Below are 576,716 nucleotides of genomic sequence, written 5' to 3'. Positions count from 1 at the left end.
TGTCAAAAACCCAAAAACATTCAGTTTACTGTCAAAGAGGAGTAAAGAAACTAGAAAATATTCACATTTAGGAGGCTGGAATCAAAGAATTAGGACTTTTTTTCTTTAAAAAATGAGTCAAACTAATTAATCAAAACAGTTTGAGATTAATGTCTCATCACAACAGCATTGGCTTTAACTTCCAGGTCACTCTAGTGTACTTGGTTTATTTTAACTTACTTATTACATTTTATAAAAAAAACAACTGATCGATTTAAATATAAAATGTAAATAAAAGTAAATCTCAGAATGAAAAAATTCCACAAACTTTACAGTCGGTTAAACACATACCAGATTTAGTAAATGAGCAATTAGCCGGGTTCATCATTAACTAATTGATTTTGAGCAGCCTGACCGCTGTGGCTGTGACCCTGTCGTACAAGGAGATTACATTTCCAGCCATGTGATAGAAGGCGGTTAATTATTCGCCGCTGCCTCGCCGACTTTACTCTCCTCTGTTTCAACAAAACCAAAGTCATCACCCCTTCGAGCCACAAAGGCCGCCTGGTGAAATTAAGCTACGCTGGGACTGGATAAAGTGGAGGTGCGGTGGTGTGGAGGGGGGGGTTGTGCACAGCGGGAGAGCTGGGGCTATCCGTTGCATGCCGCTGCTCAGTGTTGCCATGACAACAGCCGCTCGCCGCCAGTATTCATTTGGCATGCAGCCAGCCTCAAGGTGCTCGCCAACTTGCCGTATGAGATGTGCTAAGCGTTTCATTCAGTCCCTCCGCTGCACCCGCCCGACCGAGAGGAGCGACAGATCAGCGAGGAGGTCTGCCGCGGACGATTCGTCATCGATTTGCATAGTTTGAACGATGCGAGATGCAACAATCATGGTTCAAGCACCATGAAGCCAAACTCTGAGTCTAGACTGTATATGATGGCTGACTTCATGGCAAGAATCGCAACGAGAGAACAGCGGCTGGAGAACGTCACTGTAACTATTGATCGCTGCCTGGTGTGGCACTGAGCGCCAGCAGGCCTCAGCTGAACCACTGTGACATCATCGCCCCCAACAATTAGGTGACACGACAGAAAACTAATCAGCAGCTATTTTGACGATTGATTAGGCAGTCAGCCGTTTAATCGAGCAAAAACACCAAACATTCAGAAATGTGAGTTTTCCTGCTTTTACAGTCATTCCAGATGTATACATCTTTGTGTTTTAGACAAGAAGTATTTTGAAGACGTCACTTTGGACATTTTCTACTATTTTCAAACGAGAATTAAAGATTATAATCAACAAGAGTTCTTTAAGTGACTGTAGTCTTCTGATCGCGAGCTTTTTATTAGTAATTTCAACACAAATATGAGCAATCCCTCCACTGGAGCAGACAAATAAACCAAAGGCAACATAACCAGTAATGACTCCTGTGCCACCCGTTTGCCCCGAACAAACAAGTTTAGAGTTGAATCAAGTAACGGATCTACGCCAAAAAAAAAAAAAGACTTAAAAATGGCAACAATTTTAATAATGGACTCTTTTACTATTCTCAAAAAAAAAGTTTAGTTATGTTTTATAAGTCAGATAAAACTCCTTGCAACAGCACGGTGCATTTGAGTGGGCCAGGATGCATCACATTTACTCATAATGAAAAACTCTCAGTCTCTCCACTCTGTTCTCTATTTTTCCTGTCACTTCGACTTCAACAGCCCCACAAAAAACATAGTCACTGTGAAAAGTGTTTACAGTGAGGTCTGTGGATTATCCAGAGCAGTCTGGGCTTTGTTTCTAGAGGGACACATGGCCGCTGAGTTCAGTTTTCAGCGCTGTGAACACTAAACTTTAAAAAAACACTCAAGCTGCCTGCATGGTGACACAGGACTCTGACGGATTTTTAAGTAGCTTTAAAGTATCATTAACAGTATGGTGTGAACTTTAAAGACACACACCATCATATCTGTCCTATCTGTGGTGAACTTACTTGGAGATCCTGTCCATGTTTGCAATTTGTTTCTGGTTGCGGATGACCTCGATGGCCGCCCACACATACTGGACCACCTTGGGGTCCGCCTGCCTCTTCTTCACCACACGTGACATGATTTCCTTATTCATCACAACTGTGGGAAAACAAGATAAAAAAAAAAATATATAAATCAGCAGAAGTGCTTTCTTTTGTTCCGTGATTGAAAAGCAGGTTTAAGTGTACTTGAGTTGTCACAGAGGAGGCCGCGAAGAAGAAGAAGACGACAAAGAAGAAGGAGGAAGGAAGACAACACGATGGAAATGTGCAACACATTTTCTGCAAGTGCTCAGAGAGGACAGAAAAAGTGTACATGTGTTTACACTACACATCTTATTAGAGTTTTAATTAAATCTTCCATCTCTGCTCACTGCATCTGGGCCTTTCTCACCCTCAGGTGTAAAATATTATCGATTATCTCATCGGTATCGATCATGAGAAGTTGTCGATTATCGGCTTCAGCTGATTCATATCATGAATGTCTAGAATATATTTTAGAAAACAGAACAAGGGCACCTGTTCGGAAGCAAATCTCTGATCAATACTCATCTGGACCAGGAAATCAGTCAGATTATATGCTTATCCATCCTGCACAGGTTCCCTGAACTATCCGATGCAGCTCTGTTGTGTACGTGTTGGTCGGCAAACAACAGAATCCGTCCAGACGGAGGCCGGCTTCCTCGAAAGAAAGACTCCCACTTCCACAATCGTGTTATTTGAGCTCCAGGCTTCAGAGAAAAAACACCGAGGTGATGCGTGCCGAGGTTATTTCACGGCTTTCAACGTCTAATCCTCCTTGACCATATTTCTAAACTCATCACTGAATCATCCCCAACTCATCTGAATCAACGATATAAATATGACTGTGTTGATAACATCAGTGGAGAAGTATTTATATCACGACTGCCTTGTTGTCATTCTTAATACCTCATACGATTTCCCTCGATGCCACGAGGATATCAACACAAACATCGGAAAATGTCAGGAGAAATTTGACAAGGAAGCGTCGGAGAGACCTTCAAAGCTTCTGAATAACGCTGGTCTGCCTCTTTACTGCGGTGCACAGGCCCGGCTCTCCCCAAACATCTTGAGAAATTCAAATCCAATTTTATGCGGTCCTCCTCTAAACCATCCGTGAAACTTAAGATGTCACTTTCATAAATCACAGCCAGAAGCTAACCATAGTAATGCTCAGAATGACACAGAGGAAGACTCTTGGCTTTTAGTGCACTTTGTGGTAGAGGAGGCTGCGACAGATGTCGAGAGAGGACGTTCATCTTCACACATTTCTCACGAGAGCGTGCACCGCGGGGCGCAGCGTGAAATCATTTCCGGAAGAAAATTATCAACCTATTTGGTGCTGAAAGCAAATTAACCAAAAAATAATGCAAATGAACAACACAAAAAAAAATCAACACAAAGCATGTGGAGAGGCGCATCGAACAGGCAAAATGCAGTATGCAGTATATTGTCTAGAAATGTAGTGGTTCACATATCGGTGGCGTGTGATATAATCAGCCTTTTAAGAATTGTGTTTTATACTTCAGACTGACTCTGAGACATAAATATCAGCCAGATGCATCTGATACTAAGGCTGCAAGCCAGGATAACCTAAAGCAATCATTGTTTCCATCTGGACTTCTCTACATGTGACTGAATTGTCTCTATTAGATTTGTTTTTGGTTAAAAAAATAAAATGTTTCTTGCTTTTATTTCAGCATTTATAAAGAAGAAACAAAGTGCCGGGAAAAAGAAACTGACTACAAACACCCAGACGTTCAGACATCACCAAATCTGGATTTTCTAAATGAATGAGCAGCCGCGCTGAATGCAACAATGTGGTTTCCACAGGATTTCTACACTGATGTCACTTTTTTTGCAACTGTTTTTGCAGCGTCTGCCCAAAAAAAAAAAAGCAGAAGTGGTCTTGTCGATTGAAATGGTATGAATACTTGGACGCCAACCCGGAAACATTACATTCTTTTTTCCTACGCTGTGTATTTTGGGACGGCAGCAGTTACATTAATTGTTCATTCATCTGCTGATTCTTTTCATGTTTAATCAATAAGTCGATAAAATGTCCAAAAATAGTGCTTGAAATGTCTTCTTTTGTCCAAACCAACAGTCCAGAACACAAAGACTCTTCATTTACTGTGAGAAACAACAGCGAGAAAGCAGCAAACACTCACATTTAAGAAGCCGGAACCAGCAAATGTTTACATATATCCTGAAAAATGACTTAACCTTCAATTGACTGACCGCTGCAGCTCTAATTTAGGTGTTTAGCGTGCACAGCGCTTTGCAGAACTAAGTGACGAGGTGGAGCAACATCTTTCAGCCATCATGGCTTAAATCGTCCTCTCGGTTAAAGGATAAAGGTTAAAGGTCTTTATCTCCTCGCCAACATGCCAATGGAAAGCGGGGTGAAGTTTCGTAGTCCACAAAACATTTTTGGAGTTTCGCAGCAAATCAGCGTTCTCTGAAACAACTGGAGTAGATGAGGATTTGTGTTCAAAAGTCCCAAAAATCCCAAATCAATTCTGTAGCACACACTTCATCTGAGGTTGGTGTACAAGCTTGACCGTGTGTCGAAGTTGTAAATATTTTCTTTTCAAAACAATTTGGGATCTCAGGGCTTCTGGAGATTATTCTGGATGAGCTGTACGGAGCCGAAATATCTTTTTTTTTTTTTTACATTTTAAAACAAGTCCCCATCTACTTCAGTTGTTTAGGAAAACGCTGCAACACTGTTTCCCCCTGAAGCTCCAGAAATGTTTAGTGGATTTGCAACCTCACCCGACTTTCCATCAGCAGGGGGGGTGAACTTATCCTTTAAGAAAAGCCACAATGAGTGGGAAATCAACCTAGTGATTACAATCTGATACTGGTGCACAGACGTTTACAGGATACAGAGGGAGCAGGAGCAGTGAGGTGACAGAGAGACACCTGTGCCATGACGCCAGGGCAGCATGGCCACCAGCTCTCCCTCCTCCACATGTGTCTCCTGTGCTGGCATGTGTGCAGCCCAGACACCTCTGTCTGGCACCGGGCTGCGGGCCTTGCACCTCTCGTCTCCAGACAGCTCACGCCACACGATGACAGGACGGTGGTTCTGCAGGCCAACGTGCTCCCCCGGATCAATTAGACGAGGTGTGCGACACTTGAGCCCAATTAACAAGACAAGCCAGACTCAGGTTGAGAGGGTTTAGTGGCTCCCAGGGTAAACAAAGAGACACCACAGCGCTGCTGTCCCCCCCTGTGAGAAAACCTGACATTCCTCCAGACGTCACCCCAAATCGAGAAGCATCCCTGGTGGTTGTGTTATCAATGAATTCAACTACGAGAGTCGCACAGGTGTGAAGGATGCGGGGCTGTCAAAACATTTTAGCATCTGCCATTCACCGTTAGCCAGCTAATAGCAACCAGATTGACAACCGATACGAGGAGAGCAAATGGCCCGTTCTGTGAAATAAGATCTGGATTATCGTATTGTAATTAAAAACTCATCAACAAATGTCCTAACTGACTCGTAAACCAAGCACCACTGGTAGATTTGGTAACAAAGAAGGCAGCAGTGGAAGGCCACGGGCATTCAAGAAGCTGGTTTTAGCGTTAGCTGACGTTGCTAGCAGGCTAGCTAGCTAACTGACGCTTGTCAAGAGAAAAAGGCCGATTTAACTTGTTTTAAATAACTTAAACCAGGTAATTCACACCCCTCGTGAGTTGAATAATAACACAAACCCCTGAAATAACACGTAAAATCAACGGTTGGCTGGCAGGAAGGCTATCGTGAGGACTTCATTTTTTGTTAGCGCTGCTAGCAAACTGTTACGCAGCTAACTGGCTGCTCGGTAAACCAACGCTAGCCAACTTGTCAGCGAACCCAGACACGATTCACAACCAAAGCGATAAGATGGTAGTATTTCTAGAGCACACGCAGCTCTATCCATCGCCACAAAACAGCAACAACAAAAAAAAAAACACAGTTGGCTAACAGGCTACCTGCTCGTTTGTTTTGGAGGGCGCCATGTTCACAAACCCTCCATCACGGGATAGGAAAGGCAGCCCCGCTTGCTAGGCTAACGCTAGCTAGCTAGCGCCTGGCTAGCTAGCTAGCGTTAGCCGCAGTGTTGTCATTGAGCGTGTGTCGTTTTTTCATACGAGTGCGGATCAAAACTCACCTTTTGCTACGGTGTCGCTAACACACGGGCGCTGCAGGGGCAAAAAAAAAATCCGCGAAGGATTGAAAAGCGAGGGCAGCTTACATTAGTATTTTTTCGGGCTAAGTTGAGGCTGTTGGATGTGTGGTTCGTGTCCAGCTGGCCACGGTACGGCGGCGCTGGGTGCTGGGAGGTAAACACAAGACCCGGAGCCGAGCGGCGCTGCCGAGGCGGAGGGAGGACTCTAGCGTCGCATCCGGCTCACTGCACCCGGCGGCCGGCGGCGGGCGGCCGGGGAGAGGGGCCACAGGTCAACGCGTCAGGTGTCAGTTCAACACGTCAGGTGTCAAGTCCGAGAAAAACACACGAGCAGCCGTAAACATGGCTGAATGTTAATGATTAATCGATTAATCGGCCTCCGGAGTTTAACCGATGTCTGAAAATGTCTTAATCGACAACACGAGATGGATCCATCCAAAAGTATCTGACAGTGACAGATTACACGCTTCCAACGCTGTTTGAATTTAAAGTAATTTCCTTACTATCGATTACTGATTGATCGTTACTGGTATATGAAATATGTTTGTTTCCCCTTAGAAAACAAACAAAATCCAACTGAAATGACTTTTAATAATTCAATATGCTTTCTCATACCAGTATATTGTGTTTTATTTGGATGTATTTGAAACTCGAGCATCTGTGATCCGTTACTGTAAGATACTTCTGGATGTGCCCATCTGTTCATGTCGATTAAGACATTTTTAATCGGTTAAAGGGCGATTAATCGATGAATGATTAATCATGAATCGATTAATCGGCCTCCGGAGTTTAACCGATTGAAAATGTCTTAATCGACAACACGAGATGGATCCATCCAAAAGTATCTGACAGTAACAGATTACACGCTTGCTTTTTAAAAGTACTTCCAACGCTGTTTGAATTTAAAGTAATTTCTTTACTATCGATTACTGATTAATCGTTACTGGTATATGAAGTATGTTTGTTTCCCCTTAGAAAACAAACAAAATCCAACTGAAATGACTTTTAATAATTCAATATGCTTTCTCATACCAGTATATTGTGTTTTATTTGGATGTATTTGAAACTCGAGCATCTGTAATCCGTTACTGTAAGATACTTCTTCCACTTAATCGATGAATGATTAATCATGAATCGATTAATCGGCCTCAGGAGTTTAACCGATTGAAAATGTCTTAATCGACAACACGAGATGGATCCATCCAAAAGTATCTGACAGTAACAGATTACACGTTTCCAACGCTGTTTGAATTTAAAGTAACTCCTTTGATCGATAGGCGGCTGCCTTATCAATCGATTACTGATTAATTGTTACTGGTATATGAAATATGTTTTGTTTCCCCTTAGAAAACAAACAAAATCCGACTGAAATGACTTTTAATAATTCAATATGCTTTCTCATACCAGTGTATTGTGTTTTATTTGGATGTATTTGAAACTCGAGCATCTGTGATCCGTTACTGTAAGATACTTCTTCCACTTAATCGATGAATGATTAATCATGAATCGATTAATCGGCCTCCGGAGTTTAACCGATTGAAAATGTCTTAATCGACAACACGAGATGGATCCATCCAAAAGTATCTGACAGTAACAGATTACACGCTTCCAACGCTGTTTGAATTTAAAGTAATTTCTTTACTATCGATTACTGATTGATCGTTACTGGTATATGAAATATGTTTGTTTCCCCTTAGAAAACAAACAAAATCCAACTGAAATGACTTTTAATAATTCAATATGCTTTCTCATACCAGTATATTGTGTTTTATTTGGATGTATTTGAAACTCGAGCATCTGTAATCCGTTACTTCTGAATAATACTGGTCTGCCTCTTTACTGTGGTGCACAGGCCTGGCTCTCCCCAAACATCTTCTGCCTTTTGGACGTCAAGTCCCTCTGATGTTTATTCCCACTTCGGCAAATACAAAAAACATATAGCAGGTAACATTAAGACACCTTCTTCTGTAAATACTGCTGTAGTTTTACCTGTACTGGTACATTAAACTAATGAAGTTTGTAGGGGACCCAAACCATTTGCTGACCTGTTTCAGGGTTCCTGTACTGAACACATGATTTGAAACTTAATGTATTATTTTAGAAGTGAAGTCCAATAAACTTGAAAACGACATGTGATATTATAAAACAACTTTATTCAATGTGTAAATACAATCAGAGTCAGTCTCTCAAATGATTTCATGCACGTGACGTTTGTTTGACCAGAATCTCAGCTATGGACAAAGAAAAACAGAACAATGTCCTTTATTAATGAAGATCATAATAACACCCGCTGGTCCTGCCACCTTAAGAGACGCTAACATTTTTATTGGCATTTATTCAGATAGGACAGCAACAAGACTGAGACAGGAAATGTGGAGATGTCAAAGTCCCGCCCATCATGTTTGACTGACAGGTGAAGACACGACACAACAATCAGCCACAAACATGAAGACAGAATAAGTTTAAGAGTTAAAACTCAGAGTTTAACTCACTGTCCCTTAAATGACTTCTGTCTATTTGACTTTACTGAACTCAGCAGTGGATTCATAATAAACCAAAAGTCCAGCATAGAGAGGCTGAGTGAATGTGGTCTGGACTCTGTGGAGGAGAGTGATAGTTTCAGAGACGCTGTAGAAGGACAGAATACCTGCACTGTGATCCAGGTACACTCCAAGTCTGGAGGACCGAGGACCTGAGACGGGAGTTTCAACTTTGTTGTGATAAAAGTTATAACTGTTATTGACACAATGTAATGACCAAGATTTGTCATTTCGTCCAAACCCACTCACATCCCCTGTTCTGTTGATACTCTTGTATGCGACTGCTACATAAACTCCTCTTCTCCACTCCACCTCCCAGTAACAACGTCCAGTCAGACTCTCTCTACTCAGGACCTGATAATAGGAAGTGAATCTGTCTGGGTGACTAGAATAAGACTGTGGTTGACTGATGTATGTTACTTTTCTGTTCCCCTCAGATAATAACAGATGTTTGTATACTGTGTTTGGATCCAGTGTGATTTCACGTGAATATCTTAAGAGTCCAGCTCTGGTCTTGTTCTCTGGTTGTGGGTTTGACAGTAAAACATCCACTTCAGTCACTGTCAGTGAGATGTTTGTCCATGTCTCTCTCAGGACGTCCTGTAGTTTGTCTCTGACCTCTGACACAGCTGCTGTCACATCCTCAAAGTATCTCCGAGGACGGATATTGATGCTGGATGAGTGTGTAGACTCACTGAGTGCTGACAGTGAGGGGTAGTTGTGTAGAAACTGGTTGTGATCCTCTGTGTGTGAGAGCTTCTTCAGCTCAGCGTCTTTCCTCTTCAGCTCAGTGATCTCCTGCTCCAGCTTCTCCTGAAGCTCTTTGACTCGACTCACTTCAGTTTCCTGCTGGGATCTGACCTGCTGCTTCACATCAGAGCGTCTTTTCTCCATGAGACGGATCAGCTCGGTGAAGATCTTCTCACTGTGCTCCACTGCTTTATCAGCAGAGCCATTGATGGCCTCCACCTCCTGTTGAAGCACCTTCACATCTTCCTCTCTGTCCTGGATTCTCTGCTGGATGTTTTGTCGACTCACCTCCAGCTCTCTCTGCCTCTCAGTCCTCGCTGCTGCAGCTGACACTGTGTCGTGGCCTTTATGTTCGTCCACAGAGCAGAGATAACAGATACACTGCTGATCAGTACGGCAGAACATCTTCATCACCTCATCGTGACGAGAGCAGATGTTCTCCTTGAGCTTCTCTGACGGCTCCACCAGCTTGTGTTTCTTTAAAGGAGCTGCTTCATAGTGAGGCTGCAGGTGTTTATCACAGTAAGAGGCCAAACAGACCAGACAGGACTTAACTGCTCTCAGTTTCCTCCCAGTGCAGACATCACAGGCCACATCTTCAGCTCCAGCATAGCAGAGATCAGCAGGAGCAGCTTGGAGTCCAGTCTTCTTCAGCTCCTCCACTAAAACTGCTAACATGGTGTTTTTCACCAGGACAGGCCTCGGTGTGAAGCTCTGCCTACACTGAGGGCAGCTGTGGGTTTGATTCTCATCCTCATTATCCCAGTGATCTTTAATACAGTTCATGCAGTAGCTGTGTCCACAGGGAATTGTCACCGGATCCTTCAGTAGATCCAAACAGATGGAACAAGAGAAAGTTTCCTCATCCAGCTGAAGTCGTCTCTGCGCCATTTCACCTCCGAGTGTCAACGACTGTCTGAGATTCACTTCCTGATAACTGAAACTAGTCTGAGCTCTGATCTGAACAACATGAGCTTCCGCAGTGAATGAGGCTCGTCAGCTCCTTCACTTCCTGGTTACACCCTCATTCAAAGTGCAGATCTGAAGGGGAGGGAACAAGGAGATATAGTGACAGAGTGGAGCTGCTGTGTTTGAGAGCAGAAAGGAGTGGCAGTGGTTATCAAGTGTTCAAGATTCAACTTTATTGCCATTATATAATACATGATTGCCCAATAACACACAGTGGTTGCCCTCTCCACTCACACACACACAGCAACTGTTTAAACAGGTATTCAAATGGCTAAAGACTGGCTGGGGATGGGTAAAGCATTAGTTGTGTTTAGCGTCACTACCTATACAGTAGGAAAGGGGCAGAAAACCTCAAGATGGCAATGTGAGAAAACCCCAAATGCACTAAATCATTATCTATATATTACATGCATACAATCATCATCATTTGGAAATGATATGAATTAAATATGAATTAAACAAAGAGTAAACATTTCAGGATAATGTGTGATGTCATTCTTTTGACCCGTGGTTTGACACTGTGAGCGTTTACCTTCAGGGAGGTGTTTTAAACAAGTAAGAACCACCTAACAAGTCAACAGTAAGTCCTTTTTTACCAAATACAACTCGAATGCTGAGTGTGAAGCCTACTAAGAACTTCACAAACAATATCTCCCATTTTGTTTTATTTTTACTGTGTAATGTTTCTTAAATCATGTCAATTTTTAACACTATGAGGTGAAGCTGAGGACTTTTTTTAAAATTTTTTTTTACAACTTTCAGTAATTTGATGTATGACACAATGCACTTTTACTTTGAGGGTTTTTATCAGCCTAAAGACAAATTGAGAGGAGCTGCTTTAACCTCCACTACATCTCTGGTTAGCAGGATGACGGCGCCCTCTTGTGTCCTGCATCAGTTTTCACAGTTCACTTGTTGACCTGCTGTGATGTTCACTGCAGGAAGACATGCAGAAACTTCACTGAGCCTTTGGCAGCTTCAAACAACATCAGTAAAGACACATTTAAATATATGTGACATCACACTGTGTCAGTTTGTTCACAGGAGTCACAGCCTGTAACACTGATGATGCATTCAGGTCACACGGGAAAGACGGGAGAGAAGAGATTCACCTTTACAAATATTCTTCACATCAGCTCTCAGGTTGTAAATAGTATTTAGGAATGTGACATTTGAGGCTTTTTAAGTTCTCTGACTTCTAGAATTATGATTCAACAACATGGAAATACTTGAAACCAAACGTGAAGAATAATTTATCCATTTGATGATTTTCTGACGGCTTCAGCTCTGAACATGAACTGTGAACTTTGTGGTGTTTGAGGAGGAAAAGTGCCTCAGTTATACTCTCATATTAGTGTCACATGTTCTCCATCAGGTGACTGGTTACTTGACTGAGGCAGCAGACTTGTACTATAGACTCACTCCACGTGAGGTAGGCCTACTGAGCATTTGACAGGTGCAGATTAGTGTACCCTAAATAGGAATTAGTTGCATCAGTTCTTTATGTATATGTATTTAGGTACCATGGGGTACAACTAACTGACTAACTAGTTTTACTTTCTTTTAGGTCAGGAAGTTTTCATATCAACTTGTTTTGCCAGTGGCTTTGAATACAGTTCATGCAGTAGCTGTGTCCACAAGGAATAGTCACTGGATCCTTCAGTAGATCCAGACAGATCAAACAAGAGAAGGTTTCCTCGTCCAGCTGAACTCCTTTCTGCGCCATTTCACCTCTCAGTGTCTCAGAGTTTAAGTTCCTGGGAAAACGAATCAAGTTTGGGCTTTGATCTAAATAACTGGTGTTCCTGCAGTGGATGGCCCCTGTCAGCTCTTGCACTTCATGGTTACACCCATTTTCAAACAGTAGATCTGAAGGGGAGGGAACCTTTATGTTGTGCATTTATGTTTCCAGCGATGTTCAAACCAGAGAAATTCACACGTTTACTTAAGGTAACAACGTCTTACATTTGGTCGCCTGTTGCTACTTCTGTGATAGGGGAGCTGGTGAACGAGACTAAACTTTACATGTGCACATTTGACTGTGGGATCATTTGTGTTTCTTCGTCTTACTCGTGTTAGTGTTTATTCTCCCCAAACAGCCAGATTACCTTACTGTACGTTAGCCGTAAAATGTAACAAGAGTGAAAATAAATCCACTTTTTAATCCCCAAAATTAAAAAGTAGTCTCTGAGCTCTCCTTCTCCGGATCAGAGCAGAATCTGATTTGATCACGGGTGTTTATCCCAGCCCCAGGAGGTCTGAGCCTCAAATACAGCACATACCACAGTCATGGGGACAGCATAGCTTATGGATCGTTCATTCCTTGCTGACTATGATAAAGAAAGTGTCAGAACCGGCATTACAAGTTGTCAGGAACAGAGCGACCACTGGGAGGCGAAAGAGTTCCACTGAAACTTCACCAATGTGTTGACTTGACAAATGGGTTGTTTTTTTTTTCTCTCCTGTTTGACACACAGTGACAACTGAAGCTGAATATTAGCTGAGGTTTGTTTACATGTTGTATTGATTCAGCTGAAACTGACAATAGACAGTTGTTGTTTTTTTTTACCTTAACATATGAATTACATGTTGATTGCTCAAAGCAGTGGCTACAGAATAAGCATTAGGTTGGATTCTTTCTAAACTTTACATTAGCTCTCGGGACACTGAAGGCTGACTGGTCCAACCAAACTGCATCCATTTCTCCCCGATTTCACGTCTCCATTATAGGCTAAATGAATGAATAAACTTATGATTTGTCCTTGGGGAAACCGGAAATGATCCAGTTGTCTTTGTGACAGCAGCACCAATAGTTTTTGGAAATAGTGAAGTGGAAACAACAACTTTCCTCCTCTAAGTTAAATAAGTATTATCCACTTACCTGCCTCAACTCTTGGTGATTTCTGAAGTTTCCTGACAGACATAGCTGTACTCGTTGCTACAGTATCTGCTAACTGCTGCTTACTGTAGCTGCTGTTAGCTCAGTTAGCTGTGCAGCTAGCTTACTCTGCCCTGTCATTATCTCCTCCCCCCCATGCCGATGGAAGGTGAAGTTTCCACAAAACAGTTGTGGTTCATACAACAGGCTTGCAGCATGCTCCTAAACAACTGAAGTCGATGGGGACTTTAATTCTCCGGAAGCTCGAGATACCAAAACTGATTTGATTAGATGCTATTTATACCCTCGACATGCAGTTGAGCTCGTGCAGCCACCTCAGACGGGGGGCACACCGACACTAAAATGGTTTAAATAACATCTTTTCAGATTAATTTGGGATCTTAGGGTTTTTCCAGAGACTTGGATTACATTACATGATCTCTGTGGAGCTATTTTACTTTTACGTTGAAGCTCCAGAATTGTGAATTATGTAGTACCAAACTTCAGCTGACTTTCCATCAAAATAGTGGTGAATAGGCTAGATAATGACTAATAATGACTTTTTCATTTTTGGGTGAGCTGTTCTCAAAAAAAAATGTCAGTTTTCTCTATCTTAAACTATCTCGAAAATCCATATTAAAATGACTAAGAAGAACTTTGGACCGAAGCGGTACAACACCAGCGCCTGCTGATGTAAAGATCTGCATCACAGTGTGGATCGCGACGAGGCAACGTATTTATATGTGATGATATATGTGATCAGACATGAGCACAGGCATTAATAATAACAATATAAAAACAGCAGTCTTTACGCCGATGATGATCATATATATATATATATATATATATATATATATATATATATATATATATATATATATATATGTATATATATATATATATATAGATATCATCATCAGAGGAATCACTGTTTCATAAACACTTAAAAGTTCCTCGTAGTCACTTAATAAATAAGATGGAATAACGTACGCTTCTCAGCAGCATCAGACTCTCCTCCCGTTCTATACTAATGCAGCATGACGATCACATTGCTGCTGTGTTATCAGTCTCAAGCTGGTGCCCCAGCACGGAGAGGCATGTGGTTCATGTGTCAAATCAAAGTGGAGCTTCCGGAGCTTCTGGGCAGCAGCCTGTTCAGTGTTTCATGTTGCCCCTTCAGAGCCAAACAAGTGCACCAGGTTTCCTATTTTTAGTCAAGAATGTCATAACAGGAAGGTGGGACTGGAGTCTGCAGGAGATCCTGCTGTTTCTTTTTCTTTTTTTTTTTAAAGTGAGACTCATTAACCCGACTGTTGTCTGAGTACAACTCATATTCGTAAGAGACACATTAAATGTTGTGGTAACACAAAAATATGATATACTGGATAATGATGGGTTGCTGGAGAACAGACTGGGAAATATTCCACTAATAAGTCATTGGGTAACGATTGGTTCATAAATATCTGTGAATCAACATACTGAACACTTTCGTCATGAGTTGTTCCTGATTTATTATCAACCACCTGCTGATCGGCACAAACTAGTGTTGACTCATTAATTACTAATTACTTAATCATTAGTTACTCTTTTTTGATCGGCACAAACTAGTGATGACTCATTAATTACTAATTACTTAATCATTAGTTAATCTTTTTTGATCGGCACAAACTAGTGATGACTCATTAATTACTAATTACTTAATCATTAGTTACTCTTTTTTGATCCCACAAACTAGTGTTGACTCATTAATTACTAATTACTTTATCATTAGTTACTCTTTTTTGATCGACACAAACTAGTGATGACTCATTAATTACTAATTACTTAATCATTAGTTACTCTTTTTTGATCGGCACAAACTAGTGATGACTCATTAATTACTAATTACTTAATCATTAGTTACTCTTTTTTGATCAGCACAAACTAGTGATGACTCATTAATTACTAATTACTTAATCATTAGTTACTTTATTTTGACCCCACAAACTAGTGTTGACTCATTAATTACTAATTACTTAATCATTAGTTACTCTTTTTTGATCGGCACAAACTAGTGATGACTCATTAATTACTAATTACTTAATCATTAGTTACTCTTTTTTGATCGGCACAAACTAGTGATGACTCATTAATTACTAATTACTTAATCATTAGTTACTCTTTTTTGATCGGCAAACTAGTGATGACTCATTAATTACTAATTACTTAATACTTGAAGACCAAAGAGCACCAAGGAGTCATGGACCTTCCTCCATAGTCACGTGACCTTGTGTCATTAGATTTTACACTAACTTGTGGAGTCCATGCCAACTCGAATTCATGCTGTAATTAAAGCAAAAGGGGAACGTACCAAATACAGAGATATTCTTAAATTCAAGCACATTTTTCAAAGAAGCTGCTGGGCCTACTGTATAATTAATTAGACCAAAAAAAACACTGTATCCTTTGTCTGTCACTGAAACATTCTGATCCTCTACAGCGGCTCTCAGTTATTTCAGCCTTTAGTCTGAACGAGTGTTAATAAGACTTGAGGACAAAGTCACAACTAGTCTCTGACGGCTTCAACTTATTGCGTGTTCAGGAACGACAGCCAGATGGTGGTGTGTGTCCCTCTGGAGTCCTCTGCCTGAGCCGAAAGCTTGCAGGCTTTGCGTCATTAAAACTAAGCAGGCGCTGACACGTCTTCACTTACCGTGCATCCACTCTGCCCACTGATGGAGTCAACTCTCTTTTAATCGTAGCTGCAGGCGCTGACCCTTTCTTGTATCACACAAGCCCGATCTAAACCAACTGTGGCAGTAAATCAGCCTTTGTTTTAGAGAAATACCTCAGACTTGGTGCCGTTAACGAAGCAGCTGTCTGCAGAGCCAGTGTGATGATTAAGTCAGATCTGATAAAAATGTTTCTTTCACAACTCCAGCAGATACATTTCAACCGCTGGCAGAAATACAGTCTTTTCTTTTTCACTTCACTTTACTTTACTTTAATTCAGGCGACAATTATCGTGTGAACCATATGATATGTTCTATCTAGAGACACTGAGACGCAGTTATTTTATTTTCACCATTCATTTGACTGCTTTCATCTTCTTTGGACTTTATCAGATAACCTAGATTACAGACGACAAAAAAGAATAATGCTGGGGAAAACTGAGGAACGTGGACTCCTGTTATCAAACCGTTCATCTCTATTTCATCTAGTAGCAGCTTTACATGTAGAATCAGCTTTGTTTCGGTCATCCAACCTTGGAATATTAGTCTACCTGTAACATGGTATGTAATAAAGCTGATTAACAGCTCACCTGTGAAGTGCATGTCTCATTTAAACTCCTGAGGTTGAAGATCAGGGTTCAAATCTTCCCTGTAGTTTTTGCTGCAAGGAGTAAACTTTTGCTGCCATAAAAAACTTAAATTTTGAACCACAAGAAGTTGAAAAGTTGTCTAAAATAGCATTGAAAAAGCTTTAATTTTGAACCCTGTAAGGATGGCTTTCTCGTCTCGTCTGAAAAAGACAAAAAAAGATGTCCACTGTCTTTTCAACGTTGGCAAAGACTTCTTTAGGATATGTTTTTGTTCATTGATAAATGCTGTGATGTACGAAAGGATTTCACCTTCACACTGCTTTTGCAAAGAAGTTCGAACATCCTATAGATTCTGTTACAAGTTGAAAATATGGTTATTGAAATGCCATTGAAATGAAGGTTATAATCCGAACCCCTCAGTGCCAGTTCTTATCAAACTGTCGACCAGTTTCAGTCGACTTCACCTGCAAATCATAAAAACATTAATTGGTCTTTGCTGTTATCAGGTGAGATAAAATCCACAAGCCACTAATACATGAAGTGAATTGGACTTTTTTCACAGTACAGAGACAATCTGGCACTTCAGGTTCACGACCTTTCTCCATTGCAGTTAAACAGTATGCTACAGTATGTTTCTGAGAGATAGGCAGCATAGTAACAGAATATTGGTTAATAGTTTGTCAGCACTGCTGAGTTTAGACCGTTTGACTGGAGTTTGGTCAAAAAACCTGGATTAGAGCAGGGAATGGACTCACTCTTCAAAATTTTAATTTAGATAAATAGACATCATGGACCCATATAAAACTTTGTTGAAAAGTTGATTTTTTTAGTCTCTTTGGGATGGCCAGACGGGTCAGCCACCATCCCAAAGACACTCAAAAATCAGCTTTTCTTACAAATAGGTCCTTTAACCCTCATGCAACTGATAAAAGATAATAAAAAAGAATTTACTCAGACCACAAAAAATGTCCCATGTCAAAACCTGCCATAAAAATACGATATATTAATATTATTTTCAACTTTCACTGTGTTACATTTTTCACCCAACATCAGCCCTGATAATAATTACCAAATGTTTGTTCATTTTCAGGATTTTAACCCCTTTAAATATCAGTTTGTTTACATGATGCCACTGTATTTTTAAATAAAAAACGCAATTTTTATTTTTTATTTTCAGTATAATTAATAGTAGTAGTGATAGTCATAGTATTTTTATAGTAGGTTTTGACGTGGAACATTTTTAAAAAAAATGTTAATGTGGTCTGATTAGTTGAATGAGGGTTAAGTTTTATTATGAGGCAGCGTATATTTGGCCGATGGGCAAAAATTCAGGTAAATTGCCTTAACTAGTGAAAATAAATAAATAAAAATAAATAAATTAATAATAATAAATAAAACTCATCCAGGACCACAGAATGAAAGGCTGATAACATGGGACGCCTGATTTTTATGCTGTGTGACAGTTTTAGCTGTGTATTATAAACATATCGGGCTGGTATTGAAATTTAAAAGAAAAAACATCGACTCTCGACTTTTATTTAGACTTTTATTGACAGACAAAAACAAATATAAGTTTGTGTCTTCAGTCTTCACTGTCCCCTCTTAAAAACTTAACATGAGTGTCAGCAGTATGCATACAGAGGAAATAACATGTACAGTGAGTGTCATTCAAATATACATATTATTTGCTGCAAATGTGTTATATCAGCAAAGGTGACAGAGTTTTGCATTTCTGTAAATTCGAGAGACATCTCGCAACATTTTCTGACATCAGGATTAATCACCAAAATTTAGATTCAAACACCAAGGATCCTTTTCAATAAGAGGATGAAAACATTTTCTAATGTGTTAACAGATCTAATGTAGAGCGCATGCATGTCCTAAAATATGGAGTGAAACTACTGAGATAAACTGCTGCAGGGTAAGTGGTATCTGTTTTGTTGTGAGCTGTGTTTGAGCTTCAGGTGAGAGTGGAAATTCTCTCTGCTACGTTCCTGAACCCGTCACCTACGACACACGTCAGAGCCACTGGTCCGAATCAAAAGAAGGAGCTGAGAGAAACTAAAACTTCTGACAGATGAAATGAAACTCATCGTAGTCAGACTTGCTGAACCACTGATGGCCCTCAGCTCTGCTCATGACAGCACTCCTGTCACAATCCCCTGTTTTTTCCCCTGGAGCCCAGCGGTTGAACTCTAAGCAATAATCAGCGACCCAGAACCACACCTCCAGGATGCAGGTGTAGTGAAGGCCCAGCCACACGTAGGGAGTCCCGGCTCTCCTGGCCTCCAGCTCAGCCAGGGTCTGGTCATCTTCATCAAGGATGGTAGCCAGGTCCATGTCTCTCTCCCTGCAGTACTCCAGGGCATGTTCCCACATCTTCTTCTGCTTGATCAGCTGAAAGGGTGAATCTACAAATAAATGAAAACATTGGTGTGAAATGAATTGAAACTGAGTATCGAAGCACTGAACAGGGTTATTAACGGCGCATACACAACCAGGATTGTTGAACTGTGTGTTCTCATCTACTAGAGAGTAAAAGTCAAAGGGACAAAACGGAGAACAAGGATGTGAGATGAGAAAAATATCATCTGCACATAAAAATGTCTTTGAAGCACCACTCGGCTCTTCTGTTTCCTCATGGACTCACATGAAGCTTTCAAGTGATTTTGTTTCCTGTTTGTCATTATAATGTAAACGCTTTTTGTCAACATGTTACTGTAATGGAGACACTGAACTCATCCCTGTCTATCATCAGTTACTGTGTGTGTGTGTGTGTGGATCAGAACATTTCTGTACCTATTTTCTTGCCGTAGATCTCAACTTCACACAGAATCAAAGGCCTTTCTTCTGGAAAGACCACGGTGACGTAGCGCCCTGACACTTGTTTAGTACAAGTATAGTCATTCCACTGCCCTTTTTTGAAGTTTGTCATATTTGTACAGCTGAAAGAAAGAGAAAGAGGAACAGACAGTTGGAGGGAGATTAACAGAAAGGCCATAAACAGTGATGCTTCTGTGGGATGAAATCTCTGATTCGCTCTGAAGAAGCTGAAAAAAGGTAGAAAGTCCCACAGTCACCTCGGCGTCAAACACACAATGACACAGAAACAGTTTCCACCCATAATCCTGAACCTTTTGTTGGTTTCACCACATCTGTTATATTCAAGGTTCAATTCTGCAACATTCAATATATTTAGTCAGTTCTAATCCTCGAGGCCAATCATGGACACATCACATGCAGAGTAAAAACACTGGACATACAGAAGCTTGAAAATGTGAAGATATTTAAAGTAACATGAAGGTATTACATTGGGTTGTTGGTGCCGTTGTTCTCACGAGAGTTCCCGATGTGGATCTGAGCACCGCTCATATCAGTATTGTGTTGGTTAATGTTGTAGATACTGATACAAGAAATGTTGTAGACACCCAGCAGGTCAATTCTCCACCAGGGGTCCTTCAGCTTGGGGATGGTGTTTGCACAAACTTCCTCATCCCCATCAGTCGCTCTTACAGAAGAGTAGGGGACCTGTTTGTTAGCTGTGAAGTTTGATGACTGGGATGTGATGCTGTTTGTTGTGTCAATGAGATCTGTGTAAGAAAACAAAACAACGCAGAAACGATTCACTTTAAAATATTAAGAATCCATGAATGTCTTTCTAGAAAAGAAGATTTGAAGAGAAGATTTAGAAGTTGTTAATGATGTCGTCCGCCTGAAAACTGTATAAACAAACTGACCTTAAAGGGACAACACACTTTGTTTATATGTGGCGGACCCTGCCACCTTTCCAGCTACAAAACAATATTTAAATGTTTTTACATGACTCGAGAATAATTAAACCGCTCAGTGTAAAATAATGTATTCAGTCCTACCTCCTGTTTCAGGACACTTGATGCACTGTGCACCTCCTGTGAAGTGATAAACGACAGAATATTAAATATTAAAGGATGACAATAATAATAATCATAATAAATGTATTTATATAGCACTTTTCTAAACAAGGTTATAAAGTGCGTCACAGAAAAAAATGAATCAACCGCAAATGAAAAAATAACACAACTGGAGAATAAAACACAACAAAATAAAAAAGGTCGAGTTAGAGTAAGATGATGAAACCCAAAATGTATTAAGAGTTCATGAATTAGATTTAGAAGTTGTTAATGATGTTGTCCACCTGAAAACTGTTTAAACAAACTGACCTTAAAGGGACAACACACTTTGTTTATATGTGGCGGACCCTGCCACCTTTCCAGCTTCAAACAGAGTTCTGCGGACCTTATTTTCCTCTGAGAACAGCTTGTTTATTCACTTCAATTTGTATCATTACCTCATTTATATTATAAATATTAAAATTCTGAGCTTGAATTTCTTCTCCAAAAATTACGTAGTACTCCTTTAAGTTTCAAATGATAAAACACAGGACAAACCAGAGATGAAGAGGGTGAGATGAAAACATTTTCACTGTAATGGAAACATTTGAGTCGAGCGTCATCTCCTGCATGTGTGCAGGAGCAACTCACTGATGGAGACTGGATCAGAACATTTCTGTACCTATTTTCTTGCTGTAGATCTTCACTTCACACAGAATCAAAGGCTTTGTTCCTGGTAAGACCACGGTGACGTAGCGTCCTGACACTTGTTCAGTACAGGCAAAGTTATTCCACTTCCCTTTTTTGAATTTTGTCATCTCTGTACAGCTGAAAGAAAGAGAAAGAGGAACAGACAGTTGGAGGGAGATTAACAGAAAGGCCATAAACAGTGATGCTTCTGTGGGATGAAATCTCTGATTCGCTCTGAAGAAGCTGAAAAAAGGTAGAAAGTCCCACAGTCACCTCGGCATCAAACACACAATGACACAGAAACAGTTTCCACCCATAATCCTGAACCTTTTGTTGGTTTCACCACATCTGTTATATTCAAGGTTCAATTCTGCAACATTCAATATATTTAGTCAGTTCTAATCCTCGAGGCCAATCATGGACACATCACATGCAGAGTACAAACACTGGACATACAGAAGCTTGAAAACGTGAAGCTATTTAAAGTAACATGAAGGTATTACATTGTGTTGTTGGTGCCGTTGTTCTCACGAGAGTTCCCGATGTGGATCAGAGCACCTTCGATATTGTGTTTTTTTTTGTTGTTGATTCTGATACAAGAAATGTTGTAGACATCCAGCAGGTCAATTCTCCACCAGGGGTTCAGCTCGTCATTGGTCTTTGCACAAACTTTCTTATCCCCATCAGTAGCTCTTACAGAAGAGTAGGAGACCTGTTCTTTATCTGTGTAGTTTGATGACTGGGATGTGATGCTGTTTGTTGTGTTGATGAGATCTGTGTAAGAAAACAAAACAACGCAGAATGATTCACTTTAAAATATTAAGAATCCATGAATGTCTTTCTAGAAAAGAAGATTTGAAGAGAAGATTTAGAAGTTGTTAATGATGTCGTCCGCCTGAAAACTGTATAAACAAACTGACCTTAAAGGGACAACACACTTTGTTTATATGTGGCGGACCCCGCCACCTTTCCAGCTTCAAACTGAGTTCTGCGGACCTTATTTTCCTCTGAGAACAGCTTGTTTATTCACTTCAGTTTGTATCATTACCTCATTTATATTGTAAATATTAAAATTCTGAGTTTGAATTCCTTCTTTAAATCTAATCGTGCTCCTTTAAAGCTTTAAAAGTGATAAGTAGAGTTTTGAAATCAACATGAAATAAAACAGGGAGTCAGCGTCAGTTGGGTAGGATGAGAGTAACGTGCTCAAAAGTGCGGCAACACGGTGGAGAGAGGTCTGACTGATGCGGTATGAAGTTGCACTGCAGTAATCTAAAGCGTGGAAAACTTAATGCAAATCACAGAATCAAGAATGATCTGAAATTAGAACAAACGAGACTGGACGACACTCGAAGCAAAGATCTGCATCAAAGATCACACGGAGATGTCTCACGGTTTGTGTAACGTGACTGCTCTGAAATAAAAAAATGATCAATAAATAAATACGTTTTTTTTAAAGTGCATTTAATCCTACCTCTTGCTGAGCCACGGCACCCGTTGCTGTTCTTGCACTGTGCACCTCCTGTGAAGTGTGAATATTATTTAAGTTTTAAATTTCTGTTTCCATTCAGATGTTTTTATTTCAGTAATGTCAAAGTAACTGGCAGCTATGACATCATTGCTGGGTAATACAGCAGAATTACAATATCCAGTCCTTCAACACTTAGTGCAGAGCAGTTAACAGGAAGAAAATAAACAACTACTTTTTTACTCCTGATTCACATTTTTGTGGATCTGCTCTGCGTCTCATTCTGTGTACGAGTCATTTAAAAAGAGCTGCTCACCAATCAGAGAGATGAACAACAGACGCCACAGCATCTTGACTGTGGAGGAGAAAATACAGAAATATCTATCAGTTAAATGTTGGACACAGACGACCACACACAACTAAATGAAGAGCTTTAATTGCACTAATGAATCTATTTTTAGCTGTATAAGAAAGAGAAAGACTTTGTGAGGACTCTGTAACATTAATGAAAATAAAAGACAGTTTAAGTTGCTCTAACCTCACTCACCTTGTTCACCTCCTCTCTCCACAGTGACTGATGCCCTCTCCTGCAGCTGTATATGTGTTTATCACCCCTCCCCGCTGCTGCCATATGGAAATAGACTAATCTCACTTGACATCACCTCTCCTGGTCAGCTGTTGTTTTCAGCAGTCACAGCACCTCCAGACTAATTTACATCTGTCAAAATAATATGATTTGTACGCTCCCTCGGGTCAATCTACCGTAAGGGAGCGAGTCATTTACATGCATAATACGGTGTGTGTGTAAAAATACACTTTATTTTCATATACAAATCTTCTCTTCTCTTCTGTTCTCCTCTAGGTGAAGTATATTGTTCGTACATTTGCTGTGAAATACATTTGTTTATCAGTTGCACGCTACATTTAAACAAATGTGCCGAGCTGAGGCCGATGACCGACTGCCACGTGTTGCTGAGCTCTGGTTAGCTCGACTGGAAACCCTCTTACATAAGTCACCTGGCTGAGGTGAGCGGTGGCCTCGGCAGGGTCACTCATTCACCTGTTGCTTCGCTCACTCAGACCAAAATCAGGCGTTGTGGTCGTAAACCGGCAGCGGTCCCTTTCATTTGAGCGAGGGTCGTGTGTTCAGGCTGTAACTGTGACCCGAGTCTTGTTTTTAAATGATTTCTTTCATGGCTTTATTGACAGAGAGGAGACTAGACATACAGGTCGGATTTGAACCCTGGGCAGTTACTCCGGCACTCCTCACACGCTCTACCACTACTACAGACGGGGAGGCTTCTGTTCACATCTCGAATAAGTCAAATTTCCACAGTTTTTAAATACACAATGTCCAAAGATTTTGAGGTGTAGGATCCGAAAAAGAGAAGGCTGATTAGATTCATAATAACCAGCTTTATTTCTTATTCTAAGTGTTTTTGAGGTTTTTATATCATTCTGTTGCTTCCCAATAGTGCTCCTTATGTATTCAAATCCAAAAATATACATTTTTCATGTGTTTCAAACTTGTGGGACCCAAAAAGCAGGACACGGATAAAGCTGTCGGTTAAGGTTTGAGTTCATTGTAGGATGGTTCTGAAGCAGGGAGGCGTGGAGGCTGGTTGAAGGAGGCTGATGAGGACTGGACAGGAAAGGACAGGACAGCAAGTATTAATCAGACAATCAAGAGTTTTACTCCAAGAACACACTGAGCTGCACAGGCTGGTCTGAACGGCACCGCACAGGTGAACTGATGAAGACTGTGTTGAGTGTTGATCAGTGGATGAGCTGCAGGTGTGCAGGATGATTGGCAGCAGCAGGCGGGCGGAGCATCAGCCAGAGACACAAACACTGAGGGAGGAGACAAACGCAAAGACAGGGAGCCAATCAGGAACAAGAGGGAGGAGACAAAGACAGGGAGCCAATCAGGAACAAGAGGGAGGAGACAAACGCAAAGACAGGGAGCCAATCAGGAACAAGAGGGAGGAGACAAACACCGAGAAACACAAGGAAGAGGGATGGACAAAGTCTAATCATGACGGTTTTGGTTAAAGTTTGAATGTTTTAGAGTCAAAAAGTTGTTTTTCTCGAGCCCTTCTGAAAACTTCTCCCGCTGTGACGTGACATACAGTCAGCTGCTGCTGCTGATGATGACGCTGTGACGAATAAACACCTGAGCCCGTCTAATGCTCCTGCCTCTCCTCCGTGACTGAGAGCTACAGGCCTGCGTCTGTCTGAACATGGCCACACCCATACCCCCTGTATGGGTGTGGCTGAACACGCACACACACACACACACACACACACACACACACACACACACACACACACACACACACACACACACACACACAGGAGGATGTCATTCGCTGGCTTAGGTCAGGATGTCTTTCCCCACCACAGTCGTTCAGCCAATGTGATTCTGGTTACTCCGATTCACACGAACACTAACCCTCCCTTGATGGAAGGTTCACTCCCTCTCCACTCAGAACATGTGAACAATTCCCAGCTGACCCTAAGTCCCTGAAGTCAGTTCCTCAACCTCCACTGAGAGACAGAGATAACAGTAACGTGACTTCCCATCTTCCTGAAACAGACAGCGAGGTCACAGGTCGTTTATCCCCCAGAAGATATTCTACCCACTGTTCCCAGTCTCTGATGCATGACACCGTCATCAGTGCCCATCAGCACAGGCTGGTCTCAACGGTACCACACAGGTGAACTGATGAAGACTGGAGTGAGATAGTGGCTGTGTCCAAATTCAGGGGCTGCAGCCTTCAAGGACGCGGCCTTTGCGGCCCACGAAGGCCGTGTCCTTCGGAGAGACCTTGAAGGCCACGTCCACCGTTGTTAAATGGGACGGTCCAGCCTTCGGAGTATTTCCTGGTTCCTGGTCACACACGCCAGCACACACATACGCACAAGACACGCACCTACTCACTCACTTAGGCATGCACACACAGCCGCAAACATACACTCATTAAGACATGGTATGGCTGGGCACTGAGGATCCAGGTGAGGAAAGCATCGTTGGGGAGCCATCCACGGCGGGAGGTCATGTAAATATGTGGCCACAAGGGGGCACCGCCACAGGAACCGCCCAACCAGGACAGACAGAGGAGCCCACACCACGGCTGTGGAGATGGCCGTGGTGCAGTGCCACCCCCATCCCTCCAGGCCAGGACAGCCCCCGGGGCAGCACCCCCACAGGCGGATCAAACTACTCCCAACGTGGAGGGGCCCCGAGAGGAAAACACTGGAGCCAGAAGATAAAAAGAAAACAGGATAAAATCAACATTAAAATAAGTTAAAAGTAGTTAGGAATAATAAGAAAGAGACTAAAAGGAAAGAGCTAAGAATACCATTCTTAAAGCTGTATCCTAAAAGGTCCTTAAAAAATAAATAAATAAATAAATAGATAAATAATCTTTACATTTCTGTAGATGAATGTTGCAGTGAGGAAATTATTAATTAATATTTTTTGCCCTATTTGACAACAGAAATTTAAGATGAACTTCAAGATGCTTGTTACAATGTTAATAAAGCATTAACAGTGTTTAATGTAGTGTCAGTAGATGTGAGTGTGTTTTCACTCAGAGTTCATCAAAGGTCCCATTTATTAACCTTCGTATGAAACGCGTAACCAAATTTATTTTGCAGCGAACCGACAAATATCAATACCTTCCTGAAGGCAGCGGGGATAGATTTGTATATGAAGATAATCTATCATTTATACACTCACAACCTCCTCTGTTGAAGCTGATACCAAAGACATGCCAAGTCATTTGAATGTGAAACACAGTGTGTTCATTGGGGAAAAGTGAACCTCGAGAGACATGTAAATTGGTCTGCAGGTGTTGCTGAAAACAGCAGCTGTACTCTGAGTGGTGACCAGGAGAGGTGACGTTTAGTGAGATTAGTCTATTTCCATACAGGCAGCAGCGGGGAGGGGTGATAAACACATATACAGCTGTAGGAGAGGGCATCAGTCACTGTGGAGAGAGGAGGCGAACAAGGTGAGTGAGGTTAGAGCAACTTAAACTGTCTTTTATTTTCACTAATGTTACAGAGTCCTCACAAAGTCTTTCTCTTTCTTATACAGCTAAAAATAGGTTCATTAGTGCAATTAAAGCTCTTCATTTAGTTGTGTGTGGTCGTCTGTGTCCAACATTTAACTGATAGATATTTCTGTATTTTCTCCTCCACAGTCAAGATGCTGTGGCGTCTGTTGTTCATCTCTCTGATTGGTGAGCAGCTCTTTTTAAATGACTCGTACACAGAATGAGACGCAGAGCAGATCCACAAAAATGTGAATCAGGAGTAAAAAAGTAGTTATTTATTTTCTTCCTGTTAACTGCTCTGCACTAAGTGTTGAAGGACTGGATATTGTAATTCTGCTGTATTACCCAGCAATGATGTCATAGCTGCCAGTTACTTTGACATTACTGAAATAAAAACATCTGAATGGAAACAGAAATTTAAAACTTAAATAATATTCACACTTCACAGGAGGTGCACAGTGCATGAACAGCAACGGGTGCCGTGGCTCAACAAAAGGTTTGGGATTAAATGCACTTTAAAAAAAATGTATTTATTTATTGATCATTTTTTTATTTCAGAGCAGTCACGTTACACAAACCGTGAGACATCTCCGTGTGATCTTTGATGCAGATCTTTGCTTCGAGTGTCGTCCAGTCTCGTTTGTTCTAATTTCAGATCATTCTTGATTCTGTGATTTGCATTAAGTTTTCCACGCTTTAGATTACTGCAGTGCAACTTCATACCGCATCAGTCAGACCTCTCTCCACCGTGTTGCCGCACTTTTGAGCACGTTACTCTCATCCTACCCACCTGACGCTGACTCCCTGTTTTATTTCATGTTGATTTTAAAACTCTACTTATCACTTTTAAAGCTTTAAAGGAGCACGATTAGATTTGGAGAAGGAAACTCAGAATTTTAATATTTACAATATAAATGAGGTAATGATACAAATTGAAGTGAATAAACAAGCTGTTCTCAGAGGAAAATAAGGTCCGCAGAACTCTGTTTGAAGCTGGAAAGGTGGCGGGGTCCGCCACATATAAACAAAGTGTGTTGTCCCTTAAAGGTCAGTTTGTTTATACAGTTTTCAGGCGGACGACATCATTAACAACTTCTAAATCTAATTCATGAACTCTTAATACATTTTGGGTTTCATCATCTTACTCTAACTCGACCTTTTTTATTTTGTTGTGTTTTATTCTCCAGTTGTGTTTTTTTATCGGCTGTTGATTCATTTTTTTCTGTGACGCACTTTGTAACCTTGTTTAGAAAAGTGTTATATAAATGCAGTTATTATGATTATTATTATTGTCATCCTTTAATATTTAATATTCTGTCGTTTATCACTTCACAGGAGGTGCACAGTGCATCAAGTGTCCTGAAACAGGAGGTAGGACTGAATACATTATTTTACACTGATCGGTTTAATTATTCTCGAGTCATGTAAAAACATTTAAATATTGTTTTGTAGCTGGAAAGGTGGCAGGGTCCGCCACATATAAACAAAGTGTGTTGTCCTTTAAGGTCAGTTTGTTTATACAGTTTTCAGGCGGACGACATCATTAACAACTTCTAAATCTTCTCTTCAAATCTTCTTTTCTAGAAAGACATTCATGGATTCTTAATATTTTAAAGTGAATCATCCTGCGTTGTTTTGTTTTCTTACACAGATCTCATCAACACAACAAACAGCTTCACATCCCAGTCATCAAACTACACAGATGAAGAACATGTCTCCTACTCTTCTGTAAGAGCTACTGATGGGAATAAGACACTTTGTGCAAACACCAATGACGAGCTGAACCCCTGGTGGAGAATTGACCTGCTGGGTGTCTACAACATTTCTTGTATCAGTATCTACAACATTAACCAACACAATACTGATATGAGCGGTGCTCGGATCCACATCGGGAACTCTCGTGAGAACAACGGCACCAACAACACAATGTAATACCTTCATGTTACTTTAAATAGCTTCACATTTTCAAGCTTCTGTATGTCCAGTGTTTTTACTCTGCATGTGATGTGTCCATGATTGGCCTCGAGGATTAGAACTGACTAAATATATTGAATGTTGCAGAATTGAACCTTGAATATAACAGATGTGGTGAAACCAACAAAAGGTTCAGGATTATGGGTGGAAACTGTTTCTGTGTCATTGTGTGTTTGATGCCGAGGTGACTGTGGGACTTTCTACCTTTTTTCAGCTTCTTCAGAGCGAATCAGAGATTTCATCCCACAGAAGCATCACTGTTTATGGCCTTTCTGTTAATCTCCCTCCAACTGTCTGTTCCTCTTTCTCTTTCTTTCAGCTGTACAGAGATGACAAACTTCACAGTTGAACAGTGGAATAACTATACTTGTACTAAACAAGTGTCAGGACGCTACGTCACCGTGTTCTTACCAGGAACAAAGCCTTTGATTCTGTGTGAAGTGAAGATCTACGGCAAGGAAAAAGGTACAGAAATGTTCTGATCCAGTCTCCATCAGTGAGTTGCTCCTGCACACATGCAGGAGATGACGCTCGACTCAAACGTTTCCATGACAGTGAAAATGTTGACACGAAGCGTATTTACAGGTCGAATTTAAATGGAGCTCAAGGTTTGATGCAGGGACACAAAGACAAAACAAAATCACTTGAAATCTGTCATTTTTTTCAATCCACAAGGTTCATGTGATTCTGAGGAAACTGACAGATCGTACTGTTATTCATAGATTTTATCACAATTTTATGGACAGTTACATTTTGCTCTTTTATTGTTTTACAAACTTAAAGGAACAGTTCACCCAACAAATTCAGATTGAGTCATTATCTACTCACCCTCATGGGGTTTGAAGTTCTGAAGTCCACAAAACATTTCTGGAGCTTCACGGCAAAACAGTGTTACTAGATTTAAAACTTTTTAAAAAAAAAAGAGATCTGAAAGTTATTTGAAAAGAGACTTTTTACACTCTTCACCCTGTAACTTCAGCCGACTTAACATCGGCATGGGGGTGAATACTTAAAGGCTGACCTTCATTTTTGGGTGAACTGTTCCTTCACGAGGATAAAAAGTTGAAGGTTGTTTCTGTCATGAGGATGAGGCCGTGATGACTTACTTACTTATTTAGTTTTAAATTCACTGGAGACATTTCAAACCAATGTTTTCATTTATTTGTAGATTCACCCTTTCAGCTGATCGAGCAGAAGAAGACGTGGGAACATGCCATTGAGTACTGCAGGGAGAATTACATGGACCTGGCTACCATCCTTGATGAAGATGACCAGACCCTGGCTGAGCTGAAGGCCAGGAACGCCGGGACTCCCTACGTGTGGCTGGGCCTTCACTACACCTGCATCCTGGAGGTGTGGTTCTGGGTCGCTGATTATCGCTTAGAGTTCAACCGCTGGGCTCTAGGGGAAAAAACAGGGGATTGCGACAGGAGTGCTGTCATGAGCAAAGACGAGGACCATCGGTGGTTCAGCAAGTCTGACTACGATAAGTTTCATTTCATCTGTCAGAAGTTTTAGTTTCTCTCAGCTCCTTCTTTTGATTCGGACCAGTGGCTCTGACGTGTGTCGTAGGTGACGGGTTCAGGAACGTAGCAGAGAGAATTTCCACTCTCACCTGAAGCTCAAACACAGCTCACAACAAAACAGATATTACTTACCCTGCAGCAGTTTACCTCAGTAGTTTCACTCCATATTTTAGGACATGCATGCGCTCTAGCTTTGTAAAAATGTGTTTGACATGAATTCATAATACTGTGTTTATATTATAATGCGTGTGGTGACGATATAATGTTGTGCTGTTCTGAGGTACGTGTCCACAGGATCCGTCATTTTCACGCTTCTCACTCATTGTCTTTGCAGGAAGCCCCGCGATGCATTCTGGGAGCGGCGCATCATGTTTCATGAGACGTGGTGTCACGTCGCCCGCTCCTCGTTTGTATTAAGTTAAAATTCTGGTAACTTTATTCAAATCAGGTAAAAACCATAAAAAACCTAAAGATTGTTGAGTGAAAATGAAGACAGATTCTGCAGCTGCGGCGCTTTTTTATCCTAAAATGTCTTCAGAAACACATTTGCACACGGCTAATCGAGTGGCATTCGTCCAATCGGGTGCAGCCGGTGTTTACGTAGCCTGTTTTTCATCAGGCGTGACAAAATGACGCCCCTGCGGACACGTACCCTAAGATTTTTGTTTTCACTTTATCACTAATCAATTAATCAATCAAACTTTATTCATATAGCAGCTTTCAGACGAATCAAACAGGAATTCAATGTGCTTTACAAGTGACTGAAAAACAAACCATGGTATAAAAACAGGTTGACAGACTAATGCACACCTATTGCAAAAAGTTAAAATAACAAAAGATTCAGAATAAAAGATAAAAACAAGCAATACAAATGATGAATGATCAAATATTGCACGTAAAAGACTGAGACGATGAGGGAACGATTTGTAATCTGCTCTTGAAAAGGATCTGTGTCATCTGAATCTATATTTTGTTGGAAAACAACAAATAAATCTTATCTTGTAAAACCTTTGCTGATGTTAAACATTTGCAGCACAGTTTGTATTTTGAATGACGTTCTCTGTACGTGTTGTTTCTCTGAATGCAGCTGCTTATATTCACGTGTGGGTTGAGGGGTTTTTTTCCAAACTTTTTACAATATGTGTTATTTGTGTGCCAATAAAAAGTCTAAATGAGATAAAAGTTGAGACGTACTGTGAATGATTCGTTCTCTTCATTGTCTTTAATATTGAAATTGTTAACGAGCGAGTCCATCTGACGCTCCCACTCAGCCGTTAGCAGGTTACAGTTCACTGTCCCTGAAAGCATGAGGGTGACCAAAGTGTTAGCTTGGAAGATTTGAGCTTGGAGGTGTAGGAAGATGCTTTTTTTAATCAAATCAAATCAATTTTATTTATATAGCCCCAAAATCACAATCACTTTGCCTCTTTGGGCTTTACTACCTGTACAGTGAACGACATCCTCCTGTGTGTGTGTGTGTGTGTGTGTGTGTGTGTGTGTGTGTGTGGGTGTGGCCATGTTCAGACAGACGCAGGCCTGTAGCTCTCAGTCACGGAGGAGAGGCAGGAACATTAGACGGGCTCAGGTGTTTATTTGTCACAGCGTCATCATCATCATCATCAGCAGCAGCAGCAGCAGCAGCAGCAGCAGCAGCAGCAGCAGCAGCAGCAGCAGCAGCAGCAGCAGCAGCAGCTGACTGTACGTCACGTCACAGCGGGAGAAGTTTTCAGAAGGGCTCGAGAAAAACAACTTTTTGACTCTAAAACATTCAAACTTTAACCAAAACTGTCATGATTAGACTTTGTCCATCCCTCTTCCTTGTGTTTCTCGGTGTTTGTCTCCTCCCTCTTGTTCCTGATTGGCTCCCTGTCTTTGTGTTTGTCTCCTCCCTCTTGTTCCTGATTGGCTCCCTGTCTTTGTCTCCTCCCTCTTGTTCCTGATTGGCTCCTTGTCTTTGCGTTTGTCTCCTCCCTCTTGTTCCTGATTGGCTCCCTGTCTTTGCGTTTGTCTCCTCCCTCAGTGTTTGTGTCTCTGGCTGATGCTCCGCCCACCTGCTGCTGCCAATCATCCTGCACACCTGCACACCTGCAGCTCATCCACTGATCAACACTCAACACTACGGCTGTGTCCAAATTCAGGGGCTGCAGCCCTCGAAGGCCAATTACGTCACAATGCTGTGCGAAGGCTGTCCAAATTCAAAGGCTCCTTCAAATGCAGCCTTCCTTTCCCTCTTTCTGGAGGACGCACCGCTACTGTCCTTCGTGGCCTCACATATCCCAAGATCCTTTGCACACCGCTGCTCAGTCCCGAAACAGAAGAGGAAGAAAGAGAAAATGGCGACATCAAGTGGCGCAGACACGACATTCAAGTGTGAGTCTTGGGTTCATACTCGGTTTTTACTCATTTGAACATCCGACGCCAGATGTGTTAAACTTCAAGGGACTATAAAACCTCCAAATTTCAACTTTCAGTTAAAATACGTGACGCTGGTGATGCTGTGGTAAATATACTTGTTATTCACCAATGGGTTAATGTTTATTTTGTAATGTTGATAATTCAATTTAGATTTGACACATTGTACACACACAAATAAATGTACACGTTTGATAGAATTGAACCAAAACAGACTTTAATGCATGAACACCTGGTGACGCAACCAGGAAATACTCCGAAGGCTGGACCGTCCCATTTAACAACGGTGGACGTGGCCTTCAAGGTCTCTCCGAAGGACCCGGCCTTCGTGGGCCGCAAAGGCCGCGTCCTTGAAGGCTGCAGCCCCTGAATTTGGACACAGCCGTAGTGTTGAGTGTTGATGAGTGGATGAGCTGCAGGTGTGCAGGTGTGCAGGATGATTGGCAGCAGCAGGTGGGCGGAGCATCAGCCAGAGACACAAACACTGAGGGAGGAGACAAACGCAACGACAGGGAGCCAATCAGGAACAAGAGGGAGGAGACAAACACAAAGACAGGGAGCCAATCAGGAACAAGAGGGAGGAGACAAAGACAGGGAGCCAATCAGGAACAAGAGGGAGGAGACAAAGACAGGGAGCCAATCAGGAACAAGAGGGAGGAGACAAACACAACGACAGGGAGCCAATCAGGAACAAGAGGGAGGAGACAAAGACAGGGAGCCAATCAGGAACAAGAGGGCGGAGACAAACACCGAGAAACACAAGGAAGAGGGATGGACAAAGTCTAATCATGACAGTTTTGGTTAAAGTTTGAATGTTTTAGAGTCAAAAAGTTGTTTTTCTCGAGCCCTTCTGAAAACTTCTCCCGCTGTGACGTGACGTACAGTCTGCTGCTGCTGCTGCTGCTGCTGCTGCTGCTGCTGCTGCTGCTGCTGATGATGATGATGACGCTGTGACAAATAAACACCTGAGCCCGTCTAATGTTCCTGCCTCTCCTCCGTGACTGAGAGCTACAGGCCTGCGTCTGTCTGAACATGGCCACACCCACACACACACACACACACACACACACACACACACACACACACACACACAGGAGGATGTCGTTCACTGTACAGGTAGTAAAGCCCAAAGAGGCAAAGTGATTGTGATTTTGGGGCTATACAAATAAAATTGATTTGATTTGATTAAAAAAAGCATCTTCCTACACCTCCAAGCTCAAATCTTCCAAGCTAACACTTTGGTCACCCTCATGCTTTCAGGGACAGCGAACTGTAACCTGCTAACGGCTGAGTGGGAGCGTCAGATGGACTCGCTCGTTAACATTTTCAATGTAAAGACAATGAAGAGAACGAATCATTCACAGTACGTCTCAACTTTTATCTCATTTAGACTTTTTATTGGCACACAAATAACACATATTGTAAAAAGTTTGGAAAAAAAACCCTCAACCCACACGTGAATATAAGCAGCTGCATTCAGAGAAACAACACGTACAGAGAACGTCATTCAAAATACAAACTGTGCTGCAAATGTTTAACATCAGCAAAGGTTTTACAAGATAAGATTTATTTGTTGTTTTCCAACAAAATATAGATTCAGATGACACAGATCCTTTTCAAGAGCAGATTACAAATCGTTCCCTCATCGTCTCAGTCTTTTACGTGCAATATTTGATCATTCATCATTTGTATTGCTTGTTTTTATCTTTTATTCTGAATCTTTTGTTATTTTAACTTTTTGCAATAGGTGTGCATTAGTCTGTCAACCTGTTTTTATACCATGGTTTGTTTTTCAGTCACTTGTAAAGCACATTGAATTCCTGTTTGATTCGTCTGAAAGCTGCTATATGAATAAAGTTTGATTGATTAATTGATTAGTGATAAAGTGAAAACAAAAATCTTAGGGTACGTGTCCGCAGGGGCGTCATTTTGTCACGCCTGATGAAAAACAGGCTACGTAAACACCGGCTGCACCCGATTGGACGAATGCCACTCGATTAGCCGTGTGCAAATGTGTTTCTGAAGACATTTTAGGATAAAAAAGCACCGCAGCTGCAGAATCTGTCTTCATTTTCACTCAACAATCTTTAGTTTTTTTATGGTTTTTACCTGATTTGAATAAAGTTACCAGAATTTTAACTTAATACAAACGAGGAGCGGGCGACGTGACGCCACGTCTCATGAAACATGACGCGCCGCTCCCAGAATGCATCGCGGGGCTTCCTGCAAAGACAATGAGTGAGAAGCGTGAAAATGACGGATCCTGTGGACACGTACCTCAGAACAGCACAACATTATATCGTCACCACACGCATTATAATATAAACACAGTATTATGAATTCATGTCAAACACATTTTTACAAAGTTAGAGCGCATGCATGTCCTAAAATATGGAGTGAAACTACTGAGGTAAACTGCTGCAGGGTAAGTGATATCTGTTTTGTTGTGAGCTGTGTTTGAGCTTCAGGTGAGAGTGGAAATTCTCTCTGCTACATTCCTGAACCCGTCACCTACGACACACGTCAGAGCCACTGGTCCGAATCAAAAGAAGGAGCTGAGAGAAACTAAAACTTCTGACAGATGAAATGAAACTCATCGTAGTCAGACTTGCTGAACCACCGATGGCCCTCAGCTCTGCTCATGACAGCACTCCTGTCACAATCCCCTGTTTTTGCCCCTGGAGCCCAGCGGTTGAACTCTAAGCGATAATCAGCGACCCAGAACCACACCTCCAGGATGCAGGTGTAGTGAAGGCCCAGCCACACGTAGGGAGTCCCGGCTCTCCTGGCCTCCAGCTCAGCCAGGGTCTGGTCATCTTCATCAAGGATGGTAGCCAGGTCCATGTCTCTCTCCCTGCAGTACTCAATGGCATGTTCCCACATCTTCTTCTGCTTGATCAGCTGAAAGGGTGACGCTACAAATAAATGAAAACATTGGTGTGAAATGTCTCCAGTGAATTTAAAACTAAATAAGTAAGTAAGTCGTCACGGCCTCATCCTCATGACAGAAACAACCTTCAACTTTTTATCCTCGTGAAGGAACAGTTCACCCAAAAATGAAGGTCAGCCTTTAAGTATTCACCCCCATGCCGATGTTAAGTCGGCTGAAGTTACAGGGTGAAGAGTGTAAAAAGTCTCTTTTCAAATGACTTTCAGATCTCTTTTTTAAAAAAAAGCTTTAAATCTCCAGAAATGTTTTGTGGACTTCAGAACTTCAAACCCCATGAGGGTAAGTAGATAATGACTTTATCTGAATTTGTTGGGTGAACTGTTCCTTTAAGTTTGTAAAACGATAAAAGAGCAAAATGTAACTGTCCATAAAATTGTGATAAAATCTATGAATAACAGTACGATCTGTCAGTTTCCTCAGAATCACATGAAGCTTGTGGATTGAAAAAAATGACAGATTTCAAGTGATTTTGTTTTGTCTTTGTGTCCCTGCATCAAACCTTGAGCTCCATTTAAATTCGACCTGTAAATACGCTTCGTGTCAACATTTTCACTGTAATGGAAACGTTTGAGTCGAGGGTCATCTCCTGCATGTGTGCAGGAGCAACTCACTGATGGAGACTGGATCAGAACATTTCTGTACCTTTTTCCTTGCCGTAGATCTTCACTTCACACAGAATCAAAGGCTTTGTTCCTGGAAAGACCACGGTGACGTAGCGTCCTGACACTTGTTCAGTACAAGTATAGTTATTCCACTGTTCAAGTGTGAAGTTTGTCATATTTGTACAGCTGAAAGAAAGAGATAGAGGAACAGACAGTTGGAGGGAGATTAACAGAAAGGCCATAAACAGTGATGCTTCTGTGGGATGAAATCTCTGATTCGCTCTGAAGAAGCTGAAAAAAGGTAGAAAGTCCCACAGTCACCTCGGCATCAAACACACAATGACACAGAAACAGTTTCCACCCATAATCCTGAACCTTTTGTTGGTTTCACCACATCTGTTATATTCAAGGTTCAATTCTGCAACATTCAATATATTTAGTCAGTTCTAATCCTCGAGGCCAATCATGGACACATCACATGCAGAGTAAAAACACTGGACATACAGAAGCTTGAAAATGTGAAGCTATTTAAAGTAACATGAAGGTTTTACATTGTGTTGTTGGTGCCGTTGTTCTCACTAGAGTTCCCGATGTGGATCAGAGCACCGCTCATATCAGTATTGCCACCTTTAGTGTTGTAGATACTGATACAAGAAATGTTGTAGACACCCAGCAGGTCAATTCTCCACCAGGGGTTCTCCAGGGTGCGGCTGTCATTGGTGTGAGCACAAACTTCCTTATTCCCATCAATAGCTCTTATAGAAGAGTAGGGGACCTGTACTTCATCTGTGTAGTTTGATGACTGGGATGTGAAGCTGTTTGTTGTGTTGATGAGATCTGTGTAAGAAAACAAAACGACGCAGAATGATTCACTTTAAAATATCGGCCCCTGTAGCACAGAAAAACTATTTTCATGTTTTTACATGACTCGAGAATAATTAAACCGATCAGTGTAAAATAATGTATTCAGTCCTACCTCCTGTTTCAGGACACTTGTTGCACTGTGCAGCTCCTGTGAAGTGATAAACGACAGAATATTAAATATTAAAGGATGACAATAATAATAATCATAATAACTTTATTTATATAACACTTTTCTAAACAAGGTTACAAAGTGCGTCACAGAAAAAAATGAATCAACCGCAAATGAAAAAAAAAACACAACTGGAGAATAAAACACAACAAAATAAATAAGGTCAAGTTAGAGTAAGATGATAAAACCCAAAATGTATTAAGAGTTCATGAATTAGATTTAGAAGTTGTTAATGATGTTGTCCGCCTGAAAACTGTATCAACAAACTGACCTTAAAGGGACAACACACTTTGTTTATATGTGGCGGACCCTGCCACCTTTCCAGCTTCAAACAGAGTTCTGCGGACCTTATTTTCCTCTGAGAACAGCTTGTTTATTCACTTCAGTTTGTATCATTACCTCATTTATATTGTAAATATTAAAATTCTGAGCTTGAATTTCTTCTTCAAAAATTACGTAGTACTTCTTTAAGTTTCAAATGATAAAACACAGGACAAAGTAGAGATGAAGAGGGTGAGATAAAATGATGAAAATGACATTTTTATTGTAAATATTAAAATTCTGAGTTTGAATTTCTTCTTAAAATCTAATAGTGCTCTTTTAATGCTTTAAAAGTGATAAGTAGAGTTTTAAAATCAACATGAAAAAAACAGCAAACAGAGCAGTTAACAGGAAGAAAATACTCCTTTTTTACTCCTCATTCACATTTTTGTGGATCTGCTCTGCGTCTCATTCTGTGTACGAGTCATTTAAAAAGAGCTGCTCACCGATCAGAGAGATGAACAACAGACGCCACAGCATCTTGACTGTGGAGGAGAAAATGCAGAAATATCTATCAGTTAAATGTTGGACACAGACGACCACACACAACTAAATGAAGAGCTTTAATTGCACTAATGAATCTATTTTTAGCTGTATGAGAAAGAGAAAGACTTTGTGAGGACTCTGTAACATTAGTGAAAATAAAAGACAGTTGAAGTTGCTCCAACCTCACTCACCTTGTTCGCCTCCTCTCTCCACAGTGACTGATGCCCTCTCCTGCAGCTGTATATGTGTTTATCACCCCTCCCCGCTGCTGCTCGTATGGAAATAGACTAATCTCACTAAACGTCACCTCTCCTGGTCAGCTGTTGTTTTCAGCAGTCAAAGCACCTCCAGACTAATTTACATGTGTCTGTGACATCTGTGGCATTTTTGGTATCAGCTTCAAAAGAGGAGGTTGTGAATGTTCACAAGATATTTCATTTTCATATACAAATCTGTCCCCGCTGTCTTCAGGAAGGAACTGATATTTGTCGGTTCGCTGCAAAATAAATTTGGTTACGCGTTTCATACGAAGGTTAATAAGTGGGATCTTTGATGAATTCTGAGTGAAAACACACTCACATCTACTGACACTACATTAAACACTGTTAATGCTTTATTAACATTAAAACAAGCATCTTGAAGTTCATCTTAAATTTCTTTCATCAAATAGGACAAAAAATATTAATTAATTTCTCACTGCAACATTCATCTACAGAAATGTAAAGAGGGTTTTTAATAATTTTCACTTCTCACAAATTTAATTACAGCAAGAAAAAGAACAGCAAACTTGCAGATGTGAGTTTCGAGCCCACAGCTGTGATGATGTCGTGCGGAGGTGCGTACTGAGAGAGTGAGGATGACCTCATGAACAGCAACAAGGCCCTCGGCTGATTTAAAATCCGAGCACGAGTCTTCGGCTTTACTTTCTTTATCCATATTTATAGCAGCCTGCATTTTATTTCTTAGCACCCATCTACTTCATTTTCATGCTGTTACGCTGAAGAGCTGCGCAATGAAATCCCAGAGGACTAACCCTAACCTGCCAGGTTCACCAAAGTCAAGTTAAAACTTGCCGCAGTTTGTTTGGATTTCACTCTCTGCATTCCACAGACAGATAGGTGGATGAAGGAAAAGGAGGGGTCGAGGTAGGTGGATGGAGGAAAAGGGGGTCGATGTAGGTGGGTGGAGGAAAAGGAGGGGTCGAGGTAGATGGATGAAGGAAAAGGGGGGTCGAGGTAGGTGGATGAAGGAAAAGGGGGGTCGAGGTAGGTGGATGAAGGAAAGGAGGGGTCGAGGTAGGTGGATGAAGGAAAGGAGGGGTCGAGGTAGGTGGATGAAGGAAAGGAGGGGTCGAGGTAGGTGGATGGAGGAAAAGGGGGGTCGAGGTAGGTGGATGGAGGAAAAGGGGGGTCGAGGTAGGTGGATGAAGGAAAGGAGGGGTCGAGGTAGGTGGATGAAGGAAAGGAGTGGTCGAGGTAGGTGGATGGAGGAAAGGGGGGTCGAGGTAGGTGGATGGAGGAAAGGGGGGTCGAGGTAGGTGGATGAAGGAAAAGGGGGGTCGAGGTAGGTGGATGGAGGAAAGGAGGGGTCGAGGTAGGTGGATGAAGGAAAAGGGGGGTCGAGGTAGACGGATGAGGAAAAGGGGGGTCGAGGTAGGTGGATGAAGGAAAAGGGGGGTCGAGGTAGGTGGATGGAGGAAAGGGGGGTCGAGGTAGACGGATGAAGGAAAAGGGGGGTCGAGGTAGGTGGATGGAGGAAAGGAGGGGTCGAGGTTGGTGGATGAGGAAAAGGGGGGTCGAGGTAGGTGATTGAAGGAAAGGAGGGGTCGAGGTAGATGGATGAGGAAAAGGGGGGTCGAGGTAGGTGATTGAAGGAAAGGAGGGGTCGAGGTAGGTGGATGAAGGAAAAGGAGGGGTCGAGGTAGGTGGATGGAGGAAAGGGGGGTCGAGGTAGGTGGATGAAGGAAAGGAGGGGTCGAGGTAGGTGGATGAAGGAAAGGAGGGGTCGAGGTAGGTGGATGAAGGAAAGGAGGGGTCGAGGTAGGTGGATGAAGGAAAGGAGGGGTCGAGGTAGGAGGGGTCGAGGTAGGTGGATGAAGGAAAGGAGGGGTCGAGGTAGATGGATGAGGAAAAGGAGGGGTCGAGGTAGATGGATGAAGGAAAGGAGGGGTCGAGGTAGGAGGGGTCGAGGTAGGTGGATGAAGGAAAGGAGGGGTCGAGGTAGGTGGATGAAGGAAAGGAGGGGTCGAGGTAGGAGGGGTCGAGGTAGATGGATGAAGGGAAAGGAGGGGTCGAGGTAGATGGATGAAGGAAAAGGGGGGTCGAGGTAGGCGGATGAAGGAAAGGAGGGGTCGAGGTAGGCGGATGAAGGAAAAGGGGGGTCGAGGTAGGCGGGGTAGGCTGTGGAGATTTCCAGCCACATTTGTGGCAAAAAAACGGCATCTTTTTAGGGATACCTGGGGACATTTCTAGCTATATTGGTAGCGACAAAACCAGATGTTTTTAAGAATACCTGTCGAGATTTCCAGCCATGTTGTGGCGATCAAATCCAGGTGTTTTTAAGTATACCTGGGGACATTTCCAGCTGTGTTTGGGGCGACAGAACCGGGTGTTTTTAGGGATACATGGGGAGATTTTCTGTTATTTTTGTGGAAACAAAATCCAGATATTTTTCATGTCTCTGGCCATGTTTGGGGTGACAGAACAGGACATTTTCAAGGATACCTGGGGAAGTTTCCAGCCGTGTTGTGTGGAAACAAAAAAGCATTTTTCCAGGGGAAGACAAGACATTTCCAGCTGTGTTGGTGGCGACAGAACCGGATGTTTTTAGAGATACCTGGGGACATTTCTAGCCATGTTTGTGGCGACCAAAACCAGGTGTTTTTAGGGATATGGAGTATATGGATCCAAGAGGACGTTGAGCAGCCTCAGGTCTCCGGTCATAAAAAAGATAGAACCTGAACCACCTGACATCCTCTCCACCATGGTGACCTGTGAGAGGAGAGCCACACAAAGGCAACACAGTATTCACACAGACAGGACAGACAGACGCCTGTCCTAACATGCAAACTATCACATCTCTGCATAAACAAACACACACACACACACACACACACAGCAGAGACCGTTGTAAAAGGAGGTCCAACATATAAACATTTGCATTTGAGACCCTGCCTGCACAACTGACCCCTTCACAGCCTCCTGTCAGCTTCAGTTCAGTTAGTTCTGTTATAGATGTCAATCTTACCATAAACTTAATCACACTACTGTACTACTTCGCAGTGCTTCTCATCTCTTTGTGCTTGTGCCGTCCATAGCGACAGAAAAAGCGCCATCTTTACCAGCTAAGTACGCGCAGTCTTGTCATGATGAAGTGATGATTTGCTCAGACATTTGCCAGAAGCAAATCTGTGGGAAACAAAAGTGAAGCCTGGATGCTGATTCGGCCTCAGAGGAGCAACAGCAGGACTTCTCCACTCGTAGAGTAATTACTGTACTTCGATCTGTGAGTAAACTAATGTGACACACGCCTGTGCACCACAGATTCACGTTTGGCTTCGTGGCACCCCAGCATGGCCCTTTCATCAGCTCATCGGTGGACCACACAAAGCACCAAGCTGCCGTATTGTATCTGGTCCCAGTAATTGCATAATTACTGTCCATTTCCCAGAACGCGGTGGTGAATGTCAGTGACCTGTAAGTTCTATAAGCCGCTGTCATGTTAATCGGCTTGTTTACATCCCTTTGTACGCACACACAGTAAACATGGAGACAGGACACACAATGAACAATCACTTGTGAGGCACTACCCATCCCCCCCCCCCACACTCCTCCCATCATGTTTATCGTGCATGATATTCTGTGTTTGGACCCCTATAGGAAGGGAAACATCTTTATTATTTACGACAGGGTGCAGAATATTGAGAATCCTCAGTGGCACCAAACTGGATCTGCCACAGGAGGTATGGGATACACTCACATCCCGATGCAGAAGACACTATAAAGTTATAAAATATGAAAATAAAATCGTTGAAGCCTTTTCATACATAAAGTATGAGGAACGGCAATAAATTTCTATCCCAGGATCCCTGTTGTCGGGGTGACAGTGTGTAGCGTGTGCTTCAGGATCGGCCTGCAGACAGATGGACCTTCATTGGCAGTGATGGAGGAAGTATTCACACTCTTTACTTTAGTAAACGTTGGAAAACGGTCATTGTTTGCCAAAAAAGCGAGGATCCAAATGCAAACGCAACGACAGGCAGGGGAGGAAACAAAAGCGAGTGTGATACGGAGGGAAGTCAACCGGAAGTCCATCCATTCCTGTGGGAATCTGCGGGATATCCGATGTGCCTGCGAAACTCGTCCCCTCCTTGATATTTCTGGTCTGGAATTTGCTAGCTAGTTAGCAGCCTGTTAGCTAAGCTTGCTAGTGCTCTCTCTCCCTCAAACAGTGGGCGTCCCACATCCACTCCTGTACTTATTTGCTCCTCCACAGCTGAATAATTCACAGCAGAGGAAAAGAGAGAAGGTTGTTTCAGGCGGTCGGTGATCTCCTAATGGAGAGAGGTTGTAGCTGTCAAGACAACTACAAAGTAGACTTTTCTTTCATTTGTCAGCTCTCTGGGCTCAGCTGGGACCTGATTAACCAGGTACAGGTTTAAAGAAACTCTCCCTCCTTGTCTCTCCCCGGGGATTCTTACTTCCACTGAATATCTGATTCAGTCCTCCAGTACAGGTGGTTTCCTCTTTGGTAAAACAGATAAAGGAAAGCATACAGATGCAGGGGTAAAGTGTACTTTCTGAAATTGTATTTTGCTCACTACATCTTAGGGTGCACTCACATTTGGCCAAGTTGCTCCGTACCTCCCCAGTCCCCCGCTGGCCTGCACTCACGTTGCTTCGGCCTCAACCGGGCCTGAGCACGGTTACCTCTTGTACATACGCCGTCACGCAGAGAACATGGCTTTATTTTTTGTGGCTTATTTTGTGTTGGTTCTGGTCATGGACGCCCTCTCATATTCCTGGATTTCTCGATGATGCAAGGCAGCTTAATACAGCATGATTATACCTCATGTCCATGTTGCGCACTCGTGCATGAGCAACCGTACCGTGCCAAAGCACACGTCTTCCAACCGTGGCAAGAAATTGTGCTGTGCTTGAGCGCAGTACGGAGCGCTCACACAAATTGGACTTTGGGCGTCAAACGTGCTCGGGAACGGTACTGATTGCCATGTGTGAGCCCGTTCTGAGCCTTCCTTAGCCTCAGGTGTGCGTAAACTACAGGTGATGAACTTTTGTTTAAAATACAAAAATGTGAAATAATCGGTTATCGGTCCTCTGTTAAGTTTAGATTTAAGTGCTTTGTGTTCACATTCACACAACTGACTAAAAACACAGGGTAGACGTTTTTTCGAATGCACCATCCCAGAAGACTTGGGGGGTAAATTTATTTTAAAAGTCCCCGCTCTTTTTTTATCTTCCTTTCCTTCCTTTTGTTTAATTCATGAGCAGCAAGCTGAATGTGCGTACTGGAATATAATAGATACATATGAACTTTGTCTTGGGATTGTACCCATTTTAGATATTTGGAGAGATTACAGACTCAGTTTTTGATTATATTCAGGCAGAAAAGCCCAGAAAATCTAAATGCTACAGTAAAGCATCAGCCATGCTGACCGAGTTTTCCAACCCGGGAAACATTTATCTAAATATAGATCAGATTTGCAGAAGATACTGACAACTGGAGGTGGAAGGGCCTGTTTTTACTTTATGTTATTGAATCCTGCCTGATATATAGTCATGCCTGGAAGTGCTCCAGTAAATTCTGCTGCTGACTTTTCACCTGAAATTATTAGGAAACATTAATAATGGGGGTTTTCTTTAATCCAGCAGGTTACCACCATCCTGCTTCTGCATCTTAACTTTTAATAACTGTTGCAATGAAAATACAAATCAGATTAAGTTCATATAAAGCGCTGCCCGATTAAAGAGCAAATAAAAGGCAAACAAACCTCTGACCCAAACTAATACTATGATCTTATACAGATAGTATCAAATCACATCATGTTTGCGTAGTTACCTTAATCCAGGTCACAATATCTGATGAGGAGATTTATCGAGCACCATCTTAAACTAGAATAAAACCAGGAAAGAGACATTATTTTAATATTAAAAGCTGCATTTTCTGAATCCCATTAGTTGCAGCTGTTTGTTTTGTCTGGCGCACAGAATATATTAGATTGAAATCAGAGGGAAAAACAGCTCAGTTTTTGAAAGAGTATTTGATATTTTCTCTTACCATGGTGGTATCCAGCCAATCAAATAGTTCTGGTGTCATGCGTCAGGGTTTTTCAGATTTGACCTTTTGCATTTCACGTCTGGGGAGCAACACCGACGTTTTAGCCGACCAGGAACCTAAAACTGATTAAAGCAACATTATGTAGAAACTGGTCACAGGTCTGTAACAACTTGTCAGATGTAATGTAGGTGCTACAAACAAACAAAACTCATTACATCATAACAATGTTGTGTGTTGAAAACTTGTACGTTGAGGTAAACATGTATGTAACGCTGAAGTCACATGGTGCAGAAACATGTGATAGGGACACCATTCACTCTGTTACAAGACGCTGTGCCATCAACATGATTCTGACGCTGTTATTTTAAAAGGTCAAAAAGTCACATAATGTTGCTTTAAAAAGGACACAGGTTGGTCTCAGACGACAATCTGCCTGTTGTGCTACCCAGAGCTCATGTCGCCAACGTCGCACAGCCAAAAGTTTCCAAGCTTGCAGCTGCGAGCTCTGGACCATGACAGTGCAGCAACAAACACAGAAACCCTTTTCATCCCTATGCAAAGCACTCGTGTTTAGACGTCATCACTCCCGCATGGAAACGTCGAGCTTGGCACCGGTACCAGCAGCAAGAGTCGGAGCATACGGGTGGACGCCACGGGGGTGTAGAGGTGGAGCTTCTGAAACGCTGACAGCTGTGATGAAAGTGAGCAGGAGCAGACATGCAGCAGAAGTGCATCACGTGACGTTGTAATCACACAGTTTGACAACTACGAAACTTTTGGCATTACATTTTGCCGATAAAACTTGTGTAGTTGAACTTTTGCTGACTTGTGATGAAGCTGAGGCTCTGAATACTTCTTCCAGCACTGATGATGCTTCAGGAGGCATTCAGCCCGCAGCACGAGGAACATTTCAGTCACAATGTGTACAGTCGTGGCGTAGTTGGATGTTTGGTGATCTTCCTGTTGCTCCATCAGAAGCAAACCAAACATGAAAAAAACGAGGGAGACGGAGTAAATCCACGCACTTATACTCAACGTGAAGGATAAAGATTTCCCCGCCGTAATAATTATCACAGATTGTGTTTATCTGCCCACAACAAAAATGTGAGCCGGGCCCATTAGCGTCGCTGCTGTTTTTCTCACATCATGTTCCTGCTCGGATGTGGTTTTTCTGTGATGAAGCGGGCTGAATTTTAATGGATGACAGGGAACATTTAATGACCAATTTATCCTTCATTCATTCATGATGTTTGTGTTCTTGCTGGTTTTTATGTGCACTTATGTCACTTTTTATTAAATAGCCCCCCATTAATAAAATACTTCTGCAGGAAATGGAGCAAAAAAAATGCAGATTATATGTTTGCAGCTGAAAAATAAGAACTAAAAATTGTCCAATTATTCTGATGGAAATCTCGAGTACACGTAGGAAATGTTCTTTTACTTTTTAAGTTGCACCAGTTTGATTTTTCAGAAACAAAAACACAAGGGAACGTCTTTTCTCACAGTGAACGTCATTTATTGCAAGTAGTCCTGCCAGGAGATACTAATCTGCTGTCAGGCAGCTCTGAGGGAGCGTCCATAATCTGAGAAAAGAGAGATCTTTCATGTGTGACAGCGACAGTGAGTGGTGATGGTATCCTGGGTACGTCCGCCGGGCTTATGTGTGTCTCCAAGTGTGTGTATTTGTGTGTGTCATCTGAAGACATCCTGACTCTAACACAGACTGACACGAGCGTCCAGCAGGCCTCACTGCTGTTACAGGAATATTCACATGTCGCAGCCAAATCCATAGAGTCGATTTCTATTGAGCGTTCGAAGCATTTTCTTAACCCATCATCTGTCGTATCATTGCAGTCCTTTGAGCGGATCACTGCAGCGCTGGTTAAACAGATAAATTGAAATACAGCGCTCAAGTTGATTCACTTAGCTTAGCATAAAGACTGAAAGCAGGGTGCAACATTAGCCTGGAGCTGTGTCAGCAGCTGTTCTTTTATTCACTACTATATGCACCCTATAACAGATACTAACACGTTCATTATATCAATATTTAGTGAATAAATAGTGAAATTATTCTGACATTTTGCGTCTGCACTGACAGCTGCTGAGTTGCACAACAGTATGTTTTGCACAGTGATGGGTGGAGCACTGAAGATCTGGACTGAAGTAAAAGTACAAATACTGACTCAGACAAACTGGAAACCATTTGAGAAACCTCGTCGAGTTCAAGTAAAAACGTACCTGGTTACAATAGTGTTTCTTTCCATTTTAACATTGTTTGACTTTTAATTCATTGTGAAAGAAAGAAAGAAAGAAAGAAAAAAGAAAGAAAGAAAGAAAGAAAGAAAAGAAAATAACAGAGATCCATCCATCTTGTCACGTCACTCTTCAGTTTCAGCCGATGAAACATGTGTCGTGTTTCCATAAATGTCAAACTAGTCCTTTGGGTAATTCTCCAGCATGAGGATTTACATCAGCGCTTTGTCACACATTAGTGAGGATCACTCCATTAGTTAAATAAAGACACTGAGAAAAAACGCCTCAGGATGAGAAGATCTGCCATAATTATACTTCTGTCATGAAATATTGAACAGTTGATCGTATCTGTGAAAGATGATTCAGCAAAGAAACACAAGGCAACATAAGAAGACAAATAAGAATACGATTCGAAAGAGTTACTAGTCCCAAGTCATATCTTTATATTAATATATGACATATCATTGTTGTCGTTTCTTGAAAGTGCCACGAAACATAATCTACAGGATTCGTGTGCGTGGACACAAACTCTGAATAGTTTTTTGTGGCTCTCAGCACGACGTGTTTCTTGGACCTAATTTAAAGTCGACATCCTCCTTGACTGAGATCCTTGAAGAAAAAGGACACGACGTGCCCATTTGTTGACGGGGCAAAGGTCGACAAGAGCTCGAAAGCACGGGGAATAAATTTGACTTTCATTTGAATCGATTTTTGTTTTTTTAACGTCCTCCAAGGTGACGAGGTAGAGTCGGCTCGGATGATTGACGGCGGCTTGATGGTTTCAGGTTTGGCCGCCGTCTCAGACACACGTCTCGGCTGCGGCCGGCTGAGGCGGAGTGACAGCTCGCCCTCTCCCAACTCCCTCTGGTTGTTACCGTAACAACGCACCCCTGAACCCCGACGACGTCAAAGCCAACAACTTATCAACCGTTCCCCCATCAGTTAGACACACAAACACACAGATAAACACACACACACCGCCACGTCCCCTCAGAGCTCTCCGAGACATAATCACACCACATTCAAGTGACAGGTAGAGGACACATGGCGGAGAATAAATGAGGAGAAACACCACTTTTACTGGAGCAGTGTGTTCTCAGCCATCCAAAAAACCTCAGCTGAGATGTTGGTTTTCTGGACAGAAATTAAGATTCTTTAACACCTTGATTTATGGCTAAAGGAGCAAACATTACAGCACGGTTGCAAGAATAAAATATCGGCCAAGTGAGACCACTGTTCAAGGCCAAACTCTTCCCGTTTCATCTGGCAAAAACACGTCATTTTTTGTGACTGTCAAGACGTCATTCTGCCAACCAATCCAGATATTTTTTAACGAGACATCGGGACATATTTCGTCCGCGTTTGTGTCGATAAAACGAGATATATTAGGCTGAAACATTTTCTTTTTCTAACCCTAACAAAGAGTTTTTTGTGCCGATAGTTATTTCTTTATTGAGTTTAATCATTAAAAAAACAAGTGAGCTGTGAGGTTACACTGTGCAGATGAAACTGACAATGCTTCTTATGTTCGAAGTTGTGATGCTTGGTACACTTCATGAGCCGTCATCCAGCCTGGACATTTTCAATCGTTGCTGAGAGAAGGACACTTCCTGTCCACTTCCACCCCACCAACTGTGTTTCAAACTTTTTTAAAGTGCTTTGTCAGCAGGCTGGAGGGCACGTCTGGATAGGTCATCACATCAGTTGTATAAGGTCCAGATTGTAGACATGGTTTTCATGAGGATGTCATGAGGCCTTGGGTCATCTCTTGGCAGCTGCTCTGTAAACATCTGACTCCTCTCCAGGAACAGGTCACTGCTCATCCAGCCGTTATCAGAGACGCCAACGGCCACTTTTACTGGGCAACCATAAAGCCACTGACACCTGAGTCGCTTCCCTTTAAAGATGAGCATCGTGTGATTATGTTCCTGCATGTCAGGGTCAATCCTTTACCTCCACACAGGACTTACCCAGCCCCCCCCCCCCCCAAAAAAAACCCCACATGTGGAGCAGATGTGGTCTTGCAGGTCAGATTCATCGCAATTCAGTCCACATACGGTCCGAAACCACGTCACGGTTCAGCCCTGCTGCTGGACGAGCCTCTGGTTCCTTTCAACGCTGAGGTCTGGTTTTAAATGCAGCCGTGCCTTTTTACTTCAGAGAGGCCTTTGATGATATTGGCCATTGCATAATTAAATGCAGTTCCCTGGACATTTCCCTTTGGTAAGAAGGGGAGCTTGAAAAGACTGTCTGGTTCTTTCTCTCTGGCAGGTGCATATCCAGAGTCAGCAACTTTGCCACTGATATACTTTTTTTTGCAAAGTTGTCCACTGGCTGTAGTGACATTTTCCTTCCTTTCCTTGTTTGTTTCTCTTCTCTGCGTGTCCTCCCGCCGTACTGTCTGCAAAAGAGGCTTTACAGCATCAGAACAGCAGTGAAATGGATGACATGGATGTTAATCTCCTGCCTGTCAAGCGTGCAGCCAGCACGTTTCCATAAAGTCCACAAAGTTCAAAATTATTAAAAATAAATAATAATTTAAATGCAGTTACTTCTCCTGTAAGAAGAGGATTTGATTGAATGTGAATGAACGGAGGCTTCAGTCTTCACAGACTTACAGGATTTACATTAAAGATATTCACAACACATTTATATTAGACTCAAATTAAAGATATTTTCAGTGTAGTTTTAACCAGTCATAATTTCCATTCGGCCTTCCGGATGTCTCATACTAACTTATGTTCACTTTCAAGTTAACAGGAAATTGTATACATGAAGGTAAGTTGTGAACAGGTCTCAGCTCCTGAAGCTTCTGTTTATCCCTGGCACAGTGTTATAGTGGCGTGGCCGCGGGGGGAATCAAGCGCAGGCGGGATTTCACTGATTAATTGAAGAGGAAGGCTTGCAGGCTGGTCGAGACAGGAACGTTACAAGATCTGGCAGAAGGGTTTGTGGAAAAGGTTAAATCTCTGCAGGGATGATAAGGGAATAAGATGCAGGCGGGCGGGGAGGGCGGGGGCGACTGCAGAGCAGATGACGGAAATGGGAACAGGTGTGTAGATGGGTGGAGCTGCCAGGTGATGGGAAGGGGAGAGAGGGAGAGGTCCATCAGGTGGATGGATGGAAAATGGCAGTGCAGGGAAATGTTTGATCCTATCAAGCTTTGGGAGCTGCGTCCCATGTGCATTTTTAACTTTGTGCTCTGAAACGTAAATGTAAAAATAAAAAAATATACAGAGACAGATACAAAATAGTTGACTCCAGGTAATCAAACTCCTCTGTGCAGCATGTAACCTGCTCGTTGACTCAACCTGTAAACATGAAATTTCACTGCAGGGACCTAAAAGTGTCACAACAGCTGCCGAGAAAACACAGCAGAAGCACCGACCTTAACCACCAGGGACCAGTCGGTGAGGCCTGATCAGCCTGAGACAGAGCTGAAATTCAAAATGATGTCGCTTCTTGTCCGACCCGGTCTGCAGCTCAGGCGAGCAGCTCTTCACCAGAAGGTAAAATACAGGCTGCACATGTTCGAGCTGAAGTACTGAAATATCACATCTGGATTTTATCCACGTGTCAAACGCCCGACGCGACGAATGATGTGAACGTTGGGATGACGATGAGATTCCTCACTCCTCCTCACAAAGTGAGTTTCAGTGAGTTTCAGTGAATCAGCGACGATGACGCTCCTGAGATCAAAGCTGCTGGTGAGCAGATGTTTGTCGCCGACAGACGGAGCGACCAGATGGCTGAAGCCGTCCGACTCTTCACGCCTGCTGATCATTTTTCTCACTAGTTCACCAAGTGCTCATTAAGGGCACGCTGTGTGAGATGTGGCCATGTTCACTGAGGAAAGTGAGCGAGGAGACGATATCGAGAGTGAAGCTCACAGCGCTGACAACATTCACATCCATACAAACTCAAACTCATGGTTTGAGTTTGTGGTTTAGTTATTTCCTCTTTTATTTTGAAGTTCTCTTCTCATGTGTCTTGTTTTGCTTTTCATTTCCTCCCTTTGTCTGTTTTTCGCCCTTTATACTCCTCCTCTTCCTCTCTCTCTCTTTGTCAGTTTGTCTTGTGTTCAACCAGGAAGAGCGTCAGGCTTTGAAAGACAGTTTAATTACAACATCACGTGATGCACTGGGGCCAAAAAAGGACACCATGGAAACATTTGTTTTAGCACCACAACCCCATGAAATGACTCGTTTCACTGTCAGAATTTGAGCCATTCCCGTCCAACCTTCCCGTGGTGTGTTTCTGGCTTTTGCTTCCTGATCCTTCTGGTTTGTACTTGGCCGTTTCTTTGTTTTCTGCCTTCTGTTGCACATTTTTGGATTTTGGACTTCGGCTTTAATTACCTTCCTGTCTGTGCGTCTGTTTTTCAGGTCCCCTTCGTTTAACCGTGACAAATATTAGGTCTATTGGAGCCATTTTTATGCGAGATACATCTAATTTTAGGGCAACGCAGCAGAATAATGATCCTAAATCCACACACAAAGCATCCAAGGTGTTTTTAAATAGATAAACCAGAATGGTCTTTACTGTCAGTTACCAGGAGCCTCATTCATGAAAAATATTCTGAATAACAAAACCTGACACATGACCATCAGTGCACAGTTTCCTTTTATAAATCCCAAATCAACTCGGAAATGTGCACACGTGGATCGGCCTCTTGTCTCGAGCCCTTTTTTGTTTATCTGATGTGGAAATAAAAACCCTCTAATGTCTCAGTTTAACGTCAGCACTTTACCTGCCACGCTGACATAATGAGGTCCAGGAACAGTCTGTCAGTCTCTCTGTGAGAAACTTCTGGCAGTTAGAATCTTTTACTTCCAACTTTTTTTCTCCTGCGTCTATCACATCCATCACAGAGAGGATCTTGTCGTTCTGAGGCGAACGTTCGAAGAAGAAGAAGGAGAGACGTGAACTCTTCTCCTTGTCAAACTCTGTGGAAAGAAGCCCCGTCTGCCAGGTTGATGGTATACGAGTGTTACAAAACTTTTGTTAATGCTGGACGCCGTCTCCTGAAATTATAAAGCTAGAGCTTTTCACAACTTCCACTCGTGCAGCCTCTGTGCAGGTGTCCTGTGGAGACTCCAGGCTTTCTCAACAGCATTAAGAGTAATCTTAAGAGCAGGTCTCGTGTTCGTCTTTAGAGGCCAAAAGCTGTTTACTTTCTCTCTGGAAGGCTGATTCATCCAATATTAGCTTGCTAGCCCATCATATCTGCTGTAAATAGCTGTGGGCACTTTGCTAACTAAGATAAGATAAAAAATAAATGAGCCGTCATTGATTCCCGGAGGGGGAAGTCGGTTGTTGCAGCAGCACAAGGACAGAAATAAGTGCAGATACTGTAAATAGAAAACTGACAGTTGTAGTAAAAAAAAGCAATTAAAAAGAAAAATTACAAGGCAGACGTGAGAGTGGTGCAGTCTGTCATGTCATGCACGTTAAGGTCATGTTGTCTTGTGTTTTTTATTCTGTATTTTCTGTTTCCTTGTGGTGTCTCAGGATGGTTAGACACCACAAGGAAACAGGAAATACAGAATAAAAAACTTTCCCCGCCACTGTGATCGTCTGCTCCGGCCTGGTGTGTTGCCCATGTGCCTTGTTATCACCTCCGTCTTGTCTGTGCGCTCCTCTGTTTTGTCTCAGTACAGTTCGTCTTTGTCTCTTTGCAGCGAGCGTTTCCATCTTTCTCCTCGTGTTTGGGACCGCTCTGCCTCAGCCCGGCCCTTGTGAATGATTGCATGATCTGTTTGGATTCCCTGATCTGCACGTAAACGCTGATTTTAAAGACAAAATCCCGTGCTGTCCTTGAGTTGTGCTTTTGGGTTCAAACCTGTGTGCTGGTCACAGTTTAGCATACTGAATACAAAAAGCAAAGCCCAGAATCATAATATAATATAGGATTATATAGGATATATAATTTAGGATATGGCATATCGTCTATAATCTGGGTGCAGGCTTGAATCACATCACAGGGTGTAAGGAGTGATAATAGGTCTACTCATTTCTTCAGATGGTGTCAAATAAATAACCCAATGAAAGAGCTGTCGCTCCGATAAAAGGAAGTGATGATTATTATCATTACGGCCGACAAGACAAGACTGCTGTTCAAATCACCACACTGGATATTTTTTAAGGACACCAGGGGACATTTCCAGACGTTTTTGTGCACCGAAACTGGTGTTTAAAGTCAAACCATGATGTTTTCTAAACTCTTACCGAGTGGGTTTTGTGTCTAAACTTCACCGGAGCATAAGCAAAGCGTTGTGACGAGAGAGGAATAGAAAATTTAACCTAAACAAAATGTAAAGTTGCAGCGTCAAGAAACTTTGAACTTATCTGTGGTTTTGCAGGAACGTACTGAGCCAACATTTATCCTGGCGGTCTGGCATATTTCAGATAACACATATCATGATGTAGCACCTCTTCTGTAAATTCAGTAACTAGTTTATAAAAAATGACCACATGGAGAAGCATAAATAAAAGGCACCTTCTCGTATTTGTTTCTTTTCCTCCTTTTATTTAGAACCATTTTGCTAAATTTCAATGAGGGAGTCAACAAAATATGAAACTTTATTGTATAAAATAACTCTTTTCAACTACAGCGGCAAACAAAATTAAACACAGCACATTCTTTCTGTGCTGTTGGACATGATTTGTCACGAGTCAGAGCTGGACCCAGAAGCAGGCTGTGAGGTGCTGCAGCTGTTATTTTCCCAGGCAGCGTTGCAGGAGGGAAAAACCAGATGGCTGGCTGCCGTTTTGGTTGTGGGAGTTCGAGGCAGGCGGGATGTGGTTGGCTTTCCAGGTGGAGGCTGATAAAGACTGGCCGGTGACCCTGGACAGGAAAAACAGACGTTAGAGCTTGATGCAGCATGTCCAACTCAACACCAAACAATCCAGCAGAGACCGGGTCTTTATAGTGAGGACGCCGGGCCTCGATTAGCAGACAGGTGTGCTGGTTACTGATGATCGGCAGGTGTCCAGGACAGGAGAGAGCGTGAGACAGAGGGACGGGAGGGGGGGACGGTCTGTGGCTTCATTTTTACTGTAATGACTTTTCATACCCAAACCACGTCCATGCAACAGAGCCTGTAACTTAATCGTTGCAGAGCTTCTCCTGTATATTAGTTAACTTACAAAACTGACCAACTCAACTGCAGTTGTCAATATGAGCAGATTTATTGTGATTTTCATCTTTTTTTCTACCCTTTCTGAGCCCAGCTGGCTCCACGTTGGTGTCGGTGACGTGCGTTGAGGGAGACGATGTAGTTCACTGAGCGCTTTAACACAAAACTACATGAGATTTTGCTTTGATTACGACAAACTGAGAGTTTCTTGATTTGGAAAATTATCTTTTAGATTGACAAACATCACATGACACGATTCAAACAGGATAATTTCACTACCATACAACGTTTTTCTGAAAAAATGTCCCGTGGGGACTCCGCCGTGACTTTGACCCTCTGTTGCACTTTTCGATGGACGTTTTTCTACTGTCGCATGATACACTGTACATCAGACTGTCGCACAGCCCTGCGTGGCTCAGTTCAGCCTCACAGCTGCTGGATACAAAACTTAAAACTTTTTCAGCTGTTTGCATCCAAACTTTCCCCGTGGAGAAACGGCTCCGCAGTCAGAGATGAAGCGAAAGAAAAAATCCATCTGAACTCAGTCTGCTCGTCTTTTTGAAGCCGTCCTATAAATCTGCATGACAAATCATAGCGTGCTCATTACGACTCGTTGGTTTTGAGGACTCATTTCCTGTGACAATATTTCAGTGTTGATAAAATGTCTCTGCAGTGAATCTCCGTCACAGCCTGCCTGGGTTTATTATCAGCTTTATTTAGTCTGTTTCTTTGTTGTACTTGTAAAAAAGAATTGTCCTAGATATCAATATTCAGCATGTAAACTATCTTTTTTATTACAAATGCATTAATGGGGACATAAACATCTTGAAATTGATTACATGAAGCAGTTTTTGATTAATTAAAACCTACATCAGTGGGAAAAGTGAAGCTAAAACATAAAGTTTCGTCTACACGCTGCTGGTTTAAGTCCAAGTCGCCTACATCCAGAACTGTATTTACTTTGGTTTAAAACGAGGAGTTTGTCCGACACTAGAGCTGATATTATGTTGTTGCACAACTTGTAAGTATTAGTTGTCAGTCACAGTTTCAGTCAGATTATATAATCTTCTCTCCTCTATTATAATTTTTCGTCTCAGGCGAGAATCAACACCTCCCGCTCTCTCAGCCTTCTGTTTTTCTCTAATAAAAACTGCAGTTAAGATTCAGTTTCCCCCGCAGGATGACTCCACGCACAACAACCAGCGAAAATGAAGCCGAGTGCTCAGCCGTCGCCCTCACCCAGCCCGCCTTCTTGTTCCCAATTAGCAGCGTCTTTGCCTCAAGTCTCTCTGTCAGCTCTGATCAACGCTGCTCGTCTTCTCGGGGATGACTGAACATCCAGCTCTCCGCCTCGAGGCCGGGCAGCCCCAGAGTACGGAGCCGATATGTGGAAAGGACATGTGAGAGGAGGGAGAAGAAGGAAAATGAAGAAACTGTAAGCTTCGATATGATGGTTTTTTTTGTGCTGTGTGTCCCGTCTCTGTTGCTGAGTGTTTGTCACTCACGCTGTCTTTTTCTTTGGCTTTTCTGTTAAAGTTTGAGCTGAGAAACTGTAAGTGGAGCTCTCGTCTTCGTCTCTTTTGACATTAACTACCCGCCCCGTCCTTCTGTTCGCTTCACACGCTGCAGGAATGTAAATTGTAAAATGTTCTGTGCCACGAGCAGCCAGACTGAGTATTTAGATCGTCGAGATTACACGCAATAAGATCGAGCCAAAAAACAAAACAAAAAAACATTCGCCTGGAGACAAAAATACAAATGTGACACTTTTGTTTTTGTTCCCATTTTTCACGAATCAAATCAAATCAAATCAAATCAATCTTTATTTATATGGCACTTTTCATGCAGTTTTGCAGCACAAAGTGCCTCACAGAGGATAAAAACAAACAAACAGAGCAAGACAACATCATAAAAACCCCAAGCCTCCCACACCCATAAACATACACACAAATACACAGTTACATACACACTCACGTACATACATAGACATACTGACATACATACACCCCCACACACACAAACATACACACACCCTCAGACATACACTAGTTATTGCTAAGGAGACATGGCTCGGCACAAAGATCAGAGGTGAGGAACAGCTACCTTTGGGGGCCGTGCACACCGAGAGGAATCAAGGTCCATGACTGCAGGGGCGCCACCAAAAGGACCGCCCCAGCCCAGGTAGACAGGAGGCTCCACACCAAGGCGAAAAAGCTCTCCCGCCACTCCGGCCAGGGCCGTCCTCGGGACAGCACCCCCAACGGTGGACCAGAAGCAACTCCCGGTGTGGTAGGCCCCCAGGAGGAAACACTGGAGAATCGAGGGGCTAAAACAGTAAAATAAGATAAAAGGTATAGAAGCTAAAACTGAGGGAATAGAACAATATAATGTATAAAATAGACCATAAATAACGACTAAAACATTGAAATAAAACATTGAGATAAAACAAGTAAGTAATAAAACAGGATTGGCTTAACTAAGAATTAATATAAAATAGAATAATAATAATAAATAAATAAATAAATAAATAAATAAATAATAAAAAATGCCGGTAATTAGAAAGAGTTAAATGAGCTCAATTAAATGCCTGATTAAAAAGATGGGTCTTGAGCCTCTTTTTAAAAACATCAACATTCTCTGCGGCCCTGAGGTTCTCCGGGAGGCTGTTCCACAATCGGGGGCCATAATAACTGAATGCCGCCTCCCCGTGTGTTCTAGTTCTAACTTGTGGTATCGTTAAAAGGCCAGCACCGGAGGACCTCAGGGTCCGCGAGGGTTGATAGGGTAAAAGTAATGCAGATAGATAAGAAGACCCAAGACCGTTAAGACACTTAAAAACAAGTAAAAGAACCTTAAAATTAATCCTGAAGCGCACAGGGAGCCAATGCAGCGATTTTAAAACAGGCGTAATATGCTCCCGCCCTCTGGTCTTCGTCAGCACTCGTGCAGCTGAGTTTTGTAATAATTGTAAGTTATGCAAACTCTTTTTGGGAAGACCAGAGAGCAGGGCATTACAATAATCTAAACGACAAGAGATAAAAGCATGCATCAGCACCTCCGTGCTGGCCTGGGAGAGAAACGGGCGGACTCTGGCTATATTTTTAAGATGGTAAAAACCTATCTTTGTTATGTTTTTGATGTGTGGAATAAAAGTGAGGTCAGAGTCAAAAATCACACCCAGATTTTTTACTGATTTTGAGGGTTTAAAATCCTGTAGCTTTGGTAAAAGTTTCTCTCTCTGGCCTTCAGGACCAATGACTAAAACCTCTGTTTTGTCCTGGTTGAGCTGTAGGAAGTTTGCTGCCATCCATGACCTAATGTCTAAAATACAGTTAAAAAGGGCATCAATTGGCCCTGTGTCATCAGGAGACGCGGCAATGTACAGTTGTGTATCATCAGCATAACTATGGAAATTGATGCCATGCCTCCTGATGACGTCCCCAAGGGGAAGCATGTAAAGATTAAAAAGAGTTGGACCTAAAATTGACCCTTGGGGAACCCCACACTTTATCTTATGGGTTCTTGAGGAACATGTATCCATACTAACAAAGAAACTTCGATCAGTGAGGTAGGATGTGAACCAGTTAAAAACAGTACCAGAGAGGCCAACCAGGTTCCTCAGTCTATTTAATAAAATGTGATGGTCTACTGTATCGAAGGCGGCTGTTAGATCCAGTAGTACCAAGACTGTGAGTTTGTTGTTATCTAAATTACACCTGATGTCATTTAAAATCTTTAAAAGTGCTGTCTCTGTACTGTGGTTCATCCTAAAACCAGACTGATGAGACTCTAAAATATGTTTTGAGTTTAAAAATTCATTTACTTGATTAGAAACAAGTTTTTCTAAAATTTTACTTAAAAATGGTAAGTTGGATACAGGCCGGTAGTTGTTTAAAACATTGGGGTCTAAGTCACTCTTCTTCAGAAGGGGCTTCACCACCGCCGTTTTAAAGGAGGTGGGGAAGACACCCGTCTGAAGAGAGCAATTCACCAAATACAGCAGATGTTCCTCAAAGAATCCATAGAGTGTTTTAAAAAACGGTGTGGGAATGGGATCTAAAAGGCAGGTTGTGGGCTTTACCTGGGAGAAAACTCGACCAAGTGTCCTCGCATCAACCAGGGCAAAACTCTCAAGTGTTTCCTCAGGTAAAAGCAATGATCCAGATGTTAAAAGCTGTTGGGATAAAAGACTGGATCTGATGTCATTGATTTTTCTTCTGAAGTGGTCTGCAAAATCCTCGCAGAGGGCGTCATCTGGTATCCTGGAGGATCTTTTAAAAGTTTTGTTTGTTAAAAGATCGATTGTGGAGAATAAGAATTTGGGGTTATTTTTATGGTCATGGATTAAGTTTTGGAAGTGGGAGATTCTTGCTTGTTTGACTGTGTTATTGTAAATTTTGAGTCGTTGACGTAGTATGTCGTAGTGAACTGTCAACTTGGATTTCCTCCATCTCCTTTCAGCACTCCTGCATTCCCTTTTTAGTTTTTTGATATCCTCAGTTCTCCACGGGGGTGTAGATCTTGTTTTAACTGTTTTGATAAAAAGTGGAGCCACTGAGTCCAGTGTTGTCTTTATTTTGTTGTTGAAGTTGTCAGTAATAAAATCGCAGGGTGCTGGTAGAATTTCGGCAGGAGTGCTCTGTAAGATCTGGATAAAATTTGCAGCCACTTCAGAAGTTAGGTAGCGTTTCCTCACTGTTCCCACAGGGGCCTCTCGCTGGTTAAAACTGGTGATTGTAAAAAACACACAAAAATGGTCAGACACAGCCAGGTCCACAACAGAGGGCGCGCCAATGGACAGACCATAAGATATAACCAGGTCCAAGGTGCGCCCCCTGCTGTGGGTCGGCTGCGTGACATGTTGCTTAAAATCGAGGCAGTGTAAAAGGTTTAAAAATTCTCTAGACAGTAAGTCTGAGGAGATGTCGACGTGTAAATTAAAATCACCGGTTATTAAAATTCTGTTAAAAGAGGTATGAATAATTGATAAAAGCTCTGAAAATTCATTAATAAAAGAAGTGGAATACTGGGGTGGTCGGTAGATAGTTATACAGAGGATAGGCGGGCTGCTACAAACGAAGGCATGATATTCAAATGATGTGTAGCTGTTAAAATTGACTTTGTTTGTATGCATGTTGGTCTTTGCAATCGAAGCAGTACCGCCCCCTCTTCTGCACCCCCTAGTAGAAAATAAAAAGTTAAAATTTGGTGGGGAAGCCTCGGTGAGAACAACAGGTGCGTCAGTGCCCAGCCATGTCTCTGTAAGGAAAATGATGTCCAGGTTTTTATCTAAAATTATATCATTTATAATAAAAGATTTGTTTAAAAGAGAGCGCACGTTCAGCACAGCCATTTTAACATCTGTGCTGAACGTGCGTTCATCACTTTTTTCAAATGGAATGTTAAGAACACAGCTTGGTCTAAAAACAGTCCTGGGTTTCGTTTGTCTGTGGGATAATATGGTTTCTATTGTGTAGATATTGTCCTGTGCCACTGGGGTCACTGAGGGAGGGGCATGTATGATGTAGGTAGGGGGGGGTGGAGGTGAGTGTGAGTGAGGTGCAGAGGGCCTGTGTATGGGTGCAATGAGTCAGGAGGTGGTTGTGGTGCAGGACCGGACAGTCAGGTTAGTGTTGACTGATAAAAGCCTTGACCCCTCCTGATTCGGGTGTAGGCCGTCTGGTTTAAAAAGGTGGGGTCTGTTTAAAAAAGCGATAAAATTGTCCACATATGGAATACTTTTATCAAGGCAGTATCCCTTCAGCCACAGGTGCAGCTGGCGGAGGCGACTGGTGGTGACGTCACCATAGCGCGGCGGGGGGAGCGGGCCGGAAATAATTAGCCGCTTCCCCGTGTCCAGCAGGCGGTCCATCATGGACCTGAAATCCTGCTTGAGGATCTCGGACTGCTGGTCTCTGAGATCATTAATTCCGGCCTCCAGAACCAGCGTGGTGGCCGAGCTGTGCTGAGCACACAGCTGGAGGGCAGAGGACTCAACCTCCTTGACGCGGGCTCCAGGGTGGCAGAAGGTCCGGCCGCCATGCACCGTCACGTGCCTGACCATCGAGGTCCCGACGACCAGCACGGAGGGGGTGCGGTGCTCCGCGGGCCGCCTGGAGGTGCGCCGCTGGGGGGATGGGACCCGGAGTTGGTGGCGCCGACCCGCGGTTCCTCCTGGGCGAGATGGGGAGGAGGGGCCAGGCTGGACGCGCGGACCGCGGCTCCTGAGCTGGCGAGAACCAAGACCAGCTGGGTGGACAGGTCCCGGGGGCGAGCTGGGACATGCTCCCATGGGAGGGAAGTCCTGCAGGCTTAGGATGTCGTACCTGTTCTCCAGTGGGAGATCCGGAGGCGGAGCAGGTGGAGATGGACGAGCCCCCGCGCCTCTGGTCACCACTGACCAGGATTCCCTCGGCTTGAGTGGCGTTGAGCTCACCGGTGCTGGAGCCGCCGCTCCATCCTCCCTGACGGAGCACTGCCACTCCGCGGGGCGAAGGCAGGAGGTGGAGGGTGCCGATGACTTGGGCTTGGCTCCCTGGTGGTGCCAGCAGAGCTCGGCGCGTGCTGGTGCCGGAGATCCGGTGGTGATGGAGCCGGTCCATGGCAGGGTGGTGTTGTCCGCGGCCGTCATGCTCCGGTCACCAGCACCGGATGCCTTCAGGTGGGCGATGAGTTTCGACTGGGTCGTGGCGACAGTGGAGAAATCCATGAGGATCTTGTCCCTCTCCTTGAGGTCAGCCTTCAGACCACAGACGCTCTCCCTCAGTTTTGAGAGGGTGGGGAGACAAGACTCACAGACCGCCATCATGCTGTTAGCCTGTGCTGGGGATTCGTCACCCCGGGGCACAGTACCACCACAGGGAGGTGAGTTAGATCCCGGCCCAGGTGCCGAAATGTCCAAGGAGATCTTCCTCACTCCAGGACAGTCAGTCCACTTGTTGGTTACTGATCCCACTGAGTTAAAAGGTTTTTAAAAACTGGTTTTTATTTTTATTTTTTTAAAAACTGGCGCCTCGCTAATGCGATTTTCGGCGACACCACTTCCGTGTTCCGTGTTCCGTGTTCCGTCGTATGAATATGAGTGGAAGTAAAAGATCTAATACTTTTTCCGTGCATGCAAAAGTTCACAGGCAACAGCTCCTGCAGTCAGCACGCCAGTTTCACACTCTGCGGCACTGTGACCGGTCCGAGGAACACCTGTGCACCGTTCAATCAGCATCTACCTGGCCTCCAAACTCTTCAGATCCAAAACTGACCCAACAAGGACGTCCTCTCATGGAGGCCACACCTCACCTCGCAACCCACCGAACTGAGCACCCCCAGAGGTCCGGTGCCTCGACAGGTTGGAGCCAAGTCCACTCACAGATGCTCGATGGTTAGCTTGAGCATAATGAGGCCTCGACAGATGCAGCAGAGCGAGCAGAATAACAGCAAACACTCTCTACTAGCTCTACCAACACTTGATACCTTAAAAAATGTACAAATAACACACATGATAAACACGATAACTTACTGCATTATTTATGTATTTAATCAGATTTATCTTCTCTTTTTTCTTTATTTGATAAAGATTTTCTGAGACAAATTCAAGTCTCAAGCACATAAACTTAAAAATAAAAGAATGAACACACAGGATTTTGTTAACAAAACTAAATCCGCAGGCATTTAAACTGAAACTCATCAGCACAAGTTATTCATTAAAATTAAACTTGTCGTGTGTGTGTGTGTCTCTTTGTGTGTTTGTGTTTCCTGCTGCTGTGACAGTTTGTATGAGTCGACTAAAGATTGCAGTGTGTCGCTCCTCCTCCGCCCGGCGCTCTCATCTGATGAGTAACGGCAGTTTAATTAGAGGGAGGTTAAAAGCACCGGGGGACGTCTGACGGACAGCTCGCTTTAAGGAAGTGGAGCCACCGACACTCTGTGTGTCATTTTAATAAGCAGCTTGATATAAAACGTTTCCCCTCGACTCCTTCAGAAATCCATCTTTATTAATAAATATTCCATCATTCCAGCAGGATGAGAAAGAGAAAGCTGCGACAGGAAAACTACATCTGACTGACAGGAAGCAAAAACAAACACATCAAACTGGACACACACTGCGTGATGTACAAGTGTTTTTCCCTTCAGTCTACTGATGTTTTTCATGAGGATAAAAAGCCTCCGCACCCACACAGGTGTTTTCAGTGAGTCTGATCGAACCTCACGGAAATGTGAGTAAAAAGAAAATCTGTACAGTCACACACAACCCTGGGCGAAGATCCAATCAGGCTGTGTGAGTGACAACAACCCGTGTGGGTGATCTGTGACTGTGTGTGCTGCTGTATTCACATCACGATGGACTGAAATGTTGCTCACATCGATATCAAACTCGCAGGTACGACTGGGAGGCTTTAAAAGCTCCGACTTGGCCATAAAGCTGCGATCCATTGTTCTCACAACGGTCTTCCAAGTCAGAAACTTGTCCAAGATCCCAGAAAGTCAAAGTCCAAAGTCCGTCCTGATCGACATTAATACACACACATCACCACAGCAGCGTGGAGGCAGTGGTGAAGTCTTAGGGAGCGAGCTCCCACGGTAGATCCTCCCAACCTCTACACACCTTTTAATGAGGGAAAGAGTTACATTCACACAGTACAATGCTCACAAAGATGGCCTTTATCAATCATTTTTTTGCATGACATTCATGGTGTCTCTGTACAAATACATACGTTGAGTAAAAGACGTGATACTCAGCATCACGTCGGTCAACATTTAAATATCAAACCACTCAACGAAACCAACACCGGCTTCAGTGTCACGTACGCTCTCCGCCGCTGGTAGTCAGATGTCTTATGATACACTCATGGTGACATCGTGTTTGTGATATATTTGGTAACACTTCTCTTAAGGCATACAGCTGATGTATTATGATGTTTGATATGATTGTGTTTGTGTGATCGCCTCGACAGCTTTGACAGCCGCCAGACAACACTGAAAACTTAGAGCTGAAACGGTCGAGGTATTTGCGAACGGACAGAGAATTAATAGACGATTGCTTGAGTCTTTTTATACAATAAATATCTCATAATTCCAGCATCTTTAATGTAAATATTTGCTGATTTCTACTGTCTTCTATTAGAAAATAACAAATCTGAAGGCGACAGTTTAGTCGCCTTTTCATTTTTTGTCTTTACCTTCTAGAGACCAAACAATTAAATGAGAAACTAATCTGCAAATTAATTGTGATTAATGGAAATGATTGTAAGTTCAACATCACACACTTCTTCTGAAAAACCTCTAATATATATATATATGTGTATATATATGTATGTGTATGTAACATATTTCTCAGCACATCGCAGTGCTGCTTTCTTGTCCCACGTCTTATCTACAAACCTCCTGAAATTTAGATTTTCTGCATAATGTCCACAGAGCGTTTCTTTTCTGAGCACCAGCATCTTTTTTTGAATGGTTCCTAATGAGGAGCGTCTGCAGCAGTGTGCAGCTGCCGAGAGAAAAAAAGCGCAGTGCCCAGCGTCTTTCTTCAGAGTGCTTTGCCTTTTTATGTGCGGCTGCTCCGAGTGCCTCCAGTTGAAAATATCTCAACTTTTCAGAAAGGTGCTGGTGACGTCACTGTCGCGCTTTTTCTTGGAACAGGCGATGAAATTCACCGTATTTTCGTCATCCGTTCCGTGACAGCAGGAACGTACAAAGCATGAGGGCAAGCAAAACGAACAGATTATACGATGCCAAGACAAGATAGTGATGTCATAGAGACAAGACCCAAGTGTAGCTAGGTAGACACGGGCCCTTCAGCAACTGACAAGCAGCAAATCCAACAGTTCAGGTGTTGAAACAGAAACTTAAAGAGGTCATATTCTGCTTTTTTGGGGGGGTTTGTGCCTTTCTTTTATTGTGTTATGAAGCATTTTTGTGCATGTTAAAGGTCTGCAACGTGAAAAAGCCGAAGTCCATTACAAAGATTACTCTCTCCCACAGAAAACACGTAACAGGCGTAATATAAATATATATTTTTACATATTTATAATAACGTATATACACTCCAGTCAGTCAGCAGACATACAGCTGCTACTGCTGTAGCGGTGTTATTTTAGATCACACTACCTTGCTCCGCATTGACCCGCCCCACTCTGCCTCTGATTGGCTACATCCTGTCTGTCAACTAATGCGCATGTGCAACTCTCACCAAAGATTGAACAGAGGCGAGATGTCTCACTCTGTAGCTAAAAACGGAGTGTTCAAGATACAGTGTGAAAAGGGATGCTGCACCATATGAGAAAAATAATGTGTTTTTTGAAAATTAAATTATGTAAAGATATTCTACCTCCCAAATAAAAGTATGAACCTGAGAATTTGCATTAAATGACCTCTTTAAAGGTATATTTAAACCTTATTCTCTGTTATGCAAATGATGCTCAAGTGTATCTATAAGATTTCAGGACCCTTGATGTTGGCCTAATTTACCAAACTTGGTAAACCTGATTTGCTTTTTTTGCTAGGATTTGATTTGATTATTTATCTAAATGTGTATTTGGTGCAGACTTGTGTTTAGTATATCTTTTAAGGCACAGCGGGGTCTGGCTTTTGATAAATATACGTTAGAGTGCAAGTTTGATTTGGAGTGCTGCTTTTAAAAAGATCACTGTTTGGTCGTATGTTTCTTAAATAAGTTCATCTAAAATGTGTGACTTCCTCTTACAAATGACAAATTATTCACTCGTTCTCGGACGATCTAACAGTTGGGAGGGAATAATTCATAATCAGTGGTGTGAAAATGTGAAAAATAAACTCTTCTGTATGCCTCGAGTCAAGTGTCACCTGGATTTCTTTTTTTTGTCTTGTGGTGACAGTTAAATACAACATGTAAAAGACAAACATTGTACAAAAGCAAGCTTTTCTTTTTTTTTTCTTGTTATCTCACAAAATTTACATCTCACAAGTAAACTGACACGTCAACAGCCGTTTATCAGCAGCGATGAAAGAAAGGCGAAACACTGAGAGTATCATGCAACTGCTGCGAAACACCCGCTGTATGAACATCACAAATATTATTCCCATTAATAAGCAAAGTTATTTTCTTTTCCTGGATCCACCTGGAACTTCTGCTGTCACCGGTGACTGATGAGAGTGAAAATATGTTGAGGCGGACTGTCGACTCTCAACGTGTTTTTACTGAACAATGTGAGCCGGATTTTAAGACACTTCTGGCCACGGCAAACAAAACTGATGGGTCGAGCTGCAACGACTGATCGATTAGCTGTCGACTCCGATAGCGGTCCAGCTTGTGGACGCTGTTAGCTTAGCAGCTACTGTGAGGATTTCAACTTTAAAAAGGGTAAAAACAAATTGACGGATCTCGGAGCTTCCGGAGACTTGAATTATGAGCTGTATGGAGCCATTTTATGGGTCCCTGGTGATAATATTTCACTGGAAATCATAAAAAGATTAATTTTATAGAAACAGCTTATCTTCCTCGCTGCTGGTTGAATTTCCTTATGTAGGTCAGTATTAAACTGAGACTGTTTCAGCACCAGCAAAACCTCCTCGTAGCTGCGTTTAACGCTTCATCGACTTCAACACCTTTTCTATTTTTCCAGTTCAAGTCTTTTAAGATTTGGCTTACTGAACCAAATCTTGAGTATTTGCATTCCTTCGGATTAAAAACACTCCTCAATGGTTATATGGGTATTATTTTCCCCTGTGGGATGGGGCAGAAAGAAAACTGAATTTTGGGTGGGAGTGATCAAAATGGCTACACGAGCAGGTGGGAGTGGATGGAAATCCTGCAGCAGCAGCGAGGTGTGGGTTCGAATTAACAGCTCTGTGCAGACCTCCTCTTTAAGTCTTTGATTTGATGGTTTTTTGTTCCATTATTTTGTGTTTTCTGCACACATCTCTGTGGGATGTGATCCCTCACTGGCTTCCCACTGAAAACCTCAGTCCTGCCTCGAAATTGCACAAAAACAAGTCTGTGAAATGTGTCCTGTACTCTCTCCGGCTGAGTAACGACTGAAACTGTATGAATGAAGCTTGTCAAGAAATCAAGTGTCAGCGGTTTTTGTCACCGATCTCAGCAGAAGCTCCCGTCGGACGCACACTCTTTGATTACGCGACGTCTTCAGTCTGAACGTCCTGGCATTTCTTCATTACAACAGCAGCGGTGTCAAAACCGTCGAAGCACAGATGGGTGTGGAGCATGCACAGCACTTCTCGATGACAGCAGTTCATTAAATATCCATTAAAAATGATGCGGTTTGTCAGAACAGTTCAGGTTCTGGATCAATAAAAAAACCAAAAAAAAAACAACCCTGTTTACCAGAAGCCCAGATGAGCAGGGCTCATGTGCTGACCTGGGTCAAAATCCATTCATGAAGCAGTGATTTTAACAAGCTTCAAGTATCAGATGGGTGGGTGCGGCCACTTTAACCTCTTGATGGTGATCAGAACCACTTGAGGTCCACTTCAGGTACAATTTGAATGCTTGTAGTGGTTCCCACCCATGTGTTACTTCAACTTTGTGTTAAAATCACCTGTGAGACTGTTCGACCCAGGTCAACCTGCAGACTGTCTGATTGTGTTTTTTAAAGTGTCCGTCGGGTCCTCACAGCACCGTGGTCTCCGACTGCAGGATGGACTGCGTTCGAGAGTTGCGGTGAAACTGCGCCATGTGCTCTGAACCGTTCCTGGAGGCGAAGGTGCTGTTGAAGTGGCGATCTCTGCTCAGGCGGCAGTTCAGACACATACTCCGCCACTTCCTCTTCAGTTCGCCTTGAACCTGCAGAATTAGATGAACAAACAAGTTAATCAAACTTATGAAGGGACAAACCGACCTTAACGAAACATCTCATTTACCCGCAAAATGTTCTGATTCACAGTCAAAATGTGACGGCTGATGGCCAACTGTGATAACACCTCACGATGAAACAGTCCAAATATAAAGGGACTTTTTGTTTAGCACATGTTACACTATCCTGTAAACAGAGACCTTATTTAAGCAGAGTAAGAGCTATGTAGCCTTTAAACACCGAGACAGATTTACGACTCTTATTCAAGACATAACAAAGCTTCACTTCTAGTCAAATCATGTCACTTTGTGCAGCTTAAACTTGCAATGGACAACCTTTTGGACTTAACTTATCATTCTGAAGTAAATACTGTTGTTACAGTGTAATGTCTGGAGAAAGACGACACCATCCATGTATAGATTACTTCTTATAAACCTCACGTTCACAGTGCTGTTCGGTCTGTAACCAGGCTGGATTTTTCACGGAAAAATTAAGGAAAAGGACCATAGAGCAACCAAAATAGAAGGAGGCATCGGTTTCCCCCAGTTCACTATCCACAGGTAACATTTACATTAGTTTTATAATAAATCCATTATCATATCGCTAAATCTGTTCTTGTTTATGATGATGTAGTCTGTACTTTTTTTCCATCTGTGACTGAGTTTAAACTTTATCTGATCGGATCAGTTTTATTAACGGGAACTGGGTCAGTTTCAGCTCTTTGAGACGCAGATGTTCGGAGTGGGAGAACGATGATAAGCAGTCCATGTTTAAACAAAAAGCCCCGTTTGCTTTTTTTTTTTTTTTTTCCAGCACTTGCTGTTTGAATAGTATAAATCCAAAATATGTTTAATTAAAATAATGTTCTGGTGAAATGAGGACACGGCTCACATACGTTCGCTCCGACCAAAACAAATTGCCAAAATCATTTATCAAACGTTTTTTTCCACTTTCAGACCACAATGAAACGAAGCTGTGTGTTTCCCTAAATAAGCCCGTTATCAGCTGAGTGCAGAAGCATTAATGGGGATATTTATAATTATATATTTACAATTATATAATTAGATTTTTTATTTTTATATTTATTTATTCTTTTTGACTCTAAAATCAAATACTAAGAGGGGGAATTATGTTTCGTGCAAATGGATTTTGGTTGGAAGTCGTACGCTCGGTCCTGTTTGTGATTACTGTGTTTAATCAGTTTCACTTCTCACTAATATTTCTTAATATCACATACTTTACTTTGTCATTTCATACAGCGTAAGCTTACCTCACTGTTCAGGAAGCAGTACAGAATGGCCACCACCAGACCCTGAAAACAAACCCAACAAATATCAGAAGTAATTCAACATATTCTTAAACTTACATTACGATAAGATGCTGTAATAGACGTGGTGTTGTGGAGGGACTAAATAATACGGCACCTGAAAGGATCCGAGGGCCAAGTCGAAGATGACTTTATAATGTTCTGTGATGGATTCGCTGAGAGAGACAAAGACCACGTAGTGGATCCCAAACAGAGGGATCAGCAGGAGAGTGGATTTGGCCAACCTCCTGAGAGAAAAACAAGGAATGAACAGCTGTTTTCTAACACCACCCACCTCCAACATGAGGAGGACTTCAGTTGTTGGCTGTTTGCCAGCCTTGTTGGCTGTAAAAACAGAATCGCACCTCATCTTGTCAGGACCTCGGAGCAGCGGATACTCCAAAATGTTGGTATATAAAACTGCACAGCCATGCACTATCTGCATGGCTGTGGGAAAAAGGTTTAGCAAAACTTAATACATCAAAACCACAGATGTAGTGGTGTATTACCCCTACAACTCCCATGAAAGACGAACAAATCCTTCCCACCGTTATCACTCTCCAGCTGTCGCCTCTGCTCAGCCCTGCACTGGAATACAAGATCGCTGACACTGAATATTCACGTAAACAGACAAAAAGATTCAGCGGACCGAGCCGAGCACGTCCAGGCTTTCTCATCACCTCTTGCTTTTCCTCGCGGCTGCAGGACACGTGAGCACCTGACAACTAGGCAACAGCTCAGATTTTCCTGGAGGGTAAAAATGCCTGAAGATTAAAATACGCTGCCTGTGACCGGGCCAAGACTCAAACAGACGCTGAATCGTGGAAGAATGTGCCGCTCCCTAGAGGTTTCACCCCCCTCCCGTTTCTCAAAGGCCGCATCATGAAACGCTGTCTAGTTGCATCAGCGTTAGCACAACTCTTACCTCTGCAGGCAGCAAACCACCGAGGGGATAAAACATGTTGTGAGCATTTCAGATTATCAGGTTTCTTTGTTATATTTTTCAGCTGACTCGAGCAGGTGAAGCTTTTAGTGACACATAAACGTTAACATAATCTATCAACTTCTATCAAAAATTGAAACCGAAAAAAACAGGTTTGTAGCACAAGTGGGTAGATTAAAGGTCCCGTGTGAGATACCTGTATTGTGATTGGTCGTTGCCGCCGACGTCGGGACACCTCAGCTTCTGAACCAAGATCCGAATGATGCTCATGAACAGGATGAAGTTCACCTTGGAGACAGGGGAGGAAATAAATATATCGGAAGCCCGAAAACCCACAAGGGGGATTTTATTTTGCTGTGTTGGACATTTTTCCACCCCCAGAAGACGGTGAATGAAAAGTTCAGACAGAAACTCAATCCTGATTGGCTGCAGGCTGTCGAACATCTCAATTACAACAGTGAGTGTTGTCTTTTTAGTTCATCACTCTCTGAACACCACAGGATGGCGTCTGTAACGCACAAGAAGCAGGAAGAAGCCTACTACTACTTTTTTACCCCGACAAGCACGTGAAGCACCTGCAGATCAACAGGAGGGAACGAAGCTCCACCTACCGTAATGGAGAAAACGATTGGTCCATTGATCACCCAGTTCGGTACGGGGTTGTCATTTGTCTCCCAGCATCTGACGGTACAATAAATAACCATAATGAAATGGTTAAATAAACATAATGTACGTTTTTTCTGACAATGTTTTTAAGTCATTTGTGTCTTAAATAGTGCTTCACATCCTTCAGGGCAGGTCACAAATCCATCCATTAGTTTTTGGGCTGCAATACTTGAAGGCTAAGCAAGAAGTCCTTCTCCTCGGGGATTTCCTGCAGCTCTTCCTTGAAAATCCCAACGTATTACCACATCAGATATATATATAATCCCTCCTGAATGTTCCCTGGGTTTTTTTTCCCCCCATCTCTATATGTGCACCTTTTTCTGAAAGCTTAAAGGAAACTGATGCAGCACCACCTGAAATTGTGGAGGCGAGTGTCGCCGACGGACACAAAGAAGAAGTCGGGACAATGGCGGATTACAGTCCTGGAAATGATCTTCCTCGAAACATCACAATGTATTTAGAGGTTACAGAGACCACCGCTGTCTACAACAGTGCCATCGCTTTGTCCTCTACTGGATGTATTGCTTAACATCCTTGGCAACATAACGGACGCATGGAAGTATGTGGACAGGTATGATTACATTTTTTGAGAAAGACGGATACATTTTCATTTCTGTGGAGTTATATCCTCGCTGTCCTCTGTCATCAGACTGCGGCTCTGTAATTGTTGATGCAGAGTTGTTTCACAAAGTCTCGTTAACAACACGCCCACTCAGTTCGACTCGCTTAATAACGAGCCGCGGTGCCAGCTGTAATAATGTGCAACAGAAGCTGAGCGGATCCATGATACCAGGCTCATAATGATCGCTGCTCAATGCAAATCCCACCAGCTGACTTATTCAATAACGTGCTCTTTGACATGGGATCTTATAATCCCGGAAACTGAGCCCCGTAGGATTACCCGCTGACAGAATCTAATTGATAAAATATAATTTGTGGACTAATGAAACAACATGAAGTCCTGTTGAATATCGACGCATGCCGCTGTCTAATGCTGATGATGTCTCCTATCACATAATGAAGGAGGAAATAATGAAGAAGTAAGTGCACAACATGCGATCGTACGTTCCTCTGACACAAAACAAATAACAGATGATGAGTAATATTCTGAGGAGAGGTTGTTTGGCGGCGCTCACCCCGTGTCCTCCAGGTAAATCCTCGTCAGCACCCACGCAAAGACGAACACGGTGGGGATTCCTGCAAAATGCCACAAGAAAACATTGATATAACGTAGGTAAAACATTATGCATCAGTTTGAAAGAATAACATTTATTTCACTATTTATTGTGTTTATTTTAATCTTTATTTTACTACTATGTGATGTAATTACTTAAAACTATAAATTACCAGTTGTTAATTTATAGATTATATAAGTAAACACTACATCAAAATTAAAATGTATTCATTTAAATTACAATATTACACTTAGCACACGTATTCCAACACGTTAGATACGAGAATAAAGCATGATACTTCAGAACATACTGAATTATAATCGTGAGTTTACAGTAATAAATGCTAAGATGCCTATCGCACACACAGTAAAGGGTCTGGTAAAAGAAACTGACTGTATAATAATGTAGAAATCATTTTTTAAAGGCTGCTAAGGGTCTCAGTCAAAACCAAGAAAAGTTCGTAGCGTGGGATCATTGGAGTTGTTGTCTTCACCACCACTGCTGATGAAAATCTATCTGACGTGACTGAGACAGAAATGTTTAAGAACGAGGTGATATTAAAGTTTTATTAGTGTTACGTTACGTCTCCTTCACCAACTTCATCTGATGTTTCCCCCGTAAGATTTAGCAACAGGGGACCAACGGAAACACATCGTTACCTCGAACAGTCTTGGAAACATTCAGGATTATTTTACAACACAATGGCAAGTTGGAGAACACAACTGCAAGTCAGAAAACACAACAGCAAGTCGGAAAAAAAGCACTGCACCGAGATCTATCGTGTGTTGAAGGTTCAAAAAAAGAGCTCTTTTCAAATCAATTTGGGATCTTAGGGCTTCTGGAGAGCTTCCTGATTATGTTCGTTGAGCTGTATGGAGCCATTTTATGCTTTTCTGTCACGTCTCCAGCTACTTCAGTTGTTAAGGAGAATGCTGTAAAGCTGTTTTGGTGTGAAGCTCCAAAAAAATGTTCAAAACTTCACCCCGACTTTTTCCTTCAGCATGGGGGTAAGGAGATAACAACTGAGTTTTCAGTTTTGGGTGAACGAAAAGCTGCTAAACTTCCTATTAAATCACATCTGACTGAATGTAGTTTTTTTGGACTGCGAGCCAGCTCACCCCAACCGATGAACATGTAGACGACGAAGTGTCTGTTCTCGGAGAAGATGACGACGAGCAGGGTGTGGAGGTACAGACCCTCCACCAGCAGCCAGAAGAAGTTGGCCATGATGAAGTACTGGAAGAACACCAGACTGGCTTTACATCCCACCTGAAGAACACAAAGGTCAAACATCTTAACTCTGGACCTCGTGTTAAAACATTAAAAGGTTAAATGACACAAAACTATCAATAATTCTTCAACAGGGACTATTAACCTTTAAGTCATAGTGAGCCTCTAGAGCACACTATTTTTTTTCTATGGTACAGACTCCTACATCCACAGAGACACCGTGGGCCTAATGAGGCTTGTCTGTGGGTGTACGTTCCCCTTTTCCACCGGGGCGATCGATGAGCTCACCAGGAGGATAAGCTTTAATTTGCAGATCACAACGTTACAAGCAGCGAGCAGATGGGAGCGTAAAAGGTCAGACACTATTCCTTTAATGACAACACAGAGATTTTTTCACTCTTGAGAGGAAATGAATGCAAGTAGGAGGCATTTTTATGCCTCTTTCAGATAGTGACACAGGAAATGAAGGACAAAGAGATAAAACAACGTCTCACGGTGGATTTGATCTTTAACGCTTAGCCACAGGTGTGCTCCATTGTGTGCATATTTCCTGATTTAAATAATGATTAATTTTGATTTCATACTGTATTTTATTTAAGATAAAGTTCCTTCACAGCTGTGATTAACACTGAAGCTTCTCTTATCACTTCTGGCCGATAGTCACCGATGTGCTGGAAATAAAATATTTGATCTGTATTTGATGAACTTTGCAAATTAAAACCTCACAGTGTACAACTTTATTAGATACACCTAGCTAAAACTAATGCAATCTAATGCCATTAGGTAGCTAGTAAGGAGGGAGTACTTGGCTGAAATGAGTATCTGGTACGTATACTGAACTGTCATCTGCGTATAATGTGTCAGTATCCATACTCGTGATGAAGGAAAGTCCTCAAAAGTTTATTTATTCAAGTTTAGTAAAAACTTGATCCTTAAATCTTATGTTTTGATCTGAAGCTAAATCCTGAGGCTGTTGTGAAGTCCTGCGGTGCAGTTCAAATTAATTATTCATATTACATTTAAGTATTTCTTGTTTCTGCAAACTTGATCTTTTAAAAAAAAATCCGTCTGCAGCTTTGGGGAGGACAGCAGCAGCTCAGTAACAAGAGATTCTTTCACCAAAAAACTTTTATTTATTAAAATGTCCAGACAAACTCCTAAATCCACCTCATCCACATTAATCTGTGTGATTCGAACTCGTGCATGCTCCACAATGTAGCTACATACCGTCTGTGCCTCCTGACTGCCAGATGAAGCGTATTCACTGGTGTAGCAGTGATTATTTTGAACACACAGATAAAGTGTGGAGAAATGGATGATGCAGCCGGAGTAGTTTGTTTTTTTGCTGCGAGTCTGGATCCCCACTGGACTCTATTATAAGCGCTGAACCTCCAAATGAACGGGTGTTTTGTATCGAACACAGATGAATTTGAAAAGTTCGGCAAAGAAAACAAAATAAAATAAACATTTTGGTTTTGCTGCCAGAGGTATGGGACGTTATTTGCACTGTTATCAAAATATGCCAACCAGCATGCAGCATGTGGCCAGAGTTTCCGTCATCCCTGGTGTCAGTTAATGAACTCAATAATAAAAATTCAAATAAACAGAAAAATGTGAAGCCTCATTTCTGTAAAACCTAATTTACATTTCATTTTACAGACTGGTAGCTGGAAGCATCGAACTGAAACAGTTTTCCCCCCTGTGACAGTTGTGCTGTTAACACACGAGTGTGCAGCTTCCTGTTTTTCTGTCTTCCTCAGGCAAAGACTCGGCCTCGGTGAGGACGGAGGTGGAGGCGGTGACCTCACCAGTGACGGCTGGCTGGAGCACTGCGAGTTTCGGTTGAAGAGGATGTCGTCTTTCACCAACACGGCCACAGCTCTCAGGATGAAGGAGAAGAAGAGGTTGAGGTGGATGTAGTTCCTGGTGCAGTGGAGCTTCCTGTACAGAAAACAACGATGTTATGATGTGTACCACATGCTGTATGTATTGTCACACTGCTTGGTTCAGTATGAACGAGCAAAGGCGGCGGCGAGGCGAGCCTTCATTGCGGCTTTCTGACTCTCCTGGAAGCTACAGCGACAGAGGACCAAATGAAACGCACCATCACCCATATCTCTGGTGTGAAACTGTGAACTTGAAAATTTGGAATAATGTCAGTACACAGCTGACAACAACTGACATTTCAATGCAGGAATCTTACATCTTCTATTTGTATCTTTCATGCCTTGCTGATTCATGCATATTTTCCACGTTGCTACTCTGGTCAGATCTCCAGTGGCCTTTTTAAAAACTAATCCCAACAGCAGAGAAAAGAAGAGAGAGAGAGAGAGACAGCTCCAATCAACATAATTTAAATGAACAAACTGAATAAAAGTAAATCCAATTAACGCGTAAACTGAGAGGCTGCCACACACACACATCTGTTGACAATTAAAGATAAAGCTGTGAAATTAGCGCTCGTTCGTTTCGAACCAAATTAAAGTGACAGCCTCTCCTCAGATCGCTCGCACGTCACGCCAAGACCTGAAAACTGAGCTTGAAATGAAGACCACCCACTCTTCTTCTTTTCCCTGTATCTTTTTTATCTCGTGTATTAATGTTGCACAGTAACGTGCGGTCTTACCGGAACAGACAGAGGATGGCGCTCCCCGTGGTGAGGGCGATCAGAGACAGGCTGTGACCCAGAGTGTACAACGTCTGCACGACCATGTAGAAGACCAGCTGCAGACGAGAGACAAGAGGAGCAGTTACTCTTTTATTCTCAGTGTGTTTATCATGACAGGGGCGGCACACCTAAATTAAACTGGTGTGAAATTACCACAACAGTTATTGTGCTTTAATACTGTCCTCTGGTCAGATAAGCAGGATCATCCAGAGTGCCGGCAGCTGTTTTAAAATTTTTGTTGATCCATTATATTCTCATTCTCAGGCTCCAGATGGTTAAAACTGCCTGTATGTCATTTAATTGCTTAAATTAATAAACAGAAAGGACACAAAATGAGGGGTAAACGTGAAGAGCTCGAGGAAGATAGGAAAAGGAAGAAAAAAAGGAATCTTAAGATAGATCTCAGCGTTATGTCCTGACTAAAAGTATAATCTTCATTATTGTTGGTCACAGCTGAAGATCTGGCGATGTTTGCTGAGTTCTCTGCCAGAAAAGCTCACTGGTTTCGAGGTGAAGTGAGCTAAGAGGAGGAGGAGGCGGTGGTGGTGGCACAGGGGCGAGCGAGGACAGCACAATGGACGATTCAGCGGTGCCGTTCGTGACCCAAAACGAGCCAAACGAGCGGACGGGAGGAGGCTGCAGTTACAAAACAGCGAAGAGCCACAAAACAGGAACTCACAGGCTGAAGTTTAATGCCACAATATTCCACGTGAGGGGAAACAATCTCAAAATGAAGGCTCAGTGCAGTTTATATCAAGGACAACAGACTAATCAGTTTCCTCTCTAATATAATTCTTGCTGGTCTTGACATCTTTAATGTACATTTATCAAACAAAATCAGTTTGGATACTAAAATAAAACAACAGAAAAATCAGGAATAATGAGGACACGGAGACTAAAGTACCACGCAGAGTTTGTCTGTAAGTTTTTCTGGTCTTTTGTCCCACAATAAGACTCTCTGTGACCTTTTGTTCTGCTTCCAGTCTGTATTGTGAAATGTCATGTAATGTGTCGGCACCAATTAACCAGGTCACATTCAGGAAAAAGAAAACACACTGACATTATTTGACCTTAGTTTCCCGTGTTTTCTTTTTAGGGGACATATTTTGGGATCTAAATGTCTTCTAAGTAACTAAAGCAGCCATTGCAGCCACAAAACAGGCTGCAATGGCTGCAAAGTAATCGTCGGCGGCAACTTGGACCTTCAAAGTGCATCTTTTTAAATTTCTTGTTTTTGCCACTGACTCAGAACGAAACTCTAAGTGTCTGACAGCCTCATGGAAAGGATCCCTGCAGAGACAGACCTCTTTGTGTAAACAGCTGTTATACCACTCTCTTCAAAGCCACCAGACTCCATTCATAAAAACAGTAATTTTGCCGTGCAGAACATGGGAGTGCTTTTCTACCACGGCCTGACGGGTTGATTTGTTTGTCTTCTTCTGAGACTTTGGTGTTTTTGAAGGGTTACCTCGGATCCAAACATTGAACCAAGTCCAACACTGTTTGTACATGTTACTGATTTAGATTCAAATATGTAAAGATGTGGCCGAGGTTGTCAGGAATGAACCTTTAAAGATAGAAAGAAAAAAAAGCAAGAAGGAAGAAGGAAGGGAAACTGAATGGGGAAATAGACGCTTGTCAGTCTGAAGAGTTTTTCCCTTCAAATAATTTGTAATTTTTCATCTTACAAGAATTAAAAAATGCATTCTAGTGACTTTTCAGAAAAAATGAATCAACTTCCAGTAAAAAGCAGGTTTCATGAAGTTGTTTTGATTTTCATAGAAACAAAGAAAACAGAATAATTTCAGAAAGAAGTAAAAGACATTTACAGCAAAAGTACAGACAAAATATCTTACCAAAAAATACACTGATATATGCTGATTAATTATGGATTGAATCAGAAGCCCTTCAGTTGTTTTTTTGGTATTGTTTGTCTGAACGTGTCTCTGAAGTTTGACCAAACTGATGTAAAAATATTATCATAGTTGTTGCAGAAGTAAAAGAAATGAAACAGAATTCAGAGGATGAAAAACATTGTTCATTGTTCGCTCCTTTTCTGGAGCTTTTTCCTTTCAGAGGTTTCATCAGGACGTAAAGTCTGTGTCTCTTGTGTTTTTTAAAATAAATGTGATGCAATGAGGCTTTTGTGCTTTGAATGCAGCTTTGCATCAGATCTGAGGGTTATTACACTGTAAGTGTCGGAGGAGGAAAAAGACAGAAAATGTTGTTTGTTGATGATAAAACTTCCCGGCATGAAGCGCTGACGACCGTTTTCCTGTTGGAAAACAGAAACGGAGGTTGATTAAATTCTCTGAGTGCCTTTCTGTTTGTGTGTGTATGTGTGTGTGTGTGTCCTGTTATCTTACTTCCTCAGAAAAAGGTGTTATGTGTTTGAGTTCCTCTCCTGAGTTTGTTTTTATGGGAACATCAAGGCCGGTTTGTTTGATGAGAAGCTTAAACAGGTGTGACGTCGGATTTGCATTCTGTTTAAATGGACGAGTCCGATTGTGTGTGTGTGTGTGTGTGTGTGTGTGTGTGTGTGTGTGTAGCTGTGTGTGTGTGTGTAGGGGTGAGTGTGTGTGTGTGTGTGAGAGAGAGAGATATGCCTCATGCATAAATCACTGTCACAATCAAAATCTTGCTCCCGATGTCGTCTCAGCACACACCTCTCAAAATGTATATTTAGCCCCTTTTAGACACTCATTAAAGATTTCACTCTCTGCTCTCGAGTCTGCAGAAGTTTTACAGTCACTTTTTATTTTTTTATATAAAAGTTGTGGAAGAAAACTTTGAATGTGGCACAAGTCTGTGAGGCACTCCCTGTACAGCCTCCTATAATTACTGCAATAAACATATCAGTTAATTATCATAAATGTCGTGAATAGGAAGTGAACAAAGAGAACAACACTGCTTCTTCACATTGTGACATAAAGTCTGAATAAAGCTTTCAGCGAATAGAAGCCTATGAGTGAATGACAAAAAGCCAGTTTTATGCACTTCTGTCTTTACATGACAGGGAGGGAAGAATCTGCTTAGAGTTTGGGAAAACGTATTTTTTATCTTCTTCCTTCTTGATTAAATGTATTCTGTGATATAATTTACATGCAACAAGCAAAAAACACGATGGATGGATGATGGAGCGACGTAGGCTACACGGCTACGGAAGTAAACAGAGGCTACAGGTAAACAAAGCAGGGCACAAAATGGAGAGAGGTCTTCAGGAAGAAAGAAGAAATGTAGTGATTATAATAAACAGCTGATCAGTCACGTGGGCTGAATGTTCGCTACGTCAGAGTTTATCCTGCAAATCTGTTGCATTGACTCTGATTCTGAAAAGACTAAAAACCACCTCCAGTGAGCGTACGAACCTTTTACTGAAGTTCTTCAAAATGCTTAATGGAAACACAGCTTGTGTGAAAACATGGCAACAGATAAAAAGAACTTGTGGTTCTTCATACACCAGAATTGTGTTCACGCACAGGAACAAGCTGTCTCTAACAGTCCGCTGGAGTCCAGGTTAATTAGCAGAACACATTTGCAATTCTTGTAATTCTTCTGTCATTTGGTTTCTTCCAGATTATGTTTTTTCCCCCACGTGCTGTGATGTATCCTTTAAACAAATTACATTTTTTCAGTCTCGTGTTCAAGACGTCGCTACAGACAGTTCAAACACACGTCTGCTGCTCACAGATGACAGTCGGCGGAAAACAAAAAGTGCATTTATATTCCTTCAGAGCATGAAGCTCCTTTTGATTTTAAGGTTGAGTAATCCACTTTACAAAAGAAAAGCCTGGTGTGTGCACGGTTCTGACCCGCACCGCTAAATCTGTTTGTTTCAGGGAAGCTGTGAACTCTTTTTTTTTTGTCTGTATTATAAAAGTTCATTCATGTTCTGACAGAATTCAAGGATTCTTTCACCTTTGAATCCTTTCACGCAGATATTGAAGTATTGCGGTAAAACATGAAGAGTCTACAAGAAATATAAATGCATCTTTTTCTTCTTTTGTCCTGCAGCAGCTGAAGGTGAAGCACCTTTGATCCGACCGGCGTGAAATATTGTTCAAGATGTTTTGGGTGGGTTGTATTGTAGAGGGAGTTGTGCTCAGGCCGAGACATCAAAAAAGCAAAAAGCAAAAAAGGAAAAAAGGGTTAAAGAAACAGAAGTGGAAGAGTGACAAACGGGGAGACAGTTAATTGAACGAACACAATGGGCGATTCAGAATGAGATCGGTCGTGACCAGAGCTGAACCTCGGCAGTGAAAGAGGACGGGAGCTGCAATTATCACCGCCAAGGTCGGACGAGGCCAGACATTCTGCTTCTCTCAACTGTTTGGCTGGAGGGAGAATCACAGCACGATCAAAACAACAACAAAACACACTCACAAAGTTTGTCCTCGTAACACCTTCAGGTGTTTTATGGTAATGATTCACCCCAGTCAGCACCGTCAATGGTCTACGACTTCTGTTTCAGCAGCAAACACTAATGATTTGACTATTTTTCACTAGTCGAAGGAGAGTAGGGGTTTCTGACACCGACTTCTGAGGTGAGAGGACAAAAAGCTCCATCTCCCGGGCTGGCTCTACTCGGTTTTGACAATGACACCTGACCTGCTGCACATATACTCATTAAAAAGCTGTGAAGCAACAGCTCTGTGTCAGCTCATTTTAAAGTCCCCAGACTCCCTTGAGAAATAGTGATATTTTGTGAGTTGTTGAGTTCAGAGAAACTTTATAAACTTTGTGAAACTCTGTCTCTTAGAAATTCTTAATTATTTGGACCACCTTGTAAATTCGGCAAGTGTTACACACATTATATTCTTTCTTTGTGTAACAATAATTGTGCACGTTAGTCACAGTGATGTACGTGTAGCATAAAGAGCAGGAACGTTATGTATCCTTAAAAAAAAATTTAAGAGACGAGGTTCTCAACAAACATGTTACCAGGTTTTTATTAAACGTTTGATTGAAGGTTCAGATCTGAAAGTGTCCTGCAGGATGCTGTTTTCTAGGAAACACGGAATTAAAATACTTGTTCACAATGTAATCTGAAGGGTAATGGTGTTTCCACGGGTGTTTTTCTCACTCAGTGACGCAAAACACACACAGTTGCTCACATTTAAACGAGTATCACACTTCTGTCGGACATATTAACCTTTTAAAGATTCGGCCCCTTCGACACTAACCGGTGTTAATTAACATCTGACCCTGCAGGCTTCGTCAATTACAGGCTGCTAATGGTCCATGTAATGTTGCAGCAGCTTTTTCCTGCTGCAGTCAGAATTCATCAGTGTTCGGGGGAAACGCTGCTCTGACATTTACAGCAGCGACACGACGCAGAGGAGCACAGTGAGACACTGTTTACTGTACCTTGTCCTGGACGATGTCTGACCCACACACGCTGTTGATGTTTGGGAACACGTCCGACCATCCTGCTGACGTGCAGTTCCTGCTGATGTTACCTGTGAGGGAAGAAGAGAGACATTAAAATCATCTCCGCACCAACTGAGACTCTCTTTGTGAAGCAGTGACGTCAAGCATCAGTCAATACTGAATACAGTCTGCATTACCAACATGCATTTCAGTGAAACGGTCATTAACACCCAGATTTTCGACATATTTTCAATACAGTCACTGCAGAAATGCACAGAATCTGCCATCGTTCTGTCTTGACCGTGTTTTTAACTGTGTGTTAGCATTTGAAAAGTGTTTTGCAGGTGGTGGGAGAATGAATTATAAAAGAGATACTGAATGTTTTTTGGATGGAAGCAATGAAAAAGGATTCGCAGCTCGGCCCACAAAGTTATCACAAGCCGAGATGGCTGCCAAACAGCCGACAGCAGTTTTTTAAGGAGACATTTCCAGCCATTTTTCACGGGACATCAAACCATCTCCGTCTGTGATCTCGGCGACCAAACCGTGATGTTTTCTTAACCTCACCAAGTGGTTTCTGTGTCTAAACCTAACCAGAGCAGAAGCACAGCGTTGTGACGAGAGAGAAATAGAAATTGAAGCTGAAGAATGGGACGGACAACCTGAAAACATCACGTCTGTGGTCACGGGTAGCGCCGGCGCTGAGGCATAATAATATTTGAAGCCGATGACAGTGTTTTCTTTAGGAGACGACACCTGGAAAAGGACGTGAGTGTATTCTGACCCTTGTCTTGTTATGCGCTCCCTCCTTCTGTGTTTTCTCCTCCTCTGGCCTCCTTCCCGTCTCTCTGGTGCTGCTCATCAGCTCTATCTTTAAGGGAGGTTGGAGGAGAAGGAGCTCTCCTCTTCCACAGACCGAGCAGTCTCTGTCCTCAGTTAGTGTTTCGTTTCCTTTGGAGGATGGAGGTCTGGTAGTCCTGTTTTTCTGGAGTCTTTTCTCAGTCTGTGGAGTGAAGTTCTGGGTCCTGCGGCCCGCTGCGTGGCTGGCCCAGACTTCCTCCATCTTTTTATTCATTTTGGCCTCCAGTCTGGTATTTGTTAATAAACCTCTACATTATTTTGCAATCTTGTTCTGCGGGTCACAAGGTAGAGCCGACTGTAGTCTGAGATGAAGTACCACAGTAGTGTCGCTCCAAAACATGTCCCGTTAACGTGAAGCTCAGTTTAACTCGGCGTGTTTAAAATGAGCAACACGTCCAGGAGGCAGTGAAGCTCCCGAGGGACATTTTCTGGGTGTCCCGATGCCAGAATCGCTGCAATGCACTGCAAGTGCATCTTTCCCAGAATGCACTGTAAAAAAAAGCATGAGTGTCTCTTGCTCACTGACTGTAAGTAACGTCACCACACTTCTGCCTCACTACCCTCTTAACAAACCCTCTTCACAGTGTCCCAGCAGGGTAAACACGACAGAGGCTGAGCGAAACCTTTTAGTGGGTAACAGTGAGTCACATGTAGGTAGAGATATTAACACGATGAGATGTTGTTTTCACCGTCGTGATGTCTGTGGAAAATCCCACAGGGAGCGGTGCTGGAAGATGTCGGACCAAACTTCATTTACATTCCCATCACATTTACCTTTATTCACTGTTAATGAGGACACAAGTAGTGCTGAGTGCAGCTGAACAAAGTCTCAGTAAAGTAAAGTAAAGAGTCGGGGGAAACTTTAAAATGCTATTTATTGATTCGAGAAAAAATAAATTGGTGCCAGATGTTGATTTTCTCCCCTTGGTAATAATCCTAATTATTTTTTTGTTTTCTCTGCACTTTCAAACGAAACAAAGACATCCAATAACCTCCTGCGGATGATGTTCATCTTACATAAAGTTTTTACTATTTCTGTCAAATGTTGTGACTTTGGGGGGATTTGGATCGGTCCCAGACCAGGGAAGCCTCGGCCTGAGACTTTGGCTCTGAACATGCCGCTGGGTGCTTACGTAATGTTGAGTCATCAATCTAAATCAGAGCTTGTCTCAGAGTGGAAGTCCAAAAACTGCCATCTGGTCACTGGCTGGAAGTGGATTCAGCAGGGAACCAACCAGCACACGTCCACACGGACGAGATGACAGAGGGTGAGCCGAGGTAGAAACACAGATCCGACAGTCTTTCTATTGATCTATGACGCGGTGATTTGATCGTACAATATAATGTACGTCTCCTCTGATACACATCTACTGTGTATGTGTATATACTGTGTGTAAGACGAGGGATCATGAAGGATTCTTGAGACTCCAGAGGGAATCTTCCAGGAACTTTTGAGAGGCTCCAAGAAAAACGGGTCCGTTGGAGTATAAACCGAGATGACGCGACTCGCTCTACTCTATCCGAGGGGCTCCGGGTGCGTCCTCGGGTTCTCAGTCAGATCCGATCAGGATATCCTCCCCAGCTCGGCGGTCTCGTCTGAATCTGGTCACCTCTGGCTCCAGAAAAATCGAGATGGCGACGGCCGTAACGGCAAACTTTAACACAGCAGTCCAACCGAGTGACGCGTGACATAACGGTGGCTCTGTGCACGATTTATGATGCAGTCTGTGGGTGAGATTTCATTTCCAAGGTCAAGAGTGATTTGTGAACCTCATGTTTTCCTTCACAGCTGGAACTTTACACAGAAAAACACCTTTTTCTCTATGTGTTATATCCTCTTATTGGTCCTACTGGACACAACTCAGCTTATTTGATGAAGTTTGATGTATTCGTACACGGCCGAATGCACAAATTGGATATTTCCTAGATAATTCCCGACTGTCACTTATTCATTTTTCATCTTTGCTTCTAGGAAATCAATAGGTTGTTTTTTCTTTCTCATCTCCCCAGCTTTTAAATTAGTAACTCGTCATCAATTGTCAATGAACACATTTCCTACCATTTCTGCCGAACACGGTCCTGAGGACTCTCGGACAGGTGATGGTGACGACCTCTCCGACTTCAGCTCGCTCCCAGCATGCTATGCTGTCCCAGGCTCCTCTGCATCCGGACACTGTCAAAAACCAAAACGTGGCTTCATGAGAACATTTTCACACAGAAACATCAAATACAGAGTCGCAGGCACCGCCGCACGTCTTAAAATAAGACCTCGAGGACACTACATCCTCATGAAGCACTGTTGATTTTCTGAACGCAACCTTTTTAGACGCCATCAGAGTGGAATATAAAGAAAGAGCGGCCCACCCGGCCTCCAGACACAAAACAAACAAACTGCTCCTTAAAATAGCTCCCCCAGCTCTTCAGCATGAGCCTTAATGGGTGCAAAAAAGTGCTGACAGCAAACTGAACAGTCGACAGGCTTTTTTAGCGACGGATGAGCGGAGACAGTGTGTGGTAAAAAACGTAGCCTCGACATCTTCGCTAGAGAAACACAGGCAGCTATCGGAGCATCAGACTGTAACGGAGAACGAAAATACTGCGAGGAAAAGAAACCGATTAGCGTCAAGTCGTTAAAAAGAAAAATAACACAGCCGGAGGGATGAGAAGCTAAACAAACCAGTGATCATCTTCTTCTCCTGCCTGTTTCCATTTTATGTTTTCAGTGTTGTTTTCTACAGTGAGAACTGGGTGAGGACAGCACTCAATTAAAATCTCACAGTTCAGCCGACGATCAAAGTTGTGACTTTGAGGTGCGAGAACTGCAGAAGAAGACTCAGCATCAGCATCTCCTCTCGCATTTTAAATTCCGGTTTTGCAAAGAGTTTCATCCGCAGTGAGACGCCGAAACAATCTTCTTCCTCCTTCAGACAACAAAAGTGCATCAGTGTCACCAAAAAACCTCCGTTCAGTGTCTTCCTGCTCTCTGTGATCACCTAAAACCTATTCCTCAAGTGTGTGTTTCCGCTTGTTAAGACTTCCAGCTTCTCACTCGCTCTGGAATTACAAGTTACTTTCTTTGATTCACATTTTTCATTCAACGTGAGATCAGATCATAAAATCATCATCGTTACTTACTTCCTCCTTTTCCTCCTTGTCCCAGGAAGGAACAAGATAACGGATGAAAACTGTCCTTTATTCGTTATCTTGTTCCTTCCTTCTTACCTGCTTTTCCCTTCTTTCCTTTTTTATTATACTTTGTAATACTTTATTATTACTTTGCTATTATAATGTTTTCTTTCTCCCCTTCTTCTTCTTTCCTACAATGTTTAAAAGTAAGTAAGTGGAGTAAAAGTACCCTACAATATTTACCTCTAACCTGTAGTGGAGTAAAAGTACTCTACAGTATTTACCTCTAAGATGTAGTGGAGTAAAAGTACCCTACAGTATTTACCTCTAACATGTAGCGGAGTAAAAGTACCCTACAGTATTTACCTCTAAGATGTAGTGGGGTAAAAGTACCCTACAGTATTTACCTCTAAGATGTAGTGGAGTAAAAGTACCCTACAGTATTTACCTCTAAGATGTAGTGGAGTAAAAGTACCCTACAGTATTTACCTCTAAGATGTAGTGGAGTAAAAGTACCCTACAGTATTTACCTCTTAGATGTAGCGGAGTAAAAGTACCCTACAGTATTTACCTCTTAGATGTAGTGGAGTAAAAGTACCCTACAGTATTTACCTCTAAGATGTAGCGGAGTAAAAGTACCCTACAGTATTTACCTCTAGCGTGTAGCGGAGTAAAAGTACCCTACAGTATTTACCTCTAACATGTAGCAGAGTAAAAGTACCCTACAGTATTTACCTCTAAGATGTAGCGGAGTAAAAGTACCCTACAGTATTTACCTCTAACATGTAGTGGAGTAAAAGTACTCTGCAGTATTTACCTCTAACATGTAGTGGAGTAAAAGTACCCTACAGTATTTACCTTTGAATTTACTCTCTGCCTCTGCTACTCACTCTCCTGCCAGCCCTCCTTCTTTCTGTCTCCCCTGTGCCGTACCTCCGTGTCAGGTGTATAAGAACTGTTCTGATCTGCTGTCTGAATGAATTTGCGCTGACCGTCCTTCCTCCTAACAGCTGGTCGTTCTCATCTAAACCTCACTTGTGAAAATCAGTTCATCAGACCGCTGAAAAGAAAAAGAAGGTGGTCTGAAAAAAGAGTCGGTGAAAGAGAAGAAGTAACGGAGACACTGAGAGGGCACGAGAGGACGAGAGAGGAGGAAGAGCGGGAGAACAGATGTCTTTGGGGTAAAAACAGCTCCGACACAAATCCAAACTCATCAGTGCATGAGGAGAACTGCAGCTACCCGCTAAGTGATCCGTTCTTTTCTCCGTGCACTTTCACAGAAACACTCAGAAACACATCGGAGGGCCCGTCTTTAAGAAATGCACAGCAACACACATCTGCAGGGAAGTCCTCCCTCTCTGTGTGTCTCTCTCTCTCTGCTTCATGCTATTTTTATTCTTTATTCACCAGAAAGTGACGGCCGACTGAGCACCGTGCCCTTTTTTTTTTCTTCTTTTCAGCGTCGCACTAATTCAATTTCACGCAGTTAGTCAAACAAAGGGACTTCTTTATCCGACCTGTATGACGGGACTCCATCAACCTCCTCCCACCACAGACCCTTTAATCAAATGTTTGGATGCACGTTCTGAAGGCAAACTCCATTTTCATTTTGTGCGACATCCCAGATTTCATAGATGGAGCATTAGTTGTGACTAACTCTAACTCTAACTGGCTTTCGCTCAATGGTGGTGAATCCAGTGAGGTGTCACGACCTTGAGCACAGAAGTGTGTGAGATCTGGTGGCGACAGAGTGAATCTCCTGCACTTTAAACCTCGCGGCAGGCAAAAGGAAGCAGCAGGTGACTTCACGTCGTCACTCAGGGAATATTTTTAGGCACGCGGGCAGCGAAGGCACCAGGGATCAGATTTCAATATCGCCATGAAGTTTTGTAAAGACATCCGTGTTCTATAAAAAGCTGAATCCTGCAGACTTAAGTGATTTTCAGTAACGTCACTGTGTAGTTATAAACTCTGTTTTTTGTGTGAAATGTCTCAACAATTACTGGATCGACTGTCCAATGACTGGAATTTGGTCCCAACACAATGAAGTGAAGTCACTTTGATGATCAAATAACTTTTCTTTGAGCAACACCGTCTTATTTTTCCTCTATTTACTTCAGTTTATGACCAAACGTCACGATATTGTCCCACTCAAATATCGCGATAGACAATATTATCTTGTTCCAGTCCCTTGGCGCGCCATTTTCTGCAGCTTTCAACCGTAAATAATGCCAAACTGGTGAGCATCCGTCTTATCCCCACCTCTTCAAATATCGACGTGCATTGCCTCTGTTGGCTCAGCGTGCATGTTCTTTTCAGAATAAAAGCCCACAGATGCTGTAATAGCTGTTCAATATTCAATATTGTGAAAAAATGTTTTAAAACATATGACGGCATCTATAGCGATATTCAATAATATCTAATATCGGCTGAAGCCCATGCAACGATAAATTCAAGAGACGGCGTCCAGTGGGACTTCATTAGCTGTACATCCTAAACTGAGTTGAGTGCTTACATCATCCTAAATGTTACGGTACCGGTGTGTTTCATTTGGTCGCCTGTTGCTTTAACTTAGAGTCAGAAAGGGAATAAAACTTTTACTTCGTCAGTGAGCACTTCTGCCTGAGTCACATCAGGTATGGTGCTTGTTGAACAATGACAATAACTCCCATGATCCCACACTAATTACGTGAACCCTGAGCAGCAGAAATTACAAACTGTGCCTTTGAAAATCTGAGATAAAGTTTCGTTCCTGAGCTTCGAAAACAAACGTTATCAAACAATCTCACCTCCAGACGGACTCAGCAGCACTTCTGGAGTTTTAAAACTCAACTTGAGTCCTGACTTGAACTTTTAAAAACCAGCTGGCGGTAGGAGACTTCATTAATAAATAAACCTGAGGTTGAGGGTTTGATTCCCACTGGGGCTGAGCGGTCTGAATGTGAAGTCCGACAAATTGAATTGAAACGACTCCGTGAGCAAACTGCTCTCCGCCGCAGCAGACGTTTCACCCCGGAGAGAACGAGAGCCGTGTTATTATTTTTGCTCTACTTCGTGTCGCTGAGCTTTAATTAACGCGATGGCGGCGGGAGGATTCACATCACTGGAGAGGAAAGTCAGGCTCGTTAACAGCGCGGGAACACTCGGGCAAGTACAACTGTACCTTTAGTCTGTGGCAGATAAAAGAAAAGGCAGTATGACATTCACTTGATAGATAAGACCACCAACTGTGGCGGTCCAGGCCCTCCAAAACATGAGAACACAAAGAAACTTCATTACTGCTTCATTAACTTGAATTTGTTTCACCTGGTGTGTTATCACCCGGCTCATGTGAAAGCCTCCAACTGGCTGTGGCTTTTTTTTAATGAATGCCCTTTTAATGATTAAGTCACGACAATAAAGGAATTTTAAATATAAATATTTTTTGCAGTCCCCAGGTGGCCTCTGGAAATAACTTTTTCTCCGTTCTTCCAGAAGAACCGAACAGAGTTCTCGCTCACATTGCACGAAAACAGAGCCAGAACCAGTCCTCTTCTCTGTTTCGTGCTGAGGTAAAGAGAAAGTTTGGTTAGTTTTCTCATTTCCAAACTAACGAGATCATATAATAAGTATCTAATAATACGAGCGGTCTTGTTTTATAAATGTCGAGCCACTTCAGCGCCGTGATGATGATGATGTAAGGAGTAGGTTACATCAGACGCGAGCGTTTCCTCTGAGGGAAACAGCAGCAGCACATTTCATCTTCATCACAACGACTTTCCTTCCAAACTTTTTTAAACACTGTTCAGAAGTTTATTATAAGACTTCAGACAGCTGATAAGGTCAGTGATAGTCATTAATGGAGTAATCTGGAGCGGGTAAATTGAAGGTTTAGTGTCGCTTTACAATAAATAAAATACAGAACTTCCTTTTAATCTGTAACTGTTTGTTTTCTTTTGTTTTATTGTCGTTGAAAAGCGATTAAAACATTTTCTTAATGTCTTATTTCTCATGTATTTCTGTACTTTGAATGTCCTTGTGTCTGATCGGTGCTTTACAAATAAACTACAAAAACAATAATCACGTTCGGTCATATCAGACCATATCTGGCAACCTGCATGGAGAATCTGCACCGAAATACAGGAAATGATTGTTTATTATGTGCAAAGCTCCACGTTTGTTTTTCTGTCCTTGTAATCAATATGATGTGTTTGAGCAACAGAGGATGTGACTGAAATCAAAGAATATAAGTTGTGAGAAGGTTTAAAATATAGTAATATATCAGGTTATAAACTCTTTAACACACTATATTTACTGTTTTCTTCCCATACATTATTCAGGAGTTGATCCCTGATCCGAGGTTTGACCTTCAACTGAATGAAAATAAATGTGAAATAATTAAGATGATTTTTCTCAAAGATGGTCCAGATACAAGTCTGCACACTGAAAAATGAATTCGGGCTGAGAAAAGATGGAATATCACAGCAGATTTCGTATCGAACACAGACAGGCAGTGTGTGCATGTTTAGAGGTAATCTCACATTTCAGCTCTGAAGGTGTCAGATCAGGTGTGATTACATACATTCACAGCTACATCACACAGGATGTCACCTGCATGTATCCGCTCAATAGGAGAAAGGAATCTGAACTGGAATCTGCTGGGTTTTTTTTTCATTTTGAGAAGAAAAAACCGAATACAGAAATATTAGTTAATATTAAAGCTGCTCACGTCCTCACACATCAGAGGCTCGAATCAATGTACAGACTGCACGTATGAGAGCTCATTCAGTCCACGCACTCGACTTCTGCTCCAACTTTCTTGTTCTCAGATCCAGTTCAGCTCCACAAAGTTTTCAGTTTGAAGTTTCTCTCTGTGTTGCTCGAGTGAAATGAAAAGTTTCTAACTGCAGCTCGGTTGAGTGATTGTGACCTTTATTGCTGTTGGCATCCTCCTCCTCCCTCAGCCTCCTCAGACACTCCGCCTGGTCTCTCTCCACCTCCAACAGGAAGTTACAGGTTGGATGCCGCCCATCAACCTGCGGAGGAAGTGAAGTGAAAGATTCAGCCAGGTGTCATGCAATAAAAACTTTAAATATCGAGACATACCCTAGGGATGACTCTCTCCTTTCTCTTTAACAATGAAAAGAAGAATTATTAGCAATCTGGATTCGACCAAAAAACGTTTGCTGTTGATTTCAATCAGTAAATAACCTCAGAAATCCCTTAAAGACGAGAAAAACACAGACTGAATCGATTTAAAGACATTCACCCATCCTTCTCTCTGACGCTGGAGGCAGCAGGCTGAGCGAGGCCGTCCAGACGTCCCTCTACCCAGCGATATTTTTCAGCTGCTCCTGGAGAATCCCAAAGTGCTCCAGGCTAGATTGGATAAATAACCTCTCCAGTGTGTTATGTGTCTCCTCCAGGGTCTCCTAACACTCGGACGTGGCCAGAAAACCTCTAAAGGAAGATGCAGGAGGCGGCGTCCTGATCAGACGCCATACAGAGGAAACGTGTTTCAACCACATTCTCATTCTTTCACCCAAACCTCGGGATCATAGGTGAGGGTGGAAACTTAGATTGGAGTGGTAAATTGAAAGCTTTGCCCTCTGGCTCAGCTCCCTCTTCACCACAGTGGTCTGCTACAACACCTTCATTACTTCGTAAGCCGCACCGATCCACCTGTTGATCTCAGGCTCCATTTTACCCTCAGGAACAAGACTCGAGACATCCTTCACCTGAGGCAGCAACTCACTCCCAACCCAGAGGGCACAAACCACCATTTTACAGAAGAAAACCGTCAGACATGGAGGTGCTCACTGCTCACACTCGCTCCAGTGAAGGATATATATATATATTTTTTTTTAATTAAAATTAACAAATGCACTGAATAGCTAAGGTTGTGGATTAAATACCTGAGTCAACTCTCTATTTCCTTGTGGGGAATTTTAGCATGTGTCTCCTTTGATAACTATGTTTTTGTCATTGTTTAAGATGATTGCATATTCTGAAACAAAGACGCCTTTATTCATTAAAACTCTTTTTTATGCTACAATTTACAGTGATACATACAACCTTAAAATGTTTTCATTCAAGTAAAAACACTCACTTAAATACTTGCAACGTACATGGCAGCTTGAAAGACAAAATAAATAAGACAAAGATAAGCTGTAATAAAGAGTTTAAAATATACAGACTGGACAGTACAAGTGTCTTGATCACAGTGCAGAAAAAAACCCTAATGTTTAATATAAATGTCAAAGCACCAAGATAAAATGGCAAAATGGCTTCATATCAACAGTTCCTACCTAATATCTGCTTTTTAACCCTAGATAAAATCACTGATGTAATTATTTAGTCCTAATTTTACTTGTTCGTATTTTTCTTTGCGTTATTCTTGAAGGTAACTGGTGGAGGGAAGTACGCAGAGCTCATACACAGATAGAAAGTCATGGTTATGATTGACAGATTAATACAAGGTCAAGATAAGCTGCTTAAACTGACCGGCCAACATTCCCTCTTTATGAATATGTGTGTGTGTGTGTGTGTGTGTGTGTGTGTGTGTGTGTGTGTGTGTGTGTGTGTGTGTGTGCAGAGAGATATGGCAAACAAACCGTCCAACGTCGTCAGCGTACGTGTGTGTGTTTCCGTAACTTTGCAGCAGTTGCACAAGCAGAGCGTGTGCATCAGTCTGTGTTGAAGAAGAATAAGCCTGCATGTGGTCTTGGCAGAAACACAGGCGTCTGGTTACATCACTGTTGTTGATACAGGAGGAATATTCTGATGTCACTGGCACAGAGAGCAGAAACAACATGTCAACACCAGAGTGGCTTCAGCTGCTTCCATCTGGATTAGTACTTCTAAAAACTAAAGTCTGATTCATCTGATTCCCTGTAGCAAAACACCACCAGTCTGCAGGGACAGTGAGGAACTGCAAAATGTTACATTTAAAGGACAATTTGAGTGAATAAGTTATAACCTCATGGTTTTGTCCATCGTTCCCACATGTGGCAAAAGTCCACACATCCTCTGCTCCAGTAGAAGTTCAGATAAAGTAATAGAGTACAGGCTCTGAAATGAAAAGTAAAAAGTCTCCCACTGAAGGACATTTGTGCTCAAAGCTAACTGAAGCTCATGCAGGTAGAATCAGTAGGATTTGTCCCAGCTGCTCCTGAACGCACCACAAAGATAGTTGATTGTTGAGTCTCATTCCCAGGACGGGATACGAGACACTAACCCGACTTTTCTCCACTTTTTTCAACTAGACTTGGATCACATGTCCATAGCACCTGAATGTTATGTGAGATAGTAGTCATCCCGTATGTGCACTTCGTGGCACCAGACCTGTAAAAACATGCTTAATACACCGAGTGACACAGAGCTGCGATATCATAAAGTATCACACAGGTCACAAGTTTTAAAGAGAATTGTAAAATAATAACCAGCAACTGAAACTAATTCATCAAAGAAAAATGATGTGACAGCATTTGGTTGTTTGCTATGTGTCCAAAACAGAAATGTCTTAATGGAAGAGAGAGTTTCATTTAGACTCAGATTCAGATAGTTTTATTAATCCCACCAGGGGACAGCTTGCCTTGCACACATAGTAAAACATACTGTAACGTGTAGACACAAAGATAGATGAGCAATGAATAAAATATGAATAAAACACAATAAAATACGCCAAGGAGGTCAGTGGAATAAAGGAATCTGTAGTTAATCTGCTACCCGTGGTGGTATTTGTTCAGTGCATCAGGACATCAGCATGTGCCCTCAGGAGGAGCTTTCACACGTGTGTTGAGACTTAACATGTCTTTATGTTGAAACTACGTGTTTCAGTCTTATGTTGTGACAACACTGTGCTTCTGGTCTGGTTAGGTTTAGCCACTTGGTTATATTTTGGCTTAAAAGACATGCTTTGCCTGCAGAAGAGTGGCTGAAAAACATCCGTGGGGGCTCTTTCTGCTCGTACTTACTACTCCACTCTTCTTCTGCCGACTACCAGACGAACCAGAAGCTGTAAAATACTTCTGCCTCCTTTTCACCAGAGTGTTTCTCCTGACAGTGATTGTTTAGCTCATGGAAAAACTTTAACAAAGTGGATACACACCAGGGCTGAATCACTGGTGTAATACAGCAGCCAGCCGCTCTGACGTGTATTTACACGTGAACATGGAGGGGGAATTTATTTTACAGCTGGATGGAAACACAGCTTGGCTCGCTCTTTCTTTTCGCACATCAGTCTGTGTCAGACGCTGCTTTTAGTGGCTTCTACCAATTCTACTTCTTCATTTCACTCCTCTGTTGTCTTTCTGCTCCCTGCTTCTCTTCCTCTGTGGTGTCTGAAGACATTTCACAGGCCTAATTTCCCACATCTGTCTGAGAGCCAGTGTGTGTGTGTATGATGCAGAAGCGACGTATTTATCACAGTCCTCGATGGCTGCCCCGGCCAATTCCAGTATTTCATGCATGAGAAGTTTTGCCTCGGACTTTTGAATCCATCCACCACTTCGAGTTGACTGGTTTCGCATCGGGACATGAAACTGCGTCTGAAAAAGGTTGTCCACCAGTGTGTACGAACCAAGGAGGAGTAACAACAGCAAAATGGTGACTGCTACAGACGCTGTCTTCTCAGTATCACCCGACCCGTTTGTTTTTACTGTGCCTTGCATCAGCCTTGTTCGCCCTGCCCTGTTCCCAGTGTCCCCCCAGCCTATCAGCTCCTCTCGGTTCCCCTGTTTCTTCGCTTCATATACGCTTGCTTGGAAATCTAGAGGCACTAATCAACGCGCCTCATGAAGACAGCTTCAGTCAGTCCTGTGTGACCTGAAGCTAAAGTCGAGGAAAGATTTGAATTCCCCTCTTCATTACAGAATTTAAATGTGTGTCATACTCTAATAAATCTACTGTTGAAACGGCAGGTTGGAGCAAACAAACACTTCTTTTGAACGCTGTGAAAAATAAATAAATCCCCAACATGTTGTTGAATCACAGCCTCAGCGAACCGCCTCGAGAGTCAGTGTGGTATCAGACATGAACAAATGAGCAGCTGTAGTCGTGCATCTGATTCCCACAGCAAAGACTTGATACAAAGAGTGTTCACAGTCCTTATCAGAGACGTGTTTGTGGGCAGCGAAGCCTCTACAGTCGATCAGATTAGGAAAATGTGGTTTCCTGATTTCTTTTATCGCAGTAATCACACTGCAGGGGCGACTCAGAGCACCACTAGCTCATTTTCTTGCTCCACGTCTGATATGGTAACTTAAGATTTATCTCAATTTCAGCATCTTCAGTCTCAGAAAAATCATCTCTCCGTCCTGAGGAATTCACACAGGACCTGTTTAAGGTTCAGTGCCTTGCTCAAGGGCGCCGTGCAGAACCGGTTAGCAGGAGGGGAGGGAAGGCCGCTGCTCATTCATTTCTCCAGCTGGTCCTTTGGGTAACAAGCCTGCTATTGTGACCTGCAGGCGCCAGCTGCCCTAAATTTAAGTCATATGAATAAAACAAGCCTCGGTGAGGATCCACAGATATGACTGTTGACCTCAGAGTCCAGCCCTGAGGCACGACTCCCTGCCGGCTTCACCATCTGCTTCAGGGTTTCACTCAATGAGCTCAGACTCACCAAACCTTCTATCACTGTAGAAACACTACCACTGTATAAACAACACAAACCAGAATCAATGTTGGCTATTTCAGCAAGACCGCTGACATGTTGCAACGCTACGTTTCTTTAGGTCGAATTTTGTGACAGCGCCGTGCTCGTGGTCTGGTGAGGTTCACGCACGAGACAGCCTGTTCTCACTCCCAGATACAGCAGCAGGTCAGCGGCCCAACGCTTCAAAGTTTGATGCATGGGTAGCCTGAGATATCTTCTGCCTCTGTGCCTTAGAGCGCCACTGTTTTCCAAAATGTTATCAAAAAACTAGGAGACATGTTCCTTCACTACTGTAGTTTACATACACCGTCCTGCTGCAACACACACTCACTAAAGCAATAACTGGGTCTTAATCCGTCACTGAAATTAGTCCCCCAAAATACCACCATTTCTTCCCGTTTGAGTCATTTCTGCTGGAAAAGTAAAGTATCAGGATGTTTTGGGAAGTGAATGAGCAGTTTGTTTGTTTTTATCAAAAACTGAAATTAAATGTTCTGTTGAAAAGGATTTAACATAATCCGTAAGAATGATTAGTTTTTGATCTTTTCATGGGATTTCTTTGGACAAAGACAGAGTTTGGGACAATAAGCAGTGTCAGTCCCATTTTGTGTTATTTATCCGATGCTGTTATGCTCCAACATGATTTACAGCACAAAGAGCCATTCAGTGGAGTGGATTATGAGAACTAGAAGACACCAACACCGGAGAGAGCTGTTAATATTTTTAGTACCTCTATTATCTTCTGCTCTGTTGTGTGCTGGCTGCGTATGATGGAAGCGAGCGCTTCTTCTCATTGTGTTCATGTTCGTGCTCTCGGCACAAAAGCAACTGTTGGTAAGCGAGTCCACACGAGGAATCACAGCTCTGTGCTTAATCATAATGGGTTCTGCCTCGCTGCTTTCTGTGGCCTAAATACAAAGACAACAAACAGCTCTCCAAAATGAGAAACGATCACCAACACCCTCACAAAATACACGTAGTACAGTAATATTTCACATCATAACAGTGAATAATGATCACCGTATGATACAGGACATTTAATGGATTTATTTACACTCACACTTCTGTCGCTGTAGGTTTAAGGAGTGTAAATAAGTATATTTACTCAACAAAACATTCAGTGGTGGAAAGTATACAGAACATTTTAATGGATTTATTTACACTCACACTTCTGTCACTGTAGGTTTAAGGAATGTAACTAAGTACATTTACTCAAGTATGATTTTGATGTGCTTGTTCTTAACAATTTCTCTGTTCTACTTCTTTTACTCTTCTATATAGTTGAGGCAAATACTGTCATTTTTACTCCACTACATGTAATCAAAGCTTTAGTTACGCAGCAGATGTTAGATAATTTATATAAAATATAAATCCACTAATTATTTGCTACATTATTATAGATTTAGATACCCAGCAGTATATAAAGTAAAGTAATTAAAATGTGCTCCGGATAAACTTTATGTTAACATTAATGAATCAATAATGATATTTTAGATATTTTGATGCTAAGTAGGATTTTGAATGCAGGTCTTTTACTTTGAAAAGAATATATTTACACTTGTTGTATTGCTGCTTTAACTTCAGTAAAGGATCGTCCACCAAAAAGCTGATGTATTGATCCCCTGCCTGCATGTTAGAAAGCACTAATACATAACTCAGTAAATGAAAACATAAATAAATAAAATGTTTTCTGTGTCAGTGTGTCAGGTAATGGAGACAAAATGGAGGAGTGGATGCTACACAGTCAGAGAGGTGGTCTAAATTTGACAACAATCAATTATACATATGTGAAAAGGCCTTCTTTCATGTCTCTCCCTTTCAAAAAGCCTTCTTCTAACATATATCAGCTTAGTTTAACTACGAGCTCGATGGATGAACTCTGAATTATTGATGTAAAAGCTCACTCAGCCCTGCTGGACCTCAGTTGCTCCTCTTACCTCAGGTCCACATCAGCAGATTTCCTCACTCCAATATGAGACAAACTTTAAACTTTCTTTATGTTATGCTACACATGTTTTTCATTTTCCTTTTTTAACGTTATCTGAGTTTGATCTTTAGCCCTTCTGCCACCCCACTGCAAACAAGCTCCAATAAAAACCGGCTGACAGCCCGCTGCCCAGCGCCAAACAGCAGACACACAAACACACTAGCTGGTGAAAGAAAATACGACAACTATCAGCTAAAGAGACGCATGTTCCTCAGAGGAGACGGTGGAGACTAAAGCCCAAATTCACGCAGGACTGAGGACCATTTGTAATAATTGTGGAGGATGTCTGGGATCCTTATCCTGTACGAATCTGCCATGTAATGTAATTTGTAAAGTAAATATTCCCCTGCATGTGAGACCGTGCACAGCGTGGGCTCTCGATGGTTGTCAGGGTTTGATACCATCGAAATCTGTGCTCACAGTCTGTATCTGTGTCTGAAGTCCCGGTTAGACGGATAAACCCACAAATCCTCCGGACTAAATGACAAAATACTTCATGTTTACTGCTCGAAAAAACGTAATTTGTCTCTGCCTTCCCAAAAACTGCTACAAATCACTGTTGAAAAATAACCATGTTTTATTATGTGACAGCCCGGTTTTGGTCGGTGGCGCTACGCTACAGATTGATGCTGCAGTTTCCCCTCTAGTGTCTCGCTCTGTAATGCGGCACAGAGCGAGAAAAGTCTGATTGGGCGGCGGTCGGGGTGTTTGGATGGGTGATTAGTTTTTAACTTATATGACGTAAGTTAACATAAGTGTAACTTAAATTACTTAAGTGACATAAACTTTCATTACTTTGGACTAAAACCGTAAAATATATATCCATCACTGCATCCGGCAGATCTAAGCCCCTCATGTGTTTGATCCATCCAGCTTTGTTTATGCAGCTTTAAATGAATGTTCTCCGTCTGCACACTGCGGTCGTCTGTAGCAGGAAAAGACGTACGACTGCAATCTGAACATTTCGTTTGCTCGGGCAGGCGACTGCTGAGCATTTCTAAAAGCCTGTGGAACTTTTAATGAGTTGTTACGGTGATCAAACTTCAAAGTGATGCTTAAATCTTCGGAGAATTGATTGTCGGCTTAAAGCGGTCTCGCTTTGGAGCTCTTCCCCCTTCTGTTGTTCCCCCGTTACAGAAGGTGTGTGTGTCTTTGATCGCTGCTGAAGTGGGAGTAGAGATTTTGTACCGATTCCCTGATGCCTGGTTGTTTAAAGGCAACATTAAATTCACAGTGGGCCCCTTCGGTTCATAATTGGAAGAGACAATGCCTGACTGTGGTGTAGGTTTTTTGTGGATGCCGAAGCTTCCTGTTGATCCTTCTGGAGGTGGAAATACCTGCGCTAATCCCCCCCTGCTGTCCTCTATCAGCCCTGCTGTTCTTTATGTAGACGCTCTTAATCATTTAATACCACAGGAGATGCAAACAACACATCTGGTGCTTTGGAAAAAGGCACTAAATTCAACCCAATGACATGAACATCTAGAAAAACTTGAGGGATTTGGTCCTCACTCTAACATTCATTTAGTTTTTCTGTGTTTTATTGCTTCATTATCACGCGATCTTACATACAGTAAAATAAACATTATAAGAATGCTTTCTTAACTGGCAATTGGCATTTATTTTCTATAACATATCATTATGAAGGAAATGTTGATCACACAATGTAACAGCTTCAGAATGACGACACCATCGCCGTTTAGATTAGTTCACTATAAACTTTGCTTTCACTACACGATCAGTTCTGAGCTGAAGGAGCGTCTTGGATGAGAGGTGAAACGTCTTCAATAAACTGAAACACGTCCGGTCGTCTACGATACAGCACTTTTCATCAACACGCTTCCAGGTGTGTAGTCCAAGAAAAAGTCAGCCAGTCTACCGTGTCACTGTCATGTTTCGCCTACAACGCAACACAGTCTCATTCCCTAACAAGCAAAAATGCAACAATCAAGATAAAGGCACCAAAAGTACTTGGTGAGGTTTAGGAAAAGATCGTGGTTCAGCTCAAATAACTACCTCCTTAAAAAACGCAGTCACCACACAGCTTTACACAACACCAATGCTGGTCATCTACATGAAAGTCCTATGAATGAACCTCTCCACCAACCCCTAACCTCCACCTACCGTCCTTGGCTCCCATCAGTATATCGTAAATACTGCCCGGCCCTGATCTGGTCCACATGAACCAAACTACAGGTGGGAAACCGTCTTTAGCTGACTCATTAACCAGGTTTTCATTTCCAGCTCCAGTGAAACATCAAACAGTGGAAAATATGACATTCCTGCTTGGTTTGTGTGGAACGATGTCGAGACTGTTTTGATCTATTTTTCATCTCTTCTCTCAGAGTGGAAACATCTGATCAGTCGTGGGTCGGATGTTTGGGTCGTCAGAACTTACTCAGAAAAGGTGTTTCCATCTCCGACTACGTGCTTCAACTCTTGTTTACAAAAAAGGCAACAACCATCTCAAGCGAGCGTGAAAACTTCTGTGTCACATGAAGGAATTTCTCTTTGCAATTTCGCCATTTTCATCAACCTTTTCTCATTAAAAATACCTTTCATATGTCGTTACATGCTAATGGCAACACGGTATGAACCGTACGTCTCTCTCATCCAACTAGCAAGAAAAAAGCACTGCCTATTTTTACCTTTCTCTGATAAATGTCCTCTTGCGGTCGGGTAAATAATGACTGTGTAACTCCTGTTCTCAGAGGTAATGTGCTGTTGTCATAGCACCCCGCTGCATATCCCGGACCCGGCTGACCCGGAGACAGACTTGACAGGTGGTTATTGTCATCAGCCTTCTGCCGCTCTCGTACCAACAGTTCGACCTCTCCATCAGCGTTCAACCTCTGGTGAAGGAAACATCTCCAGCTGTTCCCCCTCATTACAGCGCTTGTGTGCCATTTTATCTCTCCTCTCTGGAAATCGACTGACTCTCAAATGCTTGTTTCAAGGCTTTAGCTTGGAAAACATCCAATTAGAATCGATCGAGCCGACGGCTGAATGTATGGCCGATCAGCAAAAGTAAAAGACGAGAGCAGCGGGCATTGTTTTGCCATTGATTTTTGGCGTCCGGATCTATTATTTTCCACAACAATGGAAGGCTTCTTTTCTAAAAGCAGGTATCACTCAGAAAGTCGGGCAAAAACTTTTATTTTCTTCCTGTTTTTGTTCTTTAAAACTGTTTCAAAGTCTGCCATGAATACGAATCGGGCACACGCTGATCATCACGGCTCAGGCGTCAGAGAGGACGTGAGAGAATGCAACGCCTCCGTATCGACATGTCGATTAAAGCAGCGGGGAGAATTTTGTCAAGAGGAGTCTTGTAGTTAATTTTACATTCTCTTTGATCAGTTTGTTTCATTTTAGTGAGGAGGAAACATGACGTCTTCATTCCTTCGGCTCCTCTTTGGTCACAGAGTGTGAAAATGTTTGCAGTGTGTCAAACTTCTCTGCAAATAAACATAAACCTATAACAGAATTAAACATGCTGCTGAGACGTTTTGTTAATTGGCATAAAGAGATTTTCCTAAAATGGAAACCTGGGAGATTCTCCTCCTCTCCTGGGTTTTTTTCAACACCAGTGTCTAACTTTAACACTAAGTTGCTTCATTGTCTTCTTGCAAGGATTACCTATAGTTTAATATGGGTGTAATAGAGCTGGATGGTACGACAGAACGACCTTCTATATATGAAGATGTCTTATTTCTTCTCCTGACAGGCTTCTGTGTTGTGCAGCTCATGAACGACATGCATCAGTTTGTCCCCCTTCATGGTTTGAAAGCTGATCATTTAAAGAGTTATATAAAGGTGTCATCCTCCTTTCAGGACACAAAACACATATTTTAAAACGCTATTGTTCAGCACATGTGTTGGTGATATAAAACTCAGGCATCCGCTAGCATTTTTTCTGCCAAATAATATCAGATAAAGTCCAGACGGATGACCTGCAGTCATACATTTTGCAGTTTTTTCGATGTGAGCCCTCCTCTGCTTCTCATTTCATCTAACTGAGATTCTGTTTAAAGTCCACTGTGCTGAGTCGGGTCTGGCTGCTCAGACAGATGAGCTGAATACACCACTGTGGCCGGGAGTCCGTTCACACCTCAGTCCCTGCTGGCCTCTGGTGCCAACGAGGCTGCAGATAATATGCACAAACTGGGACATACACAGGGGGAATTAACAAATACAGCACAGTACAGTACAGGAGCAAATATTAGCTCAACCCAGTGGTTCTCAGTCTGGGGCCGGGAGGATGAAGATGTCACTGATAGAGAAAATTAACTCAGATAGCATCCAAAATGTCTATCATGTCTCCTGCAAGAGTAGTGCTTTAGACTGACATGTTGATGTAATGATCCAGGCTCTTTTGCCGTGAATACAACATTCACACCAAGCTCCATTGACTTTATTTGAAATTTACTGGAAAAAGCAAAAAAAATGTCCCAGTTGAACCCAATCGGCATAATAAACGATGGCAATTTATGTTCCTGCACAGCCCGGTCACCAGGATATAATGTTACATTACTTTCGGTTCTATTTTCAATTTTATTTTTATTACGCTGTGCTTACGGCATCAAAAATGTTCTGGTTATGATGCCAGAAATTGTCCCAACGTCCTGTTAATACATCCAGTGGTTTTCACGCTTACACATTCAAAACACAGTCTCAAACAGTGATCTCTGGCTTAGCAGCTGTTTTGCCTCAGCTGCCACAACCAACACCATCCTCTCCACCTCCAGTACAGGAAAGTGAGCTAATATACAAGTAATTAATATGACACGTGGGATTTGGCTGCCAAGTTATAGGAAAACCGAGCAATCAGGTTTGACATCAGTATCCGTCCGTCCTTCTGGAGTGCCCTTGAGCAAGAGAGAGCAAGAAAAGCCCTGCCAGAACCTAAGAGGGCAACAGAAGACTCTGAGCTTATGTGAAAAGATTTCTGTGTACGTTGGGGTGGCAGTGTTCATCTGTTAGATAATTAGACCCTCACATTTGCTTTGGGTGACGACAACATTTTGACAGCCCGGTCTGCTTTTAGTCATAGGAGGCACGCACACACACACACACACACACACACACACACACACACACACACACACACACACACACACACACACAGCACTGTTTATCACGGTAAAAGGGCAGATAAAGTGTGAGAGACTGGAAACAGAAGTGGGACAATAGCTGCAGGACGTTTGGAGATTATGTCCACAAATTATCTTAATTAATGAAAAGAGAAATGCTTTCAGGCAACCTCAACCTCCCTGACACAAACAAATATTTTCATTATCTATTAATCTGCCTTTTTGTTGCTCTGTTGTGTTGTCAGAAGATAATGGAAAACAATTTTTCAAGGCTAAAGGAGACGTTTGCAATGTGCTTTAGAGAGCTGGTTGGACAAAACACAACTAAGTCTGCAGCTAGTGATTGTTTTCATTTGTGAGTCATCTTAGTAATTGATTAAAAATTTAAAAAGTAAATTGCATTTTTCCAAAGCCCAAGCTGATATATTCAAACTGGTTTCGTCTGCACCAGCGGTTGATCTAAACCTTTTCGATCTGCAATCCCTAAAAGACACTGCAATCCAGAAAGTGCTAAACTGAAAAAAATTGGGGTTTCTTATCAGAAGTCATGTACACACACTTTGACTCCCACAAACACACGTTTCTTTATGCTGCAACTTTACATCTGTTTAGGTTGAATTTTCTATTTCTCTCTCGTCACAGGTTAGGTTTAGGCACAAAAAACACTTGGTTTGTCTTAGTAAAACATGGTTTGATGGTCCAACTTTTTAGTCACCACGAAAACGACATATCCCCAGGTCTCCTTGAAAAACACCTGGTTTTATCACTACGGGCACGTCTGAAATTACCCCCAGGTCTCCTTGAAAAAAACACCCAGTTTTGTCACCACAAAAACGTCCTGGAAATGTCTGCAGGCATCCTTTAAAAATATCAGGTAGTGTGACTTGAACAGCACCAGCATCCCCTCCAACCCCCAACATAAAAGGTGGCTAGTACGCACATGATGTGAACATGATGTGAACATGATGTGCCACGCTTGGTGCAAATATCAACCTTGCGGTTTGCAGAAACGTTGACTGCTCACATCACATCCTGCAGACTGGCCTCATAAAAACTATTCCCCAGTCTAAAATATGTGATTTCATTTCTTCTCCACATCCATCTGCTGACTCGTGGGAATGATCTCATCCTCTGGTGAAGAACCAGTGCTCTCAACAAACAATCCCATTTAGTGAAATGTAATATAACACTGTGGAAAAACAGCAAATATGCAAATGGAAGCCAGGCTAACACAATTATTCAAACATCGTCAGTTTGTGCTCTTGGGAAACTGATCGCTCACCTTTACCTGACATTTTATAGACCAATCCATTAAGCGTTTAATGGAGAAGATAATGAGAGATAATTAGTAGCCGCCTCGTCACAATTACAGGTCTAAAAAAACAGATTCCAGAAATATTAACATAAAAATGGCAGGAAATGATGCCAATAATACCCCACAATCATCCATATAACTGGAATATTATCAGAAATATAAATGATGAAGATGTTTCACTGCTGGTCTTGACAATAACACTTTATAACCTTGTTGTTTCCCCCTTGAAAACTGTCAGTGTACATTATAATCTGAGCTTTAAATAAAACACCACTAGTATTCAGTAACATTAAAATCTTTGGCTGTAAATATTGTAGAAAAGAGACTCACCGTGAGCGTCCACGTGGAGAAACACAAGGTGACAAAGATCCAAACTTTCATCTTTCTTTACTCCTCAGGTAGAAGAAAAACCACTGATGTCCCAACAGGAGAAACTCAATCTATAACAGGACTCCACTCCAGGATTCATTTAAACTCCACGTGAGACTGTTTCATCCTGTGAACAGGCTCAGAGTGTTTCTTTAATTCCATTAAAAGTGAAAAAGAAAAAGAAAAAAAAAAGGAAGAAGAAGAAGAAGAAGAGGAGGAGGAAGAGGAGGAAGAAGAAGCCAGAGCCGGTGATGCCTTGTATCCACACTGGTCACCTCCACAGAGCTGAATGTGCAGACAGATCAGTTATCCGCAGCTGCTTTCAGCCGTAAAGTCAGCAGTGATGAGCACAGAGACTTCCGGTACTGCATTTCAAAATAAAACCATCTTACAGGCTTGCTTCTCTTCTTCCATTCATTAAAAAAATAAGCATCACTGCTTTAAATTTAGAAAGAACACAATTTCAGCTTTACAAAATAAAGCTACCACATTTAAAAAATAGTTACACAGCAGCTTTGCACTGACTTCCTGTATCATTTAGAAATGAATTTTAATGTTTATTACTAGTTTACAAAACTCTGAGTGGGTTGGCAGACCATTACATCACTGACTGTGCACCAGTGATGGAATGTAACCGAGTACATCTACTCAAGTACATTAGCACAGTTTTGAGATACTTCCAGTTTCTGCTACGTTATACTTCCAATTCACTACATTTGGGAGGCTCCACTACATCGATTTGATAACTTAGTTACTAGTTACTTTGTAGATTACATGCTGCATCACACTGATTTTGATGATCAGAAAAAATGCTGAATATCAGATCTGAGGTCGCCAAGTCACCGCTAAGTCTGCAGTCCACACATACATGTACATGTTTAAGTTACTTTTACTTGTACTTTTTATACATAAGTACATTTATCACCAGAAAAATTACTTTCAATACTAAAGTACATGTCAAATCAGATACTTTAAGACTTTAACACAATATGTTTACTTTTACTCAAGTATGACTCTTGGGTACTTTTAATAAGACCTCCACAAGGTGATCTACAAGACGGTAGCAGAGACCTTATTAAAAATGGGCAGCTGACCCACATTTCCTGAAAAATACTTTGTAAAAACCATAATTGCTTTTTGTTGACGTTGGTAGCTGCTGGCCCACGGTGCTCAACAGCAGTTCACAGTTTATCCACTTCTTTAATTACTACGATGGCTGCGATCCAGCCGTGTTTTAATGCCCCCGTTCTGTGCAGACAGTCGGAGCTAAACAGAGGCCCTGTGTGACATGTTTCCCCCACAACAGATGAAGGCTGAGCAGCACAACAGGGGCGCCGGGTCAAACCGGGGTTTGTTTGTGCGGCTCACACTGTGAAGTTTGAGTCCAAACACGCCGACACCCCTGAACGACCCGACAGCTGGGGCTTCTCATAACATGAACTTTTAAAGTGATTTCACAGAAAAATGTATTTGAAGCTTTGAATTCTTCTCTTCTTAAATGTTTCTCCTGTCACAACGTTGTGCTTTGGTTAGGTTTAGGTTTTGATTTAAAGCTGCTGTAAGTGATATATTCTTCTATATTTCCAACAGTAATCATTGGTATAGAGTGTTTGGTCAGTAACCCCTGTCCATCCTCTCCCTGCTCATGTAATTAAAGAGAAAAGACGTTTTCTGGTAACCCTGCCCACTTTATCCAATCAGGACAGAGAACTCGTGAACCCAAAGAGAGCAGGACCTTCTGGTCGCTGTTATGTCCGGCGGTCACCGCTCCACGCCCATGTGGTGACACAGAGAGCAGGGAGGGGATTGCTAACTGCTAACAGGACAGGAAGTCCTGACGACAGCAGCTTTAAAATACCTGTTTCTGTCGCCACAATCATGCATGGAGATAATCTGACTTCCTGTGTAAAATTGCTGGTTTTGGTCGTCACAAAAACAGCTGATATGCAACGTTTGGGTACAAATGCCAACCTCGGACGGATCTCTGGTTTGCAGGAACATTAAGTGCTAACATTTCATCCTGGTGACTGGACCAAAAAATTTCATTCTCGACCCAAAACCAAAATTTTAATACCTTCTTCTGTTCTGGTAAAGAGAGATAATTGGTAGGCAGACAGTAGTGCTAGAGTCTTCATCTGAGGTCACAACCAAGGTAGAAACTAGAACTAGATATGATGAACTTTTAGCTGAAATAGAAAACTAAACTAATAAATAAATACAGAACTATAATAACTCTGGATTATCCCTTTTGTATCTGCTTTCAGATTTTCAGCTACAGTTTGAAATCCTAGAAAGTGCGCCTCTGAATATCAAGTAAAGGTCAGTGAACTGCCTGATGGAAAAACATGTCGGCTTATCAGCAAAAAATGTCACTTCAAACCCCTGAGATGAAGCTGCTGGAGTCGGTGGAGAGCAGCGGAGCAGGAATGCACACACAGGAACGGCCCTGTCTCCATTATTAACGCACACACTCTGGGATGTGTACATGCTTTCTGTCTCTACAGTAAACTCAGGACGGCGGAGCGAGGATGAAGTGGCACGTATTTACACAAAGCCAGCGAGCGTCAGCTGCCCCGCAAAGCACCAGCGCAACATTAAAACATGCAGACAGAAAACGTAAAGCAGTCGCTCTCCAGTGCTTTATGGCTTGTGTATGAGCCCTGATTTAAACAGTGAGGTGGTGTGAGCTCACTGTTAAACAGAATAGACCAATCCTGATCCAGATGAGGGAAGAAAGTATCATGTGGTTTCTTATTTTTTACTCTAAATGAATTGTTTTTCACGTCACGTAGCCATTAAGTTGTTTTTTTTATCCTATCATCTTTACAGGAAGAACATCTGGGACCAAGCCTCAGTGGAAATGATAACCATTGAAGCTTTTTAATTGAGTCCATTAAAGTTTACCTTGTCTTTTAGGATCATGAAATGTTTAATTAAAACAGACTTGATCTGATCATTTCAGAGCTGAGCTACTGTTCGATAAAAACAGGCTTGATTCCGTTCATCTTTTATCCAAACTTTTCCTTAATCATCGTTCCAGTTTGCATCGATGTTTTCTGCGTGAGCTGACTCGAGGGTGAAAACTGTTCAATAAAGTAAAAATGAGTTTTCAATAAAAACACCAAGGCAGGTCAGTGTGCAGAACATGGTGTACAGGTCTGTGGCTCGGCTGAGGCCATTTGTAATTCAGATTTTTAAGAAAAAACATGTGAATTTTATTCTGCTCAATCTGGAAAATTCAAACAGAAATACATGAATGCAGCAGCGAATGAAGAAGTGTGTTCTGCTCACTGTTTCCAAGATCAAGAATCATCTCAATCTCAACTTCTTTAAGCCAAAATGGACCAGAAAGTTAAAAGCTCTGTGATGAAATGGAAACTTGATCTTTAATCAATATAATCTACAATTTAACGACTACTGGGTCAACTCCATCACCTGAGGAAAATCACGTCATGACCTTGCCATGAGATCGTTTTTGGATAAAAGAATTTTTAAAAAAGTACAACATAAATACTTACTGTAATACTACTACTACTATATTGATGATAGTTATTGAATTAATGTGAACCCTCACTTGACCGCAGCAGCTCATTTAATGCAAATGAAGTAAAAACTGCTCTGGATAGATGTGAGTCATTCTTTAGGTTAGTCAATCAGGGCCTGGCTGAGCTGTGGTGATCAATCACTGAGTGTGAGTAAAGACATGAGGGATGATTGAAAAAAAAAAAAAACACGACAAAACATTTCACTTCTGACTTTGTGAAACGCCTGCGATGCTAAAGAATAATGGCTCACTGCAGGAATTATATTTTAGTGGAGCTTAAATCAGGAGTGTAAATATATCAGCCCCTAAGTAATGAAGAAAATCTGCCCACTCTTTCTGCAGCGTCACGTCCACGGTGGAGGTCTGGCTCGTAGCCAAACTTCTTCAGGAGGAATTTTAAAGCCCGCGTCACACAGAAAGAAAAGGGTTTTCTTACAGGCTTTGACCAAACACAGTGATGAAGTATGTTTGTGAGGAGTTTGTCATGAAAAACACATTGTGATACTGTAAAGATGCTTTACAGACACTACCATGACATCTAGTGGGGAAAGGCTCTCTGTGCAAACTCTGCCGTCCACTGAGCACTGACGGTCTTTATGCTGCCCTCAGTCTCTTCTAAATGATCCAATTTCATGATGTTCTCTTTGGTTTTTACATACTAAAGGTTTTCTGTATTTCAGGGTGATTCTGACATCCTGTCCGCCATATTAACGTTGAGTTGTAGGAAGAATACAGGCCTATATAGAGGCACAGTAGGCTTTATAGATGTAGTAGTACAGCCTGTTGTATTGCTGATTCAAGTAGCTTGTTTTCAGACTTGATATATCTAAATTTAACAACTTTTAGAGCGATACAATAAATACAAGCTAATGTTAGGTAGTTCCTGGGCGTTTTAAGGCCTTTTCGACCATCCGGTAGATGAGGGCTGCCCAAAGTGAGGTCTGTGGGCTAAATCTGGACCACCGCAAGGTTAAATTTGGCCCGTTAGGTGTTTTGAATGAAAGAAAAAACATTTATAAATTATACTACTGTTCATGCTGTTTTATTTTTATGAGTTAAAATGCCCTCTGAATATGAAGGATCTGTATTTTTTTCCCCTGTAATCAATTCAGCCAGTTAAGGGAACTTTGGATCCTAGTACCAATTTGCATAATGCAATAGGTATTTGTATGGAAGCCCATTTGAGCCAGTTGAGATGTTAAAAACTAAGCCTGATGGAAATATATTGCTTAAATATCAAAATGTGCCCATGATAAGTCATAATTATTAGATAAAATTCATATTTATGAGATAAAAAGTTTTAATTATGACTTAGCATGAGAACTTTTTTCATCAGGTTTTCATCCATTTCTCTTCTTTAATTGGAAATGAGCTACCATATGTTTGCTCTGAGTTTAAACCATTAAAAACCATTAAGTTTCAGTTTTGGCAGCTCTGCAACTGACAAATCAAATAAACAATAAATAACTAGATATCACAGCTAAACCCCTGTGTGCAGTTTAAAAACCTAATATCCTTTATTAAGACGATTATTCCATAAATAAAACTGTCTCCATCACCGCTGTTCCCCGCCACAAGATGGCGCCTGGGTCCGCCGCCGTGTACGTGTTTCGAAGCTCCCTCCCCGTCGGAGGCTGACCTCGTTCCCGCGATGACGGCTTCCTGCGGGCTGAGCTGAGACGGACCTGCCGCCCCTCACAGCGAGATGCACCAGTGAAGGAGAACCAGGGTTATCAAAGTTTAGCTGGCCGTCATGCAGTGGACCGGGCCGGTACAGTAGTTAATTTCTCGGCCGGAGAGTGGATGTCGCAGGCGGATAGCGGGTGAGTGTGTCGAAGAAGAAGTTGGTTGTTTTTTTCCGCTGGTGTTTGGTTTTTACGCAGTCCCGAGCCCCTGATACGTGTCACTTTGTGGTGAGAACGTCACGACGGACTCCGTTCAGAAAATCCGGTAGTTGAGAATTGTCGTGCTTAGCGGTAAACTTGTACGTGTCGTAACGAATATCTGAAGTCACTGTTAGATTCAGTAGTCGGTGCTCTTTCGTTCGGCATATTTAAAACCAAACCAAACAACATATATTTCAGTAGAAGACGTAATCTCCTAACCGCCTCACGCTTGTCGTTGCCATCCGCGGCGGAGTGTTTTGATTGCGCCGACAGCGCTTGAGGCACTTTTCAAAGTTGATATATGACTAAAATATGCTGTGTACGCGTTTTTGATGCATGCCGAATTTAAGAGTACTTCTAAATGCTTTGTGGTATATCGTTAATTTCAATCCTTTAAGTTCGCACTGACTTCAATTTCGACGGGAGTTAAATTTAAAAAAAGTTGACATTTTTGCAAGGGAGTTTCGTATGACGTTCTCTACATACACGAAGGCAGACAGTGGAATGACAGCTCAGCCAGGAGCCTGTCTGGATAGGCAGTAAAGGCTGTAAAAATATTTTGTAGCCTCAGTGAACTGTATTTTTATGTAGTACACAGATAATAAAAGGCTAATAAACATTTGGTCTTATGTGGATCTGTGTGTGGGTGGAGTGGAGGCTGTTCAAGCTGTATTTGCATGCAAGACTACCAAGTTTTACTGCCAACTTGTTGAAGGAAAATGACTAACATGAAGCCTCTGTAGTAGGCCTGTGACTGCACATTCAATATTTTAAATTAATCAACATTTTAAGATTTCTATTGATGCATACTTGGGTTGCTTCCTCACCAATTAAATTATAATGTTATCAAACTTTTGCTTTTTTCAGAATATTTCAAAATACAGTTTGGATCATAGATGGTTTTTAGGGGAACTTGAGCTCAAAAGAAAGGAAATATTCCTTTATTTTTTCCCACATTTGTGTGCTGTCATTACATTTCCTTTAGTAGTGGAATTAATCATATAAACTAGTAGATTAAAGCATCCCAATTGTGCATTTGTGAGGCTCAATAGTTATCTTGTTGATGCCTAATCATGCCTAATGTAGTTGTATTCCCTATTACTGCATTTCTGTGATATAATTGTTTGAACTTTGACCAGTGGAGATAAAAAATCTTGCAACATGAGGCCTCTGCTTTCCAGTGATGACTCAGTTGCAACGTTATTAGCTGCTGTGTTTGACAAGACACTAACATCTGCTGTCAAAAATGTCTTTGCAGTGTGGAAATGAGTAACAGGATGGAGGGTTCGGAGGGTCCAGGGGTCAGGGCGAACGGACCCATCGCACCGCCCAGCAGCCCGGTGAGCTCCGGTATAGGCCCACCTCTGTCCCCAGAAGAGCTGGGCGAAGAACCGCAGTCGTCTCTGACAGATGTCAGCCAAATGTGGATTAACTTCGGCAAGACTTTCGCCATCATCTTCCCCATCTACATTTTGGGATACTTTGAGTTCAGCTTTAGCTGGGTTCTGATCGGACTCGCCATGTTGTTCTACTGGAGAAAGAACTACGGCGGTAGAGACTACAGGATAAACCGTGCTTTAGCGTTCCTGGAGCATGAGGAGAAAGTAGTGAGGCAAAGTGTGCCCACTGCTGAGCTCCCACCATGGGTGAGTCCTCCAGCACCGCCACATATTCCTGGTATCATCACTATCTTGTCATTCCTGCTTTGTATCGACTGTGCTCCAAGCGTCACACTTCCCATGGGTGTTTCCTCCGGCCAACGTTTAGTATAGGATGTCAACAATGAGGGTTTGCCTGCCAAACTGGCCGATAGAGACAACTTGATTCGCTGCCATGAACAAAATGTAGCAGTAGTTTGATTTTATTCAGTTAATTCACTCAAAAATATCTTTACTTTTCTTTCTCTCAGGGACACTGTGGATAAACACCACTCACACCCTTTTGAGTTACAGCCGATCAAATCAAAGGATCAGATTCCTGTAATAACCTCGTTTGGGGTTAGTGGTTAATCTTTCCAAACTCTTGACTGTGAGGTGTTGAAACTATGCTTGAAACTTTAGCCACACCCAGTATCTCTTCAGTAAGATCACTTATTGGTGGAAAAAGCTGTTTCTAGGCAACAAATAGAGACAATTATTGGCAGTTAGGTACCCAAAACTGGACAGCGATGTGAGACCATAGGTTGCCCCAGTAGTTTTCCAGTATTTAACTTCATTTCTTGTGTATTCTTGTATTATACTGTATTTACAACTGCAACTAACAACTATTTGCATTGATGGTGAATCTGGCGATCATTTTCTCCATTAATTGATTAATTGTTTGTCAGAAAATGATGAAAAATGTTCCCAAAGCTCAAGACACAAGAGCATATTCACATTTAATAACCAAGAATCTGATCATTTGTACAGTTTTTTCAGTCAGTTCTCAGAATAGTTGCCGATCAATCGAATAGTTGACAACTAATCCTTTAATCGATTAATCGTTGCAGCTCTAGCTCTTATCTCAGATGCTTCAGTGGTGTTTTATATACAGTAGAAGGATCAATGTGTTGACGTTCAGAGCGACCGGGCATCAACAGATTCATCATCTCTGACACTTGATACTCTGACACTTCCATTTTAAATCCACGGGACAAAACAAACTGTGCTGCTTGTCACGAATCGCCATCAGAAAGGTCACACATTCTGCACTTTTGTCGGAGGCACACAAGCTCCCCATCCCCATCCCCATCAGTTCCCGGACCCTGTTTTGATCGTTTCGATCCCGTCAGCCTCCCGAAGGAGCTGGAGTCCGAGATGAATAATTCACACATGGCCTCTGAGCCTGCGGGGCTCCCAGGGCTGGCACTGTCATAGCAGGAGAGTCATGAAACCTGTTCTGATTTTCACTCTCTGTAGTCATCTCTTTTGTGTGGTAGCCTGTCGATGTGCAGTCAGGTGCGCCAGGTGAACCATTGTGAAGGAGGAGGACGCCGACCGGCCACACGCCTTCACATAGCTGTCATTCTCTCTCTGTCTATTCATTCTCTGGTCTTGACATGTGGCAAGTTCATCCAGTCTGAATTACTAGTTGCCAGCATGCAAGGAATGGAGATTGCCATTGGGTGTGTACTCACACACACCAAACCAGTAACATTAGCTTGTCAGGGCTAACTCTGCTAATGAGATTCTTTGACCCCTTGTTGGCAGAGATCCATAAGAGCACTGTGCTACATCCCACCAGCAGGGGAATAGATGGAACGCTTTAGTTCAGTAATGCATAATTGTATTTATAATTTCCACAAACATGTCATATCAGGAGGGATACTCAAATATCTACCTTTAAAATAAAACCACTGGATGTAATATTACAGCTAGTGAAAGGTATGAAAAATGATTTAAAAAAAAACTTTAAACGATGAAGGAGTAATATAACATCTTTCAACACACTTTTAAATGAAATGAAAATAATCCATCTTGGGAAAATCTACAGTCAAAATAACCCCAAGAAGAAAACTAGTGGAGATACTGTATGAATTTTTGAAAATTGAAATGATTCTTTCAAGGGGGAAAAAAAAGACTTACTGTTTTTAATTTGATCACTGTAACCATTCAGCAATGACTATTTAAGTTAAAACTTGTGGCCAGGTGTCCTTTATAGAGGCTCTTGGATGTTTCGGACAAATTTCAACCCAATCCAGTGAAAAATAAGCGATTTCTGAGGCTTTGTACAAAGAATCACTTAAAATGCTGAAATTTAGCTCTGAGGGCCGAACCTTTAATATTCATAACTTTAAAAATATTTGGAGTACAGCTGAAGGATTTTGCAAGGTCCCGTGAATTTAATAGAAGTGTCAACATGAATATTTTTAGATAATTCATGACATAAATTCGTAAAAATTCTGGATTTTGAATGAGTTGACATGGATTGACCCATATATATATTGTGTTTAGTGATATATTGCCTTAAAAATATCTCCCGGCCCTAGTTTTTGATGACATTGTCAGAAATGTATAACTTTTATAATAGAGTACTTTTGTTATTACAGATACCATATTTAAAGATGGGGACTACATTATACTAAGAGGTGTTTCTAGTATTTTGTCCTCTCTATTTACATACATAAAAACAGTATAGGCACCATAAAGGAGGACTTCTCGGCCGAACAGTTGTGTTAGGTTGCATCAGATTGTGCAGGCGTCCTGCTGTGGGTGTATGTGTGTGGACTTTGTAAAGCCGGCACTTTAAAACACACTCCTGCTGAGTGTGGAGGAGCTCTTCACAATGTTTCAGCTCTTTCATTAGTCGGGGTAAGGCCTATTGACTTGGGATTGCAGAGTTCAGTTCAGGCCATAGCAATTAATTCAATAGCTTCAGATTATTATTCACAAAAACTGACATTTGATCCATAGCATGTGATATAATTGGGTCTTAACCATGTGTTTCAGGACCTTTTTATGTAATTATGAAGCATTTCTCCCCCTCGAAAACGCACAATTCATCACTCAGCCTTTGCCAGACTTGTGGGATTCGCTGCCTCTGTAATAAAGAGGCTTCGATTCCGCAATAACATTGTTTCTATTATCAGTGATGAAGCCAGAAAAACTGTGAGAAGCTGAGTGGATGGCAGCACGCCAGCTCAGACCCCGAACACAGCCTCCTCCCTTCACAGAGAGCATCCCATCAACACACCCATTATCACACAGACCTTGAGAAACACAGCGCTCAGCAACAACCTCGGGCTCGACGCACAAAGCTTTGCTGTAAGCAGAGACGGAGTGGTGTCGAGCAGCTGGCATGTTTGTTGTGTAGTGAGTCAGCAAGCTTATCTCTTGTCTTTTTGTTGCATGTTTGACCCGGTCTATGTCACAGATGTTTTTACCCACAACAGCGCGGCAAATGATGTTTGAATGTGTCAGTCGAACAGTGCTGATCGAGAGCTCATTGTCTGCTTGATTAAAGGGAAACTGAAAGACCAGTGAAAGGATATCAAAGGATTAACGTGTCCTGATGACAAACAATCAGCGGTGAACTTTGACCTGCTGTCAGTCTGTTCCCACTCTTCATACTTTTCTATCTGTTCGCCTCTGTCACACTAACCTCAATGATAAGACGCTCATAGTCCCCAAGTCATAACTAAATCAAGACTCTACAAGTAAATAGCCTTTATTAGAAGCTCTGTTGTATTCATGTGAGTTGCTTGTACAATAGTGAAGTTACAACCCAATCACAAGAATGAATGTGCTGTTTCTGCAAACCACAGATATGTAAAAAACGTTTCTTTATGTCGTAACTTTGATTATTTAGGTTCAGTTTTAAATGTTATATTGTGACAAAGCTGTGGTTATGGTGTGGTTAGGTTTAGGCACAAAGTCCACTTGATTAGGATTATGAAAATATCTTGTTTTGGCCTAAAATACCCGGTACTTCATCACAAACAAGGCTGGAAATTGTCCCGTCTCGTTAAAAATATCCAGTGGTGTCACGCTTACAAATGTTGAAATGCTGTCTCGAACAACAGCTGCCCAATCTTTCTAAGAAAGGAGCAAAAAAATCTCTTTCAGCGGCAGGTAAAAAGCAAAATTCACTCCTTCTTCAGAAAATAAGTCACATCTCTAAATGACAGAGCTGCAACCGATGATTATTGTTATATTTCTTGTTATGTTTTTGTGAAATCAACACTCCAAAACCCAAAGATATTCAGTTTATAATGATATAAAAACTGAAAAAAGCTCATTCTCACATTTGAGAAACATGAATGAGCGACATAATTATTTCCTTGACAAATTAGCATTCGGCTCCAGAATTGTCTTTCAACTGACTGATTAAAGTGACTATTCTCAGTTTTTCTTTAAGTCTCTAAAAGAAGCATCATGTCTGTTTTCCTGTCATTGAATTGGAGCCAATGCAAATGTCTCACTTTGCTAAATCATGAAGCAACAAGTGGATTTTTATCTGCTGGTTTTTGTCAATTTCATCATCCTAAAAGAAAACAAAGGCCTTATTTAATGAACTTTTCACCTTCGTCGCACACCCATACACTCAGTCTGTATGTACAAACAACACAATGAAGCACATCTGCAGTATATTGGCACTCAGTAAACCAACTGTGATCATCGCTGAAATATGGGTTTTGGTGGAGAGCCTGTCGTCTTGGCTCACTCGCTCAGAAAATATGCCTAGAATGAGGCTTGATAGGGAGTGTGGGCAGCAGCTCGTAGTTAACAGGCCAAGAATGCCTGAGGTAATGGTACAGTTTTATCTTAGTGGAGACGAACTGCTCTGTACAACTGCCTCAAAACACAAAACCACGCTTCTACAAAGGCTCGTTTTCATCCTACAAGTTCCCTTCCTCGTGGACATCAAATTTAAGTCATGAGGAAACCGGATTTGATTACACGGAGTCAAAATGAGAGTGTAACGAAGCGACTTCTGACTGGAAATATGTTCAAAATGCATTTATTTTGACAGATATTGCGATATGATTCACGATTGGTGGCTGAAAAATAAATATTACAAACGTGATGATGTGACATTTGTTTGGATCTTTACCAAACAAACATGTTTTCTTACATCTGGAGAACAAAATGTTCAGGCAACGTGGAAAATGCATTCAGGCCAGATAGTATTTCAATTCATTGTGCAGCCTTAGTAAAATAACTTCACTGCAAGAAAAAGGCTTTTACAAATCCTGTGTTTTGATTTTTAGTTCATTTATGTCCAATTCTTTCTAATTTCCTCCCTTTCTGACAATAACATCATGAAACACCAATCTTTAGTCTAATGGAACAGCTATCAAAGCCATACGCCGTCTCTCAGCCTCAGTTTTCATGCGGCCTGTAACTCAGTGCGTCCGGTCGTGATCACTCGATCGCCCTGTAATCCATTGATCCATATAAGCAGGACTGTTTATGACGAAGAGAGCGAAGATAAGATTCCTGTAAAGGTTAATGTGATTAGCAGCGCATGACATGAAATATAATTGACTTTTTTTCTTCCTGAGCTGCAGCCAGCAGCCACTGTTCAGTGTTTATACATTTGTTTTTCTCCATGAGCCTTTTTTCGCATCAGTGAGGGTGAGATTAAAATACTACAAATGACTTTTATTTGTCAAATTGTCACGTCTGCATGCTCAAACACAAGTCGTTTCAGTGTGTTTAATCATTCGTGTACATTTCGATCGTCTGAACTGGATCGTTGACAGAACTTTATGTGTAATTTGCTTCGGGCGACAAAATTCATCACAGCTGACTGCTGGTTGTCAGGACGTGATGAATGTGGGGTCGGAGGTATGATGAAATGTCTGCAACAACAACAGCAGCACAGAGAAGGAATGAGGTCGGTCGACTGATGGTCTGGAAGTTTTACACATGCAGGCCACAGGTTTGTGTAGTAAAACCATATACCTGTGATTACTGAACGTCAAAGTGTGTCATGCCTGCCTGCAGTACCTCTGTTACAGAAGCACAAAGGACTTACTTGTGTGGTCAGTGTGCAGTAATACTACACATTTGTTTCAGGGTTTAGAGGATTTTTCCTGGCTTACGACAGGGATACTTTTTTTTTCCCCCCTGCATTTGGCCTTTAATAGTTTTACATGGGAGGATAGGGATAGCGTCCTCAGACAGAAGTGAATCAGGGATGTTGTGTTTGGACCGCTGCATCTTTCTCTGTGTCTGTTATGTTTTCTAAAGTCGCCCAAAAACCGCAACTTTCTGATTTTTGTTTTTACTCGCGAATTTCCACAGCAGCAGATGAGCACACTGAACCAGGTGCACTTATAAGCTTTTACAAAGCAATGACTAAAGTAGGTCTGCATTAAACAGGAGGGGTCAGCACCGCAATCATTTTAGCTTTTTCTGAGCTTTCAACACTAGAATTAGTTTAATCCGCTCATGAAGTATTTGAGGTGCAATGGAAACTGCAAAACTGCAAACTAACGCTGAAACTACGAAACAGAGCAGTATCTGGGTTATTTCATTATTTGCATTTAGATGAATAATGTCAGTGTTTGAGTCAGAGGAGAGGAGCGCAGTTCTTACTGTAGGTGTGGATGTGTTGGGCGGTGCAGGAAAAGCTCAGGCTAACTCAGCTGAAACCTTTTCCTTCGGCAGTGAAATGTTAAAACAACGTGGCTCCAAACAGTCCGACTTTGTCGTCAGCCCGTCTAAGGACAGATGTGGAAAGTTGTTATGACCGCAGTGTTACTGTTTACCTCTGCGCCTGCTTCTGTTTCTCTCCACCTTCTCTTCGTCTCTGTGCGCTCGGATGACATGGCATGGGTGGGGATTCCCTGCTCTTTTTGATGTGCCAAAGGGCGGGGCTGAGCTCCACTGCACAGACTGGAAACAATGTGGAGAAACAGAGAGGCCTTGAGCTTTTCTGTCCTACTTTAACCTTCAGTCTGTTCGACTGTTTACCGATAACTCTGTTCTCCTAAGTTTGAAAAATCAACTTGTTAAAGTGACTTTTGTCTTTGTTAGAAAGTGTTTACATCCACATCTGTTGAGTTCTTGGCCACTGATATTCAGCTTTTGGTGAAATTAGGTCAACACCACAACACAGAGCGGACCGGGGTAGTGTGCTGTCCAATATTCAGTTTCCATTCAAATGTATTCAAACCATATTGTCCCTCGAGGGAAATTTTGCCTTTTACAGTTTGAATGTTCGCTATGTCAGAGTTTATTCTGCAAATCTGTTTCCATCAAACATTTTGTGCATTGACAAAAACCACCTCAAGCGAATGTACAGTACAAACGTTTTTGCGAATTAGAGGATGTTTTTTGATTTTTTGCGATTTCCATATAATTTCTAATGCGATATTCTTCAAAATGCTTTATGGAAACACTATTGAGTGTGATTTTTTTGTTTCTGTACACTTGTTTTTTAAAGTTTTGGTTACAGACTCTCCTACACTTGTATTTTAAGGGTAATTTATTTGCCATAAAAGAGCTAAAATACACAGTAAACAAAGTTAAAGATAGATTTGATTGCTAGCTTTTTTCCCTTAATTTGGATCCATATCAAGATCACATTGTTATCGTGAATTTGTTTGGCCACGATAATTGTGTTGTGAAAATCTGATCCTGACTGCCCTACTTGTAAAGAATCCTGCTCTTTTGTATAAAAAAGCACGACTAGCTTGTGCAGTTTTAATTATTTCTGAATGTTAAATGGGTTGTTGAGGAAGCCTGCAGAGCACAACGGTAGTTCTGAAGCAACACTGATTTTATTTGTTGCTATATTATGCATCCCAAATGAGGTTACCAATAACATATATAAGGCCACATTTAATAAAATGATGCAGGGAGCAGTTGTAGCTGGCTACAGACTCACTATTGCGGGTTGTGTAATCAAAATCTATTAAACATCAAAATCTAGTTCTGTCTTCCACCTCAGCAGCACAATAGAGCAGTCAGATCCCCTCGACTCATCTCTCTCCCGGCTGCAGTCTAACCTCCTCACATCCTCGACAGCTCGTCTCTCCCTCTCAGCCTAAATATAGACGTCAGAATGGAGCAACCGTCTCGTCATGTAGGTTTCCTGTTTCTGCACCTTTCAACGCCTTCTGCAGTTCGAGGAGAAGCTGATCGAGCAGCTTTCCTTGTTGTTTTTGTTGTCACCTTGGAGAGGTGAGTCACCGTGCTCCCATCAGAAACTGATGGTGGAGGCAGTGACAGGGTGTAAATTTAGAATGAAAACAGGAAATGCATTTTTTTTTTTATGTCAGTTGCAGTTTACACAAGTAGATTCTCGCAGTACTCTGCAGGATTATTCATCCTCTCCACACCTCTCTCTTTCATGCATTGTATGGGGGGGGTGTGGCTGCAAAAGGGAGGTTAGGATTTCCAAACAGCTGTTACATAGTTGGACTGCCAGTCTCACCCACTTGACTCTGTTTGACACAGAGAAACACTCACACATGCGTAACCAAAAGGGATGCTCCAACCCTATACTAGACATTTGCTTCTGGTTCTGATGGTTTATGATGGCTGCTTTGAGTATCTGCATCTCTGTGAGTGTCAGCTGTGCACGTCCTCAGAAACACTTTCAACTGACTGGCAGTATGCACAAGTATGAGGGTGTGGCAGGGTCAGGGGTCAGCTGTAGGGTTGCTAACTAATAAGCTTGTTTCAGGGCTGATAATACCCCAGTATACTAACTCTTTACAAGGAAAGACACTCACTATCTGTAGAGTGTCGTGTTGATTTATTGCTAATGCAAACTAAACCTTTCCTACACCTGCAGCTTCTAACTGGTGAAACAGAAGTTGATTTTTAATTTGAAGCAGGCTTGTCACAGTGAGTTTAGTACCATCGTTCATCAAAAATTTGTCTACAAAGCAAAACGATGGCATTTGTTTATTTGCCTTTTGCTTTGACAGTAAATCCTCAGCCTTTTTTTTGTCAGTCAACTTTCCTCGTCTTACAAGTGAAATATGAGTCCTGCTACCCTGCTACTGGCCCCGCTGTTGCATGAATAGATGCCTGTGGCAGTGTGTAGTTGTAGCTCCCATTGTCCGAGGAAGTATTGATTTTCAAAAAAAGTCAAATGACAGTGGGGGCGGTGGGCTAGTGATGTAATCGGTGTGTGAACACCATGTAACACCGGGAACACTGACTCCCGCTGCAAGCCTAGTAGTCTGTAGGCACGTCAGCCGTGAGAACAATGGCCTAAAGTTTTAAAGGCGAGCTTCAACAGACCAGATCAGCAATTAACGATGAGAGAAACATATTCACCATTGGAAAGATGTGCTTGATCTAGGGATCTTAGATACCATCTAAGATGGGGCAGCTGTCTCTTTTTTTGTTTATTGTTTACATCATTACAAATCTGTCAGTTTTCTACAGTCTGGGCTCTCTGGTGTCCCCTCCAGTAACAGACGTAGTGCTCTTCTGGATGACGTAACCAGTTTTAATTTTTTCAACTTTACTTTTAAAGGAATTATCATATTGTCCATTATATTGGCATGGCGGACACGTCAAGAACAGTTTCACAGAAAGCTCCCAGCCTCGCATAGAGAAGACTGCGTATTATGAAACGCGAGTGTTTGTGCTGGTGTGGACGTGTTACTACAGGCAGCTGAAATGTGATGATGTCGAGCGATGCATCCAGAAGTTTGCAGGCCTATTAGACACATGGCACAGACATTGCACAACAGTTTACACTCCAACTTTGGGACCTCTGAGTGCATAACTGAGAAGATTATCAGTGTCTAGAGACTTCCCCACTGTTTTTTTCTTGCTTTGGGTGGGTTTTGATAGTAAATCTGCTGGATAAGGGTGTTTTCTTCTGGTGTGAACAGAGCAGAAGGAAGGAAGGAATGACCTTAAAAAAACCTCTGTCCCACTTCAGTGTAAAAAAAACATCAAGTGCCATTGTTGCTCTAAAAGACAGGTGCTCCATTTTTGTTTGAGGAAATGAATCAGTTTCCTTGTTTTGTCACTTTGTAGGCTGTAGAGTATAATACATCATTTATTTTCTTTATCTTGCTTATCTCAGAGCCGTTATTAGACTTACTTTGTTGTCTCTTCTCTCTTTCATCTCTGTATCGGCTCTGTTTCCTCTTCTGCTCGTAGATTTTGAGTATTTATCATCAGTTTTGTTTCTAAAGCTGAGTCATATTGGCTGCTAGAGTACATCCGAAGTGTTATTTCCTGTTTACCTCATTAATGAACGAGGTGTAACTGCTGAACTTCTTTATGAGAGCTTTTTTTTTTAGATCCACATGTTGTTTCAGTCTCCGTTGTTCGCCCTTAAAGAGGAGTGAGTAGATTGTGTTACTGCCGCTGCCTGTTTTATTACACAGATGAGTCATTCTTTCCTCCTCTGGCTCCATGTGGCTCCAACTTCTTTGTGTTGTTTTTTTGTTTGGGATCTGTCAAGTTGCAAACTGGTGGGACTGCTGGGAAGCTGGGACAAATCCCAGCCACATCTGCCTCTGCTTCACCTTCAGTTCAACCTCAACCGAACTTGCTGAGTTCAGACTGTTAAGGTGAACGACCAACAATTTGTGCTCCAGTTAAATGCTTTGGCTACAGTCCAGTAACTCTGACTTCTCTGTGTTAAGTTGTACACAGTGACAATAAGTGACGTAACTTCATTCCTTTGTTATTTTGTTATTCGTGGTGCTTCACATATGAGTTCCCATGACATCATCACAGTATGGTGAGTGTTTCCCTGATGTTGCGGCACGGCAGCTGGTTGAATTGACTTCCTGTGATTCAGTAATATGAGACTGGTGGAACAAGGAATAAAAAATGCTCTCAGAGGACTCCTCGCTTAACCCAAAAAATTCCACGAGGAGTCCTGGGGCCTCATTTATAAATGGTCTCAAGATCGTTTCTGACAATATGTTTAAGTGTGATCCTTGCATAAAGTTCCCATGAAGTCAAAATGGCTGTTTAAGTGTTTTTTTTACACGTCTTGCTCCATGCCTCACCATTACGCTTGGATCGGGCCCAACAGTGGCAAAAAAAGCTGTTTTCTTGTAGATATTGTAACTTCCTGGAAACTCATTAAAAATGTTTGATGACTCATCCTGTCAGCCTTCTTCATTTTATGATGCTACAATGGATGTATAAAAAGCAGAGCGTCACCAGAGGAGTGTGTTGCTCAGGACCGGACTTCACGGATTATTGTACAAAAACTTTATTCAGTGATTCGGGTTAAACTGGGTCATGTTTTATGGAGAGAAGATGTTCTGGTTTTCCCTCTGCTGCCCTCAGGCTGCTCTGCCTTGAGAAACTCTGGACAGATCGCTTTACTCGATGCTAAAATAGCTGCTAGCAAAAACTGATAACCAGCAGCTTCTGAATAAATAGAGAGTACCGCGATGATTTGTTTGATGAGTTTCCTGGTAGACAGATACTGGCAGTCCAGAGAAAGACTTTGTTGTCAGCATTGTATAAATAGTAGTTGGAATTTTAACCCAAAGAAAAACACCATGTGAGCTTGTTTTGTTTATGTGTGCACGTGGACTGTGCAGTATGTATTTCCTGGATGGCTTCATGTGTCACTCAGTGCCACACGAGCTGTGTTTCTGTGACACTGAGTGACCTTGCATTCTGCATATTCTACATGCAGCAGGCTGTTGTAAGTCTGCAGTAAGTCTGCAGTAAGTCTGTGGGGCCGGGTGCTCTGCCAGTATGAACTGGCATGGATAGTGGCCAACAGAACAAGATAATACTGTATGAAAACAAAGAGGATGCAGTGTGTTTATCTGCTGTAATTAGGCTGTTAAAGGAAGCCTGTCATACATTCTTTGTTGTAATCACAGACCAGCAGTTTCCCCTTTAACTAAAGTTTCAGGCACTATCTCCCTGTTTGTTCTGCAATTGAGTTGTGTTGGGCTGACAGATATTTCGCACACTATGAGTCAACAGAGTAACACAAACTACAACCGGAAATTTACATGAAGGCAGGGTGATGTTTCACATGGATTTTGCCGTAATAGTTTCAGATAAACTGTTATGACTTCTCAATTTCTAATCATATTTTGTCTGCCAGCTTTGGCTCTGACTTTTGACCCACTTACAGATGTCTGTGCTTCTTTTGCCTTGATAAATCACCCTCAGTGACAGCTGAACATGTGAAACATTTGTCTGGGAATCTGATGACATTTCTGCCAAAGTTGGTCAGCTTGGGAACAATCCAACCTCCAGAATAAATGTTAGCTGAGTGTGCTTCTGCAAAACCACAGATAAGTTACAACTGTGCTTATGCTGTGGTTAGGTTTAGGCACGAAAACCATTTGGTGAAGGTTAACAAAACATCATGGTTTGGCTTAAAATACCTGTCTTGGTCGCTAAGATCACAGATGGAAATGTCTGCAGGTCTCCTTTAAAAACACCCAGATTTGTCGCCAGAGAAATGGCTTGAAATATTCCCAGGTGTCCTTATAAATATCCAGTGGTGTGACTCGAACTGTGGTCGGCTGTTTGTCTTATAATAACGGCACCACTGTCAACAAATGTCAACCTTGGATGCATCTGTGGTTTGCAGAAATGTTAACTGCTAATATTTATATCCTGGCAACTGGGCTGTTGGGACGCTCAACAAGAATACAACATTTATTTTCATTTCAAGTTGTTTGCAGCATTAGCTACACATAGATGAATCAAAGATAGTTTCTGGACACCAAACTGGTCACATTTAAATCGTGATTCTAACTGTTCCCTTTCTGTCTCTTGTTGTAGGTCCATTATCCAGATGTGGAGAGAGTGGAGTGGCTGAATAAGGTACACACAACCACACACACACACACACACACTAACACACACTCACACTCACACACACACTCATCAACTTCACATCTCTCTTCTCTCGCCCACTGCTTTGCTCTACATCAGGCGCTGTTATCCTGTTAGCTAACAGAGGCAGACAGGTAGGGTATATAAATAGGATCTGAATCTGGAGCTCTGCTAGACCCTGACCCAGTGCTACCAGCTCCCCAGAGACAGAGAGAGTGAGAGTGAGAGACAGAGGGAGGCGGAGAGAGTGATAGAAATATATCTAAAGCGAAGTACAGCGAGAGAGAGTGCGAGTGGGAGTGAAAGAGCATCACTTACTGTAAATGTTCAGGTGGATTTCCAGTAAGAAGTTAATGGATGCAGACGAGAGGGAAAACGAGCTTTTTAGTATCCACACCTGATGCAGTGGTTTTCATGTTTACAGTCGTGCTTGTATTTGTTTTTTACGGTTGTTTGCAGGTACAGAAAGACAGATGTATGTCCCTCCAAAAGCTAAGAACATCCATATAATCTGTTCAGATTGATCAATGACAGTCTCGATCATTTTCTCAATGTAACATTTAACATTTGAGGCGGCGGCAGGATGTTTTTGAAGGTTCACTTCACGATAAAATGGCTCCCTGACGTGACTGTTGGTCTGTAGGTGGATTTGCGAGTGCTGATGAAGTTGAAGATAAAATGATCAGTAATTCGACACCTCATATGCAAATGCACACAGTGGTAGCCATTTCCATTAGTTCAGTCTCTCTTTATGCATTTATGAACCGTTTACGGTATCTTCATTAGTGCTTTACTTAATGGGTTGTATTGCAGAAGTCGTCCAACGTGCCTTCATCCGTCTGTCTGTCTGCAGTGTTTCTCATTCGAACCCAATGAACATTTTGCAACATAAATCTCTGAGATACCAGATCTTTCCCACGAATACAAAGAGAGCATAAAAAATCCCTCAGTATGAAGGAGTGTATGACGGCTAGCTGAGTGCTGTTTGTTCGGGCATATTTAGGTATTTCCTGAAAAAACAAGCTAAGGAGGGACGTGTCACGGTTATTAACTGACACTAACAGCACTGAATGTAATGAGGGAACCCCGGGGCCGAGTCAGCTAATAGGCCTTGCATGGCTAACTGAACCAACAAGCTACATGTAGCAGCAGTTAGCAGTTACTTTGGCAACAAAGTATCTGTCTATACAGGAATGCCATAACTCACCTCGGCACTCAAACTGGTGTTCACTGGGAGGCTGCTGGTTATCAGCTGTTTAACAACAAGTTAAGTTGTCTGTCCAGAGTTGAGGCAGCCAGAGGACACACCAGAATATTTTCCTACATAAAATATGACACAGTTTCACCTTAATTAGTGAATTAAGTTGCGTTTTTGTACATTAATTCATGATGTCCGCCCCAGAAACACTCTTTTTATACATCCATGACATCATAAAAAGTAAGAAAACCTTTAAGCCTTTAAAACAAACTCAAATATACCTTTTAAGAATACCTACACAATGGCTTTTTGCCATTGTTGGGCAAGATATTGGCATATCAGTGAAATATAGAGCACAACACATTGATTCTGACTTGATGGGAACTTTAAAAGTCCACCAAGCATGCAGTAAAAAACAGATTGTCCATTGCACAACAACTAATAATGTCACCAAGATTGTGGCGAGTCATCTGACACAAGTCTTCACTCCAACCTGCTAGAAATCACATGCGATCTGGACATGATACACTTGTCTAATTCCTTCTGCCTCTCTGTCCTTCCCTCAGACGGTGAAGCAGATGTGGCCGTTCATCTGCCAGTTCGTGGACAAGCTGTTCAGGGAGACCATCGAGCCGGCGGTGAAGGGCGCCAACCCTCATCTCAGCTCCTTCTGCTTCACGAAGATCGACATGGGCGACAAGGTGATGAGATAATAACAGGAGACAGAGTCTGTGACGGCTACAGAGAAAGAGCGGTGCACATATCTTATCCTACTCCTGTTTTATAGAAAAACACATTCAGAATGAAATGCTGCTGGACTTTAAAGATGTAGTTACTTTAATATATAATAATAAGTGGGCCTTACCGTGCAGAATGGCTGTTCGTTAACACAGCTGCTCAAAGCCTCTATGAAAGTGCAGGTTTTTGGATCTTTCATTGGTGTGTTTCTATTTATGTCTTCTTTGTTGCTGTTGAACTTCCATGAACTGAATTTTCTACCCAGGCTCCATTATTGCACGATGTCTGCGGGAAGACAAAAGCAGCAAAGTGAAGTGTTTTCTCCTCCTCTGTCAGTACCGGACTGTCCTCACACTGAGCCAGACTGTGCTCACAGTTCAGAGTACAGCATCATATGTAGACGATAAACAGCAGATCTGAAAGGTTTTAATCGAGAGTCTGGTCGGATTTAAAGAAAGACTGGCTCATTTGTCCCCCTCTGTTTCTGTCATGTCTGCAGCCTCTGAGAGTGAACGGGGTGAAAGTTTACACAGAGAATGTGGACAAGAGGCAGGTGATCATGGACCTGCAGATCAGGTACGCAGCAAACCCTTCACTTTCACACACTTTTTTCGGATTTACCACTGATAGCTTTTGTTTTAAAGGGTAAGGCTTCGGACAGTCCATATTTGTCTTAATGTCAACAAACGTCAAATGTCAAAAGATACAGTTTCCTCCTTGTTCAAATGCTTCATATCCCTGAAATCTGTACAGCCTCAGCTAAAAGGTTATGCAAGTCAATAAACAATACTGTATTGTATTGAAATAAAAACACAGAACATATTGATCCAAAACAAAATAATGCTTAACACTCCTGCAAAGTGTTTCTGTGGTTGCTTGCTCTGATTCATGATGTAACATTAATCCTCTTGTTGCATTTTGTCTCGGTCGTCCTCACAGCTTTGTCGGGAACACAGAGATCGACGTGGACATCAAGAAATACTATTGCAGAGCTGGAATCAAAAGTATACAGGTACGACCGCAGTGTGTGATTTTAACAATACTGTTCTGATCAATAAATAAATGATTGCTGATGAAAATACTGTATATTAAGTAGAATATACAAAATACATCTATCAAACAAACTGACTTGATTGATTCGTCCAAACATTTTAACTCTTGAACCACATGAAAACTCAACAAACGTCGATGGAAAGAAGATTATTGATATTAACTAATATACAAAGAGACTTTGAGACAGATGTGGACATTTAAAGGTGGTAGCCCTCTTTCCTTCGACCATGACCGCTGTAATGACCCGCGACCTCTCCGGAGACGCTTTTACATAATGTGTTGACACAGGACTGATAAAGGAGATGTTATCCGCTCGGCTGTTAGCAGGAGGATCAGGCCATATTTGCTGTTCAGAGATCAGAGAAAGTGAGTGGAGGGAAGAGTTTGAAAGCTTTACAGGGAGAAACAGCCGCTTGTATAAGACAGAGTCAATATTGGCCTTTGTGTTTGGCTTAAATTTTTATAGCTGCCGTCAGTGGCGGGCTGTGTGTCAGCTTTTTCATCCGCTGCTGAAGAATTAAGTAGTTCAGAGACCGAAGATGTTAACTTAGAGCTCATCAGCGGTGATGAGTCACTCTGGAGGAAGGTTTTTCTGAGTTTTTCTTCCCTTTAAATGTCAGACTACATCAGTTTCTTCTTCTCCGTGATAAATGGATCCTGACACAGTGTTATCTGCTGCACATGATTTATAAAGCGTCCCCAATCAGGCGGGATTAAGCTGCAGGAGGGCGGTGGGGGATAAACAAAAGGCTATCTCCGATCTTTCCACTGCACCCATTTTGATGAGCAAAATGTTGGTATTTGATTACTCAGAGTGAGCTAAGACCAAATTTGGTGATGCAGCCGGGCAGACTGCATATCTGAGGTTTGAGTCACTGCAGCCGCTGAGAAAGCAGCGTCCCTAATAATGAAAAGCTCTGAGGGGAAACATTTTACTTTTCTTCAGAATTATCAGCCGCGTCTGTAACTTCAGCTTAACGTGAAAGAAGCTTTGCCTCGGCCGTAATCTCCGCTTTTTCTTTGGAGAGTTTGGTGACTGATTTAAGCCCAGATCGTCTCTCTTGAGTCCAACGTCTCCAGTTTTATAATGCCAGCATTTCACAGTCTGATAAACATGGAGACAGCCAAATGTCAGGAGAAGAGTTGGGCTTTGTTTCCTGAAAAGCAAGAGGCCAGAGGGCTCCGGATGTCGTCATAAAATGAGGGTGAAGTTACAGAGAAATGAGGATAGAGTGTAACGTTATGCCTCCTTAGTTGTAGATGTATGACTGTTTCTCAAGCTCTCCTAGCTTTTAGTGTAATAAATGGACTTATCAAACAGACAAATCCAAAGTTTCTGTCTTTCACCGTACTAAGACGAGCTCATCGTAAAATACACTTTATTCAAACTCAATATAAACGACACCACAGGGGTGTCAGAGGTCAGAGAGTAGGATGTGAAAATATTCCAGCTCTACACGCTGCTGCTGATGTCGACTCTCCCTCCTGACTCTCTGTAAATCGCCTCCGTACTGTTTCCCCTGTCTTCAGACTGATCTCTGTCGGTCTCGGAGGCTGTGTCCAGTCCCAGTCTGGTGTCCAGCCTTGCTCACTCTCAGGCTGCTAAGCCCGGTTAAGCCCCGTCGCCCCTGGTGACTCTCCTCATAATCTGAGCTCTCGTCCCGGCAAACTCTAGTGCAACTGGCTCCACGGCTAAACTGGCCCGTAAGCTAATTAGCTAACGGTAGCTAGCCACAGCCAAGGATAAGAGCAGCGGTTGCCGGTTACTCTAATGATGTGCTGCCCTCCTTACGTATAGTTACCTTCGAATTCTGGCCATATTTTACAGATTACACCTTTAAAAGAAAGACAAGTGACAGTAGAGGAGCGGTCCAACACAAGCAACAGGCTGTAGGTAGACTCACGCAGGAGGGTGATTAGGAGACAATTTCGTGTTTCTTTGTTCTTTCTCATTTCGTATCACCTCCCATCAAGACTTGCATCAACCAACCAAAGAAAATAATCATATGCTGAATGCTCAGGCTAATACAACTCTTTGTTGATCTGAAAAACACAAACCACAAGTGTTTGTGGTGGAGACTGCTCACTCAACACTTCTAAATATAACCAAGCGGCTGCTATTAAAACTGAGAATAGCACCGCGTTGCACTCAGCGCTTCATCGGGGCTCATCAACACTTTGCTGATATTCGGGAAGTGTGGGTGTTGCCGTTTCTTCATGCCTACCCATAAAACATCTCTGCAACATGTATCTTTGGGAGAGCGTAAATTCAGTCATAGTGAAAATGTCCAAATCGCCTCATCGAACAGGGTTAACTATCGAACCTCACTGCTGTTTGGTACCAACTCTTAGCACAGAGTTCAAAGTCTTCAAATCAAGGAAGTTCTGGCCAAATTTTGCCGTGTTGTTCACTTATTTTGCCTGATTTAAGTCCAATTCCAGACTATTTTGTTATAAAAAATATAAGCTATTACTGCTTGTGTTTCAACAATGTTTAAAATAAGAGAAACGTGTCTTGTTTTGATGAAATGAGTAAAGGGTTTTCGTCTCTTGACTTACTTATCTCTTGGGCCAACTCACCGCAAGAACAAAAGGCAACTCATGATCACCTTATCTGACACAGTGACCATCTGAAAAGACAAAACGTTTCATGAAGTCTAATTATAAAACACCTGAGAGATGAGACATACAGTGTACACATCACTGAGAGGTAACACACTGACTCGTAACGTTTCTCTCGTCCTCTGTCCAGCTTCATGGAACGATGAGAGTGGTGATGGAGCCTCTGCTGGGGGACATGCCTCTGGTCGGAGCCCTGTCCGTCTTCTTCCTCAAGAAACCAGTGAGTACCCCGACCTTTGACCTCAGCCTCTGACTCTGTCTTCTTCATGACATGCACAGGCAGAGCATGTCCTCTTGCTCTGTATATTTTAACAGAATCTGATCTTATAACTTGCTGATGGTGTGACATCCCTCTCTTGAGCGTTAACATGCTGCATATATTTACCTGATTATGCAGCTATGTGTTGTGTACACTTCTACCAAACCACAGCATTTTCCACTTCAGTCTTCCTGAACGTTTTCCCATCACTAGTCCTCATTTATCAGTGCATTCCTCCTCTCTGACTGCCGTCTTCCTTCCTGTGCCTCAGCACATTTTATCTTCCAGATTCAGGCTTTTGATACTGGTACCCACTGAAAAAAAAAGAAGACAGAAATGAGAAATTATCCCTTCTCCTCTAAAAAGAGTATTGTCATTCTGAAGTTAGAAGACAGAGGCGTCAGTAATGGTTTTTATGTGAAGCAGGTAGACGTTTCTGCATCTAAGACTGATTTGATCTTTTTCTTCTGTCATCAACTTGCAAGTGATTGTTTGAGATCTCAGGCTGAGAGTGAGCAAACATGATCAAGTAAAAATATAAGAAGAGAAGGGAACTATTTTAGGGATTTAGTCTGGATCAAGTTTTCTGCACTCAGAAAGATGTGTTTATTTATATCTTCTGCATCTGGGTGGAGTTGACTGATAAGCTGTTGTTTAGACGTTGTTTGATGCTGCATCTTTCCATCATACACCACAAAGGGAGCTGACATGACGACTGTCACATCAGACACAGGACCGTTTGTTTAGTGGCAGACTGTCATGGGGCTTTTCAAAAACCAGTTGTCTTTGTTCACATTATTGAACACACAGTCATGTTGTGACAGACATGTTTGCCTAGCTGCAGGCTAACAGCTGAGTTCAATATCCTCCTAGACCCATATTCTTTATACACGTTGTGTCTGAAATGTTGTCTTCCTGATTGTCCATACTGTAATTTATTATGTTGGTCCTTCCTGCAACATCTATCGTCTGTCTTTCCTGGAAGAGGGATCCCTCCTCTGTTGCTCTTCCTGACGGATTTTACCACCAAAGCTCAGTGACACTTTAAATGACACCCTCTTCTGCCCTCACTATGTGTGTTGGCGCTAAAACACACTTCCAGTAGTTGAAAACATTGTTTTGCCTTGAAGTAGCGCTGGGCGATACGGCCTTGAAATAATATCACAGTATTTCTTACCTCGATATCAATATTGTGGTGATGACTAAGTGTGTAAAGGCAAGTATTAGAGCAAGTACAAGAGTCTTCCATCACTTTACTGTAATGCAACTTTTAAAACCAGGAAAAGACAACCCATATCATAATATAACAATATCCAAAATCTCAGACAATATAAAGTGTAATTTCCCGATAACGATATACAGCTTATATTCTGCACGGCCCTACCATTAAGGTTTTAATGGAAGTGAGAGAGAAACTGCGACCACTTGATCCACAAAGTGATAGACTAGCTGCTAAATCAGTTAGATTGTGCTGCATGTTTGAGGAAGTGGAGCACTATAATTAATGCATAAAACAAACACATGATGTCCACCAGAGTAAAAAGTACAAGAGTAAATAAGACAACTGTAGTTTGACCGTTATTTAGACTATGGCATTAGGAACACATTCGCTCCAGACAGCTTGTATCGTGGGTTTCTTGGTTTCAGTCTGGAAAGGAGAGTAACACCCTCAGAAAAAGCAAGTGGCAAAACTCTTGGACCAGTTTTGGTGAAAATAAATCAAATATAGTCGCTTACAGACAATATGTGTTTATAATGTTTTATAAGACAATCAAAGAGCCTTCAGAGAGCATTTTAAGGGCAAATTAAGAGCATTATTGTATCTTAACTACCATTTTTTTCTGAGTGGCAGTCATCATTTTCTTACATGACTCATTCTGTGAATTCCCCACGCTACCTTTGCTTCTCTTCCTGTGCCAGCCTGGCAGAACGGCGTTGTGGTCTAGAGCGCTAACTAGGCCACAAAAAGCTATCCGCCCACCTCAGGGTGCTGCACACACACGCGAACACGTGCCAGCGGTCACATGCACTCATATTCTGTACATTTAATGTGTCACACATCGATGCAGATTAACACGTGGTCATGAGAAGAAGAAGTCTCGCATTGAGATTAAAGAGAAACCAGTTTCACACACCAAGATCAGTTTATTGGTTATAGTAAGCAGTACATACCACAGTAAACCGTGTCTTCAGCGGCTACATGGTTCAACATCACTTAACAGCTCAACTTGTATAACAGAAAGCCGCTGTTACAAACTAGATATGTGGAGAAGAACATGGATGTCTACCAGGGAAGAAGGATCTGATGAATTGCATTATGGGAAGAGTAGGATCCAGTGTTTTAGGAGCTTCACCTCAGCGAAGAACTAAAAGTCAAGATGTCATGACTGGTCTTTTTTTTATGCCCCAAAAGTCCCAGGATGGTGCAGGCCTGACCCACCCTACTCTCCCTCTGATTGGCTTACCCTGATATTCCTACCCAGAGCCCTTGATTAGAGAGAGTTGTGTCATTTCTGTTTGTTTTTTTTAAAGCAATGGCGGATAGTGGAGCGCCTCAGTAGCTCCTGGAAGTTAGCTGCAAATACTAGCAGCCCAGTACTGTAAATCCATTCATTAATAAATTATGTGTCAACTATGAACTATCTGAAGGCATTTTGAACTTTGAACAGTTGTCGCGACGCTCCCTACACAAGGGCTCTGAAGCCAACCAACAAAGTCAACGAGTCCCTACCAATCAGAGGTGGAGTCGGGCAGGTCAGTCCTTTGTCGTCCTATGAAGAAAAACATGGTTTTCTTGTACATGTGGCTGACGAAGGAAACTCTCTTGGTTTCTCTTGTTTTTTCTGCACATACAACAAAATTAAGTACTCAAAAACAAGAAGCAGCAACAAAATACGTGCATCCGACTCTGAAGCTGCCGGCTACGGCCGCCTTAATTTCCTTAATTTAACATAGGAACACCCGACCATGTTGCCTTCTGCCGTCTCTGTCTTACACACAGACATACACACACACTCACACACACACACAGATGAAAGGCAGCCGTCCCGCTGCTCTGAATATCTACACTGTAGATGGAAAATTAGAAGGAGTCTGTAAAAATACAGTCTGGGAGGCTAAATCACAGGGAGCGAGGAGCTACCACAACAACAAAACAGGGTCAGACTGTGCCTCGTCTTAAAAACAAAAGTAGCTCTCAACATTTAGTGCTGCTGAACTCAATAGCTCTCACACAGCATTTCCTTCACATTTCTTTAAGAGAGGGCAAGTACCTTGACAAGGAAACACAAATCATTAGCTGTTTTATGCCTGCTGCAGACAGACGTGACTGCTGATAATGTAACGGTGAGAGAGATTTAGAGGCTCTTAAATGCTGTAACCATTTCAATAATCTAACACCAGACTGCCTGAGGCTCTACTCTCTCCTACTGTCATCCATATCCTGTTTACAAAACCACTGAGAAGAAGTGCACTTGAATACAATTTTGAACGCAGGACTTTTATTTTTTATTCACTGGTGTAATTACTTGGGGTTGAGTACATAACTTATAATAAGCATAGTATTATTAAAAAAGGGGGAAAATGTGCATATATGCAGAGATATTTCAGCAATTTCACATGTCTGTTTTCCGCATTGCTCTTCATTTGCTCCAGTCGTAATAACGGCTTCCAGCATTTGACATTTTAATCCTCTTTCATAACCTTTTCAACTCAGCGGTCACTCTTAATCTCATACACACACACATGCACATATGCGCGCACACAATCCTTTCTCTGACATCCTCCAGTTCTACGTTTTTAAACACAAACGCACCGACATCAGGTCCACATGTACGTATGTTAACCTTGACAACTGGCACCGTGCTCACACTCCTTATATGGTCAGTGGGCTGGTGTTATTTTGAGCTGGGTGCCTTCCCAACATGAGTCTGGTGATTGTCTTGTGAGCTTGACGCTGGAGTTTGTGTAAAGATGATTGAACACTGACCGGCAGTCGGTCCAGATCTGCTGCAGGAACACTACAGCCTTGTTCACAGTATAAAACAGATAATTGCGTTTCTTGGGTCTGATTGATTTGTTTAGCCTTTGAAAATCAATTTGTCCTGATTATCAGGATACAGACCCGCCCTGTCTCAACCTGTCTCGCTCAGGCCTTGCAGTCGCTGCTTGCCCGCCACACCCCAGCTCCATCTAGACCCCACCATATTTTGGAAATTGGGATTTTTTTGCCTCCATGTTCTGACAAAAGATTGTAGTTAACCCAGACACAGACCCAGACAAAAAGCACAGTTAGATGTTATATATAATTAGGATCCTGTTCTCCAGGGTAAAAGAATTTCAAACAGAGCATGTGTTGCAGAATATAGTGTAAGCTAGGAGCTAAACTGCATTACTTGACCAATGGCTGGGAGCTAAACTGCATTGCTTGACTAATTACAGGGAACTAAACTGCGTTGCTTAACTACTGACAGGAAGCTAACCAACAGAGCATAGTGAGCAAAATTACATAGGGGTGCAATGTCTGGATGTCCAAATACTTTTGCCCTGTTGTGTACTAATACAGCCACAGCTACTATTCCTACTATTGTTATTGCTCCACAGCAGTGCTACTTAAAAGGACTACATGCAGATACAACAGTAGTAATACTACTCCTACTGCTACTACAACTCTCACTGCTATAATCTCTGCTGCCTGTACTGTCAGTACTATAATGCAGATTGTAGCACCAGTCTTAACCAGCGGTAATCATGATATTCAGTAGATATCAAGGTGTGTCAGGTGTGTGTGTCATGATTCAGCCTTGCTTAATACTGCGGTGACTGTTGGACTGTTGGAGATTCCTGTCTGACAAACATAATGACATAATATTCAATATGTGACCTAATAGTCGGGTTCCTCAGGTAACCCACTTTCATGCTGAAGTATATAAGTGTCATAACTGGGTTAGAAAAACATGTTAAGCCCCCTTTCTGAATAAATGAGAAAATGAGAACCTGGTTGACATGTGTAAAAGTTTCCTTTTAAAAAGTATGTTCCTGAGTGTGGTGAATGAACGTGTTCCTGCCTGCAGTGTTTTGTTTCTTCATTTCCGCAAACTCAGATTTGCACATAATTTAATGTAAGTTGTAGTGCCAACAAACACATTGTGGAGGGCAGCACGTCTTATACAGATTATCATTCCATCTCTTCAAACTGTTTTTTCCTGTCTCTACTTGAACACGCTGAAAGGCTCAGTCACAGGGGTTGAAAGGTTAATAGTAACAGCTTATCTTGATAAATGAAATGGTCAAAGCATTGTAGTGTCTGTCTTTTATAGGCTCCATCATAGTTCATTATTTTTATGGAATTGTGGTAATCTGTAATCTGGTAGTCTGCATTCTCTCTAAAAGCCTGTTGGATGGATAGCAAAGTAAAATCCTGGGAGCTAAACTGCATTGCTGTCTGTAAAACTTGAATAATACCAATTTTGTCGAAGCTGTGAAATATTTTAAGGTTTGTTGAAAAGCTGAAACTAAACTGCATTGCTGACTTTAAGAGTTGAATAATGCCCATAATGTATAAAAGATGTGGAACATTAGGTTTGAATATATATATATATATATTTCTTTTGTGAAAAGTATGAATAAGCAGATAAAAGTTAGGAAAAGGTGTAGGAAAGGAATATGAAAAGTTAGAAAATTGGGATTGGGCGTAAGGATACCCAATATTATGTAAACTAGGAGCTAAACTGCATTACTTTATCAATGGCTGGAAGCTAAACTGCATTGCCATCTTTAAAAGTTGAATAATGCCCATAATGTATAAAAGATGTGGAACATTAGGTTTTAATATATATATATTTCTTTTGCTAAAAGCATGAATAAGCAGATGAAAGTTTAAAAAAGTGGGATTGGGCGTAAAGGATACCTAATATAATGTAAGCTAGGAGCTAAACTGCATTGCTGGCTTAGGTTGGTAAGAAGAAGCAGCTGAAGGAGTATGAAAAATGCCTGTCCGGGACCCTCATTACTTCACTTATTACAGAGAACTGAACTACATTGCTTAACTAATGTCTGGAAGCTAAACTGCATTGCTTCATTATTGTCTGATAACTGAACTTTGTATAAAGAAGCAGCTGAAGGAGAAGTTAGAAAAGTTTCTGCAACCTTCCTGAAACTTATGTTTTTCACTTTACATCGGAGTTGATGTGACAGTTGCTTGGCACTGAAATTTGTATGGTGAAGTTTTGTGGGGATGAGATTTGTTTTTATACTATTTTAATTTCACATCTACTCTAAAGATTATTCATGAGCTCTAGCTCTGAACTTTCCACACCATAAATAATAATGTACAAATCTGAATTCATTAATTAATGTCAGAGTCACAAGTGTAGTAAACATCTGAAACTTGAAATGGAGTTTCGAGATGAAAGCATAAATGTTTATTTGTTAATGTAATGTCACACACTTCCTGTCTGTGTGAAGGCACTGGCTGCTCTCTGTATTGATTATTGGGTCGATTGAGTTAAAGTTTGGCTCCTCAGCTCCTGCTGTTGCTGCTCTGCTGACTCATGACGCTGTCAGTGAGGAGCTGATAATGTCTAGAAGAAGACCTCAGTGCTGGGACAAACTTTGGAGAGAATAAAGTTTTCTGGGTGAAAAACAGCTGATTGTCTCTTTAAAACAGGAACTGCTGCGGGAACAAAAAGGTGACTGAGCAGTTTTTCTCTTCATGAAAATCTAAAACATGTTTCTTCTTTATTTCAGTTGCTGGACATCAATTGGACAGGACTGACAAACATGCTGGACATTCCCGGTGTCAAGTAAGTAACTGCGTGTAATGATGGTGTGACTCATGACAGTGTGTGTGTGTGTGTGTGTGTTTGTGTGTGTGTTTGTGTGTGTGTGTGTGTTTGTATTTCTATTTTAAAATCTGCATTTGCATGTCTGTGTGTGTCATTTGTTGCTCCGTGCATCCATTGATTTTAATTAGAATAAATTACTTTACTTTAAGAGCTGAGCGGTCACACACACACACACACACACACACACACACACAAAGCTGCTCTCTCTAATAGCCAGCTAGCTGCCTGAGGAGCTGTGTGAGGAACTGTGTGAAGCACCTGGCCATGATTATCAAAGGAATCTGTGTGTGCGTGTGTGTGTGCTTGTGTGTGTGCTTGTGTGTGCTTGTGTGTGTGTGTGTGTGTGTGTGTGTGTGTGTGTGTGTGTGTGTGAAATAGAGACATGATGTCATAACTATTTTGTCGCTATGAGAACGCGCTCGCTCAACAGCCTATGTTTGGATCACTCTGCACACGCCCGAGTTAAATGCTGCATCAACTCTTGCTTCCTTACCTGTCATCTGGCAATGCATTATGGGAATGATTTGACCTCATATGACACAGGATAAAAATATTAGGTTCAGCTTCATGTCAGGCCACAGAAATGACCTGAGAGCCGCTCGTTTAAATGACATACAGTGACACCGAGTGCCGCTCAACCTCAAACATGCTTTATAGTTTCTTTTAGTGACTCATTCATTGATATAATAATCAGTCGTCAGAGGAATTACACCATCAAAGACACACCTTATTATATTATATTCTTATTAAACCACAGGAATCCATTCTAGTTTTCTTCCTTGTGTTTGAGTTGTTGAAAGTGCCGGTGTAGTTTTCTTGTAAACATTCAAAAGTCCTGTTTACATTCAGTTGACATTTTCTCAAACCAGCATTATTTACATGCTTGTTTACTGGCAGAAAGTCTCCTCTTCTGTCCACTCATAGCCGGTGCATTGCTGTGTTTCTTGGCACATTACCGCCTGCCTTTAGATCGGTGGATTAGTTTGACACCATTGGTGGGAAACACGACAGCAAACCCACTCCTGCTCCGAGGCTGCTGCTAGAGGTCAAAAACTCCACGGGTTACCTTTAATAGAGCGAGAGTTGGCACGGAGAGTGAGGCTTGCTGCCAATTTGCCCGGGCGGCCAGCTGCAACACAAATTCTCCTGCAGCCCGAAAACGCTGTTAAGAGTGAAACGAGAAACCTTGAATTATGTACTTACAAGGTCTTATGTGCCCCTTTGTTTAGTGAATCGTAAACCCATTAATATCAATTACTTTACAAAAACTTTCTCAGATCCTGGAAACTATTTTTTATCTTTGTGTGAGATAATCTCATTGTCAAAGTCTTTTTTCTCATGTGTAGTCTGCAACTTGGAAGCAACTCAAAAAGCATTTGTTTTTGAGAAAGCAGAAGATGAGTGAAAAGGCACCGGTTTAAAACACATTATCTAGTCCTCATTACACATTCATTGCGTTCATGGATCAGCTTTTTTGAACCACCTGATTCTTTCTCTGTTTACTCTGAAATATAAGCTGCAATCGTACCTGCCGACCTTAAAACCTCAAAATTAGGAAAGACTTTGAAACCAAAGCAGGTTTCTGGGCGTCCTTTATCCAAAGTTTGAGATCTAAGGACTGCGTTTCCTGCATCGACATTTAAAGAATGAAAATAACAAAATGTCAAATGAAGCTGCAATTTTTATGTCAAATCTTACACAGAATAATTCTCCCTCTAGCATAAACATACGTAAATCTGTGGCATAAAGTCATATTCATCACTTTTCATTCATTCATTCAGTTTTTGTTTGGCAGCCTCTCGATAGAGATTGACACGGTGCGACCCCTCCGTGACTGACAGAAAAGTCGACGTGGCACATCTCACAGCCCCTTTCCTTCAAAACGTATGCAAGAAACGGGATTTCTTCTCTCCAGGGCGGCTGAAATTTGTTTAAATATTCTCTCTCCTCTCTGTTTCTCTGTCCGAGGTGCAACAGTATAGCAGACTACATGCTGTATGGTGCAAGAAATGGGTTATGACAACTAAAAGGGGAAAAAAGCGTGAAAAATAATAATATAGTAATATAGGAGAATGTGACGCCGGGAGAAAACCTGGAGGGGGCAGTGAAAGACGTGAGTCTCCTGGGAAAATCAGGAGGGGTTGGCAAGTATGGCTGAAATATGAAATATAAAATGTAACAGTCTCTGAGGACACATTTTAAATGCATTTTTTTACTTCTGCATGAATATACCAGAGGAGTAGAAATGCCACAGATGCAATAAAAAGCTGAAATATTAAAAAAAAGAGTCACTGATGTCGTTGAAGTAGCTTCTTCCTCTCCTTCACTCCTGCTTCCACTCAGCGTCATCAGCCTCTCCTCCACCAGAGGCTGGAAATTAAAAACAAATCTAAATAATTGTGGCGTCAAACGTTTACTTAACTTTAACATCCTTGACTGTGTTACGTTAATTATGTAATTGTGTCGTTTCTACTAGAATATTTTTGCATGATGGTGCAGTGGCCGGTGGAAATGCACACTGATTTACTTGTTATTTGTCAGGAAAGACTCTGATTTTTCACTTAAATTCAGTCTTTTAATAGAAAACTGGAGGTTGAGTTGCTGCTGGGGTGATACAGAAAAGCAGTTCTTTTAGTCCTTGTCAGAAAAATATCACATGTGATGAAGTCTTCACTGTAGGAAAACTTAAAAAAAATCATGCCGAGCACTCAGCGCTCTCTGGAGCGTGCAGAAGCACATCCTTCCCACTCTGTATAATGACAAAATGAAGTCGGTGCTTTTGAAGGGACTTCTCCCAGTGGACACGCAGCCGGAGCAATCTATCTCAGGCTCCTCTGCTGAAACCATTACGTTAACCACCGGATCACAGAATGGATTATGACCCTTATTTTTCCCCCACTAAGTGATGGTATTTATAGTAACGTGATTATGAAAGGAGAGCGGCCGCAGACAGAGACGTGATGTCGGGTGGATTTAAAGCATTTCCAGGCTCCACTTCGAGGAAGACACAGCAGCAACAACACACTTTACAGTTAACACAAAAACACACTCTGACAAAGACAAAAGACACCAATTTTATGGTTTTTGAGGCCACTGTAGAGAGCTGAAGTTAACCCAGAACCCCGGGAGCTGTTCCAAAAGTTAGAAAAACCTCATTCAAACTCTCATAACTACACCAAACAGCCCTTGAAATGTAATCATACACATCATTTGCTCTTCAACAAACAGATGCTTCGAGCTAAATGCTAATGTCACCATTTTTAACATAGAGATTGCACAATATCACTGCAACGAAGACAGTTCATGACATTTTTTAACACTGAGCCAAATATTCTGCCCCAGTGTGTGAATTTAGAAAGCATACCGGCATTCAACAAGCGAAAGAGGCGTGACGTCGAACACCACAGCTTCAACACGTGTGTCGGACGCTTTCTAAACAACAAATCATTTATTGTTTCTGTTATATGGCTGCTGATCTCGTCCACTGTTTGGAGAGTTAAGGAGCTCCCAGACCTTGTGTCGTCTCCCCAATTCGCAGATGTTTTCAGTTTCACTCAAAACTACAAATGCGAACCTTGTTCTGACAAGAGGATAATGCATTAATTCCACATCGCTCTGCATGTGTTCATCCGTTTTTTTCTTTTTCAACCTCTGCGGTGGATTTCATACAGACCGTATCCGTTTCATACAATCCGTTCTCCTTGCCGTTGAACTCCAGGGGTCTGTAATTATTGACAAAGAACAAAATAATGTGAAAAAGAGGCAAAAATCAGGATCAGCAAAGTCATGAGGGTAAATTGTCCATCAATATCAGCTGTTATATCAATCCACTGAATAGCTGTGCAGATATTTCAGTCTGGACTGTTTCAGCCGACATTGCCTCGATAGTTAGACCTGATGTGGCTTCATGAATTATTAAGACAACCTCACCCAGATGTTTGTTAGTTTTTCTTTTTATTGCTCTTCCATCGATTGTTTTGAATCCCCCCAGTCCAGATTATAAATGCATGAAGAACAACACGGCCTGAAGCTGGTTTACTGTTTGTTTTCAGCTGAGAAACTCACTGCGGTTTCCAAAAGACTCCGCCCTGTGAAATGTAGCTTTCCTTGTTCGACGAGTTGGAGGAAAATACCACTGTGTGTGTGTGTGTGTGTGTGTGTGTGTGTCTGCTGTGAAGACCTGCCCTCGCCACACCCTCCTCACTCTCTTCCTGTGTGTTAGCATGAGGGCACTTTTTATTTTCTCAGTGATGAAAATGCAGGAAAACCTGAGGTGACCCTCAGCTGTGTGTGTGTGTGTCTGTTTGTGTGTGTGTGTGTGTGTGTGTGTGTGTGTGTGTGTGTGTGTGTGTGTGTGGTGCACCATCCAACATCTATCTGGATTTAATTATGTGTTTAGTGGGCGTGCAGACCAGGGATCAGCACGTCAACACTAAAATCAACTTTGCATTGCAAATTCTCCTCTGAGGCTGGCCCAGGATCAGCTGTTTCAGGTTTAATGCAGGTTGCTGCTGCCCTCTAGAGGAGACGAGGTGAAACATCACAGGAGTGTTTGTACTCACACGTTCATGTGTGAGCTGAGAACAAAATTAGAGACGCAGCTCAAATTATTTAAGTGCCTTCAGCTAATGAAATGAGCCATCCAACCTGTTTAACTTCATACTCGTCCTCCTGCTGCAGCCTCAGCTATTTGTGTGTGTTTTTAAAGGGTCAGTTCACCTAAATCACACTAAAACAAACTAGTTTCTCACGCAGCCTCCAGTGACATTATGTGACCATTAATAAAACATTTTGGGTTTTATTTTTTTTTTAGATTTCAGCTTGTTCGATTTCACACCGAAATATTAGAGATGAACGTGGATTTTATTTTCTAGTGCTCGTAAATTCAACAGTAACGTCTCTTTCCTGAGACTGTGTCCTGGATACTCTGAATAACACACAGACAAATCAGAATGGTCATCAGAACTCCATTCATTGACTTCCATGTTTTCTCTCCTCCTCCTCCTCCTCCTCCTCCTCCTCCTCCTCTTCCTCCTCTGTCCATCTTTCTCAGTGGTTTGTGTGACAACATCATCCAGGACATCATCTACAGCTTCCTGGTCCTGCCCAACCGTCTGACCATCCCTCTGGTGGGAGAAGCTCAGCTGGCCCAGCTCCGCTTCCCCATGCCCAAGGTAACACAACACACACACACACACACACACACACACACACACACACACACACACACACACACACACACGCACACTTGTAGTTTTGAAACAATAAGTAGTTCAATCAACAAACCCATTGTTATTTAGTTATTTGATAAGAACATCAAATCATTGTAAAGTGAATATGAAAAATGAAAATGAAACAAACTTCCCTTCTGTCTTCAGCTGTACAGTGACTGATATTCATTTTATTTCACATCCTGCCGAGGCACTGCAGATTCACATGAACTTAAACTCACTGAACTTTAACCGATGTGCAGTTGTGTTTGATCCTGTCTGATAAAATTAACTGCTCATATTTCCACTGAAGGCGTCGTCACACCAACGACTTCTTTTTTCAGAGTAAACTACTCATCATGTTCTTTTTGAGCAAGCTGTTGACTTCCCCAATCTATTTTTATGCTCAACTGTTTCCCCTTTTTATCTGACCGCAGGTTGTCTTTCAAGTAACTTTAGTGAACTGTTTTTTTTTTTTAGTGAAATCTTGGATTCTTCCTCGAGGCTTGAGGGTGCAAATTGTCCTTTTTTGTCACAGGTCGAACCGTGTTTGATTTCAGATGTGTCTGGTCCAACCTCTTCTAACTCTCTTTGTGACCCGCCTGTCTCCTCAGGGCATCCTGAGGATCCACTTCATCGAGGCCCAGGACCTGCTGGGTAAAGACAAGTTCCTCGGAGGGCTGATCAAAGGCAAGTCAGACCCGTACGGAGTCGTCCAGGTCGGGACTCAGCTCTTCCAGAGCAAAGTCGTCCACGAGACCGTCCACCCAAAGTGGAACGAAGTGTACGAGGTGAGCCGCTCGGAGGAAATTTGAAATCGTCTGTCTTAATTCGTGTTTTAATTTTCTCCAGGACCTGTTCTCTGAAACCTCCATGTGTTTCTGTCGGGTCTACATCAGTCCTGTGTTCAGTGTGTGAAGTTCATGTCTTTGTGTTTTTACAGGCCTTAGTATACGATCACTCAGGACAGAATCTGGAGATCGAGCTGTTTGATGAAGACACTGATAAAGACGACTTCCTGGGAAGGTACAACTTCTGATAAATCAACAAAACTGTTTCTAACTGCCTGAACTGAAGACACCTGTTATAACCTCACATACTCCTGACTGCTCTGTTTCCTGAGATACATTCAAGAGATACAGACACCATATTTACTTGTTATATCTTATGTCTATTGTATCTTATAACTGATGGTCGTCTTTCATCAGCGATGAGGAGTTTTCACAGCACTGTGTGTGTGTGTGTATGTGTCGTTTACTCACCACCACGTGAGAACTAGTCCGTCGTGATGAGTCGGCCTCGTTCACAAACCTCCAGTTAAAAGTTTTGTGTCATGTGCGACTTGTTTTTTTCAGCCTGCTGATTGACTTGGCCGAGCTCCAGAAGGAACAGAAGGTCGATGAGGTAATCTGCATCACTTCCTCTCTGGGTCACAGGTGTCAGATCTGCTTTTAGACCCAAAAACCACAACTTGTTCTGATGTAAATCGCAGCTGTGTTAAAACAATTCGTGATAAAGTTTTGAGGATGTAGAGAAAAGTTGTAGAGTATTTGTCTCTTTCACTTTTCTCACTGGGTTTGATTTCTGTTTCTCTTCCCCTTTCTTTGTTCGTTAGACAGACTTTTGCTCTATTGTTAAGAAATAGTCTACGTACATTGTTATAATACTGATATTAACAGTGACCATGTGTTTGTCTTCAGTGGTTTGTGTTGGAAGATGTGGCTACAGGGAAGCTGCACCTCAAACTGGAGTGGTTATCTCTGCTGCCCACACCTGAGAAGCTGGACCAGGTACAGAACCAAAAACAAGCGTTTGGAAGATTTAACTTCCATCCTGCCTGCCGTCTTCTTCTTCTTAACCTGAAGCTTCGCGGGATCAATCGAACCAGAAACTAACTCATCTTCTTTTCTTTTTCCGTCACAGGCGCTGATGAGCATCAAAGCCGACCGCAGTCAAGCCAACGACGGCCTGTCGTCTGCGCTACTCGTCGTCTTCCTGGATTCAGCCAGAAACCTGCCTGTAAGTCGCTCTGGTCCAAACCTCCCAGCATGCACCTGCAGCAGTCGTTTCATCTAAGAGTCAACAAATGTAACAAATGTAGATATTTATTAAGCCAAGATGAAGAAAATGGTGATGAAAGATGCTTTTTCTTTCAAGGAGAGCTTATTTTCAGCACCAAAACAAAGAAATATATAAAGTTTGACAACTTTTTACTGGTATTTTTTATTTTTCTTACATACTGTTGAGCTGTTGTTTACCTTCATGCCCTTTGTTAAAGGGTTTCTGTTTGGTTATCCGTGGCTGGAGGCGTTTTTTCTGTTCGTCCGTCCCATTCTTGTGAACTTGATATCTCAGTAACGCCTCGAGGAGGAGTTTCTTTAAATCTGGCACAAACGTCCAGTCGGACTCGAGGAAGAACTGACTGGATTTCGGTGGTCAAAGGTCAAAAGATGTACTCCAGAGTATTTCTTGATGTCACACCTGTGTGGTGCGCTAGATGGTTTAAAACAAACACTGGTCATTCATGAAGTGTTCTCGCCACAGTCTCCCTTTTATCTTCTTTTCTTAACTTCTTTTCTGTTCTTCACTCCGCCACGTCTTAAAGGTGCAGTAGAAAGTAAACACGAACAAATCAAATAGTAGTGAATCCTGTTGTTATAGAGCTAAATTCATAATGTGTTAGTGCAAAAACAGAACTTTTAACACTTTTAGTACATTTTCTACGTTGTCTATGCAGGACTTGGAGTATTTTTACGGTGTACTATTAGACTTTTTACTTCGATTTCCTCCAACGCTGCTAATAAGTGATCAGTGTTAACGAGATCGTCACAGCACCTTGACGATACAGAAATCTCTGGCATAAAGAACTTTATTTCTGCAGTGCAGGCCTCACCTTCCTCTTTTCAGCCTCCTCTTCTCCTCTGCTTCTTCTTCCTCTCCCTCCTCCCCCTCTGAAGAGCGTCTTCGAGGGGAACTTGGGCTCTGGCTACTTAAAAGAGAGGCGGGCGGCGGGCCTCGTGTTCTGCGAGAACACGGCCTCTCTCTATCGGACCTTATTTGTGAGTCCGCTGGCTGTTTTCTGCATCCTAGCGTAGTTTTAACCGAAGCCAAGGTGTGATTACTTCTGCTAGAGCTCATCTTCCTTTTGTCTTACTTTTTGCTCGTGTTTTTTTTAAAAAAAGGTTTGAACTGTTTTGCCTGACGAGCATGAATCCCCACTAGTGCATGAGCTGAATTCATTAATATTGTTATTTGTCGTGAATGTTATTTGTTGGAGTTTGACTGATTACAAAGCTGAGGAACGTGACAGGAGATGAGACCAGAAGATGAGGAAACAACAGCGAGGTGTTTCTGCTGTGAGACGGTCAAAAGCATCCTTCCTCCTCTCACCATTTATTGTTTATGTCAAGCAAACGGCTTCAATACATCGTATCTTTTTATAATCAGATATACGGAGAAAAAAAGTCCTTTTCATTCGTCAACGAAAACATCTCGTATTTGTCATGTTGAAAAAGTTTGTTGATGTGTATTTGTTACACAACCTTTCGTTAACAGTTTCCAAACAGATGAAGTCGATGCCGTAAACCTCCTCCACCTCCCAGGCAGCTTAAAGGATTGGTTGTTTAGTTTTCCGTGTGATTTATTTCGAGAGGAAGGAATGCATTTTGATCGTACAGATTATCTGAGAGCAGGCAGGATGAATTCTCTGTGGATTGCTTTCCCTCCATCCTTCCTGTATGAGCTCATTGTATGCGAGTAGAGTTTTTTCCCCCTTCAGCCTCCTTCTGTGGTGGTTTCTCCCTCAGTCCTGCCACCAGGGGGCAGCACACGGCTGACGCTTCATGAAAAACTGAAGCAAATGTGATGCATTTTATAGGAATACGCAGACTTTTTGACAGGAAGTGTTTTAACTGATGTTCTGGCTGTTTGCCAGCAGGTGTCACTGATGAGTTACTTAATCGTCAACAAAGTCTGTGTGTTGCTTTAAAAATGTGACTTTCTGCTTCCTCAGCTGATCTGACATGAAGTGCCCAAATTATTCATGTGAGATCAGGAAGAAAAGACGAAGTCGGTTTTATTGTGTCATTTTGAACCTTTAACGACCTAAAGTCACGCTTTTCTCTTCAGTTAGATGTTTATGATCGCATCCTGAGATACATCATCACCTGTGTGTCCTGGTGTGATCGGACGATAGATGAAAACAGGAGTGTGGCCTCGTTATCAGATACTTTCGTTGTTGCTCAGTTTTATTGTTCATTAAAAGATAACTCCACCAATGTTACACATCAAAGCGAGCAAAGTGCTACTGCATGGTATAAAGCCTTTTGTCGCTGCAGAGGAAGCTGCATGTAACCTGATAAATTGTCTTCAGTGCATTGTGGGTAATGTAGGCACCAGGTTCTGGAAAGGAAGAAGAATGCATGGAATAAAAAAGGTGACATCTCTGGTTCTGCAGTATCGGTTTGTCCATAATGAGTCCAATGATCATAGACCAGTGGACTGCTTTTCAGAACTTGCAGCCTACGTTACCCACAATGCAATGTACCCACCTCAGATTACATGCAGCTTCCTCTGGAGCCAAAAAAGGATTTATACTGCTTTTATTTTTACCTGTAAACACACTTTAATATGTAAAACTGATGGAGTTACCCTTTAAATATGTTGCATATGACCTTCTGCAAGAGGAGGAGCTTTAATATCAACAGATTCACACCAATATACAAATATAACTGTCACATAATTATCAGCACAACATGAAACCATCTGAGCTTCTTCTCAATCAGAATGATTCCTTCCCTTTAATCTTCATCCCCTCTCTCTCCATATCAATCATGATCAATGACTCCCATCTGATGCATTCTGACCAGAGTCCAACCAGTATGTTTTACTCAATATTATGATTCATTTAATGTACATGAAGTTTGAAAGATCATCAATGAAAATCTGTCATTTATGGTGTTTATTTGTATTTACTGGTCGGACTCTAGTTGTGACCTCATGTCCAGGTTTACCTGTGGACTGACATTAACCATGTGATCATCATCCATGTTGTCTCTCTTGTCTGTGTCCCAACGTCTGGTGATGGTGATGGTCCTGGTGTGTGTTCATCCTCCTCCCTGCATGCTCCTCTTCCCCCCTAATAACCTGCTGGTGTGTGTTTGTGTGTGTGTGTGTGTGTGTGTGTCGTATATGCTCTCTCCTGCCCTGTCCCCGGGGGAAAATCAAAGCGCAATCCGTTAGAGTTCAACCAAGCAGGGCTGAAGAAGTCCTCGATCAGTAAGGCCATCAAGGTAACGACACGGTAACGAAGCACAAACATACCGCTCAGACACAGAGGAGGAGCACAGAGGCAGATGTTCACACAGGCTGAGATACTCAGGTGACACTGTGTGGCCAAAAGTATGTGGACACACCCACACCTTATTGATCTTCTGGTTCCAGACATTTGCTGCAGGAATTTGCTCCCATTCACCAACAAGAGTACTTGTGATGTCCAACAAACTGTGGAAGCCCAATATCATCTAAAAAACATCATTATATGCTGTAGCAGGTTGCAGATTACAAACAATTAAATACCCCTCGTCTCACCCTCCCTACAGCTGCAGTTATAAAAATGAAAGGCCCTCTCTAGAGCCCGGAGTCCGTGGAAGAGGACCCGCTCCCTCTCTAGATACTAAAGGCTCTTCAGACCAAAGATTTGCAATGAGATTAAATGTTTTTAGAAAGTTGCAGCAGTGTGGACCGGTGAGTCTCAGCTCTGCTCAAGCCAGCTGATGGTGTCACGTTCGACTCAGATTGACTGTGACTGTCTGACACAACAAGCCATAAAGTTAACATTCGCTGATGAACACAATAATTCTTAGTTTCAGGTGGTTATAGCCTCCAGAACAATAGTACATGAAACTGTCTGCATACTTTTGGCCACAGTGAATATTGTAGTTTGAATGCGCACATAGAGAAGTCTTTTAAAAGAAGTTTAGTGTTTATTCATTTCTCAACTTCCTCCTGCTGCTTTTTGCTGTTGTTGCAAAAAGTAACACATACAATATGAAAGATAAATGCCATATTTGTAATCGGTTGGTGGTTTTATTAATAAAGGCATATGCAGTAAGACTCGAGGTCTTTTCACGTTAGAGACTTTAAGCTCAATAATGATCCACCGAACACATTTTCCTCACAGATCTGTTTATATTTTGAAACACGACTACGAGTTTAAGCTCTGTTGTTGATGGCGTCCATCAGGGGGCGCTGCTGCTACAGGAGCTGCACTTAGTGACTGACTGCTGTTGTGAAATCATTAACAAACTCCACTAATCATGTTTGTTGACTAAAAACTGTCCACCGTGTCTTAACAATGTGTGTTGTAAATAACAACATTGTTGTCCAAAAATACAATCTTTCAAACTGATCTGTTGTGTTTTACAGACTTCCTGTTTCGGTGCCATAGAGACCTTTAACTGATAAACTTTACTGCTTAATTCCTTTCACATATAAATGAACACATTTTAGCCATCGAGTGCTGAAATGTGTTAAGCAGCTGTGGGTAGTTTGGTATCACGGTAAAGTTCTGATATCTTACACCCAAAACACAGTATGAGCTCAAAATGTGAATTTTGAATGCTCAACACATGCAAAGCTACATTTCCTGTTTTTGTTAAAGCATTTCCAAGTGTAATAAACATTATAGAAGATTTTAATGACTAATTGCATGTTTTATTATTTTACATTACATGAAAAAGATGCTAAAGCTAAAGCTAAATCTTGATCAATGCATCTTTTTTTGTTTTAAAATACTTTTCTGTGATTTAAATTCTGAAATACTATCACAGTTTGCTCACGCCGAGCTGACCGTCTCTCTTTCTCGTTTTTAAAAACCTGTTTTTTCTTCTTCTGCAGTCCGGTAAAAAAGTGACCAGCGATCCCAGTCCGCTCGTCCAGTTCACAGTGGGACACAAGTCGTACGAGAGCAAGGTGAGACTCACCACCTTCAATTAATTTAGTATAATTATGAATTGTTGTGAATCTTGTGTATCATCTCATCTCAGAAAGGATGAGAAGCAGAGCACATGGAGCTTTGAAGTAACAAAATAACTGAAATTTGTTACTTGCTTTCTTTCCCAGGAATTTGCTTGATTTTGATGACACGGTGCCATTTTCACAAGATTTTATTCCTTAAAATATCTTCAGTTACATATAAATGTGCAGTTCTGTAGGTGTTTGTAGTCTCGGCCATGCCTCAACATGTCCCTCTGTGTCCCTCCCCACTCACTCCTCTCTGTTTGTGTCCTCTTCCAGACCAGATATAAGACCAATGAACCGGTGTGGGAGGAAGCCTTCACCTTCCTCATCCACAACCCCAGAAGCCAAGAGTTGGAGGTGGAGGTACGGATCATTTGATTGCTGCTCCACTCTCATGTTTATAGATCGTTAATTCTTGGATGTTTGAGCAGCTGATGTTTTTGTTCCCTGTCTTTTTTTTTTTTTTTTTAGGTGAAGGATGAGAAACACGAGTGCTCATTGGGGACGTTAACGCTGCCTCTGAGTCGCCTGCTGGAGGCCGAGGACATGACGCTGAACCAGCGCTTCACCATGAAGAACTCCGGACCGAGCTGCACCCTCAAGATGAAGATGGCTCTGCGGGTAGGAGGACGACCTGCAGATGATGTTTCTAAGTGACAGTGAAAAAAGTCCTTTGTCATGACATTTTTCCTCTTTGTATAATTCCAGGTGTTGTGTTTGGATAAGGACCCATCCTCGCCCTCAGACACCACCCCATCCAACGTGCAGGTCCGCAAATCCAGCTCCGGCGCCACCCCGCGGCCCTCCATCTCCTCTGACTCCCCCAAGCCTCCCTCTTCCACCACCGACATCCCCCGCTCTGCCTCCGTGTCCGCCCAGGACCTGCTGAACCGGCGGAAGGAGGCCGATGATCCCTTCAGGTCTCCAGGAAGCACAGACTTAGGGCAAGGAGGTGGAGGAGGAGGAGGAGGTCACAGTCTGGCGGAGACCGGGAGGAGCACCTCCAACCTGGCCATCTCTGGCTCCCAACAGTATCTGGCTGGAGGCAAAGAACCGACGCCCAGCATCGCATCGGACATCTCCAACCCTTTTGCTGCTCAGGAGCTGCAGTCGAGAATCCAGCAGCTGCAAAAGTAATTTCAGCTGCTCACTGTAGTTTATAATCAAACGTTACTCCAACAAAAAATAGTGCATTTGTTGGGGACTATTTTCAGCAGCGGATGAATCCACATTTCCACGTTCTCTGTCTCTGTAGTGGTTCAGGCCCCAGTCACTTCCCCCTGGGTGAGGTCCAGCTGACAGTCAGACACAGCTCCCAGAGGAACAAGCTCATCGTGGTCGTTCACGCCTGCAGGTACGGACCGATAAGAGTGAGGAGGAGAGCTCTTTAAAAGCCAGTGTTTTCTGCTCTGAAGTAACATCTGTTCGTTTTCCTCCGCAGAAACCTGATCGCGTTCACCGACCACGGCTCGGATCCTTACGTCCGCCTCTACCTGCTTCCTGACAAACGGAGGTCAGGCAGGAGGAAAACTCACACGTTCAAGAAAAACCTCAACCCAGTTTACGATCAGACGTGAGTCCTTCTCTTCTGCTGGTAACATCGACTCGATCTGAGCAGGGGCCGAGTCGTTAATATACTGTCTCCTCTTTCTCCCTCTGCCTGGTCAGGTTTGAGTTCACAGTTTCCCTCGTGGAGCTCCACAGGCGGACTCTGGATGTTGCGGTGAAGAACGGCGGAGGTCTGCTCTCCAAACACAAAGGCCTTCTGGGAAAGGTACAGACCTTCAGCAGGCTGGCAGATATCAGAACAAAAGAGTCGCTTCCTTCTAGATATTTGTTTAAATCTCAGTTTGTCCTGAAATAAAAGCATTTCATTCAGATTATGAATCTTTCACGGTTGATTTTTATGGACTTAAATTGTCTTTATAAAAGGCTTTAATTTACAAAAATATTCATATAAGTATAGTTGAATAGTGTCATTCTAAAGATGTATGCAGTTATTTAAATTTAGTCTTTATTTGCGTCATTAAAGTGAACTCTGTTGCCTTTTCTCTTCAGGTTCTGGTGGATTTGACCCACGATGACATCAGTAAGGGCTGGACACAATGGTAAGCTCACTTTTAAAATGTGATGTTAAGAGAGAAGAATGTCTTTTAAATGTATTTTTTGATGTAGAAAATGCTTGTTTTTTTGTAAAAGATGCCTTTTAAAGGTCTCATATTGCATAATGTGAGACTTCTCTGTCTGCTGTATTTAATATAAGGCAGCGTTAGGTGCTATATACTGTGAAAGTATCAAAATACTCAGCCCGTATTCAGAAACTGTGTCCTCAAACAAGCCGTCAGGACTTCTGTAAGGTTGTGATGTCACAACGATACAGTCGAGTGTTTTGATACTTTCACAGTATCCGTCTGGGAAAATTCAGGTGAACACCCTCTCAGGTAAGAATGACGACTCGGAAAGTCTGAGAAAATTGATTGATGTCACGTGACGCTGAAACACAGCAGACGAAAGGAAACGTTGGGTTGATGGTAGGAAACTTTGACCAAAGTCATTGTATCGTTTCCTTTCGTCTTTCTTGTCATACAAATACTGGAAACAGCTGTCAACCTGTTCTGAGCAAAGTCAGAAGAACGACTTCTCAACTCGGGGAAACGAGGCCATCCTAAGAGCACCTGAATGCAGCATTAATAGCTCCTAGACCTGCTTTATAATCATAACAGACATGAAAGTCTCACATTCTACAATATGAGACCTGATGAAACACATCAGGTCTCATATTATATAATAATATAATATTATATAAATATAAAATAATGAAACACTGATGTCAGAGCCAGCTGAAGGAAGAAGCTGCAAGTTGCCAAAATAAAAGCCTCTCTCCTCCTGCAGGTTTGAGCTGAGTGGAGACGGCCTGGCGAAGCCTCACCAACTATAGACGGCTACGACGGGAACCATCATCATCATCATGATCATCATCATCGTTACTATCGTTATCATCATCATCATCATATCACCACACTTCCACTTTATACACTTCCACTTCCAGTGTGGCTCTTTGTATTTGATTTTCATTACATGTAACTTGAACCAGAAAAAGCAGCTTTTGACATTTAATCACAATCAGTCGCAAGGCAAACCTCCCCTTTAAGAAGTGAAAGGCTGATAGACTAAAGGGAGTATACAACGTGTAGAATACTATATATCTCATAATGTTCTGCTGTGGAAGTCTATACGCCATATTTATATCAGCTCTAGAGGAAGACGATCTATTTTTTTCTTTTGCTTTTTGCAGAAGTTTCAGTAAAGAGCGACGATGTACAGGTTTGTAAATACATAAACGATGATGCTGGACTAAACAGACGGGGTATTTTTAGAGAGCAGAGCAGAGAAGAGAGAGGCGTGGTCTCTTTTTACTTGGCCAAATGATTGTTTGTAATTTTATTTGATTTAATTTTTTTTAATGAAAAACATTCTGGATGGAGTTTCTGAAGCTAATAGGCGAGCGGGCGGGCGGGCGGTCGCAGGGAAAGACGCCACCAAAGAGACGAGAAGTATTTAATTATTTCGTGGGTTTTGGTAACGCAGCTTTATTCCGCTGTATCAACGTGTATTAACCGAGTGGAAAGATCTTTAAAGCTACAAGTATTGTGTTAAATATCATGCGGTTCAGTTTGCCAACACATCTTCTCCACCTGTTGTTAACACCTGTTGTTACACTGAGATAAAGCCACGCTGCGTGTTACCAGTGTGTTTTTTTTAAAACTGAATATTTGCACATATGTGTGTTTTTTGTCTAGCGGGGATCATCTTTACTCTTTAGTTACAATTTTTTACATTACCTAAATTCATCAAGCAGAAAAAAAGTCTGTTTTAAAGTTGTTTTTTACGTCGTATTCATAAAAACAGTAAACTCACCTGCGCAAGTGTCGATGCTCAAATCACAAGAAGTTTCGACACATAGCGGCTTTAAAAAGTGAGAGAATTATCATTTTTGGCATTTCCTTTACTAAGAAATGGGACATTGTGTATAAATAGCTTTTTTTTTGTTTGTTTGTTAGTTTTATCGCGGCACACACAGCGGGCGTCTGTTGTCGTCGATGTCATGATAAACTCCACTACAATCATTCTGAGTCGTTCACGTTTTGTTTATGAATCAACGTTAGTCTTAACCGGAGTGTCGTGTTCAGCGAGACGCACGCAGGCGATGAGAGAGACGTTTACCTTTTCCTTCGTTCGGTGTACATACACTGTTTTTCACGCACATCGTATTAAACACTGCTTCGACTTTACAGCACTTCAGAAGGGATTTATATCAGAGACAAATACACAGAATACATACTTGTTAATATCTAACGAAATGAATAAATGCACATATTGTCTATGCGGTCATGCGAAGCCAAAGAGCAGCAGGTTGGTGATGAGGAGGAGGAGGATGGTGTGACCTTTGACCTTCAAAACACAAACACAGACTTTTGCCTTTCCGTGTTCATATCATACATCAAGAAAGTATTTTACATACGTGTACATGAACTGTGCCGTTCTGCATTTTATGTCTTTTAGTGTTTTTTACTTGTGTTCTCCAGCCGTCACCCTCTCTGTCCTGTTTCTGTGTTTTACTTTGTAAAGAATCACAACGATTGTCTGTAAGCCATTTACAAAACGAGAGCTATGCCTCTGGGGTTGTCCTCCGAAAGGCGGTCCGTCTCCTCCGTCTTCTTAATTTATCTTGTGCCTTAAAAATTCACACGACCCAGAGATATCTACATGTACGAAAAGAGTAACAGAACCAACGACATGCTCCAACAGTTTGTTTCCGAATGTCTCCTACATGTCTTTTAAAAACAAATAAAGAGCTTTAGCTGGCGATAGCAGCATGAAGCTGTACAGCAGTGTGTCTTCAGATGAGTCTTTTTACATCCATCGCTGCAGGTGTGTGTGTGTGTGTGTGTGTGTGTGTGTGTGTGTGTGTGTGTGTGTGTGTGTGTGTATACCAGGTGGTTTGTTACACAGGCTATGAGCATAATTAGCATTTAGCAGCTAAAGTGCCTTCTGCTTGAATTAACTGCTTGATGTGGAAATGGAGGAAGTATTCAGATCCTTTACATAAATAAAACACTCTTTAACAAGTTAAAGTCCCGCCTTGGAAAAAGTTACATAAAGAATTTCTGCGGCATCGACGTGATGATTCCTGATCCTCGTGGTGGAAATGTGGATCAGATTTTTACTCCAGTGAGATTGAAATTGATTTTAAATTGATTATTGTGTGGTGTAGGTCTGTATCGGGATTGTTCTGGTGCGTTTCTAACGACTTGACCTGCTGCCAGTTGGCTTCATGTGTGTTTAATCAAGCCCTGGATGATTGACTGGGTGCACCTGTGGAGTAACCCACACAGAATATACAACCCTCACCCATGTGGTCAATTTTCCATCAATTTTTACACATTTTCTTAAATATAATAGGTAGATATACTATAAATACACATTTAAGAGGCCTTTGGGGTCATTTTATTCCAAACTTGATCCCAGGTTCCTCCAGTTCAGCAGATGTTTCTGTTTCTCAGCCACCAGATGAGGACGACACTCCTTTCAGTTCACCTGCCTTCAACTCAGAACCTGGAGGATTTTCCGACAGCACCTGAAAGCAGCAGTAGTGCTGAATCAGAGTGGAGCTGCGTGAGTCCATCAAGTCAGACTGAACAGGATCAGTCCCGGATATCGGCTGATTTGAACTTCAAAATAAAGGTTTGAAGAGAAGTGGGCGTGGAGTAAAACAGGTTTCATGGGACAAAAAAACTTTCTGTCAGATTAATAACATTTTCAACGTGAATATTTATGGATAGACACATTTGATCATAAACTGTACTCGAGTAACTTCAGCCCTGACAAAATAAAAGCGTTGAATCATAATTTTAAGCAACAAAATTACGAAATTATTGACAATAAATGAATAAATAAATGTTTTTTCTTACTTTTCGTATTGTTTTGCCACAAGAACTCGCAACAAGCCACCAGCCATTTTAATTATTAAAAAAAATATTTAACACATTAATTGAATGAACTACAAATACAAATCTTCTCAAAAATGTTTTATTTAAGTGGTGCACTGGTTATACTGTATGATTGTCAATAATTTTATTTTGAAATGTACTACATGGCCTTTAAAATGACATTTTCTGGAAAAACATTAAAATTATTATAATAACATTAAATAATCTAACAAACAGTCAAACAGTTTGACTGATTTTTTTGCTGGTATTTCGTTGACTTAAACTCTGTTTTTAAAATTTACATTGTTATTATTGCCATTGATGAGTTTAATACAGCCTAAATAAACTTTATTTGCTTCTGGAACCCACTTATTTTTTTTTTTCTTCATAAAATTTGCAGCATACCGTATTATTCAGACCTTTATTTTGAAATTTACCACATATAAAAGGACATTTTCTGGAGAAAAAAAACAAACGACGAAAAACCATTTACGTTACACATATAAATTAAACACATCTACATTATTTGACATAAAAATGATATAAAAATAATCTTAAAACAGTCTGTGTTGTATGTTTTTATGCTTAAGCTCTACTTTTAAAATTCACCTTAAAAGCATTTAGTGTTAAATGATCTCGCAGCTATCTGATGGGATGTAGGCTGGTTTTTCTAGCTCTAATAGATTGATACTCTGTCTGATGTGTATATTTATATTAATTTAGTTTTAGTTTTTATCTTTATTTTGTCTTCTTTTCTTCTGGTTTTCCTTTTCTTTGTTAGGGCATTATTTCCTGTTATGGTCTAATTTTTATTATCTTTGATTTTTCAACTGGGTTGACAAATAATTTCAGCTGTATTTATATTTACTGCCATCACTAACTTGTCCACTGAAAAGCCAAATAAGCAAATACGCTTTATTTGCTGCTGGAATCCACTTAGATTTTTCTTCTGAGGTCTATGCATGTAATTTGCAGCTTCCTATAGGTTTCCGCCTTTTATTTTGAAAATCCCCGGCGGAAGCACCTTGTCTCTCTGCGCTCACCTTGACTCTGAGCCTCCAGCAGCGACAGCAGCAGCAGACCCGCCCTGCATCCTCTCGCTGCTCTCCTCCGACATCCATCCGCCCTCTCCGGCTCTCCTCTGCTCCTCCAGCCGCCGAGGAGCCGCTCCGAGCGGGAAGCAAGACGAGCCAGACCTCCCCGGAAGAAATGGCATTTTAACACTCGAGAGAATTTTTTTTAAAAACCCAGAAGAGGCATGGATCCGTTTTCCTTCCTGCGCCTCCTCCTCCTCCACCTCCTTCTCCTCGCTTCCCTCAGCTGCGTCCCCGCGGCTGCTGACAGGAGATTCGGTGAGTAAAACGTCCAGGATGGTGATTATTATCTCCATGATAACGCGATGTGTCTGCAGCGGAGACTCCTCAGAGCCATTTTGCAGACAAACCGGAGGAGACTGGTGTTTTTTTTCCTCTTTTCTCTGATCTGTGTCAATATTGTATCAGCCGAGCTGCTGGTCGCTTCACTGCAGCTTCACCTGAGCAGAGGAAAAACAAACACGATCATCCTGTAAAATAAACCCTGTCCATCATAAAGGCAGCAGGAAGGAGCTCATACTGACAAATGAGCCATTCCCTTATTAAAGAGGGCCTCCAGCTGGTAGTTATTGAAATAAAAACACAGTGAAGATGCATGTACGTAATGCACAACGTGTAAAATATCATTTAAACGTGGAAATTAATAGTAGAAAGTAGCAGGAAATAAAGAAAATGATTCCAGATTATTGGAAATATTATTGCATGCGATATAAGTAAATATATACATCTGATACAATAAAAAAAAAGTAGAAGATTTCTAGAAAAATGAAAGTAAATAAATAAAAGTTATATTTTCTACAATGATAATAATAAAAATCAACCGGTAAATAAAAATACGTCACAATAATTCAATAAAGTCAGAGCAAAATATATAAAAACTGAACAAAATAAACAGGATAAAATATTTAAAAAATAAACAAATAACATGCTGACAGAATAAATTATAAAATGACACAATATTAGGATGCACAACATGAGATGAAGTGAAGAGAGGCGGTGCTGGGTCACCGTACGCTCGCCTGTAAACAGGAACAGACAACAACCATCAGTGATAACATCAACGCAAAGTAACGAGAACCGGGCCTGTTCGTACGCTCTCCTGTTTCCAGCCACAGAGGCAGCTATTGATCGGAAACATGACGGTGTGTGTGTGTGTGTGTGTGTGTGTGTGTGTGTGTGTGTGTGTGTGTGTGTGTGTAGACGTTAATTCCTCCCATGCACAGACTCTATAAATAGCTGATGTCTAATATTCCTCCACTGATCTGAGATAGGGAGCCTGCAGGATGACTGATGCAGAGATGTGTCGGAGAAGATGGTGAGAGGAGGAGGAGGAGGAAGAGGAGGACGAGCAGGAAGAAGCTGGTGCTGAGAGGGAGGGAGGTGTGTGTGTGTGTGTGTGTGTGTCTCCAGACCGACCTCCTCCTCCTCCTCCTCCTCCTCCTCTCTCCTTCAGATTACATAACCAGCACACAGAGAGTATGGCAGCCACAGGACACAGTCAGCTGAGGAGACGAGCGGCAAAAACAACAGAGAGCATCACAAACCATCAGTGTTCCCTGTGTATCCTCTTTACATTAATATATATTTATACTATTATAACCTTATCTACCTGTGCTGTTATTGATATATATGATTCAATGATGCTAATAACCTCACAGGCTCTTTTAGTTTTCCATAAACATAACAGAAATACTGTCTTTACTTGTAATGTGCTACTTTTCCACCTAATGCTTGAACATCTACTGCTGTTCAGTGGTATTTACAGGACTGCAGATATGAAACAGTGCATGTTGTTTAGCCTGAAGATGCTACTGCTCAATGTAAACACGAAGAAGCTGTGTAAGGGTGGAGCTTAACCTACAAAAATTAGACCTAATTTAATCCTTTAGAGAAGCTAAAAGTTGACAGTAATACACACAGAGTCCAACACGTCCTCATGCATGTACGACCGGACAGGTTGGCTGCTAGTCGCTCCCAAAAACAGCACGATAGTTGCAGCGTAGCAGCAGCAGGCGTGCTGGACCGCTGTCGTTCAGTCGCAGCTTGGTTAGGTGTAGGAAAAGATTTTAAGGTGGGTTTTAAGTAGCTTAACAAGCACCTGGATTGCACCTCGCACTTCTCTGTAATCTCACGCCTGCAGCGCTGCTCAGCTGTTCAAACTTCATCCAACATCCAGAGCTAGTGGCTTCTTCAGGGTTCACCGATATCGATTATTAAGGATTATCAAGGACACTGAAAACCAATATTCAGGACCGATATTCATTTTGAGGTACTTAAATTGAGTGCTTGGATTTTCTGCTACTTCATTACTTCATTTCCACTTCGTTTGACACATTCAGTTACTGGTTACTTTGCAGATTCAGGTTATTCAGTGTTTTGAGGCTGTTTGTTGTGACCTACCGATCAGATATTGTTGTGGGCGGGACATTGTGTGAGAGGAAGCTGCAGCAGAGCCAAACGAGCACATTTTTATCTGCAATCTGACAGAAAGATAATAATATAATAAAGTCATCGGGCAGAACATTTCAGAAGTGGAGCGTCGTGCCTGTCAGACAGTGCTGACTTGCTCAGATTGAGTTTATTTCGTATATTTAAAATCGTCCGGATGCTCTGTGCTGTCCCGATGTCTGGCTTCCTGACACGGCTGCTGTTCACATCCCTCAAAAATGAACTTGGCGTGGATTCTCTGCAGGTCTATTTTTTACTGATGGACAGTTGGTGGCTGTAACATAATATGGAGACAGAGACGAGGAAGAAAACGCATCAACGGCGTATTTAATCCTGCAGTAACTGATTTTTTGGGTTCTCGAGAAACAACATGAGCGCAACATGAACATATTATCATCTCTTAAGTTGATATGGAGAGCTTGTTAGCAAACTGTTGCCTCCTTCCAGCAGTTAAGGAGCAACATTATTGTTCATTTGGAGTCGTTTCTGCGTTAACTAAACAATATTTACTCTCTTTTAGCTCTTTTTTTGGTCTTCACCAACTCCTGAAGGGAAAAATAGGTCACTGGAGGGCTGCTGCTTGAGAGTAAACATGAATATGAGTCTTAATAAGCTGTTCACACACTCGACCTATCTAGCTTATCCACTAATATCCACTTTGTGTCCGTCCCCATTTAACAAAATAATGTCGGACCTTGTGGACAGTGTTCCTCTCGGGTTCCTGCAGACTCAGGCCTGAGTGGTTTACAAACATGCAGAGCTGCAAACATCATGGTTGATGACTTTTTACAGAGTAACGTATTAACTTATAATGATTACTAGTGACAGGATGTAATGAAGCAGTTAGCTTAACTTCGGACCTGCCTTTTCTGATGGATGGTGAACTGGTGCACGACTGCAGCGCTGCAGAGAAAGTGATGTGTGACCATCCTGTATGTTTCTGACTATAGTAACAGCACACGCTTGTTTACCTGCTCACATCATCAGCACAGCAACAGATTGTCGATGAGATTTTTGTAAATGGTGTTTATCGGTTTTCTAGGGTTAGAAAAGTCATGTTTTCCACGGTCTACCTGTGGGTTTGACTAAAGAAAGTTCAGGGACTGAACGAGTGCAGTAACAGCAGCACCGTGCTGCAGAACCACCTTTCCTATCCGACCACACATCCTCCATTATCACTAATAGTTTCTCTTACACACTTTTAGCCTTTTTTTACTCTGGATTTTTTGTGCCGGATGATGAAGTGGGAGCTGCAGCCTGCAGGGGAACGCTGCCCAGTCCAGGCACTATCACAGTTTTTGTTCTGCTGTGTGTTTTGGCAGTGAGTCACAGCTCGGCTGAACAGGTGATACGAGCTGCGTTTCCACCTCAGGAGGTCACCTGGTGTGAGACTGAGGCTTTAGTTATTGACACATTAGTCATGATTATGAAGGCCATCTAATGGGATTTTGCCTAGTTGTGGTTGGTTTAGATTGAATATCAGATGTTGATGCACACTGGCAGGAAATACAGAACCGAGGTGTTTTTTCTTGCTGAGTTTGGCTCCTGGCATTTTGGGGCTGTGTGAGCGAATAGGAACACTTCCCGAGCTAACAGCAGCTAAAGTTACATTTAGCGGCAGTTAGCGCTTACTTTAGCAGCAAAGCTACTAGTATCTGTCAACCAGGAAACTGCATAAATCACAACAAAGCTGCTGGTTATCAAGTTTGTTAGCAGTTAATTTAGCAACAGATAAAGCTACGGTATCAGTCCAGAGCAAAACAGTTTCACCCAAATCACTAAAGTTAAAAAGTTGTGTTTTTGTACAGTAACCGTGAGGTCCGGTCCGTTGCAACACTCCGCTCTGGTGCTGTTCTTCTTCATATAAATCTATGAAATGAAGGAGGTGTTTATTGGATGAAACATGTGTATACGCCCCAGAGTGCAGGATGAGTCATCAACATTTTAATGATTTTCCAAGAAGTTACAAACCCAAACAAAGACATGGAGTTTGACTTCATGGGAACTTTCGTCAAATTTTTTATGAGATTTCAAATGTGCCCTTTTTTTTTTTGCTATTTTTGTTGATAAATGTCCAGTTTTTGGTTTTTAATGACATTAAAGTCTTTAAATTGTTGTTCATTGATGTGTTAATGCACCAGCTGTCTGTTAAAGCATCAACACTGTCAATGTTAAAGCAGCTGCTCTTCACTACGAGTGCTTTACTTGCTAATACTTGAATTCAGGAGTAGTTTTCTATCATATTTCACAGATGAGGCTCTGTTTATATTATTTCTGTTGTAATGACTGTGTTGTCATTCTGTTTCCACACGGCTGGAATCACCTATAATGTATAAAACGTCACTTTCTTATTGATGATCTGTCGTCTGTGTGTTTTCAGTGTAAAGCCTCAGTGAGACAGATTTCACCTCCTGAGATTTGTAGCCGCAGACTTTTCACTCAGCTCAGATCTCCTAATCATTAACCTGGGCCCGGAGAAGGTCAGCGCTGGTTTCGTCTGGTGTGACCGTAGCCACGGCGACGCTCATTAACATTTAATTCATGCTGATTGGTCGGTTGGGTCGGGGGGCTGGGCTTTCAGAGCTGGTTTACAGTAACTGTGCTGTGAAACGTGTGGACAGAAATCTGCAGTGAAACATCTGATCATCTTAGTTCAGCTTTTCTAACCAGAGACAGTGAGCTTTTGTGCTTTTTCTGGTCATTCTACTGAATAATAATATATATAATATGATATTGATCTAGATGATATATATATTGTGTGTATGCAGTAATTAGCCGTATTAACACATATATTTAAGCACATCTTGATTACTTTTGAAAAGTTGATGGAAACAGCATGATCTGAGAAATCTTTGTTTAGTTTTACATTAACCTCAGATGGATTTTTGCCCTTTTTTTAAATAATATGCTTAATGGGAGATGTAAAAAACAACACTTTTTGAGCCACATGATTGATCAGCTGTTCCTGTTGTCAGCGTCTTCCATGATATTCCCATAAGATTCCCAGATTAATTCCCACATTCCCTCAGTGTGTTTTTGTTTCTTCTCGTTCTCCTTCTTTGAGGTCTTATAGGCGACTAACAAACAACAGCTTTTTGTCCCTGCTGTTTCGTGACGAGGGTCGTTACATGATGAATAAGTGCATCCAGAAAATCAAAAAAACACCTTCAGAGAGTACTTTTGGATTACACACATATTTGCATGGATTTTGCTGTGATGATGAAACTCACACAAAGACCGGAGGCGATGTTTCCAGGTGCTCCTGCTGTGAGGATTCCTGCTTTAAAAGCTGAAGATTAGTGAGAACACGGTGATTATAAAGCTGACGTCATCCTGCGGTGACATCCATCTGTAAGCTGAACTGCTGTTATATTTGTTATACTTATTGCTGTTTGTTTTATCGATCATTTTGCTGCATTGATTTGACATCAGTCAGTCTGGAACAATGTTTATAGAGCACAGACACACAGTGTGATGGAAACCCTGTCAGTCTCTGTTCGTACCTGCTGCAGGCTGCTGTTCCTGGCTGTGCTGATTGATATCTCCTCCTGTTCTGGTTTCTCCTCCTCATACAGGTGAAAACACGTCTGCTCAGAGCTTCTGTCTCAGTGAAATGTGTCTGCTTGTGTCTGCGTGGCCCTGCAGGGTTTATTGTGCTCGGTTCTCTCAGAGATCCCGGTCAGCTCCAGGACACGGCGTGGCTTTAAACAGTCTGGACGTCTCGATAGGATTGAGTTGTGTTTTTAACTGAGAGCTGATCGATTGATTGTCGATCCACCTGATTCACTGTTAGTTGTGTTCAGTGTCTTTAGAGGCTTGAGTTTACGATTACCTCAGTTTGGAAACAAATTACCTCATCAAGTTTTATCTTTTTTATGTGCAATACTGCCTCATCTATCAGCATATATTCACATGATGGTAATGCACATTGACAGTATACTGTATATAGTGTTAAAAACAGAATATTTGTATCTTCCCCTCACTGAAAACTCTAAGATCTATACAGTATGAATGTAAATATATTGTGCAGTTTGAAGTCTTTGCTGGATACAAAGACTTAAAGGTCCAGTGTACAGGATGTAAGGAGGCTCTATTTGCAGAAATGAAACATAAACTTCATATTTATGTTTTCATTGGTCCGCCATGTTGCACCGCCATGTTTCTACAGGAACCCAGAGCGGACAAACTCAAATACAGAAGGGAAGGGTGAGACAAGAGGTCAGCGCTAGATAGTGAAGTTTTTTTGTTTGGTTATCTGGTTCAGTTTAGGCACAAAAACACTTGGTTAGGGTGAGGAAGAGATCACGTTCTGGGGTAAAATGATCACCATCACGGCACGACTGTGACAAAGGGGTGTTCAATCAGCAACCAGCCTGCTCGATACCTTCACACCGGACCTTTAAGCTGTCAACAACTGCCAAATACTTATAGTCAGATCAGAAATATTCAGTCTCGCCTCCTGAAACTTTCGATTTATTGCAACTTTGGTTCTTAAATGAGTTGCGTTCACTACAAAACGTATCAGCAGGTTCAATTTAGTTGCTTATAAACATAATGTATAGGAGACAGTGTCGTACGAGTGACATATCTATAAATCTTCACATTTAATTTGACCTTTCCCTGATTTAATTTGTATTTTTCAATGTAAATAATGCTTTAAAGCTGTTTGAAGGAGTTTGAACGCTGCAACTTTGAAACCAGAGCGTGCCATACTTGTGTGCCTACAGTTGTTGTTTGCAATGAGGGATAATTAGCAACGTCTCAAGTGCACTTTTACCTCCAATTAAAGAGTCTTTCCGAGCTCAAAGCATTAGGGAAAGTGCTAAGGTAGAGGAGTAATGTGTTCCTCAACCTAAACCTTTGTCTCTAATGCAGTTTTTTTTACATGCAAATAACAGCGACACAAAACTACAACTGATGCCCTGGAGCTCTTTAAAATCACAACTTGAATTCGTTGGAAAAATTAAAAAATCCACGGCCTCGACAGCTCATAACGAAGGCAGCCGGCATCAGAGAGCTACAGTTAAAAGAGCGCTCCGAGTACAAAGCAACGGCTCCTCCAGTCGAAACAGATGGATGGATCAATGCCGCGGCTTTGAACAATCAGGGGAAGAGGAGAGAAGAGAGGAGGATGAGAGCAGAGAGGATAAAAGGATGAGGGAGGAGGTTGATGGTGGCGGTGGTTTTGTCGCTGCAGGAGACAGAGGAAGTGGAAGACAAAGAGAGATTACCGCCAATTTAAGCAGGGCTGTGCGCACACACACACCTCCTAATTGAGAAATGGATTTCCCCGCTCGACTGCGACGAAATAAAAAAAAAGATGAAATGCTCCCTCCGCTTCCAAATCCTCACTTTTGTGCGCCTCTAAATTGTCAGGTGGCACGTTGTCGTGATTGATCGTCTCTCTCAGAGCTGAGGCCCAAAACAAATTGGATTATTGTCATCTTAAAAAAAGAGGAAACGTTGGAAGTCATGGTAGGCTACACCAGAGGAAACACGTCTCCTACACACACACACACACACACACACACATATAGATGGACGGGACATAGACAGCCAATTAGGAAAGTCCTTTTTGATCAGCCATGGGAAAAAAACTGAGAGTGAGCCAGACTTCAGCTCCTGAGAGATGACTAAAAATACAACTACAAAGAAAGGGAAAGTTTTTAGAAAGCCCGCCTGCTCCCCCCGACTTGTTATCAGCTGTCCCGACACGTAAACACACCCACACAGATAACATTGTGTGGGGGCAGAGAAGTTGGAGCTGAATGTTGAGGAAGTCATTTGTTGTAACTGAGGCAGAAGGCCACTCTGCTCCTCTGTGGTAACATATACAGTAATGAGCTGGAGACTGAGGCAGAGGCCAAGAATCAGGACAAAAACACAACTGAACTTAATATCTTGAACTTACTTCACAAACAGAATGTAAGATAGAAAAGTCAGGCTAATTTTCATCTGCAGACTCGACGTGTTCTCACTCATAACTCGTCTGGTTAGACTCTCAAAATGAAACTTTTCACATTGGTTATTTTGACATATTACCACTTTTGGACTGTTATTAATGTTCAGGCACCAAAACTACTTGGATAAGTTTAGGAAAAGATTGTTGTTTGCTTGGGCGATATTCAGAACTTAATATCACGATATTGCTCTACTCAAATATCGCGATAGATGATATTATTGTCATTATTTGTATTAGTAGTATTATTAGTAGGAATAAATAAGGTCTGACTTTCACTTCTCTACTTCTCCCAGATGATACAGTTAACCTGTCTTATTCTCACCTCCTCAAATATTGAAGTGTGTTGTCTCCGCTGCCACGACAGCTACGTGTGTATTTGCTTTTCAAAATAAAAGCGTAAGGATGCCATAACAGCTGTTTGGTATTTGTGAAAAATAAAGCATATGTCGGCAGATATCAGGGTATTCGATGACATCTAATTATGGCCCAAGCCTCCTATGTTCAGTCAGGTAACATAAAGTTATACACTACTCCAAATGAGTTGGGGATATTTGGATATTTTAGTGCATTATTGATTGTTTATTTGTGACATATTTGAATATTTGAATGTGACACATCTTATTTGACTTTTATTATATCCATGCATGTGACGAAGTTTGTCACTTACGTAGCTTACCTTACGTAAGTAAGTAAACGTACATAAATGATGTACCTTAGCTCCCTAAAAATACAACAAAAATATTTAAATACACACCACAGTAATCTGTATGTTCAAAATAGATTAAATTAAAATAAAAAAAATTTCAAAGCCAATCACACAAAAGCAAAAGTTCAGCACTGTGCAATCTGCTTTAATGTAAGCTGCTACGTTAGCTTGCCTAGCTTACTGCCTACCATAGCATTAGCAGCTAACCCAAGCTACATCCAGATCCACAGAAAAGCTTTGCTCAAGACACATCCTCAGTTTGAGAGCAGCTCAGGGAAGCTACATCAGAGTTAACACCTACTGTTTATTTTGATGGTATCTTTAACATTTTTAATGTATGTAAACAGATAAAGTTAAACTGTATTTTGAATATGACGACAGAATGGGTCGTTTGTCTTTTTCAGGTCAGTCTCCACATTGACGAACATACCCAAAAGTTTATATGGCCGATTAAATCATTGGCTGTATTTGTCAAGGTGACCGCTCTGTGTTTAATCAATAGCCCTCCCCTCTTAGGAACGGCAGGTGTTGGATGCAAACAGACAGATGGCATCCTGGGAAATGTAGTGCCTTTTGTGTCAGCGGGCGCAGCTTGTAATGGCCCTGCCAGGAGGCATTAAAGGCCACAGCCTGGACGCTGCTCTTTGCTCACAGGGTGAAGCTGATTGAAATTCCCTTCCTCCCGCGTCGCCGGGCTTGGCGCCGGTCCACAGTGCAATACTGCAACCTATTTCACACTCTGCTGGTGTGGAGTGATGAGAGCAGACAGCAAAAAACTCAGGGTGGCAGCAAAAGTCCAAAAGTAGCACGCTGAGGCCATCTTCCATATCGTCCTCCTCTAGCCGGCTCTTATCTGGGAGTGAAATGAAAAGGAGAGAAATCTTCTTACCTCTTCACTTATCTCTTATTTTTCCTTTAAATCCTCTTTATAACACGTCTCGAGATCACTTCAGTGTCACAGAAAAGTTTTATTAGAAACTTTGACTCCACTTTGGGACCTATAACTTCTTTATTCATGATATTAATCAGAGATTTTTCAGCTACTGACTTCTCCTCCCTACATCTGAACACAGATATCTGTTTTTCTCCTGCTCACATTTTCAAAACAGGCTCGTTACATTAGTTTGATGCATTTGAGGGGAATTATTATTGATTATCTATTATTTATGAATGTGGCTATTTGACGTCCTGGTAATGAGACTCAACAATCGACTATCTTTGTGGTGCGTTCAGGAACAGCTGGGACAAATTAATTATATTAATATGACGGGAGCTTCAGTTAGCTTTGACCACAAAAGTCCTTCAGAGGGAGACTTTTTACTTTGATACTCTGAGTACATGTCAGAGCCTGTACTCTATTACTTTTACTGGAGTAAAGAAGTTGAATCAGTACTTCTACTTTTACCAGTCTTTTACTTGACTAAAGTCATCATCTTTATGTGTAGGATACAGAATCAAGTACAAATATTAATGAAATTGAACATATTAAAGATATAAAATAAAATCTTGTGTTAAAAAATAGGATAATCACAATTTCAAATATGTAACTCCGCCCCCGCAGATATAATCTAACTGAATTCATCTGTTTTTTTGATCACTTCACTTAAATAACATTTGTATTTAATTATAAGCTTCCATATTGAATGTCAGGAAACATATTTTTTGCCAGAATGAGCACACAGCATTTTATTTTTAAATGTTATTATGATTCCCTCTCAGCTGTAAGCCTCTGTGTATGGCTTCTCTTGCTTGTATATTTTTGATCTTATTATGCTGTTTTGGAGAAAAATGGTCCAAACGCTGCATGAATGCCCCCCGAAGCTGCTCGCTGTAATGAAGCTCTGACTCTTTGTAAACAGCGTTTCTGTGTTACGTGTTTCTGCTTTTAACAAGACGGCGCCTGCTGGAAACTGCTGTGATCACTGGATCCTTTTCCACCGAGATGTAAACAAATACAGCCTCGGGTGATTCCCCCCCCTTTAATTACAGCAGAACAGAAACATAATGAATATCCAGCAAACATGACACAAGCTTATAGCGAATGACTTCACTCTGATACGTCTTCGTTAGAGGAAAAAAGAAATGAGGCTGCTCAAAAAGTGCAGATCAGGTAGCGGCTGTCGACTTAAGATGGAGGCAGGCGTCAACAAGAACGTCAGAGGTGATTTATGGAAACGTTTCAGCATTTCCTGCTTTATTTTTATATGTTCTGCGATTGGCACAATATAAAAGGAAGTTTGAAAATATAAAAAGTGAATTTCTGTAATAAATAAAGAGAATAAAGTGAATTGCGAAACACGAGATTCCTCAAGATTTCACCGCTAAAACAGGGTCGCGTTAAGACAAATCTCCTACAACTGTAATTACACTTTCATGATCAAGAACAGCGCTGCTTGTCTCTCACGTGAATCATCGACTGGTGAGGATACTGACGCTTTGCTCGGGACAGCACTGAAAAAATATGAAACCACGAAATGAGAACAGGAGCTCACAGAGTGTAAATGTGGAGAGAGATGAGGGAGGTAATGGCTGCCACTGTCTGATCCCTGGGAGGAAGAGAGGGCTTCAGCGGCAGGCAAGTGTTGCCATGGCTACAGCATCCCATGGATTTGCTGGTTTCAGCCGGTGCTGCTGTTACAGCCCCTGGAGTATGTCCCTAATCGTGTGTGTGTGTGTGTGTGTGTGTGTGTGTGTGTGTGTGTGTGTGTGTGTGTGTGTGTGTGTGTGTGTTAACACTCACCTGAGAGCAAACATTGTGACTGTTCATGTCATTAGCGCACGTTAAGCTAGACGGACCTTTCACACTGAGGATCATTCATGACACAAGTGTGAGAGGAAACACCAGGAGTGTGTATGTTGAGCGGCAGATTTAGTAGTAGTAGTCGTAGCTTGTAGTACTAGTATTAGTGGTTGTGGTAGTAATAGTAGCAGAGGAGATGTTACTACTTGTAGTAGTGGAAGTAGAAGTGCTTTAGTGGATGTAGTAGTAGTAGCAGTCTTAGTAGAAGTAGATGAGTAGATGTAACAGCAGCAATAGTAGTAGTTGCAGTAGTAGTAGTAAGTAGCAGTAGTAGTAGTAGTAAGTAGCAGTAGTAGTAGTAAGTAGCAGTAGTAGTAGTAGTAGTAGTAGTAAGTAGCAGTAGTAGTAGAAGCAATCTTGGTAATAGTAGTAGAAATTATGTAGATAGTAGTTATTGGTTAGTAATTGTAAGACTGCAGTAGCAGAAGTAAGTAGAAGTAGTTTAGTGGATGTAGTAGTTGCAGGAGTAGTACTAGAAGTAGTCTTAGTAGAAGTAGATAAGTGCATGTAACAGCACCAGTAGTAGTAGTAGAAGTAATCGTAGTAGAAATACTGTAGATATTAGTGGTAGTAGTAGGACCACAGCAGCAGAAGTAATATGAATAGTAGTCATAGTAGAAGTACGTCTGTAGATGTAGAAGTGAAGTAAATTACTGGTGGAACTGGTAGAGGTAGTAGTTTAGTAGTAGTGATACTACAAGTAGTCACTTAATAGCAGTTAAATCAGTGGTATCTGTTGCTTAGTAGATACTATACAAGTAGAAGTAATAGTAGTAGTAGAAGTAGTTTGGTACACCTAGTAGTGGCAGTAGTAGAAGTAGTAGTTTAGTAGATACAGTAGTAGTAGTAGTACTAATGTTAGTGGAAGTAGCAGTAGTACTGACAATGAAAGTACTAGTAGTAGTCACTTAATAGCAGTAATAGCAGTGGTACTTGTTGGGTATTAGATACTAGTAGCAGTAATAGTGGTCTTGTAGATTAGTAGATGTCACAGCAGTATCAGTAGGTAGTAGCAGTAGTAGTAGTAGTAGTAGCGGAAGTAGTCTTAGAAGTTGTAGAGGTACTGTAGATAGTAGTAGTAGTGGTAGTAGTGGTAGTAGTAGGACTACTAGCAGAAGTAATAGGAATAGTGATCATAGTAGAAGTAGGTTGGTAGATGTAGAAGTAGTGGTAGAGGTAGTAGTTGTGTAGATGCAGTAGTCGTGGTAATAGTAGTACTATTGTAGTAACTTTAAAGCAGTAAACTTGCATTCGAGAATATTTCCCTGAAAAGACCTGATGTCTCCAGAGTTTGAAGAATGGCTGCGTATCACCTGAACCACAGTCACAGACACGCTGATTAAAGAGCTGACAGTGAGGCAGTGCTTGGTGCTGATCCGGAGGAGCAGCTGCCGCCTGCTGTAACTAATCAAATAAATCCTGTTTGTGTTTGTGCATATGAGAGGAGAGAGAGCATTGTGTTGCACTGTTGGACCTGAGTGCCACACTGTTACCTGCTGTCTGCAAACAGGACAAACAAATAACCATCCCCTGTTCCCTGAATCTACAGCACGGCCACAGATGTCTGTTCAACTGTGTGTGTCGCAGACGGAGTGTGAGGAGGTTTTATACGCTGCCAGATCTCCTGTAAGAGGAACAGATAAAACATGGCTGCCTCCCCTCCTCCCTCAGAGGAGGACTGAGGGAGCCAGGGACAGATCTCCCTCACATGCAAGTGTTTACTGTCCACGGCTGACGCATATAGTAACATATATGTGATATAAAGCAATATACTGTTGTTGTTGTTATTGTGAAGCATGTGCAAAGAAACATACAGGCTCCTGTAGGAGTAGGTGCCTCATTTCAGGTATTAATCAGACAAAAGGAAGATCAGAAAAACAAACAACAAACCGAAAAATACCATTGAAAACACCATGGACAGCTGACACAAGTATAGATAGCAATACGCTGTGTAGTGTGCTTCAGTTACGTGTCAACCTGCTGACCTACGCTCTGTTTCTGTTTCCCAGGTTGCCTGTTCGAGAGCGAGCTGTGTTCACCGTATGAGATCTGTGTCAACGGTAAGATGTCAAACACCAACACACAGTGATCTTGATATCCTAAAGCATTTATGTATATTCACTCTATCAACACCACACAGAGCCAGACCACCAGCACACAGATCACTGATGTATGCAACCAAATCCTGTGTTCCTGCAGTGACGCTGAAATCAGCAGTTGGTTAGGAGCACATCATGGTTTGGTTTAAAGCAGCCTGTCTGTTCAGGTTTCCAGGTCTCCTTGTAATATCAGCACCACCGTCTCCTCCACCTCCACCACCAACAGCCCAGTCTCCACCTGGAGACTGGGCTGTTGGCAGGCAGATATCTGGACGTAGGTAAAAAAATAGCTTTTGTACTTTTGCGCTGAAAGAGTTAAAGGTAAAGTGTAGTCACCAGGGAGTTGTACAACAAAACTTTCCTGAACATTTTTCATTCTCTACCGCGATAATGATGTTATTTAATGCGAACACAAAAATCTGGATTTGCTTGCTTTGCCTCTGCACTCGTTCGAGCCTCGTTAGGAATCGACCGCTGGACCACATGAATCTGTCTGCTGCGCTCGTCCCTCGCGGCCTCTCTGGCATCAATAGCGAAGGAAACCCCCGCTGTGAATCAACCTAGAATCAAAAAAAGAGCTCAAAACTTGAAAGTCGTTCACAGAAAAATAATTTGCATGAATTTGGGGAGAGAGATGGAAAACAGTTTTATCTGTGACTCCGCTGGGTCGGCCGGATGATTAACTGGGTTACCCTACCAGAGGGTCACGCCACATCTGTTCCCCAGCTAACCTTTTGTTTTCTGTATCTGCCGATCAGCAGCGTTCAGCGGTTTACTGGGAAGCTCTCAGGCTTTCACTTTATCAACATCTCTGCAGGACTTAAGGGCAAAGACAGAGAGCCAGCAGAGATAACAGCATACTATCATCTGCTGTATAATCTCATTAAGCATGTGAATGGTTCTGTTAGGAGGTGCAGGTGGCCGTGCTGTCGGCTACACACAGACTGTGCCTCTGACCCGCTTCCTGACGTGTGTTTATTTCAGGCAGGGCGTGTTTGTTCTGAATTCATTAGCTCGGTCGTTTCCTGTCTGCGCGGCGTCCTTTTGAAATGTGTCCCCCGTAATCTGATCGTGACTCAGGAGGTGGGGGTGAAAAAAAACCCAAAACACACGTCAGTGAGAGAATCATTACGTCGTCGGTGAGTTTTTTTATTTTTAGCCCGGGCTCAGACTGGCTCGCCGTCTGTGTTGTGACTGCCTCAGGTGACCTTTTCTCGCTTCGATGAGGAAAAAAAACAAAAAGGTGTCAGCTGCTTTTTTTTTTGTTGGATAGTTGGTCTGTTGTGATTTCATTTCATTTCATTCTCTGCCGGTAACACTCGGACCTCATGCCTCAGTTATTCTCTTCTACATTAAAATATTATGTCTTTTGTGATTCTGATTGGAGGAACATTTCAACTGTAAATGATTAAGATAATTATGGATCATTTTCAATGAGCTGTCCTATTTTTTAAAGAAGGTTGAATTTGACCTCATTTTGAATTGAACCATTGTATCAAGGCACACATAATAATTTTATGGATTATCTCCATCGTCGACTGCCTGTGGGTCGTTTCTTGAGATGTAGACGGTCACGATGGTCTCATCAGTATGGACGACGTATCAATTGCCGATATACAGTGCTATTGTTTTATCGCTCAGGCCTAGTTTCCCAGTTATTTTCATGACTAATTGATTAAAATGCTTATCAAAATCTCTCTGAGCCCAACGTGTCTTCAGACTGCTTCATTTGTCCAACCAACAACAAAGAAAAGCAGTTAATCCTCCACAGAAACAGCTAATTTTTGACATTTTTGCTTGAAAAATAAGCAAAACGATTAATCGATTATCAGAATTATTCATTTTCTTTTTGTAAACTGTTGCTGTTCTTGCTGCCACTGAGGACACCGAGGTTGTGGCCTGAATATTTAAGATAAAGTCATTTTGTATTTGGTTTCTTATAACAGAATGATTTTCTTGGTCATGTGGAGCATTAAATCTTCATGTAAGGGGCAGCGGTTCACATGATGGACCACATGATGGAAGATGATAAAACATAATTATGTTCCACAAGAATGTTGTTTCTCTATTTTAGTTTAATCTCTATTTCATATTTCACAAAATACTGAGCCGAACATTTATTTGAAGTCTGATTAATTGTTTGCAGAACTGCAGCTGATGCAAAACAGAGCTGAAGTCTCTTTACTTAAAGAAGGAGAAATAATGCAAAGTCCAAACAGAAACGACTTTAATTTGTTGTCACGATGGCTCACGAGATGTTGTCAGACAGCAGCTAAATAGAAAGAGAGGACTTTCACCTATTTTGCAGTTCTGTCAGGTGTTTTTTTTTGCCTCACTGACTTCAGGTGCCGAATACAATTTACTGCTTTGTCTCTGTTCCTTCATAGGTGATTATAAACCCCTCAGCTGGATGGTTGTTCAGTAGTTGTGATGCCTTGTTTCCCCAGCTGTGAAGGAGGACTCTGTCCAGCCATCATTTCCCTCCACTACTGACCTCATGTTTCAGCAGCGAGGAACTGCTCCCACTCCGACTGTCGCCCTGTCTTTTACCTTCAGTAGGGATGTGTCACGTCGTGTAAGCTGAAGACATCTGCAGCTTGTGAGGTTTAGAAAATGAGAGATTGTTTTTTGACAGCGGTCTGACAAACATCCGCTGCTATTTATGTAGCAGTGCTAATTAGATTAGTCCTCCCACACAGCAGCTCTGATCATGTTACTGTTATAATAGTCATGGTGACGGTACAGATACTGTGCGCAGTCAACGTTTATATAAAGATATAGATAGATAGATGGATAGATGTAGACTGTATTTCAAACTATGACGGTTTAATTTTTCAATTAATCTCCGATTCTCAAGCATGCCGAACCAATGGCTGGTGAGGAGGAGTGTTCTCATCGAAAATATTGGGTTTGTTGCCTCAAACACAGCTGGAAATTGTCCTGACTTCTCATCCAAAATATCGTGTTTGTTGCCTCAAACACAGCCGTAACTGTCCTGACGTCTTGTTAAAAATATCAAGTGGTTTTGCGCCTCGAGCAGTGGTCTCTGTCTTGGCTGTTGTCTCTCGTAGCTGTAGCAAAACCACACGAAAGTCAGCTCATTTACGTGTAATGTGATGATGATATGGCATGTATTTCAGATTTTTAATATTTGAACATATCCGTGGTTTACTGTAATGTAAAATGCATTTCAACGTGCATTTTCTCCTGCCGAGTTGACTGCAGGTCATTGTCAGTAATGCTTTGAAGAGCCGTAAATGTATTGGAGACAGCGCCACAGATGGATGTCCTGAACAATGTGGATATTTGTTCCCAGCCTTCAGGATTTTAGAGCAGGTTATGTGAACCAATCAGGACGGAGACTTTTGGCGACAAGAAATGGAAGGAGGAAAGAAGGGCCGGCGGCAGAAGGTCAATACTCGTCTAACTTGATTAGACTGGAGTGGTGGGTGTTGCACATACAAATGTTGCTGCTCTCGACCACATTTATCCACGAAAGCTAATCCTTGTGATACGTTAGTATTAAAATGATTCAATCAGTCCTTGTCAGCTCGGCTACTCTTTCAATTTAAGTTTCAATGAGCTATGAAAAGCCCCCCGGGCGGAGTCAGGTGAGGTGAGGCTGCACTGACAGCTGGATCCCACGGTGGAAAAGCTACGGTGGCTGCACCTCCAGCCATTGTTCTCTCCTGCAGCGTGTCTGACCTGCTTCAATAGCTGCTGTCAAACTGGCCCTCGCAGGCAGTGCCAGGCTGTTGTGTTGGTGATTGGCAGCTCAGGCTCTATCAGGACACACAGCGGCTCTGATTGCCTCGGCTCGCTATAATCTCTTGGCAGGGAAATAAAAAACAATGAGCAGGGTTGGTATTGTTCGGCTGAGGACATTCTCTCTATTTCTGCCTTTTTTTTTCCAACAACAAGGGAAGAGAGCGACACCTGAAAAAATATCTCAATTCCCGGAGGAAACGAGTTGTTCTCTTACCTTGAAGTCATTCAAACAGCACTCCTGGATGAACACAGCAGCTGTGACAATATTTTTGAGTAAAGATCCATAACTTCCCTGCCTGAGGAATTAAACAGTCGCTCACAAAGTAAGTTAACGCTGAATAAAACAGAGCGTAGAGCCTGCAGAGCAACGCCTGCTGCTCTCTGTGGGTTAAAAAACTTCAACTGTGTTACCTTCAGGCTACGACAAAAATCAGTGTGTCACATCAGGACAACCACAAGCTGATGATGGCACAAGCTGTCTGTCACAGTTAATTACCTGAATACATAGAAAGACTATACTATAACTACACAATATAATAATATATATAAAAAGATATGAATAACTTTCAAAAGGAACAGAAATAATAAGCAGTAGAGGGCAGCAATATGTCCCCGCAGTGTCTAATCTGCCTGATCCAAAGAAGAAGAAGGAACACCAGCATTTTTGTTACGCTGTTGTTGTTGTCGTCGCTACAGCAGTGCTGCATACTGTAATGTTTCCCCTTAAATAATATGCAATTCATGTGCTATGGTTTCAGCATTACTACAGCATTGCACACTGTTTTAATGTACTAAACAGCATGTTGGGAAAGAATTTGGGATGCAGCCGTGGGGCAAAGGTTTGGAAAACACTCGTAAAGATACAAAGATAACGTCAATCAAGACAGTGAATGAAGCCCTGTTAACTCCAATTAAGCCAATTAATGACATAATGATGAATTTCCTCAGGTAAGACGTGTTGTCCTGACTCAGTGTGACTTGTTAGAGGGGTGACGTCTCTTGCTCTCTCTTCCTCTCTATAGTCTAAAGATGTGCTCTCAGCTACTTGGTCGGTATTCTTAAAAGTACTATGTTTGGTACCCAACCCTACAAGTCAAGTATGTTTGTAGTTAACTGTAGTACTCCAGAGTACCCCAACATTTAAATCCATCCCTGAAGCAGCCTGTGAGAAAACAGGAAACACTTTCTGCTACCTTCTCCTGCAAGTACAGTAAAACTATATCACATATCTGTAAACATGTAACTTGTTTATTCCCACACTCTTAAGCGTGCCTTTATTCTTCCAACGCCATTCCCACCATGGCGCCATTTCATTCCCACCACCCTCCCACCCTTTAGCCTCAAAATAAAAGTCATATTCCTTCACATCATTACGTAAGCAGCAGGAGAACTGTGGCAGTCAGGTCTAAATAAAAGCCATTACAGGCGTACCAAACGTGTTCACGTGACAAAAGCCATTATTTAAGCAGGTGGATGAAGACAGCAATATTACGTACTAGGCTGCCGGCAAACCTCCTTAAATAAATGTGATAACACAGTGATCCTCGCCCTCACACTATTTTACCTCCAGCGTAAAAACGACATGAAGTGACATCCCAGGATTGATGCAACCGTCCGGGATTCAGTGACGGGCGATAAGGCTGTCCACCCACCCCTGTGGACTTTTTGCTATTTTCAAACGTATCACCCCGACATGTCTGGGTACAAAAGGAGAAAGGGCAGGCCGGCTGCGTGGAGAGACGCGTGCTCGATCAGTGACTTGACATTTTCATTGTGACTGTCATATCAGCAGACAGAGCCACGCCACATTTACCGCCGATGCATGGAAGCGCTTCAAAGGGGTCGGCTTTAATACACTGCAAGAAGTGCTCCTGATGACAATACATTTATAAAGGCCGTGACCGAGCCTCCGAACAGCGAGATTCATGTCAGTCAGACGACAGAGTTTGTAGTATTCGCTTCAGTTCCAGTTAATGTTGTGATAGCAGGTCAACGTCATCAGCACAGTCCACTTAATTAAATCAGATTTAAGCATTTTATAAATAACTGTCTTTCCGTGTGGTGATTTCTTGCAGAGTTGGACTCTGCTGACTTTCATTTTTAGCCCCAGCGTGCAGCTCAGTCTGGTGAGACAGATAAGGATGGCTGCCTGTCAGTTAGACTTAACTCACTTAAAGGCTCCGATGTGTTTACACGTTTTTAACCACGACTGCAACCAGCGATTATTCTAACAGCCGGGTAATCTGCAGATCGTTCTCTCGATTAATTGGTTAATTATTTTGTAAAAATCAAAAAGTACTGAAACATGCCAGTTGTACTTTCCCACAGCCTGAGGTTTATTTTGTCTGAAAATCCACAACCCAATGACCAAAATAAATGTTGTTGTCAGATGTATTTAAACCTCATTTCTTGTTGCAACTACATTTCTTTACGTTCATTTTTCAATTTGATGTTGAGACAACACAAAAACCACCTGGTTAGGCTTAGAAAGATCATGTTTTGTCCTACATTTATCTGTTTTTTTCATCACCACAAGCACAGCTGGAAATTGTCCTGAGGTCCTCCTTATAAATACTCACTGGTGTCACACTTAATAAACGTTAAGATGCTGTAGTTCCTCGTCAAAAATATCCAGTGTTTTCACTGTGTTTGACTCATACGAATGTGAACATATCAGCAGTTTGCAGAAACATTAACTTTATCCTCGAAACTGGACTGAGAAAATCCATCAATATTCAGTAAGCGATTTGAGGTGAGACGCCATCCTCCTTGTTAACCTGCCATTCCACTTCATCACCTCTAACCGAGGTCACTAATAGGACCCAGACACCATCCTCTCCAGACTGCCACCTATAACTGATAAAATATTGAGAATTATTACATGTTGAGGGAGGCAGCTCTTCCAGCCTTTACAGCACAGGCGGCCCAGGAAACTCACAGACCGATGGTCCTGCGTTGTTAATCACTCAGGTGACCAATCAGCCAATCAGATCTGTGTATTGTCTCAAGCTTTGTGGTTCAGAAACACACACAGAGACGAGATTGGTGGCAACAGTTGCAGAAAGTAGACCGCAAAAACGGAGCTGTGCATCAAGAACAGACATGTTGCAGCTCTAATTATAAAATAATATGTAACATTTCTGCATAGAAATGTGTAAAAAGGACTAGACCTCTGTTATAATATATGTATATTTTCTGATATATATTTAGACACTAAGATATCTTAATATCCATATCATTAAGATAGATAGAATTATTCTTGTAGAGGCTTGAGATTGTCAGCACACCAAAGTTTACTTGGTGTCCATGTTATAATATAAGTGAGAAGCTCAGAAGTTGGTCACACGTTGAAAGTGCTGACATGACTCATTTCTTTGTTGAAAACTTTATTGGAGTGGTTTTGTGTTTGACGACGAGGGTGTTGAGAGTCAGCTGAAAATCACACATAAAGGTTATTTGTATTTGTTTAACCCAGATTTAAGTTCAAGGCGCGGTACTACGATGCGATAACATATCTTCACTATGTGTCAGTGACAAACGTATGTATTGTGTGAATCCACGAGTTGTTTGCTTTCTGATAGCCTAATTTTAATTCAATGCAATGTAGGTTATCGCACTGTTACATCACGTAGGTGGTTATCACAATATTACATAACGTAGGTGTGATCGAACCTGTCACCTTTGAGCTACTTTATTTTTGTCACAGCTGTTCAAAAATACGGAGTGATTCTTTCACAAACATCATCGGTTTTTACTTCAAACTGTTACGTTATCAGTCGTTTTCCTCAGTTATGTCTTCATACGTCGATGATGTTAAAGTAAATTTTACAAAATCTGTTATAAAAAGTCGTAAAACCTGTTATGATTACATGCATATTCAGCTGAGAACCATGACAAACAGATGTATGAGAACAAAACATTAACAGCAGCTGGATGAAACTTGTCACTTCCTCTCCCTTTTGATTTAAATGGACCAGATTTAGCACTCTTCAGTGCGACCTGTGTGTTTTCTGACGATTGCTCAGCCTCGCAACAAATTAATCAGAGTTTTACCCCCGATGACTGGATCTGCGCTGCGATGTGATGGATCATATTTACGCTGTGATGTTTGCTCAGCAGTGCTGCGTCGGGGAAGCTCCGAGCTTATCTGAGCTCTGCTAATATATTTTCAGACGGGGGAGACGACCAGCGAGGTGGAGGAGGCTCAATCAATCTTGCTTTCTGCTTTTGTTTGCATCGACAGTCTTTTGGGGGGTCTGGTGAATTTGTTCTCATCACGCTCTCTCTCTCTCTCTGACTTACTGCTTGCTGGAGGTTTTATGCACAAAGCTCTGAAACACTGAATTTATTCCTCTTTCTGTGGTCGTGAATTATTAGAAAAGAGCTACAAGGACAGACAAGGACACGAGGTTAAAAAAAAGGCTGTGAATATCTTCTTGTTTTGTGTTATAGGAACAGTCGAGTTGGGACATGTCCTCCATCTCCTGCTCTATCACCGAGCTGCTGTCCCCCCCCCCCCCAGGTGTTGATTGGTTTCCTGGGCTTTATTGTCAGAGCTGTAATGGAGCTCATCTTGAAGAAGCTTGCTCAGCATGGAAACGCTGATTTCCAGCAGAGAATACGGCCTCCAGTTATGCTTTAATTGGCATTAGTTAACTCAGCGAGAGGAGAGCTGAGCTGGGTTGTGTGCTGGAGATGAGTTTTAATGTTCCTGCGCTGTGCACAGACTGTTTAAAACATTATGACTCCCTGATTTTTAACATTAAATCAAAAATGCAGGCAGAGCAACATCACAAAATGGACGAGGGGAGATTTTTAATCGACCTCTCGAGTGAATCAAATGGTTGAATGTGAATATTAAGACCGTGAGGTGGACTTTGTTACACTGTTGGACTTCTGAGCTGGTTTGAATGTGTGAACACAAGGTACGAGACAAAAGAAGAATGACATCATCAATCAATTAAGCGCCCCACGACAGTGTATGTTGCCCTCTAGTGGCTTAAATGATAATGAAGGAAATGAAGGAGGAAGTCAGTGTTATAGATTGTCCAAGTCCAAGCAGGGAAGAGGTCAAGGGAGACGGTCTAAAGCATGACCACAGTCGTGAAATGGTGGTGTCCTGCTGACTGAGGTGTCAGGGCTTTCTTTTTTAAATTGGCCACAAAGTTTAATATATTGTTACATATATTTTATGCTGATACATATAAGCTGTTATAGTTTGGCCGTGATCACATACAGAGACTCCAGAGGAAACAGCGGCATCATCGGCCGCTATTACCAATCTATGCAAGTTGTACACAATGCTAGTACCATGCAGGCAAAAACATTATGGTTTTAAAGTGTCATTGTGGTGTTGTTGTATGTGTATAGAGGTAACACTGTCGAAGTGTTCACTTGTGAAGTAGAGCGATTTTATTAGCAAAATTAGAAATGTAGTTAAAGGTGCTATGAGCTAAATATGGCTCTGTGTGGGGACCGAACATCTTGTGTTGGCTGTGGGAACCAAACCTTCCACCACACGACCTCTAATGTTGAGTCTTGTCTAAAAAAGCATATATTAACCTGCAGCTAATGTTTAACATGCTGCATCACCAAAAACACGAGCTTATGAAGTTAATGATTGTTGCATCTTAAATTGTTTATCTGTTCAGGAAATGTGTTGCCAAGACTTCACTCGTATTGAATGAAGAAACCTCCCATCTGCGGTTTTCACATCACAACACGGAGCCTGAAAATAAGAGCAAAAACAGAGTCCGGTCCAACTTGTGAAACCGCACTCATAAAGCATTATCATTGTCGTTTTGCAGTACTTTGGCGCTGAATCTATAGAACCGCTCAAATTAATGTTAAGTGAAGTACATCACATCAAAAATCTCATTTTTTATGTGGTCAGAAGGCTTCACTGACAGCAGGTCCAGTAACTGCCTGTACTGTCTCCTGAACGCACCCCAACTGTTCTCTGCAAACCAAGCTGGAGGATTCACATGCCAATCCCTGACCACACACACGCACACACACACACACACAGTGACAAAGGAGGGTGCTCTGTTTCAGCCCCCCCTACGCTGCTTCCCCATGATTAGCTGCGAGGTACAGAAAGGCACTCGATGGAAATCGCCATGGCAACAGGAGCCAGAGGAGCAGGGCTAAACCGGCCCATTACCCATCTGCGCCCTGTTGCGTGTTGTCTCCCTCAACACGCAAACAGTGGACATGTCACCGTACACACCGTGGCAAAGGGCTGGAAATGGTTTTGGTTTGTCCATTTTTGCAGTCGTTGAGAGCTCGTGGATGACTGATGTCTGATCCTCACCTGACTCTCAGGTTGAAAATGTTGTTGAGTGACTCGATCTTTGATTGATTGTTGTGTTGAAGGATTTTCTTTGCCTTTCTGCGTGGTGCTCTGATAATGAAAATGTAGACAAAAGCAGTGTTTAGCATCTTTTGGCTACATTATGAGCAGGTAAACTATATATAAAGACTGGCTTTGGCATGTATATATATATATATACAAAATTATTTTTTAAAACCAGAGACCATCTCCATGCTGTCACGTTCTGATCCATTACTACTCAGTTGTCATTACTGCATTATTGCACTAGAGCTCAGTACTCGTGGATCGGACCGCACCCATTTTCAAACTCAACCTTCATTTTGATCCACAACTCCACAGTTTTGTGACTCCATCTTGCACAGTTGTGATGACAAAATCTGTCCACAGACAGACGGACAGACAGACAGACACTTAAATACCTGGCAAAGTATTCACAACTGCTTCTGTATTAGTTCCTGTTACAAAGGGCTTGTAACAGTTCAATATAAATGAGTTTTTATAGCTTTACCACCAACATACGAGGCCGAGCCTCAGTGACTCCGTCCGTTAAGAAACCTCTGAATGAGATGATATCATTTTACAAACTGGCGTAGATGAAATTAAAAACTGGAGGACAAGATAGTTTCTGCTCTGACGAAGTGCATCAGTAATGGGAGCTGTGGTCAGGATGGAGAGTGAACTCTGAACACTTCAGTGGAAGCCTGAGTGTATTTGTTTAACGATCTCACACTGCCTCCGCCATCATCATCACATTCGCTCTACGCCTGTCGGACCAGACTGATTGGCGTGTGTGGGTAGTTATTGATCAAAAAGTGTTTGGTTTGACAGCACTTTGAGAGTAAATCCCGTAACTATTACATTACATTATAATGAAACTAACTGAAACTACATTCAAAACACGAAGACAACAAGTAGCCGACATATATTTCTATGATGAGATGAAAGGCAGCAGCAGATCAGCAGAAGACGGAGCCAAGTCTGAATCAAAGTATAGACATCCCCGTATTTACAGTAGTCCGGCCTCAAGATTGTTCCAAATCACTAAAGGGAAACTGCCACATCTCGTTGAATTACCACACTGTATGTGCAGGGAGCTGACGGGTTATTGATCAGAACCACTGACTCAGTGTTAACCTGGCCAGGTGCTGAGTTTCTGCTTCAAAAGTCATTTTCTGGTTCGTTTTTAAGTTTCAGAACAAACTAGAGACGATCTTATGATGGGATCACACCCTGCGGCATGCTGACGTCCTGAACCATAAGCACTCAGCTGTCTACATCGTTACACAAGTACTCAGTGGTCACGGGTCAGACAATGCCCATCTTTGAGCTGGGCCTTGTGAGCATAATGTCCACAGCCTGTCCAGCTAATCATCGGTGAGCATTGCTAGCTCAATTAAAAACCACGAGAGCAGGAGCCAGTTTCCTGACAGGTATGAAGGAAATCCTGTACGTCCTAGCCGGTCAGAACAGTCCAGGCCCTGCAGAGCGATGGCAGATGTCATTGATCTTGTGGAGTGCAGGCGGTGAGGGATTGGACCGGTGCAGGTCCCCAGAGGCTACAGATCCATTAAGACATATTAAGCCAGTTCATTAGGCTGGACTGAACTTCAGCCAGCGTCTCCCGACAGTTCAGTCCAGAACAACGCACAATGTGTCGCAGAGGAATTTAACTTAAAGTAGTTAAAGTATAGTTTCATAGAAGTTCATTCATTTGATTTCATTAATTGATGGATATATTTAAGCTGCGACTGTGAGCAACATCTGCTTATCATTGCACTGGTCCATCTCCTCCATCTTAATACACACTGAGCTTCTGAGAAAAGGCCCTGTGAATCCTCATTTTGCTCTAATCTGGACCATAAATCACAAGAAGACATGTCTGGCTCTGAATTATGGCCCTCTGGTAGTGAACTGGGATAAATTGCAGAGCCTCGGATATGCATGAGTATAATTATGAGAGATAATTCAAGATGTTCCTTCTGGGAATCGCAGAAAATGCTGTTACGTGAGATCAGAGCTCTGTGCTGCTGTAGTTTACTCACCGTCTTGTTTTTGCACTTTGTTGTCATTACAGTATTATTGGTAAAATAATACTTTACGTGTTAATTGATACATTTGTCGATAAAAAACACTTCAGTGCGAGTTTTCTAGTCCAAGTCGAGGAAGTACAGATTAAAAGTTTTGACCTCAGACTTCAAAGTTCTGCTTCATCTTCACTCAGACATTATGGAACGACTCTGACCTGCAGCCTGGAGGCGAGGCCCCTCTAACCCTTCAGATCATTCGCTGGGAGAGGCTCTGGAGATTATCTCGTCCTGGGGCACAAGCAAGACTGTTGGCGGCCCTGCTTGGAGGAGCTTCAGCCTCTTGCTTAAGGGAACTTCAGCAGGGTGCAGCACGAGGCTTAAAACGCAAGAAGCCCTGTTGAGGAACGGCTACATTTATAATGTCTGTTCCACTCCGTTCCCCTGTGTCAAAATAATTAAATTTAAATCTTGGCCATGATGCTGAAGCTCTAGATGGGTTTAATTATGAGGGATAATTCAGATGTAAGTTCCTGGAAGATACAGAGATGTTAGTAAGCGAAGCGACGGAGGAGACTTGTGATGATGAGCTTTCTGTGAGGGTCGAGAGGACGAGGACACATTTGTTTCTTGGTCTCCGTCTGTCTCCTTCATGATATTTCCACCTGAAAAGATTTGTATGCAAACTTTAAATGAAACAAAAATGAAATGCAACGCGAATGTAAATATGGAAGCCCTGAGAGATGAGTGAGGGAAAGAAAAACATTTTTTAAATTTTAGAAAGAAATCTTTTATCAGAGGTTCATTTTTCTATGTTAATAGGTAACAGTAATGTTACATAGCTTCCTGCTAGCACACAATATATATATATATATATATATATATATATATATATATATATATATATATATATATATATATATATATATATATATGTACCTTGTGTGTAGAGTGCATGGAGGAATTAAAATCTACCTGGAAGAAAACTCGACTGTAACATATTCTAACATATAGAAAAATTGTAAGACTGTTTTTCTTTTCTTTGATTTCTGATCCTTATCTTGGATCTTTGATGCCTTCACTCCAGTATGTGTTGTTATTTTATGTGTCAAGTAAATACAAATACGAGGCTGATTTTTTTAATGTATTGTCTTATTTGTATATATCCTCCATAAGATATGGTAAGTTTTGTATGTTTCCAAATGTAAAAAAAAGGGAAAAAGGAGGGAGACACAAGGCAAAAAATATAAATAATAAAAAATAAAAAATACTATTGATAACATAGAGTAGAGGGGCACTTCAGTCTCTTGTGGCCGACATAAGTATTACAACAACAAATACAGAAAACAAACAACAAAGTTAAAATTAAAATGTCCTCACTTCCCTCTCAAGTCCTCCGTAAGTAACACGAGAAAGACATCCAGTGTCTCTGTTTGTGGAAGTCCAGCTCCACCTGTTATTGTTGTTTAATGAGGTGTTTCATCATATCATGACAAACCATTTGTCTTTATTTCACACATAATTTATTCAGCAACAGATCGTAGCTCCGAGCAGACATACAACTTTTTGAAGTTTGTGTAAATGTGACAATAAATTCCTGGATCTAACTTACAGGATTGCAAATCTGCAGAGATCCAGCTGTGTCCTGAGTCTCTCTTTCCTTCGTCCTCACTTACCTCAGTCTTCCTCGGGCCACGTCTTTTTTTCTTCCGTCTCATCTGTAAACGGCAGAATGCACTCAGTGAAAGTTAGTTAGGAGTGATTACGGCAGTGCAGGCCAGCCGCTGGTCATCCCTTAGCTGCTTGTTAAATGGAGCTTGCAGTTTGATTGAGATGGCCACGGTGAGGCAGAGGCTATTTATAGACAACAGGCCTGAATTACCATGTACCGGTGCTGTTATGCAACATGCACACGCGCCCACATACATGAACGCACACACGCATACATGCAGATATACAGTGAGAGGCAAACACATAAAGACCCGCAGACGCAAACACCAGACATTAATATACGAACAATGCTCCCATTAACATTTATTACCTCCATGCGTAAACTCTTCTTCAGATTACAGGAGCATCATCTAGTGTGCGTCCTCTATTTTTGTACTTTTATTATCTTTTGTTTGTGTCCAGCAGCTAGTGTTTAAAGTGCTTGGATGTGCACTATTTTGTCAACTTCTGGTTTGGCTAAATAAAATTAATACATTTAAAGTCCAGAGTGAGTTGAGGCATTGGACATGACGTCTTTATGAAATGAAATACGACTCTAGTCACACCTGGGGCACTTATATTATGAGTGTTTTCCCCAAAACGGCCCTCTGCTCATTATGACTGGAGTAAAATGACTATTATGAGTAAAGTGGTTTCATAAAGACAGGCGGTGTGTCTACTGAGCTGAAGGTAGATTTATATTTTCTTGTTTGTGTTCTGGAGAATAAGCATGCAGTCAAAATATACGTGGAAAACAAAGGATCGACCCTGGGACATGTAGAGACAAAGCTGAATTATCTCGAACACAGTTTGAAATGACACGCAGAAATGTGTTTGTTCGCCTGTGACGCAGCATGTTTTCACAGTCTTGTGGTGATTTCTCAGCGTTATACATCAATCAGAGTGCTGAGAGTTTCATTCTCTCCTCTGCTACTGTAGATCAATAACTGCTGCCACTACAACTAAAACAACTCCAGGTATTGATCGAGCTGTCCAACACTGCAGACAGATGTGATGTGAATTCTATATTTAGGTTCCCTTCAGGATGAAAGGTTGTAAAAAAGGGCTGGAGGATGTTTGGTCGCAGAGTGTGAGCAGGTTTACAGTTTCACCTTTAGGCTACAAATCAAGATGACAAGTAAGCAGATCCCACGAGTACTCATTACTACATTATTACATGAGTACACGTAGTCATTACTACATTATTGCACGAGTACTCGGTAGTCATTACTACATTATTGCACGAGTACTTGGTAGTCATTACTACATTATTGCACGAGTACTCGGTAGTCATTACTACATTTTTGCACGAGTACTCGGTATTCATTACTACATTTTTGCACGAGTACTCGGTAGCCATTACTACATTATTGCACGAGTACTCGGTAGCCATTACTACATTATTGCACGAGTACTCGGTAGTCATTACTACATTTTTGCACGAGTACTCGGTAGTCATTACTACATTATTGCACGAGTACTCGGTAGTCATTACTACATTATTGCACGAGTACTCGGTAGTCATTACTACATTTTTGCACGAGTACTCGGTAGTCATTACTACATTTTTGCACGAGTACTCGGTAGTCATTACTACATTATTGCACGAGTACTCGGTAGTCATTACTACATTATTGCACGAGTACTCGGTAGCCATTACTACATTTTTGCACGAGTACTCGGTAGTCATTACTACATTTTTGCACGAGTACTCGGTAGTCATTACTACATTTTTGCACGAGTACTCGGTAGTCATTACTACATTTTTGCACGAGTACTCGGTAGTCATTACTACATTATTACACGAGTACTCGGTAGTCATTACTACATTATTGCACGAGTACTCGGTAGTCATTACTACATTATTGAACGAGTACTCGGTAGTCATTACTACATTTTTGCACGAGTACTCGGTAGTCATTACTACATTATTACACGAGTACTCGGTAGTCATTACTACATTATTACACGAGTACTCGGTAGTCGTTACTACATTATTATTGGACACTTTACACACTCAGTCACCGGCCCACTGTGCCCTCCTCCTCCTGATGAGAAAGTCAGCTCATATTTGAAGTTAATTTGATAAATACTGTAGATACAAATTGAAAGTATCCTTAGCTTGCAGAAACGTACACTGCCATCATTTTATTCTGTCCAGTGGGTTAGTAAATCAAATGCAGAGTGACGTGTGCAGGAGACAAAAGTGTATGTAAGCTGTCACATTTGATCCTGTTCAGAGTTTATTACTTACAAAAGGCTCACAGGCTCACTCATCCTTCATGGTGTACAACAGGTAGTGTTGAGCGCTGCTTGAAAATATCTCTGTTTAAATCTGTTCTTTGACTCATCTTTCCAGACACTTTCACCACCCACAGCCTCGTTTTTTTGGAGACGGCTTCCCGACAACCTTTCCTACAGCTCACATTAACACTGCCCACATTGTGGCTTTTTCGAAGGAAGTATGACTGAGTGAGAAGTCACACTGTGTGTCATGAGGCCTATGTTCAGTAAGAAAGTGATGAAAGAGTCTGAGTGGGAGAGATGGATCTGAGTCTGCTGAAGCTGGAAAGTGTCCTGTTTGTTACGGCCTCTGTAAAGACCTTGTTTGTAGCTGACAGCCGATCATCAGCTGATCATCATTATGTTGTTGGTCGAATCGCAACACAACATGCAGCGGGGAACACATTGTCTCTGACACAAAGTCCTTACCGCTCTGTGTACTGTGTGCAGCTAGTTAAAGTAGAAAAAAGAAAGACAGGCTCGTGTCCCGTCTATGTGCAGGTGTGTGAGCGTTTGAATACAAATCCGAGATGGTTCCGAGTCTTCTTCAGATTGTCAATAGAGACTTACCGGGTTTGTCAAAGGATTTACTGGAGTTTGTACAAAGTGAAAATCTATTCGAGAATCTAATCTTTGCAAGTTGGAGGTGATTTAGGATCTCCTCGAGCCAACGATACTGTGAGGGAGGGTGTTGTGACGTCCAGAACATGCTGCGTTATCAATGGGAAATTGGGTCGCAGCAGGTGGTCAGACCCCAAATACAACCGTAGAGGTGCGAGGTCAAGGAAAAAGGCGGTGTTTATATTTTACCTGAACATTTACAGCTTCCTCCAACCTCAACAGGTGGTTTTATTTGCTTAAAGTGCTGCACATACAATACACACTATTTTAATTCAACGTGCACCTTGTATTCTTTCCTCATTGATGTAATTTCCCATCTGTGTGATTCGTAGTTGCATGAGCTTTAATCAGAAGTCAGTTGAGTCAGTTGGGAAAAAACTGAACACGGAAGATTGATCATATGTGGCCTTTTAACGTGCAGCATGCTAAATATAACTTGTCTGTGTGTGTGTGTGTGTGTGTGTGTGTGTGTGTGTGTGTGTCGACAGATGGTATGTTTGGGAGGTGTCACTCTGTTCCGGTGAAGGAGGTTTACACATATGATGTCTCCCCATCTGTGGTGCAACGCTTCAGGATGCTGCTGGAGAAGCTCTCCAACAGAGGTACGCACACACACACACACACCACACATACACACACACACACACACACACATCTTCACGCAAATATTGCGAACAGTGGACTACGTCTCTACACTACTAAGAGGGGACCTGCATCCTTGAACGATGTATACCTATCAAAGAGGGGGCTTCCATATACTGCAGTGGAGCTGTCCGTACCACACACACACACACACAGACACACACTGGTACAATTTGGACTTGTCATCAAGGTGTCAATGTTAATAAATATATTTAAATTTAGGACGTTATACTTGTTGCTGACGTAGGCTCACTGCTATCTGCTGCTAAATGTAGCTGGCTACCATTATCAAGTTAGCTGTGAGGCTAACGCTCCTACTTACTGACTCAGCCCTGAAGCAACAGTAGCTAACATGAGTTAGAAAACATCAGTAAATGGAGTCCGCTATCATACAACACTGACTAATGACCGGCACAGAGCCCCTTTGCGTGAAAGCAATATTTATATTCATTTCAGGAATCTGAAAACAAAGCCCAATGAGGTGCCCAAGTTTATATATTCATATTGCTCATTTTGGTGGAAATTTGTAGCTGTGCCTCGTCACCTGTGCTGCTTTAATGATGCAAATATATCACTGACACAACCCAGTTTCTCCAACAAAACCAACCCCGACAACAACTGACTTACTGATAAGAGAGGTGAGAGTAGTCCACATTTGTTCAGAATAACTTTCCACTGCTTTAACTAGAGTGTGATGTCGTAATTTATTTATGCAGCAACTTTTGCCTCCTTCTGTTCTGTTTACTTCTCTTCATTCCTCTTCTAACTTAAAAAAACATGTGAGCCTAACCCACAGTAGGCTGAAAAAGAGGGAATTAATACTAGAGAACAAGCAGAGTGAGCAGCAAGACTTAAATAAATGTGAAAAATTGTAGTTTTTCAAACCTGTGTGGAAATGTTGAACCGTGATCAGTAGCTGTTTGTCACTTTCTCATGCTGTTACTGTAGTTTACCACTAGAGGGAGGCAGAGCCCTGTGAAACAGCCCACTGGGCACCAGAGAGCGTTTCCTCCGCTTTCATCATGCAGCTTTACTTTAAACGGCAGGACCTCGACTACACTATTAAAAAACAGACTGTTGTTGTTAGTCTGTGTGTTTCTTTTAGTGTTTCTGTTTAGCTGTTCAAGCCTGCAACCACTGTAAAAAAAACACTTGTTTTGTCAGGAGATTACACTTTCTTGAAATCTTTCCTGTGAGTCTGATTCGGTGCCCTTCCTCCCTCCTCTCGTCAAAAAAAAAAAAACCTCCCAAAAAACCAAGAAACCGCTCCTCTGGTTTAATTTGCCGAATCGGCACTCTGCGGGAGAGCTGGAGAAATATTCTGATTTCACAGAGAGGCGACGAGTTTGGAGGCATTTGTCAGACGCTCTGAAGTGAAATGAATTATGCAAATGAGCTGTTTGGCCCCGGCTGTCTGCAGAAGCCATTAGGGAGGACAAAACTCTAAAGACACTGAAGCATCTGCATTTCAGGCACCACCAGTCCACTGGGAAGATAACACAGCTCCCCTCTTATCTGTTTCATAGTATAAGCACACACACAAGCCATCAACTCTTTCTTTCTTTCTTTCTTTCACTGAAGTTGCACTGACCTCTGTTACTTTTGTGGACAATTTAAGCAACAGTTTTTAGCTTCTTCTACTTCACTTCAGTAATTTGATTTTCTGTTACTCTGTACTTCTACATTTGTAGTTAGTTTATATACAGATTCAGATTATAAATACTAAAATCAACCAATAAAAAAATGATATGTAATTATTGATAAAGCAAATATGAGCCTCACCTTTACCAGCTCAAACATTTTACTGAAATGATGCTGATGCTTTACTTGAATGCAGGGCTTTAACTTGTAATAGAGTGTTTATACATGCTGGTGTTGCTTATTGTACTGAAATTGACATCATGTAAGTACTTCTTCTACCTGCAGTGTGAATATATAGCCTAGCGAGGCTAGCTGTTTCTTTGAGTAGCTGAGAACTTCACAGGTTCTTCCCAATTCTCTAGACATCGGTGTCAAAAGCACCGTTACATAGAAAGTCATGGTAAAAGTAGACAATCCTTAACTTCCTGCATTCAAACGCACGGATGTTGCACAGAGACACAGATGCTGTAATGGTGGTCTACTTCCAGTATGTTGCCTGTTTCACGTATACTACGTCGGGTGAAGTAGTTCCTCAGAGAGTTTACATTGGAGTCAGTTTAATGCCCGAGGCGTCTCACACAGATCCTAAAGGGTACCGTCTGTGCAACCCAATCACCAGAATGAATGTTGCCAATGAAAGTTAATGCAAACCACCGATATGTTGAAACTTTACATTTCTTTAGGTTCAGTTATTAATTTTATGTTCTCTAATAATAACATTATTATAATAATAATAACATTATTACTGATAGGATTTATATCCAAAACCAAAAAAAGTAAAACTACAGCCTGATAGTTGTAATAAACTGGTATTATCCTTTAACATATCCATTAGTTCTCTCTTTAATGGCTTTCCTTTTTCAGACAGCTGCTGCTGTGTTTGTGTTCACACTCCTCCATCCGCCCACACACACACAAACACACACACACACACAAACACACACTCACACTCACAAACACTCCCACTCTCACTGCAAACTAAAGGCCCTGCAGATGTGAAGCCATTTAAAAAGCCAAGGTCAGAGCTGCCGTCAGCCCACAGCGACGATGCTCCTCTTCAGTTTCGCACACAACACAGAAACACTACTTGACCTCCCCGTTCCACCTTTAAAGCAGCGATATGTTTTATTTTGATCTCATCAAGTGTCTGTCTGACTCCTCTGCTACGATGAGTGCTTTACTACAACTTTACTAGGCTCAGTTCACCAAAAGCCATGCAGAGTAGTTCATGTGTATATGGTAGTTGGTGGTGTTGGTGTGACGAAGAGCCGTAAAAGGGTTTCGTACGACTCAAAAACACAAAAAGACGTGACATACCATCGGGCAGTTTTAGAGGACTCTGACAAACAACTCATTTTGTTGTTCAGGTGTCAGGATTCGGACAAAACTTGCTGCTAGAAGCCTGAATCTGCTCTGACACTGAGTATGGTTTCGCTTCGGGATTAGGAAATTAGATATGCATAAATGATAAAAACTAGCACTGAACTGGTGAAATCTGCGCCCGTTGTGTTTTTGCCTATGGTTATAATTACTGCGACTCCGAAAATGGCCGTCGGTGGATGGTTAATTTAGTCAAAATGTGGAAAAGGTTAAAAAGAAAACTACTGTATCTGATGAAAGAAATGCAAAATGAGCTTTTTTATTGTTTATCATCTGACCTCTGACCTCCTCACTGCTGTCTGCTTGTATTTTTGGACATTTGTGGATAAAGATGCCCTGAAAACATCCTGCACCTTCGTCCCTTTTGCACCACAGAGTCTCCGTTAGTCAACAATTCAGATGTGGAAGCATCTCACTCCTACCTCGACCGGCCTGCAGCCTCCCGCCCACATTTCTGCGGTGGCTTCAGTCTGTGAGAAGCGTAGAGTCGCTCTGAATATCCTGGCAGGGGCTCCGACGTTTATTAACCTGTCGTGTCAGATGCCGTCTGTTCACCCGCCGCTAACGCCCGTTTTCTCAGCCACCGTGGCCGCCATTAAAAGCTCAGTTTTATGGCTCTTTGATGGCGAAAGCTGGCCTGACACGCTGCGCAGCTGTTAAAAAGAGGCTTGTGCCTGATTCGCGGCAGTTGGGGTCGTAATTCTTTTTGCGGGGGTTCGAAAGAGGGTGTCCGGGTGCTGAAATGTTCTGTAACGAGTAGGGCCCGTTTAATTAGATTCAATGCTCAACAAGGCAGAAGAGTAGAATTAGTTGTGTTAACCCTAACCCTGTTGTTGGCTGACCAATAAAAGTTCAATGGGATGTTGGCATTGTACCAATCAGTCCAACACGTCTCTGCACTGTCCTTTCAGTTTGTCTCTGTCCTCAGCTCAGACTTTCCTTCTGAAAACTTGATATTCAGAGTTCTTAGCTGACGGCAGTGGCGCTCTCCTTCTCGTTTGTAAGTGTGCGTCCTCTGTGCTGGACCCACATCTTGTGGCATCACATCTGGAGCTGCAGTCTGTATTACTCGAATCTTTCAGGAACGTCATCGTTCATCTGCCAAATGCCTCGGTTCATGTTGTGCTTTGCGCCGCGAAGCCATATTTCCGGTAACATTTCGTTCCGCCACCCCATCTGGTGTTGGCGCCTGCTGCTCTGTTCGGTTGCCAAAAAGCTGTGTTTGGATGCATGTTAAGCATAAGAAACAGACGTGAATGCCCAAGCAGCTCATCAAACTTGTCCTTTTGTACTCTTGCTGAAATGCAGAAGAGATTTTTCTTTTTCTTTTTTTCTTTTTTTGCCTTGTCACTGGCACTGATACTGTTCACTTGCCAAGTCCAGTGAATGCACAGGAATGTCTGGCTGACATTGGTACGGAGACACTTTAACAACAGGGTAATAAAAGTGTTACTCAGAAGGAATGAGATACAAATGATGAGACTACTCATCATTTTGTCCTCTGGTGCACTCGTTTCAACAGGTTTTTGCTTCGTCCCTGATATCAGTCGCATAATAACTGGTATCAAATAAGGACGATTGATGCACAAATGCAACCAATGAAGTTTGGGACATTGACTCTGATTTATCAGGTGACGTTAGGTGGAGGAGAAGTTGCTACATGAACAGAAATGGATGCAACACAGAATTAAATCTGTTAAATAGTTGTATATATTACAAATTATTCACTTGAGAGAGATTTTTATGCCTCCGCACTGATGATAGCATTACTTTGGAGGCATTATTTTTTCGGGTTCTTCCTCCCTTTTTCATATTTGGCACAAAAGCCCACTAGGACAGGATTTCGGTGGTCAAAGGTAGCGTGTTAGCATGCAATCTTTTACTTTTTAACCAAATACATCCACTTTTAAGCTAAACGCCTCCTGTGGCTGCCCTTACTCTCCCTTTTTTGTCATGTTGGTGATGCAGATATCCGAGCGCGCTCACTGTGAGCTGTACTGGTTAACGGTTTCAGATGTGTGAGTACACTGAATTTACAATTAGCTCATCAAGCTCGTACTACTGAACTGTGGCAGGAAGGAGGAGAGGAGAAATGGTTTCTGCTTAGTCACTGAAACAGCCAGCCGCTCACCAGAGTCTCCAAGGACGCCGCGCTGTTGCCTCGTCTCCTCTGCTAATGAGTGACCTAATGAGTTTAGGAAAACTACTGCGAGCTCAGCAAATTCTCGCCCTTCTCTCTGGACCGCTCTCGCTGCGGTTCAGCCCGACTTTTTTTCATGCATAAAGCTCACTTTTTGAGAAGTGTTACTCACAGGTCACTTCAGTTCTTCTCTGCTGGGACATGAACGGGTAGACTTAACTCAGAAATGAATTTAATGTGGTTCTTGATGTTCTCTGTGTGTTTCTGTCTGTAGGTCGGACCTGGGAGGATGACACCACTCAGCAGGTTCTGTCCAAGGAGTTATCCAAACTGAGGAGGATTCCCTACAGGCCGCAGCAGAACGGACCTGTCTACGCCGAAGACAGCAGGTCAGATGTTTACCCAGTGTCTCTGCAGCACTGTGATCCCTGGAGACGTCCCACTGTCCCACTGTTTGGTCCAAACATTTTAAGGGATTTCACCTGCGTTGGGTCGGATTTTAGAAGTTATTTCAGACTTGTCTGAAGTGTTGGATCACTGCAAGTTAGACTACCTGACAACAACAGACTGACTTATTTTAAATCAAAAAAGTTTGCCTCCCTACCCCCGGGCTAACACGAGCCATGTTTCCATGGTAACAACGTTCACCTGCAGACAAGTGTCGCCAAATGACAAAAAAACAGGAAAACGTGGCTCAAAGTTTTTGTGGGTTTTGACCAAATCACTTCTTCCTCTGAACTCGAGGTCTCATCATCGTCTGAGTGAGAGATGACGTAGCTCAGGAAGCTTTCGTAGCAGCTTTATTAACGAGGAGGTCGTGGTTTTTAATCATGTCTGGATGGTTAAATAATGTTAACATGTCTCTTAATCTAATCAAGACGTGACTAATGTATATTTTTTCTTTGCAACTCTGTAATTAAGAATGTTTATTCATGTTTTATGCACTCAGTCATTTATCTGTTTGTTTGAGCTAACCGTAAAGACGAAGGAGGAGTGAGAAATGAAGATTGAATCGATTAGCAACATGATGTAACTGATGCTGAATTATTAGCCTTGATGAGGTGGGGGTTATTGACAAACAGGGACGGTGACGTGCGATGTAAGTTAAAGTCGAGAGATGCAAAAGTGCATGTTAATGATTGGATTAATTGAGGGATAACAGCCTATTTCACACATAATACATCAAAATGTGAAATAGGAGTTATGTTGCGACACGTGCAGTAATACAGTGATGTGCATTCATCGTTTCTCTCTTCATCCCTGGCTCGTTCCTCCTCTCCCACAGGCCGGCAGCTGAAGCGATGGACCCAGCTGACCAGAGGGTGAAGCCGGTGGAGGTGGAGCTCGGCAGAAATCTGCAGGTGTACCTCCAACGTCTCGGCCTCCTTCCCAAGACGTCGCCTGCCTCCGGTCTGAGCACCCAGGGCAAGGTGAGGGGTTTCCTGGATGCTCCGTTTGGCCTTGTTTGGGGCCTCTGTGGGTCTCTGCGTAGCTGGATTATAATAGCATAATCAATCATCGACATTTTACAGGAATGGACATTTACTTAACAACCGGACTAGCCCTCCAAAAATGACATGGGACTTGCTTGAGACCAAATTACTTGTTTGTTTTTATTCATTTTGCTCCACAGTGCTGGTGAAACCTACAGAGGAGTACAAGGCCATCATGTCCTTCACTGTTACCAGATGCATGTTCAAGCTCTTTAGTACCTGCATCTTCTACTGTAATACATTTGTAATACAAAGTCTCAGAGAGTCCAAACAGTAAATGAGAGACGTACGATTAAATATCGTTGAGCTTCTGTGAACTTCAGCTTTGAAAGAGTGAGGAGCAGGTGGGACATTTGTTTTTACCCCAACGTCTGCGTGAAGCTCGTCCTCCGTTCACAGCCACCTGCCTCTTTTAACAAAAAAAAAAAAGACACGTGCACACTCGCACACACTCGAATAAAAACTCACACAAAGACACAAACACACACACACACCTTCACCACGGGGGGTCCGGTGTCATCCTTCGCTGTCACCGCGCTCTCGCTTCTCCGTCCTAACTGATGGCTTCTCCCAGCACGACCGTTACGAGCGAAATAATACCAGCAGAGAGTTCAGGAGTTCACCGCTCTAATTAATAACTCTCCACGTGACCGGTTCCCTCCGCTGCTCGGGCCGAGGGGAGCGGAGCGCGGATGAATGAGCGGAGGCCTTTCTCCTGCTGGGGGGATTGTGGAGCACGATGGCTCGGGGGCCTGCAGGCGTCGCTCGGGGGCTCTTGGCCTTTTGCTACTTAGGTTCATATGTTTGGTGGAAATGAAAAGGAGCACGAGGAGCGATGGGGTCCAACTGTGGCAGTGACAAATTTCAGAAGGGGCCCTCACACATACAAATCATAAAGAAGTATGATGACTGTTACGTGTGCATTGTTATGATAATTCTGCCGTTAGTCAGGCTTGTACCGTTTCTGTGCTCCTCGGTGGGCGTTAATGGAGCCGGGAGTGACTCTTAGCTTTTGTTGGAGCTGATGGATCTGTTAATATGATTATATAAATGGATGAATAACTTGTTTTTCAAAAAAAGGGCTCTATTTTCATGTCAATAATTATTTTGTTCAGATGAGGAGAGTCTTGAATAATAAAGCACAATTTGTCTCCTGCATTGTAACACCTCCTCTCACTGAATCACAGCACGGATTCTTACTTACTTTTGATTTTTAGCTTGTACCTACATATATGTGCACATCTGTTTACATTTTCTCTTAAAGTCTCAAAGTGTCAGTACTTTTCTGAGCTCACTGAAATCTGATTTGAAGAGGCGGGGCCCACGAGCATGATTTGTGACATCACAAATAGTTTTGAAGGACCTTACAGTGAAGTAGGAGACGCCTTGTGATGAGTATATAATAATAGATTCAGGAGTAGGAGCCATTTCAAGGATTTAAACACGATATTATAACCTTTTTTTGTGGAAAACATTATATCAGAACAGGATTTGACACACATCTTAAAACAGAGTGGAGCTTTGAATTCATTCATGTCATTTATTTCATGTGAAACACTTTGAAATTCTGTAATTCAAGTTTTTAAACTATTTGAAAGTGTATGTAAACACTGCTGCAGGGTATAAACGGCGCCGTAGTTGCCGTATAGTCTAACACACTGCATGATGGGTAGGACACTGCATTGGATTGGGAGTCCTGTGAATGAGGTGTAGAAAAACAGCAGTACTTTGAAGGTGCTCAGGCGGGATGACTTGGCATTTTACCTCTGCAACGTGCACTTATGTATTCAGATGCACAACCATATCCGTGCTCATTATTTCAGGACAGTGTGTTTCAGTTTTAGACGGACAAAGAGCAGGTGAAATGTTTTTGTCTGTCCCAGAATTAGCATAATAGCACACACTCACCTCGACACCTGCTTCTTCTCTTTGTTTTTTAAGTTTTTTGGCCTGTTTAGGCAGCTGACAGTGGAGAGATGACAGGAAACTAATTAAAGTCATTACAATTTAATTGAAAGGGTTTGAAATTAGCTTTGAACATTCTTGTTTTCACATCACATTCATTTGGCAGATGCTAAACAGTGTAATGAAATGGCCTTTTTTTCAGATTGACCGTTTCCAGTCAGGCATCCCTGCGGACATCTATCGCTCCAAGGCCCAGACCTCGCCTCAGAGGATGTCTTCCTCCAGCTCTCTTTCATCTTTCTTAGCTCTGCCGAAGCAGAGACCTCCATCCGGGCAGCAGCTCCTCGCCACACAGGCCGAGGGTGACCTTCTCCTGGCCGCCCTGAGGCGCTATCTCTCCGGGCATCTGGGGGTGAGCCCCGAGGAGGAGGAGGACCCCTCGTCCCGTCTGAGAACCTTCTACGGCAACGGAATAGAAAATTCTGGGCTCAAGAAAGAGTCCTCAAACCTCAGGCCTCTGAAGACGGGAAGAACTCAGGCGGCTTCAGTCAAGGACCCGCTGACGTCTGTGGATGGTACGTGTCAGAACATCATGAAGATGATTCAACTTGTTATCGATCACTAAAATACCTGTTTTTACAGGCTGTATTGTCAGAAGTTCTAATTCAGGATGAAAACAGTAAACATGAACAACATGAAGCGGTTTTTAATTGGTTGTGAAGGTTACCGTACAGCTGATTGAGAGCTGAATCACTGCTGTGTTGTATAATAGAGGAGCAAGCTGTGAATTTTCACGTGGTGACAAACACTGCATTGCTCCGATGTCCCAAGGAGTCATTATACATAAATGACAAAATAGAAACCGGCGCCTTCCAAAACAGCCAGTATGACTGTGCAAAAATATGCAACATTATCCGCCTCTGCTCGTTAAAATATTGTTTTATAGTCATTTTATGGATCTCTGAGCCATGTTGAGATTCAAAAAGACAGAAACTAAACTGGTGGTGAGATTGTTTTGTCAGCCGCTGTCGACTTTTCGATTTCAAGTTGACGTAGGTCATTTTAAGCATTTCTATATTCTGGTGAGGACTCTCTCCGTCTGACTCTTCGCTCTCTTACCTCCTCCAGAGAGGTTCATCGAGAAAGTCTTGAAGAACGTCGGCAGGCAACACGTGGACGTGGACACCCTGACGCCTCAGGACGTGGACCAACTGTCCCGCCTGATAGCCGATGCTCTGCAGGTGGTCGACCAGGACAAGGGACCAAACAGGGGCCCGACCCGGGTCAGACCTGGACCGAGAGACCTCGGCGAAGAGCCGAGGGATACGGAGGACGAAGAGGAGGAGGAGGCTGCCAGGGATGAAGAGGAGGAGAAGTTGCTGGAGAACGCTCCGACACTGAAGCCACAGGAGAGCACTCCTGTAATGCCGGCAGCACTTGAAGGTAATTTTACTGTGATTCATTTTGTGTTTTTACACGATTAAAGTATTGAGCAAAAAGCTGGAAAAACAAGCGTGTGATAAACTCAAAACTGCGTAGGAGGGATTAAACAAAAGAAGGAGCTCTGAAGCTGCTCGCCACAAGAGTGCAACATAAAAATCAATGAACATAAATCCTGTTCGGCTCAGTATAAACACAGTCAGTTTTAATGGGCTGCACTGAGACTACTCGGGCTCAAATACTTAAAAAGTGTTCAAGAAGTTGCTTAAATATGGCTGAAAATAATTAACCATATGGAAAAGCCCTGGCTCGGCTTGTTTAGGAACCTGCGAACATGATCCACGAGTGTTTTTTTCAGTGTTTAGTTACGAAAAATCAGTCTACAACTAATTTATCACAGCAGCAAATTCTGTTAAATATTAATCACGGATGAATTTGCGATTCAAAACCATCCTTGAAATGTGTGAAGCTGCCTTTCAGCCCGTTTGATTAAGACCAAAGTCGTCTCTCTTACTATCCTCCTCTCTGACGATCAGACACATGTATGAATGCTTTTCACTCTCTTTCTCCCGACAGAGCGACACGCGGACACCGAGGAGCAAAATGTGAAGGACGAGGTAAGCATTCAGTTGGTGGTGAGAAAGAAAAAAAAGGTTTAAATGTCAGAGTGAAGGCTGATTTTATAAGCACTTATGTAATCATCTGCATGAAGAAGGTAATGAACCCCACACAGCCTGCAGTTTTCTAAAGAAATTGTATTTGACATCAGGTCCTGTACAGAAGATGAAGTGACTTTGCCGAGAATTTAGCAAGAACTTGATATTCATGTGAGAGACGCTGAACAATAAGGTTGGACAGATAAGAACATGAAGTCAAGTTTTCACCAAGTTTTACAGAAGTTACTTTCCAGACTCAATCACATATTAAGATCATTACTTTGCAGGTTATTCTCACAAATATTATCGATGTCGAAGTCGTACTTTTTTGATAATACGAATGCATCTGCCACTAAAACCTGACAACAATGTTCAAATCAAAAACATCCACACAGCACACATCATGTGATCACCTGTTGATGTAAGAGTCGGAGAGTGAGGAAGGAAGTCGGCAAACAGGACTTAAACTGAATAAACCTTCATCTGTGAACACGATGTGGATTTTTTTCACAATAACTGATAATAACCTGCTTCTCATGTCCGATAGCGATAAGATAACCTGTAACTTCTCAGTTCCTTTCCTATGTTTTAAGCGAACCTGAGGGTATTCTGCAGCTGTAGGAAGATTTTTTTTTGTGTGGCAACTTGTAGACTTTCCACCTCATCATGTTTGGTTCTTCTTCTTCTATGTGTTTATTGTTGTATTGCAAACCAACGTTAAAGGTGCATACCACCACCTACTGTGTTGGAGTGTTTAGAAGATACTGTGCTCGTTAAGTCAATGACCTATTAGCATGTTAGTCTGTTTTCTGTAAGTGAAAGTTAAGTCTTGTTTATTTCTTGCATTTTTAATTTTCATGTCTTTTAAGCACCGTGAGAGTCTTGTTGTGCACAGTTAGCAGTCTCAGCTGTCTTTCTTGTCTGTAGCATCACCACCCGTTCTCTCCTCAGCAGGGCGGCAAAACCGAGCCACTCATGTAACATACAGCAGATAATGTAGTGATATTACTTCAGTGTTCAAACAGAGAGAGATTTAGATGGTTGACTGCCAACATTACGCTTTTAACTTACTCTGTCCACCTGATAGCAGCACGTTAGCTTAGCTTTTAATAAATGTCAGTGCGCTGCCTGCACGATTTCATGGTTTGTCTTTTTGTCCACTCATTTTCAGTGGATTGTTTGTTCCTTCCAAGAATCTGTAACGTCGGATAACATAACAGACGGAGGCAGAATATTGTTGAATGGGAGATGCTTCTTCTTAGGAAATGTTATTAATGAGGAGCTGTAGTCACGGCGTGTGGTTCTGGATGTTTTCTAGTATCATTTTTGACATAAAAAAGATAAATATTGTTCTCATGATTGTGTTTCAACAGGAAAAACAACATAAATCTTGAACATTTCATCCCACTCAGTGATTTTAAGCTTTATAGAGATGTTTCTGATTGATGCTTTTTTGATCTATTTGCTTGTGAGTGTGACCTTCTTTCTGGATTTTAGCGTTAAAGGTCTTGAAAGCCATTTCTGTCTCGCTTGTCCCTGAAAAACAATTTGACTCTCTAAAGATTTTTGTGCTTATAGACAGAACAGATTTAATCAGAGTAAGTTTTCTTGGCTCCAGCAGCGCCGTAGCTTTGCAGGCTTTTGGATCTTGACAAGACGGGCAATTACTAGCTAGCAGCAAAAGGGATAATAGCATATTATAAAGCTATTCAGTGTAAACTCTGACAGGTTGGCTGGTCTTTGAGTCAAGGCAATTATTTCCTCATGCCTGTAGCTGTGGATTGCCAACACACTGACATCACTGACAGGAAAAACTCCCACCAGTTCAGTCTGAGCTGTGAGACAAAAGATCCTGATTGAACAATATCTCATTACTCAAGTATAATCTATATGTCATTATAAAGGTTTATCAGTCAATAATTAGTCTCATAGATGTCTTCAAAGTTCACGAGATTTGAATAATTTGTCAGCTCTTAACTTCCGCTGCCAACGTAGACAATAAAACTTGTGTTCATTTAAAAAAAAAAAATCACACCAATTTATTTTTCAGCCTGAGAGCGGAAGCCTCTTCACCAAACTTCTCGCCTACCTGGACAAAACCTCCTCCAACGGCGCTCCTTCCGCAAGAAATCTGGACGACGCCTCCCTGGAGTCACCCAGAGGCCACCAGGTGGGGCTGGAGAACGTCCAGAGTCGGACCAGCGAGGCCGGGGTGAAGGTGCAGAAGAAGGACGCCACCCAGTCCGTGGAGGAGGTGTCGGAGGTGCAGGGCTGGATCAAGGAGGTGGCGCCGCCTCCGGCTTCGCTCGTGTACGAGGAACCGCACAAGAAGACGATGCACGTGCCCGAACTTCAGCTGGACGTCAAAGCCGGCAGGAAGAAGGCCGACGACGACGTCTTCGGCTACGTCATCACGGACACAGAGTGAGTAGGAGGAGTTAGAAAAATGATGTTTTAACAGATATTTTAACCAAAAACAAACAGACAAGCTGTATTATCTGTGTGTAGGTTGGTCATTTTATTTAAAGCATTTCTTTTGTCTTCTGTTTCGAACAAATCCATCCAGTAATATTTGTCCTCACAGTGATGGAGGCAGGAAATGTGTTTTCCCCTGAAAATACAAATCTGTTTCTTTGTCGTCTCAAGAAAAACATATCTAGTTTCTCATGCATCACAAAAGAGGTGAACCTGCCTTCACACTGAGCAAGTAGATGTCCAATATTACCCAGGATGCAACAGGAGGACACTGCCGGCCGTCTTTTTTTCCTTCGTTCTCATTCACACTGAGGGCAGAGTAATTTCCACACTGATTTCTCTGCTCCTCAGCTTGAGATTGAAGGCCTTTTACAAATTGTCGCTGTCGCGTTTGGTTTTGTGCTCGTCTGTTTTGCGGCGACAGGTGTAACTCTGACTCAAGGCTTTTGTGATACGACCCTTTCTTCTCCGTCCTTCAATCCTGCCGCTTGTCATTCAGACAAGAAAAACATAAATGTTATAGATAATATTTTTGTGAGATGTGGTTGTCGAGGTCACGCTCACGGCTTCAGTATGTTGAAAGCTGCTCAGTGTGCTCGGCATTTTTCCTCCAGAGTATTTTTCAAAAACCTCATTCTGTTGGGGAAGAAAGATACGACACATTTTTACCTCCGACGAGGGTGTTACGTTTCTACCCGTTTTGTTTGTTAAGAGGGGTTACACAAAAACTACCGAGTGGATGAATGAAGGATGGTTGTCGACCCTGAGTAGAACCCTTTCAGTACCAATCTGTAAAACCTGATGAAGGTCCAAGTACCGAAAAGTTGTTTGTCATTAAACATAATTGCCAGTGAAGTGGACATTGTGCTGGAGTATTTTTCCTGATTTTGTCGGCCTTCGGTCTTCTCCTACGCACCTGACGATCTTAAGGTGTGCACCATCTGCACTCTGTGGTGCCGGTCTGGATAAAAGAACGGATCTGGGAGTTATTTTTCACTTTCTTTTAACATTATGAGATATTTAGTATATTTAATTTCTCAGGGAATAATGCATGGATCCTGATGATGGAAAAAGTCAGGTGTATTTAGTGTGACAAGCGAAGCTGTTGTAGCAATGATGTTACACATCTAAGTGTGGCTGTAGAAGATTAATAATAAGGTAAACTTTGTTTTAGAAGCTTCTTTCCTCAGAGTTCAAAACTCCAACATAGAAAAAACAAATAAAAATGTGACTTCTCCAACCCAGATAAGTCTGAATCAAAAGCAAAAGTCGTATAGCGCCCTGAGTATTAAACCGAGACTTTTTTTACTTTGGCACCAAAGCAGCAATTACATTTGCACAGTTGGAAGAGGAGGGAAGCTGGATTAAAGCGCTGGCTCGTGAACATAAAGAAAGCTTTCTAAATACATATACTCTAGAGACACTGAGAGAAACCAAGTACCACTGGAGCTGGCGACAATGATCTGGAACCGTGCGGAGGGAAGGTCTGGGTATGAGAGCAGGTGCTGATTACAACCAATGTGCTGCGGGTGTAAGGACCGGCACAGCTCCGGCCAGCAGAAACGCCACACCCAGCCTCACCAAGCACGTCTGAAACATATGTATATGAGATGGCTTTCATGTCGGTATAGTGGTGGTGTTGCAGCCAAGGACCACTGTTCAAGACAGCGTTTCAACATTTGTACGTGTGAAACCACGGGTTATCGTTCACGAGTTGTCGGGACATTTTCTAGACGTGTTTGTGGCGACCAAACCGAGCATTTTAAGCCAGAACATGATATGTTCCTGCACCTGACCGGACCATCAGCACAGCGTTGTCACATCCTAAAGTTGAAAAATAAAGTTGCAACAAAAACAAATTTAACGCTTAAACACATCCGTGGACGCCTGGGTTAAAAACTCTTTCATTCAAAAGTGCAACAACAACATTTAATGGTTTAGACATTTTCCTCTCATGTACGAGCGTTTCGTTCAATGATCTCACCCTGGATGGCATTTTCTAACTTCTTTTACATCAAACACTTCAGTACGTTACACAGAGCATCAGGGGTCATGATAAAAAGTCTCGGCTTAAAAGGTGCAATTAAATGAAAACTTCAAATGAATCACAGTTTAAAGTTCTGTCTGCAGATTTCAGGGCTTTTTAAGATACTCGTAGCCGTCTCTCTCTGTGTGGGCAGGAGACACAAAAAAGAGACAAAAACTCTGAATGTGTCATTGGATTTTAGTTCACACCAAGGTCCAGTTGAACATACTTGTTTTTTTGGTACAGTTTAGTCATTTTTAAAAGGTTACTGAAGCAGTGAAAGGTGTGTATAAAAGTACATTTGTTAAAAAAAAACGAACACAGATTTTAACAAATTTGTGCTCAAGGTTTGAGCGTAATAAACCTTTTATGTGCACCGAAAACAACCTAATCCTTTGTGAGATTTGTTGAGTGTATGTGTGTTAGAAAGACAAGTTTTCCTGGAAATACGTCAGTCAGCAGAAGTTCTACTTACGAGCATAACTTCTGACATCTGTGCATTCAGGTTCAACTCCTGTAACTTCATGACTCGGAGGCTGCGTCGCTTTGATCACCGGTGAACAGATAGAAAAGTTCAAGATGTCCTCAGTCACTCAGCAGATTCCTCTCTAACCCTTTACCGTGACTCTTTAAAGCGTCTCTTGACATTTCCGTGAGATCACTGGAATTCAGAAAGAACACCGAAGTCGTCCTTGACACTTCGTAAATCTCTCCTCGAGACGGCGAAGCAGCAGCGTCAGCCACAACACGGAGAAAAAAAACTGCCTTCGAGACTTGGTGATGTGGCAAAAAAGCAGGAGGCTCATAACCTCATAGAAGAAATGAAACAAAGCTTCCTCCAGATTACTCTGAATGTCTTTCCATCAATATTTTGGCGTCGTCTGGAAATCTTTACTGCGTGAAAGACATGTGACAGATTAGAAGATGGAGAGCTTGGTTACCTGGTCGACCAGGTAAAAATGCCACACTGCACTGCTCTGAAAACCAAAGTTTTGGCAGCTTTCATCGAGAGCCTGAGTACAGGAGAGTCTCTGATTTGAGACGGACTGCTTTCCCTCTCTGTTTCCTGCTCTCCTCAACATCAGGCTGTGATGAGACAGGCAGGTCGACAAGCTTCTTCAAAAGTGTCCTCCTCATAAAAGCTGTACGACCCAATCATCAGAATAAATGTAAAAAAAACACAGATAATTTAAAACTGAACGTTTCTTTATGTTGCAGCTTCACATTTTTCTTAGGTTGGATTTGTTTCTCTCCTCACACCGCTGTGCTTATGCTCCCAAAAAAACACTTGTTTATGGTCAGGGAAACATGATGGTTTGGATTAGAAAAACCTGTTTTTTAAATTTTGTCGCCATAAAAACGTCTGGAAACGTCCCCAGGTGTCCTTGAAAATATCCAGCGGTGTGACTTGAACCACTGTCAGCTGTGTGGCGGCCTTTTTGGCAGTAATGACAATATTTTTCATGCCTAGTAGAGACTGAGGAGATGATCCATCCCCCATCCTTTATTCTAATCATTAGATTTTATTTTCTAGGCGGCTCAATGTCAGAACACAGACATGTTCAAATTTTAGATTTTCCTTAGATTTTAGGTTGTCTTGTCTCTTAGTTGCAGTGGCAAGAACTTAAAATAGGACTACAGTTGTAACAGAACGGTTTTAGATGCAGATTTCTGATATTTCTGGCGTCGTGGCGGCGGTGACGGCTGACGGCTGATAGCAGGAACCTCCTGGTCGTTTTAGCACATTACCTCCTCCTGTGTCCGTGGGTGAAGAGGAGGAGAATGAAGACAGGATGATTTATCACAGCTGGAGGAAAACACCTGAGGAAAACACCTGCTCCTAACACACACACACACACACACACACACACACACACACACACACACACACACACACACAGACGTGGGCATTGAGACACTTTCTCTTTGGCCACCTTTTAACCCTTCAACCTATAAATGCTTTTCCTTGACTGCCATCCCACACACACACACACACACACACACACACCGTATGAATCATAATGCACATCGCTGCTGTGATTTGCATCTTAAAACCCTGGAAACACTTGGAGTCTACCTTTAAAATCTCCTGAAAACTAAAGTATGGCTTCTTAACAAGCTTCAGAAGACAACACGTGTGTATCAGCACGTTTGATCTACGACGACTTTTAGGTTTTAATGGATTTCACTCACTAATTAACTTGATTAATAAAGAAGCAGTACAGAGGAAATGGCAGGAAATTGTTTATTTTCAGGTTTTGCTGGGATCAATGATAATAACCGTGTAAGAAACATTACATCAAAACAGCATTTATCCACACTTACCTTCCCGTGAGTCAGTCTTAAACTCTTTGCACTCTACCAGTAATTACTGTACTTGCACAGGTTTATAGACCTTCCTATGAAAAGTGCATGAGTCAGAGGAGGAAAGTAATAAAGTACAGATACTTCAGTACTGTACTGTACTTGACTTTTCAGGTATGTTTCAGACAACTTTTGACTTCTCCTCTCTACATCTGAACACACATATCTGAACTTTCTCCTCCTCACATTTTCAAAACAGGCTTGTTTTTATTTTTGCCTCATCGCACGCCGCCTTCCCAACATCACAAGACTGATGTCGACCTATCAGAGCACATCACGCACGGCAGACGCAGCGAGACAAAACAAAGACGTAAGAAGACGTAAACAGACAGAGAGGGAGGCTGGAATGGGGAGAAAAGGCGTGTTAGTGTCTCGTATCTGCAGAGATTTTCTTATGTTCTCACTTTGTTGCTGCTCGGGACGCTTTACCAACCCAACATGTGGCTGTTTGACGTCCTGGGAATGAGACTCAACAATCAACTATCTTTGTGGTGCGTTCAGGAACAGCTGGGACAAATCTTACTGACTCTACCTTTAACTTTAATAGTCTTTGAATTATATTAATATGACGTGAGCTTCACTTAGCTTTGACCACAAATGTCCTTCAGAGGGAGACTTTTTACTCTGATACTCTGAGTACATTTCAGAGCCTGTACTCTATTACTTTTACTGGAGTAAGTAGTATCTGTACTTCTACTGGAGTAAAGAATATGTGGACGTCGTCATTTAAAACTCTTTTGCGTGGACACCTGTGTACAAACGATGCATGTTACAATCACTGCACTCGATCAGGGTTCAGGGTGAAGTAGTTTTCTTTTAGTACGAGGCGCTGCACAAAACACAACAGAGGTCGCTCTCATTGTCGAACATTGTCAAAGTCATTTTCATTCGCTGAATGGCTGTTCAGAGTTCTCTGACCTCGTCTCTCTCCTGTCGGCACAAACTTTAAACGCTTAAAGCGAGGGAGGCGGCGGGAGCGGTGATTACGAGCTTTACGTCTGCATATTTCCCTGTTCCGTATTCACCTCGCCATCAAACGCCACTTCCCACCTCTTGACCTCGCTCCTACCTGACCTCACCTGGGAGCGTCTGTGTTTTTTTTCCCCTTGTTTTCTCTTTCGGACTGATTTATCATTCTTTTTCTTCTGTCGTTGTTCAGTTTGCATGTTTAATGTTACCCAGAGACGTTGAGAGATGTTCGCTACGTGCTTAGATTTCTGTTAGCGATGGACGGTCTCATGTAAAACTCTCAATATGTTCTTTTTCTTCTTGGTTGTCTGTTATCCACCTGTCAGGAGTGGATTCTGGAGAGAAATGCTCTCAGCTTTTGACTTTGCTTAATTAGAAAATGACAAAATTATAAAGAGAGTTCACCTCAACACACATTTGAATTTCAAAGAATTTGATTTGCCCTCATTAGTGTTTACCTGCCACGAGTCTAATCCACACAGATTCTGGATTTAAGTTGCACCACTGTGAAGAAAAACTATTTTGCCTAATCGGTTCAGTTCGCTGCGTGTACTTCAAAGTTCCACAACATTAACGAGCAGAGAAGTGTTGGCCTCCATTTACATATTTTTATGGATATTTAAATGTACTCAGAGGAACTTTTAGCTAGTTATGAACCCACCGATGTTTCTGTTTGACCTACATAAGCAAACAAGACCAGCAGCAACAAGACTGGTTATGTCTTTATAGTTAGTGAAGTCTGATGAAGGTGCACCTGGCGTCAGGATATTTCCTCCATACTCTTTTTCTTTATGCCTTTCTACGGGTCAGACTGCGAGGTAAAAAAAAACTATTTTTACGGCGTAGTGCTGAGGATGAGCCTCAGGAAAGAAGCTGCTCTGTAGCCTGGTGGCGCGGCACCGTTTACTCTGTTTCACCATCATCATATTGCAGTTATTGATCTTACATGTTATAAAATAGATGCATTCAATCATCCTGCAAACAGCTGTGTTTTAAAAAAACCAAAACAAATGCACACGCTTTCAGATCAAGATCTTTATGACGGGAGGTGGTGGTGCTCTCAGGGGCATTTTCCAGGTAGTTGGTGGTTTAAAACACAAATACAATATCATTTCTGACGAGGTGTGTTTTACTTTCTCTTCCTCCTCCTCATCATCAGTGGGCTCCAGACGGACGAAGGCCTCCACCTGATGGAGATCCTGGCTCGTATGTCTAGAATCCAGATGACGGACTTCTCCGAGCTCTCGTATGTATTTGCTGCTTTATATCGCTTCTTGTTTTTTTCTCATTCAAACTCCAGCAGAAAAAAAAACCCCACAGGGTTGTCGCTCCTCCCTGCTGTGTTAATGCTGTTTGTTCTCTGGACCGAAAATCACCATCCAACCTAAAGCTGGCGTTATTTTCTCCAGGTTTGAAACCATTCATTTGTCACGACTGTGTGCTGGAGTATTGTAAAAAAAAACAAAAAAACACAAACCTGTACTTTTGCTGCATTTGCTGCCATTTTTGAATAATCTATTGCTATTGAGACGGTTGATCGGTTTGCACCTGTTCTGGTTACAACATGCCAATAAATAGTGTGTTCGAACAAAGCCAACACTCTGGATGTGACACATTTCACACCAGTTGTTGTCACCAGCGTAAACCCAGCAGGTTCATACATCTGGCTTGAGAATTTTCCAAGTTTTGCGGCGGCTCATAAACAGCACATTTTTCACACAATCATCCGCGGACAATCAACGCTGCGACCTACAGGGATCAGCTTTGAAACACAGAGAGAGTTTATCAGTTTGATGCCAGTTTATTCGAGTTCTGATCACACATCCAGCAAAATAATTGGGATTATAAATTATGTATATCATTTTTTTATTGCTGTGAAGGTGTTGATCATGATGAGCGGTACATCTGTAGCTCATATACACTCGTCTTAAATGAGTTACAGGATGCGGTAGGATATAAGCACCAAGTATTCATCAATCATCCAATCCAATCCAATCAAGGGGAGATAATCTGATGATGAGAACACTTAATCACAGTACTTTTCCTGCTCAGCACCAACAAAAGCTGACAGACAAAGTTAGCAACTAGCTTGTGAAGAAACTGGATAGTTTGGAGTTGGTGGAGACCAAAAACAGCTGGAAGTGGAGCGAATACCGTACTCAGCTTCATGTTAATGCTGATGTTGCTCTGTGCATTACGGTATAAGGTGAAAAATGCGTCATGACATCATGTCTGTTTAAAATTAATCGGTTAATGTTGCTTTAAATGAGATTATAATGATGATTATTGCTGCTATACAGTCATTTAGTTTTTGCTGTCAAAACATTACAGTCACACAGAGCTGCTGTCCCGCGGCAGACTTTCCATTGATTAGATTTCACTTTTGTGCCCCGAAAGGCTCGAACTCGCTTCTCTGAGCTGCACGTAGAAAAAAAACGCTTGGGGGTCGTTCAAAGATATTCACATGGTTGTTTCTTTGATTCTTGCAAAACCAGATGAAAATTTGAACACAAAGCATTGTTAATATTTGGGAGTCATTGCAGCACTTGTATCATCAGAAACATTTCAGAGGAGACGGGAAAAGGCATTTTTTGAATAAAAAAGTCCGTAATGCTGGCGATGGTGGTTGTATGACACATATTGTAATAAACACGGTAGAGGATGATATCACACTAATGCACAAGATAAACAAGAAAGGTGATGTTGTTCATTATTAAGCCGTAATAGGAGTAAAAGTCACCAAACTTTCTTACACATCTTTTTTTTAAATCAGATCTGATTCTATAGATTTTTATGTCCTGGAGACCATTAAAAGATAAGTTCTGGCCCAGTCTTGTTAGCTCTAAATAACTGCCCGGAGCCGTTGCCAAGATGGCTGACGAGTGGCAGGACTTGCCTTACGAGGACTTTACATCACTTTTCTCTGCAGAGGTCTGCGTGGATCTTTACTGAAGATCCACACAAACATTACTCTTTTCTTAAACATTAAATGTGCACGACCAACCATGAAAAGAAAATACTGTTTAAACGTAAGATGTTAAATTGTGGATGTCACCTTTCAGGTCCCTGTAATGGAGCAGAGTCCTCTTATTGTGGGCGAGTGGTCAGGTTTTGGGTCTTTTTAGTAAACAGCATATACAAATACAAAGTTAGTGCTCCAGCAGCGTGTTCAGAAATACAATAAAAGCATTTCAATGCGTGTAACGTCCTTCTGAAGCTCTCTACGCCCTGTGATTTACCAGCGCCTCTGGAAATGTAGCCCTGCCAGCTGTCAGACGGCCAAGCAGCTGAATTAAATTTAGAATTACTTCTAGAAAAAAAACTTCAAATTCATCACTATAAGGTTTGAAAATCACAGAGGACTCTATACTCAGACGAGAGCTCCTGAAGGGGCGCCGAGGTCTGCAGATGACTCATCTCGTCTATAGTGTTGCTTTACGTTCCCGACATCAACCATCTTGCACCTGTGGGGCTCAAGTGGGCGGCAATTTTCTCAAAGGGGGCGAGCATCACGTTATGAAACTCTTCAGATGTTCCCTCCGTGGATGATGATGATGATGATGATAAGCAGCATCGCCCCCCCCCCCCCAAGCATGTCAGATCGGAGAGGGCAAACTGGTGGGATAAAAAAAAAAGATGTTTCCAGCGGCGCAGGGCATTAAAAATCAGAAGTGAAAAAGTAAAGAAAAACAGTGCCCTCGCTGAGTGAAATCCAAGGACGTCGCCTGATTTTCATTCTGTCAACAGTTTCTGCTCGGGGGGGGGGGCAATGAGAGAAGCTCGTCGGCGTTATTGACGTGTTGGAGTCGAGCTGCCGCTAACTGCAATCATTTATTAATGAGACTGAACTCTGCCTGAACCCTCCCTCTCTCTCTCTCTCTCTCTCTCTCTCTGTCTCTCTCACTCTCTCTCTCTCTCTCTCTCTCTCTGTCTCTCTCACTCACTCTGTCGTTATCTATTTTCTCTGTCTTTCCCTCCATCACTCTGTTTCTTTCTCGTCTCTCCTTCTCAATCTGCTTCTTTCTCAGTTTGTCTCAATCTATTTCCGTCTTCTCTCTCTTTTTTTTATCTTTCTGTCTCTTTCAATCTCTCTCTGTCTCTCTGTCCGTCCATCCCTCCCTCCCTCTCCAGCGTTGTCTCTGTATTTTGCCCCCACAGGTGACTTTGCGGTTGGTTTTTGAACATTTTTAATGCGGCGAGCTGCAAGAGCAAAACAACAGCTACTGCAGTGGTTTGCAGTTGAGCTGACTGCTGGGGATTATAGTCGGTATACAGACGATGTGTTCTGTGTTGCATGTGGACATAAAAGTGTGTTTGTGTGTTTGTGAACAGGCCTCTGTGGTCACAGTTAAAAAGCTTGAGGCAGCGAGGGACAGAAACGTGTAAATGTGGGAATAAAAGGTGTACTGCAGGTTTTATTTCAAAGTTTTGACCATCACTTTTTTTCCGCTGTGAGCCTGAGATTGAAAAACAATCTTGTTTGCACATTAAGGTTATAGCTTCTCGTGTCGGGTCACACTGTAAGCAGTCTCGCTTCGTTTTAAGGAGTCACGAGCCGTAAAGGTGATCAGACAGACGAGCCCGATGTAAGATATCAGTCGGACGATATTTGCCTATCACAGGTATCTCGCTGCATGTTTTCTGATGCAACAGTATGATTTGTTTTTGACATTATGATGCAGGAAAAGATGCTCGGGGTGTTGTGTAATTGTCAATTGTCATTTCCCAGTAAGCAAAGTCGTCGTGGCTAGCACCAGATACGTTCATCCGACCCACGTACCGATGGAATGATGACACTCCTGTTTGCCAGATCTGAGCCACAAGCGGGCCATACCATTGGCCACATGTCAGCCAAGAGCGGAGCGGATAAACCAGAACAGATCCAAACTCCACAGAATAGAAAAGGAACCCAAATCCAGGCCATATGGTTGGTTCGGATGAACGTGTCTGGCACGATTTTGCCGTCCGGGTTTGGACAATAAAGTTTATTTCTAAACTGTAACATATCTTGCCTCCATTACATTTATATTGTTTAATAACCATATTTTAGGAATAATGGCAAAAAAAAAGTGTGGTTATGTGCTGACCTCTCTCGGACGGATACAAAGATAAAAGTATAATATGCTAAAATGCGTCACTAAATACACTCAGGCAGCTGTTTGTGTAACTGGGTTGCATGCTGAAGTAAAGTCTGCATGTGAGAAACCTCAACTGAAGAGCTGAGAACTCAGAAACAATCAACAAATCATAAAAAAAACCTTGCATGACCTATTACTTGACATTATAAAGTGCATTATTTAATTTGACTCGCAGCGTCTGCGCCGCTCTTTAGTGTTTGACGGAGGGGAATTGGGACTTGATGAGTGATTTTTCAAGCAATTATGAAAATGTGATTACTGCAATCTGTGCAGAATCATTTTGGATTATTGTTCTGTTATCTTGCGAGAGCAGCATATTTACGGTATTATCAAGTATTGATTTTTTCAATGTCGGTCGCTCGGTCGTCGGCCAGCGTTGATTAGATAATGTGTTTGTCCTCAAAGAGGCTCTGCAGCGGCTGCCTGAAACTTTTTTTTTTGTAGTGTTATTAACACCGGCGACGTGGTGACTCTATACTTCAACACTAATGCTGTTAGGGTGTGTGTGTGTGTGTGTGTGTGTGTGTGTGTGTACCTGTGTGCACTGAGGTTTTCATGCAGTGAAGTCGCTCTGCAGCGTCGATAAAGCAGCTTTGAACTTGAATTGCAGTAAGACAGAGAAGGAAGAAATCATGTGAACGTTCATGTATTTGTGAGTGTGTGTGTGTGTGTGTGTGTGTGTGTGTGGACAGGTGGGGATTGGGCGGCTTGGGGTCGTGCGATTCACACACACACACACACACACACATGCACATACCTTCACACACACTCCCACCCGGCCCCCGTTGTTCCCGCGGCTCCTCGCCGTGCTGCTCGGCTGCTGTATTGAGTCCCTGGGTGGCCCGTACTGTTCTCCTGTTCTAATGCACCTTTTGTCTTTGTTCTCCTATTCTGGGAATGAAAGGAGGGGAGCTATACACTGGGGAGGGTGATGGATTGGAGGCAGAGAAAGCGACAGAGCGACAGAGTGAGAGAGATATAGATACAGAGAAAGAGAGAGGAGAGGGAGAGAGAGAGAGAGAGAGAGAGAAAGCCGGGGGTCTCTTTTGTTGCGAGCGCAGTGAAAGCCCAGCAGGGGGAGCCGCCTTGACAATTTGTCAGAGGCGCCACGCTTATTTTTCCAGGGCCGGCCCGGCTCCTCACCGCTGTGGCAACGGCAGTCACCTCCAGCAGAACAAGTAAGCCCAGAGACAAAGGCTTTACACTGACACTGAGCCCGCTGACACTCCTGATTTACCCAGCATGCCTCTGGCTTTTACCGCCCCTGCTTCTCAACACCAGCAACAACTGGTTTCCAGTGCTTTTTTTTTCTTAAAATCCAAGTTTCCCCGAATTATAAACTCTGTTATGTAGATTTAAGACAATGTTTACAATATTCATAACATGTTTTTTTGGTTTTTTTATGGCTGCATCATTCCAACAAATGGAAATGTTACACATACTATATTTGTATATTATGTTTATGTTCAGCTTTTGAAACTTTTGGGTCTCTTGACTAAAATTTATAAATTGATTTGTGTTTGATCAAAGCTCAGCTGCTCAAACTGGATTTAAGTTACTGTGTTTGTAGAAAGAAAATGACGAAACAGAACTTATTTCATCACTTCTTTTTATAAGATCACATTTCTGAATAACAGACAACATAACTTCTCAAGAGAAAAGCTTGTTTTGACTGCAGAGACAGATTTTTACAGATAATTTCAACTCTTACATCATCAGCAGCAAGAACCGAGGAGTTTCTGTCCCTGCTGACACTTGTGGGCACTTTATCGTTATTTGTGGCATTATATACAGCACAGAAGGCAGTTTTAAAGGTGCACTCTGTAGTTTAGGGGAAGACATTTTAATCAGAAGAGAAAGATCTTCGTTGACTGATTTTTTCTGATTAAACAAACTCTCTTTGTTTTCATGACTGAATAAACTGAGTAAACCAACACAAATTCATACTGTTTTACTTTGTTTATATGTGGCGGACCCTGCCACCTTTCTAGCTTCAAACCCTGAGAACAACTTGTTTATTAAAAAAAAATATTTGTATGTATTGTATTTGTTTGTATTATTACCTCATTAGTATTATAAATATTAAAATTCTGAGTTTGACTTTCCAAAACTACATACTGCCCCTTTAAGTTCTCAGTTACTTCCAGCTTCAATCAGGTAAAAATGTGACTGATGCAAATAAAAACGCCCAGAAACTGTTTTGAGGGTTAATATAATTACATTTAGGTGTTTTTAGAGTTTTGTCAGTTGTAGTAACTGTGTTGCATCAAACATGCAGTGGTCGTCAACGTGTGTCAGACAGTATTTTCTTTTTCCTTGACAGCAAAAACGTTTCCTTCAACTGACATAAGTCTACACAACTTCACTGTGTTGTTCCTGAGAGTAGTGTTCTGTGTTAGCATCCTCATTGATTAGCTCATGTGCTTTTATCAGTGTGAAGGACAGAGTCGAGCTCTGTGTGGTTCTTACAGCCGCACTTAAAAAAAAAACAACCTTCAGATCGCCTCAAGAAGAGTTTCATGAGTAGCTTCAGGGACAGATGACGAGTCAACCTGTTCCCATCAGGTCAGCACTCTGTTCACAACTCCCACACTAAAAACATTCATTTAAAGACAAAAAAAAAAAGCGTTTCAGACTTTTGAGAGAGCAGTGTTTCAAAAACTTTCAAAATGTCCTGTTTGAAAAAAGGAAAGATGCTAAAATGAAAGTTAAAATATTACTTTGGTAAAAGTGAAAGTCAACCGTACGAACAGAACGAGAGTAAAAGTACCTGATATTAAATGTGCTTTATAAAAGTTACAGAAAAAGTCAAATCTTACATATATTTAGATTTATGTATGCGTTCATAATCGACCCGGCTGATCAGATATTCAGCATTTTCTTTTTTATCTGATTGCCGGTAAAATAAATGAATCTTAAATTGCTCTGTTTTGGTGCTTTGGCCTCGCAGAGTAACTAGTAACTCACTAAAGTTATCAAATAATTGTGTTTGAGTAAAAAGGAACAATTTAGCAAGTAGCAGAAGTAGAAAATGAACAATGCTATAGCAAAATACATGTACTTGAGTAAATGTACTTAGTTACTATCCATTATTGGAGAAATGTGATTTTATAGCCTGTTGAGCCGGATCACTAATCTGTGCCTCCTTCTTAAATGCCTTTATTTTAAAGGGTCATTTCACCAAAAACCTCAAAGGTTTTGATTGATTGAAAGATTACGCTACATCTGTGGAAGAGAATATTTCCAGTTGTTAGACTGTTCACAGGGATGTATTTGTGGATCATTCAAAGTAAAACAGGACAGTAAATATATTATTTTAATGAAAATCACAAAAGAAAGTCCATCCACCTCTGTTATATTTGGGTAGAGGAAAATATCTCTCAGGTTTATGTCTCAAAAAAGTGGAAAAACGAAACAAATATCTTCTATCAGGATAGAAAAATGTTTGTCTTTGTACTTGGGTGAGCTGGTCTGTAAACTGTAAGAAGTTATATTGACTGTAACAGAACTGAAAGTACTGTATAAAGTCATAGCAGTATATATATTTTCCCTCCCATACATTCATCCTGCATCTCATCCATTTACCAGGCGGCAGCAGCAGCAGCAGCACCGCAGGCACCTCCACCTTCCACCTCGCACAATAGCACCAGATTAGCATATTATTAAAACAACAAAAATGTCTGTGAACAAAGTAGTTAGCGACCTGCGCAACCCCCAGCCGCTGAGAAAAAGACAACAAAACTTCCCTTTTTTCTGACAATTTCCTCTCGGGGGGGGCCTGAGCCAGAGAGCAGCAGCGGTTCATGGAGCCTGCAGCAAAAACTTCCACTCTGGCAACATCTGAATCATAAAAGTGAGCCTACACACTGTGCCAGGACACACAACAAACCTGGAGAGTGACTCACACCCTTTACGTTTTCATTTGGAACAATTCGATACTGATTAGATAATCCTGACGGTGAGCGCTTTCAGGCAGCGCGGCCTTGGAAATGTTTTTAGCTGCGGCGGTGGCCTGGTAGTGGTTGAGGGCGAAAGAAGAGGGCGGCGGGGAAGCGTTGATGTGGGTGGCTTTCGCAGAGCCTTTGACTGTAGCTGGCCCGCCGAATAATGATGGCTGTTGCGTAACCGTCACTGAGTGTAGAGTAGACTGGATGTTTTTTTTTAGTTTTTTTTTTTTTTTATTGGAAACAGGAGGGTCGAGGTGATGTAATGTCTGTGTCTGAGCTGAGGGGGTCATATCAAAGAGCCGCCACTAGGAGGAGAGAGTGGGCCTGCGTGGTGAGGATGATGGACTGGATGGAGACTGTTAAGGGGCAGAGGTGTGAACGCTGCAAGAAATCTGCATCTTTATCAGCCATTTTTTCCAGATTTTGAGTCTTGAATGTGTCTGTATTGTTCTGCAATCAGCTGATGTCAGTTAAAAGCTTCAGCTTAATTACAAAACAAATCTCCAAGCTTATGGAGATCGCTTTAGTCTGTTTTTTTTTTTTAGTACAAATCAATTGGTTTCAACAGTTTTTTGGATTAAAGTGAAGTGTCAGTATCTTGAAACAACAGCTGGTATCGGCAGAAGAAAAATAAAATCACTCGAGTGGGTTTTCAAGTAGAAACAACTGATGTTTTTCAACTCATTTATAGAAACTTTGAATTTAAGGACTCTATAATAACAAAATGACTCGATTAAAATGGAGGTTTTTGAAGTGAAGAAACAATTTACTGTATTTTTGAGGTTCTGTGCAGTTATTATAAAGGTTCATTTTCGCTTTGGGAGAACTTCCTCCTTCCCCCCCTAGAAATATTATATTTCTATTCCAGCACACTTACAGTATCTTATGACTGAAGTTAGCGGTTACTTTCTATATTCAGTTTTTTACAGTCAGCATGGGATAAGACCATTAAAATTACTGTTTTGGTGTTGTAACTTTCCAGTAACTCAGAGAGGCAGTCTAGAGGATTATTCTACTCAACTTTTCTTTTGTTGTTTTTTTTTTGTATCATGACCTCATCTTAAGCGGATTGTCAAACTTTTTGTGTCCACACACAACAAAATCTGAAGCCTCGTGCTATCTAATCACTCTGTACATTGTTTTTATCTACTAATACCAAATTTAAACAAAATAAGGAAGAAGGTTTTTAAGGGATTATATTTCCAGGTATAGGATTTACTTGAATAGCACTGATGAAGTCAGACTTGTTGAAGAAGTCTGAGGCTGATGGGTTAAAAAATCCTTCAATATCTCATGGCTGTTGAATCATAACAGCAGTAAAAAACATGCCTGATGAAGTAAATTAAAAACTCATTTATTGGTTGTTGTACAGCTGTATGTTGCAATAATAATGTGTGGTTGTAACAGATTCCCACGACACACCTGGACTCGCCACAGGGCACCATATGTGAAGCACTGCTGTGCAGTATGTGTTACACACAAACACACAGCTCTTAATTTCTGGCGCTAGCAGTCTCTCGATCGAAAAACAGTGACTGAAGACGTAGTTTGATGACATCATGAAGTAGTGTGGGATCATGGGAGTTGCTGTCTTCATCCACAAATAACTTAACTGATAAAAAAACTACCTGACATGAAATATTCAGGGTTGTATTCACGTGACGTTGAGCTTCCTTCCTTCTTTCCTTCCTCGCTCTCTGACATTTAATCAACATATATAACATAGGTGCAGTCGTTTTTAGACATTTTAATGTTGAATGTTTTATCATCAGTGCTGTCACTGAAATATTTTTACCTTTGTGGTATCACTATTGTTTCCTAACTAAAGGGTTTAATGACGTCTTCCACCGCTGACTAATTTAAAAATAATAACAACAAATACTGTTTCAGGCTATTTATTCCACTTTGTTTTGAAAAATTGTCTTCCACAACTATTTACAAAGTAAATAAATTGTTTTTTGAGATTCATTATTCAATATCTATAAAAAAAAGGAGCACCAGTGTTTTTCATTCTTTCAATAAAATACTGATGATTTATCTCTTTAACATGAGAGGATTTGTTTCTGTCGTCAATCAAACCGTCAGATTAGCTGTCACTGTTTCTGTCAGATGGAAAGGATTTATCGTTTCAGTCATCATCGACATTATCATCATCTGCAGATCTTTTACACACATCAATCATCATAATGCTGCTGTGAGATTAAAACATCTGAGTGACAAAGACATCAGATTTTTTTTTTTGCAGCTCAATGAAAATATTTCTTAACCACATTAATGGGTTTTAGAGGCTGTTTTGTCAGACGATGATGTTGAAAAATCTCCTAAAAATCTCAATCTTGATGCATCTATCGCTCATAAAAGATAAAAAAGTCATTTTTTATTATATTATTATGATGTTTCTGTTTACATACCAGTGTCCTCTAGATGATAAATACGAGTAATAGACGATGTTGTAATCACCTCGCCTGAGCTTCTGTGACCGGTGAGTGACGAGGTTATTTACAAGGTTTCGGAGTCGATGTGGTGTCTTTGTGCGGGAGGTGCTCTGGGTGGCAGAGGCCGACAGATGGATATGTGATCAACTCAACATGAGTGATTTTCCCCTCTTCATCACACACGTACACTTTTGCCTCGCACCGGCTGATGAATCACTTCACAGATGTGACAAATACATCGGCCTCATTGCTCGGAGGAGAAATAATGGTCAGAAAAATGAGCCGGAGCGTTGTGTGGAGCTCCTCAGATGGCTGAGACAGGCTCTTTTTTTCTTTTTTTTTTGTGTGTAATTTTTGCCTCTTTGGCTGCTCATATAGCAAAGTGTAGTTTACAGCAGGACAGCACATTGTGGAAGTCATTACAAAAGAGACAGGAAGTGAAGTTGTTTTCTTATTTTCGGTTCAATTCGAGCACTTAGCTTCTCCGAGTTTCCCCCTGGGGATTATTAATTTGACCCGGTATAATTGCACCATAAATGTTAGAATAGTATAACATCACTACTGTGAGTCTGGCACTGTTGTGTTTGTCTTTGATGCACTGACCTCGGGGACCGAGGAACCCAATTAAAAGCCACAATAATGACTGCATGGCTGGGAATGTCAAACGGAGGCTGTTAATACAAACGTTTGAGAGAGGAGACTTTGGAGTTTTTCACCTGATGTTTGGTGAAATAGGAGAAAACTTGTTGCAAAGTAAGTCAGAGGTGGAAGAAACATTCAGATCCTTTTACTTAAAATGACTACGAGGAACTTGTAAGTGTTTATGAAACCGTCTCGTGATTCCTCTGATCATTATAAATGTGATCATCATCAGCGAAAAGACTGATATTTTTATATAGTTATTATTAATGCCTGTGCTCGGGTCCGATCACATATATCACATATAAAATCACATTTAAATACATAACCTTATCGCAATCTTTCCTGCGGTCTCAAGCAAAGGTCTTTACAACAGATCGTACCGCTTTTGTCAAAAGGGGGCGCTAGAATCAACAAAAACTGAAAGTTCCTCGTAGCCACTTTAAGTACAATGGCATGACTACATGTGAAAGTATCATCAGCAAGATTAACTTAAGGTACGAAAAGTAAAAGTACTCGTGGTCCCTGTCATAGTTGTCCTATTTTTGTTTTATGTTTATGGATTAATATTACCGCTGCATTAATGTGTATGTTGCATTTTACTGCTGTAGACATTAAAGATTGAGCTCATTTGATCTACTTTATATATTGTTGGCTCGTTTAATCTTCAGCAGTGCATCATATCCTATAAGATCATGATATGGTTGTAGCGTGGCTGTCCTGTGAGACCCTTGTGTCTCTAAAAAGTCAACTTTTCATGTGTTTTTAGCTTTGTTACGATGCATTTTCAGGCTTATCCAAGAGGGCTTTTAAATACTTGATTTAGCCGTAGATGTAGGAGAATTTCTCAACACATAAAGGATTACTTCATCCTTTGGTTCGTCACAAACATTGTACCTTACTAAGTACCTTGAATTTGTATTTGGGCAGAGTACTTGAGTAAATGTACTTAGTTACAATCCATCACTGAAATTGGGAGCCTCCATAGATAACTGGTCGGCTGGACTGACGGTTAGAGAAGCGCACATCAGATACAATCAGTGAATTTTGTTTGAAGGTTCAGAAGAGAAAAGATCTTCTAAAGGAAAAGTTCACCCTGAAATGTAAATTCAGCCATCATCATCTCCTCAGGTCAGGTGAACATTTCTGAAGCTTCACAGCAAAACAGTGTTGCAGCATTCTCCTAAACAGCTGAAGTAGCTGGAGACTTGTTTTAAAAGAACAGCCAAAGAAATACATAAAATGGCTCCATACAGCTCGTCCGGTGTAATGCAAGTCTCCAGAAACCCAGAGATCCTAAATTAATTGAGAGTTTATTTACACACTCGCCGTGCAGTCAGGCTCATGCACTCATTTCAGACGGGGTGTGAGTTAATGCTTTTAGCTTAGCCGCTACTGTGGAGAATTTGGCTTTAAAACGTCTTTTCAAATCAATTTGGGATCCCAGGGGCTTCTCGAGACTTGGATTACGCCAGACGATTTGTTTTTTTAGTTTAGGTTTAAATCAAGTCCCCAGCTACTTCAGTCCTTTAGGAGAATGCTGCAATGCTTTTTTGCTGTGAAGCTCCGGAAATGTGTTGTGGACTATGAAAGTTGTCTTTCCATCAGTGAGGAGATATTGACTGAATTTTTATTTTTGGGTGAACTTTTCTTTAAAAGGTTTTGTTGTGTTTGTTTCACTTCCTGTCAGACATTTTGTGCCAACTGCCGAAATTCAGAAAGAAGATATATTTAGTTCACAAGACAGAACTGTTTCTGTATCCCTCCATGTTTTTTTTATCTATGTGTTTTAAATTGTACTTTATTTTTCTTTAAAAAAACAGTTACTTTGTTTTTTTTTTCACCTTTTTACTGAAACAGAAGAGGCGGACCGCACAGCCTGCACAAACACACTCAACAACCTCCTCATTGAAAGTGCAACAATTTAAATCCATCAACCTGAAACGAAAACCACTTTTCTGAATCCATGAAAACGTTTTCCATCAGCTCCTTCAGGATAGGACCTGCTCCAATAATGATGTCACCGTATGTTATAATAGTGCTACAGTAGCAGTCACTTCCTATAGCAGTGCACAATACTTCCTGGAGGGGAATCTGGTAATATATCTTCCTGCTGGGCCTTTAGTCTGAATTACAGCAGGAAAAACAAAAGGTTAATCACATTGGGAGACTCCGCTCTGCCTCCGACCACCCAGCTTCTCTCCATCGCTCCCTCGGTGTTTCAATTCAAGCTGCTTTATTGGCATGAATGTTGGATGAACGTGGGTGGGGGGGGGAGAAAAAGCTCCTTCTAAAGCAGCTAAAAAAAACAATACAGATGTCTTTCTGTCCCCCTTTTCTGTCCACGTTGTCCCTCTTCTCGTCTTCTCTCGCCGCCCCAGTTTTTCTGTCACCCTCAATTTAAATCCGTCACGACAATATGCGTCGCAATCACTATACGTCGAATCAAAATGTAAATGCATCATGAGATGGGCTGCTAGAAAATGCATTCGCTCGTCTGAGCATCACGTATCAGAGCGTCCTCTTGTTGATGACCAAAAATCCTCTCATCCCCGACCCCCTTCTCTTCATTTCCCAGCGTGCTTAAATGCCGCCGGGCGCATTACATTGAGATTCAAGAGGTTATCTCACAGTGGTGATGGGGATTGCAACAGCCTAAGGGATCGCCACAGGTTAAAGCTTTTTTTTTTTTTTTTTTTTTTTCTCTCCAGCGCCACGTATGGCTGAGCTTTAATGAGCACAACTCGTTTTCTCCCTCTCCGTCTGAAAAACAACATCTCGCCACCACTGGGAAATAGATTCTGAGGATGTCTTTTGTCTCACCGTGTGTGTGTGTGTGTGTTTGTGTGTGTTTTCCAGGGTGGTGGGCCCCGCTGTGACCTTCAAAGTGAGCCCGAACGCTCAGAACGTCAGCACCGCAGATGTGGCCAACGTGGCTGGTAGGTGTTCCTCGGCTGAGTAATGTCGTCTTTATACTGACAGAGAAAAAAGACAGGCCATTATCATTGGCGCGCTGCTGCACCTGAGGCCCCAGATGGACATTTTTCAAAAACTTCTGACTCCTCAGTAAAATGTTATTTTTTTTTTTTTTTGTCTCCCAGTGTGAATTCTGCCATACCCACACTGGCACGTCATGGCGAGTTTTTCTATTCCTTTGTGTTCAGTTTGGTTTAGTTTGGCTAAGTTTTTTGGTATTGGCCCATTTTGAAAGGAAGCCAGCAGGATTTTCTGTTGTGTCACAAATCTCTAAGCAGCCATGTTTGGCTCCATGGTGGCAATCCATTGGAGAGTTGGACGTGTGCCTAAAAAAACATTGTAGGAAAAAAAAAAAAAAAGAGAGAGACACCAGAAATGTGTTTTGTTTGGGTAATGAGTCAGTTCAATAATTCCTTTTGCAAATATAAAAAGTCTGAGACACACGAGGTGGCCTTCAGTCTCGTATCGCCAATCGATTTCAGTTGAACATGAAAGAACAAGAAGAGGAGAAAGTTTTCAGAAAACTTTAAAATCTGGAGAAGGAGACCTGAACAATCCAAGACACATCAAACTCTTGCGGACTGCCGTTTAAAAAACAAACTTGATTTTGGGATTATGTCCTTCACCATCTTGTTTTTGGATGAGAGGGTGGAGCCGAGCAGCATGCGCATTGCTACACCTCTATCCTGATTGGTGGTTGTTGTGGTTGTCAATCACAGGGTAGCCACGCCTTACAGCGTACCCTGCTTTACTGTCTATTCTACTCTAAATGGGACCACAATTTACAAAGTGAGCATCATGCTGTCTTGAAGAAGACCTGAAACAAATGATTGAGAACATAAACTCATTAGGAAACTGTTTACTGAGGTAATAAATCAAGTGAGAAGTGGGCTGATTTTCCCCTGCTGGTCATTAGAAAGAATGCAGGTTTTAGGCTCTTCAGCATTGGCTTCACTTTTCAGACTCGTAGGTCCTTATTTTATACAGTCAGTGGTCTTATAACCGTATCGGGCAGCCCTTAAACAAGAAATATGATGATAAACGCAAAGTGAGACCAGCACACTGTGAAGGAAAAGTTGTTCTGTTGCTCTTATTTTACAAATCTTTGGTGGTCTCTTGGAAGCTAAAAACCAGCAGAACGGTGAATTGATGTTTGTTGTAAATGTAAAAACCTCGCTCTTTTTGTCAGGTGATCTGTGATTTTGTCCGCCACCTTTTTTTTCTTTTTCTCGTCTGAAGAAAGTGAAGCTCTTCGCTCTTCAGTGATTCTGTTTCAAGATCCTCCAAATCAAAATGACTCAGTTCAGCCTCTTCTGTCACTCGAAGAGGGTCCCTGTAATAATATGTCTCAGAGTGCAATCCAGCAGCGGAGACATTGTGAAGGTGTGTGGGAGTGTGTGTGTGTGTGTGTGTGTGTGTGTGTGTGTGTGTGTGTGTGCATGCACCGGGCTACAGTGTGACTCACGATAATGAGGCGAGGGTGTTGATGAAGTGGGGAATAAAGAGAGGAGGAATGTTTGCCATTAGCCAAGCTGTCAGTCCGGAGAGAGAGAGAGGGAAGTTTCCTGATATTCCCCGGGCCCAATTCCAGATCCACGCACACACACACACGCACGCACGCACACACACACACACACACACACACACACACACACACACACTTACACGAGTAGCTCACTGTCTATTTCCCCCCCCGACATCTCAACCGTGCTTGATAATTGCAACCCCACCTCCTCACACATGCATACACACACGTTTACACACACACACACACACACACCTACACACACACACACACACACACACACACACACACACACACACACACACACACACACACACTTTGTGCTGATTATGCAACGGCTTCTCTCCTGTTTTTTTAAGTGCCATTGTTGGCGTTCTCATTTTCCCGCCCGGCGCTCCCGCCCGGCTCCGCGGGGTCACGGATGAGCCTCGATTGTTATTAATGCAAACATTTGACAGAACGTGCTCGAAATGAAATATGGCGTCCTCTCCACTAAAGTGCAATAGTGTGGGCGGGCCGTCTTTAAAGTGTCGTTTGTCATATTCAACTAGAATATCAATCCATCCCAAAGCGTGCATTATCCCCCCCCCCGGCCAGGGTTTATAGTGCTTTTCTGAAACATTAAGCTTTACACGGCCATCGTAATGACGTCGTTTTATCATCGTTTATAGCCGCTCCGCAGCGGATGGTAGAGACCGGACGTCCATCTCCTCTGTCACAAACTTTTGTGTTTTGGTAGAATGCTCTTGGCAGCTGTGTTAAAAAATAATTCAGTTTTATTTGATTTAATCTCTGCGAATACATCAGTAAGACATCAGTGAAATGTTTAAACATTGAGCTATGTACAGCGGCGGAGGAACAGTTTACATCCTTTTTACGGTCGTCATTTCAGAGGCTGCAGTTTTGTGATGCTGCTGATTTGAATTGCATTTTACTGAGAGGGGTGTCTAATAACCAGGGAATGAATGGTGAGGAAATAGAAATTGACAACCAAGGATACGCAAAGAAGAGTATCAGAATATTGGATAAAAGTTGAAAATATAAAACGGAAATCTGAGAATATTATATAATGTAATGACGAGACCCTGCTGACACCATCTCTTTCTCTCAGGGTTGTTTCTTTAGGTTGACTAAGTGCGTCTGATGGCCTCAATCTAAAGAAGTAATTATTTTATAAAGTACTTTCAGCTCAGAGTTATAGACCAAACTCAACAGACTTGTATGTTAGGCAGTGCTTAGATGACAAAATGGAAAGTGGTTTATTTTTATATGAATGCTTAATGCCATTAAAATACAAATATTCTTATATTCTGATACATTTCAAGGGTATGCACAAAATAAAAAAATCCATTAATTATTATATGTATTATATGTTTTTTATGTTTATTTTGTGTTTGTACCACAATTATTATTATTATTATTATTATTATTATTATGATTTCTTTTTCAACTTGTATTACAGAAAAATGAGATAAGATATTGTTATCGTTAAGTTATTGATCCCTCATCGGCATCAGAGTCAGTCAGAGGAAATAACAGTGATTGAGTGATTAAAAATGAAGTCAAAGCATAATAATAATATAAAAACGACACTCGTCTATTCACCTTTCACATACAGATATGAGCAAGAAGGACAAATGGACAGAATAATTGCACCCGTAGACACATTTGCCCTTTAAAAGCATTATATCATTAAATAATTAAAGTCTTCTTAGTGATGCATTAACACGTAAGTAACATTTTAATGTTGCAGGTGGTCAAGCTCATTTAACCCATTTATCAGTTATTGCATAGTTGTATCTGCACCAGTGGATCAGATTTTATAATAACGAGTCATTTATATGAAAAGTGTTTAGTTGTCAGGGAGTGAAGGTGCAATATTTCCTTATGAAATGTAAAAGTATAGAGAACTATACAATTGAAATACTAAGTATAGTGCTGTACTGGAGTAAATAGGCCGACCGTACTTATTAGTGCGACTACATTCTCTAATTATCTTATTTGGTCAAAAAAATTGAAGCCAGTTGTGGAAGCAGTCTCACAGGAGTCCAGTTTAAACCTCATCACTGCTCTCCTTCTTACACCGGATCGATTCTGACCCCCGGACTCCGAGTGCCAAAAGGTCCAATTAATGCAGCCAGGCCGACCAGACCTGGTGTTGCATTTTAAGAAGCCACGTAACCACTTCTGTCACGCGCGTCCGCCCATTGTGAGGAACTCCGGGGCCACCGGGGGCCATTGTCAAACGTGGGGGTGGATGTCAAGATGGTGGGCAGCGAGGTGGTGACCCTCATTGTCCGGGCCGAGGGTGGGCGGGGGACCCAGAGGCTACTTCCAGCGGTGCGTCACGGCCGTGAGAACGGGACCCCGTGAATAGGCCGGGGGGTCAGGGTCAGGACAGCGGGCAGCTCAATTAGCACTTAAAGCAGGAGGAGAGCAGCTGAGATATCCTGATCCCTGCGCCGTCTGTTCGTCTGACTTCTACTTTTTTTATCCCACCAGCACTTGTTTTTGCATACATGCTAATCATGCCTCTCAGTGTGAACATAGTTACTCACACATGCCCAAAAGCTGTCCACTCCTGGGACTGTGGACGGTTAGGACAGTTGGTCGGCCTTTTCCTTCCATCACACTCTCTTCTCGAGTTAAACTAACCAAGCCGGCTTTGTTCGAGGCAGACAATAGCTGGTTGCTCAGTGAGTCAATGTTGCATCTGAAGTTTGATTTGTGTGTTGACATGTAAATAATTTCCTGGCGGAGAGGTCACTATCAGTTTAATAAGTTAAAAAAGACATTGTCCCCCCCTGGAGAGGGGACACCAGTGAATGCTTAATTTACATGCTAATTAATGGAATAATCTCTGAAAAAAGTGGCGGGATGTGCTTATCATTCCCGTCCAGTTCACATATCAATCAAAAAGAGCTTCTTAAAGTTTTGTTGGTACTTTGTGTTTGTCTCAAAAATATCAACACATTTTATTTTGAAAGCAAACTACATGACTCGTTTGGGGCTTTTTTTCCCTCTCCTTTTCATTTGCAAATGATGAAGTTGACGTGTTTTGCCCTACTATGTCATTTCTTGCCCTTTCCTCTTCCCCCCTTGAGAATCCTTCAAGTCAGGGCGCAGACGAATGTAAAAGCATAAATATTGAGATGGCATAACTGTTGAATATACGATGCTTTATCTTCAGGATGTCCACACCAAAAACAAGCTCTACTACGAGCCAATCAAAATCCATCTACATTTATAGGAGGTCACGTTCACAACTAAATAAACGCTTGTATCGCGTAGAAACACGTCATTTAACTGAGACATACTGCCTAAAAAAACAGTCTTTTGCATTAACGGGGTCTCTGAAGTTTGTTTTGACTTCACCAGTGTCCTCTGGGAGCAGCCCCAGGATAACTGATGTCGACTTAAACATTAGTATGAATACAGGAAGATAACTCTTGCAACAGTGCTGGATTCTTCTGACTCCTCTCATCTTTGAAGAAATTAGTAAAAAAACACACTGACAATCAAAAAAATTGTTGAACATGTCAAAGTGTCCTAACTGTAGCCCACGAAGTCAGAGACGGAGGTGGAAGATTTTTTCTGTTTCTTTTTATCTCTACAGAACATGGAAACTGTACATCTGCTACATTTTGCCTTTACTCTTGCAGTTTCAGTTTTCTCTGTATGAAACTCTCTAAAGCCAAAAAAAACCCTATTCAGACGACTGCTGCAGCCTGACGTCTTACAAGGTCTTCGGCTTCTTTTGCCTTTTTAGAGCTGACTTTAAGATTTTTAATGAACTTCTTTCAGCCTCATGTGGTGCAAGCTCCTGGAAACCCTTTACCACATTTGAAACTAAAATCCTCCAGTGGGCTCTTGTTCGTGATTCCCAGGTTTGTGAAGAAGCAGCCAAGGAGATCCTGGATTGATATTTTTAAGTCTCCACGAGTTGTTTTAAGTTATCTTCTATTCAAAATGTATGAGACCTGAGTGAAGGCAATGAGGTCGAAGTGCTGCTGGGTCTTTGTGGTGATCTTATAGAGGTGCTCTTTGGATACTTCAGGTGTGCTGTGCTTATTTCATTTCATGGAGGGTAATTTGGTCTCAATCAAAATTAAATTAAAACACCTTTTTTACATTTTTGATATAGACAGGGTCTCTGTAGGTCCTTAAGAAAGAGTTAAAATGTCTTAAATTCAAATTATATGTCATTTAATAGTCTTAGGTTTGAATTTATGAGGGCTTAATCACCACAAACATTTTCTATGATTTCATTTTTCAATCTTTTGAATTTTCTTTTAATGAACTGTCTTTTTACTTCGCAACTTGCACTTATCTGTTGGCAAAATGTAGATTAACCGAACTAATAACCATCTAAAACCTTCCTCTGCTGTTGACCACATGTATTCTACTTACCTTTGAAGTAACCTGCAGTGTGTGAGTAAGAAAAAGATGGTTTGTCCCTAAAAAAAGTCTTAAAAAATTGTCTTGAAAAGATCTAAAGAAGCGTTAAATTAAAGCTCGACAGATATATTGGGTGGCCGATATTATCCTGTGATACTGGCCTATCAGCGATATATCAGGATGGTTGATATCACCCAAAACTCTTTGGTTTTGAAGACACTTTGCAGATTGCGGCATCGGCCCCAAAAACTTCATATCGGTCTGGCTCTCAATGTGTCCGATACCTGTGGACAGCCTTGCATTGATTCAGTAAGAAGTTTCAATTATCCACGATTGCATTTGTGGAGGAGGAGGTAACGTCAGACTTATTCCTGACAGTTGACATCTTTCTGTCACCGAGCTTCAAACCAGATCCTGACGACCGGGGGATGGAGGAAGGGGTTTATGTTACTTTCACAAAGGCATCAGTTGCGTCTGGGCCTTTTCTTTCCTTCCCTCGACTTCTCGTCTCCTCGTTTTCTTCCGTCTGAGTGGATTAGCATAGATCTCGTATGCTGACAGGACTGACCTTCACTGCAGCTAAACACTTGTCAAAATGCCAAATGTAATTACTGAGCTCTTTAGGTCAAAGTAATGTGTTTCATCTACCTCACTTCGCCCAGTTATTGATGTGCAGGCCCTCGGACCTCAGACTGCAGTCGAGTCCCTCTTCTTCCCCCCTCGCGGGCTCCGGCTCCCTGCGTGTGCTTGTGTGTCATAACAAGGCCAGGAAATGTATGCGTAATTATGCCTAAGTAATGCGGTCAAATTGTTATCTGTGCGGACGAGTTTGCACGTCGCTGCAATGCGAGATGTCTTTGCGTGACTTTGTCGGCCTATACGCTCTCAGATCCTGTGATTATGGACAATTTGAAGTTATCTCGCTGGGCTGCAGAGTGCTTCCCTAACGCTGCCTTTCAAAGGCCGCCATGATCGTCTTCATCATCGCCATTACAGTTCCTCTGTAAATTGCATGCCTGGAAATTGTCAACTCCGTTATGCTTTCTTGACATCAGCTGAGCCCTTTTACTTGACTTGTATTTACATCGACTGTTGACTGTAAAAAAAACAACACATAACAGCAATACCTGTAACTCCTGTGTCGGCGTCGAGTGAAGGAAATGACTCTCAAACCTTTGAATTTTACTTCCCCACTCTATCATTTCCTCCGGCGAAATGTGCGGTTGCAGAGAGAAATGTTTTATGGTCATATTTGACAACCTCTCCATACAGGCTGTCATTAGTAACACCGCTGACTGATTTTTTTGTCATCGCCGTCACTACGTGGAACTCCTTTAATTGTTCCCATTGATTGCCAGAGTGATTGCATTGGAAACAGCTCGGGCATTGGGATCCGTCCAGCAAGTCTCTCCGTGCCCTTCAGGAGCAGGCAAATCTATTTGAGTTAACTTCATTTCAACTCACCTGCTAATCAGTTTTCATCGCGCGCCGAAGGCTAATCGATCCTAGAAGTTTCTCTCACCTGTTGCTAAAGAAAAGAATCAAAACAACGAGAGTAAGGCAAAGATGAGGTGTGCTGGTGTTTAGTGATGCAATTTGCCGTGGCGCTGCGCCGCGTTTTCATGTCTTCGCCTGTCGTCAAACGGGAGCTGGAGGCGTTTTGTGAATTGCAAGATGCCTCATCCGAGCTTTAAAAAGCCTGCACAACCCCCCCGCCGATCCGGAGTCACCTGTGGTTATTTTGGTCTGACTTCAGAGAGCGGGGAGCTGCACGCTGTCCTCTGGAGCTTTGCAAGCATCTGTGAGTCCTGCCGTCGAGCGTAGGGGAGGGATGGAAGAGAGGGGGTGGGGGCACAGGTGTTGTGCTGAGCTCGAGTTTGCACAGCGGTGCAACGTGATCTCCGAGCCAACCGCGCAGTCACCCTGCCAGCCACTCAGCCAGGCAGCCAAGCAGCCGGCCTGATTTCCCCGGCGCTGGCAGCGGCCTGCTGGCACTGCCAACCCCTCTCTCCCTCTCCCGCAGCTGGCAGGATCTCTGCGCGTTGGCCTGAGCTCCTGACGTTTGCTGCGGGGTTGGCAGACCCCTCCCAGATGGCCACCTTGTAGCGAAGCTGGCTTCGCGCTTGCATCACTTTTGCATCATTCCCCCAGCTACAGAGCTGTAGTGGAGAAGGCTTCCGATGGTTGTGCTGCGACATTTCTGCTGTGGGAGTACTGTACGTGAGAGGCGGGGGTGCTAAACTCTGCTGCAGCTCTCACACTTTCCAGCCACGATTTGTCAGTTATGCTGTTTGTGAAGCTGCTTTTCAGGAACCGGTGACAGCTCTCGCACTGGAAACAGATGCAGATAAAATGAAATAAGGATCCGGTCTCACCGTGCTGAATTCACACACATACATTAGAACCAACACTCCTTTTAATTTATATGTGAATAGGCCCATAATAGTACTATCTTTTACATTCAGAATGACGGGACAGTGTCAAGGTGCCTCTTGGCTTCATATTTTATTTATAATCTAATTTAAATCCGACTGCATTACCTATAATTTATGTCCCACTAACTTTGTAATCCCAGCTGAACGGAAGAACAGACTTTGACCTCCCCAAAACTTGTTAGCACTAAGATTGAATAATTTAATATACATTTTTTAAACTGCAGCGGATGACAGTAAAATCATCTCACAGAATTTTCTTAATATCCTCACATTTAATGACCACGTCTGTCTGATGACTGCCCCTAATTATCACATTTTCACCCCACTGTTTTTTTCTAAGGATCCTCGGTGGCAGAACAATTTGACACATGATACCTGTAATATCATGAAAGTACAGTTATTGAAATATATGAAGACATTTTCATGGCATCGGAGATGATGGGGGAGGTTTTCTTTTGGTGTTGACAGGGAGGGTAGCCGTTCTACACTCTTATCTCCCCCCATTCTTATCTTCTTACATCACTATTGTAACGGAAAGAGCATTCCTAAAATGTGCCTTCACCTTGTCATACTAGACTCTGCAGAATGTTATATTGTGTAAAAATGAGAAACTTTTGAAAGTCCAGCTTCACTCTAGCAGTCACCCTGCACTTAATACTGTGATTTTAACACTAAATATCCATAAACGTATCTCTGCAGACTGATTTGTAAGCAGTGTCGTCCCAGTCCTTCTACTGCCAAGTTCATTAAAATTGCAGGGATTTGTCCTGGGAGCGCTGGTGTAAAAAACAGTTTGGAGTTGTAACAATAAAGTAATCAGTCTGCGTAAAATGTAACCGTAAAGATAACGAATATTATGTATACCAACTACTCGGTTAGGTTTAGGAAAACAGTTAAAACGACTCACCACAGACTTCTTTTTTCTCATGGTGCTCGAACAGAAGTTTCTTTGACCCGTCTGTCCTCTCATCCAGCTCCACTCCAGCGTATCTTTGATTTTTCATATTTTTCTGAGCCCTTTCTTCACAATGTTGAGGAGACCTTACGTTTGAGTGACAGCTATCACTATCCATGCTTATATCCATGCTATTGCTATACATGCTGATGAAGTTGATCTTGCTAAAACGGCAGGTTGTGATGGGTAATAGATTACATCTGAGTGTCAACCACACACCCGTTGTCTGCTTGAGAACATTAGACAGGAAGAAATACTGGCTGTGTGGGGCTTTAACTGGATTTAATAGCTCTTTATTCTACTTCACTTGGCTTCCTCCTTTGCTGCTGTAATAAATACTACAGCCAGTAGAGGTCGCTCCTTAACAAGGAAGGCAAATATGGGTCGTAATAAGCTGCTTTCACAGTCGATGTGTTTGGTTGTTTTCCTGGTGAGGACGGGCTCCTTTCTGGCATCCATCTTGTGGATCGTGCAGTGGCTTCTGTTGGTCATGGCTCATGTTTGTGTCAGTATTTATACAAAGAGGAAAAAGCTCTATGGAGGGTCAACAATCAGTCCATGGCACAAATGAACGTTGGTTCACCAAGGTTGGTTTATTAAAATAAATGGCTTTCTGTAGGTGTTTGGAGCTGCTGTTTGTCAACCTGAGTGTTTACCCTGACATCACTACCACTGAACAACACACCCTCCCTCTGCAGCGGTTAACACTCCCCTCTCGGCGGGAGGCGACTCATTTTTCCAGGTCGACTGCAGCTCAGACTTTCAGGACGGTCGTGACTCGCGTCCTCTGCTGCAGTTATTACCGACTCCTGACCGAAGCCGCCTGTTGCTCGCTCTCTCTCTCTCTCAGCAGCCCCGAGGAGGCCGCCTGGACCCGGCGACTCATTTTTAGCCGTCTTCAAGATGCCTGATGAGATGTAGAGGCAGACAGCTGGATTGATTGGCCCCTCTTGAGCGCACAGGCCTTGATTACAACTGCACTCAAGTGCACCCCCTCCCCTGATTTCTCTCCCCCAGTCTTGTTCTCGTAGTCTCCTCTCAGCCTCCTTTCTCATGATTTCTTTTTTTTTTCCCTGCAAAGAAAGAGGGTGGATAAGGAGAGACTGCTGAGGAGAGGGTAGAAAAGAGCAGAATGACTAACGAAGATTCGCCTTTGCATGGTTCTCTCCGTCTGCACTGGAAAGTAGAACGAGGCGAGGATGGAGCCGCCTATTAAGGACTGGTTTGAGATGAATATGAAATCACGCTTTGATGTGAGAGAATTAGATCAATATTTTAAGAATTGGGCCGGGATAGGGCTGGTAGTTTACAGAATCTGCGACAGGCTGCTTTTAAGTTTGAATTTGAGCATTTGCAACCTGCCTGTCCTGTAAATTAGAAACCTCTCCCTCCTCTCAGCAGCCTCGTGCACTATTGTCAGCACAGGGAGACTGTTAAACTGATTAACTCAGCCTCTGCACGTTGCTCCATTGCAAAAATTGTTTCTGGTGGGTGGAAGTATTTTAATATTTTGGCAGAAATCTAATCCTTTCCTTTAAATAGAAATCATAAGAGGGTCAGGTCAACCAAATCATAACCACAGTATCTTGCTCTCCCTTGAGTTCTTTGTAGGCATGAGGATGACTTACAGGATACCTGAAAGATTACATTAAAAGATGTACAGCCATGACGCCACAGTTTCATCATCATTACATCAGGGTTTGAAGATGACCCATGGCTCTGCACAGACACGACTGCAACAAGACAGAAGAATCTGTGACGACAAACTGAAATCCCAAGAGGTCTCCTCCTAAAACTGGGGTGTGTTGTGCTTGTTCCTGACCGACTGTTGTCGCCGGCTGTCTTAAAAAGTACTGCATGTCTGCACACTTGTGTTTCTTCTTCTTTAGTCTCCAGGGACTAAACTTATATTCTGTAATGCTCAGTATCCTATATACCTGTCTTGTGTGATGTCTTTAGATGGATAAAGAGCAAATACAGTGAGCTAATACCGTGACTTTCTTAAAGGATTATGCAAATAGATTTCTATATTGTCTCTCTCCCAGTCGCCAGAATGAATGTTGATAATGTACGTTACTGGAAATCACAGATATGTTCAAACTTCACTTGGTTAGGGTCAGGAAAAGATTAATGACTTTCCTGGTTCTCCTCTAAGTCTCCTGAAACATCATCTCGAACAGCGGTCTCTTGCTTGGCAGCCGTCTCAGACGTTGATATGATATGTATGAAATGTACAAATTCAGACTGTGGTTTGCAGAAATGTGAAACGTGACTCACATGAAAACCAGAACCAACAATGATCTGATCCCAGTACACTTGTCTCTGTATCCAAAGCCTGATATATGTATTAAAAACACACCTGTTACACCAGGTGACGTCTGTGACTCTGCCCCACATACAGTACCAGAGCACAAAATCTGTATCAATCCACAGCTGGAAATAGTCCCCAACAAATACACTGCTCCTCCTTAAAAACTACAGTGGCCAGCTCTTTTAAGAAAGTTACTAACCCTTCAAAATATTATATTTGTGAGCCATTTTAAAAATGCACCACTTCATTTGGATCCAGTGGTCTCGGAGCTGAAAGCCACGGAGTCAGAAACTATTGACAGACGCGCTAATACACAGTTTGTTTTGATATTTTGTGGGATGTGTTGATGATTACAAAATAAGAGTCTTGCAGACTATTGATAGCTCACTCAAGAAATCACAGAAATGTGAGCCTTAACACTGCATCTGGAATACATGCAATTAAATCCAATCAACCAACCTTAAGTCATTCTCATTTCTGAAGATAAATGGTAACCTTGGGCCAATTTGGTCCAAGCATGACATCTCACATATCTTAGTATTGGATGGTTTGCTGTTAAAATTCAGATATTCATGGTCACTAGAAGATGAATCTCATGATTTTTGTGCCCAGCAAGTCAAAGTTTTTACTTATGCACACTTCAGCTGATGACAGAACTCTACAACTAATGATTGAATGCAAAAGCTCCTCTCTGAACACTACTGATGCATCTATATTTATAGGAGGAATACTGAAATCACAGCGCTGTAAGAATTGCATTTGCATTCAGTAACTTCTGTCAGGGGACACGCTCACCATCAATTTTGGAGGGGGTAAAATGAAAATATTTGATTTGATTTGAATGGGATTAAAATCTTCAATAATATCTGTAAATATTTAAACCTCTGGACGTCCTCAGATAGCAAATTATCAATTGAATTATCAATATATTCCTGCAGCAGTGTGACCGAGGTAAATAGTTTGTGTTTGGACAGCGAGTCTGCTTCTGTAGATTTCATGTTTTAGATCAGAGATGAACGAAAATGAGTTATTTTTCCCGGGTTTGTCACCCTGATGGACTCGTGTCGATGTACAGCTCGAGTCGGTACCTTGTGCGAGTGCAGCACACCTTGCTTTAATATTGTATCTGTCTTCTTTTTAAGGGTGTGTACCCCCAAGTTGAAATGTCCCTCACCGCCGCTGCTGTCTCCGTCTACTGCACCGTGTTTCATGTCGAGGAGAAGTGAGAGACAAAGGCAGTCGAGAGCTTCAAAGGCTGCGGGTGACATTTAGCGCTCAGTATCTTCAAAGACCAGGCCCTCTTTTGTAGTTCTTCTTTTTGTGTATAATTAATGTAGCCTTCCTACGGATTTTTCTTTTCTTTTTTACCTCCTTTCTGGAGCTGGATTAGAACAGCAGATTAAGGAAGAGCACCTTAATTTTTCAATTTGCATTCGAAGAACTTCAAACCGAAAGCTCCGCTGACGAGATTTTTCTCCAGCTGAGTGTGTGGTGTCGTGTCGGGGCGGAGAGGTGAGAGAGGGTTGGAGTGTGCAGTCAGTGTGGCCATATGATCAAAGATTGTTTGGGAACTTGAAAGTCTTGAAGGTTTAATGCGAGAAGAAGCTGTGTGCTTTCTCAGGAGAACAATGAACTTCTTATTTGAGTACCAAAGAGCGCCTCATAGAAGTACATAAAAGAGGACTTCTCAGGTGCAGTTTGTAAGATTTATTACGTATCTTGTCAGTTATTATATAACTTGGATTTCTGTTCTCGGATTACGACAATCTAACACCAGTGACTTGTTTAGCTTAAAGGTCCACTTCGTAAGAAAGTCTCATTCTCAACTCGTCTAATACTGACGCTTCTGGATGCCGACCAACCCGACCTACGCTCCTAAAGTGGCAGGTAACATGGCCGATGCTAGCTGACATGCAAGAACAATTACAGCTTGCCCTATGGAAAGTAATTCCTGAAGACCTCTCTCCATTGTGTCTCCTGGTTTGTTTTCTTCCTCCGTTTACTTCCACATCCACGTGTGACGTAGCCTACACCGCTTCATCCTCTGACCAAATTACGCTTTACGTAGCCAAGTTCATTTTGCGAACTTTCAAAAGGTTTATGGAAACATGGCTTGTGTCTCGGCACTTGAACGCACCACAAAGATTACAGCTGATGGCCAGTTAGCTTGTATGTTCTGCGCCTGCGTGAGAGAAAATGCCTCTCCGTACCATCAGGTATCGGTAGTCCGTGTTTGTCTTTCAAAAATGGAAAGAGAAGACTCAGGACTGTAGATATAGAAACCATTTTTATGATAAAGCAGCGTTTTGTGACACCACTCTCGCTAATATAGCCGCTCCTGGCGAAACTTAACCTTGTCTGATTTGTCTGAAGTACATAAACAAATATGTTCACAAATACACAAACTTGGGTTTTCTGCCGCTTTAGTTCAGCGCTTAGCTAACGCCCTGTATTTCAGCTGAGTCACACTGAGTAAGAGCTTTTGCTATATCCAAATGAACTCTGGATAAATGCATCAGTTGAATGTCTGAAATGTAAAGTGACCTCCTCTCCTCTTCATGATAAACTATGAATATTAATCAAACACAGAATCAGCCAGATTGCCCTCTCAGTATTTTTTGGAGCGTCTATCTGTTGTGGACGTGGCTGTTTTTTTTTCAACACAGAGCTGCAGAATGAACCTCGGTGTACATTACCGCGCTCATTTCATGTTAATGTGCCGAGTATTTCCCTGCTGGAAAGGGCGAGCACGGATCTGTCTGTGAAATTGAGAGGGTTGCGTTTGGCTGTCAGAGTGATGGGGAGGAATGAATTATGTATCATACTGTTAAATTTGTCACAGTGTTGTAATTCTTGGCCAGAAACCGATAAAACACCTGAAGCTGAAATGATATTTGTTCTCCAATGAGACGTCCATCATTTGAAAGAAATGACGACCCAACAGAATCACTGTTGGAACAAAATTAAACCAAATATTGGCGCTGTTTGAAAGGGTAATGGTTCCTATCTTTCAAGCCTTTTTGATTTGTAAATGTTAATGGTTTTATAACCAGGAAGTTGAAAGGACACTACACCTGAAATCATCCAGAATCCCTCTGTTGTGACTCAGACAGAAATGTTCATGGACTAGGTAATGTTTTAAACTTTTATTCACGTTATGTTTGGACACGTCAGACTTCCTTTCTCACTCTCTGACATACAGTCATGTCGCTGTAAGTTACGTAGTTAGCTTAGATTCTCGTGGTTCTGTTCGTGCATTTCAAGACAAAACCACATCAGCGAGGTACGATCAAATGAGCTAACAAACTAGCACGTACGACGTTTTAACAGCTCATCAATAAAGCCTCGGGGCGTTTCAGTAGTGCATCAAACTCCAACAAAAACTGTCTTCTCTTATTCTCAAATATCCACTAGATCCATTTCAGTAAGTATTTCTTTATATTTGTATTAAATGGTGACAACATGTCAGATATGTAAAAAGTCTCCTCATTTCACAGCAGACGCCATTATACCTCTGAACCAGAGGACCTGCAACAGCCAGCGAGTGATCGTTGTTAAAAACCGAAAATGATTTTTTACCCCTGTTAATCTCAGGTGGGGGTATTTTGAGGTCACAAAATTGCATTTTTTTTGCCAGGCGCCTAAATAGTTCATTAGAAAAACATGTGTCAAGTGTTTATTTTCAGTGCTTTTGTTATCTTATTCGAACTTTGACCATGTAAGACTATATGATGTGGACCCATTGTGTTTTCCAGCTAATGGGGCAATTAAAAAAAAAATTCAATGAAAAAGTAGATAAATAATAAAAAGCTAATTCAGCTAATAAAAGCTTCAAAAACATTTCAAACGAGCCCAAAAAAAGGCCTGTACTTTCTCTGTGGTGACTGGAACAGGCGTTTAGGATATTTTTACATACATTTTCAGGATAAAGTCGAGATTAAATGAATATATTGTTGGAAGTTGGTTGTTTCATGTATTATACTGCCTTACACATATTTCAATCTTGTGCTCATCGCCACTATATACAGTATGAATGCACAGTATCATCTATCATTTAACTGATTCTTATTTCAGATGTAGAAAAAAGCTGCTTATTGTTAGAAAAAAACAGCGCTCCACTGAACACAGCAGACTGATTTGCATCTCTTAAATTACATTTTCTGACAAGCAGCTTCCTGCAGTAAAGTCAACAATGTAATAGACCGGCAAAGGTCAGGGTGCTAACTTGCCTAGAAAGTGGAGGGTGGAGGAGAGGGGTGGTGGTGGTGGTGGGGAGCTGGGGGAGGGTTTGATGTCGTGAATATTGCTGTCCAAACACTTTGTCTAATTCTACTTGTTGACACGCAGGTGAGAAAATCAGCGCGGCGGTAATAAGATTGAGGAAAGTGTTGCATTAGCACCTTGAAGTGTAAATAGCTTCTTATATTGCCTATTAGACCTAGATAACCTGGCAGGGTGGAGGGCGATGGTGCTGTTGTTTGTGTGTGTGTGGGTGGTGGTGGGGGCTTCACAGAAAAGCATATTAGCTGTGTCAAAACAGTCAAAAAGAAAAAAACACCAACTCCAGGGAATATAATTAGGGATCTTTTTTCAATCCCTCTCTGTGTTTCTGTTTTAATCTACGATTGATGAAAGACGGGTTATTTGTTTCTTCAGCTGCACACTCCGTGCAATATCCTGTCGCCCTGGCTGCCTGCTAAAAGAAATATCTGCCATCCCTCCCCTCCTCTCCCCTCCTCTCCTCTCCTCTCTCCTCTCTCCTCTCTTCTCCTCTGGGTTTTTGCATTATAAAGAGATTTCATCTCATCCACCTTTAGCCAGGTTTTGCCTTTGATATTATTTATTAGCGCCGGTATTGAACAGTTCACGGAGCTAGCATCTTGAATGGGCCCTCCTCGTCGTCTTCTCCCCACAATCAATACCGTTCCACATTACGTATACATCAGCTCGGAGTGCAATATCTCTCGCTCTCAACCTGCAGCCTAATTAAAAAGATAAGCGGCTTCGTTTGAAGCTCGCTTTAATAGGCCGCTGCCTTGTTTCTAGGCGTGAATATTGAATAGAATCATGACTTTGCTGGAGATTCAGTTCGTTTTGTATAGATTACTCTGACGCGATGGAGGGGCTGAATTTCTGGATGCTGTCAGTTCAGGTTGACATGGTCAGCCACTCCGGTTGGTTTCATATTGCTCCACTGTGGGCCGCCTGATATGTGATGCAAAAGCAGGGCGAGTACAAGACTCCTGTAACGTCTCAGACTGCAAGAAAACTTAGAGAATTTTCATTCCATGCTCCGCCATTTAGAAAATTACAAGAGTAGCCTTTGGAGGTAATATAATTATAGGTAAAAGGTTTTGCAGGAAATGCCACAGAGATAGCATCATGGAAAGATCACGGGTTTAAATATTTAATAAGTCAACACTGACTTGATTGATGAGACGTAGAGCCACAAACAGGTGAAATGTTCCACTTGTCCGAACAAGGTACCTCGAAAAGAAACATAAAGATGCTAAATGCTACGTGCTAAATGTAGGTTAGCACTTGTGTCTGTGCCACACCCTGTTAAAAGTGTATTAAAGGTCATTGCTCTGTGAAAACTTGCTTTATAATGCTATTTTATTATCATTATATCAGCACCATCCTATCTGGACCTGGATCTACGACCAATAAATGATTGAGAATTACATTTTGGCGCAGCTTTTCTAGCGTCTGACTATTGTTAAATGTGAGAATGTGACGCACCACTTGGACTTTAGAGAACATTTGCTCTAACTGGACGTCTTTGAATTGTAATTCTTTCACCTGAATCCCGTCCTCCTGCCAGTTTCATTTCGGATCTCTAATATTCTCATATAACTAATGCTAAGGTTAGCACAGTCGAGCATTACTACACCTGAGACCGACAAAGCAGACCTACAACAAAGGCCACACAAAACTAAAAAAAAAAAAAGAAAAGAAAGTATAATTTGTGGGCGAGATATTTACTTTTTTTACACTGCAGTCATTATATAAGGTAGCATTACTTGTTTAATGACAAACCGTTTCCAGGATTTTTATTCTAATAAAATCCATTAAAAGCGTGATGGACTGAAGGATTTGAATAGGTGGATATGTAGGTGGGTGACTCAGTGTGTCAGCCGGTTCAATCACTCTGGTTTGATAAAAGAGAAAACTATCACAGAAACACCGGCCTTGACGTTAGTGTTGGGAGTAAGATACGCAGACTACCTCGAGCGTTATCCAACATTTTCCTGGACTGTTTCTTCATGTGGCCTCCAAAGAGCAAAGGGAATTAATTAAATAGTAAAACTTGCAAAAGAATCTGAAAAAAATCCGCGTGTGCTTCGTCGACCTTGATGAAATGTTAGACGTGACGTTAAAGTCTGTGACTAAACGACCCGACGACACCGAAAACACAAAGTAACGACTCTTTTTAGAGCTCAGCGTGAGTCGGGGTGGGGCGGCGGTGGAGGAGGACGGAGGGAAGGTGAGGCAGAAAGTCAGTCAGGAGATGTTGTAGTTTCTGCACAGAGGGATTTGAACCAGCAGCCTCGATGGTTTAACTTCTCCTTCACACGTACTCTCACAGTGAGCTGATGGCACAGTACTCATCCTGAGCCTCAGCCTCCGTAAAGCATCAGCATCAGCTGGAGGAGTGTGTGTGTGTGTGTGTGTGTGTGTGTGTGTGTGTGTGTGTGTGTGTGTGTGTGACAGAAATTTGGATCCACCACCGAAGCCACATTCCTCCTGTAGTCTCAATCACACATCCTGTTGTCATGTATAAAGAAAGAGAGCGATCCGACAGCGCTGTGCTGTGTCTTCTCACCAACAACACTGTATTTGTCATTTATTTTCTTTCATACATTCAGACAATAACTTTTTACTCTTAACTAAGAAGTTTAATTGCCTAAAGTTAACCAGACTGTCACTGAGATGGCAGATAAGAATTTTTGGACGTGTCATCGTGGTCGTTGTGTCAAATAGCCATGTAGCTATAAGATCTTGTAGCAAAGTATGATTTCTGTGCAGCCTGAGAAGGCTCAACTTAGAGCAAACCCCCCCGGCAACACACACTTTTAAAGTTTTCTAAAGCTGTTAGTTGTGTCAGCTAACTGACCTGAATGTAAAGAACACATTTACAGTTGCAGTTATCAGGTTATCTTCCACATTGCAGACGGTGTGCTGCTGACACCTCTGACACTGCAGACACCTCCATAGCACCCTGATATAAATGTAAACTTGCATTGTTTGCAAGTTGCTGCAGAGGTCACATCGATATCATGTCCAGCAGACGTTTCAGAGGTCAGGAGATCAGGGAGGAACTGCCTACATGCTACATAAACTTCCCTCTAATACCCTGAGATCAAACCTGTTAAATGAGTTCAGCTGCCGGGTCACGTTTGCATTCCCGCCGTCGTCCGTCCACGACGGAGAGCCTCAGATTTTCCTAAAGTCTGTCCGAATGTGAATGCGATATTGGCGATTATCTCCGGGGCCACGGATCAGGAAGCATCAGCTCTGCTCCCCCTGCCACCACCACCACCACCACCGCGGGGATGGGTGGGTTACCGGCTGCGGCGGCTGCGTGGTGTTTGCCGGATCTTGACGGACACAGTGTGTGATTTGCAGCGACAAGCGGAACAAATGTTGGTAATGAGGTCACCTTGGGCTCCAGGTCTGCATCCGACTTTCAAGCCTGATCTCTCTCTCTCTATCTCCTACACATACACACACACACACACACATGCACACACACACACACACACACACGCATGCCACCACTCCAGAGGAAAATCACCAGGCATTCAGACCAATCTGAATGAAAATGAGGCGGTTGAGATGCAGTAAAAAACGACGAGTGAGAGTCAAAGTCAAACACATCTGTCTATCTGTGGGTGTTTTCTTTTTAAAAGCTTTCTTTTTGTCTTTTTAGAGAAATCATTTTGTCTTCATATAGAAACAAGGTCAAATACAAAAAGCTCACGTACAATTAATGTTTTTAAAAATAAATACAAGTACAGAAATCCAAATGCATGATGTCGAGCTGCAACTAACGACTGTTTTCTGTCAATTACTCTCTCGATTGATCGATCAGTTATTTGTTTTGTAAAATGACAGAAAATGGTGAAAAATGTCGCTCTTAAATGTCTTGTTTTGTCCACAACCCGAAGATATTCAGTTTACTGACATAGAGGAGGAAATAAATCTGCAAATATTCACATTAATGAAGCTGGAATCAGAGAATTTTCATTTTTCTTTCTTTAGGAAAAAGACTCCTGCACACTTCACTTGCAATTAAGTTTAATGACAACAATGTTTCGGTACTCAGACCTTCATCAGGTTTATCTGGTCTAGTACCAAAACATCGTTGTCAAACCAAAGTCGCAATGTGACATCACTACAAAGAAATCCAGTCAGCATGAGGCACCTTTAGACAGTCAGACAGCTTATAAACAAATCTACAGTACAACCAGATTATCTAACGCGCCGTATTTAGAGGTAAACATTTACATGAAAAGTGTATGAAAGTGAGAGAAAATGTCTCATCGTCCAAGAAAACTGTGTGTGGGCACAATTAAAGAAGGTACGGTAGGATTTCTACGCAGCCTCAGGCAGTGTGATCACATTGTGGTTTTTTTGTGTTTCATCCTTCGCTCGTGTTCACAAACAGTTTCCATCAAACTGCAACCTTCAAAACATTATAAACATGGAGGGAGAACTTGTGTTCACCTGATGGAACAGAACAGACGAGACTGGACGAAGATGAAATCAGATTTTAAAAAGAAGATACAGTGTTTAACTCAGAACATCGAAACATCACATCATTATAATGCTGTAATAGTTATCACACAAAGGATGTTATAGCCGTCAATAAAATCTTGATATAAGATCCTTAGTGTTATTTTTCTAGTGCGTGCGTCGGTTCATGAACAGATCTGTGCAAATGTTTGTTCCAGCATCTGAGTGTTTGTCTTCTAAGTCAGCTAATATCTGTGTCTTCTAAACACTGTATGTAAGTGTGCATGATGTGCGTTACTGTGTGTGTTTAGCTGTGATATGCTTGTGTGTGTGTGTGTGTGTGTGTGTGTGTGTGACAGAGCAGACCTCATGCACACAGCTCAGTGTCAGATCACATAAGAGGACTTGCTCGCCGAAGGGCAGATTGAAACCAGAAGCTTCTCCGGGGAATCAAACAACAGTCGGTTCTGAAAAAAAAAAGCAGAAGAAGAGCGAGAGAAACAACCGCAGATAATTCCCTCTAAAAAAAATAACATACACACATATTCAAGGCACGATTTCTTAACATAAGTTGTAGATCCTTTAGAACTGACTGGACTGAAGATGCTGACTGAAAGAGTCGACTAATGGCAGGCTGATACCAACAGTCTACATCCGATGAGTCAGACTAGTGCCGCCTCGGTCTCCGAACCCATCCGCTATCGCCTGATGATGATTGAGCCTCTGGGGCAACGGCCGATGAACGGGGCTTCCGGCAAAGCCAGTGGCTATCTGGGTATCAGTGGGTAATGGATATCCTTTCCAAGAGTTCCTCTTGTCTGCGTGGGGCTTTCTTTACAGTTAATCAGCAACTTGAGACGAGAAGACAACATTTCGGGTAATCGCTTCAAACAGATGACTGCAGATGAATGCAGGTACATTTAAAAGAGGTTTTGAAAAACCTGTGTGGTTGCTGTCCACACGGTATCTACATGCTACCAAAACTACAAACAGAAACCAGAACACTTTGATGCTAAAGTCTTGTCTCTTGTCTACAGCTCTGCATTCATATGCAGATGTCTGAACCTGAATCTGTTTGTTGCTATCAGCATCTTTGAACGACTTTGTTTCGATCACACCACCTCAAGAAATCACTCTGAAAGCACCGTTAAAAGGTTGTCTTCTCCCTTTAAAATCCACCTGTGCTCTGCTTCTACCTGCCTCTCTGTCTTCTTTCAACATAGAAAAAGGTATTAATGATGGTGAACTCCTTCATCCCCGTACCTGTTGTTGACAGTCGATACCTCAGAAATTGCTTGGCCCTGCAGGTAAAAAACGGGCCTTGGATATACTGTAGGCTCCGGGGAAGGAGGGATATCTCCCTCTTATCCTTTGAATCTGTCCCGCAGATGTAGCTTCTGAGTGGGCGCTGGCAGCTTAACGCCAGTTTACCCACCGGTCACTTCCCTGGCTTTTTCCTTTTTTTTTTTTAAAGTCTGCTAGCGTGGCAGAGAGCCCAGGCTTTGGCATCTTTTTTTAATGCCTGAGGCTGCCCTTTATTTACAATCTAGATTCTATCGCTCGGGCTCCTAAGGGGGACCGCCGGTGTTCAGTTCCCCTCCAAACACCTCCCTCCCTGTGCCGCCGCTTTCTGCTCAAAGTCATCTGGCATTTCTCCAAAGCTGAGCCCTCCTGAAAGAGTTTATTATTATTATTATGTTATCGTTGTTAATATTATCATTATTATAAGTAGAAGTAGTAAGCCTTATTTTCATCCTGCGCCCAGCCACCCAGATGTCCCTGCAACAGAGCCGCAGTCGCTCGTCAAATTTCAGGTGTCACTTCTTCGAATTTATCACTTTACCAGATATTTTTCCCGCCTGGATTGTAATGAGGAGCCGTGGGACAAGATGGCTTGTTCGGCAGGGATAACGTCTTGATGTGAAAGGCTCTCTTATCGTGGATTTACCCATCAGGCCGCTGTGCCCCCAGGCTGTGTTGATACCAGGATGTGTGCTCCGCTGCCGTCCTGCTCCGTGGTTTGTCTGATGCGGCCATCACTGTGGGAGGCAGGCCGCAGGCAGGAGATGGTGTTTGTAGACGTGAAAAGTGACCAAAGTCTTTTTCTTTTCTTCCAACTTCTTTTTTTTTTTTTCTTGCTTTTGCACATATTTACTCAGAAGGTCAAAGAAATATCTGACGCATGTTGTCAGGCTGATGTGCTGGTAAATATATGGATAAACTATGGCCCTTTGATTAGTAATGTTTGTGAGGCAACAATGGATGGATGGATCATTTTATCCTTTATTATTATTTTAATTTGGTTTTGAAGTGAGCGTACATGTTGAGCGTACATTTTGTGAAGCCTGGTGTTCGGTATCTGTGAGGTCAGGCTTTTTTCCCTCGCTGCTGTGAAGATGCCGACACGCTCGACCTGGCGGGCGTCACTTTAAATGAAAGAGCTTCCCAACTGATGTGAACACAGCAGACTCTTGATCTGCATCTGTTTTGTTTTCCTTTTCAGGATGTAACTTAGCACAAGTTTTTGTCGATTCAGTGTGAATTATTCATTCTTGTGTTCGGGGCTTGAAGATGGATGCATGTTAAAGCAAGTGAAAGGAAATCTGTCAATGTTGTGAGATATTTATGACCCCCATCAAGGAAGTTAAAGGTGCCCCGTGGAGTTTTCTTTTGAATAAACAAAAGTTGTGGCATCTTTCTGTCTTACTGACAAAAATGCATTGTGTGTATCCTTGAGCTGTGGCAAACAAGCTGAATTAATTTCCTTCCTCATTAAACATTTACAAAGCTGTTTTAAAAACAGAAAAAAAAGGGAGTGAGCAATTCAAATTCAAATGATTCAAATTCATGCGTAGTTTGATGTAGCTATGGATCCACACGCAAACTTCAGAGGATTGTGCATCCTTGGTGCAGGAATCTGAATGTTTTGTTTAAAAATTCTGTCGGTGATGACGTCTTGAAATACGGGCTCAAACAAGTAGCTGATTTTGAATTAAATCATCAATCAATACAGATTTGACAGCACTTCACATGATATATTCAAACGTTTGTTGCTCAGTGGGCATATCGGAACCCATGGCGTTCGTTTCACAACGTTTCAGGGCCGATTCAGCCGACGTCCACAACAAGACTTCCTCTTGTGTGCCGGTCACTGTTTACAGTCCAAGTAGCAACTTCAGACACGAGAATGGAGTTGGAGTTGAAAGGCAACGTCTATGACCAGATTGTTGCACAAGTACGTTTTTCAAAAATCAAAAGAAAGCTAATTCATTGTTGGTTTCAGAGATTTTTTTGCATTTCGGTTATTGCAACCAAAGCCCGCTTAAACACGATCGATCTGTCATACTTGGACTACAAGCGGGAAATCAGAACACTCCCGATCCCAGAATCTTGTCCCTCCCGGATTCTGCGTTCATTTGCAGAAGCTGTTCGTTGAATTTGCCCTTGTATTTGCCCTTTCCTCCTCAGAAAAACAATCATATAAGTTAACAGTTAAAGCTGCTTATCGTGAGCCACATTGACGCTTCTTTTTGGGTGCCTACATCTTGTAGGCATTTTTAAACTGGCAGTCGACTTATTCGGGCGTTTAGGTAAGAGGATGTGTTGGTAGTTCGACACGGATCCAGACGCAGACTGAAACAGATCTTCTTCCATTGAAATAGTCTCATAACTTTGGATTGTGCAGCCTTGGCAGGGGAATCTGAATGCTTTTAGTTTACAATACAGCTTGTGATGACATCTTGAAATACAGTATAAAATAGGATTCACGAAATACCTGAACGAGTTCTTTGCTTTCTCTGATATTGTCTGATACTTCCACACAGTGGTATTCATCCTGGAGTTGAATTCATTCTTTTCAGTAACTTTACGGGATATAAAAAAGTAGTACAACTCGTAAGTACTCCTCTATTTTTTTTTTTGTATTGACTGTCTTGTGCCAGGGTCACTTTTGCTGCATGTTTTACTAACGTTTCCAACACAACAGCGGTGCTTTTTTGTCATGGCTTCCAGTCGATATGGATCTTCGGAGAAACAGCCACGATGTGAACAAGACGAACAACCTCGAGCGTCTCACAGATAGATTGTTGTACAGGCGAAGTGAGGAGGCGGGGAGAAACGATTGAAAGCTCAAGGTTTTCTCCTCCAGCGTTTGGACTGTTTGTCCTCCCTCCAGTGATAATGGAGGATATTTCCTCTAAGTGGAATTTCAGCGGAGGAGAAGCTTGCGCGATTCCCCTGTGAGAGCCCCCGCTGCCTGACTGCCGAGCCGCCTGGCCTTGGCTGCAGTGCAAAAGCCAGCGGGCTGCATGGGGAGGAAAACACACACACACACACACACACACATACACACAGACACACAAACACACACACACACACACAGACACATGTATGTGAGCATTTAAAAGGTAGGATCGGAAGAGTGGAAAAGCCAGTCGGAGCATCAATCCTCCATCAATTAAAGGACAATAATGTCGTTCAGAGCTTTGATCACAGTCAGGTGTGGTGACACATTTTCTTAATCTGCTGTCACTAACAAGATTTTAAAATCTTAACAACAAGATTTTAAAATCTTGTTAGCGTTTTTATGATTTTGATAATGAATCTTTGACTTAAATTCATAAACAAATCTCATCACATACAGTACATGTGATAAAATCACATTTTAAGACCAACGAAGATGACACAGATTTATGATCATTTACACAGACACTAAGAAACTTCTGCTGTCAAACTTCTCAGGAGGTTTCTCTGATCACATTAGGGCATTAGCAGATGGAAAGGTAGGGTTCACCGCTGTATGGTATTGCTGCTTTTTAGCTGTTCAACACCCCCTCACACCTAAACCAAACAGCTCAATTGCCAAAAGTCAACCAATGTTTCAACCGACTCTGTACCATGAGTGACTCAAAAAGGCAGAGACAAGGACAGATCAACTTCCAGAGCAGCCAACAACCTCACACCTCCCCGGAAAAATCATGCTGTACTGAGGTCAATGACATTTTAATTTCCATCAACAACAACAACAACCTCTCTACTCTCGATGGCAGCACATCTCTTGTCGAAGCAGCAACAGCTCTGCGTAAGCCTCAGATTCAGTCAGGAGCAGCTCACCACAGAAAACACATCTCTCCAACAGACCGTCACATCGCTCACAACCCAGCTCGCATCTGTTACTAAAGAAAACAAGGACTTTTGGCTTCATACGGGACACGGACAGTGTTCGCCTGGCTGAAAGTCCTGTGCTCGTTTAACCCGACTGTCCACCTCGTCCTCCTCCCTGTGCAGACTTTATGGCTCTTTATTCTACTTCACCTGACTCCCTCCTTTGCTGCTGTTATAATCACTATGGCCACTAGAGGTTGCAGTCTAAATAAAAAAAAGTACATATGGGTCGGGATAAGTTGCTTTTACAGTCGACCAATGTGGCTGTTTTTCCGCTGTGGACAGGCTGAAGCTGCTGCTGTAAAGGACTGACACATTTTAATCTCTGTAAGAACTTTCATATGCTTCAGAAAAACTTGATCGTACGACTTGATCGCGCAAGATATGTTCAAATTTCAACAATTCACATCATATCATGGTTCACGTGACTTGTAACTGACTTTCATGTTGACTGTGGTGATGCGAGACCACTTGAGATGATGTTTCAGCATCAAGTGTGAAACCACTGGATATTTTTAAGAAGACATTTTCCAGACTACACCATGAAATTGAAAATTGAACCCAAAACAATGTCAACATCGCAACCTTAAGAAATGTAGTCTCTACATATCGGGGGTTTGCAGAAACACACAAGGCAAATATTTATTCTCGCCTGTGAAGTCACTGCTAATTCTATCATTTTTATTCTTTACCGTGTCAACGTGTCCCGTTCCTGCTGTACCGTCTGAGCCAACCCATGCTGCAGTACCTGGTACTCAGACAGAGAAGTAAAGCAAGTGGCTGTCTCTCTCTCTCACTCTCCAACATGCTCTCTCACCCAGTCAGCCGAGAAGATGAGTCATATGTACTGTAAAGGTCATCCATCAGAGGGAGAGAGAGAGAGGGAGATAGAGGGGGAGAGGAATGGAGGGAGAGTGATGGAGGAGGGAGGCGTTAAGTGTTGGCTTTCCATGTCAATTTTTCTGTCAGGAGCAGTAAGTGGGGCCTCTCTTCTTCTACTCCCGGTGCTTTTTCTTCTCGCTCTCACTCGGCGATATCACCTCTGACAGCAGGACGGCCACCGAGCCGACGCAAAATCATTTCTCTACAAAGGTATTAGCATTTAGTTTTTAATGCAATATGCAGAATAATTCTCTTGACATTTTTACAAGTTAGGCAGTCACATTTTCAACAGGCTGTAATGTATTTACTTGTAATGTGCTGAACAGTGGAGTATTACTTGGAAAAATTATAATTACTGATTCACTGGTAAGAAATAATTTAAGCTTCATACATTAAGCAATAAAAGACTGTGTGTAATTACAGTATGTTACAGCAACAAACATCTTGTTCTGATTAAAATACTGGAAACTAAAAAAACACTCTTTAATTAAAGGTGACAGACAGCGGGGAGGCCTTTTCTCTAAAGGTGCTTTGTTTTTGCCAACACAGATTATTTTTTCACAGCTTTATTAATGTGAACCGTCTCAATATATTCGACCTTTAATCAGTGCACAAACAATAATGAAATGAAAGGACACATTTTTGGTTTTAGAGGTAATTACATACGGTAACTTTTTATGAACCTGCAACTAAATGATTTTTAGTTTAACATATCATTCAAATCAGTGTTTCCACTTATCATCACTATACGTGCAAATGTTGCATCCGGTCTTAAAGGTATATACACAAACAATGCATCCGAGTTTGAAGGTATATACACGCTAATGTTGCATCCGGCCTTAATAGGTTAACAAAAATATTCATTCAACATTCATTTAGTTTTGCTTTTGGCCACCTGATGAATGAATTTACTCTCTTTCAGCTCTGGTTTTGGTCTCCACCAACTCCAGAAGGAAATACTGAACTCTTTAGCTGCTAAATGCTCCACTATGTTCACCAGCTAGTCTCTAACTGTGTCTGTCTGCTGATTTCTACAGAGCTTTTTTCTCTGAAAATGTCTGCCTGTTGCAGCCAAAAACAATCCGATGAGAGCAGTGAGAGTGAAACAATACAGTAAACTTACAGCCAGAAAGCTAAACAATAAAGTGAAAGACACTTAAACCTTCTGTGGAGCTGTGGAGAGCTACTGCCCACTGTTATATTTGATAAAAGTACCCAGCATATATATTAGCCATTATTCAGCCTGATATTTATGAGTATGTCACATGTATATAAGGACCTGTAATTATATGCTGGCACAATTCAGCTGTCACACACTTTGATGGAGAGTCACACACACACGCACACACATCACATGTTTCTTCCCACTCAGTGCGTGCACATGAGAGCTGGTCATGTCAAAGAGGAGTGTTAATGGTGTCTGAAGACTGTCTGTGTGATGAAGAGCTGTCTCACCATTCCCCGTGGCGGTCACTTCACACATTTCCCACTGACATTTTACATAGGAACATGCTATACGGACATCAGTACTTTGATTACTTCTCAAACCTGCTACTTAGTCTGCAGCTTCATGGGCGCAGCCAAAGGGATTGCTCATCCCCTGTGGACCGAAAGGGTGGCTGTTAAAAGTTTGTAGTCTCGTCCTTCAGAGAGAACAGCAGCCGCAGTCAGTTTGAATTCATGTTGATGGATTCCAAAGGTCACTTGTAAGAGTATGAAACACGCAGAAACCCTTCACACCCGGCACCATTATCCATTTTTTTTTGCACTGTCTATCTGCATGGTTAGCATGTTCCCAAAACCTTTCACATGGCTGTCAGTCACTTTAGGTGCGGGGATTCGGCCATAATTTGACAAAAAAACACAACTCTAGAGGAAAAAGTAAGAAGACTGAATGATGGACTGACAGTGAAGAAACTCCAGGGTGCATTAGAGAACTTTGGATAGTTTTTATTGTCACCTTTTCATTCTGTTTAGTTGGATGTGTCTTTGCCAGTGGACCCCTTTTTAATCAAAGTTGCTTCCATTTCCAGCTCATAGGGCGCTTTCTGCAACCAGGTTTTTGAATACAGCAACAATCGCCCTGCATTCCTCGTGGAAAAAGGCTTTTTCGAATTCTGAATATGATTGAATAAAAGTGGTAAGGGTGCCTCCTGAACTCAAATTAACTTTGTTGGACGTGCTCTCTGGGTAGGGATACATGTAGACTTGAAAATCACAATAAAACTCCAAGGCACTCTCTTTTAAACCATTAAAATGCCTTTATTGTCACAGCACGGTCATGTTAGATGCTGAAAACAAACTCTGACGCGTTTCAGCATCGAGCCTTTATCAGGGAGTCAAAAACATTGACTGAACGTGATTGATTCCAATGCCGACACAAACATCGATTTGAATTGAAGCTGGTTGTCATCTGGAGCTGTTCCTTGTTTGCAGGCTATCAGGTTTGACTTCCACAAGAGTCAGCCAGATGTCCAGTATGCACTCAAGGTACTACAATAGAGTTTTGGTAATTGTGCTCACTGATGTTGAACTGGACCGTCCATTTAACAGATCCAGAGATAATGGTTGCTGCAGTCCACCCACTCATAATGCATTAGTGAAAATAATCAGCAGATTAATCGATAATGAAAAAAATTACATACAGTGAAGCAAATAACATCACAGGTGCAGACACATGTCAGGTATAAATTCAGATTATATGAAAGTGAAGTTTCACATCATTTTGTCTTTTTTTCAGTCAAATAAAAATATATATTTCTGTATATTCCCCTCTGCAGTCATTGTCTTATCTGACCTGAATCGCCCTGATGCAGTAAATACCCGCCTGTCTGGCGCTAAAACAAACACTGAGCATTATTTACAGAAACTATCCAGTGCATGTCAGCCGGTCTGTCACTGAGTTCCCCTTATGTCTGCATGGAGATGGAGAGTCGTTACCTTTTTCCACGTCTTGCCTCCCTCGCTCCTCGCCTGGGTGATGCTTGGCTCGGCTGTGGGAGGTTTGATAGATGGCGTCCCCAGCTTTGGCAGCCTTATCTCCGGCCCCGCCAAGCGATCGTCATCTGCCACTTATCAGCCCTATAAACACCCCCCACAAACACTCTGCTTCGGAGGGACAGCGGGGAGTAGGTGGAAGGGGAGGGAAGGAGGGAAGAGGATAAGAAATGGAGGGGAAGAGGGTAGACGAGAGTGAAGAGGAGGAGAGGAAGGTGAGAGTAGAGGGAAGAAAGGAGGGAGAGGAGTGCAGAATAGAGCACAGGGCAGAAGAAGGTATCATTTGAATTTTATTATGCCAATTCACTACCTGAATTTTGGCATCAATACCAAAAAACTTACTTTGATAACTCTGCCTACACACAAAACAAGCTTCTGTGCTTGAACTTGAACAAGAACTTTACCTTAACAAAATGTAAAAATGTACCTTCACTAAAATTGGCAAAACTTTTATCTAAATCAGGAACTCTCTGCCCAAAAAACAAGTACGAAGATTGCCAACCTGATCAGGCATTCAGTGCCAGCTCTTTGGTTGTCGAACAGAGTATCGACAACCCAAAAGCTGGCTTTGAATCACTCAGACCAACGAGTCCACCAAACAAAACAATAAAATAGGTAATCTATGACCTATTTCTGATCTGGTGCTCCCATCGTCAGGACGACATGGTTTGATAGTGCCTTCAAAAGTTGTGACAAACGGTCATTATTATGTTTTCTCATACAGTATGCCACTTAACTCGGTGAAGGTTCAGGTCACATCAGGTCTGTTTACAGGTTGAAGTTGTATAAAGTCTTTTGTGGCTCCAGACGGAGCTGCACAAATTCTGATAAATTACCTCAGGTGATGTCACATGAGTCAGTGTCAGGTGGGTCTGAAGACTACAAGTTTGAAAATGAAAACAACTGACTTGTCGGTGGTTGAATTACGTTGTGGGTTATGTAAGTGCTCGATTGACATCTCTTGTTTTGTAGCATCAAATTTCATCCTTTTTTTAAAACACATCCTGATACCTGAGCACGTGAGTAGGCCGACTCCCAAAACGGCATATACATCTGACTGTCAGAGAGGAGCAGTGATGGTCACTGCACCGGACCTGTCTCGTCACATTGTTAACGTTGTGAAATAGTCGCAGTTTGTTTAGGTTTAGGCAGTAAAACTACTTCGTTAGGTTTAGGAAAAAGATCGCGACTTGGGTCAAAATAAATGCGTTAGTTGTGTTTACGTCATGTAAGTTAAACTAAGTCACCGTTGAGTTTTGGTTTCACACGGGACAGCGCTCTCCTGGGTGAAAGTCCTGTGTTTGTTTTGGCCGTCTGTCCACCCGGGCCTCCTCTATAGGTGAACTTTGTCACCCTTGATATAAGATCACCTGACTTCCTCCTTTTCTTAATTCATTATAACCATATTACTTTATTTCTTTGCAATACAGTAAATAGTGAGTAACAATTAAAATAGTCAAACAATGGAGTGCTGTTCTAAGGACAGATTGTGATCATGGTGTTGACAGTTGGTAGGAGGCGGGATATGAACAGCAGTCAAAATCTCAGGGTTTGTTGTTGGGACTAAAGTGTGGATACTCCACTGAGAGGAGGGATGGAACAAACCTTAACAAAACAAATGTCCTGGGATATTTGAATGTTATTAGTGACTTTAATATTTTGCAAAAGTCAAAGCCGTGTAACAAGGAACACTGATACTACTGAGAGAAGACAGGGACGAGTTGGATGGAAAGGAGACAAGAACGGGGAGGGGGGAGATGGATTGTTGAGGCGATTAAGAGAGGAGACCATAAGGAGAGAAGAGTATAGTGACTAGGAAGGAAGGTAGGAGGGAAAGGTGGAGTGGAGAGGAGGTACGGTGAAGCGACTAGAAGAAGAGTGGAGGTGGTGGTGCAGGAATCAGCCGAGACCGAAGGCAAAATTTGCACAAATCCAGTATGTCGTCACATTTTTGGAGCGGGAACAGAGTTTTATTTCATTTTTTTCCCCTCCACATATACTGGAGGTCAGTTCCATTTGTGGAGTATTGGGTTTTATGACTCAAGACTCAATTTCTCAAAGGTCACCTCCACTTGGGGAATATTAGTTTTTTATGACAATTCCCTCTCGGAAAAGAAAAACCTCTTTTACACACTTCCAAACTGCTCCAGTGGGAGAGTGGCAAAACGACGGGATACAAAAAAAAATCTCCTAGTAAAAAACAAAGATTAGAAAATCTGTTGTTTTATGTGGTTGTGTATATCATAGTGTGAGCGGCGATGTGCTAATGAACGCTTGTTATTGGAGTAAGGCTTCCTGTCTCCGTGCAGCGAGGCGTCGGCTGATGCAGGGTCATTAATTGTTGTGGGTGGTCGGGATATGTTTTCCTGCCGGGGTCCCCGGTGTCATATCAGCTTAATGAATTGTTTATGTAAACTAATAGAGGTGTTTTAATACCTGCCTTTTAAAATGTGAACGAATCAAACGGAGCAGAAGCGGAGAGCTAAATGTCATCAGTTAAAGCGCTGAACGGCGTTCAACACAACAAGGTAAACAAACACTTTATGGCTGTTGTGTAATTGAAGCTGAAAAATGTCCGAGTTCAACCAAACATCACATATGGGAGGTTTGGACTTGATGACTGTGATGTTAAGTTTATAGCAAGAGGTTACATGATGCCGTAGGAGGACGATTCACATCTCACTTTATGGATAAATGTCGGTTAAATCTCCTCAGAAGATATCTGTAATATTTCCACAGTCTTACCCTGATGATTAAAGGCAAAATCTCACAGAGAAAGTCAATCACTGGAGCAGATTGTTAAGAAATCTGGCAGTTACAATCTGATACTGACAGTTTATTTCAATCTAATCAATCTAATCAAGTCTTTTTCGACATTAGCAATGGATCAACTGGTACTAGTTCCAGGTAGGTACTCTGCAATTCCAGAGTTTCTTGGCATCTTTTTGCTCTTGTTCACCGATGGTTTCGTCTCAGCGCTTCACCAACAATGTGACTAACGGCAGCAGGCAGCTGTTTTTTTTTAAAGCTGCCTTGAAAAGCTCAAATAAACCCACTGCTCAATACCTGCCCAGCAACAAACAGCAAACAAAGTTAGAGACTAACTGGTGGAAAAAGCAGAAACATAAAGGGACAGATGTTTTTCTCAGGAGTTGGCAGAGATCAAATCAAATCATAAATATTTTAGTTGCATTCATCAGGTGGACACAAACATAACTGCAAAGGGATGTTAATGTTGATCTGCAGAAAAAGGTAAGCAATTATTTGGTGACACATTTGACCTCTAAGTGAATGTTTTTTAAAAAAAAGCTGCATCATTATGTATAAAGAAAAGTTTTAATTAAAGAAAATAAAAATGAACTTAATTTCACATTAACTAAAAAGTGTCTTCTTTGGAAGAAATAAACATAGTGTAGCAGCCTAAAGCTAAAACAGAAAAAGATGTTTATTAACGTAATTCCAAGAATAAACGTATAGAAGACCTCATGCTTATTGTAACTTCAAACAGAGAGCAGTGTTTTTGTCCCCTGTGAAACCAAAAGCCAATGCTGACTTATTATTTTAGCCCAAATCAGGATTTTTTCCTAAACCTAACCAAGTAGTTTTGTTGCCTAAATCTAACCAAACTGCAACTGAAGCTGTAGATAACAAAAATGCAATCAAAATAAGTGTAAAAATAAGTTTACAGGAGCCAAACCGGTGAAATATCAAGCTTTTACAGAGTTTCGATCAAATTGAGTGGGGCTAGTTGACCCAATTCTGCATTAACCAGGTCTGACATTATATTCATTGCATTTTATTATAGTTATTGCATGCAATGACTGTTAAGGTGTCAGCAGACGACACACACTCCAGCCACAGTCTGTTCACCCTGCTGCCATCTGGCAAAAAGATACAGAAGTATCCGCTGCCGTACCACCAGACTACCGAGCAGCTTCACTCCCCAGACTACCGAGCAGCTTCACTCCCCAGACTACCGAGCAGCTTCACTCCCCAGACTACCAAGCAGCTTCACTCCCCAGACTACCGAGCAGCTTCACTCCCCAGACTACCGAGCAGCTTCACTCCCCAGACTGTGAGACTCCTGAACTGCCATACACAGTACTGTGTCTCATGTTTTGTTGAATGTATGTACATTTAAGAGTGAGGTTTTAATGTTGTTACAAGTTTATGTTTTATTCCTTTTGCTCAAAATATGCGATCGGTCTGGAGGCCAGTATTACTTTTTGGGAAAAGTAAATTCCTTGCAAAGAAAACCTGAACTTTTATTGAACTGGCAAAGCAAAAGTGTCCCCTTATCTCAGGACCAGAGTGCTACAGTCCAGACTGAAAAATGAACCGAGCTAACTTCCTTTAGCTTTATCATTTGGCATGTTGATAGTGGATCAAAGCTGCAGCTTCTTTACTTCTTGTTAGAATTTTGTTTTGTGTTTGCTATCCTTTCCATCTTTTCCTTTTCCTTTCCTTCCTTTGTCTTCTTTCTTGTTGCCCAGTTCCCCTTGGTTTCTTTCCTGTCTTTCTATCTCCCCATTCCCCCTTTAGTTTCTCTCTTCCTTCGCTCTCTCTGAATCAGCTTTCTTTCCTCCTCCTCCTCCTCCTCCTCCTCCTCCACCGCCTCCTTCCTCACCCCCTTCTTTATCTGTCTCCTTCACACTTTCTCCCACCTCTCAATTTGTCTCCCCCATCTGTCTATCACCCTCTCTCCTCCTCTTTTCTCTCAGTCCTCACATCTCTCTCTCTCTCTCTCTCTCTCTCTGTCGCTTTCTCTCCTCCTTTAATGGTCTCTCGTCCCCCAGGTGGCCCTGGATGCCATTTCGGCCCCCTGCTTTTGAATTTAATTACACATGGCATTGTCTTCACATACCCCCCCCCTCCACCACCGACACACACACACACACACGCACACACACACACACACAACCCAAGCCACTGCTGCTGGTTCAGACTGCATCCTAGATTACTGCAGGCAATAACACCCAGGGTGTGGGGAGGGGGATCAACAAGGAACAGATTGAAGGCTGAAAAGTTGATATCAGAAATCAAATTAATGCAAGTGAGAGCGAAAGCATATCTAATTAAGACGCCGCTGAAAAAACGAAAGCCAAATCTGTTTTGACAGAAATACTCATGACTCTGTGGTGTCGATTATGAGATGAAGAGTTCATTTACAAAAATGTTGGAAATGTCCGTTTTTAAGGGGGAAAATCTGCTCCATGTGCGTCACACACTTTATGAATGAAAACTTCACTTTTAAGTTAATCACCAGGGATATTTGATTACTTGTTAACCCTTTGTGTGCTCATTGTGTTCATCATATCCATGTTTTACAGTGTTGATGCAGATTTTGTCACATCATTTCAACATTTTTCTTTCTTTTTTCTTTTTTTTTGCCCATACATTAATACGCTATGCTTGTTAGTTTGTTATTAATTATATTGTATGCTGTTTGACAGAGACATCATAACATCTAAAGTGTTTTTTTAGTTTTTTTTATCTATGTTTCTATAAAACTCACATTTCCAAGTGTTGATCACCTCTTTCATAGCGGAAAATACTCATTTGCACCCAACACGATTCACTTTGAAGAAGCAGGTGTGACAACTGTATGCTCTACTACAAGAGGTGTTCACATTATTTTGGCTACAGTAAACTCTAATGCACTTTTGTCTGGTACAGAGTGTAATTTTCTTCAGCCCCTCCCTTTAAAAGTAGCCCCTTTATGTTCTAATGGTGTGAACATTCAATACTTGAATTTTCCTGTGAATTTATATTTTGTTTGTTTGCGTAAAGATTAGTTTGACTCACTGTTTTATCAGCTGTACAAACTTATTTTTTAGTATCTCAAATAAGACAAATAGCAGAGACCATTCCACATGCATTGAAAAAGAAGTGTACAAGAAGGTTGTCAGAAGTATCAATACTTCATTACTTTTTCAATAAAAAAAAAAACTTTTCAATATTCGCATTTGATATTCTCAAAAGTACCAAACAAAACAAACTAAAGCAAAAAACAAAAACTGATCCAAAAATCTGATTTTCAAGCCAAGGCTGTACAGGTATTAACATTTTACAAATGTTTTGGTTTGTGCTCAGTGATGTTCGCTCTATAAGCAGCTGTGTGATTTTTAATTAGAAAACAAACATACACAAAGATCTGTTTTGTGGGCCAAGGACAATTTTCTTTTTTTCCATGGTATTGAAAGAGGAATCGAATATTGTTTTTCATCCTAGTAAGTTAAAAATTCTGGCAGCCTTACTCACTTTCAGCTGTCTTAAGAGAAAATAATGGTAATGACTGTATCACTAGAGTTTTTCTTAAAGGATATTTTAGCCTAATATCCTGTTGAATAGAGCCTGACCGACGCCAATACCCATATTAGGGAGTCAGCTATGTATACATATAATATACACAGATGTTTTTGCAATGATCCCTCAAATATGATCATTGTTCACTGTTGAATATTTTGTAAGTGTTCTGCATTTCACTTCCTTTTTACAGTAAGGACGAAACTCTTCAGGTTTTCTATTTGGAATAAGGTTACCCTCTGAAACAAAAAGGCCGAACCTCACTTCCCATAAATTGTCCTGCCTTTAAGAATTGCAACATTTTTTCCTGCTTGCTTTTTTATTATCTGCAAGACGTTCACTGATGGTTGGGAGCGTCGGACCAGATCTTGCTGGGGCACAGATACAAACAGCCAGCGATATATTTTAATTTGCCCAGGGATCGTCGCTCTTATGATCAACTAATGTGATTACATCCCTGTACTGTGTCACTGCAGTGACGCTGCTGCGCCGCTCTGCCTGCCTTTGGTTTTGAAGGATGGCTGTTGTTTTCTTCTCATTATACGGCTCCTGAAATGTACCCAGGAGGGTGAGTGAGAGGTATGGAGGTGGGGTGGGTGGGGGTTTGGTTAGTGGTTGAAATAACGACCCCTCGGTGCTGCGAAAGCATCTATTCTGTTGGTCCAGGCCTCGTGGAGCCAGCCTGGGCCTTTTCTCTTTTGTCAACAGTGAAAAATGAAGCATTTCTGAATCCCCGGCACTCGCTGTGTTTCCCTCTAGGCGCCTCAGATACATTGAGTTAACATAAAGCAAAATTCAGGACAGGGGCGGCCCGGGTGACAAATGAAGCGCCTCCGTGTGTTTTGGAGGGAAAATAAAGGGGCCCCTTTTGTAGAAATGAGATTTGGTTCTCGTTACTTCCTTCAGGCCCAATTTTTCCCCCGCAGTCCAAATGTATGTGAGAGCTACAGCGGAAGATGGAATATTCTGGAAATGGAATAATCTGAGTATAGATCATTTTCCTTCAACTCGATCTCAGTCTGTAGTCCATCGCTGCTTTATTCCCATTTTGTCACATTACAGCTTATTTTCACACCGCGCCGTCAGCCAGGCTAAAAGAAAAGTCGCCAGTCGGTCTGATCACGACACCGAGCCCATTGCAGCGTCTTAAAAATGGATCCAATTTGGGTTTTGGAGAGAAGGCTCGCTGGGGTACAAATGAGGCACCTCGGCTCGCCTGTTCACGAGCAGTGCTCTCATCCGACTTGGACTCATTTGTAGTCTGCAGGAGAGGAGAGCAATGGATGGTCCAGACGGCTCTTGGCTACATTTTGGAGAGGCCGCAGCACCGCGGTGTTGGGAGGTCCAAAGACGTGTTCGCTAATTAGAGGGAGCTCGGCGTCTGTGATGTAGTCACGCTCGCTGGCCGCGTGGCAATTCACTCTGGGGGAAGCAGACGGACGCCTGTGTGGCTGCGGAGTTTTCTGATTCCCACCCAACGAAAATCATGTCGAGAGCTTTCATGTTTGTTTGTGTTTGTGCATATCAGGCTTTTTACTCTGATTCTGTATCAGGAATTAAATGTGTGTGTCTGTGTGTGTGTGTGTGTGTGTAGGTGCTCCTGTGTGTGTGTGTGAGCCTGTCAATTAGGCTTTCCTGAAGATGCAAGTCAAATAGGTTTTGCCTCACCAATTACCAAAGGCACTTTAGGCAACAGAGTCTTTCCTTGTTCCACTGAGTTTAGTCCCGAAGTTGCCGGCTGTTTACCATCTCTGCCCGTTTCATTTGAACTTAATTAATCCTTTAAAACGTTTTCGGGAGAATCAATGCATTGGCAAAACTACAACTTTACTTTAAAGTAAGTGACAATATCTGCAGTTTGAAAAAGAAGTGGAACTAACAAAAAGACGAACAGGAACAAATAAAACAGATTCAATCTGTAAAATGAAAGCAAGCTAAAGCTGCAATAATATATTATTTACTGCTACAGGCCACAGCTTGTGGCTCCAGAGGCTGCAAAACAAACCACTCCTCAACCCTTTCTTCCCTATCGCTCCCAAAATGAAACTTATCAGATTGAGATGTCGTATCTCGGGAAAAAAACAGACAAGTCTACACTTTTTGGCCAGCAGCATGACATCATCTAAAAACTGTCTTCATCAGTTCTTTAAAAAAATGGTGGTTGCGGTCGTTTGCCTGGTGGATCAGATATAATGCCGGATGAAGTTTAATCCAGTCTTGTGTTTTTTTCTCCATTACATTATTTGCCGCCTTGCTAGAAAATCTGAAAGTCTTAGCAGCTGACTGACTGTAGTCTAGAGTCCAGGCTGACGTACTGCAAAAAAATAGCTTGGGAAACCCCCTTCAACACCTTTTACGACATCAGATTAGGAGGGTCCGTGTCTGACCATTTACTGTGAGATCCGAGATTCACACTCACTTCCCGACATGATTGGCTAGCTGTGCAGAGGTGAGAAAGGAGCCCGAGGGGTGTTGAACTTCTCTTACAAGCTCATTTTCTTAATTCTTGGCAAAACTATTTCTGTCACATTTCACGTGAACAACCCAGTGCAGCTCTATGAATGTCTTCCAGGAGAGACTGTCTGAAAATCAGCACTTTTATCTTCTTATTTAAACAAAAGTACCCCCACGTCTTCTTTTTAGAAGAAATAATGGACCGTTATTTTTGGCCAATTTTGACACCCCTATCCAAGACTGACGAAACAGAAGTAAGGGTAAGAGTAATTTAGCAAGGTAATATGAAATAACCAGGACAAGGTTCAGCTAACAGCAGTCTGCAGCTTTTAAAAACAAGTGAAGTCTTGTTGCTGTGAGTTAAAGTGAATTCATTAATACATCCTCCAAAAGCAAATCAGAAGTTGTACTTTTGACCACACCCGAAGAAACAACCGACGTCTCCATCAGAAACATGTTCCGCTGAACCAGAAGCCTCTTCAGATGCTCCTCAGTGAACGGAAGAAGAGGCGACGCTGACAAACCAATTCAGCCACTTCAGCTTCTCGCTCTCGCTGAAGGGAGCTGAGGCTGCAGTCGCTACCTGCTGACAGCATTATTAAGACATGTCGGCCCACTTGGCTATCGCAGACATGGTGTTCATACGTCTCCGTCTGGGGCCTGGACGCCGACCAGTCAGCCAAGTCTCTATAAGAAACAGTAACAGTTCACTGTGGCTTTAATACAGTATAGATTAGTCTAGTTTTTCACCTACCGTCATGGAACATACTTTAAGTTACCACACAGTAACCAAAACATGCACACACTTAATGTCTGTCAGCCCACCTGCAAGAGTGAATGTTGACAGTGTTTGTTTCTGCAAACCACAGATATGCAATTTTCAATTATGATGGTCTAGTTAGTTTTAGGCACAGAAACCACTTGGTTAGGGTTAGGAAAAGATGATGTTTAGGCTTAAAATACGGCTGGAAATGTCCCAAATCTCGTATCAAAATGAAGCTTGAAGAGTTTGTTCATCAGGAAGACTACCTTTCTTTTTATTTACCTCTTTCTCTCTCTGCTACCTTCTAATCAGCTGACTATGGGTGTTGTTTCTCTTTTTCCTTCTTCATCTATCTAACCAGATTTTTGCCACAATTTCTATCAGCCAGTTTGTTCTCCTCTCTGCTGCCGTCAGCTGTCATCTCAGTGCAAATCGTGCAACCCTCCTCCACCCTGTTCGCCTCCAGTACTTCATATCCAGTGCCCAGGTTGGCTCACCAGAATCGAGTTCCCATCTCATCAGATTATCGGCCATTTTCTTCATCCATCACCAGCACCACCGGTGTCAACACTCAATCTGGGTGTTTCCTTTACTACAGCTATACACAGCTTAACTCTTCAAATATGACGCCATCATGATGGAGTCTAACCGCCAATGACTTTTAGATGCTCTCATTATCGTTCACTCAGAATAAAGTCCCTCCTGGTTTGAAATATTCAGAGGTTTCAAACTTAAAAATGTTGTCACGAACAGTTGCCTCTGGCTTTGGCAGCCATCTCTGTAACACCACCACCATCCCCTCCATCTCCTGATATGAAAGTGATAACGTGAAACGTAAACTCCCAACATTTTACTCCGACCACTGGGCTTGTACATTGTAAAGAGCTACTCATTTAGACACAGGTGTTTAAGGTCAAGTAAGTCTGTGGTTACATAACGCTTGGCAACACGTGTGAATTATGTTCTGACAGATTGAAAGACTGATTATAAAAGCTGTGGGTGAATTTGGACGAGTCAAGGCTCGCAATTTGCATATCCTTCATCTGCCTGGTGTGTCAACAAAGGAGACTCGCTCTCATTCTCCACACAGGTGTATTCAGATGCAAAGTAAAGTGAATGTAATTATGTATCCTTTCTGTTTTTTTTCCAGAACATTTTGTTCTTGCTTTAATATGTGCTCCGCCGTGTATTTCAATTGCAGCCCTCCATTTGTTTCCGTTTAAGGTGATGATAAAAGAGAGCTCTGTGCAGCGTTTAATTCTATTTGTGTGGAAATTTGCCGTAATATTTGCCTGGCGGCAGGTCAGGTTTAAAATTCATATTTCATAAAGTGAAGATATGCTACAGTAATAGCTCATTTGCTTCTGGAACGGCAGAATTTATCGCGGAGCCCTGCGGAGGTGTTGTTGGCCTAATTCAGCGAGCTTTCATGTCTGGGAAGTGCTCACATGATAACCCCAGTGGCATCACCACCTTCACCACCTGTTTGCTTCAATCTAAAATTCATTGTAAGTTTTGGCACTGACCTCAGGTTAAAGGATAGTTGCAGTGTGGTGAATTTAGAAAAATGTGAGTGGGAAAGAGGAGCAGAAATAAAGGACAACGTGAGAGAGAAGATATTCTTCGTTAAACTTTCACCAGAGCCTCATGAATGTCTCACTCAAGTGCCAATATGACCATTCATGAATTTTACAGTATGATTTTAACCTGATCACAGCTTCATGACCGAAGATATGACATGTGATTGATAACTTGGCTCACATAATAACCTCAGCTGCTTGAGGAACAGCGGCAGTTCAGTGAATGGAGAGTAGGCTAATATTGTAGTGAACAGGGACAAAGAAGAAAGAGTAATTCAAACACCATTACGGTGCCGTTATTGCAGTTACTAGAGCAAAAATCCTTTCTACACATAAAGTCATAAATCAACAAGACTTAAGAGTTTACAGCCACACAAGCAGTTCTCTTAGGCTGAGCCGCTGGCGAGGCTGTGGACTCTTAAATAGTATTCTTCTTCTTACTGATTGTTAATGGCAACACGCCACAGTGACAATGCTAACATGCTGGTAGCTTGCTTTAGCAGGTAATGTTTTCCACGGTCACCTTGCGTGTCAACATGCTAACAATTAGCAATTAGAACTAAACACAAAGCTGAGGCGGATGAAAATGTTTTTGCAGGTGTTTGCTCAGACACATGTTCATCACAACACATCTTCATACCGACGACTGATACACAAACGACTATATATATATATACAGTCAAAGTTATAATAATTCATGTGGAGAATAATAAGTGTTTGTACCGGATTTCATAGCAATCAGTCCAGCAGTTGTCAAGACATTTCCACTGATAATTAAAAACTATGGTGAGCTGGGGGAGTTAACCTTCCGATCATTTGCCATGTCAGATATTAATGTAACCGACTCTCATACCTACCCGTCCTGAGTGATTATACCCACTGAGTGTTGTGTTGATCTTTTGTCAGTAGGATCTAGACACACCGGCAGTGGGTGCATCAGACTTTCATAACTTTAAACAGTTTTGTCTTGCGGCCTTTAGAGTATTAAGTTGGTTGTGTTCAGTGAAGACAGTAAAGCACTGTCGGATACATTTTTTTTATTTTCTGTTTGTGCTCTGCAGCTCTCGAATCAAAAAATATAATGAAATGTGATATGTGTCTCAATACAATGATGGCAGAACAATTCAGATTCAGGATGTCTACAGTCATCTGTTAGTTTCTCTGGTTCAACCAAACTGCATTTCTGAGGCGTTCGATCAATGGTGTTCTAGTTCTGCTGTATATACGTTGTGTGTGTTTAAAGCTCAGGGGGAAGGAGGAAGCATTGATTTTCTGTGAATCAGTCGAGTGCAGAGTTTAAAAGCTGGTTTGGTGGAATTCGTGCTATTGATTAATGGTAGCGTCTGTACACACATGGATGCATACTGCACATTATTGAGGACACTAGAGATTAATCAGATTTTAAGCTTTAACCGGTTTAAACTGTTTGGAGTACTGGAGAGTACTGTAATGTAGATTTTCTGTTGTTTTTATTAACTACTACTTATTTGTTTTTCTATTTTGGTTTGTGAAGATTATTTTCAGCCTTATTGATTAGTTTCAATACTAACTAATGGGGTGTTTTTCATGTTTCATGTTTCTACTGGGAAAATATTCTATATTATTGTCTGTAAGTCCTTTAAAAACCTCTTGATGCTTTTCAGTTCACTAATGATTGCTTTTTTTTGTCTCTGTCATTTTCTTACTGTAGTTAAGCAGAAAGCCGCTCTGGAGAAGGAAGCCAAGGTCAGCATCCTGGAGGCCGGAGTCGCTGATGTGAGTACATCAGTTCACTTTTCACTTTCACTTTAAATCAAAAGGTTGGATGATTAGAAACAAATCATGATATGAGTTCAATCAAGTAGGATCAAAACATCTGACACTAAAGGGCCAAAAGTATGTGGACTACCGCAACCATGGGCATCTACTGCCACTGTATCATCGCATAGGTCCAACATTTATGTTGGGTGATGAGGTCTGGCTCACATGTGGTGTTTCAGCTCATCCTGAAGTTGAGAACTGAATTCCGTTCACCTTCCCTTCCTCTCCTTCTGTCCTCACGTCTGTCACTCACTGCGCGGAGCACATTATAATTGTACTTCAAATCAATGACTAACAAGGTAACAAAACAGAAAAAGTACGCAGGATCTCAAGAAAAACATCTGAAAAACATTTCTGACGTTTGGTGTCCACTCCATCCCTGCCACCTCTCTCTTTCAATCTCAGCCTCTCTCCCTCTTGGTTTTCATCTGGTAGCATTGCTATTCTCCACCATCTCTGCGGGAAATAGACTGCTGAGCGTCTGCACTCGCCTATTGATTCAAGAGTTAGTCTGCACCGATGACGGCACGCCATTCACCATGCTTATCAAAGTGGCAGCAGCGAGGTCTGAGAGAGAATCGGCTGGAGGAAAGGGGGAGGAGGGAAGTAAGGAGAATGAGAGAGAGAGAGAGAAGTTGTGAGTCTGGAGGAGGAAGGGTGGAATGGAGGGTCTATCGAGGTGATCAATACCTCGCTGCAAACAGGAGCCAATTATGGCCAATCGAAGCTCTGTTGTAAGAACGAGAGAGGGAGAGAGGCAGAGAAAATCCCTCCATCACAGGCTGCCAGAGAGAGGGATAGCAAAAACAAGTCGGCGACTCACAACCTGCAACAAAACATTCATCATCAGCCCATGCGGTGTTTATTATAGTTTTATCATACACTGTGAAATAAGAATATTAGCATACTACATCACAGCTGACAGGTTAAAAATGCAAAAACAGAAAAGTTAGTTTCTCAAGAGTGCAGAGGAGACGATTTGTTTCCTCTCCGAGTCTGCGAGGAAATTTTGAAGTGGCCTGCAGGTTGGAGTGTGGGGTTTTCATTCTGCAGGCGGAGTTGTGAATTCTCATTTTCTCATTGATGCCTGCGCGTATTTGAAACGAAGATAACATGAAAGCTTATTGATCCCCGTGGGGAAATTAAGTTGTTGCAGCAGCAAAGGTAATGGGGAAAGATTGCGTGCAATAAAACCAATAAAGACAAAACAGTAAAACACAACATAAATTATTGTGAGTCTGTAGGAGTTTATGCACCTGACAGTCCCGCATGTGAAGTGCAGTGTCAACTTAAACACAGATAAGAGTAGTTTAAAATGATCCTTTTCGCAACTATAGAAAGGTTTATTAAGGACTTGTAGAAATAATTTGTCTAATGTGTTTTTGAATATATGATAGGTCTATTCAAACAGGTTTCAAGTGTCCACAAACCACATTTGATTGTATTTGTCTTGATTTAAACAAGTGGGCAATAATTGTCTTTGTCTATTGACTTTATTTCAGTCTCTTTATTAATCTGACATTTGCACTCATGTTGATTTACCTGCCTGAGAGTACATTGTAGAATAATGAGACAGAAAATGGACATCATGGCAGCCTTAGATGGCCACAACTGTTGAGACACAATTATGTCAATAATCTAATCGTTTATAAAAAATAGTTGTACATTTAAGATCTGCTGTTGTCAGATACAGTACAAGGCATTCCTCGGATTTAAACTCATGTTGCGTAGAAAGATGTCTCAGCGTGTTCCTGGTGTTTCCACCCTGACTTAAAATGATAATTTTACAGACGTTACAACTCGCACTGTTCTCATCGTCCTTTGGGAAATGAAGCCACGCCCTGGACCGGTCCATGACTCCTTCTCGTTGCAAGCTTTCAGGAGTTGAACGTCATTGTTTTGCAACGCGCAACTGTCAGAAAAATATGCCGACATTGATGTGGCAATTGCTCAGAGAAGCTCGGAGGCATACAAAATATATTTTTTCTCAATATGGCAAGTTTTTCCTCACTTGAATCGAGGATGTCGTTCACTGTACAGATTGTAAAGCCCACTGAGGCAACGTGATTGTGATTTTGGGGCTATATAAATAAAATTGATTTTATTTGATCGAGCAATTGGAACCAGTTCCAACGCTTCCGGCTTTTGATTCCCCTCGGTCAACAATAACAAAAGCTATACTGAGAAGTGTCAGGTTTATGAAGGCTGCTGAACATGTTATTAAAGAAAACTCAAAAATTGGCCCGTGCATGTCATCTCAACTAAATTTAGATTAAGTTGTAGGCTTTTGTTTTTCACCTTTGAGCATGAAGATATGAAAGTAAATGCCGTCGACAGGCATATTTCATCCTTCTGTATGATCTGGATAAGGTTGAGAAACCAAAAAGTCTCACAGGTTCAGTCAGTGCAGGAGCCCGAGTGTCGCCCTTCAGCAGCCGTCATGTCCTGCCCGATTGTCTCTGAGTGAATCAGCACATCTCCTGCTGTTCATTCTTCGTGGGTCAGTCATGATTCGTGACCGCACTCCCAAATTCCTCACGTATGGTGTTTCTGAGAAACTGAGGCAGTAATTCACCTTTTTTCTCCCTGCTGCTTTTCTGGTCTTTAGAGTGGCATGGAGGCAAATGCATTGAAGCGTCAGTTATCATATTGATGTGACGTGCTCAGTGGAAATATCTGCTTTTCTCACTCTGAGTGCAGGCAATTAACAAAATAAAGGAAACACTTGAATAAATCTGGAGAAAATACTAAATACTCACAGAGCGGGAGATGTCAGTTTGTTAACCAGAACATGTTGGAGAGACACTTATTAGTTTGAGAATCCATTAATTCAATTATGCTTTTGAAGTGTAGCAAAGCAGTTGATTTGACAACAGGAAACATGCGAAAGATCATCATTCCTTCTTCTCTGCTTTGACCCTAGAAGAAATGAATAAATGTTTCCTTCTGCTGAAGGAGAGGAGACATGAACTGTAGTCTCTGGTGTCAAGGCGTGCTTGCCACATGCTTGTAAGGGGCGTTTTGTCCATCCTGACCTCCTTTATAAGACCGTTTCGTTGTGCTTTAACAGTGTCACGCTGCTGCCGACGTGTTACGGCGAAAGTCAGTCACAAGCAGCAAAGGCAAGGACATTCTCATATTATACAGCGGACCGTTGGAAGTGTGGATGGGGTGAGGACGCTGTTAATTTCAGGAAATTCATTAAGTAAGTTGAGGAAATGAGCACCTAATCTGAGGGAACAATTTATCAAATACTCTCTCTCACACCCACCGGGACCCTGATCCACTTCTGATATGTTGGTAACGCTGAACGTATTAGCTGTGCTGCGCTGTGTTTAATGGTTTTCACCAATTATGAGCAGTTTGACACAATGTTGCAGTTTCCTATACAAAGCGATAAAGTGATAAACTGTTCAGTACAAGTACACATCGCCACTTTTACTATCTTTATACTCACTCGCCATCTTATTAGGTACACCTATGCAATCTAAAGCAATCCAAACAGCTCAGCCATGATTCCTTTGATGAAAATGTATGAATTATTAGTTTTTGTCGACACTGTTGGAAAGATGATATTCTACTTTATTTATTATAGGGGTCATATTGGGTGGTGACGTTATATTGGACTACAAAATGACATATACTGTATGACCATTTCCAAAACGACATTATTTAAGCAACGAATGTAAGTGATGTAACTTTAGTACGTTACGTAGTTGTCATTGTGAAATGTTGGGCAACAAAAGTACTTTGTTAGGTTTAGGAAAAGATAATGGTTTGGGTAAAAGTGAGTATGTTACGTTATATTTATTTATGTTACGTTACGTCACCTTACCTTATGATACCTTACGTTGCCTTACACAACATACCTTATATTACTTTGTGTCAAACCACCTTCATTACCTTATGTTACATCAATATTGGTTCACACGGTACATGAACACGACTCAAGCAACAGTCTTCTGGGTTCTCGTCCTGTGTTCAGCCATCCATCCCGTCCGATCTCCTCTCCGCATGGACTTTCGTCTTTCTCATGATTTATACTACTACACCTGACTTCATGTTTTGCTTCCATCATAATCACTACACCCACAAGAGGTCACCACCAACGTAAACATCGCTCGTCTTAACACCGTTAAACAATCGACCAGTGTAGTCGTTTTTCTGTCGAGGATGGGCTGAAGACCTTTCTGACAGACTCAACAAAAACTGAAAATACGCAAAATTAATTCATGTTTATTGCATTAGATTGTACTGTACCTAATAAAGTGAGCACTAAGTGTGTATCCCAAGAGCATTAAATGATACACAGTCCGTTTCTAGCCCAGCGGTGCTTCTGTTGAATCAGGAGATAAAGTTGTTTTTTTTAGTTTCATTGCTCACACAGTGACTCCTCGTGGCTTTGATAGATTACAAGCCTTCATTAAAATCTCAAACATCTTCATTTAAGTTCTTTATAAGGCTTCATGCGACCCGCTGCTGCTTGTTAAATGACTTTAGGCTGTCTATATTTTCCTCCAGTCTGAAAGTCGTTACCTCACGTGGCTTCACGATTGAACGCGGCCTCACCGAGGCCACGAAGAACGCCGCACTGTTGTTTCCACACTGAGACTTGCGTCCAATTAAGAGAAAGTGTGTGTGTGTTGGGAGGGAGGTGGGAGATAAGGTTGCCGTGGCAGCAACCAGATTATAATTGTCCTGGAGTGGCACTAATCCCCCTCCACCCCGGCCAGCTCGTTTTGTTCACCGCAAATCAAGGCGCTTCCAATCTGTCTGAAAGAGCGATTTCACAAATAGAGGGAGGCCGGGAGGAGGAGGGGGTGAGCTAATGAAACAAACAAACTGAAAAAAACAACAGTAGATGGTCCTTTCCATCACTACTTAACACACTCACTGTCCCAGAAAACAGGCACAAACACATATACTTAAACACAGACTGGTTTGTTGCTTCAGATTGATTCAAGATTCAGATGTGGCCCTGAATGCATCATGAATTTAGCCAGTTTGAAACCCTTGAAGGGGCAATTTAACCCAAAATCAAAAACACATATTTTTTCCTCCTATCTGTAGCGCTATTCATCCATCTAGATTGCTTTTGGTGTCAGGTGCTAAATTTTGGAGACATCTTCCTCCCCTCGAATAAATAATGCAACTAAATGGCACTCGGCTTTGGGTGCCAAATTTGAAAAGTGTCCCCTTCCAAAAATTCATGACCCGGTTACTCAAAATGAGCCACAGAGCTTATTGTGAACAGTTTCATGTAGGAAGTATTTTCTTTCAACCGAGCTCCACCCGCCAGCTGTATCCACAAGCATCTACTCATGGACGAGAGGCTAGCTAACTAAGCATATTAAGCTAATTAACCTTACAGCTCAGCTGAGAACATAATGTTCATGTCACAGGCAGTCGTCCATGAGTAGTTGCATACTTCCTTCTTCACGATGACACGTTTCCTTCTCTGTGGTCGATCACCCCCTGGTGGCTGGCTGCAGTATAGGTCATAAACCCCAGGATGGCAGCGCTTGTATCCGAGATAATTTGGCTTCATTTTTGTATATGAATATGAATATTTGCCTTCAAGTCACTTATCTTTGCTTTATACCAACAAACCTAAGTTCTTACTGATAACCGTCGGTGTCAAATAAGAATAACGTCTAAAATCCTAAGTTTTGTTCTCAAATAAATACATACACAAGTACAAAAACAAAATCTTGTTGTTTTTTTCTCATTTTATCTATCACTGCCGTCCAAGATTATATTACGAAGACCTGGATAAAAGAGAGGTCTGTAAAACTGCTGACAGGACACCTGGAACTGCAAACATGGTCAATTATGGCTCTTTCTATTATGATTGTTTTGATCCATGGAGGTTTCGCCAGCAGGAGAAACTTTACTGTGCATATTCAATGAAAACACAAAACCAAGAAGAAAACCTGGACACTAGACACTCTTTTGGCGTATGCACCAGGCGAACAATTCTCATTGGACTGAACTGGCGCCATCTTTGCATTCAGTTCCTAGTTCTAATTAAAATCTATGCTACTGCCTCTGTCTTTACCCCAGCTTCAGTTGCTGCTCTAGTTGCCTGTAATCTCATCCCTAACTTAAACTGTTTCACTTGTTTAAACATAACTGTACGCTAATCTTTTAACGCAGCAAACAGATAATAACAGTCCGTCCAATTTGTGCTTTTGTCACATTCTCCAGTGCGCTGCGGAGGAATGTAATCTCCACATAATCCGCATCCACAACAGATAATCTGGATTTTCAGAGTTCATCCTCATTTCACAATATTGCAGGAGACGTTGTTGAATAGAGCCTCCCAGCATGGAGGCATTGTTTGTTGTCCTGCTCTCTACCCACTGAGCCACAATGAACGGCTTTCATGATGATTTCACTGAGAATATATTCCTGTCTGTGGTTACTGTGGTTGGAGGGGGAGCAGAGTGATAGCATCGCCCGTAATGACACAGTATTATTGTTTGCTGCCTGCCCAGGTGCCTGAAAACAGAGCTGGATTTGAAAGAGAATATTCATGAGGCAGACACACACACACACAAGCACGCACACACACACGCGGGATCAAGGTTGTCTTTTCACCACCGTGCCCTGTTCTACCTTCAATTTTCATCACAAAGAGGAAAATAAATCAGAGAAGATCAGAACAAAGGCACGCGTGTGAGCTTGTGTACATACGTGCATACAGTGCTCACCTGCATGTGTATGTCTTCGTGTGTGTGTGTGTGTGTGTGTGTGTGCGCACACATGCATCCATCTGCATCTCCTGCGATAGATATTCAAATGGCTCCATGTGAAAAATTGAATCGAGAGGCTGTTGAAGTGCTGGCTCTTCTTTTTCTCTCTGGCCGAGACACGGAGCCCGAATGGCCTTTGATATGGTAATACCAGCTCACTGCGGGGGCCCTGAGGGCCAGATGCATGCTGGGATATGTCCCAGGTGTCAGTCATAGTGTGTGTGGTCTACCTGGTTGTAGAAGACAGTATACCTACTTTTTTATTTTTACATTTTTAAGCATTTTCCTGTATTTCTTCTACTTCTATCGTTAAATATGCACATGTAGAGGATTGAACAGCATTAGTGGTTTTATAAGCAGCGCTGCAGTCAGAGCTTTGTAACAGGTTTGCTGAGTCAGTATTGACCCTTCATCCGAAAATATTGAACATAAATCAGAATGAATTAATATTTATATTTAGATGATTAATTGTGTTTTTTATGTTTAGTTAAAATGAGTTTAGTTTGGTTATATTTGTGCATAAATACAACAGCAAATAACAGTGACAGAGGTGAAGAAGCCAAATGTTTATACAACAGACCTTCTCTCATCGATTATTAGCTTCACTGGAGAATCTCAGGACTAGAATGGTGTTTCGGTTTAGTGAAATCTTATTGATATCATCAATAGCTCACATAAGCACCAGTGGTCATCCGGCAGTCAGCACACTAACAAATGTGCTAGCAGTAGTGCTAGCTGAGATAACACCGTTGGTCTTTGGAGGTGGTAGCAGTCTGTTGAGAGTCTCCCATAGCAGGCAGAAGAGGCGTGACTTTGTTATAGCATGTAAAATCCTACAGAGGGGTTGTGGTGGATGTTTTTGCATACAAAGCACGTGATTTCTAAGAATGTGGTTTGCATCCTTTCTCCCACCATCCAGAAATGTTACTTTAAACAATAAAATCGATCTTTCCATAACTGTAACCAGTACCCCCGGAAACGCTCACTTACAACTGGCTTTTGTCCTCAATGGGAAAAAGGTACAATAGGCATTCATTCCCGCATCAAACGACTCTGCAGTAGTCTTGGATGTTTATCTGCTCCAGCTCCAATCGACTGTGATAGAAACATCAAAGCTAGGTGGACACGCTATTGTTTGCCCCTATGTTTGCTATGATGAGCGTTGAAATGAAGGACTTTGCTACATGAATATTTTTCCTTCGATCTCTGTTCAAACATCGCGTGGACATTGTGAAATCGGAGCTTTCAGAGTTTTACAGAGAGACTGAAGTAAAAGATATTATAAAGTAACCATGGTAACACTGTCACTGGCCTCCATCCTTCAGTACTGTGCATGTGCAACTCTCAACAGAGATGAGAAAGAAGCGAGATGTCTCACTCACAATGTCAAGACGTTTTAAAAAAGGTTTTAATGTCCTCTGGATGTAGTCTATGTGATATGATCTGCTGCTTTCTACTGTTTCATATTTTCTGGAGCATTCATGACGTCGAAGCAGAAAGGCAAACTCATCCACTGGTAACTGGAAAAGGAGTCAATCGCCTATTTTTAGTCTGTTTCCCCACGTTTAAAAACCCTCTTTTACTGAAAATAAACCAAACCTTAAACATGGAGGGTGCAGAACATAAAACATTAGTTGTTTTTCTTGAAAGGCCATCTTTGGACTGAAATGATAAATGACCTATTTTATTGTTGAGGCATGAACACTTGTTGCTTCAGCAGAGGACTGACGTCATGGTGTTTTTCCCACAGTATTTGATTTCCCCTCCTAAATCCATCTGGGTAGTTAAGATTTTAAACTGCAGAGAGGAGGCTGTTAGAGGCTGATGGTCTGCTCAACAACGGCCCCGTTCGGTTTATTAGAAATCAATAGCAAAATAAATGTTGATGTAACTTATTTGAAATGCTGCACATACTCCCTTTAAGCACAGCCGGGAAAAAAAAGGACAATGTGTTTTCCTGGTTATCAAAGTTTGTCACTTTATCTCGGCATATCTGTGTTTGTCTCGTACCTGGTGTGGATCCTCCTCTCTGCTGTACTTACAGCACACATTGTTCTCTAAGCTACACTTCAGCAGACCTCGCAGGCTGCTGCTGCTTACAGAGGCTCTGGACACCCGCTGGGCTTTCTGGCAAACAGCATGACACTACAGACAGCTGGCATACAAGGCTCACACCCTCTCTCCTACTTTCCCCAGGCGCTAAATGGGTTGTTAGGTACAGTTGAGGTCATCCAGAAAAAAGAAAAAAAGGATAGGAAAATGAAAGCCCAGAATTTCAATACACCTCGACAGTCTGGATCTCTTGTTCTCAGACAGAATACGCTCCCGAGAGGCTCCGCTGTGGCAAACAAGGTGCCGCGGTGTGTAATGACGACAGCATCGAGCCCGATATTATGCACCTGTAGGCTCAGTCTAACGTCCTGAATACTGAGCTGTAATCAAGACCGGACGACACACGGCAGCACTGTTGTCTGCACACATCATTGAGCAAATGGCCTGATACTCTGAAATGGCCTGTCTTATTAACTACGTCTCACGCCTGATTAGCCAGTGGCATCTTGGTATGATGGTAGGCGGCTATGTTGTCCAATCACGCGTTAACATAAACAATATTGGCAAATGAAGAGAAAGATCAGGACGTGCGTGCATGTTTACTGAGAGACAAAAACACAAACAAACAATAACAACAATCATACAGAAAGATGTTAAAGATGTCCTCCAACAACTCCAGAGTATCCGTACAGACACGTGGCATCTTCTCTATTCAGCACATGTAGGAACAGAAAATGAGACTACTCCGGTACTCTGAAAATATCCAGCTGATGCCTGAATGGAAGGTTTTACCTGTGGCTAACGTCAGCAAGTCAGGATTTGTAAGATCACGTGATCATGTGCGCTCGCAAATCCATCTTGTTGGCTTCAAGCTGTGTTCTTGTGGCTGAACACCAATCCGTGTCCGGTGGGAATCGCCTGGCAGCTTTGGGCGTGGTATAGGTGGGATGACCAGCTGAAAGAGCTGACTGTTCGGTTGAAGACAACAATGGCAGCGCCTCAAAAGGTTAGCGTAACTGCTATAGCATGCATTGTATCAGAACTAGAGAATTTATTTCATTAAAGAAGAGCAGAGAACGTTACTAAAGGCTTTGGAAGGCGATGGAAAAGATCTCGTTGTTCTTCTCCTGGCTTGCTTCGGTAAGGGTTTGATTTACCAACTAGCTCTGCGAGGGGTATAGCTATCCTACTGTCCTGATTGGTTGATGTTAACCTGTGATGAAGACAGATGGTTCGTCCAATCACCTGACAAGTTTTTTTTATTAAGTGCCTGCCCTCTTCCAAAGAGTTTCTCACGGCGCCTTTCCAGATGATTTTGTGAGACAAACCGTGTTGCACATCAGGTTAGGCATCGGATGCTAAAACTTCACACACTTCCAACAAGAACAACAGTGGCTAATAATAACCATGATGTTTGTGATAATATTCCAGAAAAAAGAGTTGTGGTATCTGCGAATATCTGAATTTAGGTATCAGAATTGGATCAGAACTGAAAGAAGTGGATCGGCGGTGCAATGTCTACTAAAAGTATGAAGAAACAAAATACTTTTAGTGGAGTCATGCTTGACTTTGTGAACAGTAGTTTGACGAGAGAAAATTCTCAACCTGAGGCTTGTTTTTGGAGGACATGGACATGAAGATAGGCTGGAAAAAAATTGTTACTCGAGCCTTAAAGCTACTTAACGGAGGATTCAAGAGGGTTAAACAGAAAACCTTTTCATGAACCCTTTTTTTCATGTGTTTGAAAGACAGAAACAGAGAGCAAGAGAAAACATTCACAATGTTCATGTTTGTACAAACCGGTTGCTTGTTATTTCTGTGTTGTTGCTATGTTCTTCATTCTCTGCACATCTGCCTTCCCCAAATCCCTTCTCCTCGCGGTGATCAGCACAGTAGCACCACACACTGCGTGGCATCTGCAGCTAAAGGTTTGTGTTAGCTGGGAGGCTGGCTGCCCGTCTGCCGAGCCTACCAGACGCTGACAGGCAGGCTCGGAGACACCGTTACCCAGGCACGGCACTCCCCAGGTGGGCACAGAGAGGACTGTCAGGGCCCGGAGGCTCCGCCGTAATTACCCCCTCCCACCACAGCAACCATTACAAGCTACCCAGAATGTCTCCCTCCCTCCATGGGGTTAGCAGAATGCATCAGGGGCCTGGCTGATGTACACTGCAGTCCTGCAGCTGATGGAGCTAATGTGTGATGGTGGGCTGATCTGTTTATACAGCTGTGGTGTGGGTGGGTGTGCAGGCGGCGTGCCTATGGGAATGCAAAATGCATGCATGTACATAATTGCATACTCTTCAATAACACCGCCTTCATGAGCGTTTACAGAAACACACACAAACCTAAAGAGAAATACACACACTCCATAAACACCACAGAAGCTGCAATTTGAAGACATCAGTCTGCTTTGGGAACTTATTACTGACATTTTTAATACCTTAAATTTAGTGATAATTCTAAAAAAATTAATCACCGCATTATTCAGTTATTAAATAATCAATACGTAATGAAACACATTTACAGAATAATGAATGGGATTTTCACTTCTGGAACCTCACTACTGACCTCTTGCACAAGCTAGTCAGTTATGTCATGTAACACAGCTAAACCTGGCAGCTAGACGTTGTACATATTTAGTGCTAACTCGTTTAAGATCCAGTTCGTTTAATGCAGCACATTTAATTTGGTGATAGGTGTTAGTGTTCATGGAGATTTACTTGTGTTACAATAGGCTGACTTCAAAATATCCAACAGCCTAAAGACCTAAAAACCTTGTAAGTGGTGTTAACTCGTTATTTTTACTGTGCAAAGGTAACTTATTTCAACTCCTGCCACCGCAGAACCTTAAGGAACAGGGTACTCACGTTGGTATTGAAACAGCAGTTGTCAGAAGTAGGCTCTCAGAAACTGACAAACTCATTGAAACACACACAAAGACAACGTGTTCTCACAGAGAGGTACGCTCTTTGTGCAGTGATAACAGGTGAAGGTGAGTGTCACACAGTGTGAGAGTGTTCCTCCCTCTCCTCGCTGATGGCCTTGAGTTGCATTGTACTTACGACACTCTGCCAACAAACACCACAGCTGAGCTACAAACCGTACTCGCTGCCGAATCGAAAATCCACTTTCTATGGAAAATAACACAACCCTGACATTACACTGGGTCTGTTTGCGTTCGTGTAGCCCTCACAAAACCATGACTATTGTATCTCTTCAGTTTTCTAGCATGTATCGGTGAAATCTCCAGCGGTAGGCCTCAGTACAGCTCTGAAAGGAACAAGATATCCCCCACTTTACAAAAAGATGACCATTCTTCGTACACAAAGGCAAAGCACACACTAACAAACACAACTAAAAACACACTTCAGAATGAATTTTCTGCATTTCAGAGCGCTGGAATATTTCTGTCACAAAATAGCATTTCTTACAGCAGCCTGTGGATTGTTTTTTTTCTCCCAGACACTCCTGGTGATTCACCGCTGTCAGCCGACATTTCAATTTTTGTTGCCGTTGCAGAGCAGACAGCAGGGCGAGTGATTACAAATATTTAAATGTACATTTGAGGCATTTAGCAGATGCTGTTTATCCGGAGAGAGACTGCCGCTGACCACAGTGGCAAAATGAAGCATCAAACTGATGATGAAGGACATAGAGTATCTCCTTTGCTACATGGCTGTACGGCAGGTAAAGCTCACGGAGTGGAATGAATTAAAAAAACAGCACTTTATTCCTCGAACACAACTGTTTGTGCAGAGGACGCAGCAGAGTGGGATGTGTGTGATATGATTCACTCCAACATTTACATTTTAATCATTCAGCTGATGCTCCGGTCTAAACTGAATGCAGCAGTGGAAAAACTGTCAGGTCCCATATGGCCAAGCATTACATGCCTGCAGTATTTGAAGCGATTTAAACTTTAGCACAGCTCTAAAAAATCCTGCTGGGAAGCACCGGGACTCAAAGGTCACGGCGATATCATACTGTTTGGCTTGTCTCCTTTGCCGTACGTCACCGCGTGTGTGCTGAGGCTCTGGTTGTCTGCAGCAGGTAAACAAGCACTTTAACTCTTCAAAACTTCTGCCACAGCAACTTCACTGTCTTTATTGGAAAGTTACGAGTCAGAGTGAGTCAGGAATGGGGAATAGTTTCAATTTCTGATACTTTAAAGATATACTATGTCACATTTCACAATGAACTGCTAGATCTTAGTCATTTATGCTGTCGCAAGGGCTATTGACCATATCACACAGTCTTCATCAGGGGGTGGATTGGTGGGAATTAGTCACAAAAATCTAATTAAATATTTGGAATTATGGTTTTATTGGCGTATAATTACCTGAAAAAAAAACGCCTTTTATATCTACACAGGGAGCAGGACCTCTTCCACAGAGTCTGCCTTGTTTCTACAGTGGGCCAGAACGGACAACCATACACCGGCTCTTAAAAGGGCCCTTTGACTTGTTAACGGAGGGCAAGACGAGGGGTGATCAGTTGGTTGCAATCTCCAACCTAACCGCTAGATGCGACTAAATCCTACAGGCTGGACCTTCAGCCATGAAAGTAATTTCATGACCTTGAGATCATTTTTTAACTCAACGTTCACTTTGGAGATGGATCTGGTTAAAAACAGATACATCATATTTCTAACATATTCCTTGTTCTATTATTAACACGTCAGCTGATACAGGACCAAACTTCATTATTAGAAATGACATCTTTCATCTTTGATTAGTGATCAACATGATCTCATTGGTTGCTGAGATAATTGTGCTGATTTAGAAATTAACTTCCCTCCGTTCCCTTTTTGTTGCCTAACATTTACAGTCGCAGCAGCAAACCTGACTTCTCGTTTGTTCAGTTGCTACTCACCATTTGGTTGCTCCGTGTGCATATAATGGGCTACTTACTGCATATTACTGCTGTTTGTCTTCTTCCTGTTGGCTAATGTAGCTGTTCTCAATCACAGCACGAGCCGTGTGGTGAGCAATTAGCACAAATTAATCCCCCCTTTATCATATCACTGTTAGCTCCTGTGTTTCTTTGCTGATCACAAACAGTAGGGAACGCATTTCTATGCTGATGATGACGGAGTCACTCACCAGGGTGGGTCTAATTTGATCCAACATTAGAGGCATTATACAATGAACCGGGTTAAACGAGGGCAGAGGGGGAAGGCACCGCTACCTTTAACTGTTCACTGGAGGTGCTTTGAGAAGTAAATCAGAGCATTAACATATGAAAGAAATCAAGTGGACTGACTTTAAAGGGACAGCTCACCCCCACAACAAAAACACATATTTGACCTCTTACCTGCTATTAAACCATCCAGATGGTTTTGGTGTGAGTTGTTGATTTTTTGGAGATATCAGCCGTAGAGATGTCTGCCTGCTCTCCAATATAATGGATACATTAATGTCTCTTTCCAGAAGTCCTGACCCGAATACTCAAGATAATCCCCAGACCTCATTGTGAGCAGTTTCATGTAGGACCGATTTTCTCAGGTACTCTGTAGAACTCAGACATTTTTACATTTTCTTTCTCCCCACACACTGGCAACTACCAAGACTATTGATCGCTGACAAAACACAGATACCGCATGATACCAAATGTGTTATACTAGTGGCTCACAAACCTTTTTACAAGCTGGAACCAACTGTCAGAATTGTTACATGGAGATAAACAAAACAATCACTTTGGACCCGACTACAAAAAGTTAAATTGGTTCGACAAATAAGCAGTAATAAAAATGAAAAGCATGTCACAAAGCATATTTCATTAACAAGCGCTGACATGCCCGAAAAGGAGAAGGAAGAAGGATACACTTATTTAATCCTACCTCTTCTCCACAACTCAGTTATTAATCATAATCAATTTACTTCCATTCCTGAACCTGTGTACCTTCGTACGCTCCCACCTAACTATATACAATTCCATATACTATGTGTACAATTAATATCTAACATTTTATACATAAATATATTTACATACACACACAAAATGGTTCAGGATAAGAGATACTTTTATGTTGTTGTTTTTTTTTTAGCATTGTCATCATCGTTTTAAAAGTAGGGGGTATAAATCATATCAAATCAAGCCTTGCTAGAAGCTAAGTAGCTTGTAAGCTAGCTAATTTCAGTCATCGAGGTTGTTTTTTAAGGTTGTTTGCCAATTTAATAACCTCAAGAAGTGTCTTTGTTGTGACAATATTTGCTCATTTAATAGATCAGGTGTCCCATCCATTTCACTTCACTTCCATGTAATAAGATTTCTTCAGACTAAAGCTGAAGCAACTTTTAGAGGCACCATTGCAAACAACTGTGGAAAGACATGAGTGTGTGTGGAGCAGATGTGACTTTGCTCTCAGCTGTGAAAATTGAGGCAGTAATGTTTCGCTGCGAGTTGAAAATGTTGCCGCTTAAACGAAAACTTGGCACTTAAGCCAAGGCTTTACTACTCCATTTGTAAGCTCGCAAACATACAGAGACAAGAGGGTTTTGAGATCAGTCGTAGATGTCACACAGACACACTCTGCACACACACACACGCTCTGTGCACCCATTAGCTCCAGCTGACACCTGCACAGTCAGTACATTGGGTGATTGTGGAAAAACCACTCCAGCGGGTAAATTAGTGCAAGGAAAGTGAGGTAAACATTTTCTTTCACTTTATCTGAACACACCTTTTAATCTTTGGTCTAATTTGGGTTAAAGTAAAGCTATTTATCTAACACTGTTTTGGTTTCTAGTTAACAAAACTAATGAAAGCATGAATGGTACAAACAAGATGATGTATAACGGTCTAATCAGAGAGTTCATTGACACACAAAAGACCAGGAGAAAGAAAGCAAAAAGAAATCTGTTTTCATGTTTTTTCAGCCTACTACACCATCAAAAACACCCCATAATGGTGCAAATTTTTAAAGAAAGTTTAATGTATCACACATTATTGCACATCAACCGCCTCTACCGCTGTCCCCAAGCAGTTTTGCTCCTTTAAAAGTGCTCTCCAGGCAAACAACCCTGTGCACAAATAATGTTTTCGATCGAGCAATCTCCCATAGGTCTGACCTTGGCAGCTTTTATCAGGTGATGAATACTTTGAAAAGATTGCATTGTTTTCCAGAGCAATGCCACTGCTTTTTAGTTGCCCACCAAACAACTGCAATCCTCTCTGCCTTAAAGCGAAAAAATAAAGAGATAATCCTCGATTGTAGATTTCAACAAATTGATCATTCCGTCTCGGTTTGGGGGAAAAAAAAAAAAGATATGAATGTTGATGAAACTGTTATCTGTTATCTCTGAAAGGACATCTGAGACAGGCCCCCCTTGAAATCACAGGTCCTGACAGAGTTCACCCTCACTCTGTAGATGCTGAGATGTTTCTGAGGGTGACTAATTAAAATGTCTGTGTTTTGATAATACTTATAAACAGCCAGTGTCTAACACGCACCCACCATGAAATGAGAGCGACGCTGACTGTAATGGATGAATACCTGTCTTCTAGGTGTCTGTCACGAGCGACTGATTGCCAATCAATTAGAAAACGCCGCGATGGAAAGTTGATTAGAGCGTTCACTGCAATGAGAATAGAATGTTGTGGAGATTCTTCTTGTTTATCTGAAACCAAGGTACCGTAAAAAATCAACTGACTGATTTTTAACTGCGTGCGCAGCTAGTCTCTGCTACTTTTAAATGAAGAACTATTCTAGTGAAGTGCTGACTCACTGATGTCAAAGAAAGTGGAGGAAATCTGCATATTCATAATGATGTAATCTTTTCATTTCACATTCTATTAATGCTTCTGCACATTGAGTGTCTTCTGCAGGATGAAAGTCAGTAATCGTCTGACTGAATCACAGTATAGCTTCGAGGATAACTCAAAGAACTATCAGCGTGAGTCCAAAGACAAGTCATTCATAACCAAGAAAAGCCTCCAGCATCAGTTCGTCCACATTCAGGGTCTAAGGATAGAGGGTGTTGTACTGTGTACGACTGTAAAGCCCCATGAGGAATTGTGATTTGTGATTTTGAGCTATATTAATAAACCTGACATGATTTTGAAGTTGTGTTCAGACTGATTGTAAAGTTGAGGTAAAGTTTAAAACTTGAGGGAAGAACTTTTTTCTGAGGGCTCTATTATTCATAGATATAACGTAATCATAAACACACAGAGTTAAGTAAAGAAATAGGATTGTTGTCTGGAGGGAAATAATTGAACTAAGGTTAATAAGTTTTGAGATCAGTCAGAGACGGGGGCTCTCGGCGTAGGCAAACACACATTTGCTGTGTATATTGCTGGCTAGCTCACAGCTAACCTCTGTGTAGCTGCTACCTTGGCTGTTCAGGCCTTATTCTCCATAGATACGAAATGTTTAAACAATCTAGTGGATGCCTACTTTTACACTAAGCATAAGAGTTCAAAACACAAAAAGATGCATTCGAGTAAAAGTTGCTAAACGTGATGATATCTGGTCCTGCTTCCAAAACCTCGGTCCTATGTCTGTGTATGCACTGTTTCAAAGATGGCCATAGTCACGGCCTTGTGACCAAAGATAGCCTGAGACAAAATGCACAGAATGACCGTCTCACAATGTGACTATTGCTACAACCCGCATCTGCTAACCAATCAAAAGCTTTTTACCTCTATAGCAGCACAGACGGATGACGCCTTTACGCTGATGACTATTTGTTCTTCACTTGTGTTGTAGCCTACAATTGATCATACAATCTCCACACAGCAGACTTGACAGCATGCTAAAGGTTATTAGATTCATGTGGCTTACAGTAAACTGAAGCTGAAATCTACACATACAGCTTTTACCATAAAGCAGCAGAAAAACAAACATGTTCTTATTCCCAACTCATCAAGTAGGGCAACTATGATCGATGGCTCTAAGCTTCAAACAATGACGCTAGGTATCCCTCAAGCATCAGTTTTGCGCATGCAAGGCTTCATTTAGACTTTTCAAATAAAGCTTGCTGACAGACATTTCACATGCTATGAGTTTTGGACAGTTAACGTTGTGAAATGGTCACAGGTTGGTTAAGTCTAGGAAAAGATCTTGGTTTTGGTTAAAATACCTTACAAACAAGTCAACCTTGACTTTTACTTACACAAGAGACTTAAAATCTGGTCTCCTGAGTCAACGTCCTGTGTTTGACCCTCCCTACCACCCTGTCCCCGACTGATTTAGATTTGTTTCTTTAAGCTACTACGCTAGATGGGTGCCACCAAAAATGGTGCTCGAGGAGTACCTACAGTGTCTTAGCAGCTGAATATACGGTTAAGGTTAAAGTCAAAGTTCTTGGAGAGGAAAGATGATGAATGATAGAAAGTCAATAAAAAATTATAATAAAAATAATTCAATCTTATTTAGCAAATGCGTTTTCAGTCAGGTCCTTTCTTCAAATTGCCAGAGCTGCCAAAAGCAAGTTATATCACAACGAGAGGTGTTTCCATTTTCACACTGATAGTTATTAGACAAAACTGAAAGGTACATTTTAGGGTCCAGTCCGATATTTCATCACTTAAATCGTCTGAACGTGATGTTCATGCCATGCTGAATTACCAGTTTATCTGCATTAACACCTGGACAGTAAACATCTCTGAAGATCATTCAATTTTTGTTGTAAATTCACAACTAATTTGCAGCTCCTCCCTCCATCATCTGCCCTTCCCAGGCGGGATCACATCACATACTCAGGTTGTAAATCCTCGGCACCTTGTCCAGACACTTTTCTCCCGGAGAGCGCTGGCCGCCAGCACACGCCGTCTCATTAGCATTGGCTCGGTTTCCTCAGATTAGCCATAATTAAACTGTGAAATTGGAGCCGTTACCTTAAGTCAGGACACGGCGAGGACACCATGAGCTCGGTGACAGCGCCGGGCGGGATGCTGAGGCTGGAGGGGTGTTGGGGGGATGTGTGGGGGGCATCCTGGCTCTCTGCCACCAGTCCTCCCCTCTGCTTTCAGAAACAGACGGCCAGTTCATGAAATAGGGATTCCCAGTGAGTGGCCTGGTCAAGATGAAGTTTCAGCATTGTTTGCTGCTAGTGTGCCTGTTTTCAATCCTTTTACTGCAGCCAGGGGAAATCACTTTAACCTGTCAGTCATGCAGCTCATACACAGTCACGCTGACCACTACAAACACTGTCTGCTGCTGGCAGCCACTGAGTTTTTTTGTCTGGTGTTCCTCTTCAATTTTGGAAGGTGTCAGAGGAGCCAAATCTCTTAAAATCGTCTGTAAACTCAGTTGCAATCATTGGCAGTTTCCAGATACGGTAGCTTTGTTATATAATCTGAAAACTTTCTTTCCTTTCTACCCTTTCTTAGACACTTGTAATGCTTTCTTTAAAAACAATGCTATAATATAAAGTTTACAAACTGACTGACCAAGGTGCAGAGGCCTTGCTTACAAGCTTCTCAATTACATTTCACAAGTCAAGACCTATTTAAAGATCTAATTCATAGACTAGTTGATGGTTGAGTCTCATTCCCAGTTTGTCAAATACTGATGCGTTGGTACTGTAGGTCGTGCTGGCCACCAACCCAACCCAAAGCGTCATTATTTGACGTAGCTAAATTCAGTGTAAATATAGAGTTCTGTTCGAGAATCAAACCGGCTTATTGTGATTTCTATTCATCACGATCAATTTTATTTGATGCAGTCACGTTGCTCAGGAGCACAAGATTCATCCTTAAACCTGTCAGCTAAAACACCTGAAGACATCCGAAACAAATTAAGCTTTCATGCATCAAGCAGTGCCGCTGAAGTGCAGCCAATTTTCTCCGGCTTCTCCGAATCAATGCTCTTTTCTTATCAGACAATGGACTGCTGCTTTAAAGAGAGATTCAGTGGCATTAATGTTGCATTAAATCAATTGATTGGCTGTTGTTGTTTTTTTAAATCTTATTTCATTGTCATGCTTCAGAGTCCTTCAGCACACACGGGCATACGAGTCACATCCTGCTTCATGGTGCAGTTTCTGTGGGTTTTCAACATCCAGTACATTTCTGTGTTACAGAAACTACCTCGCCTCCAATATGAAGTTGTTCGTAATCTTCCCCTGTGCATTGGCTTTGAACAAACATACTGTAAACTTCTGAGTTCATGTCCCTTACTTGGTTTTTGATGTATTGTGTTGTTTGTGCACCGCTCTCCTCCTGGCTGAGGTTTGATGTCCTGTTGTGTCACTGTTTGTCATTCTTTGTGTTTCTCTTTCCCCTCTCTCTGGATTTCGTTTGTCTCACGTATACAGGTTTTTTTCCTCTTTCTCTTTCTTCTTAGAGTTTTGTGAAAATAAAGGAAGTTTAAGTAAGATTGTCCACTTACTTAAGAGTACACAGAGGATGTGTGATTGGATGTCTTCGACTGTAAATACCAGGAGTATTTAAATACAAGCTGCAGAGGTCTCATATTTGTATTTTCAAATCCAGGACGGCTGAATTATGCAAGACATAATTAAGGTCTAAAAACTTTTAACGTGTTATTACCCTTTATTCAACCTGAGCACCAAGCTCTGAAAACAACCTTGATTAATGTGTCCATTAGCTTGAAAGGTGACAGGTGAGGTGACAAGGTAACAAGTAACTTCTTTGATAAGCAGCAAATCCTTTCAATAAACACTTAACCTATGATATTCACCAATTAACTGGATTATTAAAAATCCTCACAGCTGCTTTATCAATACTATGTAGACTGTTTTTTAACCTTCAGCATATTAAACATTCTGCTTCACATTTTTGTGATACCGTTGCGTCTGCTGATGGCTGTCGAGCAGCTTCACTGAGGCAGTTATGTGCATTAAAAGCAAGTACATGTTGCACATTCTTGAACAAATGAAGCAGTTATTTGAATTATTTACTTCAACTTCAACTTTATCAGTGTGTCTCTCAATTATTTGTTATCGGAAGTGTTACTAACTGACCTCTTTCCGACCAAGAGTGACCAATACCGGCTCCGACTTGTAACTTCTAGTTGATTAGTTAGTTGATTATCTTCATTGTCGATTAACCTGTCAATATGTCAGTTATTTTCTTGATTGATCCACAAGTTTTTTGGTCTATAGAATATCAGAAGTTGGTTAAAAAATGTTGGTCAGAGTTTCCCAAAGCCCAAGTGGCTTGTTTTGTCTAAATCAAACCCAATCGACAGAATAAATGTTCGCTAAGTACGTTTCTGCAGAACCACAGATAAAGTTAAATGTTCCTTTATGTTGTAACACATCGCTGTGACTATGCTCTGGTCAGGTTTAGGCACAAAAACCACTTGGTTAGGGTTCGGAAAACATCATGGTCTGGCTTGAAATACCTGTTTTAGTCACCACGATCACGGATGGAGCATTTCGTTGGTAACAAAAACAACTGGTAATGTCCTTAAAATATATCCACTGGTGTGATTCGACAGGGTTAGGTCAGCACTTTGGCAGCCTTTTTGGTCTGGGTATTTTTTTATGTAAAAGGCTGAAGCCTAATGTGGATTTAACTCTGATGTTTTTTATTGATTTGTCTCTGAACTGTGCTGCTTTTTTTCAACCAGGTTATTAATGTGTTCTTGGTCAAAATGCAGACATACTTGCAGCTGGTGTTCATCAGACATGTAGCCATTATTTGTTATCCTTCAGCTTCCACAGGGCTCATTACAGAGGTATTAATGAAAGAGAAGAAATTAGTGTCTGATCGTTTTAGACATTAACTTGTACGTACTTTGTTCCAAGTGTGTCCGCCTTGGCATGCAAATAGGAGCCTGTTTGACCTGTGAGGTGAGCGCTTCATTTCTACATAAGGACCCAGGCTGACCTGCTGATGGCAGAGTGTCTGAATACACAAACGCTTTGTGTTTCGCAGTATATTTTTGTTATTACCATGATAAAATGTTGGATTCAGATCAGTTCCATTTAGTTTATTCAGGTTGACTTGTTGGGTCTTTGTGAGTGTGTAAGGAACATGGCCGACAGCGGTGAGGCCAGATTTCCGAGTGTTGCTGTGCCAGGCGAGGAGGACGAGTGAGCATCAAGCAGCGCTCCTGCGCGCCAGAGAAATGCCTGGCGGCCATGTTTAGTGAGGAGGCCGTCCCGCTGGAGTTGTGCATTTGAGGGGCGGGCGGGATGCTGTGGGAGGTGATGGGGGGGGGGGGGAATAAGGGGATTCGGGCCCAGGGGGTCGTTGTCATGACGATGACATGGGTCTGGACCGATGGGGTGCAGCTAATGATGAATAATTATGCAAGGTTTTTTTTTTTAATATCGTTGTTCTTTTTCTCCCTCCTCCTGTTGTGAAAATTGTGACCTCGCCCCTGATTTCCTGGTGTTTGGAAAAACAAGAAATGACTTTGATGAATGGAGACTAAATGGTGTTGCAGTGAATCCTGTTCGCTGCGGAAACAACACTCCCCTCAGGCAGGGTCGCTGCCATTTTGTAATATGTGCTCCCCGGGTCATGTGTATTTAATATTCCACGGCTGGCTGTTTGCAGCCTTGCCAAGTGCAGCTAATGGCACCGTGCTAGCTTGTGCATGGTGCATTAATGAATTTTAGCACACGCTGTAGCAGGGTGGGTGTAGTTAACAAATATTAAGGGAGAAGGGGAGCCGACATTCAGTCATGAAGGTGATCTAAAACCTGAAGGCTCAACTGTTTGTTGTGCGTTCAAATTTAAATATGAGAACATAAGTACGACTGCAGGAGTGTCAGAAATAAAACAATGCACCTGTTGTATCCAACTTCTTACAGCTTTAAAGCATCTGCTGTCCATGTATGTTTGTTGGTTTGTGTGTGTTATGTTGTGTTTCTTCACTCGAGCACCCAGTGTCCTCACAAGATTAAAACTGGAGCTTTTTGATGCCAATAATTTCCTGATGGCTTCTTTGAATGGTTGGGATGTGGACGACTTCGCCAAAATCACAATTATTTTCCCTTTTGTGTCGTCTTTCCTTTGCAGATACTCTAGTTGAGTTTGCCCAGGTTTAAAGACACGTTCCAGAGATTTCTGAGTGCTGGAAACACACAGTGGTGAACAAAATGAAAAAGTCTTTTTCCAAAGCAATTTCCTCATCTCACACTGTGAACACTTTTTGGTACATTAAGTACTTTCTACTGAAGAACTCATCCTTTTATTTTTAAATTTGAGCGAACCAATCCTTTTATGGTGAAGGCTGGTGATTTTCTGTATTTCTTGTTCTTAACAAAGCCTCTCTGACTTACCTACCCTGTCTGTGGCACTCACCACAAGCCCAGTTGTCTCTCACACACAGCACATACATACGCCTCTTTAATTTCCTAAAACAGCTGAAACAAAACTATTTTCAGCAGCAAACTTGGTGATCTAGTGAGCATATGGGGCAGCAGGATGTTGTATGTGGGGCTTGAGTCAACGACTCAGCACCGTGGTTTATTGATGCATTTTTAACGGCCCAGTCTCCAGAATAAAATATTGTCGTTTTGCGTGTCTGCAAAACACCGATATGTTCAGGTATTTCAACATCTGTAAGCCTGAGACCACTGGACATTTTTAAGGAGACACTGGGACATTTCACAGCCGTGCTCAAGTTCCAAATCTAAGACAGTCTATAGTCTCATACCACAATTAACAATTTCATATTGATATATTGCCCAGCTCCAATAGAAACTGTATTTCTCAGGGGCACTTCTGCTGCAGCAGTTGGTGCTCAGTACATAACAACTGTAATCAAGACCACAATCACTGCTTTATATCTGCACTAAACTGTTTGCAGTGTGTTTTATTTGGTCTCCTTGTCCAACATTCTGCTCCAGAGTGATCGTAGTGAAAGTCATCGAACAAAAAATTCCTGTATGGTTTTCTTTTAAAATGAAAAATAAAAATAATGAGACCTAGTTATGTGTGACAGCAAAGCTTTGCACATCCAGCTCCCTCCCTCTATCACTCTATCTTCCACTCTCTCCGTCTCTCTCCAACCTAATGCTGGAGTGAAGCCGCGAGCAGCCGCCTCATTTGGTCGCTGCTCATTTAACCTTAAGGTTTTGCTTCCTTTCACTTCTTATGAACCCGAATCCCTGAAAACGCTCCCTGAAAGAACTTCCGACTGCTCCCCTTTGACTATCAGCCTGGCGTTTTTTTGAAAAATATTTCAGTGCTGCTGAGCTGAATGTTGAAAAGGAAAATGTGCAGGAAAACATGCACTGCAGTGACACACACACACACATGCACACACACACATGCACACAAGACATCTCTACGAACACAGAAAACACACACTCAAGCACACAGCCATGCACATATGTATTCACTTCTGACACACGCCTCCTAATCAACTCCTAACCCTTGCACATAACTTGCACTTGTTCAAGACATACTGCCTCATACATGCCATCACACACACACACACACACACACACACACACACACACACACACACACTGGCAGCCAGCAGGCGGACGTGTGGGTGATTGAATGTGAGGGAGAGGCGAGACGACAAGCGTAGCATTCACCTTGATCAACAGCCTTTTCTCGCCTTTGAAGCGCAGTGCATGCTAACGCTGCTGCTCTATTTTAACAAGCTAATCTGGGCAGAGAGTCAACGGCAACACACTGTAACTACACACACACACACACACACACAATGTTGCTGTGTTTGGAGGCCCTGTGCATGTATGTATGTGTAGGTTTGTCTGGTTTGTGGGGGAGGGTCACGCTGACACTTTTGGTTTGTGGTTGGATGTATAAGAGAGCTAATCAGATGTACATATGATCATAATTTAAATATTTCTTCAGGTTTATATGAATTCTACTGTATCGAAGACTAAGAGGCCTTCGTGATCAGTAATCTGGTTTAGAAGTGGTCATGTGTTTTTCAAATCTGGAGAGTTTTATTTTATGTTGTTTATTTGTGCATTATGTGTAATTATAGTCAAGTTTAGGAAGGTAATGTCCTTCTTACATGTAGCCTTCATGCCTCTTGGAGCGATCAGCTAACTCCCTAATAGCAAAATAGTTGTGGCTCCAGATTGGTCCACACCAGACATGTTCATCTGGCCCACATACCGCATGGAATGATGGCACTTGGGCGGTCCACTCTTGTTTGCCGGATCTGAGCCACAAGAAAGCCAAAAGTTAGGCCGTTGTCACAGTCACATATAAAGCAACAGGTACAAAGGTGCTCCAGTGATTCAACTGCACACAGTACAGCTAAATGTAAGCTGTACCAAGCTCTGTAGCATTTATCTGATCGCTGCAACCATTGAGTGATCTGTGTGAGCGGCAGCCAGTGAAGACAAGCAAAATGATTGTCTCAGTTGTAGACCATCCATTAGATTTAGCATGTGATTGTGTTCTTTTATTTTTATTTTATAGACAACTGAAAACTAGCTGTCTATTGTTTTCCTGCCATTTTTAGCCACCCAACACCCTCTGGACTGGAGAAAAGTCGACCGTAGTCCAGTAAAACCACAATGGATTTCAATCAGATTTGTGTGTGGCTACTTGGTTTAAGTCAGGAAAAGAAAAGAAAATAATTAAAATATATCAATGTTGGCTTGAGAAGATCCTAAAACCCTGACCCCTGACCCTAATGCCCTCAGTGCTTTCTTTTCGTTAAATGAAAACTCCTTTTTTACAGTAACCCTCCATGTTGGCTGCAGGCCTGCTGCCGCATGGCACCGCACATCTATTAGATATTTATTTGTCACACGGAGGGAGGAAAACAATCTACTGGGACCCACAAGCAGATGTAAAAACGTCTTTAATGACATGAGAAAAGTCATTGTTATCACCATCTCCCTCGGTCTGCAGCTCATAAGAAAATAACCCTCAATTTATTTTGCACTGCTCTGAGGCATCCTCCTCACAGCGCAGAAGATGGCTGATAAAGGTGATGGTTGAGGGGGATCCATCCATCCTTCCCTCCCTCCATTGCAGCAACCTGCCTGTGCTACAGAAAAGACTCCATTTGATGTGCGAGGAGGCAGAGAGACAGAAAAACGCTCCTCTGTGCTTCCAGACAAAAGCTGGCTCTTTTTCGAAATGTCATTGCTTTCTCAGCCAGGTGGAGGACACACTCTGACCCGAACTGGTCAGATCGAGTGTTGAAATAAGTCTGGAGCCTTGATGCTTTCATGACTGAAAAATAAATTGTGTCTGTGAGAAAGCTGGCTGTAGCAGCGATATCATTTGTGATGCCTGCAAAAAATGATGAAATATATATAATATACAGTATAATGTATGCAGAATAAATTATGTGAAAATATGAAATGTTTGTTTTCGCAGAATTGTAAATAGACAAATACTGGAATGTGGAGGTTTAATGCATCACTCCCACCAGTTTTGTCAGGAGCTGAACTGCAGTAGCAGCAGTTCATGTCAGGACAGGCAAACAAGCAAACAGTGGTTTAAAATGAACTCAGTGTAGTGCTGAGTTGCATCATATATAACAACTCGCCTGTAGCCACCTTTTCCCCTTCATACAAGTCCTCAAAATAGGTATTTTGCCAGTGACCACTCCAAAAGCAACTCCTATTTTCTGATCTGCCACCTCTACGTTTAAGGTACGGTTAGGTTCAGGAAAGTCAAACCTTGTGGTAAAAGGTTTTGGGAAATGTTGGTCATGGTTCAGGTTAGAGAAAGTTGACTGTTGACAGGAAAGGGGAAACAAATCATGGTCTCTGGCGTAGAACCAACCAACCAACAGCCCCACCTCATTAAATGATTATTTGTTGGAAACCCTGACCCCTTTTGCTGAGTGTTACTCATCCTCGACACCAAATAAGGACCCTGGAGGATCATTTGGGCTTGATCCCATTTCCAATTTTTACCCCTACTCTCACTATCAATTGCCCCCTTGCCCCTCAGAACAGCGTTACAAGATGGTGGTTGAAATCTCCCCCGATGAAATGGGACGACTCTTTAAGACCCTCATACTTGCATTACTGTAGCAACCCTGGTATTATCACAACGCCATTTTCCATTTATATGATGGAAATGGAAAATAGTGGACTGTCGATCAAGTCATCAAATAAAAAGACAGCTGCAATAGCAACCGGTGCTCCTGGGGTTAAATGCTGCAGTATAACAGTCTCCCAACCTTCCCCCTTGTCTACTAAACATAAACAAATGATGTTCCAGTAAATGACCAGTGCTGTTGTTTTTTACGAAGAGGACATTCATGATTATTTGCCTGATTGTGAGAGGTCAGTTGTCAGGCCAACATCAGCAGGAAAACATTTACATGCTTGAACAAACGACCGGCTGTCGTGTTTTCTGGTGAGGACAGTCTCCCATTACTCGATGGCAGGTAACAACAGTCAGCGCGGTGCCTTTAAGCTCTCAGGGTGTGATTGGACTGGTGAAATGGAGCTCACAGACTAAGATCGGCTGGCGGTGATGCAGCTCTGGTCGAGGCTGTCAGGAGAATTGTTTCATGCTCGTCTGTGCGACTGCAGGGGGAAGACAGTTACATCGGCCTCCACTGTCAAGCCATTTTCCAGCTCGCGGAGTGAGCTTAGCTTTAGGTACAAGACAGTGTGTGCGTGTGTGTGTGTGTGTCTGTGAAGCTGTGCGGTAAAAAGATAGATAGAAAATGAAGTTGAAAGGTAGAGGCATCAACCTGTGTGTGCATGCAAAATATTTGTGTTTATGTAACGGAGAGGGTTCTTTTTCGAGTATGAGAGCAAAAGCGTAGCAAAAATATAGACTTTATGTGTGTATACTCATAAATACAGTCTGTGGAGGACAAATAATAGCAGAGACTGAGAAAAACTGAGGAAATATGTGTGTCAGTAGTCTGGGTACCTCAAATGATCTCACTAATAGATGGAAACACAGGACATAAACATAAATACATACAGTACACACATGTGGTGATGGTACCCAGACTCCATACTGAAGAAAAGGAAAGGACAGAATACAGTAATACAAGAAAAAAGTCAAAGTAGTGACATTATCTCGTATTTCAGATGTTAAAATGTTAGTAAGTTAGTAAGTAGCCAGTGAACACAAACTACACCAGTCAGAAAAAGGTACATCACAAATGGTGGCGGTGGTAACAGATATTCTTAAGGAGACGTTGTCACTTCTATCAGCAGTTATTGAGTCAACAAAACAGGATTTTTTAAAAAGTGTTCTGGAGTATTTGCAACCATCTTTGACTCGATAAAACTGGATATTTAAAACATGATCTTTCCCAACCCTGACAGAGACCTTAATCACAGCATTGTCACGAGGTAAAATTGAAAACTTAAAATGAAATAACACATCTATCGTTTGCAAAAATGTACAATGCCAACATTTATTCTAGTGATTGAGTTGGTTCTGTATTGTTCATCCTGCAGTTACCAGCAACAACATGAAGCAGAAGGCTCCTTCTTACTTCTTTGTAAAACCTGCTGTGTACTGTGGTAGAAGCAGACTGTGTAGTACCTCTTGAATAAATGTAGTTGGTTACTTTTCACTTCTGCCCAGAATTTAAAAAAGGCACCATCGTTATCTTGCCTCATAGTCCAATTAGCTGTGCAGACTTTCCGTTGCAGAGTGTATCAAACCCTGTCACAGTCAGTTTGTCAGTCAGCCCAGATGTTATGCTTGCTTACTGTATGTTGAAGATTTATGTCCCAGGGGGCGTCAGGGCCGAGGGGCTACCATATCATGCGAATGATGGCTCTTTTGTCTTGGGTGCCATCCCAGAAGACAAGGCGAGCGGGGGCAGGACGGTGGGTCACAGGAATCCAAAATATGTTGCACCGCACAAAGGACATCAGTTTGGTGTTCCGGGGCTGAATGAGCTGTCGTTTTGGTGAAAAACAAGAGAGAGAGCCTTTCATTTTGTTTCCATCGGTGACCGTTTGAATATCACACAAGACCGTTTGCCGGGTATCCAGGCGATGGCCAATGATGGCCTCTGATGTCGTTTCCATCTGACAGAGCTGACGGCGGAGTTGATGTGCGTGTCGCGCTGAAGCCGTCAGACAAAGAGGCCGACGCGTCTGTTTTTAAGGTTTTGAGATGAGTGATGTTTTCCGAGCTCATTATGAGGAGACTGTTGGTCTAAAAAATCCCCCTGTTCGTCCAAAGTTAATGACAGCAGAGACTTTGTCACCCTGGGTGTCCTCTTCGAGTGATAGCAGAGAATGAAGTGGAGTGATGAGAACTTTATGATCACTATCAATCTCAACCTATTACACAACCACGCTGATTAACAGGGTAGTTGATCAGTAGAGCGTGGAAACTTACGTTGATGATGACAACAAAAAGTTATCTAAATGTTACTTATGATCAACTTAAAGGTTTTACAAGAGGCCTTTTAATTAAACAATTAAATGTTATGAGACTTGATTCAACAAATGTGAAAAAGATTTCATTATATTTTATGTTTTTAAGTAATTGGTTTAAATTGAAAGAAAATCTGCAAGATCGTTTGCTGCACAAAACAGGAAGAGGGTGTTGTTGTTCATATACAAATAAGCTGCAGCAATTAATTGATTTATCAGCTATTAAATAATCACCAACTATTTTGAGCTTCTTAATATCTTCTGGTTTCTTTCCTCCTCTATAACAGTATACTGAGTATTTTTGGGTTGTGGACAAAGCAAGACATTTGAAGACGTCATCTTGGGTTTTGGGAAACAAGGATCGACATTTTTAACTTTTTCTGACATTTTATAGGCCAAGCAGCTCATCTTTTAATCTAGAAAATAATCGAGAATTAAAATAGTTCTTAGTTGCAGCCCTAAAGGCAAACAGAATGACCATTTAGGACCTAAGGCAGTGATGTTTGGAGAGGTGAAGATAAAATAGCTTTATTTTTATTTTATTTTTTACTATAAAACCCAACCTTGACAGTGTTAGTGTGTTGCTCTGACAAGTTTTTTTGTGCGATTGCCCACAGCACCATTTAAAACCCATGTTGGTCTGCAGGTAGCAGTTTTGGATGAATTTTGATGTTTTCTCAAAAGACGGACAACATTTTTCCGAGCACAATAAATGTGTTTTATGTGCTATGGTGCACATGTTTCATTGATTGGTATCAGGTCGATGATTTGACAACTTGTCTGATGTTGATTTGATAGACTATTGGATGTAAAACAAATACCAAACTGTCTCCCTGCAAACAGACTGTGAGGTCATTTAGCTTCACTTATGATGGATAGCGATCTGTCGAGATGTACGCACATGATGCCATCAGAGATTCTTCATGAGCACATGTACATGTTGTATCCTGGTTGTATCCTTCAGGTCACTTTACAGATGTTACGCATTGATGTCAGGGAATTCATCCATTTCTTTAACTACTTGAACAGTTTATCTAGTACCTCTAGCTTTTTCACCATTTAAAACTTTTGGCTTACTACTTCTATATTTTGATTATGTTGACCACGTTGCTTTGAGATATCAAAACATACAGTATGCAGATGATTAGCTTCTGTTTAATGATAACTTTTTCAGCCATTGTCCCGTTAATTGTTATCTAGACTCCTCTGCATGCTTGCAAGCTATGTAGTGTTCAGGTGTGACAGCTGACTCAGTAAGCGGTTATATATATAGACACATTTGTTGCGCTTCCCTTCACCCCTTGGCGAGTGCAGAAGTACCCCCTGGGGTACAAGTACCCCTGGTTGGGAATCACTGGCATCAAGGGCATCACTTTGAATTAAAAACTGGTGGGAACATGAGGGCTCAGATGATGTTTTAAGAAGTCTTCAACATATGTGATTTACGCAATGTAATGGGGGGGATCGGTTGAGGTCAGAGAAGATAATTACAGCAGGATACATCTTGTATAATGGTGCATCAATAGGGCAAGGCCATGGAGTTGAAATTACAAAAATACCAGCACAAAATGCAGAAGAACGTTGAGTTCACAAGGATTTCACCAGGTTCAACCAATCATGACTGATTCTTAGCAAAAGGCCACAGGTTAGGCCATTCTATGAAGTGACAGGAAATGAAAATGACACCTTGACTGGTATAACGTATAGAAGAGTCGCCTGAAGTTCGGTACATTGACATTAATAGATTCAGAGATGCACCGGAGTCGAGGCGTTTCCACCGAGGCAGTGACAGAAACCAGTGAATAAGGCGGTTAAACCTGCTGCTTGTAAGCTGCTGTTACAACTGTGATGCAGACAGAGACACAAAGAGCGAGAGCAGGTAGAGGTGGCGACGGTCTGTGTATGTGTTTCGGGGGGCGTAGCTGTAGAGAATAGAATCCTAACGGGAAGCGATTTTCTTGCTGCTAAAAGGGAAAAAGGAAATGAAATATCGGCGCCCAAAGCTCCCTTAACTCTCTCTGACTCTCCCAGTTCGGTTAGCTTGCGTTCAGAGCTGTGAGAGTCGGGAAGGTGGGGGTCGAGAGAAGTATTAAGTGTGGATAAGGTGGGGTGGGGGGGGGGGGCTGCAAACTGAAAAGCACTGGTCACCCCCCTCCCAAATCTCCTCCAACCACCAACCACCAACCACCACCCCCCACACACACATACAGAGCAGAGCAGGGTCCTCACTGCCTGCCACCTCCAGCTGTCGCCAACGGGGACAAAAGGAGGTGTGGGGGTGTCTGTGAAGGAGTTGGAGGGAGTGGGGGGGGGGTTGAATAGAAAGATAAACTGAAGAGCCCACCCCCACCCCCCCACCCCCCCCCACCCCATACACACACACACATGCACACACACACAAACACACACACACTAACCAGGAAGGGCCTTGTCATCTGCATTAGGCAGCATCTCCTCTCTTTGCCCCCTCACTTTCTTTTCTAAGCCGAACAGCACACAGTGGTTGGATGGCACACAGACACACACACACACGCACACATACGTGCGCACGCTCACACACACACACACACACATGTACATACACGCATATACACATGTACTACATCTTCAACTCATTCTTACAAAAATGTATATCCAAGCATGAAAGTCAAAGGCTTTAACACCTTTGTCTCGTAGCTTTGCTCAAATTAACACAAAAATGAATGCACATGCACACACACACACGCACACACGCACACACCTTCCTGACTTAATTCTCTTACCCTCCTCCCATGTTTGCTGCAGCTGTTGGCCCTCCATTGGTCGCAGCGTCTCCTTCTCCACTCTCCACAGCTAATAACCCATTAGCCCTATTTGTTGATTAGACCTGAGCGTAGCCATGGTGTGTGTTTGTGTGTGTTTGTGCGTGTGTGTGTGTGTGTGTAAGAGTGGGTCAAGTAAGAGCACAAACTGTTACTGTCAACTGCACCTTCTGTTTGCTGAGAAGATTATGACAGATACCTAGATGAAGCTATAGATCCGTCCATGTTTGTTAACGTTTCACAAAAAGGGAAATTGGAATCATTTTTGCTTCTAGCATTGATTTAAGGGAGGAAATTTGCTCCCTGGAAACTGAAGGATTCTTATAAATTGACGGTGTTTTTTGTTTTTTGGTTTAATTTGGACTCCGCTTTCTCAGCAGGGTTACACTCAATATTTCAGGAAGTCTAAACCCTCTGAAAACTGTGTGATTGTCGTCCAATTAGACTGAAGTAAGACTGAATTAATTTTATTTGGTGCAATTGTTGTTCGACACAGGTGCCGGTAGACTTTTACTTGTGTTGTGTTTGGGAGCTGGTTGTTAGTTTATGTTACAGGACTCCGTTTTTAATGTTAGCGACTGTTGCTATCTGTTAGCGGAGCAGAGAGAGGCACTCGAGAAACGTGTATAAAGTTACATCCCTTGGACTGTCGTGGAAAATTGCAGAAAATCTTCGCATAGAAATCCAAAGTCCAGCAGCGATATTAAACAACTGAAAGCAACAAAATGTAACTTCCAGGAGAAGGTCATTGATTGCTGGGTCATACACTGATGCTTTCGGTGGCAGTTGGGGGTCTGACGCCAGCCAAAAACGTCAGTATTTGATGACCTGGGGATGAAACTACACAATCAAGAGTTTGCTCACTATCGAGGAAGAATGTTTTCATTTGGAAACACTTGTTTTTGAAGAGGATCCTTTAAATTAGGTTGTTGTGACCTTTGGTGACCTAGTTGCGAAACTAAAAGGAATATTTGTGTTCTCTCCGATGGACAAAATATGCAGTTTCTAAATCAACTCAAACATTTTTTTTTTTTGTCATTTCTGTCCTGCGGTCTCTTCTTACTCGTGGGCCGACGTGCTGTTTTTGTGATAAGCTAAAAATCCAGGCGAATCAGTGGGGGCTGCATTTGTAATCATCCTGAGTGGAATCCATCACATGAAGACAGAGCTCTCTGACAGCTCTTAGAGAATATGCAGTAGTAGTATTTTATTCATATATTCACATATAATACAATAAAGTATAATGTAGTAAAGCAAGTGACTGAAGAGGCTCGGGCAGAAGAAAAATGCTTATACTATACTCGTGTGTGCATTTTCTGAGTAGATGATTGAGTTTTTTTAATGTTGATTATCCCATGATGACTGGATTGACTGGATGTTTCCCTGATTGGACATTATAATCTGTTAGTAGCTGTTGATCGTGTCATTTCACATCTGAATGAGTCAACAAGGATTTTTTTGGGGGGGAGCACTTTCAGCATAATGTAACAAGTCTCGATGTATCAGCTTGAGTTTTTACTATAACGATGCAAAACATCATCTTAACACGTCGCGTTCACTAATAAAGTCTTAAAATCTTATTAAGGAAGTTGGCGAAGGAAAACACTGAGATGCCAGTGGAGATAATTCTGCTGCTGTTAAGATAAATGTTTGGTCGCAGGAGTTTCCCTGAATCGAGCTGCAGTTTTCTTGGCAGCGGACGGCTGAGCTGCCTCAAGATATTTCCACTTGTCTCCAGAAAACAAGTGAACGTCGCCACACCGACCGAATGAATTTAAATTTGTTTCGAAGTGAAAATAAGATTTAAGGGGCTTAAGCGTGACTGTCAATGAGTTGTAAAGAGGAACGCTCTCATTTCTCTGCTCTCCTTCCTCCTCCTTCCTCCTCCTTCCTCCTCCTCCTCCTCCTCCTTCCTCCTCCTCCTCCTCTTCCCGCTTCTTCTTCTCCTCTTCATTCTTTTTCCCGTTTCCTCATTTTTCCCCCTCCTCTTCTTCCCTTTGCCTCACCCCCCCCCCCCCCCCCCCACCCCACCCTCTTTCCTCTCTCCTTGCTCCGCACCTCCTCTTCCTCTCCTCTTCCTCCTCCTGTCGGCAACATGTGGAGCCGTCGCCATGGCAACGAGGGGAGGTGACATGTGCTGTAGACAGGCAGGGAAAACGGAGGGAGGGATGGGAGGAATATAAGGAGGAGCCCCACAGCGCACTTTGTAGTCTCTCTCTCTCTCTCTCTCTCTCTCTCTCTCTCTCTCTCTCTCTGGGATAAAAAATAGAAAAGAAAAGAAATAGCATCTCATTCCTCTCTGTGGAAGTGGTGGAAGCTGCCGGTCCTCCGACTCCTCTCCTTACTCCTCTCCTCTCCTCTCCTCTATACTCTCCTCTCCGAATTGCGTCAGAGAACAGAAAAATCTGTTGGTGCATTTTTCCTCTTTTTTTTTTTTGCAACGGATGAGAGCGAATGGCGGAAAAAAAAAAGAAGGAGGAGGAGGAGGAGGTGGAGAGGAAGCCGGGAACTTTCTTTTTTTATTTTTTTTTTCAAAGGAGAGAAAGGGGATGATGGGAGGTGATGAAACTCCCTCTCTTTCCCACTCACTCTCTCCACCTCCTCCTCCTCCTCCTCCTCCTCCTCCTCCTCTTCCTCTGCCGCCGCTGGTGTGGTGCTGTCTCTGAGTCGGTGGTGTCGGTGCAGCCGGACTGGAAATGGGAAATAGACGCGGGAGGAGAAGGAGGTGTCTGTTGCATTACCTCACCATGGATTTTTGGTAGGATTTAATTGTTGTTCTGCATGTTAATGTGATCTTGCTGCCGTTTTTTATTCCTAAAAAAACCTTTACGAAATGTGAACGATGATGAGTCTGTCCTGCTGTTGCTCTCCTCTTCATTCCTCTGTTGGATTGGGGAGTTGCGTTCTGCATATTTTACACTCTGTCCCTTATTTTATTTGTATTTTTTCAAATTGTGCACATCGTAATCTGCTGCCGCCTTATTCAGTTGGAGGGATTCTCGGTCACAGAAATGCTTCAGCACATTTTTAGAAAATTGATTAGTCTCAGCCACAAGTAAGATTTCTGAGGTGAACATGCGATGGGAGTATCCGTGGAGTTTAGACACTGATTGACGGCGCGCCCTGGTTGAGGGGGCTTCATGCAGCTGCATCTCACCGTAACATCGTAACAACATTTAATTTAATGGGATTTGCTGCTGTTTTAATGCTCTCCGGCTGCGGCTTCACACCGCTGGAGTGCAAACTTTAAACATTGCTGTGCATTTTTTTTTTTAGATGTTGCAAGTGATTTTTCAAGTTGGAGGAGTCTCCTCATTTGTATGCAATGTGTGATATCACTGAGAAATTGATTCACACTGTTTGTCTGGCAAAGATATGAAGGGAAGGGGAAAAGATTTAAAGCGATACTCTGCGTCCATGTTGATGAGGTGAATTCTGGTATTTCATTTTTACAAATTGTGCGTGGACTCTTTGGGTTCAGTGCAAGTGTGAGAGCATGTACAGTGTTTGAGTGTGCGTGGGTGTGTGCAAAATTACATGCAAGTGTGCACCTGCAGATGTGAGTGGATGAAATTTAAAATCACTTTGCAGATCAGCCTGCACGAATGCGATCGATAAGATCTACCTACTTACATGTGGAGCTTGTGTGCGTGCGTTTTATGTGCACGCATGTGTGTCGGCGGTGCGTTCCTGTTCGCTGAAAGCTTTTGGCTAAAAAACCCCGGCTGAACTTTTTTCAAAGGCCCGGGATGAATCGGAGGTGAGGGACGGATCTTTGTTTCCTACAGCAGTCGTCGTGGAGGAAAACAATAGCCGGCCGCCGCTCTCCCTCTGACCTTTTTTCACCCATCCTGAATAAGCCGGAGCCGTGCAAATCCATCTGCCTTTTGTCTATGGGAGCCTGGCTAATCCACACCCCCCCTTCACACACACACACACACACATGCACACGCACACACCAACCAGGAGACCTAACCCCTCCACCACCAAACCTCTCATCTCAAATCCTGATAACCAAAAGCCTCACACACATTTACTTACCACACTTTCTGAAACTGCTTTAATTATGATTTCCTAATTGATTTCAACAGCAGATTATTATGAGAAGCTGAATTCGAACGCTTCCTACACGTCACACTAGGCGTTGATAGAGAGGGGAGACGGTTTTCATGCAAAACTGAATCAAAAATTCACCAGAAGAGAAATAAAAAAAACCTCCAAATTTTTCTTTTCCCTCTCTTTTTGGGCATTTTTTTTATTCTCTTCCCCTCCTGTTCCAAGACGCCTGCCTGTCTGTAGGGAGTGTGTCTGATATTTGCTGAAAAGGGCTGAACCCAGCAGCGTATACAGCCAGTCAGCCAGTCAGTCAGTCAGTCAGCCAGCCAGCCAGCCAGCATCCTTGACGGGGCTATGTTAATGCCTTTCAGAAATACTCAGCGAGGAGGAGCTGCACACTGTATGTCAAATCACGTTTGCCTATGTGAAATGAAAAATTTGCAAGTACAATCGCTTTTTTTTTTTTGCCGGGGCAGATGGACAATAGAGGTGGAGGCATGAAAGGAACTCCCTTCTCCCCTTCTGCCTTTGGGGAGACAATATTTTTTCCTTTCATTTTCTGCCGCTCGCTGAAGCAGACTTGATCGAAACGTTTGATTTTCCTCCAGAAACAAACAGGATTTTCTGTCTTTTTTCGCCTCCTGCCTTATATGATTTTAAAAAAACTGACATATGAGCCAGGAGTGGTCCAGATTAAAGCCTGGACTGCCATTTCTTTCTGGCTGTGATCCTTTTTAACTACCGAATTAACACCAGAGTCACACTGATTATTGTCACATTATTCCTTTATCTTCTCTACAATCGCACCGGCGACGCAAATGTTGAATTTCCCTTATTTTCTGCTGCCGTTCACTCGTCTCTACATCGAGCCCTCAACATGTAATATGATTGAAAGTGTTAAGCCACAGGAGGGAGAGTCAAGAAAGGCCTCCGAGCTGCAGAGCGGAGCATACAACCCTCTTATTATTGGAAACGAGAGTGTAGGTGACACACTTATGACGAGAATACAAATACGTCTGTGCAGATATAGGCGTTGGACACTTTTCTAGACAGTGTTTCGTGCTGCGTTTGCCGGAAAAGGTTACACAGCCCCTCTGCACAGTAATGACTGCATGCTCATGTGTGAACGTTCCACCTCCCATCCTGAGCAAACATTTGATTTTCAATCATTGCAAATTTCTGCCACATCTGCCTCTGCAGCGCAGCCAGAGCGGCTGCTCGTTTTTCATAGCCGCGAACTAACAAGTCGTACGCCCCCCCCCCCCCTTCAAGTCTCTCTCTCTCACACACACACACTCAGACACACACTCCTCCACCCCTTTTTTACTGTTACTAACAACTGCAACCAAACTTGATTAAGCAGGTGGGGTCAGGCTACATTTGTTTGAATCAATAGACAGACATGCTAGGCAGCCATGATGAAGCGACCGGGTGAGGGGGGGGGGGGGGGAATCAGTGTGTGTGGGTGTGTGTGTGAGGAGGCGGCGGGTGGGTGGGTGGGTGTGTGTGTGTGTGGGGGGGGGGGTGCTTTGGAAACGCCGGCATCTGTCCCGTGAAAGATGACTGAGCTGTTACAGTTAGAGCCTTGAATTATGGGCCATTACTAGCCGAGCAAGATGCAATCCCTCTCCATGAAACTTAATTTGACAAAACAATGAGATGACTCGGGGACTAAAATGACAAATGAAGTTATTTGATCCGTGGTAGAAAAAAAAAAAAAAGAAAAGAAAAGAAGAAAAAAAAACACATTTTGCGAAAGATGATTGCAGGGGAAGCATGTGGAATCAGCAGTAATGCATTATTAATGGCCTCGCCAAGCCCCACGAACGCGTACAGGCTACTGCTCAGCTACTTTTTGTTTATAAAGCTTCCTCAACGGCTGATTTTTCTTCTTCTTTTCTGCTGCGATCTTTTACATTAAGATCGCGTTAATAGAAGAAGCATTAAAAATACAAACTCCAATCAATTGTAGCTGCTTTTCACGGACGTCTCGTGCAATATTAATATCCGCAGCCATACGAATCTTAACGTAAACAGAATCCATGTTTATTACTGATTCATGAACAGCCTCAGTAGTAGTTTGCTGTTCCTAGTAGGTAGATCTTCTCTCTGTGCTGTACTTTCTCACATTTTTTCATTCCATTTTATTATATTTTTTCTTTTTTCCCTGAGTTCTTTAGTGCAGCGCCCCCAGTCAGAGACGCCCACTGTTTCCTTTCAAGGCCGTCACATTACTATGCAACCAGCTTTTACAGTACGGCTTAGAGCTCCCCAAGCAAATTGGACACCCCACAAAGCATCGGACAACTGTTGTCCCCCATTGTGGGTCTTTTCTGCAGGCACTCTTTATCAGGTGCTGAATGCAGAAGCAGCAATGAATGAAATCATAGGGGGTGGGGTGGCAAAGAGTGGAGGGGAGGGGGGGGGCATCATCGAGTGGCGATGGTGGCGGCGGTGGGCGGGGGTCACTCCCTGAAACCTCACAAGAATTCCTGAACAATCCGTGTGCAGGCGAGAGCGCTCCTTTTCCCACCTCCCAGGGTTTCAGGGTTTCTCTGTGCTGACAGGCAGGCAGGAGGGATTCGACAAGGCTGCCCCCTTTTCTCCCTACCGCTTTCAAAGCCTCCTTTCCATTAACTCACCACGCCGCACCTCGCCTAATCTCTGTGACCTCTACCACCGAGGGACAGGGTTTTATTTATTTTTTTCTTTCACCCCCCTCCTCCTTTTTTTTTTTTTTACCCCTCGAGACAAGCCCGCTGCCTCTCTGTGAGGCTGAGATCACCTTTTTCCTCAAGAAAATGAGACTTAACAAGCTGAATATGTAGCACAGAATTACTGAGGGCAAGCTAATGGCGAGCTACAGCAAGCTTTTTAAATTTCTGTGCCAGTAAAAGGAGGGAAGTTTATCTTCAACTGTGCTGCAGAGATGTGAAAAACACTTATTTTTTCGCGATTGATTTCTTTTGATAATTCCCTGTCAGGAGGAATTGGAGGCCTCGTCATTGGCAGCGCAATTTGTAGCTCCTTCTCTTCAGCCTCGGCTCTTTGTTGTCAAGATCATTACGCCGTGTGTAATAATGGGGAATTATGTTGCCTATTGTGAACTCGTAGTCGTCAGGTAAAAAAAAAACGCAACAGGCCCCATTATCTTGAGCTCGCTTAGCGTCTGAAAATGAACAGCAAGCAGCGGTGGGAGCTGCAGCTCATAACGTTCAATAAGACTTACTTCCACTCGCTCAAATTATTGCCGCGGTGTTTTTTTTTTTTTTTTTTTACACACTCAAGGAGCAGTTCAAACAGAGACTTTTGCGCTGTACAGTATGTGTCCATTGTGTTATCTTAAGCAGCAGACAGTGTGAAAAGAAATCTTTCATCTCCAGTTGTTTGCTGAAGGATCTGGTTCTCACGTGCTGGTTTAAAGTGCTGCCGGGGTCGAAATTGGCGAGGCGCTTTTTTCCTCGAGACGGCAAGAATGTCTGTTGCCTCCGTTCACAGAGGTAGAATATTTTCTCCAGTGCAGGGAAACGGTGTGTCGGCTGTCGAGGCACATGCAGAATGCTTTGCTAAACAGGAGTTTTATGCATTCTGTGCACTCCTGGGCACAGATGGTGGAACAAACGCTTGTGATTATACTTTTCATCGAGCACAGTGATATGCATATTTATGTCTTTCCCCAAAAAAAGAGGAAAGAAAGGGACCCATGTGATGTACGCTTTCATCTGTACTGATGTACAATCAAACAGTTTTTTTGGGTTGAAATCATTGGAAGCAAAAAAATAATCAATGCTTTTTAAAAGGGGGTTCAAATAGATTACAAATGATTTCAGTGCGATTTGTTTTGTTGACCATTTGGCGGAAGCTTTTAATCCAGAGGTATCAAACCGTGTGCCAGGATGCGCTGCCGGTTCGGTCCAATCAAACACCAGACGATGTTGCGGATTAGATCCTCTTGTCTGATTGATCAGTGAAAACCACCTCTTGATCACTTTTTGGTGCATAGTCTTACACCCCTGCACTTTTATTCCAAAGCTAACCATCACGAGCTCGGACATTTTTAGCTTAGTGGATGAATCAAAACTCTTGTGTTCCCTGTGAGAGCACCACGCTCTACCTACTGAGCTGCACAGGAAACCACTCGCCTCACATAGAAAAAATAATAATAAAAACATATTATTAACCCTTTATTATCTGCTCTTCTGCGCCAATAGGGAAGCCAAATCAACCAGATCCCCACTAAGTACAGCCAGGCCGAGTCGACCAAGTTCCTCATCCTCACCGTGGTCTCCATCCTGTGCATCGTCGGCGTGCTGCTGGCCTCCACCGTGGTCTACTGCCTCCGCCACCGCTCCCACCACAAGCTCAAGGAGAAGCTCACCAATCTGGGAACAGATACTACCAGCGATGCTACCGCCACCTATCAGGTAGGAGGTGCTGCTGCGCCATTACATCATCATGATTTTAATGTGAAATTGACATTGGGATGTGTCCAATAATCATGAATCATATTGCAATCACATGATCCTTTAAAATAGTTGCAATATAATTTATTTTGCCATATTGAGGAGCCCTAAAACCAATATTTTTTTTTTTTTTACAGAAGTTAAAAGTGCTGTGGTTCCCTCTCTTTTTAATAATTAGATACCATAGGAAATATGTAACATTAGCCGCAGCTAACGTTAGCCGTTTGATAAGGTTGGTGTTACCCCCCGTTCACACGCAACTTCCATTTCACATATAGCAACGACGTTTGTGCAGAAGCTAATCAATAAATCGGTGCTGACCAATCAGGAACCAGCGCCTGGCTTTGATTACTGGGGCAGATATTCAGCATTCGTCAGTGTTTTTTGTGTCCAACTGACAAAATTAACTAATTTAAAGACGCTCTACCTCAGCTGTGACGCAGCGTCTCTATCTGTGTGTCGTCACCACTCAGTCCCGCCCACAGCACTCTCTGATTGGTTACACGTCATGAGTGAAAGCCTATCAGCACTGACTCATCTGAATCAGCGAAATAACTGGAAAGTTTTCAAATAAATGAAGTGGAAGTATAAAGAAGATGTTGGCCTCCTTGATTACTAATAAAAAGCAAGTAGAAGACGTATCGAGAGGAAAAGAAGGCAAAGAATTAAACATAATTTGTTAAAGCAGATCATGTTTTCCCGATACACTATCCTGTTTGTCATGTAGCAGATTTTCCTCGCGATCTCTGATTATAAAAAATAAAATCATTCCAACATTATTAAACATATTGAGTCTAATATTTAGCAGCTTTATATGAATGTTTTTAGATAAAGTGGTCTCGCTTTTTACCTGAAGCGGAGCACTTCTCATGCTGGTGGTGAAACTTTTTATTTTGGACCTGGCTCTGGAGACAAAGCGTGCACACTGAGCTCCACGCAGTCGACCTCAGCTGCAGTTTTTTTTTTCCTGTTATCTTGTGAGCAGATTGATGCTGTGTGCTGACTGCTGACTCTACTTAGTCCCCCTGCTATAATTTGTTGTTTGACACATGAAGCAATATCACCAATCCAACAGGTTTTTCCACCTCGAGTCATTTCCATTCCCCCCTTCTGCTTGCTGTAATTATCCTTTGGCCGGAATAGCGGGGTGTGAAATTTAATTTACAGAATCCAATATTAAGTGGCTTTTTGAGCAAAGAATTAGATTGAGATTTTTTCTCTCTCTCTCCCTGACCTTTTCCCCACCATGTTTTTAAATGAGAGTGGTCCTGTGAGCATTGATTTTATAATGAGCCCAGCCCGTCCCCTAAGTGCTTACATTTTATGCTCTTCTCCGGAGGATTTTTTTAACTCTTGAAATAGACTGTGCTGCTGCTGCTGCTGCTGCTGTTAGAGGTTTACCTCATCACCTGGGACCTGTAAAGAGTCATAATGTACATTTCTGCATAAAGACTTATTGTGGGGGAAGAAGATGGGAAATAATATATGAGCATCACTTCATAGGATTTACAGTTTCTTTTCAGTTGCACTGGTGAAAAAACTCTTCACAGAGTCAGTGAAACAGAAGTCTGTGTGGATCAAACTATTAAATCTTTTATCGTTCATACTTCATCATACTGCAACTTTTCATACATTTCTGCTGTAAATATATTGAAATACATACAATCTTAGCAGGATATTGTCTCCTGACCTCTGATATATAAGTAGTGTTTCATGATAATCAACTAGACCTGTTCTGATTGTGTGTAATCTGTGTATTTGTGAACCTTTTTATGTGATTTATGTTAGGTTTTTTTTATTCATATTTTATATTTATACTATATAAAAGTTCAAAAACATAAGCAAAACAGCAAGATGTCTGATTTGAATGCTTTTTTGCAGGACATATATTGAAAAGTCTGACGTCTTGGCAGAATATTTACAATAAATTTACATTTATTTCACCTGAAAGCCTCCCCAGGTGTCCTGTTTTTAAATGTTTAGAGAGGGAGAACTAAAAACCCTCGCAGGAGGCTACATGTAGTTTGATTTATTAATCAGTACATGTTGTTGATGGGTTTATGCAGGCCTGGATTTTCAGGAATTATCATTTTTAATTTCAACTTTTTACTTTTTACAAGTAAATTACTAAATTAAAAGAGATAGAAACATCTCAACATATATTTTACTAGTTTCTAGTCAAGAATATCTCATTATAGCCTCCTTAATTTAAGACACAATCACCTAGAAAGTAACATTTCAGTGAGACGCATCAGACTTCTACTTGTCCCTTTGGCAAAAAAACATCCAGTTTTTATTGTTTTACCACATATTTCTGCAGCGTTGAAGAAAAATTGCTGCATTTCTGATTCATTCTTGTTACATTTACTTTAATACAATCGATAGAAGTTGTTCATCTCATTTAATGAATACTAATATGGAAAATCATTCAAATTTCAAAGATAAAAGTGGATCATTTATGTAATACCCTCTGTTGTTGGTGGTTTGTAGATGTTGTGGTGGAATTAGCTTATTTTGAGACAAGTTTTGAATGTTTTGGTGGTTCGTTGAGTTTTTAAGTCGAGTCAAACTCTCCTCCAGAACACCTCTCAGCATCGAGAAAAGAAAATAGAAGAAAGGTCAGTAAGAGCTGCAGAGGAGGGATCACTCTCCCCGGGCAGAGTATACAGATCACAATGACAAAATATCTGATACAAGTAGATGAAATATATGTGGTAATATTGGAGCTGCATGCATGTTACTGACCAACGGGTAACAACTGAAACAACCTGTATGTGACGAGTAAAGGACGAGACTGTTTCTGAACGTCTGACGTGTCCAGTGACATTTCGGCTGCACACCTTCCTCCATCTACATAATATATTTGCTTTTCCTCAGTGAGAGAGAAACTTTTATCTTCACGCTCACTTGCCTCCGAGATTCTGCATTAAGCCTCTAATTGGAAAAATGCTAATTAAAAATTCACACGTAGAACTGTGTTTACGCATTATTTATCTGATTAATAGCTAAGACAGAAAAAAACACTCGTGTTGCTCATTCTTGGGAGGTTTACTCAGCTCCCGCGCTGCTCAGCAGACTCCCAGGAGCTCCTCCAGTTGATTCTCTTCCCTCTGTCGTCTTTATCGAGTCTCGACAAGCGAGCCGTCGTCATCCTCGGTGAAAGACCTCAGTGTTCAGCTCCCATCTTAGCCGTGTAAGCCTCGTCTCTTTGTCAGCGCTGCTGTGTAAGAGGGGTTCCCTGGGCCGGATTCTGTGTGTGTGTGTGTGTGTGTGTGTGTGTGTGTGTGTGTGTGTGTGTGTGTGTGTGTGCAGTCTCTAGGGCTACATGCAATTAAAGCAGACAGGCAGCGGCAGGCTGCCTGACGGCCTTACTACTGCAGCTTCTTCATACTGGGCTGTCAAACACACACACACACTCACACGGGCGTTCACACATAAACATGCACAAACACACACACACACATACATGCATGCATGCACACGCTCACCAGCTCCTGCATGTTAATGATTCTCGCCCCTTGGCGGCGTTCGTCTGAGGCCTCGCTTACACACTCACACTATTTTTGAGTCTTCCACCACCTCCCTCTGAATCGCCTCCGCCCTCGGCTCTCCCCGGGCTTGTCAATCAAACGCTCCCGGTGAAACGGCGACATGGGATTGGCCGACACCGACAAAAGGAGGCATTGATTGACAGGCGTCGACGGAGGAGCGCGTGGACCGTGTCTGAGCGCTGGGCGGGGAGATGGCGGATGATGCTCGTCAGTCAGTCAGCCAGTCAGTCGGTCCCTGGATTACTCTGCAGCCGACACGGGAGTTTACAACGTCGCATTCGGTTTATCTTCACATCTGATTCAAACTTTTATCTCCTCCTAAAAAGTCTCTTTTTTTCCCCTCGAAGTAGAAGAAACTATCCGGCAGCAGGCTGAGATCACTGCTCTTGATTGCAGTGGAACTTTTTTTTTTTTCCCCCAAATCAACAGATATTATCTTGAAGCGACATTATCTCATTCAAAGATATCATCACCCGCACCGTGAAATTTCTTAAAAACGTGAGAAATGCTTTGGAAGCTATAGACGAGAATATATTTGCATATTTTCTCAAGTCTTGAGATTTAATGACTCGCTAAAATATATTTTAAAGTACGATATTTCTTGCCCGTCACTGTTTTCTGTCTCAGTTCAATTTCAAGGACCTTCAGCAGGCGCGATAACATCGTCTTTAAGCTGTCAAAGAATAAGTGCAAGACACATTTTCCAGTACATCCCAATTTAGATTAAACAAGCAAACATAACTCGTGTTCACGCTGACCGTCCTACACCTCCTTTCTCTTATTTCCGGTCTCCTTCAGATTTCCTTCCTTCCTCCTGCTCCGGGTTAAAACATCAGTTTGCTGATAACAGCCTCACATTAAAATAGTTAGAATAGTGTGCTGCTCGTCTTGATTTGATTCCAAAGAGAATAATTATTATTATTTAGTACCAGGACTATTGAATTTGTAGCTTTAAACTGGATCTCAGTGTAAAGTTCTGGTGTCCTGTGCAGCCGGAGGTTAATCTGAAAGGGCTTCCATGTAACACAGACTCAAAGGTAACTTATTTAAATGTATTCAGCTCATTTTAAAACTCTTTCATTGGATTGTTTTGCACAAACCTCCATCGTTTTCAAAGTCCTTCACCGTCTATCTGCTGCAACAACAAGTGCTGGAGTGAACAAACTGTGCTGGACGATACAAAGATACTTAGATAACAAACTTTATCGTCCTCCGAGAGGCAACATAGAACGTAAAGACACATAAAAAGCACATGAGATGAACAGAAACAACAATAGATCATCTAAAGCAGTCCAGACAGGCTTTTAAAGTACACATCAATAAATGTACCTACAGTTATCATGAAAATAAAGGCATAGTGAGCAAACGTATTTCCCCAGATTCGCATGGCGACCACAGCTTGTTGAACGAAGTTATTACCGTTGGAATAAATTAGATTTCTTTTTCTACACCACGACCAATAATTTTCATTAACTCTTTATAACGAGGACAGCCTTCTTCCGTTGTCTTTAAAAGGTCCAATATGTAAGAAACTCGAGTGTTGCATTCGGTTGTCGCATCCCAAGTCTTGGGTCGACCTACAATCCCAAAGCGTCAGCGTTTGACGACTTGAGACTCAACAATCAACTTTCTTATGCTGTATATTGGACTTTAATCAAGTCTTAGACTCCAATCATAACTAGAAAGCATAGATACCATGCACCATAGATACTGTGGCATTAAACATGTCCGTCAAATAGCGCCTCAAAGACCTTTAACCCAGTCCAGGACTTTGCACCTGTACTTACACAAAAATCGGTGGTACTCAGGCAGTGTGAGTTTGAAATGAGCAAACCTTACGCTGTGAGGATTAGCATGTTAGCTTTGGTTTATTGGCTTTAGTATACAAGTATACATACTGAGTTTTCAAATCTAGCTATAAAGCTTTGACATTAATTTACTCTAGTAACTGCTGTTAAGGGAAAAATAAGTAATGAAGCACTCACTGTTTGGTGGTGATAATATATTTTCAAATTAGAAACAGTTTTAGTGCCAATAGGACAAAATATGTCAACTTTAATCCCTTTTTATTCTTTATAAATAGAAGCCTCATTCTTGTACTTTTTGTGGATTTATTTCCTGGCATGAAAACGGCCACATTACAATATGTTTATCACCGGTCGGAAAGCTTTTGGCAGCTGCAGTCCAGACATTATTGGTACCAGAACTGGATCATTATCAAACACTCTCCTACGTTCCTTCTCCTCTAGTTTCTCTTCAGTCCTTCAGCCCCCTCGTCCCCCCGTCCTCCCTCCCTCGACTCCACCATATTGTATCGAGTTTCCCCCTTTTATTTGTTTGTTTGTTCAGGCACTCGGGTGAAGGCCCCTACATTTGTTTTGGTCAGAGGGGCATGTAAACAGAGGCGCCCCTGTGGGCCCTGCTGACACACCCCGACCCCCCAAACACCCGGTCTTCTTCCCCATTAGCAGGGCTTTAATAAAGAGGGGGTTTGCTTTGGGGCGGCACACGCCTCCCGTCACCGACACGCCCGCCGTCGCCCCCGGGGTTGATGCATGATTCGAGACGGTCATGTGGCGCCAAGTGGATTCCCTGGCATGGCGCCCATGAGAGGGGGTTGTTGGGGGGTTTTTCTTTTTTAACATTTATTCATGCAGGGAGGGCTGATGAGGCACACAAGCCCTCACAAACTCAACATCTCCGACTTCACAACAGCAAATGTTGATATTTGTTAGTGCTCTCAAAGTGAGCGCTCCATTTTCTGGTACTTTAGATGACATTTGATTCCTTAAAAAAAGTGTTTGTGTCAAGGCTTTTATTTTGTTTCAGAGCGCGAAACCAAATTATCTTGTCGGTTGGAAACTTTAGTATTTTTTAGAGTTTTTCTTCAGTGACAAGTCTCTGTCTCTTTGAATCAACCGTCTCATCATTTAACAGCGATGGAGCCTCATACAAGATACTTAATTGTTAGTTGTACATTTCAGTTATTCAGATGACAACCTCATCTGAAGCATACCAATGGTTCACTTTCCTGAGAATCGCTTTAAAAAGTCACATCATTTCTGCCAAGTTTTCTTTTTTTTTCTTAAAAACGCTGCCGTCAATTTGAAGATTGATTTTCTCCCGTCCAGACGGACATTTGTTTTCATTAATTTCGTTTCTTTTTAAAAAAAATCAATTTGACAAGACTTAAAGCTCGGCGATCCATCACGGAGAACATTTATCCACCTTTATTTATGATTATTCAAAGTTAATGCAGTTGCGGAGAACGGATGGGGCGAACATGTTGGATTTAAGACCTGACAGAACGCATTTCATTCATGAGCTGTCAGAAAAAGATGAATCCAGAAGACAGAAATGTAAGCTAATGTGGACGTCCAGCGCAGGATCTTTTTCTCATTTGTTGCGTTCAGATGTCGGCTGCAGGACTGAGCTGTTGGATGACTTCAGAACAGTCTCTGCATGCTGCTGTGTCTCCTGCAATAATAATGTAACATTGGAGAAATTTAAAAGTTTAGTCGTTATATTAAAAGTCTCTAAAGTTTCTTTGTCCACAAAACATCTTTTGAAGCGTTTGTGCTAAGCTGTGTTGCAGCAATCTCAACTTAAGCGACTGGGGACTTGTTTTAAACATAAGAAAGACAACCAGAAAAGCTCATCCAGCATAAACCAAGTCTCTGGAAGCCCACCAGACGAGGTGTTTCCAATTGTCTTCTTTGACATTTAAAACACGTCTCCATCTACTTCAGTTGTTTAGGAGAATATGCTGCAACGCTGTGTTTGCTGCGAAGCTCCAGAAATGTTTCATCTGACTGAATTTGCCATTTTTTGGGGGGTGAATTGTTCCTTTAATACGAGGTCCAAGACTCTGCAAGTAGGTTTTAATAACATAGTGGGGCTGCATACTGACATGAACTGAAAACCAACAATTTACAGGAAGGAAGGAAATCACATAAATAAGCATGGAAACCAAAATAAAGTAGAGGCAATTTATAAAAATCTGTGGCATAATAAACTAAAATCAGTGGTTCGGTATCTTTAAAGAGGTCCCCTGCTACCACAGAGACTGACTGTGCTTGTTGTTAGTCTCACCTACTCTGTCATTAACTCTATAAGTCCACAAATAACAGGCAGAGCTGGAGGACGCACACCAGGCTCTCGTCCTGATTATAAACCGGAGTGATTAACGTGACGCCTCTCGCCACCTGATGGAGTGCGTCTCGTCTAGAAATCAATACACTGTAAATAAAGACACTTGTGTTTGTATGGACGCGGCTCCAGGAGGAGACAGTAAATTCGTGCTGTTTAGACTCTAAACCTGTCCGAGGTTATATTGTTCCTTCATTTTTTTTTTTTTTTTGGCTTTTTGTCCTCTAATTGGCTCTCGAGGGGAAGCCATTTTGAATCAGTTTTAATTACATCATAAAAGAATTTGCTGCTGCGGCAAAGTTCACCGTGTGGGCTCGTTGAAATATGAATGCTGTTGATCATGTGTCCCCCCCCACACACACACACAATGCAGCGTTCTTGTGCTGATTGGGCGCCGGGTCGTGTTGCTGAGGATAAGAAACACTTGAGGCGCAGACAGGAAACCAGACAAACTGGGGTATTTAACAGCCAGGAGGGTTAGAACAGTTTACGGGCCCAATATTTGGCTTTTATTAGACACGACGAAATTGGCCAGTTAGTGCGTCCTTAGAAAACTGCTGTCTGTGAAACATGCAGCGGCATTTATTCATCTTCACCAGGACAAAAGGCAAAGTTCTCACGTTCAGCGATGCTCCAAATGATGCTTTTCTCTCCAGATCAGATTTCAAAAGAGTAAAACACCTTGAAAGTTTTGGCACGAAAAAGATCAAACACAAAGGAGAACAATGGGAGGAAGATATCAGATACAGATACAGAAGATGGTTTTCCAAACTGGACATTTGAAAACAATAATAGTAATGACAATAATGATATTAAAAATAAAATTTATATACACACATATATATATATATACAGTCGTCCTCAAAATTATTCATACCCTTGCTAATTTTTGTGATTTTCTATTTTTGTGATGAAATGACTGCATTTTTTCAAGTTTGTTTATGAGTTATACGTGACCAACAAGTGAAAGAATGACAACAATACACAATTCAAGAAATTCTTCATTTCAGGGGTATTTTATTCAAGGATTCCCAAAAAATGCCATGTTCAAAATTATTCATACCCTAGTCCAATGTCTTTCTTTAATAGTCAATAGCATAGCCTTTGTTTTTTATGACTGCTTTGAGACGATTCTTGTATGTGTCCACAAGCTTCCTGCATGTCTCCTGTGGGATGTTTGCCCATTCCTCCTTTGCGAAAGCCTCAAGCAGGGTCAGGTTGGTCGGTTTCCTAGCCACCACTCTGGTCTTCAAGTGATGCCACAAGTTCTCGATGGGATTCAGGTCAGGACTCTGACTTGGCCATTCTAGGACGTTGACATCATTGTCCTTGAACCATTTCTTCACTACCCTGGCAGTGTGTTTGGGATCATTGTCTTGCTGGTACGTCCAGTTGTGGCCAAGCTGTAGTTTCTCAGCAGATTCCTTCACGTTTTCATCAAGGATCCTGATGTAATCTTCCTTTTTCATTATTCCTTGGACCTTGACTAGGTTCCCTGTGCCACTGGAAGAGAAGCATCCCCATAGCATTATGCTTCCACCACCGTACTTGACTGTGGGCACAGTGTTCTTTGGTTTATATGCTTCGCCTTTCTTCCTCCAGACATATTGAGCATCCATATGGCCAAATAACTCCAACTTGGTCTCATCAGACCACAGGATGGTTGACCAAAAGCTGGGATCTTGCTTCAAATGACCTCTAGCAAAGGCCAGGTGAGCCTGCACATGTTTCCTCCTGAGCAGCGGCGTCTTCCGAGGCCTATGTCCATGGAGACCTCCTCTGTGCAAGACTCGCTCAATGGTGGACCGTGAGACCTTTGTCCCTGCCTGGTCAAGCGTTTCAATTAGGGCCTTGGTTGTGGTCTGGGGGTTGTTGTTGACCTCTCGGCATATTTTCCTGGCAAGTTTAGGGGACACCTTACGCTTCCTGCCACGCCCGCTGAGGTTTTTAACAGTATTGAATTTCTTGTACTTGTTAATTATGCTCTGGACGGTTGCCACAGGGACATCATACTGCTTTGAAATGGCCTTGTAACCCTTTCCTTCACTGTGGGCACGCACAAGACGTCGACGTAGGTCTTCACTGAGCTCCTTCTTCTTGACCATGATGACCAGAAATTGAGAATGACCAGAACACTTTTCCTCTATTTATACTCTTCTGGAAAGATGCTATTTTTTTAAATCAGTGTTTAACATTTGTTTAACAATGTTAATGGTATTTATTCCATTGTAACATTTTGAAATAACCATAGGACAAAGATTTTTGTTGAGGTATTGTCAGGGGTATGAATAATTTTGAACATGGCATTTTTTGGGAATCCATGAATAAAATACCCCTGAAATGAAGAATTTCTTGAATTGTGTATTGTTGTCATTCTTTCACTTGTTGGTCACGTATACCTCATAAACAAACTTGAAAAAATGCAGTCATTTCATCACAAAAATAGAAAATCACAAAAATTAGCAAGGGTATGAATAATTTTGAGGACAACTGTATATGGTACTATATATATATATATACATATATATATATATATATATATATATATATATATATATATATAGTACCTTTCTTGTAGCTCAAAGTGCGTTACGAGTGTGTGTGTTAAGTTTGTGCAAGTGTAAATACTGCGTGATAAGACCAAGCAATCAAATGAGTCACAAGCTAAGAACAATAAGATATGTAAACCAGAATAACACTCAATAGAGAGCATACCTCCACCAAGGACAAACACTCCCCGTTTGTACTCACTCATGGACACCTGCCACCCAAATCCACCTGATTTTTTCTCCTGAGAAATTAACAAATGTTAAAAACAAACAAAATTCCTGGATTCGTCCCCTTCATCCACATCCTCATCTAAAGCTGATGGGGTCTATTCTTGGCTCTATAAGTTTTGTGCAAATCCCTCCAGTGGTTTTTGTGTAATCCTGCTGACAATCCAACCAGCAAACAAACAGACACGGGTGAGAGCATAACCTCCTCCGCCGAGGTGATAAACTCTACTTATAAAGAGGCTTTCATACAGGAGCTGTAGCTCAAAGTGCTTTACGCTAAAAGTGAGGAAGCAAGAAAGAAAGAAAGTTTGCAAAAACTGCACTATGAAACCAAACAATCGAATGAGTAACAGGCCAGAGAGGCAGCAGGTGGCAAGAACAGATCTGCTGAGAACAAACAGATACGTAAAAGACAGAAATTAAAGCGGAAGAATGCCAGTTAGTTGAAAGCCAGTTTTCAATTTTGTTTTGAGTTTGATAGTTGCATCTCTTGTAGCCTTCAGTAGAGAGTTTCATAGTTTTAGTACGTACGGGTGGGTAAAAATGGCTGAGTTATTTTGGCGACAGTTTGTATTTTTCAAAAAAATAGCAGCAGAGGATCGACGAGGCTGTGAAGGATTATTAAAGGACAAATAGTTGGTAATGTAGGCCGGTGCCAAGCCATTGAGAGGCTTGAAAGACACTTTAAAATCAATCCTAAAAGATTCTGGATGGTCTCTTTCTTGTTCTGGTTAAAAGCCTGGCAGCAGATTTTTGAGTTAACTGTAGTTTATCAATAGACAGACGCCTGATATCCACTAAAAACAACTGGATATTTTATATTACTCGACATATTTCAAGTTTCATTACACTAAAAAACAGCACGGTGGTGAACTCGGTCCATCAAAGTCCTGATGCAAAGCCTCATTATACATTCATCCAGTTATTATGCATGTAACCATTAAAGAAATTAATCATTCGATGCAGAATATTGATTAAAAATGGTTGTATCGTGAGATATAAGATGATTTACAACAGCTCTGCAGATCTGTAACCACAGACGCACAATTAAAAATGATAAATCATTTTAACCCTCCAACTATCAATCAAACATCTGAATAAATTAAAGTGATGTTGTAGAAAAATGTCCAACATCAGGTGTTTCTCTGCAGTGAACCGTGGATACGTACCAACTTTACATTTCTTTTTGTTCAATTTTTGAATGTTGTGTTGTGACCACGGTGTGTTTATGGTTTGGTTAGGTGAAGGGCACAAAAACCACTCGGTTAGGGTCAGGAACCAAACGTCTCTGTGGCTTAAAATACCTGGTTTTGTCTGCACAAAGATGTCTGGAAAAAGTCCCCAAATTTCATTAAAAGCATCCAGTGGTTTCACGTTTACGAAACTCGATTATTGATTTTGGATCCACCTTATTGGCCAATCAGAGAGAGTCTAACAAAGCCATGTAGTGACTTCATAAATGACATTAACAATGATCAGAATAAACTGACATTTTAGAAGTACAAGTACTAAAGCATCCATTAAAACTACGTCTATAAATACAGAATATATATATATAACTCAGTGCGTCCTCCTGTATAGTGTCTGTCTGCGTTCTCATGCCGGCATGTTTGTGTGTTTGCCTCCCACCAGCAGTGCCGCTGTCAGTATCTCTCCCAGGCCCAAAGGTATCGAAGCACTTTAATAACCTGCACACATTTATGAGTCGGTGTCCGAGCTCATAGATCAGTGTCAGCGCGCCGACCTACGAGAATATCAGCCCGGATCAGATACAGACTAATGAAGGCCTGCTCGCATTACCTCCACCGTCAATCAAACATGCCCGTTAGTTAATCACCAGCATCGCTCTCATTAAGAAACACAGATACCCAGAGAGATTAAGCCGGGGGGGGGGGGGGTCTTCTGCTGCAGTCGGTGCCCCCTCGTAGGGCCGATGTCTGTGATTTATGGTTGCACATATAGAGGATGTGACAGGTGGCTGATTTTAACTTCACTGTTACATTACATGCAGGGATGTGTGATGAACTGAGCGGTTGGAGTTTATTGTCTCACACATCGATCTGACACATTGATTACTGATGTGTTGATTGTCACATCGGGACTGAACGTGTATTTTACTGGTTTTCAACCCTCGCAAGCTTTTACACTCGGCCCTTTATTTAGATGAGATGGTGTCGGTCAGTCAGCGAAATGTCTCAACAACTACTGGATGGATTGCCGTTAAATTTGGTACACTCATTAACGTCGCCCTAATGATGGATTGTAACCACTTTAACGATCTTATTTTTTATCTAGCGCCATTATCACGTCAAACTTTCCCACTACTTTTTGACTAAATACCTGTAAAACTAACTGACTAAGAAGTGAGGCTCCCATCAGCCTCATCTGAGATTTATGTTTAGTGCTGATTACCAAACGTTAGCTCGCTAAAACATTAAGATGGTGAACATGGTAAACATTATACCTGCTCGATCATTGTGAGTATGTTAGCATGCAAACATTATGATTTAGCTCAAAGCCCCTCTGTGCCTCACAGAGCTGCTAGCATGGCTGTAGTCTTGTTAACAAAGACTTTATTATATTAAAGCGCTGCAAGCTTTTTATTGACAGGTAGTCAATGAAAACAAATGTAGTAATGTCTAGTTTATTAGACTTTCTTTTCTTTTCAAACATAACATTTCCTTGATTTGTGGATGAATTAGTTATTTGGTCGATAAGTTCATCTCTGAGAGAAAACACCCGACAGTTTATGTTTTCAATTTTAAGTTTCTGGTTTTACAGGAGTGTGTGTTTTAGCTTTACTGCCAGTGCTTTTGAGTCATGCATCAGTTGTGTTGTACTTAGTATGCCACTGTTGCTTAGCATTTAATCTTTCCATGAAGTTTCATGGTAAGTGGGTGGTGATTTCTTTAAACTTCCCCCCACATTACAACAATATTTACCTCAAAATGTATTGAAAATGACCCCGACATTGTTTGATAATAATATCCTGTTATGTTCCAATAAGCATTACATAAATACCTGGTAATTAAATACATTTCCACGATACTTTCAAGTTTGTGTTGTTGCAGCTTAATTTCCAAGTATTTTCTGACTAACTGCTAATTGGAAAATTGACTCATTTTATTAAATAATGTTGGGGTTATTTTTGGGGGGTAATTTCTTAGAAATTTCAAATATGTGACTTGGTAATTACCACCTGCTCACTGTGACATTTGCAGACCTGTAAAACGATGTCACTCTGTTCCTTCAGAAGTTCAGATTGATCCATCAGCAACAGCATAATATGTTTTTTTCATTTGCATTTTCATTTGCTGCATCATTGCGCAGACACCAGAGATTCAGACTCTCATCGGAGGTTTATGGGTAGCGCAGTCTCACCTTTGTCATCTCTCTGTAACATAAAACAAGTAAAATCTATACGTGGAACAACAGTGTCTTTGTACTCGTCTCCTCTCTGAAGTGCGACAGTCACATTCACTGGTGGCTCATTGAAGTTCCTGCAGGGAGTTGTGTTGGAGAAGGAGGCGTGGAGGAAACAATGATTGTCAACATTTCATTGTGGTCACGTAATCCCGACAGAAAATGACAGTTAGCTCCTCAGCTATGAATGGAGAAGTTGTGTTTTTTTCTGCTGAGACACTGACTGGCATCCTCGGCCAAAAACTTTCTTGTAAAGTTGTTATTTGTCCAGGGAAGGCTTGCTGAGCATGCACCGCTGTTTTTCACTGACATCCTGGAAGCCGGCCAGCACAACAGCAGTTTGAGGTTAACTGCCGTGTGGTAGAAAAGTTTTTCTCATTTGGCATTCTTGCACAGATGTTTTGCAAACAGTCTGCAGGATTTCTCTCCTACCTTTTACTCTGGTGGTTTTGCTTTTGAGCACAACACAGAAAGTCTTTACTGAAAGTTTCTTCCATGAAGGTCAGAACACATTAATCCCATTTTCTGTTGCCTGGATCCACCCATTGTGCTCACATTTGCTCATTAAGCAAACAGTGGCCATTTTTTACTTTTGTGTTTTTCAGCTTTTGAACTTTCAAGCACAGAAAGAGAGGCCGAAATAATGAGGATAATCATGAATAAGCTTAATAAAGAGGACAATTTCTTGGTGAGACACGATTCACCAGCCTTTGATGACAAACTTGATTATTGTGGCTCTGCATTGACTCAGAAATGGTTAAACTAATTTGCAGTTGCAGACGTTTATCCACTTATCGAAGAAGATTTATCGGTTCTCTTGACAGAGTTTGGACGGCGCCTTCCTGCTGTCCAATCACAGGTGGTTTTAAAACAAATCACACTTTTAACAAAACAAGTCTGAACGTCTGAACAATCCAACCCTGACTACGTCTATTCATCTGTGAAAGTCGCACTGAGGTTTAAAACCCTGAGACTTCCTATTAGTCGGTCGAACTAATGAAACTTGTTGCATGAGAAGTTATTCATCGTCAACACTACTCAATACTAGTGGCTAAAAACTGTTTGGAAAAGGGCGGACACTTTCAAAAAAAATACTTGACAGGTGATTGGATGAACCATCTGACACTCATCGTCTATCTCGTGCTTTGTTCACCCAATCTGATCAGCAGTAGGAGAGCGTTTACCGGGAGTGAAATCAAATCAAGCGCACAACTCCAAGCCTGGCAAGATGGATCTCCGAGATCACATGATCACGTGATCTGAGTAATCCAGCTGCCTTGCAAGGTGAATTTTAGTCACTGGCAATACTGACGCAGTGTAGTAACATACAACATAAAAAGTGAGAAAGTCAAATCTATCAATAGTCACAAGTTTCAGTGTTTCATTCCCTTTGAAAGTTGCAGGATGAGCCATGCAAAAGAGTCTCAAATTAAGTATTTGGTTGGTTATGCCCATTATGTTGAAACTGTCCACTAAATATCTTGACTTATGACGCTGGTAGTTCCCAACAGCCTGACAACAGTGACTGATGTGTCCCCCTCTTCCCTCCTGCAGGAGCTCTGTCGGCAGCGCATGGCGGTCAAACCCCCGACCGAGCGGACGGAGCCGATCTCCTCCAGGATCAACAGCGTGTCGTCTCAGTTCAGCGACGGCGGTCAAGCCGTCAGCCCGTCGGCACGGAGCAGCATCTCGTCCTGGAGCGAAGAGCCCGCCCACTCCAACATGGACATCTCCACCGGCCACATGATCCTGGTGAGTTTGTCAGAGTGAGTCCTACTCCTGTGAACTGAATCAAAATATCATAAAATCAGTGCTAAATCACCAAGGACATCAGTTTAAATGTGCATGCTGTTTTTGTTGGCGACATTAGCTGATGAAACTGATTTGAATGATGCATTCAAAGACTCGGAGGAGGATTGAGGGCTGTCTTTCAGTGTTGCACAGAATCCTTGGATGACTAATGACTTCATTTGTCGCTCTGACTGAATCATTCAGACTGATGTTAGCATGTTAATCTAATCCACCCACTTCTCATATTGTACATCCAGAGCTGGTGAAAGGAGCAGACTAAAATTCACATCCAAACTTTATTGAATACAAGAGAAGGAAAAGGATATTTTGAGAGGAAGGAAGGGATTCATCGGTGAACGCCTGTGGGAACAAACTGTTCACACATCCTCGCCTGATTCCAGACCTCTGAACTGCAGTCCACATCCAGGGACGCACATAGGGGGGGGGGAACAAGGGGAAAACTTTCAGTGGGCCCATAATCATGTTCAACGTAAATATACTTTTTTACGCCGGCTCTTCAGAAAATGGTATGAGTCATTTTGTGTTGTATGTCAGAAGTGCAACTACGGTCGGCCACATGACCCTAGAAATGTACAGATTAAAACTGACAACTAGCTCATGTTGGCGTAAATTCCCGGACCTGCACGTAAATCTGAACGCCATAAAAGAAAAGAGAAGGAAAAAGCGAGCTGGCAAGCTTAGAGAGCTGCTCCCTGCCAGGCTGAGGAGGCAACCTCCAGCGTTAAAGCTAATATTACTAACCAAGAGAGAGCTAGCACCAGCAAAGGAGCCACCAGCACCATCGATAATGACGTTCTGCATGTGTTTGTGCAGGACAGAGAGCACGAGCATGTAATAATATGAGTCATGCAGCTTTGGGAGAGCCCATATATCCTGAACCTTTTTTAGAAGTTCAAAAACGACTGAGCCAACCGGAGCTGTGTGGGCAGGATTTACAAACTGTGATGGCTGCGTGGTCGAGGCAGAGAAATCACTACACATAAGTGGACACAAAATGGTGATTAGCATGCATGAGATGGATGCAGCAGCTCTTAAATCAACACAGTCTTTATATATATTTGATGATTTACATGCATGCATCAGAAATGTTGTCATGTAATGTGTTTTCGGGGATTTTGGATTTTCCTGTACACCACCATCTATCATCCTGGGAGAGGAGGAAAGGATGTCGTATGTTTCACAGTTTTTAATTGCGATTTATTGGTCAAAATCTACTTGACTTGACATTTTTCATGAAAAACACTAAGATAACTGCTCCCAGGAGCCATGACCTTCAGTGCTGATTTTAAATTACATTCCCAGGATGAATACGTCTCTCACTACTAAATAGTCGGGGCAAAGAAAAAACAGAAGTGGCTCACATGAGGTCAGATGAATAATTAAGTTAATCAAAATGGTGATCCAGTCTGGTTATCAGGGTTAATCCTGCAGAGTTTACAAAGTGCTTTGACAGACAAGCAGCATAAGAAAATATGACAACAGGAAGGCAAACAGAAGCATGTCTAGAAGTTAAGTTAAGATAGTTAAAGTTAAGATAAAGTAAAATTAAGAAGACAATTTATGCAAAAACGCAAAATCTTCCAAATATTAGAAGATAACGTGGATTTCCTCTACATGAGTGTGATATTCCTGCCCTGACAATCTCAGTATTTTCCACCTTTGTGGTCGCTGGTCTGTCTTTAAAACCAGCTTCCACAGATTTTTCTACGCTTCCTTCATTTCCCCTTTTATCCAAAACATCCCATCACCTCCTTCTCTCACCCCTTAAAACCATTTATCTCTTTCAAAACCAGTGGAGCTGTTTTTTCTTCCTCTGTCTCGTCTGCATTTCTACATGTATCACTCTTTTCTCTCTCTCATGCACACATTTCTCTTTTTCCTTCTCATCTCTCTCTCTCTCTCTCTCTCATCTTTTTGTCCCAGTGTCTTTCTTTTTGTTTTTTGTTTCTGTACATCTCATTACACCCACAGTTTCTATAAGCAGGCTTCTTACCCTCCTCTATCCTGCAGATGAAAATCTCTATTGAACCTCGGTCGCATTCTGTCGAGCGGGTGTCGTAATTGCGATATTCACTTCAACCACCCTCGGCACCGCCGACTCATCCCAACCCCCTCGCCCCCACGCCCCCGCCTATCTATCTCCCTCTCTCTCTCTCTCTCTCTCTCTCTCTCTCTTCCCATGCATTATGAAGCTGCCGGCGAGATGTGACAGAGCGGGCTTTTTGATGTGTTCAATAGGCACAAAGATACTAATTACCCCAGAGATTTGCACCAGCGTTGTGTTCAGGAGAAGCGACTCCCTTTGCATCCCTGCGCCTGCTGCAGAGAGAAGCAGCTCTGTTGCTCGACACAAACGCGCAAATCCCCGCTAAAGTGTTTCTTTGGCACCCCGCGACACGATGGGATGCGAGCGTTTGATGCGCCTCGGTCACATGCGGATGAAAATAGATTTGAGACAGCGAGGTCTGAACTTCTTCAGGTGCATTTGCTTTGTCTTTGCCAGACAAAAACACATCTCAGCAGAGGCGGCATCACTCGAGAGAGATGAAATGAAGTGTTGCTCATTTTCTGTTACGTATTTGTTCGGTGTGTGGGCCACAGTCTGGTCAGGAGAATACTGAATTTGTTCTGATATAGACACTCATATGTAAATGGTGTGAGGGACGGAGAAGTGCGTCTGATCCAGCCGTGATGATTAATAACGCTCTGTGTAGGTGATGGAGATGAATGTCCTCTTCAATGTTAATATTCCTTTTAAAGCCTCTTCAAAGTTATAAGAGACAAAAAAAAGGCCTCATGCAAGAAACTTAACTGTTCCAGAGCCTCGTAACGGCACAAACCTGTTGTAAATTTGACTGTTTCAGCTTCATAAATGCCTCCAGGTCCAGAGACAAAGCGCCGGGCTTTGAAGCCAGTTTTCATTAGTGGCCAGACCGTGTAATTACATCTTCATGTGACACACTGTGGCTCAAAAAGACTTTTTTGAGCGTCACAACCTCCATGAAATGACTCGTTTCACTATCATAACTTGAGCCATTCGGTCCGATAACATTTGGAAAGTCTAGAAGAGCAAGAGATGCAACACGGAAGATCACGGAGGTTGAGGTTTTCTGGGTTCAGAGCACCAATGAATTGAGCTCTGCCTCCAACGCTGTGTCCAGATTTTAATGTAACCTCCTTGGTTTCATCACTAGCATGAACAATGCCTCGTGAAGCGATGCGTCCCATCTCGTTGGCTCCATCACTCTATTGGTTCATTCATGTAGCGCCGATGTGCTTCTCAATGAGCTTACGTGAAGTAAGTAAGAGGACGTTAAGCACCACAATCTCTACAGTAGATTGTTGACGGCTTTGGAATTATTCTAGATTTAAAATCATCAGATTGCACAACCCTAATTAAATTCCAGTTTAATTCAGATAAAGGCATTATAATCCTTTGGTCTGTACACGAGTCGTCATTTATAGATACCAAACAAACTCGTACATGCCATGTAAGAATGAATCAGTCTGCATGAGTGGCCTTTACTCGACTCCTCATCATAAAAAATGGTGTTTTCAGTCATTCAGATGTTCAAAATCTTTAATCAGTATACAAAACAACGCCTCCCTCTTCTCACAGGAGTAGTATGATGCTGTTACAGTCCTGCAAAGCAAGAACATTTATAAAAGCACATCCAAGCATGTTAAACAGAGCGTGCTGGACAGAAGTAGAGGTGAATAATGGAAATAACAGAGTTCATACATTAGATAGTGCTCCCATGAATATTTATTTCCTCCACGTGTGACGTTTCAAGTCCGTCTTCGGCCATTAAACTACTGTGCTTGTGCAGAGGTTACACAAAAATACAAGAGACACATGAAATACTCGACCCTACAATATAATCTAAACCACCTAAAAATGACTTGAACACCGAGGACCACAGTTCAGATTCCTCTCTCCTATGCACTGTCAGTGTTTGTTTCTTGAAACCCAACCTCATTATCAAACAAAACTGTTGATATTGGACGATTAAACAGTTTTTAAATCATCTCTTTCTACCGTATCTGCACGTGGCAGTACTGTAAATTTAAGGGGGAGATTATGGCCGAACCGATTAAGTTGTACTGTTCTCAAGACTTGCTGGACTGATCCAAGTCAGGACCTGATATGCTGTATTTTCACAGAGTATCAGCGTACAGATCTACAGTCTAGATTGATGTAAGCGTATGAGAGAGGGAGACAGGAAGCGGGAGGCATTAGAAGCCCGAGTGGGAGCAATGATACATTAGCTACACCGGTGATTAAGATCAATATGAGAAAGAGAGAGATACACATTCAGCATTAGTTACATTAAAGGGCAGCTGGACATCTGCCTTCGTCTTCTTCTGCGTGACTCAGCAGTGAGGGAGTTTCCTATTCCATCCACCACAGCTTCCATCTAATGTATGGATTATATACATGAACACAAATGGGCTTCATACCTCCGAAACGAGTCCAAATGCACGCGGTGTCATGAGCCGCCGACCGCGCTGATGAGAAGTTGATGTGCACATTTAGCTCCGCGTTTTTTTTACTCCAGCGAGTAAATAAAAAGAGGAGCGAGCGGCGAGGAAGCTCGAGGAAGTTTGTCTTTCATGGGATGCTCATCGTCACAAGTGTAAGTGATAATGTGTGACTACTCAATGAGAGAGAGCTGAGAACTTTTAGCCGCCTTTTTTTACTGTAATCTCGCTGTGAAGGGAAGAGAGGGAGAAAACACACCGAGCTGCAAGTGTGTTTCAGCACCTTGGACAGCTCCACACACACACACACACACACACACACACACACACACACACACACACTGGAGCCAAACGGCAGCTCTGATTGGTCCAGCCCGTCTCAATCCTCCCACAGCAGAAACATTAGACAGCAGGGGGAAAAGTTACATAATACCATTGTCATATGAAAACCATGTATCTCCTTAAAAAAATGTCAGCCTTCATCCTCTTCATCTTCACTGGACTTCCATGTGTTTCCACTTTCGTCAGCCACAAAGGTCACATTGTTTTCTCTGCCTGCAGAACGACACATAAACCTTTTACTGAAGTTAAAAACTCGGAGTTGTGAGGTTTTTTCACATAATGGTGACAATCTGGGGAAATTGCTATTTGATGTCTTTCACCGCCCACCAGCCTTCGTCTTCAGTAAAGATTTTATGGATCTGCAGCCACTTTCCCTCTTTTCATCCACCCTCCATCTTCCATTCATTAGCTTTCCTGCATTTTGATGCTAATTTTATGTTTTTTAAATCTGTTTTCTGTTTTGATCTTCTTTTTTCTGTAGTGCATTATTTTTCACTCTATTGCTTCTGGAGCCACAAATGTTTCTCTTCCTCTGTCCTTTCATTTTTCAGTTTTTTTCTTTGAAGTCTCACCATTTTTCTTTCAACTTCTCCTTTTCTTCCCGTCTGTCATTTCTCTTCCCATAATTTGGAACAATGCCTCTTGTTGCTGCTCATATCTTTCCTTTTTTTTATATAGCTCTATCTGTCAGCTTTACAAAAAATATTCACACTTACAAAAGAGCTCATTTCAGATTCACATCATGATGTCAACTGGAGAGCGGTAGCAAGGTTTCCATTCCAACAAAACCACGACCCAGTCGACGCGTTTTTTTTAAAGGAGGGGGAAACTTAGAGCCGAGGGATTTTTCTTGTGTTTTTTCCTTCGGTGGAGGCATCACAGCGAGAGACCGAATCCATCACAAAGCGAGACGAGCGCAGCCCCGCCGCGGCAAAGCAAATATTTCATCTGACGCCCTGTCGTGCGCTCGAGTGAGGCAACTGTTGAACGATTAATAAAAATCACGGGCGTCGAAGAAAAAGGCATAACGCGTTAGCTGATGAGCCGCGGTGCCCTACCTCTCCCACCGACCCTCCCACCTCCCCCAAAAAATTAATTGCCTCCCGTAAACCCTGAGCAAATTCCATGTCATCATCCACCCACTGGTTTTAATTTGAGGAGAAACAGCTTTCACCATCTTATCTAAGTTAATGTATTACTCGGTCCCATGTGACTGGGACCCGCTACACCACCACCGCCGCCTCCCCCCTACATCCTCTTTGCTTGTGTCTTAAGAGGATTAGTCGACTCTATATATAAAGCACATTATCTTGTCTTTTGTTGCTGGCCAAGTAAGTGTTATAGATTATACAGCAGTGAGCGCCTCCACCCTAGATTAACCGTGCTGGGAATTTATTGTGGCCGTGGTTTTTTCGTAGCTCAACCAGCGGGGCCAGCTGGGAGGTGATCTGTAGAGTCGGGGAGGTCGCGGGGCAACGACAGGCCCTCAGGAAATGGATGTTAAATCACTCTGATGTTGGTCAGCTGAGGAGGAGGAAGCGTTCAGCTGCAGAGGACTCATGTATCAGGATGATGTCAGCGTTTAACTAAAGAAATAAGACAGCAGCTGATATGATGGATGGATGCAGAGTGATTGATCGCATGTTTGTTGAAGATATTCGTAAAGGGGAAGACCTCAGCCTGATGGGATGATTTGATCAGACAAAAAATAGCACAAATTTGTTGAAGAAGAGTGAGATTCTTCTGGAAATACGTGATACTTTTTAGGGATATTAGCTTGAAATGTAGTTATTGTGTTAAATATCAGCAGAGTTGGTGATTAGAGGCTTGAATTTAAACGAATTCAGTTATTTGTCATCAAAAATAAATGTAGTCCAAACGCCGTGGAGTTCAATTGGAAAAATGTTTCTCCTGTCTCTCAGGAAATGTATAATAGAATAAGAAAATTGAGCTGTTTTCATTTAAAATGGTGGAACTAGATACAAAAAGGTAATTTGTTGGAGCCTTTGCAGTCAGGACTCCTAGACTCGACCTGCCTGATGAGATCACGGCTGCAAATTATCATCTTTTGAAAACACTCAATTATCTTTTTGGTGTTTTTATTTGCGTCATGACATTCTGATTTACTTTCACTGCGTTTTATTAACTTTGAGCTTGTTTTGTTCGAGTTTTTATTGAAAGGTGGCTTAAAACTTTATTTTCAGTCGCTATCGCACAATGGTGCTCCACTCTTACTTTGACTTCGCAGCGAATAAAAGAAAGCACGCGACCGTCGATTTTAAACGAACACAACCTTCAGACTCGACTGTGATGAGGTGTGAACACCAAAGATCAACCAAAAGTTATAAAGACACAGATTAGCGTTTCAGATATTCGGCTCGGCTATGAAACGCTATGAAAACACAGTTAAAACCTTTTGTATCATCTGTAAGACATCGTGACCTCCTCAGTGGTGAAAGAAACATTCAGATCCTGAAGTAAAAGTTTCAGTGTCACGGTGTAGAAATACTCCATTATAACTTTCTCATTCATGGTTGTAATTAAAAGGCAGTAGACAAGTAAGTAAGTAAGTAAAAATTCAGAGTATCGTGTGTTCAATTATGCGATTTCATAGCTGGTTTGAAGCTGGCCGGGTCTTGAACCTATAATAATTGCTCATATTGATCACAAAAAAAGGACTAATCTTTACTCTTAATTTCATCAGCTGTGTAATAAATGTAGTGGATGAACCAGTACAGTTCTTCTCTCTGACGTGTAGTTGAGCAAATACTCCAGTATTACAAGTACGAGTCCCTCAAAGTACTTGATAAAAACACCTGCTTCCACCTCTCCCTGCTGAGTAACAGTATCTCAGAGCGATGCCTCTCACTCTCTTCCTTTCCCCTTTAGTCGCTGCCGATTCCAAAATGGCCGCCGCATTTGGGAGGTGATGTAATGCGGCTTTCATGCTGCCGTTTTCCTACAGGTGCTCAGATGGTGCGTCAGAGCCACAATGGCGGCATCGGGCTGGAGTCTTATTGCGTAGCGGTTTTTATTGAGCACCTTTGGCAGCTGTAAGCCCCCCCGCAGTAAGGGGATTATTCAGTGTTTGGCCGACACATGGTGATCTCAGCACCTCCTGATTGGATTGCAGTAATCCCTTTACACAGCCACAAAACCCTATTACTCTGGCATTAGAGAGGCAGGGAGAGGGTAGGGGGTGGAGGGTGGTGGTGGGGGGGGGGGCATCAGATGTAGGACTTGGTGTGTGTGTGTGTGTGTGTGTGTGAGTTTCTGTTTGCATTTTTTGAATTGATGTTGAATATTTGCAGGTCACGTGTTTCGTGTGTAAATGTTCATACTTGTGTGTGTGTTTGAGTTTCAGTAGGTGTCTGTACTCTGAATATACGTGGATTTTGTGTGTGTGTGTCCTTCTCGTTGCGTTTCTTGTGTTTCCCCGTGTGTATTTTGTGCAACTTATACAGAGCTGTGTGAGCGTTTGCTTTGTGTGTGTGTGTGTGTGTGTCTGCAGCGTATATGTGTGAGCGTGTGTGGGTGGACTGTGTTTTTGTGTATGTGACCTTATAAAAGCCTTTATGTGCGGATTGTGCTTTAGAAGTGTGTGTGTGTGAGTGTGTGCATTTTTCTTTATCTTTGTGTGTGTGTGTGTGTGTGTCGTCTGAAGGATACGGACCCCCTGCTGCTGTGTGCAGGTGGAGGGTCTCAGCTCGCGGCTTCTTGTTACATCATTATATAACGATATAACAGAGGGAGCTGATGCAACGAGGAAAGGCTAGTGTTGCACTATGTAAGTGTTGTGTCTATGGGTGTGTGTGTGTGTGTGTGCCTTCAGCGATACACAACGCAGCTGTGAGCTGGTGACGTCATCGCTGAGCCTGTTAAGCTCGCTGACAGATAACAAACCTGAACACCTGCATGTTTCGAGACACACGTATGATAAAAAAACGCACATCTGCATTCGATCCCGACCCTTTTTTTCCATTATCCTCCAGCAGCTGGACGTCTGGCCACGCCGCCTTTTTCCATTTTTTACAAAATCCTCTCATTTTTAGCAGAAAAGCCATTAGGGCCCTTTTTTGGAAGCTAATTCTGATTAAGATCAGAGCCCCATTTGTAACTGCCACCATAAATCATCGCCGGAGCCATTTAAAGAACCACGCCGGCTCATTTCGTTCCCTCATCCATTACGAACGATCGTACCGGCCATATTTTGTGTGCACGGGGTCGCTGATCCTAAAAGGCTGCTAAAAAAAAAAACAAAGCAGCGCTGACCACCATCAGATTGTGGCTAACATGTGAACAGACACACGGTTCCTGCTGTGGTCTTACGTGCCAACATCATTTACCAAAGTCACATTGTCTTCCTTAATTATGAATATTGTACGGTAGGTAATGGCCGCCTGATACTGGTTGTCATTTAAACAGAGCTGGAGTAGATTAGACTCTGATTAAGATTGGCTTTGGTACAACTAATAAAATGAGGAAAACCTTCATGTGTGATAAAGTTTAGAAAGATATCCGACTCTTAAACTCCAGCAGGTTAAAACAGCACTATCATTGTTTCATTTTTCACATCCATGGAGCGCCAGATGGGTGGATTTGCCAAGTAGGACAACACAGTGAGTGGCAATCACAGGAAAGAGCTTTAGGATATTTTTGGTTGACTTTTCTGTGATTGACAAAATAAGTGTTACCTGCTCTTCCATCTGCTGCTCCTCTCAGACTCAAACAGCCGGCCTGCCACTTTAGGAAAGCTTGTTATTTTAAAGTTAAGATGACAGGCTTTTCTTCCTCGTTCATCAGGAGGACAGAGACGGCCCTCACCAAACATTAATAATCCTAAAAATCAACATGCACCAGTAGATGTTGGTTATGAAATCTATCTAACCCTTTGTTGTATCTCCAGCTCTGTTTTTTCTCACCTCCTCTTCTCTCTCTTCTCCTTCAGTCTTACATGGAGGATCACCTGAAGAACAAGGACCGCCTGGAGAAGGAGTGGGAGGCGCTGTGCGCCTATCAGGCAGAACCCAACGCCTGCACCGTCGGCATGAAGGACGGCAACGCCAAGAAGAACCGCTCCACTGCTGTTGTAGCATGTAAGCCATACATTGTTTTGTCTTTTCTTAGCACGCTGTGTTTCTTGGTTGGATTGTATCAGCCTTGATAGTGATCAGTGGGCGAGCTTTACAATGAGCCTTGATATTCAGTAATTCTCATCATGAAAAATCAGCATGTGGCCTCAGCATGTGCAGCTCCAAATCAAAAATAGAGCTGAACGTTGAGCAAAAAAATAAACGTATTGCAATTATTTTGACAGATATTGCGTTTGCAATGTGAGTTTTGTCATTTTTGCATTTGATTATCACTTAAAAAAATATGAAAATTATGATAATGTGAATTTTGTACCAATAAGCAGCTACTGTGATTTGCATATCATACGTGGCCATATTTACTTTTGGCTATATGGTGTGACAACATCCAAGAAGGATATGATCCTACTGTAGTTCTGTGCTGAAGCTATAGATTTAGATCGCTTTAGATAGCTATAGATCAGATTTGCCATATGTGCAAATATATTAATTATAACATGTTTACACTTGGCTGGAGTGGAAGAAGTTTGTGTCTTGATAAAGAACAACAAAAAAGGCTTCCCCATATTTAAACATATGGCCTTTAAAAGCCTCCATCATCATTTTATCTTTGAATTCAAAGATAGATAACTTAATGATCTGCCTTTCAGTTGTTGCCCAAGTTACATATCTTGTAAAAGCTTCCATTGCGTAATGTGCCTTTAATGGTGTTACGAGCACCAAAATAATGTCCTTGTTTACAGACTGTAGCTGTGAGGCTCAGTGTGTAATATGCAGGACTTTATTTAACCACCAACTCTGTGATCTACTTTATAATTTTCTCTGTCGTTAAACCGTTTGCATGATCAAAGCTGATAAAATGACCACTTTTAGCAGGATAACAGACGGACAGCATTATCTCCTCCTGGTTAATGGAGCACAGAAAAACTTTCATTTCTGAGTGGAAACCGAAATTCATCCGTTACACCCCCTGATGTCAGTCCTCCAAACACAGCGACATTACACCTCACCACCTCTCGACTACACTCCCCGTTATACTCTGAGCCCGGGTCTCCTATTATCAGGAACCAGGAGCAGATGCAGTGAGCAGAAGGGTTGTAAATTAGTTTTCTATTAAAGCTCTCCTGCACCGACCTCATCAATGATTAAAATTTCTAAGCTTCTGTGGAAATAGCCCATCTAAAAAAGTGCTGTCCCATTCTCTCTCCACCAGGCACCGGGCTTAATGAAATCCAGGTTGTCAGCAGGGAAAGCAGTTTGTCAGGAATAAATTGTGCTTCCTATTTGAAGCACCACTGGCTTTCTGCGAGAAAAAATTTCAAAACTGGTGTGCCACTATCACTGGAGACTTCTGCTGGCGAGAGCGAAATGAACAAACTGAAAAATTTTGTCCCTCTCGATGGCTGAGGACCAGAGACGACGGAGGGCTGATTCTCCTAAAGCCTAACGAAATTTGTCCTCCTCAAACGTTCAGTCCTCCTCAACTCTTGAATTTATTTTAAATGTACCCACATTTATTTTTCTGCAAACCACAGATGTGTTGAAACTTTCTGTTACTCTCTGTTTTTACAATTTCATGTTGTGACCATGCTGTGCTTGTGGTCTGGTTAGGTTGAGGATAAATAAACAGTTGATTAGGGTTAGGAAAGATGTCTTGGCTTAAAGTTACTGAGCTGAAAATGTCCTGACATCTTGTTAAAAAACCTGTAGTTTTGTCACCACGAACACAGCTGGAAATGTCCCGATGTCTTGTCAAAAATATCCATGTTTGTCGCCACAAGCAAGTCCAGAAAATGTCCCGATGTCTCATTAAAAGTATCCAGTTTCATACTTCAACGAGCGGCGTTCGTTCAACAAATGTTGAACGAGCGTCGCTTGCTTGGCAGCCTCGGTATGATGCCACCACCATCTCCTCCTCCCCCCCCAACAGCTCATATATACAGTATGTAATGTAAAACGTAGAAATGTAAACTGCCAACATTGTATTCTGGTGAATGGACTGCATTTGCTCCAACTCTTGGATTTGCTATCAACCTTATTAATGTTTAAACTGAGTGACAGATGGATTGTGCATCCTTTAGTATACAAATATTTTGTATAGTTTGAAAGATGTGGTATTTTTTGTAAAACTTTTGGATCTCCTGTAAGCTTTAAATTCAGTCCAGTTTCAGATCTTAACCTTTGGCTGCAAGATTATCTAGTTTTTGCCCTTTGGTGAACTGCTTACTCCTGGATGACTGCCTTTCTGGAGTGGTGCTGAATAGTAAGAGGTGCCTTCTAGACAGCAAAAGTCAGGGAGTAATATATATTCCAGCTGGAGTCTCATAGTCGACACTCGACTACATGACACACCCTAACCCTGACCAAGTAGTGTCGGTGCCTGAACCTAACCTTGTCGAGGGTGTGTCATGTAGTAGGCGTGTTTTGCAGCTACTGTGAGTCCGCAGATAGACTTAAAAATGAACCTAGATCTATTCTGAGCTGAAAGTCTTGACACACCGAAGGTTAATAAACTCTTTCGGTCATGGAAACGTACTTGCGGAAATGTACGTCAAGGCTACACTGAGCGAGGTCTTGTATACTCGACAGATATGCAGAGAAATACCTAATTACAATGCATGTGACATACCGACTGAGCTCCTGTATTCCTGAGACAAAACGTGCTGAATTCCTCCATTTGTGTTCCAGATGATCACTCCCGAATCACCTTGAAGGTGGAGAACAGCCAAGGCAACTCTGATTACATCAACGCCAGCCCAATCGTGAGTACATCCTCTGCATTCTAACTCTGTGCTCCACGCCGCCGATACTCTGGGCTCCCGCGGTCCCCACGGGGCGTCGCAGGAACAAAGGCAGCCTACCGTCGTACAATATACATTTTGATGCAACGCTTGCTTAGCTTCAGCGGCAGCCGCACGCTAGTGTGTATGTTCTGCGCCATGAATATTAATGATTGTTTTACAGCAAACACCCCAGGCGAGTATTCGCTCGGGGGGAAAGCGTGGGAAAGGACGTGCGTGCGCACGCCATCTCGCCTCGCTTCTCGTTTGTGAAAACAGAATTGATCTGTGGGGTCTTGGGAAATGATTGTTTCTGACCTTGGGTTATGCTAATTTGACGCTAGTTTGTGTTTACTGTTATGGTGCGCCACCGACTCGCCGAGGCCTTTCCTCGGCACAGTACGGCTTTAAGCAGCAAAAAAACAGCCCGTAGAAAGGAGAGGGGAGGAAGAAAAGAGCCATGTGCATTCAGTAAGTGAGTGTATCAATTTGGAAACCAGTGTTGGAATAGTACGTTTATGTTTCCCCCAAGGCAGATACAGTGGTATTCCATTAAAAGCAACAGAAACGCTATGCATTTCAAATCTGGGCGTCACACCAAGATGTAGCTGAGTGTGTGCGTTCGTGTGTGTGTGTGTGTGAGAGAGAGAGAGAGAGAGAGTGTGTGAGAAGGAATCAAAACTATACAGGAACAAAGGAGAAACCTCAAACGCCACGAACACGCAAAAATGCAAAAACAGCTGCAACATGCGCACGATCACACGCACTGGGAAACACACTATGATGCCAAAGCATGCACGCTCACCCACACATACACACTCAGATGACATCGTGCAGACGCCCACACAGACATGCAGAAGCACACACAGAAAACATAGATCCTGTCGTGCATACATTACCCCCTCTCCTCCCACACAAACTCGGGTATTAAAGAATGAATGTGTACGAATGTACGGCGACACGTTGAGATTATCCAAGGAACAGTTTGTTTTCTCAGCCGAGCTTTGAAGGAAAGACGACGAGCAAAACACGAGATGTTTCAGGATCTCTTCCCCAGCAGGACTGTCAATAACTGTAAAACCTATTAATAAATGTTTTGGTCCTCTGTCCAAAAACAAGGACGCAAGGAACGATACGCATCAAAACGAGCGAGCTGCTGTCCCCTTTTCCTGGTTTTAGCCATTTTTTTTAGCTCGCTTCCCCAATGTGCAAAAACAAGTTTCCCCCAACGCTATTTTGCAGGGGCACCACTGCTACCTTCAGGGTTTAGTGAAGCCCAAGATGATTGTGATTGGATTAAAGGTATACATACAAGTCAAAGTGTCCCCCTATACTAGATTGATAATTGGTGCAGCCAGACCTTTCTCCAGCACTGACTCAGGTATGCGTGACTAGAGACTAGAGACTAGGATCAACCAGGTAGTTGGGCAAAATCCAACATTTTCAGACCAACTATAATCTTTTTGCAAGTTTGAAACCCCAAAGAAACATCCAATGACAGCCCAGCAAGTAATATATTCACCCTTTTAGCTGCAGGTCTGGTGCTTTTTTTCTTGTTTGCTTAAAACCACAACCCGTGTTAAGTGTCCGACATACACACGTAATACCACAGTTGCACAAACTTACTCACAAACACAATCAATCACTCACTCTTTCTCCTTTAACACACACAGTTAGTCTAAAACAGACTCAATAGTTTCCTCACACACACACTTCCTGAGACGTAATCAATCACTCAGGTACCACTCAATCATGCGTACACACAGTCACACACACACACACACACTCATTCAGATGCATGTGGTGTGCTGATAGCACTGACTTTTAAATCAGCCTCACACCTTTTATTGACGCTTAAATTGACTTTTTTTGATTGAGAATTTAAAAGAGCCACACTGAAGAAAAATGGAAAAGGCTGCAAGTGATATTGTCACCTCTCTTCACTGACTAGCGCCATATTACAGAAAAAAAAGGAGTTATCAGGACTTCTTAATGAAACTTCAGTGGTAGATAATGTTGCAAAAATTACGGTTTTCATGGCCGGATGACTTCAGTTTTGAAATAAGCCGGAGAACAAGAGATTCAACTGTAAAACAAGTGCCTTTAAAGGACTTTTAGCAGGTGTTCCTTCCAGTATCACCCCGCTGAAATATAGTTATAAATAAATTATGCAGGTTATGGCTGCTGACAGGGGTGAAATAAGTCCAAGGGCCAGTGTTTCCACTCAGAGTGTCTGACACGTCGAGGGAGGCAGTCGGAAAATCTGGCAGGAATGTGGTGCACCTGTTGAATCAGTCTTGCAGTGATTGTCCTCTTGTGCCTGAGCAGCGTCGAAGATGACACATAACTTGGACAGCGTCCATGTTTCTGACACTTTAGGCTTAAACTTTACCAGACGTTTGACCAGCAGATCAGAAGAAAAAACGTACGAGCATCACTTAAATTTTGAAGCCGGTAAAGGTGAATCTTAATCCATGATAATAACACAATAGTATCATATTTAATTTGTTGATAATATTATAATTTAAGACTTTCATGATCTGTTTCTGCACAGTAATCGACAATTTACTCAGTTAATGCCGCGGAGAGCTAGGATTAAAAGTGTGAAGGATTTATTTTCCTTCTTTAGGCGAAAGGTAAAATGTCCCAGTCTCTTTTAGAGCTAGTTAACCTCGGTGTCTCTTAAGGACGATTGGTTAGAGCAGCTGTCCTGATAACGCTGCCTTTGTCTCCAGGGCAACCAAGGCCAATAGATATGAGGCGCCAAACATCGATGTTATAAACACAGAGTCCACCTCTCCTGGTCCGGCTGTAGTCCTGCATTCTGTCAGCCCGTCAAGTTCAACAGCTGGATCTGAGATGTTGTGGTGGAGACGGGTCTCTGTGGACCCTTTTCCCTGTGACCAGATTAGCCAGGAGCAGGATTAGCATGGCTCTTAGTCCGACTCTCTTCGGTCCAGCCGGTCAGGTTGGATGGTCTCAAAATCTGCTGCTCTTGATCCAAAACACCCGTTTTCTTCCATCCAATGATGATGACAGTATTTCTGCCATGAGCAGTACGATGATGGTTAAAAAACAAAAATGTAGCATCATTTGGAACTAAAAGTTAACAAGTACAAGTACATCAAATGTGTATAACACAGTACTTGCTTGTGTTTGTTGATTATTTTTTCTTTCTATAGCAAATAAATATTGTTGACATCATATTGAGACAAAGGCAAGAGGAGAGAAAAATCAAACCTCACATCTCAAACAAGATCGTTATTTTCATAAATATGTAAAAAAAATTACAGCAAATTCCTGTTTGGCAGCGAGCAGTTTACTGGAGGCGCACACACACACACACATACACACACACACACACACACACACACACACACACACACACACTGTCACCGTCCACCCCCACTGAGGTGTCAGACGGTAGTAACAGTCGGCTCCATCATAAAACTTCATCAGACAGAGTTATGGTGATCACACACACACACACACACACACACACACACACACACACACACACACACACACACACACACAATTTGACTCCTTCTAAAGGAAAAGACAAAAAAACAATAACGTGGATAATTACACTTGTCACATCCTCACTTTTGTTCCCCATTAGTGTGTGTGTGTGTGTGTGTGTGTGTGTGTGTGTGTGTGTGTGTGTGTGTGTGTGTCACAGAGGACAACTGTCTCTCTCACACACACACACACACACACACACTCGTGGTGTCGTTAATGGCGGGGTTTAGACACTTTGAGATGTCAGGAAGCATTTTGTGTCCACAGAGTTTGAAAAGGAGCGAAGGAGATCTTCTTTCTTTCTTTCTTTCTTTCTTTCTTTCTTTCTTTCTTTCTTTCTTTCTTTCTTTCTTCACTTTTAACTCCACCATCCTTTTTTTCCCTCTCTCGTTCATGTCTGTCTTAATTCCTCAAAGCCAATTTGTTTCTCCGTCTCCGTCCTTTCTGGTCTTTCTCTTTTAATTTCCTGGACACCAGCACCGTGGATCAGATGGGACATTGTGTTATTTCTCTCAGCTTCCTTCCAGATTATTATTATTATCATTTTTCAAACATGACGCTGTCATTTGCAAGTTAAATTTTGATTAGTCCCAATATGACCTTTTGGATTTAGACCAATTTTTGAGCTGTTGAAGCTCCGGAGAGCTGATGATATTTTGTAACATTCAGTACTATCTTCACATGTGACCTTTGCAAAAGTAAAAAAAAAAAAAAAGAAGTGCAAGGTGGCAGGATGGAAAAAGGTGTGAAAAGGCCTGGATTTTCTGTAATATATGCACTACACGGCCAAAAGTATGTGGACAGCCAAATGAAATACATGGACAGCAGGATTTCACACCAAATGGGGTTGATTCCTGACAGATTTTGAAACCTGGCTGCTGTGATTTGCTCCTGCTGAGGTCAAACGCAGATGTCGGGTGAAAGGTGTGGCTCTCAGATGGCATTCAAGTTTATCCTATTCTCTAAAATATAATTTTCAATACAATTTATTCACTGGAAAACATGAAAAGCAGGAGCAGACAGTCGTGTCCACATACTTCCGGCCATGCACTACACTGTAAGTTGGTCCAACCCTCTGCAAAAACACCTTAAAAGTCTTTAGTGCACTCTCCTGCCTCCAGCTATTTTTTTCTCCATGACGCAGCTCCGGCTGTGGATGTTTTAATGAGCCCAGCCTCCCCGCTACCATGTCCCCTCCTCTCCCTCTGAGTTCCTACACTTTAAGTTCATTAGAAGTGCATTATTGTTTGGCATTCATAAAGGGAACAGAGGAACATTAAAGACAATTTTGTGTGCAGAAAAGCCCCAGAAATTATCTGTCTTCCCTCTGTAATTGCTTCCAGCTAAATTGGTCTTGCCAATTATTACATTTACCGTACAATTTGCATGGTAATAGGCAGGGGTGTCACTCACTTTCCCCGCAAATTCACCTCACGTTCCGTCTCCTGTCTTTCTTGCTCCCGACGCCTACGCCATCCCTCTGTAATTTCCATTAAGTTGAGGAGGATGTGGGGAAGGAAGTTGCTGAAAAACTCTCACCTCCCTCACACAGAAGCTTCCAGCTGTGACGATGAAAAACGGTGAAAGATGGAAAAAATCTGAGCAAACTGGAACTTTCTGGGGGGTTGTTTGGATTTTTGCAAAAACTGACAGGAACAAATGCAGCGAGGTGCTGCAGTGATGCATGTTGCACTTGTTGGGTGTTGTATATCATGACGCGCTGAGGTTTATTACAGGCTGCAGAGCACTAAATCATCTGTACTGCTGTACGCTGAGGTGAAGTGGCCCTCCTTGACCACTCACAGACTGTTTCATTGGTATATTTTTATTTATGAGGCAATTTTTTGTTTAGTTTTTTTGCCCCCTCTCATTTATTCTCATTGTATTATAAGTTTTCATAAAAAACTCATCGTGCAACCTTCTTTCCCAGGACAGATGGTTGATTAATGCCCTCATAAGTAGCACAGACTTTAAGAAAGAAGGCTTTAGTTGAAAAGTTAAAGGGTTGAGACAACTATTACGACTGAGCAAATAGTTTTGATTAAAAATTTAAGGACGAGGACTTAACCTGATTTTAAAGTTTTGCCTTTGAGGTCGTCCAACTTATACTTTTACTTCTCCTAACTCTCTGGAAGTCGTCAAACTAACTATGTTGGGATTTCCACTTGAATTAATTTGCTTAACAAGGTTGAAATAAATTAAAATGGAGCACTGAAAAGTTTGAAGGTAATATTTGAAAAGTTTTTCTTCGTCCTTGGGATGAACGTAGGAACGCAGGACTGCAGGTTATTAAAGCTTATTATTTAAAGAATAAGCTCACCCAAAAATGAAAACGCAGTCGTCTCATCCACACGCCAACGGAGCTTCACAGCTATAGAGTTTTCTCCTGAAGCCTGAAGACGGAAAAAAACATCTCGTCAGGGGGAATCCAAGTTTCCAGAAGCACCTGAGATCCCAGATTGATTTGGTACACATGTGCAAACCCGTCAGACAGAGTGCATGCTAACGCTTTTAGCCTAACAGCGACAGTGAAGACGTTGGCTTTAAAAGGGGTGTAAGTAACGTCTTTTGAAATAAGTTTGGGATCTCAGGGCACCAGGACACTTTGATCCCGTCAGAAATGTTTCACGGAGTAGGAAACTTCACCTGACAACTTCTATCGACAAAAATTAAAATTCAGTCATTATCTACTCACCCCCGGTGAGAAGATAATGAGTGAATTTTAATATTTGAGTGAACTGCTCCTTTAATACGCAGGGTACAGACAGTTTTTGAGTTAATAACTTGCAGCACCATCTTCTTTTCTTTTCACCATCTGCTGTTAATCGTTTTTTCTGAGTGTGCTGCTGTTTTTTGGGGCCGAGATCCTCCAAAAAAAAGACACATCCTATTTGCCGTCCTGGTAAATTAAACGTGAGACAGAGTTAGCACAAGTTGAATAATTGAGACAAAACAAACATGAGTTTAACTTCAGTATCAACCTGACATCAACTCTTCTTCCTCTCCCCTCAGATGGATCACGATCCCAGGAACCCCGCCTACATCGCCACTCAAGGCCCCCTGCCCTCCACCGTGGCAGATTTCTGGCAGGTAAGACCAAACACACACACACACAGCACATGCACACACACACACACACAACCACACAGTACATGCACACACACTACAAAAATCAATACGTTCCCCTCTCTTAAACAAGAGTTAGCTGATTTTTATTAGCGCAGCGAGCCGCGCGGGAGACCGGCTTGTTCTGTGGATGTCCTTATTAATCTCTCCTTCACCATCACGCTCGCTGCCCAGCAACACCTCTGCCACCGCACACGACACACACACAACACACACACACACACACACACACACACACACATTGTTAATGCTGGGGACGGCAAACACTTTTCCCCACTGTCCCAAATGTTGGATTGGGTTTGAATCTGAGACCACGGGATCGATAAGTTATTCTGGCCAGTCGGAGCGTATATATATATCTATATGTGTGTGTCGAGGATGTGTGTGTGTGTGTGTGTGTGTGTGTGTGTGTGTGTGTGTGTGTGTTGTAGGGGTGTGTTGGAAGGTCGTCCCCTTGTCAAACAAGATGTGTCCCTGCTGCACTCCCGGTGGTGGCTGGTTACCTTCAGGCTGGAGAGACAGAAATCTCAGGCTCTTGATTCAATGCTCAGCTGCTGTTACCGCTCATCAACCTGAGTAGAATAGAAACATTTAAAATATACATTTTTCTGATTTTTTATTGTTGTTGAGTCAACGACAAAAATGCCACCACAAAATCCATAAATAACATTTATTCTGCATTAAGTGAACGTCATATTGCAAGTAATTCAGTTTTCTTATCACATTTAGTTATATTGATATTGTTAAATTGTTGTTTTCTCTGTCGACTGATCGTTCACAGCTAATTGTTCCACAAATGTGCCAGTTATGATCCGATCCAGTGTCACAGAGAGCCGGTGAAATGTGTTGTGATTAAATCAGAAACTCAAAGTTATACTGTAATTTTAGTTTTCACCTGTTACTCATCACTTTTCTCTCTTCTACGCTCAGCCGACCTGTCCTGTATAAATAAAGGCTAAAGAAGCTAAATTAAAGCCTGATTTTTCCTTCAAGTAGAAGTTTCAAAACCTCCGAGATGACTGAAAGATACGACTGTATTTGTTTTAGTAAAACTTTATGGTACAGTTAGTTCACTAATCGAATACGCAGAGTAAACAAAGCGCTTTAATTGTGGTGATTACAGAAAGTGATTTTGCGACTTCAAACCGAGGAACTGAAGGAAACAGAGATGTGGGTTGTGGAGGAGGGTCGGTGATGGTGCAGTAGACTGCACAGTGCCATGTCTGATACCTAAAATGGGAAAAAGGACTAAAAATTAGCCGTAAATCAGGAGACATAGAGGCAATTATCAACCAGGGAGGAGACCGGGACAGTCAGGAACATGTATGGAACAACTGCTCCTTGTGGATTCGTCTCAGGTTCGTTAAGTGACCTCTCTGTGCTTTACGGGCTTCTGTACTCAGGTTTTTATCCGGGCTTCCTTGTTGTGTTGTGGCCCGGTTAACTATCAACAGCTGCCAGAGTTATTAAACCACATTCATCACATTACAGAACATCTTCCCCAACAGGACATACTTCGCAGTTAACGCACAGCTCTAGTAGAAGAGCAACGGTGTGCAGTTAACTTTTTTCAACGATAAATAAGAGTTTCAATTAAATTTGCATTTTAACAAACCAAACAGGTTTAAAAGAGGGAACTCGTCCTGCCAGCGCCAGCCGAGTTCTCACCCTGTCAGCTAAAGCAAATTAACACCATTTCTCAAAGAAGTGCACCGTCACTTCTTCAGATCCGCGAGACCAATCAAGGGAAGCAGTGGGGGCTGGGAAGGAGGGCGCGTGGAGGTGCCGTAACTCAAAACCCGCCGCAATTAACTTCGGTTAAATCTCCGGCAAGGTGTGGCTGCGCTCCAGACTGAGCGGCAGGTGCGGCCATCTTGATTATCTAAGACGATGATGTGGGAGCGGTATTGTTTTATGGCTTCCATTAACGGCTGACTGTTACCTCTGATCAGAGTCGAAAATGGATCTCCAGAGCCAGCCCACCCTCCGGCTGTGAGAATATGACTGCCAGCGAGGAAAAAATACGACCGCGTGCCGGGTCTCAGTGTGGAATGACCCAGCTGGGGGAGGGAACCGCCTCGACAGCAATTACTTCTCCTGCCATGACTTCCTTGTAGTTTTTCTATCCCAAAGTTTGAAACACAGCAAACATGTCGAGAAGTGTTTCGGTCTCTAGCTGAGATTTCATTTTCACCCCACCCCCAAAAACAGACCCTTCCAACACGATAGATTTTAAACTGATTATGGACCAAAATCCAAAAATGAGTGGGCGAGTGAGGACACATGTCAGTGTTCCTGTTAGCAGATTTTGTGAGGTGTTGACAGCTTCGTATAAGATCTCGTTCCAAATTAAGCTCCCTGCAACTTTAAGAACATGACTCCGGCTCTCTGGAAATGGAAAAGTGTTTGACATTTTAAACAAACTTTTTTGAAGGACATTAAGTAACATAAGGCTCCGGTTAAAAAAAAAAAGATCTATACTTCTTCTCAGAAACTGCGTGCCTACAAGTATGCTTTCAATTCATCTGTCCTTGATTAAAGTCAGTAGATGTCCGAGGTACAAGATGGTGACGTCGCTCCTGTTTTCCTGCCACGGTCTTACTGAGGGTGTTGGTTCTGGTTGCAGATGGTTTGGGAGAACGGCTGCGTGGTTATCGTCATGCTGACGCCTCTCGTGGAGAGCGGGGTGAAGCAGTGCTACCACTACTGGCCCGACGAGGGATCCAACCTGTATCACATCTACGAGGTAAAATGACTCAGGTGTTTAAGGAGGGTTAAGCTGTAACTTCATGACATTAACATTATTTCTCTTATTATCCCCAAAAGGTTATAATTGCGTAATTAATTATCTGATGTGTGTCTGGAAACATCAGTTTTAGTGTGACACATGCAACACATGCATGTGTCACACTTGTAGATAGTGACAAGTTGATTTTTAAAGGGACAGTTCACCTCAAAATCAAATAAACACATTTGTCTTTTTACCAGCAATGCTATTTATCCATCTCCATTAAATATTTTTGGTGCGAGTTACTGAGTTCTGGAGATATCGGCTGACAGATGTCTGCCTTCTCTCAATATGATGGACCATGGACCAATGGATCATGACCCGGTTACTCAAGATAATCCACAGACATTGTTGTGAGCAGTTTTTATGTATGGACTGTTTTTTCTTTTCGTATCACCGTGGCCGAAAGAAGCTTGCGTCTACTCATGGACGAGAGGCTAGCTAACTGAGCTAACTAAGCTAGCAGGAGATGACATGGTTTACATCGCACGCTGTCACGAGTGCGATCCTCTTGTTCGTGAGTGGATGCTCACTTCCTTCAGCGCGATGACAGGAAATGATTCCTATGAAACACTGTCCGTGGATTATCTTGAGTAACTGAGTGATGATTTCTGGAAAGAGACATTGCAGTTAAGTTTCTCAAACGTATATTTTTTTGCCACGTCAAGCACCACCAGCGAAGTGGCATTATATTTGAGAGAAGGCAGACATCTCTACGGCTGATATCTCCAAAACTCACACTAAAACAATCTAGATAGATATGCAGTATAGCACAACAAGTATTTATGATTTTGGTGTAAGACTTACATGGTCAATGAGTCTTGTACTCTTTGTGTACAATGTGTGCTCATCGTACGTTTGCGCGTCCTCGCAGGTGAACCTGGTGTCCGAGCACATCTGGTGTGACGACTTCCTGGTTCGCAGCTTCTACCTGAAGAACATGCAGACCAACGAGACGCGAACCGTCACTCAGTTCCACTTCCTCACCTGGCTCAACCAGAACGTCCCGGAGACCAGCCGGACGCTGCTCGACTTCCGCAGGTAGGGGAGCCGCTTTAAAATAAAAACCTGTACAAAAAACATTTCAAACTAAACGAAGACTTCTTGTTTTTCTTGCAGTTGCTTTAAAATCAGTGAGCTGTTTTAGTCTAACGGCTCTGTGCTGTAGTTGTTGTCAGTGCTGTTGGCATGGTAAGGTAGCAGATACGTGTCTTCAGAGAAAAATCAACCTGCAACAAGACTGCGACCTCCTTCACTGCAAACACAGCCAACTGTATTCTGAGTTCACATCAGCAGCTATTTAACCGAGACCGCTCTTTCACCCACGCAGAGTTTTTAACAGATTTTTCTGTAGCATCCAGGTAATAAAGACTTTTTTAGTGTTTCACTTAAAGACCTCACTGGAACTCCTTTTTTTCAAATACATAAAGCACTAAAGCCTGCTTTTAATGTTGATAGTGAAGGCAGTGAGGTTTTAGAAAGGCCTTAAAGAAACTTTTGAAAGTCTTTTTGAAAGAGGCCTTTGATAACAGGATTCATTTCCAAAAGCAGAACTTAAAAAGAGCACTTTGTAGGATGTGTTAAAAAAAAAAAAAGTCACTACAGTCGGTTTCTCAAAGGAGCTGGTTACCTCACTGTCTTTGCTTTGGTCCAAAGAGGTCCACTCATAGAGAGACATAAGAAAGACTTCAGAACTGTGTGATAGTAGCTTCATCGTTCCATCTACAAGCTAGAAATTCTTGATGAACTCGTTCATGAACCCAACAGCCATTTTTTTTTTGTAGGTACCGGTAGCTTCCGTACATTTTCTTCTGTGTATTCACTCCTCTTGTAGCAAGAATGTCCTTACAATTTCTCTGTAAGGACTGTCCAAAAAGACATTCTGGTAGGAGAGCACAAACTGAAACAGAAGAACAAAAAGCAGAAAAGTGGGCACCAGATAGTAGAAATTCCAACCTAAAAAACATGTCCTTAAATGCACCGAAGTCATGCACCGAAGAAGTTTTCAAGGGTGCCATTTCTTTAGCTTCTCTTGCTTTTCTAAAGACCTGCGAGGCTGCAGAGAGGAATGTGCGAGGGATGGTGTTCGTGTGGACTTTTGGACATTTTAGTTTTTTCTTTAAAAACACAAACAAAGTGAAGGTCCTGGAGTCGTTTCGTCCCCTCCTCCTCTAAAACCACAGCGGCTTCGAATGCTTTGGTGTCTCGCTCACAGCATAATAACTTCAAACCTTTCACTCCTCCAGGAGTTTTGACTCGTGACCCTGAGATGCGGGCAGAGAAAATATCTATATATCCTCAAACATCCTGGGTATTTTTTCCAGTCGATAACGGTGTAATTCAGGATGCATTGAGGGAACTCTGCCGGAGTGATCCTTTATCTCCTGCGCCTTTATAGCCGCTCCCCTCCTTCGACCTCTTTTAAACTGATATACTGTATTGCCTATTAGGTGGGAGCCGCCCCGGCCCCCCCTTTTCCTCTGATTCACTGTGGATTTTCTCCAGCGATAGACCCCGACTCGGTTTTATATATAGGCCCGGTGTCGCCGCGCTGCTGGCGCGCATCAATTAGGTGAGATATCAAGAGTGAGAGTTTGTGGTCACAGCTATTATAAAAGAGGTCTGGTGGGCGTCACCACCCACCATCAGTTAGGAAATATTGCCTTTACTCACAGGGCGGCGGGGTCAGAACACAATGAAGAAAGCGCAGAGGAGATATTTTTCACTTTTATTAGCGGGGATGTGCTTTCACAATAACAACCTGCCCCGTCTTTTTTCTTTTTGTGTTTCCTTTTTTTTCACCTCGACGGTCGGAGGATGTCGGCTCACCTCTCCTTCTTTTATGCTCATATCGGCATGTTTTTTATTTTTTATTTTTAACCTCACTCACAACTGACTGACTGACTGAGCCGAAGCATTGCTTACAAGTCCTCTCTGTCCTTCTTCCCCCTGTTTTACCAGCTAACTAGCGGTTGCCAGTGTCATTTTTGTGATGTTGCAGCTAGTAATATAAGCCCAGTTGCATAGTCACAAAAGTGATCATTGGAGACTGTGACTCTGCAACCAAAGGGGCCTCACGGACCCCTTCCCTCCCTTCCCCTTCTACCCATCCTAACCTCCCCTTCCTCTCTCTCCTCTTCCTCTCTCTCGCTGTGCCCGGTGACCTGAGATGACCTCTCGCCTTTTTTGCTTGCTCATGGTTTGCTTGACTGCCTCCGGTCTCCTCCCACCTCCTCCGCCCTTCTCTCACCACGCCTCCCTTTCCTCCCTCGGTCGCTTTTGTCTTTCTCTTTTCTTTCTGTCCCTCGATGATTGTTGACTTCTGCTCTTTCAATACATTCACACTCTCTGTTTTGTCCGGGCCGTCCACACTACACTGATTTTCTAGAAAGGTTTTCCAGTACGGATAAATCTGGAGATGGTCGTCGTGTTCAGGAGAAACAGGAGCCCCAGTAGCTACAGCTGGAGGTTTTTGTGGCAGTGAGGTTGAGATGAATCGTTTTGAATACTTCACAGTCACAAAATCAGGATTTGGTCGGTGTCTCAGTGCAATCACACGTCATCAGTGATTCGTGTCATATCAGTGATTACAGCAGAGAAAGACGTGAACAGATGAACAGATGCGAGCGAGGAGACACCTGCGCTTCCTCCTCTCTTCTCTCACCTCGTCCCCTCGAGGTGCATTTTAAGGAACTCAAAGATTTCCGGGTCATGGGAGGAGAGAGGACGCAAGGAAGCATAAGTTAGAGTCATGAAAAGCACCTAAGCTACCATATCTCACCCAGTGTTGTATAAGGTCCCTAAAGTCACACTTGAGTAGAAGTAAAGATAACGTGTTCGCTCATGCAAATAGTACTTGAGTGAAAGTCTTAAAGTATCTGATAATAAAGTTGGTAAAATTAAAAAGTATTATGTATATACTGTATACTCTGAGTCCACCAATTATTAGTGGGTTTTTTTTATATATACTGTATATCTGACTGCTGATAAAATGGATTTATATACAGTATATTAATATATTCATCTAAAAATCCACTACTTTGGCTCTGATGGCGCATGTTGAATAAATGTGGTGGGCTAGAAAGTGCAATATTTACCTCCAAAATCGAGTGGAGGGGACATATAAAGTACTCGAAAATGGAAATACTCATGTAAAGTACAAGTACCCTTGAAAGTACAGTACTTGAATAAATGTTTGACCGCGTCTTGTGTCTGTACGATGGGTCGTCAACTGATTCGGCTCTCAGTGAACTGTTCGAAAGCTAAACAGAGAACATTTATGACCCAAAGTAACGGCTTCTCACCTGTCAACGCATCGTCTGAGTGAAAACACGTCAAGAAGTTGACCTCAGTGTGCCGGTCTGCAGGTTCAGACCTCGCAGTGTGGATCTTTGTACGAGAACAGAAGTGTGAAGCCACAATGTTTTTACTGTAAACAGCCTTTTTGGAAGTGAGCCGGCTCAGTGTGGATAAAGTCTGAGCCTCTCATCTCTTCTCTCCATCGGCGTGTCTCTCCGTCTCTGTCTGTCTTTCCATCTATTACCTCCTTTTCATCCTCTCTCTGTCTGACTCTTGATCTGTCTCTCTCTCTCTCTCAGTCAAGCTTGAATCTCTCTTACGGGCCGTTTCCCTTCAATCCCACATCCCCTCCTCCTCCCTCCTTCCCTCAACCCCGCCTGTTGGTGATTCTCTGCCGGCTGTTTCCATGGTAACATCACTTTTAATTGTCTGCAGTGAGCTCTGACTTTTCAATTTCGGTGGGGTGGAGGATGAAAATGAGTGGAGTCTTTTCTTTTTTTTGTTTTTGGAGGTGGAAAGACTTCCCTTTCTTCAGTTTTTGTGATGTGATTCCTGCTGTGTGTGTTCGTCTCTCTGCAGGAGGAAATCATCCTCAAACCTGCTGCCAAACATGCACGTTTTGGTCTTTAAGTTCCTGATACTTAGTGTGTAACAGTAGCAGGTTTTCTTCTCAGCGAGGCCCACTGACTGACGGTTATTGTAACTCTGTTTCATGCCGTTTATATATCAGAGCATTTTCATAGTGGAACATTTTCTTTAAATTAAATTTAGTCTCCCTCAGCTTCATGATTCTCTAAATTTGTGATTTTGATAACAGAAAATGTTTCATCTCCATCTGGATATGAATATTTTATGGTTATATTTTATGACTGCGAGTGCAGCAGCTCATTAGAAAGAAGTAGTCTTATCTCAAGTGTTAATAAATCCCAGAGATGTGGACTCGAGTCGACTCGAGTCACCGTTTTGATGACTTGCAACTTGAATTTGACGGACGATAAACGACTCGAGACTGGACGCGGACTTGTTAAAGACTCGAGACTTGGCCTGACCAGAGACATGATGAGTTGAATGACTTGTTTGTGTTCAGTTGATGTTTTCAGTTTAGTTTGGTGTTGTTTTAGCCTGGCTGTCAGTATTTTATTGTTTAAAAATGATAAGAAATTAAGAGATAAAGAAGCTTTTATGAGGTTATTTGTTTTTTTTATTATTTTTTTTATTTTTTTCTTCTTTTTTATTTCTTTCTCTGAATATCAATAATTGCAATACAGTTCAATTTAGCGTCGACAGGTACTTACACCTTGTCTTTCCTCTTTATAAAGACCGGACACATGCGTGAAAGACAGCTGTATCTAAGGGGGGGAAACAGTGACTTGAGTAAGGACTCGTCTCGACTTGACACAACCTGTGGAAAAAAAAAAATGACTGTTTGAATGCTACACAAACATAGAACATATATACAAGAATTTATATACATATGTACATAAACATGCGCGGGGTGAGCGTAATAGCGGCAAAAAGACGGTGATGATTATATGGTCAGCATCTTTATATCAAAACCTGGACATCAGGTAGACACTGTCCATCCACCTTGACTGTGTTTGAGCACCAAGCATCAATGACGTAAACACAGAGTCCACCTCCACTCATCCCATTGCAGTCTTGCACTTTCCCACAGCTTGATCCAGGACGTTGTGATGGAGACAGCTCCCTGTAAAGACGAGGGGCACGACAATCTCTGATGTCCTGTTTCTTGGCCAGCCTCCACATTTGTCCACTTTAGTTTCTGGCAACGGGACACATCAGCCAGGAGCAGCCCTTAAATCCAAGTTGGATTAGCATCCTGGATCTCTCCCTTCTCCTCCCCAGGGCAGTCCTGCTGGTCGGGTTATATGAGTCGAAAAGATGCTGTGGGCAGTGATCGTCTCAGAGTCTGCTGCTCTAAATCCAAAACCCTCGCTTTCTTCTCAAATGAGGATGAATGTATTCTGCCACAGGCGATTTAAACAATAAAGCCAGAATTACAAATTACAGTCAAAGAACAAAACTTGCATGTAAAGGAGCTACCAGTCGTTGCAACAACTTTCTTGAGACTTGAATCGATCACAGAAACACAAAGTCCTAAGACAAGGTCCTCTTCCTTGTCGTGGAGATAGCTCAGTCGTCATGTGACCTACGGCCGACCGAATCTTTCCGTGCTGCTTCGCCTTTTTTGTGAAATTCTGAAGACCAACAAAAGAAGGTCCAAGAGGTTGAAAGACCCACCTGAGCAGAATTTCAATAAAATAAGCTTCTGGTTTTTGAAAAGTTTCAAAATATTTGAAGAAAACACGTGAAAGCTGTTTACGAAGAGGACATCAGGAGGTTTCAAACACCCCAAAGGTCACGAAATTCACTGCAAACAGAAACGACCATGGAAACTTCCAGAACAAAGAAAGGAAAGAGTGAAGCAGGTCTGAAGTTTCTTTCCTTGACTGAGTGATGCATTATGGATTACACACACACACACACACACCGTACCTTAATATAAGATGTTCCTGCTGAATATTGTTATTTAGAGTTATCACCATGAAATAGAATCAGAGATGATCTCCAGCTGGGATCAAACTCACGGCTCTCTGCTTCTCGCTCAGATAGAAGCTTTATGTTTGTGATTCAGCGGCTGCCGTGCATTTTGATGAACGAGGTGTGAATTTTTTAAAAAAGAAGGACGTGCCATTTTCAGCACACGCTTTGAGGCAGCGCTCAACTTTTTTTTTTACACATGTATGAAAGCAGCAACAAACATGAACGCGTATATAACTCGTCTGTTGTGGAGACTTTATGACACAGAGATGGGATGGATGGAAACTTACCAGAGCTGTCAATAACTAAAAAAAATAGATTTTTAAAAAATCCATGAGCACTCGCAAAAGAAATGCTCTGTTTTTCTTCATTTTGAGGATTGTTTGGAAGAAAGTTTCCATCAAAGCAGGAACTGTTCTTAAAAAATTGCTACTTTTGGCAACTTGATAAGTAATTGTGAGCCGCTGGGAGCAATTCTGCTGTTTCTTTACAGCGTTAAACAAGAGAAGGAGGTCGTCTTCTGCAGAAAATGAAGCCAAATCTTCAGAAAGTCAGATGACTGTAGATTTAGGAACTGCACTCCTGATTCTTGATCGTAAAACCGTTTTTATCTCATCAAGATAATTACAATCGTTGGCACGTAGTTGTAGATTTCTGCAAACCACAAATATGTTAAATGTTTACATTTCTTTAGGTCCAAATTTAAATTTTATGTTGTGACAGCACTGGAGTTGCAGTCTGGTTAGGTTCAGGCGCACAAACCACTTGGTCGGTGTTACAAAAAGATGATGTTTCGGTTTGAAACACCCGGTTCTGTCACCACAAACATGGCTGAAAATTGTCCCAGTGTCTCGTCAAAAGAAATATCCAGTAGTTTCACGCTTACAAATGTTAAAACGCAACATGAAAACTTGACCAAACGTAAAAAATGCCAACGTTTAACTGCGACTGGACTGAGATAACAGCTGTTTCCTCACCTTTAACATGTTGTCTGCTGTGTACCAGTGTCGAGAACAATTTTTAAAGTTTCAGAGCATCCCCGTCATCTTGTTGAGAGACTCCTCTAAGACATTTGTAGCTCCACAGCGCTGAGGGATGGCCATGGACATGATGATGATTGGAACTGAAACTGGGATTTGTTGTCTCAGACTCTTGACTCCTCTTGAATCCAGAAATAGATTCATTGGATCAATCCTGTCTCCTAGACGTTGTGTTCCCATATTGCTAAATTGATCTTGTAATTATGTGGTGCTGAACGATGTAACTGTGGACCGTCACACCGGAGTCAAAGGGTTCCAGTCCGGACTCCTGACTGTGGTGACATTTAGGCAACAACACCTCGTCGTCGATCTTTTTCTCACCAAGTGCTGTCAGTGTCTCAATGTAACCCTAAAACCATTGAAAAAAAGGAAAAATGCTTTAGTTTGCTTATTTTGTGTATGTCTGGTAAGTGTTAAGGGCAGAAGTTCAAGTGTAGAAAAGACTTTTTGATCATTTCAAAGTTGTGCAACTATAACCAACCTAATAAGAAATCCTGGCAGTCCTGCGGAGCATTTCTGTCCATTCTTACCCAATAGAAATGATAATTAACAGTCCTGTGCATGCTGTTCTTTGTGGTTATTATCTTTAAAAACCCAGAAATATGATGTCTTGACTCTGTGTGTGTGTCTGTACCTGTGATGTTTAACACTGAGATCGTTTTTCTGTTCTGTTTTTTCACAGGAAAGTTAACAAGTGCTACCGGGGACGCTCGTGTCCTATCATAGTCCACTGCAGGCAAGTATATTAATAACTAAAGCAGTCTGTATTCATTTGTTTTTAAAGGGTTCTGACTGAGGTGTGATTTTTTTTTTTGTTAATGAGCAAAAAAGAGCAGATAAACAGACCTTTCACTGAAACGTAGTCGGCTCTGATGATCTGAAGCCGAACTTGGCCGGAGTCCTCGTGGTTTTCTCTCATCCGGCCCACGCTACCGTTTAATTTTCTGACAAGTTCTCGTCATTTCTCGGCATGGAGGAGGAAGACAAGCATTTCAAACAAGAAATTAGCTGAAAAAGTTGTAATTTAGTTTGACAAACTGTCCACAGAGGAGGGTAACTTTTAATTGGAGGCGCTTCAAAGTTTGCAGCGCGTCGGTCGGAGCCAGTGGGTGAGCGGGAATGAGGGGTAAACAGGAGTAGGCAGGGTTGCAGCTGTTGTGTTTGTGTGTGTGTGTGTGTGTGATATCACATCTGCATCCCCCCACCACCTGAGGATATAAGTCCGACCAGTGAGACATAATTAAATCTGTATTTAACAGAAAAATCTGCCACAGTTTCTTTTTTTTTTTGTGGAAACACACTGCAGTGTTGGATTAGAGAAGAAGCTTTCATATCAGATAGCTATTATGTCTGTCTGCCCGCTCCACCACTAAGTGATCTATTATTTAATATGGTGTAATGGCTCTTCCAGGGTGATGAAACTGTACATTTTCTCCACTAAATTGCCAGACTGCAGTATGAAACCTGTCTTTATGGAGCAGCAGCAACAGCAGCTGGATCATCCTCAAGTTCCTCCGTTAGCTTTTAACGACTCTACAAGTGAAATATAATGTTTGGAAACATAGTGAAAGCTCCTGGTTTACATACTTTACTTCAATACGACCAACACAGACGTGAACTTATAATAACGTATGTAAGGTCAACACATTCTCATGCATAAATGACTGAATAGGGTTGATTGCCACTGTCTCCCAAAGTATATATAATAGCATATATAACCAAAACAAAATGAGCGTCGCAGCGTACCAGCGACCTTCATCATACAGTCACAGGTCGGTTAGGTTAAGGCAACAACAGTTAAGTTAAGTTTAGGAAGAGATCTTGGTATGGTCTCTGAAAGTTTGTTTGACCCACGTGTCCCATTGCGAACTTCTGTCAGCTGACTTCCTCCTTTGCGGCACAAATAATTACCACAGCCACTAGAGGTCACTCCTAACGCTTAATGTAAATAGTAATCATAATAAGCTGCTTCCACACACATATGTGGTCGTTTTTTTCGGTTGAGGACGGGCCGAATTTGTGTAAGATGCTTTAATGCCGTCTGTATTATTGACCACAAGCAGCACTAACTGTGAAGCTAATATACTGATGCTAGTTAGAAATCGCTTTCCGCCCAACACCCTTTCATTTATACGTTTAGATTTTCCAGATCTGCAATTAAAAACCATACATCTATTGTATCGTGTCACTGTGGGTCTAAATTTAGCTGCTGATTTTAGTCTTTCTGGTTTGGTGACTACAGTTTCCAAACAGAGAGAACGACTGTAAGAGCAACTGTAGGATTCATTTCCGTGTATCTAGTGTGACTACAAGGCTTGCAAAGGGGATAAACATCTTAAATGCCAGTTGCTATTAATGCATGAACACTCCCAAGCTGAAAAGTTTTTCCATACTTCCCATTGTGCCGGTGCAGCAAGAAATTGGGGCGAGGCTATGATGGGAATATGCCGGGTCACTTCATTCTAGGTGTAAGTCATCCAAACGGAGGGTTCTTCAAGACCTTTGCAGCTCTTTTACCCGCAGGCGTTACTGTCAGGCACCAGAACGATATCCTCGCTTGTAACCTCAGATTCGGACCGAATGGGAGCTCGTTCCTAAACCCCAACCAGCCGTTGATGTTTCTAACTGTAGTAAATGAAAGGATGGAGACACATTCATCCTGCAGATTTTTACTTTCAAACGAGTTTGTCAAACCCACCTGTGCGCCGCCATTTATCACCCTAATGTATACAGAGAGCAGAGTGAAGCAATCATGGGGAGAAGTGAGCAAACAGAAGAGAGTGCAGATGCAGAAATTCAATAATCACGCAGCATTCAGACGACTCGACTCCTCTGTCTCTCTTTATTTCTGCCTCTTTTTATCATTTCTTCTCTCTCTCTACCTTCTACATCTCCTTCTACCTCGTCTCTTCTCTTTTCCTTCCCTCTCTCTCTCTCCAACCGTCTCTCATTTTAAATAGAGTGAGAGGAGGCAGCAGACATCTTGACGTGTTTACTCACAGCCCTCGGGCTTGTGCTGACACACACACACGCACACACATCACATATCTTTGATCGCCTTGTAATGATCCTGGCAAGGTGCAGCGATACGACAGATCTAATCACGCCGTAATAACCTGTATGAGACGCTCACACACACACACACACACACAAACTGTCTGAGATCAGAGTGATAGTAGTATCTGTGAAGACGACACACACACACACACACACACACACACACACACACACACACACACACACAAAGACTGATGCTGTGGTGGTACTGCTCAATTACTGTCACCGGGCGTATGTGTGTGTGTGCTTGCAGAAAATAACCAAGGCCCTGGTGAAAATGAAATATTCAGAGAGTATGGACGCATGCCAGCACACACACACACACACACACTTGAGTTCGCTGGATTACACACCAGCCCATGAAATAGACTGGTAGGGGTGCAGACATCAATTTTCAACACTTGAAAATAAATCGAGGGTACAAAATATTCCCTCCACATACATTACAGAGTCTAATTCTTTCTTTCTGCGCGCCGTGTTCAGTTTGCGTCGTCGCTTATTTGATGCACACTAGAATAGAAGAACACGCGTTCACGTCCGCGTCAGACAAACAGGTTTATATTTCGACGCTTTTTAATTCCTGACCAAAAATAAAACGCCTTCTTCAGCCTTTCTGTTCCATAATTATACGCCTTTGAAGTTGTTTATCCCCTTGAAATAGCATTAGAGGACTCATAAACCTCGACATATTAAATCTCTCTGACTGCTCACCTGCTTAACGCCGCAGCGGTGTTACATCTGCCTTCACTCCGGGAAAAACAATAACACCAATATGATAGAGGATAGGACATAAGTTGTGTTTCCAGGGTAAACCTGTGGGTGTGTGTTGTTCTGATGATATAACTTCACTGTGAGACGTGCCGACTTGCCAGCAAGCAGTGCTGCTGCCAAGCATTTCTAAACGCTCGTTAACGTTTCAAATTTAATACAATCTTATATAAATTTGCATCAGACAGAACGTTAATTCGTCCTTGTCTGGAGAAAAAAAGCACGCAGCTGCCAGCCAGACTAAACTTGTTAAAGTCATCATGATGGAAGATCTGGGCAAGAAAACAACAACTGGGAAGTTTAGGTAGGTTCGGTTCGGCTGACGGTGTCAGAATCGACTCAGAAACAAGGCTGAGCAGGTTTAGCTGTCTCCGCTCGGACACATCAGGCTGTAACGGCGTGAGAAGCTGCAGGGATAAAAGAGTGTTTCCATGTGAAGGGGAGGGGATGACTTTGTGGATCATGCAGTTTTGTGTAACTCCGGACTGTGGCTTGACGGAAACGACCTTCAGATGGATCCGATATATTATCACATTTAAAACTTCTGAGCTGTTCAAATGCACCCCAGTCGGCAAAAAAAATACGTTTCTGCAAAACTTTCTTTCGGTTGAATTCTCAATTTTATCCTGTGACAAGGCTTAAAAACCACTTGGTTAGGAAAAAAAACATGTTGTGGCTTAAAATACCTGTTTGCTCGCGACAAACATGTGTGGACATCAAAAATATCATTTTATTTGTCGCCACAAATGAAGCGTGACTCTTACAAATGTTGAAACACCGCGGAAACACCGCAAATGTTGAAATGCAGTCTCGAACTGCCGTCACTGTCCAGCAGCCTCCTCTCCACCTCCAGACAGTACAGTTAGATCACAAACATGTAATGTGAGCCTGATATGTCACGTACTAATGTGCCTGGGCTGCCAAATTCCCCCCGAATGCTTTATGAGAAATGAGAGAACTTAAAGAACGTGAAAATGAACTTCCAAAGTCATATTTTATAGATTTTACAAAGAAAAGATTTTCCTGCAGATTATATATGACAGTTTAAAAGCAAAGTCCACTGTGAGACTAGAACAGTCTTGAAAAGCAGCTGCAGCAGATTCATTTAGCTCCTTCAGGTTTTACAGCCTCGTGTTATTAGCAGGTAAATATTTTATGCAATAAAAACTTTGGAGACGAAGGAGAGAACATACTTATGTCAGTTCATCTTGACAATTACATTTCTTTCATGTCAGTAATTTCCCCAATAATAGCAATATAATGAAACAATGGATATGAAATCAGAATGATACAATGTTTAATTAAATTAATTATTGTCTCTCTCTCTCTCTCCTCTCACCCTCATTCTGTGTCTTGCTCTCTCGCCCGCCGCTGCAGCGATGGAGCAGGAAGAAGTGGGACCTACGTCCTGGTGGACATGGTCCTCAACAAGATGGCTAAAGGTGGGTGTTGTCTTTTTTTCCTTTCCCGCCGCTTCTGTCCATCCTCGTTGATTATGTGGACTTGCGTTACCATGGCAACACCCTCCTCCCTCCCTTTTACTCCACAGTTTATAAGCTGCACGGGGATGAAAAACACTGCTGTCAAAATATTGTCACTATTATCAACCTTTATTTGAATAAAATGGGATGATTGCCTTGAAAAATAATGATATTTAATTAGATAATTACATGATGGGTGATCCAGAGAAAACAAGCTGGGTTTTTTTTTAGCACTTATATCTATTAGTTTTTTGCTTAATTACTCCTAATTAATATCTGTTTCATTATCACAGTTGACGCCATCCTGTTTTGGCACCATACTGCAGGTTTTTAGCTCTCCTGTCATGCCGATTAAACACATTTCAACTCTGGGATAAAAAAAAAAAAAACATGTGGCATCCACGGTATGATGAGAGAAAGAGAGAAAATGACAGGAAAGTAAAAAGAGATGGAGTATCGTCTTACTTTTAAAGTCTAACTGTTTAAAATCACCCTGAACGCTTTATTTGAAGCGTCATCAGGACTCGTGGTCAGTGAGTTTGAAGCACGTTATGAGTGTATGATAATTACGATCATTAGAGCGTGATATAATAAACACAGTGCAGTAATTAAGTTGATGACACGACGGTAAATAAAATGTCATTCCATCAAGTTCTGACGATATATTTAATTTTAAAGCAGTATAGAGTATTTAAGACTCCTTTTTTGAGAATAAGTGACTTTATATATTATAATTTATTTAATTAAAGGAGTATTATTATGCTTTTTCATTATTTTCCTTTCCTTAAAGGTTCTTTTGTATGTAAAATATCTTGAAAGGTAAAAAGTCCACATCAACAGACGCTCCTCTTTCCCACAGAAAACACTGCTCCTGAAACGCCTCGTCAGTAGTCCCGCCTTTAATTGCGTGACTTTGTGACATCACACTACGTCACCGGCTCACACATTTGCATACATTTGCACATAAGCACAGTTGCTCTGCTGTTGTGAGCAGTGCTGGCTCAGGCTTGTGTGAGCTGACCAATCAGAGGAAGGCTGGGTATTCAGGAGGGGGGGGTCTTAAAGAGACAGGAGCTTAAATTTTCAGACAGAAGGGGAATACAGAAAACTGATGTGTTTTTGAGCATTAAAACAGGTAAAGCTATTCTAGTAGTAAGCCAAAATACAATTATGAACCTGAGAATGAGCAAAATATGTGTCCTTTGATTAACGCTTTGTCCCTTTGTGCTACTGGTAAATATCAAAATTCTTCAAGTCTCATCGCCTGAAGAAAAATCTTTCCAACCACCACACAGAGGGCTGCGTCTGCAGATTAAAAGTGTATAAGTTGTTTGAATCAGTAGCTAATAGGAGACTAAAGTGTAACTCTGTGGAAAAGGCTTTTATTTAGCTTTTGTCAATAAAGAGAGTGAAATAAAATGTTCCCGATGAGGATTTCACCGTCAGATGCTGATGTCCACTCTCACAGCAGTTTCAGATTTAACATGTGTGAATGTGTGTGTCTGTGTGTCTTTTTGTTTCTTTGTAAGTGTGTGTGTGTGTGTGTGTGTCTCAGTGTGTGTGTGAAGTGTCCCACGGTGGTGCTGCTGCTGTAGCAGAACGAGCTCCTGGGTCTTTAATTCCAGATCAAAGGGTCAGTCGGGCGTCAGGGCCCTTTTCCCCAGGCTGTCACACTGTGATCGGGAGGCCTCGGGGCCCCTCCTCAGCACCCAGGGGCCGGGGCGAGGAAAAGGCGGGGTTGGGTGGATGAGACGGGTCGGTGTCCTCGGTACCCTTTTATCTCTGTCCTGTAGAAGTAAAAGTTCTCAACATCCATTTTGCCATCCAGGCCCAGCTCCACTGTGAAGCAGCTGGAAAAATAATTGCTCATTAACACATTAAAATGTGTCACCGACAACAACTTCATTGCGTCTTTGGCGATGCTAAAACAAAGCATATTGAAATTCATGATGAACCCTAAACTTTGATTTGATTTTATTGCCTCTTCGTAGTTTTTTATACGAGCCAGCTTCACAAGATGGCAGCCCCAAAAAAAAAAGAAAAAAAAAAAAGGCAGGATGATGTGATTTCATCACCCGGCATCATTAACAGAATGTCTGTAAATTATTCCTAATTTTTAAAGTTTAATTACTTCACTCTCTGTCTGAGGAGTTCAAGCTGATAAAACCAAAAGGGATGAATAAAGCATCATCGAAAAAACCGATGCCAGACCTTCATGATGTACTCTGAGATAGAAATAAACAGAATATTAGATGAAATATCTCTTTGGCTATGAGAGAGCAGGCCATTTGTTTGAGGTGGAAAACACACGATGGGATCAGAACAGGACGTGTCTGAGGTGTTAGAGAGGTTTTACTGTGATGGGATCAAAGTGGATTTCACCACCTAGAACACAATGTGCAATCTCGGTGTGAAGGAAACGGAGCTTTGTTTTCAGTGTTTTAGTTTATCTAGCCGCCTCTGAAGAGGTTTCATAAACCCCGAGGCCTCGTGGAAACTCGTAAACAGGAAAACAGGAACGTGTAATCCTTCAGGTTAACGCCTGAACAATCCCCCAAAAGTGGATAAGCTCACCTGACAAGTGATGACATGAGATCTGTCTCATGTGTTGGATTTAGCTGCTTTCTGTCTCTTTGCTATATTATTTTTTTTAGATTTGCACTTTTATAACTCATTTTACCTGCAAAACCGTACGATCGTCTCCAAAAAGGATGAATATTTGTCAAAAAATACCCGCTAGTAAAGGAGTAAAAATTAGCTCCAGCTTAACCTGATACAGTTATAAGGCTGATTACTTCCATAATGATAATCCGACGCTATATAAAGACGGAAATATCAAAGATTTGTGACAAATTTGAATCAGTGCTTCCATTATATAGCGTGTATGTTTTAAATCCAGTGTCAGCTGGTTTCTAACAGCCCATATTTAATACTGTAACGCTCTACTTACGTACATCATGCTGATAGTACTTCTTTACTGTTACTAAAAACACTGCTCATAATGCAACTTCATTAGATTCCCCCCAAAAAAGGTCTCTCAAACTCCACAACCCAAATTTTTTGTCTCCAAGTCCAGACCGAAATAACTCTCATGACATCATCAGGGTTATTTTTCCTCGTCGCCTACGTGTCAAAGCTCCTCAAGAGCCACGAGACATTTTCATTTCATCCCAATACCCTGAATACTTCTGCTGATGCGCTGTTAAAAGTGCAGGTTGGCTAACATCTGATCAAGGTCGTAGCCATGGAGTCAACATGTAAGTCAAATCTGAAAACTCACTTACTGCCACTGTAAAATATCTGTAAAAAAACACATTTACACAGGGGCTGAACTCTTTATTTAATGGCTAGCTAATGCACGTAATGTATGCTAACCGATTACACTTGCAAATTATTATTTCAGACGATGTGAGTCAGGTAATTAAGAACTTTATTTTTAATTTTGGCAGTTTCAGTCCTCCATACATGGTTTGGTTGAATGTTGAAGCGGATGTGTCGCCCCCCAAATGTACGTTATAATCTCGGCCCTGCATCTGATGAATCTAATTTCAGTGGATAAAATCTCTTCCTCAGAAAACCTGTCTGGTTTTCCCTCCACTACGTCGCTGCTCTCAGCTCTCCACCCCCCTTATTTTGGAGGTTTTTTTGTCTGTCCTGAGAAGCTAGAGGCCCCCAGGTTTGCAGGCTCCCCCCATCATGATCAAAGACACTTCTTCCCTCCTCCTCCTCCTCTTCTTCCTCCCTCTCAGACACAAAATCACTCCAGTTTCCCTCACCCTCCCTCCCTCCCTCCCCCGTCTCTCTCCATTCCCACTCCTTTTCTCCCAAGGAATGAATTGTAAATTCGTGCGAGTATTATGGCGGTGTTGCAGGGTTGAGGAGGTATTGCTGTGGTTCTCACGTTTTTGTTTTCCCCTTCTTCTTTTCCAAAAGGCTCCCTCATTTCCCTCCACCACCACCTCCTCCAACCACCCGCCACCCTTCTCTTCATCTTAAGAATCGAATGAAACCCATCGAGAGCCGGAGAGCTTTTCAGCATCGCTCCGTTTTCTTTTCGCTTTTTTTTTTTTATTTTCCCAGGTCCAGCTGGTGAGCCCGGCCCTCGGCTTCGGCTTTCTGGGGTCTTTTGCGGCCTCCTCAAGGGTCCTGTCTTTCTTTTTTTTCCCTCTCCTCCTTCTCCTCTTCTATACTCCCCCTTCGCACACTCCTTAGTCCTACTCCCCGACCTCCACCCCAAAGCGAGGGTCTTGCTGAGGAGGGAAGTTCAAAATGAGGCCGGGTTTTTATACCATTCCTCCTTTTTTTTTTTTCCAAGCCTCCACCGTCTCCTTCAAGGGAGAGTTTTGCAAAGAGAGAAAGCTCAAATAAGGAGATTTTTTTTTTTTTTAATACCGTCCATTTTAAGGTTTATCAGAACCTGCACAATAGCCCTCGGCTTGTTAAGTCCTCCTTCTCCCCCCGCCAAAAAAAAAGAAAAACTAAAGCAGTGAGTTGTGTGTTGCAGCTTTTCCTGGCTAGAAGGGGGTCTATTGTGTTGTAGAAAGAGAAAAAAAAAAAAAAAAGCTCACAAAACCTGTGAAACAGAATAAGAAAATGGTGTGAATGAGCAGTTCTCCCACCATTCGTTTCCCTCTTCATGCAGGGAAAGAGAAAGAAGTGTTATTATGTGTCACAACAAGAAAAAAAGTAAAGAGAATTCTTGCGCTTTTTGTTTCCTCTGAATTTGGATGGAGGAGGAGGAGGAGGAGGAGGAGGAAGAGAGAAACGTGTGGACGGAAAACAAATTAATTTCTTCTCTTTCTCTTGTTCTCGGTGAATTTAATTGTTGCTCCCGCCTCTCTCGTCTCTTTTCTCTTCGACTGTTTCTCGTTTTTGTTCGAGACATCTTTCTTCCCCCATTAGCATCTATTTTTCTCTCTTTATGCTCCTTTTTTCACGCTAATGGTTTTGGTACCTGTAGCCATTAGTTATGCTGCTATGACATTATAAGGCGACATGAGGTCATTATGAGCTTAATGGGACTTTTTAGAAGAAGGATAAACTTTATTTGCCTGCCAGGAGATATTTGTCTTCGACAGAAATGTTGTTCACTAAAGGAAAAGTCACGTTAATGCATATTAAAAATGATGTAATTTATTATTCTGACAGAAATATCTCTTTAACACCTTTATTTTTTTTATGCAAACGCATTAAGAGCATTAATGAACTCTGCATCTGCATGAATACTTTACATTTTCAGCATTTTCAACGGGCTTTTGAATGTGTTTTTCATTCCTTCTTATTACCTCGCACTTTCCTTTCTCTCCGTAAAAACAGACCAAATAACAATTTATCAGCCAGTGTTTCCTTTTCTGCACAAAAACCCGATAATACAAGAAAACTTAATCTCTTAAGTTACCTTAAGAGATGAAAATAACCTTGATGACCTTGAAATTACATCCCAAACAGTAAAATTCACTGATGATTGTATCGTTAAAAACATTACGTATCAATGAAAACAGCATAAATGTGTTAAAATAGAATTAAATGGTCAAACAAGGCTCACCTTATAAAACCATAAGACATATTGATGCATTTGTTATTGTATTGATGCAGAAAACACATTAATTAGTCAAATCTGAGCAGAAATTGTCTCCTACTGTCAGTAGAAAGGCGACTTGAGACTTCATTTGGATTTGAGTAGTGGAAAGTAACTAAGTACATTTACTCTAGTGCTGAACTTAAAGGGTAACTCCACCAATTTTACCGTTCAAGCGTGTTAACGGGTTTTGGGGAGAACTACTAAAATAAGTAGGAAGGAAGCTGTATGTAATCTGATAAATCGCCTCCAGTGATGTCACTCAGTGGCTAAGTTGCATCATGGGTAATGTAGGCAGAAGTTTTGAAAAGCAGTCCACTGGTCTGGCATTACACTCTTATAACTGTTGGGACCCATATTGAACAGTTTATAGACTGTGTTTCGAAACCTGGTGCCTACATTACCCACAATGCAGCTGAGACACTGAGTGACATCACTGGAGGTGATTTACCAGATTACATGTACTTCACTACATTTAGAGGCAAATGTGCTTATAACTCTACAACATTTGTTTGACAACTTTAGTCGCTAATTACTGTGCAGATTTAGTTTAATAATACAAAATGTAATTTAGAAAAATCAATTATTATGTAATATTAGAGATTAAGATAAAACTTTATTGATGCCTGAGGGGGAATTCACAAGCTACCCAGCAGATGAACTTGTGTAGTTATTAAGTAGTTCAACCACCTTAGTCAGCTGTGATAAACACATTAATGCATCATTTATCATAATGTAATAATGTACTATATTCTGAAATCTGTCATTCTGCTTTATGTTTGGTGCTTTAAGTACATCAAAAAAGTCACTTAAAAATAATGAGGCATGCTTATTAAAACCTGGAGAGATCTTTATTAACCTGAAAGTAATATAATACATCGGTCACATGATGATACAGATGTAGATACATTTCTCTGTGTTTATCTCCAGAAGGATTATACTCCGGTTGTAATGTATCACAATGTCTGCTAATCTGACCAGTGTTTGGCCACTCAGCTGACTGCCGGCAGCCACACTGCCGTCAGCTGTGGGGCGTCGTGCCAGTCTGGCACAACGACAGGCCGACTGGCAGATACACTGGGACCCCAACACACACACACACACACACACACAGGCATGTGAGATGTTGGCAGGGCCTGACAGAGCTCTGGTGGGCAACGTTCATGAGCTCAAAGGCTACAGGACGACTATCAAAGCCCGACAAGGGGCTTTAAGATCGGCTCAGTTTCTTTCAGAAAAAGGCCAAGAACATGTGGGCCTGTGATTTCCTCTCCAACCGTTCCTTTTTCCCTCTTCATCTTTTTTCATCCCGGCAACAAAACACCACCACCTAGCTGTTTGTAGAGTCAGCGTGTGTGTGTGTGTGTTTGTGCAAAGAGGACGAATGTAATCGCCTTGTGCCGTTCTGAAAGGAGTCGCTATAAAACACCAGACTGACAGATGTTAGCTGGATTATCTTGCCGTGCTTTGAACACGATATGACACCATTTCATACGTGTGTGTGTGTTGTGGTTTGTTTGTGACAGGTGCCAAGGAGATTGATATCGCAGCGACTCTGGAGCACCTGCGGGACCAGAGGCCGGGAATGGTTCAGACTAAGGTAACACGCACAAACACAGACACACACACAGAGATGAATCTGTCTGTTCATGTGGAAAACTTTCTGAATTGTGAAGGTGACAGACTGCAAAAACACAACATATTTTAATAGTCTGACATTAACATTTCAAAAAAGCCTTCTGAGCGTGATGAGGTCATTTCTTTGTCACAAAAGCACACGCATCCCTGAGCCTGGAGCGTTTAACACGGCATGTACCACAGAGGAAAAGGTGCCGGTCACTGCAGGATGAATGGATCGTATGTGCATTAACTTCTGAACGACGGCCCAGTCGCCAGAATAAAATGCTGGAATACATTTCTGAAAACCGCGGCTGTGTTAATGTGGTTTCACAAATGTCATATCAACATTTCTACAATATTTACCGTATGGTGGTAGCAGGACAGCCGTTAAAGCTGAACAGGAGACCAGTGTCCTTTTCCAACCAACAAGACTGCTTAATTTTTATACCGTTTTTTCATCATGTACATGCATAATTTTTAAATGCCGTGCTGCTAAAAAATAAGCTACAGTATTGACTATTTCCTAAGTTTACCTTTCTGTTTTTTTAAATTTTCTTGTGTTTCACCACGAAAGAACTGGAAAAACAAGGAACACAGATCACATACCTCATCGGACTACATCCAGAAGATCTTTATCCATAATATTAAAGACAAAAGCCAGATATCAGTGGATGTTAATGCTTTTTTTGCCCAGTCTGAAAGGGCTACTGTACCAGACAATACGCACAGTGTTCTCTCAACTGGAAAATTTAAAAGTGAAATGGGTTTCAGAGAAGTTTTTAACACGTCTGTGGTTTGCAGAAATTTAATCTGTCGATTGGGTTGTGAAGGAGCCAAGCTAGCTGCTTGCCATTGCTTCCAGTGTCATGCTAAGCTAACCTAATCAATACCCAACTCTAGCTCCATCCACTACATCTAACTCAAATGGTGCATCACCCTGTTATGAACAATACTACACTCTCTAAGTTCAGTGCGATACAAAGTATTTTTTGTTTAATATATGGGCTAGATGCAATGCCCTAAACTCTAATGTGGCTGTACCTTACTGTTTGATAAGCTGTAATTGCATTATAGTTACTGGCCTGCTGAACAGCATAATATTCACAAAGTTCACCAACTTTTTCTTTAAGTGTAAGCAAAGGTCATTTTAAGGCCCTCCAACAGCTACCGAGATCCAATTCTGAGAAAAAGGGAAAACCAACCTGTCGAACAGACGAAAGTTAATCTCCACAAAGTCACAAGCATCATCTTCTCATTCTTAACTCTGATATTTAGTCGTTGACAGTTGCGGGGATCAAACCTGTGACCTTCTCGCCGCAGTCTTTCTCTTAACGATCGATCATCGCTCCATTTAAACTTCATTTTTCTCAAAGGTTCAGGTTGGCGAGTAGTCTTAGGGCCCCGCTGTGAGATAAGCTGGATTTGCAGTTTTTTGGCACCCAGTCCTCCACATCAGGAAAGATCAATCGATTTCTAAAAAAAACAGTGAACTGAACAGGTATTAAAAGTCGGGTCTGCCCAGATCACAGAGGAATATGTTCTGCATTCAAATGGGTCCGCTCCCGGGGCTTCAGTATCAGAGGTTCTACTTCTGCCTTAGTTTTTATGAACCGAATAAAAAGCCAACAAGTGTTTGAAATGGAAATGGAGGTTTTCCATTTTTAATATTTGTTTTAATTATTCAAACAGTGAACGATCGCGACCACAAAAGTTAAGCCCCTTGAATTGTAAAAAGATTTAAACTTTTAGGTCATCTTTTTCTAATATAATATTCCAGATTATGAACCCTTTTAAACAACGTGACCATAAATACATGAATTATTACATGAATCACCCTCCTGCACCGCCTCAGACACCTCGCAGCTTTTACCTGAAACAACGTTGCACACGGACCGACGGCATCAGGCCGGTCTGGAAACTTCAATTACCGTCTGTGAACATAATTAGAGAGAAAAGCCAGGATGTGTGTGAAACATCGGCGGTATCGATCCAGGTTTTATTAAACCATGTATCCTGAGCAAGCGGCTGTCACGGCGCGCTCTCTCGCTCTCACATTGATTCCCCTCGTGGTCAGGAGTCCCGGCCTCAGCACTCAGATTTCATTTCTGATTTTGATGAGGGGGGGAAATGTTGTTGGGGCCATTAATCTTCCACTTCCTGTAATGATACAATAAACTAAAGGTTAAGCATGTGTAGGTCTTTAAAACATGACTAAACATAGATATTTTGAAATAAAGTTCATATTTGCCAAGGTGTTACATTTGAATCCTACTTAAAATCAAGTTCATGATAGATTATTCAGTTTTTTTGGAAGAGAGGGTCGAGCTGGGGTCATTCACAAGATCCACTTCCTGAAGAATACTTTGCTTTATCATCTATTTTACTGTAAATGGGACCAAAATTTACAAAATGAACATCATGCTATGTTGAGGAAGACTTGAAACTAGCGATTGGGACCATAAACTTATGAGGAAACTGTTTGCTGAGGTAATGAAGTGAGAAGTAGGGTCATTTTTTTCATAAGCTTATATACAAAGGGACCATTGGAGTCGCCCCCTGCTGGCCTTTAAGGCACTTCCACATTGGCTTCACTTTTCAGATTAGGAAGCTCCATTTTGGCCCGACCTACAGACCCAAAGCGTCAGTATTTCTTATAACTTACGACTTACAAATTGGACCTTTAAGTCTCCAGAGTCCGGCAACAGTTTGTAGCTGCCCATTTCCTGTTTCAACATGACAGTGCCCCCCATGCACAAAGCAGCTCCAAAAAGAAATGGTTTTCCCAGTCTGGTGTGAAGAACATGACGGGCCTGCACAGAACCCTGACCTGAGCTGGTACACCGGCTGCGAGCCTGATCACCTAACATCAGTGTTGGAGCTCTCTGATGCTCTTTTGGCTTAATGGAAGCAAATCCCTCAGAATCTGGTGGAAAGTGTAAAAACCAGGAGGGTTCAGGCTGTTACAGCAGCAGATTACTGCTCATGGCTTTGGACTGAAGTTTGAAAAGTCACACAGCTCCTCTCAGCCGGGCCGTGATAAACTGACACTGTTCGGAGAGATTTCAGATCGTAAAATCGAACTAAAGTGGGATTTTTTTAGGACTTTGTTCACCAGCCAAAGCTGATCTTCAAAGTTGTTGTTTTCTGCAGGCACACCGGGTTCATCGTCTTGCCAAAGGGCTCTTTGGCAGCGCTGAAATCTAACCGGTGACTAATCCATTCTGCTTCTCCAGAGTTTGGCTCCTTCGTGTCTGTTTTTAACTTTCTTCCTCTCTTTTGTTCCTGTTCTTTGTCTCCCTGCAGGACCAGTTTGAGTTTGCGCTGACGGCCGTTGCGGAGGAGGTGAACGCCATTCTGAAAGCTCTTCCACAGTAGGAAGGAGCACCTCCTTCAGATGGACCTCCTCCTCCTCCTCTCCTTCCACCGCTGACCCCTTCTGTCATTATCCCAGTTCTCCTCTTCGTCCAACTGTTCTTCATTTTGTCTTGTCTTTCCTGTCTTCCCTTCTTCTTTTCACATTTTCACGATGCTGCCTATTTTCTCCCCTCGCCCTGTCCTGTCCTACCTTATCTCTTTAACGTCCTCTTGTTTCCTCGTCCTCCATTCTGTCTTCTTTTTCCAAACGTCTCCTCGTTTGGCCCAACCTCTACTTCTTCTCATCTCGTCCTCTCCTTCCATCTTGAGTCAACATTGCGCCAGTAAACCGTTAAAACCAATCCTGTACATAGATAGACCTTCCTTCTATTGTAATGATCCATGCAGCCTGTTTTCCAAAGTGACATCTAAACATGTTTTGATAGATTGATAAAAAAGAAATGTTTCTCTATGTTCTGTTAAAGAGTATATTTATCCTAGTTTCTGTTTCTAGATGAGGGTTGACCTCATGGGCGTCAGTTGGGTGTGGCACTGGATTCGGCACTCGAAGCTTCGAAATGACTTCAGTCAAAATCAAATTAATGTTTGTTTTTCTGTTTGCATCATTGCAAATTTAACACGTTTGATTTGCAATTTGACGACATCCCCTCGGGGATCTGGGAAGTTGCAATTTTCACGATATTCTGAAACTTAATTGGCTTAAAAAATGACTCGATTAACAGAAAGAAAACAAAAGATATGATTTTAAGTACCCAGATTATATTCAGCGTCGATGCTTTGCCACTCTGCCGTGAATTGACGCCCTCGATCGGTCTGTTTTGAGTGTGTGTGTGTGTGTGTGTGTGTGTGATGTTGATCATCATGTCTGTATCACAAGCTCGTATTTGTGTCTGATTTTTAGTGCCATGCTTTCTGATATGTTTTCATGCAGTACGCTAGAGAGTCACGGTGTAAACGAGCGCCCCGTGTTGGTCAGTAAAGTAGATGTGAAACTAAAATGAATTATTTATTTTTCTTAGCAGTAAGTGATGAACACATCTGCAGATGTCCACTTATTTTAAGAAGGAAAAAAAAAAAGGGTCTGGTGCTGGATGAGAGATGAAAAACACGGATTTATTATTTTCTCAATGTGTAAATTTCCATCATCCTAGTAGAAGCAATATCGTATTTCTTCGACCCGAATCGTTATCTCTTGTGGACAACCAATATTGTGGCTTGTCAGTGAAGTTACACTCATGTCTGCCTTAATAAACACACAGTAGATGGACCGGTAAATGTGTCCAGCCACGTGGAAACGAGGCTAGTGTGCAAACACTTCATTTTAAAATGGCCTTTCTCCGGCGGATTAACCTGTGGATTAAAGGTTTGCTGCGCTGCTACTTAATGAAAACCCTCTCTGATAAACACTGACGAACGTTCATAATAATCTGAGGGCAGGAAGTTACCTTCTGTCCAGAAGCTTGTGAGAGTCTTTGATTTACTTTCAACAGCAGAACTTTTGTTCTTTAAATAATTAAAATAATTTGATCCACAGCACACTGGGATGAGGCCATTATAAGAAAAAGTGTTTCTGACTAGAAGAAGATAGTCTTGCCTCTGAATAGCAGTTCTTCTATGTAGCATTAATGGATGGTTTGTACATGTACAGTAGCCAAACTTGTATTGCATTGAGAAGTAGTTTGCAGTGACACTCGTCAGCTGGTTTTTCCCAAAAGCAACTTTAGACTAACTGGGTTCCATATATTCAAATAGACAACCCCTCCATCTTTGCTACTAGTTAATGGAGAGGGTGGATGGCAGGTTTAAGGTGCAATATGTAAGAATTTTATCTGAAAACCTTTCAAAAAATAAAAAACTATCAAGAGTTTGGACATTATGACGTGTTTGTATTATGTTGCAGAGATATCAACTGAAGTTAGCATGCTAGCCATCAAGCCCTTCTCGGTCCATAGCTCCATGGCCTACTGAGCTAACTGGCTAACGGTAGCTACAGTGAGCAGTAGGACCAATTCTTACATGTTGCACCGTTAAATATTTGGATGCATTTGGATGACACCACCCCTCGAATCGACCTACTTTAAATAGCTACTAACCAAATCATGCTCCCGTGTTTGGCATTTTTGAACACACAGTATTCGATCCATATTCAATGCAGCCATTGACTTCCACTCATTTCTGTCTCAGATAAAAAGCCTATTAGTGAACTACTTATTGTTACAAGATGATGCAGAGCAGACTTTCCCCCAAAAATAAGAACTTGAACCAAAACTGTAGAACGTTGCTGCTAAATTATTTTTGTTATATTGTTCGGAAATAAATGGAAATCAATGGATGCCGTGCTTTAAGATCACTCCTACAGTGTGTATCCATGGGTGCATCTTTGTACTCGGATTTTTAAGATTGACAAAAGTCATATTATTCGTAAGTTGGCTGTTAATTGGACAATTTAGATACATGTCGAATACGAGCATCAGCCCAGAGATCGAACTCTCTGGGTTTGTCAGCAAATACATAAATCACTCTCGTGTTTGTGGACGGAGAGAAATGACACTACTCTCTTAATCTCTTGCAGCGAACACATCCATTATCTAAAGATGACTTTTGGGAAACCAGCTCATGTTTTGTGTAAAAATCTTAATTTCACTGCTTTCAATTGGCTGACAGATTCTATCCATCAAATTCTAGTTAAGTCAGTCCAATCTTATTTGAATCACTCAATCAATGATATGACTTGCGTACACTGTGCTACTAGTGCATGGCTATTTATTCAGCAAATTAGTGTGCTGTACTTTTTTTTTTACCTGTGGCCTCGAGACGATCTTTAAGAAAAACTCTCCACTTTTTTTTTTCCGACTATGTATTGCACAAGAAGCTCCTCAAAAGGACCTTAAAAGTGCAAAAGCCAAGGATTATCATCTCTAAACAGTGCAGATCATGGTTAAAGCGAGTTTAAAAAAAAGGTGGTGCGGTGTCGATGTGATGTAACGCTGCAGCAAGACGGTGTCATGAAGTTGTAAATCGACTCCATTTTTCATCACAAAATCGAAACACGCTGCAAGAAATGCTCCTTATAACAGTTTGTTTCATGTGGAGTGAGATCTCAATTACCCTGCCTTGTTGAGATTCTGTAAAAAATGTGGAAAAACTGTATTGAAAGAACTGAAATGATCCGATTCTACCGGCCAAAACTGAACTTGTTATAATGGGTGTTTATTTTGCAGTGAGGATGCTCAGTAGGTCATTTTCCCCCCAATGCTTTTCTTTCTTTCACACACTCCATCAAGTATCAATAGATGGCTGGTCTGTTGCATTAAAACTGTACATAAACAAAAAAAAAATACACAAAATAACAGAAGATATTTTGTTCTATCGGTGTAAACAACTTGTGAATAAAGTCTCATTGTCGATGCAGTATTGTAATGCAATCCTGACTTGTGAGTTTGGTCTCTTTTTTTTACCCTTGGTGAACATAAAACTTATGCTCGGGATGCAATTGTACGAAATCATTTTTACCAGCCGGGTGGGCGGCGAAACATCTGTTTTATAGAGCGCCAGACAAACGGCTGCATTTTAAACGAGACGCGGTGTCGTCGGGTCGGGTGTGACACAAAGCTCCATCCTGCAGTGAACGCCGTTTGCAGCTCGTCATTCACCGAATAACTTTTTATTCGACACTCACCCAGTGAAAGTTTTACAAGAACACCTACTCGTCTCCTTCAGCATCACTTTGCTTCTCATTCACAATTTCATACTTTAAAGTTGTTCTCAGGGAAGAGCCGACGCTTCCACCGGTGCAGCTACAACCTTTTTACTGAGGTAGCAAACACAAAAGTCAAGGTTCAGTATAATTCAACCTCTCTGGGTCACAGTTCAGTTTGAGGAGTGCACAGTGGCCATTACTCCTGCTGTAAAAAGGCATATGGTCAAGAAGTAAGGGAAAAAGCAATGATTCCTTATTGCTCCATAAAACTATACCTCACTCTCTTCATCTCAAATCCAAGCTACCGGAGAAAAAAAAGTCATATTTGAGCAGTGATGATTATTTTTCCAGCCCGCCTGTTCTCACTTCCAGCTAAACAAAAAGGGCAGCTTGGTCATTGGATCTGCGCTTCAACTTTGATGCTGTAGGTAACCCTCTAGCGTCATTTTCTGGAGGTGCCCCTCTAACGTCATGGATATAAAGACCGAGAGGAGTCCATGTCAGGGTGGTGCGATGTGTCACATACAGAACTTCCAACCAGGAAACCAGGGTTTGTGTCCCGTGTCTATACTATAAGTCAATGTTGAACTATTTTAAGAGGAAGAAGAAGAAGAATCTTTACTTATGTCACATATCATACATTGTACAACATGGTGAATGTAAAGGAAACTGGTACTGTGCATTTAACCCATCCTGAGGGATCAGTGGGCATCATACATGCCTGGGGACCGACTCCAGATCTTAGTCGGTGCCTCGGTCAAGGTCACTGAGCAGAGAATCAACCTAATGCGTTAGTGACATGACGCTGTTACTTACCAAGTAGTTTCCGTAGTTTGTCATTTTTAAAAAAGGGATTAAAAATCGAAATAATGTTCTGTAGAGTCCTTGAATCCTGCTACATCCTGAAGCTTGAGGCCACCGACCAAGGTGCTGTATTTGTTGAGTTCAGAGTGAATCACAACAGGATGTGTCTTGCGCTCGAGCAAGGGTGGCTGTCGCTAAAATGCATTGTCAATCTGATGCTCTGTTGCATCCAGTAAAGTCGGCTACTCCTGCTCTCTCTGCTAACACAGAATGCAAAGAGCTAGCATACCATGCTAAATGGACAATCATGACACCATGACATGGTGAAATAATCAGAGGATTTTGGATTCAATGCCATGGGTGGAAAAGGTAAGACTTTTGCTGACATCTGAACAGGTGCTGCTAAAAACAGGAAAAGGATTGTAGTGATGAAAAGTGATTGGACGAACCATCCGTCCAGCAGTTTATCACGGGCTAACATCCAACAATCATATAATGGGAGAGCGCTACCACCAATGGAGCCAGTTGGTATATCAAACTCTTACCGAAGCCAGTCGAGACGAGTGAAAACGTCTCTTCCATCGAGAAAACCCTTCAGCGCCGTCCGTTGCTCTTCTTTCCATGAAATACACTCTCAAGTTCTGATATAACCTCTCGAGGAGCCGCCATTGTTGTTTTAAGTCGCTTCTTTTGCTGGTCGTCACACCTGAACCACACCTGTAGCTGCTAGAAGTTCCTCAAAGGACTCAGACGAGTGGTTTGGACACAAGTGCATAGCATAACATAGCAAACCTGACAGGACTCTGGAGATCACATGAATCCAGCTGCCTCTCAAGGTAATAAATGTTCCACTTAGTTTCCTGACTCCGTCTGGACACGAGGTTGTTGAGACTGAGACTGAACCAAACAGTAAATGTGCTGTAAAGCTAAAATAGTCCCATAAAGCTGCAGAATGTATGCTAATGCTACATGATGTGAGCTGCTTTAAAGCCACTAATGAGAATCAGCTCTGCAGCTTAAAGCCTTTCTGTGGCCACAGTGACATGTCTTTAATTGTCTGTACATGAGGGCATGACAGCAGCACGTCATTATTATTCAACCGGTGTCTTTTTTTCGATGAAGTGGAGTGGATGAAAAGCTTTTTTAAGAGTGCTTATTCAGGTGAAACAGCAGCTTGGTTATCGATTGCGGAGAAAACGCTCCCGGTACATAAGCTAGTGTTGCCGGCCAGCAGTGTTGACTTAGAGAGGAGGAAGCAGGGAAATCGATTTTTTAGCGAGATGCTGCTTTCTTCAATGATGAGTCATATGAGTAGATTTAGAGCGTCTAAGTGTTGTGTTTTCACACCGAGCTGCACACAGACGTCACCTTTTGAGAAAGACGGCTCGAAGTAGGAGCCTGTGAAAGTGCACACGTTGGTGCCCTTATATGAAGTTCACATGATGACAGCTGCAAAGTCAGAGTTGCTTTGTGTCTCGTCTTTTTCTGTGCCGTTGAAAAGATGATGTACAAATTAACTTCACGTGCCTTAACCATCGCTTCAAGTAATTTACACCACAGCTGCGATGGTTAATCCTTGAGTTGTAAACAATTAACTTAATTGCCAACTATTTTGATGATCTAATATCACTTTTTAAAGGAAATAAGTCTAAATTTTCTGATTCCAGCTTCCTAAATGTGAATATTTTCTGCTCTCTTTCCTCGTCTATGACAGTAAACTTAATATCTTTGGGTTGTGGATAAAAAACGAGACATTTGAGGACGTCATCTTGGGCATTTGGGAAACACGGCTGCACATTTTCTGACATTTTATGGACGAAACAACTAATCAATTAATCGATAATGAAAATAATCATTAGGCGCAGCCCTAATTTGCACCGAGGCTCAACTTTTGACATTCAATCTGGTGATTTTAAAAGATGCTGGAGGCTATTTTCATCAGAACCCATGATAGAAGATGTGCTGGAGGTACAACAGGAACGACACAGGGCTTAAGATGTGAAATTTGTCCTGAGGTGAGGCTAAAGAACAAGTTTGACAAAATCAGTGTCAGGTTTTCCCTAAAAATCTCCATCATACACCCCAAATCCATCCTATGTTCAGTTAAATAACATCTCTCACAGCTGATACTCAACGTGTCATGGCCAAATCCACTTTATGACAGTTTGCATCAGGTGTCCAGGTGTTGTCCCCACTGTGTGTCTCCGCCTCTCTACATCACCTGACCTCCACGCCCATCTGCACCTGCTCCCAATCCCCTAATTACCTCCCGAGCATATATACCTGCCTTTAAGTCGCTGTTCTCTGCCATGTTATCTGTCGTGCCATGTAAGTGACCCTGTGTTTCACCTGTTCAACCTTTCTTTACCTCACTTGTTTTATCTACAAGTTGTGCATTTGATTTCACAGCCAGTTTTTCCCCCCAGACAGCAGAATAATGCACCGAGCCTCTCTGTCGTCCACTTTATTTTACATCTAAACAAGATGTCCGAACATGCAGATGTAACATCATCGTGGCTATCAGTCCTCTCGCCGCTCCAACTGAAATATTGTCAGTCATTCTCCCGCTAGCTAATGAGGTTGCCTGAAAGTCCTGTAGTCGTGTCTGTGTGCAGATCAGAATCATCTGCGGCTGTTTGTAAAAAAAAAACTGTATCTGTTTGCTGTGTCGCTGCCAGGGGCTGCTAATGGGCCATTGTTATTCTTGCGGCGAGAAGAAATCACAAATGCTTATTGCAGTTCACAGGCGGATGCAAGAGTTTTGTTTCCGAAATGAGACGTCTGCAGTTTCACAACGGCAGCTTGAATATTTTGTCCCCGGTCGTACATTAGTCTGTGAGGAGCGTTCGCACGCCGATGGATATTCTGCGACTGTTCGGTGATCAATAGAAGGCGGCGTGACTCATCGTCTCTGAAATGTCAGAGCGAATGGCAATCACACACACACACACACACACACACACACACACACACACACACACACACACACACGCTCACAGTCACAACACAGTCAGATTATTTATCTGACTGTTTACTGAGAGCGCATAAAATAAAACTCACTCATAAAAACACATTTGCAAAATGTCTCACCTGAGAGTTTCTCAGCACCGACAGACTCCTGTCGCCGAGCTGTTGTGCTGAGTGCTCGTCTGGAGGGCAGAGAGGGGCTTAAAGGAACAGTTCACCCAAAAATGAAAAATTCAGTCATTATCTACTCGCTCCCATGCTGATGTGAGGAGAAGTTTCATAGTCCACAAAACATTTCTGGAGCTTCACAACAAAACAGCAGAGCAGCATTCTCCTAAACAACTGACGTAGCTGGAGACTTGTTATAAAACATTTAAAAAACAACAATAAAGCTCTGAGATCCCAAATTTGTTGGATACTGCGAGTCAAGTGTGTAGGATTTAGTGACATCTCACAGTGAGCATGTAGGAGAATCTTCTGTGTTTACTGTAGCTTGTCCCTTTTGAGCTCCCGTAGAAACATGCCGGTCTAACATGGCAGACTGTTGAAGAGCTCCCTCTGGCAACACCGCTGGTTTCAAAAGTCTGCTTGTATGTAAGCTTATGAGAAAATTACACTACTTCTTACTTAATTTATTTCCTCCAGTAAACAGTTTCAAGTCTTCTACAATTAAACATGATGTCTTATCAGAGCATTACTGTCTGTTACTCCATTAAAACGACTGGTTTACGCTACCTGTCAATCCAACAGTGTGTTAAGTGGTGCGTTCAGTGTTAGTCCCCCCTTTTTCACCCATCCAGCGCTCCGGCACTGTAGTGGGCGCTACAGCATCTAGAACGCTGAAAGAAACCTGTTAAGTGATGAAAAAAATGAATCATCCTTAAACAAAACAGCGGTCATGATCTTGTTTGTTTAAGTCTTTGATTTTTTTCCCAGGATGTCCCTGGAATTCAAGACCATGTTGAAGTAAATGTTCCTAACCTGCCTGCTCTCGTGTTTAATCCACTGACTGACACAATCACAAGGCAGCTTCACTGGTGTTAAATCGTCTCAATGAGGGTGAACGAGGGCAGTTTAAATGATTTGAGCCCAATCTGTGTCGATATTTACAACCTAATTACGATCGTAGGACATCCAGGTGTGTTTGTGTGGCGCTCTGCAGGATTTGAAAGCTTATCACTTCAACCTGCATCTCAAAGAGACTTGAAGGAAATTATTAAAATGAAAAAAATAAATAAATTCTTTAATTTAAATCACCCCTCAGATCTTTTCTCATTACTGCCTCGTCCAATTGGATCACTAATGGCCACGGTGACTCTCAGCGGCCACTCGCCGTACCGTCTTCCCCCCCCCTGCCCAGTTCACCCGTTGTGAGGACACTTCTGGCATTTAGTTGATAATTTTCATCGGTGTCACACGTGCGATGGCCCCAATATCGCCCGCCGTCGCTCATCATTAGCACGTTTATAAGCACGCATCCAATGGTGGCCCTCACGGGGAATTTAACCATTTGCATAGAAAAATTGCTTTCCTCCGTGCGATGAGAAAGGACTGTTTTGCATAATTACAAATGATGTGCGGCTGCCGGACCAGACTGACATGTGCACGTGGGAGAATTAGGAGGAGAATGGGAACGGTGATGGATATGATGTGTGTCGGTGGACATGAAGGACGATCGCGGGTGAAAAATGCTTTGGTTTCAAGGTGAAGACTTTTATTTTATTTCCTGTTTGAGTGCAGGTTTTACAGATGGGGATTGAAATTGTGAAATGCTGGTAAATGATTGTTAAAGGCCATTTTTCTTTTCAGTTCCTCATTTTCTTTTATAAATGTGATAATAATTCATACTATGATGTATTTGTGTGTATGTGTGTTTGTTTAGTTTAGTTACATTGTGAGAAAATAACCAGTTCATCATGAGTCAAGAATATGTTTTAAGGAGACATATTATGCACATTTTCCAGTTCATACTTTTTTGCTTTGGGAGTCGCAGGCTTTAAACCCTGTGTGGGAGTGTCCTTACAGAGTCGAGAGGAGGATGAGAGGTGTCAGGTCCAGTTGCCTACGATACAGCACTTAGAAGGGAAAGTGTAATACCCATTATGTGACACTATTTCTTTTAAATCTTCACATAAATTACTTTAATTCAACAGTATTTCATTAATCCGTTTCTAACCACTTGCCCCCAAATTCCACCAGGTCCGTGTTCGGCCCGTCTCTGATCCGCCTCGGCAGCGTTGTGTATCTACTCTACGTTGTAGCTCCGGCAGTCCGGACCCGTCCGTAGCAGATGCACAAGGCTAATATTTCTGCCGGATGCCGGAGCACGACGCATCAATTATTAAGCACATAGCGGACAGGAAGTCACACACTGAAACAACAACTTAACATCTGGTTAATTTTCATAATAAAACAGTCCAGTTGACGCCAGCACAAAAATCTCAAAGAAGAGTCAAATCCAAGCTCTTCTTCTAATCCTTCGGTTGGAAACACTAACCTTTGTCTGTTTGTTGAAGTGTTTATAACACATACGTATAACTGCGGTCGCGACTCCAGCTGTCCAGCAGTGCTGCACTCAAAACACAACCGGTGGAGGTTGATGGACGACGGAGCAAAACCGTAGTGGAGCCGAGCCACAACGTACATGCAACCAGAGCAGTTCCCGGGTTAGGGTCAGAAAAACACTTAAAGCTGGTATGTCTAACATGTTAGTAAGATGCCTATTGCAGACGCCATCAAGCGGTCATGACTCCAACTGAATGCTAATTTTGCTCGATAAGTAAAGTTCAGTCTGACTCACGTTCCAGATTTTATCGTCACTCGTCTGACCTGACATTTGTGGCTTGGCAGGGTCCCCTGGGGCACATTTGAATTTAGGAACTATCTGACTTCAAGATTCGTAGCTAATTTCTAGTTCTGATGTTCTGATTAATAATCAAGCGCAGGGAGGTAAAACCAGCAGCTCTCCGAGTAAAAAAACATCCACACGGCCTCAGTGTCCGGTGGCTGCGGCATCAACAGAAAACCGACGTCTTTACTCACATTTAAGACGAGCCAGGACTCTTCGCTTCCATGAAAATTTGATGCCCGGTTTGGATTCTGTTTGGAGTTATGAAGCGGCTGCACAGCGATGCGGTCTAAAGCTCCAGTCAGCCCTCCCGCAGGCTGCGACATATATTATGGAACAGCTGAGTGAAACGAGTTCAGTAGCACTAATCAGTCCCCGTGAGAGGAGTCAGTAGGACTCTGTCCGTCTGAGCTCAGCATTCACAGGTTTAATGTTGAGCTTTATTAACATGGCCAACTGCTGCCACAGCAAGTCGTCCTGGGATACAGGATACAAAGGAAAGGACACTGAAAGACACCACAGATCAAAATATGGGGCCGGTAAACTGAGAAACCCCCAATAAACCGAGAAATGATTGTTAAGATAAGAGACTTTGTTTAAAAACAGTTTTTAAACTCAGTTTAACATTATGTCAAAGACGTTATTGTGTCGCAGTGATATCTACTGATATTAACATGCTAACCAGCTAGCCCTTAGCCACTTTGTTGGGTGATAGTCAGACAGTAAACGACAACAACAACACTCCCACCGAGCTCCGAGCTCCGAGTCCAGGCAGAGTCAGCTGATACAGCCGCGAGCTGCACAGTTAACTGAGCTTAAAACTGCTAACTGCAGCTACAGATGTAACTACATTTTGATTTTTAGGGAATATCTTCATGTAAATCATAATAAGAGGCCACAAAACAACAAACCAAAGTCCAACCTGAGGAAATGAAAGAAAGCAAATTACAATAACTAACCTGTCTGACTCAGATGAACAGGAGAAAACAAGGTTAACAAAGCGAGCAGCTCACCGTCTGAGCGGTTTTCCTTTTCAATAACTACATAGGAAATGAAAAAGCTAATGTACTTGGATGTTCACTAATAGAAATACGATGTGATGGAAAAGTCATTTAAAGGTAGATGGCAGAGTCGGATACAACAAACACACGTCTTTGTCCCATGTTCCAGGTTGAGGCTGAGCAAAATAATTGAATACGGGAGGAAGGTTTTAGTCTCGTTAAATGAGAAAGTCAGCACAAGAATGACACGATGTTTAAGAGACGGGGATGTAAGTCTGTGATTGGCAGTGGCTGATTCAAATCCTCATCCTGTCGCTCACTTTTAGCCGTTTTTTCCCTTCAGATGATATCTGGGGCGGCTTTAAGGATGTGTAGGCTGATGTCAGCGGCCTCCTCAATCCATCGACCGGCTCAGATCTACTGTCACACGGTAACATGGCTACGTCGTGTTTGCTAAAGGTCTGAGCGCAGAGTTTCAACCAGTGAGCAGAACTTTCCATCGATGCCATTTCTCGGCCAACTTCCTCCTCTATCTGTCTCGCTCCGGTGGCGTTGGCAGCGGAGGAGAGAGCTGGGAACCGAGAAGAAGACTTGAGGTGATAACAGAGCCGGAGATAAAACAGACAGAGGAAACGCACACACAACGAGCAGCGGCGTGTTCAGACGGATGTGTTCGAGAGCTATTAGAGCCTGTCACAGTTGGCTTGTCACAGATCTGGCACACACACACACACACACACACAGACACACACACACACACACACAGACACACACACACGTCCCAGTACCTTGCACAATCCTAATTCTCACAAGTGTACACACACTGGCTGACATACTCCCGACTGTGGCAATCATGCACAGACACACACTCGCATCCTTCCTACGTGTCTCTCTACAACACTGTCACTCACACACAGACGCACACAGACACACAGACACACACACACAGACACACACAGACACGTGTCTGCCAGCCTTCTCAGGGAATCAAAGACTGCAGCAGCAGGTATTTTCGACGTGCAGACTTGAGCAGTTTTCAAAGATAAGAGCTGCGACTGAGTGGCTCCTCCGCCATCTGGGTGGTGTGTGTGTGTGTGTGTGTGTGTGTGTGTGTGTGTGTGTGTGTGTGTGTGTGCGAGCGAGAGAGAGAATGAAAGACCACAGTCCAGACACTGCAAATATCATCCAGCATCACGGAGGAGGGACACCTGTGGCCAGGTGCGCTGGATAAAGAGTGTCTGCATGTAAAAAGTAGACCGCAAAACTTTTTCATGCAGTTTCAGTTTTGGAGGACGACTTCTCCTGAAGGTGTATGCAGATGTTGATGGAGAAACTTAAATGACAAAAACTATGGTTGAAGTGTAATTAGTCCTATCTTCACATGTTCTGGTGTGTAAATGATTCTTTCTTACCAAACGTTTTGGTGTCAGTCCAGTCGATCGCCTCATCTGGCAGCTGCGACGTGGCTGCTGTGTAAATCCTTCGGGGGAAACTGCGACCGCCAAAGTTGCGCCGAATAAGAGTGCTTGTTTTTGCCAGCGACAGGCTGAGGTCGTTCTTCTAAGTGTCTGACAACATCTTTATTTTAATTAATAAGATGCTTTTTGTAACCGTAAATATAAGTTTCATTCGAGGAGACGACTCACTCTGAAAACTCGTGACAAAATAACAAAATGAATCGCCAGGTATTTTGATAATCGATTAAGCAAAATTGTCCAACGTTTGCTGGAGGATTTGCTGTTTTTCTTTGTCGTTTAGGATAGTAAATGAAGAGCTTTGGGGTTTTGGACAAAAGAAGCACTTTCAAGACGTCACTTTTGGGAAGTTTCATAGACTGAATGATTAATCATGAGTATAATTGGCAGATGAATCAATAATGAAGATAACCATTAGCTGACAGGTTTGTTTACTTTGAATCAATTAAATGAACTGGAAAGTCTTGTGTGTCATCAGGCCTTGAGAAATCTGCATCAGTGCTGCATTCATCTGTATTTTTCACATCATCTTTGGGAATTTGTGCTCCAGGCCAGCAGGGGTCAACGCCACAGTTTTAATGATGGTTCTCATTGTTATGTGATATAATGCGGGTCAAACTTGAGGAAGTCTTTTGATGCATCTTACAAAGATAATCGCCTCAGGTTTGTGTAAAGAACCATCTCTGGCGGTACGTTCACTGGAGCACCAGTTGTCTAGCTTAGCCGCTAAACATTTGTTTGTTTCCAATTTGGCACCACAACAACATGACTTTATAAATGAAACCTCGGGGCTCAGTGTTTATCCACACGAGGCTACCAAGCAGACGCTTCTGTCAGTTCACATGACAGGAAACGGAGATGTATACCGAGCATCTGATCTAACTCTCAGCGCATCTACAAGAAACTCTGTCAGAGGAAAGTGGAGGTGGTGTGAGTGCAGCTTTGCCATCAAGCCAATAGAAAAGACTTTGATCAGACAGGGAGGCAGCTCTTTGATGCAGAATGACCCAGCATGTCTTCTGAGTAGTGAAGGAAAGATTGCATGCAGCACGTCAGCGCTCGTACCGACATGAAGGTAATGATGTTCAATTTATACATTTGAAATCTGGTGTTGTTATCCTGCAGCGATGAAGGTAACTTCATGAGGTTACCGTTCATACGAGCAGTGAGGAGGTCAAAGGTCGGCCGCCACTATGTCCTGTCAACTTAAGTTACTTGTGTAACGTAGGTACATTTGTAACTAATCCACTGACTACATTAGTTTTGACCTCTTGGTTTCATGCTGGACATGAGCGGCTGTCTCCTGGGAGAAAATCCTTTTACCCAGCCATTTGTCTCTGACCCCTCCGCGGTTACATCACCTGACTTTCTCCTCACTGTTGTATTAATTGCGACGGCGATTAGAGGTCAGCACCTAACAACAAATGGGTCCGCAAAATGGGTCGCAATGAGCTGCTTTCACAGACGACCTGTGTGGCCATTTGTCTTTTGTTCCTCTATCCCAGCAATAGTACAGCCCTGATTATCTCCTTCCTTTAGGTCCTCCCTCCAAACAAAATGACAAAATACATTATTTGTCTTTATGTGGCTCGCACATAGAAGAGCCTTGAATTAGATGAGCAGCCATGAGGTCTGAGGATTGTGGAGAAGTTGAGGTTTTCCAACAGCTGGGAGGTGTGAAGGAGCATGTTCAAGGGCTGTTCATGAGCTGATCGCAAGCTGCAGCGGGGGGACTGTATAGCGACGGGAGAAGAGGGGTGGTGGTGTGGGAAAACTTCGGGAGGTCGAACACCAGACCGGCAGCAGCACTTCGGATTAGTTACAGATGTCTGGTGGCATCAGAAGGAGGAACTCGCAGTGGTCCAAGTGGGAGATGAGAATCTCGACCACCTGGGCCAGGAGAAATCTTCAGGAGGTGGCTGCTGCTTCAACATTTGCAGAGAATGCATATCTCTGTATACAGAAGCAGCTCCTGTAATTGGCCAAAGCTTAAAATGCTGTCCGGAAAAAAACGAGTTTAATTACAGAAGGACAGGGCAAATATTTAAAAAAAAACACCTCTCCCTGTTATATTAATCCCAGCTGAATATGACTTTACATTGTACACCTTGTACAACCTGCTTCGGCCATTAAAGCAAATTTAAATTGGTGATTAAAAAAGAAAAAAACAGAGCGTCTGAGTGATGGAGAGAGAGAGAGAGAGAGAGAGAGAGAGAGAGAATAATGAAAACAGAGCGTGAGAAAGCGTGATAGAGACTGACAGAGACAGACCGATGAGTGAGAGTCCAGTCATCAGCATTTCAGATTCGCTCCTCCACGAGAAATCCAACCATCCATAATGCATCACATGTCTCCTAGCAACAGCCGGGAACCTAGCAACAGGATCTTAGCAACAGCAACAAACTGCCGCCTCCTCGTTCACCGGCCAATGGCGGAGCGGCCCGTACGACCGCGCGGCGGCCAATCGGGGAGGAGCAGGGGCCAGGTAAGAGAGTGAAGTGGGTGTGTTTCCTCACACAGCTGATTGGGCACACACACACACACACACACTCACACACACACACACACACTCACTCACACAGGGAACACATGCATGTACAAACAGGACACACACACATTGTCAAACACACTCACTGTCACTCAGTGAGCAGACAGAGAACACACACACACATACGAGCAGGTGCAGGACACACACACACACACACACATCATAATCAACTCGTGTTGCACTAATGCAATAATATCAATCAATCAACCTTTATTTATACTCCACAGATCATTGAGGATGATCCTCGTTTACAATGACACTGGGTAGCCACCTGATGAATTCATACTCAAAACAAATGAGGGAGCATCGTATCACTAGAGTCACCGCAAACTGCTGCTAACTGTAGCTGCCATTAGTGAATTAGCTCAGTTAGCTGTGCAGCTAGCAATCTGGATTGGGGTTTGGTATTAACGCTGCTAGCACAAGAGCTTTGGACCGGGATGTGCCTGGATTTGCTTCGTAGCTACTTTTGCAACACAATACACAGACAACGTAACATCAAAACTGTTGTTTCTTCACATTCTGTTGATAATTTTATCTTAAACTAAAATTCTTATTGAACCTTTTAATCTTTCTACTTTGAATTGCTCTTTACCCCAATGACACACATATGTCTTGCAGACATTGGCGCAAGTTACGTTGGAAAGACGTAGTATGAGGGGACATTTGCCAATGTGTACAATCAGCAATCACTCCTGGGTCAAATGTCTCAGCAGTAGTCCCAGGTGTGTATCGGCTTCAGCTTCCATCGGCTGTGATGGAAACACAACACCTGGGTGGACACGCTTATTTTTATTATCCGTCTCCGTCAAGCAACGTTGGAACATCGATCAGCCAGCACTCAGTTCGAACTGCACAGGTGCGACTCTCAACAGAGATGAGAGAGAAGTGAGACGTCTCACTCCTCAGCAACTTCCATCATCAGCTCCTGAGAAAACACGGTGTCTGCTTCAGAATGTCTGTCAGAAAGACTTTTAAAAACAAGTCTGACGTCTGCTGGTTGTAGTCTGATCAGGTATATGTTCTGGCGAGTTCACGATGGTGAACGTGACAAGCAAGAGAAAATAAAAGTCAGTTCCCTGTTTTTATCTGTTTTCACCGCGTTTAAAAAACTCTGCGTATATATATATACATATATATATATATATATATATATATGCATATTTTGGTGCTCAAGTGGTGTTAAACTCTGAGACATCGTTACGTCGTTTATTACAAATCACATTACATTTGCATCATAACCATTTTGCAAACCATGCTGGTGCTGATTCCAACTTTCAAACATGAAACTCAATTATCGAGTTTCTCTCCAGAGTCTGACCGCATCATACTGATGGTGTCTGGAATTCTTGATACAAACTGTGGTCGTAAATAAAACATACAGAAGTAGACGTTAAGTTTATTTTACTGCTCTCATCTCACTAAAGGAGCTGAATATTATTGAACAGCTACTTTGTTCAGACTTTTGTTTTCAAACTGGCTTTTTGGGTCATCTTTAATGTTGTTTTCTGAGCTTTATCACAGCGTGACATAAAGTGTTTGCAAACTAAGTAGGCTACAAACTAAGTCAGTCCTTTTTTCCCCGAGTTTAAACTATAAAGTGAGCAGCGCTCCTCTGTCTCTCTCACAGAAAGTCCTGCATGGTTTTTAAAAGCCTTCCCTCCTATCTCTTCTCTCCTCTCTGTGTTGTTCTGCCGGCTATAGCTAATATCAGCCCTTCACTCAGAAGAGACTCTATACACCCCAGGGCGAAAAAAAAAAAAGAAAGCTCCATCTTTAACTTTAAATGAGCTGTAATGGCGTCTAGGGCCCTTTTTCCTAGATCCAATATGGCCTCGTATCCTGCAGCCACACGGGGGCTTTTCAATTCCCGGGGCCAAAGGTGTGAGTATTATCTGGAGATTCATTCCCTGGGCTTAAATGGAAGAATGAAAAGTGAGGCTTAACTCACCTGCCTTTTTTGTGAGCTCGACGCAGCTCATTCTTCATTCAGTGCGAGGCAATCTTCAAACCAAGAGAGGAGGACGAGGAGGAGGACGAGGAGGAGGAGGAGGAAGGGTGCTTTTCAGTCAAAATGGCTCCCCCATTGTCGGGATAAGCAGACGTTGTTTGTAATGTGATTTTACCAATTCGATGTGTTTGGTCATTAAAACGCACGCTGTCTTATTTCCAACATGTTCTTTTTATTATTCATGTTTTTATCTTATATTATAGTTGGATTGTTTTTAATTTTCAGATATTTGCCTCATATCAGTCCTGGAATGTTTTACTCCTGGTTTCCAACCGTGTAAAGCACTTTGTTTCTGCTGAATAGGTTTAGTTTATTAATATCATTTCCTCTCAGATTAGGAAATGAGTCTGAGTTAGAATTACTACCAACACAATCATGTTCGAGCGGGTTTTGGTGTCATGCAGGTAAACGGCGTGGAGAGCAAAACGGGAAATCTTAGAACTCATCGGCTATCATCCCAATGATGATTTATGGTAAAATGGTAAATGGACCTGCATCTCTATAGGGCTTTTCCAGTCTGCAAAGTGCTTTACAACACTTTTTTGAATTTATCTAAATTCATATCCAGATACATTAATAATCATTTGAGCCTCAGGAAGAATAGCTTCAACCTCGGCAGTGGCTAATGGGGCTCTGAATAAATATATTAAATTGAGTTGTCCTTTGCCTCCCGTTCCTCTCTCGTCTTACAAGTTTCTAATCGGACTGTAAACATGACCCACGCACAGGAGGAAGTCATGGCCTTGACATCCATTATCCAGAGCTGAACTGGTTAAACTGGAAGTCTCAAAGCAGTGGGTCTGAGATGGTCCTGGTAATGATTTATGGACTCCTGCTGCAGGAGGAGAGCGAGGTGGTCGCGGAGCATCAATATTGTTGAATGAACTTTGTACTTCGTAAAAACTGTCCATGGAAATGTCATGAACAGCTGCTACAGCATCATCCACCTCTCTATAATTGATTGGTAGTGTGTGTTCAGGATGTTTATAGCATTGCGGAGAAGCGGTGTGTGTTAAGGACACGTTGAACATATGAATCACAAGTGTAGAGATGGATTACGGGCAGTTTAAACAATTGGTTCATCATTTCCATCAGTTACTGACGATAAATGTCAAACGTTCAGTGATCCAGCTCCTCAGATGTGAGGATCCAGAGTGTTGGATTTGGTGGCCACTAAGAACGCAAACAAATCCAAAAGGCCCGCTCTAGAGCCGGTGTTTGATTTGTCCGCTTTGAGCTTCTGTAGAAACAAACATATTCCACTGTGTGGAAGAAGATCCGCTCCCTCTGTAGATATAAAAGACTCACACTAATGAGAACATAATTATGAATATTATATTCAATTTCTGCCCTAATTCCCTCCTAATCCTGCAAACAAGACCTTAAAATGAAACAAATTCTCATAATTATGATGCAATAATAGTAAAAATCAACAACTTAGTGGCGAATATGTCATCTATTCGCTGTTTCAAAGCAGTTTTTCGGAGGAAGAATCTTGCATGAGTTGAGCTGAACGCCTCGAAAGTTTGTGTTTTTGCATGTAATCATATAGACTTGTATCTGTGTGTGTGTGTGTGTGTGTGTGTGTGTGGGCAGACATGCACGGTGCTCGTTTAGATCCAGATCAGACAGCAGTGAGCCCCTCGACAGGTGATCTCCCGCTGTGCATCTGTGGAAAAAGAAGATTTGCAACATGAAGGTGAGCGACTCGCCCACGACACTTTAAATAAGTAATTAAAGGGGAACTCACAGTTGACATGACACGCAGTCATCCAGGATCAGGATTTTGACTTTTGGATATTTAATATTTGAACCTTTTTCTCTCGCCAAGGTGGTTTTGAATCTGAATTACAAATCTCCGCGGGTCACCGATTGGCTGCCGTGGCATTTTAAGAGGGAGAGAGGAGAAACAAATGACAGTGTAATGAAAGCCTGTCTGGGTCAGATGATGACCGCTGAAGGAAGGAAAAGGATTTTTTGCATTTCAGTCGGCTGAGGTCAAAGGTATTGACATTTGAAGCGTAGCGAAGAGTTTTACTTTTACTTTTACTGTAAATACTTCTTGTGAACTTTAAAGCAGCCTGTTGTTCTGACCTCTGACCTCCCTGTGGACAGAAGATAAACTCTCAACAGGGAAGAATTATTACACAAGGTTTCATTATTTATTAACAGCATGTGAAGTAATCGTTACAAGTCAAGACAAAAGAAAGAAAGAAAGAAAGAAAGAAAGAAAGAAAGAAAGGATGGAAAAAAGAAAGGAAGGAAGAAAGAAAGAAAGGATGGAAAAAAGAAAGGAAGGAAGAGGAAGAAGAAGAAGAAGCTGAAGGCAGCCAAAAGAAGTGCTTTAAACATGCATTCCTTCCTGTGGCCACCAGGTGGTGACGCCACTGGTTGCAAAAAGAAGTCCAATCATATGTAAGCTTATGATAAATTGACCCTACTTCTCACTTCATTTATTTCCTCAGTAAACAGTTTCCTGATGAGTTTACGGTCTCAATCTCTAGTTTCAGGTCCTCTTCAACACAACATGATGTTAATTTAGTCAATTATGCTCCCATTTAGAGTAAAATAGACGATTATCAAGTCGCTACCACGGCATCAGATCCAAGCTGTCACAAGCCAACAAGGCTGCCAAACGGGCGACCAGAGCTCGAGTATTTTAAGCCAAACCGTGATGTTTTCTTAACCCTAACAAAATGTTTTTTGTGCATAAACCTAAGCAGAGCATAAGCACAGCGTCACGACAAAAGAGAAATAGAAAACTCAACGTAAACAGACGAAGTTCAGTTATAACTTACCTGTGGTTTTGCAGAAATGTACTCGGCTCACGTGTATTCTGGCGACTGGGTTGGCCTTCACGCTCGTCAGACAGTGTTTGATTTAATTAGTCCTGTGCACTGTGGTTCTGCTTAAATAAAAACAAGTCGGCGTTGAGTTCTGGTTTCACGGCGACATGAGCACCAGGTGAAACCAGAGTGATTGCTGACCTGTCCATCAACCCTAAGTGGACTTCCTCTGTCTTTACACCACCTCACCTGACATGTTTATGTGCAGTATTTGGACACAGTCTCTCTCTACGGATGTTAATGAGAAGGATTGGTGTACATTTTGACTCTGCTGCAGACAAGTTGAAAGCTTAAAAGACTCGTCTGCCTGTGGAGGTTTTTGCCGGCAGGCATGACACAGACACAGAATACACTGCAGTGTTTATGTCCCATCTGGCCTGAGAAGGGCCACAAAATCAACCCTGAAGGGGCAGAAGGGACATGGACTACTTGACATTGTTACTTGAATAGTCAGTGGAAACTGAATGGACGGCTGACACTCGATTCACCGTTAGAAATGCTAGAAAATGTTGCAACAGCCACACGGTCCACATGATTTCACTGTCTGCAGCTCGTCCGCCTGTCACTCCTCCTTGTTTTCCACCCAAATCCAGTGTGGGCGTCTGGGGGCGAGGAGAGCAAATCAATTTTATTTTATTTTTTTCAGTTGACGTGTTGTCAAAATAAGTGTTGCTTGGTGGCTGGATGTATGCCGAAATTAATAGTAGACCTGTTAGTGAGTAAAACGCCACACTTCCTGTCTCCCTGTCTCTCTTTCCTCTCCCACTCGTCCTTCCTCTAAACAACCTATCTTCCTCTTTCTCGGCATCAATTTTTTTCCCTTTTCCCTTCGAATATTCTCCTGCATTGACGTCTTCCTCGTTTCCTTACACTCTCTCTCCCATTCGCTCTCTCTCCTTAATTTCCCCCCTTTCACTCCTGTTCTCGCCGCTCTCTTTATTCAGTTCAATTTCGATTCAATTTGCTTTATTGGCGTGAGTGTTGGCTGAGCAGTGCTGCCGAATCAGTTGAATAAAAATAATAGAGAATGTCTACAACATGACAATAAACGGCTCTCCCTCTCCCTTTTTCTGCCTTTTGTCACACCTTGTTGAATTTTTGCTGCCTTCCTCTCTCACTCACGCACGCACACACACACACACACACACACACACACACACACACACACACTCCCAGCTCTCCAAGGATTTTTTTCTCCATCACTGCTCAGATTAATCAGCAGCTTCCTGCCAGTGTCTGACAGTTTTCCCCTAGTTGGCCGGCCTCCAAATCAGACCGTGTTAGACACCAGCTCACTGTCCTGTCTCTCTGCCTGTCTGACTCTCTGTCTGTCTGTCTGTCTGTCTGTCTGCTTTATCCCAAATGGCCGTAAGATGTCACTGCAAATCTTATGTATTTATTTTGCATTCTAAGTCCGAGTGAGGCTGAGTGGATGGAGACAGGATGCTTGTCTCCTTTTTTCAGTTTGTGCAGAGCAACATAACCGACGCTGTAAATCTGAATCTACAAGGTCGTGACGATGTTTGACATTTTATTGCAAAGCTAAGTGTTTCATCTTGGTGTGAGGGGCTGGGTTTGATAGTAAGTACAGTCAGGCTGGGGGAGTAACGGGATACAAGACAAAGGTAACTGTATTCTGGTAAAGTAGAAAAGAGGATTACTGACAGGATTACAATTTTGAAATGAGGAATGATAAACTAACACTCGTCATTAGGATTAAATAAAAGTCATCGTATTGATCCTTCTCTCTTGTCTTTATTTGTATATGTTTGGTATCAAAGTAATCCAAAAGTAACGGAAAGTAATCAAGTGTTTTATCAGGTACCAGTAACTCTATAAGCTTACATGTTCAAAGCAACCCTCCAACCCTGCATACAGTCTGTTTAGTCTGAAGCGTTGTGGAGAAAAATCCTTTTAAGAAAAATAATTTGTAGTTTGATTCAAACTGACTTTGTTACGAGATCTCATGACTCACAAGCAGCTTTTTATCTTTAAAGATATGATATGTAACATTTCATAAACCAGAGAAAATCTGTAATTATATTGGTCACCTGTTGCTGTAGCTTCTGGGGGAAACACCCGATGATACATCAGAGAGTGAGGAAGGACGTAAACATAACGTGAATTAAACTTTGTTAACATTGAGTCGTCTGTGAGTATTTCTGGTTGTTTAACAGTGAAGACAACAACTCCCATGATGCCACGCTACTTCACGAGGTCATCAAACTGCATCTTTTTGTTTTCATTGTTTTGAAAACAAAGAGAGAGAGAGACCCCTAGTGGCAGAAATGACATTTGTATTTATGTTTATGTCAACAAATCAACAAATATAGTTTCGTATTTGAAAAACATCTGGGCAGTTCGTTTAGGCAAAACTTACTCAAACAGAAAGACGTGCACGTGTTGGGGACTATTTTCAGCAGCGGATTAATCCACATTTGGTGCTCCAGTTGGACGGTGTGTGTCAAAATAAAGTACAGTGTGTGTGTGTGTGTGTGTGTGTTCGTAGTAATGAAGGAGCATGAGTGCGGCTCACTGATGTGAATAGTTTTTGGACACTAATGGAGCTCTATTGCACAGAGGAAGAAGATGTATCAGGCACACAAGACTAACTTACGGTTTTGTTTTTTTACTCGGGAGTTGTTGACAGTGAGACAAACACTGAATATCACCGGCATTATTCTTTAAGACTTGTGGCTTTTCTGTCCATGTATGTTCAGCCGTGTTGGTGGTTTTTACATCCTAGTTTCAAGCCAGCGACTTCTGGGTAACACGTCCATGACTGCAGCTGTGATGAAGGTTTGCATTCTGCACATAAGTACAATTAAAAGGCTAACGGGCTAGTTTAGGAGCTGTAATGTGTGCTCTCCTTCTCATCAGTGCCTCTGCTGTCTGTCTGTCTGTCTGTCTGTTTGCAGTGAGTCAGCATGTCGGAGGGAGAGTCACCTTAATTTGGTCCGGAGGGAACCTGCGTCTGCTGCTGAATAACCGTCTCTCATTTGGAGCTACACACAAACCATTATTGTGCCACTAGAGGTAAATATGCAAGCGCACGCAAACACACACTTACAGGTCCTACTAAATGTTCACCCAGGGCCACGTTGCACCTGCTCAGAGACACACACACACTCATATATTCAAACAGACACACTCACACGTATGCACTAAACCTTAAGTGGCTATTTACCAATACGCTAGAGGTGTTCAGTGCGTGTAAGAACACAATCTTCACAGCTTATTAGTTTTCTTGCTGTTGGTTACATCAGAAGATGCACACCATCACCAGCAGCCGGCTAGCTTAGCTTAGCATAAACATGGAAATAGGAACGCAGCCAGGATCCGTCCAGAAGTAACAAAATCCACCTGCCAGCACCTCCAAAGCTCCCCAGTGAATGTATTATATCTCACTTGTTAAACACGAAGTGTAAAAAATGACAATTTGCAGTTACAAGTGCGTACATGCCAGACTGTTTCTTGGCCGGGAGCAGCTGCCAGACGACCAGTGGAGATTTCCAGGAAGTAACTCCTCCCAGCCAAGAAATAATCAACCCAAAAAAAAAGTGGCTGCTGAGCCGTCAGCCTCGTGCACAGTGACCAGTTTCCTATGGAAGCAGCAAGTGAATGAAGTGAATCAGCACAGAACGTCATGACTCGATTTGCATTTTGGACGTCAACGTGTTTGTTTTGCTTGTTAATAAAGCGAACCAGCTGCATTATCAGTGTCTCATCTTTGAGCTCAACATAACAAAATGATTCAGATCAGCATAACGATTAATAATTTACACGTGAGCGAGTGCGTGTCTAATCATCCACTCCAAAAAAGAAAGAGTTGAGGAAACTGAATATTTCAAGTCAGCAAACTTAATTTCTCAAGTTGTGGGCTTCATTACATAATGTTTGCTCTAAGTTAGAGTGACATATTAAAGCTCAAGTTGCTCAGATGTGTTTGCTTTAGCCATATTTCATTTTACACTTTAACCCCCATGAGCAGCTGTTTCTACAGCATCTTCATCACTCATTCAAACTTGAAACTAATAACAGATAATTGAGATTTTACAGTGTAAAGGAGTCTGGATTGAATTAAACACTGACCAAACAAAAAAAAAAAGGGATTTTTGTCAACAGATCTTTCTCATGTCCTTATGAATTACAGATTTATATCTGAAGATATTACATTTTCTTTCACTTTTGTTGAAGAAAGAGACGCATCCCAGCGATCGGGTTGGTTTTACAGTGTGACAGCGTCTGAAACCCTCTCCTGTCACATCTTACTGTGTGATGAGCATGCCCACTTCACACAGGGATTGACTTGCTGTGAACACTTTGTACAAAAAAATCTTTCAGAGCCTTAAATGCTTTGTCAACTACAGTAACATCAAAATCAAAACCCTCTCTTAACCTCTCCTCCTCACAGTCTACTAGTACTTTCAAATCTGCCTCTCTCTCTCTCTCTCTCTCTCTCTCTCTCTCTCTCTCTCTGTCTCTCTCTCTCTTCACTTATTTAATTTGGTATCACATTAACGCTCGGGAGCAGAAAGTTAATTACGCAGGATTTTGAATTATGGATTGTGAAACAGTTTAGTAACATATTGCCTCATTTCTCTCGCTGCGGACCGAAGCTGCGATGAGATTTTTCACAGTTACTTTGCAGGTATCAAAGGTGCCATGTTCACTGGGATCTTTTTTATATGAGTTGAATATTATATTAACTTGATATCATCTTCTGTGAAAGCCCACATGACAGATGACGGCCTTCATTCCAAAATGCAATATTATATGCATTAATTATGGGGTGGGAAAAAAAAAAATCGCTATCTGAAATTCCTCAATATCTCTCACTTAGCAGTAAGCCATAATATGGCCGTCCTTAATGGCAGTTGTTATAAGATTAGAGAGTTTTTCGTTATATTACAGTCCATATGACACGCATAAAAAAGTTGACTAAATTTCATTTGAGATAAGAGCCAAGTTATGGTTTTATCAGCTTTATAATCTTAAATTTGGATGTTAAAATAAAAAACAGAAATGTATTTGTCAGTGTGATGTAATGCTGAAAGAAGAAATGTGCAATGACGTCGTGCTATCAATCATTTTTGGATAAATACTTAAATTACACATAAAATTAATAATTTCCTCTACTTCAAATTAAAAGTGCAATAAATCTTGATCTTTCAAATCAAAATCCTCCCTCACATCTTCATACTCTGTCAGGTTGATGTTCCTTTCTTTCTCTTCAACGGTCAGTTCACTAAAAATAACAAACTTTATCCCCCTCTGCATTTTACGTTCCTGCAAATCAGGGATGCGTCCAAATCTGATAGATTGATGAGGTCAGCTGAGCGAGAAAAGACTGCCAAGCCAAAGACCGCTGTTCAAGTCTGAGTTTCAACATTTGTAAGCGTTAAACTTCTGGATATTTTTAAGTAGACATGTCCAGTCATGTTTGTGGCGTCCAAAAACGGGTAGGTGATCTTTCCTGACCCGAAACCTGACCAGACTATAAGCACACTGGTGTCACAACGTACAGTTAAACATTTTAAATTAAAGAAATGTAAAGTTTCAACATCTTGTTTGCAGAAATGTACGATGCCGACATTTATTCTGCCAATTTGGATGAAAGTTAAGTTTTGCTCTACATGGCAGAGTAAGCAGGGTATGCTTTAGTGACCTTATGAGTAACAAGTCAGGCTCTCACGCAGGTCCAACCAGGATAAACTCCCCAACAGGTCACTGGTCACCTCTTGCTCCAAAAAAACCCCAAAATGGCGGCTACAGTAATGCCAAACTTGAGGCTTCAGTGCAGTAGTGCAGAAACCACTTGGTTTGAACTTGCAGCTGATGCTTTTTCTGGGAAGGACTCCTCCATTAACCCTCGATAAACCCAGGACACAATGTCAACAACTTTGAATAGTGTCTTTAACCAGACACAGATCTAATGAAAGCTGGTTCATTGCTGCTAAATTCCCCATTTACATCACCTGTGTTCTGGTGTAGATGAAAACTTCAGAGACAGATATCTTCAGACTCGACTATGTGTACAAACAAAAAAGTGAGAAAATGTGGCTGAACTCTTTAAGGTTCAGTTGAGAATCCAATCAAGTTTTGCTCGTCACGCTTCAAATCTGACATTAATGACAGCTCAGACCACGGCAACAGTCTGAGGTCCTCGGTCCACATTCAATTTGTACACATTATTATAAAGACGAACGGGACTCCCAGTAAATATAAGTACAGATTTGTGTGGAGATCAGACTTCGCATTTACACACCATACTGTCCCTGACCTCCTCTCCCTCCCTCTCTCTCTCTCTCCCCCAGTCATTTACATTTATATTGAATTAGAAGCCGTGGTGGAGAGCGAGTGGAGGCAGCCGAGACTGATTATAATGGGAGATTACGGGCCGACTGCACCACCATTATGTCGTGTAATTACAAAGAGAGAGGAAAGAGAGAGAGAGGAGGATGGGGGCCCTCGGACGCCCAGATGTCAGGATCTATTTCATTTAGGGAAATAATGTCTCTCTGCTTTTTTTCCACCCTCAATCCATTCTACCTGTAAATATTACAGAGAGCTGACTTCTCCCACCCGTTTTTTATGGGTCACAATTTATTGGAGACAAATATCAAACAAGGCGTTAAAGAGGATGTGTGGCTCGCAATCAGGCGATTTACCGCCGCGTCTCGATCTCACTTTATGGCTTCATTTGACCAAATCGATCTGGTGTCGTAATGCGCGTAGGATTACCGGCCATGCACCCGAGAAAATAACTAATGGCTTTAAAGTAATGTAAAGCCTGTTGGAAGACATCATCTGTTGTGTTTTCCTTTTTAAAGTCTGCTGGAGCTGATGGATTTTAGAAGAAGTTTAGCCCGACACCCTCGACATGTGGCCTTAGCAGCTGCAAAAATGGTGCAAATAACGTCTTTTCAAATCAATTTGGGATCTTGGGGCTTCCGTAGATTTTGATTACACCAGGTTTATTTCCAGTTGTTTTTTACGTTTTAAAACAAGTCTACTTCAGTTGTTTAGGAGAACGCTGCAACCCTGTTTTGTTGTGAAGCTCCAGAAATGTTTTGTAGACTACGAAACTTTTTCTGACTTTCAAACGAGTTGGGAACTTTTAATTAGATTAATGAATCCTTTCGGACACCTCGCTCATCATTTTAAAATAAACTAAACTCTTTATTTATTTGTGTATCTGTAGAACTTCAAGCACAATGAAGTTGATCCAAAGTGCTTTACAACGGAGACAAATAAAACATTTTTAAGGGAACATTATCCTGATGGATCGGGACAGACAAGAGTCTATGGTGAGATAATTTCAGGTCTTAACGTGTATTATGGGGACATGAAAATTAAAATGTAATCATAGTCAAAATCATTTACTGCCTTGTAGACAAAGAGCAGTAATTTTAAAACACAATAGAGGAGCTAGTGTGTGCGGGGAGCTGAGGAGAGGAATAATGTGTCCAGCTTTTTGTGACCTTGTTAAAAGCCTTGCTTCAGCATTTTGATCTAGTTGGAGACATGATAAAAAAGTCTGAGTGATGCTAAAATACAAAGAGCTGCAGTAATCAAAGCAGGAGGAGATAAAGGCACGGATGACTTTGTCCAGGTCAGAGACGAGGAGAATTGTTGTGAAATATCACACAATGAAGAGGTGATTGAAACTTGATTTAACCGGGTGATTTACTGGTCCGTTTAAAGCAGCATCAAATATGACTCAGAGGGTTTTTGTTGTGCTGTGAGAGACAGGAACAAAACATCATACTGCCCTCTGCTCCCACGCTGACATCTCACTGCTTTTTTACTTAAATGATCCCTTATTATGTTCTGTTCGGACCAAAGACCCTGTTTCAAAAGGAAAAACGTCACCAGAGACAAACAAAATGTGTCTGTGACGATGTTTTTGCAGGACAAAAAGTAGATCTAGTATATATATATTTTTCATTTCACAAATGTAACTGCTGGACACTCCGACCTCACTGTAAAGTCCATTCTCAGTGTATGTGCACTGGAGGATTCAAGTTTTCACATCACCCTTGTGCACTGTAAAAAAAGAAAATCTGGATAATTTACGGTAAAATACCATCAGCTGTGGTTGCCAGAATTTCACCGTAAAAAAATACAGTGACAATAGATAAGATATCATGGTATTCTTTGTTTACGACTGTATATTTCACAGTTGAAAAATGTTTTTTTTTTACAGTTAATTACTAAAAACAGCTATAACATAAACCTGTTTACAATAAACCATTTTAAAATCAATATATATTCTATAAATCTAATTACAGTCGATCGCAGTGATAAACACAGTACAGTTGTATGATGTATTACAGTCATTTATTGCAGTTTACAGTCGGTTGGCGTACATTTTACAGTCAACAACAGCTTGAGGTAAATTACAAAAGAAACAACCAATAAAGCTGATTATAAACCAGGGCACGGACTGTCACTGATAAACTTCAAGGAACTGTTTTTGCATTTGTGCTGAATACTGAATACTGAACTTGAATGTGAAAACAGCCTCCTAGTGTCAAACTGTGCATCATTCTACACAGTGAAGCACAAATATTGAACTGTAAGAACAAGAAAGAAAACATGTTTTTGACTGGAGGGGGACTTTAAAGATACAGCCAGGACCAATGTGTCCAAACGCTCCATTTGTTTTGTCCTTGTCGATATTTATCCTTCGTCAGTCGGCCCCCGTGTTCGTTGCCGTTTATGTTCACAAGTAAAGAAGATGTGAAAGTGCAGAAACTGTCTGAGCGGAGTTGTGTTTTAGCAGTGAAATTACACTGAAAAGGTGAAAAGGCAGGAGTAACATGAATAGTATAATAATGTATCATGAAGGTGTGTAAACTGAAGGCAAAGGACTGAATGGATAGACTTCAGTCAGACATCTTACAATACTTCAAGGAATATTCAGTATACCATCTGTTGCACTTCCTGCTCCATTAAGAGAAACTGTCTGACTCCACGTAGCTATTTTCTTTACATTCATGTTTTAAGACGTAGTTGATCCACACATTCTGCCCACAGGATGGCAGCACTGTCCACATATAGTCCTTCAGATATTTATACAGGAAGCCAGTTTCCTGGACGTCTACATTGATTGATCTGTCACTGTCCACAAATCTTAGACAGAGGTGTAGTGGATTAAATGAGGGAAAATGAATGAAAGTGGGACAATATATGTGACTAATAGATGTTTTTAATTTCAGTGTTAGCATTTTGGCATTGATGAGCAGAAAGAGGGAATAGTAGCTGAATGATTCAGAGGGCCAAATCACATTGAGCACTACTGAAGTGTAGATGTCTGACTGAGAGTATGAGAAAAAAAATCATTCAAATTCAAATTCAAAATACTTTATTTGTCCTGGGGGGCCAATTAAAGGCACGTGGAGTAGTTGTGCACAGACACATTTTGGGAAAACAACCTTTACTGTAAAATCACAAAGATTTTTAGACCAAAAAAGGTGAAAAGGGTCAAATTTGACTAGTGGCAGACACCATGAACTTCCTTTGTTCTGTATTTAATGTTTAAATTAGCAAAAGCAGACATCAAACTACAACTACAAATATAAAAATACAAAACTACAATAAGCATCTAAATGTGTATTCTCTTCACTGGTCTGAAATGAAACATGTTATAAAAGCAATATAGCCCGAACCTTTAGCAGAGTAGACATTTATGGCACAACTTCACCTCTGAGGTTGATGTAGAAAGTAAAACCAAAACCATCAGACACTTTGAAATTAACTTACAGACAAAATAAATGAGCCACTGCGCCAGTGAAGCTGTAAGAGGAGCTGATTGGCTCCTAAAATGCTTGTACTGTCCAATAAACTTAACGGGGCGCCTGAATCCTGTGTAAACTGCAGGACGTGGATGGTGGCATTACTCTTAATTAAATAAATATTATTGTCTTTTCTTCATTTTGTTGGTATGTTCACCAGGCCTGTGGCCAGCGAGTTGGTAAAGCTCCCTCACGACGTCCCTTAAACCTTCCTTAAATCAGTTCTCAAGTGAATACGTCCCCATAATGATGTTGATATTTCATTAACCTCCATATGAAGAGCTTAAAGGTCAGGATCAGATACAGAGCAGCAGCCATTCAACTGGTTAAACAGCTTTTAATGCCTCTGATTTCCTTCTGTGTGAGCAGTAATAAAAACAGCCATTTAAAAGGTTCAGGATTAATGAGGACAATAACAACAGTCGTTAAGTCAGATAGCTTTTATATTTGAGAATGAACTGTTAAGAGTTGGCAAGCATCATTATCATTACCAAGTAATAAAACGCTCACTCTGTGAAATGCTGATAATCCAGGACCTTGAAATATCTTTCCAGTGGCCCCGTGTAGCTCCACAGGCGACTCAATGGCCCCACCTAGTGTTTGGTGTCTGCTAATGACATTTATTTTGGTGGTCAGATGACATTAACTGTGACAGATATTCAGTAAATATCCACTAATGGCCCTATTCAGTTGTTGGCAGCCTGGCTGGAGCTGCTTTTGCTTTTGTATGAGCGCTCACTGAATGCATTTATTAGTTTAATTGTGAGAAAGCATTCGCACAGACAGCTTATATGGCATTAATGTGATAGTAACGTATGCAAGAGAGTAGCCAATGTAGACAGATGAATCAGGAGAGGTTTACACAGTGAACCTTTTTATAAATTAAGACAAGAAAAACAACACTACACATACTAAAAGGTGCACTATAGTTTTGGGGAAGACAGTTTATTCTGACGGATATTTTTATGCCTGAATAAACTAAATAATCAAAGTATCTTCTTTTTCACGACTGAATAAACAAACTGACCTTAAAGGACAACAAAATGTCATACTGTGTTACTTTGTCTATATGTGGCGGACCCTGTCACCTTTCAAGCTTCAAACAGTGTTCTTGGGACCTTATTTTCCTCTGTGAACAGCTCATTTATTCACTTATTTCTGAGTTTGTATTATTACCCCATTAATATTGTAAATATCAAAATTCTGAGTTTGATTTTCTTCTCCATAACTACATTCTGCCCCTTTTTTAAATGGAGAAATACAGAAAGGCAAACAGACAAACAAAATATTCAGGGCACCGCACCACAAAAATGTACAAAATGAATTAAAAGGAATAGATGCATGGATGGTAGAACATTAATGGTTATTGCAGCCATGAAAACAAGATAATGTTATTAATGATAAAACCACAATATATTAAATGTTCAGGTGATAATAAATAAATCATATTAATTAATAATAAAGCAACTAAGTAAGCAATTGTGAGTCTTTAAGTCATGTGTAAATACAGTATGTACAAGATATTATCACTACTGCTGCTGAACGACTTTTACTTTTACACGACTTTTATTTTGAAGGCTCTATTGACGTACAGGTGTTGTATCGAGCTCTGTTTCCTCGTGGAGATGTGTCTCCCCTGGCCCCGCCCCCGAAGGGCGAAGGAAGCGCGCGTTCACAAAAAGCTCGCCCCCGAGCTGTTGTGCTCGTACCACAGAGGCGCTGTGGAGAGAGCTGAGGTTCAAAACTGACTTTTTGTAGTGAGTTTTATCTGAAGATGTTGTGTTGTAGAAGCACATGTGTTTGTGTTTTTATGTCTTTATTAACCAACTACTGTTATTTACCAATCGCTATTTTATCATGTTTGTCTTAAATCCAGCTCCATTATAGCAGGTAAAGCACATCCTGACAGCTTGAGTATTACTGTCAGATACTGTTCCCCCTCTGTTCAATATGGGGGAACAGCATCTGACAGTAATTTAAGACAAATAAAAATATTAATTTTCAATTTAATTTAATTTTTTTAATTTAATTTTAATTTAAGACAAATATGATAAAATAGCGATTTATATTTAGCCTATAAATGAATGAGCACACTTTCTTCCAAAAGTCCATAATATTCAAAATGAAAAGTCTCTCACAAATATAATATTTTTTATTGATATAAACAACAGTAGTTGGTTGTGTTAATAAAGTTTTGAACCTCAGCTCTCTCCACAGCGCCTCTGTGGTACTCGGGGGCGAGCTTTTCGTGAACGCGCGCTCCCTTCGCCCTTCGGGGGCGTGGCCAGGGGAGACACATGTCGACGAGGAAACAGAGCTCGACGCAACCCCGGAAGTAAACAGTGTTGACATGCAGATTCCTCTACACATCCTGTTTGACGCGGCTTTCTTCTTGGACTTTTACCTCCGTACGCGTTGTTACTTTACCTTAAAGCTAAAGTTACATCGGCTCCAGCTATGAGCGCCATTATTCCTCGGATAGAGCAGCTGTCCGCGAGAGTAATTCGGGTTCTGGGCTGTAACCCGGGACCGATGACCCTGCAGGGAACCAACACTTACCTGGTCGGCACCGGGGAAAGGTGACCTGTCATGCTAACCCTAGCGGTTATTTTGTTGGGGAAATGAAGTTTATGTTCCAGAATATTCCTAATTACAAACGAACACTGGTCCAGAGTCGTTACAGTGAGGTTTTACGTCTACGTACCCCTCAGTATGCCCCTGTTAGCGCATGGAAAAGGACGTCACGCCGAACTCCGTTCATTTTTTTCTAAATTCTGTGCTTCTTGGCTTGTAGACTAAAATATATCAAGTCCAGACCAAGACTGATGATGTACACTAATTCGCGAGGATCAACTGATTATTTCGGCGTATAGTCAATGAAGGAAATATTCATAATTTGGAGTTTATTTTAAAATCATTAGATTAAGTTTAAAAAAAAAATCTTATATTGGCAGCTTAACTTGGAAAAATATATTCAGCTATAAAAAATATTGAACCCAAAACTAAAAAACAGTTTGTCTTGCTTGTGTATGTGCAGAATCAAAAATAAACTAAAGTATATAGTTAGTAAATTAGCAGAATTGTTGTATATGAATATAAATTGCTGCATTTAAAGCCTTGAATATGTATATTGTTTGTAATGTGTGATCATATTGCAGGCGAGTGCTGATAGACACCGGTGAACCTGCCGTGCCAGAATACGTCAGCAATCTGAAAAATGTACTGAAGCAGTTCAACACCAGCATCCAGGAGATCATCGTCACACACTGGCATCATGACCACACGGGTGGAGTGGAGGACATCTGCAGGGACATCACTGGTGAGGACAGCACGTGTGAGACAGGTTTAATGACGCTGCAACATCATTTGAATTGGAAGTAATTGAAAAAATACACTTATAGAAACTTTTTGAAGATTAATAAACTAATCAAAATGTATTACTAGTTGGTATTTAATCAGTTTGTTTAGCAGTCCAATATCCTTCTGCTTGCCCTGCTGCAGGTTCTGAGATCCAAGTCAGCAAACTGCCTCGCGCCAGCCGAGTCAGTGAAACAGCCGGAAACAAAAGCTTTACTTACCTCAAAGATGGAGATGTTGTGCAGACGGAAGGCGCCACACTCAGGTCAGTTCAGTTCACGTATATACAAGTTTAATAAGTGTGGAAAGCATTTTAAAGTGGCGGGACTTTCCCTGGCTTTACAGGAAAGACATACTGTAAATAATATGCACTCGAGAAACACACTTCATAATGTCAGATAGGCGTCCTGATGATAAAAATGTGTTAGTGGTTGACGAGTATATCATACCACACGCACTGTTATGGCTCATCTTGTTACAGAGCCATGTTTAATATTTATTTTTCCCAGAGTGCTGTTCACCCCGGGCCACACTGACGACCATATGGCCTTGCTGCTGGAGGAGGAGCGGGCGCTCTTCTCTGGAGATTGCATCCTGGGCGAAGGCACAGCCGTGTTCGAGGATCTGTACGACTACATGAAATCTCTGAAGATCCTGCTGGACTCTCAGGCTGACCTCATCTACCCTGGTGAGTGAGCACACATTTCTGATATACAACATGTGTCCATTACTATATTAGTCTTATGCTTCGTTGTAAAATCACTCAGATGTTTGGCCTAAAGCTCTGTTGCTGCTCTCTGTGCAGGTCACGGCCCTGTGGTTCAGGATGCTGGCTCGAAGATCAGACACTACATCAGCCACCGGGACCAAAGAGAGCAGCAGATCCTGGCAGCCGTTCAGGATGGAGCAGGAAAACCTTTCTCCTCAATGGAGCTTGTCAAGCTCGTCTACAAGGTCGGGACAAAACAGCAAGTTTCTTTGAAGCTTTATCCAGCCTGTAGTCAAGGGCTTACCGCTGTGAGCGGTGAAGCTAAGACCAGCAGTGTAGTACACCTTAACTAAACTTGCTGCTTCTCCTCCAGGACACACCTGAACACCTGCATCCGGCAGCTAATGTGAACCTGGGCCATCACCTAAAGAAACTAGAGAAAGAAGGCAAGATCATCGTGGGTATGTCATCTCTTACTACCACTGCTAAAAATACTGGCAGAATTTTTAGAGCATCAGTAACAATTTTAACTTGTCAAAGAACCAATTCAACCAAAATAGATGTTATTTGTGGTATTAAGGTTAAATAAAGGTCCACGAAAATCGATTGCATGTGCTGTTGGTGATTCATAAATTAAGGCTTTGCACGCACTGACTGTACAAATGTCAACTTTCTTCTTTCCTCAGTGAACGAGTCTTCACAGAACATCAAATGGAAGAGTAACCTGTGATGTCCACAGAGATGAAGAAGAAATGGACTCTTAATTGGCCGGGATGATAAAAAAAAAAAAAAAATCGTTGCCTTTCTGGTCGAATGCTTCAGAAATGCTGACTGACTGATCTGTAAATGGAGAATCAGGGATGATGGCCACGCTTGTTGCCTTGGATGTTTCCTGCCTCAGAGTGTACAAAGCAAGACCAAGAATTAAACTCACCAGGACTGAGCTGCAGCTTGTGTCAAAGTCTAACAAGGCCAAAATTTGCCTGAAGGTCAGATGAATTTTGCACATGGCAGAGAGGAAAATCAGCCCCATCCTACAATGTGCCACAGTGCCCTGGTCTGTCTAAGTTGTTGTTTCCTTTTTTCTTCTTTCCCCTCGAAGGTTATTTTCTCTAAGTTTAGCCTCTCAGGTGGCACTTTTGCATACTTCAAATAAATCCTGCTGCCTTTGCTGAAATTTACAGCAAACTTCAGCCATGTTCCTAAATCAAACCAAGTGAAACAGAGTCCTAAAAAGCTATTGTATTAGTTAAATAATTGCTTTATCAGTGGAGTTTGGTGTACAATCCTGTTTTTGACCTTCTTTTTACTCTTCCTTTCCTCCTCACTCTTCTCGCCCTCCTTCTCCCGATCCTTTTGACATCTGTAGCTATTGCAGGACTTTGTCAACAGTTTACCTCGGTATAAGATGGACTTGTGGTAGTTTCTCACCTGCAGTCTGCCATATGTGATGTACTATAAAGGATGATGCACATTTATATAATGATTTTCAGCATACACTGAACTGTGTGGCACTGAGTTTGCTTATGCGTAAAGGAAGTCGTTGGATAAAGAAATAAGACTGAGTAGAGTCTGAAAATAAAATCCGATTTGAAGTCTTCTCAGAGACACAGAATGAAATATTACATGAAGAGATTAATATTTCTATTCAGACCACTTATTAGAGCTACTTTTCATCTGCTGTCATTCAGTGTAGTCTTTTTGTCTTCAGTTCTGATAATTCAGCACTTGTTTGTGTAAGGAAGTGCACGTTCTCAGTCAGACACTAGGTGGCAGTGACTGCTAAACAATTTGTTTGGGAGATACACAGTAAATTATATTTCACACTGATATCGATCTTCGATCTTTTTAGATTGTTTAAAACAATAAAGTGAAGAATGTGAATGTGTGTTTGCTTAACTACATTATCAGATAATATTGTCTGTCCATGAATGAGAATTATTGTGTGTTTGTGAAGGATTGCTCGTGGTAATGTTATTAATTTATTGTGATGATCTAATATTCCAATGACTAATATTCAGATCTTTTGCATAAACGTTTGACCCCATGTTCGACCTTCAGTGAGTCTCATCTGTTTTCATTGTGACTAACAGCTCTGATGCAATTTGACTGTTTGGGGATTTTTTTTTGTTGTTGTCTCAGATGCAGGAAAACTTTCTTCTGTTGTCTCTGTGAGTTTTTCTACATAAACTACATATTTTGGAAGTGACAGGTGACTTTAGTGAAAGTAGCGTCAACACTTTTAATAAAGAACTACGGTGCCAGAAATCGTGCAGCACTTCAGCAGGACGCTACGGGCCTACGTGTTTGAAGCAAACTTAGCCAAAGTGCCACAGAAACGCTGCGAGGTCGCTGTCAGACTACAGAGAAAGGTTTCAGTCGAGGAATACACCATTCAAACATACACCGCTATCAGAATATCTGAATGTTACAGTCATATGAGAATATAGGTAGTAGAATATGAGATGGAGTGATACTGATGGTGCACATCAAACAGTGTTGTAAGGTTATTATTCACCTGTGAAATAATATGGTATTTGATTTTTAGGGTACCATTTAACATATGGCCAGGAACCATAAATACAGTAATTCTGGTGGTAATTTATAGTATTTCTGTGGATCAACAACAATAAACTACTCAGTTAAAATGAATTGTAAGACTTAAAGTAGGTATATTAGGGCTATGTTGAGAGAAATAGCATTAGAAATATAATTTCCTCTCCAAAGGGGTGTTTTCATAGACAACAGGGCCAGATACACATTTGTAAATCTCAAAGGGTCATCACAACGCATAACAACATCTCAGGAATAAAAAGTACCTTCAAATCCCTCACTGACGAGGTCTCACATGAATTCCTGCAAATTTCACAGTAATTTTAATAGCTCTGAGGTGAAAACATTAGAAAGAAGCATATGGTCAGCTTTCAATTAGTGAGAACAACAGTCATTACAGGATTCTTAGTAGATAAGAGATGAGACTTTATTGATCCCACACTGGGGAAAGCCCCTTATTACAACAACATAAGCGTCATAAGCAGGGGGGGACTGATTGAATTATTCATAAAAATGAAACAAGACAAAGCAAAATAAAACAGAATAATAGAAAAATAACATAAAAATAACAGACTTTAGACACATATGTGTTCATCCTTCACACATAAGATATAGAAATGACCAGGATGGGTTATTGCACCTATAACTACAAAACATATATCAATGTAATTGCACAGGATAGTTACAAAGTGTAACTATGAAGGATACACTGTATACATATACAGTATATTATGTATATATTAATATTGTGTTTTTTGTTAGGCTACTATTTAGATCTTTAAACCTTTCAGCTCAATAAAAAACAAATGGCAGACATAATAATGTGGCCTTTAATTGATTTTACCTATTGTCACATATATAAAAAATACATTATTTAAGGTTTTAGTTCACCTTAAAGGGGCAATATGTAAGATTTTAAGTTGAAAATGAACAAAATTGTGACTAAATGGCAGTTTTGACATTGTCACGTCTATGCATTGTGTTGCAGGGATATATACTGAAGTAAGCATGCTAACAGGTCTAACACTATTACCCCTTTTCCTCTGGTCAAAAATCCCACTTAAACCCGCTAAGATTGGGTTTTTGTGTGCAATGGGAATGTGTAAACTCGGCATTAGACCCGGGTGAACATGCTAAGTTCTGGTGGTGGCGCGTAAATAAAGAAGGAATTTGGGATGTGGTCTATTAGGGACGTTTTCAGTGTTGGAGGTGGAGCCCCGTTCTTTCATATCAAAGCTGCTCAGTGCTGTTTTGAAGCCAATAAAACCTCGACTTCCCGGCTGCGAAAATACCTGAATCGATCCGGCTAATTTTGGGTTTAGCACCTGGCTAACTTGAATGGGGATCGTGCGGCTCTTCGAGACTTTCCAAATGTTATTGTGACAGTGAAACGAGTCATTTTTGGGGGGTTTGTGACAAATTTATCCACCGTCTTTCACAATGGGGTGACTGTTTCCGACGCATCCGTGACGTGAAACGTGGCGCCAGCGACGCATCAGATAAAAATCACAGGCGGGAAGCGGGAATGGGGTCAACGGGCGATTTTTACTCGGGTGTACCTGCGTTTAAAAAAACCCGCGCAAGATTCACTACACTAATTTGAGGCTATCCCGTATTTACCCTAATGTAATTGACTTATGTAATAGGTGCAAACAATCTCCAGCTGACCATTCCCATATGTTCTGGTTATGTCCCACGCTTGCCACATTCTGGTCCGAAATTTTCAAAACCATTAGTATAGCTTACAATATTACTATCACTCCTGAACCTTTATTGGCCTTATTTGGTACCCCCTTGCACCCTATCACCACTAAAGTCATGCAGACTGTTATGGCCTTTACCACCCTGTTGGCTAGGCGACTCATACTTCTTAAGTGGAAACATGTTCAACCTCCTTCTCACAACAGGTGGGTGAAAGAGCTGTTATTGTCCATTAGACTTGAAAAGCTTAGATTTTCTCTCAATGGCTCCTTAAACTCATTTGAAAAGACTTGGAGACCTCTTTTAACCCATATTGAATCCTTGACATCTCTGCCTGATTGTGATGACTGAGCCGCCCCCCCCCCCCCTCTTTTTTTTTTTTTTTTTTCTCTTTTGCTTTGTGTATGTATTTATTGTAAGTATTCTGGGGAGGGAGGGATAAAATTCTGGGGAGGGAGGGATAAAAAGGGATAAAAAGGTAAAGGAAAATGGTCAGAATGGAAGTCAGCTATGCCACATTGCGTTGTCATGTTTTTGTCTGTGAAATTGCTTCCAATAAAAGAAAGTTAATATAAAAAAAACCCGCGCAGACCCGCTAATGCTGGTGGAAAAGCGGCGTAGCTGAGCTAACTAGCCGAGGGCAGCTAAAGTTAGCAGCAGTGGCCAATTCTTACATATTGCACCTTTAAAAAGCTGTCAGTACTGTGTGTGTGTGTGTGTGTGTGCGTGTGAGCTGGAGGGAGAGAGGATGGTAGAGAGACACCCAGCTCTGCAGTGTGGTAATGAGATGAGTGGAGGTGGTGGAGAGGGAGGAGGAGGAGGAGGAGGAGGAGGGGGGTCTACTGGTAAAGATAAACAGCCGAGGAGCCTCTGAGCCAGAGGAACATGGCGGCCCCGGCCCTGGACGCCACTGCCGCTCCGTCCCGCTGCTGACCGACACCTTAACACCGACTGTCCCGCACGGCACGCACCTTCTTCTTCTTCTTCTCCTTCTTCTCAACTCTCAGGTAAGTTTCCTGTCATGCCCCCCCCCACCCTAATCCACCTCCTCCTCACTCCTTCCTCTCCGTTATACTCCTTCAATCCCAATAAACGCCGGTTCTGCTGCAGGCTCGGGTAAAGTGACGGTCGGTACCGAGCTCACCGCACTTTCACGCGGCGTGTCGTTTCCTCTAAACAGCGCCGCGACATTACCGTTAGGACACTTTGCGTGCTGTCAGGAAAATATAATGTCGGGTTGAGGAGTTGAGTCCGGTATTTATCGTGCAGGTTGTTTTTTTTATATTTATTTTACCGGCTGAGACTGACAGCTATTAGCTTAACAACAACAACAACAACAACAACAACAAATCTCGCTAGCTTAACGGATAAAAATGCTACTTTCTGTCGGGTTATCTGTCAAAAGTCTGTGGTGAGAGTGAGAAAAGACAAAAAAGAAAAAAAAGGCTGGTATGCTGGTTGTTTGTTTAACGTGTTCAAACATCGTGTGATAACAAAGTGCAGGACTTTGCTGTTTAACTTTAACAGTGAGACGTTCAAAGACCCCCTTCCTGATCAACACGGACACGGAGAGAGAGGCGACAACCGCGGGGCTCGTGAGAGCCGCGAACCCCCCCTTACTACTAGCTAACTTCAGGTTTTCGCCTCTTTCTGTCGACAAAGACCCCCTGAATTAAAGCCTCTGTTGATTTTTAGACGTGTGTGTGTGATTAAGGGCGAACACCGAGTTGTTTCACGGTGAAATATTTGACTTATTCGCGGTTGATATTTGCTCGGACTTCCTCAATCAACTCGAGCGTCAAGTGGGGGTTAGCATAGCCGCGCGTTTCCGGTTTTGTTGGTTTGTCTCAAATTAAAACTAAAACTAATACATTTTTTGAGCTTTTTCTCCTTTTAGATTTACTTGTATTTCTTGTTACATTTTGATTTATTATTCGGGGATAAGATGTGTACTTTTTCCCAGCTTACTGCCATCTAGCATGCTATTATTGTGTCAACGCTGCTAAAGAGGAACCTTCAAAATAAATGTCACAGGTCAGGTGCTGTATCGTAAACAGCTGGACTTGTTTCAGTTTCTTGAAGACGTTTCGCTTCTCATCCAAGAGACTTCTTCTTCTGGGACTGAAGAAGCCTCTTGGATGAGAATGACTGCTGGTTTTACTCATAACGGTGTGGCACAAGTGGTTTTGGTATATATTTTTTGCGGTTTTTTTTTTTATATGCTTATATTTTGAAGAGTGAATCAGCCAGCTTCCGCCCCTCTTCCTGTTAATCCTCTTGAGCTTGACAGTGTCTTTGCCCTGGCCAGTGATGAGAAGTGATGCATAATATATACATTTTTTCAGGTCAGAAGTAGTAAACAATGTCAAACAATGATAAAAATGGATCCTGGAAAAAGTGGAAATAATTTTTACTCTGAAATGTATCCCACTTCCTGTTGACCACTTGGTGCTCGTCTATGTAAGTCTCTTTTTGGACTTGAAAGCAGCATGGCATGGGTGGAGCTGCAGGGCTGTGACTTAACTCAAGTTTAAAAGAATAGGGTAGGAATACAATGCACCTCAAACTTTATTGTCTAACAGCCAGGTAGTCCTTTGCCAGTGCAGGTTCAGGAATTTGTCTTTATTTGCAGTGGTGCTGGTTTGTCTCTGTTTGCCGTTGTGCTGGTATGTTTCTGCAGAGAACCTGTAAGTTTGCCTACGTGACTGGTGCCATCTGGCTCCTCTGGATGTGTTATCTTTGAGGGCTGGACTCACGATTTTTTTGGCCATTTAAAGCTTATTTGCTCTTTCCCGCACCCCAAAGTGAACTTTGAAAAGGATTGCAACATGTGCGCCGGGTTGTCTGGTTCATCTCTGAGAGATGATTTCTGTAGTCTGTGTTGCTTTTTTGTTTTCCAGTTCAGCAGCATTTTTTTCTATGATTCAACTTCGCTTTAATGCACCAGGGTAGTGTTAAATGCCAGTATGCTTCAACACCATTTCAATGCCAAAACTACCTTATAGAGCTGCGGCAAGAGTACAGGAATGTATTTAAGACCAAGATCTTAACATGAGATTGGCAGCCTGCCCAGTGAGGGATTCTTAGTGGCTTGAATTCACTGAACCACGTGAGGGCTCAAATAATGCCCTGACCAATGACAACAGCAGCAGAGAGAGGAGGAGGAGGAGGAGGAAGGGCAGAGGCTTGACTGTGCAGTTCTCCACAGCAGGTTTTCCAGCAGGTCTTATCCTCAGCAAGCAAATCCATGCTAAAGAAACACATGTGCACATGATGTTTAAACCATCAAATTCTTGCTCTGATGTGCTATTTTCTGTTCCTGTTTAAAAATAACCAATGCTTTCATGAGGGATTTGAATCCTGTTCGTAGTAATCACGGGAATCAGACAGATAGACTGTCCTTTCACACAAAGGTAGTGGCACAATGGCTATGGTTACACGGACAAGACGTAACTGTTTACATGGACGCTACATAAAGTGATCAGATGAGATGTGTGTTTACGTGGGCCTTTATTGACACGTACAAAGTGGTTCTGCCTGATGTGAAGCGTCTAATTGGCTGCAAATATAACAGAAGATGAAGAGTACGAAGATTTTTTCCCAGCTTTACATCGTCTCTCTGGATCTGATTGAAAATTAATTGACATTGGTGTGTGTGTGTGTGTGTGTGTGTGCTTCTCTACTGTGTTTGTTTACGTCTGGCTCTTCTCACTGCCACCAACTTATCACACACACACTCACACACACACACACACACACACACACTCTGCCACCTGGCTTTCTGTCACGTAGCAGAGACAGTCGTCTTCCAGGTCTGATCCCCCTGGGACCAAGTGCTCTAATTAACCAGCAGCACACAGACAACACACACATGCACAGCCATGTCATGACTCCTCCGACAGCCTCCTGTAGCGCCTGAAGTCTATAATTACTGTAATATTCACTCAGCAAAATGTATCTTGAGGATGTGCTTACAAAATATATGAAGTGCAGTACGGATATTCTATGTGCAGCACATTTATTTTGGTAATTTGATCACCGTTTTTTACATTTTTGAAAATAGCTACCACATATTCTAGTGGTTTGTGAAGTTTGTTATGATTTGCCTGGAGGCTTCACTTCCTTTCATATAAAGCTATTTGTTGATCTCCAGTCATAATTTAAAGCACACAAGAGGCAGCGAACAAAGCACAGAGGTTTTATCTCATCTTACCGGAGTCTTTTGGTTCTTCAAAGCCAGTCAGACGAGGAGAAGAGCGCTCACACTTCAAAAGCAGCAGTAGCACTGTAGTAGACAAGGTGATGCAGCTGAGATGTAGCTGCACCTTGAAAGGTGTGTGCACTCGCTTTAGATATATCAGAAACACTTTTTAAAAAATGTGATGGGAAAGTGAGAGTTTCCGTTTGCAAAGTGTAAGAGATGCAGGCACATGCCACGTACAGGGTGATGGCAAGATATATAGTATGTGTAGGTGTTGCAAAAAGCTGTTTCACCCAGTTGAGTTTTAGTTCTGGAAATAATAAGCAGAGCAGAGCTGACGGACCTCTGAGGTCTTGTAGGTTGATCCTGTTCATCCTGGTCAGTTCCTTAAATAATAGATTGTACCTACAGTGACAGGGTACATATACACACATGTACCATCTGCTGTGTGACACATTATGTCAGTTTTCATAAATAATGTGTTTTAGTCAGTGAACGTACGTTATAGAAATCTGAAGACTAAGAATTAAGTTCAAGTAATCGATTAATCGTTTCAGTCATTTACAGATTTGCTGCTTTCCTTTGTCATTTATGATCATAAATGAAGAGTCTTGGAGCTTTGGCATGCAAGCAGAGAGATGTAACCTCGGGCTCTGGGAAACATTTTTTGATATTTTATAGACTCGATACAATGATTCATCTTGAAAATAATCGTCAGACTAATTGTCAGTGGAAATAATTGTTAGTTGCAGCCCTAGTTTCCAGTCTGGTCAACAGGGTGTAGCTGTTCCCTTGGAAAAACAACATTGATCCTATTAGAAAAACACCTGTCCACAACACTATGTCAAATAGGCCTCAAAGCCTGCCGCTGTTCCTGGGCGCTTCAGTATCATGGACTAGTCATAGATCAGATACGATCAACTCCAAGCGATGCTGCAGTGCAGACTAGTAGTGTAGTATTATAGAAAATAGGTTGCACTGCTAAAATCAATGGCTCGTCAAATGATTTACATTTACAGCTTCCTTTCACAGAAACTTGACTTCACTCTCTTGCTTTGAATAGTAACTGTCAGGGCTGTTGTGTTGTAGTTCTCCTTGCAGAAAGTTTGAATATCTGACCATGACTAACTCTCTGAAAAGCAGAAGCTTATTAAGCTTCTGTTGCATGTCTTCTCATGACTTAAACCTTACATGACATACAGTCAGCTTTGCAGCAGTCAGCAGGTCCTTCATATGTACAAACTGTAATGAAAGCTGTGCAGGGTTGAAGCAGCAGACCTAGGAGCCAAGTCTGGCAGGTTGCATAACAAGTGCTAATTTGGTTAGCTGGACTTGACGGTGGCTGTAATTCTCCAGCACTGTGACAGCAGAGCTGAGTTAGAGAGAGAGGGAGTCCACAGGCCTTTAGCCAGATAATACAAGCTAATAGCATAACAAGCTTTTGCAAACAAACGTAGGCCGTGGCCAGAGCTAATTGTGTTTTTCGTCGCTGCATTTTGGCTGCGGGACGTTGTTTCTAAGAAGACAGGGAGGGAAGTGAGCAAGTCAGAGAGGCATTGTTGTGGTTATTGCAGCCAAAATTCATGGTAATGCTTAATTTTGACAGTAGTCAGAATCACCTAAAACTCAGTAGACAAACTTTGTTCGATTCATTAAGTTATTCCATTTTTTGCATCAGGAAATGCTCAGAAGAATGTAAACTTCAGTCTGCAGACAACTTCTCTTTTTTCACAGATGCAATCAGAGCAGCTTTGAGACCGAAACAAGCGTGTTTGTTGTGTTTTGATTTCAGCATCACACATCTGGAGGGCGCATGCTGTGAGGTGTTTGAGGATAAAGTACGATTGTGAAAATAAAAGCCAGGCTAATCTTTGAATCACTCTTATTGTCATTTTTGAGGAGTCAATCGACAGACATGTTTCACTAGAAGTCTAAGAAGAAGGGTGTTAAGTCACAGAGGCTCGCAGATGAGTGAACACACACACCTTCCAAAGGTTTGAGCATATCTTCCAGCACAGCGTAGAGAAATTAATTCTTGTCATCATCCCGTCCACTTACATTGATCAATCCAGTTTTTTCATGTTTGTTTCATGGACGTAGTGGTTTGTTTACACCTGAGTGAAACTGATTTCTGTTTCCTCATTTCTTCTACGATTTCTTCCTAGTTTTTCTTGAGTGGTTTTCTAAATGTGTCACTGCTTCCTATTGCAAATGCTCCTTCGTTGTACCTCCGATTGGTAAACATAAAAGAAGCACACAGGCAAACGTGTCCAAACACCACCAATGCAGAGCTCATTCCTTGGCGTGATGACCGCTCATAATGGCATAAGAGACTTACTCAGCTTAGCTAATCGAACACTGTCATGAAAAATTAGATGACCGATGAGTTGTTTTTCAGACGGAGCGTGTATGCTGTTTTACTTCTTGATTTTGGTCGGGATTATGACACAGTGGTCAGCGTCTGTTATGTGGTCGTACAGTAAACCAGCTCTGAGCTTCAGTCTAGCTGTGGATCTCTTGTGTTACCATTGAGCTGCTTAGTAATACAAATTAATCACAGTCAGGAAGTAGGCCGTCTCTCTGTGTGTCTCTCATTGACTTTCTGTGGCTGTCTTACTCTTCTCTCTCTTTGTGTCTTACAAAGACTGTGCATGTTTGTGTGTGTGTATATACATATATGTGTATATGTATATGTAGTGTGACTTACCAAGGTCCACCAAAGTTCCTCATATGCAAATAATTTATAGTGAAACTCTCCGTCACCCACAACACAATTAGTTTTCTAACATGAATCATTACTATGACTGTGTCTGTGTGAATTTGTGTGCGTTTTTGTTCCCTCTTTGTAACAACAAAGCTGGGTGGAAGTCCACTATATACTGTAGAACGCCTTGAGGAAATGTTATCATATTCAGAACAAACATCCACTTGGACTCAAAGATGGACTGATTAGATTTTGATGGTGAAAGGTAAAAGGTGACTGTGACCTCACAAAACACATTTTAGCTCATTACTCAGTGTGACAATTTTTTTTACACAGATGTCTAAAAGGATAAAATGATGAAGTGAAGACATTTCATATCCGAGAGGTCAAAGGGCAACCACGGTGCAGTAATTGTAGCAGAATAGATCATTCGATCTCATGATCTCCTGATCTAGGAACGCAAAGAACTTCTCTGTATGTAGGTGATAAAATACTATTAATATGGCAGCTTTAGTCAGTAACCGTAAGCTTCAAACTTTTGTTAAACACAGGATTTGAACTCAAGTCTACCGGATGAAAGTCTTGATTTGAGTGGATCCACCCAACCATCCCCCCATGCAGTCTTGTCTCTTACTTTATATTGCTAACCAAGAGGGGCACCTCCAGAAATGTTGCTAGAAGGTACCTATAGTGCCACTGTTTGAAGCTTTGGGCTGCTGACCAAGCTGCCGTATTTTGACACGTTGGGAGTGAGAACAGGCTGAGACAGCAGCTTGCCATGCACAACAACAACAACAACAACAACAACAACAACCCACATTAGCTTTCTAGCTAACATCTCATTTTCAACTAACAATACACAACAAACATACATGTCTAGTCCTGCTCCTCTACTTGCTGAAAGTGCAGGAAACTGCACTGCTAGATAGCTAATTTAGCTAAGCAGCTGTATAGCACTTTGTATTGTTCAAAAAGTTCCTCCATGTTGGCTAGTTTAGATGCTGGTGTGGTCCTTAGCTGTCAGTATCGCTGCTAACAAGACAGGTTTGTTTACCTCTTCTCTCCATTCCTCTTTAATGGCTCAGCCTGCCGTCAATCAATCATGGACTCTGGCATGATGACGCAAAGGGTTGGAGAGAAAAGGAGCTCCTCTGAAACAAAGATCTACAAAACCCCAATTAATTAAAAAAAGAATTTCCCTGATATTGTTTGTGACTGCAAGAGCGGATGGCTAATTGTTTTCGGTTTGACTCGATCAGACAACAAACTCCCTTGAGGGACAGTAATTAAGTTATTTGCATTTCCCTCCCCCACTTTTAGCTTTAACTGTCAGTCACAAGAAGCCTTTTCTGAGCTGTCCTCAGTGAAAGGTTCTGTGATTGAGCACAACCCTGTTTCACTCGAGAATATCTGAGTCCGGAAAAAAATAGAAGATCCCAAAGAAGAACGTCTCTTTCTTGGGAATTATTGCTGAAAAAGTTACAAGTCTTTGTCCTTTGCCACAACTTTCAAGTGCACAAATTGAGCTGAATTACAGCCTCTTTCTCTCATTGTGTGTGCAGGAAAAAACATTTGTAGTTGCATCTGTGCTTGTGCAATTCACAAAGCAGTTGGGTAGAGATCAGCTGTCCATCCCTCCCACACACACACACACACACACACACACACACACTCTGACACATGTACACATATGCAGCTATCTCTCATTGGTGGCAGGTGCATGGTGAAGTGTTGTGTAGTTTGAGTCCGCTGTGTCCAACTGACTGAGAGGGCGGCTGTCTCACCCCTACGCCACGCGCACACACACACACACACACACACACACACTGAGTAACAACACGCACAGCAGGGGGAAGAGCCAGCAGATGTTTCGGATTTGGCAGCTGACCAAAAAAACTCACTTCTTCTTTTACTACTTTTCATTTGGTGCTCTTGATTACAGTCATGCCTCCCGTCACACTGGCACTGACACACACTGTGCTAACTATCACATTAAAGATGGCACCTTTTTAACTCATATAATTTGGCAGGTCTGCTGTAGTTCATGGTAAAGATTCACCGCTTCACTGCACAAATAAATCAGATTAATAAACTTCAAGTTTTGACATCTTGCATTTTAACATCAGTGTAGCATTATCAAACTCATTGTAGCTACGTTTCCAACCAAACACTGTGCAAATTTCAACAGAATTTCAAGAAAATCTGCAGAAGAAAATGCTCAGATGGAGATACAACATATCGTATTTATTCACAAATTTAAAATGAACAGTTAGATGGAAACTAGAGTGACGCTCAGGTAGTATTTTTCTGTCAGAACCCGACCCAGCCCGACGCAGTTAATGTAAGCTGAAGCAACCTCATTACAGACATTTAAAGTGTAGATGACCGTGAAAAGGCAGAACTGGAGTTACATCCAGGTAGTAACTACTGCTGTCAATTCACATTACAACCCGGAAATAATCTCTAAATTTCTGTTGGAACTCAGCCCGGCGTGTCAGGTTCTGATGGGTCCCGTCAGGTTCAGCCAGTTATCCATGCTCTCCTGGAAACCCACATTGTGATATCCCTCCCTGTCAAAGAACAAGCTTGTGGTAGAAACAAAGATGTTAACCTGACGCACCAGATGTTACACAGAAACTTCTGGTGTGTTACACAGAACCATCCGGGCACTTGAAAAAATAGCTTGCAGGTGATTGGACGGGCCTTCTGGATATCACCATCTTTCACGGGCTAGCTTCAACCAATCAGATTAATGGTAGGAGAGACCGTTCTTTGCTTTGTTTTTCAATGAAATATTCTCTTCAGTTCTGATATAACTGATGCTGTAGCAACTATGCTAACCTCTTGAGGAGAACATTATCGACAGTAAGAGCCTAAAGATAAATGTGGTACCCATTTCTAGTTCACTGGACTGAATGGGACGGATAACCCTTGATATTTTAAATGTCACTTAACAGACTTCAGGATAAGGCATTTATCTGAAGACCTGACTCAGAATAACTTACAAAAAGTGTAACAAGCGTCACTTTAAGAATATTACAAACCAGAAATAACGATAAGTAGGGTCAAAGTCATAGTAACCTTTCTTACAAGACATTTGTATTGCATGAAGAGGGAAGTGGTGGGAGAGAGGATGTGATTCACTGACAAGAACATGTGATGTGTAATAATTCCTGAAAAGATGAGTTTTCGCTCAGTTACATAAAACAAGGTGGGACTACAGATTGACTGACACCCAGTGAGCAGGTAGACTCTTACTGTCCTTGCTCGAGGGCACAGCAACAAGAAATGTGATCCCGGTTTGTCAGCAACATGAAAATAAAAGTTGAACATACTGTAAAATGCTTTTCCGCACCAGCTCAGGCACTCAAGACAAATGGTTTTGTAAAATAGGATGTTTGCGAAAGTGAACCCGAAGCCAGTGGGAACTCGATGAACCTGGACCAGCACCACACTGGCCCAGGTCAACCTCACAGCGTGTAAAAGGCCTCAAAACTCTCTGAATCGTCCTCCCAGGAAGGGTCAGTGTCTCGGAAAAGCAGCGGGTTTTCTTGTTATTGTGGGCAAGAGTGAGACTTCCAGCATTACCATTGGGTGATGTTTGAGGTGAAATTCTGCTGAATGGTTTTAACCTGTAAAAACTCTTCAGCGCACTTATGAAACTCACACTTCCATACATTTGATCCCGGGTGTGGCCCAGAGTTGTACTTGATGACGGATCGACTCCCGCGGTGAGGCACTCACTCAGGAGCGCCTCGATACTGGAAACTGAACATGATTCATCCACTTGAGCATTTTATCATTATGTGTGAATATATACGGTAAAAACATTCGGCATGAAAGGGAAAGTCCACCAAATTTTTACATATCGACGTTAGTTAATTATTCATGGAAAGTATTGCTCAGCCTGTGAGACGGTTTGTGAGAATGTTCCTGAGAAAATGACACCAGTGATGTCACCAGGGTTATATCAGCTGGGGGCTGCAGAGTAAACAATAAGCCTGAGTTACAAACTTAGGAAGTACAATCATCTTTACATTGACATGATGAAACTCCTCTATTGAACTGTATCACAGGAAGTTTAGGATGCAGCATTTAAAGAGGCCTGAAAAGTTTGGATATCTCAGCCTCTGCTGCATCGATTTTGTTTGTTCCTTTCAAAATCTGTCTTTCACAAGTGAAAAACCAAATTTCTGTATTATTCGTTTTAACATTTTAATCATTTTTCTTGTTTTGTGTCTTAAAGAGAGGACTGAATGATGTCTACCCAAGATGTTTTGCATATAAGGTGAGTCAGCACATTTAATATATATTATGATATATTGATATATTATTTATCTTTATGGATCGTGATCACAAAGTGGATTAGCAGCTCCGTAAAACCACAGAAAATCTCAAATACATTGGTCTTAAAGTTAAGTTAAGCCTTTTATTTCACACGCCTAAGATGTAGTGAATGTGTTAATGATGTAAGTTGCGTGTCCCAACCTTGAGGTCATGACCCCCAATTAATTTTATGGAAAGGTTCATAGGTAATTTCCAGGTCGATGATGAGGATTTTTGAAATGTATCAATGATAAAACAACTCAAATTTAAATGGGTTTGACATATATCGTTATCATCATGACAACATGGAAAGTGAAAGAAAAGGAAGATGTTTTTGTGTGTGTGTGTGTGTGTGTGTGTGTGTGTGTGCGCGGCTTTAAGTGAGTCAGCTAACAGCGACAAATTTTGTGTGTTTGTGTGAATATACGTGCTAGCTGTGTGTGTGTTGTGTGCGTGTGTGTGTGTGTGTGTGCGACCTGTGAAGCACAGCTGCTCCCACCAGCGCTCACAGCTTTTGTCATTTTTGAAATTACCCTTCTCTTTCTCCTTCTCTGTCTCTCTCACTTTCACTTGTGTTTCTGCCTTCTCACTTAGTGTGAAGTTTATTTTCAAAAACGGGGATTGATATGTTGAAACTGTACATTTCCTCATGTTGCAACTTTATTGTTTCTTTAGGTCCAATTCTGCATTTTATTTTATTTTATGCTGCGCTTACAGTCTTGTTAGGTTTAGCCACAATAAAACACTTGATTAGGGTTAGAGAAAGATCATGTTTTAGCTTGAAATACCTGCTTTTGTTGCCACAAACACTGCAAGAAAATGTCCCGACGTCTTGTATAAATATGCAGTGGTTCCATGCTTACAAATGTTGAAACCCAGTCTTGAACAGTGGTCAAAGTCAGCACGTATACAAGAAATGTAAATGTTATTTGACACGTATATGATACGTTCAAATTTGTATTCGTCCGTGGTTTTTAGAAACGTAAAATGCCAACATTTTATTCGGGCCACTGGGCTGGGAACTGGTAATAAATATATATATTTTTCAAAATATTCAGCTTATTTCTTTACCTTCAGTATCTTTGTGTACATGCAAACACAAGTTCGAATACAGCCATCAATATCTGTGTGAAAAAAAAGAAAGGAAATGATACTTGGGAAACGGCACTGCCACAGAATGTAATGTGAGACCAAAATGTAAGAACAACAGGTCATGTAAATCATTCAGTATCTAGAAAGGCTGTGTGTGAGAGAGAGGGAGGGTTTTTCAGCACATTGGCTAATAGGAGGGAGGAGTGTGTGTATGTGTGTGTGTGTTGTGGGAGGAGACAGGGAGGAGTGTGTGTCTGTGTGTGTGTGTCTACATGATGGGGGAGGGGACAGAGAGAGAGAGAGAGAGAGAGAGAGAGAGGATTTGTGGCATGTAGTTTGTCAGCTGTCATTAGGCACAGATGACACACATACACACACACAAACGGAGGTAATCGCACAGAGAAAAGAGGGGAAATACAAAAAGAGTGTGTGTCTGTGTGGTGTGTGATTGTGTGTATGGTGTGGTAACCGGTGTGTCTGCCCGCCCACCCGGCATGGGATGGTCAGCCGGCTCTGGACTGGTTATGGACTGGTTTAGCCAAAGCAGAGGTAAGTGGCTATCAGCACTCTGACTCTATTCTACAGATTTAAAGGCACAGTCCTTTTTTTTTTTTTTTGTTGCCGTTTTGCCATTTTAAATTTGAGCCACATTTACTTTAATGATTGAGGTGTTTAAGCAAGTTTGAGTTGTGGATGAATATTTCTCAACACATGTGAAATACAGCCCCATTTGAAGCAAACCTTTATTACTAAACATAATAACTTAGATTGAGTTGTTGTTCCCTGTGTTGAAGTACCTGTCAGTCAATTTGGTGATATGACTTATAAGAGTGCACTTCTGTTTTGAATGAAAATAGTTGAGCTGCTGTTCTGATAACTTTTGGCCTTTAATTATAAATTCTAGTGAACATTTTTTATTTCAAAAACAATCTTATTTCTCCTCTCTGGGTAATTATACTATCAGGATAACTTTTTTTAATCATATGAAGCTATATGACACATCTTAAGTTGTACAATAATAATTAGAATATCACGGTTTAGTAAGAAATAGACAAAATGAGCACGAGTTTGATGCTCACAGTGTCTTAGTCAGGCTTGGACTTTGAGCTATCATGTATTATTGTGGGTTTGACACTGTGTGTGTGTGTGCGTGTGTGTTTGTGTATGTGTTGGGGGGGAGTGGTTATGAATGACTGGTCTCACTCTGACACACACACGCACCGACAGAGTGCACAGTCAGCAGGCCTGTAGCTGCTCTGTCACCTGAGGTGTAACCAGCCCACTGTTTACACAGTTTGCTCCGCTTCAATAACAACTGTTGTGAACAGTCATTCAGAAAGCAGCAGGTTCACTTCGTGCACGGCGACTAATTCAGGGGGAATCGTCAGTGAACCGGCAACATCCTCACAGCTTTCCGAAGCGAGTTGGCGAACGCAGTTTCGTGGTGACGGTTCACAAGTTAGAAAAATACGAAAAGGTGTTAGTTTTGTGTTAGTAATGGTTCCCTTACACAGGATGGTAAATTTCCAGAAGTTAATACTAATGAGCCTTTTGTCATAAGAAAGTTTGACTGAATGTTTTGTTTCCAAATAAAAAGAATGACTCTTATTCTTAGAAAGGAACACAAAGTGCAACAACAAACCAATGTTTTGGTTCCTTTTAATGATAAGTGGCCGGTGTAGTTGACTGAATGATAACTTATTTAGAGACCGGATCTGCTCTGTTTTTGGAGGTACTGAGCAACATTGTTTGAGGTATTTTCCATTATGAAATCTTTCATATGCACACTGCACAAACAGGAGAGTTTTATGAAGTCACTCAGCTGTGACTGTAGGTTAATTTTCACACTCACACTCGCTTCAACAGCAGATAAGTCAATCAGTGAGTGGACTGTGGAGTTTGACCTCCAGGCCAGTAGAACAATGCAAAACTCCAGCAGCAGTACGCCAAAGTGTTTTTGCTTTCGTTTTGTGTTGCACATTTATTAAAGATGCGTAACTCGTCCTGTCAGTTGATTTACCAGGGTTTGTACGGGTGTGGGAAATCCGTGAAAACCCTATAATGTGGTATTTTTCAAAAGTGCTTGAATTAAATCTTCTTGTAAAGACAGGTGACACATTTTGAAACATGGAACTTTTTTGTGGCTTTATTTTGGCTTTATCTTGTCACCCTTCATTAGAGTCCTAAATATAAAATTCACAAAACCTAATTTGGTTGTTTACAGCACAATAACATCTGGTTTAATATGACATCATGAACAATGGAATAGTGGAAATTATTATTTTGATATAAACGTATATAAATATATAATTTACCACAGATGTTGCTTGCTGGAGGAGCTTCAAAATGCACCTTGAAAGTGCTTAAAAAGTGCTTGAATTTGACAGTGAAAAAGATGTAGGAACTCTGATTTATCTCCAATCAGTTAAGCCGTCATATCAGACGAAGCTGTGTTGTATCCAATTTGTTAGTGCCTTAAAGGATTTGATATCATTTATTATCACAAGTGAAATTTAATTTGCAATATTGGCCTGGACAATGTAGCACAGAGCAGTGTTATCATGGCTTCTGGTCTTCAGCGGGAATTTAAACCTGAACATTAATTTAGTTTTCCGGCTACATCTGTAATATGTGACGAATCTATCATGAATGTATCAACCCTTTCTGTGTATTGACCTGATTAACAGCTTACCATACTGTCACACCCCGACTAAAAATAAGGTTAAACCCTTCATTCTAATTTCTTGGGAATTCTCTTGTTAATTTGTAATGATTATCTGAGAAATGAAACTTGATTTGGCCACTGTCGAATGTTGTATGTAGCACAGCACTTCAGCTGCCACACAGGGCATGATGGGAGAGCAAGTGTCACTGACAGTAAACAAAGCCTCTCGCTCTCTGTCTGTACAGGCTTCACTCTGACAGCCTGACTGCCTCATGCATGCATATTGGAAAACTTTGCACGATCAAGGGTCCAGAGTTCAACCTCTGCACCAAATTTGGACACAAATGTTTTTCTCTACTATTGTCAACTTTCAGTTCCATCAGATTCACATGGTTCTTGGTGTTTTTAAGTAGTATACCTATAATTACCTGCTTTGGTTATCTTATTCTCTACCAATAAGATAACTGATAATTTCACATTTTCATAAATTGTAGTTTATGCACTGAGATGTAGTCTGCAAAGATTTAATATTCTGTGCCTGTGATAAGATTTGATGTGTTAAAACTCGTAGACTTTCCCCCTCTCTGAACTCTTGTCTAACATGTATTGCAAATTGCAATTGTGCTTTTTTTCTTTGACTGTAAAAAACGTCCACATCGACAACGGCACGGCTCTCTAGTCTACACTGCGTGGCTCTGCTCAGATGCAGCGTGCTGCACTTCTTCTCCTTTATCTTTTTCTTTAGCTGCATCCAAATGTCTGGAACTCACAGCTCTTGCAGACTTGCGGACTTTGCTGGCATCTTCCTGGGAAGGCTGTCCAAACCCACAATTCATTTAATTCAAGGGCTCTTAAGCGGACTTTCTGCAGACTTCCAGAGAGTCCACTTGGGATGCAGACTTCACTGGACTTTACTGATTCAATTACCCACAATTTATTGCAATACGGATATGACTTTGTAGTTTTTCCCATTGCTGACTAAAAAAACTTAAAAAACGTATTATAAATGTGTATTAGGCCGGATCTAATATTCTCCCACATCAGCCGTGCACTCTCACGCCCTTCAAGACTTGACGTGATGACATTGAACATATCATAGTATGTACGACTGAAGTCCAAGAGGGCTCCGTTCGCATCTTCTTCTTTTGTGTTGATGCTGCATTAGTAGTCAATGAAAGCAATTTTGCTTCATATTATTGGCTCCATTTATCAGCAATAATGTCATAGATACTGATAAAAAGCCGATTTAAAAAAAAAAAAAAATCCCATTATCAGGCTGATAATCTATCAGCACATATATTGTGCATACCAATTTTTAAGTGTTTGACTTAATTTCACCCTTTCAGATTTTGCTCCAAGGCAGCACATTCATTTTGTGTGTCTGTGTGTTTGTATGTGTGTGTCTCTGTGACAGTGAGAATGACTGCTAGTCTCGCATACGTGCCAATTGGTGCACATGGGAAATTGCATTTGGTGTGTGTGTGTGTGTGTGTGTGTGTGTGTGTGTGTGTGTGTGTGTGTTCACAATTGAGTTAGCAACTGGGCAAGCATGTTCAATGTTATTGATTCCGCTCTATAATCGATCGCGCTCTCACATTACATGAAGCTGCACATGCAGAGTAATGAGCAGCTGCTGGCTGAGCAGCCTGTAAACAAGCTGTCCAGAAACAGTTTATTTGAACTCTTAAAATCTTTTGTCTCTTTTAAATCTGATGCTTGTTGCATGTGTTTCTGCACAGAACTTGCATGAGATCAGCCTTAAATCAAGCAACTGAGTTTCTATCGTATTAAACTTAAAAAGAAAAAAGTAAAATTGTAAAAATTGAACAGCGATCAGGTAACTCTGAATCTTTATGACACATCACTTTGACTTGTCCTATTATTCAAATACCAATTAGTCTATATTTGTTGAGACAGGAAAGGGTGTGGTGGGGAGGCTGGTTAGCCAGTATAAAGGGCATCAGTAGAAGTGGGTTAATGTGTACAGCTTGAACTTTACAGCCACTCATTTCATTGAGCATACAGAAAGGCGTTTGCTTTCCATTTCAGCACACCAGTGTCAGTAGTCTTCGGAAAATTTGACGACAATTCAACAAAAAAAACAAAAAAAACACTGGGCTGCCAGGTGGCTTTACTAGCTTTGGCTTGACGTAAATTGGTTGACCACCTGACAAAATCCCCATTTTAAAAACATGAAAGTGGAATTTGAAGTGTCTCTGGCTTTTAGGGAGTTACCAACAAATCATTACTCTCAAAATTCAGCTATCAATATAGACTATACTGCATTGTTTACTTTGGGCATAAATGTCACAGACCGCTATTAAGTTGAGGAGATTTTAAACATTCCTTAAATATTTGATATACAGATAATAAAAGAATACATGGCGAAATATGTCCCAAGAAAAAAGTCAGAAATTAGTTATTAAACAATATTCACTATATTCATTGAGTTGGTTGTGAATAACGGGCCAATACCTGAATTATTAGTTAGTATAGTTGTGATAACAGACAACTGGTGAAGGAGAAAGATGCTGCTGGATAAAATGATTTGGTCTTCAGACTGGGCGTTCATTGGTTGTTGGATGGCCGAGTGACGTCTGTAGGACATAATCAGGGACCTACATTGTTACCCCATATCCAGTGTATTAATGTCAGCCACATTAATTCCAATTAAGCTCCAAATAAGGGCCTGATATAAGCAGGCAATGAAATTGCTAATCTTTAATGATCTATTTTTGGTTGTAACAGTTTTTTTTTGTTTTTTTTTCAGGCTTAGTGCAGCATATCAGTTTAGGCCTTATCTAACTTGCAGAGGACTGAACACACACACACATACATCCAGTTGCAACACTGGAGTTGAGAAGTAAAGTAAGAATAGATGAGGTACGTTTAGGTCACAGCATGGAGGTTTTGTCACTTTTTAGGTAAAAGGTTACAGAATCTGCAGCCACAAATAGGAGAATTTAGTTTAGAAACCTACCGACTCACAACCATAAAATCATCTTTGAATCCACTGGATGAATTTATACTTCCATTGTTTGGTTGAATGTGAAAGGCAGTTTATCTTGGCTTCTAAAAAGCTGACATTTTGGACGTTCAAGGCTGTCACAGGATTCATTTAGACATCAAAAGGAACATCCCTATATGTTTGTAACATTGTCTTGAAACATATCGTGTTTATTTTAAGAACCTCCAGTCTGTCTACAGAAATGTACTTATTTTAAATGTTGATGAAGGTTCTCAGTCATCCAGGTCATGGTAAATCTAGGTGCTGTATCGTAGGCAACTGGACTTGATTCAGTTTCTTGAAGACGTTTCACCTCTCATCCAAGAGGCTTCTTCAGTTCTTACTAACTGGAGAGGAGTTGGCTGGCTTTTTAAACTCTGTGTGGGAGTGTCCTCACAGAGTCGTTAAGGACACGTGTGGGTTGCTGAGGCTAGGTGAGCGCAGGTGTGTGAATGGTTGTTAAGCTGTCTGGGGAGAGAGCTCAGTACTGCATTGTAGGTGGGTGTTAAGTAACGTCTTAGGCCACCTCCGCTGTTTGAAGACGGTCGTTTCAGTTTGACATAGATGGATTATTTTACTCCTCTTTCAAACCATCTGTCCTCTCTGGCCAAGATGTTTACAGTGTTGTCCTCAAAGGACTGATTTTTCTCCTTCAGATGTAAGTGGTCAGCAGAGTCTTGACCTGAGGAGTTGGCCCTCCTCTGTTGTGCCATTCGTTTCTGGAGCGGTTGTTTTGTCTCGCTAATGTACAAATCTGTGCAGTCCTGACTGCATTGAACAACTTATTTTAGATGTGTTTAGTATTTACGAAGGACTGATGAGCAGTGTGTTTTTGTTTGTAACTCACCTGTCTGTCTATCAGCATGATTAATAAATTCTGATAAAAGTAGGTGGACACACTTTGATTAGCTGTAATTACAAACTTAATGGAGATGCAGTCTTGATTCCAAATCAGTCAGACCGTCTCAAGATTAAGTCATCAATTTTAATAATGTGTTCAGCCCTAACACCGAGTTGGAGAATTGTTCCTTGTTGGCAGAAGTTTGTAGAGGAGTGCCTTGTACTTTGTACAACTCATATTTAGTTAAAAAATTAATCAGAAGTCAAATATGGTTTCTGTATTTTTGCTGATTCAGCTCTAATGAGCCTCAGGGTGTCAATAGAAGCACCTGTACAAGTTTCCCTCCACTGTTGTACTTTGATATATGTGTTGTGTGACAGTAGTCCTTGTAAAATTAAAAGCTATGAAGTAATGTATTTTCAAGTGCAAGTTACTGTGATGTGTAGATGTTGTTGTTTCTGATTCAGCCCAGAGATATGAAGCCAGCTAGATCAACAAAATGCTTGTTGTCCCCAGCAACATGCGGTAGACCACAGACCATAAAGCAGCATCACCGCGGCACTAAACAGCAGAGATGCACATAAAGAGATTGGACGTATTGACGTGGACACGCCGACGCACAGTGATGCACTCACACACAAACAAGCACACCCACCGTGCATATGATGCAGGCCCTTCAGTGTGGGAGAAGCCACCGTGCTTAATCCAGCCTCAGCAGGGTATTAAATCTACTTTATGTGCGTGTGTGATGGGAGGGTTTGCTGGCTTAGACCGAGGCTTAGACATCAACGTGGGGAGCGTCCCACCTCTCATTTCACCGCCGTCAAACAAGTCATGTTTACATCCTCCCAGTGCTAAACATGATCCTCGTTTTATTATCTTGTTCCACTGTTTTCCATCAAAGGACTTTTTCTTCACGAAAACAGAGAAAGCTCTGGGTATCAGCCTTGCATCGCAGTCGTATATTGTCTCAGGACTTGTACTTTGTTCCCAAATATTTAGGCTTGTGACCACTTAAAAAGAAGCTGTGTCCACTTCTGACCACTCCCCGAAGAATGTATACTTATATACTATTGTAAACTGTTCAATCAAATTGTTTTGTACTTAGTACCTTTTCTCATCCTCATGCCCAAATGACTGTATACGTCAGTTGCCATAGTGACTTCCAAAACAAGAACGAGACCAAAACGAGACCGTTGCAGCGTACCAGCGACAAGCTAATCGAGCTTCATTGTGTGCTTGCAGTTTGGTTTGGTTATGCAGGAAAATTGCCTGGTTTGTTTTAGAAAAACATTGTGGTTTGTTTAAGAAAAACATTGTGGTTTGGGTAAAAATAATTACGTTATTTACCTGTGTAATTTCTGTCGCTAGGGGACTCCTCATCTTAAAAAACAAAAGACTTTTACAGAGTGTTGTGTGGATTTATCTTCACTCCCGTTTATCAACCTGACTGCAGCAGTGATCTGTGGCGGTGACCTCCATTGTAGGGTGATTACGTTCTGTCATGTTGACTGCTGACTTGAGCTGAAGGGGAAATGTATTTTACTTCACAAGCTTAATGTTACAGAGAGGAGAGGGGAAGAAGAAGAGGGAGAACCAGGATCTCCGGTGAGAGCTGAGTTTACTGAGAACTGACCTGAATTCAAACACACACACATGCAAACCCTCAGTGTGTGGCGTTGGTCACTAGCTTACGGCTAATGTACAGTAAAGTAATCTGGTTGTTCGGGGTAGATTAACAATCCCTCGGTTAACATGAATAAACACAAATAATCCTGCAGTCAAACTAGCTTGACACACCATTGAGCAACCATTGCTTCCTTTACTTCAGTAATAAGTACTAAAGTCAATAGAGTTTGCTACCTAACAAGAAATGTAAATATGGTTTGTAATTAGCTGCTTTCACAGTCAACCTATGTGGTTGATTACCGAGGAGGACTGAGGAGGTAAATCATCCCCAGTAATTCACAAGAAAAAAAATAAATACGAAAGATTAAAATAAAGTATGAAGCTAATTTTATGTTGTAAGACATGCAACCTTTTGGCAGGCTGTATGGTAAATAGCTGATCCTTGGAACAACAGTTGTATCCCAGCAGCAACAGGTACAATGCTGCTGGATGTTATTTTGCTGACAACATCAGTGATGACTTCAAAGATCCCTCAATAAAATGTTACTCTGCCTCAAAGCTGCACAGACCTGAAGGGGTTAATAATTCAGGACCATATGTTTCTAGCTGGATTGTCCTAACATGCAGTGAAAACGGTAACTGATGGACAATTCTGGGGATAATAACTCTGACATTATACATTTAATGCCTCTAAAGTAAAGGTGCAAAGCTGTTATTACAGTAAAGACAGAAGTCTTCCACTATCCCTGCAAAAACACATTAGGTTTAATTTTGTGCTGTCAGTCATTACATAAGACTGCGTGGTCAGTTGTTTTTTTTGTTACATGCTCAAAACCTCAATTATTCTTCAGGCTAATGCCTGACGATGACTCATTACTTTAATAACAACCCATAGTGTGCTTTACTTCCATGACAACTATCATTTTGTCAGGGTAGGCCTCTCATGCAAATGGTGATTGTCACATCCTGCCAACCATTTATTCAGCTTCACAGCCCGTCAGTATTGTACAGTATTGTTGTTATTATCTCGACCGTATTAAAAATCTCTCCTGCACTTTGTGTGCTATTTCATTATTATTTTTTTATTTTAGCAGACAATCATAATTACTCTTAAATAGGTTGCACCACTGTGTTTCCATCTCTTTCTCCCCACCTGACCTCCATCTGGCTGTAATCTGACACCTACCTGCTCCCTGTCACCTGTAACACACCAGGAAGTGTATTTCAAGGGATGTTCCTTGAAAGCTGAACAGACCAGAAAGACCGTTTGTATTTAAATAAATGATAACACTCCTGAACCAGTATAGGAAACACAGTCCCATATACCGACTGCAGGTTTTCACAGTAAGCAAAATAATATCCTGGTTCATCAGTTATTATTTGGTGTTATGGTAGCAATGTTTCATTTCAATATTTAAAGGTTCAGTGTGTCGTTGTCAAATTAAGAATTACACCTTAGCATGACTGTAAACAAATGAGCAGATGGTCTTGGATGATAGATTGTATATTTGTGGTAGTGTTTCTGATAATTAACACCTAGTTTAGACCTTTTCCCTCCTTTTAAAATTAAACAGTTAAACAGAACACAAACACACCTGTGAAAGCCTCACCCTGTCACCAGAGTTTTTTTCAGAAACTCAAAACAAAGAAACTGCGGAGCGATGGTTTCTATTGGAGACAGAGTCCCCTTAAGCAGCCTGTGATCGATCTCCAGCTTTAATTCCTTAATGGCTGCTTTGACCCTCTGGCCTCGTCTCTTCTCTCCGGCTCAAATTGTTTTTAAATGGCTTCACTTTGTGAAGCTCTCGGCTCCTCTGATTGCATTAGTATCGGGCTGAACGGGGCCAAAGGCTTTTGTCGCAGGCTACATTAGTGTTAATTCATTGTGTGCCTTTGTGTGTGCGTGTGTTTGTGAGTTCACAAAGCCATATGCCTCTCTTTGTATGCATGTGTTTGTGAAAGTGGGCACATGTGGATCTTCAGACAGTGATTGAAATGTTTAAATTAGTCCAGTGGCTTTAAGTGTGTGTGTGTGTGAGAGAGAGAGAGAGAGAGTGTGTGTACACCTTCAGTCAGGCTTTCATCATCTTCTGAGGTCACCCAGTCATGCTCGTGATGATGATGATGATGTTAGACTGAGTCAACATGAGGTCCACATCACCTACTTCGTATAACCAATAATAACCTGCCCACTTTATCTTGTTTTTGCAACCACACTCATGCTGTGTTCTTGACATCACAACCTTACGGAAGTCTTGACAGCCTGTTTGAAGACACATTTTCTGAATATGGTCCGCGTACATTTTTTTTGAGGATTGATCATTTTGATGCTTTCACAGTATTAGCACCTAGATCTGCTTGATAATCAAAGAAGACATGGATATTCTTTCTATACACCGAGAAAGGATTAATACAATCTCACTGATGCATTTTCAATGTGCAGCTCCTCTCCTCTCATGGTGTAATTAGGCCATATTCCCCTCCCTCCTCAGGCCACATTATTTAGAGCAACAGATGCCCCTCTACCCATTTTCTTCCTCTTTTCACCCCCATCCACACCCATTTGTCTTACTTCACATTTGCACTCAGTACATATGCACCACTAGATATCGTTCACCCGTTAGATCCTTTGCCTCCCCTTCGTTCTGCTGTGCTTTCCTCTTCTACTTCTTTTACATTTCCCTTCCTCTATCCATCATTTTTTTCCTCTCTTCCTCGCTTCTCTCTCATCTCCTTTGTTTTCTCTCTCCCTATCCCTCCCTCTTGTTTTCTCTCTCCCTTATCCCTCTTTCCTGCCTTCATCTGCTCTGTATCAGCCCCACAGACCGGCTGTTATGCAACAGTCAGGTGATGTGTTGGCCTGTTGAAGGGCCTTAAAGGCCCACCGTCCTGACGAGCACTGCTTCTCCCTGCTTTATCTGCTGCACTATGCTTCATCTATGTGTATGATTGTATATGTACTGTAAGTAACAAAATGTCACATTCAACAGCACGACATGCCGTTTGTCATCTTGTTAGAAAATAATCTTTCCAATTTGCTTTTTTTTTTTTTTTTTTTACTTTTTCTCATCCTCTATATGTTAATCAGCTTGGTTGAGGAAATCATCGTGTTTAAGCCTCATCAGAAGACAAGATAATGGCTACAAAATATTTTTTTAAGCTGTATTTGGGCTGCACAATTAATCTAAAATATTTTCCAAATTGCCGTATTTCAATTTTAGTTGTAAATGTGCAATATCCAAATTGCAGACGCTGCAACAGTCCCCATTTGTACTCACTCATAGACACCGGCCACCTAACTACGCCTGATTTTTTTTCATCAAGATCCATGCATAAGTCCCACAGACATTAACAAAATGTTACAGAAAGTGAGAAAGATTCCTGGATCCATCCCTTTTATCCAGATCCGTACAAAAAGTTAATTGGGTCTATTCTGGGCAGAGATCCATCGTCCATCCAAATTTCGTGGAAATCCGCTCAGTAGTTTCTGTGTAACCCCGCTGACAAACCAACCAACAAACAAACGGACGCGGGTGAAAACATAACCTTCTTGGGCGGAGGTGATGTACTGTAGTTCTGCAGAGATGCCTACAAATCGTGATTTTAACAGTTTTTGCAGTCTCAATATGATTTTTCTTGACGATATTAAGCAGCCCTGAACTGTATGTTTAAAAACTAACCATAACTCACTGCCACAGATATTGATCTGACCGACAGCATTATTGACTTACTTGGAGTGCAAATAACTGCTAGTGTCGATTTCAAGCTTGTTGGACTACTGACATTGAATCTCCTGCTGTTATTAGTGGAAACATTTAATGCTGTTCGTATTTCTTGCAGCTCTGGCGCAAAACCATAACACCACCAGTCAAAAATGCCATAAAAAATCACGTTGAATATAGAGAAAGCAAAAAAAAGTGTTAGAAATCGAAAAAGCATCAGAAAAGTAGACAATAGAAAATTGAGAAATTCATCCGATAGTGTCAGAACTGGCTGTGAACACAAACACCCAGTAGTTCACGTGACGTTGAGACACTTCTGTCTATAAGAATGATGCAGACATGCTGAAAGTGGGCTGTTAAAACCCACAAAGACAAACGCAGTGTTGGGCCAACAAGATGAGTTTGGTCATCAGTGTCTTGTTGGAAGGTCTAGCAGCATGAGGTGACCATATGGTGCAACTTTCCCTGCCAAAGGGTGTTTCATTTTCTTTCCACCTACCCTATACTTCACTTCTTTTCAGTCTCACACAGTACTTATGGGATCAAGAAAATACTATCATGACAATCTATCGCTAACCATTATGACTTTTATTAACATATTTGCCCCAAATGTCCATGTATAACAGTGTGAATGCCTACATGAATTAGCTGTTTCTAACTAAAGTAATTATTGACACCTACTGTATTCCCACTGTGCCTCCCACATATTGCCTGCAGGCACATTACACAGATACATTGTCTACATGAGTCACAAGCACACCCCCTGTTTGATTAAGCACCATCAAACAGGTCGTGTACATCTGAAGCACATTAACTCTTGTGTGTTTATAACCGCGGTTAATAATGCTGTGAGTTGAGATAAGGGCACTTTCCAACGTCAAAGGTGAGGTTTTTAATTTCCACGGTGCTCATGGAGCCAGTGCGTCCAGCTTAAAAGCATCCTCATGTGCTTTTTTTTGCATTTCAATAAAGAGGCTGATCAGGTACATCATTAGTTTAACAGCAAGCCATCAGGATTTGAGCTGCAACGATAAGTCGATTATTAAATTTTGATCACTTTTGGGCTCTTGGGTTTTTCAGACATTTTATAGACTAATCGGTTAATCGCGAATATAATCGGCAGAATAATCGATAATGAAAATAATCGTCAGTTGCAGTCATAATTAGGATGTCTTTGAAATAATGAAATGTAAATTCCCAAAGAATATCACTTCTTTGGAAGCTGAGCTCCTTGTATTCAGGCCTCGTACTGTGACAGTAACTAAATATTATGACAGGCAGCTCCAGGAACTGATCTGCATTTGCATGTTGCTTTGTAATAACGTAAACTTTGCTGTTTCACTACCGCTATATATGTTATGTGTGAGGAGAATTACTAGTAGCATGAATCATAATATCCTTACATCTATTTTAATTAGATCTGACCAAACTTCTGACTAAAAAAAGTGTGTCTTTTTATATTCTCTCCTCTCTCCAGGTGCTGATATTTGCTGAAGATGAGTAGTGGGGGGGGAAACACCCCAGAGCCCCCCAGAGGGGGGGAGTCTGTGAAGAGGAAGGAGTGTCAGTCGGACGTCCTGGGCCCCAGGTAAAGACCTTCAAACTGAGTCCCCAGTCTCAGTACATGTTCACAATAACACCCCTGTAACATAAACATGTCTCTTCTCAATAACCACACATAGTTCTTATTCTAATTTATAATAAATTTAGGATGCTTCATAACCTCTGTAGTACAGAACAGTGCAATATTCAATTAATTACTATTTAAATTCTATTCAAAATACTTTATTTGTCCCCGGGGGGCAATTTAAGTGCTTTTATTCTAAAGAAATAATCATTAATTTGTCGTAAACGATTCATATTGCCCATTGGTGTGAACAGGTAAATTAAATACAGCACTTTTATTCAGGGAGCGAGAGACAAAGCGGGGCTGGGCGGGGTGGGGTGAGGCAGGGGAGCGGTTAGTGAGATGAGACAAGGCTCTCGCAGGTCGATGAAGAAAAATGCTGCTGCAGCACTTTTACAGACGACAGTTTATATAAAGGCTAACAAGTCATTGTGCTTCAGTGTCCGAGAGGATGTATGAAGGTTGTAGTGACGATGTACTGAGTTGTACTGCACGGAGGTTATAACGAGGACACGTGGATGTTGTAGCTCAGGTTGTTAGGAAGCTGACTGGCTGTCTGCGCTTCACAAAGACAAAATAATCACCACACAAAGTCATAAAAGAAGAGAAGCCCATTAAACATAATGAAGCCTCTTATATGATTTACGAGTACAGCGTTGGTGATGTCCCCAGTTGTAGTCATAATACGATACAATTTGCTAATGCTAGCACATCAGGCTCAGGTGAATGTTCAACTTGTGCACGGCATAAAAAATGGTCTTGTTTTCTTTATTTAACCTTTGAGAGATTTTACCTCGTAGACGGTATTTTAGCACTTTCTCTCCTGAGTTTTGACCATGTCTTTGTTTCCCTCTGTGTCCTCCAGCCCTAAGAGGAGTACTGAGAGGAGGAACCGGGAGCAGGAGAACAAGTACATCGAGGAGCTGGCTGAGCTGATCTTTGCCAACATCAACGACATGGACGACCTCAACGTCAAGCCGGACAAATGTGCCATCCTCAAAGAGACGGTGAAGCAGATCAGGCAGATCAAGGAGCAGGGTGAGAGTCCACTCTGGTTCACACTGTGTCCTCTCTGTAATGTTTAATAGAAGTTTATTTGTCCTGAAGGCACAGACAATAAAGGCTGTTTTCAAAGAAGCAGTCAGCCAGGAATCTATTTTAACAGAGCAGAACCGAGTTGAGGAAAGTAGATTTTCTAATGAATGTGGTTGTCGGAGGTGAAGAGTCTTAGATAATTTTATAATAATACTTTTATGGGCTCCTCACAGGTAATGCTTCTGAACACAGCCTCATTTTTACTCTGTGAACCACATTTTTAACCAAATCTGCCATGTCAACAAACTGAACTATATGCGACTGTTAATACAGACTCTGTAATAATAATGTGTGTGATGGTGAGACAGACCGAGGCAGAGCTGTTATGTAACTCTGACCAACATGATGTAAGTCAGGCAGAGCTGCCCTCAGCTCAGTCTCCCAACCTCCCTAACCCCTCCATTCATCTCTGTTTTCTCCTTTCCTTCACCTTCCCTTCTTTTAACCGTCCTTTTCACCTTCTTTATCTGCTCTCCACTTTTCCCTTTACTTCTCAGATCCCTCTCTCACCCTTCCACAAACTATCCTTCTCATTTAATGTCCTTTAATTTCTTACACTTTTTCCTCCCCATATATATTTATTTCCTTCCTTCTTTTCCCGTTCTGTCCATCTTTCGTCATTCCTCAAATACTTTGTCCTTTCCTTTTCCTTTGCAGTCCCTTTCTCTTTCTTTCGTCTTTCCTTTCCTTTCCTTTCTGTCCTGTCTCTTTCATCATACCTCAAACAGCTTTGTCCTTTCCTCCCTCCCCTCCCTGTCCTTTTTTTTTATCTTTTCTTTCCTATCCAGCTTCCATCCATCCTCTACCACCATTTTCATTTCCTTTTCATTTTCTATCTTTTCCTTTCCTTTCCTTTCTCTTTCATCTTTCCTCAACCATCTTTGTCCTTTCCTTTCCTCTCCTCCTTGTCCCTTTTTTATTTTCTATTTTCTATTCTTTCTCTTCCTTTTTTCTTTTTCCTTACTCTTCACCCTTACTGTATATCCTCTCGCCTCCTTCCACCCCCTTCTCTTCCTCTCCTTTCTTCCCTCTTTCCATCACTAGTTTTCTCATCCTTTTTTGTTCCTGCGGTCAGCCAGTCGGCGTCCACTTGTTTTAGCACTGTTTGTGTCTGAAAACAACAGCTGAATAAGCACAAGCACACACGCATACACACACACAGATGATACACAAGTCACACAGCTGTCTGGTCGACTTCAGCTGGTCGACTTAGTATTAAACCAATGATGTGGATTTTGACACACAATGAGCTGATATGAAGGAAAAGTTTTGGAATAAGTACACAAACCTGGACCATTAGAAACGTGTGAATCACTACAGCTTAGCTTTTAGCGCAGTCACCTGGTGGACAGACAGAACATTTACACAGACGAAAAGCAAATAGAACGGTGCTTTCTTCTGTGTGAGTGTGTGAGTTAGTGTGTGTGTGTCAAACGACTTAGCAGGGTGTGTGTTTGTCCCACAAGTCCCATTTAATTGCAGGGTCGTATTATAGATGGAAGATGAGTGTGTGTGTGTGCTTCCACTTCTGTCAACTCAGCAGTTGTCCCTGTGCTCAGACCGTTGGAAAAACAGCAGTACCTAATAATAAATGGCGTGTATATACTGTATATATATGTGTGTGTGTGTGTGTGTGTGTGTGTGTGTGTGTGTGTGTGTGTGTGTGTGTGTGTGTGTGTGTCGCCGAAAAGCTTACTTGAGAATGCGGCCATATGTAAGGGGTGTGTGTGTGTGTGTGTGTGTATTATATATAACATATGGCAAAGTGTTACACAGGAAAACTGAATAAGAAGTTTACAAGCTAAAGCACAAAACTCCTGAAGGTCATACAACTAAAACAATGGATTGATGGAAACTTGAGTATTAATGCATTTAGTTTGATTGCAGTATTTAATAAGGGTTTGTTTTTATTTTTTTTAACTTGTTATGAAGTCGTTGCAGCTGTGAGCAAAGAGTTTTTAAGCTGCCACAGAAAGAAAATAATATTGTTTGCTCGGCCAAAACTCGCCACATTCACGATCCAGTATGATGTCGACTGTGTAACTTCTTGACCTCCTTTGTTCTCGGTGAATTATGCACACAAGTTTATAAAAGAAATTCAGAATTGTGATGGCATCAACCTGATATCAGTCGTTGACGTTTACTGCACTGATTTCTTTAAGATTTGTGAAGGATGCTTAAAGCTGTAAATATAAAATACGTGGAAAAAATAGGAATTATCTCGTTTGGTATTGGCGTTTCGTTGTGAGTTGGTAGTTATTGAGAGCTAATGAGCTGTGCATCTGTCAATACTGCAAGCTGGAGGATATACTAAGCTGTTAACGAGCCGTTCACATGCACCGGAGATGTCAGATAAACAACACAGCATGTGTATATTATCACGTTAAGATGATACTTAGCACAGAACGAGCAGGACTGGCAGAAAAAATGCACCAGCTTGTCTCTGGGGTCGCACTGCAGCACTGACCGTCTCGCTGATAGGGAGAGAGAGGTCGCCTTCACTGGGTTCATCTTAGCTGCCTGTCTGTCAGTTCAGATGTATTAATACATTTAAACAACAAAGTTATACATTTACTAACCGATCATGGCAGCGGTAGATTAGTAAGTCCCTTGTTCTGCAAGAGTAAAATTACTGTTTTTATCAAAGTAGTCTGGTGGATTTGAAGAGATCACAGATGGATATAACAGCTTCAGTGCAGGGAGCAATTAAGGTTACTCATCCCAAGTCACCTTTATCACATTGTCTTTATAATTTTGTGTCCTGTCTTATATAATACAGTTTGATGACATGAAACGTAAACGATCGATAGGTCTGCCATTTTCATGAGGTGTGACGTGACATCTGTTCAATGATTTCATTTGCAGTGCGAATCATCGTCTGATGATGTTTTTGCTGTAATTGTCATCTTTGTGTCAGCTCTCCCTAACTTGATAGCTGGTCACACTACTGAGGCACGTCTACAGGAAGTGTTACACAAAATTAAGGAATTTAGGCTCATGTCTATTACATTTATTGATTAAAAAAAAAAAGTGTACTGTGACTTTAATACCCTCCAACCTACATGACTGCCACTCCGGGCTCTACAGTGACAGGGTTTAAGGGCTGATGACTCTGTACAGCTCTGGTCCCACATCAGGAATGTCAGCTATGTGGCCTAATGGGGCCATGGGAGGCTTAACAGTCCAGTGGTACAGCCAGTGAGGAGAGTGGAGACTGGCCTCTAGTATGACTAAATGTGTGTAATGTACCGCACATTAGCCCGGTGATACCTGCTCTCCACGACATTCCAGGAACTCAAACCTGCAGACTTGATAGTGTTTCATCACATGGGTGGCAGAGTTGGTTTAAAGTAGCAGAAAGTATAAATTGAAGTACTAGCCATTAATGTGATCAGCGAAAGTGTGAGAGGGGGCGTGTGATGGCCCGAGGGCGACATCATGACAAAAACAACACTGTCAGTGTTTTCCGTGAAAGGAAAATATCCGCAAAGAGGCAGCGCTGAAGAAAAAGCTTCCCTCTTACAAACACGCCGTGTGGTAAACAGTCAGTTACTTCATTCGATAACAACCTTCCTTTTGATGTTGGCCTGAACTTTTCACATGCAATTTCCCCACATCATTAGTGAGTCATGCATTCACTAAATTCCTTTAAAATACATTGTAACGTTTTTTTCTTCAGTTCTCAGAAATTGGATGGATGATTTTTCTTTCTTTCTTTTTTTTTACTTTCAGAACAACTCAATAGCCAGAATACATGTTGACGCTGTATGTTTCTGCAAACCGCAGGGTTGAAACTTTGTGTCTCTATGTTGCAACTTTATATTTCTTTAGGTGCAGTTTTCATTTTTTATGTTCTGACAACGTTCTCAAGAAACCACTTGGTTAGGGTTAGGAAGAGATAACGCTTTCACAAACAGGGCAGGAAAATGTCCCGATGTCTCGTCAAAAATATCCAGTGGTTTCACGCTTACACATGTTAAAACGTTCCAGCTTTGCAGCCTTCTCACCCAGCCTTAACTGCACTGCCAGCCCCGTCACCTTCTGACATGAGAGTCAGCTCATATACATATAATGTATTGTAGAAATGTTGACATTGTACGTATGATACCTACAAATTTGAACATATACAGTACGTGGTTTGCAGAGGCATAAAAGGTTTGTAACAACATTTTATTCTGGCAACTGGGCTGTTCAGGATTTATTTTTTATTTGCTGTTTGATGTTAGTTCTCCTCATAAAAAGAAATTCATTTTAAAAGCGGCCAGAGACAGTTTGCAAACACTGAAACTGGAGACATCTCCAGTGTTTTAACCCCCTCTTTTTCATGTCTCTCATTTCTTTTTACAGAAAAAGCTCCAGTGGCCGATGCTGAGGAGGTGCAGAAGGCCGACGTCTCCTCCACCGGACAGGGTGTCATTGATAAAGACGCCCTTGGGCCCATGATGCTGGAGGTATGTCGAGCTAAACTTTGGTCCTCCTCTGTTTTTATGCTCTGAGGAAAAGAGTCTAAAGGTCAAAGCGATAGTGTCTCAACACAGAAGAATGATTATTCAGACAAGTTTTTCTCTTCACAACAGAAAGGGAGAACTGGTTGAATTAAATCATTTTACGATCCAAAATGGGGCAGCAGTATTTTCTTTAATGTGAGAATTATTGTAAGAGCTCTTGTGTTGCTCCAAATGCCCCCATTATAGTAGTGCAATTGTTGTAAAAGTACTTTGAAAAAGAAATATGTCTTCAGTGAGGCTGCAGGGTTTAATGTATGCTGCCGTCTGCAACTCGTTTAGAGCTGGTGGAGCGTCTGTCTGACTTTAAACAGAGTTGCACTTTACAGTGACGCAGAGAGATAAGTGGTCCTCTGGCTAGCGACAATGCCGTCATCAAGCCTACTCTAGTGTGTGTGTGTGTGTGTGTGTGTGTGTGTGTGGTGACGTATAACATGGGACCCAATGAGGTATAAATACCTTTTCTGAAAAGCCAGATTAGAAGAGGAGGGGAGGAGCTTGTCCACACACACACACACACACACACACACACACACAGCTTTATACAGCTTTCACCAGCCACAGCGTTGACTGAGATGTTGTTATAGACCATTTCTATTCTATTTTGTTCTATTCAATTCTTTTCTACACCAACACTGGTTGCTTACTATGATAAGCAGGCAGACGTACAGTAGGAGGCTTGTGTAGCCATGTGACAAAAGGACAAATCACTGTCTGTACATATAGGTGCAAAATGCTGAGTAGGGAGGAATGAAAGAAAGGGAAGAGTGCTAGAGAGGCCACTGTAGACTCGCTGTTATACCTTGAATTATTGCAGCACACTGCAACTTTGACATTTTTAACATAATTAAGGAGCTGCTTTAATTTGTGTCACTTCTCACAACACCATACCAAACGCATGCCAAGATTTATTTTAGAAGGAACAGACACATTTTATGTCCACACAGAACCAAAATGCATAAAGACACTGTTCAATGTAGTTTACTAGGAATAGACTGGTAACTGATTATGATCTGCATTTTTCTAAATATCTGAAATCTGTGTATTTTTTGCTATATTTGTACTCCTTTAGCTCTGATGCCAAAGATTACCAAAGTATTAATTATCTTGATCTGCAAAGTAACTTAAGTTGTCAAATAACTGTAGTAGAGTAGAAAGCACAATATCTAATAAGTGGAAGTGTAAAGAGGAGTACAAATACCTTAAAGTTAGAGTACATTTGTACTTAATTACATTTCATCCCTGGTAATTCCAAATTTTGACACTACGATTCAGTTACAGTATTTTTGTATCGATCTCCCTGATTACCAATTATCTGTATCAGTATCAGCCTTATTAAAACAAATATGAGTCAATCACTATAGTGTGCAGTGAAGACAAAAATAAAAAAATATCCAGAGCCAACTTTTCTCATGCAAAATGGCAACAAATGGTTAAACTTTAATGGTATTTTTAGCAGGCAGCAGAACCCAAACTGGAGGAGTAAAACCTCAAGTTTCACATTCACTTCTGTTAATTGAGTCTAATCAGCTTTGGGTGGAAAGTTCAAATGAACTTTAATTAACATCCAATCTCCTCTCTTTATCCCTCTTACCTTTTTCTGTCTTAATTTTCTTCTATCCCTTCTTTTCCCTCTGGCTAAATGCTTCTTTCTCTAATCTCCCTCCACTTTCTCCTCTTCCTTTTCCCTCCTTACAAACTTACCCAACATCCCACCTTCTTTTTTATATTTCCATTTTCTCCTCACGGCTCTTATCTCTGTCTTTCCTGCTTTTTCTTCTCCTTATGCCCTCCCGTCTTCTCCTTTCCTCTGTCTCCTCTGCCCTCTCACTTTTTCCTCACCCCTCAGGCCCTGGATGGCTTCTTTTTCGTGGTCAACATGGAGGGCAACATAGTGTTTGTCTCGGAGAACGTCAGCCAGTATTTGCGCTACCAGCAGGAAGAGCTGATGAACACCAGCGTCTACAGCGTGCTGCACGTTGGAGATCACACCGAGTTCGTCAAGAACCTCCTGCCCAAGAGTCTGGGTAAGAAACAGCGGAATATTTTCTGATGGAGGAGGGATTAAGATAATGTGGCCACCATATTGGAGGTCCTTAACTGGTGGCAGCAGTGAATGAGAATTTCTTCACGTGGCTTTGTCATCATGACAGACCCAGATCACTCTTTCCTTCATTTGGTAGTTCACTACTAGTTGCATGCGCAGGAGATACAATTCATTCTGATGTTTTGGTTAATTCATGTGCACGAGATAAATGTAGATAAATGGAGCCAGCACAAGGGGATACTTCTATCGTTTTTACAACCTACTTTACATGTAACCACGCCAATTTCCCGTGTGATGAAAGCCTTGATGCTTAATTTTTTTTCCCAGACCTCAGTACTCTGCCTCTGATTGGCTCGTGTTTTGGTAAGTTTGGTTAGATTAAGAGGGTTAGAGGGTTAGTTAACCCAATCAGAGGCAGAACAGAAGTGAGTCTTCCAGGAATACATGTGGGAAAAACAATGACGCAAGTTAGCGGTTACTTTAGCAACAGGTAAAGCTTCCTGTCCTTTCAGAAAATCTGTAAATCAAGAGTTGAGGCAGAGCAGAGCTGGCAGTGAGACCAACAGAAAATATTTTCTCCCCAATATGTGATCCAGTTTTACCAAAATCAGTCAATAAAGTTATAAAGTTGTGTTTTCTATTGTTTTTCCAACCTAATTCTTGTCCCATTTGTGGTCTGATAAGAGTAAAATCCTCAAACTCAGTTCATCATTTTGTTGGCAGGTGAGATACCACACCAGGGCTCCTCAATCAAAAGCCTCATAAACACTTCTGTCTTATCATGATGAAACACCAGACCACATTAGGTTAATCTTCTGTCATCAGCTGGGTGGTTTTGGCGTTGCAATGTTTATGCAGGCACTCTGGGTGCCAACATGCTAACATGTGTTGTTGTCTGTCTTGATCTCCCAGTCAATCATCGCAGCAGTGATTCGTCCAACAGGAACAGCCACACCTTCAACTGTCGTATGTTGATCAACCCTCATGCCGACGGCGAAGCCAGGCCGGCGTCTGACCAGCAGGACGCGTCGCAGCAGAAGTACGAGACCATGCAGTGTTTCGCTGTCTCCGAACCCAAGTCTATCAAGGAAGAAGGAGAAGGTATTGTCCTACTTTGTCTTTTTTGTCTAACAGGTTTTATTCCATCTCCGTTGCTTGTTTGTCTTACATCTTATTCGTTCCTCGTTTTCTCTGTCTGTATATTACCCTCTTGCTCTTTCACTTGGATTAAATTTTAGATTTTCTCTCTGTCTTCTTTGTCGCTTTCCTTTTGCGCTCACTTGCTCTGCCTCTCTTGAGTTGGTCCCTCTTTTGTTATTCCATGTTTCCCTTGTCCTTCCTTTCATACATGTTGTCTCTTGCTGCTACTTTCTTTTTTCTCCATCTTTCAATCTCTGTCATGACTTTCTGTCCTTTCCCTATCACTTTTTCAATCCCAACTTTCCCAGTCTCTTGTGTACTGTCCTCCTTTCATCACCACTCCTCTCTACTTGTCCTCCCATTTACCGAGAGAGACTAATTAGTGCATGGCACTTTGTCATCTTCCCATCTTATCTTATCACACACACATACACACTAGGGAAAAGAATCTGTCTGGCACTCTAATTTTAGATGTCTGACAACCAGATATTGTGCCAATCTCTCCCCCGACAGGAGGAGGATGTCTGGTGGACAGACGGAGAGGCTGAAGGTTGACACTAAGGTTGAGCTGATGTTAAAACGCAGGCTTAGTCTCATATTAGGAGGTCTTGACATTGTTGTTAACGCAGTGGTTGGTTTTCATGCTGAAGTTGATTTTGATGCGACAGTATAGTTGTGGTTGAAAAATGAGGATGAGAATGAAGCGTAGTTCAAGATTTAGGAGATTGCTAGACGTGTTACTGAAAAGACAGAGATAGCGTAACCATTTTATTTCAACTTACCTAATGCCATCTTGACTCTCATCAAGAAACTTCAGTCCCTGCTGACCGATCACAGTTCTTACAGTTCACATGTATCTCTGTCGCCACCTTAGCCTCAACATATAGTTTCATTTTTGAAGAGGTGCACATCAGCTTTCAGTGCTACGTGCAGATGCTCCATACCGTTTGAAGCATATATCTTCATCAAGGTACAGACAGAAAGTCAGACAGCATGATTAATAAGGCAGACCTAATTGCCTTGTGTTTTTAATGAGGAAAACTCTGAAGCTATAACAGGTGGAGAGCCTGCACAAGACCGCCCAAGAGAGGGAGAGCAAGCTCACACTGACACAAACACACACTCTCTCCACTCACAACTAAAATCATGCTGTTGTTGTAACAGCCACACTCTCACCTTTATTCTTACATACATGATAAATCCTGTTGTGCTAGTTAGTGACGGGTTATTTTGATTTTTCCAATCATGCAGATTTCCAGTCGTGTCTCATCTGTGTGGCAAGAAGAGTCCCCGTCAAAGAGAGACCTGTGATGCCCACGTACGAGAGCTTCACCACGCGACAGGACCTTCAAGGTAGGACAGAAAGAGGACGTTCTACTGTTAATGCGTCGTGTGATTAATGTTGCTTGCTGACATACGGGCTGGAAGTCTTTACCCCACTTCATATACAGACAAACATCTAAAACGTGACAGTAATCTATTAACATAAGGTTTTCTACCCGTCCAGGTAAGATCACGTCCCTTGACACCAGTCTGCTCCGTGCGTCCATGAAGCCGGGCTGGGAGGACCTGGTCCGGCGGTGCATTCAGAGGTTTCACCTGCAGAATGAAGGGGAGATCTCCTTCGCCAAGAAACACATGCAAGATGGTGAGTACGATCAGCTCACTTTGCAGCCTGTAACTGATCAGCAAAACTTACTGGAAATTTTTACAGCTTCTTTGGAGTCTTTGTGCTTCTTTCTTAATTTCTTTTTGGGGAATCAGTTTGTAGGAACCATCATATTCTGTCTCGTTCACAGTCCTGTTATGATGTTGAAGGGATGTGTTTTGTAATAAATGTGATTTTATGTCTTTGTCTCTGTGCAGTGTTGAGGAACGGCCATGCGCTCAGCCCTCTGTACAGATTCTCCCTGGCAGACGGCACCATCGTCTCCGCTCACACCAAGAGCAAGCTGGTTCGATCTCCAGCCACCAACGAACCACAGCTCTACATGTCCCTGCACATCCTGCACAGGTACCACCCACCCACACCCCACTCTGTCTCTGAAGTCTTTCTCTGAAGTCTTTTTGGATGTGACTCTGATCACGTCCGTGATGTCTGACAATATTTGCCTCTCTAGAAATGGACTGAATCTCTTATATCAGTTCAGTTAAGGTTTAGCTTCATGGTTTAAGTTTATGTTCTGCTGAATCCAGTGAAAGACACATGATTTAAGCCCCCTGAAAACTATTCTTAACCTATTTAACATTTGTGGCTATTAAACAAACTTGATGTGCAGTGTGTACATGTAGTAAATGAACCAATATACGTTTTTAATACGTCTATATTCATTTATTTTTGTTACACTTATAGGTTAGCTTAGTATAAGTTATAATAAACTTTATTTGTAGTATCTTTCATGTAAGAAATGCAGATTTCACATAAATCATCTTGAGCTACAAGAACTAAAACGTGACAGTAAGCAACTCTCTTATAGCTGCAGGGAGTCAATCCAGAAGACGCTTCATACCACTCTCAAAATCAGTAGATGCAATGATAACGTTAAGGTTTGAGGAGTTAAATTAAATGCTCCCCGGAGTTTACCTAAACTAACCTTCCATAAAACTGACTTGTTACTCATTTTGATAAAACTATAATATTAAAAGATAATTGATATTATTTGCAGCGTTTTCCCTCCTTTTCTTTCCCCTTGTCAGTCTGTGTGTGTATCACATGTTTCTCTCAGTGTTTGCAGTTTTCCTTTGATTTAGACAAACTGGAGGGACACAGTAATGTGGTTTAAGAACAAAGAGCCTGTTATTCAGAACCGCCACCACATGTATTGACAAAACTGACACAAGCACTACCAGTCAGTCCAGTCTACAGTATCTCCGTCCCTCCCTCCCACCACCGGGAGCGACTGCGACTCAACCAGCATCCAGCCTTTTGGTATGACCATTCAGAGTCAGCAATTGGACAGCGGTCAGAAAACAATGCCAGGACTGTTACCCGGAGCGTTCGGAGATCAATGGCGAGAACTTGGCCTTTTTACTTCCACAAGTTTCACATTCAAAATTATCGCTGCAGCATTCAGCACAATCGGAGCTTTGTGTGTTTGGTGTGTGGCTGAAGCCAACCCATGTTTAAAGCTCTCTCTCTGTTACGGCTTTAGACCTCGTTACAACTTTGTTTTCTCAGTTGTGTGCACTGTTCCAGAGCCGCTCTCTGTTTCATGTAATGACACAACTGAAGCTGAAAGAAAGGGAGTTGTTTAACCTCTCCATAGTTTATTATTACTGAATCCAAAATGCTATTGAATGACATTTACCAAAAAAAAGACCAGTTAGAATATCACTGATTATTTTAAAATGGGTCATGCTTGTTTAAGAACCGGTGCCAGATTTTGAAATTCAATGGCTTAAATTACTTATTAGACCTAGTCAAGAATTATGTAGAAGTGGTTGGGAGTGTACACAAACAAAATATTATATGGATGCCAACTTAGGTCTGGTTTACTTATCTAAAGTGTTGTTGTCTGATTTCAGTCACTGTGGGTGTTAATGTCTCAGCCAAACTGTATTTTAGTAACGTACAAGCGCCAATATGGTACAAGATGGCAGTCGCTACATTTTAAGTGCCTTATTGGTTCCTTGCTCGTCAGGGAACATTAACGGACCGCCTGTGCTGTTTACTAACAACATCATTTTCAAAATGTCTGATTCATGCGTCTGTGTTCTTTTCCTTCAGGGAGAACATGGGTGGCATGGCCGCAGAGCAGGGCATGGCCAAGCCAATGACGCCAACCAGTGTGAGTGGTCCCTCCCCTTCCCCTGATGCCAGTGTCACCAGCAACACACACCACTCCACCACAGTCTCAAGTGCCCCTGGACGTGGTTTTGGGGCAGCATCAGGTCGGGCGTCCACGCCTCAGGGAAGCAGCCACGCACTCAAACTGGGCAGCCCTTCAGCCCACGGAAGCCCCAGCGTCACCTCAGGGGCCCAGGGTGCCATGTTGTCTCCTCGTCATCGCCAGAGCCCCAGCATGGCAGCTAGCAGCAGTAGCTGCGGTAGCCCTCACCTCCCCCAACATCCACCAGGTTCTTTCTCTCCTGCAGCCGGCCTCCACTCGCCAGCGTCTGTGTGCAGCAGCACAGGAAATAGCCAAGGGTTCAATTCCCTTAGTGCACTGCAGGCCCTCACCCAGGGCCACAGGATTTCCCAGGGCCTCACTGAGGGCCAGCATCCAGAGTCACCTGACAGAAAGCCAGTTGGCCGTCAGAGCCCTCTTGACAGTAGCAGCGCTGGTAGCCAGCCAGCCAAGAACAATCCCAGCTTAGAGGCTGACTTATTTGGAACTTTTGAGGAGCAGCACGACTTGTTGTCATCACAAAGCCAAGAGGGTGAGCAGGAGGAGGGGAGAGACGATGACCCTGACAGCTTTGGAGGTGATGGAAGCTTAGGGGAGCTCGGCGACGCCCAAAATCGCCTTCTGAACACAAAAGGGCACACTAAGCTGCTCCAGCTCCTCACCACCAAATTAGAACCCTCTGATCCCTGCTCACCAACGCGAGCCCTGGGGGATGACCAGGACTGTAAGGATGGTGGGATTGGGGGTATGGGTGGGGCTGGGCATAACAACCACTCCACCTCGTTAAAGGAGAAACACAAAATTCTCCACAGGTTGCTGCAGACCAGCACCTCGCCTGTGGAGCTGGCCAAGCTAACGGCTGAGGCTACTGGAAAAGACGCCATGGGTCCAGAGTCCGCATCGGGGGACAGCATGGCCGCCCTCGGCGAACTGAAACAGGAGCCAGGAAGCCCCAAAAAGAAGGACAACGCGTTGCTTCGCTATCTGTTGGATAGGGATGATAATGGCATACTGGATAAAGCCATCAAGATGGAACCTGGCGATGGACCGAAGCTGTCCAATGTTAAGACAGAGAAACAGGAAGCGGGTTTCAACATGCCGGACCAGGTCAGTGTTGTTGACAGTGATACTCGTGCTTAGTGTTGTAATGGTTAACCTGTCAGTGGATTGGCAGAAAATAATTCGCTGGATAATCTTGATCTTGATCATGATTTAAGTAATGATCCACCAGAGGATAGCGTGTAGCGGTTTGCAACGCCGAAGCGTTAAAAGTACACACGTGTATGAAGGTGCAGTACCAGCAGGGGGCGATAATGACGAGAACAAAGGACAAACGTAGTATAAAGAGCTAGATAAGCCATGTAGGGAGGACGTAGGGATGGATGGGCTGTTTTATTTCAGATCCCGTTGAAACCAATAGTTGTGGTGATTGTTTTAAGGAAGTTGTCATTTTGAGCTGATGGTTTTGCTTTTATTTGTCCAGGTTTTGAGGATTAAAAGGTGGTAGATAAAATAGTCCCTGTGGGCACCTAAAGAGAATATGTTCAAGAGTCTGTGTGCTTGATTAACACGTTTCTCATATTTGATTCAGACGGACACTGACGCAGGCTCACAGCTCTCCTCCCTAGTTGATTTGAATATGGGTCGGACGATTCACAGCTTTGGTGAACGTGTCTCTGCTCAGGATGGAAATCATAGTTTGATGATAATGACATATAAAAATAATTTAACCTAATTCATGATTTAGCAGTGAGATTGATGAAACTGTACAGCGGGCTGGAGTCTCGGTTAAAAATAGACGGGTCCAGTGTGAGTTGCACTTGCGTTTAGTAGACCTTTGTTGTACTTGTGTCTCTTGTTTAAAAGGAGTTTACGAGTGGTAATCCCAAACAAACTAATGGTTTCAGCAGCGCCGATATTTTAGAGTGTAGCACTCCCTCTTTTACTGTGTTGGCTTAGTTTAAACACAACAAAGTGTAGCCACTTCAGAGTGATGTCTGGCTTGTTTAAACTGCAGGTGTTGAAGTTAGCTCCAGGAAGGGGCTGAAGGCAGACGACTGAGGTTCAAAAGTCTGACAGTAGTTGTGCCTCCGGATGGCGGAGGCTGCTGCCGGACGGACGGGAGGTTGCCATTCAGAGGCTCCCGTCCTGGATGGTTTGGTTTGAAGTTTTCGGATTAAAGTGCTGCTTTGTTGAGTTTGTTTTGGTGATGCCAGAAACTTGCTTTTTCATCCTCTCCATGCCATTTCACTTCCATCCTCTCTGTTATTTTCTGACATGCTTTACTAAGAGAGGTACAAACTTCTCCTCCATTCTTCTCTCCAGTGCAAAGAGGAATTTAGTTGATCTTTGACCTCTAAACCTGCCAGAAAAAAACAAGGCAATGCACGTCCCTGTGGCGGTTACTTAGGAGAGGACGGCAGCAATCTCCATTGAAAGTAATGGCCTGTGTCTGTACAATGTTGTTTGTATGTTTGGTATGAAGGAGTAAATTAAAAGTGAAACCAGTAAGATTTGACTTGTTACTAACATCTTCTGGAAGCTGTGGGAAACTTTAGTCATCCACTAAAATCCCCAATGTTTTTCAAAGCAAATTTGCATCCTTATTCACTGTCAAAGCTGGCAACCTGTTAGCTAACTGATACTATATCAGGCATGATACCTGAGCCTGCATATCATCACAATGTTTAGTATGCACCCACTGTAACTGTTTACACTGACAGGTAGTACAAGCAAGACTCAGCCGAGGTGGCACCACTCTGCCTGGGCTAGCAGTCAAAGCTAAAGTAATTGTGCTAATATTCAAGGTTACAGTTATTTATTTGATTATTTTTATGTATAAACCAACAGATTATTTGAGGATCAATGCGAGAACAGTTCGATGTTTGTAAAATAGCGACCAACAGTAGTGCTTCGGTTGACGACATACTACCCTTGATGCGTGTCCATGCTATGTTCACTGTGTGTGTTTGTGTGTGTGTGTGTGTACGCTGTGGCTAAACAGAGCTGTGACTGTGTGTCTTACTGTACATCACACATGACCTCATTAGTGCCGGCGGTTTATTTTTAGCTCCTCTTCTATTCATCAGCCAAACGGCCGGAGGAAACCATTCCTGTCAGTGCTCTGCGTGTGTGTGTGTGTGTGTTTTGCAGGTTAAACTACAGTGTAATACTGAAGGGGGTTTTATCAGATTTTGATATCTTGCTCTCAATACATGACATTTTCTTTTCTTTTGGTTATTGTTGTCTCGCTACTTATCCACGATACCATTCAGTTATTTCATTAATTAAACAACAAAACGGATGAAGAATACTGTTTTCTAAATGCATATTTTATATTATATTCGTATAAGGATGGATTTTTTTCGGTGTGTGTGTGAAGCAAATTGTTTGAAGAATCTGGGCTGAAAGTTTCTCTGGTTCTTTATTGTCAAAACCAGATGAATCTCCTGCATTTCAGAGAGCCTGCATGTGATCCCGCCTACAACATTTCTTCAGAAGCAAGATCATGTTTTAGGAATAAAACGTGATCATGAACATGCATAATCAAATTCAGTGGTATGCCTGGATTAACAAATTTACATGAGAAAAGACCCAGCTGGGGAAACACTGAGGGAAATGTTCAAAAATCAAATCAAAAGCATTTCTAACCATCGCTTAGTCAGGAGTCCAAAATGCAGCTAAAGTCACTTCTTTCCCTGAAGACTGAGATGTTTAGCCTTTGAATTTCAGCAGAAGTATTTCCAGAAGTATTTGTTGAGACCCAGAAATGAAAAACTGTCCCAAAATAATGTCTTTAAAATGTTTTGGTTATAGGAATGTGTCACACTGGTGCTAATGCCAGGTGATGTTAAGTTGTGTTATTTATGGAGCAAAACTACTTTTCTTCTAATCCTGTCTTTTCCTGTGGCTGATCTCAGTCCAGTGAGCTGGAGGACCTGCTGGAGGACCTGCAGAGTGGCGGCCAGCAGCAGCTGTTTGGGAGCCAGCCGCCAGTCAGAAGACCAGCCTCTGCTTCATCTGCATCCTCCTCTGTGCCGCCCACTTCATCTGTGGACAAACAGACCATCATCAGCAACATCCTGCAGATGACAGACAGCAGCAACAGCAGCAGCCCCCCCAACCAGCACAGAGCCTTCCCTCCCATCGGCCCTGCGAGTACGTCTGGCAGTTTTTGGATCTTTAAGATGTTTAATTGAACAAATCTTTATAATCTCTATGAGAGAATACCTTCATCTTATCTTTGTCTCAGGATATATAAAAGAAAGTCTTATCTTTTTGCCCAGCAGGCTTTAACAGTGCCAGGCCGGGCCAACCAGGTCGAGGTGCTCCTCCTGTCAGGAGCGCGTCTCTGGACGGCGGTATGGGCCCCAACCCCAACGCTGCCAGGCCATTTCCTCCTCAGCACAGGAACAACAGCCCCTACTCCTTACTGCAGCAGCAACAGCAGCAAGGCATGATGGGAACCCACCCAGGCATGGCCAACCAGGCTGCGATGGCCAATGCAGGTCGGAAAAGAAATAGTATCCCGTCGCTTCTGCCTAAAAAATACTGTTGTCATTGTGGTGCAGCTTGTAGCAACAAATACACACTCACACAAACAAGCTGACGTCATATCTTCAAACAAAATGATACAAAAAATGACTCCAATTATCTCAAAGTCTGATTATTTCTGTTTTCCTCAAACCAGGCATGCTGAATAACGGGTCGATGCGGGGCCCCATGCAGCAGGGCTGGGGTCCACAGGTGCCCATGGGGGGCACTGCGGGGCCGATGATGAGCCAGGGGGTCGGACCCGGTCGCATGGTCCCCAACATGAACACTGCGATGCAGACGAGAGGCCTGCCTGGATCCAGAGCCATGGTCAACATGCAGATGATGGGCAACGGTGAGAAGAGAAGTCGCACTGACATCAAACTCATCACAACCTGAAATGATTCTGATATTTCATGAGCTGTTTTCTTCCCTTCAGAGATGGAGATGGCGACGCCCCCGTACCCTCAGCAACACGTTCCACCCAATCAGACTGCACCATGGCCAGACAGAATGATGGCTATGGATCACTATGGAAACCAAAGCAGGTGCGGCATTCATTTCATCCTAAATCACAAAATAAGAGTCAACCAACAAAACTTAGACATGAGCTTCACTTTTAAGGTTTAGATATCTTGGCCCTTTGACTCTGATGTGACAATAACATGGAGTTACTTTCCAGGCCGCCGTACGGTGTCCCCCAGGGGGACGGGATGGATTGCTGCGGGACAGGGCCCCAGGGCCAGCCGGATGAAGGAGCCCTGCTGAGCCAGCTGTGCTCGATGCTGAAGGACTACGAAGGTCTGGAGGAGATCGACAAGATGCTGGGAATCCCGACGCTGGCTGGACAGGTGAGCCCCTTTGACCTGACCTCAAGAGTCATCCGGCAGGAGAACAATAAGAAGACACTTGGAAAGCATTTGGTTTGACTTTTTTACCAGTTTGAAGCTTCCTTTTAACAGTCATTCATCTACGGCTCAATCTAAGAAATACAAATTTAATCTAAGACTGCAGCTAATACTGAAAATTTAAACAGCAACAACTGAGAAAACAAGTGGAAATGTTGTGGAAATGTTCCTCTTATGCAGAGTAACAACACTAAACTTCTGTCTTCCCGCCCTGCAGGCGCCTATGTCAGACCAGGACCAGTACCTCGGCTCCTCGGACCCAGCGGCCAGCATGAAGCCTCTCATGTACAGTCAACACTACGGTGGCCAGCCGGGTTACGGCGGCATGCCTCCCGATGGCGGGTTCCACGGACCCTCTATGAGCGGCCACATGGTGCCGCAGAGGATGACACCCGCCGGTTACCCCCCAATGATGAGGATGCCTGGGAGCGTGGGGCCCAGACCGGTCGGGATGAGGCCAGGGGGGCCGAATCCAGGAGTGCCACCTCAGCCCAACAACATGAGGCTCCAGCTGCAGCACCGACTCCAGGCCCAGCTGGTGGGTGGAACCAAATACTTTAATCATTATTCTGACAAAGTGACTACTGGCAGGTCAGGCAGAGGCTACTATTAGTTGTAGCTCGACTGTTTGATCGTTTTGATTGTCAGTACTGTCGAGGCTGCTCGCAACTTTTCATGCAAACTCAGCATAAATTTACTTCAGCTCAGTGAGCAAAATAACAGATTGTGGCAATTTCATTACAGTAACAAGATTTTCTGCTGCTTTTTAGGCAAATGTAAGTTTTTTTGTTTTCTGTCGCCATTTTTTCTCGGGCAAGTCAAGTCGAGTCCTTAATTAAGGCAAGTCAAGTCTCAAGTCAAGTAAAATGAAAGAGACTTCAGGTAGAGCCACAGAGGAGGGATCCCGATTCTTGTTTGTTGAGGCCGATACTGATATTAGGGAGCAAAACATTCTGATATCGGCTGTTATAAACATGTTTTTTGGCAATGATGCCTTAAGTGTGATTATCAAACACTTGATGTGACAAAGATATGTAAATACATCTTTTGCATTACGATCTCTAATGCAGAATATCGACCAACATATACGCAGATACCGATAAATCAGCGAGAGGCCGATATTGTCCTTTAATATCAGCCGACAGATATATCGGTCGGGCTCTACTTATCGATACCTGAGTACAATAACAAAACACATCTTTCTCTTGCTCCCTGTAAATACAAACACTCTTAGGAAGTGTTGACACACGTTTAAATCCGTCTTTCATCCGTAGTCGACTGCCAAACCTCATTAACATGAAAGCGACACGGTTGTCTCAACAGGCGCAGCCTCCGTCTGCTTTCTGCTCTTTTTTTTCTGTATTATATTTGATGCAGCAGAGCAGGCCGTGATGCCGACAGGGTTCACCGAGTCCAAACAGCAGCAGCCAGAAAGGAACAAATGTGTTTCAGCTTTCTGCCTTCATCAGCAGTTCCCTGCTGCTGAGACACTTAACAGTGAACACACATGACATGTACACACACACACAAATTAATACACTCTCATAAAGATAATTGCGCACACAGAATGTACCCCGTGTGACTGTTGTTAACACACTTGACCCTTTCGAGGGCCTGTGTGTACAGTTTTATGGTCTAATACTTTATTTGTTTTAAGACATTTTGTTTTTATTTAGCATTTATACTTATATGTATTTTGTGTTTAGTCCCTAAATTTTGAAGGGGGCTTCCTTCTTATTCTGAACATCCATCTTTACAGGTTTCATTCCAACATATTCAAGTCCAGACTGCCACCTGGTGGACAGTTGAGGGAAAACAGCTTGTGTATATTAAACTAAAATAGCTCTGACAAGTTAGCAGCTTGTTCAGATGTGAGACACGACTTTTGCACTTCAGTTGGCGCCAGTGGGGAGAAAGTGAAGTTAAAGTTTGAAAGAAAAGCTCCAAATAAACCATCTGCCATCTGCAGATACTTGAAGGAGTCATTTCAGGCGGAGGTTTTAACACTTTGGAATATGCTGTAAGACGGCAATGATACACGCAGTGGATTTATTCAGTATCATTCTGAATATTTGAGCTTACAGGAGTCTGACGAGACTAAAACCACAACAGTCTTAGTGCTTCGGGAGTGGAATATGCAGAGCCTGGGCTTTGAGAAGCACTGACACACAAGATTTCTATACTTTTGAGACTGTTGATGAGCAGTTAAAAGACTGAAAACTACATGTGTGTTTGTGGTTTGTTGCTGTCTCCTATAATTTTCAATGAATCAGTGAAGCGCTCTGTCTGTCCCCCACGTAGAACCGTCAGCCGATGGTGAACCAGATGAGCGGAGTGTCCAACATGAATCTACCTCTACGGTCTAATGTACCAAACCAGGTCAGTCTATGCGTCATTCTCACTCTCTCCTACTCCACCTCGCTTGCAAACACTAGTGACACTAAGACATATTCTCGGTTAGAAGTGGCTATAACAGCGAGAGGGGTGTGAAAATGAGGCAGACGCTGCCTTTTTATAACAATTTGTATATCCCAGTGCAGTCTTCTGAGCTAGTTGTCCGTGGTCTGTAGTCTTTGTGATGTGTTCAAGTGTAGGTTTTTGACAGAGGCGACGTGAGATGACGTAACTGTTGGCCTAAGTCGCCTCTAGTTCTTAGTTTTGCGTTCCTGACATGTGTAAGATGTGCCTTAAACAGACTGAATTATATATCAGTAAATACCCATGTATAGTCCTGTTTGCAGCCTGTGAACATCCTGTTTCATTTCATTAATGTGTCACCTCCCTGTGTTTCTTTCCACAGGGAACCCTCAACGCCCAGATGCTGGCCCAACGTCAGCGCGAGTACCTCAACAACCAAATACGCCAACGCCAACAGCAGCAGCACGTGCACCAGCAGCGTGCCATGATGATGCGGACCCAGGGCATCAACATGCCGCCTAACATGCCCAGCGGGGGCGCCGCTCCTACACCGATGCCCATGGGCGGCACCAACCCGCGGCTCCCGCAGGGCAACCCGCAGCAGTTCCCCTACCCGGCCTCCAGCTACGGTACCGGCCTGCCCTCTCCTCCTCCACCTCCTCCTCCTCATCCCGGCTCCTCCAGTCCCTTCTCCTCCCCTCTCTCCCCAAGCCATCACCTGGCTAGCCAGGGCATGATGGGAAATGTAGGCGGGCAGTACAGCGGGGTAATGAGTCCGCCATCACAGCACAGTGCCTTCCAGTTCAGCAGTTCAGGTATATTATTAGAGAACAGCAGCGGCATCACAGTAGTCTGTGTGTGCTTCATGGGCCGTTTAGTTGTTTTTTCTGTTGTGGTGGCGGTAATCAAACATAATTACCTTTGTTCAGACTGTTGGAGTCATTTGAAATCCTTTCTTTAAATTTGTTGGGTGTGGTTGAAGGTTGCATGATGAAGGTATTTTCTTCATTAGATTTGATTTTGTGTGCAAATCAACAATGTAGAATTTTCTCTCTCTACACTCAGATTTACACTTTTTCATGATTCTACCTCATCAACCAATCAGGAGACAGCATTCAGTCATTTTTTTTAGGAAAATAGCTCTTGTGGGGGCACAAAAATCTTCTCTTTCCTCCTCTTTCTTTTGTTTGGTGACTATTTTTGTCAAGTAAACACTACAAGTTAGTTTCAGACACTATTGTCTGGTTCTCCCACACTGCTTATCATTCCTGTCCATGCAGCTTATGACCCTTTTATCTGCTCCACTGTAGGAATGAGCCAGCAGCAGCAGCAACACCAGGACCCAGTATCAGGCTTTCCATGTGGGGCCACGACCCCGCAGAGCCCGCTGCTGTCCCCCAGGATGGGGCAGGGTCAAAGCCCCATGCTGCAGCAGAACCAGGGCCAAGCCCAACCCCAGGGGCCGAACCAGGGAGGACCTCCGGGCTACCAGGCGAGCACCGACCACAACGGATGGCCCCAAGCTGCCAACATCTCCACCAGCAACAGGTAAGAACAGATGAACAAATCACCAGATCTCACGTGAACATGATTTGAGTCTTTTTGTGAATATCATTGACTCAGTTTGCCTCTTTGCAGCGTGTACCCACAACAGTCCCAGTCACAATACTCCACACAACCCAACGGAGGAATGTACAGCAGCAACAACAACATGAACCTGGGAGTCATGGCGAGCAACGGTGGCAACATGAACCAGATGTCGGGACAGATGAGCTCCATGAATACTGAGCAGGTGAGCGATGCACTGTTTCGTGTCGATGCTTAAAGTTATCGGAGGCCATCAATAATGTTCATTTTATCATTTAATTTATACTCATTGTGTTATTTCTCATCATTACAGGTGAGTGACAGCAGCCTGATCCTGGAGCAGCTGGTGGAAATTGATATGTTGACGCAAGAGAGTGAAGCCAATTCTGTAAGTGAAGATATATAAGATACGTAGATCACTGAACATTTTCTCACAAAAATAAATATTATTTCACTATTTTTACGACAAACTGCGACTTTCGAGGGTCGCATCACATCTTGAATTTAAAAGCATGAGTAACTTCTCTATTGCTGTTGTATGTGAGGGCCTGGGTAGCTGAGACGACCAAAAAGTGTCAAGTAAAAGTTTCTTTTTACTGCACACGGAAACACTTTTAGGACAACGAGTGTAGAAAATCTCTTGAAACAGTTTAAAATAACATAAGTCAAAAAAGGCAGACAGTTCAGCCATGGAAGCTGTCATCTTTTAGTAATGTGATTCTGATTTTCTGTCTTTAACAGAATTTCTGCTGACCCCGGCTGTGGCTGAGACAAGGTAACACAGGAGCCAATGCAAAAAAAAACACTGACGCCTACTCAGCTCAGCTCTTGGCGAACCATCCAGGAGAACACGCGATGGAAACACTGCTCACTCGTCACACCAGCCGGCTCAGAGGCACTAAAGAGAGAGAGGACACGTAAAACCTTCTGAACTGCATTCACTTCGGTGTGGCTCGCTACACACTGATTTAACATTTTATGCAAAAAAGTCAGAATTCACAGGGAGGCTGCCGTCTGAACCACTGAATAGGAGCATCCAAAAAATCATGAAAAAGGAGACTGTTTCACTGCGGACTCAGGGTGTTTGTGGGGAAACCCTGTATTTTAGCTATTTACTGTGGGTTATGGTTTGATCCTTAGTTATTAAACAATTTATCTGTGTACTCTGTAAATTCTCACAAATTAAGGCAAAATCTGTTTAACAATACAGGTCATTCAAGAAAGGGAGGTGTCTTTTCAAGAAAGGCTCCCTTCACTGATTGGAAGGTTTTAGATATTAAAAAAAAAACACATTAAAAGCAAACAGCAGCAAACTAATGTGGCGAATAGGAGCACAACAGAAAACAGGGAGGTAAATAAAGGCCCTGGCCACTATTTGAGAATTTACAGTAGTTTTAGCAGTATTAGCATCAGTCCCAGGTTGCGGTACGTGGACCCACACATGCAGTGTTAGCTAACAGTCTGTGCTCTGGTCAGATGAATGTATTCCTGACTGTAGTCCTCTCAAGTCTCTGAAGCAGTGTGTTGGTGCTGTGTGACGTCACAGTTTGACACTGGAGGAAGCGAGCGATCGACGAGTGTGAACGGCACCTCTGGATTTTTATTTTTTACGGTTCTGTTTTAGAGCCTGACTGAAAAATGTCAAACGAGAAGGTTTATGAAAAATATTTTACAGGTATTTATAGTTTTGAAGAAGTTTTAGAGATTATTTGTATGACACACAAAAAAAATCAAGGATATCTTTCTTTAAGGAAATCTCTCAAAATGGTACATTTTGATGTCGATTTTAAAATTAATATATTTCAACTGCTGTAGTTACAGGGGAGCTGTATCCCTATTTAATGACTTTTTGAATGAAGGTGAATGTGTATAGATCGTGTACATACTTAGATTTATAATAAAAAAACCTTTTACTCTAAGTGATATTGCAAAACAGCAGTTTGGAGTTTTAGTCCAAAACATTTCTCAGAGAGCAAAAATATTTCATTGGTTAAATTAAACCTCAGCGTGTCGAGCTAAACACCCACAAGACTACAAGTCAAGTAACTGACTTACTTCAATGGCAACGATCGTAAACAAAATGTTGAGATACACGTAGTATCGTAGAGCATTGGTTAGCTAACGTGCTAGCTAACTGGCTCTCCTAGCTTAAAATCTGTATTTTATTGGCGAGTATCACCAGCGCGAAGATTTTTGGTGTGTAGAAAAAGGGTTCGCGCTCTAAGATATTTCTTTCTCTAGCATGTAGCTCTTGCATTTTAGCGGCAATGTCAATGTCGATCAGTTCACCATTTTCTGTCAGGGTCAAATATCTTGACAACTATTGGAAGAATTGGCCTGAAATTTGGTACAAACATTCACAATTCCACTACATGAAATATAAAAACTTTGATTTTATCCAAAACTTTGGTTTATGAGCAAATACCGGCTAAACTAACGACATTCCCGTCAGTCTCAGCTGTTCTGTTTCGTGCTCTTGAGCAAATCTTAACATGCTAACATGCTAAAGTAGAAGGTTAGCATTATACCTGGACGTGGCATAATGTCTGTAGTCAGTCCAAACTCACAAGGTTGTTTTCTCCGCCCACTGAGATTTGACCAATGAAACGATTTCTGCCTCTAAAGCAGCTTTGCCTCTAAAAACAGTACGTGTACATCAGCTAATTAATCTCCATGCTACTGCGGTTCATTTTGAAATGACACTTGATGGTTGCGATGTACTGGCCTGCAGGAGTCACTCTCACATTACGAGCTCTCTGTCGCGCTGAAGGACGATTCAAAAGTGTCGTTTGTTGTGTCGGGTCAGACATAATAATATGTGATGATTTATAAATTCAAACTAGTCTCAGAAGAATGTCAAGTTTGACCTGGTCCGTATAAAAACAGATTAATAATGCTGAATTAAACTTACAGGAGAGCAGGTGACCCTGAGATTTAAACAACCCAAAGTTATACGGGCTAAAAACTGTAGCATTTTACGAAAAATCTATTTGAAAGGTGCTCCGTCTATTCATCAGGTGCTGTCTCATATGAGCCTATAATTGTGTAACTGAATCCCTCTTTCTTTTCTTCAGATGGTCCAGAAATCTGTTAAGCACAAACTGTAAGAGTACTTTGCTTTAAAAAAAAAAAAAAGAAAAAAACAAGAATGTGAAAATGCAAACTGACTGCAAAATGAAACACTGAAAAGTCTTTTTTTTTGTTCCCCCTCGCGTCCTTCCAGCTCTCGGTACAGTGAATTAAACTCCGGTGTGCGAGCAGATTGTAAAGAGAAACTGTAAAGCCATGCGCCTGTCCTGAATGTCAAGCTCTCTGCGAAGATTTAAGGCAATCAAAGAGCGGGACGTGAACGCTCGTGTACAGTAACTCCTGATGTTTTTAGATGAATTATTTTCTCTTGATTTTGACTGATACAGTAAACGTATATGTTGAAGAGTTTTTCTTAATTCATAGATGGATATTTTATCAACGGCAAAATACTGTAATTCATGTTAAGTACCTTAAGATGCTAAAAAGACAAAGCATAATGCCTTAGATCTGTGATTCTCTGTCTGGTGTGTAACTGTAACGGTTTACAGGTGTATTTTATGTGTCACATACTGCTGAGTGAGTCTTCATACTGTAGTTTTAACAATTAGACAACCAGGGTTTTTATATTTTTCTCCCAAGAAGTGACACTGAACAAGCTGCGTGTCAGCTCATCAATTAACAGATTAATAATACTGTGTTAGCATTTTTAATCAAGATGCAAATATTGTGTTTGTTTTTAAAAAGGGGCATTAAGTCATCTTCGAGCTTCGCTTATCTTTGTTGGAGCAACGTCAGTGGATCTCTACATGGAGTTTGAGCGCTTACTGACTTTATTAACGGCAGAAATGGAGCGACCCCCCTCGCCCTAATGCAGGACTTTACTATTTCTGACATTTAATACTTACAAAGTTCAAAATACCGAAACATTTTTCAATAATGTTTTTCTCTAACAGAAGAAGCTCTCAATTGTTAAACTTTGTAGCCGTAGAAAGATTAAAATAAAATGCTAAAACAGTCCAAACTAAAATAAAAACAAACCTTACACAGATTGAATGTACATGAAAAAAGATATAATACTAAATAGAAGGAATGTCAAAATGAAGCAGGCAAATATTTTTTTTCTTTGTTCACCAACTGGAGTGGCATCACTGCGCTGTCAAGGAATATCTCACTGAGATCTTTGTCAATATTGTTAAAAAATTAGCTTTTTTTTTCTTTTCATGTTTTCCTATTTAAAGCCACCATGTGTAGAACTTTTGTGATGCGGTGAAATCTTAAATTAGTCTGATGGCAGAAGTGAAACAATCCTTACATGGTGCCGTCTGTGTTTTTGGGTCAGGTGGGTGTCTTTTGTGATTCTCCCACAGGGTGGCGCCTACACATAGTGGCTTTAAAGAAACAGTTCACCCAAAAAATTAAAAAACGTAGTCATTATCTACTCGCCTCCAATGCTGATGGAAAGTCAGGTGAAGATTCGTTGTCCACAAAACATTTCTGGAGCTTCACAGCAAAACAGCGTCGCAGCATTCTGCTAAACAGCTGAAGTAGATGGAGACTTGTTCAAAACGTAAAACAAATCTGAACTTTTCTGAGTCTTTTCAAATCAATTTTGGATCTCTGGGCCTCCGTAGACTTGAATTACAGCATTCAGGAGAATTTTGCAACGCTCTTTTGCTGTGAAACTCAACAAAACTACGAAACTTCACCTGACTTTCCGTCGGTATGAGGCTGAGAAGAGAATGACTGAAGAGATTTTTTTTACATGTCTGCAAAAAACAACAATACAGGCAGAAAATTAAAAAAAGGTTTTCCATTAATACTGAACAGAAAAAGTCAGCGCTAAGCGACAGTTATTATTTTAAACTGTATCTCACAGAGACACAGATTCTCCGATGTGGTAGAAAATCGAGTGTCGCAGTTCAAAGCTCACCGTCGGCGGGTTCAACAGATTTCTGCCCTGATGTTCATATTAAATATCTCAGCAGTGACACAAAGTCCAGTACGTACAGTTTATCCAGTGTGAGAGTGTTATTATGCAAAAGTCCAGACGTTCACACCACTTTATGCAAGCTGTCGACTCTAATGTTGCTTTTGCCAATGCTGCTCGTTAATTTATGATTCATGCCACTGTAAATAAATTATTTTTATTGAGCCGGACTGCCTCTTGTCTTTTTATTTCATCGCCTCTCGTTCTTTATTCATTATTTACACGCGCAGTGATGTGCTGCGGGCCTGACACCGACTGCCTATAAGTGGATGAATGATCGACCATTATGCTCCAATAAAGTAACGATTGTTCGTCACTGTGGATGAGTTCTCAGCCTGTGTGCAGCGCTCTCGTTACACCAGCAGGAGGCGGCATTTTCCAGGAAGTTAATATGAACACTGTGATCATCAGTGACGGGATGTAACTAAGTACATTTACTCAAGCGCTGTACTTAAGTATAATTTTGAGATACTTTTATATTACTTGAGTATTTACACTTTCTGCGCTGACTTTAAATTAATTTAAAACAAAGACAATCAGAAAAAAGCTGAATATTGAATCTGATAATCCACAAGGCCGATATTCTCTTGTAAAAGATTTATCGCCAAAAGTTACTTTTGATACTTAAGTATATTTAATATCTAATACTTTTACTCTAATGGGTGACTTTCACTGTTACCATGGTAATATTTTAGCATGACTTTTTGGGTTTTACACCACTCTACTATTCATTTAGCGTCACGTCATTAATCCTACAGACAATTTCAGCAGCAAAAGTCTAAAAATGACGTTGTAATTATAAATTATACGAACATATATATTATAATATGTGTATTTGTAGATAATATGCTGAGCTATAAACATGCAGCGACCTCTCCCAGGCTTCTGTGAATGAATGTCATTAGAGTTACTCGGCTCGTCCCTTGAGACTAAACGTTTCTTAACAAAGCTTCTCATGGACATGAAGTTTTAGAGATTCACCAGGCAGTTAGGCTGCATGACATCTCATTATTGTATTCATGTCCGATCCAGCAGTTTTGGAGCTTAACTCACATTAGGGGCTAACAAACGTCAGGTCGTCTCGACCTCTGCTGCTTCAATTTTTAGCCCCTTTCTCTACTTACAAACCTCCAAAGTTTTAGGACAAAGTTACAACGTACATCCACATCTAACAGGCCGAAGTTGTACCGTTAAATTTAAAAAATGCATCTTTTTAAAAATAATAATATACATATTTCCCTGTTATCTATCCTCATATACCGATATGAAAGAAATCACTGCCTGGACATGAAACTGCTGCAGTGACACACCCGGATTCATGTGGCGTTCAAGAAGTTCCTTATTTCAAACGTTAAGCCTGCATTTAGGGAAGCGAGGACGCGAGAGGCAGCCAAATGTCTTTAAGTCAAGAGGGTTTATTAATAATGTCACGTTCACACGACACAAACGTACACACAGACTGTTTCTCTGCAGAAAGGAACTTGAAACCGGTCCAGGACCTGATGTCCTCTGCGTGCCCCCTCCAATCTAATCACACAACAATGCCGCTGTCCGTTCCAACTTGCTCTCAAATAAAAACCTTGCGCATTATTATGAAATATAACAACCATTCACTGCGACACACACGAGATGCCGTACTGTTCTCGGACAGATAGAGGCACTGAGATAAAGCTTGCAGCATGCAGCTGATTGCTGAAGGTCATGAACTTCGTGAGAGGTCGTGAATTGTGTCTATTATAGCGTTAAAACAATCATGTAATAACTGTTGGGAATGGCTGCATACAAATATCGTGACTTTATTGTAAAATATGTGAAATACACACTAAAAAACACACAGATATGCTGCAAGACTTCATATAAATATTGTACAAGTATCTGAGGTTTTTGTATCTGTAGGTTATTGAATTCTTTGTTTCATCCGTCACATAATAAATCTAATAATCTAATAATCTAATCTCTTTGTGCTGCATTAAGTCAACTGCTCATGTTACAACACCCACTTTCTTACTGTTTGTATTTCAAAGGAACTTGTGGATTGTTACTGCAAGTGTTTAATTTCCTGACTTAAAAATGATGTTCTGGACGGTGATTGGTTGGACTATATTTCCGCTGTACGTGATGTGGACGCCCATTGGTGGATTCAGCTGTCAGTCAGGAGAACGCGTCGGTCATTGGCTCTCAGGCTCAGGCTCTGGCCTAGAAGTCAAGACTCGTGAGAGGCAAAGAGGGGTAGAAAAAGTGAAGACGTCTCACTCTGACGCTACTTTGTAAAACTGGGAATAAGTGAGCAAAAAAACCAAAAAATTACTCATTAAACTCATTAAACTCATTAAACTCATTAAACTCAAATTAAATTAGTGTATTTTAATTATTATCTGTGAAATTGTGACAATCATTATTATTATTTTTTGCTGTTACAAAAATATTGTAGTTTTCTATGAATGTTAGTTCTTAAATCATAACATCCTATCTTTAATATAACGAATATATTGAAAATATACCTTTTGTCTCAAATCAAATCATTGCTATTACAAGTTTCATTTATAATATATTGCTGATTGAAATGAAACATTTTGGGTTACGTGGAAAAAAAGTAGCTGCGACGTCATGTGTTCTCTTAACATCACCATTAGCTTCCTTAGCCTCCAGCTAACGCTAGCTAATGTGAAAACCAAAACATACATACAAAAAATTTAAAATGCACAATTGGGGAGATAAGTATGCTATTAATTTATAATAGATTATTATAAAACTACAGAAGTTGGAAGTAGGTCAAAGGTGGCATGGTGTGGTTATATATATGTGTGTATATATATATATATATATATTGAAATGCTAATTAAATTGTGACATAATCAAAATGAAGTGTAACAGTAGCACAGGCTCATTGATTCAGGTATGAGGCAGTATAGCCTAGCTAAAGTTTGCGTTAGCCAGCATTAGCTCGCAGTAAAGTGTATCGAGTTGAGCAGAAGACTTGTGTTTTATGATTTCAAATCTTAAATTTTTATACAATGATTGTGTTATTTCTCTTTTTTAAAAACGTATTTAGTGAATGTCAAATATTCATGTAGGCGACTGTTCGCACACTTAAGCTAGGTAGCGCAGCACAAGCTAACTGCCATTACTGAATCAGTTAGCTTGTAGCTACTCTATACTAAGAATGTTATATTACATTGCTCTATACTTACAGATATTTTTTTAAAGGTAATTAAACTGGACTTTTGTGCTCTAGAAGCTTGAACTACAATTATATTATATCACACACCTTTCTGCTGACTTGTTGACTTTACAGCGTGTAAGTGAGTGCTAGCATCGCTAACCCGCTGTCCTTGTGAGCCACGGAGTGAGTCATCTCGCTCTGTGTAGGATCTTCGGTCAGGGGGGGGGCGTGTCCTGAGGGCGGTGACCACTGCGGTCCTACTCCGGCGTCTCCTCAGCCTCTCACACCGACAGTGTCGCTCGGCTCCCCGCAGGCTTCTCGCGTCGCACTCGGCTTCACTTCTCTCGGCAGGTGACAGGCACCGGGGCAGGGGACAGGCAATGGCTGTCGCGGCGGCACCGAAGCGGCAGGACACCCGGAAATTCTTCGAGAATCTGTCCGGCGCCGGGAAATCCATCGCGGTGCTGACCAGCGGAGGAGATGCCCAAGGTAAAGGCTGCGTGACGCGAGTTCCGTTATCGGACAGTTTTGCGTTTTGAGTCTCAGCTTGCTTCACCGCCGTGACCCGCAAAAAGTGCTTCTGATAACCGCAGGGAGACTGACCGAGCTCCCGACTCACGTTTTCTGCCGCTATTTTAAAAAACATTACGCTAATTTTGTAACGTTAAACCGGGAGCGTTAAGCTAGCTTAGCTGGGTTAAAATAAAAAACACGCATTTTCCTCCAGTGCAGCTGTTGGCAGAATATGTGTAGCATATCCCGCGTTTACAAGGGTCTACCTGGTGCAGGTGTGTCGCAGGTAATCACCTTTATTTAAGTGGAGAAATGACGGAAGCGCGTTAGCCGAAGACCTGTCCGATAATGGATGCGTAGCCGCGAGCCTGTCCGATAAAGGACTCATGAGTGACAGCGCTCTGCTGCTGTGAAACAAATGAACCAAGGTGCGGTTTAAAACACGCAACGTGTCCGTGCGTGACAGAGGGGAAAGTTGCGTTTATTGCAGTCGTGCAGCTTTATGTGTTTTCTCATGTTGCTTCTACCTTTTATTATTGTTTTTATTTATTTATGGGATGTTTAATGAAGCTGAATGAAGCGGTTATGCAACAGCTCCTGGCACATTTCTGCAAAGATGCTGCAATATTAATCAAGCAAATGGCTGTTTGGTATCATATTAAGCCTTATTGATACTCCAGGCCTTAGCACAGGTAGGAACATGTGCTTCTGGATCAATAAGGTAGCACTAACATCAACAAGTGATCGTGATGAGGCCTGTGTGTGTGGTGTTTCTTCCTTCACCGTGCATCCTGCAGCTCTGTCTGACATCTGCTTGTATGTGTGCTGTGTTAATGCAGATGGTGCATGTGTGTGTTTGTGTGTGTGTGCATGCATCTGCGTCCACTGTGCTGCCAGGACGTGTAATTTAATCATCAAATATATCGTTAGGAGTCCAGAGAGTAGTCAGTGACCTTTGCTGAAGGTCTAAATAATCAGATTTACTCATTTCAGACTGTCTATGTTCGCCCCATGTATTAATAACTGCATTAAAGCCCTGTCATGCTCTCCTGCGAACATGGCAGCTATTAAAAGTTGCCAAAGTTATAATAAAATATAAGGAAAAGTTAAATGAAGTAGCAGTGATTCAGTCAGAAGCTTCAGTGTCACAGTAGATGTGTAGAAACACGTGTCTTGCATCACGGAGGATGAGTCGTGAGAGGACCACAGTCAAGCCAGCCACACTCAGACATCCCACTTCCGAGTGAACCTTTCACAATAAATGTAACCTGCTCTAGTATAAGGTGCAAGTGCTTTAATTTTGAAGGATTCGTCTCTTGACTTCCGGCCTGTTTGAAAAGCTTCACACATCCTGTTGAGGAGGGATGTGCAGCCTACGTGAGGAGCAGCAAGTATGCAGTCATGTCTCATGTGGTGGTGAATGGATTGGAAAAAGGGAATTAATGCAAATAAAAACAACATTTTGTTCTTAAAAGTCAGGTTTCTGTGATATAAATCATCATTACTGTATTATAATAATGATTAATATTCATGCAATATATCCAGAAATGTACTGCCTCATGTATTATTCCCTAAATTATCACCCGTACATGTATTTTCGCCCTGACACGTATCCAACAGTATATGTCCTTCTATGGTTTGTGCTTTATCTCTTCACACAGTGCTGTAGGTGAACCACAGCTATTGTTGGCCGTTACATAACACCGTGCGCCTATAGGCTGCTACTGATGTGGTATCTGACTGCAGTGAATCACAGCTGTTTGCTCTCGTGCCGGGTATTAAGAGTCAGCCTCTGTGGTACTAATGTGCAACGGTGTGTTTTTCTTCCCAGCGGTGCCGTAGTGTTCGAGTGATGCACGGTGTCAGACGTGTGTTGACTGGTCCAGATTCCCTCTTATTCATGAAAAACAAACAAACTGGCAGCTGGTTTGGGTTCGGGACTGTACAGGAGCTGGTGGGATGTTGTGCCAGCTTGCCTTTCCTTGTTTAATTACCGTGTAGTGTGCAAACGTCCACACAGATTCAAATCAAACAAATCAAAAAGGGAAAACTTCTTTATCTGAGTTGAGTCGTTAGTCGCTAAAGACCTCTGTAACAGTTACAAAATATAATGTAATAATAATTAAATTGGGAACGGTCGTCGTTAACTACTCCAGGGAGGTTTCACCCATGCCTGTGTGTGTGTTTGTTGGTTTGTCAGCACGATTACACAAAAACTACCAAACCGATTTTCACGAAACTTGGATGGAGGACGGGTCTCGGCCCAGAATAGACCCCATGAACTTCTGGTGCTGATCTGGATAAAGGGACAGAAAGTTTTTCTCACTTACTTTACTATTGTGAGATGGGGCGTTTTTTGATAGGCCTTGGTCAAAGTATGTGCTCTACTGAGGGCCATTTTTATCAATAAACTAATATAAAAGAACATACACGGGTTCACACGGCTGACACTGATCAGATCACAGATAACTTCACATTTTTGTATTTTAAACAGAGGTTCATACTGTAGTTTATGCACACGTAAGGGTAAGAAAGGCTCACATGTTGCCATCAAATACGAATGATTTAATATTTCTTCGTCTTCTTCTTCTCTGTTGCTACGGTTACTGCTGGATCGGAGACCATTTATAAACATCATGCGTCCCTGTTACGAGCATGTGGTATGGATTATTTTAAAGAAATACATTCAGACATTAGAATAAAATAAATTAAATCAAATTTCTGAAAACATCCAACAAAGAAAAACAAAAGCTAAGAGTCCGTTAGTTTGACACAAATTGTCCTCTCAGTTTGCCACAGCTGCTGAAATATCTTGTAAAGTCAAGGAAGACAAAACTGACATTTCTGGTTTGTTAATTACTTTTCAAAAACTTAAGCAACCTTCTTTAATTGTAACAAACTTGTTGACATGATGTTAAAGTCCCCCTCCAGTCAGTAATGTGTTTTTGCAGAGTGTAAAGTGTAATTTTTCTCTGTGCTCATTAAAAATCTGATTTTAAGAGGCCGACCTTCGTGCAGTTGTTTGTAAGTCAGTCCAATATTCAGCAAACACGAGTGTGACGTGGAAACTTGAAGCCTCCAGTGAACAAACACTGAGACTGGACTTTACTTATTCATATATTCTGGATTTTTTAATGTGGTGAACCATGTCGGACACACATTAGAGGGTTATGTCTGCCTTTTGTACTTGTGTGGAGGGGATCTTTAACCTCGCCCAGAATTTTCCTCCCATCCTGGGGAGGAAACATGCGCACACACACACACGACTGGAGATGTTTAGTCACTGCGGCAGCTGGAGGGAAACTCTCACAGCGTGTCATGTGAACTGTGAGTGTAAATATATTCATGTAGCTCGCGACCGTTAAACATTATTCAGTGATATCACAGAATTAATTCGCTGTAGTCTGTTTTTATTAATCTCATTAAACACGTTGTCCAATTCAAACCGGGTTCACATGTTTTTCCGCAGATCCCCTCCGGCCAATCAGCATCGCCCTGGTCTCATAGCAACACTACCTCATCCCGTCGGCGCTCGTTAGCGTACAGCACGGCCCTGCGAGCACATCCCGGCTGGCACACTGTGTATCTTTCTGTGAGGGAACCCCCCTCTGGTGTGCGTTTATGCATGTAACCCACATTTAAATGTTATAACTACATCCTCGAGTGCAGCAGTGGTTATAGAAAATGGTATTTAATTCTTTGAGGTCACAGGTTAGGATATAAATATTATCAGAAACGTGTCCAAAAAAAAATCTAAGATTAAAAATGTAATTTAAAACACAACTGAAACAAAATAACATCTTAAATTAATTAAAATTACAGACAAAACTCCAGTTTTATGACACAATCCAGTTTTCTTAGCTGAAACAATTAATTGCTTAATTGATTAGTTGATCACCAGTAAACATAACAACTTTTTCAGTATTTATCCACAACTAAGAAATGTGTTCACTGCATGTTTGTTCATGAAGACAATATGCAGCGCTGCTGTCTGTGTGAGCTCGACATTGTCGTCCAGTAGTTAAATCACATGCAAATTCTGCGGACGAGGGCCCGTGAATGGGACGTGTTGATGAAAGCATGAAGTGTGGGAGGAGATTTGACTGCGAGGGCCATACGTGCCTGCTGTGCTCAGGACTGGGCTGCTGCCACACAGACTGGGCCCAGAAATATATAACATGCCTCCAGTCATCATCTTTGTTTTCGTGTAAAAGAAGAGAAAGGACGGTCGAATTGAAGGTTTTAAAGACCTGTTAAGGAAATAATCTTAAATTGTGGCTGTAATTCTGCTTTGTTGCCTATTTTTCTTTGCGGCGATCTTTTATTTGTTGGCTTCCAGACGCAGTCTCTCCGTCAGGCTCATTAAAGTTTCATCACAGCTCTCAATCTGCATGCAGGTCACAGCGCCGAAGCAAAATATCAGACCATCTCTCAGCCAGTTGTGCATCAAATATATATATTTTTTTAATCCATGAATACCGTCGGGGGGTCAGCCAATTTCACTAAGTGCTCCGACAGACACTTCTGTGTTTTGGCACAACATCCTCCGGGGCAAACTCGCTTTCTCTGTCTCTTTTTCTACTGACCTCTTTACCTCCCCTGCTGTCTGCTGGTCTGTCCGGCTGCTGCCACTCCTTGTTCCTTGTTTTCTCTCTCTGTGTGTCAGTATTCTCTAAAGAGTGGAAAAGGGAAGCTTTGTTTATCTTTACTTGAAATAGCAAAATGTTTAGCTGAAACATCCTTTTTCCAATGACAAATACAGCTGCAATTAGTCAATTAATCAATAAGTTCATTGAGAAAAAAGCTTTTCATTCCAGCTACTAAAATGTCACGATGTGCTGCTTTCTTTGCTCATTCACGATGACATGAAGAGTCTTCGAGTTTTGGACTGTCGGTTGGACAAAAGAAGAGATTTCAAGTCATCACTTTTTCACAATTTTTTGGACATTTTATAGACTAACCGATCGATTAATGGTAAATATAATGGGTGGATTGATTGATAATGAAAATAATTGTTCGGGGCAGCCTGAGCTGGACAAGCATGATAGAAAAACAGTGGCCTGAGCTTGTTTCTCACAAGAGTTTGGCTGTAGAAGCCTGTTGAACTTAAGTCTAGCAAAGACTTAAGCAGTTTTAAGTTCACTGGATAATTGGATGCTCACAAACATTTACTTGTGTCCTTGTGAAAACAGCCTTCACAGTTTGCCCTGGAGGGTTAAAATTCTGGAGAAAGCTTAGATGCATCTATCGGTAGATTCAAGACATGCTGTGAAATAATGTCACGGCTCATTTCTGTGTCTGTCCAGATCAACTGCAGGACCTGGAGATGACACACGCCATGAAGCCTAAAGTTTTGTTGCTGTTGTTTTTAGTATATTTACATCCCGTGGCTACGCTGTGCTTTTTGAGAGAGACCATTTCCACACCAACTCTTCTGTTTCCTCTTTCAGGTATGAATGGGGCGGTCCGGGCTGTCGTCCGAATGGGAATCTACGTGGGGGCAAAAGTCTACTTCATCCACGAGGTGAGACATGACTCAGGCCTCAGGCTCCAGACGGGGCCTCCGGGGAGTCTGCAGCTCCTATCACAGTCGACAGTGAGATAGATTAGTGCTGACGACCTGGGCCGTGGTTGTCTTTGAGAGAGCCAAGCAGGAGCCAGAGACCTGGTTTTACCTTACAAGTGGTGACAGAGCCCTGCAAAATCTGGATTTTTAAACCTGTAACTAAATTTGTCTCTTGCAGAAACTCGTCTCACTTGTTAATATTTCCTTTAAATCACATTAATGCAGCGCTTTAACCCCTTCATCTATACTTGGTCAGTCTCCATGTCATGTCCCCAGAGGGAAATTGTACTTCCTTTTTCTTACTTAAACTATTTAAACTCCCTATAGGATCCATCTTTATTTATAACCCAGTGGAAGTAAGGCAAATATTTGCATTCATATCACTGCTGAATGTACAACACAGATTCTTCTGATGCATCCGTCATGAACACCGGCTTGTTCATAGTGAAAAGCTACATTTCAAATTGTGTTTATTACAGATAAAGACAACTCAAACAAAGTATTTTCTCATATGCAAAATATAAAACAACTTGTGGCGTCTCCAACCAGGTTTACAGGGTTATTATTCCATCATGCATCACACCTAACTTTACCTGTTACTTGAATAAAGTGAATAGAGGGAAACTGTTATCAGATAATATCAGAGAAGAGAAGCAACAATAAATCCCTGCTTCCTGAACTTCTTCGAGTTCTTCGATATTGAACGTCTGAGGATGTATTTACAGTTTCTAATCAGCGTGACGCCACTGATGGCAGTGACGGGCAGATATAGACGATCTGGTTTCAGTGTGGATATAATTGGATTACCAGGGGCAGACTTCATCCTTCACTGTCTGCACTGCCGTCCCAATCAGCCTCGAATAACCACTGGGCTGTGAGTAATGACAGCAGAGTGCCACCATTTATTTTTGGTTTGGACTCCGGCTGGCTGCAAGGGCTGCAACTAATGATTATTTTCATTGTTGATTAATCTGTTGATTGTGTTCTTGATTACTGGATTAATTGTTTGGTCTATAAAATGGTGAAAAATGTTGATCAGTGTTTCCCAAAGCCCAGGATGAGAATGCCAATTAGATCAACTGCTTCAATTCAAAAAAAGCCAAAACTTTGTTGGTTAAAGCTTCTTAAATATGAGTATTTGCTGGATGTTTTTCTAATTTGAATTTCGGGTTTGTCGTGAAGGGTCCAGTGAACATCGCTCATGTTTGTTTCTCCTCTCAGGGGTACCAGGGGATGGTGGACGGTGGCGACAACATCAAAGAGGCGACGTGGGAAAGTGTCTCGAGCATGTTGCAAGTGGTGAGCGGAGCTTTCTGCTGCTGTTTAAGTTCACGCTGTCTTAACAAAGTCGCATTAGGATGATTAAACTATCCATATTTCCTCTTCTTTACTCGCTGAACCTTGTAAATTCACCTGTCATTTAAAGGCTTGATCTCGTCTTAATGTTGTAGTTGCTGCTGTGTATTTTAGCACCATGAAATGTTATGTGTAGATGCATTCTGACAGAGCAGCAGCGGTATTTGTGCTCGGACCAACGCAGCAGAATATGTGCTGTGCTGGTGGACATCTGTGAGGATCATTGCTAGTGACTCAGCAGCAAAGCCTTTAGCTTTGAGCCAAACGAGTCTGATTGAATTGGACCTTTTCACTGTTTGTCGTAGTCAGACATTCATTATCTAAAGTGCAACAGTGAAACCATGTTACCCTCAATAAAAGATTCAATACCACAAGAATTCAACAGAATCAAGCCAGCAGAACAGAATAAATGTGATTTCATATTTTAATTTATGTTTCCTTCAGGGTGGCACGGTCATCGGGAGCGCCCGCTGCAAAGAGTTTCGGACCCACGAGGGCCGCTTGAAAGCCGCGCACAACCTCGTGCAGCGCGGCATCACCAACCTGTGTGTGATTGGTGGAGACGGCAGCCTGACCGGAGCCAACCTGTTCAGAGAGGAGTGGAGCGGCCTGTTGGATGAGCTCCTCCAGCAAGGTGACTGCTCACTGCAGGGCTTTTCATGTATGCACCACACCGCTGTAACTCTACAGGTATATAAAGAGAACTTATCTCCCACCCCGTCTTGTTTTTCAGGTCTGATCAATGAGGAAGCGGCCCGCAGTAACTCTGTGCTCCACATCGTCGGCATGGTCGGCTCCATCGACAATGACTTCTGCGGCACCGACATGACCATCGGTACCGACTCGGCGCTGCACAGGATCATCGAGGTGGTGGACGCCATCATGACCACCGCTCAGAGGTGAACAAATCCCTAAAGGTGATGAGACGAGTAGATGAAGAAGATAAAAACTGAAGACATAGCAAGATAAGACGTAAGGAGGCTAAGCCCCTACAGCAGGCTGGCTTGTTAGACGAGTCTCTCCAAAACCTTAAAGACATGTCCTATTTAGATAAGGCTGAAAGTGAAGGTTTAGTTATCTGTCCTGTGCTGACCTGTTTCAACAGATCAGACCACAGGGTTTCACTGATAAGTGCTTTTTCTTGTTTCTGACATTCCCTGTGTTTTTCACTGTCTTTCTCAGCCACCAGAGGACATTTGTGCTGGAGGTCATGGGCAGGCACTGCGGGTATGTACAACAGAGAGAGATTAAAACAACATAACAACATGTATATACAAGTTTAATATGCTACTGCACAGTGTCAATAACCAAACAAGTCAAATTAATTGTAAACATCTTCATTCAAATGTAACTTAACTGAATCCTCACACTCTTTTTTCAAGCATATTTTCAGCTTTGAATAAGTCATGGCTTCGTGAAAACATTTCAGTATTTTGCAGGTGTGGAAATATTGATAAGGGACACTTGCATGTGTGTGTGTGTTCAGGCAGTGTGGATAATCAGTTACAATTATTAAAATGTGTGTGTGCCTGTGTGCTTTGTGTGTTTGCAGATATCTGGCTCTGGTCAGTGCCCTGGCATGCGGAGCAGACTGGGTTTTTATCCCAGAAATGCCTCCTGAGGATGGCTGGGAGGACAGCATGTGTCAGAAACTGTCTGAGGTAACACACACACACACACACACACACACACACACACACACACACTATCAGTCAGACAAACATACACACTGTAGTAGTACACTTTGACATCATAAACTTGTGGCTTTTTAAAAATGTCCACTTACAAAGTTGTAGGTTGTTCATCACAAGGCACCAATAATTTAAATACCAAGTAGGAATTGGTGGGACTCGAACCCACAACCTCTAAAGGAGCCTGTTTGTAATCAGGATCGATGTACAGAAGTCACACAGATCGATCGGCTGCCAAACATCGTACTACGTCCCACAAAACCAATTTTAAGGAGGAAATCGATGTGCAGCAGCTAAAGGAGCCTGTTTATAATAAAGATAAAGATGCTCAGAAGTATCTCTCAGTACAAAAGTGACTCTGGTGGGATTCGAACCCACAACCTTTGAATGACATCTCAAATGTTCAACTAGAAGTCCACTGCGCTATCCATTGCGCCACAGAGCCAGTTATACAAATGGATTCAAACAAAGATTCTTGTAGACTCAACTGTTTGCTTTAACTAAAAGCCCACAGGGCAGCTTTGAGATGATTCTTCTGTCCTACCAGAAGTACCGTAGTAGCTCAGTTTGTAGGGAATTGGCTCAGGGACCATTGGGTTGCCATGAACTAGAAGCTGGAGGGCTTCACCTCCTGAGCGCTTGAGTAAGGCGACACACTCTTAACTGCCCATACAGGGCAGCGCCCTCCCTCTCACACCTGGTCCTGTTTGTGTGAAATAATACACATGACATTGGCAGGAAAAGCTGTTTTTTTCGTGCCAGCAGCGAAAGGAATCTGTTAAAAAAGAAGATTATGATGCTCATGTACACCTTTTCTGTGACTCATTGTCTTTCTCTGTACAAAAGCGACTCTGGTGGGACTTGAACCCACAATCTTTGAATTGCATCTCAAGTGTTTGACTAGAAGTCCAATGCGCTATCCATTGCACCACAGAGCCAGATGAGCCCATTGAATCAAACAACAGCAGTTTGCTCGCCTGAAAAGCCCAAAGGTAGCTTCAGGCTAATCCTTCTGTCCTAGGTACCAGTAGGTACCAGATCAGTTTAGCGGGAGACTGAGATTTGTCTCGATCCAGCCATCAAACACACTTGTTGGTATTTTCACAAAATACCCACTTACGACAACACTGTAAAAACAAGGTGATTAAAGCACCATTGTTTTTGTCAAGTGGCTAATTGAGTACTAATGTGACTCTGGTGGGACTCGAACCCACGACCTTTGAATCACATCAGTTGATTGTTCATCTCAACCTTACCAGTAAACACAGTAAAAAACAACCCCATTTAATATTTGAAGCAGGTAATTAAAGCTCCCACCAGCAGGAAAAAGAGAGTTTATAATAAAAGTCATTATGCAGGAAAACAAGGATACGTTTGTGGACAAAAGAGCGACTCTGGTGGGACTCGAACCCACAGCCTTTGAATTGCATCTCAAGTGTTTAACTAGAAGTCCAATGCGCTATCCGTTGCGCCACAGAGCCAGTTATACATGTGAATTCAAACAATCGTACTTGTAGATCACCTGTTTGCTTAAACTGAAAGCCCACAGGGCAGCTTCAAGCTAATCCTTCTGTCCTACCAGAAGTAGGTACCAGATCAGTTTGGCGGGAGACTGAACGTTGCAAATCACATATTAAGTAAATTCTTCATTAGCACGATTAAAACGATGCACTGTCCGTTACGCCTCCGAGCCAGTGGATCTGTTATCTGGTATTTTCATAAAATACCCACTTACCCAGTTATAACAACCACATCAGCTGATTTTTCACCTCTGCTTTACTTGTGTACACTGTAAAAACAAGGTGATTAAAGCACCATTGTTTTTGTCAAGTGGCTAATTGAGTACTAATGTGACTCTGGTGGGACTCGAACCCACGACCTTTGAATCACATCGGCGGATTGTTCGTCTCAACTTTACCAGTAAACACTGTTAAAAAAACAACCCCATTAAAGAGCCATTTAATATTTGAAGCAGGTAATTAAAGCTCCCACCAGCAGAAAAGAGACAGTTTATAATAAAAGTCATTATGCAGGAAAACAAGGATACGTTTGTGGACAAAAGAGCGACTCTGGTGGGACTCGAACCCACAGCCTTTGAATTGCATCTCAAGTGTTTAACTAGAAGTCCAATGCGCTATCCGTTGCGCCACAGAGCCAGTTATACATGTGAATTCAAACAATCGTACTTGTAGATCACCTGTTTGCTTAAACTGAAAGCCCACAGGGCAGCTTCAAGCTAATCCTTCTGTCCTACCAGAAGTAGGTACCAGATCAGTTTGGCGGGAGACTGAACGTTGCAAATCACATATTAAGTAAATTCTTCATTAGCACGATTAAAACGATGCACTGTCCGTTACGCCTCCGAGCCAGTGGATCTGTTATCTGGTATTTTCATAAAATACCCACTTACCCAGTTATAACAACCACATCAGCTGATTTTTCACCTCTGCTTTACTTGTGTACACTGTAAAAACAAGGTGATTAAAGCACCATTGTTTTTGTCAAGTGGCTAATTGAGTACTAATGTGACTCTGGTGGGACTCGAACCCACGACCTTTGAATCACATCGGCGGATTGTTCGTCTCAACTTTACCAGTAAACACTGTTAAAAAAACAACCCCATTAAAGAGCCATTTAATATTTGAAGCAGGTAATTAAAGCTCCCACCAGCAGAAAAGAGACAGTTTATAATAAAAGTCATTATGCAGGAAAACAAGGATACGTTTGTGGACAAAAGAGCGACTCTGGTGGGACTCGAACCCACAGCCTTTGAATTGCATCTCAAGTGTTTAACTAGAAGTCCAATGCGCTATCCGTTGCGCCACAGAGCCAGTTATACATGTGAATTCAAACAATCGTACTTGTAGATCACCTGTTTGCTTAAACTGAAAGCCCACAGGGCAGCTTCAAGCTAATCCTTCTGTCCTACCAGAAGTAGGTACCAGATCAGTTTGCCGGGAGACTGAACGTTGCAAATCACATATTAAGTAAATTCTTCATTAGCACGATTAAAACGATGCATTGTCCGTTACGCCTCCGAGCCAGTGGATCTGCTATCTGGTATTTTCATAAAATACCCACTTACCCAGTTATAACAACCACAGCAGCTGATTTTTCACCTCTGCTTTACTTGTGTACACTGTAAAAACAAGGTGATTAAAGCACCGTTGTTTTTGTCAAGTGGCTAATTGAGTACTAATGTGACTCTGGTGGGACTCGAACCCACGAACTTTGAATCACATCAGTTGATTGTTCATCTCAACCTTACCAGTAAACACAGTAAAAAACAACCCCATTTAATATTTGAAGCAGGTAATTAAAGCTCCCACCAGCAGGAAAAAGAGAGTTTATAATAAAAGTCATTATGCAGGAAAACAAGGATACGTTTGTGGACAAAAGAGCGACTCTGGTGGGACTCGAACCCACAGCCTTTGAATTGCATCTCAAGTGTTTAACTAGAAGTCCAATGCGCTATCCGTTGCGCCACAGAGCCAGTTATACATGTGAATTCAAACAATCGTACTTGTAGATCACCTGTTTGCTTAAACTGAAAGCCCACAGGGCAGCTTCAAGCTAATCCTTCTGTCCTACCAGAAGTAGGTACCAGATCAGTTTGGCGGGAGACTGAACGTTGCAAATCACATATTAAGTAAATTCTTCATTAGCACGATTAAAACGATGCACTGTCCGTTACGCCTCCGAGCCAGTGGATCTGTTATCTGGTATTTTCATAAAATACCCACTTACCCAGTTATAACAACCACATCAGCTGATTTTTCACCTCTGCTTTACTTGTGTACACTGTAAAAACAAGGTGATTAAAGCACCATTGTTTTTGTCAAGTGGCTAATTGAGTACTAATGTGACTCTGGTGGGACTCGAACCCACGACCTTTGAATCACATCGGCGGATTGTTCGTCTCAACTTTACCAGTAAACACTGTTAAAAAAACAACCCCATTAAAGAGCCATTTAATATTTGAAGCAGGTAATTAAAGCTCCCACCAGCAGAAAAGAGACAGTTTATAATAAAAGTCATTATGCAGGAAAACAAGGATACGTTTGTGGACAAAAGAGCGACTCTGGTGGGACTCGAACCCACAGCCTTTGAATTGCATCTCAAGTGTTTAACTAGAAGTCCAATGCGCTATCCGTTGCGCCACAGAGCCAGTTATACATGTGAATTCAAACAATCGTACTTGTAGATCACCTGTTTGCTTAAACTGAAAGCCCACAGGGCAGCTTCAAGCTAATCCTTCTGTCCTACCAGAAGTAGGTACCAGATCAGTTTGCCGGGAGACTGAACGTTGCAAATCACATATTAAGTAAATTCTTCATTAGCACGATTAAAACGATGCATTGTCCGTTACGCCTCCGAGCCAGTGGATCTGCTATCTGGTATTTTCATAAAATACCCACTTACCCAGTTATAACAACCACAGCAGCTGATTTTTCACCTCTGCTTTACTTGTGTACACTGTAAAAACAAGGTGATTAAAGCACCGTTGTTTTTGTCAAGTGGCTAATTGAGTACTAATGTGACTCTGGTGGGACTCGAACCCACGAACTTTGAATCACATCGGTGGATTGTTCGTCTCAACTTTACCAGTAAACACAGTTACAAAAACAACCCCATTAAAGAGCCATTTAATATTTGAAGCAGGTAATTAAAGCTCCCACCAGCAGAAAAGAGACAGTTTATAATAAAAGTCATTATGCAGGAAAACAAGGATACGTTTGTGGACAAAAGAGCGACTCTGGTGGGACTCGAACCCACAGCCTTTGAATTGCATCTTAAGTGTTTAACTAGAAGTCCAATGCGCTATCCGTTGCGCCACAGAGCCAGTTATGTGAGAAAATTCAAACAAACGTACTTGTAGACCCGACTGTTTGCTTAAACTGAAGGCCCACAGGGCAGCTTCAAGCTAATCCTTCTGTCCTACCAGAAGTAGGTACCAGATCAGTTTGACGGGAGACTGAACGTTGCAAATCACATATTAAGTAAATTCTTCATTAGCACGATTAAAACGATGCACTGTCCGTTACGCCTCTGAGCCAGTGGATCTGTTATCTGGTATTTTCATAAAATACCCACTTACCCAGTTACGACAACCACATCAGCTGATTTTTCACCTCTGCTTTACTTGTGTACACTGTAAAAACAAGGTGATTAAAGCACCGTTGTTTTTGTCAAGTGGCTAATTGAGTACTAATGTGACTCTGGTGGGACTTGAACCCACGACCTTTGAATCACATCGGTGGATTGTTCGTCTCAACTTTACCAGTAAACACTGTTAAAAAAACAACCCCATTAAAGAGCCATTTAATATTTGAAGCAGGTAATTAAAGCTCCCACCAGCAGAAAAGAGACAGTTTATAATAAAAGTCATTATGCAGGAAAACAAGGATACGTTTGTGGACAAAAGAGCGACTCTGGTGGGACTCGAACCCACAGCCTTTGAATTGCATCTCAAGTGTTTAACTAGAAGTCCAATGCGCTATCCATTGCGCCACAGAGCCAGTTAAACATATGAATTCAAACAATCGTACTTGTAGATCACCTGTTTGCTTAAACTGAAAGCCCACAGGGCAGCTTCAAGCTAATCCTCCTGGTTGCACACACAGACACACACACACACATTATGATATTAGCAGTTAGCTTAAACAATAGACATTTTGCTTTATCTGCTACTGACCGACACATTTCCAGTGGATTTGATGTGGTGAGTGTGTTTGTTATCGTCCAGAGTCGATCTCGTGGTTCCAGGTTGAACATTATCATAGTTGCTGAAGGAGCCATTGACAGACAAGGACAGCCCATTACCTCTGATTTTGTGAAGGATGTGAGTAGAGCTCAGTTTCAGACTGACGCAGAGGGGAAACCAGAAGCTGGACCAACTGGTGGACATCAATATGTGTGACAAAACAGACGTCAGTGACAGTTACAGAGCAGCATCTTCTCAGTGTTGTGATTCTTCTTTTTCTTCTCGTCCAGGCACTTGCCACATTCTGAGGGAAGATTTCTGTTTCTATTTTCTGCAAAAATAATCTCAGCTTTTGGTGTCGGTGCGATTTCTTTTGCTGTCATTTTGCACCAAAGTTTAACAATCATACTGGAAGAAATCTGTCGGAATAGAGACAATATTTTTAACAACCTCAATTTTCAGAAAAGTAGTTGAATGCTAGTGTCGCTGTGGAGCAACAAAGATTTGATGAGCAGGTCTTCATTTGGTTTATATTTCGTTGTCTAGCATTCAAATGAGCACTCACTCGATGCAAGACACATTCCTGTTGACAGCAGAAGGGGATGACTGTAATGTGTTGTATCTGGTTAGGTTGGGATATCAAAGCTAGCTAACAATTTTAAGGACATCTTACTGCTGGAAAAAATTTACCGGTTGCTAACCTTTAAAAGCCACATAGCTTTTGGCAAAGCAGAATGTTTTAAGTAATGCTTTCTAGTGCTGTAGATGTAGATTGCCACAACAAGGCAGCTCAAGGAAAATGCTTAAGGAAGATAAACATTCAACAGTGTAACAATCCCAAAGGCTCTCTCAGTCTAAAAGCGACTCTGGTGGGACTCGAACCCACAGCCTTTGAATTACATCTCAAGTGTTTAACTAGAAGTCCAATGCGCTATCCGTTGCGCCACAGAGCCAGTTACATGTGAAGATTCAAACAAACGTACTTGTAGACCCGACTGTTTGCTTAAACTGAAGGCCCACAGGGCAGCTTTAAGCTAATCCTTCTGTCCTATCCTACCAGAAGTTGATACCAGAGTGTCTCGTAATGTTGTGGTGTCAATCTTTCTCTGCAGGAGATTAAATGTTGCGAACCACATTTTAATTCTTCATGAGCACGTGTCATCGAAAATAATGCACCAATGTGCACAAATGTTTTTAGCTGCATCAATCTGCCGAGCTAGCTGTGAATATGAAACTTCTTCCACATGTGGCAAGTGTCTCCTGAAGAAACACAACCAACCAGATGTCAAGATGTCCTGGTGATCATCAAGGCTGAGTGAGTGATTCCTGAGAAAGATAGTTGATTACTGATTCTCACTCCAAGGTCGTTGGTATTTGACGACTTTGTAATGAGGCTCGACAATGAAGCACCTTTCTCATGAATCACCTCACCTTTTAAAACACATGAAGGTTTATCAGTAGCTGATCTGTGGTTATCCTCCATCACCGGATCCAGCTTTTGGCAATGCAAAACGTTTTCTGTCATGTTTTTGAAATGCATCTGCTTCTATACTCCTCCAGAACCGTGCTGATAAGAAAAGGCTGAACATTATTATTGTAGCTGAGGGTGCCATAGATTCCCACAACAAGGCAATAACTCCTGATTATATCAAGGACGTAAGTACGGTGGAGAAGCCGGGTCGTGCCACGGACCCACAAACTCTCCTTCAGAAGCATGGACTTTTTTTCCTTCATGGCTGGCTGTTGGTTCGCTTCACAGTTTTATGTCCTGTGTGTCATTGTTACTTTATAACTATGCTTTTGTGCAACTTATTTTTTAAAATATTTTTTCACTAAAGTACCCACTTTCTTATATTTCTTCGTTCCGCATATCTTTTTTTCAAAATGTTTTATTCCGTTCCCACCATCTGCACCCTTATTTTTACTTTTGCAACTTCACGTCTGCATGCTCATTATTTGGCACTCGCTGACATGACAGGAGATGTTTTGCATGATTTCTCCATCTGTTGTTGTTTTTTTCCCCAATGTTTCACACTTGCACAGTCCCTTTTATTTCTGCATTTTCCTAATTTTAAGATGTTACGTTATCTTACAAACAATTAATGACATTTTAATGCTTTATTGGAGCAACTCTTTGTTTAAATTAATGTTACAGCTCTTGACACATTTGATAAGATATAATAATGTACTGTAGATTTTACAGGACATGATTGTTCATCTTTTCTATATTTTGCACTCCCTCCATACCCAGCTGGTTGTACGCTGCCTTGGTTTTGACACCAGGGTCACCATCTTGGGCCACGTGCAAAGAGGTGGGACCCCCTCTGCCTTTGACAGGATCCTGGTAAGCCACAGTATCTTTAAAATGTCCATCCAAAGTTTCAAACCTAAAAAAACCCCTAACAACGTGACGTTTAAATGACCTTTGCAGGCCAGCCGTATGGGCGTGGAGGCAGTGCTGGCGTTGCTGGAGGCCTCTGCCAACACCCCGGCCTGCGTTGTGTCTCTTGTTGGAAACCAGGCTGTTCGACTACCACTTATGGAGTGTGTTCAGATGGTAAGAGAGTGTGTGTGAGGTCATGCAGAGACCACATGCACGCTGTGGAGTACAGAGTGTAACAGAAATGCTGTTGGAGGAATTAATCACTTCAGTTGGTTCAAATATATGTTTTATTGTGACATTTTAAAGAGGAGTGTCATCCAAAGGAAGCACTAGTGGGAATAAAAAAAAAACAACACTGAATATGTTGTTGTGACAATGAAACAGGATGTAAAATACAGTTTAAGCATCACATTTGCACCTAAATTTCCCCTAAAACCTTAAAAAAGTTGCATCTGTCAAAACGCGAAATTAAAATGTGCGCGTCTCTGCTTTATTTTAACCCTCCTCCGCCACCGTACGCCTGACCTTTGCCCCCTTCCCGCGTGAACACGTACGCACTGCGCGCTCTTTACGTCCTCGGCTCGGCTCGCTAGCTAGCCGGCTAGCAGTCGTCAGAGCGAATTGATCACCAGTTGGCCACAGATAATCAATAAACAGAGAACAACGTGGCCTTCGTGAAGAAGCGCAAGGTCGACCAGGAGAACCGCAAGTTTAAATCGAACTGGACGGATCCGTTTAGTTTTATTTTACCGGACAACGCCAATGCTAAAGCGACATGCTAATATGAATGCAGGCTGTAAGCTAGCTACTCAGCTACAGCTAACGCGGCACGTAAACACCGTGAATGCTGCCTGTTTTAATGCCAACTACCCTACAAAGTCAGGTCAGCTTAAACACAAGATTATAAACATGAGTTTTTAAGTCATGATGAGAAAAACAAAACGGTTGTGGAGCCATTAAAGCAGATACCGCTGTTGACTACGGCAACCGGGAGAGTACAAGTGTTATGGACGCTAGAGCCAGGACAGGAACAGCAGAGCGAGGATTGCTATCTCTCTCATTTCTCTCACTGATGGGTGAGTGAATATCCATTTATTGTGGCCCGTTTGTATCTTATTGTGGTACAGTAATAATTACTACAACCATAATAATTTCATTTTTATATCACCGAAATGAGAGAACAGAAACAGTGGATAAAGCAGTGCTACTAACACCAAACTAGTTGGTCAAATTTAATACAACAATAAAATAATGTAAAAAAAAAAAAAAGAAAACAGTATTGCTTGTTAATCATACTAATACTTATAACCGCAGCAACAACTTTTAGTGGTTCAGTGATTTCCAAATGGCGCTAAAATAATTTCATTTAAAAATGTGCTACCTTGGCTCTGACGCAGCAAACTCTTGAGTAGCTAGAAACTAAAATTATCAAATAAAAGTACAATATTTACCTCCAAAATGTAGTGAAGTGGAAGTACAAAGTAGCAGAGAATGGAAATATTCAAGTACAACCATCTCAAAAATTTACCTTAGTTCAGTACTTGAGTAAACCACAACAAAACGAATGACCACGTGGCACAGCTTGATATGAATGGTGAAGAATATCTTTTATGTTTTGTTATCAGACCCAAGAAGTACAGAAGGCCATGGATGAGAAGAAATTTGAAGAGGCAGTGAGACTGCGTGGCAGGTATTCTTTAACTTCAAGTACTTTGACACGATCAAATATTTCAATGTGTATTTTATCTAAGATTCAGCTGTCTACAGACAAGATTACAAGCTAGCAGCACTAAATCGTTTCATTACTTTCCCCACCAGCTCATCAGAGGCTCTGTGTGATATACAAGATTTCACAGATTACAGACGGCACTTGGTCTTTTGTCTGTTTGGCCGTGTGCCCTGGTTTAACCGTGTTTCCACTGATTTCTGATTGACTCCACAGCGGCAACGGAGCTGACATCCATTGTAGCTAACTTTGTTTTCCACATCTTTCATGTGCAGGAGCTTTGAAAACAACCTGAGCACCTACAGACTCCTCTCCTACCGGAAAGCAGATTCTGAACTTCCAAATGTAAGTACCGTTACAGCCGAATAAAACAACAAAACAATGATTATTTCAGTCAGTAAGATGATCGCGGTTTTAATTCTTGTAATGTATCTTTCCACCAGTGGCTCTGAGACTTGTACGGTAGCGTAAGGTACTTCCTGGTTTAGGTGCCTTGTGGGTGCTGCGGTCTTTTTGTGACACTAACAGAGTTTGTTTTTCTGTCACTGTCTCTGTCCTGAGGGAGAGGAGGAGGCGGGTGATGAAGAGCGGTTCAATGTATGTGATGAGTAACGAGGCTGCAGCTGAACAGGCTTTATGTCAGCTTCTGCAGGCGTAGTTCACAGAGCAGACAAGCTTTTCACCAACTAGTTTAGACCTTTTTGAACTTGTTCTTACTCACTTTGATTTCTGAGGTAAAATTTCAAATTAAAAAAGAGGATATGATTTATTTTGCTTAACATGTAATTTAATGATTTTTTAGGGCTTAACGTTTCTTTACAGAGACAAAATTCCTCACTACAAATGTTGTTATGGTAACACAGTGCCACAAAATGACAGTGTCAGTGCTCATTAATCTGTTGCTCTGTCTGTCATTGCTTATTTCTTCATGGCTCTGCTTAGAAGTCTAGACCTGCAAAGGGTTGCTGTAGTGCTTCAGTGAAGGCGTCCCATCAGTCCTGCTGTCAAGGACGATCACACCGTCTGCTTTGATCTGCTTCAAATGAACCTGAAGTAGCCCTCCTTACAGTTACATGTCAAGTCTGTGGAGTCTGAAGGGGTCTTTGTTTGCTCATAACTCAGACTGGACAGGCTCCATGCTCTCGCTGTTCAAAATGGTCAGTGGCTGCAGAAATGAAAGCTCTGACACAGTCCATGTGCTCAATTATCACGTTAAAGTTGCAGGAGGAAAACCTCACCAAATACTAATGAGGCCTTTGTAGCTGAGTGTATGAGGCTTGCATTCAAATGTGGGTCTAATACACACAACTTCATGGGCTTCAAATGAAATATGGACCATTTGCACTTTGATTTTAGGAGTTGTAAGTTTCTGTGCAGCCATATTGGATTGTGCGCTTCAAATATTTTACACTCAGCAACAAGTAGCATGGACAATCTAAGTTTTAAAATTAAGAAAATATTGTAAAGTCATGAAAATTTGCATTTGAGTGTTGATACTTTCTGTTGTTGTCATGAGAAAGCAGCTGCAGCTTCACTGCATCTTTTAGCAGCATGTGGCTTCTTGCATGCGAGGTAATCTTTGCCTGCTGCTATGCTGCTCTGAGGCAAAGTGTTGCCTGGCTCCTCAGCAGTTAATGAGACATGGATGGTATAATCAGGCAGTGGAGACCAACTGTCCTGTCAGGCATGAGAATAATTATTCTTAATTTGCAATATAATGCTGTGGTTGTTAAAGGTAAGAAAGAAAAGCGAGTCTGATTAGTCACCGTCATGTCTGCTACAGAAAGTCTTCATTGCCTCCTAAAGTTGCTGATATACCATCTCCTTCAAAACAAGCATCATACATGCTGTGATTATACCCTGAATGTAAGAGTCACACGAAGTGTGAAGATGCTTTTAAATGTGACAAAGCTTGGGGGTGTTGGAGCATACGGCCATACTGTGTAGAACGGCCAGGTTTGGCTCTGTGTGTGTGTGACTGCTGCCCTGTGTCCCCTACAGAGCTCCTTTAATGTGGCAGTGTTGAACGTCGGCGCCCCGGCAGCAGGTATGAACGCCGCCGTGCGTTCTGCGGTCCGAGTGGGAATCACTGAGGGCCACAAGATGTTTGCTGTCAGCGACGGCTTTGAGGGATTCTACAAGGGACAGGTGAGATTGAAACTAATACATACGGAGTATGTAGTGTGCATATTTATTTACATTTGTATTGCATCACATGATCGATGAGATGTGTAGCAGATAAAATGTAAGAAAATAGTAGAAAATGCTCATCAAGGTTTCTTACAGCCCAAAGATGGCATCTTTGAATTACTTGTTTTGTCTGACCAACAGTCCAAAGCTCAAACTTAAAAATTAGCACTGCAACAATAAATTGATTAATTGTCGACTCTTAAATTATTTGAAATTTAAAGTTTTAATATATTAGAGTTGCATATACAATTCAGTAATGAAGCCTGTATTCATTAGATCTCGCGCAATAATCTCCAGTACAAGTTCGTTCATCTTAAATAAATATTACAGTCATGCTGTGCACACTGTAGCTCCGTGCTGTCACGTTATTCATGTCCGTGCAGAACCTTACTCGCCTGAACTCGACACCGCTGACAAGTTAACGTATCTTAAAACGTGGTTGGTCTGCCTTTTGTCTGTGGCTGTTCTTTCGTCACTCCGTGCCTCTCTATCACAAATGTCTTTATTGCATTTGACGTCTGAACACTGTGACTTTGGCTCCTGCATTCCTCAGTGATCCAGGAGTAAACTCTGCTCTCAGTCTGTGCATGCGACTATAAACTTGCATGAAACTACCAGCACTCATTAATCAGAGTAAACAATAGGGTTGAGCTACATTCCTTGGAGGTCATAGTGACGTGACTGACCAATAGCAGGGAGCAGGAAGTAGTGGTCACTCTCCTCTCTGTCAGCTGGGCTGCATACAGTGATAAGACTTAAGGGTGTCCAGATAAACAATGCTGCTTACTGTAAGCCAATTACTCCACTCCCACAGCAGCTATACCACGTAGGCCTATACACACACACACACGCATAGTCTTTGCCTTATTCATTTGCATCCGGTTACATGAATGCTTTCTACAAACACGCACACTCGTTTTCTACCACGCAGAGAGTAGCAGTGACCTGTTGAAAGCAATGAAGCCCAGAGGCGAGTTCTCTTATAGAGGGATTAGAATGATTGAAAAGTGAAGCGGTGATCCCGAGCTAAAACCCAAGCTAAGTAGGACACTGATTACTTTGGAGCTGCCGGTTAAATGTAGCTACACTGGCACAGTAACACACATTACAATCGGTTTGAGTAACACTTTATTTGCGGTTCTCAACGCATTGAAAACCTTTGCGGCGACATTTTCTTTTCCCCAAATCAGTGACCCTGTTAGTCCAGATAATCCACAGAACAGATACTCAACAATTTTCAAGCGACTGTCTTTTCTGTATCAAATTGATCCAGTAGATTCTGTGACTGTGACGTCTGTGGATCTGTGTTTTATCACCTAAACATCAACAAACACTCAATACTGAAGTTAAGTACGACCATGAGTCCAAAGAAGTTTGGACGCTGTGCAAAACAAAGACAACAGAATGCAATAATTTTCTCATTCCTTTTAAACATTTACTCCGTTGAAAACAGTACAAAGACAATATATTTCATTATATATTATATTTTATATAATGTTTTACCCCATCGACTTCATAGATTTTTGTAAATATATGCTTAATGTGATTTTGATGCCATCAACACATTTAAAACAAGCTGAGACAGGGGCAGCAAAAGAATAAAAAGATTTTATTCACACAGCGTCCCAACTTTCTTGTGATCAGGGTTGTACTTTCAAAGTAAAGTTAATGAAAATGTGAATAATTACATCACTTTTTTTTTTTTTTAATAATCAGATCAAGGAGATCAAGTGGGGAGATGTTGGTGGTTGGACTGGCCAGGGAGGTTCCCTGCTAGGGACAAAACGGTAGGTTGAAGTGGAAACAAAAGTTTCATTTGTAATGATTGTGTTGTAGATTATAGAAGCTCTGATGGGTGAGTGATCCTTTGGTTAATATCTTTATTGTGTTTATGACTTGAGAGCTGGTGAAAAAAAGAGCTCCACAGATAATAAAAGTCCCTTAATTTTTTCACATCTCTGAAAACTAAATAAATGGGTGATTATTTTTTTTTCTTTGTGTGTGACAGAGTGATTTTTTTTTTTTTTTTTTTTTTTTTCAGGAGAAAAATTTAAAATTAGTAAAAATGGAGGGAAAGAATATTTATTTATTTTATATTTTATTTATTTTAAGGTTCATTTATCAGGGTTTTTTTTTTTTTTTTTTTTTTTACAAAAAATTTATTTTGTCCTGCTTAATCTTTTTTTACTCATAAACTGTGAAAAAAAAACTCCTGGGGGAATTTTTTTTTTCACTCCGTTCCACACATTTTTCTCCTGAAAATGTTTTTTCACTTGGTTTCACGCATAAACAAAAACATTTTTTTCGCTTAGGAAAAGAAAAATCTGAGGAACTTAGAAAGATTAACCTGCCAAAACTTTTTTCCTCAAGTCATAAACACAGGGAGGAAAACTTTTCAGATCAGACATAGAAAATGGATCACCAGAAAGTAAAAAACACCCTCCTCGCCTGCCCCTCAGGGCTTCGGTAGTAGATATTGTTAGTGACCTGGTTACAATTTTTAAAAGGAATATAATTCTGCGGCTTCTCATTGTCACTCTCAATAAAAACAGCAGCTTAACAAGAGTGAACATTGTCTTATTATTGAAATGTTTCCTTTCTCTATGCCAGAACTCTTCCAGGCAAACATCTGGAAAAGATCGCTGAGCAGATTAGGATCCATAACATCAACGCCCTGCTTGTCATCGGAGGATTTGAGGTATGTAACTTAACCAGATTTTTCAGTATAATGGCATTTTTAAATCTAGATTTCACAATATTTTTATCACATGGAAAAAGGAGAAAAACAAGCTTGCTCTACTTTTTTTTTTGCCAGTTTTAGTATTTCTTCATACTTTAAAGATGTTTCTTTCGTACTGTCGTATATTTAAAAAAAGCTACTGATAATTGAGTAAAATGAGAATTTTTGAGTATTGTTAAAAGATAAACCTGAATGATTTTCATTGTTAAGTGCTCTCTCTTTCAGTATGTATTGTGTTGTTTAACATTGTTGAGTCCATTTCATTGCCACTGATTACCCTATACAGCATTTCAAGTTGCAATACATGTCTTGACTTCCAACCATTTTTTAAAAATACATCTAAGACACATTTAAATGTTATAGGCTCTCTCCTTGTCTGTCCATTTATAGTTATTGCTTTATGGCCAAGCTGCAAAGCCAAACCATGGGATGATTTGTGTATAAAAACTAGAGTAACTACAATGACCTCAACCAAAAGAGTAATTTAATATTCAGCAGAACAGTGAAGTGATGTCTGATATAAGGAACCTCTCAGGTCTGAACCCTGATGAAAATTGTAACCTCTATGACTAACTTAAACACATTTTAGTAATCTAGATAAAACAAAAGAAGTAAACGGTAAAATAAATAAGTGAAACGTAAAAAGTACATTTTCCAAAATACAGATTTTGACTTTATCAGCTTGGTCAGAACACGAACACTGTCTCCCTCCCTGTCTTTGTCTGTGTGGAGCTACAGCTTCCTCTGTGTGTCTCACTGTCCCTCGTGATTGGTCTGGCTCTCTCCTCTTGGCTTCTCCTACCAGCAAAACTCCTCCCAGACCTCCGTCTGTTCCCTCCGCCATTACTGTCTCTGATCCCCCTATATCCATCTCCCACCCAGCTTCCGCTTTAGACTTCTAGCTCTTTGGTTTGGCTCTTTGCTTTGGCTTTTTAGCTCATTGGCAACTAGCTGGTGAAGAAGATGAAACACTCTGCAGCCAAAGAGCTTCTCCCACCATGTTTTTGTCCTCCTGTCCACTTGTAAACACCTTGGCGTTAGGCCTCTTCACGTTTCTCCCACACCTCATCCCCTTGTTCTGTACATCCTCAACAACAACCAATGGCTCTCACTGCTGCAGGGCTACTTGGGATTACTGGAACTTTCTTCTGCGCGGGACAAATATAGCGAGCTCTGTGTGCCCATGGTTATGGTCCCCGCCACCGTGTCCAACAATATACCCGGTTCAGACCTCAGCATTGGCTCAGACACGGCTCTGAATGCCATTACTGATGTAAGTGTTGCTGGGCCAGAGAGCGTATGTGTGTGTTTGTAGTCTTACAACACACACACTCTGTCCAGCCTGTCAGAGTTTGGGGCTTCGCTGATCAACAGCTCGCATCCTCGCAATGACAATCAACAGGTTGACAACTTTAAATAGTGTTTTGTCAGAATGTCATCCTTAGTAGCTCAAAACCACTGGTAAAATAGTTGCAGATTTTTGCAGATATATTGATTTAGAAATTCAGAATTAATCATGTTTCTTTGTTTCCCTTTTTTTTTAATTTTGGGTTTCTTTTTCAGAGATCCTTTATTGATTTGTAGTGACAGAGCCATTATTTTATGACTATAAAATCTGCTGGTTTGAGCAAAGTCTCACCAGTTTTCCTAACAGTTGCCAAAATTCAAAATGGATGCACGGGAGATAAAGTTTGAGGACCTGTGAAGTGTCAGAGGGCTGTAATATTTTCTGTGTAAACACAGGCGACCTGACACTCGACAACCAAACCTACAGGTAGGATTTTCAAAAACGTAAACGGAATCTACAGACTCAGCCTTCTGCTTTCACGTAAACAAAACCATAGCATGATGGTGGTAGTGGTACAGTATACAGTAGAAGTATGAAAACAAAGACACAGGCACAACAATTCAGACAGGAAACATATTCTCAAAACAGCTTGAAATAATGGCCCCAAGACATTTTTATTAAACATCAATTAATTATAGCTGAGTTTAGTTACTAAGTTTACTGAACTCGCGCTAATGTCCACACGTACTGCATTAGGGCACATTGAGCAGAAAATCCTTGTTGCTGATTGTTGTTGTTGGAGGCGAGCTGGTCAGCGGAGGTCCCAGGTAAGTGTTTGGGCATGCAGTGACGTGTTGTGGCATGTTTTTTGCGCGTGGCCGTGGCGTGTTCGTGCAGCCCTCTCTGTGTTTGTTTGGGAAACAGTAGATGACCGGACGGCGATCTGGTTCAATGCAATAGGGAAGCTCTGCTTGCTCCCACTCAAATGGCACAGAGTCAGTGTGTTTGGACAGTAAGTAAAGCATGCTGTGTGCACGAGCACGGAGTCTAGCATCACTGAACGCAGTCCACATTTCAGTCTTGTTCTTCTTCAACCAGTCTGCATGCCTGATTTTAAAAAGATTAAAACAAGCCCTTCGTATCTTGAACATAAAAGGAAACATCGCTGGGAGCTGAGAGTTCTGCCACAGTCTTTATCTTGTCGCGTCAACACCGTTACATGTCAGCCAGGGTGAAACCCTCACTCCCCCCCCATCCCATCTCCTCTCAGCCAATGGGAAGCCAAAGCCCACTCTGTCACCTGGAGAGAGCCAACCAGTAGCTCACACACTGTGGAGCACACACACATGTTACAGAGCTGCATCTCCATGGTGTCAGTTTAATTTAGAGGACTCCCTGTACTTTTGTCCTTCAGCCTTGGTGGTGAAGTGCTCATGGCTGGAAAACAGTTTTTTTATTCCTCAGGCTGAACTGAGTTGACCGAATCATCAGTGTCACTGTCGTCATATTATTATAAATACATAGGGAATAATGATAACTTTAGTTTTCTCAAAAAAAAACTAATAACAGGCAACCGAAGTCAACCGAAGTCGTAGGGTTACATGTAACCTAGGCGTATAAATGTTACAAAATCAAAGTTTTCTTTGTTTTACCATTGTTATGTTCCAGTTAATAACGTTACCTAGCCACAAATAGATGCATTACCTCCTGCAAACAACCATATTTAGAAAAAAGAAAGCAAAAATAGTGTACTGTTTGTTACATTAATGCATCGTACATACTGTAAACAATTAATATATGTCAGTTGCCGAGGTAATGAAGGACACAAGCCAGGAGAGCCACTGTGCACCATGAAGCAGCTTGTAAGAAAAACAACAACACTGTAGTTTCCTACACGAGGACACAATGACCTGGTCTCAGATATGCAGTGTGCCCCCCAGTGGTCTAACAATATATTACGGCCACCACCATCAGGCCTTTGAGTCCCTGCTGCAGCTGTACGAGGCCCGGGCCGACTACGAGGAGTTTTGCATCCCAGTGTGCATGCTGCCTGCAACCATTAGTAACAATGTGCCCGGCACTGACCTCAGTATCGGCGCTGACACGTCCCTCAACGCCATCGTGGAGGTAAGGGCCCAGAAAAGAGACGAATGTTGTAACGACTGGAGTTATTCTACAGTGTCACCTGTTTTAATAGTGATGACTGATAATGTGAAGAAGATCAGCAAATTCTGTTTGATGTTATTTGAACTGAAAGTTAATTACTTCCTCTATAAAACACCAGCTGACGTGTCAATATGTTGATGCTCTATAATCAATGAGGAGTTAACCTGTGCATCAGAATATTTGATCTCACTCCTCTTGTAGCGTCGACTCTAAAAGGTAACTGTGGCTGCATGTTTACTGACTGTTTTATCTATTTGACTTTATCTGCTAAAGAAGAGCTGCTGCTGATCGTTCTCATCAGTTTTGTTTTGATTTTATTTCTTTTAGTCTATAAAGATAATCCTGAATCCCCATCAGGTTGAGAAAATTTGAGAAATTGAAGCCAGCAAATGTGCATCGGATGTGATCTGATTAATTCTCCATCTAATATCTGTTCATTGAATAATTGATGAACTAACATGATCACTCCAGCTCTACTTTAATGATTTCCTGTTGCTGTTGCATGTTTTGCACAAATCCACCATGTTGCTTGGTAATAACGGTTTAATCTGTGTGTGATGCAGACATGTGATCGCATCAAGCAGTCAGCCAGTGGCACCAAGCGGAGGGTCTTCATCATCGAGACCATGGGGGGCTACTGCGGCTACCTGGCCACTGTTGGCGGTCTGGCCGCGGGCGCCGACACGGTCTACATCTACGAGGAGCCGTTTGACATCCGGGACCTGCAGGTCAGAGACACAGTCTGCCGACAGCAAAATCACATTGTGAAACTTTAAGATATTTAGTAAAGCTGTTTAATAACGCAACATTTGGCTCCGGCTGTGATGCAGCAGCACAGATCACGCGTGAGCATTGCAGCATGTTTCATCAGTTCATCACTGCCTCTGTCTGGAGGTTTCAGGAGTGTGCAGGTGACCCAGATTATGGCTCTGCGTATGAAGCAATGTATTAATAACCTCTGAGCAGCATCACTCATTCCATGAAAGACAGATCCCATCAACACAGATCAGGTCAGCACGATTAGAGACGTCAAGGCGGGCGCCGTGTTTATGTTGTTGCTGCGTCAAATCAAGGCCTCGTCCACCTGTACACAGGTAACTTTAAAAACAAAAGATCTCTGTGAAGGTCGAGCGTTTTAGCACCACTTCAGAAATAATCTCCATCCATACATACACCCCAGAAAATTCTTATCACACGACCACTTGTTGATGTAAACAGGAAGCAGATGGTTTACTCTGTGGTGGATTGCTTCATTACAGAAGATGTTATGAGCAGTTTTTACTTTTACTGACTCTAACATTACATTACCCAGTAACTTCTAGTTTCTGTTATATATGTTAGAGGTACCAGGGCTGGTGCTAAGGCAGTTTTTACAGAAAACAGGGAAAAATGATGAGCCAGTGAAACTTTACTGCTTGTCACAGAATCCTCCTGACATTTTTGATATTTTTATTAAATATTGTCAGCAGTCATTTTTGTCTCTATTTTCCATCATTGTTGTTAAGATAAAGAATATAACATCCATTCTGTCAATGTACAAAGTCAAATACTCAAATACCATAGCATATTCTCCACATTTCCTAATAATGCTACATACGCAATAAGAGTGAACATTTGTGTCTGCGTCATTATTTCCAAAAATCACTGTTTCTGTAATCACTGAAAACTACAAAAAAAATTTCCCCAAAAATAAAATGGAGGAGAAAAAATATTTTTTTCATCTTTAAAACAGCGTGAAAAAACATTTTTGGGAGAATTTATTTTTCTTTTATTCATGTCTGAAACCAAGTGAAAAAAAAAAAATCAAGACAAAAATTTTTTTAAAATGAGTCTTACAAAAAAAATGTCTCCTGACAAAATTTTCAAAAAAAAATTTCCAATCACATGATTTTTTTTTTTTTTTTTTTCTTGAATTTGCACGTGGAAGAAAAAAAAATCCTCCTGAAATCATTTTTACACTTTGTTTCAGAAAAAATTCTCCTGATTTTTTTGTTTTCTCTGCAGACTTTTCACAGATAGAAAAAAAAGATTAAGAAACTTTATCCTGGCAAAACTCTTTTTTTTCCCCACAAACAAAAAAAAAACTAAAACTAAAACGCTGTTTACTTCGTACAAAAGGCCAAAAAGCAAAGAAAATGCTTCTTACGGAGCACCTGTGTACATGTCGCCTGAGATGAGCAAAACACAAACTTTAACTCTATTGAATTCTTTACAACGATTTTATACAGCGAATGCTTAAAAACATTTATACTGATTTAATTTAATTATGTTGTCGGTAAAATAATTATTCTCCTTCTGAGTTTTTATATCCTGATAATTTAAAAAAATTGCAGAAATGATGATAAATGAAATGAAAAGCTGTTCTGTACTAGTACTATAGACAGAAGGAGTGTTGCATTCAAACCACTCTTGGCTTCACCAGGAGGGTAGAAATACTAAATATGGCGCCCCCTGGTGGTTCAAACACCACCCTGCACTTCTCTATTCCTGGGGAGTGTTGAGACAGAGGCGTGTGATTTGTGGCTGGATCGGCTGCTCGTGCAGGTCGCAGGCCGCCATCGCTCCGGTTTGATGTGAGGCTTCGCTCTGTGTTTTCAGGCCAACGTGGAGCATCTGACGCAGAAGATGAAGACGACCATCCAGAGAGGCTTGGTGCTCAGGTGAGGCTCAATTACTCAAATACCAGACGATTTGTCCTCTTTTTTTTAAGGTACATTTCCGAGCCACAGCTGTTTCCGTGGCGTTACCTTGACACACACACTGTTTAGCCTGTGGGGTTTTGCATGAGTGAGTGAGTAAGTGAGTGTGTGTGTGACTGAGGGAGAGAACACAACGAAAGGAGGAAAAAAACATTATTTTATGACGAATCATTTACATTAATATTCTTATATTTTTACTCATATCTTTGACAGCTGATCGACCTCACACACGTTGTACCTCGTGTCATCTGTTGTGGCTATTTTAGTCCGCTGCACCACCACACTGTTTAAATTGCTCCCAGCAGGACGAAGGTCTGTGGAAATAGGACAAATGTAGTAGTGTGTAGGTGACATTGTGTGCTGAGGTTTGCACCTGCATAATTTCACTATTACAAGACGAGCACGGTGGTGCATCGCGAGCGGCTCTGCAGGTTGCAGTAGAGTGCACGCTGGTGCTCTGGCTCAAGGGCACTTGAGCAATGAGGAACAGAGAATGGAGCTTGAGGGGTAGTATCTCGTTGTGCAGATAGTTTTAGTTTTTTTTGTCCGGGTTATTTCTTAGATTAAAAAAGTAGATCCGACAGCAGGTTATGTCTGAATAATATTTCTTATTTCAGTGAACGAACCCTTTAACTGACCTGTTGCCCTTTTTAAAATGTGTGTGTTCTAGAAATGAGAACTGCAATGAGAACTTCACCACTGACTTCATCTACCAGCTGTACACTGAGGAGGGAAAAGGAGTGTTCGACTGCAGGAAGAACATCCTCGGTCACATGCAGCAGGTCAGACACACACACACACACACACACACACACACACACACACACAGTTCACCCAAAAATGATCTACTCCTGAACTGAAGTAGTTGGTATCTTGTTTTAAAATAATAAAAAACAACCAACAGAGCACATCAGATGGCTGTTGAAGCCCCGACATACCAAATTGATTTGAAAAGACATTATTTACACCTTTTTTAGGAGCCAAAATCTTTTCTGTAGCTGCTAAGCTAAAAGTGTTAGCACGCACTCATCTGAAGAGGATGCACGAGCTTGACAATGTGCTGAGGGTGTAAATTATCTTTTCAAAATTGTCTTTTCAAATTAATTTTGTATCTCTGGGCTTCCAGAGACTTTGATTACGCTGGACGAGCTGTGTGGAGCCTTTTATGTTTGTTCCCAGCTACTTCAGTTGTTCAGGGAGAATGCTGCGAGGCTTTTTTGCTGTGTAGCTTGATACGCTGAGAGAGAGGCGCGGTCTATCAGGGCATCTATTAAATACTGTAAATTAGGGCTGGGTGAGTACTCGGTAATATCGATCATGCCGAGTTTCTTTTCTACAGAATTCTATTTTCCGGAATAATGAATGAAACAAACTGTAATCAGTGACAGTGATGCACAGCTCATTGCATGCAATATAACTTGGATAATCTTAAATAGATTATACAAACACCCCTTTAAATGTTCCCAGGTTTATTTTGAACAGAGCCATATTTTCTTTCCTTGTCACAGGGAGGGGCTCCGTCACCATTTGACAGAAACTTTAGCACCAAAATTTCAGCTAAAGCCATGCAGTGGATCACACGGACGCTCAAGGACTCTTACAAAGGAGGTAAAACAGATCACGATTTAATCAGATGCTGTATTTGCTTTTGGTTGCTTGTTTGTTTGAATTTAATCAGGGCTGTGTAAATATCAGTGTCAGTGCATGACTCTGTGCAGTATGTGTTTGCACACACCTGAACAATGTGCTCTGGTCGTAAAGGCTGATGCTTGTCTTCCCTGCAGGACGAGTGTTCGCTAACTCGGAGGACACCGCCTGTCTGTTGGGGATGCGTCGCAGAGCTCTGGTGTTTCAGCCTGTGTCGCAGCTCCGGGACGAGACTGACTTTGTGTAAGAAACATTTTCAGTTTTAATCTCTGTGGCAGTGTAGCTGCTGGATTTATATTCACTGAATGAGTGAGACAACAGGTAGATGTAATCATTTCCAAAATTCACAACATGAATGAATGAGTCAATCCACTTTGTATGGAAGCCCTGAGGGGCAAGTGAGGACATTTTTTCCCCCAGATCATCCATTTTTTTAAAAGTTTGATCTAAATTGTTTTCTCTCCTGTGTTTGACTTGAGAACTGGTGGATAAGAGTTTTGCCAGGATAATCTTTCTCAGTTTCTCTATTTTTATTTCCATCTATGAAAAACAAAAATTAAGGGAAAACATTTTTTTTCTCCTTAAATTTTTTTTTTTCATGTGTGAAACCCGAGTGGAAAAAATGTGTTCTCCTGAATTTTTTTCACTGTTTCACACATGAAAAACAAAATTCTCAGTAGGAAGATGATGATTTCAGAAGAATTTGTTATTTTTTCCGTTGTGTGGAAGAAGAGTTACATGTGTGAAACCAAATAAACCAACCAAAAAAAAGTTTGGGTAGGAGAAACATTTTTTTTTTCTTAAATTAAAAAGAAAAAAAAAAACTAATTCTGATGTCTTTTTTCCCCCAACACAGTTAAAAAAAAAATTCTTCTGAAATTTTTTTTCACGTGTGAAACAAGTTTAAAATTCAGGAGGAAGAAGTTTTTTTTTTCCTTGTGTGAAACAGCAACAAAGAAAAAATCGTGAGAATTTTCCCTTTCTTTTTTTCTCCATGTGTGGAAAACCACGTGGAAAAAAGTTTGGCCGGAGAATCGCCTGATTTCTTTTCTCTTAAAAAAACAAACAAAAAAGCCTTTATCTGATATATTTTCCCCTCCAGTCAGTTAGAAAAAAAAATTTCTGAAATATTTTTCCATGTGTGAAACGAGTTTAAAATTCAGGAGGAAGAAGTAACTTTATTTTCTTGTGAAAAAGAAAAATCAGATTTTTTTTTTCTTTTTCAAAAAACAAACCAAAAAAAAAAAGGTTTCTTTTTACCCACTCTGTCTCTAACATGAAAACAAAAAATAAACTTTAAACTCTCCTCTCCACATTTTTAGTTTTTGCATGCGTGACAGTGGGAAAATGTGTTAAACCAAGTGGAAAGAAAAGTTTGTGTAGGAGAAACGATTTCCTTTTCTTAAAAAATTTAACCAAAAAAACAAAAAACTATTCTGATTTCTTTCGGGGGGAAAGAAATCAGAATTTGTTTATTTGGTTAAATTTGAAATTTTTCATTTCACACATGAAAACCAAAAAAATTCTCCTGAATTTTTTTTTCCATGTGAGAAACAGTTTTAAGATAAAATTCAGGAGGAAGAACTTTTTTTCCTTGAGTGAAACTGAATGAAAGAAAATGAGAATTTTTTATTTTTTACATGTGGTAAAAAGTTTGGGCAGGAGAAACCATTTCTTTTGTCTTAAAAACAATTCTGATTTTTTTTTTCACCCTGTTTCACACATGAAAACCAAAAACCTCCTTACATTTTTTTCCCAACTTGGTTTCTCAGTTTTTCCCCTTGTGTCAAACAGAGTGGGGGAAAAAAAAATCAATGTTGTTTCTCCTACCCACACGAAAAACAAAAAAAAACAACTCTTTAAATCTTTTCCCCATCGGGTTCACACATGAAAAAAATTTGATTTTTGTTTTTCCCCATGTAATTTAATCCTGGCGAAACTAGAGCTGAGCTGAATGTCGGTGAGTGACAACAGGTTCAGTTCTTTATAAAAACTTGTCTTTTGTCTCCTCAGCCACAGGATCCCTAAGGAGCAGTGGTGGCTGAAGCTCCGTCCACTCATGAAAATCCTCGCCAAGTACAAGACGAGCTACGACGTGTCCGACGCCGGCCAGCTGGAGCACGTGACCCGGGTCCGACCCAAAGAGAGCAACACCTCGGCGACTATCTGAGCCGCCGCACCGCTGCCGGAGGAGAGCTTCACTCCCGACAGCTTCACTCCCGACGGCTTCACAAAACAGTGACAGCTACTCACACAATGACTGATCGACCGCTGATTGACTGCAGATAAATTATGGTAGATTTTAAAAGATAGTGAGGGTCTATTAAACGGTGAAGTCACAACACTTTTCAGAAGGGATCGTCCATGTTTTAGAGAGTGACAGATTAAATTTAAGGGTCGGATGTTTGGCATAAAGCTCGCTACATAGCAGAGAGCTAGCAGTGCTGAAATTGTATTTTCTAGATCCCCAATCAAAGTAATTATAGACTTAAATAAATATATATATCCAAGCACTCCTCATCATGTACTGTATAAGTATTAAAGTTGTAGTCCTGAAAATGTAGCTTTATCTTAATTCTTTTAAAGCTGCCCAGCGTTTGTGTTGTTTAAACACAGAGAGGCTGAGGTGGGCGATGCATCTAAAGCTTTTGTGATTTTTATTATTTTCTACAGCACTTTGAGCCCCGTAATTTAATGTAATCCCCCCTGAAGCTGCTCATAATGAGAGAATATACGCGAGGAGGATCACACGCCGTCAGCCTGTTCACACGTCCATCAAACATCTCGATTGTAAAATGCTTCGAGATGAAAACTTGGAAGGAAAATGTGAGCCGAGCAGGCCGTGTGTTAGTGTGTCCCGTCACCTGCTAATTGTGTGTATGAGTGTGTGTGTTGGTGTCGCCTCTGTATCCACCCCGGGCTTTATATGTGACATCTTCTTAGTGGTATTTGTGAGTAGGGTCCTGCTGTTGCTGTAGTTTGGCAGTGAAGTGGAGGATGTCTGAAACTTGTACGCAACATTACCTTTATGTGATGGCAGCGTGATGTGTCTTGTCACAGAGTAATAAAGCATTTATTGTGTGGAAAGATTTGAAACAGACTTTTTTTTTATTATTTAGAAACAAGACTGGAGCTCATTAAGATCTCAAAAACCCATTTCCTTACCACAGTTAAAAGTCTAGAATTATTTTTTAAAAGGAGAGTTAGATGATTGATACCTCTCTCCCAACTGTATGGTAAACTATCAGAAGGTGGTTAGCTTAGCATAAAAACACGGAAAACAGCTAGCCTTGTGCCACCCTAAAGAAACAAAATCCACCTTCAAATCTACTCTCTGTACTAAAACTGTGTGTAAAATGACTGGCAGTGACTTCTGCACATTTTTACGCACAAATTTAATGACTTTAAAGACCTAAAACCAAACATAATACCACTACTGCAGCAAAACAAATGTACAAACTAGACTTCATTTTACATTTACTTTATATACTTCAGTAGTCACTGCGATCTTCTGAGCTATGATCACAAAAAGTGTAAACTAAGACGATCTCAACTTGTTTGACAAAACTAAAGATCCCTTAAAATCTGCTGGGAAAAATACTCATGTTCATCGATGCAGAGATAAAGTCATGAAATAAAGAGCCGACTCAGGTGTAGTATTTCAATGATAATGTAATATCCACATTTTCATAAATATGTACATAACGGAATAGACAAAGTCATCTGAAGAATCAGATTATGACTAAAACACTAATCAGGCAACAGTCCTCTTTGTTTTGTGCGTTTCAGCTTTTTTGCAACTGTTTAAATCCTCAGAAGAGAATCTCTTTTAAATATTCAGTACTTCTTGCCACTGTAGTACAAACTGTAGTTCAGTTTAGTGTCTAAATAGTACAATAATTATTTTACAATCCATGACGGGTCTTTTTTAATCGTCTCGTTCTCCGGACCCAGGATGGTGACGCCACACGTCCTCTGACCAACACCGAGGTATCTGCAGGAAAACAACAACATTTGTTTTATACTTAACAAATATATCTTGAGGATTTTGAACTATTACCTGCAGAATTGTTAGTTCTTAAAGATTTTTACCTTTCAGCCACGTCCACCAGATTTTTGTGAGTGACGGCGAAGAGTCTTTCTCTGTGACTCTGCTTCATCTCATCTGTGACTCCACTGAGGAACAGACCCATCCCTGCAACGCAAAGAAACGTATCGCTTTAATATGACGGCAACGCATCCTTTACCCATTACTGTGAAAGTCTCATTTTACGACGATGATTTTAAGATGTGTATTAAAACATTCTCGAGTGTCTCTAGAAGATTAAAGAATGTTTTTAATCTGTGATGTTGCCGTTAATGTGCTTAAAAGATCTGAAGTGAAGTGAGGTTATCGGTCCGGCCAGCTGCTGTCAGGTCGCATCACTTCATCCAGTCGATTCACCGCGGGCGGAGAGTCTCACCTTTGTTTGCGGGGGCCACAGGTGAGTCGACAGCTGAGAACACTGACAGTTTGGCTTCATCGATGTCCTGCTGAGTGAACTGTCCCGACTTGGCCCAGTCCACGCCTCTACGGAACGCAGACAAGGTCTGCACCGAGTTCGGGTCCCTTAAAGACACGTGACAGAACACGTGGTCAACACACATTTTATTTATTGTTACTATTTTTATTATTGAGTTCACTTAGTTGTTCCTGTCTCATGTAGACATGAAATATTAAAATTGTGTTCAGCAAATGCTGTGGTTCTGATGTTTGATTGCATTTCTGTGTCTATGTTGCCATGTTTTCTATAACTGTGACCGGTGTGATGCACAGCTGCTCACCTGTATGAGTAGAAGGAGAAAACACCTCCTCCCATCCTGGCCCCGCCCCCGTAGGCTCCTCCCTTCTCCCGGATCTCTCCGTGAAGAAACTTCGCCGTCATCATCCTCGCCAGGACGCACAAACTGTCAAAGAGACAAAATAAAGTGTAAGAAAGTGGTAATCAGACAGAGGATGTGGAGGTAATAAGTGAAATGATAAGAAGATGAAGACACGCTACAGAAGAAACATCTAACACTGGTCTGTGATATGAACTGGTGTGGTTACCTGGCGTAGTCCTGGTGGGAGAATGGCACCGTACGAATACTCTCACTGACAAAGTTGACAGGGAAGGGCATCTGGAATAAAGTTTTCATCTGACACGGACTGAAGTTCAGCTCCTGAAGAGTGAAGTAAAAAACACAAACTGCTTAATCCTCATTCAGAATCTGGTTGACTGACTACGAAATGAAAACAGCAGTAAACAGAACTTACAGAGACGAGTTTCCTACTCGGTCCGGAGTCATCCCGGGGGTCTAGTGGCCTCTAATAAAGGAACAAAAAAAGCACAGCAGAAAGAATATTATATAATGATTTAATAGACAAGGCAAATATGAAAACCCCATTTTTTTAAAACAAAAAACCCAATTTTTTTTTTACCAAAACAAATTTTTTAAAACAAAACCTAATTTTTTCAACAAAATTTTTTTTAAAACAAAAATTTTTTTAAACAAAAACAATTTTTTAAAACAAAAAAACAAATTTTTTTTTTACAAAAACAAATTTTTTTAACAAAGAAATCCAATTTTTTTTTGCAAAAAACTTTTTTTTTTATAAAAAACCCACATTTTTTTCAACAAAAACATTTTTTTTAAAAAACAAAAAAATTTTAAAACAATTTTTTTAGCAAAAAGATTTTTGCCAAAAAAAATTAACAAAAAAACAACAAATTTTTCTTAACAATTTTTTTTTTTTTTTTTTTTACAAAAAAACTAAAAATGTTTTAACAAAAACACCAACATGTGCCTGTTGATATCTCACCTCAATAATATTACTTCTGACAGGTTTACGTTCTTTTCTGTTTTCAGACACATCCTTCATAAAATTCTCCAACTGTGCGGCTGTGTCGGACATTTTCTGTGGAGTAGTGTTCACTGCACACCTACAACGGACAGAAGCTTTAGTTTGAAGTGATAAAAGTAAAGGTTGCAGCCAAATACAATGACTTCAGCAGAAATTTGTCTAGCTGAAAAATACCAGTGACTTTAAAGCACACAGATGGAAAATGAGCCCACCTCATGTTGTCTGGGTTGAGAAGATGTTTTTTGATTCTGGGTAGTGTTCGGATGACTTGGCTGAGGTCGGACATCTCTGCTATCCTCTTCATAAACTTCACCTAATGTTCAAACAACATAAAAACAGCTGTCTCACAAACTAGAGGCTCTGAGAAACAACAACAAAAAGCTCTCACACACATGAATTAGTAATGATTGTTCCTTCTAAGCTGTTCAGTACCTGTTCCATCCCACCAAACGTCTCCTGGAGGTCTCCTGCTGGAGTCAGGTGACGGCCTGAACGGGTCATAGCATACATGTGACCAGAGTAGGCGATCCCATTGGCCAGCTCCTGCGCTGACATCATCACCAGCACTCTGAGGCGCTCCTCGTCATCAAAGTGGGGGCTAGAAGAAAAACGACTTATTTGAACACCACATGCCGATAGAACAAGATCAGCATGGAAAACAGTTTTCTGTTTGTAGTAAACTTTTATAAGCAGCCGTCTCCGGCTGCTGCTGATGTGAAGACGTACCTGTTGAATGTGTCGCTCCACAGCTGGAACATGTGAGGGAGGTTCCTGTCCAGACACGAGGAATCCAGGAGGACACCCTGAAACAGAGAGCACAGCGTCAATGGAAGACCCTTTTTTACTTGTAATGCTCATATGATGTATACACTTCAGTGATTTGTCTCTGAGCTGGCGCTGACCTGCTCGTAAATGTCCAGCTGGGTGGAGTCCTGGATGACCTGGGTGGAGACGGACATGCCCCCTGTCCTCAGCTCCTTCTGCTGGGCCTGCTGCCTGTAGTCCAGAGCTCCACAGCCCATCCTGATGGAACAAACAGAAACACATCCAGTATTTAAAATGTGATTTTCAAGTTTGGAAGCACAAGAATTAGTCTATGATAATCTCTCATTTTAATAACAGACTGTACAAAACATTAGCAGTGTCCTGATATATGTCCTCAAACATTATTCATCCAATTGTTGTACTGTATGGAAAATAAACACAATAAAAAAAAAAAACAGACGAAAACCTTTTTGTTTTGTTGTTGAAATAAACAAATTCTAAACCTCGTCTGTGCCGTCCTGATCTTGTTCTGGTCGTACAGACTGACAGATTAACTCACTTGGTGATGACACTGCAGAAGAGGGGGACGTAAAGCCTGAACTCCTCTGGCAGCGTGTTGAGACTACACATGGCTCTGAAGTAAACCAAGCCATTGGTGGGCTGCTCACAGTACTGAACTGGAACACCTCCTGTGGGGATTAGGACAGGAAAGCTCTTCACCAAACACTCTCGACTTGGGTTTTCATGATGCAAATACAATGCAGCTGTTACTGTGTAAATACGATATGAAGCTGTACCTGCTGTGCTGATCTGAACAGGGGTGACGGGTATCGTGGGCTCGATGTCGGACACTTTGAGTGCAGGCAAACAGGAGGCGTCCTGGGTTTTACTCTGAGCATCCAGCAGCTCCAGACCTTTACAGAAAAAAACAACATTGAAAAATCTAGCTTTAATCTTAAGTGCCTTACATGACATGCTTTTATATTGTATCACAGACATTGAAAACATTTGAACAAAACATTTTTTTTTAACAAAAAACCTGATTTTTTTTAAACAAAATACCCAATTTTTTTTATAAAAATCCCCAAATTTCTTTGAACAAAAGAACATTTTTTTAAACAAAAAACCCAAATTTTTCTGAGAAAAAAAATCTAAGAAAAAAAAGTTTAACAAAAAACCCCCCAAATTTTTCAAACAAAAACACCTTTTTTTTAAAAAAATTAAAAAAAACACCCAAAATGTTTTTTGAACAAAAACAAAATTTTTCTGAGAAAAAAAAATCTAAGAAAAAAAAAAAAAACTTAACAAAAAACCCAAATTTTTCAAACAAAAAAACCCTACTGTTTTTTTCACATAACACCCTTTTTTCATAAAAAAAAAAAATCCAAATTGTTTTGAACAAAAAAAAAAATCGGGGCGAAAGACAATTTTTTTCCCCCCTCACATAAAAAAAACGTTAAAAATTCAGCCGAAATTATCAGGAGAATTTTTTTTAACAAAAAAACCCCCATTTTTTTATTTCAGGAAAAATTCTTCTCACATGAAAAAAAAAATAATTCAGGAGACATTTTCAGGAGAATTTTCTTCTCACGTAAAACCGGGCAAAAAACCAAACACATTTTTTTGTTTTACAAAAATGACCTTTTTAAACAAAAAACCCAATTTTTTTTTACGAAAATCCCCAAATTTCTTTGAACAAAAGAACATTTTTTTAACAAAAAACCCAAATTTTTCTGAGAAAAAAAATTTCTAAGAAAAAAGTTTTTTAACAAAAAACCCCAAATTTTTCAAACAAAAACCCTATTTTTTTTTTTTTTTTACAAAAACACCCTTTTTTAAAAAAATCTAAGAAAAAAAACATTTTTTTAACAAAAAACCCTATTGTTTTTTTCACATAACACCCTTTTTTCATTAAAAAAAAAATCCAAATTGTTTTGAAAAAAAAAAAAAAAAAAAAAAAATCGGGGCGAAAGACAATTTTTTCCCCCCTCACATAAAAAAAAACGTTAAAAATTCAGCCGAAATTATCAGGAGAATTTTTTTTTTAACAAAAAAATACAAAACTTTTTTTTATTTCAGGAGAAATTCTTCTAACATGAAAAAAAAATAATTCAGGAGACATTTTCAGGAGAACTTTCTTTTCACGTAAAACCGGGCAAAAAAACCAAACACATTTTTTTGTTTTACAAAAACACCCATTTTTTTTTTAACAAAAATACCCACATTGCTTTGAACAAAAGAACCCAAATTTCTAGAAAAAGAAAAAACTAACAAAAACTAATATTTTTAATGTGAATTTTTTTTTTAAAAGCAATTTTTTGAACAAAAAACATTATTTTAACAAAAAACCCTAATTGTTTTTGAGGAAAAAAAATTAAAAAAATTAAAAAAAAAAAAAAAAAAAAAAAAAAAGAATTTTATGAACAAAAAAAAAAAATCATGGCAATGACAATCATTAAAAATGTTTTTTTAACAATGTTAAAAATTCAGCCAAAATTTTCAGGATTTTTTTTTTCTTGTGTAAAACTGGGCGCAAAAACTTGGAAAAAAAAAATTTAAATTCAGACGAAATTTTTCTCACATGAAAAAATTCAGGATTAGATTTAGATTTTTTATTTTTACAAAAAATTTCAGGGAAAATTTTTCAGGAGACATTTTCTTTGTCAAATTTTTTTTTTTTAACTTAGGAGAATTGCTTTTCACTAACTTTGAGTGAATTTTCTCCCACTCGGTTTCAAACAATTTCGCTTGAAAAAAATGTTTTTCATGTGTGAAACCGAGTGAAAATGAAAAATTTCAGGAGTTGTTAAAGTACTGTTTATTCACTGTTTTTAGAGTATTGTTACCTTTCTCATAGATTTCTTTTCTGTCACTGTCGGACAGAGCCTGGATCTTTTTCTGAAGCTTCTCCTCTTCAGCCTGGGCCTGTTTCTCCATGTAGGCTTCATCTGGGCTCATTGACAGGGTCAGTCTGTGTGTGTTCTCCTGCAAAGACAGGGTTAGGGTTCGCATTAAATCCTGGAATTCATTTGAAGTCTGCAGAGGAAACAAGGGCAACATGCAGCAATCAACTTACAACTACTGGAAACACACGAACACACGTTTAAAAAAGATCTAGTTTAATTCACCTTAAAGTAGTGCTTGACTTTGTCCTGGAGGAAGCGAGGGTTTTCCTTCAGGGCCTGTCTGAACTGAGAAACACTTTCGTTGATTTGCAGCAGCTCCACAGGGTCGCCGTCATGATTCCACGATGATGCTATGTACTAGAAAAACACACAAAAAAAGTCAAGAGTGAGGACGTCCAAGAGGAGGAAATCAGCAAATAAACTTCTCCGTACACAAGATAGTTTCCCAAGACATGTTTGCATTCTCGACTCGTATAGAGTTATACAGAAAAACAGAGAACACAAACAGAAACACAAGATTTCATGCACAGACAGCACAAACTAACATACCTCCCACATGGAGGTTTCTAAATACATGTAGCGTCCTTGTGGTTATGGAAACAAACTGAAGGTTTCAGATAAACATAAGCAGTGAACTCACCGAGGCCAGAGACAGACCGAAGTTGGTGGACTGGTGTTTCATCTGGATCTCGATCTTATGGAGGAGAGCCTCGATTCTTTCCTCCTCGAAGCCATTTCTGTGAACGATGATGACGAGGAATGACTAAAGTTTATTTTACACACTGTGGAAATCTTTTCTCTTCTTCACACTGGCTTGATAACCAAGCATTTCTTCAGCCTACGTGTACATCTACTGAGCCTACCGTGAAGGTCTGTGGACTTAAGATAAAATGCCTGGAGTGCAAATTTAATACATGAAAAACAAACGAGAATACCCAAAGGGACGGTGGGACTTACTCTATAATGTCATCGATGGTTTGTCTGATGATTTGTTTCACCCTCTCTGTGTCCTCCGCAGCCATCCCCTGCAGTCCGATGCTGAACGATGCCTCTTTGGTGCTGCCATCATATCTGCACAACAGGACATTTCAACACACTCTCAACAAATACACGAATGTCATAAATGCGAGCTATGTTGTCTACGCAGTCTATGCAATCAGTCAAACAGTTAGCTTTCCAACTTGACTACATCAAATTGTTACTGATCCCAGCTTAGCTGTCTTAAAGCCATGTACACACCCTACGACAGAAGAGAAGTCGGTTCCTATCTTGGGTTCAATGAGAGCTTTGTAGAAGGGAGAGTTTGGTCCAGAGATCATCAGAGAGGACAGCAGGCTGAGAGTGAATCCTTCAAACGTGTCAGTGATGCTGCACAGAGAAACCACAACAAGAGATCAAATGTTACTGAATAACAGGCTCAAAGCTTCACTTTTAAAAGAGACCTGCTGTGCGATGTCTCGTTGTGTTGAGGAGGACACCCGTTACAAAACTGTCAACATGAATAGACAAGCCTCTGTAAATAAAAGGTCAAACAAGAAAGGCAGAGAACCAGAAGATGCGGCGCCCGATGCTTCAGACTCTTATAAATGCCATCCTACTTCAAAATGACTTTGAGTATAAACGTCTCTGTGAAACACAGCAGGAAATGGAGAGAAATGATGTGATCTTACTCTCCCAGCAGGTAGCTCACACACAGCGTGTTCTGCCTGGCTGGATCTGGAGCCAGAGCGTCAGGGCTGCAGGTCACATGGTCCTCTCTCTGAGAAATAAATGAGACTCACAGTGAGACCAGACGACTATTCAATGTTTCTCATCATGTATTTAATAATTAAATACATGATTTAGTTTAAACAATTCAAGCTCAAATGAACATTAGAGTGTGATTATACTGGAAACCATTTTTCCAAATTCAAATGTAAGATGTGACTTTATCACATTATGTCCCTCCATGCTTAATAAACCAATTTGTACTGTTAAGACTGCAGAGGGAGGAAGTGCAGCACATGATCTTACTTAGCTGAAGTTATTTCGAGGATTTTATACATTTACTTGTCAGGTGCTGCAGAGAACCTTTCATCATTACATGTTACTTGTCTGAATTATGAACTCACAGGGCTGCTCCAGTGCGGCTGGGAGGGGACCTCAGTGTTCGGGTTGATGCGCTCAAACTTGGACAGAGCCTCCTCTTCAATCTGCTTCAGATGCTGCTCCAAAGGCAAATCTCCATATGTGAAGAACCTGAGGAACATATTGAAGACACTCTCATACAGTTTATGTACAACTTAGAAAGCTGCATGCTTTCTGTCCTGTGATGCCAACATCTTTATCTTGATCATCTTTCATGGAGTTTCTTTAGAGGAATGATAATAACTTTCCCTTATCTGATGAATGGAGACAAACTGACACCGGCATGTTTTTACACATTAACCCGTATCATGGTGTCAGTCATTGTGAATTCAAACCAGCAGCAGGCAGGAAATTATAGTAGGACTTAGTGAGCTGTGGAAAGTAATACATGCTCTGTTGTGCTTTCATAGCAGAGCAAAACATTGTCCTGTTTTTCCCAGGCTGTGTCAGGTTGTGTGTTCCTCTACCTGGCGTTGCTGGGGTGGTAGTGCGTGGCGTGGAATTGTCTGAGTTGCTCCCAGGTGAGGTCGGGGATGGCTAAAGGCTCCCCTCCTGACACCACAGAGTAGGTGTGGTCTGGATACAGCTTGTTCTGGAGGTACTGGGCGTACACACGCTCGTTCTCTGACTGGAAACATGCACACACACTCATATGTTATCATGTCAAATTTTGCATTTGCTGACATGGTAAAAGCACAATCATTAGCACTAATACAAGACAATATTCTCCTCTCCAACCACGTTGGTTTGTTTAATATATGAAGTCATATTAATGGAGTCTTAAAGACAGTGAGCAGGAAAGTGTTGACTTACAAAAGCCCCCTTCATTTCATTGAACACGACGCCTTTAAACACCAGAGGAGTGTTTGGATCTGTGGGGGTTTCATTCTCCAGCCTCCAGCCCTCCTGCCTGGAAAATGAAGACAAACAGGATCAAACAAGGTAACGCTGATTTAGTATAATTTCAATATGAATCATAACAAAGAAATCACAACAAAATCTAAAATTATCTCGCAGTTCTAGCGTGTAGAACTGTGCAGCGATAGTCACAACTCACTTGAAATCCTGCTCTCGTAAACAAGGGAAGAAAACTGCATCCAGATAAACTGACAGAAGATTCTGGAAGTCCTTCCCGTTTTGAGTTGAGAACGGATACATGGTGTAGTCACTGGCTGTTCACAAGGAAGCAAACACACACAAACAAACCAGAAGCTCATCAGCCATTTCAGAAAAATACAACCATCATTTCGAAGTCACCCAGAATATTCACGTGAACTGAAGCACAACATTTTGCTCACAGACTCAGACCTCACTCGTTTCTTTTAGGTCATCATTATTGTTCATTACCTGTGAAAGCGTTCATGAAGGTGGACAGGGACCTGGTGAGCATCTTGAAGAAAGGATCTCTGCAGGGATATTTCTCAGACCCACACAGCACCGTGTGCTCCAGGATGTGCGGGACTCCTGTGCTGTCCATGGGGGTCGTTCTGAACTGGACACTGCAAGACAGGAACAAGAGACATCCGAATTTTAGAGGATGTTATATTTTATACAGACAAAAAGGGAAAACAATAAAATCTTTAGTCTAACATGTCATAAATGGATGATGAAGAAGAAGAAGGCACATTTAAACCAACCTAAAGAGGTTGTTGGAGTCATCTCTGGCTGCATGGAGGTACTGAGCTCCAGTTTTATCATGGGTCAACTTCACCGCGGTGAGAAACAAGTCAGGGACCACTGCAACCTGCGGAGAGCAGACACCTTTAAGGTTTCAGGTCTAGTCTCAGCCACTGACTCAAACCTTGTAGCAATGGTCATGTAGGAAAGTCAACAATAAAAACACAAAAAGACTGCGACGATGCGACTGTGATGATTAAAACAACATTTACCACCCTTGACAGATTTTCAAATACATGCATTATCGTATTCCTCCAGCTTACCCCTAAAAAATGGCTGGCTGTTAAAAATGTACCAATGTCATGTACAGTAACAACGACAAAGCTCTGAATGAAAGTGTACCATTACACCTACCTCTCTGACTGTGAAACCATGGACTTTCTGTCCTGGTTGGTACTGAGCAGCTCTTTCTCTTGCTGATGTGCTCTTCAGCTTCCACGTATGCTCCTGTCCATTCAAACTGCGACAGAAGAAACAGTTAATAGTAACTCCAACTGGAGCGGCTGTAGCTCAGGAGGTGGAGCAGGTTGTGTAGTGATCGGAAGGTCCGTAGTTCAAATCCCTGGCTGCATGTCGAAGTGCCCTTGATCAAGATACTGATACTACAATAATCTATAGTGTTGACATATTGTGTGTACTGGCTGAGATCTTCCCATTGTCGGGCACAGCTGGTTTGATGATATTCAATTCTCCAGCAAACTACGTATGGTTTTTCACGACAATCATCAGCCTAATGTTAATAATGAGTTAATAATGATGCTGACATTAGGTTGCACGATGACAAATAGCCACTGTGAGATTAAATAAAGGAGGAATGGGAATGAACAAGCCTTGTGTTGGTATTTTTTGTTTTATCTTGCATTGCAAACATTAACTTAAGCTTGTTTACATGCATTTATCTTTTAAGTTACAACTGCACAAGTGTGAGACTATGTGCACATCCAAATAACCTAAATTACTAAGGAATAATAAAGATTACAGACCCCAGAATGGTAGTTCACATCATCTGGTGTAACACAAATGTAGGCTAGTAACAAACTGCTATCAAGACTTTCCTTTAGCTGTGATAACCTAAACAATAACTATTGCACACAGCACACAGGAGGCATTGCATCAGCTGTTTCATCAGTTTAACTTCACATTACATCTTAATCATAGCACACTTTATGTAGTTATAACACCACAACATCTGGCCACATTGTCACAGACAGTTAGCAGATGTTGTCAGTCGTCCCAGCACACAGAAGTGACATGTAGCCGGTTAGCAGGACACCAGGAGTGCTCATGCTAGCTTGCTGTACCGTTAGCTAACTTACTTGAGATACCGAAGTTTCTGGAGCACCGCCTTCGTTTGCCGAAACATCGCTTTGTCCGTTTGCTAACTTATTCAAGTATGTCTACACCGAGTATGTTCGGTTATAAAGTCACGCAATTTCAATCAAACGTTGTCAATAAATCCACATTATCGCGGGGGAGCATCACCGGCTCGTGTCCCCTCACGCCGTGTGCAATACAGTTGACACATGGGCTCAGTTGCGCACATGAAAACGCCCGTGACACCTGCGCGGAAAGCAGCTCGACAGCCATTTTGTGCCCGGTTACACCTATCCTTCTGCGATGAAACTCTACGAGTACGCCCGCTGAGCAAAATTTCGACACCCGTAAGCGGAACTTCCACCTAGCAACAAGCTTGTTTCCGGTTGGTCGAGCCGGTAAGAAGAGCCGATGTGATTGGCTGAACGTCGAATCACTAAGGTTACCAAACCATGACTCGTCCGAGGAGTGTTTGAAGGACAGCACCATTTTAACACGCATTTAGGACAACTTATGAAAGACTTTACCTCAGTTTCACCTTCAAATGTAGCGTTGATTAATCGAAAACTAATTTAATTTAATCTAATATAATTTAATCTCGTGTTATTTCGATTTAAATGTAGTTCATCTTCTCTCCGGCAGATGTCGCTGTGAGATCATGTTTAAGTGTTGGTAAGCAACAGAAGAAGTGGGGCTCATAACTTCATTTTCCCCCTAAATGTTCCACCCTGGCCTGCCAGAGGAGGAGAAAAGTGCAAAACACATATTATTAAAGTGCAACTCAACACCTCTATTGTGAAATAAGTGCAGCCTGTCCTTTAAATAAACTAATACAGAATTCAAGTGTTGATTGGCAACTTTTATATTGTAATACCTCACCTTGACATTGCAAACGTAGGCCTTATTTACTGTGGGTAGAGTTTAAAATAATAAATCAAGAATCTGCTTCAGATGTTTGCTTTTTCCTTGGTGATTTCCACAGTTGACATTAGTTGGTGAATTTTATTGTTATTGTTGGTGTTCGGTGGTTTTAATTTTGCGTCATGCCTTTTTTTTTTTTGTCATTTTCAAGAGTAGCCTCTTAATCATTTAGACAATTTCACACATAAGATATATTCATGTTGTTACTACCTTTAATACAATGACTGTGTGGTTATATCTGGATTATTCTGTAAAAGGGTCCAAGGACATTAAAAATATCTTCCCAATCTTCCCACTTGTTGTGCAATATGCACACATTTTGTGATATGATACTACTTCGCTTCATGTTTACTGTGCATTAATACGACGTAACACGGATAAATAGAGAGATATGCACCTTTAAGAAAAAAAAATATAGATCTTAAAAACTAGATCTTGACACGGGCTGTCTTCAAACTTTTAAGATCAGGGTAATAAAGCAGAATCCACCTTTAGGTCTTCGTCATGTCAGTTGATATCATGTTTTATTGGTTACAAGGTACCACAAACTGATTGTTATGCAGAAAATGTACGTTTTTTTCAGGGGAACCCTGGAAATCTGGGACCTTGGGGCAGCTGCTGACTCTTCCCACTTGGTAATTCAGCCTTGTGTATGTTGGATTAAAGTAGGGGAGGGTGATCTGGCCAAAAAGTTATATGACAATCTATTTAATTGTAATCACAATCCACAATCTAAATTATGACCTTTTTCTCAATTTTTGGAATGCCGTGTACATGACAGCAAGACTTTAAAACACAGTATTGCATTAAATGCTAGTTATTTTTTGTCAGAAGCTCCACATCCAGATCACCTACCCTTCATTAAAGCTGCTATTTGTAAGAACAGTTGATTTTTGAGTCTCATTCCCAACTCGTCAAATACTGACGCATTGGGATTGTAGGACGGGTCGGCTGCCGTCCCAAAGAGTCAGTTTTTGATGAGTTGGGAAACCCAGAGCGGCATTATTGGATGAGTTGGGACTTAGACTCAAAAATCAACGTTTCTTACAAATATCACCTTTAAAACCTAAGATGCCATTATTATATAGCTGTGCCATTAAAGCAAATGGGACATTATAGACATCTCTTGCACCATTTTCCTCTTAAATGTTTGGGAAACTCTGTGATATCAACATGGATTTAAAATAGTCTTCACAGAGAAGGTTCTGGGATCACAGCAACACTAGAAATCAGAAGGTGCTTGTTGTAGTTTATGTGTATGTGCTGCATCCTTTTTCTAGGAGCACTGAGGCCATTTCATGCAAAAATCTCCACCAAATAAAATGCAGCAATATTTCTTTAATATGCAAAAATCAGTCACTGGTATCTGAGAGGTAAGTAGCAGGAATTAACTGGAGATGATGCTCCGGCGAGTCCTCTTCAGACGGAGCTTTAGCCTCCCGGCCTTCCATTCTTTCTCGGCTGTTTATTAAAACGGCGAGCGTGTGAGAAACACTGTGCAAATAAAACAGCACACAGAATATTACAGAGGTTATAAGTCTGTGAAACAGTTGCTGTAAACCAACAACACAGACCACACAGACTCACAATGAGCTCCTATGGGATTAGAAAAGGAACAGTGGAGTTAGTTCTCATTATGGACTCTCCAGCACCGTGCCAAACTTATTTCTTCCACGCAAAAAAAAAACAAAAAAAAAAAACACTCTGCCTGTATTGACAGCCACAGTAGACTGCCTTTTCTCTTCCTATCTTTTTTTTTTTTTTTTTTTTGAATATCTTTTGAGGCAACCCACGGTCATCCCTTGTGTTTCCACTGACAGCATGTGGGAGCTTTTCCACCAGCATGAATAGGAGGCCTTGGTGAGGAGGCAGGAGGGTTTTTTGACAGAAGCAGGAGCGTCCTCCAACATGGGTAGCTGGTTCCCGTCTGCCGCTGCACGTTCATTATCAGCGAAAAAACCTTGATGGCACAAAGCGAGGGGGGGAAAGTATTCATCCTAAACACTTGATTTTGCACGAAAAAGCAAAATGTGGCCATGAGGTGACATCATTTCAGTGGAATTTCACTTTCTTCAAGGATTTATAAGTCAAACACTGGGTTTCAGGGATTTTGTGTCATTGCTGCCTGTATAGTTATTCCTTTTCTTTTCTTTTTTTTTTAAAATAATTTCACATAAATCTACGTGCCAAACACTTTCAATCTACAGGAGGTGAAAAAGCCTATTTAGCGGCGTGCATCTTGCCTCGTTAATTTGATGTGCTCCTGTTGAAGCAGGTCGTTGAGGCAGGACACAAGATGATCAATCAAAAGTATAACATCGTTCCAAAGAAATAAAAACTGTTTCATCTGCTCGGAGTTTTATCTCCACACGTCGGCCTCGTTCTGGCACTGAGGGGAGGCCTGACGTGAAAAAACAAACAGATTTCAGCACGTACGTTTACATAAGATTATATTATGGTGTGAAAAAATTAGCAAACAACTCGGAAAAGTCGTTTTTTCATTTCATGGTGACTTTAATGTCAACTGAAGGATTATATGCGCCTCCACAAAGGTTCAACAAACATTCCTCTGCTCTTCAAGCCAGTATTTGAATAGAGTAGTAAACACATGGTGGTCAAAGGATCAACATGGCTGTTTTGGATTGTTTTAGATGAGAAAGTAAACAACAAATCTTCAAATATAATGCAAATATAGTCCAATAATGGCAGTTTCATCTCTCTACATACTGTATATATATATGGTGTTGTCAGGGATGTGAGTGACAGGTGCTGTGTTGGTGTTGATGAGCTCTTTCCTCCAGGTAATCCACTTGGATTTCATAAAGGTCTGCACTGTCCTGACGCTGGTTCATCCAGCCTTAAGCTATCCATCAGTGTCAGGTGGAAAACAAAAACCCCGGCTTGTCACACTCTTCCTCACCTCTCACAGCGTTGTTATCCAGAGACAGTTTGCTCAGTATGGATGCGTCTTCCCCCGGCAACAACTTCCTAAATATTCTTACAGTTAAATACACTTCATGGACAAAAGTACGCAGACAATCGAATTCTCCACGTATACCCGCTTTACGAACTGCAAGTCCTTTTGCTTCCAGTGCCAACTCTACAGTATACATGTGTAGTTATTTCATTGCTTTTTCACCCGTAACTTATTTAAAAATATCTCACTTCTCACAGTTTGCTGTGTATATATTATTTTAACATGTTTGATCCTTTAGACAGAAAGATAAGTGTTAACAACGTTAGCTAACAATCATCTATCATTAGGTCGCTATCACTCTTTTCTTACACTCGGTGCCAAGCTGCCAAAATAAAATCGACTGACATGCACTTTCTTGTGAAAGCGAGCAGTAAAGCTCCGACCTCATCGCTGGATGAGGGATTGAGCACTGAGATGACTGTAGACGTGCACTGTAGAGTTGGTGCGAGCAAAAGGACGTGCAGATCGTAAAGCAGATTTACGTCACAAGTGGAACAATCTGCAACAATCTAGTGACATCGTCTCGTTGAACGTTCACCTAAATCTGTAACTTAAACATTGTAGAGCCGCTCCTGTATATAAGTTAACTTACAGAACTGACCAACTCTCCTTTCACATAACTGCAGTTGTCAATATGAGCAGATTTATTGTGATTTTCATCTTTTTTACTACCTTTTCTGTGCCGAATTGGCGGTCATGTTGGTGTCGGTGACGTGTCTCAAGCGAGACGATGTAGTTCACTGAGCAGTTTAACACAAAACTAGATGAGATTTTACTTTATTTATGACAAACTAAGAGTTTCTTGACTTGGAAAATGATCTTTTAAATTGACGAACATCATATTTGTGACTCGTGGCAAAATTCAAGTGGGATCAAAACATTCATTTGTCTCTCTCCGTTCACTACCGTACATATTTTTGACGTGACTACGGCACTGTATACTCTATAATGTGTTAGCATGCTAACATTGCTAATCAGCACTAAATACAACGTACAGCTGTGACCAAATTTTATTTGTTTCACACGTTTCGAGAAAAAGTGCTTGTCTGACCAGTTGACGTTGCCGCCCCGTCAGCCAAATTGTAAATGTGGTGAAAAAACACGACTGCTGACTGATATAATAGTAAATCTCAGCACTTTATCATTGAAATAATCCAAATAATCCAAACATTTGTGTCTTTGTCTGACATTACGGGTCCTGCAGTAACCACAGTCGTACGTGGTGGCATTTCGTCTCGCGCTGGTCAGCCGGCTGCCGTATCGGTGCTAAAGTTTATCACGTAACGGCCTCGCTGTTCCTTTATCACTCCCCTCACAAAGGGCAAATAAAGGTTGGGTGTTTGATAAAATAAATTATCATGGGCTGTTTACTTTAAGCTCGGTCCATCTTGGGGAAGACAGAGCTGTGCTTTCTCCCTCAATTCAGCCACATAACACCAAGCCTTCTTTTTGCATCGGGGTAATAGAAGCGAGCGGGATGAAGATGTTTGTATATGAAATCTTATATTGTACAGAAGAGAATGAGCTGTAATTTTGAGATATTGAACAATATCCAGCGACATTTTTGTCTCCCTGAAATTGGATTGATTTGGGAAATGGGTTTTGGGGATAAAGCTGTTTCAGACTGCAGCTATAACAACATGTGTGAGAGTGTGAAGCCCTTCGATGCCAGCCATTAGTGCGTGTGCTGCTTTTAGAAAGAGCACCGAGGCAGAGAAACAGCAGCGAGGGATTTAAATGCTCAACCTCTCTCGATGTGTGTCCTCATCGCAGTTACTCATGCAGGTGTCTAGACAGGATGAAAAGCGTTTTACAGACATCCTGCATGTACAACAGAGGTCAAACTCTGTGTCTGGACGTATCTGTGATTAAAAATCTGTTATGCAGAGTCTAATTAATACCTGTATGATGTGAAATATTGAGTTGCTCTCAGAGTGCAAATCCCACCGGGCTCCTTGTTTGGCCACTAGCCGATCTGACACGGCTTTGCTCTTTTTTGCACCGAAATGTCAATTTCTCCCCAGACCGTTTCATTAGCGCACATTTTAGATGGATAGTTGGCCCTGGGTCTGCGCTCCCATCCCATCCACTTTCCTCCTCACCTCTGGGGCCAATTAGGGGCGCTGGAGCTGAAAATAAATGAAACGCGGTGGCAAAACAGCGTTTACTTCAAAACCTCGCACTTAATTTGAAGATCTCTCTCTGATCTGAAGTTGAATTAGCGGGGTGATATTCCCTTTGATCTCACAGGTTTTGCATTTGTTGCCAACTTATTGAGTGGAGACTCCAGAGGAACAGCCAGTGTGTGTGTGTGTGTGTGTGTGTGTGGATACAAGGGGTGCACACACACACACACACACACACTGAGAAAGTGCATGTACAGTGCAGACAGTCTGCAGAAACAAGAAGCTATTTTTTCCACTCATATCAAGACAAAAACACACAAACCATCTAGACAATTACACATAAAATATAAGACACACACACACACACACACACACACACACACACACACACACACACCTTTCCCTCACTGGTGCGATACTATAGCCCCTAACCCTAACTATTCGCTGAAAAATACCAAACTAAGCACCAAGCCAGAGCTTCCCTTCAAAGGAATACTGATCAAAATATCTCTTTCAAATATTAACTCACACTCACTGTCGGCTTTTAAGGTTATGAAAAGTTTGTGCAGCAGCTGCTCCTTCAGGGAGGACAGCTGGTAGACCAACTTGAACTCGCAACAGCTACAATAAGATCCAAAGCTGACCCAGAGTCGTCAAAAGACAATGACAATGGGTCAGAAGATACCGAAACGTCTGTAGAAACGTAGCAAATGACTCCAAATCATAACTGACTACTTTATATCAGTCGATATGTAAATCAAAGCAAATGTGCCCTCTTGGCCAACGCTCTGACGCCACCGTTAAGAAGACTGATGAAGTGACGTGAGGAGGGAAAGCACAACAAGTAGCCGACCTTTGTATAGTCACATTGGTTCAAAAGTGAAAAGGTCTATTTTTTACATTCTGGCTCAGAAATGTAATATATCTACCTGTTTATATCGTATTGCTGAATCACTTTACTGTATTGTATCGGCCATCAAATACATAAGGCTCATGAGGCTCTTGCAGGAAATCTGTTTGGATGCCATTACATTCTTCATTTCTAGAAGAAACTATTGATCTATTGTGTCTGAACTGTTCGTAACAACTGAACAATGAATGAGTCCTTGCCCCTTAAAATGTCCATGTATGTCCCCGATCAGTGGTGAGGAAGGTTTTGCTGCAGGAGACAGAAGTTTAACTCAGACTACACTCACTTATTTTAACAACATTTCACAGTCTTCGTCGGCTGATGAAGTTCGCTCACTTATCTCAAGGCAGCTGAGCTAATCAGAAATGGTCGTCACTCATGAAGGATAACGCTTTAAACTTTTCAAAATTATTCTTATTTGATAATTAAAAGGCAGATTTTCGGTGGAGTAAAGCTAATTTAAGCGAAACTTAATCCTAACTTTAGACACTTCAGACAAAGTCACACAACAATAAAAGTTTCTGACATGAGTTTATATCATACGTAGCTTGCTGGACACTGATCCATCAAGTTTACACACAGTCCCCAGACATACACACTCCCTATTATACACACACACACACACACATCCCAGACAGTCACCTGTGTCCGCCTGGTTAAATCCGGAGCGTCGATCGAGTGTTTGACGCTAATCTGGACGGATCGTCTGGACGGACGCTCGCCCTGCGTACCTCAGACTCAGATGGCTCTCCTGACACACAGCCTCAGGCTCTGCTGTTTGTGTTTGCACTGTGGTACATTTAAAAAGAAGTAAAATATCCCACACACACACACACACACTCACACACACAAAGACAGACACAATGCAGCCAGCTGAGCACTAGTGAACCGCACATTGTGTGAAGGGAAGATCAATAACATGTGAGGCCACCGGGTTTAAAACATTATTGGCAGTGAATTCTCTTGCTCAGGTGTTGTGGCTTCAGTATTGAGCTGTTTGCCGGCTGCTAATAGTCCTTCAGTGGGCGTGTGCGCCACCACAGTACTCACTTTGAATGGGATTGATTCCCGTTTCCAGAATATCTGCAGAAAACCCCACTTGAAGTACAGTTAAATGATCAGAAATGTTACTCATGGTTGCAATTAACAACCACTTCAGACGTCTAAACTTTGTATGCAACGCACTTAACGAAGACTGAGTCAGGTATACTGCGGCATAATAATCCGATCTCCCAGAAGTAGGAGACTGCTGTTGTTCTGAATAATACAATGAAACAGCTCAGCTCATTTTGCCTCAGTCACCTTAATACATCCCATTGAACAGCAAATGTATTATTGAGATTTTGTTAATTATGAGTGACGATGGAGACTGGAAGCTAAATACAGGCTTTTCGCTTGACTGCACAATTTTCCTGCAGGCTGTCAAATGTTTTATAACGGTACCAGTGTTCAGCACAGAGTATCTGGTAATATGAGAGGTTAACAGATCCAATCTTGAACGTCCTGAACCGCTCACAGACTCATCGGTGCCGCCTCGCTAATATCAAACATGTTTGATATTTATGATTTAAAACCCTAATGATACATCCGTACTTCCCCCCAGTTCTCGCTGAAGAATAGAAAACCTCTGTTGACCACGTCTCCCTGATCGCTTATCTTTATTTTGTTTATGTCTACTTCCCCATGTGAACACGTGAGACGGATAAAGTGCTCAAACTATGTTTTAATTAACCAAAGCCTTTACCTTTACCTTTAGAAGTTCAAATTAGGAGCTTTGCTTTTGGTTTTAATAGCAGAATCAGACACAAATCTATCCGTCTAGATAAGGACATTTTCTCTGAGGTCTAGGGACTGAGTGAAGACCCGTATCGCGCTCTGTGAGTTCAGTATATAGGAGTTTTTTTTCCCTGTTTGAGGAGCCTTCCCAGCAGCCTCGGCTGTGACCTCTAGAGAGGACGGATAATAACTTCACTGCAATGAATGTTCAAAGTTAGTTTGCCCTCCACCCACAGCAATATCTCCAATTTCTGCATTCGCTTTCAAGCTTGCGCTCTCCTCAGATGCTCTCGTCTCACGCGCACATACACAGACTATCTCTGCATCTCTGTGTGCACATCCGGCCCGTCTCATTCTCCATATCTGTGTGTATAAGATTCAGTGTAATCCTACATCGCATGTACATATTTCCTTTATGCATCTGCTCTCATAGCAAAGAAATATCAAGCCTCAGAAGAGATGTCGTTAATGTATATTTTACCTTTCTATGATCTTGCTAAGTCGAAGTTATGTCATTTGATAGACATGTTTAAGAATTAATGGTCATGAATTAGGCTTTATTTAAAACTACATTTTTAAATAAAGCCCCATTTTATAGCGCTGCACACTACCATCCCAGCAGCAGACATACACATAAGCATCTAGCTACTGAAAAGAGTGAAACATGTCGAAGCTAAAGAGTTAAATATTGTTTCAATAGCAAAACCAGAGCGGTGAAGAGAGTGAATGTTTGACTCACACTGATCAGGCGGACAGAAACGAGACTCCAAATGAAGATAATGTTGCAGCTGTTTGCTAACATGTTAGCAACAATGTTCCACAGTATGCAGATGATATGTTGAAGCTGTTGGTCAGTTTGCAGTGGTGTTCATGGCTTCACCTCTGCGAAGAAAGTTATTTTTGTTTTGTGTAACTATTAGTTAGGAAAAGGACAAACTAAACCACACGTCTTCTTATGCTGTCACTGTAATCGGCGGGCTATTCAGCACAAAACCTCAGAAAAATATGAAGCGCTAAAACCCAAAAATACACAATTAACTCACTTTAGACTGGGTTAACACCTCATTTTTTTAACCTGATATTGCTACATTATGACCAAGTGCGTGATGAAATTGGAAGGAGAGCTAGTTAGCTGTTAGCAGCCGCGGGGAGCAGAGTCTTGTGGTGTGTTTGGCTGAGGGAGCTAACGGCTAACGGAGCTAAACACACAGCAGGACAGTGAAATGCAGTTTAATGTCACAAAACAACAAGTTTACAGTGAATAAATGTACTGAAGTCCTTCAGCTGACTACAGTTTAGAGGTAAAACTACTTTAAATGCTAATACTTTTAACTAAAAAGCCTCAATAATAACATAATAAAAGCAGCTTTTAACACTTTAAAGCCCCTTTTGGTGCTCAGATAACTTTTATCTAAGTTTTAAACTCAAAATACTAAATTAACATTATTATTTAACTTATCTCAAAAGTTACAAGATATTCAATGACAACCATTTTGTTTGCCGTCCCTACAATGTCTGCTCCTCGTAACAAGAGTCATGATTATTATTTTTATTTTTAATGTTTAAGCGACTCAAAACTCCACTTCATAGTGTGCATTTACCAAAATGTGTAGTGCAACAACATTGGGCCGACTGAAATAAATAGTCAGTGAATGTTTAATCCATGTTGCAATTACGTTTCCTTCAAAATGTACATTATAGGTACAAGAAAAAAGTATTAAGTGAAACCATTTTAAATGCCATTTTGGAAAAAAAAGCACCAAATGTATTAAACGCAGCAACATTAACTAACGACTCTGTGAAACAGATCTTTTCTGATCTGACGTGTTTTTTTCAGGTTTCTTTCTTTTCTCCAATTTTCCTTTCATTCAGTTTGGATATGTACGTTACATTATTTATCTCTTCGCATGTATACGGTTCTTTTTATCTTTTTCTCTTTGTTCTGGTGGCATTTTCGACAGGACAAACGCTGAGGGTGCTTTCAATTTCATGTTTGATTCAAAGCAACATTATTTCATCCACTGTTCATCTGTCGCTTCTGTCAGATTCCACCTGCTCTCATCACTGACGATGAATGTTTGGTTTAAAACCCGTGAATTGTTTTTTTCTGTTTGTTAAAATGTTGCCTACATTCTGCACACAGCAAGAATTGTTTCTGAACTACTGTCATGCAGATAAAGTCATTGACTCAAATTAAAGTGCGTGGAAACAACCTCCGATTGACAGGTGTTTGCCAACACAACAGCGTGCTTCCACCTGCTGCAGCCGACTGTAACCTTGTTAAATATTTCATATCTGCCAATATGTTTCTGTGTCACACTTTTGAAGTCGTGGCGTCGAATTTCACAGGGGTGAAATTTTTTTTTTTAGCGGATTTGTTTTTTTTTTTCCTTTTATTGTTTTGCTTCGCCTTTTTTCCACCACAACAATGTCAATTTAGCATGCATCGCTCATCAAAAGCAACCTTGTCTGCCAGCTGCTGAGCAGAAAACCTTCTCTTTCAGAGCCTGGCTGTTGTCATACATTTAAATTATTCATCCGAATTTTAATAGACAGGAATATGATTATATAGTTTGACAATGAAGAGGAGGGGGGCAGAAGAGGAGAGGGGGGGAAAAAAATCCTCCAAAATTCATTTCAAACATTCATGCATATTTAATAAGCTGGGTGCCAAGACTTCACACAGCAGTATAATCCCAATATGCAGCAAGTCGTTATCGCCATCATAGGCAATGTGCAATAATTCTGCCACTGTGCACCTCTTTGGAAGACCAAACAGTTTGGTGCTGGTGTTCAACAACCAAAAAATACCCCACATTTTCCCCTCAACGACACACACATGGATTCCTTCACTGCCTGACTTTGTACTTGACAGCACTCCAGTCGTCACTGTTGCCATCTCCGGGTGTAAATGGGCGATGTGTGGGTGAGGCAGGCGTTCCCATCCGGTAGCATCTCTAAAACACACTGAAGAGTGTGTTTTTTGCCCCTCCCTCCAACCTCTCGACAACCCCAGCACTTCGGAGAGAGGGGTGAAAAACAAAGTACAAATGAGGTTTTATTCACTAGTCTTTCCAAAGTATAAAGAAACTCAAATTTCAGAAGAGAAATATTCATCAAATGGTGAAGAAATCTCTTTTTTTTGGTGTCTTTTCCTTGTGGAAATTTTTTAATTGCAGGCTCTCCGCTGTCCCCAGATTGAAGAAGTGATCAGAAAATATGTCAGAGGAAGCGTTCAATAATGAAGCAGCGCCGGGAGAGCTGTTAAAATACAAACACATGAAGATAGGGAGGGAGCGGAGGTGTTGGTGGGGACGATGTAAACCCTCATGGGCTTTCCCCAATGGGGCCACGAAAAAAGGCTGTCATAGAAATAAAAAAAAAAGAGCCAGACACACGACGGCTTTATTTGCACCTTAAAGAGGATCCTCTCTTCGATAGTGTGTGTGTGTGTGTGTGTGTGTGTGTGTGTGGGGAGGTCATGTGTTGTGATATAAGCTCATTGTGTCGGTCGTCTCATCGGCGCTGAGCTCATAGATCATTCATTAGCCTTGTTCAGCCAACAGGTAGCACACAGGTTACTGAGTGCAGAGATTTACAGCTCCTACTGTGTCACACCTGCATAAATCATATACGCAAGAGTAATAATAAACATCCCAGCTGACAAAAGGTCAGTTTTTGTCCCGACTGCGACACACCGTAGAAAAACAAGCACAGTTATCTATTTACAGAGCGATATTAGCATTCACTTAGATATTCATTTCTAAACCAAACCCAACTGCCAGAGTGAATGTTGGCAATGTTACGCTTCTGCAAAGCTGAAACATTTCTTTATGGTGCAACTTTGCATTTCTCGAGAATGCTGTGCTTATGTGGTTAGGCACAAAAACAACTTGGTTAAGTTTAGGAAAGGATAAAAAAAGGTCTACCTGGTTCTGAAGCTACATGGCTTTGAAATTGTCCCCATGTCTCCTCAAAAATATTGTGTTTTTTTACCACTAATGCGGCTGGAAAACATCCTGAATTTCCCCTTTTACTGCAGTTCTGTATGTGGTTTGTCCGTGTCCGTACCCAGGATCGGCTGGGCTTAAAGCGAAGGTGGGAGACTCAACCCTATAACTAACACATCACCATCAGCGTCCCTGCTAAAGAAGATATTTCAAACTGCGATACAGACTTTCTATCTGATTAATTGCACTTCAGGTTTTACAGTTCAACTTCAATTAACATTCACATTTACAGCTCAGGACATATCTGACTCTTTCTCCCCTTTATAGAGTCAGTGGGTCATGGTAAGCTAGGAGCTGATCACACCCAGCATTTTTTAAATACCAAAGGCAGAAAACGACCCTTTCATACTCCACTGAACAGAGTAACGGTGAAATGACAAGCTGGTTAGCAGCCAAAGTGGTTCACACTCAGAGAATATACTGTACCAGCTGTCGTCGTAATATGAAGAAAAACTGCAAATTCATCCTTTACAAAGTCAGAAAAGTGCAGATGATTTAAAACTCTGGAACATTTCAACGTTTCATTTTTTTCCCTTTTCACCCAAAACTCTCCTTCAGAGTTCAGGTGTGGAGAGTGAAACTCGTGGTCGCAGTGTCTGACCATTTCACAAGGCTGTTGAGTCTGAACAAGCCCCCTGTCACCAGTTTGAGAACTGGTGTCCAGCAGCCACCTGCCTCCCATGAGCCTCTGGTGGGCTGTTGGCCTCCATTCATAAACGTCGGGGAAATTACACGTCGGCTCTGACCTGGACGGCCAGGTAATGGGCAGCACGCATAATTAACCCAGAGAAGGTTTATTAGCCCCGATGGCACCGTACGCATGGTGTGAAGGTGCATGGGGGAAATGTGTGTGTGTGTGTGTGTGCGTGTGTGTGTGTGTGTGTGCGTGTGCGTGTGCTTGAGAGGACAAAAAGAAAGTAGGGAGCTCGTGTGCTCTTAAACTGGCTTCTTAGTGCGGAACGATTTGAGTTTTAGACCTGGAAAATGAGGATATTTTGGAAAGTGGGGACGTTTGTGATAAGTGGGGACATTTTTTGAAAGTGAGGACATTTTTGTCTGCGTTCTGAAAGGTGTGAACAGGTTTGTGTTGAGAATAGGAAAAGTTTAAAGATGAAATGTAAGATTTCGAACACTGATATAGCATCGCTGTGTAAAGATTTAATGGTGTTTAAAGGCTTTTCTTCCCCTCGATGAGCTCTTTGGTCGGTACGCGTTTGATTTTCTGTTTTCTTAGTGATCAGCTAAAGAAGCCATGATAGCTAACTAGCTTTTTCCCGACATATTATGAATTTATTCTGCGACTGTTACGACTACTAGACGACGCTGAATGACGTATGCACCTTTAAGATTCGTGTTGGGGTTGAATCAATGCAAATCATGACACACCTGGTTGTAAATTATATTTAATATCTGGGCTGACCTTATCAAGTTTTTGATTTAAGCTCCTCACACAAAGTCTATTCAGCACTAAGTGAATTGCTTTTTTCATGAAATCGAGCAAACTAATTTATGTTTTCTTTTATCAGTAAGTTGTCTCAGATCAATCACGAGAACAAAACGTTGGTATTGTAAGTTTCTTTGTAAGATACATGTCACACTCACGTTACATGTGTATGAGCTGACTTTCATGTCAGGAGGAGGAGGAGGGGAAGGTCATTACTACTAAAATTTAAAATTGAACACAAAGAAATTCAGAGTTTCATCATATCTGGGGTTTGCTGCCAACATTTATTCTGGACTCTGCATGTCAATCACAACCAACCACCAGCGACTGGTTTGAAACTACAGCAACCAACAAAAGAACATCTTTAAATATTTGTTGAACATAAAATATATATGTGGATTACTTGCACTTTCACAGTTAAACTGATTGTAAAATATCAATGTTTTAAGGTTCTCAGTTTATCTGAAATGTCCCTAGTTTGTCAGCAGTTTTCTCAGCATAGCTCGTAATCACAATATACATTATATATAATTACATGTTTAAATTAAATGCTTAAAGGTGCATCATGAAGGTTTGGGGCAGACATTTTAATCAGAAGAGAAAGATCTTCACTTTTTTATGTCTAAACAACCTAAAAAAACAAACTTTCTTTGTTTTCACGACTGAATAAACTGAATAAACAAACTGACCTTAAAGGACGACACGATTTCTTTTACTTTTATATGTGTGGCGGACCCTGCCACCTTTCTAGCCTCAAACAGTGTGCTGGGGGACCGTATTTTCCTCTGAGAACAGCTTGTTTATTCACTAATGAAAAAGATAAATATCTTTGTATTATCACCACATTGATATTGTAAATATTAAAATTCTGAGTTCGAAAATCTTCTCCAAAAAAGTACATTGTGCCCCCTGTCGAGAGGAATCAGATTAACTTGGAGAAAGTTTGATAAGTTCATGGATAATACAAGAAACAACCCTCTCTCTCTCTCTCTCGTCCTTTTTTTTGTGTGTGTGCCTGGTGGAGACGATGTGTGTGTGTGCGTGTGTTTGTGTGTACACTGCTGAGTACCACCTGAGAGCTGAACAAGCCCTTACATAGTAAATAGAAGAGGCTTGTTAATATAAAATTCAACCTCCAGTCCAGCGGTGAAGCCTCTCATTCAAATTCATCATCACTCACCACTTAGTTCCATCAATCATCTGCCATTTTTTCTCTCTTCACCGACAACAAAGTGAATCTCGTTTGGAAGCAAAACAATTACCCGGGCTCTGTCACAGATAGGTCTGCCGAGTGCCTCAGTTCCTGTGAAAGTATGCCAGATTTTTTGATGCGTCTCTCCCTGCTTCCCCCACCTCCCCCACCTCCCCCCCCCCTCCATCTCATGGAGATGTTGGCCGGCTATCGCTGTTGGCCAGTCGTCCCGCTGTTTGAGATGTGCTCCCCGTGCTTCCGTCTGGAGGGAAACGGTGACAGGCTTATCTCCCCTGACGCTCACTCACCTGGAAAAAAGGGAGAAAAAAAAAAAAAAAAGAGGCTGAAGGGGTTTCACAGCTTCACTGAGCACTTTTCTCCAGAGCTGAAAACCCAGACTGGAAAAAAACTGTCCATTTCAAGAATTGGTTTCATTGGGAATTAAGTTTGTACACCGAGAGGTGTTAGGTGTGGGAGAAGGCTGGAGAGAGAGGTATGTCGAGAGAAGGATAAATATTACAGTTATCACCTTGGTTTTGAAAATTCAACAACCTTCACTAGGAGAGAAAGTGCGTTAAGGTAATAATGCAGAAGGACATTTCGGCAGCTGAGACGGGACAGGCTTCATTTTCAAAACACACAAGCTGACCGTCTAATCTAGAGGTGACATTGCTAAAGGAGAGTCTGACCAGGCGGGAACTTCAGACCGGAGACGCTGACGGGTCGACTGTGGCAGAGACGTTATAAACGAGAGACAGACCACTGGAGGCATTTTGAATAGAAAAGTCTGCAACGCCAGAGAAGCTGCTGGACGACACGTAGTAGCTGCTGTTGAGCAAAAAAGCAGTGATGGAATGTAACTAAGTACATTTACTCAACTACTCTACTTAGTTACAACTTTGAGGAACTTGTACTTTACTGGATTATTTCATATTTTATGCTACTTTATACTTCCACTCCGCTACATGTGGAGGCAGATATTGTACTTTTTACTCAACTACATTTACTTGATAGCTTTAATTACTAGTTACTTTGCAGACTACATGCTGCATCAGAGCCAAAGCGGCACATTTTTAAATGTATTTTATCCGCAATTGGATCCGCAACGGGTACTTTCTACAACACTGGCTACTGATTTGCACAGACGTCATATATGAAGCAGTTTCCGTCTAATTTTCTTCCAACTGTTTATCCACTAAACATATAAATATGGATTCAGCTGCAGTTTGTTTGCCCGGAAACAGCCGATGCACTTAAAAAAAACAAAAAAAGCTCCCCAAAAAAGAGAGGTGTCTTTCCCCAGCTTTCATCAAGCTTCTGTGGATGCAGGTACAGGTGAATGTTTCGTGACGGTTGCACAATCACAAAGTCTTTCATTAACACCTTGCCCCTCAGGTTTCCATGGAAACAAGCTTGGCAACCGCACACATGTGAGTGTCTTGGAGAGAGGATGGTCTGTCTTCTCACTCACTGAGTGTATGTGTGTGAGAGAGAGATAGCATATGGCAGCGGCGGCATGCGCGAGAGCGTGTCACTGAGTAAATATATCTGTGTGTGACTTCACTCCGTATATGGCTGCACGTGCATTTTTCTTTCACTGACGCTCTCACGCATGCTGTCCTGCTGCATATGAGCGTGTGTTCACTTTATTTTTTGTGTATTTGTGTGTTGTGTGACAGTGTTTGGGTGAGTGCTCATGCATTTGCAGCCGTGCATTCGTTTGCATATTGAGTTATGTTTATGCAAGTAAGCAAACGTACAGACTGCAGGAGTGTTTGTGTTTATCTTCATGTGTCCACACTTGTTTACATAAGTAAGCATACATGCAGCTGTTTGCTGATGTGTCCATGTGTGTGTGTGTGTGTGTGTGCGCGTGTTTGTCTGTATGAAAGTGTGTAAGAAACAAAGAGTACAGTTATGAAGATGCATTTTCATATTTTTGAATGTTTGCATGTATTGATCGTGTCTGTGTCATCAAACTGACTTGAGTGTGTACATATATCCTAACATTAGTGTGTGTTCATGTGTGTAAAAGTGTGTGTATGTGTGTGTGTGTGTAGAGGCAGTGTGATGGGTAAACATGCCAAGAGGATAAGTTAACAACCAGTTTGAAGACGAACGAAGATATCCACTTGATCTCCTTTTTTCTTTTTCTGCTGATCACCTTCCTCCTCTCTCTCTCTCTCTCTCTCGCTCTGTCGCACACACACACACACACACACACACACACACACACACACACACACACACACACACACACCCTCACAGACTTCTGTCCTTTTTTCGTAGCATTGAGTGTTTCGAAGTGTTCGTCACCCATCAGCAGCTGGCGGCGGCATCCTGCACTATCTCACCCAGCAGACACAAATTACTCTCCTGTGACATTTCAGTGCTTAAAAAAGAAAAATTTCATTTGACCAATTTGACTCTGCCGGACAGCCGCTCGAACACTCACACATGCAAACTCATTCACACACACACGCACACACACACACGTACACACACTATTAACTCCGGTCGAGCGCTGCCTTGAGGGAGAGAAAAAAACAAAACCCAGAGGCTAATGGGGACCTGAGGCGAGTCGAAGGATTCTTACATGCACGTCCATTTGTGGCAGCTTTGATCTCAGCGGTATGATTAATTAAAGTCCTCTCCACCTACACACATGCACACACAGACACACAAACACACTCGCTCACTCAAATTCTTTCATTTTGGATTTCTCACTCTCGCTGCCATTCAGCTCTTCTCCTCTCTTTTTGACTTTCCTTCATTTTCACCTCAGATTCGATACGAGACCCAATTTATATTCTTTATTCTTCATATTTATTGATCTTTGTCTCTTTCTATTTACCTCTCAATTTCATTTAATATGTTTACATCTCAGCTTTGAGACTAATTCTGGTTTTGTCATATTCTGGATATGATCTGTAAACACTCTCTTTCTGAATACCTATCTCACTTGTATTCTTTTTACTTTCTTTTATTTTCTCTGTCTTATTATCATCTTCCTCGGTTGCTCCGTCTCCTCGTCTTCTTCTTTGACCCTCCTACTTTTTAGTCCCAAGATATCAGACTGCATCATCTCCATTCTTCCTCTCTCTGTCTCGCTCTCCTTCCCTCTTCTGTTTTATTCTCTCCCTGCCATTCTTGGCTGTGCCTGTGTTTCCCCGTCCTCTATTTTTCTCTCTCACACTCTTTCTTTCACTTCACACGCCGGGTTTCTGTCTCTCGCTTTCATTCAAATCTGTTCAGTCTCTCCTCATCTCTATTATTAGTTTCTTTTCATTTTCACTCGCTCCCATATATATATAACACACAAGTCCCATTCATTTTCTGCATCGGCGGTGTTAGATTACTGACAGTTGGAGAACCTCAAAAGTGTAGCAGGATGTGTTCTCTCAATTCAATTCATCTGTGTTAACTCTTAATTCACCACTACCACATAACACCATCTACATTAGAACAACTTGTGCCTTGATAAAAAGTCAAGTACAACCCTTTCAAACACAATCACATAAAGAGAGAAGTCATCTACGACTACCAAGGTGCATCTCAGAAAGAAACCGCTAATCACTATAATTAAAAGTCTGTTTTGTGCACCAATTACTTTGAGCTGAGAGAATGTAAAAATGTATTTAGCAGTTTAAATCTTGTGTCGATTAGGGAAGATTTCAGCAACTGAGGGGCTGTGTTTTGTTTCCAGTTGCAACAATGAAGTGTTTTGAATTTGCATCAGCTGAGGCTGACGGGTGTTGTTGTTTTTAGAGCCATCTGCCATGAGAAACTGACGTGGAGTTTAATGTGATTAAAACTGATGCCGTTAAGATCGTTTCATGTTAGCGCGGACGGATGCGATTTAAACAGCTCATCTAGAACTGTAAATTAGTGCTGAATGAGACGCATATATTGTCGCTTTATATTTCTTATTATTCTACGCTGATGACACACAGCTGTATCTCTCCTTTAGTTGCAACATCTGTTTGAATCAAGACCAGCCCATCCTCACCAGAGAAATGACTGTATAGTTCAAGAGTATAAGTGTAATTTTAGGTGGCAACCTCTAGTGGCCGTCGAATTAATGACAGGAGTATGGGAGGTAATCAGGTGACGTATAGTAAAGAATAACAAAGATCGCATTGATGGGGTTGTGTAGCTAACGTACTTACTCCTAAACCCAAACTATAACTTTTGCTAAACCTAACCAAGTAGTATTGTTGCTTCAACCTAACCAAACCTCAACCATCTGATGTGTGGCCCTTGTCCCCGAGGTACTAAAATCCCACAAAATAATTTTAAAAAAGAACAAAACGAAACCCTGCCACTGTTTCACAATGTTAACCAGGTAATGATGAAGGTCTGGTACAACATCTGTCCTGTTGCTGGTACTCTCCAGCGGTCATATACGACAGGCTATGTTGTTTTGGAAGTCATCGGTAATCAAGCTATTCAGTCATTAAGGTTCGAGGACATGTTTGTTGAGCTAATCAAAAACTGCCACAGTGCAATAAAATATACTTATATATATACTTTTGCTTGATTCATACATTTTATCATGTGAGTTGTAACACTTACATCTCCAGTTGTCTTGGTGTGTTTTCGATGCGTTATGTTCCCTGTTTTGTGTTTTTGTGGCGCTTTAACTGAACTGCTCTTATCCTTTCCTTCCTTTTTATAGTCATTTCCATTATCTTTCTGTCTCCCCCGTCTCCTTTCTTTCTTTATCCCTTATCCCTGTAGTCTCTTTCAGTTTAATTCTCTCTCTGTCTGTCCTTGTGTCGCTGACTTTTTCATTCCCACTCTCTTTTTTGACTTCATCTCTGTATGCCTCTCTCTTTCTCCTTCTCTCCCTCTCTTTATCTTTGTGACTCAGTCTTTCCTCCAGTCTCTCTTTTTCCATGTCTGACTCACTCACTCTCTATTTTAATCTCTCTCTCCGTCTGCTCTCCCACTCTTTCTTTTTCTGTCTCAATGTCCAAATCTTTTCTGTTTGTCTGCGTCCTTCATCCCCTGTTTTACCTTTCTCTCTCTCTCTCTCCTTCTGTCTGGCTCTACCAGTCGTTCGCTCTGGCTGCGTCCTGTCTGAGTCTCTCTTGTTCTTTACATCTCTTTCCGTATCCTCTCTCCTTCTCCCTCTGCTCTCTTTTCAATAGACCTCTCTCTCTCTGTACTCGGTAGTCACACCGAATATGGGCGCAAATCCTCCTCAGCCTTTTCTGTCTATCATCATTCTCCCTCTGTGTACAACCTGATTGACTTAAAGCCCGCCCCCGCCTCCACACACACACACACACACACACACACGTTCCACCAAAAGCACTCACTCCACGCATATGTATCCGAATTAGCCTTGGTTGCCTGCGGCGACTTCCATCTTAATAAGTGCGTTGTTTATGGGCCTATAAGCAAAATGTTGCCTGCACAGCTCATTACTGCTGAGTGGGGAGGGAAACTCCCAGGAGGCAGCATGCACACACACACACACACACACACACACACACACACATACGCCTCCGTCGCAGACTCTCCTGCCTGCCACACAGTCGAACTGACTGGTTTCGGTCTTATATCCCTTCATGTATTTTTATGTGCAGTCCTCACAATAGAATAATCTTTACACAACGTAAGGATTTTTATATTTTTGTATCACTTTCTCATAAGGAATCCATTATAAATGGTTTGTGCGTGGTCACTAATGTCTTGATGAATGGTTCTGAAATCATTTAATGTTGCCTCATACATATTTAAAGGTAATTAAATGGCACAACTTTTTTGGTTTTGCCAGGTTGCTGTTCTGGAGGAAACCCCTCCCATGGCCTGTTGTAAGAACGCCAAGTGCAACAGAACATCTGGACAAAACAAAATTAATTACTTAATAATATATGAACATTAACAACTGCAGATGGCTTGTTGTGAGAACCCTTTATTAAGGGCCTTTCAGCATTTGTAACCGCTAACGACTTTCTCATTTTGCTGATGGCTCTTTTAGAAAGTGACAAACCCGTGAGCATTTATTAATGACCTGCTAACATTTGACTTAATGGCTTGTTAGGAGGTGTGAAAAACCCAAAGGTCAGTCTTATAAATGGCCTAACTGATCTATTTTGGACCTGTTTGTGTATATGGTAGCACCTCACCCCACAAAATTCACCAGAATACAATTCACAGCCGACTGCATCCTCCGATAAGACCATGAGGTTGAACAAACTTGAATAAACTAGGATTTATTGCAGGGCTGCATTAGTTTTAGCTCGGAGTATCTACGTGTAATAAACTGGCAACTGAGCTCGCAATGTCTTTTTATAAAGTGAAACTGATATTTTTAAAAGGGGAAACTTTCAGCTCATCCATCCAGCTCTTTTTTTTGCTACCTCGCTTGGCTAGAAAGAGAGAAAATCTTTTTTTCCCCCTCACTCAATCTGTCCCTCTTGGCAGTGCAGAGAAAGTGAAGCAGTCAGCATGAATCTAGCCTGACTTCCACAAAAGCAACATGCATCTTTGTGTTTTCACGATGACACCTGTTAACTCACCACTGCATTATTTCTGGAATAGGTTATTGCGTCTTTGAAATAATATTATGCACTCAATTAGAAAAATGTCTAAAAAGTGCCACGTGTAGTAATTTAACAGGATAGTTCAGTTTTGTGGGGGCAGTCAGACTAGCTATTGATTGTTGTTGCCTTTTTGAAGCTCGAGGTGTGATTTCTGCTCAGAGAACCACCTTCACAACACTTTTCTCAATCGTTACTTTTATCATAATATCGAACTGTGTTTGGAAACATATTTTCTGAGTCTCTTTCGTTGCAAACACAAGTTATGTGATTCAGAAAATCAAAAAACGAAACACAAAAGAGTTCAGTTCTGACTGACTGGAGGGGAGTTGCAGGCTTTTAAACCCTGTGTGGGAGTGTCCTTACAGAGTCGTCAAGGACACGAGTCTGAGTTTCAGAGTCGTTAGGGCCACTTGTGGGTCGTTGACCCAACCGGCCTTCATGTGGGTTGCTAGGGCTAAGTGAGCCCAGGTGTGAATGGTTGTTATGGACAGGACTTTGAGGACACTCCCATACAGAGTTTAAAAGCCTGCATCTCCCCTCCAGTTAGTTAGAACTGCAGAAACCTCTTGGATGAGAGGTGAAACATCTTCAACAAACTGAAGCAAGTCCAGTTGTCTACGATACAGCACTTGTGTTTCAACATGTATGTGGTTTGCAGAAATGTATACTGCCAACATTTATTTTTGTGTCGTAACGACCCAATTGCCAGAATAAATGTTCACAGATAAGTTGAATCGATCTTGTCACAACGCTGTGCTTATGGTCTGGTTAAGTTGAGGCACAAAAAACACTTGGTTAGGGTTAGGAAAAAGATCATGTTTGGGCTTAAAATACCTGTTTTTTTCCACCACGCGATCATAGATAGAGATGGTCCAGCCTCCTGTGAAAAATAACCGGTTTTGGTTGCCACAAAAATGGATGGAAATGTCCGCAGGTGTCCTTAAATACATCCAGAGGTGTGACCTGAACTGTGGTAGGCCATATGGCAGCCTTGATGTCTTGTGACAACATAGTAAACTCATAGTAAATAAAAAGAAGGGGCAAAGTTTCACTATAAGATCTCCAACAGTTCATTTTACAGTTACAGAGGATGGTCCTTTAAATATCAGGAAACAACTGCTGCAGGTATTTTAAGCCGTTAGTCCAAATAGGCTACAATAACAGACAAGACTGTTAGAAGTGAGAAGATTGGCAGATAATTTATGAGCATCCACGTTGCCTTTGGCGGGAAAACAGGTAGAGGGAGTTACTCTTCTGGTACAAACAGAACCAAGCTTTCAGAGTTTCTGGTGTGAAGGGTAAAAGGTTGATAGAAGTATGACTTCCAACATGTTTATCCCTTTGAGGGAGGGGGAGGGGAAATGTAGGCTTTCTTCGGGAGAAACAATGGCACCACTGCTGTGAAACTGTTGTGATTTCTGGCAACTGTATCATCATTTCACAGTTAAGAGTGATATATTATTTGAATTCCACAACAGTGAAGTTAGAGTTTATGCCACCAATCATTTGAACAGATGTCACATGTATACAGATATCTCAGAGCAGCTCATCACTTCATATCCACAGCTTATTGTCACATCTTCCACGCTGCTTCCTCGGCTGACTGGGGGGAGCTGGGAGACATTGTGACTGCAGGAGCGACAGTATGTGACACTTGAACACATGTCGACACTGGGAGCGAGTTGGGAAACAGATGGCGGTGCAGTGCAGCAGGAAAGACTTAATGCCCGAACTGTGTGTGACAGAAGCGTTTCTCCGTGTCGCCTGACTGTGACATCAGGCATGCAGAGACAAACATACAAATTAATACATACAGAAAACACACAAACAAGCAGGCGTGCGCGTCTGCAGACACGCACAGATACAGTGTGACAGCTGCGACATCACAATGGTTATTACCGTCTTCGGTCCCTCCGGAGCGGCGCTGATGGAGCTGTGCTGTCGAGAGACGCGGGTCAAATTGTCAGGAGCCGACAACGTACGAACAACAGATAATCCGGTGCCTGTTAGCACCTTTTACCTCGGTGCCTTTCTGCAGCCACGCAAGACACAAGCCACTGTTTGTCAAAACTAAACTGAAGTCAAACAAAACAGAGCAGGTTGTTTGAGAACACTTAATACTGACCTTTAACAGGGAGAATGGTGCCTCTTTCTTTCCCACTCTGTGCTGCAAGTGCCTGCTCCTGCACTATGTACAGTAGCTTTAGTGGTCACCAACTACCACTGATTTGGGTGAAACTGGATCATATTTTCTGGAGAAAATGTCCTCTGGTTTTTCCCTCTGATGTCCTCCAGCTGCTCTGTGATTTACAGAGTCTTCTCATGGATATAGCTCTATTTGTTGCTAAAGTAACCACTAACTGCTGCTGACTGTAGATGTCATTAGCTAGTTAGCTCTGTTAGATGTTCAGCTAACTAATTCTGCCCTGGCAAAGAGCAGAAAAACAAAACAATTCTTGCATTATGTTACTTTAACCATATTATAATAACAATATAATAACATTTATATCCATGTTGCCTTTTATAAGATAGATATATATCACTTTTTTGTTAGCTGACTTAACATTTAGCAGGGTTTTTGGTCAAATGGATCAAAATAACAACCTTTTCAGCAACCTGAAAAACAAACCACTGATCTATTATTGCATTTTAAAGCTGTTGTGGATAACATTTAGCAAAACATTATTTTTTTATGTCATGCAGAAAGCAGCATTTATTACCTCTGCTGAAGATGTAATAAAGACGTTATGCCTTTGCCTGTGTCTGTTTGTTGTTTGTTGGTTTGTCAGCAGGATTACACAAAAACTACTGAACGGATTTCCACTAAACTTGGATGGAGGATGGGTCTCGGTCCAGAATAGACCCACTTAACTTTTGGGGTGGATCCAGGAATTTTTCTTACTTCCTTTAATATTGCGGGATAGGGCATATTGTGACATTTTCAGAAATTTCTTAGGGAATAATGCATGGATCCTGGAAAAACAAAAACTTAAAACAAAAAAACAAGTGTATTTAGTTGGGTAGTATCTACGAGTGAGTAGAATTTGACACGGATCCAAATACAAATCCAGATCTAGTGGCTTGATTAAATGAAAGGGGACTGTTGGGCCTTGGTGGAGGTATGCGCTCTACTGAGTGTTGAGTCTGTCAGATAAGTTCAATGTCTATTTTCTTCTTACTTACTTTCTTCTGGTTTGGTTTCCACCAGCTCCTGAGAAAAACATCTGGCTCTTCAGCTGTTACATGTTAGCTCGTTGCTAACTTTGTGACATTATTCATTCAGGTTTTATCCAAAGCAACTTACAAGAACACGTACATCAAACTTAGACTGAAGTTTTTTCAAGTGCTACTTTCCTGCTTTTTCTTTCTGTCTTTCTTGTAAATTTACAGGCCAAGACGAGGTCTGAACAGGTGAGTTTTCAGTCTGAGATGGAGGATGTGCAAAGTTTCTGCTGTCCTGATGTCGACGGGGAACTCGTTCCAACATTGTGGAGCCAGGGGAGCCAACAGTCATGATTTTGTCTGTCTGCTGTTTGGTGCTCGGCAGCTAAAATACAGTGAGTTCATCTCAACTTTTTCCTCGAAACAGCTGCCTGCCACTGCTGAAAATTCAAATGATAGTTTTTAACAACGGTAAATATGCCCTTAAACCAAAAAATGACCTAGAAGAGGCAGAAAAATGCCTGTCGAGTTGGGTGGGACATCTTTTCACATCACATGTATTCATTTGATCCATAAAAATTATAATTTGAGCTCAAGGAGCTTAAAACTGTCTTTAAGATATGTTGTTACTGTTGTTACAAAACAATGATTACATGACAGACACAAACTGGGGCTTGGGTAATCCACTGTCAACAACATTTTCAACCTCATTTCCTACATCCACCTCCAATCTCTCTAGACACACACAGACAGTCGCACAGCAGCAGTAACAGTGTTAGAGCGATGCTGAGGAATCTGCTCTTTGTCTAAACTCCCGAGAGACAGAAATAATTACTTTTCCATGAAATTCACACATTGTGAATGTTGTTTTCCTCCATAATTTTGTAGATAATTGAATTCAATACCCTAGAGGTATTATATTGCCTCAAAAACAACAAAACTGAGTAAACAAACAGGCAGAAATCTGAAAAATTTGTCTCAGTGTCGACTTATTATATCTGTGCCATTAGACGACTTATCTGAATGTGCTCCATGTCAGTCTGGATAATGCCGGATTGACTGACGCGGCCAAAAACCAAAATAATTGCCTCAAAAATAACAAAAGCAATCACGGCGGATATGTGCAGTCACACATACACACACACACAAACGTCTATGCGGACAAATACAGGCCTACAGACACATTCGAACACATGTACTCTTACAGGCGAAGGACTACAAAGCTCTTGGCGGATCTGTATTTGCTTGTTGAGCTTTCATTAAATGTGATGGAGGTGTGAAGGTTTCGTTTGATCACTGTCTTATCCACATCCCAATTACTCCAGCCTGTTAGCTGCCAACGGGAGTGAATGGGGAAAGCCGAGACAGCCTTGAAGTCCGTCCACCCTCCCCTCACTTTTTTCACTTCAAATTAGGGTTTCTTTACTCTTACTTTAATGGATTTTTTAGCCTAACATATATTTGGCTGAGGGCTGGTGAAAGCAGATGGGGGATTCTCCTCTTTACTGAGCTTTAGATGAAAGGAATGTGATATCTCCAGTGATCTGATCTCGTGTCAGATTAAAATTCACTTCAGTCAGCAGCTCCAGAGAATGTAAACAAATGAACAACAGTGTGTTCGGTGTCATCGGTGCTGAGACGATGAAAAAAAGTACAGACGCGAGCAGGAGCGGCAAGATTACATTTTTTTATGTTTTAAATTGAATTCAATCTTTTATTTGGTGGAGAGTAATTTAACTGAAAAAAATAATTAATAATAATAATTAATGAACATTGATTGCTATTTCTTGGCTTTAAAAAAATAAACAGACTACAAAGCTGAACTGAGAAGCAGAATTTCTGCCTCGACCCAACAGAGACATAAAGTTTACATTTTCTTTTGCAATTAAATTTAAGTTTCCAATAACGCAAAAATAAATGGACATCACACAACAACAACAATAAAAGAGGTGGAATTAATGAATTCTTGTTGCTATGGTTACCTGCAGATCAGTATCCACAAGCTTCCCGGGGAGGTGACTGGGGGAACGATTACGGGCGATGTGTCCGGTGCTCGGTGGAACCAGCGTAAGCAACTGATGCACCGGTGGCACTTTCAAGGCTTTAGAAGTGATAGCTCATCAGGCTAAGCAATAATAATAATAATAACAGTGTTAGTAGTAATCACCCGATAAAGTCGCTACCATCGATCTTAATGAATGAGTGATACGCCGTGTCGCTCAAAGCAGCTCAGTGGTGCAGGAAGTCAAAAACACTTGACGTCTGGTGCATAGAGTGTGTGCACTCAAGACACCTGTCGACCAAGCCTGCTAACTTCCTGTTTAGCACCTGGCTAACTTCAATGAGGATAAAATAATTTAACTGCGCGTTTCTTCTAGACTTTCCAAATGTTATGGGACCAGATTACTCAAATTATTACAATGAAACGAATCATGTCTCTATGATCTTCTCGGCCTTCTGCGACCTTCCCTTTGATCATGAAGGTGACACTACTCTCTCATGTATATAATCTACAATACAGAATAGGATTGAGTATTTACAGCATATGGTTGAGAGAATATTATAGATCTAAGATGAATCTAACAGAAGTCAAAAATGCGCCTGCTGCTTCAGCACCACGGACAGCGCCAAGGATTCATCAACACACAGCGTAGTTTGGCTGCTGATATCTTCGAGCGATGGTCGACGCCTTGGATTCCAACTCACACAAACTTCAGTTAGATAAACGATAAATAAGTCAGACAGACTACAATAACATATTCAACTTAAAAACCCCTCTGATCCTGCACACTCTCTGCCCTCCCCTCGAACTTTGGTTTGCCATTTTTCTGTGCAATGAAGGTTAAATACTGACGATTCAGGTGCTTTCACGTCAAGCTTTACCTCAGCATAAAAGTGGTTTAGATCATCTGGATAAACTGTTATCTGAAGGTCTTAAAGCTCGTGCTTCTTGTCCCATCAGACTTATTTTTAGTCATATCACGTTCCCAGATCGCAGCAATTACTTTGAGTAATGTGTTATTACTGATTAAAACGATGGCCAGAACTTTGAAACAAAACCCAAGGTTTTTAAAAAAGATAGGATTAAAAACCTTTCTATATCAGTTCACAAAAGCAGCTTGGTCCAAGGGCTGAGGGTTGAGGCAGCTACAATGTTACAATGTCAACATGTATTCGTTGCTGGATCTTTGTTTTTCATGGATATATTGTTGTTTTTTTGTACTCTATACTTCCAGCCTGGTCATATTGCCCTCAGCACCAACATACATCCAGCAGAAAAATAAGCATAAAGAGGAAAAACATCAGTCCTTCAGGTCCCCGGTGGACTGGTGTAATATCTGCAGTCAGTCATTTCCCATTATATAACAGGGTACCATTGCATTGTACAAGGCTCAGCTGTAGGGAGGTCAGGTGTGCACTGCTATTGACCTCATTCACTATTCTAATCACACACTCACATGGCTGTGTCTGCTCAGTCTGAAGCCTCCAGCCGGAGGCCATGACAGTGTAAAGAGACAAGTGTTAGGATGTGAAGTGACACGAGGTTGAACACGGGAGGAACAGTCCTCTGTCTGTCTCCAACACTCTGCAATTACAAGTTAATAATACCAGAGCTAGAGTGCATATCCCATGATGCACAGCTGCAACGACCCTCACTGACCCCCCCTCTGCTCTGATACGTCTGCCACCACCTTGTGCACCGCGCTGCCTGAATGCACTCTGCAACAACATGCACGATGTGTAATGGAAAGTTTGAGTTTAAGTGCATTTTCTTTTTATTCCAGATGACAGTGTGCTGCTTTTTTTATCTGATTTTCAGAGGCATTTCTGGTCAAAGTCTGTTAGACTATAAAATAAATCACTGAATAACGATGTGACACTAATATTAGAGAATAAAATGATCTTGCACCGCTGGAAACTAACTCCTTCCTGAGAGTTTTTGTATTTATCTAACGTTTCTAAGGTTGTGATCATGGTCAACTTGTTGCACTGGACTGTAACCACAAAACAATGTTATTGTATCTTATTCTGTTTATGTATATGCCTTTTTATATTGTGCTAAGAATGAGACTTAAAAATGAACTTTTCTTACAAATAGCACCTTTAAAGCCTTTAATCTCTTATGCAAAGCCCTTTGAACAGCTGTGTTGTTGAAAGCTAAATAAACTGGTCATGCCTCGCCGTGTCCTCTGGCTGTTTGTCTCCTACTTTAGGCTCCAAACTTGCTTTTTCTTAAGTATTTTCCTTCACCTAGAAGCACATAGCCAGGGATCAAAGAATCAAATATATTGTCAAGAAGTCACTGACAAAAAAAAACACCTTGAAATATTTACTTTTCAGCTTTGCCGCCACCTTTTTCATGAGCAGTCAGGCACTTTAAAGGTTATTTGTCAGTTTTGATCTTGACATACAATGCACAGTCTGTATTACTTTCTCTTTTTGCTATCTTTTGCTTTTATAGCAGTCCCAAAAAATAGAGCATACGCAGTCAACATGAAAAGAGGGAGTATCATTTCTCTACCACAGCGGACAGCAGCTTCTGTCATTTAAACTTGGTTGACTTGACTTGGTTATATCCAAGTTTCATTGTTTAAAAACCTGTTTTCTTTAATCAGACTACGTGGTCGTAGAAAAATGGTTTGTGCACAGTTTTCCTGGAGAAACATGATTTCTTGGCCATGTATGCACGCAACCAGGTTTCCAATTATATAATGCGTAGGCATGTTTTTTACTGTTATGATTCAACAGCTTCAACATGATAAATTAAAGGCTTTTTAACCCATTACGCTCTTGAGTGCCTCCTTGCATATTGTTTTTTTCCACCTAGCTTTCTAATGAGTTGGATCTTGTTGGGCCCAAGCACAATACACCCCTTGGTTACTTAGCCCTACCCCTCTGTTAAGCACCTTCACAGTATGGGTGAAGGACTACATGACCTTTCAAACAAGCTAGCTGGCTAAGGTGACATATTTATTGCTGCATTTTGACGTATTTCAATATAACATTCTCTACCATTGATGGGATATGGCACCCAAAATTCAACTTTAAATCCAGGACTTGGTAACGCTTCTCTAATATCAGTGCAGACTTGCAGGGTAGGAGCATGGGTTGCTAACGCTAAACGCTGCGATTGGCCATGTAATGAAGCAGCGTACTCTTTGATTTTATGACTTGATTGATGGTGTGAAGTTGTATAAGAACTGTGAGCGTCCATGCTTTTCTGTCTATCTCTATAGTATTCACTCCTTTGTTCAGGAAGAACATCTTTGTAGATTTAAAGCCCGTCGTTACCTGCCTCGTCTCTGTAGGTTGTAATAATCTTCACGTCTGTTCTCGTTTCATTTTCATAGATCAGTCGCGACAAAGCTAATACAGGGGAAGCTAAAGACCTTGGTCCATTGTACAAAAGATAATCACACTTTTAATCATATCTATTGATCACCTTCCCACACGCATTTGAGTACATCTAATTCCAACATGATGAAAGGTTGGTGCTACGCCTCATTTTCCCTGTACTTCATGTTTCTCCTTCAGAAATGAATGTTTTGTTTGGCTCGTATCTTTCTGTGTACATGTGTCAGCTCCAATCGTTCACACACACATGACAGAAGAAGGTTTTTTTTTTACTGTCGGCAACCGTTTTGCACTCATGCAAAGAAAAAAAAAGGATCAAATCTCTTTTGTCACAAAGAAATGAGCTTGTAAACAACGGGCTGCTGTTTTAGTTGTGTGAACGCCACAGCTCCAAACAGAAAGGAGATTGTTCCTGTGTAGTTTCAGGCTTTACTGTCGTCACAAGAGCGACTGTGTGAAGATTCTTTGTCTCGTTACGTCTTGTGAAAGGCAATAAAATCATAATTGTTTCGTGGCTTGAAATAGCTTAGCAATCTCTGTGAAGTTGGGTTTTCGTGGTTGCTGTGTGTACAGAAATATCACGGTGTTAAGTCTTGGTTTCATCATAGCTCATTATGTTGTGAAGAATCAATACAATCATGTAATTATGGGTTTTCTGCCTTGATCTTACTCTTTTGCTTGGGGAGTGCGCCCTCCTCCTCTCCATCAGCAGCACTGGAAAACACACCTTTTCACTCTCATGCGCTTTATTTCCATGGTTAAATCGTTGGAGGATAATAAAACGATTAAATCATTTGCTCTTAAACCAAATTTACCGTGTCTCCACAGTTTCTCCTCTCGCCTGTAAAAGAAAATCTATAAATTAACTAATTTGTGACGATGACACAGAGACATACCGAACAGCCAGAGGTGTCCTTAGCATGCAGCTGCGTTTAGCTTCTAACCTGCCCTCTTAGTTAAACTATGGCCCAGAATCAGTCACCCGCTTGTCTTTCACATTAATGGTGTCTACTCAATAAAATGCATAATTAATTTAAACTTTCATTAGCTTCAAATTAAATATTGGACTGGACCCGCACTACCAGGGCCTCGAAAATCTCTGTCAACGTAACTGACACGTTACTTTATCCTAACTGTATGTTCTCAGTGGTTGTTGGGTGTCAATGACGTCGTCTGGTTTGTAAGAACAAACAGCCAGTGGTGGAGCTGATGCAGCGGACTGTGAGCTTTAGTTTCCCCGCTGGTAAACACACCGCCTGGCCGTCGCAGCTGCAGTGTCTCTGGGATCGTTAGACGAAGCAGACAGGACGGGTGGCAGAGCAGCGGCACGGCAGACAGCCGGCCTTGTTGCTTCCACCTAACGAGCCTAGAGACACTCTTGCAGAGAATGAGTGAACAAAAACAGACATCACCGGAGCGTCTGTGTAACAGTCACACAGTCAAGCGTTGAGAACGAAACCAACAAAGCCAACCAATCAGAGGCGGAGTACAATGCATTCGTACTTATTTCCCTTGTTAGATCCATGAACTTCACGAGCGAAATAGCCTCATGATAGGTCTGTAGATATCGTCACAGTCCCACAACGGTATAGTGGCATTTTTTTAATTAAGGTATATCGTTACATCCCTACTAAAAGGTCTTAAACTTAAACTGAAGCCTAAAGATATGTTGTTTTGGGGCATTTGGTGAAACGGTCTCACTTTGCTGCGATTTCAGATGTCTTAGATTTTAAAATGTCACCAGATCTCATCAGTAAATGAAAAAATGGCCCAAACTATGAAAACAGAATTCAAATTACAATAAAGTGGAACTTTCCTTTTTACCTCGCCTGTTTTTACTTTTAGTAAAACACCTTTTGATCCAAAGGAATGTATTCACGTCAGTGTGGCAAAAAAAATGATCAAACTATTCCTGTAAATTCAAACAACAATGCTTTTTTTCTATTGTATAACTTTTCATTATTAATCTTTACTTTCACAAATATCAAATTATTAATTCCTACAACTTGAAATAACCACACTCCCCCACCTTTCCTGCTGTGAGTACTACTGTACAACACACACACACACACACACACACACACACACACACACACACACACACACACACACACTTTTTCTTTGAGTGTACGCTGCGTTGCTCCCAGTGACAGAGGACTTTTTGATGTTGGCAACAGTGCCGGATCAAAGTCAAACACAAAAGCTCAGTGTGTGTGTGTGTGTGTGTGTGTGTGTGTGTGTGTGTGACGGAGGGGGGGCTGCAAAGGGAGAGACAAGAGAGAGGGCAACCCCCCTCCTTCAACCGCGCCCCTCCCCCAACTCCCCCAAGGAGTCACCCAGTCAGTCTGACACACACACACACACACACACACACACACAAAGTCTCCACGGATATACAGCGATGAGATCATTCCTGATGAGATCATCATGTCTCCCTCTTCCTCCCCCTCTTGTACCTGTCTCCCTCTCACTCTCGCTCACTGTCTCACCATATTTCTTTCACATAAAACACATTTTAAGAATAAAATATAATAATACGTTTGATAAAATCACTTATATTTCTTCTCGTTTTTCCTTGCCACAACAGACAGAAACAGTTAAGACAATGCTTTGAACATTCATGATTAAATAACTCAATAAAACAAATAAAGATATGTTCATGTTCACAATCTCACAGTCTTTCACTTTTTTTTGTTTTTCTGTCGCTTCTACTCTAACAGCTTTACTGGCATGTAAAGATAAAATGTTCTTACATGACAAGAGCCACTCTACTGTAGATCAATGTCAGATACAGCATATTAACACAACAAAATAATAATCAGGCAACTTAATTCAATATGTTGTCTTTGAATTTATTAATTAAACTTTTGGAGTTTTTTTACGCTGATGATGCAGTTGTGTATTTCTTGTTTGGAGCTCATCGTGACACATACTCGCTAACAATTGTAGCTCTTTGTTTTGGTTTTATGGCTAATAAAAAAAGACAAACAAGCACAAAATCCCCCCCAACACTTTAAAGTAGGCCTACATGTTCAACACCAAACAGCAGAGAGACAAACGTAGCAACTAGATCGTAAAAATAATGGAACATTTAACAGCTAAAAGAAAACCACCTCGCTTAGAGAGGACTGAATAATCGTCTGTCATTCATTAGGTGGAGACACTACGACTTTAAATGAATCAAGGATGACTTATGGAGAGAACCAGTGACCGGCTTACCTGGTAAAAGTTTTGTTAGGTTTAGGCATCAAAACTACTTTGCCAAGTTTAGGAAAAGATCATGATTTGGGTTTATATATGTAAGTTAAAATATGTAATGTAGGTGAGGTATGTTAGAAGCCTATGCTATGCAAGCTAACTTTAGTATGCAAATTAAAACAGGTGAGTGGTTTCTTGGGTAAGCGTTGTGTTCGTCCATCCATCCACCCTGACCTCCTCTCTGTGTGGACTATATTCCAGATCACCTGACTTCCTGCTTTGCTTCAGTCATGATTACTTTGGCCACTGGAGGTCACCGCCCAGCAATAAGAGTAAATATTGGTTGTTATAAGCTGCTTGCACAGATGATCTATACAGCTGTATTTTTAAGGGAGGACAGTCTGGTGTTTGCCAACATGCTAGCCATTAACTTGGTAAATGGACCCATTCACACACATTCATACGCTGATAGCAGAGGCGGCCATGCAAGGTGCTGACCTGCTTATCAGGAGCAATTTGGGGTTCAGTGTCTTGCTCAAGGATGCTTCGACATGCAGCCGGGGATTACTGGACGACCCGCTTTACCTCCTGAGCTACAGCAGATCCTAAACTTTGAATGCCAGACTTGTGTTTTTACAAGCGTTCTGTTCCAAAAGAGACCAAAAACTATATGAAATTAAATAAAATCTTAGACATAACTAACTGATTTTATTTTTTACTGTCAGGAGCAGTAAATGGAAAATGATCTGGCGGATAAATGAATCATTACATTGTTTAATTGAGACTAGCAAATACTTCAGTGTGTCAATATCGCAAGTTATTACTTTAATTTTGAGTATTATCTCTACGACTGCAGCGCACAGTAAATTCTGACATATCCTCACGCAGTTACCTCATTTATATCTTTGAGTTTCTCTAATTATTGTGCCCATCTGTCTTTAATCTACGTCACCTTTATATCCATTTCTTAAAATCCCTGTCCTTCTCTCACCTCTCTACACATCTTTGTATTGTTTTTGCGTCTCTTTTATGACATTGTTCACTATTTTTTCAAACTTCTCTCTCTGTCTTCTGGTCTTGCTATCACTTTCTATTTTGCTGTCTTGGCATCAAGAGGAGCAACACTTCCGAGGCAGTTGCAACATTTTTTCGTCCTCTATCTGCCATTCCTTCATCCTGAAGAAAACACCCAAGACCACGATGAATACACTCGACCCCCACCAACACACAAATGCATGGAGCGAAACTTGCTTGCTCCCGGGGTGACACGAATGGAGTAACATCCCTCTAAGGCCACGCAACTTTCTTAATTAAAGGCATAAATTTCCTCTCCCGCTTCTTTTCCACGACAGAACTACGGGGCGTTCGTTCCGTTTGCCTCGGCTGAGCCTCTACGAAGACGGCGGTGATGAAAAAAAAGAAATAAATAAACGGCAAACCCTCAGCGACTCAGATGTGCTACTGTAGCAGGTCCTAGAGGAACCCTATCCTGAGAGTGCCGTCATTTACATATTGCTTTGATGAAAGAATACATTTATTTGGTTTTTATTTGCATCAGTGGGACAAGAGAATCTTTATTTTTCTTCTTCTTCTTCTCGTTCTGCTACTCCCAACTCCAAAAACTGAACACAGAGGCAGATGTAGAAACGAAACACAAACAACAATATTTTATTTTCAGGTCACATTGAAATGCAAGGGTTAATATAAAGGTGTGTTTGAAGCTTTGTTTGTGAGCGGAGGCTTCTGTAGCTGAAGATGTGCTGCGTTGTTGCTCGGTTGAGATCGCTGTGATCCTATTTTTATCAGAGCTCAGCAGCAATATTAGGACAACCTCAGCTGATTTTAGTCACATCGTTGTTCTATATTGAACCCAAATCGTTCTGTTCATGCAAAATCTGGGACGGATCTTGATCACACTTAGGCTCAATCCCATTTATAATTTTTACCCCCTTCCCCTCCTTTTTTATTGCCTCCTTGCCCCTCAGATAACAGGTTGTGGTTGATATCTCCCCCCTGTGAAATGGGACGACCCTTGAAGACTCGCATACACCATCAGTTGACGCTGGCGGCGCTGTAAACAGACACAACGGGACATTTCCAATATGTCAGCTGATTTCTCGTTTTCTCTTGTTCTGTTTAAGTGAGTCACTCAGACATAGGTGACTTTAATGGTATCAGTCAAGGACATTTTGCAGAAAGCGCTGCATGCTCAGCTGATATTTGCATCAGAGGGTAGAGTATGTGAGGATAGCGAGGGTCGCAGGCTGAATCAATGATGGATTTTAACTTCAATTTAATCATTAAACAATATTGGGGAGAGAAATCTGCCTGTTTTATATCATCTGGCAGCGCACAAGCATGAATAAACACAGAGAATATGGAGAAGAAATGCCTGTCAGATTATTAATGTGATCGTAGGAGGCTTTTTAAACTTGTGTTGCCCTGGTTGCACCACGTGGGGAACAAGAGTTTTTATAGGCTGATCTGATTTGCAAAGCTGGATCTCCTTCACAACTAGAAATTGGTTCTTTCACAGTGTTTCCTACTTTATTATATCAATACTGCTTCATTAGATGGCGATTGAGATAATCAATTCTAGTGAAGATGTTACAGTAGCAGCACATTTTTCTCTTTGCATTTACGTACTCGGTCCGACCTTGTAAGATTGTCGTGACTTTGTGACATAAAGCTGCAGAATAAACCTGAAATCACATGAAACATCTGTTTGTTTCTGAGCTACTTGTGACTTATTTCAGCCAGATGATGACCAAGATTCCCCTTTTTTTTAGTCTACACCTCAAAATCTGATTAAAATCTGTTAAAAGCACGATTTTCTTTACTATTTTCCAGCTCAGCCTGGATGCTGCCATGTTTTTAATTAATCATGTTTACAAGTAATTTAAAGAATCTCTGTCTCTTTCAACTCCATTATCCTCACACACACACACACACACACACACACACACACACACACACACACTCAGCCTTGTTTTGACGAGTCTGTCATCGTCCTTTTGCCTTTCAACTGTGTAAACATGGATTGCAGTCGTAAAACCGTGTCTGTAAGAGGAGCGTCGCCTTGAGACCAAAACTTTCATTGTCGTTTATTTTACACGCCATTTCACCGACCTTCACTCGGAGGCGACTTTGTTACGGCTCAACTTGAACTGTAGCTGGCTCGATAAAACCTCCTTTGAATCACTTTACCGGCTGCGCGGCACACAGCCCTGGTCTTTTTTTGAAAGAAAATTAAATGAGTTGAATTGTTTTAAAACACACAAGAAAATCCAGCTCCCGACAGAAAAGGAGAGTTTTGGTTGAGTGCGTTGTGATTGGGATGGGATTAAACATTTGCTTTCGTTTCTTCACAGCCCCGGTTTAATTCAACAACAGGTCAGTATTCAAACATAATCCTTCCTAAAATGGAAACATTTTATGATTTGTGGGCTATTAGTCTGACCAGTGACTCACCCAGACAGCTGAAGAAACAAGGACACTTGGTTCCAGCACCTTTAAATAGTTCCTCGGCAAAAAACACCTTGATATTAGAAGGGAACGACAAAATAAGCTGTCAAGTCAGATGGCAATAGATGTTTTTCATAGAATATAGTACTGGAGGTACAGTATTAATCTCGCTAGTGTCAGATGTTAATAATGGAAACACAAAAACACAAAATACAAAGACAAGAACACATTGCTCCCTCCCTTTCTCAAATCCCACTCGGTACAGTCCGGACTGCTTTGCTACATTTTGTTTGGGGCTGAACTTACTCCTGATGAAGAATGAGGCGTTCATGTACGCGTGTTCGTGAGAGCACCACCATCAACAAGCAGGAAGACCTCAAAAAGGTACAACTTTCATTTAAAGTGAAGAAGAAACCAAAGAAACACATACTGAAACAAGAAAAATCCTAAATACAGCAAATGTTTAATTGAGTAATATTTAATTTATGGCCAGAGTTTTAGTTTTAAACATTGAAAAAACGTCTAGAGATGTCTACTGAAGTTAGCATGCTAACCAGCTAGCCTCAGCCCATCCTGTTCGTAGCACCGCTTTGAACTGAAGCCCGATATTCTGACAGCCCACTTAGTTTCAGTCAGGAGGTGTAAAAAAAAAAACATGCTAACTGGGAGGTGAGCTGAGGCCCTGTTGAGGCTAACAGAGCTACTTGCTAACAGCAGCTAGTTGCTGCAGCCAAGACACTTTTTTAATAAATATAACCAGATCCAAAAAACAGACATTCAATCTATGTGAAGTTAGGCTCTCCCAATGACCTTTTTATTATTTAAATATCTAATTTATTCAATCTGTGATTTTATCTTGCAATATTAATTATTGCACCCATTAACTTTCTAAGTATATGACGTGAACAGCACTCTGTATGTTTTCTTTCATGTTATGAATGCAGGCATACATTATATCTGCAGCTGCAGAGCCTAAAAACTGTATGGAAAGTAGTTCACTGAAACAAAAACTTCTCATTCTGTCGCCTCCTTGTCACATTTCCACTGAAGCGAGCTCTGCTTTTACGTTTTCCTCGCCGCTTCTTCTGTCTCTCCTCCAGCAGCCAGCGCTCAGTAGTATTTTTGTCTCAGTTCGTGCTGAATAAAAAGGAGTCGTTCCCATTCAGGTTTTGTTAAGTGTTCAGTGTCGCGTTAAGCAGCAACCCACCGTAGAGCTGCCAGCGAGAGCAGATAAAGAGCTGCACTGTGGATTGAGACATCCACTGCTGGAAGGGGAACAAAACAACATCAAAACACTGGGATGAAATTAAAGCAGGTTACAAGTCAGAGGGTCAAGTTAACAATTAGCTTTTTGTGAGATCAATATTTTTGGCATATGAACACATGAATCCAGCAGGCAAAATATCTCCAAAATGAACACTTAGAGTTTTGTTTTTCGCTCAAAGGCAATAAAAGCTTTTATTCAACCTGCCAAGTTGGACAAAAACTCCCAACACTACCCCATAATTTTCCTTGGACAGATCCCCCCCCCCTAACGAGTAAACATTTATTTGCATACTTGACACTAACGACCGATCGGTTATTCCTTAATGGCCTCATATTTCTCTAATTGGATGAGTGTGCGATGCTAATTAATTAGCAATTACCTGCTAATGGTTGCATAGACATGAGCCCACAGCCTATTAGCTTCCAATAAATACTTATTAAGAGGCCCAGCTTGCTAAGGAGCTTATCATCAACATGTTCATCGTCTGATAATTGCAGCCTGTTCACATTCTTACTGCAGTTGGTGTTGATAAAAAACACAGTGGTGCTGACGGGGCTAAGGGACGAACGGAGAAGATTTTTCATCGACTTCAGTTATGTTGAAGCACGGGGTAAAAGCAAGAAAAAGAAACAACATTCCTGTAGTTGTGCACCGTCCACAGAAACACACTGATACTGGCTGAGAGATCGGATAAAGCGACGGTCCAACTTCATACAATTTAGGTCTTATCTCACCAAGTAAATAACCGAAATCTGCTGAAAGGCAGCACTGCTAAAGAAGAGACGACGGAGCAAGAAGCACAAGCAGTCAGACAAATGTATTTTGGAAGAGAAAGTCATTATTACCCAAAATGTCTGTTGTAAAGCACAGTCTGAGATCTCCATGTTGGTTTGTTCCAAGTCTTGTCTCTTGGCAGCCATCTTGGCAACGTCCCCGGGCAGTTATTCCGGGCTAATAAGTCCAGGCCTCTAATGAACGGGGAGAGAGCCATAACTTCACTCTCAATGGTCACCGGGACATAAAAACCACATGTATTGAATCACCAGTCAAATCTGATGAAAACGGCTCAAAGAGTTTGGTTAAATAAAGGTCTGTGGTGTCATACAACCGCTATAGACTCTTCTATACAAAAAGTGTCTGATCGTGAATAATGTAGCATCGTTGCAACTGACCAATCACCTTATTGTGATGTCCTGCTTGACCCAGTCAACCACCACATCCTGCTCCCCTGCAGACTTTGTCACTTTTTGGTCAGTTGCACTGATTAATTACGATGCTGTAGGAGCACCACCAACATGGCGATGTCAAATAAACCCCGTTGTAAACATCCATCACAGTTAAAGGACCTATCGTACTTACGTTAATTGTGTGCACACAGATTTCTCCTGCAGTGATGGATTATAGATCAACACTTCAGGTGCGTTCCCTTTTCACATCTACCACCAAATACAGAGGTTTACATAATCGGACTAAGGTTCTGGGTTGTTAACTCGTCTCTCAAACACTCTACTAATAAAATCAAATCTAAGTTGTTATGAATTTTTGGCATGAAGAGCACACACTTTGAAAAAATATGAGATTTTAAACTTGCGTAGGTGGAATTTCTTACAATAATTCACTTTTGGGTCAAAAGAAAATTCATGGAAATGTAATTCAGAGAGAAAAACGAGGCCAGAGGCATAAAAAGAGGGAGAGTTTCACCTTTAAATTAGGAAGGTTGGATAAGTTGCAAGAACAGTAAATCCTTGATTCAGTTACTCACATTCACATCTGCTGTTGGACAAAGACAAGCTTCTCTCATGTCTTGCTCAAGGGCACTTTGACAGCACGAGAGGACGATGTTTGTCTTTCACTTGACATGATATGTCACACTTCACGCTTGATTCGTCTTTGAACCGGTAAACTGCAAAAACCTGCATCTCATTGATGACTAACGACTAAAGAAACTAGTTCATCGACGCTCGTGACCCTTTTACACTTTCACGAGCCAGATTCTGTGTTTGAGAAATACTGAATGGAAACTTTTTACGTTTCCCCCGGAGTGAATTTAAAGCATTTTGGAACAGAACTCTTCAAAAAACAGCATCCCATGAAAAATAAAAGCGCTACAAGGACGCAAGCCGCACCTGTGAAACAGCTTGACACCATTTTGATCAAAAGAGGCAACTTTTTGAAAGTGCATAATCAAATAAAAGGAATTATTCATACAAAATGACACCCGGGCTCCCCACATCTCCCTGCTCTGAATGCAGCTTTTTGAATTTCCAAATGAAGCGTTGTCATTTTCTCTGCTGTCTGTCCGTTGTGTGTCTACGAGTGCGTGTGTGTGTCTGTGTGTGTGTTTTTTTTAATCACCACATTGCTCTTCCTCTGTGTAAACACAACATATATCCTCATGCTCGGCGCCCAGAGACGCCTGTGGCTTATGAGGTTGTGATGGCAACGGAGAGATGCACTCAGGCTTGCTTCCATGCAGCTGGGACCCATGCTGCGCTGCAACCTCAAGGGGGAATGCTGGGAAAGGGAAGTGGAGGAGGTCTGGGGTTGGGACGGAGGAGGTGGTGGGGGGCACTAACTGGGGATTAATTGTGTTGAATCAACTGTCATGACTCAGTTACGAGGATGCGTCTTTGGTATTCGTTTTGTTTTGGAGTTTCTTTTCAGCACAGCCTTGGTTTCATGGCGCATAATCATAGATTGTGATGGATGAAGACTGAATTTCAAAAAAGCATTCAAAGGAAAATGAGAAGTGTCGAGTCAAAGCAAACAAATAAAAACACACACACAGAAAAAAAATGAAGCAATGAATCTGAGAGCTGATGGAGAAAATTCGAGAATGACAACGGAGAAAATGAAGTCAGGAAAGTGTGTGTGGTAGCGAGTGGGAGGATGTGTGTGTGTGTGTGTGTGTGTGTTCAAAGAGAGAGACATATGAGGACGGAAGGGAAAGAGAATTTATGCGTCAAGCTACTGAGGAAAGAGCTTCTAATACCTGTCAAAAAACATTGAATCAAAACCACTTTACTGCGACGTTCAGGGAACCGTTTGCATTTCTTTTCCCCAGCAGTTTTATCACCAAACGCAGCACAGTAAACCACCATTTCCACATCAGTGGCAGAAATATTCCTCCAATATGAAGAGGCTCGTATCGGATGGGGAATATTTTCCGCTCCTAAAATCTGTTTTATGGAGGATATTCAAACGGTTTTGGTATGAAGCTCAAAAACACATCCGAAACATTACTGTCATCTAAATATGATGAGTGTTAATGGATCTGGAAACACATCCAATGATCTGTGATTGTAGAGCCACAGATCATTGGATTACATCACTTCAAAAGGCCGATAAGGTGCCGAGCTACAACTAATACAGTCAGTAATTGAACAGCTCTTCAATAAATGTTACCTTTTATGGAGCTTATAATTGGTTTGTGTTGAAACTGGAGGCTTTAGTTTGTCTGTTTTCTATATTAGGAACAGCTTCCACCCCTCAAAATACTTGCTGTGTTTTGTTTCCCACACATACTAATAATAATATGTATACTCTTATCTATTTTTTATCTATTTTTCTGTTTGGGACTAACAGGATGCATTATGTCTTTTTTTTTTTTTACGATGCATACCGACTTGTATGTGCATACTTATTTTTGTCGCTTCTCGTCTCTATAAAACCTTCTAAGAATTATTATATCGTGTGGAAACGGGACGCAGCTCCACCATCTAGTAGCTATTTGTGGATGAAGAAAACTCGACAACACACAAGAAATTACGTATTTTACGCACTATAATTAGAAACCTCCAACAGACGCCTTCGGTATGTCATCTGGTAGTACTTGCATGCTTTTTTAAGTACAGTATTTCCAAACAATACTTTTACTTAACAGGATCGTATCCACAGAAAAACAACTTCACACACAATGACTGAAGATAGTCATTCTGGACCAAAACATCATCAGCTGGTTTCTTTCTCTAAACCATGACCACAATCCATCCCGAGCTTTAACCATCGTTCTTCTTCTTCTTCTTCTTCTCTCACTAAATTTGGGTGCACAGCTATGCAGCGAGCTGGACACACATCCAAAAATGGTCGGAGACAGCAGCAGTTGGTGTTTGAGGTTTTTTCCACTGGAAGCAAAACTGTGGACAAGATTGAGACCAAAGGTATTGTAAAAATGAAGATGGTGTAGCGACGAGGAAATGGGTTTAACAGCAGTGTAGACCGTCACATTAGTTGTATCCTTACCTCTGCCAGGGATTGTTGGTTGGTTTGTTGGTTTGTCAGCAGACACATAAACTACTAAACTGAACCCAAACTGGCTAAAACAACATAAGATACAGATTACATGCTTCAACCACTCCACATGATGCAGTGAAGGCTTCAGCTGTCATTATCCTGGTTTTGGTTGTTCTCTTATTTCCTGTTTTATTTTGAAATTGTGTCCTCATGCGTCACGTGTTGCTTTTCAGTTCCTCCCTCTGTGTCCCGCCTCACTCCACCTATACCTCATCCCCTCGTTAGTGTGTGTGTGTGTGCTCCCTCTTGTCTTTGTCAGATCGTTGTGTTTTCAGCTTTACAGCTTTATGATTGATTTTTATTGAAAAGTCATTTGGAAGGTGGTGACAATCAATGTTGTGCTGCCAGATCAGAAAAAAAAAACGCTCATATGAGTCATGTTGGAGGAAGTTGAGGAACAAACTATTTTGTCAACGACTTTTAGTAAAAAAGAAACACGAAAAAAACACCCTCAGTCTCGGATGACATTGATGCTAATCGTGCAGCATCTCATCTGACAAAGCGTGTGGATGTCTCAGTACCGCCCACGCTGCTTGATTGACGGGTGATGTCTGAAGAATGCAGTGCGGGAACATCACGTCGAGGAGTGCTCGGCAACAAAGCAGATTACGAGTCGTGCTTGTGACTTTTTTTTTTTTTTTCCAAGGAAGGTCTCATTGGGATTAGAAATGTGTTTTAAAAGAGATAGGCAGCACTGACACTGAGGTACAGAGTGACGACGTGTTTATTGATTGAAATATAAAATTGCCTGTGAGAATCAAATAAAAACTCACAGCCTAAAAATTTTGTGAAACCTTGAACGCAATAAGTCCTCAAGCAATGACGTCACAGAGGTTGTTCACGTCTGGTATCAACATCTGTCCTGAGTGATCCGATCACAAGTGGACAGCATTAACATGCGTCTCAGTCTCAAGTGACCACTCGTGATTGCTTCTCACTTCCCTGCTCTTTATGTAAAATAAAGAAGCATCTTAAAACATTTGCCGAATTAATAAGAAGGCCCTTATAGTTATGAATTTCTTGTAGACAGCATTTAAAAAAGTTGATAAAGTGTCTCCTGACTGCAGAACTCACATAATTTGGCGATTTTTTAAAGGGAGTCTGGGAATTTTCTCAATGGGTGTCAAACAAGTTGCCTATTTACTGCAGTATATTTGTAGAATTAGCTGACAATAAAATTACTTCTTTCATAAAGTTAGTGCAAAAGATGAAATTGGAAGTTCAAACAGCTGCTAAACGTTGGCAGGTAAGATGCACTTAAGACACGGCAGCAGACAGACTCAAACTCACACTGTTTACAAAGAAATAAACAATTTAATGTATCGTATTTAATACTGAATTTACAAGAAGGCGTGCAACATTTTGAATTTGTAGTAGCCATTTTGCAAAGTTTGTTACGTTCCTCCTCACGCAACAACTCTTAAAATCACGTGATTTGTTAATGGAGTTTGGTGATGCTGCGGTTACAAGTTACAGTGTGTTCACAGACATCTGCTGCTAACATTTGCAGGTTAAGGGAGCCCAGACGTGTGGTTTGCATTACAGTGAATCACATGAAAATCAGACAGTGTGTAGTCGTTCTGTCTGTGTGTTGCGGCTTCCTGTTGTTGTCTCGCGGTGGACGTCAGTTGATGAGGCGGTCCTTCCTTCGGCCCAGGACACACGAGCGTCCTCACTGCTGAAAGAATCAGTGTCACATGTGGGCAAATGCGTCCTCAATGTGTCTTCGGGGGTGATCACACCTGCACTTACAGCTGTCCACTTGTGATCGCATCACTCAGGATCACTTGAATCTGTTTGCGGCGGGCATGTGTATGTGCATGTTTGTGTCCCATCTAACTTTCTACATTAACAGAAGAGCTCTCTGAACCTTCAGACGCAGCTTCAAGCCTGCTCCTCCAGAACAAACAAGGTACATTTTTTAATGTGGAAAAGAATGAATATTTGCTTTCTGACGCCTACTTCTCAAGGGCACAAAGGATGATCACAGCTATTCAACACAAGACTCTTTTAATTAAGACAAAAATAAAGATGCAGCCGAGTCACTCCTCCACAGCAGTATGAAGTGTCTCTAACTCTTAAAAAAACTACAATATTCAACTTTCCAGCTTCAGATAAGGAGTGTATCGTTAGTCCCACACTTTCACACACTTGTCAGTCATCTTGACGAGCTGTCAGCCAGCCCGAGGCTGAGGTAACCGGCATCCACAGAGCCTCCACAGGCGTCAAGGAAGCAGACGCGGAACCCAGTCGATCTGCCATAACAAAAGGCAACACTGATGTTTACTGTTTTTGAACATTTGGCGTTGCTGTCCTTTCATCTCCTTGCTTCCTCGGTGCACAACCTGCTCACTGCAGGTCACAGGAAGTGGTTTATACAAAACAAAACATCTCTTATATCACTGAGACACCGGCAAGAAGGAAAAATACAGGATTCAGGCATCAAAAGATAAACAGAGAGCCGTGATTTATAGTATTTGCTATCATTTAATGGCCTTTAAATATGAAAAACTTTCAGAATGGAGCTTGAGCCGCCACAGAAAAATCTATAATGTCATTTTGGAAAATGTCACCAACACGTATGAAGCACTGCGTCTGTTAACTGGTAACAGGAGCTTCTATCGATCCTAACAGGTAACTAAATCTACCTGTCAACATAACGCCTTGAGCTCAGAGCTAATATATCTTAGCGAGCAGATATATAGCAACCGCTATGAGCTATCGAGGCGGGTGCGATGGGGGTAACAAGCCCGTTGTTTAGCCGACATGTCACATGAATCAGGCCAATTGTATGATGGCCTTTTCTGCCGCGGCGGGCTCGTAAACACCAAGGTCAGCTGCAACAGTGGATGGAGACATAAATGGGTCATATATATTGTAACAAGGCCGTGGGGGTCAGCGCAGACATGACCTTGAGCACAACCTCGCTTGCACTCCCCCCCCCCAGAGGACTCATTCTCCCAGACTCCTTTATTGCTCATTTCTATGACAACGGTCTGCTCAGCGGCTTGGCCCTCTTAATAGTTAATAGCCAGCCGGCTCTTATGGAAATAGAAAAAAGAAAAAGAGAAGCCAGGGCCTCGCTTCATGATGTTTTTATGGTGACTGGAGCGCCGGGCAGCTGATTTTTTCCCAGGGGCGTTTGATTCTCTGCTCTTGTGTGCTCCCAACAACCCCCTCCTCGACCAACACACACACACACACACACACACACACACACACACACACACACACACACACACACACACACACACACACATCACCATATACTCACTTCCACCCATCGCCCATCTCTGCTCCCAGGTCGGGCAGGCCCACTGGGGCCCCTGAGGCAGAGAAACAAAGATAATAATTGGCTCGAGTTTATCGCTCACTGCATTGTGTGCATCCCACATTTGAACTGTTTCTTTGGTGGCAGGCGGCAACAGCTCCAAGAGCCGGTGAAGTCATCCGTGAAACATCCCTCCAAAGGACTGAGGGGCCATTTGGACGAGCAGCTTCATCAGGTGTAGAGAGAGAAACAGTGATTACCTATTGTACATTATTGTATTCTCAACATTAACAGGATGACACAACGCAGAAATGAGATCACTTTACTGTGGTGACTAGCAGCTTAATTTAATTTGTCAAGCTTTTTTGATTTACTGGTGGATCCAGCGTGTGCCATTCAGAGGCAACAGTCTGCAGGTTTTCATTTCAAACCGGAGATCTGCAGGTCGAGTGTAGTTTTTCCAATCGAAGAAATTTTGTATGCAATATCTGCTCAACCTCTCTGTTCTCGCAATTTTACCAATCAGTGCAGTTTGTCTGCCATTTTTTAAGACTTTCTTGTCCTTTCTTTGTATTTGTAAAAAGCATATGATTGTGTTGTTTTCATCAGATGTTGCTTAATTTCAGTCTACTATGTACTATATGGACTACTATAATACATAAATGAGTGTGGCTTTCATGTGCATTTCAACAGTGGTAAATTGCTGTCGTCTGTCAACACCCACCAGCCCCCTTTTGAGTGCAGCATGGCGCATCACTGCCGGATAGCTTGAGTAGCAAGACAGCGGTGTTCCTGTGGTAATTACAGAATCATACATGTATGTGTTATTAACGCAACAAAAAACAGACAAAAGGTTAGTGTTTATTATTAGAAGAAGGGTGGACTCGGGCACGGACCGAACACGGGTCAGGTGGAATTTGGGGGTCAGTCCTGATCGCATCACTGTCGTGTTGATAATGACAATAAAGCGCATCCTCTTGTGTAATGTTGCTTAAAAAAAACGAGATTTGTTGGCAGAAAATGTGACGGCACAAGAAATTCTGTTCAAGCTTGTTGCCTACATTTGAAATAAATAACTTATTACCTACTTAAAATAATTTCCCTCAATGCCGTCGCTCGTTGTTTTGTTTTATTTCGGTTAAACAGTCACGTCAACAAAGAAATGGAAAAGTAGAAACGAGAAGAGAATCAACAGCAGGCGACGCAGCTTAAAATACACTGCTGGTGAAGAATGCAAGCAGGAAATATGATAGGTGATTACCTCTCGCTCATTGTGAAAATGAAAATCTTATAATAGAAACAGAAATTTCACAGAGAAATACATGTGGGAGGGGGTGAGGGAGGGAGGGCGGGAGGAGCGAGGGGTGAGGAGTCAGTGGATTTTTAATGCTTCCTTTCACAGATAAAAGCCGATATCATCTGGAGAGGCAGCGTGATGCCAGTTGTTTTCATGCTGTCTTGATTTTTTATTTCATTTTGTTGTCCTCCTTCTACGCTGCACTTAGGCAGTGATTCAGGATGAATGGACACCAGCTGTGAGGATGAGATAAATAGAAAAGGAGTGGGTTGAAAAGAGAAGAGGGGAGGAAATACAAAAGGGTGAGAGTGGGCATACATGGAGAATGTGAAAGGGAGGAGATAGAGAGGAATATGGACAGTGACAGAGTGGAAGGTAGGAGAGGAAGATGAGGATGGACAGACTCAGGGATGGAGTCCAGCAGAGGGAGAGAGGTAGCAGTGAAGTGGGAGCTCTTGAGTGCTGCTTGATTTATCTTACCCAGGCAGTCATGTGGCCACTTTCTTAGGATATTTAGGCACCTGGCAGGTTGAGCCGGCTTTAAATCAAGAGCACCTCGAGTCATTTGGGGAGTGGACTGAGGAGCCAAGTCGACACTGAACCGGGATTGACCTTTTATTAAAAATTGCATTGGGTTCAGTGTTGTTGTTGTCAAGCCTGATGTGATGGATATGACACGGTTTGATTGATGACATATTTGCAGTACACTTGACCAGACTGGTTGTCTGAGACAAGCCCTGTAAGACCTTATTCACAGTGTAGTGTTAGATTTTATCAGACCCTGTGCAACGATTATTACTCTTATGATTCACAAACAAGTTAATTGGACTGTGGACGTGGCAACATCACTACGAAAAGGTTTATAAAGGCAGGAACATGAGTGGTTTTCTAGTCTTCGATCTGCAGAATATGACATGCCAACTTCAGTTTTTACACTTTAAGTCTTAAGTTTGTTCGAAATGCTCCAACTAGTTCAAAATTAGGTATTAGTAGTATGGAGGGAGCAATATCACTCCTTTAGAGGTGAAACCAAAAGTGATCAAACTTGAGGTGTTTGTTTTGATACCTAATTGTACAGAAAAATTCGCTTCACGCTCAATTAAGTCAAAACTGAAGTTGGAGGTTTGGTAGTTTGTCGCCAGAATAAAATGGTGGCATTAAACATTTCTGCAAAATTTGTATGTGCCGTACGTATCATATCAACATTTCTACAATAGGCGTCACATCAGGTTTAGATTACATGTATATGAGTTGACTTTTTCATCAGGAATAGGATTGGATGGCGAAGGCGTTCCAGCCAGAGACCAGTGTTTGAGACGTTGTTTCAACATTTGTAAGCGTGAAAACACTTATTTTTTTAATGACTTGTTGGGACATTTTCCAGCCATAATTTTGGTAACAAGCTGTATATTTTTGATGAGATGTCAGGACATTTTCCAGCCATGTCATGACTGAACCAGGTAAGTGAAGACATGATCTTTTTTCCAACCCTAACTAAGTGGTTTCTGTGCCTAAACCTAACCAGGATATAAGCAAAGCGTTGCCTCAACATATAATTAAAAAATTTAGCCTAAAGACTGTACATTTGAGCTAAGAGTATTGAAATAAAACTGGTGGTATATCTTGACAAAGTTATTGATAAGTGAAATATTGTCAGAGCCAGTTCTTACATTATCCAGCAGGTATTAAACGATGAATAGCTTCATGGTGAATCACTCCACAGGTGTTGCGGACTGCTGTGAGTATATTTAATGAGTACATTTTCAACTGGAAGCAATGTTATCAAGTGTGAGTCACTTCATGACTCAGTGCCGGCCTCGATTTCTGTGACGAATACCAATTGCAATATTTGAAACTCCTTTTGATAAGTGTCCCTTAACTTTAGTTATTAAAGAATCATAACAAGCAGACGTATTGTCTGGAAAATTTTGTAGTTGAAGGAAAGACTTGTCACTGGTCTTTAGTGGATGAATCATTAAGTGCTATCACTGTTTCCAAATGACCTCAAACACATTTTTCAATACTGCGCTGCAGGCTCTTGTTATTATTGGCTAAAATACCGGATGACCGAACGAGTTTGGATTTAATGCAGAGACATTTCCTGCAGTGTAAGTTGGGTCGTAATTAAATGGAGTGTAATGGTGACTTCAGAGGTTGGTCCAGAGTCCAAACTGTCTCTTACAGAGTGTGTCACACCGACCATGGGAGGAAACTGGGTGCAGCTCGGGTCAGCCTCTGGTTCCATTAGAGATGTCAATATTGACTGTGGACGCTGTAAAGACCAGAGGTTTTTGACTGGAACACTGTATGGCAGCAGAACAAAGCCAGGGGAGGACCTGATCTGCTGAACCCAGGTCACACACACACACACACACACACACACACACACACACACACACACACACACACACACACACACACACACACAGGCATCCTTTGCCATTCACACATGCACTGTTTCTTTCTTTCAGTGTCTCTTGTGTGCACATACGTCGAACTGCAAATACATTTTCTTTACCCTATTGTTGAATTTGGTGGAATATGTCCATGTACATGAGTATATATATATATTTATATATATATTAAATAGCAGAAATAAAGTGGAAATTGCTAAATCCAAACTAAAGATCAACAGGGAGATGGAGGTGTCCACCTGCAGAGCCTGTTGGAGGAAGGTATCTGCCAACAGCTCCCCGTTTCCACCTCCATCTCCTTGACCACCGTTTGTTTTTCACTAGGAAGCATGCTCACTAAAAAAAGTGAGTCTGATCTTGGAAGGAATAAAAAATAATATTAGTATCTTGAAAAAAACGTAACATCAAGTGATTTCAGTATGTTTTAGTGCCATTTTATAGGCAACGCAACCACCAGAGTAAATGTTTATGGTGCAACTTTCCGTTTGTTTAGGCTGGATTTTCCATTTCTCTCGTCACAATGCTGTGCTTATTAGATTTAAACAGAAAAAAACATGGGGTTAGGGTTTGGAAAACATCACGGTTCGGCTTAAAAATACCCATTTTGGTCACCACGATCACAGATGGAGATGATCCGACCTCCTGTGAAAAATCACTGGTTTTAGTTTCCATTAAGAAACGGATGGAAATATCTCCTGGTGTCCTGAAAAATATCCAGTGGTGTGACTCAAACTCCAGTCGGCCATTTGGCAGTTGGATGTAACAACACCACCACCACCCCTCCCCTCCACCTCCTGCTGCTACAGATAATAAGCATATAATGTGAACATGATTTGCCACGTTTGGTACAAAAGTCAACCTCGGACGTGTCTGTGGTTTGCAGAAATATTAACTCCTAATGTTTTAAGCATATTTTGATGGTTATTGTAATGATATTATGAATCACAAGGATTACCGTGACAGCAAATTTTCATATTGTCCAACACTAGTTATGATCTCCCTGATCCCAAGGTGAGGTTTATAAACAGTTTGTTTTGTCTAAAATCAGAAGGTATAAATGATTAAAATATGCAAAGCTTCGCGTTTGAAAATCTGACTTAAATCTTATTTTTGTGTTATTATCACACTTGATGCCACTTAATTATCTGTTGATCGACTGATCGACACAAATACCTGACATATTGCCCAGGCGAGAAAAAATCTTGACGATTCATTACCCAATCAAAAATATGTTTTACAACGTTTTCATTTAGCTCCTTTTGTATTACCAATGCTAATGGTGTACATTTACTGTATATTTGCACATAAAACAATGTCAAGCTGTCTCCATTTCTGTCCTAACATTCAATTATTTGTCCTCTCGCCTGAGCACACAGGAATACACATGGTCCATTTCCACTTTCATGCTTTCATTCATTCAAAAAAGGACACACACACAAACAGAAAGCCGTTCCTCACAGTCAGCTGCTTCCACTCTGTTTACAACCCGAATCTTTTGTTTTGGCCCGTTCCACTGTGTGTGTGGAGGGAGGAGGAATCCCCTCAACCTTGACTGGGTGCCTCAGCGTTGCCTTTCAGTTATGAATAGATAAGAATAGATAACATTCTTCACGGGTATTGAACAGTGGTGAGCATAGCAGCAGCAGCAGCAGCAGATCGTGTGTGTGGTCTTGTCACACAAATGATTTCTGAATCAGTTGCAAAGGGGAAGCATGTTGTCCAGATGTGAACCGGAGATACTTTGCAACATCATAAATAAATACATAAATCTGATAATAAAATCTGAAACAATTGTGTTTTTCTTCAGTAAGAGCTGTTGTTCAAAAACCGTAAAAACATAAATGATTTAAACGTTCAGCTGTCGAGTAGCTTCTCTGCTACCGTCCTGCCCTGGTTACACCGCCCTCTCCCCAAAGCTCCATCCATCATCGTCTGTCGTCATCCTTCATCTTCATCTATCCTACATTCATCACATTCATTCAGCGAGCATTAAAGGGAAAACCCACACTAAAACACTTAATCAGTGTTACAAAAAAAAAGCTATTATTGCTTCACAGCCTGTGCAAAAAGATGAATGTGTGGTATTTGTTGTATCTCAACAGACTGAGGCCGTGTAAGGTGCATCATGTAGCAGGCTCAACAAATATGTGAACAAGGCACAAACACAAATGTGTGAAAAGTTATTTCCTCGCTCTTGATTTATGACATATTCAGCCAAATATAATATCAAGGAAACTAGTATAAAAACAGCCCGTCTTCACTCCCAATACGTCAAACGCAAATTCTCATATCAATTCAGAAGAATAGGTCGATTGCCAGTAACGTCATACGGGATCTTCATCACACAGTCGCAGTTTGGTTTAGGCACCGAGACACTAAAATCTGACAAGGTGATCTTAAAACGAGGAAACCGATTACCCTGATTGAGTAAAGTAGACTGTTAAATGTAAGTTTTAAGAGCTGAAAAGCTTTAACTACTTAAAATGATTAATCTACTTTTGCTGACTTCTTTAAAGTAAAGTCAGTTTTTAATAATTTACAGCGTACTTGGTTAGGTTAGGAAAACAATGTGGTTTTGGGTTAACTTATGTACATACATATGTTAGGTATGTGTAAGTTACATTATTAAGTTATGAGGTAAAAATTCATCACCATTAACTTTTGGTTTCACATGGGACACAAACAACAGCCTACTGGGGGAAAGTCCTGTATTTTTTCGACCCAAACATTCACCCAAACTTTGTTTATGACACCTAACTTCCTCCTTTGCTGCTGTAATAATCACTACAGCCACTAGAGATCACCGCCGATCAATGAACAAGACAGACGCAGGACTGTCAGACAGGAAACTGGGGTTTAAGTCCCATGTTCAACCAAAAGTAAAAGGTGACTCGTCATTAATAACATTTCAGACTCGTCTCCAGCACCAACTAAGACTTAAGTGACATCACTTGAGGCAAATTACTAGACTTTGTGCAACTCCCTATAGGACATCACATATGCAATAGTACTCTTGTACCCTGTATGGTGGGAAACCACCAATTTAAAACCATTTTAACCTCCTGTAGCTTCTTTTAGCTCATTGTTTTGGTTCCCTTAGTATATAGACTGATTGGTTGAGTCAACAAAGGCAAGTTCAAGAAAGTAAAGTGAGTACTTTAACACTAAACAGGAGACGGTTAACATTTAGCTGCTAACATGCTAACTAGGTAATTCTGCGGAGCTGGTGGAGTCCGAACCAGATGTCAAACACTTGATATTTCACACCAGTGCTGGTCATGTAATGCAGCATCTGAGTTGTGCAACTGTATGTGGTAAAATAAGAAAAATGTCTGCAGTGTGAAATGTATTTCCCTCACACAGATTGTATAAAACATCATGCTCATTTCCAAAAAATTCGAAGTGACCCAGCAGCAAACTGGCATTTCGTACGCACACAAAATAATCCCCACAGAGCTGATATGAACTACTGCTTCAATTTTCCCTTCAATTTTGAATCCATTTGTCCTTGTAGCTCTGCATGCGAAAGCAATGAAGAATGTGTGTGTGTGTGTGTGTGTGTGTGTGGATACGTGTGTGTGCGCACTCAACAAACACTCGAAAATCCTTGAGCTCAGTCCCAGAAGTAACAACAGAGTACACATAGGAAGGACGGAGGACACTCCTTGACAGGAAGCTCCGCAACAAAAAAAAATCTCTTTTCATTGTCTCTGCCAATAATCTGGCATCAGACCAAATTAAATATTTGATTAATAAGAGAGGAACAATAACAACACCTTGCAAAGGTCCAGAGTCAGATCCCACAGGAGCCTTCTGGGAATGAGAGCGCAAACTGTGGTCCAGATCCTCTGTTTTCGAGCATGTGTGTCAGTATGTGTGTGTGTTACAGCTTCCAGCAGTGGCTCATGTTGCAGATAAATGTCAGGTTTTTAGCAGTCAGAGGGGGATAAGCACCATTTGAATAATGTTTTCTGTCAGCTGCTGCCTTGCTTGTTAGCTGCACATATTCACACACACACATGCACATCCACTACCACATTCGATCAGGTGCATACATGTATATATGGCCGTATGTAGCACTCCGATGCGTACTGACAGGCGTGACCGCAAACCTGCACTCAGATGCAAATACAGTCTGGCAGGCGCTCGCATACAGACGTACAGAAATACTGTATACAGTTGCAAACATATGTGCAGGAGTAGATACTATTCATAGTCATCATTATCTTTTTTTATACAGCAGTTACAGTTTCCTCTGAATGGTTACACAGGTCGTGGTAAGAATTAAAGGGTAACGCCACCCATTTTACACATTAAAGTGTGTTTACAGGTCTTCAGGAGGACTATATGTGAGAAAAGTAAAGCTTCTTGTGGCTCCGGTGGAAGCTGCATGTAATCTCTTAAATTCCCTACAGTTATGTCACTCCGTGGTTAAGATGCATTGTGGGTAATGTAGATGCCAGGTTTGGTTCTGCTGTATCGATTTTGATCATTTGTCCATAACGAGTCCAAAAGTGTTGGACCTTGACTGGAGCCTTGAGGAACACCACAATCATATTAGGCTGCAGAGGATGATGGTCCCATTCCAGCTGATAAGATTTTGTTAAAGGAGGTAAGAAATTAAAAAAATAAACAAACGGTATTATGATCCAAGGTGTCAAAAGCACCACTCAGATTAAAATCAAACTGAAGATTAATTAGTCACCTTTGCCAGAGATTTGTGCTTTATTGTAATTAGATGGGAAACAGTTTCTACAGTGATGATGGAACAACATGCTTTTAGAAAAGCATCACAGATCAATGACCTGTTAAAAATATGCAAAATAATTAAGAAAGAAACTAGTGTAGCAAAAGCATTTGAGAAGAGAATATGTCTGATTTCACTCGGGAGATGATCCCGCCATGTGCTGAAGGTGTGATTATCTGAAATTGGATTAGAGATTAGAGTATTGTGAGAGATGAGTAGATTATTCACCTGCTAATAAATAATTAACACGATATTTCTTTGTCACTTCACACCAACATTCAGAAATTGTACCTGCGGGGCCGCTAATTATAGGAATTCTGAATTAATTCAAACAAAACCTTTGAGGAACAAGCAAATAATTCATTAAAAACTTCACTAAATATTTGGTAAACTGATCCCCTGCACACAGAATGGACCTGCTGGATGTAAAGCACTGACACTGTTGCAAAAAACACACAGTATGTACACATGCATGAACTCTGGTTAGCTTATACACACAGCAACACAGAGCTAAAGTGATAAAGGTGCCGCAATTTGCTACAAAATCTCACATCATTTTCTGCCAGTAAAATGGTCCAATTTTCTACTTTTCTCTGCAGGGCTGTTACTGAAAACTATCCACCGCCCTCTGGCTTTACTATACATCAACTCACGTCTTTATCTGGGGAAATATTCAGGTAGCTGTTTGCTGCTTGCATATTTTTCAAGATAATACACGATAGTGAGCGATTTGCATACATTCTGGATTGTTGATCTGTCGGCTTTGGGTGTGTATTCGCTGCGTCTTTCATGTGTTTCAAAGCAGTGTGATTATTTGGTTTTCAGTCTCGCTATTTTTGATAAGAAATCGTCTGTCAATATTTTAATATCTTAAGATTGATTCTTATGGTGCGTGATTTGAATTTGTAAGGAGAGAAAGGGAGCAGTTTTGCATGCAAAAGTGTATCTCAGCTGTACTTACAGGAAGTGTCTTTGTGTGAAACAATGCAGATACTACACCTCGACGCTCAGCATGCAACAGAGTATGTGAGTATAAATCTGTAATCTCCACGAGGAGCAGGAGTCCGCATGGAGCTCTGCAGGGTTTGGTGTGTGCTGATGAAGAAAGAGCGAGTGTAACACTAAACTAGACAATTTCCCGTTGGGAAATCGCGAGAGTGGGATGTGCTGCGCTGCATGTCTGTGTGTGTGCGCGTGTGAACCCCATGTACATTGATGATTTGATTTTTGAAAAAGAAAGTTTCATTTTTTTCGACACAGCCCCATTCATTGTCAATGAGAAATGAGGATTGCCAATGCTATGATACTATACTACAATGCAATGCTACAATGTATTCATTTCACCACCTACCATTCATTCTCAGCATCTTCATCTATGGCATTTGTTACAAACTAAAACTAAACTTGGAACATAAATAAACAGACATACACCGTCATTTTGTAACAGAGATAACATTTATTTTTTTTCAAAAAAAGCAGAGGAGGCCTTCTTCCTGGAGTGATAAAAGTGAAAGTTGAGAATTTCACAAAAATCTGACTTCCCTTATTGTTGCTGCAGTCCACTGGAGGTCTTCTTGCTGCTGTCTGTATAAATATTGGCAGATTTAAAAGACATAAATTAGTAACAGATTTCAAAGACTGAAGTGAAAGTTGAGAATTTACCGAAATGTTACTTCCCTTATTGTTGCTGCAGTCCTCTGGAGATCTTCTTGCTGCTGTCTGTATAAATGTTGCCAGATTTAAAAGACATAAATTAGTAACAGATTTCAAAGACTGAAGTGAAAGTTGAGAATTTAAAGAAATGTTACTTCCCCTTATTGTTGCTGCAGTCCTCTGGAGGTCTTCTTGCTGCTGTCTGTATAAATATTGGCAGATTTAAAAGACATAAATTAGTAACAGATTTCAAAGACTGAAGTGAAAGTTGAGAATATATCAAAATTTTACTTCCCTGATTGTTGCTGCAGTCCTCTGGAGGTCTTCTTCCTGCCGTCTGTATAAATGTTGCCAGATTAAAAAGACATAAATTAGTTACAGATTTCAAAGACTGAAGTGAAAGTTGAGAATATATCAAAATTTTACTTCCCTGATTGTTGCTGCAGTCCTCTGGAGGTCTTCTTCCCGGTGTCTGTAAATGTCAGATTTCAAAGACAAATTGGTTACAGGTTTCAAAGACTGAAGTGAAAGTTGAGAATATATCAAAATTTTACTTCCCTGATTGTTGCTGCAGTCCTCTGGAGGTCTTCTTCCCGGTGTCTGTAAATGTCAGATTTCAAAGACAAATTGGTTACAGGTTTCAAAGACTGAAGTGAAAGTTGAGAATATATCAAAATTTTACTTCCCTTATTGTTGCTGCAGTCCTCTGGAGGTCTTCTTCCTGCTGTCTGTAAATGTCAGATTTAAAAGACAAATTGGTTACAGGTTTCAAAGACTGAAGTGAAAGTTGAGAATTTAACCAAATCTTACTTCCCCTTATTTTTCTTCTGGGTTGTTGTCTTCGCTGTAGAGAGATCTGCTGAAGTCCTCTGGGGGTCTTTCTCACCGGATCATCCTAGAAAGACAAAGAAATCATGATTGAGTGAAATGACTCGATGCAAGCGAATCACTTTAAAAAAAAAGAAGAGAGAGAGAGAGAGAGAGAGAATGACCCTTACTTTGTGATGGACCTGGTTAGACATGCAGCTTGGTCTGCATCTCAGCTGGATCTTCAGCTTCCTCCCTGCAACATAGTGGAGACAACAACCCAGCAGAAAAAAAACAAAAAACAAAACTACAATAAAAAAAATACATTGCATAATTAAATTAAATACATCATTACAGTACATAATATACATAATTACAAGTACATAATTATTAGTTTAATAATTACAAATTTAGCTTATGAGAAAAAAATGCTGACCCCATTCTAAAATAAATACACAAACACATATATAAAAAGACATTTACATAAAGTATTTCCAGCCAAGACACGCCACTGTAACACTGATATATAAAACAATTACATTAGACTAAACAAGACTAAACAGATGAAGGCATAATTTAACATTGATAATTAGCTGACATTACAAGTACACTGTAAAACGTGGCACAACAGGTCTTTGACATTACGGCTGGAGAGGCTACTGGTCAGTCAAAACGCAATAAACTGGACTGTGGTAACTGTAATAGGTTTGGAGAACACCCGATTGAAGACATTTATCGGGACGCGAAATATAAATGTGGTCAATCAGCGTGTTCTTTTCGGTCGTCGAATCAACTACCAATTGAGTGTAGCCTCTGGACTGAAACCAATCTCGAATAGTTTTGGTGCCTTTTGAAAGTAGGTCCTCATTAAAATCGCCACAAACGACGATGGGCTGCTGATCTGATATTTCCAATGAGTCCAAGAGCTTTTCCAAGTTTGGGAGAAAGATTCCCAGTTGAAAACTTGGCGGTTTGTACACAGTCGCTATTAGCACTTTGACCGGAGCCTCAACTTTAAGGACAACAAACTCCAAATCAGTGACGTGTTGCATGTACCTGCGAGGCTCTGCTTGAACGGTGTCTCTGCAGTACATGGCAACTCCACCTCCCTCTTTTTTGGCCATGTTCACGCAGGTGTTGTAAGACAGCCGCCTGCTACGCGTGAACACGGCGTGGCCCTCCAATTGAAAATCGTCAGCAACAGAGGAGCCCGACAAATGAGTCTCCGTGAGGCAGAGGACGTCAGCTTGTCGGAGCTCGTGATGCGATTTCAGGTCCACCATGTGACACGGCAGACCCTGGGTGTTGTGGTGGACGATCGTCAAAACCTTTGGAGTTTGCTTTACAGATTTCAACAGAGTCAACAAGGGTCGACAGCTCTGGAAAGACGCTTGAGGCATGGTTTCCAGAGCCGTCTTGATCTTGGGGTCAGCGTAAATTTTTTTCTCATCAAAGTCAAGGATGGTGAGACCTCGAAGCGACGTTGTGCGGCTGAGAGCGACGTACGCCATGCCGGGCTCGAAAACGCGCTTCAGACACACAACGGCCGAGGGCACGGTCATTCCTTGAACTTTGTGCGTCGTACACGCGAACGCTAACCTGAGGGGGAACTGGCGCCGAACGACCCCCTTGCGGTTACTTAGGTTCTCCTCAGATCTCTCGATGTACACCGAGCGATCTGAGGGACCTAACATTTTTTTGCGGAATCTCTGTCCCGCCGTAGGATTGTCCAGCAGGAGTCCGATCATCTTCACGCCTTGTGGGTCTTCGGTGACAATGTTCGAAACGGTTCCAAATGTACCGTTCACAAGGCCGTCTTCCACGTCTAAATTTCGGATCAACATAACGCGTACTCCTTGAGCCGCCATTATGTTGTCGGGCAAGTCCCGCTTGTGTCCTTTAATTTGCCCAGACACAAACGTCATGCAGCCAGTTGTGGGGTCTTTTCTAAAATCGCGAGCTGCAATGCCAATCGCTTCCCGTAGGAGGCAGTCACGATGTCGGCGTTGTGACGGTCGACTTCTTTGTTTGTGGCGAAGATGTGGAGACCCTGTGCTGGACAATGCTGACTATCAGCCACTGCCTGTGTAAGCAGGAGCCTGTCTTCGTCCGACAAAGGATCTTGCTTTTGCTTCACCCTGAGACGGTTCAGGAGTTCGGCGAAAGCTCGATCGTCTTTCTGGCGCATGATCTCCGTCAGGGTCACCATTTTGAAGTTATCCTTCCAGAGATCAAACTCGGCCTCCTCGTACACACACAGCGGCTTGGCTTTACCAAGTGGCGGCAGTTGGTAAAAGTCACCTACGGCGAGGACAGACATGCCTCCGAACGGCTTCCGATTACCCCTGATCTGCTGAAATCGCCAATGAACGTAGGCGAACAGCTCTTTGGAGACCATGGATATCTCATCGACGATGAGAATCTCAGCGTTCGCCAGCGTGGCTCTGACCTCGTCCAGTGCATTTCCGAGACCTTGATAAGGTGGCTTCAAGGACCTCGGCAATTTGAGAAGCGAGTGCAACGTGTTGCCAGATATGTTAAATGCCGCCGTACCCGTGAACGCGGTCAGCAGCACCGCGGGTTGGGACATGTCTGCGTCGTCCCGAAATCTCGGGAGCTCACGCAGAATTCTCGTTGCCTCGTGGTGAATGCACTTAATGACGTGCGATTTGCCACATCCAGCCCCTCCCGACAGGAAGTAATAAAACGGTTCTGGACTGTGGCCCCAGACCATTTCAAAGCACCACTGTCGAACGCTGTAGAAAACGGAAGCCTGAGTCTCGTTGAGACCCTGAAACATTTTGAGGACGACGTCGGGACTCAACTTTGGAGCTTCTATCTTAGGAACGGAGCTCCCCTTGTCCTGCCTAGTGCCGAATTCCGGGACGTCTTCGCCGTCATGCTCCCGATCGCGAGGTTCACATTCCGCCATGCACTCCAGCCGCTCCACTTCCACTTCGGGCGCAAAAGAGTTCCAAGCGTTCACGAGAGGACCGCACATCTCCAGCTGTTGAAACGCGGCGTCCAATTTTTTCCCTTGGCCCTCGTATCGTTTTTTGTTGCGCCCCACTATTTGCTCTACTGACATACCCCACTTCTCGCCGCACTTGTAAAAGGCTTCGTAAGTGGGGTGCGCGTTATCTGTCAGATCGGCGTCGGATCGATGTGGCAGATAAAGCTTCAGCAGCCGTCTGTAAAATTTTTCTGGATGTTTTTCCTCAGAGAAGCGCGTGAATCTAATGATCGACGGTTTTCCCACGGTTCTCTTTTGGATATATCCCTGATCGTTTAAAAGTAAAATTGCGTTCGGGCTTTCTATTTGATGGCCGTAGAGCACCCTGTACTCCGACACAAACTCGGCCAGGCACATGCCTTCAAATTCTCGATCGCGAGGTCTGTTAACGTATTTCTCAGGCAACCCCGACATCCATACGTCCTCCGACTGCGGGTCCATTTTTTCTAGTCTACCCATGGGGTGACTCATTCTAACGCCGTCCTCGTCGGTCCGAATAAAGGCCACGGATCGGGAGCACTTCTTGAGGCGTAAGCTGCAGGTACGAGCTACGGCCTCTTGAGCGCTGACCTCTCTGTGTTTGGCGTAGGCTTGCATAATTTGCTTCATTTCGTCGCGCTGATTGACGTCAGATTGCTTGACGTCTTTGATGACGTTGTTGAGAAATTCCGTCATCTCGTGTTCTGGTTTGGTCACGTACGACATCATGTACATGATGCAGCTATAGTCGTCTATGACGTATTGGATGTCCATGTTTGCGTTCCACGCTCTCAGCAAATCGGGATTGTAGGCATTAACCCAACAATCGTTTGGATGGCGCCTCAGCATCACGACATGGTTGTTTGCCAGGCGCTGCGCGGCGGTCATGTAATCGTCGTAGGTCAAATTGCACCGGCAAAGCAAGTCTGTCAAACTGCTGAACGAAGCGGCCGGATCCATAAGCAGATCTCTAACTGGTTGGAGCGTTTCTTTAGCCAATTTCCTTTTGTCGGCGAGGGCCTTTTTCTGCTCCGCTAGTTCCGCTTCGAAGTCTGCGTCGTCTTGATCTTCTCTTTGGTAACAAGTGATGGTGGGGGGCCTGGTGATGAACGTTTTATCCATCGGTAATTTTGGAAAGCCGAACCTGCAGGCTACATTACCCTTCTTACAGGACTTTGAATGTTTCCTGCTGTGCACCTGAACCTCTGACACTATTCTGTGGAGTTCCGGATCTGCGTCAGGGTCGGGCATTTTGCAACTGATGTACCGATCTATGAATTCCATAATTTCCCTATCGGAGGCGTCTTCGAATTTAGGCGAATCTTTGATCCAAATCAGCATGTGGATGTGCGGGCTTCCCCTGGCTTGGAACTCGACGCGATAAAAATAGTCGTCTACTTCGCCGATCGGCTGCGCGGGAGACAGGATGAGGTTTGTCATGAGAGCTTCGACTCTCTTTTCAAACATGCGCATTACTGTGACGGGGTTACTTCGCAGAATGTCGCATTTTGTTTTCCAATCCAAATCTGAAAATGGTTGTTGTTGTCGTTCACCCTGCTGAGCTGTGATGGCCCCTATGAACTCGGGCCACCTCATCTCCGCAGCAGAGAACGTGGCGAAAAATGTCGGTTTTCCAATTTGACGAACCATCGCGTGGACGTCTCTGAGGGTTTTGTTCCAATAGGCTGGAGTGCCTCTAAGAGGCTGCATGAACCTGGTCGCGTCTTGGTTCATAACGAGCCGTTCGACCTCGTCCTTATCTTGGAGCATGACGCTGTTGATCCTACGGCCGTCTCTGGTTTTGGACTTTCCTTTGCGCATTTGTATAGACATACTGTTGGTCGCGAGGTGTGTCTCGGTAACAAACTGCGCAAAGAAAAGGTAACTCTGGTCACTTGCAAAACGCGCGTCTGCAGCAAAGAGCCTACAATTAAAATAAAGGCTCGGGGACAGGGAGACGCTTCTAGCTTCGTCTAACGTGTTCTCTCCTGTCGGAAATTGCACAGGAAAAGCCATGGCCTCTAATTTGGGTACGCTGAAAAAACCGACCGGTTTGTTGCCTTGCGCGGGGGCAACGCTAAATACGCCGTCGCCGTAGGAAAGGATTTCCTGTGCAATGTCGGGGGGCTGCATGCAAGTGTCCAGGGAGAGGCCTGGTTTCAATTCCTCCTCTTCCTCTTCCTCTTCCTCGTCGGCCGCCTCCGACTGTCCCGGTTCGTTTTCGATTTTAAAGATCTCCTCTAAATCTACGTCGACGTCGTCCTCTGGGATGCTGGGCTCCTCTTCACTGACGGGCTCCTCTTCGCCGATGGGCTCCCGTCTCGGCTCCTCCTCGATACGAAAGACATCATCCGATTGTACGTCCCTGTCGTCCTCCGGGATGGGCTCCTCTTCTGAGCTGGGCTGCGGTCTCAGCTCTTCCTCAGCTGCCTGGAACGGTGCCGGTTCATTTTGACTGCTAAAGAATTCCTCCAAATCTACATCCCAGTCGTCGTCTGGGATGCCGGGCTGCTCTCGTTGTCGCGGCTCGTCCTCTTCGAGCAGACCCTCAAAAGTGGCAGTCTCGTCGATAAACACGTTTTGGTATTCTGAATGCGTTTCTCTCAATTTTGCAAGGGCAGCCAGCACATTCTTCATGTCGACGGTGTAGAAGTGCTGGTAACCTTTGTACTTAATATGCCTTTTCAATTTGACTTGAAGCAGCTGCGCTTCTGCTCTGGGCCTTGGGAGACTGTTGACGATTGATTGGACCTCTGCTGGAACGCACACAACAGCTCCGTGGACTGCTCTCTGTTGGCCTTTTGGCAGAGCAACAATTTTAGCAAAGGGAAGGATTTTGGAAATCAGCTGCCTCTCAAGCATATTAAGCGTAGCCAATTCTGTGGGGATGGGCGCCAACTCTAAATTGTTTGCGGCTGCCATGGGTGGTATGCGTCCTCTGCCAAGGTGTCTGTCACAGGTCTCGCATATCCACTCACGCAGTCTCTCTTGTGTCACAGAGCAAGGGCTAGAGCACTCGCTGTCGCAAAAGTGAACATATTTCCTCGTTAAGCATGCTGCCGCCACTTTTGCGTGCTCCCTATATTTTTGTCTTTTACATTGTTTGACCTGATTAGGAAACATGGCTCTGTGACAAACCGTACAAATGTATGTGGGTCCATGGCTAATGGACTCACGAAAGACGGCTATGGCTACTTCCATCACCGGATCAATCAGGGGCTTGGGGCGGCGGCGCACAATTTCTCTGTATTTGCGAGTGATTCTAAGCGCTCTGTGCATCTTGTAAAACACACTAAAGGCAGCATTGGTGTCCAATTTGGTTTTTCTCTGCCGGTTGCAACGTTGATTGAAACGACGTCTAAATTCCGGATCATTGTGATATCTAAAATTTAAATTTTGCTTTAGCTTTTGGCTATAGCGTTGATCTGTGTTGTATCGCTGAGACATGCCAAATTTGTGTCTGCTCCGAAACGCTGTATCTGACTGGTATCTGTCAGTCATGACCTTCTTCTGTCTGGCGCGGAACGTGGCATCTTCTCTGTATCTTCGGAGGACTTTTTCCTTCTTCTTGTCTTGAACTTTCTTGTCTTTGTAACATCTGAAGGACCGCTGTTTCTGAGGTAGACCGTCTTGGGCGTATCTTCTCCGTTGTCCTTGGAGTTTGTTTCTTCTAAATTCCGGACAGGTGCTGTATTTTTTCCTTTCATATTGCGATTTTTTCCTTTTTTCTTCACCAGACATGTTGACAGACGTGTGTTTTCTGCTGGCTTTCCGCGTCGCTCTTCTTCGCTGACGCTTTGGCAGCTTTTTTAAATAGTCCGTTGCTGCTGGTGCAGGAGCGGTCTTGAGGACACGCTCTGCTGCTGCAGGAGCCGTCTTGAGGACGGGCTCCGCCGCTGGTCGCGCTCGAGCCGTCTTGAGGACGGGCTCCGCCGCTGGTCGCGCTCGAGCCGTCTTGAGGACGGGCTCCGCCGCTGGTCGCGCTCGAGCCGTCTTGAGGACGGGCTCCGCCGCTGGTCGCGCTCGAGCCGTCTTGAGGACGGGCTCCGCCGCTGGTCGCGCTCGAGCCGTCTTGAGGACGGGCTCCGCCGCTGGTCGCGCTCGAGCCGTCTTGAGGACGGGCTCCGCCGCTGGTCGCGCTCGAGCCGTCTTGAGGACGGGCTCCGCCGCTGGTCGCGCTTGAGCCGTCTTGAGGACGGGCTCTTCTGGTGGTCGCGCTCGAGCCGTCTTAAGGACGGGCTCTGCTGCTGGTGGGAGAGCTGTCCTGGATACGTTGTCCGCAGGAGATGCCTGAGGGCGTTCTCTGGAACCAACGGCTTCAAATGACACCGGCACAAACTCGTAACTTGCAGAAGGTCCGCGATTCGCAAAGAGTTTGTGCAGGTGGTCAGCCAAGTCACCAATTTCTGAGAACGTCCTCATAATTGCAGTTCCGTGGGGGTAAGGTAAGCCTACCGCGTTTCTCGAGTGTGAATCAAACACACCATACCTGCCTGATTGGTCACGGAAAACTGCAATACACTCCGGACTAACTATGATTAAAGCCAGATTAACTTCACCTGACAGACACTCTAACTGTGTGGCTAGGGGCAGATACCAAGTCTGGCCTTCACTAGCTTTCAAAAGTCCACACCTGATCTCAGGCATGTGGACACTACATACCTCTGTGTCAGTCAGGACTTGTTTTGGCAGTTCTTCCACAGTGAGATGGTCACTGCGGAATGTTTTTGTACGGATCAGCTGTCTCTTTACACCTACGTAAAGGGAATCTCCCTTTGCCAGCACTCTATCGAGGGCAGCAGTGTTAAACCGACAGCCCTGGTTTTGAAACGCAAGAAAAGTCAGGGACATGCAGGTACACTGGTGGTTCCTGGAGAACTTCCTGTACCTAATGTCACTCTGACTATGACTGGCCCTAACAGTCGCAATAACCGGCACCTGAAATACAAGATAAATTATAATCAATATCATAAAGGATTACTTATTAGCATAATCATAAGCCTATTTAACATTAATATTAGTTGTAGTAACTAAGTGTTTCAAATACTACTCATAGCATACTGACAATTTAAGGAAATGTTACTAAAATCATTTTACCTTCTGCAGCTTACATTAAATTAATAACTATCCAATTATACAATATTATTTCCACCAAATTTTCCTGATAAATTGAACATACATACATACACACAAACAGGTTGGTTTTGGGTTGGGTTTTTTTTGTTTTACCATTAAAAAGGGTTAAAAAGCAACTGAAATTTTTAACTCACCACATTGACACTTCAAGATGTTAAGTCACCAAGATAATAATTTGGAGAAAACCTTACTTGAGTTCATCTTTAAACAATTGATAAAATCGTGTCAAACTACTTGTTCAGTTATTTTGGTTGTAATTTTATTTTTAGTTTTATTATTGTTAACAATAATTGTATAATAAACATATTAATTCTCTCCATTTCCTAAATAGTTTTTTGGCATTTCAGATGAAAGAAAACCACACTTTTCCCTCGAACAAACACTTTATTGAGCCCACGATAAACCCGAATGTAAATGTCCTTACCTGTTTGGAAGGGGAATGAGCGGTGGCGAGTCCATCATCAATTATCCAGGGCCAGCAGGTCGATGAGGGTGATGAGACGCTCTGTGACAAGTCATAAACAGCAGTTAATATTTAGACATGAGGCAACACAACGCAGCAAGTTTTCCAAATCTATTTCAATTACTCACTGACATTTGTCAACTGCAGAGAAAGATAATGGTGTCAGAGATGTTAAATGAACCACTGTAATGTAGTTACAGCTGATTTTACAGTCAACGTTGTGTGTGTCAGTTGCCGAGTCAATACCTTCGCTGCGCGAGGAGAGGGATGGGCTGCAGCTTTAGGGCTGTGTGATGGTCCAGCCGGTGAATGGGTCTTCATCCTGGCCAACTGAGAACAAATAACAACAACAACAATTCAGTAAAAAGAAGACTTTAACGACATTATGAACTTCATTCAATAGGAATAATATTTACCTTGGCAGCCGGTGAGGAGCAGGGGGTCGCCGGATCACCCAAACTACAGGACAACCTGACTGGAGGGGATCCAAGCAGCTATTGACACATGAGAACAAACATGTTAAACTTCACACATCTCAGTGTATGTTCTGTGTGAGATTGTGTCCGTTGTGTCAGAGAGTAACATACGTTGGTCGCTGAAGTTTGGGTGCGGGGGGGCGGTCCGTCCGTGGTCCTGGACCGAGGAACCGGGCTGGAGGGGGCGTCGTCCTCCAGTCTCCGGGAGAGCCTGGCTGGAGGAGATCCAACCAGCTGTTGACACATGAGAACAAATATATTAAAATTCAGACAGAGGGGACAATGTAGTCATGTCTCCACCAAGACACCGTTTCAAGTGTAAACAGCGAGTGCGTGTCAGTTGTGTGACGTACGTTGTTCGCAGGAGACTGGCTGCGAGGGGGCGGTCCGTCCGTGGTCCTGGACCGAGGAACCGGGCTGGAGGGGGCGTCGTCCTCCAGTCTCCGGGACAGCCTGGCTGGAGGGGATCCAACCAGCTGTTGACACATGAGAACAAATATATTAAAATTCAGACAGAGGGAACAATGTAGTTGTGTCTCCACCAAGACACCGTTTCAAGTGTAAACACAGAGTGCGTGTCAGTTGTGTAACTTACGTTGTTCGCAGGAGACTGGCTGCGAGGGGGGCGTCCGTCCGCGGTCCTACGACGCCTGGCTGCCGCTGGGGAGGCCACCTGCACCGTCAAATAAAACATAGCACCAATAACTGTAGGGAACGAGGACAAACTTTATAATAGAGCTAAGAGATGTCAGACCATTTACCTTCTTGCGCGCCGGAGGAGACAGGACGCCCGCCACGTCAGACAGCTGAGAAGGAGACACTTTCTCCATAGCACGAAGGTTCGCGCTACTGAACAACATTGGGTTCAGTGGGAGAAAGGACTCCTTCTCCTGTGAAAGAGGAAAAAAAACAAAACACAAGACACGTGAATACTTGTGTGGTCAAATACACAAAGTTTATTAAATGCTAACCAGTTAACTCGTTGTGAAAAAAAGAGAAAAATTAGTCACCTGCTGCTGAGGCACGCTGGCCTGATCGGGAACCTGCGAGTGGGAAAGCACAGGACATATTTGATTAAATGGGTGCTTTTTAGGTACGACTGTTAACCTGTTGACCATAATATACACAAACACACGTAAACACAAATGATAGTACAATGAAATAAAAAAAACGTACTAACCTTGGTGCTCTGACCAACGACCTTCCATTGGAAGGGGTCAGGAGACACGGGAGCACCTACCTCTCCCTCCACAACCAGCTTAGGAGAAACCTTCCTAAGCGGCTGCGAAGGGGTAGGAGACACCGGGGGAGGAGGAGGAGGAGGTGGCGGTGTCCCGAGGAACTGCTCCGTGGAGGTCCACAGCAGCTCGGCGAGGATGGCCATCCCTCCACGGTCGCTCAGGTGAACCTGCAGACATGACAAATCCATTTACAGACAAAGTTCAACTCTAAAAAGCATAGCTCGTGTTGACCACACAAGAAATCACACAATTAGACTTTTTCAATCACACGTAGATATTGTACTTACGCCGTCTGTGCTCCACAGATCTAGGCGCGTACGAGGGAAGTACTCCTCAGCAGAGAAGTACCTCACACCTAAAATGTAAAAAAGAAAAAAAAAAAGTGAGTCATTACAACATCCACACATGTATTATGACTTTATGTTCCTCACAGACATTTGGAAGGACATTTTTTTTTCTTATTTAACGAGATAGTTTTACATACCCATACGAGCCGCCACGCGGTGGTACTCCTGACGGAGGGCCCGCTGGTGCTCCTCATCCTCCGTCAGGCGAGGGGGGAAGTCCAGCACAAAGACCTGCAGAGAACAAAATGTTAGAAAACACCAATTGACAGTTTCATTCAAAATCACAAATCACATTGAGTACACATTATTTTTTAAAAAGCTCATACAATTACTCTTATTAGAGTAGTCAATGTACTTCTATTGTTAAACTACTAAGAATACAGGACAAGCGAGACACGAAATAAAAGCTTACCGACTGCGCGCAGGTAGTCGATTGTTTAAAGCTCATGCCAGATACGCAGCGGACCCTGGTTGGAATCCCTTTGCTGCATGTCACACCCCCTCTCTTTCCCATTTCAAAAATTTATGCAGATAAACAAGGTGTCTATGCCTAAAATAAATAAATGCTTACCTCCGGCCAGCGGCTCCTCACAGCAGTGAGGAACTGGGCGTAGTCGAGGGCTGCCTCGTCCACCGTCCTGCTCGCCGTCAGGTTGTTGCTGGGGGCAAGAACACAGACAGCATCAGGGTTCCGAGGGACAACAGCATGAAGGACCTCAGTCCGCAGCTCAGCGGCATGGGCCCCAGGGGTTGACATAAAACCAAAGCTATACTTCCCTTGTGGCATGGCGACGAAGCCGTCCACGAGGGAGCGCAGGTGGGAGTCCCCGACAATCAGAACAAACTGCAACAACAAAGACAATTTGTTTAGCATGAAAATCATTAATCCCTCTCAAGATCAATTACTTCCTTCATAAAGTGGACAATAATAGCACCTTCTTGTCAGGAGACTCCGGCGGGATGACCAACTTGTGGCTCCGTCCGGTGAGCACAGAAGTTGGCCACCGCAGCACCCGATGGCGGTAACCAGTACCGCGGCCTGTTTAGTAAAGGACAAAACAGATTAAAAAAAAAAAAGGGGGGTAAAACTAATGAAGGAAAGCTTACCAGGAAATATCGACAATCACTCGTTTATAATCAGTAAAAAAGTACATGAAAACCATTTTAAAAAGTGTAATATTGATGATTAATTCATTTATTTTTCATTTAGGGATAAAACAGGTGTATACTTACGTGCACGAACTTCGGCACGAGCGGGGCTCCAGAAAGGCTGGGCTGGGGGTGAAGAGCCAACCACCTGATGACAGATACAAAAATAAACATAAAATAATATGAAATCATAACAACAACAAGCATAAAGACAAACAAGTAAAAACAAAATAAAACATTTAAAGTAATTCAAACATTTCAAACACATTAAACCTCAGACAATTTCTGTGCATGTGTGTGTCTGAGAGAGAGAGAGGGGTGGGAGCATACGTTGCCAACTGGAGCGCGGGAGCAGGCGGGGTGGGTCTTCCTGGTCCTTTTGGTCCTTGACCCTCTGGAAGGCTCCTCTCCAGCCGGGGGGGACACCGTCTGATGAAACATTAACATGAAAGACATACAGAACTCAGCATTAAAAAGGAGAAAGCAATAGGTGTAACATTTCAATTCTCATGCAGACAGTTGTCACTGCGACACACAAGCTTATCTACTGTGTAAGTACCTCCAGGGGGGCAGGGGAAGACCTCGGCTCCTCCAGGTCGAGCCTAGTCCAGCGCTGCTTCGCCGCCACGGACCGTCTGGACTTCCTGGGCATCCTGCTTACAGAAGTCAGAGACAAAGAAAACAAGAGAAATCCTTCTCCAAGTGTTAGTGGGTTCAGTGACCTAAAGCTAAACTACCTAATGTAAAGCTGTGTAACTGCAGACAAGCTAATATAATGTGTTATATATAAAATGAAATGTTAGTGGGTGAGGATGGTGACTGTGTGTGGGTGATGCGGTGATGCACTGATACTGCTCTTCAGGTTGAGGGCAACAAATCCAAGATGGCGCTGACTCTCAATGAAGCACAGGAACCCTTTAATCTGAAAGAGAAAGTGCAATAAAAAGATAAGTGTCTCTCAAATGTTACGAGTCAGTATTAGCAACAACCTAATAGCATAAGAGACACACGTTAAACATCTGTACTTGTCATAATGTGTGTGTTTTTGGGCACAGTATTTTTTAAATAATTCTATATTATAATGACTATAAATGATAATTAATACTATATGAATTTATACTACAGTATTGTCAAAACAAAGAATTACTATGAGACAATAAATATACTACACAAGTACAAACAGCATTAACTTCATCAACTCTATGAGATTTTACCAACATCTGAATGCACATTTATTCCCAAAAGCAAAAATAGTCACGTATGAAAATGCTTCCTGTGCTATTTAATGAAGGCAGGTTGTAAAAGTGTATAATACATTTAAGTATGATACTTTTCTAACTACATCAAAAAACATTTAATCACATTTTATCACAGACAATCAAACTAACACGGAAAAGGAGAAATGTGTTTTTCGGTGGACAGAAGGGAGTTTTAAATACTAGTCACAAACTAAACACGTAGATGAAAAATACAGCTTTCAGCTTGTCTTAATGTTGTTGTATTAAAAAACAGAAAAACTAAAAAAGAAAACCTTTTTTGAAATCCCAAAATCATGAGTGTAATATCAGATCTGTGTTAAGGATCTATTCATGACAGTACAGTTCACACCGGGAGAGAAGACTGGCTACCGTTACCGCCACGAGAGAACAAAGGGCAACCTTCACGCAGTTAGCATCTAGCTCGGTCTAATGTTTTAGCCTTTAGCTCAGTTTTCTTATATAGAAACATATCGACCATAAACATCAGCCTAACGACAATGACGAGGCAGTAATGTCTAGCTTCAATAAGGTAGATGTACGGATGTTAGCACAGCTAGCGCAGTTAGCTTTTCGCTCCGGTTAGCGTTTGTCAATAGAAAACGCAAAGTCACCGCTGTTAGCTTAAAGCGCGGCGTCATCTTTCATATACCAGAGCCGAGTAGCGCCGTTAGCTCGTCTTAAATATTGTTGTATTGAAACACACTGACGGAGCCCCGTTACTGTTAGCTAGAGAGACACATTCTGTACGTATGGAGCCCTATAGCTTTGCTAACCGCGGTCGGACGGAGCTACTGGGCTCCGACTACCCAAGCTAACTGCTAACGCTCCGCTAGCCTAACGCTAGCGGAGCGTTAGCAGTTAGCTTGGCCACTCGGTAATCTGGACCCAAGTACCTCCGCATTAATATTGCTGAAACAGACCGACCATTAACATTTTTTTCCGAAATCATGACTACTCGTGATCATGGGAGAGATAGTAATGTCTAGCTTCAACAAAATCCACTTTTATGAACAATTTCAGTATGCTACCGTACTATACTGTAAAACATGACTGTCACTTACCTACGACGAGCTCAAAGGGGAACGAGCAGAGCCGGACCAGTGATTATATCAAGGCCAAAAAAAAAAACACACGCTACTGTCCAATCAGAGTCCTCCCGTGTTGTCTGTCATTTGTATCCAAGGGGATTTGTCAAATGAGATGGCTGAAATGCACTTGACACAGAGTCCAGACGATGATACTCTGCTGCAGTTCATGATTTATATATATATTTTTTATGAATGTAATAAATTTAAAAAACATCAATATTAATTACAACAGTTAATTAATATTAATTGATTAATACTGAATTATTTTATTAAAAATTATTAAATAAATAATATAAAGGTATATGTGTGTGTGTGTGTGTGTGTGTGTGACTGCCATCTGTCTATGTGTGTGTCTGTTTGTGTGCATGGGTGTGTTTGTCGTCTGTCTGTCTGTGTGTTTGTCTGTCGTCTGTCTGTCTGTGTGTGTGTGTGTCTGTCATCTATCTGTCTGTGTGTGTGTGTGTGTGCATATGTGTGTCTGTTTGTGTGCATGTGTCTGTCTGTGTGTTCATGTGTGTGTGTATGTGTGTGCATATGTGTCTGTCATCTGTGTGTGTGTGTCTGTGTGTGTCTGTCTGTGTGCATGGGTGTGTCTGTGTGTGTGTCTGTCTGTGTGCATGGGTGTGTTTGTCGTCTGTCTGTCTGTTTGTCGTCTGCCTGTCTCTGTGTGTGTGTGTGTCTGTGTGTGTGTGTGTTATCTGTCTGTCTGTCTCTGTGTGTGTGTCTGTGTGTGTCTGTGTGTGTCTGTCTGTGAGCATGGGTGTGTTTGTCGTCTGTCTGTTTGTCGTCTCCCTGTCTGTGTGTGTGTTATCTGTGTGTCTGTCTCTGTGTTTGTCTGTCATCTGTCTGTGTGTGTCTGTCATCTGTGTGTCTGCCTGTCTGTGTGTCATCTGTCTGTCTGTCTGTCTGTCTGTCTGTCTGTCTGTCTGTCTCTGTGTGTGTCTGTCGTCTGTCTGTCTCTGTGTGTGTCTGTCGTCTGTCTGTCTCTGTGTGAGTTCCTGGCTTGAATGAATGAAAAGATAATCATTAAGTATAGTTGAAATGTTGAGATACTGTGTGTGTGTGTGCATGTGTGTCATCTGTCTGTGTGTCTGTCTGTGTGTGTCTGTCTGTGTGCATGGGTGTGTTTGTCGTCTGTCTGTCTGTTTGTCGTCTGCCTGTCTGTGTGTGTGTGTGTGTGTGTGTGTGTGTGTGTGTGTGTTATCTGTCTGTCTGTCTCTGTGTGTGTCTGTGTGTGTCTGTCTGTCTGTGAGCATGGGTGTGTTTGTCGTCTGTCTGTTTGTCGTCTCCCTGTCTGTGCGTGTGTTATCTGTCTGTCTGTCTCTGTGTTTGTCTATCATCTGTCTGTGTGTGTCTGTCATCTGTGTGTCTGCCTGTCTGTGTGTGCATATGTGTCTGTCATCTGTGTGTCTGTCTGTGTGTGTGTCATCTGTCTGTCTGTCTGTCTGTCTGTCTGTCTCTGTGTGTGTCTGTCGTCTGTCTGTCTCTGTGTGTGTCTGTCGTCTGTCTGTCTCTGTGTGAGTTCCTGGCTTGAATGAATGAAAAGATAATCATTAAGTATAGTTGAAATGTTGAGATACTGTGTGTGTGTGTGCATGTGTGTCATCTGTCTGTGTGTGTGTCTGTGTGTGTCTGTCTGTGTGCATGGGTGTGTTTGTCGTCTGTCTGTCTGTTTGTCGTCTGCCTGTCTGTGTGTGTGTGTGTGTGTGTCTGTGTGTGTTATCTGTCTGTC

At 41.9% G+C, this 576,716-nt stretch overlaps 11 protein-coding genes, 1 long non-coding RNA gene and 10 other non-coding genes across 34 annotated transcripts in view; 6 read left to right on the top strand and 16 right to left on the bottom strand.

Annotated features, from left to right (window-relative positions):
* The window catches only part of zmynd11 (zinc finger, MYND-type containing 11), a 32,686-nt gene extending 26,368 nt beyond the window's left edge, over positions 1-6,318 (bottom strand). For 3 of the 5 annotated variants that reach the window (XM_073490509.1, XM_073490511.1, XM_073490512.1), the window contains exons 1-2: positions 6,185-6,317; positions 1,965-2,100 (exon numbers count right to left, since the gene is read on the bottom strand). In XM_073490509.1, the coding sequence (XP_073346610.1) occupies positions 1,965-2,095 (131 nt within the window). In that variant the 5' untranslated portion in view covers positions 2,096-2,100; positions 6,185-6,317. Of the gene's footprint in view, positions 1-1,964; positions 2,101-6,184 lie in introns of all 5 variants that reach the window. The other 2 variants (XM_073490510.1, XM_073490513.1) reach the window with 1 other exon arrangement.
* A 2,017-nt stretch (positions 6,319-8,335) lies between these two features.
* LOC141016255 (tripartite motif-containing protein 16-like) lies at positions 8,336-10,608 on the bottom strand. Its single transcript, XM_073490517.1, has one exon. It carries the CDS (start codon positions 10,381-10,383, stop codon positions 8,716-8,718), a length of 1,668 nt encoding a protein of 555 aa, XP_073346618.1. The 5' UTR covers positions 10,384-10,608; the 3' UTR covers positions 8,336-8,715.
* An 8,037-nt stretch (positions 10,609-18,645) lies between these two features.
* Positions 18,646-20,089, bottom strand: LOC141016243 (macrophage mannose receptor 1-like). Its single transcript, XM_073490495.1, has 3 exons — positions 19,951-20,089; positions 19,440-19,585; positions 18,646-19,051 (listed from the first exon to the last, which is right to left on the bottom strand). Exons 1-3 carry the CDS (start codon positions 20,010-20,012, stop codon positions 18,702-18,704), a joined length of 558 nt encoding a protein of 185 aa, XP_073346596.1. The 5' UTR covers positions 20,013-20,089; the 3' UTR covers positions 18,646-18,701.
* A 1,638-nt stretch (positions 20,090-21,727) lies between these two features.
* On the bottom strand, positions 21,728-23,024 carry LOC141016333 (uncharacterized). The gene is made up of 3 exons (XR_012180602.1): positions 22,984-23,024; positions 22,674-22,721; positions 21,728-21,973 (listed from the first exon to the last, which is right to left on the bottom strand). It is a non-coding gene; the product is annotated as an uncharacterized lncRNA (long non-coding RNA).
* A 2,630-nt stretch (positions 23,025-25,654) lies between these two features.
* On the top strand, positions 25,655-32,331 carry LOC141017082 (uncharacterized). Its single transcript, XM_073491700.1, has 5 exons — positions 25,655-25,898; positions 28,380-28,656; positions 29,022-29,167; positions 29,871-30,206; positions 32,249-32,331. Exons 1-5 carry the CDS (start codon positions 25,655-25,657, stop codon positions 32,329-32,331), a joined length of 1,086 nt encoding a protein of 361 aa, XP_073347801.1.
* A 33,991-nt stretch (positions 32,332-66,322) lies between these two features.
* vipr2 (vasoactive intestinal peptide receptor 2) lies at positions 66,323-89,532 on the bottom strand. The gene is made up of 13 exons (XM_073491699.1): positions 89,491-89,532; positions 88,761-88,866; positions 82,785-82,898; positions 79,862-79,953; positions 74,453-74,550; positions 73,635-73,767; positions 71,715-71,865; positions 70,558-70,618; positions 69,367-69,436; positions 68,952-69,043; positions 67,931-68,060; positions 67,777-67,818; positions 66,323-66,496 (listed from the first exon to the last, which is right to left on the bottom strand). Exons 1-13 carry the CDS (start codon positions 89,530-89,532, stop codon positions 66,323-66,325), a joined length of 1,305 nt encoding a protein of 434 aa, XP_073347800.1.
* Positions 89,533-107,473: 17,941 nt separating this feature from the next.
* LOC141016407 (extended synaptotagmin-2-like) lies at positions 107,474-151,744 on the top strand. Of its 2 annotated transcripts, XM_073490760.1 has the most exons (24): positions 107,474-107,613; positions 108,935-109,322; positions 121,854-121,895; positions 123,672-123,806; positions 124,343-124,419; positions 124,783-124,855; positions 127,649-127,738; positions 134,525-134,580; positions 139,676-139,796; positions 140,447-140,623; positions 140,776-140,858; positions 141,188-141,236; positions 141,533-141,622; positions 141,756-141,851; positions 145,061-145,123; positions 146,730-146,804; positions 147,129-147,215; positions 147,324-147,473; positions 147,561-147,985; positions 148,108-148,206; positions 148,294-148,425; positions 148,521-148,626; positions 148,911-148,960; positions 149,745-151,744. In XM_073490760.1, exons 1-24 carry the CDS (start codon positions 107,594-107,596, stop codon positions 149,788-149,790), a joined length of 2,730 nt encoding a protein of 909 aa, XP_073346861.1. In that variant the 5' UTR covers positions 107,474-107,593; the 3' UTR covers positions 149,791-151,744. The 2 variants fall into 2 exon arrangements, with proteins under 2 accessions (XP_073346861.1, XP_073346862.1); XM_073490761.1 differs by lacking the exon at positions 145,061-145,123 and having other exon boundaries at positions 107,524-107,613.
* Positions 151,745-152,536: 792 nt separating this feature from the next.
* Positions 152,537-366,688, top strand: LOC141017191 (receptor-type tyrosine-protein phosphatase N2-like). Of its 2 annotated transcripts, none has more exons than XM_073491840.1 (23): positions 152,537-152,597; positions 167,862-167,912; positions 185,180-185,293; positions 190,769-190,883; positions 191,780-191,924; positions 194,095-194,467; positions 195,021-195,335; positions 195,909-195,949; positions 198,039-198,412; positions 204,982-205,068; positions 218,841-218,920; positions 261,156-261,220; positions 301,384-301,596; positions 317,090-317,287; positions 327,120-327,267; positions 329,950-330,023; positions 336,576-336,653; positions 339,316-339,435; positions 340,352-340,518; positions 348,061-348,114; positions 352,581-352,645; positions 359,789-359,862; positions 363,186-366,688. In XM_073491840.1, the coding sequence occupies exons 3-23, from the start codon at positions 185,185-185,187 to the stop codon at positions 363,255-363,257; spliced, it is 2,967 nt and encodes a 988-aa protein (XP_073347941.1). In that variant the 5' UTR covers positions 152,537-152,597; positions 167,862-167,912; positions 185,180-185,184; the 3' UTR covers positions 363,258-366,688. The 2 variants fall into 2 exon arrangements, with proteins under 2 accessions (XP_073347941.1, XP_073347940.1); XM_073491839.1 differs by lacking the exon at positions 152,537-152,597 and adding an exon at positions 153,920-154,194.
* Positions 366,689-395,581: 28,893 nt separating this feature from the next.
* On the top strand, positions 395,582-399,383 carry lactb2 (lactamase, beta 2). Its single transcript, XM_073490998.1, has 7 exons — positions 395,582-395,836; positions 396,416-396,576; positions 396,759-396,879; positions 397,124-397,302; positions 397,420-397,568; positions 397,697-397,784; positions 398,010-399,383. The coding sequence occupies exons 1-7, from the start codon at positions 395,715-395,717 to the stop codon at positions 398,051-398,053; spliced, it is 864 nt and encodes a 287-aa protein (XP_073347099.1). The 5' UTR covers positions 395,582-395,714; the 3' UTR covers positions 398,054-399,383.
* A 3,117-nt stretch (positions 399,384-402,500) lies between these two features.
* On the top strand, positions 402,501-454,653 carry LOC141016280 (nuclear receptor coactivator 2-like). Of its 4 annotated transcripts, XM_073490544.1 has the most exons (23): positions 402,501-402,584; positions 412,729-412,770; positions 427,242-427,352; positions 428,257-428,429; positions 432,834-432,937; positions 434,841-435,018; positions 435,951-436,139; positions 437,430-437,531; positions 437,686-437,826; positions 438,045-438,192; positions 439,906-441,133; positions 443,947-444,184; positions 444,316-444,534; positions 444,717-444,914; positions 444,999-445,107; positions 445,242-445,410; positions 445,685-446,005; positions 447,769-447,846; positions 448,268-448,700; positions 449,196-449,433; positions 449,524-449,677; positions 449,786-449,860; positions 450,214-454,653. In XM_073490544.1, the coding sequence occupies exons 3-23, from the start codon at positions 427,261-427,263 to the stop codon at positions 450,223-450,225; spliced, it is 4,599 nt and encodes a 1,532-aa protein (XP_073346645.1). In that variant the 5' UTR covers positions 402,501-402,584; positions 412,729-412,770; positions 427,242-427,260; the 3' UTR covers positions 450,226-454,653. The 4 variants fall into 4 exon arrangements, with proteins under 4 accessions (XP_073346645.1, XP_073346646.1, XP_073346647.1 ...); XM_073490545.1 differs by lacking the exons at positions 402,501-402,584; positions 412,729-412,770 and adding an exon at positions 414,277-414,449 and having other exon boundaries at positions 448,286-448,700; XM_073490546.1 differs by lacking the exons at positions 402,501-402,584; positions 412,729-412,770 and adding an exon at positions 414,277-414,449 and having other exon boundaries at positions 448,268-448,514.
* A 3,264-nt stretch (positions 454,654-457,917) lies between these two features.
* pfkpb (phosphofructokinase, platelet b) lies at positions 457,918-492,410 on the top strand. 4 transcript variants are annotated; one of them, XM_073490992.1, is made up of 23 exons: positions 457,956-458,141; positions 463,616-463,689; positions 464,953-465,030; positions 465,532-465,721; positions 465,821-465,986; positions 466,270-466,314; positions 466,640-466,748; positions 474,043-474,138; positions 474,734-474,826; positions 474,914-475,039; positions 476,491-476,555; positions 476,867-476,936; positions 478,593-478,739; positions 480,498-480,568; positions 481,392-481,479; positions 482,642-482,794; positions 484,784-484,936; positions 485,539-485,703; positions 487,574-487,635; positions 488,345-488,456; positions 489,183-489,282; positions 489,459-489,564; positions 491,335-491,578. In XM_073490992.1, the coding sequence occupies exons 1-23, from the start codon at positions 458,033-458,035 to the stop codon at positions 491,489-491,491; spliced, it is 2,535 nt and encodes an 844-aa protein (XP_073347093.1). In that variant the 5' UTR covers positions 457,956-458,032; the 3' UTR covers positions 491,492-491,578. The 4 variants fall into 4 exon arrangements, with proteins under 4 accessions (XP_073347092.1, XP_073347091.1, XP_073347094.1 ...); XM_073490991.1 differs by lacking the exon at positions 482,642-482,794 and having other exon boundaries at positions 457,918-458,141; positions 491,335-492,410; XM_073490990.1 differs by lacking the exons at positions 474,043-474,138; positions 482,642-482,794 and adding an exon at positions 472,525-472,620 and having other exon boundaries at positions 457,918-458,141; positions 491,335-492,410.
* Positions 467,132-467,223, bottom strand: trnar-ucu (transfer RNA arginine (anticodon UCU)). The gene is given in 2 exon segments: positions 467,132-467,167; positions 467,187-467,223. It is a non-coding gene; the product is annotated as a tRNA-Arg (tRNA).
* On the bottom strand, positions 467,625-467,716 carry trnar-ucu (transfer RNA arginine (anticodon UCU)). The gene is given in 2 exon segments: positions 467,625-467,660; positions 467,680-467,716. It is a non-coding gene; the product is annotated as a tRNA-Arg (tRNA).
* Positions 468,168-468,259, bottom strand: trnar-ucu (transfer RNA arginine (anticodon UCU)). The gene is given in 2 exon segments: positions 468,168-468,203; positions 468,223-468,259. It is a non-coding gene; the product is annotated as a tRNA-Arg (tRNA).
* Positions 468,843-468,934, bottom strand: trnar-ucu (transfer RNA arginine (anticodon UCU)). Its single transcript is given in 2 exon segments — positions 468,843-468,878; positions 468,898-468,934. It is a non-coding gene; the product is annotated as a tRNA-Arg (tRNA).
* trnar-ucu (transfer RNA arginine (anticodon UCU)) lies at positions 469,518-469,609 on the bottom strand. The gene is given in 2 exon segments: positions 469,518-469,553; positions 469,573-469,609. It is a non-coding gene; the product is annotated as a tRNA-Arg (tRNA).
* Positions 470,180-470,271, bottom strand: trnar-ucu (transfer RNA arginine (anticodon UCU)). Its single transcript is given in 2 exon segments — positions 470,180-470,215; positions 470,235-470,271. It is a non-coding gene; the product is annotated as a tRNA-Arg (tRNA).
* On the bottom strand, positions 470,855-470,946 carry trnar-ucu (transfer RNA arginine (anticodon UCU)). Its single transcript is given in 2 exon segments — positions 470,855-470,890; positions 470,910-470,946. It is a non-coding gene; the product is annotated as a tRNA-Arg (tRNA).
* On the bottom strand, positions 471,530-471,621 carry trnar-ucu (transfer RNA arginine (anticodon UCU)). Its single transcript is given in 2 exon segments — positions 471,530-471,565; positions 471,585-471,621. It is a non-coding gene; the product is annotated as a tRNA-Arg (tRNA).
* On the bottom strand, positions 472,206-472,297 carry trnar-ucu (transfer RNA arginine (anticodon UCU)). The gene is given in 2 exon segments: positions 472,206-472,241; positions 472,261-472,297. It is a non-coding gene; the product is annotated as a tRNA-Arg (tRNA).
* On the bottom strand, positions 473,344-473,435 carry trnar-ucu (transfer RNA arginine (anticodon UCU)). The gene is given in 2 exon segments: positions 473,344-473,379; positions 473,399-473,435. It is a non-coding gene; the product is annotated as a tRNA-Arg (tRNA).
* Positions 492,411-492,975: 565 nt separating the features above from the next.
* On the bottom strand, positions 492,976-504,194 carry pitrm1 (pitrilysin metallopeptidase 1). Its single transcript, XM_073490421.1, has 27 exons — positions 503,997-504,194; positions 503,035-503,140; positions 502,641-502,747; positions 502,351-502,502; positions 502,061-502,175; positions 501,817-501,913; positions 501,471-501,631; positions 500,988-501,114; positions 500,547-500,635; positions 500,116-500,244; positions 499,834-499,947; positions 499,517-499,613; positions 499,099-499,233; positions 498,817-498,955; positions 496,768-496,884; positions 496,530-496,659; positions 496,108-496,228; positions 495,932-496,008; positions 495,638-495,803; positions 495,418-495,518; positions 495,164-495,284; positions 494,618-494,668; positions 494,411-494,523; positions 494,146-494,268; positions 493,785-493,930; positions 493,414-493,516; positions 492,976-493,315 (listed from the first exon to the last, which is right to left on the bottom strand). Exons 1-27 carry the CDS (start codon positions 504,041-504,043, stop codon positions 493,222-493,224), a joined length of 3,078 nt encoding a protein of 1,025 aa, XP_073346522.1. The 5' UTR covers positions 504,044-504,194; the 3' UTR covers positions 492,976-493,221.
* Positions 504,195-576,716: the final 72,522 nt, after the last annotated feature.

This window comes from Pagrus major, chromosome 21, assembly GCF_040436345.1.
Source record: "Pagrus major chromosome 21, Pma_NU_1.0".
Classification (NCBI taxonomy): Eukaryota; Metazoa; Chordata; class Actinopteri; order Spariformes; family Sparidae; genus Pagrus; species Pagrus major.
Note: the sequence above shows the minus strand (reverse complement) of the source record. Positions and strands in the feature narration are given on the sequence as shown.

Excerpts from the sequence above, each read along its gene's own strand:
- LOC141016255 (XM_073490517.1), bottom strand. The coding sequence starts at position 10,383 with ATGGCGCAGAGACGACTTCAGCTGGATGAGGAAACTTTCTCTTGTTCC.
- LOC141016243 (XM_073490495.1), bottom strand. The coding sequence starts at position 20,012 with ATGAGCGGTGCTCAGATCCACATCGGGAACTCTCGTGAGAACAACGGC. Across the intron at positions 19,586-19,950 it reads AACGGCACCAACAACCCAAT|CTGTACAAATATGACAAACT; the intron begins GTAATACCTTCA and ends TCTTTCTTTCAG. Across the intron at positions 19,052-19,439 it reads GATCTACGGCAAGAAAATAG|ATTCACCCTTTCAGCTGATC; the intron begins GTACAGAAATGT and ends ATTTATTTGTAG.
- LOC141017082 (XM_073491700.1), top strand. The coding sequence starts at position 25,655 with ATGGTATGGCTGGGCACTGAGGATCCAGGTGAGGAAAGCATCGTTGGG. Across the intron at positions 29,168-29,870 it reads GATCTACGGCAAGGAAAAAG|ATTCACCCTTTCAGCTGATC; the intron begins GTACAGAAATGT and ends ATTTATTTGTAG. Across the intron at positions 30,207-32,248 it reads CGATAAGTTTCATTTCATCT|TGTTTGTGTCTCTGGCTGAT; the intron begins GTCAGAAGTTTT and ends CTCCTCCCTCAG.
- vipr2 (XM_073491699.1), bottom strand. The coding sequence starts at position 89,532 with ATGGAGCCTGAGATCAACAGGTGGATCGGTGCGGCTTACGAA. Across the intron at positions 74,551-79,861 it reads CAGACATCGTCCAGGACAAG|CTGGTCTTCTACATGGTCGT; the intron begins GTACAGTAAACA and ends TCTCGTCTGCAG. Across the intron at positions 70,619-71,714 it reads CTACATGTTCATCGGTTGGG|GAATCCCCACCGTGTTCGTC; the intron begins GTGAGCTGGCTC and ends GGCATTTTGCAG.
- LOC141016407 (XM_073490760.1), top strand. The coding sequence starts at position 107,594 with ATGTCGCAGGCGGATAGCGG. Across the intron at positions 109,323-121,853 it reads CTGCTGAGCTCCCACCATGG|GTCCATTATCCAGATGTGGA; the intron begins GTGAGTCCTCCA and ends CTCTTGTTGTAG. Across the intron at positions 147,216-147,323 it reads GCCAAGAGTTGGAGGTGGAG|GTGAAGGATGAGAAACACGA; the intron begins GTACGGATCATT and ends TTTTTTTTTTAG.
- LOC141017191 (XM_073491839.1), top strand. The coding sequence starts at position 154,101 with ATGGATCCGTTTTCCTTCCTGCGCCTCCTCCTCCTCCACCTCCTTCTC. Across the intron at positions 317,288-327,119 it reads CCACCGGCCACATGATCCTG|TCTTACATGGAGGATCACCT; the intron begins GTGAGTTTGTCA and ends CTTCTCCTTCAG. Across the intron at positions 327,268-329,949 it reads CTCCACTGCTGTTGTAGCAT|ATGATCACTCCCGAATCACC; the intron begins GTAAGCCATACA and ends TTTGTGTTCCAG.
- lactb2 (XM_073490998.1), top strand. The coding sequence starts at position 395,715 with ATGAGCGCCATTATTCCTCGGATAGAGCAGCTGTCCGCGAGAGTAATT. Across the intron at positions 397,303-397,419 it reads GGCTGACCTCATCTACCCTG|GTCACGGCCCTGTGGTTCAG; the intron begins GTGAGTGAGCAC and ends CTCTCTGTGCAG. Across the intron at positions 397,569-397,696 it reads TTGTCAAGCTCGTCTACAAG|GACACACCTGAACACCTGCA; the intron begins GTCGGGACAAAA and ends CTTCTCCTCCAG.
- LOC141016280 (XM_073490544.1), top strand. The coding sequence starts at position 427,261 with ATGAGTAGTGGGGGGGGAAACACCCCAGAGCCCCCCAGAGGGGGGGAG. Across the intron at positions 427,353-428,256 it reads TCGGACGTCCTGGGCCCCAG|CCCTAAGAGGAGTACTGAGA; the intron begins GTAAAGACCTTC and ends TGTGTCCTCCAG. Across the intron at positions 449,434-449,523 it reads AACATCTCCACCAGCAACAG|CGTGTACCCACAACAGTCCC; the intron begins GTAAGAACAGAT and ends GCCTCTTTGCAG.
- pfkpb (XM_073490992.1), top strand. The coding sequence starts at position 458,033 with ATGGCTGTCGCGGCGGCACCGAAGCGGCAGGACACCCGGAAATTCTTC. Across the intron at positions 463,690-464,952 it reads AAGTCTACTTCATCCACGAG|GGGTACCAGGGGATGGTGGA; the intron begins GTGAGACATGAC and ends TTCTCCTCTCAG. Across the intron at positions 465,722-465,820 it reads GGATGAGCTCCTCCAGCAAG|GTCTGATCAATGAGGAAGCG; the intron begins GTGACTGCTCAC and ends CTTGTTTTTCAG.
- pitrm1 (XM_073490421.1), bottom strand. The coding sequence starts at position 504,043 with ATGTTTCGGCAAACGAAGGCGGTGCTCCAGAAACTTCGGTATCTCAA. Across the intron at positions 496,229-496,529 it reads TTCTGCAGTGTCATCACCAA|GATGGGCTGTGGAGCTCTGG; the intron begins GTGAGTTAATCT and ends TTGTTCCATCAG. Across the intron at positions 494,669-495,163 it reads TCAGAAGTAATATTATTGAG|AGGCCACTAGACCCCCGGGA; the intron begins GTGAGATATCAA and ends TTCCTTTATTAG.